A 576,716-nucleotide genomic window follows, 5' to 3' on the forward strand; every position below is an offset into this window, starting at 1 on the left:
CCCTGTAGTTAGCAGCTGTCCACTGTGTCCCTTTAAATCAGGGGTGGGCAAACTTTTTGGCCTGAGGGCCACATTGGGGTTCCAAAACTGTATGGAGGGCTGGGTAGGGAAGGCTGTGCCTCCTCAAAGAGCCTACCCCCCTATCTGCCCCCTGACTGCCCTCCCTCAGAACTCATCACCCATCCAAACCCCTCTGCTCCTTGTCCCGACTGCCCCCTCCAAGGACCCCCTGTCCCAACCACCCTCCCAGGACCCCACCCACTACCCCCTGCTCAGTCTTCCCGCCCCCATCCACACCCCTGCCAGGTCCTCTGGGACTACCACACCTATCTAACCCCTGATTTCCCATCCCCTGACCGCCCCCCCACAACCTCCACCCCATCCAACTGCCCCGTCCCCTGACTGCTCCCCTGCCCCTTATCCAACCCCTGCACTCGCCCCCTTACCATGCTGCTCTGAGCAGCATGTCTGGCAGCCGTGCCGCCTGGCTGGAGCCAACCATGCCGCTGTGCTGCCCGGCAGGAGCTTGCAACCCCACTGCCCAGGGCGCTGCAGCACAGCAAGCTTGTGGGAGGAGGGACAGCAGGGTAGGGGCCGGGGGCTAGCCTCCCCGGCCAGGAGGCCAAGGGCCAGGCAGGGTGGTCCCACAGGCTGGATGTGGCCAGCGGACCATAGTTTGCCCACCTCTGCTTTAAATACACTGCACTACTGCTACAATTCCCTGGGCCACTTCCCTGTAGCTCCAGCACATTCTTCACCCTTACCTGAGGGCCGTGTCCTGGTGGCATTCCAGCAACCAGCCTGGAGCACCATCCACTCTTCTCCAGCTCTAGCGAGGAACTGAGCTCACTCTGGCCCTGCAGCTCTTCTTATACCGACCTGCTGGGCCCTGATTGGCTGCTTCCCGCACAGCTGCTTTAGGCAGCCCGGGGACCCCTCTACTGCCCCTTTCTGGGGAGGGTGTGGCAGGGCCACAAGGCCTCCAACAGGGGGCCTCAGGGCCTAGTCCACTATCACACCCCTCCTCTTTCAGACAAGATTGAGGGGATGCTCTTGCAGATACGGTCTCTGCTTACCCAGTCTTTTGCCCTAGTTTAGCAGGGTATTTACTCTCTCCAACCTTTCCTGTCGGGAGAGTTCCTTTGCACATGGCCCCATTTGTCAGGGCTCTCCCTCCCTGGCCTCTCTTACCCAGGGAGCTTTAGTAGTCCTTGCCCTGGTTTCCCTGCTAGGCCTCTCTGCCTGGAGAGATTTGGCACTCTCACCCCAGTGGATCAGGGTCTTCTCCCTCAGGCCTTTCTACCTGGAGATCTTTTATAATCATTGCCCCTTTTTGATCAGGGTTCCCACCCAGGCCTCTTACCTGAAGAGATTTTCAAGTTCAGGCTCCTTTCTTAAGTAGCCCTGGGACAGGTCTTCTACTAATTTTGCCTTGCTTCCTCAGGGTACTTCTCTCCCAGGTCTCTCTACCTGGAGAGCTTTTAACTGTCCCCTTGCTGCAGTTAGTCAGGGTTCCTCTCAGACCTCTTTGTCTGAAGAGGTTTTCATTGTTCAGGCTCCCTGGGAGCTCCTTCTATTCAGGGCCAACCTATCTCAAAGTGAGCTCAATCAAAGTTACCGTTTGGCCATGTACCTCAGCCAAGGGAGGTGGTCTTCTTTGTCTGACATTAGGAAGTCCACCAGGTCAATATGAAGTGATCACAGCCTGGGGTCCCCATTTTTGTAGGTAGCCCAAATGGTGCATATAACCCTCCATAGTCACTGGATCTCACTGTGCTCAATTTACAAAGTCAATTCTTGAGGGAAGACCTGCCCTGTTAAACAAAAATACATAAGGAAAACATCTTTTCAGCAGCAGCTCCCTGCCTCCCCGAGGGTTCTCACGGCTAAGGTATTAGATCTTTAATTTAGTACCACTGGCTCTGGATGCTTGAGCAAACTGGACATTCATGGATCGGATACCAGTCACAGGTCTAAGCAGATAATAGCTGAATACCAAATTTCCTATTGATACTATTTTCCTCTGAGCATTTTCAGCTGTCTTAGCCTGGGTATATCAGTGAAAGAGTGTGTGAGATCTGAGGCCGCTTCATTATATCAAGGACTTTGATTTCCTGTTGACAAGCCTAAACTTCCATCAGCACAAATAACCCCTCCCTGAGCCTCCCATAAAACACCTGAGTATCAAGAAGAGAACATGTCATGAAATGTTTGTGAAGGAAATAGCCACGTTGCACTTATAAACCACAGCGGTCTGACCTTATGTGAGTCTGGCCCTTGGGGTAGATCCTGTGTTGTAAAGAGTGGTAATAAATGTTAACTCTAGTGACTATATATTTACGGGTGCATGCTCTCAGAGGCACCTCATCCAGGAAAGAATCCATTAAATACAAGAGGTGTTTTAACTGCATTAGCTGGGCAGACGGAAGTGTGTTTAGAACACAGGCCTTGGAGAGCAGAGAAAGCATTCTCCCTTTCCAAGAGAAGCCAGGGTTAACTGTACCATGAGTGCATCCTTATTATATATTATGATTTGTATAACAGTAGCACTTAGAGTACACTACTGCAATTGTACTAAGTCAATGGAAAATTTTGTATATGACAAGATTGCCCTAAGTCTTTATTTAGCATGAAAGCAATGTGCCTCATTAAAGGCTATTTAGAAAACACCATGTTATGTTTGCTGGACTCTAAATTAGCTCCATAGGAAGTTATTGATGCCCAGGGAAATTATAATTTATATATACATTCAAGGTGAGATTTTAAGTGGGCATCCAAATCCATTACATGACTTTAAAAATTTTAGCCCATTTAAAGGAAGGGCATACTTGGCCACTTGACATGAATCAGCCTTGTAAACAGGTCATGGAAAAAGTACCATCTAAGATACAAAACCCACTCCTGACCTGTACCATGACAGTGAGAAATCTAACGTTACTTTGCTTACCCTCCAAAAAACATGTATTCACTTTAGTCAAGGGTGTGTGTGGGCTTTTGATAGGGTAACTATGCTTCGCTGTAGGAGACCTTGATCCTGAAACTTCAAGAATGCCAACCCAGTCGGGCATGACTCAGGGATGCAGTATACAGCAGCAGGCCACAATTGTCTATATTAATTGCTGATTGGAAAGGAAAGATGAAGGGCACTGGAAATTAAAGTACCATTCAAAATACAGAGATGGACAAGGAACATAGTTCTTGAGACACAATTTTATCAGTTGAACTGTACTGATGAAAAACATAGGGGGAATTCTGATCTCATTTACATTCGTGCAAATCTAGAGGAATCGCTAGATATCCTCTAGATGTTCACCAATGGAAAGGAGAGCAGAGTTTAGTCCTTGATTAATTACTCAGGCACTATGGTGATCTGGTTTGTACTGCCACCTATGATAGTACTGTGCTTGGTAATAAAGAGCTCTGTCAAGTTCCCATTGAAATCAATGGCAAAGCTCTCATTCTCCTGTTCACTTCAATGAGAGCAGGATCTAAGTCTAAAGCATCAGCTTCTCTTACTTACAGGAGGTTAAATTTCATTTCTTCTTGCTAGTCTATTTTGAAAGCCTGAAGTGATCAGATTAGAGAAGCTTTTTTTTCCTTCTTCTTTTCCAGACTAGCTCCCATGGAGCTGTGGAAATCCCTAAAAATTATTCAGTTTTCTTCAGTTGAAAACCACACATTTATACCTGCTGTATTTCTACTCTGTGTGATGCTGCAAGTAGGTGTGTTTTGTTATTGAGTGCTAACTGTGCGTTATGATTAGCAGGGTCTCAAACCACATCCTTACACATATTCAGCTTGACTTCCTGGCTAAGTCACACAAAGATGGTATTCTTCTTGTTAAATGCTACCCAAATTAGAGAGTGATTTTTAGAATCACCGAGGACTCAGACGTGGCTCCCACAGGTGAAGGATTTCCACACGCACTTGGTTAAAAGGCCTGTGGTCATGATAGACCAAAAAGGGTTACCACTACTCACCAACTTTCTGAAAACCCTGTAGGAAACAGTCACTTTCACCCTACTGCACTTTCCCAATACATTAGTTTTCTAAAATAACTGGTTTGTAACATTCACTAGAATTTGTAGCCCTTTGATTTGTCAAAGGGAGGATGTTATCTCTGATTCTCTGTATTACTCATAGGGTTACTAGCATAGAAGTTACCCCATAAGCCAAAATACCAGAAAATGTACTAGTCTCCTCTCACTGCACACAGCTGCTTTTAGCATTCATGGGGTTTATTAAATGCTGCCTAGGAGAGAAGAGACCCTTTGGAGCAAACTGTTACAGGGTAGTTTAGTTCACGAAGAGTCATGGACCTGGTACTACTAAGGACCTAGTTTTATGTTGGGGTGTAACACAGTTGATGATGACTAACATAGCATATTAAAATCAGTGATGGATCATTTAACTAGAAATGTGGTTGAAACAAGCACAAGAGAAGAGAGGTTTTAGCTTTAACAGGCATGACAAACTTTCTAATGAATAAAAATATATACATTGAATCACAAAGTTCCAAGGCTGTATTGGTGGGTCCCGCGCTTCTGGGCAGATTCAGTGGCCTCAAACTCGATAAGACCCCAGCGTGACCTCCCTTTGTCAGTGTAGCAGCAAGAGTCACAGCCCCTTGAGTTACCTTCATCACCAGCCAGCATGGGAGATGGGAAGGGGGAATATCCCACAGTCTCTGATGCTCCTTAGAGCTCAGGGAGTGCAGTTCAGCCTCCTGCCTGGACTGAGAGGGGAAGCAGGACTCAAGGGGATCTCTTGAAAGTATGGGAGGGAAGGAAACCCAGACTCACCCTCTACTCTGGGCTCCAGCCCAGGGACCTGAATGGTAGTAGCTGTTAGTGGCTTTCCCTTCACCACTGACACAGCTTTGATTCCCTGGGCCACTTCCCCAGGGAATCAAAGGTCTCATTTTCCTAGCTTCACCCTTACCTCAGGATTCAGCAATGTTTCTTCTCCTCCAACTCCTTTCATCTGAGCTCTAGAGAGAGAGAGAGCACAGTGGAAAGAAAAGCTTTTAAGCAGTATGAGTGGGACTGAAATTGGTTCTAGCTGTCTCCATTAACCTAAGGGCCTTAACTGACCCTTTGCCAGTTAACTGGGGTCAGGTGCTGGCATTAGCCTAATGACCTTAACTGGTTAATTGGTGTCAGCTGTCCTGATTGGCTATCCAGGGACCTGCTCCTGCCCTGGCTGCTCTCCCTGCCTTCCCCTCTGGCCTAGAGAAAGGGAGGTAGGAGGCGCCTGCTCCTCGCTGGGCCCTTGCTGTTGCTCCTCCCTCTCTGCTACCTGGTTGCTGGCTGGTGGATGCCCCCCCCACCCCCCTTCGGGTTATGGCTGCTCCTGCTGCAGCCCTTTGGGGGGTGGGGGCTGCTGGCCCACTCCCTGGGAGAGGGGAGTGAGGGATCCCAGCCCCAGCTGGTGCTGCTGCTGTGGACACCGACACCATCACCCCCTGTGGAGGGTCCCTCGTGCCTGGCCACCGGGCTGCCTGCTGGAGCCACGGCTGCTGGGCTTGCTGCCCAGGAGCTGCTGGAACCTCAAGCTGGGGAAGAAGAGGATTGTTCGCCCCTTTCCCCTCCTCCCGCTCTGGTGTTTTCCCCTCCATCCCTGCTCACTATGGCTGGGAACAAGGCGGGTGCATTATTCTACAGGGGAGGCCTGGTGCTACCTCTGCCGGGCGATGGGGTACGTCCGGAGGGACTGCCCCTTGGCCTGGCATGGAGGAACGTCCAGGAGCTTGCTGGAGGATGTGGGCTTTGTGGCATCCTTCCAGGAGTTTTGGCTGGCCTGGCGCAGGCAGAGACGGGCCTTTCCCTCAGTGCAATGGTGATGGGATGTGAGGAAGGTTCACGGCCGACTCTGCCATTGCTACACCCAGGGCGCCAGCCAGCGGAGGGATGTGGCGATAGAGCAGTTCAAACGGGAGGTCTTAGAGCTGGAGAGGCATCTGGCTGCCAGCCCTGGGGATCCATCCCTCTGTGGTGCTTGCTGGGAGAAGCTCCAGGCCCTTGACGAATTCTGGGGCCCGGGATGCCTTTGTTCGATCTCACATCCATCTCCTGCGGCAGATGGATCGTGGCTCCTGCTTCTTCTACACCCTGGAGAAAGAGGGGGGCAAAAAAGCACATCCTCTGCCTTTTGGCCCTCCCCTCGCGGATCCAGTGGAGATGCCAAAAGGGCCAGGGCCAGGAGGGCCAGGGTCAGGGACTTTTATGCTGGTCTTTTCTCCTCGGATCCAACCAAAGCTGATGTCTGTGGGGTGCTTTGGGACGAACTCCCAGCAGTCAGCGCAGGCAAGCGGGATGGCTAGAGCTGCCTCTCACTCTGGCCGAGTTCTTGGAAGCCCTCCGCCACGTGCCCATGAACAGATCTCCAGGCATGGACAGGCTGACCATGGAGTTCTACCGCGTGTTCTGGGCCGTCCTCGGCCTGGACCTTGCCATCGTCTGGGCCGAGTCCTTGGGGAGCAGGGTCCTCCCTCTGCCATGCAGGCGAGTAGTGGTTGCCCTGCTTCCAAAGAAGTGGGACCTCTGCGACCTTAGGCATTGGAGTCCTGTCCCGCTCATCAGCACGGACTATAAGGTCGTGGCGAAGGCCATCTCGCTGCGACTGGGGTCCATGCTGGCAGATGTGGTCCATCCTGACCAGACCTACGCCATCCTGGGCCATACCATTTTCAAAAATCTTTATTTGGTCCGGTATCTCCTTGAGCTTGGGTGTAGGGATGGTCTGTCGTTCACCCTCCTTTCCCTGAATCAGGAGAAGGCGTTGGACCGGATGGACCACGGGTATCTCCTGGGCACTCTGCAGGCAGTCGGCTTCGGGCCCTGTTTCATGGGTTTTCTCCAGGTGCTGTATGCTTCCACGGAGTGCTTGGTCAGGCTCAACTGGAGCCTGACTGCACCTGTCAGCTTCGGGCAAGGAGTACGTCAAGGCTGTCCGCTGTCAGGCCAATTGTATACTCTGGCCATTGAGCCCTTCCTCCGTCTCCTCTGGAAGAGGTTGACGGGGTTGGTGCTCTGTGAGCCAGTGATGTGGCTGGTCCTGTCAGCGTACACTGATGACATGCTCCTTGTGGTGCAGGACCCAGGCGACCTGGTGCAGGTGGAGGCATGCCAAGCTGTGTACTCGGCAGCCTCCTCTGCCCGGGTCAACTGGGTCAAGAGCTCTGGGCTGATGGTTGGAGCTGGGTGGCAGGCGAGCTCTCTCCCACCCGCGCTTCAGGCCATTTGGTGGCGCATGGGTCCAGTGCTGTATCTTGGTGTTTATCTTTCTGCCATGCATTCGTCTCTGCCGGAACTGGCACGATTTGGAGGGCAGGGTGGTTGAGCGGCTGCAGAGATAGGCAGGACTGCTCTGGTGCCTCTCCCTTCAGGGGAGGGCACTGGTGCTTAATCAGCTAGTCGAGCCAGTGGCATGGACAGAACACCCTGTGCCCAGCCCCGGGATTCCTGGCCCGGCTCCAGATTTTGGGCCGGGGCTGCACTGGGTCTCTGCGGGGATTTTACATCTTCCTCTGGAGAAGGGAAGACAGGGCCTGACGTGCTTGTGCACACAGGTCCACGTCTTTCACGTCCAGGCCCTGCAGAGACTCCTTTATGGTGCAGGTGGCTCGGCGTGGAGTATGTTGGCACACACCTTCCTCCGCCGCCTCAGAGGGCTCCGATATGACCAACAACTCCTTTATCTCCATCCGAGAGCTCTTCCGCGAGACCTCTCTGGGCTGCCGGTCTTCTACCAGGACCTCCTCCGGACCTGGAAGCTGGTCTCGGCGACCAGGTCCATGGTGGCCACTGGGGGGGGGGGGGGGAAATCTCCTCACGGAGCCCCTGCTACACAATCCCCAACTCCATGTGCAGGTGGCGGAGTCCCCCTCGGTGTGATAGAGGTTGGTCCTGGCAGAAGCTACCAGGATCGGAGACCTCCTGCACTACAACCTGGGGGGATTGGGTGGCTCCCTATGCGCTCGGTAGACGCATGGGGCTCTCCACCCTTAGCACCCCGGCACTTACTTCAGGAGGTGGAGGCAGCCTTATTGCCCACTTCTCAGTTTTTCTTTGAGCGGGTCCTGCGAGAGGGTATCCCCCGCCCGCCGGATCTCTTCATCGGGCCTCTGCCCCATGAGCCTTCAAGACCCCAACCCCTTTGTACCCGAGCTGGCTGCACGATTTGCAGCCTGTTCATTTCCGAATGGCGCCACAGGACCATCTGTATACGCTCGTGCTCCATGTTCTTCATTTCCCCACCTTCGTGTTCCACCCCGCTACTAAGTGGTGGGACTTTTTACTAGCTGCAGGGGGTGAGGGACCCCAGTGGGCCAGCCTGTGTTCCACCTTGGTTCCACAGCCCACCAGGGACATTTGGCAGTTTCTTCATGGAGCCGTGAGCACTGGCGTATACCTGGCACGGTTCACCCCTCTTCCCGACGCCCTTTTTGCAGTGTGCGGGAGACCTTGACACATGTCTATCTACAGTGAGTCAGGTTGCAGCTCCTCTTCTGGCCCTTCCAGAACTTCTTGTTGAGGTTCTGGCTGCACTTTTCCCCGCACCTTTTTCTATATGCGGACCCCATCCATGGCCCACAAAGTCGCAGGACCACTTCGTCAACCTCCTCCTAGCCATGGCCAAAGTGGCCATTTATAACACCAGGGAGAGGAGGTCGGCTGAGGGGGGTGGCCTGCAACTGTGGGGCCTGTTTTCATTCTTTGATCAGTTCCCTAGTTATGGCCCTTTGACCCCCACACCCATCCTGTTTTCTTCCTTCGTTGTCTCACAACTCTAGCTGAGGTCTGGGCTCAGTAGAATCATAGAATATCAGGGTTGGAAAGGACCTCAGGAGGTCATCTAGTCCAACCCCCTGCTCAAAGCAGGGCCGATCCCCAACTAAATCATCCCAGCCAGGGCTTTGTCAAGCCTGACCTTGAAAACCTCTAAGGAAGGAGATTCCACCACCTCCCTAGGTCACCCATTCCCTTCACCACCCTCCTAGTGAAAAAGTTTTTCCTAACATCCAATCTAAACCTTCCCCACTGCAACTTGAGACCATTACTCCTCGTTCTGTCATCAGCTACCACTGAGAACAGTCTAGATCCATCCTCTTTGGAACCCCCTTTCAAGTAGTTGAAAGCAGCTATCAAATCCCCTGTCAGTCTTCTCTTCCACAGACTAAACAATCCCAGTTCCCTCAGCCTCTCCTCATAAGTCATGTGTTTCAGGCCCCTAATCATTTTTGTTGCCCTCTGCTGGACTCTTTTTCCAATTTTTCCACACCCTTCTTTTAGTGTGGGGCCCAAAACTGGACACAGTACTCCAGATGAGGCCTCATCAATGTTGAATAGAGAGGAATGGGGCCTTTAGTTGTGCCCACCCATTTCCCAGTACTCAATAGGACTACTCTTATATATTGTGATGGACTCAGACCAGAAGGATATAAGTGGCTTGGATAACTGCAACTTGCAGTAGAAAGTCATTGTTCTCAAATTTGATGGTAATCAGTGGTTTGTGGGGGAAAAAGAGAATCAGATAATACTGTGGAAATTAATCAAGAGACACATTATTTCTTATCTAGCCTAGATCAGCGGGGACCAAAAGTCATTACCATGTAATAACTGATTAGGGGCCTATGTGAAATGAGTCAGTGAGTCTCAGTTCAAGTTTGTTGTGGTCAAGTCTCCACATCACAAAAACACAGCCCCATAACTGCTCCCTGGGCTGACAGGGAGGCCAAGGACTGAATAGAGAAGGAGGGTGATGAATTCTACTGACTTTAGTGTCAAAACTTCCAGGTTGACACATTGGTGGAACCCATGTTATAATTGCCCTGTGGAGAAATGAAGGACTCCAGTTAAAGAGTGTGTGTGTTTGGTTAGTGGGTGTGACGGGTTGGATCACAGAAACCCCTTTGGGACTGCCACCTGATGTGTTGAGACTACCTCTGAGCCTGTCTTCCCTGGCACCTTGGGACTTCAGTGCCCTGCCTGGTTGTACCAGACACGCTAGCCTGCTACCCAGGTCTGAACCACGTCTTCCAAAAGCTGCAGACTTAACTGAAAACAGCTTAAGAAGTGCTCCTGTCTCCAGCACTCAGATACCCAACTCCAAAACCCAAATAAATCCATTTTACCCTGTATAAAGCTTATACAGGGTAAACTCATAAATTGTTCGCCCTCTATAACACTGTGACGGGGTTAGGACTCACCACCGCAGCGCCTCCTGCTGTTCACTCTGCATGAACTGACCTAATTCCCAGAGTGCCCTCTGCCAGTGGCATCCCAACCATCTCTCGCCCTAGATTAGGCTATCGACCCGCGTTGCTCCCAGCTTGTGGCGTCCTCTTCAGGATACTGCCCTCCAGCAGTGCCCACTGCTCCGGTCTCACCCCATTCCGGGGGGTTTGGTGTTATCAGCAGTCCTTCTCTTCGCCCCACCCACAATGGCCAACCACACCCCAAAGTCTAACCCCTTTTGGCAGGGGTCTGGTGAAGTCTGTGACGGCCAGGTGGAAGTGCAAGGAGGAAGCGGGGGGATCCAGGCCCACCCTCTACTCTGGGTCCTGACCCAGGGACCCTTTGGTGGCCTTCCTGCCTGCCCTCCTCCTCTCCCTTTGTCTATCTCTCTCCCTGGGCCGTTTCCCCTTCGGCCCCTTTGCACCAGCTAGGCCCTTTTTCTCTGGGCCCGCAGCCCAGCACGTACCAGGCGGGAGTTCCCTTCTGCTGCGCTGTCCCTGGTGCTAGTGTCCTCATGTAGGAGACTGACCTTCACCCTCTGAAGGCCTGGGCGAGACTGCCTGCTCCCTTCCTGGGCAGCCTTTATATAGGCCTAGCCTAGCCCTGATTGGCTCTCTAACAGGCCCTCTCTGATTGGCTGCCACCTTGCGCAGCCACTCTGGCCTGTTGTAGGCCAATCTGGCATGGGGGTGGGGCACCGCTCCACCACAAACACCAATAGAGAGATATGCACAGCTGTTTGCCCCCCCCCCCCAGTATTAATACATACTCTGGGTTAATTAATGAGTAAAAAGTGATTTTATTAAATATAAAAAGTAGCATTTAAGTGGTTCTAAGTAATAACAGACAAAGTAAATCACCAAGTAAAATAAAACATGGAAGTCTAAGCCTAATACAGTAAGAAAACTGAATACAGATAGAAGCTTATTGAAACTTCTCTGAGGGTAAGATTTGATCACAGACTGGATGCCTTCCTAGTCTGGGCCCAGTCCTTTTCCCCGGTACAATTCTTGTTCCAGCTCAGGTGGTAGCTAGGGAATTTTTCATGACTGCAGCCCCCTTTGTTCTGTTCCACCCTCTTGTATATCTTTTGCACAAGGCAGGAATCCTTTGTCCTTCTCTGGGTTCCCACCCCTCCTTCTAAATGGAAAAGCACCAGGTTAAAGATGGATTCCAGTTCAGGTGACATGATCACATGGCACTGGAGGACTTCATTACCCACTAGCCAGCACACAGGTACACAGGAAGACTTACAAGTAAATAGAGCCATCTACAGTCAATTGTCCTGGTTAATGGGATCCATCAAAATTCCAAGCCACAATTAACAATGGCCCACACTTTGCATCATTACAATAGGACCTCAGAGTTATATTTCATATTTCTAGTTTCAGATACAAGAATGATACATACATACATACAAATAGGATGACCACACTCAGTAGCTTATAAGCTTTGTAATGATACCTTACAAGAGACCTTTTGCATGAAGCATATTCCAGTTACATTATATTCACACTCATTAGCATGTTTTCATTAAATCACATAGAGTGCAACGTCACAGTGGGCAAATCAGCTAATTACAAACAAGTGCAAAGTTACAGCCACAATACTGAAGGCCAGACAAAAATTTAGGTCCTTCAGATTTCTATGGTGGCATGTCTCTTGGATTAGGCATCAGTCAGTAAAACCCAGTTGGATGCTGTTGCAGGTTCAGCAATGCCTGGTATCAGCAGGCTTCTCTGTAGTCCACCTACCTTGTACAGAAGCAAGTGGAAAGAGGGATGTGATACCATCCCGTTTGTAATGCACGACTCAGCTAGCTGTGGAGATGAGTTCAGTGGAGTACTCAGTATTGTTCAATTTCAGATGCCCTTCTACTCTAGTCTGTACATTCCAGTCTAGCTTCTGGCTCTTCTCGAGGATATACTGGTCAGGCCACGCAAGATATCTTGCTGGGTTTAAATGAGGGTCAGCTGGCCAGTTTGGTCAGACTGGATTTCCCAGCAGATTTGTATATGACCAATCAAAGGTTGCTTTGGCAATTAAAAGAGGTTGCTGGATGTTTGGAACAGCTCACAGTGGTTCCAGCAGTAGAGTCAGTTGACGGTGATGGACAATTGTGTGTCTTTGGTGAGGGAGTGGATAGGTGAGGTCCCTCACATATATGTCCCTTCTCCACTGGTCAACATACAGAAGGATGACTTCTAAACACTATGGACCAGATCCTCAGCTAGTGTAAACTGGAGTAGCACCATTGACTTTCGTGGAGCCACACTTATTTACACAAGCTGAGAAATGAGCCCTGTTGCCCTGGATTTGAGGGGTATATATACCCCAGAATGTGATCCAGCCAATTGCAACCATATTATGTGCACTCAGCCACTAAACATTAATAAAATAAAACACCACATAGTTACAAGTTAATTTAAAAACAGGCTTTCGAAAGCAAGGTCATAACTATTAGCAGTTTTGCTAATCAATATTAAAAAAAACCCCTAAAAATAAAAAAAAACCTATAAATAAATAGCCTCAAGTCTAAATGCTTCTAATAATAAACATTTATTTAAAATTAATAAAGTAATAATTTAATAAAAATTGTTATAACCCATGTGTTTAATAAAAATTAATTATAAAAAGTTTAAATAATAAAGTGTACTTAAGCAGATCTCAGAAGCTATCCTGGCAAAGACGTTTTCCTAACATCTTTACTCCCTGGCAAGGAGGCGTTTGGCCAGCGTTAACCTGTCATTAATTACTCAATACCCTGTCAAAATATAGGTAAATATCTAAAATGTTCTAAACCAGGGGTCTCAAACTCAAATGACCACAAGGACCACATGAGGACTAGTGCATTGGCCCGAGGGCCGCATCACTGGCACGCCCCCCTTGCTGCCCCCCGGCCCCGCCCCCACTCCACCCCTTCCATGAGGCCCCACCCCTGCCCAGCCTCTTCCCACCCCTTCCCTGCCCTCATTCCAACCCCTTCCCTGAAGTCCCCACCCTAACTCTGCCCCCTCCCTGCCCCCAGGGGGTGCAGGAGGGGTGCGGGGTGTGGGGTTTGGTGGGGGCTCAGGGCAGGGAGTTGAGGTGCAGGAGGTGTGCAGGGTGTGGCAGGGGGCTCAGGGCAGGGAGTTGGGGTGTGGGGTGCAGGAGGGGGCTCAGGGCAGGGAGTGCAGGAGGTGTGCAGGGTGTGGCAGGGGGCTCAGGGCAGGGAGTTGGGGTGTGGGGTGCAGGAGGGGGCTCAGGGCAGGGAGTGCAGGAGGTGTGCAGGGTGTGGCAGGGGGCTCAGGGCAGGGAGTTGGGGTGTGGAGTGCAGGAGGGGGCTCAGGGCAGGGAGTGCAGGAGGTGTGCAGGGTGTGGCAGGAGGCTCAGGGAAGGGATTTGGGGTGCAGGGTGCAGGAGGGGTGTGGGGTGCGCGCCGCAGGGACATGGTTCCAGCCGCTTCAGGGAGCAGCGCGGGGCTCGCGGCACAATGGGATAGGCAGGGGTGAGCGTGGGGGGCGCACAGGGAGCTTGGCGGGCCGCACGAAAGAACCCCACAGGCCACGTGTTTGAGACCCCTGTTCTAAACCTATTGCTTATGTCTATGTATGCTTAAATCTAATAAACTGCGGTGTTAAACAAGAGCATGCTTACTTGCATTACTCCTTAATCAGACAAAATCGCTAAGTTCCTCTTAATTTATTCCTTACACTGCCTAAAGTAAAATAGTTAAGTTGCCCCTGTTGCGGGTTCTGACAACCCCGGGTAACAGCTCTACATTCGAGACCTCACCCTCCCCTGATAGCTGAAAGGCAGGTGGGGTGTGAGCTATCCTACTTTGACTGGCATTAGACTGTGCTCATCACCATGGTATCTGAGCTGTTAAGTGGAATCTTTGCTGTGGTGGGTCCTTGGTTCTTGTCTCTATTGCTATCCATCCTAGTCTCTCTTGCTCCCCACCATGATTATAAACTGATTTAAAACCTTTTCCCCAGAGGGTTTTTTTTTTTTAATCGGTATGATCAGGACTGACCTCCGCTATTACATTCCCCCCCCACATTATCTATTCATAGATTCCAGCACCAGAAGGGACCATTGTGATCATCCTAGACTGACCTCTTGTATAACACAGGCCAGAGAACATCCCTAAATTAATATTCAGCATTGACAATGCACTCAGGGCTGTCAAGACACAAAATACAGATTCCTTACCCCAAAGAGCACAGAAACCACTTTGTATTGCTTTGGATCCTCTTACATTTGATTTGAATTGTAACCAGGGAGGCTTTTTATCATAGGAATGTTTTAAGTGTGCTATATTTCAAAATGGTTTACATCACACAACAGCCTAAGCTTCTTGGTATGAGGTGGGGTGATGCTTTAGAAATAAATTGATCATATAACTATAGCAACACTATTTGCAGAGTCAGAAGAAATTACTCAGTGGCATAAAATGTCTAGATAATTTATTTCCACAGATAATACAGATAGATAAAAACCCTCTTTTGAAAAACAAACCAGAACTATTCTCCGGAAATGGCAGGTTTGATGCAGTTAGATACAAACACTGAACCATATGACTTGTGCTAGTTGCAGACACTGGCACCTTAGAGAGATCATCCTGAAATACTGCCATTGATGCTGGGGGCCAGGTTAGAGAGTGAGAAGGAACGCAGTCAGTGTGGGAATGAAACCCAGAGAAGCTGCCCAGGAGAGATCACTGGTCCTCGCTTTAGAGGATCCAACAAGTATCTCTAATCTACAGCGCTCTGACAGTAACTTTGTTGCTATCTCTATTCAATAAAAGGTTTAAAACCAGAAGAGAGAGAGATAATCTATGTAAAAATAGAAATATGTACACTGTCTAGAGAGTTAAATATGAAGAGAAAAGATCAGTCATCTCTAAAAGAATGCATAAGGTGTGTTATAATCCAAATCAGCACACTCTAAAATATCCTATATGCCACAGAAGCCATCAGTCCCTGCCTGCTGGAAGCAGCTGCACTGGCTCACTGACCTTCCTCTTCTTCCTTGGCCCCATCATCTCTTCCTGGCTATATGCAAGGTCCAGGGTGTATGTCTGCAAGAACCACCAGAGAAGGAGGTCATGCTCATAGCACAGACTGCTGGGTGGTTTCTAAGCAAAATATGAGACAAGAAAACCAAACTTCAAATCCCACATCTTACTTCAGGGATCCTTTTGGTTTGGCTAGTTCAGCCTTGCTCTCTAGAAAGGAAATCGGGCAGGGAATCAAAACTAGTGTCCTGAACAACCTGGGCTGGTCGCTTTGTGAAGGCAGGAGGCTCAGCCTCACAGAGAGGGAACACATCTGGTAGCTCCTAGGAGCAGCATCCATTCCTCACTGCTGAAAGAAGATACAGGTACCAGAGAACTTTTCAGGGAGCTGATTAGCTTTTGGGGTAAACACTCTTGTCACCAAATTCATCTAGCCGTTCAAACAAAGAGCAGAAGGATGCAGGGCCAGTGCAAGGATGTTTTGCGCCCTAGGCGAAACTTCCACTTTGTGCCCGCCCCCGCCCCCCAGCCCTGCAGCAGCTTTCCGCCCCCCCTCGCCCTGAGGCGCTCCCCTGCAGCAGCTCTGCGCCCCCCGCTCTGTCCTGCGGCACCCCCCCTGCGGCAGCTCCCCACCATCCCCTCCCTTGGCCCGGGGAACTGCGTGCGGCAACTCCCCGCTCACCTCTGCTCCACCTCCTCCCTGAGCATGCTGCTCCTTCTCCCGCCTCCCTGGCTTGCGGTGCCAATCAGCTGTTTGGCGTGCACTCCTGGGAGGGAGAGAAGCAGAGCGTGGTGGCATGCTTGGGGAGGATGCAGAGCAGAGGTGAGCTGGGGTGGGGAGCGGTTCTCCTGTGCACCCCCCCACCCCCGTTACTTGCTGTAGGTGGCCCTCCCCACGCCCCCCTGCCCCAGCTCACCTCCACTCCACCGCCTCCCCAGAGCGCGCTTTTGGCCTCCCCCAACCACTTGGCGCCCTTGGCGACTGCCTAGTTCGCCTAGTGGTTGCACCAGCCCTGGAAGGATGGTATTCTTTATGTCTGCATGGACTAAACAAAAGGCAGCTAGAAACTGGTTCTTAGCAGGAGACATAGGGTATGTCTACATTGCAGTTAAACACCTGGCGGCTAGCCCGTGTCAGCTGACTTGGGCTCGTGGGGCTCAGACTGCAGGGCTATTACACTTCAGTGTAGACATTTGGAAGGACACTGAGGATACCTAGATACCATACATACTGGAATCAAAATACCATAGGGATTGGTGTAGACAGACAGACAGACCAAAAACTTCCTTACTCGTTTTCAGTTGCACTAGACACTTCAGTTGTACTTTTCAAAATAATGATTTCGCTTTGCACTCTCAGCTGCTTATGTAATTGTCCCTTATTGCCGATGTAAAGTGCACTCTTTAGTGATCTAGCCCTTACTGCTAGGAACTGAAGAGATGCTCCCAATACAACACATATTCAAGGCCACTAGTTGGCGTGATGTGGTCATTGCAGAATTTCTCAGTCATATCATCAAGACTTTCTATCTAGCCCATGTGGCTTTGGAACGGAGATTCGTAACATGTAGGTACCTATGGTCTTTCAAACACGTGAAATACACAGATTACAGGTAGCATAAAATAGTCCAAACTTTCCCCCACTCCATGATTCACTCAGTTTTTAACTGGTTTCAGAGTAACAGCCGTGTTAGTCTGTATTCGCAAAAAGAAAAGGAGTACTTGTGGCACCTGAGAGACTAACCAATTTATTTGAGCATAAGCTTTCGTGAGCTACAGCTCAGTTCATCGGTTTTTAACTTGTTTCTCTTTCCTCCTCTTCATTACCTAGCAAAGCAGAGACACACTTGCTAACAACTTCCTTTCTTAATTCAAGAATGGAAAAAACCAGAACCACAAAGTGAGGCAGGCATGCTCTAGGCCAGCAAAACTTCCACTGAAATCAAAAGGAAGTTTTTGCATAAGAAGGGAGCAATGATAGGGTTGCCAAGTTTGGTTGGAGGTATTCCTGGAGGTTTCATCAAATGACATAATCTTTAATTCCTGGAGACTCCAGGACAATCCTGGAGGGTTGGCAACCATAAGCAATGAACAGATCTCTAGGTCAGAGCCCCCAAGTTGAGAATGGCTTCTCAAATGGGCACTTCAAGCAGGTATTTATGCTCCTTCCCATGGAATCACTTTGTCCCATCTGCTTCCTTATCCCACACAAAAGGCACACTGTCAGGGTTCCTTCCCCACTCTGAACTCTGGGGTACAGATGTGGGGACCCGCATGCAAGACCCCCTAAGCTTATTTTTACCAGCTTAGGTTAAAAACTTCCCCAAGGCACAAATTGCACCTTGTCCTTGAACAGTATGCTGCCACCACCAAGTGATTTAGACAAAGAATCAGGGAAAGGACAACTTGGAGTTTCTATTCCCCCAAAATATTCTCCCAAGCCCTTACATCCCCTTTCCTGGGGGGGCTTGCGAATAATATCCTAACCAACTGGTTACAAAGTGAACACAGACCCAAACCCCTGGAGCTTTGGACACTTACAAAAAAAAAATCAATCAGTTCTTAAAAGAAGAATTTTATTTAAAAAAAAAAAAGGTAAAAATCCCCTCTGTAAAATCAGGTTGGAAGATAACTTTACAGGGTAACAAAAGATGCACAAAACACAGAGGAACCCCCTCTAGCCTTAGTTTCAAAGTTACAAAAAACAGGGATAAACCTCCCTCCAGCAAAGGGAAAATTCACAAGTTGAGAAAACAAAGAAACTAATACGCCTTGCCTGGCTGTACTTACAATTTCTGTAACATGAGAGATGGGTTCAGAAGGGTTTGGAGGACATGGATTGATGTCCGGTCCCTCTTAGTCCCAAGAGCGAAGGAACACAGAAACAAAGAACCCAAAACAAAGCCTCTCCCCCCCCCACAGATCTGAAAGTATCTTTTGTTCCCATTGGTTCCTTTAGTCAGGTGCCAACCAGGTTATTTGAGCTTCTTAACCCCTTACAGGTAAAGAGGAATGTTAGGCTACCCTTATGGTTATGACAGGTACAGAGGGAAACTATTGGGTTAGTACATTCTCCCACTAGCCAGATTATGAATCAAAGGCGAGATTCCCAGTCAGCGGTGTAGGGAGACCCTCCATCTGTGCTGCTCTTGCCATGGCAGGAGTAGGAGTCACATCACTGCTGACTGGTAGATCACAAGCGTGTTGTATTCCCTTCAGCAGAACCACAAAGCATTCAGGGGGAGTCAAGTTACTTCACCCAACATTAACTCTCTGCCGATCTCTGTTGCATCTGAAGAAGTGGTTTTTTACCAATAAAAGCTTATGCCCAAATAAATCTGTTAGTCTTTAAGGTGCCACAGGACTCCTTGTTGTCTCTGCCGATCTGCGCATCTTCTTGTGGGTCCTGAGGCAGAGCAAGCTGGTTAGTGAAACTCTTCCCACTTCTCTGATCCCACCTAGATTTCCCATGTCGCCTGGACTATTTTTAGGTGGAAGAAAATGGACTGGGAGAGGAGTCTCCATGGGAGAATCCCAATGACTCCATGCAGCTGATTTTGTCTTTGCAGAGACCAGTACAGCTTTGTTCCCCTTCACAACAGATAGCATGGGCAGCATAAGGATCTGAGTATGGAACTATAAAGATCTTTGCAACACCCCCAGAAGACAGACAAGTATTAACCCCATCCTTTAAAATGTGGAAATTAAATCCTAGTAAGGAAAATAGAAAGGAGCATAAACTCTGGAAAATGAAGTGTAAAAATATAATTAGAAAGGCGAAAAAAGAATTTGAAGAACAGCTAGCCAAAAACTCAAAAAATAATAGCAAATTTTTTTTTAAATACATCAGAAGCAGGAAGCCTGCTAAACAACCAGTGAGGCCACTGGACGATCAAGATGCTAAAGGAGCACTCAAAGACGATAAGGCCACTGTGGAGAAACTAAATGAATTCTTTGCATTGGTCTTCACGGCTCAGGATGTGACGGAGAGTCCCAAATCTGAGCCATTCTTTTTAGGTGACAAATCTGAGGAACTGTCCCAGATTGAGGTGTCATTAGAGACGGTTTTGGAACAAACTGATAAATTAAACAGTAATAAGTCACCAGGACCAGATGGTATCATCCAAGAGTTCTGAAGGAACTCAAATATGAAATTGCAAGACTACTAACTGTGATATGTAACCTATCATTTAAATCAGCTTCTGTACCAAATGACTGGAGGATAGCTAATGTGACGCCAATTTTTTAAAAGGGCTCCAGAGCTGATCCCAGCAATTACAGGCCCGTAAGCCTGACTTCAGTACCGGCCAAACTGGTTGAAACTATAGTAAAGAACAAAATTGTCAGACACATAGATAAACATAATTTGTTGGGGAAGAGTAAACATAGTTTTTGTAAAGGGAAATCATGCCTCACCAATGTACTAGAATCCTTTGAGGGGATCAACAAGCATGTGGGCAAGTGGGATCCAGGGGATATAGTGTTCTAAGATTTTCAGAAAGCCTTTGACAAGGTCCCCCACCAAAGGCTCTTAAGCAAAGTAAGCTGTCATGGGATAAGAGGGAAGGTCCGCTCATGGAACTCTTTGCCAGAGGATGTTGTGAAGGCCAAGACTATAACAGGGTTCAAAAAAGAACTAGATAAATTCATGGAGGATAGGTCCATCAGTGGCTATTAGCCAGGATGGTGTCTCTAGCCTTTGTTTGCCAGAAGCTGGGAATGAGCGACAGGGAAAGGATCACTTGATGACTACCTGTTCTGTTCATTCCCTCTGGGGCACCTCGCATTGACCACTGTCAGAAGACAGGATACTGGGCTAGATGGACCTTTGATCTGACCCAGTATGTCTGTTCTTATGTTCATTTACCAGAGGAGGTTAAGAGTAAGATCTTGGAAAGTGCTGTGAATCTGTTGCTCACATGGGACACTATGGGGCTGAGCTGCTTCTACTAGTCCTAAGCAACTTATTCAAGTTCGCAAAAAGAAAAGGAATACTTGTCGCACCTTAGAGACTAACCAATTTATTTGAGCATAAGCTTTCGTGAGCTACAGCTCACTTCATCGGATGCATACTGTGGAAAGTACAGAAGCATGCTTTGTGTGTATAAAAAGATCTTCTATACTTTCCACAGTATGCATCCGATGAAGTGAGCTGTAGCTCACGAAAGCTTATGCTCAAATAAATTGGTTAGTCTCTAAGGTGCCACAAGTACTCCTTTTCTTTTTGCGAATACAGACTAACACGGCTGTTACTCTGAAACGTGTCATTATTCAAGTTCATGCAGCTGGGGATAGACCCCAAGTTTCCCAATCTCCAGATCCTAGCCTTACTACATGTCTATGCTTCTTCCCCAGAACAGTGCTCTCTCAGGGCCTAAACAGTTTAATGCAGATCCTACATAAAAGTATTTTTCTTTAACTAAAAAGTACACTGCTCTAATAGTACGGTGAAGAGCAGGAAAGCACTACCAATGAGAAAACAAACAGATCAAATCCTTCTGTAGCTGCTTAGTTTTAATTATTCAGATGTCTTGGAATGCATGCACTGGAACACCTGATGGGAAACTCAGGGATATATGAATGTTATTATTTGTATTACAGCAGCTTACAGAGGCCCCAAGCTTGGTCCCACTGTGCTAGGTGCTGTATAAACTGAAGAGTGAGAGACTGTCCCTGCCCCCATAAACTTACAACAGAAATAGACAAGACAGAAAACGGGTGGAAAGGGAAAGTCTTGTTCAGCAGCAGAGCTAGGACAGAACAGAGGTCTCTAGACTCTTAATCCAGAGTCTTATCCACTAGATCATACCACCTCCTTGAACGTAAGCAAAGACACTACTATGTATTAACCTGCAGAATGCAATGCATTTCAGCACTGTACTGCGTGACAAGGTACAATATTTCTTAGTGGAATTTTTTTGTGTAGAACTGCAGCGAAAATATGAATCATGACATTACTAATTTCAGGCATAAAATAGGGCAGCTGGATGTAGTCTGGGAAAAGGTATTATGTGAAAAATAGACTAGGGCCAGATTAAAGCCTTCTTAAAGTCAGGGGGGGCAGAGTGGATCTGGCAGCTGAGTAGCTGTGATCTGAACTACCATGCAGAGACCAGGATTGGGGCGACATCCCCAGCCACACGCTGCAAAATGAGAGTCCAGTTCTCTACAGAACTGGTAGCATTATGTCATCTTTGCCCCCCTCATATTCTAGGGTAGTCACAGACCTGCCAAGCCCTCAATGTAAGTTAAAGGTAACCTAGGGCTCCTCTAACTTATTTTCTGCTTCCCATAGCCCCCTGTGGATTATGGGAAGGAGAAAATAACTAGAGAACAGCAACATTCAGCCACACCCCCTCTTTTCCCTGGCCTGCCTGCATGCTAGGGGCTGAGAGTGGGGCTGGCACAGAGCCACCCTGTTTCATGCCAGCAGGGAAGTCCCTTACCCCGGAGTCCCAAAGTGTTCAAATCCAGGGAAGTGACTTACAGTCATCCCCTGGTAAATTAAAGAGCATTTCAATGGATGCTAAGGAGAGTCATGCCCCATCACCTAAGCCTGGAGGACAGCGTCTACAACACAGGTCCCGGAAGGTGTAAAACAGCAGAATGATCCTCAGGGATCTGTCATAACAGCAGATAATTTTCAAGGGGGGAAATAATCTCAAAAGTCTTTTAATTAAAGTAAGCTGGTCAAAGTGCTATACATTCTGTGTAATCAGCCGCAATTTATCCTGATTCACTGGAGCTGGAGTGCTCAGCCCTTCTGAAAATCAGGCCCAAGGCTCTTCAAACTGAGCCCAAAACCCAAGGAACCCCAAATCAATGGCCATTTTAATCTCTCTCACTACCTCACCTCTACAACGGGGGTAATTCTTATCTGCCTCACAGACAGGGATTAATCCATGCTTGCAAAGTGCAGTAAGAGCGCTGGCTGGAAGATGCTACGGAAGCAAAAAGTGGTATTGCAAGGCTCAGTTCTGATCTATACCAGTTTACCCTGATGTGTCTTCACTGCCTTAGGTACTCCTGACTTATACCAGCATGGATGGAGAATCAGGCTTATTAGTTTTTTAAACCTATTCATGCAGGGCAGAGGCGGCAGAATGAAAGCCTGTCATTGCAGCGTTCCTATGGAAACTTGCCATCCTCGTGTCCCCAGTAAATTATGCCAAGACGTCACTGTCTAGAAGTGACTCTTCTTTTTTCCCTTGCTCATTGTGGTGAAAACACTATCATGAAAAACGAGTTCCTCTTCCACAGGCTGGGAAGCTCACAGACCTTATCTCTACCTTGAGGTTTCTCTTGTGCCTTTTAAGGGACTAAGGAACAGAATGTTCAAATGTAAAAAAGAAAAACAGGTTCAGAAGAAAAAAGTTCCAGATCCTCTCTACTCCCTCACCCAAGCCCTGATGGGTCTCCCAAAGGCAAATGGGGCTGCATTAATAATAATACCTACCTCTTATTTACCATTGTTGTTTGCAGTGGTGTTGTAGCCATGTTGGTCCCAATATATCAGAGCCTAACAGAACTGAAGAAGAGCTCTGTACAGCTCTAAACGAAAGCTTCTCTCTTTCACCAGCAGAAGTTGGTCCAATAAAAGATTACCTCACCCACCTTGTGTCTCCGGCTCTTACCTAGCATTTTTCATCTGTAGATCATTAGTACATCTGATTGCAAGATTGGGGCCCAGCTTTATGGCATGCTCCCCTCTTAGAACCATAGAAGATTAGGACTGGAAGAGACCTCAGGAGATCATCTAGTCCAACCCCCTGCTCAAAGCAGGACCAACACCAACTAAATCATTCTTGCTTTATCAAACTTCCATGCTGACCCACTGATGAACATTCTTCATGGCAACTTCCCTACTCAGCCCACAGGGGATATCAAAGTTAATGCTGAATCAGTCATTCTTAACTTTTGAGGGTTCCTCCAGAGGGGGTTTGGGAGCCAGTGGCCAGCATGTATACCATGAACATCTTGTGGAGACAGTGCTGCTGACAGCCAGTGGCAGAAGCTCTGCGCATCCATGTGGATGTCCTTCTGGCAGATCTCAGGAGATCTGAAGGTATCAGATTTAAATCCCACCAGCTCTACCTGGGAGCAAACCTCACTTCCCATTGTACAGATCAGTAGGACACTCTTTCTTGCACCCTAGACAGGAATAATTAAGGTTAAGATTCTGTCATGGGTATATTAGTAGAAGTCAGGGTCAGGTCACAGGAAATAAACAAAAATTCACAGATGCCTGCAACCTGTCCCTGGTATTTACTAAAAATACCATGGAGAGTGTGGGGGGACAAATAGAGCCCTGCCAGGGACTTGCAGCTGCTCCAGCCCCACCACTGCTCCTGCAGTAGGAGCTGACTCAACCCTGGCTGCTGGTCTTGCAGGCTGCCAGCCACTGTTCTGGTGGTCCAGGGTGATGGTCAGCTGTTCCGGTGGCCCTGGGGACCGCTGCTCCTGCTCCGGCCGCACTGGGGCTGGCTGCCATCAGTGGCTCTAGCCATCAGCTCATGCCCCAGGGGCTGACAGCCACTGCTCCAGTCCCAGTGGTGCTGACTCAATCCCAGCCACTGCTTCAGCCCTGCCCCAGAGGTCCCAGAAAGTCACAGAATCCATGCCCTCCATGACAGAATCCTATCCTTAGAAATAACTCATGCAGGGAATGAATGGACCTATCCAAGACACAGCTAAGAATCTGATGAGAACCAAGAGAAGCAGCCAGGAATTTCCTGACCTCACAGTGTTGTCTCGTTCCTCCCAGAATGGCCTAAGTTAACAGGAAGGGAAGAGGCAAACTCAGCTTTGAATTTCTCTTTGCACTGATTGGGTGCATGTAACCCCAGCTGTATTGGAAGAGAGATATTCTGGGAAGTTCTCATCAGATACAGCATTGTGTTGATAAGGGGACTAGAGATAAGCTTTTTTTGCAAATGTTTAAGATAATGACGTTACTACAAAAAAATGTTCTTCCATCACTCAGCTGAGATGCTGCAGCAGGAAATTTTCACCTTGCAATAGCTTTCTGTCCCCCAACTCTTTAAAAATTGTTTTCGGTGGGAAGATCATAGGACACAGACATCAAGGACATTATACAAGCCCGATCCAGGCAAAGGCCCATCTGTATTAGTGGGACTCACCATAAGCACAAAAATCTGCTTTCACAGATATAACTGTAAGATCACAGCCTTAGTCACTAACAGGATGCTGTCATTCTGTCTGATGGACATGGATGCTCCTTGTTATACTGTCCCATCAATGAAAGGCTGCATTCCCACTGGCTTCAATAAGGGGTTAGTCCCTCAGGCAATCAGAAACAAGTGAATTTGAAATTAAAAGTTGAATAGTATTCAAATTACAAAGGCACAGTGCAATTTTAAAATTAACCTATTTTTGTTTGCCCAAGTTTGTTTTTGATTTGTTACTCCCCTTTTAACTGTTAGCAGAGACTTCCCAGAAACAGCAGCCTCCACTGTCTGCTGGAAAACGGAAAGATTTCTTAAGACTAGGTGGCAGAATTAAACAACGTTTAAAAAAATTAGGCCTTCATTTTGTTTGCTAAAACTCCTCAGGTCACTAGGAACCATTCCAAGGCCCCAAGGCACAGCTTGCCATATGAGAGAAAAACATGTGGAGATGTACACTCGGCTACCTTGTACTCACCTTCTAATGAGATCTCAGTCCAAGTGGTAGATGTATATTTGGTTGGATGGCTCTGATCTATCCTGCAAAAAGTTTGCTAGGGCCTTATTAGTAGTAGATTACAGTAGGGCTTTGTCAGGGTTCCCTCCACACTCTGAACTCTAGGGTACAGATGTGGGGACCCGCATGAAAGACCCCCTAAGCTTATTTCTACCAGCTTAGGTTAAAAACTTCCCTAAGGCACAAATCCTTCCTTGTCCTTGGATAAGTACTGCTGCCACCACCAAGTGAGTTAGACAAAGATTCAGAAAAAGGACCACTTGGAGTTCCTGTTTCCCCCAAAATACTTCCCCAAGCCCGTTCACACTTTCCTGGGGAGGCTTGAGAATAATCTACCAACCAGATAGGTAAACAAGGCGAGCACAGACCAGACCCTTGGGTTTTTAGGACACTAAAAACCAATCAGGTTCTTAAAAACAGAACTTTATTATAAAAACAAAATAAAAGCAGCACCTCTGTAAAATCAGGATGGAAGGTAATTTTACTGGGTAATCAGATTCAAAACACAGAGGATTCCCCTCTAGGCAAAACTTCAACGTTACAAAAAACAGGGATAAACCTCCCTCTTAGCACAGGGAAAATTCACAAGCTAAAACAAAAGATAATCTAATGCACTTCCTTGCTATTACTTACTATTTCTGTAAGTTTAGATGTATCATTCAGTAGGAGCTGGATTACTTGCTTTGTCTCTCTCTGTCTCCAGAGAGAACACACAAGCCCAAAACAAAAACAATCCCCCACAGATTTGAAAGCACCTTCTCCCCTTATTGGTTCTTTTGGTCAGGTGCCAACCAGGTTATTTGAGCTTCTTAACCCTTTACAGGTAAAGGAGGGATTTTATGCTACCCTTAGCTGTATGTTTATGACAGGCTTCGATGAAGCAAACAAGATCAGGGCCTCATTGTGCTAGGCACTGTACAACCACATTGTAAGAGACAGTCTCTGCCTCACAGAGTTTACAATATAAATAAACAAGACAGAAAAAGCATGGAATGGGAAACAGTGGCATAGAGAGCTGATGCGATGTGCCCAGGTCACACAGCAGGCCTGGAACAGCAACCAGGCCTTGAGTCCCTGTCCAGTGCCCTAACTGTTAGGACAGTAGTTCTCAAACAATGGGGCGGGCCTCCAAAGGGAGGTGCGGGAATGTGTCAAAGGAGATGCCAGCTGTGTGCCCTTTTTTTTTTTTTCTTAAGAGCTCCAGCTGTAAGTCCTGGGTGGCTGGGGCTTGTACAGAAGGACCGTGCAAACCAGGAAGGTGGGGATAAAGAGGACAGCTGGAGCCCTGCCATCCGGCTTGGGCTTTCCTTCCCCTCCCTCAGTCCCTCACTGGGAGGTGGTGGGGCTCCGGCTTCCCTGGGTTGCCAGCGGCAGCAGCGCAGAAATAAGGGTGGCAATGGGGCGCTAAATCTGCTGTGAAAAGTGATACTGACAAATATCACTTTTCACATTGCCACTCTTACTTCTGTGCTGCTTCTGGCACATGCTCCCTTCAGAGCTGGGTGCCCGGCCAGCAGCTGCTGTTCCACTCTGCCTTCAGAGCTGGGGGTTGGTATCTGTCCTTGTGGGGGTTGGAGGGTAAACAACTGTAGATACAAAGAAGGGGGCCCCGATGAAATATTTTGAGAACCACTGAGTTAGGGTATACCTACACTGAAATAAAAGACCTGCAGACCAGCTGTGGCTGGCCTGGGTCAGCTGACTCAAGCTTGCGGGGTTCAGGCTGCAGGGCTATAAAATTGCTGTATAGACATTCAGGCTCAGACTAGAAGCTCTGAGACCTTCCCTGCTCATGGGGCCTCAGAACCCAGGCTCCAGCCAAGCCTGAATATCTACATTGCTATTTTTAGCCCCAGAGCCCAAGCCCTGTTAGACTCAGTTCCACAGTTTTACAGCAACAGAAACATACCCTAACAGCCTGATCTGCTGAATGCCTCTTAAAAGCTGTTGAGCACTCTGTTGGAATTGAAAGTACCAAGCATTTTTCAGGATGAAGCCCTCAGTCTCCACAAAAGACAAACAATCAGACAGAGCCTTGAACTTTCTGAACTTCCATTCAAGAAAGATTAGGTGTTAAACATTTAATATCAAACACACAAATGTTTCTGTCGTAATATCTTTATCTTCCTACCCCAAGATATTGCCACCAATATGCTCTATGGATAAAAAACTTCAAAGAAACACGAGCACAGAGAGCAGTCTACTAAAATCTTTAAAAACACACCTTAATTTAACTGCAAAATCCCATTTCCATTAGCAGGTGTCCATATATGAAAACACTAGGTAGAAACTCTATATCTTACCCCTCTCAAAGGTTGGTATCTACTAGAGCAGCAGTGGAGAGGAGCATGATATCAAAATACAGCATTGTGGACTAGATCCTCAGCTGATGTAAGTCAGCATAGCTCTATTAAAGGCAACGGAACTAGGCTAACATACGCCCGGTGAGGATATGGTCCCATTTGTCTAACGCTAGAGGGTTAAGTAGGAAGAGAAGCTTTGATTGGAAGCAGCTAGTTCTCGTTTAAATCCAAGCCTGTTCAATCATTGAAAAATGAAGAAGTAGTATGAAAAGTAAGTGAAGGGGCTTCTGCTTTAGATTCAATACGCGTAAAAGTCCTTCTGTAAGCCTATCCCTAAGGCCTTTATTAAAAAGTGTATTTATAGTCAGAAAAGTCCATCTTTTTGCTCTGTGTTTGTACAGCACCTAGCACAATGGGATCCTGGTCAACAACTGGGGCTCCTAGAGATTATCGTAATGCAAATAATAAATAAAACAAAACAACAATAATTAATAATAACAATGGCCTTTTCTTTTTCGACAGATCTGCACCCTGTATGTCTCCCTATGGACAAAAATAAGACTTTAATACTTTTTAATCCTGCTTTCCCTTTACAGCTATGGGAGGGGGAGCTGGAATCCATCCCTATGAAGAGCTCATCTACGGATCAATGAATTCAGCTTTCAGTACTTCTCACTTGCTTTTTATGAGCCCAATTTAAGCCTTAATAGGGCAGCTCAATTGCACATTGTTACTTGTATGTGAATGTCCACTTTTCAATTGCACAAGCTTTTGACTTGGTGATGATGCACAAGACAGACAGAATGAAGCAGCTCGACTCAGATCCCAGGGTGAGTTTGTAGAACTGGCAGTTAAAAAAATAACAGCACTCTGGCCAAGATTTTCAAAAGCAACTGGTGATTTTGGGAACCTCTATTTTTGGGTGTTCAACTTGTGACATTTTAAAGAGGCCTCATCTACTAAGGATGGGTGCTCAGCACTTTTTGAATACCCAGTCCTTACAAGATGTCTCAAGTTGGACACCCAAATATTGAGGTTTCCAGAATCATGTCAGTCACTTTTGAAAATTTTGGTCTCAAATTTTAGCTTGTAAAATTTGATCTGCAGTCACTGAGGGAAATCAGGAACCCTACAATACCATGTTTATGGTCACATTTATGGGCCTGGTTTATACTAAAACCCCCTCTACACCATTCTGGCAGTGTCCTTAAGGTAGGTGTACATTATATTTATAGGCCCCTTTGCTTTCTCAGAGCAGTGTAAAGGGGTATTAATGTAAATGAGAATCAGGTCATCAGAGAATAACCACAATAAAGACCTCAGGATTTCTTCTACAAGAGAACTCATCTGAAAACATTTACCTGACTGTAAAAAATAATCTGTAATAAGAGACTACTAATTCTAGGAAGCTGTCTACAAAACAGGATGCCTTCATTCACTCACCAATCATTATGTCTGATAAAATGATTGTGTCTGCTCATATCACCTACACTTGACCACATCTGGCAATTCTTAACCCACAAACTTCACTCAATACTCTGGCTTCCTGATTCAAGTGGAATCTATACTGGTCATTTGGTTAGCCTCCTTTCTACTCACACATTAAGAAGGGAAAGTCCCTTTGGTATGGAAAATAATGATGAATTCAAATTAGCAATGGCTTTATCAGGACAATCTGCTTCTTCTGACTAGTGACCTGATTTCATTTTCCCCGAAATTGACCTAAAAACAAAAAATTGGCCAACTTCTAATCTTCCATGATGAATTTTTTGCCAATAAAAATGGTACTGAAGAGTCAATAAAGTGAAGAAACACTTTGTTAAGCAGATTAGTGCAGTGCAGGTGGATTTGAGGGGTGAATATTCTTTAGACGTGTTCAATGGGTAGAGTGACTCCTCTGTTTTTTCAGTCACCAACGTTGTGGTTCCGAGCACCACCTTCACAATTCCTCGCCAACACCATTGCATGCAGACTAAAGTTCATCACACTGCATGAGGTATGTGTCTGATGCTATGAATAGAACATGATGTCACACTAAGGATGTCAGAGCATGATTCAGTAGGACAAAATGAGTTACCAACAAGAAGGCTCCTGTTTTCACACTGATGATGAAATAAACAACAATCAGAAGGAAACTGGAGGCTGTACTTCAGAGAAAGATGTGGTTAAAGTTTGATAAAGATAAACCTGGGCAGAGATCTTCATCTTTGAGAGACAAACAGATGGCAAATGTTTCAGACAGGGACAGTTTAGCTGCTGAAAGGCAAAGCTCTCTTGATAGCACATTCTTATCTCTGAGTTAGAGAGTCATGGGTTCAAATTCCCACCCTTTGAATGAGATGTTAAGCTGAGGTCTCCACTTGATGTGTGGGTGAAAGATAGACATCCCATGGTCCATTATGATGAGAATATGCTCGTGGAGCACTTCTTGTATCACTCAAACTAACTCACTGTGTAAGGGCTTGGTCCTGCACCATTCAAGTCAATGGGAGTTTTTCCATTGACTTGAATTGGGGCAGGATCAAGCCCTAAGTTGTTTGGAGACTGATTGTTCAGTGGCTGGCACCCGTTTACCAACCGCGTTCGTCCCATGGTATCTGAGACATTGAACAGGAAAATATTAGTTTCTTAGACATTCTGGTGAGTGAATATTGATTTTTCAATGGAGACCAGTGTACAGATCCCTAAGTATGAAATGTGATGTATAAAATCAAATTCTAGGCTCCTGATCAATGTTCAAATAAATGGGCTTTGTAAAGAAGTTTTCTGCAGTGCTTTGACAAACCTGTTACCTAAGAGACAAAGAACCAACAGAGCCTGTGGCCCACGCACTCCTTCTTGGGGTGGGGATGGGAGATCTAATTTTGGCCAGTAGATCCAAATAATCCTCAAACACCACTTGTGGTGGTGCATGCATTCTTTGAGGAATGCTGCTCCACGATGCCCAGAGGGAATGAAACCAGGTTAGGCTAATGACCCCATCCAGTGTGGTATTCTTTCTCCACAATGGCCAATACTGGATGCTGTTAAGGAAAAGTTAGCACATGGGACTCCATTTTGGTTTGGGCCCCACCATTGTTTAAATGCCAGCACATCATACACCAGGAGGAATGATCCTTAGATACTGAATCCCTGTGAAAATCCTCCTCCTTGTCTCCAGCCTGCCTTGACTCCCAGTATCTGGTTTTTGTCAGTCTCTAACTCCCTGTCTCTTGGCCTTGATGTGAGGCCTCCCACCCTGATAATAAAAGTTACTGATGCATGGCTTTAGGACCATGCTGTGTAATTAACATACTGGTATAGCACGAGGAATGCACCAAGCAGGGATAGGTGGTAGATAAGACAAGGGTTTGTTTATTGGCTAAGGTTTCCGATGCACGAGGGCAACATGCTTTGCTAAAAAGTATATAACCTTTGTATAATCTGTATTCAGGGTCCCCTCCTGGCTAGCAGGGGGGCACCACGCTCGAGCGTAATAAACTTAGTGTCTTTTGGGAACTCTGCAGTTGTGGACTTTGTTTATGTGCCTCAGCCTAGATTCGAACTGTGCGTGTCCTATCAGGTGTAATTCGCAGCATTTGTGTGCATGTCCTACCAGGTGTAATTCATAGCATTTGTGTGCATGTCCTACAAGGTATAATTCGCAGCAGTTGTGTGCATGTCCTACAAGGTATAATTCGCAGCAGTTGTGTGTGTGTCCTCTCAGGTGTAATTCGTAACAATGCTCCAGAGAAATGTGCAAAAACTCTTGTAGAAGACAGTTATGGAATAAACTGCCAATGCGAAGTTTCTTTCATTGTTGTGTGCAGTGTTGTTATAGCCATGTCTTTCCCAGACCTGAAGAAGAGGTCTGTTTAGCTCGAACACTTGTCTCTTTCACTAACAGAAGTTGGTCCAATAAAAGATGTTACCTTACCCACTTTGTCTTTGTAAACCCCATCAGTCAGGGTTTATGCCCTGGGCCATGAGAGTTTATATCCTTTACAAACTTCTATTCTATTTAATAAAATTGTTGATATTCTTAATCATATTTATGTTTCATTCTTCTTTAAAAACAATCCTACTAAGCTCCCAGACAAAATAAAAGGACTCGGTAGTGAATTCCAGTTCTCCAGGAGTTTCTTAATGCTAACCACAAGCAAGCCAGAGTGATGCTCACCTGCTGAGAAGCCTTAGTGCAGAGTAGGCTGTCTGCCCCCTTCACTCCCATGTCTTCTTTTTTACCTAAAAGGTAAACATCATAATGTCAGACGTGTCAACTTTAAAGACATTGTCCAGCAGCGTGACTGGATTTGATAGATCAAACTCTCATGGTGGCTTTGAAGTTGCACTTTGTTTTCAGATGGTGCTAACATTTCATTCTCAGAAACAAACACACTGTGGTATATTCTCATCTCAATAAGAAAAGGAGTACTTGTGGCACCTTAGAGACTAACAAATTTATTAGAGCATAAGCTTTCGTGGGCTACAGTCCACTTCATCGGATGCACAGAATGGAACATATAGTAAGAAGATATATATATATATATATATACACACATACAGAGAAGGTGGAAGTTGCCATACAAACCGTAAGAGGCTAATTAATTAAGATGAGCTATTATGAGCAGGAGAAAAAAACTTTTGTTGTGATAATCAAGATGGCACATTTCAGACAGTTGACAAGAAGGTGTGAGGATACTTAACATGGGGAAATAGATTCAATTTGTGTAATGACCCAGCCACTCCCAGTCTCTATTCAAACCCGAATTAATGGTATCTAGTTTGCATATTAATTCAAGCTCAGCAGTTTCTCATTGGAGTTTGTTTTTGAAGCTTTTCTGTTGCAAAATTGCCACCCTTAAGTCTTTTACTGAGTTGCCAGAGAGGCTGAAGTGTTCTCCTATTGGTTTTTGAATGTTATGATTCCTGATGTCAGATTTGTGTCCATTCATTCTTTTGCATAGAGACTGTCCGGTTTGGCCAATGTACATGGCAGAGGGGCATTGCTGGCACATGATGGCATATATCACATTGGTAGATGTGCAGGTGAACGAGCCCCTGATGGTGTGGCTAATGTGATTAGGTCCTATGATGGTGTCACTTGACTAGATATGTGGACAGAGTTGGCATCGGGCTTTGTTGCAAGGATAGGTTCCTGGGTTAGTGTTTTTGTTGTGTGGTTGCTGGTGAGTATTTGCTTCAGGTTGGGGGGCTGTCCGTAAGTGAGGACTGGTCTGTCTCCCAAGATCTGTGAGAGTGAGGGATCATTTTTTAGGATAGGTTGTAGATCTTTGATGATGAGCTGGAGAGGTTTTAGTTGGGGGCTGAAGGTGATGGCTAGTGGCGTTCTGTTATTTTCTTTGTTGGGCCTGTCCTGTAGTAGGTGACTTCTGGGTACTCTTCTGGCTCTGTCAATCTGTTTCTTCACTTCAGCAGCTGGGTATTGTAGTTGTAAGAACGCTTGATAGAGATCTTGTAGGTGTTTGTCTCTGTCTGAGGGATTGGAGCAAATGCGGTTGTATCATAGAGCTTGGCTGTAGACAATGGATTGTGTGGTGTGTCCTGGATGGAAGCTGGAGGCATGTAGGTAAGTACAGCAGTCAGTAGGTTTCCGGTATAGGGTGGTGTTTTTGTGACTATCGTTTATTAGCACAGTAGTGTCCAGAAAATGGACACTCTGACAACAGTACATCAGAGAGCGCACTACAGAGCTTTTAATGTGCGGTAGCAGGGTCCACATGGCCAGTTAGATTTACACCCCATCTTGCCATTCACTAAGTCTCCATATAGACAAGCACTAAGAAATAAAACCTTACCCACAAGAACTACTCAGACTGAAGACAGGGTGGATAAAAATAAATGATTTTAAAAAATAAATAAATAAAATTGGATTTTTATTTAAATTGGATTTTTTAATAAAATGCTTTTTGAGGAAAAAACCTATTAAAGATAGTTTTAACTAAGATACATTATAGCTCAAAGAGATCTCATCATAGAATAGGGATTATAAATTCTAATTCTATAATATGAGACAATATATTCATGTAATGTTTAAGAAAAGTTTTGTAAATGAGTTCCAATCGTTCATGGATTAGGTACTCAATCTTATGGAGTGCTAGGGGCTTCTGTGTAGATTATTTAGGTTAATCTTTCTATCTACCCAATGGAACTCAGTGCTCAGTCTAGAAGATACCATCAGAGATGCTTAGTTTTTCAGTTCTCAAACGGTGGATTTGTCTCTCCAGAGATAACATGCTTGTTAACAGCAAAAATGTTTTAAAATAAATTAATAATATATAGAGTTGAGAAATAACAGACCTCAACCCTATTATCCCATTGCAAATTTGTGTACAGAGAGTCAATCCCTTACCTCTCTCTAAAAGTCCAAAGTTTCAAAAAGTTCAATGAATAGAAGATTGTTGAGGGCAGAATAGATCTGGAGAAGGAGAAGTCTGGATATAAATGTGAGAAGGGAGGGACAGGCAGTAGAAACAAAAGTGAAACTATTTGAGCAGCATATTCCAGAAGTCTTGAGGTCTTTCTGAGTGTAGCCTTCGTTGATTTGAGATCTATCATACTATTCTCTCACTAGAAGGGAAAACCTATAATGGCAGCAGGAACCATAAAAGAGACCCAGTTTGGGAATATTTTAATGAAGTTCCTCTACCTGTGGGTAAGACAGGCATGCATGCAAAATGCAAAGAGTGCAACAAAGAAATGCAAGGCCAGGTTGCCGGAATGAAACAATATAATGAGAAGTGTTCCTTCTCAAGAGGAAGCTGCGTTGAAGATGATGAAAGGAACATGTCAGAACATGCAGGATCTTCAGGTTGGTAAACTTTTTTATTTCATACTTCTTTTTTAAGGACTGCCTGCCTTCCTTCTGGACTATTCTTGAATTCTCATGTTTGAGCAAAAAATATAGTTGTTACTCTATGGTACTATCATTTTAGATACAGTTGTGATCAAAAATAAATAGCTGAAGTAGGCAGATCTTCCTTTTACAATTTCACCTTTAAAGCAGTACTGAGTGTCAGTGAATGCAATGAGTAATACTAAATGAGCAGTATGGTAATAATAATTAAATAACTGCATTGACTTATTTTGTTTAGGAGAATCCATCCTCAACATACACGATTCTGAAGACTATCCACCTTCAAGATAACCATCATTTTCTATAGTTTCAGAGTTATCTGCCAATGATCGTGTTTCAGTCACATCATGTATGTCACATAGCCACAGTATATCACCTGTAGCAAACAGAAAAAAAAATCTCCATCATCCAGAAACAATCATAGATAAGTTTGTGATAAGAACCAGCAGATTACAAAAAGAGGTAATTGATGAAAAAAATGCCCAGTTTGTTTATACAACAAACTCTCCTTTCCCTATGATTGAGAACCCACACTTCATTAACATGGTTCAGTCATTAAGACCAGGATACAGTCCATCCAACAGAGCAGATGTCGCAGGCAAATTTCTGGATAAAGTGTATGAAAGAGAAATTGAGCAGTGTGCAAAAGGTCTGGAGGGTAAAATTGTTAACCTGAGTCTTGATGGGTGGAGTAATGTCCACAATGATCCTGTTGTATGTGCTTGTGTGACAAGAGAAGAAGGGAATGTCTTCCTTACAGAAACAATTGATACATCAGGAAATGCACACACAGCAGAATACTTACAAGAAGTAGCAGTAAAAGCTATAACAAACTGTGAAAAAAAATTCAAATGTCTAGTATGCATCTTGGTCACAGACAATGCTGCAAATGTATCCAAGATGAGAAGAAATTATTTAGAAGAGAGTCCCAAGCTCATAACATAGGTTGCAGTGCTTATTTGATGCACCTCCTAGCCAAAGACTTTTGCAAAATACTTCAGTAACAACCACTTTGCAGCAGCTGCTCTGCAAAAAGCGGGAGGAACCAAGATAACGCCCCCACAGGACGTGCGATGGAACTCAGCAGTGGACTGTTCTGAGCACTAAATCAAGAACTGGCCTAATCTGATGACAGTTTGTGAACAAAATTGTGAAAAAAATAGATGGCCCTGTCACAGCCAAAGTTCCCAACATTAGGCTTCCGAGAAATGTTGAACATGTGCTGAGTACCCTGAAACCTATTTCTGTAGCCTTGCACAAAATGCAGGGAAATCGCTGTTTTATTGATGACGCTACTGAAATTTGGAAGGAACTGAGTGAGATCTTAAAAAGAGAAATATGCAATGACAGAGTTAAATTACAAGCATTAAAAAAATGACAAGCACTATCTCTAGCTCATTTTCTTGCAGATGTAAACAGAGTCAGAATGAGCTCTACCCTGACATCTGGTGGTGAGCTGTGGAAAAGGACTTCAGGGTCTGATCTCGTTTGCATGGGCACACCCACCCTGCCTAGCATGATGGACTGCTTGCCCAAATGGTCACTTTGGCTGCTGTGGGATCCCCAGTCTCTTTGTTTTGGGGCAGGAGTAATGAAGTGTTGTTATCCTGGTTATGTGACGCAAGTAGAACTGTACTTGGCATTTTATGACAGAGGGACTCACCCTCACCTAAGTAGCACTTGCTAAGCGAGGGACATGGGTTGCAAAACCCAGTGAATTGAGAGAGGCTGGGGACAGGTATGTGTACCTGGTAGTGTGGGCCCCCAAATACTACTCTGACCCCTCCTCTCTCCACTGTGTAATAACAGAGCTAATTTTGGCTCCATTAGGAGTCTGGTTACATGCTGCAGAGCTGAAATCACTGATATCTAGGTCTAAGCATTAGACCTACTTTGAGCTAGTGGTGCACCAGCACTGAGGCTTCCCTACTACCGGCTAAAAATCACTGAGAGCTGAAATTGTTGAGAGCTGTGTTAAGTAGGGGGAGGGGCCTGAAGCCAAGTTGGTGAGAGGACAGCAGGACGGCTAGCACTGAGAGCAGAGTGGAGCAGATAGCAGGGCAGTGGCGGAGAGGCGCAGCTGGTGGCGAAGAGTGCAGCAGAACCCATGGAGAGGAGTGGCATTTGGCTGTTTACCCCGAGCAGTGGAGCATATAAGATGCCCCCCATACCTTCCTCCACTTCAACCCACGCTGGGAGGTAAACTCTGCATATGAACTTCTGAACTCTGGAGGGCTGCACTAACCAAGGACAGAAAGTGGGGGGAGGGTGACAATTGGGTTGTTGGACTTAAGATCCTGAGGGGAAAAGGACACTACCAAACTTACTTGGGGGTGGGACTTTTGCTCATGGTTGGTGTTATGAATCTTGTTTGTGGTGTTTCCCCAACATAATGCCGCATTGTTTCCCTCCTTTATTAAAAGGCTTTTGCTACACTCAGACTCCATGCTTGCAAGAGGGGAAGTATTGCCTCTTAGAGGCACCCAGGGGGTTGGTATGTAATTGTCCCAGGTCACTGGGTGGGGGCTCGAGCCAATTTTGCATTGTGTTATAGAAACGGAACCCCTAGATACTGAACCCGGCCCTTGTTGCTGCCAACTCTGACCGGCAGAAGGGTTATACAAATTTTCTCAATATTTGGTACCAGAGTCAAACTTTAACTGCTGAAGAAGAAGAGTTGCTATGACATGGACATCCAGCAATCATCCCTCCATAATGCCAACTATAATAAACTTCAGAGCTAAGGGTGATGATGTTGGAAAGAAAGTCACACCAGTGAATTGGTGGAAATCACTTAAGCACTTGGATTCAGAGACTGTTGAAGTGATAATCTCACTTTTAACAGCAGGAGCTTCTTCTGCCAGTGTAGAAAGAATATTTTCTTCCTTTGGACTAATTCATTCCAAATTGAGAAATCATTTGGGACCTGAAAAAGCAGGAAAGGTTGTTTTTCTTTTCCAGATTATGAACAAACAGGAAAATGAAGGTAAAGACGACTGAGTTAGCTGCAGAAGCCAATATTTAAAAAAAAAGGAGTACTTGTGGCACCTTAGAGACTAACCAATTTATGTGAGCATAAGCTTTTGTGAGCTACCGCTCACTTCATCGGATGCATTCAGTGGAAAATACAGTGAGGAGATTTATATACACACAGAACATGAAAAAATGGGTGTTATCATACACACTGTAAGGAGAGTGATCACTTAACCCACACACCACACAACAGAACCACTAACCCAGGAACCTATCCTTGCAACAAAGCCCGTTGCCAACTGTGTCCACATATCTATTCAGGGGACACCATCATAGGGCCTAATCACATCAGCCACACTATCAGAAGCTCATTCACCTGCACATCTACCAATGTGATATATGCCATCATGTGCCAGCAATGCCCCTCTGCCATGTACATTGGTCAAACTGGACAGTCTCTACGTAAAACAATCAATGGACACAAATCAGACGTCAAGAATTATAACATTCATAAACCAGTCGGAGAACACTTCAATCTCTTTGGTCACTCGATTACAGACCTAAAAGTGGCAAATTCTTCAACAAAAAGACTTCAAAAACAGACTCCAACGAGAGACTGCTGAATTGGAATTAATTTGCAAACTGGATACAATTAACTCAGGCTTGAATAGAGACTGGGAGTGGATGGGTCATTACACAAAGTAAAACTATTTCCCCATGTTTATTTATCGCATGCCCTGATTCTCATGGGTGACTTTAATTTTCCTGATATCTGCTGGGAGAGCAATACAGCGGTGCATAGACAATCCAGGAAGTTTTTGGAAAGCGTAGGGGACAATTTCCTGGCGCAAGTGCTAGGGGAGCCAACTAGGGGGGGCGCTTTTCTTGACCTGCTGCTCACAAACCGGGTAGAATTAGTGGGGGAAGCAAAAGTGGATGGGAATCTGGGAGGCAGTGACCATGAGTTGGTTGAGTTCAGGATCCTGACGCAGGGAAGAAAGGTAAGCAGCAGGATACGGACCCTGGACTTCAGGAAAGCAGACTTCGACTCCCTCAGGGAACAGATGGCCAGGATCCCCTGGGGGACTAACATGAAGGGGAAGGGAGTCCAGGAGAGCTGGCTGTATTTCAAGGAATCCCTGTTGAGGTTACAGGGACAAACCATCCCGATGAGTCGAAAGAATAGTAAACATGGCAAGCGACCAGCTTGGCTTAATGGTGAAATCCTAGCGGATCTTAAACATAAAAAAGAAGCTTACAAGAAGTGGAAGGTTGGACATATGACCAGGGAAGAGTATAAAAATATTGCTCGGGCATGTAGGAAAGATATCAGGAGGGCCAAATCGCACCTGGAGCTGCAGCTAGCAAGAGATGTCAAGAGTAACAAGAAGGGTTTCTTCAGGTATGTTGGCAACAAGAAGAAAGCCAAGGAAAGTGTGGGCCCCTTACTGAATGAGGGAGGCAACCTAGTGACAGAGGATGTGGAAAAAGCTAATGTGCTCAATGCTTTTTTTGCCTCTGTTTTCACTAACAAGGTCAGCTCCCAGACTGCTGCGCTGGGCATCACAGAATGGGGAAGAGATGGCCAGCCCTCTGTGGAGATAGAGGTGGTTAGGGACTATTTAGAAAAGCTGGACGTGCACAAGTCCATGGGGCCGGACGAGTTACATCCGAGAGTGCTGAAGGAATTGGCGGCTGTGATCGCAGAGCCCTTGGCCATTATCTTTGAAAACTCGTGGCGAACGGGGGAAGTCCCGGATGACTGGAAAAAGGCTAATGTAGTGCCAATCTTTAAAAAAGGGAAGAAGGAGGATCCTGGGAACTACAGGCCAGTCAGCCTCACCTCAGTCCCTGGAAAAATCATGGAGCAGGTCCTCAAAGAATCAATCCTGAAGCACTTACATGAGAGGAAAGTGATCAGGAACAGTCAGCATGGATTCACCAAGGGAAGGTCATGCCTGACTAATCTAATCGCCTTTTATGATGAGATTACTGGTTCTGTGGATGAAGGGAAAGCAGTGGATGTATTGTTTCTTGACTTTAGCAAAGCTTTTGACACGGTCTCCCACAGTATTCTTGTCAGCAAGTTAAGGAAGTATGGGCTAGATGAATGCACTATAAGGTGGGTAGAAAGCTGGCTAGATTGTCGGGCTCAACGGGTAGTGATCAATGGCTCCATGTCTAGTTGGCAGCCGGTGTCAAGTGGAGTGCCCCAGGGGTCGGTCCTGGGGGCGGTTTTGTTCAATATCTTCATAAATGATCTGGAGGATGGTGTGGATTGCACTCTCAGCAAATTTGCAGATGATACTAAACTGGGAGGAGTGGTAGATACGCTGGAGGGGAGGGATAGGATACAGAAGGACCTAGACAAATTGGAGGATTGGGCCAAAAGAAATCTGATGAAGTTCAATAAGGATAAGTGCAGGGTCCTGCACTTAGGATGGAAGAATCCAATGCACCGCTACAGACTAGGGACCGAATGGCTAGGCAGCAGTTCTGCGGAAAAGGACCTAGGGGTGACAGTGGACGAGAAGCTGGATATGAGTCAACAGTGTGCCCTTGTTGCCAAGAAGGCCAATGGCATTTTGGGATGTATAAGTAGGGGCATAGCGAGCAGATCGAGGGATGTGATCGTTCCCCTCTATTCGACACTGGTGAGGCCTCATCTGGAGTACTGTGTCCAGTTTTGGGCCCCACACTACAAGAAGGATGTGGATAAATTGGAGAGAGTCCAGCGAAGGGCAACAAAAATGATTAGGGGTCTAGAGCACATGACTTATGAAGAGAGGCTGCGGGAGCTGGGATTGTTTAGTCTGCAGAAGAGAAGAATGAGGGGGGATTTGATAGCTGCTTTCAACTACCTGAAAGGGGGTTCCAAAGAGGATGGCTCTAGACTGTTCTCAATGGTAGCAGATGACAGAACGAGGAGTAATGGTCTCAAGTTGCAATGGGGGAGGTTTAGATTGGATATTAGGAAAAACTTTTTCACTAAGAGGGTGGTGAAACACTGGAATGCGTTACCTAGGGAGGTGGTAGAATCTCCTTCCTTAGAGGTTTTTAAGGTCAGGCTTGACAAAGCCCTGGCTGGGATGATTTAACTGGGAATTGGTCCTGCTTCGAGCAGGGGGTTGGACTAGATGACCTTCTGGGGTCCCTTCCAACCCTGATATTCTATGATTCTATGATTTCCCATCCCCCCCCTCACCCCCCACTGTTCCTCAGACGTTCCTGTTAACTGCTGGAAATGGCCCACCTTGATTATCACTACAAAAGGTTTTCTTCCCCCTCCCCCCCCGCTCTCCTGCTGGTAATAGCTCATCTTAAGTGATCACTCTCCTTACAGTGTGTATGGTAACACCCATTGTTTCATGTTCTCTATGTATATAAATCTCCTCACTGTATTTTCCACTGAATGCATCCGATGAAGTGAGCTGTAGCTCACGAAAGCTTATGCTCAAATAAATTGGTTAGTCTCTAAGGTGGCACAAGTACTCCTTTTCTTCTTGCGAATACAGACTAACACGGCTGCTACTCTGAAACCAATATTTTAAGTTTCTCATGTTGACCTGGCTGACATAGTCTATTTAATTTTTGGTTTTTGTTTTTAAATATTTCATTTAACTATTTTAGTTAAAAACAACATTAACAAAAACAAACCTCATTTTAAAAACTTGAATGTTTAACTAAATTCACAAAAAGAAAAGGAGTGAGCTGTAGCTCACGAAAGCTTATGCTCAAATAAATTTGTTAGTCTCTAAGGTGGATACAGACTAACATGGTTGCTACTCTGAAACCTAACTAAATTCAAAAATTCATATGCTTGTTTTGTTAAAATATTATATGTTTGCTATTGAAGAAAAAAATCCAGAATACATAATGTTGTTGTTTTAGTTAAATAAAGCAATTTAAATATCTGTTTGGTGATGTTCTCCTCCTAATACAGCATGGCAAGAAAATCCTTCAAATATTAATGATTAACCTGTTGAATTGGAGATAGTCCACCTCCCAATGACTTCATAAATATCTCCTTCAATTACCTTTGGTAAATGAAATAACCAAACAATCATTCATTTTCTGATATAGCTGTAAAACTAATCTGAAAAGTTTTCAAAATAAATCACTGTTTAAAAATGTATAGTGTGTACCTTCTAAAAATGAAACCTACATCTATTTCTGAGTTGTGAAGAATATGTATTAAGGTTATAACAACCAACAAGAATGCACTTTTATGTAGAAATCCATGATTAAATCAAGTCTTCCTGACTAGTGATGTAAATCAATTTGATTTAAATCAAATCCACCCTGATTGAAGATCACTCAATCTGAATTTAAATGCTTTCAGTGCTTTCCCAATCCCACTTGCCCATCCTCAACTACATGCCCTGCGTGGAAATGTAACAAAGGGAAGATTTTCAAAAGAGGTCAGGGCCAGGTTTTTAAGAGGTCAGCACCAAAAGCTGGGGCCAGATTTTCAAAATTGCTCAGCTGCCAGCAGCTCCCACCGTGACATTCAGAGGCAGATTTTCAGATCAACGTGCACTGAACTGTGACAGATTTGAGACCTGGGAAGTGTACGGAGTTCAACCAGTGATGCTGGAATGTGCCAGATGGGCATGGACTTTTGGGACAATAAGCTGTTTGAGTTCCCTGGGAATCCTTGGGGAATGGTTAGTGCAAATTCCACAACTGCATTTATGTAAAAACTCAGCCTTTTGAAGCTATGCCCTTTTGAAGCTATGACTGGTGACTACCTGTTCCTAGAGATCAAAGGCCTGAGCTGTATAAATAAGCTGCTGAACTGTCCAGGTGGGTCTGGTTCCTGATCTAAAAACTGACAAACATGTAACCAAAGGGGTAAACTCAGCGTAGGATTTGAAAGACTGACACATACCAGAGCCCTGTGTTGGAGTTGGGGGTGACCTCCGATAAGCTTTTAGAATGCATGTAGGTTCTTAAATTGTTTTTTATGTTTTCTCTGTAATGCTTTTTGCCCTAAGAATAAATGCAGTTTGTTTTGTGAAGGCTGGTTGGTGACTGGTGAACACTGTTATGGTCCCTAAAGAATGAGTAAACCACAGGTGCTGGACCCCAGTCGCACCTCACTGTGGTTTTTTGCAGGTCTAACAAGACTGCAAGCCCAAACCCCCATCTGAAGGGAGAGAGTGGCAGGTCTCTCCCCAAGGAGAGGTGATGACTGGGTGCCCTTGAAAAAGACCAGGGGTGGCTAGGTGGGTGGGGGACAAAGGTGCAGTTAACCCAGAAAACTGTGACACCATACATATTTTGATTTGACATGAGGCTTCATAACTTTGAAAAGGTAATTATTGTACACATTGGCCTCTCTCTTGTTTTAGGCCTTTGGAAGCGGAACAACTATACCAGAATAAAGTCACTTTTATTTCAGAATCCAGTAACCATACAGGGAGTTATTCCAGAATAGCTACAGGGGAATAACTATTAGCGATGTTGGCCAATAGCCCTGTGTAGACAAGCCCTTGTGTTTGGACTGCAGACACTCTGGGGCAGGGACTGTCGCTCCTTAGGTGTTTATACAGCAACTAGCACAGTGGGTCCCTGCTCTATGTTTGAGGCTTCTAAATGCTGTGTGGCAAACTGCTGGCACGATTATGATGGGTCCCACGCTTCTTGTTCTTGTGGAGGGGGGTTCAGGGCGCAATTTCCTGCCCCTGAACTAGGGTATCTACTGTCCCACTAGTAACCCAGAGAAGGGTAGTGGAGAGAGAGGGACCTGGGCCCGCCCTCTACTCCAGGTCCCAGCCCAGGGGCCCTAGGGATAGTGGCAAACCACTTGAATTAGTGCTTCCTTCCCCGGGCTAATTCCCCCTCCTGCTCTTCAGCTTCTGGGGTTCCTGCCCTCTCTCTGCACAAGCCGGGTGTCTCTTTACCTAGGGTCTTGGTCTTCTAGCCAGCCATGGCACTTCTCCAAACTCTCCTCTACTTCAACTCCTCCAAACTGCACTCTGCTCCAACTCCTTCCCCCGGCTGATTGAAGCAGGGGGTTTTTATCAGGTGACTGGCTTCAGGTGCTCTAATTGGCTTCAGGTGCTTTTAATTAATCTATAGAAACCTTTCTTCCCTCTACAGGGAATAAGGCTTCTCCTCATCCTGGGACTTACATATCTCTCCTATATCACTCTCCTGCTGCCTTCTGGCCATGCTGAATCACAGCTACCAGAATAAAAATAACAACAATAATGTTTGTGACACGGTTAGGTCTGAGCTGTACAAGACACTAATGTGGAGAGAGAGACTCTCCCAGAAGATCTCATGATCTAGAAGACAGACATGGGAGAAGTAAGGACACGCTGGGAAATACAAAGAAGAGAACACTTTTTAAAAACACCACCACCACCAACTAGCCTTTATATTGCACTTTTCATCCGTAGATCTAAAAGCACTGAACAAAAGAAGTGATCATCATTATCCCCATTTCAGAAATGAGAGAGCCAAGGCACAGGGAGGTGAAATGACTTGCCCAAGATCACGCAGCAATCCAATGGCAGAGCTGGGCATCGAAGAGCAAGTCTCCTGAATCCCAGTTGAGTGCTCTAGCCACAGTAATGAGATGGAGAAAAAAATTATGTTATTTACCCAAGGAATTAAGGTTTTTCAAATTCTAAAGAAACAGGAGGTCAGTGGAAGAAGCAGAGACTAACGAGAACCAGGCCAAAATCTATTCTCAGTTATGCACATGCAATCCCACTGGCACTGGGCTCAAGAGAGGTAATTTAATGCCAGAAAAGGTACATGAGACAATTCTGATATGATAGCATTTTAATGTCCACTTTGCACTGATGGAAACGATGCCACAAGGTTCAGAGTAACGGAGACTCAGATCCCATGGATTTTAAAAAAAGATTTTTCAATCTGTTTACGGAAGGGGGTGAAGACAATCCAGAAAAGCTAGATTACTCGGCTAAAAACAATTAGCTCCTTGAACTGATCTCCTTCACAGATTCTCATGCTCAGATTGTGCACTCAGAACAAAAACCTGGTACAACTTACAAATCAACGTCAGGTCACTTACTACTGGGAAAATTTTAAAACACTGGTCCACACCTAGACCCAATGGACAAGAAGAACCAGGATGGGTCTATGGAGAAGTCACATTCAGAGACCATAAATTACAGCTATGTAACCCAGTTCCCCATCATTCTGCCTTCCTTCCTACACTGCCAGCATGCAATCCTAGGAGTTGTACCAGTGATTTCAATGAGGCCATGATTTCACCCCCAGTGTTCAAGACTAGAGACATTATTACGACGTCCAAACCAAGAGTTTTAGCACCAGCAGCCGTTGTACAGGTTTTCACCCATAGATTGTAAAGCTCTTTACAAGGGTGGGTTGGTGTCTTTAGCCTCGTTTTGCAGATGGGGAAAATGAGATACAGAGAGAGGATGTGACTTGCCCGGTGAGTCAGTGCAATGTTGGGAAAAAAACGTTAGGTCTACTGACGTCTAGCACCCTGCTCATGGCACTACAGCACTGCTGCCATACCTCAGAATACTGCTAAGCAAGAACAGGTTAAAGCTGGAATTCTTAGAAAACGTCTCTCTTTTCAGGGGAGATTATAAAGGCAGAGCCCACTCCCCACAGTAACTGCTGGTGACTTGGAGCCATTTCCTTACCTTGGTACTACCCTCTTCTTCTTCGTCACAATCCAGCCCTTGATGGGAGATCTCAGTAGGGCCGTTCTCCTGGATCAGGCTGCTTCCCAATGTCCTCATCCTCCTGCTCTCAGTTGTCACTCTTACTTTCAGGATATGAAACCCAGTGGATATGGACCCAACTTTCAGGTTGACAGGATCTCCATCAAACAACAGGTTATCTGGGCTGCTGTCTTCCTTAAAGCCAGGGGGCTGGTAATCATCAGGAGTTACTGCGCAGGAAAGAGGGTCCTCGGTTGATAGAGAGACTAAATTCTAAGCCACTTTAATCTGCAATAATGGACAAATCCAGAACCTAGCCCAAGTAATTAGACGCGGCTCTGGATAGATTCAATTGGGGTGTGAAGTGCAAAGGAAACATCGTCCTCAGGACATCAAAGCTTCTGCAGCCCAATGGCGAGAGAAGCCCCCACAAGTCTTTCTGCAGCCCCCTGTTGCCCAGATATACGTGGGTAACCCCACCATCTTCATATTCTCCCCTCATTTACATCATCTAACCCAGCTGAAGGCAGTGAGGTTGAAGAGGTGCAACTGGGCAGCATTTGCTCTACAGAATCTTTATTATTAGTGAAGATACACAAGAAAGAAAGAGACCAGTTTAATGTCAGATCGAAGTTTGTGGGGCTGGCACCTAGGAGGAAAAAATATCTTTTTATGTGTAAACTTGCAGTGGCTTGGTGGTCTAGTGGAAACCTCCTGCTTTGTATGCAAATTCAAATCCTGGCTAATCTCTTACAGAAGTGATAAAAATTCTGTCCTATGATCTATTATGCAAGATGTCAGACTAGATTATCATAACAGTCCTTTCTGGCTTCAGAGTCTATTAACAGAGCACATTTGATCCAGAGTCACTCAGAGATAATAAACTTGGGCCTCTGTGTTGCCATTTATACACTCACTTTCTGGAGAAATACCAGAAGTATTTTTGCTCCTCATACTGAGGTAAAGGGAAAGGATGTGTCCCTTTTCCATTGCCCAGCTGTATTTCTTACACAGTTTGTGACTATTTCCTTAAAAAGCAGGTGCCACATCTTTATGCACTGAATGGCACTATTCTGTTTTGCATGCTGTCTCATCACAACAGCTTTCTGGGTCCAGATTTCACCTTTCTAGTCTTTGTTCCCTTTTACGGTGGCATGCGTTGCTCATGGGAGCTAACAGGAGGGGAAATCAGCTCGACGGGGCAGACTGTTCTCCACTTACCATCACTGTAGTAGAAGAGTTTCATGGTGAGGGTAATGTCATTGGGAAGGGGCCCGAGGTTCTGCATTAAGAGGTACAGCTTACGGATCAGCAGGATGCTACCTTTCTTAATCTCTTCACTGCTCACCCCCTTTGCAAAGCTCATTTTGGTGCTGTAGCCAAAATAAAAGAGCAACTGAATCATTAATGTCCAAACCCCAATTAAAAATATTCAGCTCCCACTGGTTTGTCTTGCACTACAGTAACAGAGCTTCAGTGCTTTCATGTAGGCCCAGCATGAATAGGGAAGTGACGCAGACTTTCAACAGTGGGAGATGGCATGAAGGAACACAATAGTCCAGAGTTAAGAATCGTGTAATTGACAAGTGAACAGATATTGTGACTGGGGCAATAAACTTCATTATACAAGCGTCATGATTCACTTGTTAGTACATGACTAAATTGGGCACAAGCAGCCACAATGCAAGTGCCTTTCACCTACTTGACTAGCTTCTAAATAATTTTCCTCTAAGGAATGGGGGGAATTGGGTGAGAATCACATGTACAACAAACTCAAAGAGGTTATGTTCAAGTCCGTCCTGTTCTAATTGAAGTGTGTTGAATGCCCTAACTTCAGTCCTAACATGACATGCTAGTCCAGGGATAAAATTTTCAAGCGTGCCTAAGAGACACAGGACCCTAACTCCATTGATTCTTAGTGAGACTTAAGCTTCTACATGTAGTTTATTCAAAGAACAGGACATTTTAATGAGGCCTGTAACCCATTTAGAAAGTCTTTGAGAGCATACAGGCTTGCTACCACAAGTTACAAAAAGTTGAGATGATTTAAGAAAAGGCTTTTTTCTGGAAAGATAAAAGGACGTAGCCCTAAGTATGTCTAGTGAGTAGAGTTTAGTGTCTGCAGGAGAATCTTGAAGCTTACGAAAACATATTGGTAAGGCAATAAATTATATGGAAGACCAAAAATGCTTTTGGTAAAAAATCTGGATGATGCCTTAGGAAACAAAGCATACAGAGAATGAACCATCAAATCTTGAATTTTGATTATCCTGCCAGCCAAGGTGATGACTACCAAACACACAGTTTTAACAGAGAAGTAAAAATAGGAGCTGCGGGAACGGCGAACCGTTGACAGTGGGAGCTGCGGGGAGCCGTGCCTGCGGACGGTCAACATAAACAAAATGTCTCACAGCCCACCAGGGGATTACCCTGACGGGCCGCGTGCCAAAGGTTGCCGACCCCTGTTTTAGTGACTGCAGCAGTCATTGAACATACTGCAGCGTCAGACATCCAGTGAGGCTTGCAGAGCTGTCTTGGCCACCAACTGGCCTTCTGTAGCCACTGCCTTCAGTTCATCTATGGTCTCCTGAGGAGGTTTTTCAGACAGATGTAAAACCTTTTCCCTGAAGAAAATTGTTGTTAGCCAGTAAGGCTTGATTATCAGCTATGCAAGTCTGCAAACTAGCAGATGAGTAAACTTTTCTCCCCAGAAGATCCATCTGCTTCGGCTCCTTGTTCCTGGGTTTAGTTTAGGGGGCCCAGGCAGCTTAGAGCTTTCCTAAGCTATCACTACAACCAAAGACCCATGGCCTGGCTGTGTGACAAAGTAGTCAAACGCCTCAAAAAGTACAAATGATCTGCCCTCTTAGATGGCAAACTCGAGAATGCCTTTCATTAATAGGCATGGTCCAACAACCCTTGGAGACCGGGTGCAGGATGTCAATAAGTTATGTGACCTCTCCTGGACATTCTCCAGGAGAATCTCTAAAGTACCCACCATTCTTTTAAGGAGGTCCTTAAATGCCCTGACATTGCGTATTGTGGACATATCAGACGGAGTCATGGTCTTGTCAGATGGCCAGGGAACAGGCTGGTCCTCATAGTCCTCCATGAGGACTTCCTCACCAATTTTCAGGAGTTCCTGATGAGATGAATGAGACTCCCTAAAAGAATCCCTAAGGGAAAAGGGCAATTTTACTCTGGATCTCGATGAATCTCTTGAAATCCTGGGAGCGGGTTGGCTTCTCAAGGCCTCTCCCTTAGCCTAAAGGGAGGAGCCAATAAACCCAGAGTTCACGTAAAAGCAGGGGATAACAAATGATTAAACAGGAATGGGAGTGAGGGTCACAGGGTCAAAAGCAGGAAGCCAGAGCGGGACGCTGAGCAGAGAACCCCAGACAAGGCCCACTGCTCCTCAAAGGCGACCAGGGAGCCAGTGGATGCGGCCAAAAGGAACTCTGTGTGGATATGTGAGCAAAGCAAGAAGCGGAAGAACCCCACAGTCACAGAGCACTTCCCTGTCCAGCATCCTCCTCCTGGTGTGGTGGATGGCCACTTTGGCCAGCGCCAGGAAGAAGATGACCAGGAGGTCTTGCAACTTCATGGGGCCACGGATAGGTTGTGCAGATATCAGAAGGTCCGGGGAAAAGTGCAGCCAGAAGCTGAGGAGAAGGTTCTGGAGGAGGAGCCAGAAAAGGGGCTGCAGCCTGATGCATTCGAGATAGATGTGCACCAGGATCTCCCTCATGCCACAGAAGGGGAAAGTGTCAGGAAGGGGGCTGTACTGCACCAAGTACATGCCTGTGCACACGGTTCCATGAAGGAGCCACCAACTAATATTCCCGGTGGGCCATGGAACCAAAGTGGAATACAGACTGGCCCAGCAGGGCTCCTTACCCTCCACAGGTGGTAAGAGGCCCTGCCATTTGGTGTCGGGGCAGGAGATGAGGGTGAGGAAATTAAAAGTATGGAGCATGAGCATGTACAGCTGTGTCCTAGGCATGGTTCAGTAACACAGAGGGGGCGGCAGGAGCTTGAGGGGGCAGGCACCGATGACAAGGTCCAGAGGGCCAGGGGCAGGTGGGGAGCATCCTCCCACAGGCTGGTTCTTGACACACATAAATAAGCAGTTGATGGAAGTGGCTGAGGTCTCCACAGAGATCAAGAGGGCCAGGTTTACAAACCACATGGGAAAGGCATATGATACTACAAATGTGGAAACCAGGGCATGAGACCTCTCTGAAGCACTCCTTCCAAGGCCATTCACATGTTGCTAGGTGAGGTGGAGACTTCCTAGAAGGGCTCCTGATGCCATGCAAAGATGAGGATGCAAATGTATAAAATTCCTTTCACAGAGGTGCTGATTCCTGAGGTGTAGAAGAGGAAGAGCCTCACATCTGACAGCATAAGAGATAGTCACCAACACCACAGAGGTTGGACATGGAAAAAATTTCATCTTCAGAACATTCGGCTGTGGTACCAAAAGAGTCCTGCATACTAGAGAAAAAGGACAGAAATCTAGCAATGGGGACTCCTGTTCCAAAGTGATAGAAGGTGATGTCAAAGCAACTTTAGTGGATGAAGAAGGAAGCACCCACGACTCCAAGATATATGGTACTGATGCCCACAGTACCGAGATAATGTTGTCAGTCACCGAAGGTATAGGATGCAGTACCATAGCTAAGGAACATGATCCTCCCAGTCTTTGAAGGCTCACAATACCAGTGTGGTTTCAAAGGAGCCATTTTAGACAAGTCCTCTTCTTTGTTGGTACCAGGGATGGCAATCGATGCTGAGCCCTGTCTGGAGATCTTTCTTCTTTTCTGGCTCCGGCAGCAGGAACTACTGATTGACCTGAGGAGGACTGACAAGAAGACTCAGAGTGCTTGACAGCAGCATGAAGTCTTCTGAGGACAAAGATCTATCTCCCAGAGAGATGTCTCTTATAGCTGAAGCACTCATTGAAACTGGTTTCAAAGCCAGAAGAGACTGTTCCCAAGGGGGTACCTCAGAGTCAGACACACTCCACGTAGATCTTTCCATTAAAAATAATTTTAAACCGGCATCATGAGCCCTCTGTATGTGCTTAGAAAGAGTTATAAATGGCACACTAGCTAGGGATAGGAGACTCCCCTAAACACTTTCTAGATGCATCATGGGCAGGCAGAACAGTCTTGCAGGCAGGGCAGATTTTAAAGCTCAGAGACCTGTTCTCTGCCATCAGACTTATTCCTTGGTACTGAGGAAAGACTCATGGAAAGCAAAATTGCTTTAATTTATGTTTGTTTGTTTTAGCAGCAAGCTTAACTGAAACTTATCAAGAAAATACACGAACTCCAAGCTAACTACCTACAACCCTAAACTACTAAAATGCTAAGAGGAAGCAGGAGGACACTGTGGGCTGTGACTTGCTACCATAGGCAGTGAGAAAGAACTGAGTAGCTGTTGGGGCTGCCCCTCCTTTTACACCCTGCCGTAGGGGGCAGATGGGGCACATGTACAGCCCCAGCAGACACTGCCAGCTAAAAGATTCCAGGCTCACGCACACAGGGCACATGCACCTACAGTGGGAGCCGAACAAATGTTTGAAGAAGAACAATCCCCATGGTGTCGATATTATGCTGCATGCCAGGGTGGGTCATTGGCAGCCAGAAATCGAACGAGGGACCTCTGAATTTCAAAGCACGACACTACTGCCTAAAGTACAACCCCCTGCTCAGTTAGCCGAGGCTGTAGTAGGCTCATCAAACTCTACGTGTGGCCCAGCCGCCACCAGCAGAGTGCTACCCAGAGTGGGTGTGGGATACATCAGTCTTGTCCTTAATTCAGCTCTGCTGCATCGAGATGTTACAGCACATGTACTGTGATATGTAAGCTCATCAGCGCAGGAGTTCAGATCCTGCAGGATGCTGAGTGCCCTTAATTTCCACTGAGTTCAATGGCAGATGAAGCCATTCAGCCCCTCGTGATATTGGAGGGGTGCATGATACAATCACAAGGGACAGTTTTCACTTTAAAAATGTTTTGATGAAGCAAATTTATCACTGTGTATTTTTCAGAAATAAAACAGAGCCATTACCTGAGGATGTCCATCTGGGGCCCGTCCTTTGTATACTTGAATTTGAACTGATACAGCTCAGTCACCCTCTAGACATTCACAAAGGGAGCAGAAAAAAACAAGTCTTTCAGCAACATGCTGCCAAAGAAAGCTCAAAAGATTGTGGAGGAAACTCTCTGGTGTCCATGCTTCCTCATTCCTACGCCTGTCTAGCAGCATCAAATTATTGACTAGGCTCCATTTTGATCTCAAAAATCATCTGCAGATTTTCTTAAAAGAAGCAAATACAAACCCACTTCTGGGCTGAGAAGAAACATGAGAAACTCCAACTCAAAAGGAAGTTGGAGGAGAAAAAGCAGGAGCCACTTAAAACAGGAGGCCATAATGCAAACGGCATGCGAACCAGAGCGTACACCAGTGACGCTATGGTTCGGGCTGGTCGAAAATTCCACATCCAAATGGGTTTCCGATGGAACACTGGGTTTCTGACTAAATAATTTTTTGTCAACATTTTTTGCCTGAGCACAGAAAAATGTCGATTTTGAAATGCTGCTGCAGGGTCTCATGGGAGCATTAGTCCAGGTGCCTCTTGCTCCCATTTTCCTCGAGGGCCAGGCTCCCCAGCCAGACTACATCTGAATGATGCACCCGGGCCACGCAACTGCCATTGCCAAGAGGGACCTGTGGTGCACCCTGGCCACGCCCTTCCCTTGCCAAGAGGGGGCCTGTGGTGCATCATGGGAGATGCAGTCCTTCCAGGGAACTCATAGAGGTGAATGGGAGCGCGAGGTGTTGGAACTACAACTCCTGTGGGACAGCGGCAGCAGATCAGAATGAAAATATTTCCGTTTTCGATATTTTGCTGAAAACTCAACATTTTCTGAGGAAAATAAGAAACCATCAACAGCTCTGGCTATAACACATATAAAGGGCATTTCGGTAAGGTTTTGGAGGGGGATAAAAATCCCAGCCTTGGTAGCCAAGTATATGGAGTAAATTCTTGCTCTTCTTCCACGAGCCGCATTGCGGGGCAGTGGAACAGGAGTGGATGGGCAGAGGTCCCGTCTTTACAGGACAGATGATGACATAAGGAACAGTGTGCATTATCCCCAGCTCCTGCTTCTGGTCTTCAGCAGAAGGGAGCAAGGTCCTACCTATGCCCCTGAGCTACCCAACAAGCATCACCAGGTGCAACAGACAGGCCCACAGCCTAGTGCTCAACAGGGGCACTGGATCACCACTCTGCCTGGCATCCGAGTTGGTCTGCTGGGGTGAAGGAATAAGAGAAAGAGGTAGCTTATTTCTCCTCGCTCAACCATGCATACCTGCCAAATCAAGGCAGAATTTAACCCTATGAGCCCATTCCAAATATAGTACAACTCACCCCTGCAATTGATTTCCCCCTAAGTAGAGCTTGACTACTCCTTACCTGTGGCTCCTTGGGATTGGTGTAAATCTGTTTTAAGAAAGTACAGTGAATGCATCTTTCTCTCTGATAAAATGTAGAGGTGAGACGTAATCAAACAACTGAATCTCTATCATGCCCTAAGAATACGGGGTATGTCTAGACTGCAATCATGGGTTGTGATTAGGGTGACCACCCATCCCTTCGCTTAAGCGATGTCTCCTGACCATTTTAAACATTAAAGTGATGCTTATCATAATTGCATTGTATACTGGAGGGCAGCAGAAATCTACACTTGATACGCTAAGGTAAATCGTGTTTCCCTAAAATGTCCCTTAAAATAAAGCGCTGTCCCTTATTTTTCGTGTGGCTTTCCCTTATTTCCATCCAACAAAGGTGGTCGCCCTAGCTGGGTCTGCAGCTTGAGCTGATATACCCAACCTAGCTTTAATCTCGCTAGCTTGGGTATGGGAACAGTGAAGCTGCTGGTTTGGGGCTGAGTTGTATAGCCCGGGCCAATGCTTGCAATGACGCAACTTCACTGCTCCAGGGGCAAGCTCTCCATAAAAGATCAAACCATAGGACCGTCTATACAATAGCCTTCCTCTGGCAGCAGCCAATACCTGTTGCTGCAGAGTAAGGTGGAAAAAACATCCATGATGTGAAATTTTGCAGGGCTCAGGGGAGATCCCATCCTGACCCTCACCAGCGATCAATGAATGCCCTCATGCATGAGGATTAGTTACCCGGATCTTCGCTATGGTGTCTAGAATACCTACAAGTGCTTTACAAAGGTATGTGTCAGAGGCTGGCCGTGCACAACCTCTGCAACACCAAGGGTGCCAATGGCAACTTGCCAGAAACCTGAGGGCTAAAGGGTTTGTCCCATCAATGGTAACAAGGAGGCAACTGAAGAGAGTGCTCATTGAGATGGGAAGGGAAGGAGGCAGTTGCCCATTTCTGTCTGGGGCATAGGCGGAAGGAAGCAGCAATGTGAAGCACATGGCAGTGCTTGTAATCAGTATCCTAGACCTGGGCTCTGATTACGCTACAGACTTCTGCTGGCACAGGTACATCAGCCAGGAGTGTAAAGAAGTCTCTACAGCAGATGCAAATATACCAGCAAAGCTGTGCTTTTACTGGGATAGCTTGCTTTGCTTGTGGGGGGTTGTTTTACTTTAGTTGGATCCACACTAGGAGCACTTTGCCAGTATTCTGTACTGGTGTTCCTACACCAGTAAACTGTTCCTAGTGTGGACATGGCCGTAGTGATTTAAGGATGAATACTCTGCACCACTGATGGAGGCGAAAGCTGCATCCAGCAAATGTTCCCATGCAACCTACGACATTAACATTTATCTTGTGAAGAGAGAAGCTATTGCTCCAAACTGAGGCTAACTCCATTGCCATGAGCTCTTTAACGCTCCCTAAGTACGGACAGAGATGGGCAGAAGGGCCCTTGGTTTAACGTCTCATCCAACCACCGTGGGGGAAGGAAAACACCTTGCATTCATTTAACGGACGACTTACTGCCAGGACAGCCATATGTAACTGGAAGAGAAGATAAAAACCTAGTCAAAATCTAAGTGCCTTGAGTAATGGAGGACTAAATACATTCAATGGTTTGCAAGTCAGGGCTTTTCATACATACCCTTGCTAATTCAGATGCACTTGGGTGCAACATCAGTGACACCCTGTGGCCAGTTTTATTAACTACATCAGGGGTCGGCAACCTTCGACACAAGGCCTACCAGGGTAATCCGCTGGCGGCCGCGAGACATTTTCTTTATGTTGACCATCTGCAGGCACGGCCCCCTGCAGCTACCAGTGGCCGCGGTTTGCCATTCCCGGCCAATGGGAGCTGCGGGAAGCGGCGGCCAGCACATCCCTGCAGCCCGCCGCTTTCCGCAGCTCACATTGGTCAGGAATGGGAGCTGCGGGGGGCCGCATCAACGTAAACAAAACATCTCGCGGCCCGCCAGCGGATTACCCTGGTGGGCCGCGTGCTGAAGGTAGCCGACCCCGAACAACAATCACATTTTTCGAAAGATCTATAAATAAGGCCCTACCAAATTAACGGCCATGAAAAACACATCACAGACCGTGAAATTTGTCTCCCCCAGTGAAATCTGGTCTTTTGTGTGCTTTTACCCTATACTATACCGATTTCAAGGGGGGAGACCAGCATTTCTCAGATTGGAGGTACTGACCCAAAAGGGAGTTGTGTGGTGGTCGCAAGGTTATTTTAGGGGGGGAGTCATGGTATTGCCACCCTTACTTCTATGCTGCCTTCAGAGCTAGGCGGCCAGAGAGTGGCGGCTGCTGACTGAAGGCCCAGCTCTGCAGGCAGCAGCGCCCAGGAGTGGCAATCCCAGACCAGGCCATCCTTACTTCTGCGCTGCTGCTGGGGGCGGCTCTGTCTTCAGAGCTGGGCTCCTGGCCAGCAGCCGCCGCTCTCCAGTTGCCCAGCTCTGCAGGCAGCACTGCCGCCTGCAGCAGTAAGCTTAGCAGTACAGCACCCCCCCGCTACAGTAACCTCGCGACCCTCCCCTCACCTCCTTTTTGGGTCAGGACCCCTACAATTGCAACACACTGAAATTTCAGATTTAAATAGCTGAAATCATGAAATTTACTATTTTTTAAATCCCATGACCATGAAATTGACCAAAACGGACTGTGAATTTGGTAGGGCCCTATCTATAAAATAGCTGTACATCCAGTCTTGCCTCACAGTGTTCTCGCTTAACAGATTCCTTCTATTTAAAGCTACTTGATACTGGCACCCTTCTCTATTCAAGTCCAATGTAAGATCCCTTTTTTATTATGAATCTCACTGTTTTTACCCCACCTGCCATTAGCTACGAGGTTTCAGTCTTTGATCTCTGATATGGACTTCATCACAGACACCTCACACCTTGTTCACCTATGGACTGCACTATGGCAAGGAACTGTACTTGACACTAGCCTTGTAAACCACTTGAAAGCTTTGGCTAGAGAAAGCATTAGTTCACTTGCTGACTGAAACAAAGGAACTGCCTCAGTAGATCAAACCAGTGACCCACCTGGCCTAGTACCATCTCCATGACGCTGACTAGCACCAGATGCTTCAAAGGAATGTGCAAAAAACCTGGGAGTGGATAATTATGGAATAACTGCTCACAGGAGTTTTTTCCTAATCCCTATCAGTTAGAAGTTGATTTATGTGCTGAAGTATGAGGGTTTGAATCCCTTCTAAATGGTGGAGACCATTATCTATTTAAAGCTGACTGTTTGATTTGTCGGTAAGCAAGTATTTGAGTTCAGAACATTTCACATCATTTCATCTACGACAACAGTAGAATTGACATAGACAAGCGTCAGTCTGATCAACAGTGCAGATATTGACAAGAATCCACCTGATTTAGGTAAGAGTCATTCAGATATAGATGACAGTCTGATGAACAACGCTGATACACAGAGAGCAATCAGCACTTTGTATTTACAGGTCAGATTTTCCTCAGATTGCGTAAGTGAGGGATGGGATTACTTAAAAATGTGCATTTATTCTGAAACCAGGTACTCAAGCCTTGTATTTGAAAGAATACAAAAAAGAAAGGAAATCTAAACTCAGGGCAGGTCTACACTTAAAAACATTGCATTGGCACAGCCGCACGCCGCCGTAGTGTTTAAGTGAAGACGCTCTTAGGTCTTCCGTTGGCAGAGCTAATCCAGCTCCCTGAGAGGCAGTAGCTCTATCAATCGGAGAAGCTTTTCTTTCAGCATAGCGCTGTCTGTCTACATGGGGTGGGGGGTGGTTGGTTAGTATAACAATGTCGCTCAGGGGTATGGATTTTTCACACCCCTGAGCAATGTAGTTACACCGATATAAGTCTGAGGTGTAGACCTGGCCTCTGTATGGAAAACAGAGATGACAACAAAATGAAGAAAAAGGAAAAGAGGAAAGAAAGGCAAGGAGACGGTAAAAGAAGGGGTGAAGGAAAGAGGGAGCAGAGAAGAATATGGCAAAGAACAAAGGCAGGGAGAGAGATTTGCTTTGACTGACAGAATCTGCATCCATCCATTAAAGGATGTGAATGTAGAACAGAGAATGCAGGGGAGAACCCTGCAGCCTGCAAATTAGTGTGGAAACCATTCACCACAAGCAGGTCTAGACACTAATAATGGTTACTACGCTACGCTACCGAAAGGAGTAAGAGTCCACGTCACAAACACACAGAGCAGCTTTCCTTCCTTCCCTGTGGCACGGATCTCTATTGTGTACTTGTTCTGTATGTACAGTTTCCACTGGGATCACTGGCGAATATATAGCAGAGATGCTCCCTGCAGGAATGCACAAGGAAAACTGGAGCGGAATTTTGCCCATTGTTAGTGAAGAAAGATTATATTACCAAAATATCAAACAAAAACTTACATAGTTCTTTTCCAAAGCATCAAAACAGCCCTGAATCCTGCCAGGAAAGAAATGTTAGTAACTAGTCATGCCAGTCTAGCAGCAGGAAATCCTCACTTATTAGATAGAGTTTAGAGTGCACATTTACAAGCATTAAGCAGTACGGAGCTGACAGCATTTTTAGCTTGTAACGCCCTCTTCAGGTCACTCAGCAATTAAGGGTCTCTTCTCCCCTCCATATGTGTGCACAGTTTATACACTAAGGCTCTGGTCCTGTGAACACTTCTTACCAGGCGTCCTGGGACTACTCAAAATAGTAAACCCTAGACTGGGTAGTAATGGCCAGATCGTTGGCCCCATTCTGGCCTCTTTGTGCTGATGGATCCAGCCAGCTGGGTGTTCCTTTGGCATAGCTATGAGGAAGGAGGCATGGCTGGAGTGCTGCTGCAATCATGATTTTAGGCTGCTCTAAACTATCCTGAGACAGTGCAGAACTGGCCCCAGGACTGGAGAACTGCATATGGCTCCTCTGCAGCCTCCTCATCTGAGCCTGGTGTTTACAGGACACAGCAGATAGCTGAGCCATAAGTATTTGCAGGATTGGGCTCTTACAGTATTTAAGCAACACAGAAGTGCTGAAGTGAGCTGTAGCTCACGAAAGCTTATGCTCAAATAAATGTGTTAGTCTCTAAGGTGCCACAAGTCCTCCTTTTCTTTTTACAGAAGTGCTACACTCCCTATAACAACTCCCTCTGCAGATAGGAAGGAGTAATGCCATGTTTCTGAAACCTGAAGAAGAGCTCTGTATACGCTTGAAAGCTTGTCTCTCTCACCAACAGAAGTTGGTCCAACACAAGATATTACCTCACCCGCCTTTCTCTCTCTGTTTCTGAAATGCATTTATTAACGAGAACTCTAGAAAGCTAAGGGCCTAGTTATGCCCCCAGAAACAGACACAACTTCCACTGAAGAGAAAAAACGGCACATACTAGTTAAAAATCAATCAAGCATAAAAATCACTGTAAAAACTAGAAATAGCAAATATGTAACCTATGGAAACAAGTAACCTCACAACTTTGTTTAGAGTGAGCCTCATTCCTCCCTTACCTGCTTTGTTTGTTCAGTTGAGGGCCTGATCCCGCTCTCATTGAGGTCAATAAGATCACATTTACATTGGAAGCTCGTTGGCGAGGGACCATGTCTTCATTATATACGGTGCCAAGCACACACAGCTTTTATAACAAATCAGTGGGCACTGCTTTGGCAAATCCAGTATCATTGGCCCTGAAGGATTTCAAATTTAGGAAGTAAAGGCCTGTGGTACAATGCCATATTGCTGTTCAGCATAATCTTATCATAGGACTTGTCTACACGAACAGTTAGACTGCGGAAAATTGAGATTAAATCAACCCCACGTAAGCTTGCTGCAGTCTAACTGCCTGAGTGCACCCTGCTGACGTGGGTTAACAGCTCTTTAATGCACCTTGAGCTCGTCCCATTTCAAAGAAGACTAGATCGAAGCGCTCCAGCAAACCATCAATGCGTACCAGCAGGGTGCACACGGACATTGGAGTGCAGCAGACTAGTCCAGGATAGATTCATACCCCAGCTTGTCGTGGTCTAATTGTTCGTTTAGGCAAGCCCTAAGTTTCACTGTTATTCACTTACCACTTGACTATCTGCAGTGACCCCAGGCAGCTCTTATCTTCCCGAAGGATTTTTAGACAGAGATCTGCAAAACAAAAGTTAGCATCTAGTTGCAAAGCGTATCTGGAGTCACTGGGCAAACACTGAAATCAAGTCAGTCATCAGCGTATGAAGTATTTTATCTGGAAACACTTCCTGAGCTGGAAGAATGGTTTTAACAGCATCCCAGGTGGGCTGACACAGGCTCACTGTTGTAGTTTACAATGCCAAAGACCTTTGCTGAAATACACTGAACTCTTCCAGGAAAAAGTACTGGGGTTACGGATTTATTGAGTGTGGCTTCATTTAGCAATGCCAGCAACTTCCTTTCCCCTCAATCCCCATTCTCATCTTATTCTGGCACTTCCCAACAGCACCCTCTAGTTCTGCACTCTAGTGTTCACTAACACACAAATAAGCTAAACAACTGTGCTCAAAATAAGCTAACGCTGTGACGTTTCCCCACCGGGCTCCTGTGGCCCTTTCGTCCTCCAAGTTTAGGAGTTAGGATCCACAAGCAGAAAACTCCTAAAGTTGAAGCCAATGCTGATAGGCCAACCACAAAGGTGAATTAATGCCTTGGGGCCCAATCCTGCAGCTCTCTAAGGAATGAGTGGGTCAAATGTCAAGATTCTTGCGCAGAAAGGCACCTGAAGATCTGAAATCTGATCAGAAAGACTGATGACCTTTCGGATGGAAAAATCAAAAGTCAAATTTGGGATTTCCTCTTCCGTCCTCAGCAGGCCATAATGAACAAGTGACCAGATTTCAAGATACTAGCTCTATGAGAACATGGAAATGAACTGTACCCCATTTCAAGCATAAATCAAGGATGATAAATCTGTAAAGCTGGAAAATATGGAGTCACTCCCTCTCCCCACCTTCAGATCCTAACTTAATATAAAGATGCGGATGACTCAAAGTTTCATCATATGGTGTGACCTTGCCACAAGTCTCACAATACCTTGTGTTTTTCTTAAAGCCTCATCTCTGAAGCCACGTGATTATGTGAGAATCTCAGTTTTCATTTACAAAATCTCCAGATTATGGAGAAAAGCTTGAAAATCTGACCCCTGAGGCTCAAAAAACAGAAGGCAACAATAAAAAAACCCCTGACATTTATTATTTTTAAAAATCTAATCATTTTTAAGCCAGTCTCGTGATTTTGGGGGAGCCTGACACATGGTTTTGGAATGCTTGGGATTGGCAATATTGATGAAATTGCTGAGTAATGAATGCAACTGGAAAACAAAACAAACACTGAGAGAAACAGCTGATGGTCCCACTAGCTCTAAGGGTATGTCTACACTATGAAATTCGGTCAGTTTTATAGAAGTCGATTTTTAGAAATTGATTTTATACAGTCGATTGTCTATGTCCCTACTAAGTGCATTAAGTTGGCGTAATGCATCCTCAATACCGTGGCTAGCATCGATTTACAGAGCGGTGCACTGTGGGTAGCTACTTTTATTTTTAAAAATCTAATGATTTTTAAGCCAGTCTCATGATTTAAGCCAGTCCCTGTATCAGGGCTGCTGGATAAGGCCCATAGGCTCACATCCTGAAAGATATTTAGGTGCCTAATTCCCATTGATTTCAATAGAAATCTGGCACCTACATACCGCGCACTGAGGATTTGGGCCACGGTCAGCAATGTTCCTACAAAAGACTGAACTTGTCAAATATGTGAACAGCACTGGACTAATCTGTACTGGGCAAAGATAATACATAGAAACATAGTAGCATGCATTGAAAATATTACCATCTAAATAGCGAGTTCCATATGAGCTCTCTGGGAAGAGCCCTCTTAGGTACGTTATACAGGAGACAGAGATGGCCAAAAGCCTTTTCACCAGCACCATGGACTGCTGGTCAGTGGCAATTTTGTGTGGAAACAACACTGATTCCTGAAAAAAGACAAAGACAAAAATATTATTGGTTTTAGACCCGTGCAAAGGCACAGCGCTAGAGGGGAGAATCAGCAGGTTTAGAGGTAGTCTAAATTGGGGTAATTTTACCCTTTCTTTTGGTTTCCATAGTGTGTATGCCACTCACTTACATGTTGATGGACTAAGTATAACTAGCTCAAGGAGCATCTAACACACTTAGCCCAAAGTCTATTGCTACACAAAAGCTTTCGCTGACAGTATTAATACATTGTCATACAAGCAGAGAACTATTGCCACAGTTCCACAGGGCTGGTGTCACTGAATTCCAGTGACAAAAAAGGGCTCTGAGATCTACACACTGGAAAAGCAGCACTATTCCGGGGGCGGGCGCTTCTCAACTGCTCAGATATTTTGAGTCCAGAAGGCAGACACAGCCTGCAGAAAGGCTTCCAAGAAAACCAGAGGTTATAGGCAAATCCGGTTTCTAAAAGAATGTGGGATTCTGCTTAGTAAGAGCTAAGCACTCATACACTTTTCCATGCCTAGGACTCTGTTTATTATGAATAAGTCTAAGATTTTGCCATTGGCAATAAATAAAAATTCATGGGGCCCGTGACTTTTCCTAAAAATAACCACACACGCCACGGCAGAGACGCACAGCCCCAGCTGCAGCCCCCACTGCGGGGCAGGGACACACGGCCCCAGCAGCAGCCCCCGCCGCAAGCCACGGGGCAGGAGCATATGGCTCTGCTGGCAGCTCCCACCGCGAGGCTATGTGGGGAGCATAGCCCCGGCTCCAGCCCCAGCCACGGCTCCAGCTGCTGACAGCTTAAGAAGTCACGAAGGTCCGGTAAAGCCACGGAATCTGTGACTGCCGTGACCTCCATGACTAAATCGTAGCCTTAATTATGAATACTAAACATCAAGTAGTGGTGACAATCTAGCGGTCCCTTCTGATCTTCATGACACCTGGTATTAACATGCAAAATCTCTGTGAAAAGGAGTCTCACTACCAGTTCATTGTCTTTCTCTCCTCTAGGGTGGCTCTGCATGCCCTAGGACTTTTACGTAGCCAAGCACCAGTATCCAGCACCTCAGCACCAATTCGCCTACAAATCCTCAGGCTGCTTAGCCAGCATCTTCTTGGCTACCCTGGCCTGGAGACAACTGCTTTCAAAACCCAACAAAGACACAGTGTAATCAGCACTGAGCACACTGCCTGCCCTGGGAGCAAGGGATGGGAACGGTAATCAAAGCTAGGTTTCCAGCTCTGCAGGGCTGAGTACTACTAGGCCAGCATGTTGATCAGTAACATTAAGTCCTAAATCCTGTACCTTGGAGGTTTTATGCTTCTGCCCAGTGTGTGAGAGCTGAGCCATGGCCATAGCATCTCAAAGTGCTGCCTTCCACATGCAATTAGAACCTGCAGAGAAATAGACATTAACCACTTGGCAAATACAGGATTCCTGAAATTTCTCATCTTCCTGAGCATAAGAACCAGACTGCATAAGAACTCTCTCCAGGACTGAAAGCCGAGCTCTTGCCAGGACAGCTAAATGGTGTTAGATTGACATCACTCTGTGCCACAGTTTGGAAGTTCACATGGCAGGAAGAACACCTCATTATCTATAAACAAACTGTCAATAGTACTGGAAATTCAGGGCCAGATCCACAGCTGGTGGAAATTGTTGTGGCTCCAGAGACTTCAATGGAGCTAGGCCAATTTACATCAACTGAGGATCTGGCTCTCTATCTCTTTGACAGAGGTGCTTTTGATCCTCATGCTGGTGCACAGAACAGTGCTACTGCTCAGAAATGCTGAGCCGACTCCCAGACAGCTGTTTTAACAATCCAAAGAGCATTGTGCTTTTAAAAGAGCACTGTTGAGCTGAAAGCAAAATATTAATCTTGACCCATTTTAAGCCTCTATCTGAAACATCCCACACATTTTTAAAATAATAGTAATCTCCATTTATCTTCCATAGAAATATAGCGATTTAATCCCCTTTTAAGTGAAAATTTTATTGGAGCCTTCCTACTGAGCCACTATAGATGTCTTCATAATATAGCATTTTTTACCTTCAAAATTCTTGACAAACATTAACAAACTAACGCTCACTACATTCCCCAAAGGTAGAGAAGCATCATAGAATCATAGAAGTGGAAGGGACCTCGAGAAGTCATCTAGTCCAGTCCGCTGCACTCAAGGCAGGACTAAGTATGATCTAGACCATCCCTGATAGGTCTTTCTCCAACCTGCTCTTAAAAGTCCCCAATGATAGAGATTCCACAACCTCCCTAGGGAATTTATTCCAGTGCTTAACCACTCTAACAGTTAGGAATTTTTTCCTACTGTCCAACCTAAACCGTCCTTGCTGCAATTTAAGCCCATTGCTTCTTGTCCTATCCTCAGAGGTTAAGAATAACAATTTTTCTCCCTCCTCCTTGTAACAACCTTTTATGTACTTGAAAACTTTTATCATGTCCCCTCTCAGTCTTCTCTTCTCCAGGCTAAACAAACCCAATTTTTTCAATCTTCCCTCATAGGTCATGTTTTCTAGACTTTTAATCATTTTTGTTGTTCTTCTCTGGACTTTCTCCAATTTGTCCACATCTTTCCTGAAATGTGGAGCCCAGAACTGGACACAATACTCCAGTTGAGGCCTAATCAGTGCAGAGTAGAGCGGAAGAATTACTTCTCGTGTCTTGCTTACAATACTCCTGCTTAGACATCCCAGAATGATGTTTGCTTTTTTTGCAACAACGTTACACTGTTGACTCATATTTAGCTTGTGATCCACTATGACCCCCAGATCCCTTTCCGCAGTGCTCCTTCCGAGGCAGTCTTTTCCCATTTTGTATGCGTGCAACTGATTGTTCCTTCCTAAGTGCAGTACTTTGCATTTGTCCTTATTGAATTTCATCCTATTTACTTCATACCATTTCTCCAGTTTGTCCAGATCATTTTGCATTTTAACCAAAGAACCATAGAAGATTAGGGTTGGAAGAGACCTCAGGAGGTCATCTAGTCCAATCCCCTGCTCAAAGCAGGACCAACACCAACTAAATCATCCCAGCCAAGGCTTTGTCAAGCCAGGCCTTAAAAACCTCTTAGGATGGAGATTCCACCACTTCCCTATGTAACTCATTCCAGTGCTTCACCACCGTCCTTGTGAAACAGTGTTTCCTAATATCCAACCTAGATCTCCCCCAATGCAACTTGAGACCATTGCTTCTTGTTCTGTCATCTGCCACCACTGAGAACAGCCTACCTCCATCCTCTTTGGAGCCCCCCTTGAGGTAATTGAAGGCTGCTATCAAATTCCGCCTCAGTCTTCTCTTCTGCAGACTAAATAACCCCAGTTCCCTCAGCCTCTCCTCGTAAGTCATGTGCCCCAGTCCCATAATCATTTTCGTTGCCCCCTGCTGGACTCTCTCTAATTTTTCCACATCCCTTCTGTAGTGGGGGGACCAAAACTGCATGCAATACTCCAGGTGTGGCCTCACCAGTGCCGATTAGAGAGGAATAATCACTTCCCTCGATCTGCTGGCAGTGCTTCTACTGTGACAGTTCACCCCATAAGGCTTTATGGAAATATGCTTATGAATGTATATATGACATAACTGGAATATGTTTTGTGCTACTTATGCCATGTAACATATCTCTGTAAAGGTTATGATCTACTGAATCTATTAATCCTGTTTGTATGCAGGTATCATTTTTGTATTCAAAGTTATGAATATTGGCTGTGTACTTGCTTGATTTTTAAGTAGCCTTAGTAAAGCATTTGGTCAGCTTCTTGAGAAAGGAATGTGCAAATTAAGTGCCCAACCAAGAAACACTTAATGAACAATGGATCTTGGAAGGCTCCAATCCACATAAAAAGTCTTCTGGAGACATTCAAGATAGCATGTGGGCAATGGCTGCTGCCTGTAAAAACTGAGTCATGCATTGACATGTGACTTGCCCAGTTGACTCCAAAACTCCATCTTGGAGCTGGACTTTGCATAGGAGAGAGGAGGGGGGTCTCCACCCACAAGAGAAAGTCTATTTAAGCCCATGGGAGACCCCTCCATTTGGTCTTCAGCTGGCTCAAGAGACAGCCTCTCCACCCTCAAGGATACCTGTGAGAAACTGGAACAAAGGACAGTAACTACTGGGGGTGTGAGTGATTGCTCGACCCAGACTAGAAGGAGACTAGTCTGTAAAAGGAAGCTTACTGGAACACCTCTGAGGGTGAGGTATTCAGTTTTCTCACTGTATTAGACATTGGCTTGCGTGTTTTATTTTATTTTGCTTGGTAATTCACTTTGTTCTGTCTGTTACTACTTGGAACCACTTAAATTCTACTCTCTGTATTTAATAAAATCACTTTTTACTTATTAACCCAGAGTAGGTATTAATACTGGGCGGGTGGGGGGGAACAGCTGTGCATCTCTCTCTATCAGAGTTATAGAGGGCAAACAATTTATGAATTTACCCTGTATAAGCTTGATATGGGGTGTCAAGTTTCCTTCCCCACTCTGAACTCTAGGGTACAGATGTGGGGACCTGCATGAAAGACCCCCTAAGCTTATTTTTACCAGCTTAGGTTAAAAACTTCCCTAAGGTACAAACTTTGCCTTGTCCTTGAACCGTGTGCTGCCACCACCAAGCGTGTTAAACAAAGAACAGGGAAAGAGCCTACTTGGAGACGTCTTCCCCCCAAAATATCCCCCCAAGCCCTACACCCCCTTTCCTGGGGAAGGCTTGATAAAAATCCTCACCAATTTGCATTGGTGAACACAGACCCAAACTCTTGGCCCTTAAGAACAAGGAAAAAGCAATCAGGTTCTTAAAAGAGAATTTTAATTAAAGAAAAAGTAAAAGAAAAACCTCTGTAAAATCAGGATGGTAGATATCGTACAGAGTAGTCAGATTCAAAACGTAGAGAATCCCTCTAGGCAAAACCTTAAGTTACAAAAAGACACAAAAACAGGAATATACATTCCCTCCAGCACAGCTTATGTTACCAGCCATTAAACAAAAGAAAATCTAACGCACTTTCTAGCTAGATTACTTACTAACTTAACAGGAGTTGGAAGGCTTGCATTTCTGATCTGTTCCCAGCAAAAGCATCACACAGACAGACAAAAGCCTTTCCCTCCTCCAGATTTGAAAGTATCTCGTCCCCTCATTGGTCATTTTGGGCCAGGTGCCAGCGAGGTTATCTTAGCTTCTTAACGCTTTACAGGTGAAAGGGTTTTGCCTCTGACCAGGAGCGATTTCATAGCACTGTATACAGAAAGATGGTTACCCTTCCCTTTATATTTATGACATGGGGTAAAATGGATTTATTTGGGGTTTGGACCCCACTGGGAGTTGGGCATCTGAGTGTTAAAGACAGGAACACTTCTGAAGCTGCTTTCAATTAAGCCTACAGCTGTTCGGGGATGTGGTTCAGACCTGTGTCTGGGTTTGCAGCAGGCTACCGGGTCTGGCTCAAACCAGGCAGGGCACTGAAGTCCCAAGCTGCCAGGGCAGGAAAGCAGGGGCAGAAGTAGTCTTGGCACATCAGTTGGCAGCCCCAAGAGGGTTCCTGTGATTCAACCCGTCACACCTACTAATACAGCCCAATATGCCATTGGCCTTCTTAGCAACAAGGGCACACGGCTGACTCATATCCAGCTTCTTGTCCACTGTAATCCCCAGGTCCTTTTCTGCAGAATTTCCGCTTAGCCAGTCAGTCCCCAGCCTGTAGCGGTGCATGGGATTCTTCCTTCCTAAGTGTAGGACTCTGCACTTGTCCCTGTTGAACCTCATCAGATTTCTTTTGGCCCAAACCTCCAATTTATCTAAGTCACTCTGGACCCTATCCCTACCCTCCAGCGTATCTACCTCTCCCCCCCAGTTTAGTGTCATCTGCGAACTTGCTGAGGGTACAATTCATCCTATCATCCAGATCATTAATAAAGATGTTGAACAAAACCGCCCCCAGGACTGACCCTCTGGGGTACTCTGCTTGATACCAGCTGCCAACTAGACACTGAGCCGTTGATCACCACCTGTTGAGTCCGACAATCTAGCCAGCTTTTTATCCACCTTATAGTCATCCAATCCATACTTTTTTAACTTTTTTAACTGCTTCTCCACGTGGGCATCAATGATACTGCCAAGAATGACCTTGAGTGGATCACTGCAGACTACGTGGCTCTGGGAAGAAGGATAAAGGAGATTGAGGCGCAAGTGGTGTTCTCGTCCATCCTGCCCGTGGAAGGAAAAGGCTTGGGTAGAGACTGTCGAATCGTGCAAGTCAACGAATGGCTACACAGGTGGTGTCGGAGAGAACGCTTTGGATTCTTTGTCCATGGGATGGTGTTCCAAGAAGGAGGAGTGCTAGGTAGAGACGGGCTCCACCTAACGAAGAGGGGGAAGAGCATCTTCGCAAGCAGGCTGGCTAACCTAGTGAGGAGGGCTTTAAACTAGGTTCACCGGGGGAAGGAGACCAAAGCCCTGAGGTAAGTGGGGAAGTGGGATACCGGGAGGAAGCACGAGCAGGAGCGCGTGAGAGGGGACGGCTCCTGCCTCATACTGAGAAAGAGGGGCGATCAGTGGGTTATCTCAAGTGCCTATACACAAATGCAGGAAGCCTGGGAAACAAGCAGGGAGAACTGGAAGTTCTGGCAAAGTCAAGGAAGTATGATGTGATTGGAATAACAGAGACTTGGTGGGATAACTCACATGACTGGAGTACTGTCATGGATGGGTATAAACTGTTCAGGAAGGACAGGCAGGGCAGAAAAGGTGGGGGAGCTGCACTGTATGTAAGAGAGCAGTATGACTGCTCAGAGCTCAAGTATGAAACTGCAGAAAAACCTGAGTGTCTCTGGATTTAAGTTTAGAAGTGTGAGCAACAAGGGTGATGTCGTGGTGGGAGTCTACTATAGACCACCGGACCAGGGGGATGAGGTGGACGAGGCTTTCTTCCGGCAACTCGCAGAAGTTACTAGATCACACGCCCTGGTTCTCATGGGAGACTTCAATCACCCTGATATCTGCTGGGAGAGCAAGACAGCGGTGCACAGTCAATCCAGGAAGTTTTTGGAAAATGTAAGGGACAATTTCCTGGTGCAAGTACTGGAGGAACCAACTAGGGGCAGAGCTCTTCTTGACCTGCTGCTCACAAACCGGGAGGAATTAGTAGGGGAAGCAAAAGTGGATGGGAACCTGGGAGGCAGTGACCATGAGATGGTCGAGTTCAGGATCCTGACACAAGGAAGAAAGGAAAGCAGCAGAATACGGACCCTGGACTTCAGAAAAGCAGACTTTGACTCCCTCAGGAAGCTGATGGGTAAGATCCCCAGGGAGAATAACATGAGGGGGAAAGGAGTCCAGGAGAGCTGGCTGTATTTTAAAGAATCCTTATTGAGGTCACAGGGGCAAACCATCCCGATGTGTAGAAAGAATAGTAAATATGGCAGGCGACCAGCTTGGCTTAACAGTGAAATCCTTGCTGATCTTAAATACAAAAAAGAAGCTTACAAGAAGTGGAAGATTGGACAAATGACCAGGGAGGAGTACAAAAATATTGCTCGGGCATGCAGGAGTGAAATCAGGAAGGCCAAATCACACCTGGAGTTGCAGCTAGCAAGAGATGTTAAGAGTAACAAGAAGGGTTTCTTCAGGTATGTTAGGAACAAGAAGAAAGTCAAGGAAAGTGTGGGCCCCTTACTCAATGAGGGAGGCAACCTAGTGACAGAGGATGTGGAAAAAGCTAACATACTCAATGCTTTTTTTGCCTCTGTCTTCACGAACAAGGTCAGCTCCCAGACTACTGCACTGGGCAGCACAGCATGGGGGGGGAGGTGACCAGCCCTCTGTGGAGAAAGAAGTGGTTCGGGAATATTTAGAAAAGCTGGACATGCACAAGTCCAGGGGGCCGGATGCGTTGCATCCGAGAGTGCTAAAGGAGTTAGCGGATGTGATTGCAGAGCCATTGGCCATTATCTTTGAAAACTCATGGTGATCGGGGGAAGTCCCGGACGACTGGAAAAAGGCTAATGTAGTACCCATCTTTAAAAAAGGGAAAAAGGAGGATCCTGGGAACTACAGGCCAGTCAGCCTCACCTCAGTCCCTGGAAAAATCATGGAGCAGGTCCTCAAGGAATCAATTCTGAAGCACTTAGAGGAAAGTGATCAGGAACAGTCAGCATGGATTCACCAAGGGCAAGTCATGCCTGACTAATTTAATTGCCTTCTATGACGAGATAACTGGCTCTGTGGATGAAGGGAAAGCGGTGGACGTGTTGTTCCTTGACTATAGCAAAGCTTTTGACACTGTCTCCCACAGTATTCTTGCCAGCAAGTTAAAGAAGTATGGGCTGGATGAATGGACTATAAGGTGGATAGAAAGCTGGCTAGATTGTCGGGCTCAACGGGTAGTGATCAATGGCTCGATGTCTAGTTGGCAGCCGGTATCAAGTGGAGTGCCCCAAGGGTCGGTCCTGGGGCCGGTTTTGTTCAATATCTTCATAAATGATCTGGAGGATGGTGTGGATTGCACCCTCAGCAAGTTTGCAGATGACACTGAACTGGGAGGACAGGTAGATACGCTGGAGGGTAGGGATAGGATACGGAGGGACCTAGACAAATTGGAGGATTGGGCCAAAAGAAATCTAATGAGGTTCAACAAGGACAAGTGCAGAGTCCTGCACTTAGGACGGAAGAATCAATGCACCGCTACAGACTAGGGACCGAATGGCTCGGCAGCAGATCTGCAGAAAAGGACCTAGGGGTTACAGTGGACGAGAAGCTGGATAGGAGTCAACAGTGTGCCCTTGTTGCCAAAAAGGCCAATGGCATTTTGGTATGTATAAGTAGGGGCATTGACAGCAGATCGAGGGACGTGATCGTTCCCCTCTATTCGACACTGGTGAGTCCTCATCTGGAGTACTGTGTCCAGTTTTGGGCCCCACACTACAAGAAGGATGTGGAAAAATTGGAAAGCGTCCAGCGGAGGGCAACAAAAATGATTAGGGGACTGGAACACATGAGTTATGAGGAGAGGCTGAGGGAACTGGGGATGTTTAGACTACGGAAGAGAAGAATGAGGGGGAATTTGATAGCTGCTTTCAACTACCTGAAAGGCGTTTCCAAAGAGGATGGCTCTAGACTGTTCTCAGTGGTATCAGATGACAGAACAAGGAGTCATGGTCTCAAGTTGCAGTGGGGGAGATTTAGGTTGGATATTAGGAAAAACTTTTCACCAGGAGGGTGGTGAAACACTGGAATGCGTTACCTAGGGAGGTGGTGGAATCTCCTTCCCTAGAAGTTTTTAAGGCCCGGCTTGACAAAGCCCTGGTTGGGATGATTTGATTGGGGATTGTTCCTGCTTTGAGCAGGGGGTTGGACTAAATGACCTCCTGAGGTCCCTTCTAACCCTGATATTCTATGTTCTATGATAACTTCCTGGCAAGAATACTGTGGGAGACCCTATCAAAAGCTTTGCTAAAGTCAAGATATATCACATCTACTGCTTTCCCCATATCCACAGAGCCAGTTATCTTGTCATAGAAGGCAATTAAATTAGTCAGGCTTGACTTGCCCTTGGTGAATCCATGCTGACTGTTCCTGATCACTTTCCTCTCCTCTAAGTGCTTCAGAATTGATTCCTTGAGGACCTGCTCCATGCTTTTTCCAGGGACTGAAGTGAGGTCTGTAGTTCCCCGGGTTCTCTTTTTTCCCTTTTTTAAATATGGGCACTATATTTGCCTTTTTCCAATCGTCCAGGACCTCCCCAGATTGCCACAAATTTTCAAAGATAATGGCCAATGGCTCTGCAATCACAACAGCCAACTCCCTCAGCACCCTTGGATGCATTAGATCTGGACCCATGGACTTAACCTGTTCTTTCACCACTGAGGACTGGTCACCTACTCCCCATGCTGTGTTGCCCACTGCAGCAGTCTGGGAGCTGACCTTGTCTGTGAAGACGGAGGCAAAAAAAGCATTGAGTACTTCAGCTTTTTCCACATCATCTGTCACTATGTTGCCTCCCCCATTCAGTAAGGGTCCCACACTTTCCCTGACCTTCTTCTTGTTGCTAACATACCTGTAGAAACCCTTCTTGCTACCCTTCACATCCCTTGCTAGCTGCAAGTCCAATTGTGCCTAGGCCTTCCTGATTACATCCCTGCATGCTCTGGCAATATTTTTATACTCTTCCCTAGTCATCTGTCCAAATTTCCACTTCTTGTAAGCTTCTTTTTTTAGTTTAAACTCACAGAAGATTTCACTGTTAAGCTAAGCTGGTCGCCTGCCATATTTGCTATTCTTTCTGGACTTCAGGATGGTTTGTTCCTGTGCCCTCAATAAGGCTTCTTTAAAATACAGCCAGCTCTCCTGGACTCTTTGCCCCCTCATGTTAGCCTCCCAGGGGATCCTGTCTATCATTTCCATAAGGGAGTCTAAGTCTGCTTTTTGGAAGTCCAGGGTCCGTATTTTGCTACTCTCCTTTCTTCCTTGTGTCAGGATCCTGAACTCAACCATCTCATGGTCACTGCTGCCTACGTTGCCACCCAATTCTACTTCTCCGACCAATTCTTCCCTGTTTGTAACCAGCAGGTCAAGAGGAGCACAGCCGCAGTTGGTTCCTCCAGCACTTGTACCAGGAAGTTGTCCCCAACACTCCCCAAAAACTTCCTGGATTGTCTGGATCCTATCTTCAAAAGCACTTTCAACCCCTCCCAGCTTGGTATCATCCGCAAACTTTGTAAGTGTGCTCTCTATGCCATTATCTAAATCATTGATGAAGATATTGAACCAAACCATACCCAGATCTGATCCCTGCAGGACCCCACTCATTATGCCCTTCCAGCATGACTGTGAACCACTGATAACTACTCTCTGGGAATGATTTTCCAACCAATTATGCACCCACCTTACAGTAGCTCCATCTAGGTTGTATTTCCCTAGTTTCTTTATGAGAAGGTCATGCAAGACAGTATCAAAAGCCTTACTTAAGTCAAGATATACCACATCTACCACTTCCCCCCAAACACAAGGCTTGTTACCCTGTCAAAGAAAGAATCATAGAATCTCAGGGTTGGAAGGGACCTCAGGAGGTCATCTAGTCCAACCCCCTGCTCAAAGCAGGACCAATCCCCAATTTTTGCCCCAGATCCCTAAATGTCCCCCTCAAGGATTGAGCTCACAACCCTGGGTTTAGGGGGCCAATGTTGAAACCATTGAGCTATCCCTCCCGCACAAGCTAGAAGATTGGTTTGACACAATTTGTTCTTGACAAATCCATGCTGCCTGTTCTTTATCACCTTATTATCTGCTAGGTGTTTACAAATTGACTGCTTAATTATTTGCTCCATTATCTTTCTGGGTAAAGAAATTAAGCTGACTGGTCTGTAATTCCCCGGGTTGTCCTTATTTCCCTTTTTATAGATGGGCACTATGTTTGTCCTTTTCTAGTCTTCTGGAATGTCTCCCGTCTTCCATGACTTTTCAAAGATAATTGCTAATGGTTCAGATATCTCCTCAGTCAGCTCCTTGAGTATTCTAGGATGCATTTCATCAGGCCCTGGTGATTTGAAGACATCTAACTTGTCTAAGTAATTTTTGACTTGTTCTTTCCTTATTTTAGACTCTGATCCTACCTCATTTTCACTGGCATTCGCTATTTTAGATGTCCAATCGCCACCACCCTTCTTGGTGAAAACCGAAACAAAGAAGTCATAAAGCACCTCTGCCACTTCCACATTTTTTGTTATGGTCTTTCCCAGCTCATTGAGTAACAGGCCTACTCTGTTCTTGGTCTTCCTTTTTTCCTCTAATGTATTCGTAGAATGTTTTCTTGTTTCCTTTTATATCCCTAGCTAGTTTGATCTCGTTTTGTGCCTGGGTTTTTCCATTTTTGTCCATACATACTTGTGTTATATGTTTATATTCATCCTTTGTAATTTGACCGAGTTTCTACTTTTTGTAGGACTCTTTTTTGAATTTTAGATCATTGAAGATTTCCTGGGTAAGCCAGGGCGGTGTCTTGCCATACTTCCTATCTTTCCTACGCGCAATTCCCAGATTGTGCCTCAGTTTCCCTGAGTGGTTAAAGCCAACACCTTCCAACTGGGGGATGCCTACACTTACTCACCTAAGCCCATAATTAGATACCTGAGTAAGTGACCTGGAGCCTGATTCTGATCTCAGTTCACCATGAAAATCCAGAGTCACTCACTGTAATCAATAGAGTTATTCCCAATTTACACTGGTATAAATAAAATCAGAATCTGGCTCCTGATTTTTAGTGCATTTTGATTTGCTGTGGGGATGTCTTAGGTGTCTCAAATTGAGACAGTATACTGGCTACTTTTGAAAAGTGACGTACCAAGGCCACAAATAGAGTCAATTACAGAGCCAGGATCAGAACCCCAGAGTTGCTGGGTCTCAGCCTTAGCATTTCACCACTTTTTCAAAAGTTATCATTCCCAGCTCCAGATACACAGAGGAAAAGGCACATAGGGATTTCTGCGAAACACACCCTGGATCATATTGCCAATGGAACTACTCCTGATTACATCAGTAATGTGAGAGGAGAAGCCCAGTAAATGAGGCACATGCTCTTGGACCACAGGCTCATGTAGATTTTCTTTTACAGGGGGTAATTATTGGGCTTGGATGCTCTGTGTAAAGTACAGGGCATAAAGGCACATGGCCAGATTCTGCTCTGTCACAACACTTGGCCCACAGGCAACACATGTTGGGAGGGCTTGAAAATTTGGAACCAATCCTTTAAATATTCAACTATGAAGTTCTTCCGATTGTCAAGGCCAAGTATTAAAGCAGGAAGGACTATTAGGCTACCTATTAACGCAGCAAGGATTAACCATGTGTCCACAGAGAGCATATGGAGAGGGACAAAAGGGGCTCCAAGTAGAGCTCCCATCCAACATATAGGTGTGTGTGCAGATGGGGAGCTGGGAGAACACTGCCCCCTCACGGAGTGCAGTAGAGTGGGACGGGTGGGGATCTAAGGGGGAATATCACCCCCCTCTGGGTGTGTTTGGGGGCCATAGGGATCCGGGGGATGCCGCCCCCTCAGAGCGTGGGGGGGGGCGGGCTGAGGGGGATCCGGGGGATGCGCCCCCTCAGAGCGGGGGGCGGGCTGAGGGGGATCCGGGGGATGCGCCCCCTCAGAGCGGGGGGGGGGCTGAGGGGGATCCGGGGGATGCCGCCCCCTCAGAGCGGGGGGGGGGGCTGAGGGGGATCCGGGGGATGCCGCCCCCTCAGAGCGGGGGGGGGGCGGGCTGAGGGGGATCCGGGGGATGCGCCCCCTCAGAGCGGGGGGCGGGCTGAGGGGGATCCGGGGGATGCGCCCCCTCAGAGCGGGGGGGGGGGCTGAGGGGGATCCGGGGGATGCCGCCCCCTCAGAGCGGGGGGGGGGGGCTGAGGGGGATCCGGGGGATGCCGCCCCCTCAGGCTGTGTGTGGGGGGGTCTCGATGACCCGGGCCCCTCCCGCAGCCGGTAGCTCACCAGGGACTCAGGAGCCTGGCGCCGCCCCGGGACCGACCGAGCGAGAGCGGAGCCCGCCCGGCCCCACACCCCGCCTACAGGCCCCGCGCTCAGACCCCGCCCTCCAAGGCCCGCGCTCAGGCCCCGCCCCCTCACCCTCCAGAGCCCCGTGCTCAGGCCCCGCCCCCCAGAGCCCCGCGCTCAGACCTCGCCCCCTCCCCTCCAGCGCCCCGCGCTCAGGCCCCGCCCCCTCACCCTCCAGCACCCCACGCTCAGGCCCCGCCCCCCAGCGCCCCGCGCTCAGGCCCTGCCCCCTCCCCTCCAGCACCCCACGCTCAGGCCCCGCCCCCCAGCGCCCCGCGCTCAGGCCCCGCCCCCTCCCCTCCAGCGCCCCGCGCTCAGGCCCCGCCCCCCAGCGCCCCGCGCTCAGGCCCCGCCCCCTCACCCTCCAGCGCCCCGCGCTCAGGCCCCGCCCCCCAGCACCCCACGCTCAGGCCCCGCCCCCTCACCCTCCAGCACCCCACGCTCAGGCCCCGCCCCCCAGCGCCCCGCGCTCAGGCCCCGCCCCCTCACCCTCCAGCGCCCCGCGCTCAGGCCCCGCCCCCGCCCCCAGGCCCCGCCCCCCCCAGCGCCCCGCGCTCGGTCTTGGTTTCCCGCCCACCAGGGTTGCCTCTTCCGCTGAGTTCCGTGGGGGCCCCCCGGCCGGCAGGCAGCGGGCCCGGCTCCCCAGCGGGCCCGGGCCGGGGGGCGCGGGCAGAAGCAGCCTCCCAGGGCTCCCGCTCCGGGCGCCGCGCTGCCTCGGACCCCAGGGCGCCCCTTAGTCCGCGTGCGGTTCCTTACCCGCACCCCGCGACAAATGGGGTGGAATGGGGGAGGGTTCAAGCCCTGGCCACAGGCCTCCGCCCCGTCTCCCCAGCACCCCGGAGCAGGGGCTGCGGCCCGGGGCCCCGGGGCCTGGCCTGGGAAGCGCTAGGACGGGCTGGGTGCGGCACCCTTGGGCCCAGCTTCTTCCCTCACCCTCTGCTCCGGTGGCCGCCGGCTCTGGCTGCTCGCCTGCCCTCACGGAGCCCGGCTGTGACTTCGAGCCCCGGGCGCGGGGCTGGAGCCGCCGGCGCCACCGTCCAGGCACGTTGCTGCTGTCCTGTTTCCTGGCTGACCCGTCCAGACCCCTGGGCCGGAGGACGGGTAAAGGGGGAAGGTGCTCGAGGCCTTTCCCTGCGGCCTGAAGTCCGGGCGGGCTCATCAGCTTCATGCCCAGCTGCGCAACTGGCCCCGGGAAAGACGCAAACGCCCGGGCGCCTGCCACAACCCCGAGAAACAGGCCAACGAGCCTGGGAACGAGTTCACGCTGAGGGTGGGTTTTTGGTTCAGTTCGGTGGTGGTGGTGCTGGTATTTCCCCTCCTCGTCTCTCTAATTGTGTGCACTTTGCGTTATTATCTGCAGACTATCACATCACATACTGTTCTCCCTAGTCCCCAGCTCTGAGAACTTCACCTAGCTTCCCCAGCTCTGGGAGTGTCACAAAGAGGCGGGTTCAAATCAGTGGTTTGACAGACAGGCAAGAAGAGCCAGCATAAATGTTGCCCACATGCACTCTTATTGGTGCTTCTCTCTCCTCCCTCCCAGACCTTTCCTCCACTCGGCAGCCCGTAGCTGCTGGAACCTCAACCCCAGAGGGAGGGGAAACAAGAAGAGTTCCTTAAGTTGCTTCCTGAGCTACTGAAGGGCTCCTGCGATTAAACACAGACACAGTCGTGGACTGAGGACTGAACCCAGGGCAGTTCTGAACACCAGCAATTGGACTAACCCCCGTCATGTTCTGCAGGGTCAGGCGTGTCAGTTATTTATCTACGTGGAGCCCTGGCACCAATCACAAGCGGTGGAAGCTGGGCTGCCTCCTGCCTCGGTGCCCAAAGCTGAGCTGTAGAGGAGCCAAGATGTCGGCGGGTTACAGTCAGAAAGTTGAGACCTGGGACAAATGCACCTTGCAAGAGCTGAAGGTGCCGTTTGCCAGGACTGAAATTGGGACCTTTTTCCAAGAGCAGCCCAGGATTGGAAACCAGTACCTAGAAGATGCTTTCCTTCAGCGTTACTTGAAAACACGCCTGCCATCCCAGGTTTGACCTGTGTGTGTATGCATTGTGTGTGCAGCACAACCCCCTGTTGCTGAGATTGTGGAAAGCTTTTCAGGCTCTCGGTATCGTCGCAGAGTATAGGTGCTGGAATTAGCAGTGCTGGGGGTGCTGCTCCACCCACTGGCTTGAAGTGGTTTCCGTTATATTCAGGGTTTACAGTTTGGTTCAATAGCTTTCACACCCCCACTATACACATTTTTCCAGCTTTCCTGCTCAGGATACTTAACATGGGGAAATAGATTCAATTTGTGTAATGACCCAGCCACTCCCAGTCTCTATTCAAGCCTAAATTAATTGTATCCAGTTTGCAAATTTATTCCAATTCAGCAGTCTCTCGTTGGAGTCTGTTTTTGAAGTTTTTTTTGTTGAAGAATTGCAACTTTTAGGTCTGTGATCGAGTGACCAGAGAGATTGAAGTGTTCTCCAACTGGTTTTTGAACGTTATAATTCTTGATGTCTGATTTGTGTCCATTTATTCTTTTACGTAGAGACTGTCCAGTTTGACCAATGTACATGGCAGAGGGGCATTGCTGGCACATGATGGCATATATCACCTTGGTAGATGCGCAGGTGAATGAGCCTCTGATAGTGTGGCTGATGTGATTTGGCCCTATGATGGTGTCCCCTGAATAGATATGTGGACACAGTTGACAACGGGCTTTGTTGCAAGGATAGGTTCCTGGGTTAGTGGTTCTGTTGTGTGGTATGTGGTTGCTGGTGAGTATTTGCTTCAGGTTGGGGGGACTGTCTGTAAGCGAGGACTGGCCTGTCTCCCAAGATCTGTGAGAGTGATGGGTCATCCTTCAGGATAGGTTGTAGATCCTTGATGATGCGTTGGAGAGGTTTTCGTTGGGGGCTGAAGGTGATGGCTAGTGGCGTTCTGTTATTTTCTTTGCTGGGCCTGTTCTGTAGTAGGTAACTTCTGGGTACTCTTTCGGCTCTGCCACTCCTGTGTTCCTATGTGTGGTTATTGTTGGTGCTGGGGGAGCCCATCTCCCTCTAGGGAAGCGTCTTCTGTTTCTAGTGGTGGAAACAGGTCTGACTGTAGAAGTGATAATACAGATTTGTGAACACTTGGTTTCTGCATTGCTGAGCTTCCCCATCACTGAAAGAGATGGAACTCCTCCATCTCTCTGTAAAATGCCCTGTAGTGTAAGGGATCATCTCTGTGTTAAAACATTTCTAACACACCGGCCACTGGGCTATCCGAGCACTGAATACGGTTAAGCACTGAATGAAGCTGCACGGCAGTTAGCAAATTCTGCTTTGGACTAGATGGTTCGTGGATGATCCTAGTGGAAGAGACCATTAAAATGCTGCTGGGATGTTATGTTCTGTGGTCACAAATGCAGGGACAGTGATCTCTTTCTACCAGGTGGTAGGCAACACGCCTATTAGAACTCTTGGGCAACATCCTGAATTACAAAGGTAATTGTGGCAGGTCTGTTTGGAGTGCGTGTGAATTACCAGGCAGGTTGCCAATGTCTCCCCTCCTGGAGGGTGGGCACACTTTGCTTGGAGGTGAAAAAACACAGCACTCTGGGTTTGCTGCAAGCTCATGATCATGTTTTACCTCTGTAACCCTTCTGCCCATCAGAGTTGGTAGCAACAAGGGCCGGGTTCAGTATCCAGGGGTTCCATTCCAATAACACAATGGAAAACTGGCTCGAGCCCCCACTCAGTGACCTGGGACAAATATATACCACCCCTGCTGGTCACCTCCAAGAGGCAATACTTCCCCTCTTGCAAGCACAGAGTCTGAGTGTAGCAAAGCCTTTTAATAACAGAGAGAAACAATGTGGCATTATGTTGGGGAAACACCACCAACAGGATTCATAACACAACCCATGAACAAAAAACCCACCCCAAGCAAATTGGGACGTGACCTTTCCCTTGGGTTCTTGAGTCCAGCAACCCAAAGTCCCAAAAGTCCAACACCCCAAAAGTCTCTGTCCCTGGTCAGTGCAGCACCAGAGTTCGAAAGTTTAACTGCAGAGTTTTACCTCCCAACCTGGGTGGAGGAGGGGTTAAGGGGCACCTTACGTGGTCCAAAGCCGATTGCCCCACCTCTCCATGGGGCTCTGCTCCGCTCCACCAGCCGTTCCACGAATTGCTCCTCTCTGCCCGCCACCCCCATGAGCTGCTCCAGGCATCCCACAAACTGCTCCGCTCCACCAGCCGCTCTGCTCTGCCAGCCGTCCCATGAGCCGCTCCAGCCATCCCGCAAACTGCTCTGCTCCAAGAGCTGCTCTGCTCTGCCAGCTGTCTCACAAACTGCTCCACAATATATCTTCAGGCTCCCCCACTACTTAACACAACACTCAGTGATTTCACCTCTTAGTAAGTTTAGCTCTTTTATGATTTCAGCTTGTAGTAGGGGAGCCTCAGTGCTGGTGCACCATTAGCCCAAAGTGAATTCAGCTCAGCAGCCTATAACTAGACTCCTAATAGAATCAAAATTAGCTCTGATATTCTACAGAGGAGAAAGTGCAATTAGCATGTAAGACCCTCACCATGAGGCCCATACCACCAGGTATTAATACCTATCCCCAACCTCTCTCTATTCACTGGGTTTTGGAACCCATGACCCTTGCCTAGCGAGTGCTCCATAGTTGATGGTGAGTCCCTCCATCATAACAAAAGGCCAAGTACAGTTCCACTGTCCTTGATTCACATAATCAGGATAATAACAGTTTATTCCTGCCCCAATAACAGAGAAACTGGGGCTCCTACAGCAGCCAAAGTGACCATCTAGGCAGGGTGGGTGTGCCTATGCAAATGAGATCAGCCCCTAAAGTTCTTTTCCACAACCCACCATGACTCACCACCAGATGTCAGGGTAGAGCTCATCCTGACTCTGCTTACACTTCCAAAGTCCCTGCCTAGTTAGACGCCTGGCACCGTTTGGAGACTTACCTACTGAGGTCATGCTCTGCTTCTCGACTGAGATTAACAGGTCGGGAGGCCCCAGGGCTCTTGCATTTTCAGGGAAAATTCCAGAACAGTTAAGCACATGCAACTTGGACTCTTAGACTGTGCCTGTAAGGCACAGGCCTGTTTTGGGGTCATGGAAGCCACCTGGCCCTACGAGGCCCTTGTCAGGGGCTGCCTGGCAGTACCACCTAGTGGCAAGTGTCCAGGGCCACTCTGCCTAGTGGCTATAGTCCCCGGTAGCATTGCCAAAAGGCAAGAGTCAAAATCCGCTCTGCCTAGCGGCCATAGTCCCAAGGCAGGGGGCTAGGGGAACCCAGGCTTACCCTACTCCACTGGGTTCTAACGTAGACCATATCCGTGGCCTAGGGTCTGGTACCCTTATTTACACCTCCAAGTTACTTCCTATCCCTGATCTCTGTACTTCCATTGGGGTCACAGTGTCTTGGGATCTCTCCTGGCTTCCTCTCTGGTTCATCTCTGGAGCCCCTTCCCCTGGTGATAGCGAGTTGTCACCCTTGGCTCCTACAGCTGATGGGCTTCCAGCGACTTGGCTAGGAGGCTCCGTCCCAGCGGCTTCTCAGCAGGAGGTTGCTGCACCCGGCTGCTCTCCTCCTTGGTCCGGCGAGACAGAACGGAGTTGCTCCTTTTCGAATGCTCCCGCCCCTGGGAGCCTGCCCAGCCGAGGCGAGGGGGCGTGACTTCCAGTGTCCAGAGCAGCTCCTTAACCCTTGCCTCACCAGTGTGGGATTGATACACAGACCTCCAGGAGGTGTTAGCTCTCCCCTGATCCTCCGGGCACACAGCTTGATCCTTTAGGATGGGGTAGCCTGGGAGAAAACTAGTTGATATGAAGGATGGAGTATTCAAAGAGTTAACTGGAAAATATATATTGTATCCTGGTTATCGAGTTTGAAAGGAAAAATGAGAAAGAAGGTGATCATATAGGTGTGTTTTAATGAAAAGACAATATGTACTTTGGTACCAAGGAAAGGAAAATGTAATGTTTGTATTTCATCAATATCCAATGGGAGGATGTCTTATAATCTCTCTACTCCGGCCCAGCAACTAAAGTCAGGTCTACGTTGCAAAGTTTTGTCACCTTAGTGATGCTGGGCAGGGATGTTTAACACCCTCCCCTCTCCCCCAGCTGATATAACTCTGCTTACAAAACCCCATTGTAGACACATCTGTGCTGACATAGCTAATGTTGTTCAGAGAGATGGTGCTGGCAGAACTCTTCCTTCTGTCAGCATACACTGCATCTGCACTAGGGAGCCCTGCTGTTACGGTGGCTGCTGTGACCGGATGCCCGGGGGAGCCAGCCGAGGTCACTATTAGGGTGAACTGCAAAGAATGGGGCAGAGAACTTCAAAGCTGGTGGAAATCTTAATACTTAGATTTACCAAGCCAGCACTAAACAGCTTCTGTTATACCTTTCTGGTAACTCAAAGTCCAAAACACAGTTCCCTTAAAGTGACCCAGCCTCAGGCCTCCACCTAGTTACCCAAGTCAGACAGGATGAAAATTGATGAAAATCTTATTTTGTCATATAAAAAGGTTCTACCAATCCCAAAGGATCGGACATATTATCTCCCAGATTAATGAATATTCCAGATCTTATCCAAATACACGCTTACAGCCAATTCTTATTAACTAAACTAAAATTTATTAAAAAAGGAAAGAGAGAGAGAGAGTGTTGGTTAAAAGATCAATATAACATACAGACATGAGTTCATTTCTTGAGGTTCAGATTTATAGCAGGGATGGTGAGCTTTGGAGTTGCAAAGAGTTCTTTTAGAATTTAGTCCATAGGTTATAGTCCAATGTCCAATATCATATCCAGGGTGTACCAGCATAACTGGGATCTCATCTTGCGACTCAAACTTCCCCAATGAAGTTTAAGCAGATCTGAGATAAAAAGGATTGGGACCCAAGGATATTTTATACAATTTCAAGCTGCCTTTGACAGGTTGGAGTCCCTCGGGGAACAATAGGCCCTCATGTCCTAAGCATCGTCGTTAATTATTCACACAGATTAACATAAGGCAATTGCCCGTTTTTTCCACCATTCACTGATGATTTGCTATAAAACTTTGAAGAGAGATGAATACAGCGATTTCCTATGTTTACAATTCATTTAAATGCTAGGATTTTCTTTTGATCTCTGAATTAACAGAATACAGCATAGACAGGGACTGTTGATTATATTGTTGACCACTACCTCATATATGTGTAAATATACAAAACCACAAACATTCTCTTCCCATATGGCTTTAAGTGTTGCATTTGAGTCATTTATTTTGCAGGACGTTTAACCCTTTCTGGCCATGCGTCACAGCAGCAGAGCCTGTGTAGTGTCAGGCCTCAGGAACTTCATCTCCATAACTATGTCCCTTCTGATAAAAGAGCCTTGCCCCATATTGGAGGGAAGAGAGATCCCTGCAAGGGCAGTGTCAGATGTCATACTGGTTAGGAATACAGAAAAGATCAGCTCTTAGCAGGAAGAAGTCTTAGCTACTTCTATGGCCCCTGTTACCCTAGTACCAGCGTGTCTCACAAGCTTGGCAGTACTTAGCTTCACAACACTTCTGGGAGATAGGGCATCCTGATCCCCATGTTATAGAGAGGAACTGAGGCCCAGAGAGAAGTGACTTGTCCAGGTCCACACAGGGAGTCGCTGGCAGAGCAGAGAATCGACCCTAGGGTCCCCAAGTCCCAGGCTAGGGCCCAAACTACTGAGCCATCTTCCTTTCCTCATCGAACGGAGCGGTCTGCTCCTTCCTCTCCAGATGGCTCTGGCAGACTCTCCCGCTAGTGTCCCTGTTATCAGTAAATGAGTGCCTGTGTGCTGCTTTCTCAGGGCCTGGTGGACGTTAAATCTCTGTTGCCGTCTGGAAAATCCAGAGGGGCGGCCATGGGTGATTTGCTTTGCAAAAGGAGAGGAGAAGGTGGAGGCAGTGTGACAGCGGAGTGACCCTCTGATCCCAGGCTAAGGGAGAGGCTGCTGTCCCAACTCATAAGAGATGCCACCGAAGGAGCAGCCCAGAGGGGACAGGGTGGGCAAAGAGATGGTTAGTGCCATCCAGGAACAGGGTCCATCCTTTGTCTTGACGGACATTTCAGGGACTGCCTGCAGGTTCCTCACCCCACCGAGTGTGTTCTGAGGTCTCCTTGGGGCTGCCTTGCAGGTGCTGGAGAAGGTGAGTCTGGATCTGGAGAGGTTTGGGGCCCGTGTGGCAGCCGAGATTGACTCTCTGGGGCATGAGTGCGAGTTGAATCCTCCTGCACTGCAGCACTATGATGCTTGGGGGCGGCGTGTGGACCACATTGTCACTTGCCCAGCCTGGAAGAGGATGAAGGAGATTGCAGCAGAGGAGGGGCTGATCGCTGAGGCCTACGAGAGGAGATACTCCAACTGGAGGTAACCACATGGGTATCAAAACCACTACACAGGCTCAGGCATGTGCATCTTCCAGGGCCCAATCCTGTGCATGGTGCAGGTTAAGCCTCAAAAGTTGATGTTCAGCACATCACGGGATTGGGTCCCCCGTCTTCTCATGGGTAATAAATGCTGTATAGGCAGACTCACCCCTACCCCACTGGAAAGAACAGCAGTGTTTCTGCCCACTGTAACACACCACATCATCATTAATCAGTCCTCACTGCCTATAATTTTTCATAATCTTCTAACATGTCACCATGCTCCTTCATCACTCTGGGGACCTAACTCACCCACACACTCCAGCTTGTCACACACATACACTGCACTGGAATACCCTGACATAAAACTGGAATAACACAGGGCTGGATCTGGCTCACCAGCAATTTTGAGGAGCTCCAGCCCCAAGAGAGAGCTCTCAGTTATTACCGTGCTCTAGAACTGCACTCCCTGCATGCTGCCTACTAGGGCACAAGCCTGGGGCTCATTTGTGTCCTGGTTCTACTAGCCCTGGGGCCAGGACTCCGGTTCCTACCCTGCCATAGACTGGTTTAGATTGGAGACTGTTCCTCTTCTACTCACAGAGCTGTGTGGTCCTGATACTCTCCAGTTTTTATGGCTGCACCCACTTCTCTCTCCAAACCGGGAACCTTCCTCCTCACTACGGCTGAATTGCTGTGCGGCACGTTCATTCCTGATCTCTTTCTTTGGTAGCCGTGTGTACCAGGTTGCCAAGCTGTACTTATACGCGCCCTCCGCTGGCCTCTTTACCTGCCCACTGGCCATGACTGATGGAGCAGCTAAAGTCATTGAGGTAAGAACACAGCCAGTCACTCATCAGCACAGGCTACTTCATTGCAGGTGTCTACATTTGTTGCAGAGGCAGCATGGCATCGTGGCTAGGGTGCTGGACGAGATCCAGAAGAGCCGGGTTCTGTTCCTGGCTCTGCCACAGACCTGCTCGGTGGTTCTGAGTAAGTCAGTTCCCTGTTCTGTGCCTCAGCCCTGGTCTACACTACAAAGGGCCATTGGTGTCCCCACGTCCCTCATGGGTGTGACTAATCCCCCCGCGTGCTGTAGTTACACCGACCTGCGTGCCCAGTGTGGGCAGGGCATGTCCCTGGGAGAGCTATGGCAGCAGTGCAGCTGCACTGATGCAAGTTTCTTGTGTAGACAAGTCATTGGGGTCCTGTCTACTGAGATTTCAAGCTCGTTGTGCCAAGAAGGGCCCGTACTACATTTGAATTCAGCATGGAGCACAGTGGGGTTCTGCTCTCCGGCGAAGCCTCTAGCTCAGTGGTCTCCAACCTTTTTATGCCCAAGATCACTTTTGGAATTTAAGGGCAACCCAGAATCTACCCCGCCCCTTCCCCGAGGCCCCACCCCTTCCCCAAAGCCCCGCCCCATGCACTCCATTCCCCCCCTCCCCGTCACTCACTCTCCCCCACTTTCACCGGGCTGGAGTAAGGGTTTGGGAGGGGGTGCGGGCTCTGGGCTGGGGCTGAGGGATTCGCAGTGTGGAAGGGGGCTCTGGGCTGAGCCTGGGGCAGGGGGTTGAGGTGCAGGAGGGGATCAGGGGTGCAAGCTCTGGGAGGGAGTTTGGGTGCAGGAGAGGGCTCTGGGCTGGGGCAGAGTGTTGGGGTGCAATAGGGGGTACAGGGTGCTCTGGGAGGGGGGTCAGGGCTGGAGTTTGGGGTGCAGGAAGGAGTTTGGGGTGCAGGAGAGGGTTTGGGGTGCTGGCTCCAGGAGGGGGCTCAGGGCTGGGGGTTGGGGTGCAGCCTCCTGCTGGGCAGCATTTACCTCCGGCAGTGCAGCAAGGCTAAGTCAGGCTCTCTCCCTACCCCGGCCCCACGTCGCTCCCGGAAGGGGCCAACACGCCCCTGTGGCCCCTGGGAGGGGGCAGGCGGCACATGGCTCCACGCGCTGCCCCTCTCTGCAAGCACCGCCACCACAGCTCCCCATTCCCAGCCAATGGGAGCTACAGGGGCGGTGCTTGCAGGCAGGAGTAGCGTGCTGAGGGAGACACCCCCCACCCCCAGCTCCCAGGGCTGCGGGGCACGCTGGCCGCTTCTGGGAGCGGTGTGGGCCTGGGACCCACACTGTTCTAGCTGTTACTGTAATGCAAATAATAAATAATTACAATAAATGGCCTTCCAGGTACTTTCACTTCAAAGCCACAAGTCCCTGATTCTCCATTTCCTTGCACCTTGTTCAGTCACTTACACTTGTGCAAAGTGGGTGCTAAACGCCATGGCCAGATCCTCAACTGGTGTAATTAGCTGAGCTCCATTGACTTCCCAGGGCTGAGGATTTGGCCAGGTTTGCACAGGTGTCTGTGCCTACACAAGGTACAGAGCAGGGGAGAATCAGGCCCTGAGCCTACCAGCATAGCTTGGCCTTTGTACAGTGAGCAAATAATCCTAAGGGCCTTGTACTCCCTCCAGCTTGCTGTGCACTGGCGATGTACATTGCACCCTGGTGCATAGGCTGCTGCGGAAACTCTTGGGCCAAATCTCTAGAGGTGCTGAAGTCAGGGGGAGCTGAGGGTGCTCAGCACCTCCCAGGACATGTACCTGTGTAATGGAGTCTGGATCTTATCTCTGTACAATGCTACTCTCAGCCCTCTCCCATGGACACGCTGGGCCATTTCTGAGACTCTGCAGCAGTCACCAGACACACAGGGATTCAGGACATTGAAAGATTCCCTGCCCTGTCTAGAGTTTGCCTATTCTGACCCAGAGACAGGTTCCTGGATGACCCTCTGCAGCATGTGAAGACAATTGTTTCGCAGCGTTTAAGGCCAGAAGGGACCATTAGATCATCTAGTCTGACCTCCTGTATGTCCCAGGCTGCCACCACCACCCAGAGACGCCTCTATGGAGACTTTACTTAGACTAAAGCATTTCAGTCCTAAATTGTGTGTCACAGTGAGAGAACTGAAGACACGGAGGTGCCACCAGTGCCCAAGGCTCTGCAATGGCAGGAAATTGATTAGGTGGGATATGCCTGGGTGGTCCCAGCAGGTGATCCATGTGCCATGCTGCAGAAGGAGGTGGGAAAAAACCCATGGCCCTTGCCAATCTCACCTGGGGAAAAACTCCTTTCTAACCCCAAATCTGGATATCAGTGTGACCTTGAGCACATGAGCAAGACCCACCAGCCAGGAATCTGGAAAGAGGATTCTCTGTACCACCTCAGAGTGCTGGTCCGCCTGTTTGGTGTCCTGTCTCTAGCTGTGGCTGATTTCTGATGCCTCAGAGGAAGGTGGAATCCTCTCCCCGTTGACTCCATGAACGTTGTCAGTGAAATGTGTAGCTGGCCTTTCTGGATCTTTCTCTCAAGAAATTCTTGGTTTTCTCTCCCCCTCTCACCCCCAGTCTCTGGGTATTTCAGGGCCTCTAGCGAAAGCTTTTGGCCACCTGACATCACGCGACCCCAGGAAGTTCTGGACCTCTGGCCAGTGGATGACGGAACGCAAAGGAGGCTCTGATGTCGGTAGGTGTCACAGGTTGAAAGCATCTCCAGTGGCAGTGATCTGTATGGCCACATTTCTTTGATAACCGACAAGGCCAATAAGACCAGAGTGGGTCGTGTTAACAAGAACGTAAAACAATTGGGGCTGTTTTCAAAACCATGTTGTGGATTAAAACCAAGGGAAACCATACATCTCCTCCCTGCCCCCACAGATGGTCTGACAATCTGTCCTGTTGCCACAAACACACAACAAAACAGATCTTCCAGGCCACTACCACACACCCACTCAGCTGTCTAGAGCCATGGACCCTCCACAGAGAATGCCCTGCGCCCACCTCTGGAAGTTCAGCCCTGAACACGGGCAGCAGAGGTGTTCCAGCCAGCATCTGTTGTGATGGGACAGAGAACTCTGGAAGACGCTGTTTCAAATGCTAGTCCCCCGCTCTTGTTCCCGTGCAAATGTTGGCGATATGGGGGGTTTAAGCATGCAGGGAAATCTCAACACTGCATATTGGAGACAGAGGACTCTGGGAGGGGAGTGTTCCCCTCAGCAGGATCCTGGAAGGCGAGGTGTAATTCCCTGTTGGGAGAAATTAAAGGGCCAGCTGAAGAGTGAATGCTGTTGGGTGAGGCAAGACTGCAGGGCTCCTGGGTACAGAGCGCCCCTTTCCATTCTTGGTGGAATGGGAGCCCTGATGGCGTTGCATCACTGTGCCTATAAGTCATGCTGCATTCCTCTCCTGTCAGTGCTGCCAGTGTTTGCTGTTAGCCTGGAGCAATTGCTGTGGGCTGCTCACACTCTAGCTGGGCTCCTTTTCTAGGGAGGCGTGGGTATTCTACCCTGCTTGCACTTCACCCAAGGACAGTGAAGGGGATTAGTTGCTGATCCGTGTTTCATCTTGACAGCGTAGAGCAATCTGAGGAGGTGCTGCTTAAGCCACAAGCCAGCATTGCCTGTCACAGATGCTTCCCCTAAAGTCAAGATCTTGTGCTCTTTTTTTGCAGCTAGCGGCACAGAGTCAGTGGCCAGAGAACAGCCAGATGGCACATATTGCCTCTACGGTTTTAAATGGTTTACATCAGCCACTGATTCAGACATGACGCTGACCCTGGCAAGGATCATGGATGCTCAGGGACTTGTAGAACAGGTCAGTTTCCCAGTGGAGCCCGGGGAGGTGGCAGATAAATTGTTTTCCTCCCCTTCCATTCTTCATCACAGCCAAATCCTCCTCCTTCAGCCTGTGTAGAACTCCCTGCAGTGAAGGGATCTTACATGTGCTTCTGTGCAGGGCTCCAGAGGCCTGTCCCTGTTCTTCCTGGAGGTGCGAGATAAGGAGGGGAAGCTGAACGGCATTGAGGTGCAAAGGCTAAAGGAGAAGCTGGGGACGAGGCAGGTGCCAACAGCTGAGCTGCTGCTGGATGGAGCCCAGGCACACCGGGTATGCCAGGGCAGCAGTGGGCAGATCACAATCCACGAGATCAGGTGGCTCTCCCCTGCTCAGTGCGCTGAGCTGGAAGACACACACACGGTAACATGGGGGGGAGTTCCAGGCAAGAAGTCAGATTTTTCAGGTGACTGAGCCAGACTGGGGGGGAGGGACAGCTCAGTGTGGGGGGACGGTTAGCTCAGTGGTTTGAACATTGGCCTGCTAAACCCAGGCTTGTGAGTTCAATCCTTGAGGGGGCCACTTAGGGATCTGGGGCAAAAAATTGGGGATTGGTCCTGCTTTGAGCAGGGGTTTGGACTAGATGACCTCCTGAGGTCCCTTCCAACCCTGAGATTCTATGATTGAGATGGAGGGAAGAGTCCATTTCCACCAGCCCATGGACACACTCCGCTCCCAAGGAGATTCATTGTGGGATTTATTCTAGCCTTTGTTCCTTGATGCTTTCAGATCTCTGCAGAGGGTCGGGGTGTGGCTTCCATTGCCAACATGTTGACCATAACTAGGATCCACAATGTCATCTTAGCAGTGGCTGGCATGAGGAGGTGAAGCCCACATGGATCTCCAGGCCCCTGGAGGAGCAGCCAGGCGGACAAAGGGGCTACGCTTTGCGTTGCTGCTATGAGCCACACTGGGCTGTGGTGTGGCTGCATCTGGGAGCTAAGTGCTGCAGGGAAGTGGGAGGAGAAGGTTGTTTCTATCTCACAACATCCTGGCTTTCAAACTTCCTGTTTGCAATTTTTGTTTCAAGTAGGACTTCCTAATTTTGGCTCAGCTTGTGAGCTGCTCTGGGCAGGGTCCACCTCTTAGCTCTGTGTTTGTAAGTGCCTAGCAGAGGGGGGTCCTAGGCACTACAGCAGGGCAGATAATAATTTCAGCAGAGCCTATGCAAAAAGAAAAGGAGTACTAGCGGCACCTTAGAGACTAATCAATTTATTTCAGCATAAGCTTTCGTGAGCTACAGCTCACTTCATCGGATGCATTCAGTGGAAAATACAGTGAGGAGATTTATATACACACAGAACATGAAAAAATGGGTGTTACCATACACACTGTAACAAGAGTGATCAGGTAAGGTGAGCTATTACCAGCAGGAGAGCCGGGGGGAGAAAACCTTTTGTAGTGATAATCAAGGTGGGCCATTTCCAGCAGTTAACAGGAACGTCTGAGGAGCAGTGGCGGGGGAAGAAATAAACATGGGGAAATAGTTTTACTTTGTGTAATGACCCATCCACTCCCAGTCTCTATTCAAGCCTAAGTTAATTGTATCCAGTTTGCAAATTAATTCCAATTCAGCAGTCTCTTGTTGGAGTCTGTTTTTGAAGTCTTTTTATTGTAATATTGTGACCTTTAGGGCTGAGATCGAGTGACCAGAGAGATTGAAGTGTTCTCCGACTGGTTTATGAATGTTATAATTCTTGACATCTGATTTGTGTCCATTTATTCTTTTACGTAGAGACTGTCCAGTTTGGCCAATGTACATGGCAGAGGGGCATTGCTGGCACATGATGGCATATATCACATTGGTAGATGTGCAGGTGAACGAGCCTCTGATAGTGTGGCTGATGTGATTAGGCCCTATGATGGTGTCCCCTGATGCATCCGATGAAGTGAGCTGTAGCTCACGAAAGCTTATGCTCAAATAAACTGGTTAGTCTCTAAGGTGCCACAAGTCCTCCTTTTCTTTTTGCGAATACAGACTAACACGGCTGCCACTCTGAAAAGTGCCTATGCAAGAGGCCACACTTGCTGGGCAACCTCCTGTCTTAAGAGTCCCAAAGAATGCCCCCAAATGTACGTTGCTCCCCTCAATAGCTCTCCAGGTGAAGAAATGTAAATTGACAAAGCTCCATTGACCTTCCACCCATAGGGGCTCTGAAGTGTTCCTCTGGCAGCTGCTCCCCCTCCCAATTCAGCAGGACATGTGGTGGCTCAAGCTAGATCCTGAGCCACTCTGGCTACTGTTGGTGTTATAGCAGCGCCCCGGGGCCCCAGTCAGAGATTGACGAGCATCCAGCACAACAGGGCACCAGCCACCTATGAATACGTGAGCCCGGCTGGATCCAAATGGGGGGATAGTGGAGGTTCCACTCATGTCCCCACAGTTGGGGAATGGTGGAGAGAAGATGCTGCTGTCACCACGAGCTCAGGGGTGAGGCTGGGAAGGGAGGAGCGCAGCAGCACCAGGGACGAATGTGCCATGTGTATGCGGGTGTGGGGAGCCAGCAGTGGCCCAGGGACTGGCTGTTTCTCCTAGTGGTGTTGCTGGGGCGGCCAGGGAGTGCAAGAGAAGGGTTTGTCGCTGCTGCCCCTCTGGGTGGGATGGGGGAGGCGCGTCAGCATCCACTCAGGGTAGGAGCTCAGGAGGTAGTGGGAAGGTGTGAACTAGCAGGGGTGGAGGGAAAGACCATGACAAACTCCCCAAGGACCTGAGGGTTGGTTGCAGCAGTAACTGAACTCAAGCCCTTGGTTCATCCTCCTTGAGGATCATGCCAGCATCCCATGGGCAATTCTTGCCTGAGCTGGCATTGAGACAGACATGCCAGAGCCATGTTAGACCCTCCCAAAGCATCCAGTGGGGCAGGACTGGGGGCCAGAAACATCCTACAGAGAAACTTTGTGCTAGGACCCAGGTGATGCCTCCCCCCACCCCTGCCATGTGGCCTTGGGGAGAAGACAGCCAGCCAGAGACTCCAGTGGGCATGGGCAGAAGCCGCCACGGCAGGCACCTCTGCACATTCCAGTTAACTCTGTAGGACCTTTGCTGACTTTCTCTGCTTGGTGCTGATTGGTTGTTTGCTCCAGCCCTCCCCTTCCCCTCCCTCACCATCTCTTCCCCATAGCGGCACTCCATGCCTACCTCTTACTCTCCTTCCCCTGTCCTGCCCCCTCTCTTTCACGGCACTAACACGCCATGTGCCACTGGCGTGTTCTGCCTCCTCCCAGCCCACGTCTGTCTGATCTACTGAGACTGGACGCAGTTCAGGGCAGGGACTGTCCACGACTCAGGACAGCGCCTAGCACAAGGGGCCCCCCTTCGTAGCTGGGCCTTTGGCAATACCACCCTAAACATGATCACGAATAATAACTGGGAGCGAGGCGGTGTAACAGAGAGAGAGCCTGGAGCACTGCGCCTAGTGCCAGACTTGAGGCCTGAACCAAAGGCTGTAAACCAAAGTAGGCCTGGCCTTGGCAAAAGAATAACACACTAAATATTTACGCAAATACCTTTCAGAAGGCTAGTACGGATACATCCCAATCTTGCACAAGAGCCGATGGTTTAACAGAACAATGAATAGGGATGTTGTGTCTGAGATATCAGGCACAAGAGGAGATAACAAACATGTCATGAAACTGGCAGGGTGGTAGGTAAGTTGTTTGTCTCAGGCTGTAAATGCCAGGATCCCTCGCCTTAACCCTTCATGTGGCCTAGGGGACAGCAGAGACTCTTGCTGTTGACTGAGCCACTCCTTGCCACATTTCAGAGTAGCAGCCGTGTTAGTCTGTATCCGCAAAAAGAAAAGGAGGACTTGTGGCACCTTAGAGACTAACCAATTTATTTGAGCATAAGCTTTCGTGAGCTACAGCTCACTTCATACTGGTGTTAGCATTCCTGTAACCATGGAGCCAGGGTGCTAGGACTGCAACTTGAGGGCAATACACCAAGCCGAGTGCCTCTGTCACCGCAAGCCTCTCTTTATAAGTGACATCGAGGTCTGCTCAATTAGCAGGCTGCATTAGCTGCTAGTCCAAGGACAGATGCACTGAGCAGCCTAAACAGTATTACCAAGGCAACAGCATTCCAGCCTTCAGCACTTGACAACAGGCGGGTGAGCGGGAAGAGGTTTGCTGGGGTGATGGGGAAAAGTGAGCACTGCTGCGGGTTAGCTGTCTCCTAGGCTGACAATACAGTGTCACTTCCATCTGCCATGGCGGGGTTATTCTGCATCCCCAAGCTGTGAATGGCTCAAAGGGGAAGTTAGGAAATGGGTTTAATATATATGGGAATGTAAAGGCTGCAGCCACTAACCCTCCTTGCCTGACTGCCCTTTCGTCCCTAGGATGATTAACCTGGCCAGAGAGTATGCCAGCAAGCGGGTCATCTTTGGGAAGCTCATCAAGGACCATCCCTTGCACATGCAGACCGTGGCCCGGCTGGAGGTAAGGCTTCCTCGCACTCAGCTGGCTCACCACTCACTCATACGCAAGGCAAAGGTTCACCACTGCTGCGGGGAGCTGTTAATCAGCAAGGCCAGCCTGCCACTGGTGTTCATAACCAGACTGCTCAGAGCTCTGTGGAGTTTTGTTACTGCTGCTCTCAAACCTAGGGTGACCAGACAGCAAGTATGAAAAATCGGGACGGGGGGGGGGGGTAATAGGAGCCTATATAAGAAAAAGACCACAAAATCGGGACTGTCCTATAAATTCGGGATATCTGGTCACCCTACTCAAACCTGCTTAGGCCTAAGGGCTGCCAGAACTGGCTAATATTGATCCATGGCATATTAGACAGGGATGTAACACGTACTCCAGCAGGGTTTGAGCTGAGCAGGAATCCAGCCTCTCTACAGGAGCCTGGATTTACGCAGGCAGCAGGCAGGTGCAGCGCTGTTCCTCACAGAAGTGCATGGATGCCCATGTAACCTCAGTGCAGGCTATACCTTGCCTTAGGGCACGTAATGGAGCCTGGGACCTCTGGATCTCAAAGCATGAGCCTCAGCGGTCTGAGCTAAGAGGCTCAGCTCCATTAGCCAAGGCCATAGCTGGCTCATGAACTTTGACAGGAGACCCAGCCACCAGTAGAGGTGGACAGAGCACCCCCGAGTGGGTTTCAGCCATGTCCAAAATGGTCCCTGAGCAATTTGTGGGATCCCTGGTGCAGTACATGGTGCTGTATTATTTAAACTCTATGGGGACTGTAAGCACTTCAGAGGGTGGGTGCCTCCCACTCTGTCTGTGCAGCACCTGGCACAATGGGGCCCTGATCCTGCTCAGGAGCTCTAGGCCCTGCTGTAATAGAAATAAATAATAACAATACACAGACAAACAGGACTGAGGATCTGGAAGCGAGCTGGGTGCGAACCTGCACTCTGGCTCTGATGGCTCAGTCGAGCTGTGGAAGGGGTTTCAAACATGGGTCTGGATTTAGCCGCTTGGTCCTTCTCTGCTTTACAGAGATGAGAGGAGAAAATATTGTTTGTTATGGCAAATCACCAAAAAACAACCTGCAGCAACGTATGGCCCTGCTCACTTCCCCAAACCCAACCAAACCTTCTGTTCCCTTCTTGCCCCGAGCAACGTAACATCATTCAAATGCTTGTCGCCGGGGTGGGACAAGTTTCTCTTTCAGGGGCTTGGTAGTGATTCAGGGTAATTCTCCTGGTACAAGGTCAGTTGTGGTTGATGCATGCCTGTGCCCATAGGGATTGCACATGATTGCTCCCTGCTTCCCTTTTCCCTGTAGGTGGAAACTCGAGGGGCCTTTCTCATGCTCATGGAGATAGCCAGGCTGCTGGGATTAGAGGAGACCAAGATGGCCAGTGAGCAGGACCTGCATCTTCTCAGGCTGCTGACACCAGTCGCTAAGCTCTACACTGGGAAACAGGTATTGGGTGGCCACATTCAATCAGCCTGGGATGGGCTCTGTGCAGCATGTCACTGACCCCGGCCTGGACGGAGGAATGAGTTACAGGGAGAATACAAATTGCAGCCGCAATACAGTGTCCAGCGCTTGGGGTAGAAAGAGGAAAACCTGCTCCTGCAAGGCTAGCAGAACAATGAAATGATTACTGCCATTTAGAGCAGGTGAGTTAATTAACTGCTCTGCTGGGGGGAGTGGAGGTCAGCTATAGGGCAGGGGAGAGGCATGTTTCAGTCAGTGATTGGTGAATGAGGCACGTCACATTTCTGATCAGAACAGATGGAACAGTGGTGTGGGTTTTTTTTTAAAGTGTGTGTACACCTGGCTGAAAAGATTTTGCTAAAATTAAAAAAGAGAATTCTCCTTTGGGCAGAGACCAAGCAAAGACAATTCATTCCCCAGAGGAATTTGTTTCCTGCAGTTATGAGCAATTGAAGAAGGGGCTTGGGTTTGTGTAGAAGTTCAGTTTCAACCTTAACTCTAGAGGTCTCTCCCGCTATTTCTCTCTCTCTCTCTAAATGTGTGCAGAAATTTGAATGGATCCACTTATCCAGGCAGGGAAGGAGGGAGGAAGGTAATTGTGTTTGTCTTGAAACAAATTTCTTTACTTCCAGGCACTATTTTTTGTATTATTTATTAATGGAGCATGGGGATTACTGTCTGCTTCTCAGGGCAACTTGCTGACCTCACACAGTTGACACTATAAGCTGCTGAACTTCAAGATTTTGACCAAGTGGCCCTTTGAGTAGGTGCCTTTCCCAACCTGCTCTACACACAGATCATTTCATGTACCATGTAAAACCCAAACTTGTCTCCTCCCAGGGGTTTGGCTTTATTAACACAGAAACCCTCAATAAGATCTTACGAGAATCCTATCAAGCCTACTCCCCAGGTCTGACTGCTCAGCCCACACCCTAGATCAGTGGCTCTCAACCTTTCCCGACCATTGTCCCCCTTCATAGAATCATAGAATATCAGGGTTGGAAGGGACCTCAGGAGGTCATCTAGTCCAACCCCCTGCTCAAAGCAGGACCAATCCCCAACTAAATCATCCCAGCCAGGGCTTTGTCAAGCCTGACCTTAAAAACCTCTAAGGAAGGAGATTCCATCACCTCCCTAGGTAACGCATTCCAGTGCTTCACCACCCTCCTAGTGAAAAAGTTTTTCCTAATATCCAATCTAAACCTCCCCCACTGCAACTTGAGACCATTACTCCTTGTTCTGTTATCCGCTACCACTGAGAACAGTCTAGATCCATCCTCTTTGGAACCCCCTTTCAGGTAGTTGAAAGCAGCTATCAAATCCCCCCTCTTTCTTCTCTTCTGCAGACTAAACAATCCCAGTTCCCTCAGCCTCTCCTCATAAGTCATGTGTTCCAGCCCCCTAATCACTTTTGTTGCCCTCTGCTGGATGCTTTCCAATTTTTCCACATCCTTCTTGTAGTGTGGGGCCCAAAACTGGACATGGTACTCCAGATGAGGCCTCACCAATGTCGAATAGAGGGGAACAATCACGTCCCTCAATCTGCTGGCAATGCCCCTACTCATACATCCCAAAATGCCATTGGCCTTCTTGGCAACAAGGGCACACTGTTGACTCATATCCAGCTTCTTGTCCACTGTAACCCCTAGGTCCTTTTCTGCAGAGGGTTTCTTTCAAGGGTCTGATTTGTCTTGCATACCCCAAGTTTCACCTCACTTAAAAACTACTTGTTTACAAAATCAGACATAAAATACAAAGGTGTCACAGCCACACTATTACTGAAAATTTACTTTTTCATTTTTACCATAATTATAAAATCAATGGGAATATAAATATTGTACTTACATTTCAGTGTATAGTATATAGAGCAGTATAAACAAGTAACTGTAGGAAATTTTAGTTTGTACTGATTTTGGTAGTGCTTTTTATGTAGCCTGTTGTAAAACTAGGCAAATATCTAGATGAGTTGATGTTTCCCCCCGGGGGCACACAAAGCCCTGATTGAGAACCACTGCGGCCTAGATCCTCTCCCCAGAGAGTCCCTCCAAATCCCTTTATGTCCATGTAGGGTAACGAGTCACCTGCCTCACTGAGTCAGTATAACCCACTTAACCCCTTCCCCGCAGGATCAGCACCCAAAACTGTTTGGATGCAACGTGGTAATTAGCATGGAGGACAGCATGAGCAATTTCTCCTTCTGGGTCATTTGGATCTTGTAGTTCAAATCCTGGAGTCTTGTACTTTCTGTTCTGCAGGCAATTGCTGTTATTTCTGAGGGACTGGAGTGTTTTGGAGGGCAGGGCTACATGGAGGACACAGGCTTGCCAGTTGCACTTCGAGATGCCCAGGTAAGAAAACACGAACAAAGCACGACATAGCTCCTCACTTGGTGCCCCTCAGGCATTCCCTCTGCAGCGCTGCACCACTGTCTGGCTCTCTGCCAAAGACAGATTTCCAAATGTGTATGCTCATGCAGCCAGGCCTTCCCTACCTGCCTAATGTCATGGCTCTTCTCTGCCCATTTGCCAGCCCCTGTCGGGCTCCCCTCAGCCTTGCTGTTGGACCCCACATCACCACAGAGCTCTAACACTGTGATAAAACAGACCAGTCTGTCATTGTTCTTCTCGTCCTGATGGGCCATTCCCTGTCCTGTCACTCGTGATTGACTTCTGCTCAGGGGCGCTATTGAGCTGTCGGCCACATACTGACTTCCACTCGTATGGGTTCACCCCTCCCTTAGAGAACCGACCCCTCCTGCTTCACACCCCCTCCCCCCCGGGCTGCTCCCATAAACTTGGCCTCCCCCTCTCACCTCCCCTACAAGCCCTCCTCACCTCCCTTCACAGTTCATTCCCTCTCCAGCCTGCGTCTCCTCTTTGGGCTTTGCCATACCACCCTCCCATACCCCATTCAACCTCAGCCTCATCTGCTCCTCACAGCCCTCTTCTCTCCCTCCCTTCCACTCTCACAGCACTCCATCTGCCTAGCCACCAGCCTTTAGCCCCGTCCTCCTTCCCCAGCCTTTAACCTCGTGTTCTGCAAGCACTGTGAAGCTCTGGCTTGTTCTCTCCCCCCCAGCCCCGCACATCTGCTCTTTCTGGCTCAGCAGTTCCTTGCTCATCCACTCCCCTGACTCCATGCCTGGCAGCTCTACCCTTCGGTCCCTATGGGATGTGTGGAGGAGACCAGTCTGAGAGCTCCTGTCACTGGTAAGAAATCCAGATAACGGCTGCTTTTCCTGCCTGTCCCTCCCCCTTCACAGGTGCTGACCATCTGGGAGGGAACGACAAATATCCTCTCACTTGACGTGCTGCGCTCTCTCACCAAAAGCCAAGGCCAGGTGCTAGCTGCATTCTGCTCTGGAGTGCAGGTGTGTTCACTCGAAGCAACATTGATCATCCAGAAGTACCACCTCCCTGGACCCTCGTTCTTGGCTTCTTGCTCCTACAGCAAGACCTGCTGGGAACACCACTGGCTTCAGAGTGCTGAGTTGATAGCATCCAACCAGGCATCTCCCCGACTCTCACTCAGTGCTGAGGCTGCTGCCACCTGGCATCCCATGTTCCTTTCTTATGGCTGTGATTTGGGAAGGGGAAGACCCTGGGGGGATTTGACAGTTCTCCAATTAAGGCTCTTGGTTTCAACAACCGTGCACTACTTTATTCGTTGCATCCTTGAGCTGTAGGTGGTGAAAAAGGTTTGACTTACTGAACCAATTCTCCTGTCAACATTCCCCATGCCTGCATAGCCATCCCACAGAAGACCCTCAACAAACAATGTGAAAAATGCCCCTAAGCTTTCTCTGGAGTGGACTGAAGCCCTTAAAAAGCCCACCCAGCTTTGCATTTCATTTGACACTATTCCAGTAGGTTTGTGTGACACCAAGCAAAGCATGGCTAAATGGCTGTCTTATTGCATCTCTCTGGAGTGGACTGAAGCCCTTAAAAAGCCCACCCAGCTTTGCATTTCATTTGACACTATTCCAGTAGGTTTGAGTGACACCAAGCAAAGCATGGCTAAATGGCTGTCTTATTGCATCTCTCCATGCTGCAGCCAGCTGGGCCTGTCGAGGCTTATTCCACTTGGGGCTTCCAAGCTCAGATCTGTCTAGTCAGGAGAGAGCAGGTCTTCTCTGCATCCAGGTACCAAGCACTATTGCATAGACTGGACTTCTAGCCTGGTTTGACATACGGGTGTTACACAACCTGTTTCTGAGCTGCCAGTGCCCCAACTCTCCTGGCCTCTAGAAATTGGGTTTATTTTGGGTTGTCTTTATATCACCCACTGTTTCCACTCACTGTCATACCACTCCCTGGCATCAGAGTGTGGGGCTGCAGGAATCTTCACCTTTCATGCCACTGGTGGACAACCACTTTGGCCTGTGATGGCCTGTTTCTGTCTTCATCTTCCATGGCCTAGCCCTCCAACCAGGTCACCTCTTAGGGTCAGTCCCCTTCCAAGGTAATGAAAGTCCAAGTGAAAATTCCAATAAACATCCAAACAAAGATTCTTCTGCCCCTCCTGGGCTCTGCTGCAGTTCCCTGCTCCGGGGCCCTGTGCACTTCTTCAGCAGAGCACAGCCTCCCCTCCCACAGTGCTTCCCCTGCAGGTGCTGCTTCTCAGCAGGATTCCACACTGCCTCCCCTCCTGGGGACCCCGGCAACTTCTGCTAGGGACCTCCCTACTTCCAGACTGTCACTTCAGCCTGCCTTCCCCAGGGCCTTCCCAGGGAGAGGGAGCTCCTTCCTCTGCTGTCCACTCTGACCTTTTCACAGCAGGGGTCACTAGTTGTAATGAAGTTCCCAGATCAGAATCAGCTGGGCGATAACTTCTACCTCACAGGCAAGGCTGAAGACGTCTGTTAAAGGGCCAGCCAGCATGTGACACCCGCCTTTCAGGGAGATAGTTTAGCCCTCCATAAAAGTAATGGATTGTTACCATTCTAGGCACGAGTCTTGTTCCCTATTTTTACTGCCTCTCTTGCTACCCGGTACCATTTGGTTTAGCTCCATCCCTCACGTAGTTGTCTATAGGAGTTGGAATCCACTGCGAGTGGCATCTCTGGAGGAAGGAACATTGCTGGGAATCAGAGTAGCAGCCATGTTAGTCTGTAGCCGTAAAAAGAAAAGGAGTACTTCGGGCACCTTAGAGACTAACAAATTTATTAGAGCATAAGCTTTCGTGAGCTACAGCTCACTTCATCGGATGCCTTCAGTGGAAAATACAGTGGGGAGATTTTATATACACAGAAAACATGAAACAATGGGTGTTACCATACACACTGTAACAAGAGTGATCAGGAAAGGTGAGCTATTACCAGCAGGAGAGCGGGCGGGCAGGGGGAACCTTTTGTAGTGATAATCAAGGTGGGCCATTTCCAGCAGTTGACAAGAACGTCTGAGGAACAGTGGGGGGGGGGGAATAAACAAGGGGAAATAGTTTTACTTTGTGTAATGACACATCCACTCCCAGTCTTTATTCAAGCCTAAGTTAATTGCATCCAGTTTGCAAATTAATTCCAATTCAGCAGTCTCTCATTGGAGTCTGTTTCTGAAGTTTTTTTTTGACGAATTGCCACTTTTAGGTCTATAATCGAGTGACCAGAGAGATTGAAGTGTTCTCCAACTGGTTTTTGAACGTTATAATTCTTGACGTCTGATTTGTGTCCATTTATTCTTTTACGTAGAGACTGTCCAGTTTGACCAATGTACATGGCAGAGGGGCATTGCTGGCACATGATGGCATATATCACCTTGGTAGATGCGCAGGTGAACGAGCCTCTGATAGTGTGGCTGATGTGATTAGGCCGTATGATGGTGTCCCCTGAATAGACATGTGGACACAGTTGGCAGTGGGCTTTGTTGCAAGGATAGGTTCCTGGGTTAGAGTTTTTGTTGTGTGGTGTGTGGTTGCTGGTGAGTATTTGCTTCAGGTTGGGGGGCTGTCTGTAAGCAAGGACTGGCCTGTCTCCCAAGATCTGTGAGAGTGATGCGTCATCCTTTAGGATAGGTTGTAGATCCTTGATGATGCGCTGGAGAGGTTTTAGTTGGGGGCTGAAGGTGACGGCTAGTGGCGTTCTGTTATTTTCTTTGTTGGGCCTGTCCTGTAGTAGGTAACTCTGGGTACTCTTCTGGCTCTCTCAATCTGAAGAAACTACACCATCTGCTCAAGAAACTCCCTGAAAAAGCACAAGAACAAATCCGCACAGACATACCCCTAGAATCCCGACCAGGGGCATTCTATCTGCTACCCAAGATCCATAAACCTGGAAATCCTCGATGCCCCATCATCTCAGGCATTGGCACCCTGACAGCAGGATTGTCTGGCTATGTAGACTCCCTCCTCAGGCCCTACGCTACCAGCACTTCCAGCTATCTTAGAGACACCACTGACTTCCTGAGGAAACTACAATCCATCGGTGATCTTCCTGAAAACACCATCCTGGCCACTGTGGATTTTTTTTCTCTCCTGCTGGTAATAGCTCACCTTACCTGATCACTCTCATTACAGTGTGTACAGTAACACCCATTGTTTCATGTTTTCTGTGTATATAAAATCTCCCCACTGTATTTTCCACTGAATGCATCCAATGAAGTGAGCTGTAGCAAAAAGAGTGGCAGCTTAAACAGTTTTATGATGGATTCAGAAATACTTCATTTCTAAAGGTCATTCCCTGCTTGACTACATCAGTCAGAAAAGTGATGGTAAAAATGGCCCTGTTGATGCTGCCCTCCTGTCAGTTATACTCTTATGGATTTAGAACAGGTAGGCAGGGAGGAAAGCAAAGCTGGAGTTGTTTCTGCCTTTGACATAATCACTGAAGCTGCTGGCTGAGTTCTCATTCTAGATTTTTTTTTCTCCTTATAACAGAGGAAGTGGAAAAAACACAGTTTGATTTTCCTGTACGTTGAACTTATACTGCTGGCAGTTAGAATAAAAAAATCACCTGTAAAAAATTAGCAAATTAGAGATGAAAGGATTTGATGCAGAACACATATAGAATACAATCTGTGACTTTTCTGACCAGAACCATGCTTTGAAGCTGATCAGATTTTGGATCTACAGTACCTGGGTCCCTTTAAACACAAAACAGCATGACAGTTTAGGCGAGGGGTTGGCAACCATCAGGGTAATCCACTGGCGGGCCGCGAGATATTTTGTTTATGTTGACCGTCCGCAGGCACGGCCCCCTGCAGCTCCAAGTGGCCACAGTTTGCCATTCCTGGCCAATGGGAGCTGCAGGAAGCGGCGGTCAGCACATCCCTTCCCGCAGTGATATATTCCATCATGTGCCAGAAATGTCCCTCGGCCATGTACTTTGGCCAAACCAGACAGTCTCTACGCAAAAGAATAAATGGACATAAATCTGACATCAGGAATTATAACATTCAAAAACCAAAAAGAAAAGGAGTACTTGTGGCACCTTAGAGACTAACCAATTTATTTGAGCATAAGCTTTCGTGAGCTACAGCTCACCAGTAGGAGAACACTTCAATCTCCCTGGTCACTCAATAACAGACTTAAAAGTGGCAATTCTTCAACAAAAAAACTTCAAAAACAGATTCCAATGTGAAACTGCAGAACTGGAATTAATTTGCAAACTGGACACCATCAAATTAGGCCTGAATAAAGACTGGGAGTGGATGGGTCATTACAAAAACTAATTTCCCCATACTAATTTCCCCCTACTATTACTCACACCTTCTTGTCAACTGTTTGAAATGGGCCACCCTCATTACCACTACAAAAGTGATTTTTCCTCCCTTGGTATTCTACGGTTAATTGAATCATCTTGTTAGACTGACCCCCCACTTGGTAAGGCAACTCCCATCTTTTCATGTACTATGTATATATACCTGCTACTGTATTTTCCAGTCCATGCATCTGATGAAGTGGGTTCTAGCCCATGAACACTTATGCCCAAATAAATTTGTTAGGCTCTAAGGTGCCACAAGGACTCCTCGTTGTTTTTGCTTCTACAAAATGCTACTCTAAAATACCGGCTCCTCTTTGCATATCTAACCATTGTAACCCTTCAGTCATATTGTACTACAGCAGAAAAGCACAAATTGCAGAACTACTGGGGTAAAGATATACAGTTCTGTAAAACATAGCACCCCAGACGCTTGGGCCGAGACCCAGTGTGAAATCTTGGCTTCACTAAGGTCCATGTCAAATCACCCATTGACTTCAAAGAGGCCAGGATTTCACACACACACACTGCAAGTTTTTCAACCCAATGACAATGGAAATGCAGATCGAAACTCAGTATCAGTAATATGGCGTAGTGATGTTCTAATGACATTTATATATTGGATACAAATACATGTAACGTGAATCAAGAGCCCTTCTGAGAGCTCACCATGCGAGAGCATGGGAAACCCAGATTAAAGGCTACACTCGATCTCACACACCTAGGCAGCAATGAGCACACTGTATTATTAACAGGAAGCCAGTGTAGAGTGGTATTAGGCTCTCACCGCTGACCTTCCGTCATGATTTCCACAATACAGCTAGGCCACTGGGGAAATAGCAGCTTAATCAGAGGAGCCAGCAAAGTCCCTTGGAACAACCAGAGCTCTGCCGTCCATGCTCAGGGAGTTGAGCACAGGCCAGCTGCTTTGGGCTTTCCCACATATATGTGACTCGTAAGGGATGGATTCTTCAAACCTGCCTTTTAGCTCAAGGGGAGCTGTAGCTGCAGTCACACTTTGAGCACAGCTCTAACATCTTCATGAAAGTGGAAATATTTGGATGTAAAACAGATCAAATACAGTGGTGATTGGCATGTATAATTTCTGCCTGATACAGATATGTAATTACAGGGTAGCGTGTACATGAGTTGGTCTCCACATCTTGCTGGAATGCCAGCATGGTGGATCTAGCTCACCGTGTTTTTCAGTTATTAAACTAATGCTGCAAGTTTCCTTCAAACAGTGTTCTCCTGAGTGCAGCTGAGCAGCGTTCTGTCAGTGTTGGCTGGTGTGGTATTAGCTTCCCTGTGGCAGCCTCAGCGAGAATTGCAGTGGTTTGATCTCTTTCATTAGGATTTCAGCAGCTATGTTTCCCTCCAGGAGGCACTCAATAACTTTTCCTGTAACTCCTTTCTTTGCAGGGGAAGCTGGAGCTGGCTTCCAGCATTTCAGAACTGGACTCTTCTGTGCAGCTACTTCAGGATGCTCTCAACAGGCTTGGCCAGTTCACTCAAAGAGTTGGCTCCAAGGGGGCAGCTGCAAGGGAGCTAGCAGCAAGAGACTTTGCCTACACTCTGGCAAGGATCTACACAGGTAATGGAGAGAACTGACAGACAATCCCCTGCAGAGACTCCAAAATGACTCTGAATTAGTATGTTCAGTTTCAGGGATGCTGGGGTAGGTTTCAGCTGGAGGAGATTGGTTTTCAAATGTTGTTGAACAGTGGTGGTGTAAAGAATGCTGGTTACTGCCTCCTTTTCGAGCAGAAGCAGATTCAGGTATGAACCAGCAAGATGCTGTGCTGGAGTAAGGAACACCTGACCCTTCCATTACACTTTGCTATTGGGATGGGAGTCTGGAAACATTTATACCTGATGTGTACTTTTTGTAGGGGCTCTCTTACTCGAACACGCAGCTGGGCCTGACGCCTCCTCCACAGACACCTACGCAGCTCAGAGGTAAAGAGAACCCCTTTCTCCAGCCCCTTTCTTCCAAGTAGATCCCCTAGGTATATTCAGCAGGCTAATGTGATCCGATCCCTTTCTAGTAGTCAGTCACCCCTTGTACTGAGACAGACCCAGAGCTCAACATCTGCTGCTGATGGAGACAAGTAACAGTCCTGCTGTGGTATCAGTGAAATCTGATCAATCCACTCCATGATGTTCCTGGGAATTGTCTGTCCACAGCATGCCTTTCTAGAGATTGTAACACTACTAGGGGCTAGGTTGCAACAGGTATTGTCTGTACAATGGCTTTGGTTAAAAGTTATTTGCATCCCCTACTCAGGTGGTGCAAACAGGATCTTTGCCCAGTAGACTCAGAAGAAAAAGCTGGCTGTTATGATGCTGAGGCAGCTTCCCGGGATACCTCCTTGGTTTATGAGAGAAGCCCAGTTTTGAAAGGAAAGCTATGACTTCACTGAAGCTAACTGAGAAAAACCGTGCCTCACTTTGGAAGAGAAATTGGATTACAATCCTGGCCAGTGCCTGGGGCATCCAGCACAAACTGCATTTGCTTATAGTATGCTTAATATTTAGGGTTATGCTAAACAAATTGACTATGACCATCTGAGTATCACCGATAGTCTCTTTCAGGAGGAGTTGAAAAGAAACGTGCTTAGAATGTTTTAGGCAAACACCTGGTGGTCAAATGCAGATCATGAATTTAATAAGCAGACTCTGAAGTGCTAATGAGTATTCTTTTCAACACTGAGACAAAGAAAAAAACCAAAGCTACATCAGAAGCCTGGTCTCAAACACAGAAGTCGCAAAAGTTTATAAAATGGGATTTTAGCTTTGCAACACCACTTCCCCACCCCCTCTCTCTGAGCCAACACCCTACATCTGCAGTGCTGCCTCCAGCAGCTTTGTGTCAGTGGAGAGTTCCCCTCCACAAGGGCATTCTCCACTGGCCACTTTAGCCACACGAATCTGGCTCCAAGGCTGTAGCATAACTTGAGAACATAAGTCCCATCTACACTGTGATGTAACTAGGTTTCTCTACTCAGAAGTTTTCATCTTAATATATGATATGGTCCTGTGTAATAGGTCCTGATTGCAGCTGGGCAGGACAAAGGACCATATCATATATTAAGATGAAAACTTTATATTATCCTGTAACTGAACCTAGAGCCAAGCTAGCTAACCATTGTGTAGTATTTCGGCTAGCTGTGCTTGTGATTTCCTCTTTAATTTCTTCCTTGTTACAAATAATTTTTGCTTTAACTTAAGATAATTGGATTTAAGATAACATGGAGACTTTAAGCTGGGAATGCCTCTTGTTGGGGGCCTTGAAAAATAGGACACTGACCTCTGAGGAAGCTGAGTCTGGAGTAGACATAATGGTTTGAGCATCTGGCCAGATGAGGAAAGATGAGATCCTCTTTCTCAGGCAATGCCAAAAAGAGACAGATATCGGTCAGCATGGTTATAGGAGGGTGCTTGGCAGAGTTCCAGTCACCCTGTGGATAGGTCTGAAAGAAATGGTTACATTTTATTAGTGAGGAAGTGTACACAAGGTATTGTTAAATAGAAACTTGATGCTATTGAGACATGCATGTCACAAGACAGCCTCATGCAGAGAAGTATCTTCGGGTAAGTCTACTCTACAAAATTAAGTTGACCTAAGTTATGTCGACGTACAGCCACTGCAGTAATTGTATCTGTTTTACATGTCCACGTGACGCTTCTTGTGTCGGCAGTGCACATCCTCACCTGGAGTGCTTGCACCAATTTAACTGCCAGTGTGGGACACTGTGGGACAGTTCCTGACAGGCAGTAACAGTCAATGTGAGCAACGCAGTGTCTACAATGTCACTGCGTCAACCTAACTATGTGACGGGTTGGATCACAGAAACCCCCTTGGGACTACCACCTAATGTGCCAAGACTACTTCTGCTCCTGCTTTCCCTGCCAGGTTGGGACTCCAGCACCCTGTCTTGTTGAGCCAGACAAGCCAGTCTGCTCCAACACAGACCCAGGGTCTGAACCATGTGCCCCAAAGCTGCAGACTTAACTGAAAGCAGCTTAAGAAATGTTCCTGTCTTTAACACTCAGATGCCCAACTCCCAATGAGGTCCAAACCCCAAATAAATCTGCTTATAAAGCTTATACAGGGTAAACTCATAAATTGTTCGCCCTCTATAACACTGATAGAGAGATATGCAGAGCTGTTTGCCCCCCTTCCCCGGTATTAATACATGCTCTGGGTTAATTAATAAGTAAAAAGTGATTTTATTAAATACAGAAAGTAGGATTTAAGTGGTTCCGAGTAGTAACAGACAGAACAAAGTGAATTACAAAGCAAAATAAAATAGAACATGCAAGTCTATGTCTAGAAAACTGAATACAGATAAAACCTCACCAATTCCAGTAAGCGTCCTTTTACAGACTAGTCTCCTTCTAGTCTGGGTCCAGCAATCACTCACGCCCCCTGAAGTTACTGTCCTTTTTTCCAGTTTCTCTCAGGTATCCTTGGGGGTGGAGAGGCTATCTCTTTAGCCAGATGAAGACAAAATGGAGGGGTCTCCCAGGGGTTTTAATAGACTTTCTCCTCTAAGTGGACACCCCTCCCTCCCCCTGTGTAGAATCCAGCTCCAAAATGGAGTTGTGGAGTCACATGGGCCAGTCACATGTCCATGCATGACTTAGAACTTACAGGTAGCAGCCATGGATCACATGCTATCTTGAACATCCTCAAGTAGACTTCTTATGTGGATTGGAGCATTCCAAGATCCATTGTCCCTTAAGTGCTTCTTGATTGGGCACTTAATTTGCACATACCTTTCTCAAGAAGATGACCAAATGCTTTACAAAGGCTACTTAAAAATCAAGCCAGTACACACCCAATATTCATAACTTCGAACACAAAAATGATACCTGCATACAAATAGCATTAATAGATTCAGTAGATCATAACCTTTACAGAGATATGTTACATGGCATATGTAGCATAAAACATATTCTAGTTATGTCATATATACATTCATAAGTATATTTCCATAAAGCCTTTTGGGGGGCACCGGTCAAACTACATTGACTTAAGCGCTACGCCTCTTGTGAAAGTGGAATTATTAAGTCGCTGTAGTGGGCGAGTTACATCGGTGCAAGCTACATTGTAGCTTAGTAGATTACAGAGTTGGGTTGACGTAAGCTGCCTCTGTAGTGTAGACCATGCCTTAGTGTATTAGAAGTTGAATTGTTAAGGTACAGTACTGAGCCAAACTTATCTCTATATGCTATTAAAAAATCCATCTTCGGTGAGATCAAATACATAAGGTAGCTGATAAAATTGCTTAGATCTTACATTTCGGTTGTAATTTTTTTTATAATCAGTGCAAACAACTTAAAATGTGAAACCATTTCTTTGAACAAGATGGTTGAGTGATTTGGCTATTCTGCAATAAAGGAATTGGGAAAAGGTTAAAGACACATGCATTTGTCTTTTTAAAGTACATCTAGTGCTCAACATTTAAATGAGACAGAGCAGGTCCCCTCTCCATACCAGGTAAGTGGAACTCCCTGTTGAACTGAACTTCAACTTATAAAGAGGGCAGATGTGGGGAAGGAATTATAAATACACTGCAACTACGATAGCCTTTTCCCCCCACCCAAAAATTACAGTGACATGCAGTATGCTCATTGCCTTACCCAGCCCAGTGACTGTACCGCTAAATACAGTTAACTATTGTTACCAAAGACATGCTATTCCTTCGCCAATGACATAGGTAACAACAAACTGTAGCCAGGAGGGTTCTATGCCTTCTGTGATAGTCACTTGTTGCTGAGTTATTCAAAGCCTCAGAAGGGCACCAACACTAATGTCAGTCTAGTTCCAGGAAGCTACTCTACAAAAGCTACTGCATAAAAAGCTACTGTGGGATGAGACAAGTTACTTCAATATGAATCTTGCTCCAGGCTCCCAGAATGAGAAAGATGCTTCCTACTGGTAAAGGAAAATAATCTTTGCCCTCATTAGAGCTCATTCATTTCCCTTGCACATGTGCCTTAATGGTACTGCAGTACACAGGACATAAGGTTTCCAGTTTTAGGTTAAAAATCAGTAAAACACCATCAAAGCAGACACGTAGGTGTCGTTAGTGTGGAAAACAAGGGAAATAGCTGTATTATTTTGTATGAATATATGTACTGCAGTTTATCTGCTTGATATTCTGTCTGACTACACAGAGTCAAATGAAAGGGGTTGTTATGAATAGCCAACAGGAAATGAAAGAATGGTGGAGATCAGACATCTGGGGTAAACACCTTCAAGGGAGTTAAGGTAACACGGGTTAGTTTATTTATTGGGAAGATCTTTTCTGGGCACCAGCAAATTCATACAGTTGTTTTGCCAAGGCCACAGCCTAGAGCTCAAGAAGGACCATAAACAGTTAAGAACCTTGTCTTAGAGAGGAAGGGGGATGGGGAGCAGGGAGACACACAGAGAACGCTGCAGGGGCTGTCGGGCTGTCTGTCCCAGGCCAGGAGAAGGGGTGTCTGGGCTAAGAAAAAAGAATAAATTTAGGTAAGACCCAGACATTTAGGTCTTTTGTTATTTTACCTTTTCTCTGCTTGCTATCTGCCTTTGGCCGAATAGATAATACTGTTTTGAAGAACCTGTTTTTCAGTCACTTCAGTCAGCTGTTGTCACAGGCTCCTAGAGGCTCACACATGCCAAACAAAAGGGACGGTTGTGCTACAGTTGTAGCCAGAGGGGCTGAAGCCCACACCCACTCGTGAGGCACGTCTACACTGCGAGCAGGGGTGTGTGATTGGGGCAGACGTCGACCATACCTGAGCTACCTCGTGTCTAGGCAGCTCGGGTACTAACAGCAGCGAAGTTGTGGCAGCATAGGCTGTACAAGCGCAGTCAGGATCCTGGGTACGCCCGCGGGGTGTGTCCACACTACCCGCCGGATGGGCGGGCAGCGATCGCTCCAGCGGAGGTCGATTTATCGCATCTAGTCTAGACGCAATAAATCGACCCCCGCGCGCTCTCCCGTCGACTCCTGTACCCACCGCCGCGAGAGGCGCAGGCAGAGTTGACGGGGCAGCGGCAGCCGTCAACTCATCATAGTGAAGACACCGCGGCGAGTAGGTCTAAGTACCTCGACTTCAGCTCCGTTGTTCACGTGGCTGAAGTTGCGTAGCTTAGATTGACCCCCAGGGTCGACCAGGCCTCGGACAGTCTGCACGTGCTGAACCCTGGGCTGCTACTGCTACCCAGGTTAGCTAGAGTCAGGCTGGCTCAGGTATGGCTACCTGTGCTGCAGTCACACCTCTGACCTCCGTGTAGCTCTGCCCACATGGTGCCATGCAGAGCGGGGTGAAAGTTCTGAAACCCATCACCAGAGAGGTGCGCTTGGGAAGGACTCTAAGGGGGCTAAAGCACAGCTCACCCTGTACCCTCTGTGCCAGATCCAATATAAAATGACCCACATTTAACTTCTAGTGTTAGGAGTTCTTTACAGAGGTGGTTAACAGACCACCAAGATCCTGATGCTTGCTAGGGGGCCAGTCTCCTGGAGTGCAGGGCTTTGACAATCCATGTTAACTGGGAGCTTTGGCCTTCTTTTACTTTTCTTTTTTTCGTGTGACAGGGTTGGGGGTGAGGGAGGAGAGGGATTTTTAAACATAAATAAATAAAAGTTTAAGCCCTGCATATACACTGAGTTACAAAACACAAGGGACTGTACAATTGTCACTGTGTATGTAAATGACAAATTTATTTATATCTAAATAGTCACTTGGAGGTGACAGCAGAATAAATGGTGTTACAAACAAGTAATCCCTAGGCTCTAACAATTTATACTGCCGCTAAGCCGCTCTCGGGTCTCAGATTTGCATGTGTTAAAATACTTAACGTTCTTAAGGCAACTGATCAGATTTCAGATGCTATTTTAATAAAAATTCCACTCCAAATGTATAATCAAATGCATCACCTATGACCACTGCAAGACAATTAATTTAATAATATAACCCTGGGAATTAGGTAAAAAAACATATTTCTTAAATAGTAAGATAAAATTTGAGCAGCATTTCAAAAATTTGAAAGTCCAGAGGGTGTGCTGACCTTAAAACCCCAAAAGCAACAATCTCTCAGCCCCAGAGCTTGTACTGCGAGCATAAAATGAAAGGATGGAGATCATTCTTTACCTCTCCCTAATGGGATGTTTGTACACTGTACAGTTATCCAGACAAATGTTGAGACTCAGGGTTATAATTCATCTTTTCCAAAAATAACTCACTAAGCAGCACTGACAAACATCCCCTGCTGGGTCACATCAATCAATGGAATCTAGCTAAAGATAACATTGGAGACAATGTAAATCTTGCTCTGGATCCTGAATGTGAACCAAACGCTCCAGAAACTGAATTTCATATAGCAGTGGTTGCAGCAGTTCCTGTACATCATCATCATTATCATCATGTTCCTATTACACCTCTGGCGTTTAGGGCAGTGATGAAGCTCCTCCACTCCTGTCTGTTTCTGGCAAGACTTTCAATGGTTCCTCAGCTGTGCCCCTAGGTTTTCAGCTTGGCTTCCACAGCTCTTCGCCATGTTGTTTGATGGTGCTCAGATCCTCTTGGCTGAACCGTGTCAATAGATCTTTGTTTGAGATTGTTCTGGGCCAAAAGATATGGAGGATTTTCTGAGGCAGGTTGTATGGAATGAAGACAGTTTGGACATATCATACTTTCTCATTCCCCAGCATTCTGCACTCTAAAGTAGTGTTGAAAGTACGCAGCTCTGATAAATCTGAAGTTTGGTTTTGGCATAGTATTTTGATGATTTCCAGCGTGTATTTAAGCTCCCGGAGGTGTTTCTGGCTTTATTGATTTTGTTCCAGATGTCCTGGCTTGTTCCACCATCCTAGCTGATGGTGCTGCCCAAGTACGTGAATGTTTCTACATTGGTGAGAACATAATCCTCTATCCGTACCGGTGATTGTGAGGCAATATTAAAGGTGATGATATCTGTCTTATTGCGGGGTTCAGAGTAGCAGCCGTGTTAGTCTGTATCTGCAAAAAGAAAAGGAGTACTTGTGGCACCTTAGAGACTAACCAATTTATTTGAGCATAAGCTTTCGTGAGCTACAGCTCACTTCACTGGAAAGCTTATGCTCAAATAAATTAGTTAGTCTCTAAGGTGCCACAAGCCCTCCTTTTCTTTTTGTCTTATTGCGGTTGATTTTCAGTCCAGTTTGCTGGCTGAATGCATTGAGTTGAGTTCTTTTTTCTTGTATATGATGTTGGGTATGTGACAGGAGAGTGAGATCATCTGCAAAGTCCAGGTCTTCAAGGGACAAGAAGAGTGCCCATTTAATGCCTCTTGGCATGTCTTCTGTTGTACACCGCATTACCCAGTCAATGGCAATGTTGAAGACGATTGCAGACATGACACACCCCTGACATACTCCTGTTTTGACTTCAAAACTGAGCTCACTGTGATCAACACTACATGTAAAATTGAAACAGAAGCTTTTGATGACGTTGATGATATGGAGAGGGATTCCATATGCCCGCAGAATGCGCCATAGGCTGGTCCTGTGAATGTTGTCAACAGCCTTCTCAACGTCTATGAAATTTATGTAGAGTTGCCGTTGCCATTCTAAGCAAAGTTCTATTATGTTTCATAGAGTGAAGATCTGGTCTGTGCATCCACGCCTTTCCGAAAACCAACTTGCTCTTTTCTGAGAACACTATCAACTGCCTCTGATATACACTGGACTATGATCTTACACAGTACTTTGCTTGGCATAGATAAAAGTGTGATACCACACCAGCTATTACAATCACTGAGAGTTTCTTTCTTTGGTATCTTCATTATAACCCCATTGGTCCACTCATCTGGCACTTTTTCCCTTTCCCAGACTGATGTAAATAGAGGGGCCAGGATAGATGCTGCTAATTTATGATTTACCTTGAACAATTCTGCATTCAAGTTATCCTTGCCAGGAGCTTTCCCATTTTTTAAGGATTTGATGGCTTGAATGATCTCTTCCTTTGTTGGGGTGTCTGTGTTGAGATCAAGATCTTCTTCTGCCTCCTGGATGTTTGCTTCCTCTTTAGGTGGCTCCCTGTTCAGCAATTCTTTTAAATACTCTGTCCAGTGCATTTCCTGTTCTTTTTCGGTTAGTAGGTGTCCTTGTTTGTTCCTGATGAGAGTGTTTGTTGATGTCTGCCATTTACCACTGATAAGTTGCTTCATTTTGTAGACGGTTCCTTGTTCACCACAAGCAGCTGCATCCTCTGCTTGTATTACCAGATTATCAATATAATGTCGGTGTGCCTTGCTATACTGCTCGTGGTATTTGTCCTTTAGCTTCTGGGATTTTGTGTCTAAAACTTTTGTCTTCAGGGCTCATCTGGTTTCTATGGCATTCCACGTGCTGGGAGTAATCCACTCTTTCCTTCTCTTCTGCCTGTAGCCTAGACAGGCTTCCCTGCTCTGTTTATAAATTGCTGTTACTTTGTCCCACTTCTTGCTGTTCTCATCTGCATTCCCCTCCTCTTCATCAAGGTCTGCAAGTGCTTGAAACCTATTCTTTAACTGCAGAACGAAGGCTTTCTGTATTTCAAGGGACTTTAACTTGTCAATATCATAACGCCTATGGCCCTTGTTTGGTGGACCCACACTTCTCAGTTTTAGCTTGATGGAGGCTGTCACAAGGTGGTGGTCACTGTCAACATCTGCCCCCCTTCTCACTTTCACATCTGTCAGTGAGAGTCGTCATTTGTCATTGATCATGATATGGTCAATCTGGTTCTTATCTCTGCCATTTGGAGAACACCATGTCAGCTTGTGAATTTCACGATGCTGAAATAGGGTTCCGCCAATGACTAGGTCATTCATATTATAGAAATCAACAAGCCTTTCTCCGTTTTCATTCATGGTGCCACACCCTTGTCTTTCCATTGCTCTGTCATTGTTTGTCTTCATAGAATCATAGAATATCAGGGTTGGAAGGGACCTCAGGAGGTCATCTAGTCCAACCCCCTGCCCAGAGCAGGACCAATCCCCAACTAAATCATCCCAGCCAGGGCTTTGTCAAGCCTGACCTTAAAAATATCTAAGGAAGGAGATTCCACCACCTCCCTAGGGAACCCATTCCAGTGCTTCACCAGCCTCCTAGTGAAAAAGTTTTTCCTAATATCCAACCTAAACCTCCCCCACTGCAACTTGAGACCATTGCTCCTTTTTCTGTCATCAGCTACCACTGAGAATAGTCTAGAACCATCCTCTTTGGAACCCCCTTTCAGGTAGTTGAAAGCAGCTATCAAATCCCCCCTCATTCTTCTCTTCTGCAGACTCAACAATCCCAGTTCCCTCAGCCTCTCCTCATAAGTCATGTGTTCCAGTCCCCTAATCATTTTTGTTGCCCTCCGCTGGACGTTTTCCAATTTTTCCACATCCTTCTTGTAGTGTGGGGCCCAAAACTGGACACAGTACTCCAGATGAGGCCTCACCAATGTCGAATAGAGGGGAACGATCACGTCCCTCGATCTTCTGGCAATGCCCCTACGTATACATCCCAAAATGCCATTGGCCTTCTTGGCAACAAGGGCACACTGTTGACTCATATCCAGCTTCTCATCCACTGTAACCCCTAGGTCCTTTCTGCAGAACTGCTGCCGAGCAGTTGTCCTTACCGACCTTGGCATTCAGATATCCCATAACGATAGGTCGTGGCGTAGTACTCTCTCTAACTCCGCCTGTAGTGTAAGCTAGAATTTGTCCTCTTTTCTTCATCGCTGTCATTTGTCAGAGCATAGCACTGAATCAGGGTGACATTATTATGTTTCCCTTTCAGTCTGGCTCTCATAAGTCTGCTGCTGATGGATTTCCATTCAAGCAGAGAATGCTCCACTCCCTTCTTCAAAAGAATGGCAACACCCTCATGGTGTTGCCCATCATCCCATCCAGAAAACAGCAAAGTTTCTCCCAAGGCTGTTGTTAATCTTCCTGATCCCATCCATCTGCTCTCTCTGACACCCAGGATGTGTAAGCTATAGCATCTCTTCTCTGCTGTGACATGAGCTAGCTTCCCTGTATCGTACATTGTCCGTATGTTCCAAAAACCAAGTTTGTTTCTCCCCGCCTCCAGCTTTTGAAAGTATCTTGTCTCCTCATTGGTCATTTTGGTCAGGTGCCAGCGAGGTTATCCTAGCTTCTTAACCCTTTACAGGTGAAAGGGTTTTACCCCTGGCCAGGAGGGATTTTAAAGGTGTTTACCCTTCCCTTTATATTGATGACACCAGGGGTTCTCACAACAAATTTATTGGTGGCCTCAGAGTGCAGCCACCAACTCTCACTGGTGGTCGCACTAATATTTTCCTAAAATACTTAATTAATTTTAGAAAAAACAATTAAATATGCGCAGATTCACATCCCAATCATTGTAATGTATATTTGTAGGGTTTTTTGGCAGACTCAATAACAAAAATAATTCTGCCTCCCCCTTCGCCCCACCCCCACCCCATCCAGGGCTTTGTGGGTCCTGGGGCTTGCTGTGGAAAATGATATTTGTATCTTTGTTAATATCACAGCACACTGAGTCACTACCTGGGAGGCTATGAAAAGTGATAAGTGATATTAACAAACATGCAAGTATCACTTTTCACAGATAGCTAGTAAATCTGCTGTGAAAAGTGAGACTTGCTTGTTTGTTAAATCACTTTTCTCAGTATGCCCCAAGACCCATTAAGCCCCGGATGGGGGAGCTGAAGGGGGAGGCAGCGGGGGCCTGGGGCAATGGTGGGATGGATGCAAGGCCAGGAAGGCAGCGAGGTCCTGGGAGGGGGGGATGGATACATGGCTGTGGAAGGCAGCAGGGGCCAGGGGCGATGGGGGTGGGTGGTGAGCCTGACTGTTGCGTGGCCAGAGCCAGGGCCTGGTGTCTGCTGCCATGCAGCCAGGGCCAGGGCTCAGTGCCCGCAGCCAGAACCCGGAGCTGGGGACGGGAACTGCATGGCTGAAGCCAGGGATCAGAGCCTGCAGCCAGGCAGACGAAGCTGTGGGTCAGCACCCAGGGCTAGTGCCTGCCACCACACAGCCAGAGCCCAGAGCTGTGTGCCGGAGCCCAGGTATGCGTGGCTGGAGCCAGAAGTCAGAGCTCACTGATGCATGGCCAGGGCCAGGGTCGGCACCACGTGGCCAGAGCCTGGGAACAGAGCTGTGGGTCGGCACCGGCTGCTGTGCAGTGGGGCAGGGGATCAGCACCAGGGGCTAGGCAGGAGTGGCTGGAGACAGGGGCCAGCGCTCACCACCGCACGGCCGGAACCGGGGCCAGAGGCCGACTGAAGCTCTGCGGCCAGGGGTCAGTACCTGCTGCCCTGCAGCCAGAGCCAGGGGTTGGCGCCTAAAGCCCTATGCTTGGAGCCTGCTCCCGTGTGGCTGGGCTGGGGGTCGGCGCCTGTGGACAGCGCCTGCCATTGCACAGATGGAGCTCGGGACTGGAGCCGGGAGCCAGCACCTGATGCCATGCAACTGGAATCCGGAGCCAGAGGCTGAAGCCCCACAGCTGGAGCCTGCCGCCCAACTCCCATCCGCATTTGAGAAACGTTGCCTTAGAGTACATGGAATCAACAGATCTTCCACCACCACCCTAAGAGACGCATCTTTGTTAATCACCTCTGAACACAGCTGCATGGGGAGTCAGGCTCCAGTGTGGTATTTGCTTGGATGGGACACGCAGAGCTTCACACACTCCTGTACAATTTCCTGTCTCATGCAGCAATCACCAGACCCCTGTTGCGATGCGTTACTTAAGGGGTCTTGAGGCTTGGATCTTCCCTTTCAGTGGTGGGACAACACTGCCCCTCTGTGGCCAAATATGTAACTGTATGAAATATCCTGCAACGATTTGCTGGACACTGTCCCAGCCACTTTCTCTCTTCAAAGAAGAGCTCTCACACCAGGGGACACGCATCAGAATGAACGCATGGGTCCATCCGCTCTTCAGGGGGCTGGAAACTATTCTTGCCACAGGTGCCAGTTAAGAAGGTCTTCATTTTTAACCAGGGCACCCTCCGTCTCAGGCCCTATTCGTTCACCTGATCTGGCAGCAAGGTTGCAATGCTGTCGTTGTGACACCTCATCCTTCTCTTTAGCAACAGGCACAGCTGTTAAAAAAGCAGGTCCCCAAAGCAGCCATTGCAGTGTTACAGACATAGGACTATGGTTTTATGGCAGGGTTGAGCGAAAGAAGAGACCAAACAGTGACAGAAAGAGCTTCAGTTCAATCACTGAGGGCCAGATTCTGCACCCTTTTCACCCTGAGTAATACCTAGCTTTAGAAGCAGTAGGATGACTTGGAACATGTCGCAGAGTCAGGTGCAACTCAGCATGGATAACAATGGAAGGATCTGGCCCCCAAAGCTGAAAACCTGCAGTAGCCTGTGGAGCCAGTGCATGCCCCCATTCAGAGGGGAGTACAGCGGGTGGAATAAGCCACACCCCCATTCCTTCTCTGTCCCATCCCCAGACTCCACTGGGGTTTCCTACAGAGCTGAGCTCCATGGCACAAAGAGAACATCAATTATCCTGCACAGGGTCTGCAAATTCAGCCCCCCTCTGCAGTGACCCCATACAATGCCAAGCTCTGGCCTTATTGTCCAAGGGCCAACACAAAGCCTAGTGACTGACATTGCAGGAGGGCAGACACAAGAACTCCTGATCATTCATTCCAGTGGCAGACTGAAATGGACACATTCTTCTTCCTGAGGGGAACTTTTTTAAATGCTCTGCTCGCAAAGTGTAGTTAAATTAAGAGCAAGAGAAACAGAATGCCTTAGCAGAGTTTGCAGGCATCTCAGTGCATTCTCTATTCTCCTGGAAATTTTCACTTCAATGCAGACTTAACTCAGGCCCAGCTGTGGATTTTCCCCGTAAAATTGTGTTCACTGTGTTCACACATATGCACTCCTCTGTCAGTCCTACACAGTGAGGTAGCCACCACTCCCTGAGCCATACAGCAGCAATCATAGGACTGGAAGGGACCTCGATAGGTCACCTAGTCCTGTCCTCTGCACTCATGGCAGAACTAAGTATTATCTACTTGTATTACTACCCTGAGGTAACCACAGTGACAACACAGTCATAACAATCAAGACATGATGGTCCTCCAATCCCTTCCCATAAGTCCCGTGACCAGAACTCCATCTGCCTTTGCTTTACTACCTCGTCTCCTCTGCTCAGTGCCCTGCTTGTCGTTTCTTCAGCTTCGCACAACTCTGGTGTTTGATACAGCACAACAATGTCCACTACCATGCCTGTGCAACAGCCTGCAGCTACCAGAGCAGGCAGACAAGTTGTCCCACAACACCCTGCAAATGTGAGCTGTGACAGGCCAAGGCCAGATGGCTATAGAAAAGTAGTGGGAGATAGATATATTAGCTCCAGGCTAAACAAATCCCTGGTACCAGGATAAGTGAAATGGCAGCTGCTCCAGGTCAATTAAGACACCTGGGGCCAATTAAGAACTTTCCAGAAAGCAGGGAGAAGGCTAGGTTGATTGGGACACCTGAAGCCACTCAGGGGATGGCTGAAACTAGTTAAAAGCCTCCCAGTCGGTCAGGTGGGTGCAGATGTCAGGAGCTGTGGGAGGAAGTTGAGCTGTTGGAGAGGCTGAGTAGTACACACCATATCAGGCACAAGGAAGGAGGCCCTGAGGTAAGGGTGAAGTGGAGCTTGAGGAAGTGAGGGCTGCTGTGGGGGAAGTAGCCCAGGGAATTGTACATGTCATGTTTCTAAAAGGTCAGCTACCCTACCTGATACTATTAGGGTCCTTGGGCTGGAGCCTGGAGTAGAGAGTGGGCCCAGGCTCCTCACACCCCCACCTTTGCCCCCGATTAATCACTGAGCCTGGGAGACAACAGAGACTGTGCAAGGAAGGATAATGTCTCCTCACCTCCCTTGCTGGCTTATGATGAAAATGGCTCAGTGGACTGTGACCCTTGTCTCTAGAGAGAGAATGGTTACATGCAGGGTCACGGTGAGCCTCTGAGGCTAGCGAAATCTGCCAGGAAATGTGGGACCCACGGAGGCAAGGACAGAGCTTTGTCACAGAGTGCACAGAGAGTTGTGGTGCTGTGGACTGGGGCTGGATGCCCAGATAGCTGCATTGTTTGTCATAGCCAGATGCAGGGCCAGTGCTGTTGGGGGGCATGACAACACAGCAATGTGGTCACCCTGTTGCGGGTTAGGCTACCATGGGTTAATTTAGCCCCTGATTGTTTACTCCATGCTTGGCAGGCAGTGAAGGCATTGATAGCCTAACAGAACAGAGGAGTCATGTCTTACACTAACCTACACACAAGACTCAAGGTACTGCTATGGGTACCCGCATAGCCCCACAGGATGCCAACATTTTTATGGCTGACTTAGAACAACGCTTCCTCAGCGCTCGTCCCCTCACGCCCCTACTCTACCTTGCGCTACATTGATGACATCTTCATCTGGACCCATGGAAAAGAAGCCCTTGAGGAATTCCACCATGATTTCAACAATTTCCATCCCACCATCAACCTCAGCCTGGACCAATCCACACAAGCGGTCCATTTCCTGGTCACATAAACACCACCCTATACCGGAAACCTACTGACCGCTATCCTAACCCTACATTCCTCCAGCTTCCATCCAGGACACACCACATGATCCATTGTCTACAGCCAAGCTCTGCGATACAACCGCATTTGCTCCAACCCCTCAGAAAGAGACAAACACCTACAAGATTTCTATCATGCATTCTTAAACCTACAATACCCATCTGCTGAAGTGAAAAACAGATTGACAGAGCCAGAAGAGTACCAAGAAGTCACCTACTACAGGACAGGCCCAATAAAGAAAATAACAGAACGCCACTAGCCATCACCTTCAGCCCCCAACTAAAACCCCTCTACCGCATCATCAAGGATCTACAACCTATCCTGAAGGACGACCCATCACTCTCACAGATCTTAGGAGACAGACCAGTCCTCGCTTACAGATAGCCCCCCAACCTGAAGCAAATACTCACCAGCAACCACACACCACACAACAAAAACACTAACCCAGGAACCTATCCTTGCAACAAAGCCCGATGCCAACTCTGTCCACATATCTATTCAAGTGACACCATCATAGGACCGAATCACATCACCCACGCCATCAGAGTCTCATTCATCTGCACATCTACCAGTGTGATATATGCCATCATGTGCCAGCAATGCCCCTCTGCCATGTACATTGGCCAAACCAGACAGTCTCTACATCAAAGAATAAATGGATACAAATCTGGCATCAGGAATCATAACATTCAAAAACCAGTAGGAGAACACTTCAACCTCTCTGGTCACTCAGTAACAGACTTAAAAGTGGCAATTTTGCAACAGAAAAGCTTCAAAAACAGACCCCAATGAGAAACTGCTGAACTGGAATTAATTTGCAAACTAGATACCATTAACTTGGGCTTGAATGTAGACTGGGAGTGGCTGGGTCATTACACAAATTGAATCTATTTCAATCTATTTCCCCATGTTAAGTATCCTCACACCTTCTTGTCAACTGTCTGAAATGGGCCATCTTGATTATCACTACAAGATTATCCTGCTGATAATAGCTCATCTTAATTAATTAGCCTCTTAGAGTTGGTATGGCAACTTCCACCTTTTCATGTTCTCTGTATGTATATATATCTTCTTACTATATGTTCCATTCTGTGCATCTGATGAAGTGGGCAGTAGCCCACAAAAGGTTATGCTCAAATAAATTTGTTAGTCTCTAAGGTGCCACAAGTACTCCTGTTCTTTTTGTTAAACCCCTTTCACTTTTGCTGGAACATGCTCATGTCCCATCACCATTTTCCATCACAACTTCAAGACAAATGAATGCATAGTCAGGAAGCACCAGTAATCCACCTGTGCTTGATATATGGTTCAGCAATAAAGGAGCCTTGGGTTCAGTGATATACAGGGTTTTCACTCTGCAGCAGGAGAGCTGGAGAAATTTGTATAGTGGGGGGTTGAGAGCCATTGAACCAAACTGTAAACCCTGAATATAATGGAAACCATTTCAAGCCAGTGGGTGGAGCAGCACCCCCAGCACTGCTAATTCCAGCACCTATACTCTGTGACGATACTGGTAGCCTGAAAAGGTGTCCACAATCTCAGCAACAGGGGGTTGTACTGCGCACACAACACATACACATACAGGTCAAATCTGGGGTGGCAGGTGTGTTTTCAAGTAACGCTGAAGGAAAGCATCTTCTAGCTCGGGGGGGGGGCAATTTTTTTGGCCTGAGGGCCACATCTGGGTAAGAAAATTGTATGGCAGGCCACGAATGCTTACGAAATTGGGGGTTGGGGTGCAGGGGGGCAGGTGAGGGCTTTGGCTGGGGGGTGGGGCCAGAAATGAGGAGTTCAGGATGCGTGAGGGGACTCCGGACTGGGGCAGGGGGAGGGTGCGGGGGGGGGTGTGAGGACTCCATCTGGGGGTGTGGGCTGTGGGGTAGGGCTGGGGATGAAGGGTTGGGGTGCAGGAGGGTGCTCCGGGCTGGGACTGAGGAGTTTGGAGGGCAAGAAGGGGATCAGGGCTGGGACATGGGGTTGGGGAATCAGGGGTGCAGGCTCCGAGTGGCGCTTTCCTCAAGCAGCTCCCAGAAGCAGCGGTATATCCCTCCTCCAGCTTTTATGCGGAGGCATAACCAGGCAGCGCTGCGTGCTGCCCTGACCGCAGGCACTGCCCTGCAGCTTCCATTGGCTGTGGTTCCTGGCCAATGTGAGCTGCGGGGGAAGCACTTGGGGCAGGGGTATGTGCGGAGCCCCGTGGCTGCCCCTATGCATAGGAGCTGGAGAGGGCACATGCTGCTGCTTCCTGGAGCTGCGCAGAGTGGGGCAAGCTCCTGACCCTGCCCCCGGTGGGAGCTTGAGGTCTGGATTAAAACGTCTGTAGGGTCAGATGCAGCCCCTGGGCCGTAGTTTACCCACCCCTGGTCTATGTACTGCATTTAGAAAAACTGGACGTGCATAAGTCCATGGGGCCGGATGCGTTGCATCCGGGAGTGCTAAAGGAGTTGGCGGATGTGATTGCAGAGCCATTGGCCATTATCTTTGAAAACTCATGGCAATTGGGGGAGATCCCAGAAGATTGGAAAAAGGCTAATGTAGTGCCCATCTTTAAAAATAGGAAGAGGGATGATCCTGGGAACTACAGGCCGGTGAGCCTCACCTCAGTCCATGGAAAAATCATGGAGCATGTCCTCAAGGAATCAATTCTGAAGCACTTAGACGAGGGGAAAGTGATCAGGAACAGTCAGCATGGATTCACCAAGGGAAAGTCATGCCTGACTAATCTAATTGCCTTCTATGATGAGATAACTGGTTCTGTGGATGAAGGGAAAGCAGTGGATGTGTTCTTCCTCGACTTTAGCAAAGCTTTTGACATGGTCTCCCACAGTATTCTTGTCAGCAAGTTAAAAGAAATATGGGCTGGATGGATGCACTACAAGGTGGGTAGAAAGTTGGCTGGATTGTCCGGCTCAACGGGCAGTGATCAATGGCTCCATGTCTAGTTGGCAGCCGGTATCTAGCGGAGTGCCCCAAGGGTTGGTCCTGGGGCCAGTTTTGTTCAATATCTTCATTAATGATCTGGAGGATGGTGTGGATTGCACCCTCAGCAAGTCTGCGGATGACACTAAACTGGGAGGAGTGGTAGATATGCTGGAGGGTAGGGACAGGATACAGAGGGACCTAGACAAATTGGAGGATTGAGCCAAAAGAAATCTGATGAGGTTCAACAAGGACAAGTGCAGAGTCCTGCACTTAGGACGGAAGAATCCCATGCACCGCTACAGACTAGGGACCGAATGGCTCGGCAGCAGTTCTGCAGAGAAGGACCTAGGGGAGACAGTGGACGAGAAGCTGGATATGAGTCAACAGTGTGCCCTTGTTGCCAAGAAGGCCAATGGCATTTTGGGATGTATAAGTAGGGGCATAGCGAGCAGATCGAGGGACGTGATCGTTCCCTTCTATTCGACATTGGTGAGGCCTCATCTGGAGTACTGTGTCCAGTTTTGGGCCCCACACTACAAGAAGGATGTGGAAAAATTGGAAAACGTCCAGCGGAGGGCAACAAAAATGATTAGGGGACTGGAACACATGATTTATGAGGAGAGGGTGAGGGAACTGGGATTGTTTAGTCTGCAGAAGAGAAGAATGAGGGGGGATTTGATAGCTGCTTTTAACTACCTGAAAGGTGGATCCAAAGAGGATGGATCTAGACTATTCTCAGTGATAACAGATGACAGGACAAGGAGTGATGGTCTCAAGTTGCAGTGGGGGAGGTTTAGGTTGGATATTAGGAAAAACTTTTTTACTAGGAGGGTGGTGAAACACTGGAATGCGTTACCTAGGGAGGTGGTGGAATCCCCTTCCTCAGAAGTTTTTAAGGTCAGGCTTGACAAAGCCCTGGCTGGGATGATTTAGTTGGGATTGGTCCTGCTCTGGGCAGGGGGTTGGACTATATGGCCTCCAGAGGTCCCTTCCAACTCTGTTATTCTATGATTCTATGATTCCAATCCTGGGCTGCTCTTGGAAAAAGGTCCCAATTTCAGTCCTGGCAAACAGCACCTTCAGCTCTTGCAAGGTGCATTTGTCCCAGGTCTCAACTTTCTGACTGTGACCCACCGACATCTTGGCTCCTCTACAGCTCAGCTTTGGGCACCGAGGCAGGAGGCAGCCCAGCTTCCACCGCTTGTGATTGGTGCCAGGGCTCCACGTAGATAAATGACTGACACGCCTGACCCTGCAGAACATGACAGGAGGTTAGTCCAATTGCTGGTGTTCAGAACTGCCCTGGGTTCAGTCCTCAGTCCAGGACTGTGTCTGCGTTTAATCGCAGGAGGCCTTCAGTAGCTCAGGAAGCAACTTAAGGAACTCTTCTTGTTTCCCCTCCCTCTGGGGTTGAGGTTCCAGCAGCTACGGGCTGCCGAGTGGAGGAAAGGTCTGGGAGGGAGGAGAGAGAAGCACCAATAAGGGTGCATGTGGGCAACATTTATGCTGGCTCTTCTTGCCTGTCTGTCAAACCACTGATTTGAACCCGCCTCTTTGTGACACTCCCAGAGCTGGGGAAGCCACGTGAAGTTCTGAGAGCTGGGTACTACGGAGAACAGTATGTGATGTGATAGTCTGCAAATAATAACGCAAAGTGCACACAATTAGAGAGACGAGGAGGGGAAATACCACCACCACCACCAACGTACTGAACCAAAAACCCACCCTCAGCGTGAACTCATTCCCAGGCACGTTGGCCTGTTTCTCGGGGCTCTGTTACGGTAGCCCGGGCGTGAGACTTGTGGCAAGGTCACACCATATGATGAAACTTTGAGTCATCCGCATCTTTATATTAAGTTAGGATCTGAAGGTGGGGAGAGGGAGTGACTCCATATTTTCCAGCTTTACAGATTTATCATCCTTGATTTATGCTTGAAATGGGGTACAGTTCATTTCCATGTTCTCATAGAGCTAGTATCTTGAAATCTGGTCACTTGTTCATTATGGCCAGCTGAGGACGGAAGAGGAAATCCCAAATTTGACTTTTGATTTTTCCATCCGAAAGGTCATCAGTCTTTCTGATCAGATTTCAGATCTTCAGGTGCCTTTCTGCGCAAGAATCTTGACATTTGACCCACTCATTCCTTAGAGAGCTGCAGGATTGGGCCCCAAGGCATTAATTCACCTTTGTGGTTGGCCTATCAGCATTGGCTTCAACTTTAGGAGTTTTCTGCTTGTGGATCCTAACTCCTAAACTTGGAGGACGAAAGGGCCACAGGAGCCCGGTGGGGAAACGTCACAGCGTTAGCTTATTTTGAGCACAGTTGTTTAGCTTATTTGTGTGTTAGTGAACACTAGAGTGCAGAACTAGAGGGTGCTGTTGGGAAGTGCCAGAATAAGATGAGAATGGGGATTGAGGGGAAAGGAAGTTGCTGGCATTGCTAAATGAAGCCACACTCAATAAATCCGTAACCCCAGTACTTTTTCCTGGAAGAGTTCAGTGTATTTCAGCAAAGGTCTTTGGCATTGTAAACTACAACAGTGAGCCTGTGTCAGCCCACCTGGGATGCTGTTAAAACCATTCTTCCAGCTCAGGAAGTGTTTCCAGATAAAATACTTCATACGCTGATGACTGACTTGATTTCAGTGTTTGCCCAGTGACTCCAGATACGCTTTGTAACTAGATGCTAACTTTTGTTTTGCAGATCTCTGTCTAAAAATCCTTCGGGAAGATAAGAGCTGCCTGGGGTCACTGCAGATAGTCAAGTGGTAAGTGAATAACAGTGAAACTTAGGGCTTGCCTAAACGAACAATTAGACCACGACAAGCTGGGGTATGAATCTATCCTGGACTAGTCTGCTGCACTCCAATGTCCGTGTGCACCCTGCTGGTACGCATTGATGGTTTGCTGGAGCGCTTCGATCTAGTCTTCTTTGAAATGGGACGAGCTCAAGGTGCATTAAAGAGCTGTTAACCCACGTCAGCAGGGTGCACTCAGGCAGTTAGACTGCAGCAAGCTTACGTGGGGTTGATTTAATCTCAATTTTCCGCAGTCTAACTGTTCGTGTAGACAAGTCCTATGATAAGATTATGCTGAACAGCAATATGGCATTGTACCACAGGCCTTTACTTCCTAAATTTGAAATCCTTCAGGGCCAATGATACTGGATTTGCCAAAGCAGTGCCCACTGATTTGTTATAAAAGCTGTGTGTGCTTGGCACCGTATATAATGAAGACATGGTCCCTCGCCAACGAGCTTCCAATGTAAATGTGATCTTATTGACCTCAATGAGAGCGGGATCAGGCCCTCAACTGAACAAACAAAGCAGGTAAGGGAGGAATGAGGCTCACTCTAAACAAAGTTGTGAGGTTACTTGTTTCCATAGGTTACATATTTGCTATTTCTAGTTTTTACAGTGATTTTTATGCTTGATTGATTTTTAACTAGTATGTGCCGTTTTTTCTCTTCAGTGGAAGTTGTGTCTGTTTCTGGGGGCATAACTAGGCCCTTAGCTTTCTAGAGTTCTCGTTAATAAATGCATTTCAGAAACAGAGAGAGAAAGGCGGGTGAGGTAATATCTTGTGTTGGACCAACTTCTGTTGGTGAGAGAGACAAGCTTTCAAGCGTATACAGAGCTCTTCTTCAGGTTTCAGAAACATGGCATTACTCCTTCCTATCTGCAGAGGGAGTTGTTATAGGGAGTGTAGCACTTCTGTAAAAAGAAAAGGAGGACTTGTGGCACCTTAGAGACTAACACATTTATTTGAGCATAAGCTTTCGTGAGCTACAGCTCACTTCAGCACTTCTGTGTTGCTTAAATACTGTAAGAGCCCAATCCTGCAAATACTTATGGCTCAGCTATCTGCTGTGTCCTGTAAACACCAGGCTCAGATGAGGAGGCTGCAGAGGAGCCATATGCAGTTCTCCAGTCCTGGGGCCAGTTCTGCACTGTCTCAGGATAGTTTAGAGCAGCCTAAAATCATGATTGCAGCAGCACTCCAGCCATGCCTCCTTCCTCATAGCTATGCCAAAGGAACACCCAGCTGGCTGGATCCATCAGCACAAAGAGGCCAGAATGGGGCCAACGATCTGGCCATTACTACCCAGTCTAGGGTTTACTATTTTGAGTAGTCCCAGGACGCCTGGTAAGAAGTGTTCACAGGACCAGAGCCTTAGTGTATAAACTGTGCACACATATGGAGGGGAGAAGAGACCCTTAATTGCTGAGTGACCTGAAGAGGGCGTTACAAGCTAAAAATGCTGTCAGCTCCGTACTGCTTAATGCTTGTAAATGTGCACTCTAAACTCTATCTAATAAGTGAGGATTTCCTGCTGCTAGACTGGCATGACTAGTTACTAACATTTCTTTCCTGGCAGGATTCAGGGCTGTTTTGATGCTTTGGAAAAGAACTATGTAAGTTTTTGTTTGATATTTTGGTAATATAATCTTTCTTCACTAACAATGGGCAAAATTCCGCTCCAGTTTTCCTTGTGCATTCCTGCAGGGAGCATCTCTGCTATATATTCGCCAGTGATCCCAGTGGAAACTGTACATACAGAACAAGTACACAATAGAGATCCGTGCCACAGGGAAGGAAGGAAAGCTGCTCTGTGTGTTTGTGACGTGGACTCTTACTCCTTTCGGTAGCGTAGCGTAGTAACCATTATTAGTGTCTAGACCTGCTTGTGGTGAATGGTTTCCACACTAATTTGCAGGCTGCAGGGTTCTCCCCTGCATTCTCTGTTCTACATTCACATCCTTTAATGGATGGATGCAGATTCTGTCAGTCAAAGCAAATCTCTCTCCCTGCCTTTGTTCTTTGCCATATTCTTCTCTGCTCCCTCTTTCCTTCACCCCTTCTTTTACCGTCTCCTTGCCTTTCTTTCCTCTTTTCCTTTTTCTTCATTTTGTTGTCATCTCTGTTTTCCATACAGAGGCCAGGTCTACACCTCAGACTTATATCGGTGTAACTACATTGCTCAGGGGTGTGAAAAATCCATACCCCTGAGCGACATTGTTATACTAACCAACCACCCCCCACCCCATGTAGACAGACAGCGCTATGCTGAAAGAAAAGCTTCTCCGATTGATAGAGCTACTGCCTCTCAGGGAGCTGGATTAGCTCTGCCAACGGAAGACCTAAGAGCGTCTTCACTTAAACACTACGGCGGCGTGCGGCTGTGCCAATGCAATGTTTTTAAGTGTAGACCTGCCCTGAGTTTAGATTTCCTTTCTTTTTTGTATTCTTTCAAATACAAGGCTTGAGTACCTGGTTTCAGAATAAATGCACATTTTTAAGTAATCCCATCCCTCACTTACGCAATCTGAGGAAAATCTGACCTGTAAATACAAAGTGCTGATTGCTCTCTGTGTATCAGCGTTGTTCATCAGACTGTCATCTATATCTGAATGACTCTTACCTAAATCAGGTGGATTCTTGTCAATATCTGCACTGTTGATCAGACTGACGCTTGTCTATGTCAATTCTACTGTTGTCGTAGATGAAATGATGTGAAATGTTCTGAACTCAAATACTTGCTTACCGACAAATCAAACAGTCAGCTTTAAATAGATAATGGTCTCCACCATTTAGAAGGGATTCAAACCCTCATACTTCAGCACATAAATCAACTTCTAACTGATAGGGATTAGGAAAAAACTCCTGTGAGCAGTTATTCCATAATTATCCACTCCCAGGTTTTTTGCACATTCCTTTGAAGCATCTGGTGCTAGTCAGCGTCATGGAGATGGTACTAGGCCAGGTGGGTCACTGGTTTGATCTACTGAGGCAGTTCCTTTGTTTCAGTCAGCAAGTGAACTAATGCTTTCTCTAGCCAAAGCTTTCAAGTGGTTTACAAGGCTAGTGTCAAGTACAGTTCCTTGCCATAGTGCAGTCCATAGGTGAACAAGGTGTGAGGTGTCTGTGATGAAGTCCATATCAGAGATCAAAGACTGAAACCTCGTAGCTAATGGCAGGTGGGGTAAAAACAGTGAGATTCATAATAAAAAAGGGATCTTACATTGGACTTGAATAGAGAAGGGTGCCAGTATCAAGTAGCTTTAAATAGAAGGAATCTGTTAAGCGAGAACACTGTGAGGCAAGACTGGATGTACAGCTATTTTATAGATAGGGCCCTACCAAATTCACAGTCCGTTTTGGTCAATTTCATGGTCATGGGATTTAAAAAATAGTAAATTTCATGATTTCAGCTATTTAAATCTGAAATTTCAGTGTGTTGCAATTGTAGGGGTCCTGACCCAAAAAGGAGGTGAGGGGAGGGTCGCGAGGTTACTGTAGCGGGGGGGTGCTGTACTGCTAAGCTTACTGCTGCAGGCGGCAGTGCTGCCTGCAGAGCTGGGCAACTGGAGAGCGGCGGCTGCTGGCCAGGAGCCCAGCTCTGAAGACAGAGCCGCCCCCAGCAGCAGCGCAGAAGTAAGGATGGCCTGGTCTGGGATTGCCACTCCTGGGCGCTGCTGCCTGCAGAGCTGGGCCTTCAGTCAGCAGCCGCCACTCTCTGGCCGCCTAGCTCTGAAGGCAGCATAGAAGTAAGGGTGGCAATACCATGACTCCCCCCCTAAAATAACCTTGCGACCACCACACAACTCCCTTTTGGGTCAGTACCTCCAATCTGAGAAATGCTGGTCTCCCCCCTTGAAATCGGTATAGTATAGGGTAAAAGCACACAAAAGACCAGATTTCACTGGGGGAGACAAATTTCACGGTCTGTGATGTGTTTTTCATGGCCGTTAATTTGGTAGGGCCTTATTTATAGATCTTTCGAAAAATGTGATTGTTGTTCGGGGTCGGCTACCTTCAGCACGCGGCCCACCAGGGTAATCCGCTGGCGGGCCGCGAGATGTTTTGTTTACGTTGATGCGGCCCCCCGCAGCTCCCATTCCTGACCAATGTGAGCTGCGGAAAGCGGCGGGCTGCAGGGATGTGCTGGCCGCCGCTTCCCGCAGCTCCCATTGGCCGGGAATGGCAAACCGCGGCCACTGGTAGCTGCAGGGGGCCGTGCCTGCAGATGGTCAACATAAAGAAAATGTCTCGCGGCCGCCAGCGGATTACCCTGGTAGGCCTTGTGTCGAAGGTTGCCGACCCCTGATGTAGTTAATAAAACTGGCCACAGGGTGTCACTGATGTTGCACCCAAGTGCATCTGAATTAGCAAGGGTATGTATGAAAAGCCCTGACTTGCAAACCATTGAATGTATTTAGTCCTCCATTACTCAAGGCACTTAGATTTTGACTAGGTTTTTATCTTCTCTTCCAGTTACATATGGCTGTCCTGGCAGTAAGTCGTCCGTTAAATGAATGCAAGGTGTTTTCCTTCCCCCACGGTGGTTGGATGAGACGTTAAACCAAGGGCCCTTCTGCCCATCTCTGTCCGTACTTAGGGAGCGTTAAAGAGCTCATGGCAATGGAGTTAGCCTCAGTTTGGAGCAATAGCTTCTCTCTTCACAAGATAAATGTTAATGTCGTAGGTTGCATGGGAACATTTGCTGGATGCAGCTTTCGCCTCCATCAGTGGTGCAGAGTATTCATCCTTAAATCACTACGGCCATGTCCACACTAGGAACAGTTTACTGGTGTAGGAACACCAGTACAGAATACTGGCAAAGTGCTCCTAGTGTGGATCCAACTAAAGTAAAACAACCCCCCACAAGCAAAGCAAGCTATCCCAGTAAAAGCACAGCTTTGCTGGTATATTTGCATCTGCTGTAGAGACTTCTTTACACTCCTGGCTGATGTACCTGTGCCAGCAGAAGTCTGTAGCGTAATCAGAGCCCAGGTCTAGGATACTGATTACAAGCACTGCCATGTGCTTCACATTGCTGCTTCCTTCCGCCTATGCCCCAGACAGAAATGGGCAACTGCCTCCTTCCCTTCCCATCTCAATGAGCACTCTCTTCAGTTGCCTCCTTGTTACCATTGATGGGACAAACCCTTTAGCCCTCAGGTTTCTGGCAAGTTGCCATTGGCACCCTTGGTGTTGCAGAGGTTGTGCACGGCCAGCCTCTGACACATACCTTTGTAAAGCACTTGTAGGTATTCTAGACACCATAGCGAAGATCCGGGTAACTAATCCTCATGCATGAGGGCATTCATTGATCGCTGGTGAGGGTCAGGATGGGATCTCCCCTGAGCCCTGCAAAATTTCACATCATGGATGTTTTTTCCACCTTACTCTGCAGCAACAGGTATTGGCTGCTGCCAGAGGAAGGCTATTGTATAGACGGTCCTATGGTTTGATCTTTTATGGAGAGCTTGCCCCTGGAGCAGTGAAGTTGCGTCATTGCAAGCATTGGCCCGGGCTATACAACTCAGCCCCAAACCAGCAGCTTCACTGTTCCCATACCCAAGCTAGCGAGATTAAAGCTAGGTTGGGTATATCAGCTCAAGCTGCAGACCCAGCTAGGGCGACCACCTTTGTTGGATGGAAATAAGGGAAAGCCACACGAAAAATAAGGGACAGCGCTTTATTTTAAGGGACATTTTAGGGAAACACGATTTACCTTAGCGTATCAAGTGTAGATTTCTGCTGCCCTCCAGTATACAATGCAATTATGATAAGCATCACTTTAATGTTTAAAATGGTCAGGAGACATCGCTTAAGCGAAGGGATGGGTGGTCACCCTAATCACAACCCATGATTGCAGTCTAGACATACCCCGTATTCTTAGGGCATGATAGAGATTCAGTTGTTTGATTACGTCTCACCTCTACATTTTATCAGAGAGAAAGATGCATTCACTGTACTTTCTTAAAACAGATTTACACCAATCCCAAGGAGCCACAGGTAAGGAGTAGTCAAGCTCTACTTAGGGGGAAATCAATTGCAGGGGTGAGTTGTACTATATTTGGAATGGGCTCATAGGGTTAAATTCTGCCTTGATTTGGCAGGTATGCATGGTTGAGCGAGGAGAAATAAGCTACCTCTTTCTCTTATTCCTTCACCCCAGCAGACCAACTCGGATGCCAGGCAGAGTGGTGATCCAGTGCCCCTGTTGAGCACTAGGCTGTGGGCCTGTCTGTTGCACCTGGTGATGCTTGTTGGGTAGCTCAGGGGCATAGGTAGGACCTTGCTCCCTTCTGCTGAAGACCAGAAGCAGGAGCTGGGGATAATGCACACTGTTCCTTATGTCATCATCTGTCCTGTAAAGACGGGACCTCTGCCCATCCACTCCTGTTCCACTGCCCCGCAATGCGGCTCGTGGAAGAAGAGCAAGAATTTACTCCATATACTTGGCTACCAAGGCTGGGATTTTTATCCCCCTCCAAAACCTTACCGAAATGCCCTTTATATGTGTTATAGCCAGAGCTGTTGATGGTTTCTTATTTTCCTCAGAAAATGTTGAGTTTTCAGCAAAATATCGAAAACGGAAATATTTTCATTCTGATCTGCTGCCGCTGTCCCACAGGAGTTGTAGTTCCAACACCTCGCGCTCCCATTCACCTCTATGAGTTCCCTGGAAGGACTGCATCTCCCATGATGCACCACAGGCCCCCTCTTGGCAAGGGAAGGGCGTGGCCAGGGTGCACCACAGGTCCCTCTTGGCAATGGCAGTTGCGTGGCCCGGGTGCATCATTCAGATGTAGTCTGGCTGGGGAGCCTGGCCCTCGAGGAAAATGGGAGCAAGAGGCACCTGGACTAATGCTCCCATGAGACCCTGCAGCAGCATTTCAAAATCGACATTTTTCTGTGCTCAGGCAAAAAATGTTGACAAAAAATTATTTAGTCAGAAACCCAGTGTTCCATCGGAAACCCATTTGGATGTGGAATTTTCGACCAGCCCGAACCATAGCGTCACTGGTGTACGCTCTGGTTCGCATGCCGTTTGCATTATGGCCTCCTGTTTTAAGTGGCTCCTGCTTTTTCTCCTCCAACTTCCTTTTGAGTTGGAGTTTCTCATGTTTCTTCTCAGCCCAGAAGTGGGTTTGTATTTGCTTCTTTTAAGAAAATCTGCAGATGATTTTTGAGATCAAAATGGAGCCTAGTCAATAATTTGATGCTGCTAGACAGGCGTAGGAATGAGGAAGCATGGACACCAGAGAGTTTCCTCCACAATCTTTTGAGCTTTCTTTGGCAGCATGTTGCTGAAAGACTTGTTTTTTTCTGCTCCCTTTGTGAATGTCTAGAGGGTGACTGAGCTGTATCAGTTCAAATTCAAGTATACAAAGGACGGGCCCCAGATGGACATCCTCAGGTAATGGCTCTGTTTTATTTCTGAAAAATACACAGTGATAAATTTGCTTCATCAAAACATTTTTAAAGTGAAAACTGTCCCTTGTGATTGTATCATGCACCCCTCCAATATCACGAGGGGCTGAATGGCTTCATCTGCCATTGAACTCAGTGGAAATTAAGGGCACTCAGCATCCTGCAGGATCTGAACTCCTGCGCTGATGAGCTTACATATCACAGTACATGTGCTGTAACATCTCGATGCAGCAGAGCTGAATTAAGGACAAGACTGATGTATCCCACACCCACTCTGGGTAGCACTCTGCTGGTGGCGGCTGGGCCACACGTAGAGTTTGATGAGCCTACTACAGCCTCGGCTAACTGAGCAGGGGGTTGTACTTTAGGCAGTAGTGTCGTGCTTTGAAATTCAGAGGTCCCTCGTTCGATTTCTGGCTGCCAATGACCCACCCTGGCATGCAGCATAATATCGACACCATGGGGATTGTTCTTCTTCAAACATTTGTTCGGCTCCCACTGTAGGTGCATGTGCCCTGTGTGCGTGAGCCTGGAATCTTTTAGCTGGCAGTGTCTGCTGGGGCTGTACATGTGCCCCATCTGCCCCCTACGGCAGGGTGTAAAAGGAGGGGCAGCCCCAACAGCTACTCAGTTCTTTCTCACTGCCTATGGTAGCAAGTCACAGCCCACAGTGTCCTCCTGCTTCCTCTTACCATTTTAGTAGTTTAGGGTTGTAGGTAGTTAGCTTGGAGTTCGTGTATTTTCTTGATAAGTTTCAGTTAAGCTTGCTGCTAAAACAAACAAACATAAATTAAAGCAATTTTGCTTTCCATGAGTCTTTCCTCAGTACCAAGGAATAAGTCTGATGGCAGAGAACAGGTCTCTGAGCTTTAAAATCTGCCCTGCCTGCAAGACTGTTCTGCCTGCCCATGATGCATCTAGAAAGTGTTTAGGGGAGTCTCCTATCCCTAGCTAGTGTGCCATTTATAACTCTTTCTAAGCACATACAGAGGGCTCATGATGCCGGTTTAAAATTATTTTTAATGGAAAGATCTACGTGGAGTGTGTCTGACTCTGAGGTACCCCCTTGGGAACAGTCTCTTCTGGCTTTGAAACCAGTTTCAATGAGTGCTTCAGCTATAAGAGACATCTCTCTGGGAGATAGATCTTTGTCCTCAGAAGACTTCATGCTGCTGTCAAGCACTCTGAGTCTTCTTGTCAGTCCTCCTCAGGTCAATCAGTAGTTCCTGCTGCCGGAGCCAGAAAAGAAGAAAGATCTCCAGACAGGGCTCAGCATCGATTGCCATCCCTGGTACCAACAAAGAAGAGGACTTGTCTAAAATGGCTCCTTTGAAACCACACTGGTATTGTGAGCCTTCAAAGACTGGGAGGATCATGTTCCTTAGCTATGGTACTGCATCCTATACCTTCGGTGACTGACAACATTATCTCGGTACTGTGGGCATCAGTACCATATATCTTGGAGTCGTGGGTGCTTCCTTCTTCATCCACTAAAGTTGCTTTGACATCACCTTCTATCACTTTGGAACAGGAGTCCCCATTGCTAGATTTCTGTCCTTTTTCTCTAGTATGCAGGACTCTTTTGGTACCACAGCCGAATGTTCTGAAGATGAAATTTTTTCCATGTCCAACCTCTGTGGTGTTGGTGACTATCTCTTATGCTGTCAGATGTGAGGCTCTTCCTCTTCTACACCTCAGGAATCAGCACCTCTGTGAAAGGAATTTTATACATTTGCATCCTCATCTTTGCATGGCATCAGGAGCCCTTCTAGGAAGTCTCCACCTCACCTAGCAACATGTGAATGGCCTTGGAAGGAGTGCTTCAGAGAGGTCTCATGCCCTGGTTTCCACATTTGTAGTATCATATGCCTTTCCCATGTGGTTTGTAAACCTGGCCCTCTTGATCTCTGTGGAGACCTCAGCCACTTCCATCAACTGCTTATTTATGTGTGTCAAGAACCAGCCTGTGGGAGGATGCTCCCCACCTGCCCCTGGCCCTCTGGACCTTGTCATCGGTGCCTGCCCCCGCAAGCTCCTGCCGTCCCCTCTGCGTTACTGAACCATGCCTAGGACACAGCTGTACATGCTCATGCTCCATACTTTTAATTTCCTCACCCTCATCTCCTGCCCCGACACCAAATGGCAGGGCCTCTTACCACCTGTGGAGGGTAAGGAGCCCTGCTGGGCCAGTCTGTATTCCACTTTGGTTCCATGGCCCACCGGGAATATTAGTTGGTGGCTCCTTCATGGAACCGTGTGCACAGGCATGTACTTGGTGCAGTACAGCCCCCTTCCTGACACTTTCCCCTTCTGTGGCATGAGGGAGATCCTGGTGCACATCTATCTCGAATGCATCAGGCTGCAGCCCCTTTTCTGGCTCCTCCTCCAGAACCTTCTCCTCAGCTTCTGGCTGCACTTTTCCCCGGACCTTCTGATGTCTGCACAACCTATCCGTGGCCCCATGAAGTTGCAAGACCTCCTGGTCATCTTCTTCCTGGCGCTGGCCAAAGTGGCCATCCACCACACCAGGAGGAGGATGCTGGACAGGGAAGTGCTCTGTGACTGTGGGGTTCTTCTGCTTCTTGCTTTGCTCACATATCCACGCAGAGTTCCTTTTGGCCGCATCCACTGGCTCCCTGGTCGCCTTTGAGGAGCAGTGGGCCTTGTCTGGGGTTCTCTGCTCAGCGTCCCGCTCTGGCTTCCTGCTTTTGACCCTGTGACCCTCACTCCCATTCCTGTTTAATCATTTGTTATCCCCTGCTTTTACGTGAACCCTGGGTTTATTGGCTCCTCCCTTTAGGCTAAGGGAGAGGCCTTCAGAATCATAGAATCATAGAATATCAGGGTTGGAAGGGACCCCTGAAGGTCATCTAGTCCAACCCCCTGCTCGAAGCAGGACCAATTCCCAGTTAAATCATCCCAGCCAGGGCTTTGTCAAGCCTGACCTTAAAAACCTCTAAGAAAGGAGATTCTACCACCTCCCTAGGTAACGCATTCCAGTGTTTCACCACCCTCTTAGTGAAAAAGTTTTTCCTAATATCCAATCTAAACCTCCCCCATTGCAACTTGAGACCATTACTCCTCGTTCTGTCATCTGCTACCATTGAGAACAGTCTAGAGCCATCCTCTTTGGAACCCCCTTTCAGGTAGTTGAAAGCAGCTATCAAATCCCCCCTCATTCTTCTCTTCTGCAGACTAAACAATCCCAGCTCCCTCAGCCTCTCCTCATAAGTCATGTGCTCTAGACCCCTAATCATTTTTGTTGCCCTTCGCTGGACTCTCTCCAATTTATCCACATCCTTCTTGTAGTGTGGGGCCCAAAACTGGACACAGTACTCCAGATGAGGCCTCACCAGTGTCGAATAGAGGGGAACGATCACGTCCCTCGATCTGCTGGCTATGCCCCTACTTATACATCCCAAAATGCCATTGGCCTTCTTGGCAACAAGGGCACACTGTTGACTCATATCCAGCTTCTCGTCCACTGTCACCCCTAGGTCCTTTTCCGCAGAACTGCTGCCTAGCCATTCGGTCCCTAGTCTGTAGCGGTGCATTGGATTCTTCCATCCTAAGTGCAGGACCCTGCACTTATCCTTATTGAACCTCATCAGATTTCTTTTGGCCCAATCCTCCAATTTGTCTAGGTCCTTCTGTATCCTATCCCTCCCCTCCAGCGTATCTACCACTCCTCCCAGTTTAGTATCATCCGCAAATTTGCTGAGAGTGCAATCCACACCATCCTCCAGATCATTTATGAAGATATTGAACAAAACCGGCCCCAGGACCGACCCCTGGGGCACTCCACTTGACACCGGCTGCCAACTAGACATGGAGCCATTGATCACTACCCGTTGAGCCCGACAATCTAGCCAGCTTTCTACCCACCTTATAGTGCATTCATCCAGCCCATACTTTCTTAACTTGCTGACAAGAATACTGTGGGAGACCGTGTCAAAAGCTTTGCTAAAGTCAAGAAACAATACATCCACTGCTTTCCCTTCATCCACAGAACCAGTAATCTCATCATAAAAGGCGATTAGATTAGTCAGGCATGACCTTCCCTTGGTGAATCCATGCTGACTGTTCCTGATCACTTTCCTCTCATGTAAGTGCTTCAGGATTGATTCTTTGAGGACCTGCTCCATGATTTTTCCAGGGACTGAGGTGAGGCTGACTGGCCTGTAGTTCCCAGGATCCTCCTTCTTCCCTTTTTTAAAGATTGGCACTACATTAGCCTTTTTCCAGTCATCCGGGACTTCCCCCGTTCGCCACGAGTTTTCAAAGATAATGGCCAAGGGCTCTGCAATCACAGCCGCCAATTCCTTCAGCACTCTCGGATGCAACTCGTCCGGCCCCATGGACTTGTGCACGTCCAGCTTTTCTAAATAGTCCCTAACCACCTCTATCTCCACAGAGGGCTGGCCATCTCTTCCCCATTCTGTGATGCCCAGCACAGCAGTCTGGGAGCTGACCTTGTTAGTGAAAACAGAGGCAAAAAAAGCATTGAGTACATTAGCTTTTTCCACATCCTCTGTCACTAGGTTGCCTCCCTCATTCAGTAAGGGGCCCACACTTTCCTTGGCTTTCTTCTTGTTGCCAACATACCTGAAGAAACCCTTCTTGTTACTCTTGACATCTCTTGCTAGCTGCAGCTCCAGGTGCGATTTGGCCCTCCTGATATCTTTCCTACATGCCCGAGCAATATTTTTATACTCTTCCCTGGTCATATGTCCAACCTTCCACTTCTTGTAAGCTTCTTTTTTATGTTTAAGATCCGCTAGGATTTCACCATTAAGCCAAGCTGGTCGCCTGCCATATTTACTATTCTTTCGACTCATCGGGATGGTTTGTCCCTGTAACCTCAACAGGGATTCCTTGAAATACAGCCAGCTCTCCTGGACTCCCTTCCCCTTCATGATAGTCCCCCAGGGGATCCTACCCATCCGTTCCCTGAGGGAGTCGAAGTCTGCTTTCCTGAAGTTCAGGGTCCGTATCCTGCTGCTTACCTTTCTTCCCTGCGTCAGGATCCTGAACTCAACCAACTCATGGTCACTGCCTCCCAGATTCCCATCCACTTTTGCTTCTCCCACTAATTCTACCCGGTTTGTGAGCAGCAGGTCAAGAAAAGCGCCCCCCCTAGTTGGCTCCCCTAGCACTTGCGCCAGAAAATTGTCCCCTACGCTTTCCAAAAACTTCCTGGATTGTCTATGCAGCGCTGTATTGCTCTCCCAGCAGATATCAGGAAAATTAAAGTCACCCATGAGAATCAGGGCATGCGATCTAGTAGCTTCCGTGAGTTGCCGGAAGAAAGCCTCATCCACCTCATCCCCCTGGTCCGGTGGTCTATAGCAGACTCCCACCACTACATCACTCTTGTTGCACACACTTCTAAACTTAATCCAGAGACACTCAGGTTTTTCCACAGTTTCGTACCGGAGCTCTGAGCAGTCATACTGCTCCCTTACATACAGTGCTACTCCCCCACCTTTTCTGCCCTGCCTGTCCTTCCTGAACAGTTTATAACCATCCATGACTGTACTCCAGTCATGTGAGCTATCCCACCAAGTCTCTGTTATTCCAATCACGTCATAGTTCCTTGACATCACCAGGACCTCCAGTTCTCCCTGCTTGTTTCCAAGGCTTTGTGCATTTGTATATAAGCACTTGAGATAACCTGTTGATCGCCCCTCATTCCCAGTATGAGGCAGGAGCCCTCCCCTCACAGACATTCCTGCCTGTGCTTCCTCCCGGTATCCCACTTTCCCACTTACCTCAGGGCTTTGGTCTCCTTCCCCCGGTGAACCTAGTTTAAAGCCCTCCTCACTAGGTTAGCCAGCCTGCTGGCAAAGATGCTCTTCCCTCTCTTCGTAAGATGGAGCCCGTCTCTGCCCAGCACTCCTCCTTCATGGAACACCATCCCATGGTCAAAGAATCCAAAGCCTTCTCTCCGACACCACCTGCGTAGCCATTCGTTGACTTCCACGATTCGACGGTCCCTACCCAGGCCTTTTCCTTCCACGGGGAGGATGGACGAGAAGACCACTTGCGCCTCCAACTCCTTTATCCTTCTTCCCAGAGCCACGTAGTCCGCAGTGATCCGCTCAAGGTCATTCTTGGCAGTATCATTGGTGCCCACGTGGAGAAGCAGGAAGGGGTAGCGATCCGAGGGCTTGATGAGTCTCGGCAGTCTCTCCGTCACATCGCGAATCTTAGCCCCTGGCAAGCAGCAGACTTCTCGGTTTTCCCGGTCAGGGCGGCAGATAGATGACTCAGTCCCCCGGAGGAGAGAGTCCCCGACCACCACCACCCGCCTTCTCCTCTTGGGAGTGGTGGTCGTGGAACCCCCAACCTCAGGACATCGCATCTCATGCCTTCCAACCAGCGGAGTCTCCTTCTGCTTTCTCCCCCCAGACATATCATCTGGTCCACTCTCCGCAATGGTACCTGTGGAGAGAACATGAAAGCGGTTGGTTACCTGTGTCTGTGTTACTGGAACCCGGACATTCCGCTTACCTCTTCTGGAGGTCACATGTTGCCAAGCTTCCTCACTGGCCTCTTGGCTCCTCTGTGCAACCTGCTCTATATCTTTAGAGCTTTGTGCCCCTAGAAGCCTATCCTGTGTTTTGTCCAGAAAATCCTCAGTTTCTCGTATGCAACGCAGGGTCGTTATCTGTTGTTCCAGACCTTCAATCTTCTCTTCCAATATGGAGACCAGCTTGCACTTTGTACAGACAAAGCCGCTTCTGTCCTGTGGAAGAAAGACAAACATGGCACATCCAGTGCAGGTCACAACAGCTGAACCCCCCCCTTCCATATCACCTACCTACTATGAGCTTCCTCAGAGACGTTTGCAAGATGTAAGCCTCCCTGGGCTCACTCCAGGCGAACTCCCAGGCAAACTCCTGCTGTGAGCTGCTCTGCTGTCCCCGCTGCTCAGCTGGTTCGCTGCCGCTCAGCTAGTTCGCGAGGCTCTGGCTATTTTTAAACAGCCAGGCTTCCCTGACGCAAACAGACAGACACCCTAATGCCCGCCCCCTGCAGGCTAGCAGCCAATCAGACACTCACTCAGGCTCTCTCACTGCCCTCCCAGCAAACACACGCTCGGATACTTCCTCAGCAAGCAAACACACACACACACACACACACACTCGGATACTTACCAGTCCCATAGCTCAGTGGTCTGAGCATTGGCCTGCTAAAATCCAGGATTGTGAGTTCAATCCTTGCAGGGGTCATTTAGGGATCTGGGGCAAAAATTGGGGATTGGTCCTGCTTTGAGCTGGGGGTTGGACGAGATGATCTCCTGAGGTCCCTTCCAACCCTGATATTCTATGATATCAATGAAGAACAAGACAACATCCCTTCACGTTCCGATGCCTTCAGTGATTTGAAAGACACATGGAAAGTGATACAATGCAACTTCTGCACCATGCCAACTGTAATTTTGAGATATTAAATTTTACAAACTTTTTGATTTTTATTAATTTCTTAATCCTCAATTAGTTCATACAATAGTTCTAGTCCAATCCCCTGCTCAAAGCAGAACCAATCCCCAACTAAATCATCCCAGCCAGGGCTTTGTCAAGCCTGACCTTAAAAACTTCTAAGGAAGGAGATTCCACGACCTCCCTAGGTAACGCACTCCAGTGTTTCACCACCCTCCTAGTGAAAAAGTTTTTCCTAATATCCAACCTAAACCTCCCCCACTGCAACTTGAGACCATTACTCCTTGTTCTGTCATCTGCCACCACTGAGAACAATCTAGATCCATCCTCTTTGGAACCCCCTTTCAGGTAGTTGAAAGCAGCTATCAAATCCCCCCTCATTCTTCTCTTATGCAGACTAAACAATCCCAGTTCCCTCAGCCTCTCCTCATAAGTCAAGTGTTCCAGTCCCCTAATCATTTTTGTTGCCCTGCGCTGGACTCTTTCCAATTTTTCCACATCCTTCTTGTAGTGTGGGGCCCAAAACTGCACGCAGTACTCCAGATGAGGCCTCACCAATGCCTAATAGAGGGGAACGATCACGTCCCTCAATCTGCTGGCAATGCCCCTACTTATACACCCCAAAATGCCATTGGCCTTCTTGGCAGCAAGGGCACACTGTTGACTCATATCCAGCTTCTCGTCCACTGTAACCCCTAGGTCCTTTTCTGCAGAACTGCTGCCTAGCCATTCGGTCCCTAGTCTGTAGCGGTACATGAGATTCTTCTGTCCTAAGTGCAGGACTCTGCACTTGTCCTTGTTGAACCTCATCAGATTTCTTTTGGCTCAATCCTCTAATTTGTCTAGGTCCCTCTTTATCCTATCCCTATCCTCCAGCGTATCTACCACTCCTCCCAGTTTAGTGTCATCTGCAAACTTGCTGAGGGTGCAATCCACACCATCCTCCAGATCATTAATGAAGATATTGAACAAAACCGGCCCGAGGACCGACCCTTGGGGCACTCCACTTGATACCGGCTGCCAACTAGACATGCAGCCATTGATCGCTACCTGTTGAGCCCGACAATCTAGCCAGCTTTCTATCCACCTTATCGTCCATTCATCCAGCCCATACTTCATTAACTTGCTGGCAAGAATACTGTGGGAGACCGTATCAAAAGCTTTGCTGAAGTCAAGGAACAATATGTCCACTGCTTTCCCCTCATCCACAGAGCCAGTTATCACGTCATAGAAGGCAATTAGATTAGTCAGGCATGACTTGCCCTTGGTGAATCCATGCTGACTGTTCCTGATCACTTTCCTCTCCTCTAAGTGCTTCAGAATTGATTCCTTGAGGACCTGCTCCATGATTTTTCCAGGGACTGAGGTGAGGCTGACTGGCCTGTAGTTCCCAGGATCCTCCTTCGTCCCTTTTTTAAAGATGGGCACTACATTAGCCTTTTTCCAGTCGTCCGGGACCTCCCCCGATCGCCATGATTTTTCAAAGATAATGGCCAATGGCTCTGCAATCACATCCACCAACTCCTTTAGCACTCTCGGATGCAGCGCATCCGGCCCCATGGACTTGTGCTCGTCCAGCTTTTCTAAATAGTCCCGAAACACTTCTTTCTTCACAGCGGGCTGGTCACCTCCTCCCCACGCTGTGCTGCCCAGTGCAGTAGTCTGGGAGCTGACCTTGTTCGTGAAGACAGAGGCAAAGCATTGAGTACATTAGCTTTTTCCACATCCTCTGTCACTAGGTTGCCTCCCTCATTCAGTAAGGGGCCCACACTTTCCTTGACTTTCTTCTTGTTGCTAACATACCTGAAGAAACCCTTCTTGTTACTCTTAACATCTCTTGCTAGCTGCACCTCCAGGTGTGATTTGGCCTTCCTGATTCCACTCCTGCATGCCCGAGCAATATTTTTATACTCTTCCCTGGTCATTTGTCCAGTCTTCCACTTCTTGTAAGCCTCTTTTTTTTTAAAGATCAGCAAGGATTTCATTGTTAAGCCAAGCTGGTCGCCTGCCATATTTACTATTGTTTCTACACATCGGGATGGTTTGTCCCTGTAACATCAATAAGGATTCTTTTAAGGATTTCATAGGGTATGTCTACACAGCCGATGTTAAAATGCTGCCATGGCTGTGTAGTCGTGGCTCCAGCACTGGGAGAGAGCTCTCCCAGCACTGTAAGAAAACCACCTCTGTGAGGGGAATAGCTACCAGCACTGGGAGCGTGGTTCCCAGCACTGTAGCACTGTCTACACTGCCACTTTACAGCACTGAAACTTGCATTGCTCGGGGGGTATTTTTTCACCCCCGTGAGCAAAGAAAGTTTCAGCGCTGTAAGTGGCAGTGTAGACAAGGCCTCAGGTCACAGCCTCAACCAAGTCCTCCAGAATAGGTATTTCATTCAGCGACAAACTCAGTGATTTTACCTGGGAACAACCCAAGACTCAAATGGTCTAGTTAAAACCCAGATAAGAACAGGGTGTGAAAGTCACACTGACTCTCTCTCTTCTGTTTCAGTCTAATGCATTTAATCTTGTCAACAATTAAGCTAGGTAGGGACAATTTGTGCTGTCACCTCTCTCCCAGTGCCACACTGCCACAGCTGCAATCAGCAGAGATGCCTTGGCTGGTTCCCGTTCGATAAAGAAGAGAGAGGGCGGCTGTGAAGATCTGTACCTCGGGGGAATACCCAACCCTCCACGTTCATCTTCATAAAATGATTGTGTGGTATCCATCTTCATCATCTGGACCCATGGAAAAGAAGCCCTTGAGGAATTCCACCATGATTTCAACAATTTCCATCCCACCATCAACCTCAGCCTGGTCCAGTCCACACAAGAGATCCACTTCTTGGACACTACAGTGCTAATAAACAATGGTCACAAACACCACCCTATACCGGAAACCTACTGACCACTATTCCTACCTACATGCCTCTAGCCTTCACCCTGACCACACCACACGATCCATCGTCTACAGCCAAGCTCTGCAATACAACCGCATTTGCTCCAACCTCTCAGACAGAGACAAACACCTACAAGATCTCTATCAAGCATTCTTACAACTACAATACCCACCTGCGGAAGTGAAGAAGCAGATTGATAGAGCCAGAAGAGTTCCCAGAAGTCACCTACTACAGGACAGGCCTAACAAAGAAAATAACAGAACGCCACTAGCCGTCACCTTCAGCCCCCAACTAAAACCCCTCCAACGCATTATTAAGGATCTACAACCTATCCTGAAGGATGACCCAACACACTCACAAATCCTGGGAGACAGGCCAGTCCTTGCCTACAGACAGCCCCCCAACCTGAAGCAAATACTCACCAGCAACCACACACCACACAACAGAACCACTAACCCAGGAACCTATCCTTGCAACAAAGCCCATTGCCAACTGTGCCCACATATCTATTCAGGGGACACCATCACAGGGCCTAATAACATCAGCCACACTATCAGAGGCTCGTTCACCTGCACATCCACCAATGTGATATATGCCATCATGTGCCAGCAATGCCCCTCTGCCATGTACATTGGTCAAACTGGACAGTCTCTACGTAAAAGAATCAATGGACACAAATCAGATGTCAAGAATTATAACATTCATAAACCAGTCGGAGAACACTTCAATCTCTCTGGTCACACAATTAAAGACATGAAAGTTGCAATTCTTCAACAAAAAAACTTCAAATCCAGACTCCAGCGAGAAACTGTTGAATTGGAATTCATTTGCAAATTGGATACAATTAACTTAGGCTTGAATAGAGACTGGGAGTGGCTAAGTCATTATGCAAGGTAACCTCTTTCCCCTTTTTTTTTCCTACCCCCCCCCCCCCCCGACGTTCTTGTTAAACCCTGGATTTGTGCTGGAAATGGCCCACCTTGATTATCATACACATTGTAAGGAGAGTGGTCACTTTAGATAAGTTATTACCAGCAGGAGAGTGGGTTTGTGTGTGTGGGGGCGGGCGGGGGTGAGAAAACCTGGATTTGTGTTGGAAATGGCCCAACTTGATTATCATACACATTGTAAGGAGAGAGATCACTTTAGATAAGCTATTGCCAGCAGGAGAGTGGGGTGGGGGGAGGTATTTTTTCATGCTTTGTGTGCATAAAAGATCTTCTACACTTTCCACAGTATGCATCCGATGAAGTGAGCTGTAGCTCACGAAAGCTTATGCTCAAATAAATTGGTTAGTCTCTAAGGTGCCACAAGTACTCCTTTTCTTTTTGCGAATACAGACTAACACGGCTGTTACTCTGAAATTTGTTATGTTGGGTATCTTTGGAAGGCTCATAGAATATCAGGGTTAGAAGGGACCTCAGGAGGTCATCTAGTCCAACCCTCTGCTCAAAGCAGGACCAATCTCCAATTTTTGCCCCAGATCCCTAAATGGACCCCTCAAGGATTGAGCTCACAACCCTGGGTTTACCAGGCCAATGCTCAAACCACTGAGCTATCCCTCCATCCCTCTCTCATGATATACTGAGCATTGTTATAGTGATGTTATAGGTTGTAATTTTTTGTATATAGTTAGGAGGCTGAAAATGTGTCCTCATGGCTTAAAACAAGCCCAGGCAAAAACTCTCCAGGAGCAGAGAGGCAGTTCTCACCTCAACAGGACATGTATCTGACAAACTCAGCCCAGCCCCACAGGAACAAAGGATGCTGGCCTAGGCAACAACAAAAGGATCTGCTGAACTCTGAGTGAGTCACCCCCCTTCCTTTGGTCATTTTGGGATTGCAATGAGGTAATGCTCACCTCACTCTGAAGCGGGGGGAAAGGGGCAAGCCAAGAGGGAAGAATGGACATGATAAAGGGAGAGAAGTTTGAAATGCTCTTCCTCTCTCTTCCAACTACATCTACAGACACCACACCAAGCGACTGAAGCGCTGATCAAAGGGTAGAGCCTGGCTGAAGGGCAACCAGCCAGCCTGTGGTGAGAAGCATCTAAGTTTGTAAGGTTAGAATGCGTTTTGCTTTTATTTCATTTGACCAAATCTGACTTGTTATGTTTTGACTTATAATAACTTAAAATCTAGCTTTATAGTTAATAAATCTGTTTGTTTATTCTACCTGAAGCAGTGAGTTTGTTGGAAGCACGTCAGAGACTCCCCTTGGGATAACAAGCCTGGTACATATCAATTTCTTTGTTAAATTGACGAACTCACATAAGTTTGCAGTGTCCAATGGGCATAACTGAGCACTGCAAGATGGAGGTTCCTAGGGCTGTGTCTGGGACCAGAGATATTGGCAACACATTCAGTTGCACAATCCAAGGAGCAGCTTACATGCCAGAGGCTGTGCATGAACAGCCTAGAAGTGGGGGTTCTCACAGCAGAGCAGGGTAAGGCTGGCTCACAGAGTCAAGGATTGGAGTGACCTAGCAGATCACCGGTCCAGATAGCACCAGAGGGGAACATCACAGCGGCAGATAGGGCGATCTCTGCAAAGGCTCTGGTGCTTGTTCCCCTCCTTGGTCTGACATAGCCCAGATTTGGTGACCTTCCAATCACACATCAAAAGACACCTGTTTGATAGGGTTTTTGGAGACAGCTTAGGGTATGCCTCCCAAAATGATGAAGTGGAGAAAGGAATTTTTTTAATAGGTGGCCAACTGGCTGAATTCTTGTTTGAGCAATGATTTGAATGCTGCTGGGATTATGTAGTTTTACTAATTTTGTGATAGGGTGCCTAAAGTATTTAAATATAAATGCATATTGTACTCCTTCCTGGGTAGCCTATGAATGAGACAGCCTTGCCCCAACAGGTACCTGTCACCTTTCTTCCTCTCTCATCCTCCCTCCCAGCCCTGGTTTCATGTTCAGGTTTCTTTGATGTAGCTGACTTGTTATAATACCAAACATCTTCCCCACTCCCATAAACAGTGATGCATGCAGGTATCTCTGCAGCAGAGGATAGTATCATTTTCCTTTTTATGCCCCGTCCATTGTATATTTTTTTAAAGTCATTTGCTGTTATAATCATTGCATTTGGGTATAAACAGGTTTAAGAAGCTGGTTTTTCCTCCTGTTACCTGTGTTCCTTTGAAAGTATATGGCTGACTTACAAATAACATTTGCATTCCCCACCCTCTAGACAATGGTTTATTGTTGGAAGAATCCCTTTAAAGATGGGTTTCAGAGTGGTAGCCGTTTTAGTCTGTATGAGCAAAAAAAACGAGGAGTGCTTGTGGCACCTTAGAGACTAACAAATTTATTTGGGCATAAGCTTTCGTGGGCTAAAACCCACTTCATCGGATGCATGCAGTGGAAAATACAGTAGGAAGATATATATACACAAAGAACATGAAACAATGGGTGTTGCCATACACACTGTAACGAGACCAATCAATTAAGGTGGGCTATTATCAGCAGGAGAAAAAAAAACATTTGTAGTGATAATCAGGATGGCCCATTTCAAACAGTTGACAAGAAGGTGTGAGTAACAGTAGGGGAAAAATTAGCATGGGGAAATAGTTTTTACTAATTTAATGGTGTGCAGTTTGCAAATTAATTCCAATTCTGCAGTTTCTCATTCCAACAAAAAACCCTCAAAAACAGACTCCAACGAGAAACTGCAGAATTGGAATTAATTTGCAAACTGCACACCGTTAAATTAGACTTGAATAAAGACTGGGAGTGGATGGGTCATTACACAAAGTAAAAACTATTTCCCCATGCTATTTTCCCCCTCCTGTTACTCACACCTTCCTGTCAACTGTTTGAAATGGGCCATCCTGATTATGACTACAAAAGTTTTTTTTCTCCTGCTGATAATAGCCCACCTTAATGGATTAGTCTCGTTACAGTTGGTATGGCAACACCCATTTTTTCATGTTCTCTGTGTGTATATATCTTCCTACTGTATTTTCCACTGCATGCATCCGATGAAGTGGGTTTTAGCCCACAAAAGCTTATGCCCAAATAAATTTGTTAGTCTCTAAAATGCCACAAGTCCTCCTTTAACGATGCTAATTAACCTCCTTTCAAATGTTTACTATCCCTGAGCAAAGGCCCTAACCTAGAAAACCATTCACTGCATGCCTTGCATCTGAGTTCATAGATTCCAAGGCCAGAAAGGACCATTGTGATGGAGGTTCTCAAACTTCATTGCATTGCAACCCCCCTTCTGAGAACAAAAAATTAGTACATGACCCTGGGGAGGGGGGGCCAGAGCTTGAGCCCTATTGCCCCAGGTTGAAGTCCTCAGGCTTTGGCTTCAGCTTCTGGCTCCAGCAAATCTAACACTGGCCTTGGCGACCCCATGAAAATGGGGTCCCGACCCACAGTTTGAGAACCGCTGTAGGTCTGACCTCCTGTATCACATAGACTGTAGCATTTCTCCAAAATAATTCCTAGAGCAGATCTTTTAGAAAAACATCCAATCTTGTTTTTTAAAATTGTCAGTGATGGAGAATCCACCACAACCCTTGGTAAGTTGTTCCAATGGTTAATTACCATCACTGTAAAAAATTTACATCTTATTTCCTGTCTGAATTTGTCCAGCTTCAACTTCCAGCCATTAGCTCTTCTTTGCTACGTTAAAGGACCCATAGTGACACAGAAGCATTTAGGCAAAGGGTCTCCTGTCCTTTGCAAACAACTCTCACCTCAGACCTGACAAACTCACTACACCAAACACGTCTTACAGGATATTTATCTGTAAAGAGTAATATGTAAGGTATCTACAGAAAGTTCATAATTTGTCAAGATTCATAATCATTGTGATATGTATGTATGGGTAATATTTAAGGAATAATGTATTTATATTGAAAGTAGGCTTTAGGGACTGTCTGGGAGTAAAAATTAGTCACCAGGGGATAATGTGTCTCGATGACAGCCCATTCAGGCAGGAGGGAGTTGTCACCTGGCCCTCTTTACCAAGTAATGCAATGTAAGGCTCAATTGTTTAGCCTTTCTCAATCCCAAGATTTTCAATGGAAAACCAGAAACAACTGCAAATAGTTGAAAGCTCTTGAAGGTAGACAGGTTTCAGAGTAGCAGCCATGTTAGTCTGTATTCGCAAAAAGAAAAGGAGTACTAGTGGCACCTTAGAGACTAACCAATTTATTTGAGCACAAGCTTTCGTGAGCTACAGCTCACTTCATCGGATGCATATGCTTATGCTCAAATAAATTGGTTAGTCTCTAAGGTGCCACTAGTACTCCTTTTCTTGAAGGTAGAAAATAATCTTTACAAAAAGGCGGGGGTTTACTCTGTCTACGAATAGAAACAAAAATCTGTTTCAATGTAAGAGAGGAGGGAGAAAGATCCATTGCAAGGAATGAGGTGTTAAAAATTGCATCCTGGTTACGTACAGCGCTGCAGCGCTTCTGGTGAAGACGCTCTATGCCGACAGGGGAGAAGCTGTCCTGCCGACATAGCATTGTGCACACGTGCACTTATGTCGGAGTAACTTATGTCGCTCAGGGGGGTGGTTTATTCACACCCCTGAGTGACACAAGTTAGCCGACATAGGCTGTAGTGTAGAAATAGCCTAACTGAGCTTTTCGGGGGAAATCTACTTTATTAGTCAGGAAAGGAAATGATTGATAAGTGTAGATCCAGGTTTGCATTTGATGTGTTTTGCCTTGTAGCCATTTATTTCCATCACTCTCTCTTGTTTCTAGTACTTCTTTCTTAAATAAACCTTTCCCCATGTAGACAAGGTCTATGATTCTATTCTGGGAGGCAAGGGTTAATAAGCAAAGATCAAAATCAGCTGGAGTCCATTAACCTTCCAGGAGACCACCCTGGTGGTTCTAAAAGGAGGAAAGGGAAATTAATTGCTTGGCTGGTGAGTCAAACAGCTCCTGTGATGGGGAAAGGGTCTCTGAAGCAACTACTTCATTTGTTCACTTTAATCCCAGAGGAAAGGGACTTTGGGATTTTGTAGCCTTAATCCTGAAGAAAGGATGAATACAGGTTTCTCCTTCCCCCCCTCCCACCCATAAGGAAAGGAAAGGAAAGGAAACGAAAGGGGCGGGGGGGTTAAGTTGCCTGAACCTTTTCCTTAGAGGAAAGGTGATTTTGAAATTGCTTGTCTGGTCCTGGAAGAGGGAACTTTAGAAGTGTTTGCTACCAGCCTAAGAAGAACCTGTTTATTTTAGTTCCATAGGTTGCCTGGAATTCTTTTTGGTTAAAGGACTTTTTGGAAATGGGCTCATAGGACGACAGTCTGGTATGTGTAGTACGAGTACCTTTGGTGGGGATTTAATGGCTTGGGAATCAACACTGGTTTCAGTCAAGAGCCTTAAGAAAGTTCTAATTCAAATCTGGTTTAATTGTCTGAAGGTCATTACTATCTGCTCTTTGTTCATTATTTATCATCCTCTGTGAAATGTGGGTCTCAGTTTATGTCTTGGATAGGTGTCTATATTACAAAACCACAAACACAAATAACCCCTTCTTTAGAGTTCTGTAGAGAAGGAAAGGCTTGAACTAAGCTGTGGAAACAGAATTCCTCTTTCTGCCTTGGAGGGGTGAGGACTAAATAGGGGAAGTTAAGGGAAGGCCATCAATTGAGTAGGCAGGTTCCAAAGCTCTTGGTCCAGCACCTTCCACCAGCAAGCAGTTACTTCTAAACTTTGTATTTAGCAATCTATAGTTAACTTTATTTTATTTGTATCCATGTCTTGCAGATTGTTCAGAGGCAGAGATTTTGTTTAATATGCTGGGGAAATTGATAAAATCCCTAGCCTCTTCTCACAATAGCCATCACTTATTTGTAGAGCTGATAATACCAGGCACTTATACAAACATAAGACCCTCTATCCTGAAGCATTTATGTAAGATAGCAGGTAGAGACCAGAAAGCAATGAGCTGGTAACTGGTCAGCATGATGAGTAGTGGCTACAGCACACCAGTTGGCTGACTATTATTGAGGGGTTTTGTAGGCCTCATGGCAAAGGAGACTGTTTTAACTGGTTTGTAATGTGTGTGTCCAGTGATGGTGGAAAACTTATGGAGACAGAACGATAGGGCTGATGTTATATGGCAGTGGTTCTCAAACTTTTGTACTGGGGACCCCTTTCACATAGCAAGCGTCTGAGTGCAACCCCCTTATATAAAAAAGTGTTAATTTATATTTTACACCATTATAAATGCTGGAGGGAAAGCAGGTTTGGGGTAGAGGCTGACAGCGCATGACTTTCCCATGTAATAACCTGTATTACACGTAAGTTGGGAGAAGAGAGACCATCTTGCAAACTTGTAGTGACTCTTGCGACAGGTTTCTCCCACGCAGGCATTTGGGGTGCTGGAGAACCAGGGGAGGAGACGTCACGCGAAGCGCCCCGGCCCGCAGAGGGCGCCGCGGCGAGCGAAGGCCCCGCCCGGCTCCCGAGGAGACCGGCCTCCGTCCCGCTCGGCGCCCGAGCCCCTGCTTTCCCCCCGTCGCGAACGCCGCTCGCCGCAGCAGCTCCGCCGGGGGAGCGCGGGGCTCAGCGGCCGGCGCCTGACGCGCCGCTGCGCGGGACCGGGACGGGGCCGCCGGCCAGGGTGGGGAGAGCGCGGGGCGCAAACAGCGCGCGCGCCGCCGCCGGCCCCGCCCCTCGCCCTGGCCGCGCGCGCCCGTGCCCGCGCGCTGTGCGGCCGCCATGTTGTTGTGGTTGTGAGGAGGTGCTGGCCGCGCAGAGGAGCCAGGCGACCCGGACCCGTCGCTCCCGCCTCAGGCAGGCGGCCGTGCCCCAGGGCGCTCCGCGCCATGCCCCGTCGCACGGTAAGGAGACACGGGCTGGGACAGCGCGGGGCCTCCACCGCCTGGCGGCCGCCGGGGCCGGGCCTGGCAGGGGAGGGAGCTTCCCGGGCTGTCAGCGGCGGCGGAGCGGGCTCCTCGCGGGGGCCGGGAGCTGCGGGCTAGGCTCAGGCCCTCGCTTCTTCGTCCGTCCCTCACGCCACCCCGCGGGGCCCTGGGCTCCCGCCCTTCCCCCTCTCGGGCCCGGGGTGCGAGCCAGGCTGCCGCTCGCCCCGGCCCGGGCACGCCCCTCCCCGCGTCTCGGCTCGCACAGGCGGCTCGGGCTTCCTCTCCGCGCCGCGGGCAGAGCTGCCCCTCGGAGGGGCGCGGGAGAGAGGCTGCCTCGGGCAGAGCCTCTTCTGAGGGGAGGTTGGCGGAGCGGGGAGGCAGGGGCCGGCCGCCCGCCCGCCCAGCCGCGTCCCTTCAGCAGCGGCCCTGGGGTCCCTTAAAACCCACCGGGGTTCTCCGTGCCTGGCTTTCCCTGTGCTCTGCAAGCTCCTCCGTCCTGTGTGCGCGCCTGCGCTGGGTCGGAGGGCTTCCCCTTCCTCCGGGTGCAGAGGTGGGTGGTGTCCAGGCTTCCTTCCCTCCCACGTGGCAGAGACACGCCTGTGCCTCCTGCAGAGCAGAGTCTCTCCCAACCTTTCCAGACTACTGTACCCCTTTCTGGAGGCTGATTTGTCTTACCTGCCCCCAACTTTCACCTCACTTAGGAAACTACTTGCTTACAAAATCAGACCTAAAAATACAGACGTCTCACAGCACACTGTTACTAAAAAAAAATGCTTACTTTCTCATTTAACCATATAATTATAAAATAAATTGGAATATTAATATTGTACCTACAGTTCAGTGTATGATATAATGTAGAGCAGTATAAACAAGTCATTTTATGAAATTTTAGTTTGTGCTGACAATGCTAGTGCTTTTTATGCAGCCTGTTGTAAAACTAGGCAGATAGCTAGATGAGTTAATGTACCCCCAGAAGACCTTTGCATACCACTAGGGGTACATGTATCCCTGGTTGAAAACTCCTGCTTTTGAGGGAGATTGGTGTGTGCCTCTTTATGCATTGGGCCTGTTTCTCCCCCCTTTGCTTCCCCACTGTACCACGGATCCAGGCTCAAGTGAGGGTTGCTCAGGTTTTTATTGCCTACTGTGTGTGGAGCCCTGACTGCCTCTCCCACTGACCTGAACAGAGGTAACTGTTCCCATGTGTCAGGGGAATCTAAGCAGGCACTTCCTGCACTGTGTGGGGAGCCTGAGTGAACTGTGGAGCCTGAGCTTCTCCTGTATCAGAGATGTCCCTTCTCCCATCCTCTTCCTTGAGGGAGCCAGGACTTGGCTTCCCTTCCCTTCCCTCCCTGCAAGAGACCTCCCATACTTTCCCATCAAATGTCCAAGTTCCCCACATGGTAGATGCCACTCTGGTGAGAGGAGAAGTCAGGTTCCTCAACCCTTTCACTTAAGACATCACCTTTGTGTCGATTTGCCTCTTCCTGACAAGACATGATTTCCCTTCATTCCTTCCACCCCACCTTTGCAGATATCCCTCTTTTCCCCTTGTTTGGTAAGCCTGTGATCCATGTACACGTGGTAGGGATGCAGGTTTTGGTTCAGAAGAAAGAACGGGGCCCCTGCTTGTCTTCCTGAATCAGATCAAGGAGTGTTGATGTGGTTGGGTGTGTGGCACAGCTTGGTTCTGATGGTGTAGATGAGGGAATATTTGGGAGTGGCTGGGAAAAAGTGTTAGCAGAGTACAGGAATGTAAGTGCAGAACTATGTTATTTTATGGGGTGCTATTGTGAGGGGCCATTTGGGGTGGAAAGGAGAGAATGCTTCTAGAATTTTATATGAGGCGCAGGATTGTGGCCCACTGCTTGTTCCTGAGGCAAGTGCTAAATTACTGTGGTGTTTGGAAGGGCAATGCTCTGTTTTCTTGGGAGGTTGGGTTTGAAAGGGGACACTTCCAGATTGAGTCTTGAGAGGTAGCTGTGGCATCTCAGTGGTGAGACTATCATCTGATCCACATGGATTTTGGGAGAGGCAGTGACAGAGAGGTTGGCTTTGAATTATAAACACTGGGGCCTCCTGCAGATTATCCTTAGTTCAGGTAATAGAGAAGATTGGGGAGGGGGAAAACCTCTAAAATAGTTCATGTCAAATATTATAATATGCGTCATGTTGGTTTAGCATTTTAACATAAAGCTCTAGTATTTCTGTATGTTATGGAGTTTCTCTAGCAGTTAGCTATGTAGTCCCCCTTCCTACATTCTCTAAAGGGATTTAGTTCTTTAGGTTGCTTATTTTTCCTGAAAACATAAGCCTAGATTTCTCTCTCTCTCTCTCTCTCTCTCAAGTGTTGATGTATGATCCTACCCTGGAGCTCCCATCTGCATTGTTACACTGCTTTGAAGATTCAAAGACCAGTGTTTAAGTGGTTTCCTCTTATGCAAGGAATTATGTTGTGCAGACTGAAAAGGAGTAATTGTGGCACCTTAGAGACTAACCAATTTATTTGAGCATAAGCTTTCGAGAGCTACAGCTCACTTCATCAGATGCATGTAGTGGAAAATACAGTGGGGAGATGTTATGTACACAGAGAACATGAAACAGTGGGTGTTACCATACACACTGTAACAAGAGCGATCAGGTAAGGTGAGCTATCACCAGCAGGAGATCGGGGTGGGGGGGGGGGGGGAACCTTTTGTAGTGATGATCAAGGTGGGCCATTTCCAGCAGTTGACAAGAACATCTGAGGAACAGCTCTCCTGCTGGTAATAACTCCCCTTACCTATCACTCTCGTTACAGTGTGTATGGTAACACCCATTGTTTCATGCTTTCTGTGTATATAAAATCTCCCCGCTGCATTTTCCACTACACGCATCCGATGAAGTGAGCTGCAGCCCACGAAAGTCCATGCTCAAATAAATCTGTTAGTCTCTAAGGTGCCACAAGCACTCCCCCTCTTTTTACCCGTCTTCAATTACACATCTTCTGCACCCCGTCCCCAGGAAGTGTGCCCCACGCTTTAGGAAATGCTAACTTAATTCATGACTTGTCAGACTGAAGACCTTGGCTATGAAGTGTTCTCTCCTTGTTCCTCCTAATGCAAATTCTTTAAACAAGTTTATGCTGGTGTACTTTTCAAGAGAAGATGTGTAATTGAAGATGGGTAAAAAGAGGGGGAGTGCTTGTGGCACCTTAGAGACTAACAGATTTATTTGAGCATGGACTTTCGTGGGCTGCAGCTCACTTCATCGGATGCGTGTAGTGGAAAATGCAGTGGGGAGATTTTATATACATAGAGAGCATGAAACAATGGGTGTTACCATACACACTGTAACAAGAGTGATCAGGTAAGGGGAGTTATTACCAGCAGGAGAGCTGTTCCTCAGATGTTCTTGTCAACTGCTGGAAATGGCCCGCCTTGATCATCGCTACAAAAGGTCCCCCCCCCCCCCCCCCGCCCCGCTCTCCTGCTGGTGATAGCTCACCTTATCTGATCGCTCTTGTTACAGTGTGTATGGTAACACCCATTGTTTCATGTTCTCTGTGTATATAACATCTCCCCACTGTATTTTCCACTACATGCATCCGATGAAGTGAGGTGTAACTCTCGAAAGCTTATGCTCAAATAAATTGGTTAGTCTCTAAAGTGCCACAAGGACTCCTTTTCTTTTTGCAAATACAGACTAACACGGCTGTTACTCTGAAACCTGTCGTTGTGCAGACTGTGAATGATGTGTAGTATTTCTCATGGATTGTATTTTCTAAATGGACAACCAACCTAATTCTCAAATTACTGAGGGACAGTCTCCACTCATTGATATATTTTGCTTTGCACAACCAAATCTCTGTACAAACTTTTCATGATTGATATACCTGAGTATTTGGATTCTAATTTCCAAACTGTTAAATCTGTTCACCTAAATTTGGGTTATTGCTGATTATGTACTCTATGTAGCATATGACATTTAAAAAACTAACGTTGTATTTGTGGATAATCTAAGCACTATACCCAGATGTACAGACACTCTTCCCAACCTATGTACTATGTCATTTTTTTAAGCATTAGCTTTAATAAAATTTTTAAATTTGCTGGTGGTGGTTGCAGCTTGATAGAAGTCCATTTAGATGGGTTTGAAAATAGCAGTATCTCATTCCAGAAGATTGGGTGTCTCCAAGTTGCTGAAGGTAGAGGTAAAATGCCAAATATCACAGTATCATCTTTTATGTCATTGAGGGTGGTGGAGAGAGGCACTTCTCCAAGAGTGTAAGGAGACTGGAAGGAACAATGCTGTGTGGTGGTTTGCCAGGTTTTTGCTGTGAAGGGGGCAGTGCCAGGGTATGGTGCTCCTATTTCTATGTTACCAGAGTTAGATAGGGAAGATCAGTAAGTGCTGTGCCATTTCATGTGCTGGTAAACAAGGTATTTCTGTTACTAGGGGGATGGAAAGGGTGGACCATTTTAAAAAGCTCTACGGGGTGTATAGGGAGGGATGCAAAGCTGAGGAGGAATGCAAAACTGATACTATTGTGTTTTCAGAGCAAAATTGCAGTTAGGCTTATGGGATCACCTTATCAGGTGTGAAGAAGAGACATGACATCTCTTCTCTTGATAATTTAAATTACAGACCCTGTATTCCAGGGCATGTGACTCCAACTGGTACAATATTGCTGATTTATATCAGAAGAGGTGGTATTTTAAGCGAGACCTGAAGGTTCTTATGAGTCCTTGTAGATATGCACTGATTTATTCTTAATTTTGTCTGTAGTTATCTTAGTTAATAAAGTGTTACTTTGGTTCAGAAACAAATTTTGATTTAAGTATCCATGTTTATATCACCCACATGTTCTTTACTATACTTGTCTACACTTATTACAAAACAAGTAATAAAAATTCAGCATTTGAATTTTATTTTGTGCCAAACGTTTATATTTTGCTAGCTTCTTTGTTTAGATTGTGTGAAGAGTTGGAGGCTGACAAGTATTGATTTCAGAAAAATGTACTTTGTTTGAGAGGCAGCTGTAGCTTTACCCCTTTAGAAAATAGCCTGACCAGTGATCCCCAGAAAACTGTAAATATAACTTTGTATTGCTCTGGAAACTGCAATGGGGTATGCATTGAACTGAGGAAATATGCTTCTATCTCTGTAATTCCCTGTGTGGTGAAATCAAATACTGTTAGTTATCGAGAACTTGATATCTTTGGTGTGATGCCACAGAATTACTGGTAGGTTGAGGGTAGTTGCCAACAGACACAAGGGTTGTTTTGTACTAATTCAAACACTTGAAAAATTAACTTGGCAGTGAAAGGCTTTTCATGGCAAGTATGGGTCTGAAGACATCAGAATTCAAGGTTTAACTTCTTTGGGGTGGGGTGGAAAATTTCCTGCCCTTATGCTGGCAAAATATACCTTCCAAATGCAAACTGAATATAGACTGGCACAGTGATCTGCCTGAGACTGCAGAAAGCCCCAGGACCTCTGCTTGTAGTTCTGGCAAAGAACAGTAAAGTGAGAAGAAAAGGAGTACTTGTGGCACCTTAGAGACTAACCAATTTATTTGAGCATAAGCTTTGAAGTGAGCTGTAGCTCATGAAAGCTTATGCTCAAATAAATTGGTTAGTCTCTAAGGTGCCACAAGTACTCCTTTTCTTTTTGCGAATACAGACTAACATGGCTGCTACTCTGAAACCAGTAAAGTGAGACTAGACTTCTTTTCATACTGTTGTGGGTAGCAGCTGGGAAACTGTCAAGAATAATTTTTTTGTGCTCCAGCTGCTCAGGAAAGCTATGAGTAGCACAGCACTTGGCAATGGAGGCTGGAGGAAGTGTAGAGTAACAGAGATTTGTTTCCTTTTACTGTTAATAGGGTCCGGTGGAGGTTTAGAGTGGTGGAGACTCATGTAGCAGTCAGGGAAGTTCTACAAGAAAATAACTCATTCTCCCTTCCGGCTGCCGGGCTAGCAGTGTGGAGGCCTTAAAATGTCCCACCTACTGGCCAGAAGCTGAGATGAAAGGCAGAGTCACCTAAGTAGGATCCAGGGGACAGTAACTTGATAGGAATCCCTCATCATCCTTCAGCTTAGTCTCTGGGAGAAGTCTGCATGTTTTTCTTGCCATTTCTTGACAAGTTTCTTGTGTGCTGGGACCTGGAATCGTCATTTTGGAAGCTATGGTGTTGGGGAGAGGAGGGCTAGATCTTAATTAGCCTTTTTTGAGTCTTAATTAGTTTTTGTTACTCTCTTCCCTTAGTTGCCTCTCTTAGAAGGCTGACGTTTCACTGTTCCAAGAACAGAGCTGTTTCCTTTCATTTTTATTTCCGTTCTATTAAAAACAATTAAAAGTGTAATTTGCCTGTAACGAAACATAATCCAGTATACAAAAATCTAACGTATAGATGCCACATCAATTTTTGGAAAAAGGTACTTCAAAATCTGTGACCTGCAGAATTTGAGGTTAATAGCAGATGGGTTGGCACATAAATCTAGCAACAGTGGGTCAGGTTGTTGACTGGAACCATATAAATCCCGCTTCAGTGTTCTCTCAAAATTAATATTTATTTGGATAACAATACTGAAGAGCAATAACTAACTTAAACAAATCCTGTTTTATCAAACATATGGAAATTAACAAAGTTAGTCTCCACAGAGCCTGGCTTTGGCGCTCTGATAGTCTCTAAAGGTTCAGTGAACATGTATATGTACTTCAGTGAGACTCTGACACTACGCTGTCACTAACCTCGTATTTATAACGGATAATATAGCATGGAGTTTGTGGATTCATTCACACTGTTTGACAAGAGATTCTTTTAACATGATTTAGTTTTATAAAAGCTCTTGGAAGAGGATGGGCAAGCAGAACCAGACCATAAATGACTATTAACTAATTGCCTATGTTTAAAGCTGTACAGTTGAGTTTGAATTTAAATTTGATACAGCTTGGGATTGAAAAGTATAGTAACAGGACACTTCAAAATGAAAAAATGTTGAAGTGGTTGTCGGAGTTTATCAGAGTATTAGATATTAGTGGAACTGGGAATAGAGAAATTTGTGTGCAGTATGTGTTTGGGGTTGGCCTTTTTACACAGGAGTAGGGGAGAGTAAAATATTATAGAAGTAGGAAAAATATAATTGTAAAACACTGTAGGGGAGTTCAGAGGCAAAGGATGGTACCTCAAACTACTTAACTAATATTTTTTTTTACGTTGATATGTCCCTTTAGTGGTAATGAAACATGCCTCTGAAAAGAGATTTATCACTGATGCTCTGTACCTAAGGGGAACCCCCGAACCCCCACGTTCATCCTTATAATATGATTTTGTGGTATCCAGTGCAAACGTCGGGTGTCTTCGGAAGGCTCATGAAGAGCTGAGCATTGTTATAGTAATGTTATAGGTTGTAATTTAACCTATATAATTACGAGGCTGAAAATGTGTCCTCACGGGGATTGGTCTTGCTTTGAGCAGGGGGTTGGACTAGATGGCCTTCTGAGGTCCCTTCCAACTCTGATATTCTATGATTCTATGGTTTAAAACAAGCCCAGGCAGTTCACACCTCATCAGGGCATGTATGGGATAAGCCCAGCTCAGCCTCACAAGAACAAAGGATGCTGGCCTAGGCAACAACAAAAGGATCTGTTAGTCTCTGAGTGAGTCACCCCCCTTCCTTTGGTCATTTTGGGATTCCAATGAGGTAATGCTCACCTAACTCTGAAAGGTGGGGAGCAAAGCCAAGAGGGAAGAAGGGACATGATAAAAGGAAGAGATGTTTGCCATGCTCTTCCTCTCTCTTCCACCTACATCTACAGACACCACACCAGCGCTGATCAAAGGGGCAAGCCTGACTGAAGGGCAACCAGCCAGCCTGTGGTGAGAAGCATCTAAGTTTGTAAGGATGTTGAAAGTGTTAAAAGCAAAACACATTCTAAGCTGATCTTATTTCATTTGACCAAATCTGACTTGTTGTGCTTTAAGCATTTATATCTATTGTAGTTAATAAATTTGTTTGTTCTACCCTGAAGCAGTGAGTTTGGTTGGAAGCATGTCAGAGACTCCCCTTGGGATAACAAGCCTCATACATATAAATTTTTTTGTTAACATTGACAAACTCATATAAGCTTGCAGCGTCCAGAAGGAACAACTGGACACTGCAGGATGGAGGTTCTTAGGGTTGTGTCTGGGAGTGGAGATATTGGCTAGTGTAATTAGGTTGCACAATCCAAGCAGTGGCTGGCCAAAAGTGCTCACTCAAGTAGCTGTGAGCAGCTTACATGCTAGAGCAGACAGCTAGGTGGGCAAACTATGGCCTGGGGGCCAAATCCAGCCCCTCCAGGCTTTGGATCTGGCCCACGGAATTGCCATGCCCGTGGTGCCACGGGCCCTGCGCCACTCTCAGAAGTGGCCGGCACCACGTCCCTGGGGGAGCGGGGCAGAGGGCTCCGTGTACTGCCCTTGCCTGTGGATACCTCCCCCGAAGCTCCCATTGGCCAGGAATGGGGAACCGCAGCCACTGGGATCTTCGGGGGAGGTACTCACAGGCAAGGGCAGCACGCTCAGCCCCCCCCCCCCCCCCGTTCCCCAGGAGCTGCAGGGATGTGCTGCTGGCTGCTTTGTGGAGCGGCGCGGGGCCAGGGCAGGCAGGCAGGGAGCCGGCCCTGGCCCTGGTGCACGCCTCTGCTACCCCGAAGCTGCTCCAGGTAAGTGGCCCCGGGCTGGAGCCCTAACCCCTCCTGCACCCGCACCTCAACTCCCTGCCTTGAGCCTCTGCCTGCACCTCAACCCCCTGCTGCACCCCACACTCCTCCTGCACCCCAACCCCTGCCCTGAGCCCCCTGCACTCCCGCCCTCAGCTCCCTCCCGCACTGTGCATTTCCTCCTGCACCCCCTCCCACACCCCGCACTCCCTTCTGCACCCCAACCCCCTGACCCAGCCCTACATTCATGGTCCTGCAAGCAATTTCCCCACCCAGATGTGGCCCTTGGGACAAAAATTTGTCCACCACTGAGCTAGAGGTTGTGAATGAACAGCCTGGGAGTGGGGGTTCTCGCAGCAGAGCAGGGTAAGGGTGCCTCCCAGAGTCAAGGATTGGAGTGGCCTAACAGATCACCGGTCCGGATAACACCAGGGGAACGTCACAATCACTGACCAATAAAAAGAAATGTGTACAGTGTTGTTGTCTTGACTCAAAATCAAATGAAATTGTTATAGGGTAAAATAGAAAATAGACTCCTGGTTTCAATTTCTACTTTAAAATATAAACATCAATTAAAATGTTTCTTGAGTTTGCTCCTATGCTGCCAATTGAAATCTTCACAGGTTCGCAAAAATACCTGTAAAATTGTAACTAGAAAGCAGTAAGGAATCATGAAGTCAAGGGACCTAGATCTAAAGTAGACTTTCAGGCTCTAGTACAGAAACAATCAGCAGGTAAACTTGGAAGAAAATATCTAATTTGGCTTGCTTGCTTGCTTGTCCATCATGTGTTGCTGTGGTTTTCAGTGTTCTCGCCCACCTTTTTAAAAAAGAGATTTCTCTGTCATTACTCTTTTTTAACTTCTGTAGCTCTGCAGACTGCCTTGTGTTATGTTTATCTTTAAAACAGTGTGAGTAGTCATGAACTTCCTTACTGGTGATGCTGGTGTAGTATTCCTGTTTCTTCTGTGATATTTTCTTCAGATTGTCTTCCAATGTATATGAATAGTGCGATATTGACTTGTTGGGGATGTGCATCAAATTCTGTTTAGAGGGATTAGGAGACTAGTCTCAAAACACAAGCTTTAGTGTAACTTTTTGTCAAATAAAAGTAGTCCTATCAGCACTTTGCCTCTAAACTGCAGTAGCAACAGAGATCCATGTTCATATAGTTCTAGATTGTTTTGGACCATCACTGGGGACAGAACTGGAAAATGAGATTTTTATTTGGGGAACTGGTATGCAGAATTAAGTGAACATCTGAAATTATGCACACAGAAGGGTGAATGCTACTTTGAGATCAGAAAATAATCCCCAATTTTGTAGAGGTAGATCCTAGTTTGAGGGCTTAGTGTACTTCTGCTCTTGTTCCTCTATTCTGTTACCACAGCTTTATTGTTGACTAATGATTAATATATCTAAAAAATGAAGCTATTCACAAGTTTGTCTGAATTCCCTACTTCTCCTTAAACAAATCCTTACCTTTTTGTTTTCATAAACATCCATTTTTTTTTTAATGGCTTGGGCTTTTCATTTATTTAGAAATGTTTGATAAACCATTACATCTGATTTCTGGTGTGTCTTGGAATTTTAATTAGCCATCCAGTGAATCAATGTACATATTAACTGCTACAGGAAAAGGCTTGTCTTGAAGAAATGTCATTAATGAGCTGTGTGCAACAGCTTCTGAATTTGTAAGAAGACTATATACCAGAATACTCGTGCTTTGTTTCAGCAACTTTTTTCTTGATGAAGCTTTGTGAGTAATCTATACATCATACAGTGCCATGAGCAAGAGTTGAAATTTTTTTACCCAGTAGTTACTGGATGGGGGGCAAACTGTCATCCTGTTCACAATTTTATTATTTTAAATTGTATACATTCAGGTTTTAAGTTCTCATTTCTTGCTGTGCATCATTATCAAAATCCCCCCCCCTTTTGTCTCTCCCTGCTGCATAATTTTGTCCATGCTGTCTCTAGCTTTATTTGTATTGCAGTAGCACCTAGGGACCCTAATGAGACCAGGGTCCTACTGTGCTAAGCACTTTACAAAGCAAAGATTGTGAGATCCTCTGATCAGGAACTATCTAGGCTTAAATGCCACTACTAGGCTTTCTCTCTCCTTCCATATTTTTTCCAGCCCATCAATCTGAATCCTTTCAAAGGCTTCTACCATCCACTGAGTTAAGTTCAAGTTCCTGGTCTTCCCCTGCAAGGCCCTAAGTAATGTTGACCTTGCATACATATGACCTCTTCTCTCCCACATTTTTGCCTTTGCCTATTGTATTGTACAATCACATTCACCTTGAACAACCTCTTCTGTTGAAATCCTTCTGCCCTAACCTTGTTTATATCTGTTCCACGTTCTCCCCCTACTTCAGTGCCATCTTTCTCTTTCCCAAAGAATGATTTGAAGTCCTTTTCTCCTTTGTAAGGCTTACATAACTTGCACTATAATAGGAAAAAACTAACTTTTAGTTAGTTTTTTTTTTTTTTGGTTTGGGGATTCCAACTATCTTCCAAGCCTATTTGTAACTTAGCTAATAACGGACACTGTAGAGTATGTCCCTTTTGTGGGCTGTGTACCCTGGGAGTGAGAGAGCCTCGTGTTGGACTAATTAATACTCAGGGTTCCTTTATGAATTTAGTGAAAAAATTGAATATTTTCATCTTTTGTACATTGGTGAAGTGGTCACAATTCATAATGCGAGGAAAACTAATGGACCCCCATCTTGAAATAGTGGAGAAACATAACCGAGGCCAGAAGAGATTGATGTAAAAAGGCTAACAAAATCATTTGTCTGAATGGAGCCCTGCTAGGCATCTCTTCTAATCCATCTGATTCTGAGATGAAACCTGGAGTGGTGTACACACATTTGGACATATTAGAGAAGATATCAAAGTGAAACAGTAACAGAAAAGGGCAATGAGGGTAATAGCTGCAGGAGCTGTAACTGAGAGGTTGGGAAATCAGATGTATATTAGTGGCATTAATTTTATACTTAAGTGGGATTGCAAAATTTTAGGAAGGAATAAAAATATTCCCTCTTCTGTATGTAGTGAGGACGATTAGACCCTTGGCCTCTAAATGCTTTTCCTTTCCCCAGCTGGTATTGAACAGCTCCCTCAACCACTATTTGTGGCCTTAGTCATAGAAGTGCTCCTTACCAGCCATGTGGAGAGGACAGAACTGTCTTGCAGAGGAGTGGGGGGAAGAATTTAAAACTGAAGAATCTGTAATATTGAGTTATGGAGGGGAATAGGGATAAATGATAGTTTTCCAAGCTATCCTTGTAGAGTGGAAGGGAGGGATGAAGGTCACCATGCAGCACACTGGAGTTCCTCTTATGTGACCAATAATACTGAAATTGCATGAGGCTGTATGTCTTAAATTCCTCCTCAGAGTTCCAGGCAGCAGAGAGTTCATGAGCTGAGGTCAGCTCCCAGCAAACTGTCTGCTGGTTTAGCCTTGTCTGCCCTACCCTACAGACTGGGATTCTTTCCTGGGGCTTCTGCACAACTGCAAGCAAGGCTCCGAAGTGTCACTTTCCCCACAATCATGCACTCAACTTAAAACCCCAATAGGAAAAGAGGAGATCAAAACCTTAATGACTGAGGTGTTCATCAAGTGGCTAACATGAAGCTATATTCAAAAGGGTAATATGAACAAAACTAAGAGCATGAACTGACAATACAGTAACAAAGGACAGGGCATGAAGGGAGTTTAAGAGCAGTTTATTTGCACAGAAGATAATTGTGTAGAACAAACTATTCATGATTGCTGTTCCTGTTGTGGCCTTTAATATATTTTAAAAACAGACAAATACAGGTTCATCTGCACAGTACATAGATGGGCTGATCATAGTTTCATTTTTATCCTCAGATACTGACATTAAATTAACGGTAACTTTTCAGATTTTAGTTTTGGATGCACAGAGGGAGTAAGCAACTGTCTTCACCAATTGATCCACTGTCCAAATGACTTTAATTTGATGGGTAACAATCACCTTTTAGCACTTTAACTTGAGTATGGAACTGGGGCCCAGTTGTGGCATCCTCCAGCTTTGGTAGCAGATCCTGGAGAAATAGTTGTTTTTTCTCTAGGGTGTGCTGGTGTGTGCGGACTGGGAGCCTCACTTCCAGCAGACTTCCTCATGCTCTCAGAAGTGGTTCCTGGAAGAAGAGGCCCATAGCAGCTTGATCACTTCCTTTAATCTCTTGTGGCAGCACTGGATCTAGGAGAGTGTGCCAATGGCATCTCTGTTCATTGAATTTCAATTGGCAAATGTGTTGAAACTTATACCAAAAACAGATGTGGGATGCCACATAGCTCTGCCAGCCTGGTTATAATAAATAATTTAGGGCATTTATCTGGTCAAGTGTATGATGATTGAGACCTCTGCATTCACATATGGTCAACACTGATTTGTTACAGCTAATCAAATTAGCTACAGTGTAGTATGTGTAGAGCACATGCTGTTCTCTTTTGAATACTTTCAATGCCATTACACTATTAATGAACTGCGAATCTTCAAAATAACCTACTTAAAGTTTATAAGGAGGACTAGAGGTGACTTTCATGAAAATCCATTGCTCCAAAGATGGAGACTACTGGGTTCAGCTGCACGCACTGTGTCCCAAAGGCAGCTTTGCTGAAAAGTTTTTCCTTGACCTGTATCAGAAGGGGAAGATTCTCCGAGCAGTAGCAGGGTTTCTTGGCTGAGCAATAGATCTACAACAGAGCAGGACTGTTATACTAAGCCCTGGTCTGTCTACACTATGAGTTTAGGTTGAATTTAGCAGCGTTAGATCGATTTAATCTTGCACCCGTCCACATGACGAAGCCATTTACTTCGACTTAAAGGGCTCTTAAAATCGATTTCTGTACTCCTCCCCCAATGAGGGGATTAGCGCTGAAATCGACCTTGCCAGGTCGAATTTGGTGTACTGTTGTCGCAATTCGACGGTACTGGCCTCCGGGAGCTCCATTGCACTGCTCTGGACAGCGCTCTCAACTCAGATGCACTGGCCAAGTAGACAGGAAAAGGCCTGTGAACTTTTGAATCTCATTTCCTGTTTGGCCAGCGTGGCAAGCTGCAGGTGAGTGCAGATCTCATCAGCAGAGTTGACCATGATGGAGTCCCAGAATTGCAAAAGAGCTCTAGCATGGACCGAACGGGAGGAACGGGATCTGATCGCTGTATGGGGAGACGAATCTGTGCTATCAGAACTCCGTTCCAAAAGACGAGATGCCCAAACGTTTGAAAAAATCTCCAAGGGCATGAAGGACTGAGGCTATAACAGGGACCTGCAGCAGTGCCACGTAAACTTAAGGAGCTCAGGCAAGCCTACCGAAAAACCAGAGAGGCAAACGGCTGCTCAGAGTCAGAGCCCCATATATGTGCATTCTAGGGGGTGCAGCCACCACTACCCCACCCCTGTGCTTTGACTCCGTCAATGGATTATCATGCAACAGGGATGCACATTTTGGGGACAAGGAAGATGATAGCACACAGCAAGCAAGCAGAGAAACTGTTTTCCCCGAGAGCCAGGAACTGTTTCTCACCCTGGACCTGGAGCCAGTATCCCCCGAACCCACCCAAGGCGGGCTCCCGGACCCATCAGGTGGAGAAGGGACCTCTGGTGAGTGTAGCTTTGTAAATATAATACATGATTTAAAAGCAAGCGTGTCTAATGATTGATTTGCAGCCAGTACAGCTACTGGAAAAGTCTGTTAACATGTCTGGGGACGGAGCGGAAATCCTCCAGAGACATCTTCATAAAGCTCTCCTGGATGTACTCCCAAAGCCTTTGCAAAAGGTTTCTGGGGAGGGCAGCCTTATTCCATCCTCCAGTGTAGGACACTTTACCACCCCAGGCCGGTAGCACGTAGTCTGGAGTCATTGCATAACAAAGCATGGCAGCGTGTGGTCCCGGTGTTTGCTGGCATTCAAGCAACATCCATTCTTTATCTCTCTGTGTTATCCTCAGGAGAGTGATATCATTCATGGTCACCTGGTTGAAATAGGGGAATTTTATTAAGGGGATATTCAGAGGTGGCCGTTCCTGCTGGGCTGTTTGTCTGTGGCTAAACAGAAATCTTCTCCGCTGTTAGCCACGCGGTGGGGGGAGGGGTGAAGCGATCATCCCAGAGAATTGGTTGTGTGTGGGGGGGTTTAGCTGGGTTTGTGCTGCATGTTAACTCGAAAATCGCAGCCCCTCCTTTTAAATTGCCAGCCCATTTTAAATGGCCAACCCAATGGCTGTTTGGTATGGGAAATGAGGACGCTGCTGTTTGAAACCATTCCCACATGTTATGAAGGTTAAAGAAGCCAAAAGACTGTGGCTTACCATGGTTGTCTGCAAGCCGAATTCAGTTGCCCGCCAGCCCTGCGTGTGTGATATCTCACACCAAACCGGCAGACCCTCAATGTAAGAGGCAAAATGTGACCTTGTACTGAATACACATATGCTATGTAATGTTAACAGGAAGGTTCATCCTGAAAGAGTCTACCCATTGTTCTCTAAAATTTATTTTTTTAACTACTACTTTCCCTTTTTTTTTCCCCTCCCGCAGCTGCAAATGTTTCAACGCTCCCCCTATCACCTCCGTCCCAGAGGCTAGCGAAGATTAGAAGGTGAAAAAAAACACACTTGCGATGAAATGTTCTCTGAGCTCATGCAGTCCTCCCACACTGAAGGAGCCCAGCGGAATGCGTGGAGGCAGACTATGTTAGAGTCCAGGACAGCACAATATGAACGCGAGGACAAGTGGCAGGCTGAAGATAAGTGGTGGGTTCAAGATGATAGGTAGTGTCAGCTTGCAGACAGAAGGCAGGAGTCAATGCTGAGGCTACTGGAGGATCAAACTGATATGCTCTGGCGTATGGTTGAGGTGCAGGAAAGGCAGCATGAGCACAGACTGCCGCTATAGCCCCTGCATAACCAACCGCCCTCCTCCCCAAGTTCCATAGCCTCCTCACCCAGACGCCCAAGAACATGGTGGGAGTGGCAACCACTCCACTCCATAGAACTGCCCAAGCAACAGAAAGCTGGCATTCAATAAGTTTTGAAGTGCAGTGTGGCCTTGTTCTTCCCTCCTCCCCCACCCTTCCCAGGCTATTTTGGCAGTTATCCCCCTATTTGTGTGATGAGTTAAGAAAGAATGCCTGAATTTGAAGCAACAATGACTTTATCGCCTCTGCAAGCGGTGATCGAAGGGGGGAGGGGAGAGTGGTTTGCTTATAGGGAAGTAGAGTGAACCAAGGGGCCGGGGTTTTCATCAAGGAGAAACAAACAGAACACAAAGTAAAACTATTTCCCCATGTTTATCCCCACCCCCCACTGTTCCTCAGATGTTCTTGTCAACTGCTGGAAATGGCCCACCTTGATTATCACTACAAAAGGTGTCTTTCCCTCCCTCCCCCCCCCCCCCCCCCCCCCCCCCGTGTAATAGCTCACCTTAAGTGATCACTCTGGTTACAGTGTGTATGGTAACACCCATTGTTTCATGTTCTCTATGTATATAAATCTCCCCACTGTATTTTCCACTGAATGCATCCGATGAAGTGAGCTGTAGCTCTCGAAAGCTTATGCTCAAATAAATTTCATAGAATCATAGAATAACAGAGTTGGAAGGGACCTCTGGAGGCCATCTAGTCCAACCCCCTGCCCAGAGCAGGACCAATCCCAACTAAATCATCCCAGCCAGGGCTTTGTCAAGCCTGACCTTAAAAACTTCTAAGGGAGGGGATTCCACCACCTCCCTAGGTAACGCATTCCAGTGTTTCACCCCCTCCTAATGAAAAAGTTTTTCCTAATATCCAACCTAAACTTCCCCCACTGCAACTTGAGACCATTACTCCTTGTCCTGTCATCTGCTATCACTGAGAATAGTCTAGATCCATCCTCTTTGGATCCACCTTTCAGGTAGTTAAAAGCAGCTATCAAATCCCCCCTCATTCTTCTCTTCCGTAGACTAAACAATCCCAGTTCCCTCAGCCTCTCCTCAAACTCATGTGTTCCAGTCCCCTAATCATTTTTGTTGCCCTTTCCTGGACCCTCTCCAATTTCACCACATCCTTCTTGTAGTGTGGGGCCCAAAACTGGACACAGTACTCCAGATGAGGCCTCACCAATGTCGAATAGAGGGGAACGATCACGTCCCTTGATCTGCTGGCTATGCCCCTACTTAAACACCCCAAAATGCCATTGGCCTTCTTGGCAACAAGGGCACACTGTTGACTCCTATCCAGCTTCTCGTCCACTGTCACCCCTAGGTCCTTCTCTGCAGAACTGCTGCCTAGCCATTCGGTCCCTAGTCTGTAGCGGTACATGAGATTCTTCCGTCCTAAGTGCAGGACTCTGCACTTCTCCTTGTTGAACCTCATCAGATTTCTTTTTGCCCAATCCTCCAATTTGTCTAGGGCCTTCTGTATCCTATCCCTACTCTCCAGCGTATCTACCACTCCTCCCAATTTAGTGTCATCCGCAAACTTGCTGAGGGTGCAATCCACACCATCCTCCAGATCATTAATGAAGATATTGAACAAAACCGGCCCAAGGACCGACCTTTGGGGAGCTCCGCTTGATACCGGCTGCCAACTAGACATGGAGCCATTGATCACTACCCGTGGAGCCGGACAATCCAGCCAACTTTCTACCCACCTTGTAGTGCATCCATCTAGCCCATACTTCTTTAACTTGCTGACAAGAATACTGTGGGAGACCATGTCAAAAGCTTTGCTAAAGTCGAGGAATAACACATCCACTGCTTTCCCCTCATCCACAGAGCCAGTTATCTCATCATAGAAGGCAATTAGATTAGTCAGGCATGACTTTCCCTTGGTGAATCCATGCTGACTGTTCCTGATCACTTTCCTCTCATGTAAGTGCTTCAGAATTGATTCCTTGAGGACCTGCTTCATGACTGAGGTGAGGCTGACTGGCCTGTAGTTCCCAGGATCCTCCTTCTTCCCTTTTTTAAAGATGGGCACTACATTAGCCTTTTTCCAATCTTCCGGGACTTCCCCCGATCGCCATGAGTTTTCAAAGATAATGGCCAATGGCTCTGCAATCACATCCGCCAATTCCTTTAGCACTCTCGGATGCAATGCATCCGGCCCCATGGACTTGTGCACGTCCAGTTTTTCTAAATAGTCCCGAACCACTTCTTCCTTCACAGAGGGCTGGCCACCTTCTCCCCATGCTGTGCTGCCCAGTGCAGTAGTCTGGGAGCTGACCTTGTTCGTGAAGACAGAGGCAAAAAAAGCATTGAGTACATTAGCTTTTTCCACATCCTCTGTCACTAGGTTGCCTCCCTCATTCAGTAAGGGGCCCACACTTTCCTTGGCTTTCTTCTTATTGCCAACATACCTGAAGAAACCCTTCTTGTTACTTTTAACATCCCTCGCTAGCTGCAACTCCAGGTGTGATTTAGCCTTCCTGATTCCATTCCTAAATGCCCGAGCAATATTTATATACTCCTCCCTGGTCATTTGTCCAATCTTCCACTTCTTGTAAGCCTCTTTTTTTGTGTTTAAGGTCAGCAAGGATTTCACTGTTAAGCCAAGCTGGTCGCCTGCCATATTTACTCTTCTTTCTACGCATCGGGATGGTTTGTCCCTGTAACCTCAATAAGGATTCTTTAAAATACAGCCAGCTCTCCTGGACTCCTTTCCCCCTCATGTTATTCTCCCAGGGGATCTTGCCCATCAGTTCCCTGAGGGAGTCGAAGTCTGCTTTTCTGAAGTCCAGGCTCCGTATTCTGCTGCTTTCCTTTCTTCCTTGTGTCAGGATCCTGAACTCGACCATCTCATGGTCACTGCCTCCCAGGTTCCCATCCACTTTTGCTTCCCCTACTAATTCTTCCCGGTTTGTGAGCAGCAGGTCAAGAAGAGCTCTGCCCCTAGTTGGTTCCTCCAGCACTTGCACCAGGAAATTGTCCCCTACACTTTCCAGAAACTTCCTGGATTGTCTGTGCACCGCTGTCTTGCTCTCCCAGCAGATATCAGGATGATTGAAGTCGCCCATGAGAACCAGGGCATGCGATCTAGTAGCTTCTGCGACTTGCCGGAAGAAAGCCTCGTCCACCTCATCCCCCTCGTCCGGTGGTCTATAGCAGACTCCCACCACGACATCACCCTTGTTGCTCACACTTCTAAACTTAATCCAGAGACACTCAGGTTTTTCTGCAGTTTCATACTTGAGCTCTGAGCAGTCATACTGCTCCCTTACATACAGTGCAACTCCCCCACCTTTTCTGGCCTCGCTGTCCTTCCTGAACAGTTTATACCCATCCATGACAGGACTCCAATCATGTGAGTTATCCCACCAAGTCTCCATTATTCCAATCACATCATAATTCCCTGACTTTGCCAGGACCTCCAGTTCTCCCTGCTTGTTTCTCAGGCTTCCTGCATTTGTGTATAGGCACTTGAGATAACCCGCTGATCGCCCCTTGTTCTCAGTATGAGGCAGGAGCCCTCCCCTCTCACACACTCCTGCCTGTGCTTCCTCCCGGTATCCCGCTTCCCCACTTACCTCAGGGCTTTGGTCTCCTTCCCCCGGTGAACCTAGTTTAAAGCCCTCCTCACTAGGTTAGCCAGCCTGCTCGCGAAGATGCTCTTCCCTCTCTTCGTTAGGTAGAGCCCATCTCTGCCTAGCACTCCTCCTTCTTGGAACACCATCCCATGGTCGAAGGATCCAAAGCCTTTTCTCTGACACCACCTGCGTAGCCATTCATTGACTTCCACGATTCGACGATCCCTACCCCGGCCTTTTCCTTCCACGGGGAGGATGGACGAGAACACCACTTGCGCCTCATACTCCTTTATCCTCCTTCCCAGAGCCACGTAGTCTGCAGTGATCCGTTCAAGGCCATTCTTGGCAGTATCATTGGTGCCCACGTGGAAAAGCAGGAAGGGGTAGCGGTCCGAGGGCTTGATGAGTCTTGGCAGACTCTCCGTCACATCGCGAATCTTAGCCACTGGAAAGCAGCAGACTTCTCTGTTTTCCCGGTCAGGGCGGCAGATAGATGACTCAGTCCCCCTGAGGAGAGAGTCTCTGACCACCACCACCCGCCTCCTTCTCTTGGGAGTGGTGGTCGTGGAACCCCCAACCTTAGGACAGTGCATCTCATGCCTTCCAATCGGCGGAGTCTCCTTCTGCTCCCTTCCCTTAGATGTATCATCTGGGCCACTCCCCGCAATGGTACCTGTGGAGAGAACATGAAAACGGTTACTTACCCGTATCTGCGTTGCTGGTACATGGACGTTCCCCCTTCTTCTTCTGGAGGTCACATGTTGCCAGATTTCTTCACTGTCCTCCTGTCCGCGCTGTGCAGCCTGCTCTGAATCTTCAGAACCTTGTGCCTGTAGAAGCATATCCTGACGTCTGTTCAGGAAATCTTCAGTTTCTCTTATGCAACGCAGGGTCGATACCTGTTGTTCCAGACCTTGAACCTTCTCTTCCAATATGGAGACCAGCTTGCACTTTGTACACACAAAGTCGCTTCTGTCCTCTGGAAGAAAGACAAACATGGCACATCTAGTGCAGGTCACAACAGTTGAACACCCCCCATCCATATTAGCTTCCTACTATGAGCTTCCTCAGGAGATGCAGTAATTACTCAGAGAAGTCGTTAGGGTGTAAGCCACAGTGGGCTCACTCCAGGCAAACTCCTGCTGTTTGCTGTTCTGCTGTCCCCCGCTGCTCAGCTGGTTCCCCGCCGCTCAGCTGGTTCGCAGAGCGCCGGCTTTTTTAAACAGCCAGGCTCACCTGAAACAAACACTCCCAACTCCCACCCTTTTCAGCCAACCAATCAAGCACTCACTCAAACTTTCAAGTTTGAGTTAGTCTCTAAGGTGCCACAAGTCCTCCTTTTCTTTTTGCGAATACAGACTAACACGGCTGCTACTCAGAAACAGAACTGTAACATCGTAGCTTGGCCAGTCATGAAACTGGTTTTCAAAGCTTCTCTGATGCACAGCGCACCCTCCTGTACTCTTCTAACCGCCCTGGTGTCTGGCTGCGCATAATCAGCGGCCAGGCAATTTGCCTCAACCTCCCACCCCGCCATAAACATCTGTTCCTTACTCTCTCAGATATTGTGGAGCACACAGCAAGCAGTAATAACAATGGGAATATTTCAGAGTAACAGCCGTGTTAGTCTGTATTCGCAAAAAGAAAAGGAGTACTTGTGGCACCTTAGAGACTAACCAATTTATTTGAGCATAAGCTTTCATGAGCTACATCCGATGAAGTGAGCTGTAGCTCACGAAAGCTTATGCTCAAATAAATTGGTTAGTCTCTAATGGGAATATTGGTTTCGCTGAGGGCTAACCAAGTCAGTAAACTGCACAGGCATGCTTTTAAACATCCAAATGCGCATTCTACCACCATTCTGCACTTGCTCAGCCTATAGTTGAACAGCTCCTGAATACTGTCCAGGCTGCCTGTGTATGGCTTCATGAGCCATGGCATAAAGGGGTAGGCTGGGTCACCAAGGATAACTGTAGGCATTTCAACATCCCCAACGTTTATTTTCTGGTCTGGGAAGAAAGTCCCTTGCTGCAGCTGTTGAAACAGACCAGCATTCCTGAAGATGTGAGCGTCATGTACCTTTCCCGGCCATCCCCCGTTGATGTTGGTGAAACGTCCCTTGTGATCCACCAGTGCTTGCAGCACCATTGAAAAGTACCCCTTTTGTTTTATGTACTGGCTGCCTTGGTGCTCCGGTGCCAAGATAGGGATATGGGTTCTGTCTATTGCCCCACTACAGTTAGGGAATCCCATTGCAGCAAAGCCATCCACTATGACCTGCACATTTCCCAGAGTCACTACCCTTGATAGCAGCAGCTCAGTGATTGTGTTGGCTACTTGGATCACAGCAGCCCCCACAGTAGATTTGCCCACGCCAAATTGATTCCTGACTGACCAGTAGCTGTCTGGCGTTGCAAGCTTCCAGAGGGCTATCGCCACTCGCTTGTGAACTGTGAGGGCTGCTCTCATCTTGGCATTCTTGCACTTCAGGTCACGGGAAAGCAAGTCACAAAGTTCCAGGAAAGTGCCCTTATGCATGTGAAAGTTTTGCAGCCATTGGTAATCGTCCCAGACCTGCCAACACTATGTTGTCCCACCAGTCTGTGCTTGTTTCCAGGGCCCAGAATCAGCGTTCCATGGCATGAACTTGCCCCATTGCCACCATAATATCCACTTTTCTGGGGCCCATACTTTGAGAGAAGTCTGTGTCCATGTCGTCGTCATCACTCTCCTCACTGCACTGCCGTCGCCTGCTTTTGCAGGTTCTGCATATACTGCTGGATAGTGCGTGTGGTGTTTAGAATGGTCATAACTGCCACGGTGATCTGAGCGGGCTCCATGCAGGAGAATAGAGTGGCAGCGGAAGTGGCGGATGGATGATGATGCTGACAGCAGTATGGCGCCTGCACTGAAAAAGTCGTAAAACGATTGTTGGCCATTTCTTTCACAGGAGGTGGGAACAAGGGGTAGGCTGGCAGCAGATGGTGCAGTACAACTGCTAGCTGTCATAGTCTCCTGGGTGCTCGCAGTGATGCTGGCTGGGAGAGCAGCCTGAGGCAGAATGGCCCCCTCAAGGATTGAGGTCACAACCCTGGGTTTAGCAGGCCAATGGTCAAACCACTGAGCTATCCCTCTGCCAATATTCCAGGCAGGACTGAATCTCCATTAGACAAAACTTAAAGAAGAGAATGACCTGAGTCACTCCCATTTATGTCCAGGCACCCCCGATCGACCTCACCGAGGCTGGCCCAGAGCATCCAGGCGACGACGAGGACGGCTACCAGTCGTAATGCACCATCTGCTGCCACAAGGGAATGAGCTGCTGCTATGTAGCAATGCAGTCCCACGTCTGCCAGCACCCAGGAGACGTATGGTGACGTTGAGCTGAGCAGGCTCCATGCTTGCCGTGGTATGGCGTCTGCACGGGTAACCCAGGAAAAAAGGCGTGAAACAATTGTCTACCGTTGCTTTCTCGGAGGGAGGGAGGAGGGGCCTGACGACATGTACCCAGAACCACCAGCGACAATGTTTTTTGCCCCATCAGGCATTGGGATCTCAACCCAGAATTCCAATGGTCGGCGGAGACTGCGGGAACTGTGGGTTAGCTACCCACAGTGCAAGGCTCCGGAAGTCGACGCTTGCCTCGGTACTGTGGACGCAGTCCGCTGACTTAATGGTCTTAAGTGGGGACACACACAATCGACACTAAAATTGATTTCTAAAAAATCAACTTCTATAAATTTGACCTAATTTCATAGTGTAGACATAGCTTAAGACGAGTAATTTAACTTTACTAAGGCTGGCTGAACCTGTTGTGTTTAAAATGTTTTGATTTACATCCCCACCACATGTGAAGGTAAACAATCATGCGTCCTTGTTGGATGTTAAATGAACATATTTGTAGCTGCAGAATTTTTGGCTTTTTTCATCATTCCCATGTAACTATTAAGCAGCCTTTTGGCATTTTCTTAAGAATGGATAAATCTAACTGCACTACATGAGTGAATATTCCGTGTAATGATCAGAAAGGCAAACTGTGAAATCTCTGAGCATATTGGGTTTTTGTCTTTCAATTATGTGGTGGAATGTGGATCTGTTAGTCATGAGTCTAAGCAAATAGCATATTTGGGGAAAGTTCAAGTACTGAATTTTCTCAGTCACCACTGCTGTTCATACTGCTGGTGACAGCAAATTCCAGTCAATGGGTCATTTACGTTCTGGTTGGATACCCATTATAATTAAATCATTCTCTTTGTCTATGTTCAGTGAACCTTCTTTATTAGACTAACTCTCACAGGAAGATAATGTACCTTTTCATTTTGGAGAGAGTCCTACTGGTGTCTCTTTGGCGGGGCAAGGTAAACATTTTGATGTCTGCGTTCTGCCCACTGACATTCCTTGTAGGTTTTGGTTTGTGGATTATAGTTTGGGTACATGGTGCTGCATTGTACAGTACAGTAGTTTGTTTGTGTGGGTGTTTTTGCTTTGGACTGGAATCTTGGTTAATCCCTTCATACTCCAATGCGAGCATCATGATTTGGAGGTGTTTGTTTAGTTCACACAATGCTGCAGAGCTTCTCCTTTTCCTCTAGTTTTGATCTACTTAAAAAAACTGAAAACCTGGGAATCTTCAGTCATGGAAATATCCACATCTGTTGAATTCTTAAGAAGTTCTCAATGATTCAAGTTGCTTTGGGGTTTCACTCATGTTTCAGATCTCTCCTGTTTGTAAAAACCTGCATCTCATACAATCATCTGTGATGCTAACTTTCTTAGCATTGCAAAACTAGAGTCTCCTCAGTAAAAACATCTAAACTGGACTTAAAGGGGAAATTTAATTGAAGTCTGGCTCCGTTCATATGTCACAAATTTGTAGTATTTCACTGTTCAAAAAAATTTCCCTTTTCCAGAAAAAGAAGCAGACCTGCCAGGTGAAAGGAATATTTAAAAAAAAAAATGTAGTAAAGAGGTGTGATAAATATTATTATGCAAAAAGAAAAGGAGTACTTGTGGCACCTTAGAGACTAACCAGTTTATTTGAGCATGAGCTTTCGTGAGCTACAGCTCACTTCATCGGATGCATACTGTGGAAACTGCAGAAGACATTATATACACAGAGACCGTGAAACAATACCTCCTCCCACCCCACTCTCCTGCTGGTAATAGCTTATCTAAAGTGATCATCAAGTTGGGCCATTTCCAGCACAAATCCAGGTTTTCTCACCCCCCCCCCCCCCAAAAAAAACAAAACAAAAAACAAAAAAACTCACTCTCCTGCTGGTAATAGCCCATCCAAAGTGACCACTCTCTTCACAATGTGTTTGATAATCAAGGTGGGCCATTTCCTGCATAAATGCAGGTTCTCTCACCCACCCCCCACCTTTTTTCCCAAAAAAACACACACACACACAAACTCACTCTCCTGCTGGTAATAGCTTATCCAAAATGACCACTCTCCCTACAATGTGCATGATAATCAAGGTGGGTCATTTCCAGCACAAATCCAGGTTTTCCCCCCCCCCCCCCCCCAACCTCACTCTCCTGCTGGCAATAGCTCATCCAAACTGACCACTCTCCCCACAATGTGCATGACAATCAAGGTGGGCCATTTCCAGCATAAATCCAAGTTTAACCAGAACGTCTGGGGGGAGGGGGGAGGAAAAAACAAGGGGAAATAGGCTACCTTGCATAATGACTTAGCCACTCCCAGTCTCTATTTAAGCCTAAATTAATAGTATCCAATTTGCAAATGAATTCCAATTCAGCAGTTTCTCGCTGGAGTCTGGATTTGAAGTTTTTCTGTTGTAAGATAGCGACCTTCATGTCTCTGATTGCGTGACCAGAGAGATTGAAGTGTTCTCCGACTGGTTTATGAATGTTATAATTCTTGACATCTGATTTGTGTCCATTTATTCTTTTACATAGAGACTGTCCAGTTTGGCCAATGTACATGGCAGAGGGGCATTGCTGGCACATGATGGCGTATATCACCTTGGTGGATGTGCAGGTGAACGTGCCGCTGATGGGGTGGCTGAGGTGATTAGGCCCTGTGATGGTGTCCCCTGAATAGATATGTGGACACAGTTGGCAATGGGCTTTGTTGCAAGGATAGGTTCCTGGGTTAGTGGTTCTGTTGTGTGGTTGCTGGTGAGTATTTGCTTCAGGTTGGGGGGCTGTCTGTAGGCAAGGACTGGCCTGTCTCCCAAGATTTGTGAGAGTGTTGGGTCATCCTTCAGGATAGGTTGTAGATCCTTAATAATGCGTTGGAGGGGTTTTAGTTGGGGGCTGAAGGTGACGGCTAGTGGCGTTCTGTTGTTTTCTTTGTTAGGCCTGTCCTGTAGTAGGTGACTTCTAAGAACTCTTCTGGCTCTATCAATCTGTTTCTTCACTTCCGCAGGTGGGTATTGTAGTTGTAAGAATGCTTGATAGAGATCTTGTAGGTGTTTGTCTCTGTCTGAGGGGTTGGAGCAAATGCGGTTGTATCATAGAGCTTGGCAGTAGACAATGGATCATGTCATGTGGTCTGGGTGAAAGCTGGAGGCATGTAGGAAGGCATAGTGGTCAGTAGGTTTCCGGTATAGGGTGATGTTTATGTGACCATCGTTTATTAGCACTGTAGTGTCCAGGAAGTGGATCTCTTGTGTGGACTGGACCAGGCTGAGGTTGATGGTGGGATGGAAATTGTTGAAATCATGGTGGAATTCCTCAAGGGCTTCTTTTCCATGGGTCCAGATGATGAAGACGTCATCAATATAGCGCAAGTAGAGTTGGGGCATTAGGGGACGAGAGCTGAGGAAGCGTTGTTCTAAGTCAGCCATAAAAATGTTGGCATCCTGTGGGGCCATGCGGGTACCCATAGCAGTGCCGCTGATCTGAAGGTATACATTGTCCCCAAATGTAAAATAGTTATGGGTAAGGACAAAGTCACAAAGTTCAGCCACCAGGTTAGCCGTGACATTATCGGAGATAGTGTTCTTGACGGCTTGTAGTCCATCTTTGTGTGGAATGTTGGTGTAGAGGGCTTCTACATCCATAGTGGCCAGGATGGTGTTATCAGGAAGATCACCGATGGATTGTAGTTTCCTCAGGAAGTCAGTGGTGTCTCGAAGGTAGCTGGGAGTGCTGGTAGCGTAGGGCCTGAGGAGGGAGTCTACATAGCCAGACAGTCCTGCTGTCAGGGTGCCAATGCCTGAGATGATGGGGCGCCCAGGATTTCCAGGTTTATGGATCTTGGGTAGTAGATAGAATATCCCAGGTCGGGGTTCCAGGGGTTTGTCTGTGCGGATTTGATCTTGTGTTTTTTCAGGGAGTTTCTTGAGCAAATGCTGTGGTTGCTTTTGGTAACCCTCAGTGGGATCATAGGGTAATGGCTTGTAGAATGTGGTGCTGGAGAGCTGCCGAGCAGCCTCTTGTTCATATTCCGACCTATTCATGATGACAACAGCACCTCATTTGTCAGCCTTTTTGATTATGATGTCAGAGTTGTTTCTGAGGCTGTGGATGGCATTGTTTTCCGCACGGCTGAGGTTATGGGGCAAGTGATGCTGCTTTTCCACAATTTCAGCCCGTGCACATCAGCGGAAGCACTCTATGTAGAAGTTCAGTCTGCTGTTTCGACCTTCAGGAGGAGTCCACCTAGAATCCTTCTTTTTGTAATGTTGGTAGGGAGGTCTCTGTGGATTAGTATGTTGTTCAGAGGTATTTTGGAAATATTCCTTGAGTCGGAGACGTCGAAAATAGGATTCTAGGTCACCACAGAACTGTATCATGTTCGTGGGGGTGGAGGGGCAGAAGGAGAGGCCCTGAGATAGGACAGTTGCTTCTGCTGGGCTGAGAGTATATTTGGATAGGTTAACAATATTGCTGGGTGGGTTGAGGGAACCATTGCTGTGGCCCCTTCTAGCATGTAGTAGTTTAGAAAGTTTAGTGTCCTTTTTCTTTTCTTTTTACTCTGAAACCGATAAATATTATGTGACACCTTTAAAATCCTGTTGCCATAAATAGGTTTGCACAGATGTAACTGAGTGAAACTTGGTAAACAAGTATGATGCATAAGGGAATACAATCCAGCTCTTGTGTTGGCTCTGGAGTTCTAGGAAGAGTAAGGCTTCGGTTTTGTTCAGTATCTTCATAAATGATCTGGAGGATGGTGTGGATTGCACTCTCAGCAAATTTGCAGATGATACTAAACTGGGAGGAGTGGTAGATACGCTGGAGGGGAGGGATAGGATACAGAAGGACCTAGACAAATTGGAGGATTGGGCCAAAAGAAATCTGATGAGGTTCAATAAGGATAAGTGCAGGGTCCTGCACTTAGGATGGAAGAATCCAATGCACCGCTACAGACTAGGGACCGAATGGCTAGGCAGCAGTTCTGCGGAAAAGGACCTAGGGGTGACAGTGGACGAGAAGCTGGATATGAGTCAACAGTGTGCCCTTGTTGCCAAGAAGGCCAATGGCATTTTGGGATGTATAAGTAGGGGCATAGCGAGCAGATCGAGGGATGTGATCGTTCCCCTCTATTCGACACTGGTGAGGCCTCATCTGGAGTACTGTGTCCAGTTTTGGGCCCCACAATACAAGAAGGATGTGGATAAATTGGAGAGAGTCCAGCGAAGGGCAACAAAAATGATTAGGGGTCTAGAGCACATGACTTATGAAGAGAGGCTGAGGGAGCTGGGATTGTTTAGTCTGCAGAAGAGAAGAATGAGGGGGGATTTGATAGCTGCTTTCAACTACCTGAAAGGGGGTTCCAAAGAGGATGGCTCTAGACTGTTCTCAATGGTAGCAGATGACAGAACGAGGAGTAATGGTCTCAAGTTGCAATGGGGGAGGTTTAGGTTGGATATTAGGAAAAACTTTTTCACTAAGAGGGTGGTGAAACACTGGAATGCGTTACCTAGGGAGGTGGTAGAATCTCCTTCCTTAGAGGTTTTTAAGGTCAGGCTTGACAAAGCCCTGGCTGGGATGATTTAACTGGGAATTGGTCCTGCTTCGAGCAGGGGGTTGGACTAGATGACCTTCTGGGGTCCCTTCCAACCCTGATATTCTATGATTCTATGAAGGCCATGTAGCGAGCTTACACAGCTGTATGCTGTAAGATCACTTGTGTAGCCACTCTCTGCCGACGGGAGAGAGCGCTCCTGTCAATATAAAACCACATCAATGAGCAGCAGTGGTGATGTCGGCGGGAGAAGCACTCCCATCACGCTGTGCACACTACCACTTATGCCGGTAAAACTTACATTGCTTGGGGTATATGTGTATTTTCACACCCCTGAGTGACAAAAGTTTTGCCGACATAAGTGGTAATGTAGACATAGAATCATAGAATATTGGGGTTGGAAGGGACCTCAGGAGGTCATCTAGTCCAACCCACTGCTCAAAGCAGGACCAATCCCCAACTAAATCATCCCAGCCAGGGCTTTGTCAAGCCTGACCTTAAAAACCTCTAAGGAAGGAGATTCCACCACCTCCTTAGGTAACGCATTCCAGTGCTTCACCACCCTCCTAGTGAAAAAGTTTTTCCTAATATCCAACCTAAACTTCCCCCACTGCAACCTGAGACCATTACTCCTTGTCCTATCATCTGCTACCACTGAGAACAGTCCAGATCCATCCTCTTTGGAACCCCCTTTCAGGTAGTTGAAAGCATCTGTCAAATCCCCCCTCATTCTTCTCTTCTGTAGACTAAATAATCTTAGTTCCTTCAGCCTCTCCTCATAAGTCATGTGCTCCAGCCCCCTATTCATTTTTGTTGCCCTCTGCTGGACTCTTTCCAATTTTTCCACATCCTTGTAGTGTGGGGCCAAAAATTGGACACAGTACTCCAGATGAGGCCTCACCAATGCTGAATAGAGGGGAATGATCACATCCCTCATCTGCTGGCAATGCTCCTACTTATATAGCCCAAAATGCTGTTAGCCTTCTTGGCAACAAGGGCACACTTCATTGACGTAGCCTAACTTTGCTTGGAGTACCTTCAATAGTGGGTTCGACTCCTAGGACATCTCTGAACACTGAGGCTGCTTTTTTTCTATTTTTGTGTGTGTTTAAAGTGTAATTAGAGTATGGCTCTTAAACTGAAGTAAATGCAGATCTTGGTGGGAGACTCTAGTCCATGTGCTTTGTACCTTGCTCGCTATGCCAACTGGAGAATCTCTTGCCTTTCCAACCAATGTTTCATTACAGGGCAATTTAAGAGGAGTTTTTCAGGTTTCAACCACTCTGCTATTCTGACCGCCCTCCAGTGTTTGCATTATTGTATAGGCAATTTTTCTGTGAGCAGTTGGGAAGGTTTACAGTAGAGAACTGTTCTATGCAGTCCATCCATTCACCTCCTGCCCCAAAAAAGGAACCATTCCAAACTCTGATCTTTGCTTACTCTGTCCTAATACTATTTGTAGTAGCAAGCTGACCCTGAAACTCCTGTTAGCCTGGTTCATTATGTTGCTGTCTTTCTCCTCTCTGAGCCTTGCATTAAGGAAATGCCTAAGTTGATATTTTAAACTGAATAAAACTTTTTACTGTTAAACTCCTGAATCCCTTTTTTAAATAGTATATATTCATCAAAACAAGATTTATAGTTGTAAAAGACTTTTGGCTCTGCTCAGTCTGTTTATCCTTCATTCTTCTATATCTTTAATGACAGCATGGTTTTGTGGCACAGACTCTAGTGTTTTCTGCGTTTCATTTTCAATGTGAGTTTTACCCTCATTTTGTGTCTCTTGGTTTAATATGTATTGTTGATGTACAGATGGAAATTCATGTATTGGTTGGCATAATAGTAGTGTTATTCCACCAGCTCATTGCTTGTTTGCCTTTCTGACAAATGTAAACCTTGGAGAATTGTCACTTATGTGGCGATAATCATGTTGTCCTATCTTTGTCTCTAAATTTACAGCTTTATAGAGAAATAGGGCTGTTCTCATCTCACAAGTACTTGGCTATGATTAAAGGAGACCATTCTCTGAGTTGTGTAGAATTCTGACACCACCAAGATCTGGTCTACACACCAATTTTGTACTGATGCAACTATTTCTCTTGTAGAGTAACAGCCGTGTTAGTCTGTATTCGCAAAAAGAAAAGGAGGACTTGTGGCACCTTAGAGACTAACCAATTTATTTGAGCACAAGCTTTCGTGAGCTACATCATGCATCCGATGAAGTGAGCTGTAGCTCACGAAAGCTTGTGCTCAAATAAATTGGTTAGTCTCTAAGGTGCCACAAGTACTCCTTTCTTTTGCGAACTATTTCTATTGGTGTTTTTTAAAAAAACAAAACAGCAATATAACTACAGTCTTTAGTGTGCAGTTATACTGGGGTAAAGATACCTTATATGATTATAGTGTCCCCCTCCCCCCCGTGTGTGTTTTTTTTTTTTTTTTTTTTTTTTTTACCACAATAGCTATACTGGTATAAAGCACTTTTTAAAATGATATAACTGCATCCACACTGGGAGGGTGATTGTGACCTAAAACTAGAGTAGTCATGTAGAACAAATTAGTTGTGTGGGACTGAAAATACTAGAAATATACGAAGTGAAGTAGGTGGCAAAATGCATCAGCTACAGAAGTTGATGGGACAGCAAAGAATACATAATTAGTGGGTCAATTCACTTATAACATTTAGCTGTCCCAAAATGCTGTCATGTTAGCAGCAAATTTGAACAAAAAGCAACTTGTTTTGACATGTAAATATGTCTAACAGCATTCCAAATGTCTTTTGCTTCACATGCTCATGTGAAAACTGCTCTCCCGAGAGCCGGATAAGGAGCTAAATAGCCTAGTAGGGTTAAAAGCGGCAAAGAGTCCTGTGGCACCTTATAGACTAACAGACGTATTGGAGCATAAGCTTTCGTGGGTGAATACCCACTTCATCGGATGCGTGTAGTGGAAATTTCCAGAGGCAGGTATAAATATGCAAGCAAGAATCAGGCTAGGGATAACGAGGTTAGCTCAATCAGGGAGGATGAGGCCCTCTTCTAGCAGTTGAGATGTGAACACCAAGGGAGGAGAAACAGCTTTTGTCATTGGCTAGCCATTCACAGTCTTTGTTTAATCCTGAGCTAATGGTGTCAAATTTGCAAATGAACTGAAGCTCAGCAGTTTCTCTTTGAAGTCTGGTCCTGAAGTTTTTTTGCTGCAGGATAGCTGCCTTTAAATCTGCTATTGTGTGTCTAGGGAGGTTGAAGTGTTCTCCTACAGGTTTTTGTATATTGCTATTCCTAATATCTGATTTGTGTCAGATATTACGTAAAAGGATAAATGGACACAAATCAAATCCCCGGGGCCAGCTGCACTGGCCGCTGCTCAGGCGGCCCCGGGGCCAACCACCCTGGCAGTTGCAGAAGTCACAGAGGTCAGGGAAAGTCATGGAATCCGTGACCTCCATGACAAGACATGGAGCCCTTGTTGTGATGCAGGAGGAAATAACTTGTTGTCAAGCCACCTAAATACATACCACGTGCCATCTAAAGGAATAAGTTGTGTACTGTTGTGCTGTGTATTTAATTGTAACACGTTGCCCAGCTTTCTAATATCTTAAAAATGCTATGCTATTCTAGCCTATCCCAGCAGCTTGAATGTGTGACTCTTTGCCACCAGATCCGTGGTTTCCAGTGCTGTTAACAGGTGGCTTCGCAGACCCAACACCTCACAATAATCATGATAGTCTCCTTCCTTGAGGTAAAGCTATTTAGAGCTATTGGACAAAGCAGAAGTTGAAGTTACAGATAGTGCTCCGAGTCTCAAAACAGAATTCAATCCCTACTATAAAAGCAGGCATTCCTTTCAAAGCTACCATGCTTTCCACTTTGAGATACCCACTGTAACAAAGAGGAAAGAAACAGATCTAGGGGCATTGGATAGCTACAGTGTAGCCAGATAATCCCCAATTCTAAAATGATGGCTGACTTCTACCTACACTATCTGTCTGATGGCTTGGTTCCCCAGAAGTTGATTTTTAATCTCCATTTTATCAAAATAAATAGCAGTCAGGACTTTGCTGGGCCTTGTGTACCTGAACGTGTCAGGACCCCAAAAGTTAAGATGACAATCCTGAAGTTCACCTTGATAGTCTTTCACAAGGTTGATCAGAGACAGACCTGGAGAAAGTTATCTTCACCGTTGCTTTGGTACACTCAAGAAATGCCTCATGTTTTCCCACGGTCAGAATTACTCCCAGTATGTAGCTCTAGCTTTCAGCCTCACTAAATCAAACAATTAACAAAATCTTAGCTGCTGTATTCGTTGCTCTCAGAGAGGGATCCACGTTCACCCATTATTTGCTGATTTTTTTCAGAAGATCACTGTTATGGATACAGACCCTCTAAGACACATGTTGCTGTTTTTTTTTTTTTTTTTTCCAGACTGTGGCTTCTTGATCAGTTTTCAAGTTACCTTACGTGTTTTCAAATAATTTAGCACCCTAGGATGCTCATCTTGGAGAGATGTCTCAAGATACTGTTAACAATTCATCAGCTATGCTTCCAACAATGATCCACTGTAAAAGCATAGAATCTCCTTTCCCCAGCTATTTGGGCTCACCTCTCCTTCAAACTATCAACTGCTTCCCGCCCTTAGCTCATGTAATGGAAAATAAGTTTTTTGGGTAGGTGCCCCATCAAGCCTTTGAAAACCTCATTGTGATGGATGAAAGTCTGAGGACGTATGTCCATGTAGTCCAGAAACCATTGTCACCCTAGAGAAGACTTCAGGAAGCTCAGTTGGCTAATGGGCTGAGCAATGAGCTTCTCTGTACAGAGGTACCAACGCACTAATCATGGTGAATACCATGGTGACAGCATTGTGGATCACCAAATATGACTGCCTTATATAAGATAGGAAGCAACTGTTTTTTAATTGATGAAGAGAAGCCATTCCAGAGCTGGCTGGCTGATCAGACAGTAGGTGGACGAAGACTGTGAGGAGCACTTTGAGACTCATGAAAGCAAGCAGGCCTAAGAAACTTTGACATCTAAAATCTGTTCCTGTCCCTCCTTACACAAGAGCTAGGTGTATTGGCTTAGCAGTTGACTTTGAATTCATTTTCTTTTGTCATATTCTGGGAGGGGGAGAACGATGAGGATGGGTGTCTGGGCAAGTTTCTCTAGCATGAAAGTGCTAGTTTGCTCAGAAAATAAAGCTCTTTCCAAAACATTAATGTAAACAAAAGATGGTTGTTTGAATGTTTGTTTGTGTGGGGCAAAATTGACACTAGTATAAAATGTTTAGATGGAATTGCAATTCAGGAGTAACTAACCAGCTTATGAATAAGCTGTTCACAATTTTTCCAGCTCCACTTTAGGGGAGAGGGTGGGGCTGGGCTACATTTTATATAACAGCCTAGTAAAGATATCCTTGAGTTGAAAAAGTGATAGTTTGGGACAGTAGTGTGCTCATTTATATTATTTTTACTGGTCACTTGAAACCACTCTTTTGAGGCTTACTTTAATAAAAGTTAATATTTAGATGTCTGCCATGCTCAGTGAAAATATGCTATCTGAACATTTTGTCTATTTGTCAGAATGTTAAATGTGAAATGGACAAGCTGTGCTTTCATTTTTTAGTTACTGCTTACACAAATGAAGAGTAAAACTTCTTGTCCACGGACCCTATATTAACAGTCTAAGTAAATGTTTATTGATGGACAACATGCAGGGACTTCTGTAATTGCATTCACACTCTCTTGCAGTGTGAGGTGAAACCCTGTCCCACCACTAGGAAATGTAACTAAGGATAACCATCTAATATCTGGGCATACTAAGGTACTAAAAATAAGGTTACCCTCCCTGCTATATCTACCCTATTATGAATAGGACCTAGAGACCTTAAGAGCTGTGAATCTCTATGCTAATGGTTTCTGTATAAATTATTTTTTATTCTGTTTGAGGCCATTTAGCAGTATTTATAGATTTGGCCTGCTAAGAGATAAGGCTATCACACTGTTCTCTTGATATCCTGGAAGGGACTTGAGTATGCTTTTTGGCCTCTGTTCAGAAACATGCTACAGAGCACAGGCAATGAATGCAAAGTGTTGATAATCCAAACTTGTTTCCTTAAGCAGTGGGGAAAGTCACCAGGCCTAAGAAAATCTGGTCTGAGCCAGTCTTGTGGGACTCTTGACACAGTTTCTTTTTCTTTTGGTGTTTATAGTAATAGTTCTGCTACTGTTGGTCCTATTTTGTGTGAGAGAGAGCATGCAGTAGAAATGTCATACCAAGCCGCTGTCTTCCTACCATACTGCTCTTCTTCGGGGTTCCTCAGTCTGTAAGGAGTTTTGCTGTGTTGTCCAGTATAATGCTGTGAAAAGAGATCCTGTCTGCTTTTTCAGTCTGTCTTATCTTTTATCTTAATTTTTTGTAGGCAACAGAGAAAATGGATTGATTAGTTCTAAAGTCAGTCAAAATATAACTAAATCCCAGTCTTTTCCTCTAATTACTATTGGCATAATCCTCTTCAAGGTTTTAAAAACCATCAACAAAAAAATCCTCTGATGGTAGTCAGAGATAGGCTTGAAAGACTGGATAGGGCAGGTACACTCAGGAGCACAACAGGATCAATCTACATTCAGTTCACATTGGGAAGGCTTCTTTCATAACCAAAAGAGATGGAAACCTAAACTTAAAAAATAAAAATTAATCTTAATTCTGCAGAGACTGATAGTTTAGCAGCCGGTATGGAATGTTTCCCTCTGACTACTGGTGAGTGTCTTTTTTCCAAACCTAGCTCTTTACATGTGAATTTTTTTTATATGTAACTTGGATGCTGGCAGACTTTTTCCAGTAAATATCTTCCACAGAAAAGGTTGGCTGCATCAGAAAAAACATTGCTGTTAATACTCAGCTTCTATATGGGCTGGCTTTGCAAAAGGTATGTCTTCAGAATTGAAACAGATATAAAAGCAAGAACAGACAGTAGCTAAAAAACACTTCAAAATTTATTACAAAAGCATGTTTAATAAGAATGTCATAACCCAGTCCAACAAATAGGAAGAGTCAACTTCAAGAATAAAGTGTATTGTGGACCGAGGCTTCACACCAGGAACACAGGTTAAGGGAATGCTTTCAGGTAACGTAAGTCCCCCAGATCTAGCTTTTGGAAACAAGTTAAACTTACAAAACCTAAACTATTTAAAAATAGTGAATTAAATGTTTACATTCCAAACACTGCAGCAGCATTTTATTTCACATGAGCACCCGAAAGCGAAATTTACTAGTCTTTTTTTCATCCAAGCTGAGGGAGAATACAAAATATATAAACAGCATAGTCAGCAAAATAAGTTATATGTTTAAAGCTTTCAGTTTTAACTGGGAATTGTAAACATCTGTGGCTTTGTTATGGGAACTTTTTGCCTCGCACTGTAGCTTTAACGTGAAATGTCCTTTATCTTTTAAAATTCTTTTACATCTCATAGTACACACAATAAATTCTGATCAGTTTCTCAAAACCTGTAACTGTTTAAAAAGTTCTGTTTGTGGATCTCAAAGCACTGCAGCTCTGGTGAGGTAGGTAAGAGTTACTGCTCTGAACAGATTAGCAAACGTGTACTGATACTCTGTCCAAAGTCTGTCAGTCTGTGGCAGATCTGGGAATAGGAACCAAATCTCTCAGCTTTAATCATGATCGATTCTTCCTTCCTCTTCACTACTTAGTTTTTTTCCTGCTTACTATTTCACTTTTTTCTCACCCCTCTCAATTTTGTCCATTTATGTTTTGGAGACTTGTTCAGACATCTATGGCATGGTTTGGTGGCCATTCTCTTTCTTCAGGTGTGTTGATATCTGTGAACAATCAAGGAGATTCCTTCAGTGTCTCCAACAACAAGTTAGACAGAACACCACTTCACATCTTCTCTGCTTAAACATCTGTTTCAATTAGAAACTCTATTTCTGACTTCAGTTTGTTGAGCAGTTTTGCTTCCACCTACGGTTAGCTGTGAAATTTCCTGAGTTATACTAATAGCACCGGCGTGGCTGCATCAGCACTGGTTCATCTGGTTCACCTCGCTTCTGGAAATGTCCATAGTGGCCCCTCTCACCTTACCGCTGGTTCCCGACCTGATCACACAGGACCAGGGCCGACTCCAGCATCCGAATCTGGAATCGCTCCACCTTGCAGCCTGGATGCTCCATGGCTAAGTGCCGCAGAGCTGTCTTGTTTGGACCAGGTCAGACAAGTCCTCCTGGGTAGTAGAAAGCCCTCCACCAGGGCTACGTACCTGGCCAAGTGGAAAAGGTTCTCCATCTGGGCGGAGCAACGCAGTCAGTCGCTGCTCTTCGCCCCCATACCGTTTATACTGGACTACCTCCTTCACCTAAAAAAACATCAAGACCTGTCCCGGTCATCAATAAGGGTCCACTTAGCTGCTATCTCCGTCTACCATCCGGGGGCAGATGGTCTCTCGGTCTTTGCAAACCCGATAGTCAGTCATTTTCTCAAGGGTTTGGACAGGCTCTTCCCGCACACGCGTCAGCCTGTCCCTGCCTGGGACCTCAATTTAGTCCTCTCCAGGCTTACAGGTGCTCCATTCGAACCTCTGGCCACCTGCTCCTTGTTATATCTTTCGTTCAAGGTCGCGTTCCTCGTGGCAATTACCTTGGCTCGGCGGGTCTTGGAGCTCAGGGCCCTCACGTCTGAGCCCCCTTACACAGCTTTTCATAAGGATAAGGTCCAACTCAGGCCTCATCCGGCTTTTCTCCCAAACGTCATCTCCCATTTTCACATTACCCAGGACATCTTCCTCCCAGTGTTTTATCCCGGGCCACACTCCTCCAATAGGGAGCGCAGGCTACACTCACTGGATGTGCGTAGGGCCTTAGCCTTCTACGTAGAGAGAACTAAGTCATTCCGGAAGTCCATCCAACTCTTTGTAGCCATGGCGGACAGAATGAAAGGCCTCCCTGTATTCTCTCAACGCATATCGTCGTAAGTCACGTCCTGCATTAGGGAGTGCTACACCCTGGCAAAGGAGCCCGCTCCGCAGATAACCCCCCTCCTCTGCGGCGTTCCTGGCGCAAGTCCCTATTCAGGAAATTTGCAGGGCAGCTACGTGGTCCTCGGTACATACATTTACGTCACACTATGCAATTACACAACAGTCCAGGGACAATGCGGCTTTTGGGCGAGCTGTGCTCCATTCTGTGGATAACTCCAACCCCACCTCCTGAGCTGTAGCTTGTGAATCACCTGCTTGGAATGGACATGAACAATCACTCGAAGAAAAAACGGTTACTCACTTTCTCATAACTGTTGTTCTTTGAGATGTGGTGTTCATGTCCATTCCAATACCCACCCTCCTACCCGTCTGTCGGAATAGTCGGCAAGAAGGAACTGAGGGGTTGGGGGTTGGCAGGCCCCTATACTAGGTGCCATGAAGGGGCCACTCCACGGGGCGCCCAGGCCGACCCTACACACACTGCTAGGGGAAAATCTTCCAGTTGGCATGCACGCGGCACGCACACACCTGCTTGGAATGGACATGAATAACATCTCGAAGAACAACAGTTATGAGAAAGTGAGTAACCGTTTTTTCTGCATATGTTCAGCTTGCGCTTCAATGTAATAAGGAGTGGTGTGTGGGTTGTTTGTTTGTTTTAATTTTATTATTTAATGAATAGCTACCTTGCATTAGACTTGTGCTTTGCATGCTTTACGGAGGAAAGCTTGGCCTTTAGTGCATTCTCCACACTGGTGGATAGGCTTTTGCAAATTAGAAGGTGGAAAAGTCATGGAAGAATTCTTCTGTCATCCTAGCACTGTCGGAACCAGTGTTTAGGTCAGCTTAACATCTCTCAGCAGTGTGGGTTTTTCACATCCCCGAGAGACATAACTATGACAGCTTTTCAGTGTAGACCAGCCACAAGGTTAGTATTTGGGTTAATTCCATGTTAGGTAAGGCCAGGTCTACACTATAAACTTGTTTTTTAAAACTGGTATAGCAGTGTGTTAGGGGTGTGACTTTTTATTTGTGATACTTATGTTTGTAGAAGTAGTTATACCAGCAAAATCATTTTTATGCTGGTATATTAGCTTATTTTGCTCACGGAACTAGTAACGGTATAATTGCAGAAGCATTCTTTTTTGTTTGTATAAGCTGCATCGATGCAAGGGAAGGTTTTTGTTGGTATAGCTTACTCCTGGGGGAATTCTGCGCCAAAAAAATTGTCTGTGCACAATATTTTAAAATTCTGCATTTTTTTTTGGAAAAATAACTACATAATCATGCCAGTTTCATGGTAATTTCAAAATACCTACCAGCAAGCATGTCCGTAACAATACACACACACACAATTTTTTTCCCCAGGAGTAGACTATTAAAGAAACCTCTATGACAACCTAGTTCCAATACACCCGAACCCCCCCCTCCCCGAGCCTAGCTGCAGGGCCCCTCCAACCTAGAGCCCAGCTCCTGCCTGCCCCCCAGCCCAGACACCTGTGTGCTCCCCCACCTTCCGAGCCCAGCCACCCTATCTCCCAGAGGCCAGGGATCCAGAGGGAGAAACAGCCTGATGCTTGGTTCCAAGCTTCTATGGAGTTTCCTGCATGCCGCCGTCTCCTTCCCTCAGGGCTTGTGGGGAATTGCAGCTGCTAGAAACCCTCTAGGTCCCCCCAGCAGTGTCTTCTATGTGCAAGCTGAGCTCTACTGGGTCCAGCAGCCCTTAGTGGTGGCCAGCAGCACTGCAGCCCATTTCTGTTCAAGAAAGGAAATTCTGTGCTAACATGAATTTCTGCAAAATTCTGCATTGCGCACTGGCACAGAATTCCCCCAGGAGTTGTAGCTGTACCAACAAAACTACTAAGTGTAGATTAGGCCAGATTAATGGAGAGGTTCCATAGTATCTGACTGGTTCAGTCACAGAGACCCCCTTGGGGGCTGTCACCTGATGTACTGAGATTACTTCTAAGCCTGTTTTCCCTGCCAGCTTGGGACTTCCAGAACCCTTGTCTTGTTGAGCCAGGCATGCTAGCCTGCTGCAACACAGACCCAGCTCTGGTCCACTCCCCCACAGCTACAGACTTTAACCAAAAACTTCTCAGCAGGTCACCTATCTCCAGCACCCAGACACCCAGCTCCCAATGGGATCCAAACCCCAAATAAATCGATTTTACTCTGTATAAAGCTTATACAGGGTAAACTCATAAATTGTTTGCCCTCTATAACACTGATAGAGATGCACCCCAGGTATTAATCACTTACTCTGAGTTCAATAATAAACAAAAGTGATTTTATTAAGAATAAAAAGTAGGATTTAAGTGGTTTCAAGTAATAACAGACAGAACAAAGTAAGTCACCAAGCAAAATAGAGCAAAGACATGCAAGTATAAGCCTAATACGTTAAGAAACTGATTACAGATAATATCTTACCCTTAGAGATATTCCAATAAGCTTTTCACAGACTAGACTCTTTCCTAGCCCGGGCCCAATCCTTTCCCCGGTACAGTCCTTGTTAGTTCCAGCATACATCTTAGGTGGAAACTAGGGATGTTCTCATGACTGGCAGCCCCTTTTGTTCTGTTCCACCCCCTTTTACAGCTTTGCCACAAGGCGGGAATCTTTTGTCTCTCTGGGTCCCCACCCCTCCTTCTAAATGGAAAAACACCAGGTTTAAAATGGATTTCCGTATCAGGTGACACGTTCCCGTGTCCTGTGAGCAATGTTCCCTCTAATTTTTGGCAGGCCATGTGCGCAAAAAATTTCTTCTGTGCAAATTTTTGAAGCAGAGTTCAAATGTGTGTGCCATGAGGCAAATGCATCCAAGCGAGTAAAATGTTTATACATTATATGTATATATTATATATGTGGAATCTGGCTGTGTTGATAGATGGCGAGCGAGCAATGTCAAAAGTCGTCTGTAAATGATATTTCGGCCTCGCTCTGATGTATTTCATTTTTTGTCTGTGCGGGGTTTAGGATCTGTGTGCGCGCGCACACGCGCACAGCTTAGAGGGAACAGTGCCTGTGAGACCCCAGCCTCCATTCTTCCAGGGCTGGCCCGTACATACCCAGGAAGGTTTGCAAGTAAAGCCATTTACAACCAATTGTCCGAGTCAGTGGGAGCTATCAAGATTCCAAACCACCATTAATGGCCCCCACTTTGCATAAAGCATATTCCAGTTACATCATATTCACACTCATAAGCATATTTCCACAAAACATTATGGAGTACACCATCACAGTATCTTCAGACCTTAAGGTGGAATTGTTTTTTGCAGACTGCTTAGAAGTTTTGTTTCAGGGTGGTCCAGGAAAGGTGTGCTGGTTGCCAGAAAGTAACGTAACATTGGGCTAGAGAGGTTAGATAAGGAATTACTCTAATTATTGAAGCCACTAGCAATGGCACTTGATTCTGTACAGGAAAACTTATATTCATTTTCAGAAGCTGTTGAAGTATAGAAGATAAAAACTTTTGAAAAGTGACCTGTAGTTACATACTGATGATGATTTAGTTGGGGATTGTTCCTGCTTTGAGCAGGGGGTTGGACTAAATGACCTCCTGAGGTCCCTTCTAACCCTGATATTCTATGATTCTATGTTAATAACAGCGTTCTGAAAGTGTTCTCACCAGGCTTTTAAAACTTATAATTTTTCAGTAAATATGACAGGTTTCAGAGTAACAGCTGTGTTAGTCTGTATTCGCAAAAAGAAAAGGAATACTTGTGGCACCTTAGAGACTAACCAATTTATTTGAGCATAAGCTTTCGTGAGCTACAGCTCACTTCATCGGATGCATCTCTAAGTCTCTAAGGTGCCACAAGTACTCCTTTTCTTTTTTTCAGTAAATATGATCTTCACATGTGCCAATTTCTACTCAAACAGAAAAAGCCATACTTCTTGAGATGTAGAAGAGATTTGTTGAAAATGGGCTTCTGTCAACAGTAATTCAACTGCAAGTGAAGTCTCCCTTCATTTCAAGTAATAGTCTCAATGAAATATTGAAAAATTAACATATTTAGTGGTGCATGAGTAAATGTTCTTGGAGAAAAGGAGGTTGTGATTGTATAAGTACTGTCTCAGTCAGTCACTGCTTCAGCTTGTTCTGCTGTTTGAATGAATCTTTTAATTGTTTGTCCCTAGTATTGAAAGATTAGAAGTTTAATGGGAACTGTTACGTAGATTGTAAGCTCTTTGATGCGGGGGCCATCAGTTTGCTTTCTGTTTGTACAGCAGAAACCATAATGGGGTTCTAGTCCATGACTAGGACTCCTAGGTAATACAAATAAAGTTACAAAGTTGGCTTTCCCTAAATATTTAATTGTGAAAATCTTGAAAGCATCCTCTGATTTTGAATTGTATATGGTGAGAACTGACTTTTATTATGGACTGTAATTATGTATTGTATTGCATTAAATAGATGTTGATGTCTTACACCGAATAAAATGTTACATTTTTAGACTTGTGCTGATTGAAACTAAGGAATTTTTCAGTGTTAACATAAGTAATTGTTGCCTTTGCCTCTACAAATCCTGCAATTGATGGTGCAGGTGGACTGTTAGTTGTAGGCCTGGGGCTAAAAGCCTTTTTATGTTACTTCAGATGTATAAGAAGTTTTGAATAAAATTACACTTTATAGGTCCAGGTTCTAAAACACTCACTCATGTAAGTAGTCCCATAAAGCGACTTCAAAGATGCTATTGTAAAAATAAACCATAGACCAAAATGCTCCACTTCCCAGACTTCTCCCCTTGCAGACAGGATGCAAACACAGATGTAAATTATGTTGCTTAATGCACAACTGGAAGGTGATCATATACAAAAGTAATGAGCATGTAAGGCATTTGACTTGGTACTGCATGACATTTTGATTTAGAAACCACCAAGCCATATAAAATTGCCTAAAGGAAGTTTTGCTGTGTTTTTAAGTCTTTTGTTACCCTGTAACGTTATTTTTCCATCCTGATTTTACAGAGGTGATTTTTACCTTGTAAAAATAAATAAATAAAAAAAATCCTTGTTTTAAGAACCTGATTGATTTCTCTATTGTCCTGAGACCCAGGGGTTTGGGTCTGTGATCACTTTGTAACCAGTTGGTTAGGATATTATTCTCAAGCCTCCCCAGGAAAAGGGGTGTGAGGGCTTGGGGAGATATTTTGGGAGAATAGGAACGCCAAGTGGTCCTTTCCCTGATCCTTTGTTAAATCACTTGGTGGTGACAGCATACCCTCCAAGGGCAAAGAATTTGTGCCTTGAGGAAGTTTTAACCTAAGCTGGTAGAAATAAGCTTAAGCGGTCTTTCATGCGGGTCCCCACATCTGTACCCTAGAGTTCAGAGTCGGGAGGGAACCCTGACAAGCTCTAAATCTACCACTATTTATCTTAAAGAAAAGCTTAAAAGGGTGGTGTGATTAGTCTTATAACTATTCTTCCCCGGGGAACCAATAACTAACAATGGGCTCTTCAGTCTAGCAGCAGGAGGTATATAACATGATCCAATTGCTGGCAGTTGAAGCTAGACAAATTCAATTGGAAATATGTTGTAAATTTTTAATGGTGAGAGTAATTAACCATTGGAACAGTTTACCAAGGCTCATAGTGGATTCTGCATCAATGACAATTTTTAAATCCTGATCAGATGTTTTTCTAAAAGAACTGCTCTGGGAATTATTTTGGGGAAGTTTATAGCAGGGGTTCTCAAACTTCTTGCAGGCATGATATGATCCTTTTTTAATTATTTCCTCCTGGAACCCCAGACAGCATGGAGGATGCAATGCTGTCCTACAAGTCATAGTGTGGGGAGGAAACCATGCCAAGCCAATGCATGACTGTGACAACTCTGAGCAAGAGAGTAGTCTTGTGAGCCTGGTTCAGGATCTACCTCTGCTTTGCTCCTAGTTATCAGGGGCTCTTAAGACCCAGTTGCATGCCCAGCCTTCACTGAAGGAAGATGTTGCAACTTTCTAGTTGCAGGGAATTACTTCTTCATCTTAAGGTTTGGAGAAAAGAAAAATAAATCTTCAGCACTATTTTATCCTTTTGAAGCTTCAGAAATGAGTCTGCTGCCCCATGCAGTGTATTGAACATGAGCTGAACACGTGAATGGTCTGCTCTCTCCCCCCCCCCCCCCCCCCGCCTTGGTTTTGGAAATGAAATAAGGAATTTTCATACAAAAGTTCAAACAGGATGAGAAAAGTGATTCCAGTGTTAAATGTAGCCTCCACTGGAGTACTGTCGAACTGAGCCCCGTAAACATTAGTTGAATTGCCTTTAGGTAATAGTAAAAAGAAAAGGAGTACTTGTGGCACCTTAGAGACTAACCAATTTATTTGAGCATAAGCTTTCATGAGCTACAGCTCACTTCATCGGATGCATACTGTGGAAAGTATAGAAGATCTTTTTATACACACAAAGCATGAAAAAATGGGTATTTACCTGTAGCTCACGAAAGCTTATGCTCAAATAAATTGGTTAGTCTCTAAGGTGCCACAAGTACTCCCTTTCTTTTTGCGAATACAGACTAATACGGCTGTTACTCTGAAACCTTTTAGGTAACAAAGTAGACCATGCAAAAAGATGCCTTTGACTCCCCCTGTGCTCCTCCCCACTCTAAATGCAAATCTGTCAGGGCCCTTCATTCCCAATTCTGATCTAATCCCACTTGTAAAAATCACAGGCTGTGGGAAACATTATAAACTTTATTCCTCTCTAATTAAATATATTTGGTTGCACACAGCCTTGGAGGGGGGGAAAAGCCACTAAATTCTATAGCAAATAGGCGCATGACTGCTTTCTGAATTCAGCATTGTGCTGAAGACTTTAGTTCTTACATTTCTTCTCTCAACTATAAATGTGTGGAGGAAACAAAATCCAGAATCCTCTACTTCTTGAAAGTATGGTTTTTGGTCTGTGTTCTCCTCAGTGGTCCCGATGTAGACGGGGAAGGAGTAGAGAAAATCAGTGGCGGCTAGGAATCCACGACTAATCCTGGTCTAAACCCTAGGGATCTCTGGGCATATTTTTAGTGGGGTTCTCTCCTACACTAGCAGCACAGCCATCACCTCACCAGAGTTATCTGCTGCCTCTGATGGGTGTCAGAGTACAGAAGGAGTATTAGTGTTGTTAATGGGGAATCTGACCATGTGCAACTTGACTTCAGTGTAATAAGGGATGGCCTTGCTGAGTGAAGTAACAACAAGTATATTAGATTCTGGAAAGTATAGATTAGGGAATTAAATCTAGTGAGTATGGGGTCAGGAAGAAGAAATATTAAAATAGGTACATGTGGAAGGAAGCTTGGAAAATCACACTGTAATTAATTGATATTAGGACAGGTGAAGAGAATCAGAATGACTCTGTAGTCTGGTGATTAGAACATGCACCTGGGATGTGGGAGACCCAGTTAAAGCCCCTGCTTGAAGTGGGGCTCCAACATCAGGCGACTGTGCTACCACTGGGTTATGCTGGTGTGGGTCTCTCTCCATTTTAAGTAGGAGAGAGAGAAAAAGACCCACACCAGCATAACCCAGTGGTAGAACACTCTCCTGCAGTGTTGGAGCCCCAGTTCAAATCCTTTCTATATTTGGGGTGGGGAATTGAACTTGGGTCACCTCCATCTCAGGTGAGTGCACTAATGACTGGGTTAAAGCTTTCAAGGGAGATACCATCTCTTGCTCTTCCAACTATTTTTGTCAAAAAGCCTTGAAATCTAAAAAAAAAAAAAATTTAATAGGGTCAAAACTAAATGTTTCAATTTGACGCAACTATTTTTACTTACTGTAGATTGCCCCTCCTGTGCCCCTAACCTCTGCACTGTGCCTCCTGTGCCCCAATCCCTGCACCCCCTTCACTCCTACCCTCTGAACCTTCCTGTTAGGGGCTTATTCCTTCACCCACTTACTTCCCTGGTCCTTCTCACATGAACAGAGAGCAACAATACCCGAAGTCCAAAGGTGCAAACAATTCAATGTTTATTGGGGTGAACTTCCAGCAAGCATGATTCCAGTTTCCTTTCTTAGTATCCCCCGTCTCAGCTCTGACACCACCGAGCCTTACACCTGTGCCCTATTCCCATTCCTGCTGTTAGCCAAACATGATTCCAATTTCCCCACCCCCATTCCCTGTTCCCATTCCCCCCCCACACACACCCACTCACTTCCTGATTGATTGCAGACTATACAGTAAAACTTGTTCTGCTTAGCTATACCTTAACCAATCATTTTCCTGAAATTTAACTAACCAATCCTAAGATATTGTAACATGATTATTTAACCAGTTATATCCCACCACCTTAATTAGTTTACACCCAGCAAAATTAATTATACAGCAGACAGGAACAATCACAGAACCAGACAGAGATTATACAGACAAACAATGGCAAAGTGGGAACTATAATGACAAAACAATACAGAAGTGAGAATTTCACATCCCAGCTATTGATAAGTGAGTTCTTGCCAGACAAGATGCTATCAAACTAAGTTTCCTTTTACATCTTCTAGGCACTTCCCTTTCTCTGGAGGTGATAGGCATTATCAGGACAGAATTGTATCTTAACATCCCAATAGCACTTTATTTCAGTGTGACTAGGTTGGAATGTTAGGAGGTGACCTGTCCGCTTCCCAGCTTATGGCTGCCTCTGTTGCTTAGCCTAAGGCCTTAGCCTAAGAACAGGGCCTCAGACTGTCACAGTAAGAGAAGGACATTACACCAGCAGACGGTGATTTTGATTCTTTCTTTTATACCTCTATAACTAGCCAAGTGATAAGAATGCACCTAGATTCTTAGAGTATAGGCCTTTACAGACAGGCCTGAATATCTATATCCTAACAAAAAGAAAAGGAGCCACAAGTACTCCTTTTCTTTTTGCGAATGCAGACTAATACGGCTGTTACTCTGAAATATATCCTAACACTCCCTCCTGTACCCCTAACCCTTGCACTGTGCCCCCACCCCTGCACTGTGCCCCCTTCACCCGTAACCCCTGAACCTCCCTCCTACGCCCCTAATCCCTGCATTGTGCCTGTGACGGGTGTCGGTCCTCCGAGCCCCTAGGGGCGATGGAGAGCAGTGGTCTTTGTAGCAGGCCTCGGCCCCACCTCCCGGGTGTTGGGGAATTAGCGGGGAGGTGGGCCGGCCGGAGTCAATAGCGCGCCCCTCAGGCAGGGGAGCGCCAGGGTAGGGGAACGCAGGCCCACCCAACTCCACTGCGTTCCAGCCCAGGGCCCTGACAGTGGCGGGAGGTGAAGGTCCCGCCTCTGGGTCAGCGGGCAATCCGCATCTGCTGACAAAACACACCCACCCCACGGTGTAGTTGGGCCCCTGGGCTACTTCCTACCCGGTCTCTCTCAGGCAGGTCGCTCCGGTCCCTCCATCTCCTCTGGGTAATCTGCTGCGGGCAGCCCCAGTTCCTCCGGATAATCTGCTGCGGGCAGCCCCGGTTGCCACAGACCTTCCCCCCCGGTAAGGCCTCTCCTTGCCCAGGGGTTCGCCTGGGTCAGCAGCAGGCTTGCGAGGGAGCAGCCTGTGTCTGTCTCCCTCCTTGGTGTTCTCTTCACTGGGCAGAGAGCCCCGCCCTTTGTACTTCCTGTCCCACCCTTCCCCTTCCGGGGATTGGCGGAAGCTCGGCCTGGCCCCGCCCACTCAGACCCAGAGGGTGGCTCCTTATCCTCTGGTTCGGAGGGGAGCCACACTGGCTCCCTACATACCCCACCCCTCAAATCCAGCTCCTGATCTTCGGAGCTGGCGTCCTTACCTTCTCCGGGGCGGGATAGGAAATCCGCATTGGCGTTGTCTCGTCCCGCCCGATGGTGGATCGTGAAGGCATAGGGCTGCAGAGCGAGATACCATCGCATCAGCCTGGCATTATTGTCCTTCATCTTGTTGAGCCATTTCAGGGGTGCGTGGTCCGTAACCAGTATAAAGGGGGCCCCCGAGGAGGTAGTAGCGGAGAGCTTCGACTGCCCACTTAACGGCTAAGGCCTCTTTCTCCACGACGGAGTAGTTCCGTTCTCTGGGGAACAGCTTCCGACTGAGGTAAACAATCGGGTGTTCCTCCCCGTCCACCTCCTGCGAGAGAACCGCCCCAAGCCCAACGCCTGAGGCATCTGTCTGGACAATAATATCCCGATGGAAGTCGGGGCTGAAGAGTATTGGATCGCTACACAGCTGTTTTTTGATGGTTCGAAAGGCCATCTCGCACTCGTTGGACCAATGCACCCGGCGAGGACTGTCCTTGGTCAAGAGTTCCGTTAGCGGGGCCGTAATGCTTGCGAAGTGGGGTACAAACCGCCGGTAATAACCAGCTAAGCCCAAAAATTGGCGTACTTGCCTCTTCGTGGTTGGCACCGGACATTCCTGGAGTGCTTGGACCTTCCCGATGAGGGGGCGGACCTGTCCGCGGCCCAAGGTGTACCCCAGGTAAGTGGTTTCCTCCCGCCCGATTCGGCATTTTTTCAGGTTGGCCGTCAGCCCGGCTGTGCGGAGGTACTGAAGGACTGCCGCTACTTGGTTAAGATGCTCCTCCCAGTTATTGCTATAGATGACCACATCATCCAGGTAAGCCGCCGCGTATTTCGTGTGCGGTTGCAACACCTGGTCCATCAAACGCTGGAAGGTTGCCGGGGCCCCATGTAGGCCGAAAGGCATCCGCGTGAAATGGTACAACCCTGAAGGGGTGGCAAACGCGGTCTTCTCCTTGGACCGGGGATCCAAGGGGATCTGCCAATACCCTTTGGTAAGATCTAACGTGGTGATATAACAGGCCTCCCCGAGCCGGTCGAGAAGCTCATCGACGCGGGGCATCGGATAGGCGTCAAATTTTGAGATGGCGTTGACCCTCCGGAAGTCAATGCAAAACCGCCGGCTCCCATCGGGCTTCGGTACGAGGACGACGGGGCTCCGCCACTCGCTCCGGGAGGGCTCAATAACACCCAGTTCCAACATCGCCTGGACTTCCTCCTCTACGGCCTCCCGCATTCGCCTCGGCAATGGCCGGGCTGCCTCTCGGACCACCACCCCGGGTTCCGTCTGGATCACATGGTAGGTGAGTGTCGTCCGCCCGGGTTTCGTGGTGAACGTCTTGGGGGAACGCCCTCACTAAGCAGAGTGCCTGTTCTCGCTGCTCGACGGTGAGGGTCTCGGCTAGCTCGGGTTCACCATCATCCAACTCTTCGGGTGGTTGGGGCCCCAATTCCGGTTCGGGGGGATATGGGGCCACCATGAGCCCTTCCCGGTCCTGCCAAGGTTTTAAGAGGTTCACATGATAAATCTGCCTTTCCTTACGGCGACCAGGTTGCCGAATCTCATAGGTTACCGGCCCTACCTGGCGGAGGACCTCATACGGACCCTGCCAGCGGGCAAAAAGCTTTGATTCCTCCAAGGGGAGCAGGAGGAGTACTCGGTCCCCTGGCCTGAATGATCGAGCCTGGGCTCCCCAGTTGTAGTGTTGCTCCTGGGCTCTTTGGGCGGTGTTTAAGTTCTCCCTCGCGAGCTCGCCCGCCCGCGCCAGCCGCCCCTGCAGTTGTAAGACATATTGCAAGAGACCCTGTGTTGGGGACGGGTTCTGTTCCCACGTCTCCCTCAAGAGGTCCAACACCCCGCGGGGTCGCCGCCCATAGAGGAGCTCGAACGGGGAGAACTTCGTGGACGCCTGTGGGACTTCTCGAATCGCCAGCAGTAAAGGAGGGAGCAGCTGGTCCCACTGGCGGAGATCCTGGGTGGGAAAACGTCGCAGCATCCCCTTCAGAGTCCGGTTGAACCGCTCGACCAATCCGTCAGTCTGGGGATGGTAGACAGAGGTCTGCAATTTCTTAATCCCCAGTAGAGCACATACCTGGCGGAACAGCTTAGATGTAAAGTTGGTCCCTTGATCAGTGAGGATCTCCCGTGGGAGGCCCACCCTTGGAAGATCTTCATGAGCTCCGCAGCGATAGTGCGGGCAGTGATACTTCTTAAGGGGATGGCCTCCGGGAAGCGGGTGGCATAGTCCATCAGGACGAGGATGTATTGATGGCCCGCCTTGCTTTTTGGGAAGGGCCCGACGAGGTCCATTGCTACCCGCTCAAATGGCACACCAACGACTGGTAACGGGACCAGAGGGGCCTTCTGTACCCCGGCCGGGGCTGCATGTTGGCAGTCCGGGCATGACGCACAATATTCTTTTACCTCACGGTGGACGCCAGGCCAGAAGAACCTGGCCAGGACCCTGGCCACAGTTTTTTCCTGCCCTAAATGGCCGGCAGCCGGGATGTCATGTGCAAGCTTCAGGACAGCCCGATGATGGATGTGGGGGACCACGAGTTGGGTCCGGACCTCTTGGGTCTGGGGGTCGCGGTCAAGGCGGTAGAGCCGCTCGTGGTTGAGTTCAAACCTGGGCCACTGGGCAGTGCGCTGCGCCTCCACGACCTCACCGTCCACCCGGGCCAACTGTTCGTAGGCAAACCGGAGCGTAGGATCCTCCCTTTGATCTCGGCTGAAGTCCAGCAGGTCGGGAGGGGGATCCCCCCTTTCCAGGCCCTCCTGCCCAGGGGTGGGGCCTGGTTCCGCTCCAGGGTCGGAGCTCGAGTCCGGTCCTGTCCTCTTCTCAGGCGGGCCTCCCTCGAACGCCTCTTTGGTGGGTAGGGATTGGAGCACCTCGACGAAGTCTGGCCAGTCCCAGCCCAGGATCACCGGATAGGCGAGGGATGACGCCACCGCCACATTCATTAACTGCGTTACTCCACGCACCGTCATGGGGACCCGCACCGTGGGGTACGATATTACATCTCCGTGGATGCACTGAATCCGCACTTCCCTGACTGTTCGCTGGGGGTCCGAGAAGAGCGCCTGGCGGACAAGGGTCTGCCCACAGCCCGAATCGACTAGACCCACCACAGGGACCCCGGCGACTTCCATGGGGGCTGTCAGTTTGGCCACAGAGGGCAGACGGGCCCGTCGCTCGCCGGCGCACACCAGGCCAAAGTTGCAGTCCATTGCAGGACAGCCCCGTTGCAGATGCCCATACTCGCCACATCGAAAACAAGGTCCTACCTCTGGGCGCGCCGGCCGCTTGGGGCCCCAGTGGGGCCACAGAGAGGGCTGGGGCCTGGTGGTCAGGTTAAGCGTCCAGGGCCGGAGTATGGTGCTGACTCGGGCCGTCGGGAAAACTCGGTCCTGCCGCCTTCTGGTCGTCGGGTACGGTGGGATGCGTTGTTTTGGGAGGTGGGCCCCCTCCGTTCAAGCTTCTGTGCATTGGGTCCAAGGTTTGAGGGGCGGGCGGCCGGTCCTACCGGGGCCTCAGCCTCGAGAAAGTCCTCCATAAGCGCGACAGCCGAGCTCAGACTTTGGGGTTGGTGCCTTAACACCCAAGCCCTCCCCTGGGGTGGGAGGATGTGCACGAATTGCTCGAGGATGACCTGTTCGGTCACCTCAGCTGCGGTTCGGCGCTCGGGTTGGAGCCATCAGGTACCCGCGTCCTTCAGTTCCTGGGCCACCGCCTGGGGTCTCGCACCCGGTGGGTAGACCTTTTCCCGAAACCGTCGCCGAAAGGTTTCCGGGGTAATGTCGAAGGCATCCAAGATAGCCGCTTTCACTCGAGCATAAACGCGGGCCTCATCATCTGGGAGCCCACAATAAGCCTTCTGGGCTAGCCCCGTTAGATACGGGGCGAGGAGTGTTGCCCATTGGTCAGGCGCCCAACCAGCCACTGAGGCCACCCGCTCAAAAGTCACTAAGTAGGCTTCCGGGTCATCCTCAGGCCCCATCTTGGCCAGACGGATCGGTGGGGCGGGAGGGGTCGGGGTGGTTGCCCGCTCCGGTTGAGCGCCACCATGGCCTGACCACAGGGTTGCAAGCTGCTGGAAGCACTGGATTTGTTGTTCCTGGTGCTGAGCCCCCAGGGTTTGGAGCAACTGCTGCTGGTGGGCGCCCAGCTGTTGCACGAGTTGGTGCTGCTGCTGTTGCTGGCTCTCAGCCAGGAACTTGATAAGCCTTTCCATCTCCATCTTTCCAGTAGGGGAGCTTCAGAGGCGCCTTCGCACTCACCCCTTTCGGCAGGGGTTGGGATCGCCTGCCCACATTCTCCACCACTTGTGACGGGTGTCGGTCCTCCGAGCCCCTAGGGGCGATGGAGAGCAGTGGTCTTTGTAGCAGGCCTCGGCCCCACCTCCCGGGCATTGGGGAATTAGCGGGGAGGTGGGCCGGCCGGAGACAGTAGCGCGCCCCTCAGGCAGGGGAGCGCCGGCAAGCGTCAGTAGCGCGCCCCTCAGGCAGGGGAGCGCCGGGGTAGGGGAACGCAGGCCCACCCAACTCCACTGAGTTCCAGCCCAGGGCCCTGACAGTGGCGGGAGGCGAAGGTCCCGCCGCTGGGTCAGCGGGCAGTCCGCACCCGCTGACAAAACACACCCACCCCACGGTGTAGTTAGGCCCCTGGGCTACTTCCTACCCGGTCTCTCTCAGGCGGGTCGCTCCGGTCCCTCCATCTCCTCCGGGTATTCCGCTGCGGGCAGCTCTTGAATCTCCATCTCCTCCGGATAATCTGCTGCGGGCAGCCCCGGTTCCTCCGGATAATCTGCTGCGGGCAGCCCCGGTTCCTCCGGATAATCTGCTGCGGGCAGCCCCGGTTCCTCCGGATAATCTGCTGCGGGCAGCCCTGGTTGCCACAGGCCTTCCCCCCGGTAAGGCCTCTCCTTGCCCAGGGGTTCACCTGGGTCAGCAGCAGGCTTGCGAGGGAGCAGCCGGCAGCCTGTGTCTGTCTCCCTCCTTGGTGTTCTCTTCACTGGGCAGAGAGCCCTGCCCTTTGTACTTCCTGTCCCACCCTTCCCCTTCCGGGGATTGGCGGAAGCTCGGCCTGGCCCCGCCCACTCAGACCCAGAGGGTGGCTCCTTACCCTCTGGTTCGGAGGGGAGCCACACTGGCTCCCTACAGTGCCCCATTTACCCCAACCCCTGCCCCCATCCTGCACTCCTAACCCCTGCACTGTTTCCCCTGCACCCCAACCTCTGCATCTCCCTACTGCACCCACGCGGGGAAACTGGCCTGGATTCTCGGAGCCGCTGGCATTGTTGCTCATTCCCTGCTTGGACTGCTGCTCCTCCACCCTGCAGACCCCTAAGGGGCTTGGGTAGGGGGAGCAAGGAGCTATGTCAGGGCTCCCTGCATCAGGGTCACTTTCCCCGCCTGGGCTGCATAAGGAGCGGGCAGGAGAGCAGCAGCTCCTGATGCCTCACAGCACAGCCCAGGTGGGGAAAGTGACCTGGATGCAGGGAGCCCTGGTGGTGTGTGTGGGTGGGTGGGTGGGTGTAGGTGTAGGAGCACGCTTTAAGAAAGCCCTCAGGGTCTGGAGCCTGAAGTCTTGTTCAGACACAAGTCGCTGCCGGCAGCTCTGGACCCAGAGAAGCAACAGCACACACAGATTCCCCCTGTCCCATCACTCCAGCTCAGTGGAGACTGGGTACATGGGGAGGGGGACACCCTGACATTAGCCCCCTCCCCCACTGCACAGTAGACAGGAGGATGCTCCCAGTCCAGAGTGGCCTGGGGCGGCTCCAAGGGAGGCCAGGGAAGGAGCAGAGGTGGCTGCACATGGCAGTGGAGCGGGGTCGGGTGGGGTGTGTCGGGGCCGGGGGGGGGGGCATGGCACCTCTGCTCTGGAGAAGTCACCTGGCTCAGCTGGTCGTCCAACTGGCCCCTGCAGCTTGGTTCCCTCCCCCCACTCCAGATGCTGCTGCCTCCGCCTGCCTGCTTGCTGCCTCGCAGGTCAGGTAGGAATCAGACAAATCCTGCTGATGGTGGCTGCCCTGGGCCACTGCCTGGACTGCCCACCCCCAGGGTTGGCCCTGCGAAAAATCCATTATGCATCCAACTCTTGTAAAATGGTTTTCTCTGAGTTCTTTTGTATCAGTTAGAGAACCCTTCCATTGAGTTTTGAAAGCTTTTAACCAAAGTTTGTGCATTTGTTCTTTCTTATTACTGCAGTTAAATTGGAGTATTCCTAAAGCTCATTTTGATTAATTCCAAAGCAGTGAGAAAAGGTACAGGATTTCCTGTACAGTTTTTGATCTGTCTCCATGTTGTGTTAAGTGGTTTTTAACCCTGTTGGCCGGCACTGATTCATTTTATTTAGATTTTTTTTCAGAAGCCTTTATCAAGGTAAAGAGGAACTGCCAGGGAAACCTATATTGTATTCATATGAAAAAACAGAAACCACTAATTCTGAGGACCCCAGGCTTTTCACTCTTTGTATGAATTGAGTTAATTTTGTATGTTGTCTTCTATAACAATAGTATTTCTGAAACACATTTAAAATTAAAAGAATTAAAACAGGACAGCAGTTATTAAATTACATAAAAACAACAAGAAAAGGAGTACTTGTGGCACCTTAGAGACTAACAAATTTATTTGAGCATAAGCTTTCGTGAGCTACAGCTCACTTCATCAGATGCTCAAATAAATTTGTTAGTCTGTAACGTGCCACAAGTACTTGTTTTCTTTTTGCGAATACAGACTAACATGGCTGCTACTCTGAAACCTATAAAAACAACAGTGATATTGTTAACCTTTTGACTCGGTGGTTAAATTTAACAGCAATGTGAAATTAGGAAGCAGACCTAGTTACCAGAATAATCCCAGTGCCATTCTAAATATACCTCAATGTAAACAATGCCACTCCCTCACCAAAATAATTAATTATGAAACAAGAACTTGACTATAGAAAACAAGTACATCATTACATGAATATTAGCAGTGTGATGCTCTTGCAAAAAAGGCAGGTATCATTCTGTGATGAATTAACACGAGTGTTGTATGTAAGATATGGAAGGTAATTGTTCCACTCTACTCAGCATTGGTGGAGCCTCAGCTAGAGTACTGTGTCCAGTTTTGGGTACCAGACTTTGTGAACAAATTGGAGAGATTCCAGAGGAGAGCAACAAAAAAGATAAGAATTTTAGAAAACATGACATATGAGAAAAGGTTGAAAGAGTTTGGCATGTTTAATCTAGAGAAGAGAGGCTCTTGGGGAGGGAGAGGGAGAACACAGGCTTCAGATATTTCAGAAGTTGTTATAAAGAGGATGGTGATCAGTCGTTCTCCATGTCCAGTGAGGGTAGGACAAGAAGGAATCTATTTAGTTTGCAGCAAGGGAGGTTTAGGTTGGATATTAAGGAAAAATTTCTAACTATGCGGATAATAAAGCACTGGAACAGGTTATTTAGGGAGGCTGTAGATTAGATTCCTGTCCTTGGAGGTTTTGAAGAACAGGTTAAACAAACATCTGTCAGGGATGGTCTAGGTATAAGTAATCCTGCCTAAGTGTGGGGGGATGGACTAGATCAGTGCTACTCAAAGTGGTGGTCCGTGGACCGGCACCAGACCGCAAGCCATCTGCTGCTGGTCTGCGTGCACATTGGAAAAAAAAAATTGCCGGTCCCCCACATCAGATAGCTTGAGAAGCACTGGACTAGATGACCTCTTGAGATCCCTTCCAGCTCTACAGTTCTGTGGTTCTTTTCCTCAGGTCTGTAGGAAAATCGGTGGTGATATTTTTCTACAAAACAGTACAGGTGACTTAGCTATGTACAAGATTTGAAGTTCTGTTGCATTCCATCTGTCTTACACTTGGTGGTATACAAAGTGTTTTTTCTTTGGTTTTAAAGCCAGTTTCTTCGACTTCAGCAGTACTTGACAATATATTAATTTAAAGACTCCTTTCTAAGTACAGGCAACCAGAAACACCAGCATTTTTACAAAGAACATATGTGGATTTGTGTCCTAGGGTCATGCAGGAGACTGAAAATTAAGTTTTCACTTTCAGAGTTTCCTTCAGAGTCTTCCTTGGAGATGGTGTGATGGTAGCAGGGATGCTGTACCACAAAAAGACTTGATCCGTGTGGATTTCAGAGGTGCAGAAGGTGGCCATCTCCCTGTAAAACTGTCTGGCTCCACCATTGGCAATTTCCTTCAGAACCAGATCCTTCTTGCATTCTTCTTCCCCCCACCCATCCTCCCAAAAAATGGGCAACAGTACCAGCAGTATCGAGGAGAACAGCTGGCAAGCTAATATTGAACAGATCCTTTTAATTTACTCACTGAAGTCCTATGGGTTTGGTTGGCCTATTTTTATCTCCCTAATTGTGGCTCTCATCCCCCTTAGAGTGACTTCCCCTTCATACCACTGCTATTTTTATTCACCTACATTTTATCTGCTTTATCCATGCAGTGGACAGTGTGGTGTGATTTTTTTTTTTCTCTTCCCCAAAGATTTCAGTATATATATCCTGAAATAACTTTTTAGGAAGGATGGATTTTCAGAGTCAGTATGAAATTATCAGTGACTGTTCTTTTAGAAAAAAGAAAAGGATGACTTGTGGCACCTTAGAGACTAACAATTTATTTGAGCATAAGCTTTCGTGAGCTACAGTTCACTTCATCGGATGCATTCAGTGGAAAATACAGTGGGGAGATTTATATACACAGAGGACATGAAACAATGGGTGTTACCATACACACTGGAAGGAGAATGATCAGGTAAGGTGAGCTATTACCGGGGGGTGGGGGGGACCGACCTTTTGTAGTGATAATCAAGGTGGGACATTTCCAGCCGTTGACAAGAACGTCTGAGGAACAGCGGTGGGGGGGAACATGGGGAAATAGTTTTACTTTGTGTAATGACACATCCACTCCCAGTCTTTATTCAGGCCTAAGTTAATTGTATCCAGTTTGCAAATTAATTCCAATTCAGCAGTCTCTCGTTGGAGTCTGTTTTGAAGTTTTTTTCTTGAAGGATTGCCACTTTTAGGTCTGTAATCGAGTGACCAAAGAGGTTGAAGTGTTCTCCGACTGGTTTATGAAAGTTAGAATTCTTGACATCTGATTTGTGTCCATTTATTCTTTTACGCAGAGACTGTCCAGTTTGGCCAATGTACATGGCAGAGGGGCATTGCTGACACATGATGGCGTATATCACCTTGGTAGATGTGCAGGTGAACGAGCCTCTGATAGTGTGGCTGATGTGATTAGGCCCTATGATGGTGTCCCCTGAATAGATATGTGGACACAGTTAGCAACGGGCTTTGTTGCAAGGATAGGTTCGTGGGTTAGTGGTTCTGTTGTGTGGTATGTAGTTGCTGGTGAGTATTTGCTTCGGGTTGGGGGGCTGTCTGTAAGCGAGGACTGGCCTGTCTCCCAAGATCTGTGAGAGTGATGAGTCGTCCTTCAGGATACGTTGTAGATCCCTGATGATGCATTGGAGAGGTTTTAGTTGGGGGCTGAAGGTGATGGCTAGTGGCGTTCTGTTACTTTCTTTGTTGGGCCTGTCCTGTAGTAGGTGACTTCTGGGTACTCTTCTGGCTCTGTCAGTCTGTTTCTTCACTTCAGCAGGTGGGTATTGTAGTTGTAAGAATGCTTGATAGAGATCTTGTAGGTGTTTGTCTCTGTCTGAGGGGTTGGAGCAAATGCGGTTGTATCGTAGAGCTTGGCTGTAGACAATGGATCGTGTGGTGCATCCTGGATGGAAGCTGGAGGAATGTAGGTTAGGATAGCGGTCAGTAGGTTTCCGGTACAGGGTGGTGTTTATGTGACCATTGCTTATTAGCACCGTAGTGTCCCGGAATTGGATCTGTTGTGTGGACTGGTCCAGGCTGAGGTTGATAGTGGGATGGAAATTGTTGAAATCATGGTGGAATTCCTCAAGGGCTTCTTTTCCATGGGTCCAGATGATGAAGATGTCATCAATGTAGCGCAAGGTAGAGTAGGGGCATTAGGGGACGAGAGCTGAGGAAGCGTTGTTCTAAGTCAGCCATAAAAATGTTGGCATCCTGTGGGGCCATGTGGGTACCCATAGCAGTGCTGCTGATTTGAAGGTATACATTGTCCCCAAATGTGAAATAGTTATGGGTGAGGACAAAGTCACAAAGTTCAGCCGCCAGGTTTGCCGTGACATGATCAGGGATACTGTTCCTGATGGCTTGTAGTCCATCTTTGTGTGGAATGTTGGTGTAGACGGCTTCTACATCCATAGTGGCCAGGATGGTGTTTTCAGGAAGATCACCGATGGATTGTAGTTTCCTCAGGAAGTCAGTGGTGTCTCGAAGATAGCTGGGAGTGCTGGTAGCGTAGGGCCTGAGGAGGGAGTCTACATAGCCAGACAATCCTGCTGTCAGGGTGCCAATGCCTGAGATGATGGGGCGTCCAGGATTTCCAGATTTATGGATCTTGGGTAGCAGATAGAATACTCCAGTTCAGGGTTCCAGGGGTGTGTCTGTGCGGATTTGTTCTTGTGCTTTTTCAGGTTCACTTGTGCTTTTTTTTATATCTGTCAAATACTCACTCTGTTTTTTTCTTGTTTTCTAATTAACCTTTTTTTAAAAAAAACCGCAGCTTCCTTAGCTCGGTTGGTGTGAGACACAAGGTTTTGACTTGTACAAAAGTCAGTAATTCATGGTGGTATTCTGGTTCCTAGTCCTTTGCTGAAAGCATTAGTACTTAGCCAACACTAGCTATCAGGTAATCCCCACAACTGTTTCAACTGTTACTCTGAAGGTCTTGCACCAAAGTGAGATGAGCTGGAAAGTCATAGTACTACTGCCATGCTTTTTTAAAAAGAAAAAGTTCTTGGTATAATAGGGTTTTTTTCCTGAATGATCACAGGCTGGAAAGGAACAGCTTTTCATTCTGCAGGTCCACCAACCTGACAGTGAGAAATGAAACTTGCATTTGGATATGTGTCCGTATCATTTTTAAGGGAAAGGTAGCAGATTTGTTAGTCTCTAAGGTGCCACTAGTACTCCTTTTCTTTCTGCGAATACAGACTAACACGGCTGCTACTCTGAAACGTAGCAGATCATGTATCCAGAATAAACTACAGTGATCCCATTTGTTCTAAGTTTATTTGTACATAAAATGAATGGTGTTACACTGAATAAATACAAAATGAAATTTACACATTTAGCCAAAAGACATCACTAGTTAGTGGGAGTCAGATCACCCACCCTCTCAGAAGGACTGACTGGATCAGAGATTTGCAACAGGTACTTCCTGTACATAAAACTACCTACAGATTAGGAGGGCAGATTAGAAGAATTTAATGTACTCTGGGATCTCTTCATTGCATTAACTATTGTAAAAAGGTAGCTCTGACTCTCTCATGACTGACCTGCAACTTTGAAGAAAAACTGGCTCGTTTCATTCTTCTGAACTTAAAGTATTGAAATTTCATACTTAGTGTGACAGATGTGGAATTGCTATGTATTAATGTATGAATACTGATATAATTTTGTGAACATTGTATGTGACCTGATCAGTGAGGTAAAATTACTGTATAACTGTGGTGGATTATTGGAATATCCTATATGAATGTATTGATCTGTCTTAATGGGTCTGTGGGAACAAGAAAGGAACACAATAGAGCTAGATAAGGACACCCCAGTACACACTTGAAAAACAATGGGACAAACTGTTAGTTTCAAGGTGCCAGTCTCCATCAATATGCATGCCTTGTTTGGCAAAGCTAGGAGCCTGGAGATCAAAAGAAAACACTTTTATAAAGTCCTTCACAGAGTAGGGAGGGTGTCACTTGCCAGAAACTGTCTAGGGAGATAAGCTGCCAGAGTGAGAGAGAAAGGGAGAGAGTCTAAAGCAGTTCGGCCTTCCTGGATCCAAGGAATGGTAACCCTTAGGGTAAAGCTAGATATGTTTTATTGTTTTAAGATTTCTTTTTTTCTGAACTGTTTTTGTTCTAAACAAATACTGTACTTTAAGGAGGCTGCCTGGTCGCTGTATAAACCACTGTCAAGAATTTCAGGGTATCAGCCTGTTAGGCGTGCTAAGGAGATCATAGGTTAGTACCAGGAGTCTACTACCTAGAACAGTGGTCCCCAAATTGTGGGATGCGCCCCCATAGGAGGCATGGAGGAATGTTAGGGTAGGTATGGCAGGGCCCTGGCTAGCCCCCACGGGGAGTGGGGAGGGAGGACCACCCAGCCCTGTTCTGCCCCAAGGCTGCCCCACTTCCAGCCCCAGCTGCAGCTCCAGCCACCGCCTCGGCTCCTGGCCCCGGACCTTCGCCTCAGATCTCGACCCTAACCTCGGCCCTGCTCCTGGCTCTGGCCCCAGCTGGAGCTCCGGGCCCCTGAGGTCCTAGCCTCCGGCTCTGACCACGGCCCACGTCTGGCTCTGACTGCAGCTCCTGACCCTGGCCCTGCTCCCAGTCCTGGCTCCCAGGCAGGGAGGGCGGGGGGAGAGACAGATATATTTTGTTACGGGTAAGGGGAGATGTGACAGAAAAAGTTTAGGGACCATGATCTAGAAGCTGGTCTGAGAGTTGGGAGAATTCCATCCAGAGCTAGATGATGACTAGAGCCCTGAGACCAGAAGGAGGGGAGGGTGCTCTCAAAGAAACCAGGAGGGGTCAGAGGTGCAATTAGGTTGGTAACTGTGATTCTTGGTATTACTATTTTTGTAGTACTATACCAAGTTTCAAGTGATTTAAGATACTCAGAGCTATAATGTTATACGGATTCTTAATTTTACCTCTGTGCTTTTTTAATATTTTGCTATGTGTTGGGGCAAGAGAATGACAGAGTTTATGCTTTTAGCCTGGGATTTTTAAAAGCGCTTTACTTCAGAGATATTTGGGGGCCTAACTCCCTCAGTCTCCTTTGGAAGTTCAAGTCCTAAACACTAATTCTGGAATGTGCCTTTTGTTTAAAACTCTGCAACGAAACTCAATAAAAATAAATAATAAAAATCCCTAGGTAGAGTCAATGTATCTTGTTAAAGAAATCCTGCAACTTTTGTTCTGTTTTTGAAATAAAGGATTGTAACTCTGCATTCAAGTGAACAATAACTTTGTGTATCTGTAAAAAGAAAAGGAGTACTTGTGGCACCTTAGAGACTAACCAATTTATTTGAGCATAAGCTTTCGTGAGCTACAGCTCAGCCTGCATTCACACATTCAGTGGATCTGAATGCATCCGATGAAGTGAGCTGTTTGTGAGAGAGAGGAGGGGAAGTCAATAAGAAAACAAGTTATTTTAAAAAAATGACTTCGTGTTAGGACTACAGTGGGTGCTTTTATAAAATAAAACATTAACAAGCTTCAGTGGACTGCTTTGTAAACACTTTAACCTTTCATAAATACCAAGTAATTGGGCTACATGCAGAAATGATGGTGGTTTGAGGTAATTCACCCTCCACCACTAGAGTATATGATATATGTGTTTAGGCCGGTTTAGTGATTACAGACCCTGTTGATGTAGTTAAATGAGGATCCCTATGCCTGCCTCCAGGCTTTTCACACCAGCCTATGTGGGTATACAGCCACACCCCTTTTTGATAGCCATGCAGTCTGCTGCTCCCCCATACAGCCCCAGTCCAGGGTTTAAGCAGTATGAAGGGCCTTCACTTGGTCTTTTGCACCACAAATGAATTTTAGCTGTGGAGAAATTTAAAATACCTTAACAGTATCCATATTAAAAAAACTAATTTTTAATCCAGTAAATGTTTGTCATTGAAGTGTAGTATATGATTTGATACCTGCACTATCCTTGAAACATGTGAGTAACAAGAATATAGTTTGCCATAGTTGCCCTGGATTTTAATCCTTTTTTATTTTAGGGCTTGTGTATGCGGTGTGGCAATGCGTATGACGGGTCTGATTTCTAAAGTGCACTAAAATGTACATTAATTGATCGGTGTAGACCCTGCTGATGTGCACTAAAAATTCCTTAGTGTGTTTTAATGTAGCAATAGACAAGCCCTCATTAATTGACTGTCAAAAATCTCATGTATGTTCATCCCCCTAAAGTGTCATTCATGATCTTCTTAGAAGCCACTGAATGAAATGCAAGTTAATGAATAACACAATAGAAATTGTTTCATTATACCCATGATGGAAAAGAGCCATCTAATTCATGGATGTGATGTCAGACTTGAGAGTCAGCCAGTTAGAAACTTATTCATGTTTCCACTGCTCAAACAGCTGCCTCTCTGGTGTCATTCCCAGGGCAAGCTACTCAGCCTGCATTGGCAGTTCAACCCAGGCTGCCAGAGTGTTAGCACAAAGCTGCTCTGGTGTCAGTTTTAAGAAGAGCTAAGAGGAATGCACAGAAGTATTGTTCAGAAGCTTAAAGGAAGTTGGCATCGAAGAGAGGGAATGGAGCCATCTGTAGTGGAACAGGGAGGGTTGTAGAAGAAGGTCATGTCTGTGACAGTTTTAACATGGATCAAGCAAGAATAATGCCACTTTTTTCAATTATTAGTTATTCCATCATGATTTTTATAGTGTTAGGAGGCAAAGATAAAAAGCTGTCCCACAAATCCACCCTCAAAATGTTCCATCTTTTTCATAATAGTACAGCCTTTCTATATACTTTTTTCACCAGTCGTCAAAGATAGACCCTTTTATCTCAAATAAGTTTTTAAAGAGGTGAGAAGCTTGAAGTATGTACATCTTTTTCTCATCAGACTCTAACTTGAAACAGATATTATAGGTGGATTTGGTAGCAACACACATTGTTGACTAACATTTTCCATTATAAGACCCTGTTTTCACTTGCTTACAACTTGTCAGAACTTGAGTTGTTCAGGCTGAAATTTTCAAAGTTGGGTGACTGCCTCAGGCTGATTATATATGTAAAATAAGGGTTCAGCAAAAGTGGTCTAGCCATTCTGAGAATGAAGTTAGGAAAAAATTTTACAAAATTCTTATAATTGTGTTGAGACACTCTAGCTTAGTGCCCCTGTGCTTGGGAGCAGAGATTCAAAATTTGGCAGAGAACCGCCTTTTGTCATTCCTGAGAAAATCCACCCAAATTTGTCTGAATTGTTAGCCTCTGAAAATTTTCATTTGCGTGTGCTCAGTAGATGTTTGTTTGAGACTAGCAGCAAAACTATCCAGATGTTCCATCTCCACTGAGCATGCCTCACCCCCAAAGAGGTTACTGGACATGCCCCAGCCTGGGGCTGAACAGAACATTTCCTGCAAATGCTCATCCTGGATGAGGGGGCACACTGTGCTGCCAGGCACCAGAACTGAGAGCAAGGAGACTGTATCTCCTGTCCTGTCGGTACTTCCACTGCTAGTGCTCATGCTGTGTTTGAGGAGAAGAAGGATGCAGCCTGATTGTCGTGCAGGAGTGGAGAGGGGACAGATTGGTGGTGGGACAGGAATAGCAGTGGGTGGGAATAAGGATGGGGACAGGAGCTGAAACAGAACAGATCTGGCTGGGGGACATAGAAGCAAAGGAGGATAGATACAGGGAAAGGGAGGTAGGAACAAACGGGATATGAAGGGGCGAGAGGATTTATATAAACACTCTTCACCAGAATCTGGAATAGAACACAGGGTACTTGTGTCTCCGTATTCCTCTGCTGTCCGCAAATATTTGTGAAACCCACTGGCAAAGTATAAGTCTGATCGTCCTTTAGTGGCTGATGCACAAGGAGGATATCAACCTCCTCCTCCTCCTATGGCTTATGTGTTAGTTGCCTGTGCTGTAAATCTGAAGGTTTTTACCATACTGATGAGTTGTGTGGGGTCATTGTGATTCCATATGAGATGGTTTTTGTTAAAAAAAACTTGGTAAATTCATTTTAAAAAACTACATTAAAAGCATATTAAAGTTGCAAAATCAAGCATTCAAAAGTTAGGAATTTCAGAATTATAGTTGCTCGTACAAATTTAATTTCAGTCCCCTTGTGTGCTTGCATTATAATACAGCTGTTAATTACATGACCCGTTTACATGTTTTTCCACAGGACCTCTGCCTTTTTGAGTGGTGTTCAGAGATTGAATCAGGGTCATGTAGTGAATGAGGCTGTTGTCTGTAAGACCACTGCCTTACTTTTTGTGGAAACAGGAAAGTATGAAGTGATTGGCGGAGGCAGCGGGGAGAGAGGTGGTCTTGTCTCATGGTTAAAACATGTGATTGTCATCCTGGAGAACTGGAATCTATCCTTGCCTCTGCCATGAAGTTCCTATATGATGCTGGCTGTAGTGCGGTGGTCACCCTGCTCCTGATGTAAGAAGAGTGAGAACAGCTGGGGGAAGCTGAGTGAGTAGCTGACCACAGCTGTGGCCAGCTCAATCAGGGCCCAGCTGGCCCTTATAAGATGGCTGGGGGCCAGGTGCTGGAGGAGCTGTCTCTCTTTAGTCCTGGAGGGAGAGGGCCTAGCTGTTGGGGAACATATGGTACCTGAAACTGGAGCAGTGCTGGGGAATAGGGTAAGGGAGCTGGGGAGCTCCAGCCTTGTAAAACCCCAGGCTGCAGACCTTGTGAAGGTCTGTACAGGTACTGGGGTTGCAGAGGTGTAGCCCGGGGTTAGGCAGAGGCAGCTGGTCCAACCTCCTTGCCAATGATGAGTGGTCATGACAGACTGCAGTTTGCTCCAGTGAGCAGGGGCTAGATGATGATGGCAGTAGTCAAGGTGGGTGAGAGAGTTGGGGTTTCCCTGGAAGGGGAAACCCAGAGCGTGATAGGGTACTGCTAGGGCAGCACCCCAAGGTAAAAGGCACCGGGGTCCGGAAGGGACACAGGGACCAGCGGCAGGCGAGACATCGGCCAGTAGGAGGCGCTCCATATGCTGGAGAGCTAATTCCCAAGATGACCAGCATGAGGCGCCCCACTGGTGAGTCGTTGCTTCGCTACACTGGCCTACTCATTTAAATCAAAATTTTCCACAGATGACCACTGAGTGTTCCTCATTTTCTGGGTGCCCAACTAGAGACATGATTTGCAGAAGTACTGAGCTCTCAGACCTATGGGAGCTGTGCTTTGAACATATAAAGAGCTGTAAAAAATGTGAGGTACTCTGAAAAACCTAAATAGCTTGATTTGGGCACCCAAAATTAGTGGACAGTTGAGACAGTTATTCTCTGTCTTAGTTTCTTGTCTTTAAAATGGAGATAGCACCATCACTTTACCTCACAGAGACGTTGCAAAGATAAATTCATAAACATTTTTTAAGCACAATTGGGCTAAGGTAATGAACATCAGATGAAGCCCATGAGGAAATATCTTTATTCAGTGCAGAGTATCAATAGTGTGAAGTAATTAAGGCATGGGTTCACACATTGAATGATGAAGATTGAAAGAAATAGCTTCCCGTTCAGTTGAGCACTGTCCATCCAGGGCATTGAGTGAGGCAAGGGTCCTGTGGAAAGAATGGTATGTGATCATTAAATACTTTAGGCATACACACAAGAGGGCTGAATTAAAAGTTGTACAGGCAACCTTAATTTCTGGCATTCCTAACTTTTTGAGAGCTTGACTTCATAACTTTAGTATTCTTTAATTTTTTTTAGTGTATGTAAAACAGAAATTGAATTATTCAGAAAATGTGTATTATAGTGAGTCGTTGCAGTCTCATTAATATACAGATCTCATAGACTTTTCATGCAGCTTTGTGCTTCTGTGTATATTTGCTTCTATTAAGAACATGTTGTGATAGTACCCATAACAACACTAACTTGTAGGCCAAAAACGCATCACAAAAGCATGTCTACCCAGCCCCGGATCCTTCCCTGTGCAGCAGGTTCTACAAGTTAGTGTTCAGATATGTTAAGATATGTTCAGATATTGTGTAACAGGAAGTGAAATCTGGAAGCAGTGAGTAGGTCTCTGTGTTCATGTCTTTCCCAGTAGGTCTGATATCCTTGGTGCTGAAATGGTAGCTGGAAGAAATGAATACATTCAGTTTACTAATTTTAATGCTGTATTGAGATTGACTATAGAAATTGCTGGTAGCAGTAGTGCTCGTCTATGATTTAAACAATTATATGAATGGAGGTTGTACTTTGAGAGAAAAAGACAAGATTGTGGAAAAATGCAGTTGTACAGGTATCACAATTTCAGATCCAGTTGACAAAAGTATACTTCTAGGTTAATGGAAAAGAGATACGGTCCATAATGGAAAAGAAATGCAGTCCATGTGGTATTTTAAGAGCTAATCTGTTCATTGATTCTAATTTGGTTTACAGTCTACTTAGAAGAATTTTCATCCAGGACCATTACTTGGCATGCTGTAGAACAGTGGTTCTCAAACTGTGGGTCTTGAGCCCATTTTAATGGGGTCACCAGGGCCAGCGTTAGAGTGACTGGGACTGAACCTGAAGCCTCAGTGCTTTAGCCCCAGGCAGTGGGGCTTGGGCTTGGGCTCTATCTGCGCCACCTCCCGTCCCTGCGCCACCTCCCTCCCCTGGTCATGTAGTAATTTTTGTTGTCGGAAGTGGGTCGCGGTTCAATGAAATTTGAGAACTGATACTTTAGAATATAATATTTGGGTGGCAGATTGTTCCCAGGGCAATACTGTACAAGCATTGTTGGTTTCTGATGTAGATCCAGAAATAAGTGTACTAAATTTATATAGAAAAATGTAAAACCAGGGCTAAGAAATTAAGTAATCCTTTTAGTGTATTATTGGATGTGTTTCTGCAGTGCTGTTTTGCTTATATATAATAGAAGCAATTTTTCTTAAAATTCTGATATACTATAGGTTTCAGATGGGTAGCCGTGTTAGTCTGTATCAGTACACCCTAATTGAATTGGCTTTGTTATGACCCCCCTCCCCCCCCCCCCCCTTGGTAAGGCAACTCCCATCTTTTCATGAGCTATTTATTTATTCCTGCTTACTGTATTTTCCACTCCATGCATCTGAAGTGGGTTATATCCCACGAAATCTTATGCTCAAATAAATTGGTTAGTCTCTAAGGTGCCACAAGGACTCCTCGTTGTTTTTACTGATATACTGTACTCCCTCTGGAACCCGCTGGATTACTTTCACTTAGAGATGGGTCTGCAAGTTCTTATGCCAATCAAAATAAAAGGCTATTGGACTATGCAGTCTGAGTTGCTATTCTTCTTTATTCTTCATTTATGTCAATGGAATTTGAAGGATTCCTTGTAAGTCAGAAAAGATCCTAACAGGTTACTTAAAAAACCCTAGTTCTGTGACCTTTCTTTTCTGCTTTTTGTCTGTGGATTTATAAGAGAGGAGGTTGATGGTTTTAATAACTTGTTGCTGAAATGTAATCCTACAAACTAGGCAAATAATGTAGGCAAAACAATAAAGGAGTCTGATTTTCAGTTTAAATCAATTTTCACCAGAAAATAAAATGTATACCATACACTTGGAAATAAAGGCAGCCATTTTGTAAATTAAAATCTTTCTCAAAAAAAGTGCCGGATGCCTTTTTGTTGTGTGGGGTGGCCTACGTCATTTTGTTGTACTGCATCTCCTAATGCAAGGTTGTGGCAATGTCTCCCTGTATGATCTTTAAACAGGGACTTCTCGTCATTATTTCATATAAACAGGGTCTGAATTTGGTTTCCAGTGCCATCTCCATATCATTCAATAACCAGGATGAACTACAAGATGTCACATTGCAAATGCATATAAAACATAAGACCAAATGCTGCTGACTAAGGGTCTTATGCTGCCACCAGTGAAGTCAGTAGTTCACTGTTGTCTTCACCAGCAGCAAACCATTAATTGTAATACCACTTTTTGTCAGTTTTATACCCAAAAATGGAATAAAGTTGATGAACTTCTGCAGTTGGGATCAGCATGCTGAAAAATATCTGTAAACGTTTAATCTGTAGCATCAATATATAGAGAATTCTCATTTTGAGTTCTCTTATGATGAATATAAGAATGGCCATACTGGGTCAGATCAAAGGTCCATCCAGCCCAGTATCCTGTCTACCGACAGTGGCCAATGCCAGGTGCCCCAGAGGGAGTGAACCTAACAGGTAATGATCAAGTGATCTCTCTCCTGCCATCCATCTTCATTCTCTGACAAACAGAGGCTAGGGACACCATTCCTTGCCCATCCTGGCTAATAGCCATTAATGGATTTAACCTCCATGAATTTGTCCAGTTCGCTTTTAAACCTTGTTATAGTCCTAGCCTTCACAAAGCATGATGAGTGCCTGCCTGAAAGGAGGGAGAGGCTATGTATTGTGCCCTAAAGAGTGGTCTCTGTTGGACTAGTGAGGGAATTTGATTACATAGCTGAGGATCTTCCACTTATAAAGCTTTGCCTTGAGTCTCAGATACTTAAATCTAAGCATTTTAAAGTTATCCTAGACTAATTTTAGCTGTCATGATAATACATGGTGGGGTGAAGTGGAGAGGTCATTTCTCAAATAGTCGTGACTTAAATCTTAGTTTTGCAGATAAAAATCAACACCTTGATTGCACCCATAAGTGAATAAGAATCCACTTATTAAGAATAAGAATCCAGTCTTAGGAGTTGGAAGATTCATGTAATATGCTGTCTGTGGATAACAAGCAGCCACATTCTGCACTTTAAAAAATATTTTATCAGAAAAATAAACCTCACTGTTTCTTGATCCATGTTAATCTTTAAAGTGTACACAGTCAACTTAAATTTGGACCAGAATTTCTTTGGTTTAATAAAAAAAACCCAAAATCCAAAAGAAATATTTTCAATTAAAAAATAAATATATCATTCTCTTGCAATGTTGGTAACAAACACTGAAGCACTAAGAACCTGAGAGTTAAATTCACTGTGAACAGTGAACCTGACTTCATTGATTTTCATTGTTCAAAGTGAGTGGCAAAAGTACACAAAGAACATAAATAGTGAAAAGTAAATTGGATTTTAAAAATGTGTTCACTTTTAAGTATCTGAGGTGTTGCATAGGTAAAGAGTGTCAATTTAAAAATCATATATTGTAAAACAGTGACCCTTTAAAGTGACCTTCTGTATAAGCTTGGCATTATGGCCAGACCTGCACTATTTTGCTGGTATTCTATTCCATGTAGCTGATATTGGTTTCCACAGCCTTGCTCTAAAATTAATATACACATTAATATACTACTAGCCATGGGTCAATAGGCATATGAAGGGTGGATCCCTACCAGTGAGGACCAGAGACTGTCCTCGTGAGAAGCCAGATCCTCAACTGCTGTGGTGAGCAGTGGGATTCTTACTAGAAGGGCTTGTAACATTTATCGGACACTTATAAACTGAGAGATACAAAGATGGGGATGGATGCAGTGCTTCAGCAACAAGATTCAGCATTTGACACCATAGTGAATAGCCCACTTACCCTGCCACCATTTACTGGGAAATGGGCTATGATTTCTACTGTGATGCTGTCCCTGGGCCCTAACTGTGGACTCTTTCATCTAACCCCTTGGCTAGTAGATGTCTGAAATCTAAGTCTTCCCTCCCTCCCTCACTTTCCTTTTTATCTGCCGACTCAGGTAGACAAGATGGCATGGGTCACCCTCTACTCATATTTGTGAAGTATTCTTCACAACCATAAGGGTTAGAAGCTTAATTTTTGTTTTGAAAGAAATGATAAATTCTAAACACATAGATGGTAGGCAGGTCCCAGCCATTCTCCAAAGAAAGTGGTTATTCAGACTCTATCTGCCAAGGTGTTGTTCCTAGGCTGGGTATTTCCATACCAGCCTTTTGCTGGTAGGTGTCTGAAACTTGAGTTCCTCTTTCTGCCCTACTCCTCCTGGCTGATGGAATGGAGAAGGGTGTTTTTTTATTTTTTTTCCTTAAACCCCCTCCTCCTTCCTACACACTCCAGAGTTTCCTGTCTTATAGGGGAGAGGGTCTTCTGCTAGTCTAGCTCTTTATTTTCTTGTTGAGGACAATTTTAAAAAAAATGCTGGAAAAACATGCTGTACCTAAATAGGCTGGCCTGAATATGCATTATATGCCCGTTATTGGCCAGCCAGCCATATTTGCTCAAAGGTTTAGATCCATCAAGGGTAGCAGCATCCTCACCTTGTCAACCCCAATGAAGTGCTAAGGTCATTTATATGAAGAAACCAGAAACATAGATGTGAATTATTCAACTTAAATTTTTCCTCTATATCAAAAGTGGTCTTTCTTTCTTTCTTTTTTAGTTAAAAACATATGCAGTTATGTAGGGAAAGTAAAAATGGACAGATGTTTCCTTAGCTATCCTTTGCTGGACTTCTGCAATTCATGTTTCCTGTAAATTTCATAGTAATGTTTAACTACACATATAGCACATTCCCTAAATTCAGAATTACATGATAAATCATGGTTCTTAACCAGTGGGTTGTGACACCAAGGATGGCTATGAGCAGATTTCAGGGAGTCACGAACATCCTTCCTTTCTTTATTGCTAGGTGAGTGGGGAGTCCCAAAACGTATGGAAGGGACAGAGGTTCCAAATCTTTTCTGTTGTAACATGAAGGTCACAGAAAGGATAAAGTTGAGACCCACTGGACTTAATGTTCCACAAAAAGCTAATTTGATTTATTACATAGGGCTGTAAGAGCACTTGAGAATATTTAATTGATAAATACTACAGTTTATCAAAGTTAAATAATTCAGTCAGTATCTTTAAAGTCTCTAAATGCATATTTACTTAGCCCTAATTGCTCAAGTAAATAATGGGTCTTCAAGAATCACTTAAAGTGAATCCATGAATGTAAATTTGAGTACATAAATATGCATTTTACAAAGGTGCCCTAAATACACTTTTTAAAAGTACCATTGGAAGGTTTGGAAACTTACATTAATTCCATTCCCACAGAAATTGGACAGACATACAAACTGTTTAAATAGTAAAGGTTTGATTAAGCTTTCTGAATCCAGGAAATTTAGATTTTACACTGATCCTGTGGTCAGTCTAAATTTCTGACTTTGTTAATTTAGCTCAGTTTACAGATGTTTGTATATTGGTACAGATTTCCCCTTTCTCCCTACTGTTGTCATAGGGTCCCTTGTATATTTGAATTGTTGACTGCTGGTAACTATTTTGTTTTTTACCTGCAATACCTACTGAATGTGTATTTTAGTTGAAGAATTCCACATTCAGATTTGTTGTTTAAAAATGATATAGTCAGTTTGTCACACTTGCATCTGAAAATATTGTACTTTTTCCCATTGCAAGTAAACTGTAAGATTACTGTAACTAAAAGAGATGGGAAAGAAAGAAAATCCACTTATTTTTCTTTTTTCAGTTTGCTTCCATTGTGCATTTTGTGTATAGTAAGTTTAACTAATGATGGAGCATGCCTTTCTTTCAGCCTGCAAGAGGGTGTTTACCAGTGATAGCAGAGCAGAGTTTAAACTGAAGCTGTAGTGACAGGTAAGCCGCAGGCAGCTTTGTGCACAGAGAGAAAAGAAAACTGGTTAGCCCTAGCACAATTAACTTGAGCTGGTGTTGCTCTCAGATCTGCCTTAAAGATCTTTCAAACACAAGCAGAGGAGCAGAAAAACTGTGTATAACAGGGTTAAAAAAATAATTAGGACAGTGTTTAAAGAGTGCTATATCAGGAAAAAAAAAAACAAGTTGACACTGTGTCTTTATGAAAAACTTTTCCTTGTACGCTTATATATGACACGGTCACATGCATACATTTCTGTTTAAAGGAGATAACAGATACCTGTCGTTAAAAGAAATGTTCCTGCAGCGCTTTTAGAATTGAAGCAGGTCAAGCAACTGATGATGGACTCTTGGCCTTTTTATTGTAAGCTCACGAAAGCTTATGCCCAAATAAATTTTAGTCTCTAAGGTGCCGCAAGTACTCCTTTTCTTCTTACTGTGGAGCAGGTATTTGGACTGATTTCTAGCAAACAGAACTGTCTTAGGGATCTTAATAGAACCAGCCTGTTGCTTGGTTAATTTCCAAAATGCAAAATTTAACTACTAAGTTAATCAGGCTGGTAGATGCTCTTGTGATTTCACACTTACTGGCTGTTTGTACCAACTTTTTCCCTGTGAAAGTGACTCTTGACTAATGCAAGGGAAGAGAGAATTTTTGTTTTTAAATTTTATGAAAAGAGAATCCAAATTTGTTTTCATTTCTTAGCTCTTGACTGTTTTTCATCCAGCTTTCTTGTCTGTACATTTTGACTAAAACGATGTAAATGCACAGTAGTATGTAAATACTTTGTAGTGGCTTTGGCCAGGCCAAGCATACTTTTTCATCTATGCTTACATGCAGTGGCAACCTTTTCTTTCTGTTATGGTCCTTGTTCCAGTCAGATGCCTTTGTCATCCCCAAGTTGCATCTCTGAAATGTGCTGTTGATGGGGCTGGCTATACCTGAAGACAACCTAGAAGATTTTGCTCGTACAAAAGACAGCTCTGTACTTTTGTAACCGTTCCATGCAGGGAGCAGGAGGTCTATGGATTGTGCTGGCATCCAATTTGTTTCTGAGTGTAATTCAGGATGTTGATCTTGAACTATAAATCCTGCTGTGGTTTGGGTATTGGGGTGCAGATCCTCAGCTGGTATAAGTGAATTTATACCAGCTGAGAGTCTGCACCAGGTACCTGAAATACTGCCCTTCTCTCTCCTTGTTTTATCTTGACATTTTGCAGCAGTTGTCATGCTCAAAGTACCTGTCCGCAGATTTGTACTACACAGAGTGATAGGGCAGGACATTCTCAGTAGTGGACCTTCAGTTGTGGAACTTCTCTTTCACTAAGCAGCACCGCAGTCTGACACAGCCAGCTTAATTTTCAGGTCATGCTCAACTGTTTGTTCAAGCTTCTTCAGGGAAGTGTTGAGAAAGTATTCTTTAATTTGATCGATGGTACAAGTTTTCACAGAAGTCCACTACGAAAATTAATTAGAAAAATAGTAAGGAAAATACTACACTAGGAAAGTGCAGTAATAAATTTCATTATCCTAGAAAATATTTTTACAGTATTTCTTAGCATGTCTGAATATTTAAAAACTAGCAGTATTAGTTCCCACTTTAAAAAGAGATCAGATTGTTTCATTTCATTAAGAGGGCCAGAGTTGGTAAATCAAGATATTATTAGTTCTTAGAGGAAGCTTTTCCTTACTGGAAACCTGGCTGTGTCCTTATTTAAAAAGAATAATTAGAATGTGCTAGAAGAGGACTCAAAATACATACTTCTATTGTGTATACATCATGAGTTATAGGGTAATTACTTACTTCACAGTTTGTAGAACAGCTCTAGGAAGCTGAGTTACTTTGAGCACTGGATGTCCCTACCAGTAACTTTGACTGTACAATTAAATTATTATGCATCTTCTGTAAATACCCTTGTGATGTTTTAGCATGTTATTTATTGATCAACTTATAGGTGCAATGTACCATGCAAACACACTAAACAAATTGCAAGGATTCACTAAATCTTAACAGTTAGACCCTTTTTGAAATTAGAAAGGGACAGTGCAAGCAACATCCAGAGTGATTGACAGCTTTATAAAGTGCCAGTGCTTAGTCAGTCACATCGCTTGAAATGATTAACATTCCTAACCCTCTAATTTAGAAGAGTGTGCCTTATCCATTGAGTAATGTAAGTAATAGACTGAGATTGTACCACTGTAAAAATGCTATGGGTTGTTCAGCATTTGTGAAAATCAGGCCACTTATTTAGGTGCCTGAATATGCATTTGTAAGCCCCTTACTGTAGGCATCCATTTTTTAAAAACTTGGCCTAAGCCCATCCTCCTAAAAATAGCTTTATGAGGAAAGCTCCTACAGGCAACCTAGCACTAGGTACTGACAAAGTCCAGAGGACTCCTCAGAACAAAGTGGCTTCAGGGGCCCAGCATTCTTAATTTAGTTCACTTTCAGATGTATCATATTGGGTTACTTTAGTCCCACTTCTGTGCTGCAGTGGGTTCAAGTGAAATAAAAGCTACAGGAAGTCTGCTCTGGTGTGCGCTGCATGCTGCTACTGCAGAGAGAAGCATTTTAGTAAATCTCTCTGTTCAGTTCACAGAACAGAAGAGGACACAGAGTGGTATTGGAGAGATGGAAAAGACAGTTACTTGTGGGCCTGCAGGTAGCAAGCTCTTCCTCCCCGATCCTCCTCTATAGGTTGATCATCTTTTTAGAGAGAGAAAGTGAGACACCGTGGTTGGGGGCAGAGATGGCACAGGGAACTACTTTGGTGGGGAATGAGGGAGGTTGGTGGAGAAGTGGGAAGAAAAAGGGGTATCTTCTTTCCTGTCTGCCTTCCTTCCCCTCTCAGAATGCAAATCTGGGACACTTCACAGTAAAGGTCAGGGTGGGAGAAAGTGTTTGTTCCTCTTTCCACTCCTTTACTTTTCGCTCATACTTTTACCCCTCTCCCTTCATCTTAGCTGTACCCCGCTTTGTCTCTTAATTGTTTCTGTCGGTACCTCCGCCGTCCCCCCACCAATCACCAATTGACTCCAATTGCCCCTATTTAACCCATCCTGTCCTCTTCTCACCTTAGAACCTTCCCAAGCCCCTTCAGTTCCCTCCAACCTAATCGCCATCTGCTCAAAAACATCCCCCAATTTATATACCTATACACTAAGATCAGATCCCCTCTTCTCCTGTCTACAGCTTAGAACTACCCACACAGCTCTGAAATTTTTCCTACCTGACATCCCCAGGCACAGAATGCCAGCACAGTGTGAACGGAGCAGAGAGGGACAACACAGAATAGAGGACAAGGGAAAAGGAGAAACAACAGAATAGATTAATAAAGAGTAAATTAGACCTCCAATGCCCTGTGGATATGCAGTTCGTGTCAGGGAAATTATATCCGACTTTGTACACAAATACTCACATTTACAATACAATATTCTGTTGGCTTCTAAAATGTTGAATGAATGAAAACAGCAAATCAGAAGAGAGGATGTGAAATTTCAGAGGGGAAGTGAACTGGGTGGATTTGATTTAAATTAAATTGATTTAAATCATAATTTAAATCACTAGTCAGGAAGACTCTATTTAATCATGGTTTTCTACATAAAAGTGCATTCTTGTTGTTTTTTATAACCATAATACATATTCTTCACAACTCAGAAATAGATGTAGGTTTCATTTTTAGAAGGTACACACTATACATTTTTAAACAGATTTATTCTGAAAACTTTTCAGATTAGTTTTACAGCTATATCAGAAAATGAATGATTGTTTGGTTATTTCATTTACCAAAGGTAATTGAAGCAGATATTTATGAAGTGAGTGGGAGGTGAACTATCTTCAATTCAACAGGTTAATCATTAATGTTTGGAGGATTTTCTTGCCATGCTGTATTAAGAGGAGAACATCACCAGACAGACAAATAAAACAGGTTTCAGAGTAACAGCCGTGTTAGTCTGTATTTGTAAAAAGAAAAGGAGTACTTGTGGCACCTTAGAGACTAACCAATTTATTTGAGCATAAGCTTTCGTGAGCTACAGCTCACTTCATCGGAAAGGAGTACTTGTGGCACCTTAGAGACTAACCAATTTATTTGAGCATAAGCTTTCGTGAGCTACAGCTCACTTCATCGGATGCATCAAATAAATTGGTTAGTCTCTAAGGTGCCACAAGTACTCCTTTTCTTTTTACAAATAAAACAATTTAACTAAAACAACAACGTTAAGTAGTCTGGATTTTTTTATTCAACAGCAAACATGATATTTTAACAAAAAAAGCATATGTCCCTCCCTTCTCAGATTTATCTCCAGACTTCTTCTCCTTGTCCACTTCTGTTCCACCCCCCCAAAATCTTCTATTCATTGATCTTTTTGAAACTTTGTACTTTTAGAGAGAGGTAAGGGATTGACTCTGTGTACACAAATTTGCAGGGGGACAATAGAGTTGAGGTCTTATTTCTCCCCTCTATATATTTATTTAAAAACATTTTTGCTGTTAACAAGCATGTTACCTCTGGAGACACAAATCCACAGTTCGAGAACTGCAAAACTAAGTATCTCTGATGGCATCTTCTAGACGGAGCACTGAGTCCCATTTGGTAGATAGAAAGATTAACCTGTATAATCTATAGAGAAGCCTGTGGAACCCCGTAAGACTGGGTCCCTAATCCATGACACTCATTTACAAAACTTTTCTTAAACATGACATGAATATATTGTTTCATACTATAGAATTTATAATCCCTATTCCATGATGAGATGTCTTTGAGCTATACTGTATCTTAATTAAAACTGTCTTTAGATGGGTTTTTTCCCTCAAAGCATTTTATAAAAAAAAATCCGATTTAAATAAAAAAAAAATCATTGATTTGTATTCACCCTGGAAGTGAAGGATTCTTCCATTTTTATGCCCTAATGGAGGCTTGAAGGTGTTGGGGTGTCTTTCCCCAGTGTTGAGGAGGATGCAGGAGAATCCTGGTACACGGGGTCTTAACTTGAAATAGAGATTTTTCTCTAAAATATCAAAGTAAAGTGGATCTTAGTGTAATCCCATTTAAGGTTGAAATAATTGTTTATCGTGATTATTTGTAGGAAATAATAAATTTGGAAAAAATATAGATCCCTTCTAATGCAGGATTCTGCCTTTGCTCTCCCTTTCCATTGCAATGATAAATTTCAAACTGCTTCTAGCTGTTAGGTAATATGACAGTAGTGGTCTGGGCTGTGCTTTTGTCTGACTCTTCTCTCATTTGAATCTTTTCTTGCTGCCTGAGACTTGAGAATTTTCTCCATTGGCAGTTGCTTCTGAATTCCATTTCTTAGGGGGATGTGAGAGGTAATCTCAAATTTCAACCAGCGTGCAAAGATAAATGAAGATAATCAGATTAATCAAATGACATTTTTCTAAAATGTGGATTAATGCCCAACCCTAACTAGGGATTGGGGGGAGTGAAGGAAACTATCATATCCCCATTTTCACAGAGTTCTACAGAGAGCCAAATCAGTCACCACTAATGCTTTGAGATTAGCAATGCCTGGATTTAATCTTGAGTAACTGTTGAGAGGGACTTCACCAAAAGAAAAGCTGGATGAGCAAGCATTTTAGAGAGGTGTTTAAGAAAAAGCAGAAAGCCTACAAAGAGTGGAAGATGGGAGGGATTAGCAAGGTAGCTTTCCTTGCTAATCCCTATTGAGGTCAGAACTTGTAGGGATAAAGTGAGAGGCCAAAAGCCATGTAGAGTTGGACCTTGCAGAGGGAATTAAAACCAATAGTAAAAAGTTCTATAGTCATATAAATAAGAAGAAAACAAAGAAAGAAGAAGTGGGACCACTAAACACTGAGGATGGAGAGGAGGTTAAGGATAATCTAGGCATGGCCCAATATCTAAACAAATACTTTGCCTCAGTGTTTAATGAGGAGCTTAGGGATAATGGTAGGATGACAAATGGGAAGGAGGATATGGAGGTAAATATTACCACATCCGAGGTAGAAACCAAACTTGAACATCTTAATGGGACTAAATCGGGGGGCCCAGATAATCTTCATCTGAGAATATTAAAGCCCATTGCAAGCCCATTAGCAAACATTTTTAATGAATCTGTGAACTCAGGGGTTGTACCGTATAACTGGAGAATTGACAACATAGATCTTATTTTTAAGAAGGGGGGGCGGGGAAGCGATCTGGGTAACTACAGGCCTGTTAGTTTGACATCTGTAGTATGCAAGGTCTTGGAAAAAATTTTGAAGGAGAAAGTTAAGGACATTGAGGTCAATGGTAATTGGGACAAAATACAATGGTTTTACAAAAGGAAGATTGTGTCAAACCAACCTGATCTCCTTCTTTGAGAAGGTAACAGATTTTTGTTTTTGTTTTTTTTATTTTTAAGACAAAGAAAATGCAGTGGATCTAATTTACCTTGATTTCAGTAAGCCATTTGATACAGTTCCACCTGGGGAATTATTAGCTAAATTGGAAAAGATGGGGATCAATATGAAAATTGAAAGGTGGATAAGGAACTGGTTAAAGGGGTAACTACAACAGGTCATACTGAAAGCTGAACTGGAAGGAGGTTACTAGTGGAGTTCCTCAGGGATCGGTTTTGGGACCAATCTTCTTTAATCTTTTTATTACTGACCTTGGCACAAAGCTGGACTCTGCTAATAAAGTTTGAGGATGACACAAAACTGGGAGGTATTGCCAATACAGAGAAGGACCAGGATATCATACAGGAAGATCTGGATGACCTTGTAAACTGGAGTAATAGTGATAGGATGAAATTTAATAGTGAAAAGTGCAAGGTCATGCATTTAGGGATTAATAACAAGAATTTCTGTTATAAACTGGGGACGTGTTACGTGGAAGTAACAGAGAAGGAGGAGGACCTCGGAGTACTGGTCGGTCACAGGATGACGGTGAGCCGTCAAAAAAGCAAATGCGGTCTTGGGATGCATCAGGCGAGGTATTTCCAGTAGAGATGAGGTGTTAGTACTGTTATACAAGGCACTGGTGAGACCTCATCTGGAATATTATATGCAGTTCTGGTCTCCGATGTTTAAGAAAGATGAATTCAAACTGGAACAGATACAGAGAAGGGCTACTAGGATGATCTGAGGAATAGAAAACCTGTCTTCTGAAAGGAGACTCAAAGAGCTTGGCTTGTTTAGCCTAATCAAAAGAAGGCTGAGAGGAGATATGATTGCTCTCTCTAAATATATCAGAGGCGTAAATACCACGGATGGAGTAGAATTATTTAAGCTCAGTATCAATGTGGACACAAGAACAAATGGATATAAATTGGCCATCAGGAAGTTTAGACTTGAAATTAGATGAAGGTTTCTAACCATCAGAGGAGTGAAGTTCTGGAACAGCCTTCCAAGGGAAGCAGTGGGGGCAAAAGACATATCTGGCTTCAAGACTAAATCTTGATAGCCTAATTTTGGCAATTAATTGATCGTCAACTATTAGCAGTGGATATGCCCAATGGCCTGTGATGAGATGTTAGATGGGGTGGGATCTGAGTTACTACAGAGAATTCTTTCCTGGGTGTCTGGCTGGTAAGTCTTGCCCACATGCTCAGGGTTTAGCTGATCACCCTATTTGGGGTCGGGAAGGAATTTTCCTCCAGGGCGGATTAGCAGAGGCCCTGCGGGTTTTTCGCCTTCCTCTGCAGTGTGGGGCACTGGTCAGTTGCTGGAGAATTCTCTGCGCCTTAAAGTCTTTAAACCATGATTTGAGGACTTCAATAGTTCAGACATAAGTTAAGGGTTTGTTACAGGAGTGGGTGGGTGAGATTGTGGCCTGTGTAGTTCAGGAGGTCAGACTAGACTATCATAATGGTCCCTTCTGACCTTAAAGTCTATGATTCTATGATAAAACCTTGTAAAAGCTCTTGAATTTGTAGACCTAAAATATATATTTTTTTTTCTTGGTGAAGCTGCTCATCTAGGGAATTTTGTAGAAAGGCAGGAATCCACGTGAAGTAAAAGGCTCTTTAGGTAGTATCTGAGTTACAGAAATCGCCTAAAACCTGAGTTTGGAGGAAGGAAAATCAGTGTGGCTGAATGCTCTTTGTTCATTCAGCCCATTTGTTCACAGGTATATGTCTAGCTACTGGCCCAATGGATGCTATTTTCTAAACTGGGAAACTAACTCCCTAACTAATCCAGGGAGGTGTATCACAGAGAAGAACAGTGCTAGAATAAAACAGTGCGGGAATAAAACAGCAACTATTTCCTGAAAGCCTCCTGCTTTCCCTCCCTATCTGTGTTTTAGGATTTTCTTTAGATAGCAGCCTCAATATGTACAGTTGCAGGAGAAACTCTTGGGTATAGGCCTGCAGATTCAAGGGTCTCGTATCTGCTCCTGTGGTTTTCAGCTCAGCCACGGGACCACATGGCGCCCCATCCCAGAGCTTTCAGCACTCCAAGGAATATGTAGCCCTCTGATGTTTTGAGGACTAGGAATAAGAAGCTGTGAGAGGAATAGGAGTAAAAGGAAACAAGAGCAGGGGAGAAATAAACAGAAAAGAAGGAAAGTTGAGAGTAAGGAAAACAAAGTGGACAAATAAAGGAGAGAAAGTTGCAGGTGTGCCATTTCATGGACAAAAAGAAAGGGGGGAGGTGCCAATTTACTACACTGCCAATGGGGGTGTGTGTGTGTGTGTGAGCCACTCCATTAAAGTATTTAAAAATAAGGAACTACTCATATGAAACCATATTTACATAACATTAGGTTGCGACATAACATGGCACAGTCAAAGCAGAAATGCTATACTTTAGCAAGCAAAAAAAACCCAAACCCTTTCTTAAAGATGATTGTCAAAGAAAGAAACAAAATTGTGTGTTGTCTTTTTTGCTGAAGGCTAAAAAAGATTTGGGTTTGTATGGGTTTTTTTTTTCTTTTTTCCTTCCTCCTTTCCAAAAGCTCTTCCCCTCACTCTGTCTTGCCTTGTAAATATTAGGAATGTAAAATTTTGCCTTTTGAGGTTTTTGCTGGAGGTTTCTTTGGAGGTTCAGAGAAGTGGATTGGGAGCTTCCCGGGCCTTTAATTGACAGGGCAGATGTGTTTAAATTTTTAACTAAGAGATCTTTTCTCCCAGCAGTTTGTCAGAATTTGAGTTAAATAGAAGTTAAAGGAAAGATTAACTAAAAATTCCATCTCTTCATAGTTCACTGCCATGGTATTTGTGATGTCATAATGCTACTATTTCTTCTGTTTTCCGTAGAGTCTTCCAGGAACAATGGGGTAAACGAGACCTAAATTTCTACTTGTAATAAACAACTAGAATAAAAACAGTTTGGCAGGTGGGTGAGGGTGACTCTTTCGTAACTTCTTTATACATCTCAAAGAAGAAAAACAAAGAGATACAAACTTACTACTTTTCCTTCACAAGTCATCTTTAACTTCTTAGGGCTCAATCCTATGCACTCTTACTCATATGAACAATCCCACTGAAGCCAATGACAGTACTTGTTGAAGCTGGACTTCTGCTGGAGAATAAGGTTTTGTACAGTCATGCCCCTTTTTTATGCACTCAATTGTGCCTATGTATTGCAGATAGCAAGAGACTGTCTCTGAAGTTTTTAGCCTCATGATCATTAAATTAATCATATATTTTAAGTACGTCATCTAGCCAGAGTGTGCATATAGGAAATTAACACATCCCCATTTTTAACACAGTTAAGACATACCAATCCATAGTAGTGTACTATACGTTATCACAGTATTATAGACTAGAGTATCAAATGAGATGTGGCTTCTTTATGCCACTCTGGTGGGGCAAAAAGGCCAGAATCTGAACACAAATTGCTAGCAGAAAATTCTCTTGGTGGCATGAAGTGGACCCATCTGGCTCCTGTGCCATCTGCCCTCTACTCCATTGTAGAGGCATATCATAGATGATAGGGAAGCATCAGGGGAGGGTAAGTAGTGGAGTTATGCCTATTCTCCACTGCTATAGTGTCCTTAATGGTATAATTTAAAGCAGCTATGTAGCAGCTCTAACTCTCGGGGTGGGACCAGCACAGACAGGCCTTTAGAATTTGGGAGCTGTAACTAGTTTTCTGGCCCTTTTATCTCATGGGTCAAATGGAACTTGCGTGCCAGAGATAATCTGTCAGTATTAACTTTAACTTTATTATGTTAAAAATAAATCACCAGCTGTACAGCTAGTCACTCATACATCAGAAACTGAGACTGTTACCCTCTCTGCTGGTTGGTATTTGTAAGATAGCTTAATTCAGAGTGGTGTTTCTTGGTATAGCCTGTTGTTTTTTGGCCCAAGTTGCTGACTTAGGAAGTGATAACATTTTAGCTGCTTATCTGTGACCAGCAGCCTTACAGAGGAATGCTAATGAATCTGTCATGAGGTAGTTTCCAAACACTGCCAGAAATAAATTTCTGTAACAAACTTGATTGGTCTCCATGTCAAACCAAGCTTTGTGCAACTGAGCAACTGTAGAACTGAGCAAAAAGAAAAGGAGGACTTGTGGCACCTTAGAGACAAAAGAGGATAAATGTGCCACTAATAATCACAACTGTTAAAACACACAGGTTAAAGTAGGATACTGAGAAACTGTATTTTATTATGCCTTGCACAATTGAGCAAAACTGCAGGTTAATTTCCAGTTCCAGGGTTTTTATGATTGATGATGGTTAGCAGTGACATATGAAGCAGAAGTAACACAGCCTGATTAGCAAGTCAAGCTTACTGCACAAAGCTCAGTTCTACAGGTTTCAGAGTAGCAGCCGTGTTAGTCTGTATTCGCAAAAAGAAAAGGAGGACTTGTGGCACCTTAGAGACTAACCAATTTATTTGAGCATGAGCTTTCGTGAGCTACAGCTCAGAATGCATCCGATGAAGTGAGCTGTAGCTCACGAAAGCTCATGCTCAAATAAATTGGTTAGTCTCTAAGGTGCCACAAGTCCTCCTTTTCTTTTTGCGAATACAGACTAACACGGCTGCTACTCTGAAACCTGTAGAACTGAGCTTTGTGCAGTAAGCTTGACTTGCTAATCAGGCTGTGTTACTTCTGCTTCATATGTCACTGCTAACCATCATCAATCATAAAGACCCTGGAACTGGAAATTAACCTGCAGTTTTGCTCAATTGTGCAAGGCATAATAAAATACAGTTTCTCAGTATCCTACTTTAACCTGTGTGTTTTAACAGTTGTGATTATTAGTGGCACATTTATCCTCTTTTATCTACTATCAAGATAAAACATTGATACTGCAAGATTTTTTTTTATTGTAGCTAAAAGTTAATGTAAGTCTGTGTTCTTCTCTAAAGTGCATTGACTACATACTGTTTTAAAAATCCTTGTGCTTGATAGATTTTGCTCCTATGTTTGTCTTTTTATTTTTGTTTTTCAGTTTTCTCTCCTCCCAGCACCTCAGACCTAAAATTAGATATCCCTGTTTTTTGTGAACTGAAAGTATTTTCTTTTTTTATTCTTTCCTGTTCAAACCACTAACTAATTTAGACAATGCATATATAAGAAAATAGAGATTTTTAGCTAGAATCTAATTGAGGGGTATATCTCCATTGATAGAATGTCGCATTGATAGACTGTTACCATTGGTAGAATGGTATTTTTGTTTAATTTTGATTTTCCTTGCTCATACGCCCCTGGCATGCCATTAGGGTGGTTTCCAAGTTATTGTAAAGAACACAAGCAGTTCACTGGGTGCATGGAAGTGGTATTCCATCTGTTTGGTACTTGCATACTTCTAGAAATGGCTGGTTTGAGACAGGAGTTTTAATTTTGGGGTTCTAGTATTCAATTTAGCATACAGTTTTTTAGCCTCATGTGATTTCAGTTGTCAGAGTAGTCATTCAAATGTGATGAAAGATGCCTGTGGATCCTAGGTGAAGTCATTGCCTCATTCCTATGTAGATTAGACCTTTCATCCCTATAAAGGCTGGGCTTTTGCATAAGTGGGGCAAAAATATTTTACATTCAGAGCTATCTGTTTGCACAACTTTAGGTAACTTAAAAAAATTGGGATTAGGAAGAAACTTCTTATATGGACATAATTGGCCACTTTGGGGTTTCTTACACTCTCTAACGCATCTGGTACTAGGCATGGTCAAAGAGAAGATAACAGATTAACTGGCTACCAATCTGATGCAGTACGTCCTCTCCCATTAATAGTTTTTGTTTTTTTAATTTTTTGGTAAAAAGCCAAATCTGTTGTAAGATTTCTGTACAAAGAGAGGTTGGGTCTGGTGTAGATATTAGCTTTCCTAAAGCCTGTTGCTGAATAATATCTTCTGATACTTCCCTGTTGGGAAGAGGGTTGAAAAACAGTTGAGAAACCTTATGGGCAGCTTTTCTGACTCATTCCCTTCCAAGAGTCAGACTTTAACCGGAACTCTGTGTGCTTCATGAATCTATATGACCTCTTCAAAGCTTGTTGCTTTCACCAATAGAAGTTGGTCCAGTAAAAGATATTACCTCAGCCACCTTCAGGTATATTGAGATCTGGCTAGTTATGAAGTTTCATCCAGTAGCTAGCAGTTGTTGACTTTTTCGTTTTTAAACTGGGAAGATTTGTGTGGTAACTGAGTTTGTTTTAATAGCCTGTTTTTGAAATAAAAAATGCTTTTTTGATTGAAGACTTTTAAAGTACTGTCTTTGATTTTTGCAGCTTTCAAAGTGAAGTGTCAGAAAAACAACATCTGAAACTTGCTGGGACAAAGAACACTCATTTGTTACCTATCACTATTTGGTAAGTTTATAGATTTTTATCTAGACAAGTTTTGCTGCTGGTTTTCACAGCTGTGATTGATTAGTCTGTTCAAGAAATAAGAGGCAAACTAAGGTCAACATCCTAAGACATTGTGCAGGATCCAGTAGTGGTGGTTTTTTTGGGTTTTTTTTTTTTTTTTTTCTGTTTGGTTTCTTTTTTTTGCAACTGTGGAACTTACCACAGAATTGTGCTCCAGAATCTTCCACTTTAAAAAAAAGTTTTCTGGCCCTTTTGGCTGTGAAAAAAATCTTCCAAATGTGAACCAGTATAGTTTTCCTGAGTCTGTATTAACAGAGAAATCTAAAGATGGCAACATAAATGTCAGTAGTGCTAACCACTTCACTGCTGAACAGTTTTGCAGAATCATTCAGCGAATTTTAGATGCAGTGGTAGACATCAGGGAGAAGGCAGTAGGACAGTTACTGGTAAGGGTTGCTGGGAGGGGAAACGGGAAATTCAAGCCCCTCTCAAAAATAATTTCAAGGCATCTCTGCACTCATGTAAAAGAGGGTAAAAAAGATTTATTCTCTACCCAGTGTCAGTTGTCTCACCTGCCTCTTAGGCCATGTCTACACTACCACTTATGTCGACAAAACTTATGACACTCACCTGTGCGGGGGAAAAAACCCACCCCCCTGAGTGACATAAGTTTTGCCAGCATAAGGGGTAGTATGCACAGCTCTATGTTGGTGGGAGAGGTTCTCATCGGTACAGCTGTGCCATTGTAAGCTTGCTAGTGTAGACATGGCGTTAGATAAAACCCAGACCATCTCCTGGAGTGCTTAACGTGCCCACCTTGCCACTTGTTTTTTTTTTTTTTTTAATCAAAACCTTCGGTTTCCTACCTGCAACTTCTACAGTACGCTTACAGGTTGTTAGAACAAAAATATGTATCACACTGGAAATTTTGTGGGTAGTACAAAATCTATTAATATCAAAATAATGAAATTCAGGTGCAGGGAAGGAAGGGAAAGAGTATTAAATACTGGGGTCTCTGTCCCTTTTTCTTTCTCTCTTACTTTCCTTTGCTCTCAACACTAAGCAGATATCTTTTAAATATGAGAGTATAAACTTTACTAAATGTCTTGCTCTTTCAGCTAGGACATGCGGATGGAGAAGGTAATAGGAGAAACATAAACACCTTACTACGTCAGAAATATAGTTACAGTAGAAAGGGTAGCCCCATACTTCGAAAACTTTATATCCTTTTGATTGTCAGAACTGGTGAGCCACAGAATGAAGTTTTATTTTTAAGAACAAGGATTAGTTTTACTAGCAACCAGCTGTCTAGGAATAAGGATTTGAACTTGAGAGTCAAGTTTTCTTGAACAGTCAGGACCTAAACTATATTGGAGAATTTTCATCTGATTTGGGGGAAATGTTATTAACGCACAGTAAACTACTGGAGATTTGCTAGCTGTAGTTAAACTAGACTGGAACTTTTACTCCATTCAGTTACTAATCAGGGAAGATTAACTCAGGTCCTGTGTGAAAGGTGGTCTTGAGAATGGATTTCTTTGAACGGTTTGTGCTAATCTCATTCTGTACTGAATTGCCCTGGAATGTGGCATGATGTGTGGATTGACATCAGTGAAATCCAACAAAGCTGCTTGTTGAGAGAGGACTAAAGTTCACAGAAACAAGGTTTCATTTTCAGAGTATTGCTGATCATTTTTACAGCCAAATCTTTTTCAGCTATTTATTTTACAGTTCAGGATCCTACTTCTAGTGTCTAAGAAATATGTTGCTTGTTTCCAGGCATATGACACTTTATTGAAAACCTGCTCACTGTTTAATTCATCTGATCTTTAGCGGTGAGAACTGCTAAATCAATTCTGATCATAGTGATTTAACACAGTTTTCTGTAACCTGGATCTGTAAACTAGTAGTGTTCAGATTTTTCAGCCAGAGGGTCAATCATATTAATTCAGAAAGGTCAAGGGGCCACAGTCAATACTTTTGGACAGATTCTCTGGCCCACTTTTCTCCATTTGCATCCCTCAGATGGTACAAAGGAAGCTGAACCCACCCCACTATTCCCCACAAGTTTTCTGCTGGTGATTCACCTAATGTGATGGCATTCCCAGAGGGTGTAGTGCCTGCATATTTGTTTCCCTCCTTGTCTCTTGGGGACTGTCGCAGAGCAGGTGTGCCCAATCCCCTTTTGGGATGGGGTAAGAGTTGTTGTAGCCCTACAGCTAAGTCTGTGTGATCACTCTGGGTCTCGGGGTAGTGTGGCCTAATGGCCAAAGTGAATATGGTTTCCCTCTTCTTCCAGGCAGTGTGACCCAATGGCCAAAGTCTAGATGGTTGTCCTCAGGTGCGGGCTGCGTGGCCAAATGGCCAGAGTCTATATATAAGACTACAATTTAGTCATGGGTATTTTTAGTAAAAGTCATGGACAGGTCACGGGCAATAAACAAAAATTCGCAACCCATGAGCTGTCCATGATTTATACTAGAAATACTTGTGATTAAATCTTGGGGGGATGTGTGGGGGGCTGCTGCTGGGTGCGGGGCATCCAGGGAGCTGCTGCTGGGGGCGGGACAGCCAGGAGGGACCGCTGCTTGGGGGAACCCGGGGACAGCGACACCAGCTGCTGGGGACTGTGGGCAGCAGCTGCTCCAGCCAGAGACTGTGGCTGCTCTGGCTGTCTGGGGACCACTGCCAAGGCCAGCAAACCGTGGCTGCTCCAGCTGGCCGGAGTCAATACAGCCAACCTCCCTATCGGGATAGAGTGACCTTCTGTCTGGAGTCAATATCTCTTTGTGGCCTAGCAGCCAAAGTCAATATGGCTGTCAGCAGGGCTGAGTGGCCTAGTGCCCTGTTGGGGGAGTGGGCCACCACCTAGGGGGGTGGTGGTAGCCAGGGTAGGGGGATCTGGGCTCTCCCTGCTCCACCAGGTACCAGCTCAGGGCCCTGGTAGGGGGGAATATAACCAAAGCACGCTGATGCCACCCAGCACAATGAGTAGTCCCCCTGAGCTACTTCCTACCCTGTCCCTGGTACAGTGGTCCAGATGTTGTCAGGGTCTGTGGGCTCCGTCAGCTTGTGCAGCTCTCAGCAACTCCGACACTCTTTGGGTGTCCGCCTGGGTTTTGGCACCTTGGCATCTGTCACCGGGGCCTCTGCAGTTTTCAGGCTGGAGCCTGCAATGTGCATCCTCCCTTCTCAGCAGTCCACCCAGAATGAGCTGGGCTGCTCCCTTTTATACCTGGTCTCCAGCTGGAACATGCCTCTCAGGGCTGAGGGGGCATGGCCTCCTTGTCCCAAAGGGAGGAGTTAACCCCTGCAGTACCAGTGCGGGGCAGGCATGTTCCGTCACAGGGACCATAGCCAGCTGTTCTAAATTAGAACAGACCCCAGGCTGCTCTGACTTGTGCCAGAACTGACACAAAAAATCAAGGTGTTGTTTCTCAGCGTCTTTTTCTCTTTCCATGTGCTGCCCTGCTTTACTGTAGTTTGTGTTGGGAAGGTGGAGCCATCCTTTGCTAGTAGCTCCCATAGGATCAGTGAGAACTATCCTGCTCTCTCTGGGGCACTCACAGATTGGCAAGAATCAGGAAATGGAACCACCTGCACTCTCCTGCAGTGCAGCTCGTGGCCTTCAGGGAAGCTGATGAGGTGCTGCAACAGGGAAGGAACAGTAGTTGTGAGTGCTTTCAGCCCACGTGCACCAGAGCTGCTGCTGGGGTTATGTGTGAGAGGCAGTTAAGGAAGTGGTGCCACCATCCTCCTCTCCATAGAGGCTGATTTAAACACTGTAGTTCAAAAATCACAGGACACAGCTCAGGGAGCACATTTTCAAGTTGCTTTCAAATACATATTTTCTTCTGAACTTCTTCTGGGTAACGATTTAGTCACAAGGGCCACATGTAGGACACCACTACTGTAGACTACATGATGACCCAGGCTCAGCAGCCCTCTAGGTGTACAATTTTGAAAGACCATCTTAGATTAGCCAAGAGGATCAGCATCTCTTCCACTTAACACAACTGTTAAAGGAAATCTCAAAACAAAAATAAATTCCTTAGCCAGAGACAATTCTTTAAGGGAATAAAAGAAGCACACTGTTTTTGAAGTAAATATATAAGATCAGGACAGCTACAGACATGTTAACCATTCATTAATACATTAACAAATCTACTCTTACAGCCCCTGTGTGAGGAAAGTCAATATTAGCTCTGTTTAGGATTTTCAACAGTGCTGAGCATGGGCCAAGCACTACTTCCACTGAAATATTTGGGAGTTTTACTATTGGCTTTAATGGTAGAGTTAGACCAGTGCTGAGTGCTTTTGAAAATCCCACTCTGAGTGTTGAAGTGCCTGCTCGAGAGGCCTTGGAGTGTAATGGACTAGGCATGGGTCTGTAGATATACACTCTTTGGGGAAGGGACCATCTTTGTGGTCTGTGTTTGGACAGCGCCTACGACAATGGGGGCTGGGGTGGCCTTTGGGTAAGTCAGTTAACATCTATGAGCCTCCTTTCTCTCATATGTAAAATAGAGGTAATGCTGTTTACCTATTCCATAGGGTTGTTGTGAAGTATAACCTATGTTCTACATAAATGCAAGTGTTAAGGCCAGTTAGTGGCATGGGGGGTCGGGGGGGAGACACAGCTTGGCTGTTGGCCTCTAAAAGAAGCATTCTTTCTCAAAATGGGGGTCACAGCTCTGAGGAGGTTTGTAAACAGGTATCAGGCAGCCACAACCACCCTGAGATTTTCAGACTACTAAATGGAAGAGTGGTCCCAGGTACAGGGTTGAGGGGAGGAGGAGAAGTTGATATAGAGAAGATTGAAAATGGAGCTGGGGATGAGGGGGTTGGGGTGTGGGCTGGGGGTTCAGGCTCTGAGGTGGGGCTGAGGATGAGGAATTTGGGGTGCAGGAGGGGGCTCTGGGTTTGGGGGACTCAGGGCTGCGGCATAGAGTTGGGGTACAGGAGGGGGTCAGGGCTCTGGGCTGGGGGTGCAGGCTGTGGGGTGGGGCCGGGGATGAGGGGGTTGGGGTATGCGGGGGCTCAGGGCTGGGGCAGGGGATTGGGGTGCAGGCTTACCCTGGGCGCTCCCGGTCAGCGGTGCCGCAGGGGTGCTAAGACAGGCTGCAGCAAGTCTGGTTCCAAGGTGAAGGCGTGCCAGCGGCTCTGTCCTGCAGGCACCGCGCACCCCCCTCCCCCCAGCTCCCATTGATCGGGGTGGTTTGGGGGCCATTGTTCTAAGGCCATGTCTACACTTACAAGCTTACAGCGGTATAGCTGTACCAATGCAGCTGTACTGCTGTAAGAGCGCTCCTGTAGCTGCATTATGCTGACGGGAGAGAGAGGTCTTCCATCAACCTAATAAAACAAGCTCAATGAGTGGCAGTAGGTATGTCCACGGAAGAGCATCTCCCACTGACATAGCGCTGTGGACATGAGCACTTATGCCGGCAAAACTTACGTTGCTCAGGGGTGTGTTTTTTCACACCCCTTGAGCAACAAAAGTTTTGCCGACATAAGTGCCAGTGCAGACATGGCCTAAGTACCTTTCCCAAACCTGAGGAAGAGCTCTGTGTAGCTCAAAAGCTTTTGTCTGTCACTGACAGAAGTTGATCCAATAAAAGATATTACCTCACCCACAGGGAAGTTGTTTTGTAGCCTATAGCAATTGCTAAGTTCAACCAGTATAATTGCTACAGTCGGGCTGTGAGGGAATTTGCTTTTAGTGATAGCTGAATTAATTCAGACTAATAGCTCACTCTGGATTTAGGACCATAATAGTTAGTGATGAAAAAGAGTTATTAGATCACATTTTTCTTCATATAAATCATTTAATTTGGTAGGTTTTTAAAAATAAATTTTGTGACAGGGTCAGGCCAGATGGCTACAGGAGAGTAATCCTGTTGGGATCTGGGAAGTGGGTGGGCAAAGCCCGCACACTGCTAAAGGATCTCCCTACCCCACCCGCCTAAGAGGGGGATCCACAGGACCTGGACACCAAATAAATCTGGGGGACAACTAATGAAATAACAGGGACAGGAGTGTGGTCAAAGGGTCAAACGAAGGGAACCGGACAGGGACACCGAGCAGAGAACCCCGGACAGCGCCCACTGTTCCTCAAAGGCTTCAAGGGAGTCAGTGGACACCGTCCAGAGGAACTCTGACCACATAAGTGAACGGACGGAGGATCAGATATAGGCCCCACAGTCACAGGAGACTCCATTGGCCAACCTGCTCACCCTGGTTTTATAGATGGCCATTTTTGCCAGGGCCAGGAGGAGGTTGACCAGGAGGTCCTGTGACTTTGTGGGGCCGTGATAAGGAGTGCATAAATAAAAAGGTGAGGGGAAAAGTGCAACCAAAAACATAATAAAATATTCGTGAGGAGCTGGAATGGGGCTGCAGCCTAGCACACTCCAAGTGTATGTCTTCCAGGGTTTCCCTCATGCCGCAGAAGGGGCAGGTGTCTGGGGTAGGGGTGAACCACACCAAGTACATGACCGTTCTCAAGGCTCCATGAAGGAGCTGCCAACTGATATCCCCGGCAGGCCTCAGGACCAAGGTGGAATATAGGCTGGCCCACCGGGGCTCCTCACCCTCCAGAGGTGGCAGGAAATCCCGCCATTTTGTATCGGGGCAGGACGCGAGGATGAGGACGTGAAGGGTGTGGAGCACAAGCGTGTATAGATGTTTCCTTGGCGCAGTCTGGAAGCAGACCGGCTGCAGCTCGTGCAGCTGGCTCATGGTGAAGGGCGGGGGGGGGGTCGGTTGGGTCCACGGCGCAGGGGGCCTGATGAAAAGGTCTGGTGGGCCTGGGGTGGAGGGTGGGCGGGGCTTGCCCTCGTGCAGGACCCAGTTGAGGTAAACCTGAGCAGCGGGCGGCAGAGCGACCCTCACCTCCTGAAGTACGCGCTGGGGAGTACGAGGTCTGGAGAGTCCCATGCGCTGAGCGAGCGTCAGGGGATCCAGCCAGTCTCCCCGGTTGTAGTCCAGGAGGTCTCCGACTCTGGTAACTTCTGCCAGGACCAACCTCTGGCTCACCGAGGGGGACTCCACCACCTGCACACGGAGCTGGCGATTGTGTAGCAGGGGCTCTGCGAGGAGATCTGCCTCCTTGATGGCCGCCATGGACCTGGTCGTTGAAAGCAGTTTCCAAGTCCGGAGGAGGTCCTGGTAGAAGACTGGCAGCCCGGAGAGGTCTCACGGAACACCTCTCGGATGGAGATAAAGGAGCTGCCAGTTGTATCGGAGCCCTCGGAAGCGGCGCAGGAAGGCGTGCACCAGTATGCTCCACGCCGGACTATCTGCACCATAAAGGAGCCTCTGTAGGGCCTGGAGGCAGAAGACATGGACCTGAGTGTGCAGACACTTCAGGCCCTGCCCTCCCTCCTCCAGGGGTAGAAGGAGAACCCCTGCAGGGACCCAGTGCAGTCCTGACCAAAAGAACCCCAGAATCGATGTCCGGAGGTTGGTCAGGAAACCCGGGGCCGGAACCAGGGTGTTGAGCCGGTACCAGAGCTTGGACAGGACTAGCTGATTAAGCACCAGTGCTCTCCCTCTGAGGGAGAGACATCGGAGTAGTCCCGTCCATTTCCGGAGCCGCTCTATCACCCCGCCCTCTAAATTTTCCCAGTTTTCCGGCGGAGAGGGATGCGTGGCAGAAAGGTAAACGCCGAGGTAGAGCAGCGGACCCGCGCTCCACCGGATGGTCTGAAGCACGGGTGGGAGGGAGCTCGCCTGCCGCCAGTCTCCTACCACCAAGCCAGAGCTCTTGACCCAGTTGACTCGGGCAGAGGAGGCTGCCGAATAGATGGCCTGGCAAGCCTCCACCCATGCCAAGTCACCCGGGTCCTGGACCATGAGGAGCACGTCGTCGGCATACACTGATAGGACCAGCCGCAGCTCCGGCTCCCGTAGCACCAACCCTGTCAACCTCCTGCGGAGGAGACAGAGGAAGAGTTCGATCGCCAGAGCGTACAGTTGGCCCGAGAGGGGGCACCCGTGCCGTACTCCTCGCCCGAAGCTGACTGGTTTGGTCAGGGTCCAGTTGAGCCTGACCAGACACTCTGTGGAGGCGTACAGCACCCGGAGAAAACCCACAAACTGGGGTCCGAAGCCAAACGCTCGCAGAGTGCTCAGGAGATACCCGTGGTCCACCCTGTCGAACGCCTTCTCCTGATCCAAGGACAGGAGGGCGAACGGCAGACCATCCTGACGCCTGAGTTCCCAGAGGTCCTGGACCAGATACAGGTTGTCAAGGATGCTGCAGCCCAGGATGGTGTAGGTCTGGTCTGGGTGGACCACGTCGGCCAGCACGGACCTTAGCCGCAGTGAGATGGCTTTTGCTACGACTTTGTAGTCCGTGCTGAGGAGCAAGACGGGACGCCAATTTCTTAAATCGCGGAGGTCCCCCTTCTTCGGCAATAAGGTGAGCACGGCTCGCCTGCATGAAAGAGGGAGGACCCTGCTCGGCAAAGACTCGGCCCAGATGGTGACTAGGTCTGGGCCGAGGACGTCCCAAAACACGCAGTAGAACTCCCCGGTCAGCCCGTCCATGCCCGGAGATTTATTGGTGGGCATGCGGCGGAGGGCTTCCGAGAACTCGGCCAGAGTGAGAGGCAGCTCTAGCCGGTCTCGGTCGTCTGCGCTGACCATAGGGAGCTCGTCCGAGAGCACTCTGCAAGCGTTAGGATCGGTCAGATCTGGGGAGAAAAGGCTTGTGTAAAAGGCCCTGGCCCTCCCACACATCTCCACTGCATCCATGAGGGGGGTGCTGTCCTCTGCCAGAAGGCAGGTGACATGTTTCTTGGCCCACCTCCCTTTCTCCAGGGCATAGAAGAAGCGTGAGCCGCGATCCATCTCCCGAAGGAGACGGATGCAGGATCAAACAAAGGCACCCCTGGCCAGATGATCTTCGAGGGCCCGGAGCTCCTCCTGCTTCTCCCATCACGCTCCGCAGAGGGGTGGATCCTCGTGGCTGGTGGCCAGACACCTCTACAGCTCTAAGACCTCCCATTCCAACTGCTCGATCGCCACGTTCTTCTGTCGGCTGGCACCCCGGTTGTAGTAACGGCAGAAGAGCCGGGCGCGCACCTTCCACAGGTCCCACCACCGCCGCACCGAAGGAAAGGCACGCCGCTGCCCTCGCCAGGCCAGCCAGAACTCCTGGAAGGCCGCCACGGAGCGCACATCCTCCAAAAAGCTGTTGTTGAAATGCCAATAGGCCGGCCCCAGCCTCTCTGCTCAGAGAGAGGCCGTCATGGTGGCTAGATGATGATCAGAAAACGGGGCCGGCCGGATACTGGAGGAGTGGACCTGTGAAAGGTGGAAACGTGTTAAATAAATGCGGTCCAACCGGGAGTGGTGCGACCGATGGGCTTCCACCCGGACAAAGGTGAACGTGGAGATGTCGTCCAGGTGGTGGTCGTGCCAGACGTCACCAGGGAGTGATGTTCAACTATCTCCCGGAGGATGTCTGTGGCTGTTGGGCACTGCTCGGTCCTTGAGCGGTCCCACTCCTTGAGGGTGGTGTTAAAGTCCCCGCCCAGGACAAGGCACTCGCAAGGATCCAAGGTGCCGAGGAAGGCTGACGCCTGCTAGTAGAATTGCAACCACTCCGGGCCCGATGTCGGGGCATAGACGTTAACGAGGTGGACCACGAGCCCCTCCATACGGACCTGGAGGTGCAGCAGGTGGCCCGGAACAGCCTTGGCGACCCCTAGCACCTCGGGCCATAGGTTGGGGGAGAACAGGGTCGCCACTCCAGCCGTACGAACTGTGAGATGGCTAAAGTAGACCCTGTCTTCGGCGGCTGGATCCGTATGTGTCTCCTGTAGGAAAACCACAGAGTAGCCCCCCTCCTGAAGGAAGGAGAGTACCTGGGACCTGCAGAGACCCATCTTACAGCCCCGGGTGTTCAATGTTGCGATGATGAGTGGTGCCATGAGGAGGGCTGGGGGGGATCCTCACTGGCAGGGATGCTCGCGGCCCCCTTTGGGCACACAGCAAACTGTGACTTACCCCGTTGGTGAGCAATGAGTCATGGAAGCTGTGGACCCGCTGGTAGGCCACGGCGGCCTGCTTCCCGGTCCTTTTACCCTCTCCCATAAGGGCCCTTGCGGCCCAGAAGATTTGGTGAAAGTCCCCCCCGTTGCTGGAGAGCAAGGTGTACTTTGTTGCGGGAGCCGCGGACATCTTCAAGAAACTCCCGCAGCTCTTTTCGCAGCGCATGGAGGGGGGTGGGGTTACCAGCTCCTGGTCGTCCCCTGGCACAGCCCCGTGGCCCACCGAGACGGGCAGGCAAGCTGCGGCGCCACGCGGCCCGCCTCGAACCCCGGCTTAGTAGTGAGTGGCGGAGGGAAGATAGCAGCCCCTAGTGGGTTGGGACAGGGAAACACAAAGGCCGCTTCCTGGGGGTCATCTACTGGAAAAGGGAAGGAGACAGCCTCAGGGGCGGCAGTAACATCACGGGAGGTGGAAGGAGTAGGGGCAGGGCCGGGGACAGGGACAGGGGTGGAGGTGAGAGTCTGGGCTCCAGAGGCTAAACAACTGGGCGGTGGCACTTCCCGGTTGGCTCAAGGGTTCGGGGGGGGGCTCTCAGCAATGCTGGGTGCAGGCTCTATGGTGGGTTTGGCAGCCACGGCATCAGGAGGTGGACTGTCTACTGTAGGGCCCCCGCCCGGGAAGGAGGTCGATTGCTCCACACCAACAAGAGGTGCCCCAGTGGCTCGGGTCCTGGCCGCGTGGCACTGGTCGTCGCCTCAACAGGCTCGGTGGCCGTCAGTGGGGTGCCATCTGCGGCCGGGTTGATGGAAGAGTCCAGGGGCTCCTCGGAGGCGGGAGCAGAAGCAACGGTTAGGGGGAGGGAGCATGGGGAAAGGGGAGCCGGAGTGAGGTCGCTCAGATCGAGGCCTGCTGGTAAAGCGTCGTCCTCCCCTTGGGTGACCCGGGTCAGACACTGGGCCTCGATCTCCTCATATATGGAGGGGAGATTGCCTTTCGCCATCCCCAGGTTCTCCCCGCTGGCACCCAAAGCAACGGTCGCCTCAGGGCTCACATGGGCTTCAGATGGTACCGGGGCAGGAGGGGCTCCAGCGGGGGCCCAGAAGGGGAGGGACTCCCATGGAGGGGCGATATGACCCTCTGGTGCTCCCACGTCTTCCCCAGCCGGCACTGGTGGATGGATCGCACCTGTGGGCAGGGCAGAAGGCTCAGCATCGGTGCCCTCCTTTCTAGTTTTCCGGGGGGCCTCCGCATCGGTGGGAAGGAGCGGAGCTCGAGCCTTCCGCTTCCCCCGTACTAGGGCCCAGCCCTCCATGGCATCACCCTGGGGGCTGGTTAGCAGGGGGTTGGGGCAGGGGCGATGACTCAGGGACTCGGGGAGGTAGCGGTGGGGCAGCACTGGGAAGGGAAGATTCCCCCTGGGGCAGGCCCTTTCCCATGCCCGGCGGTATCCCTGCTGCACTCTCCTCCACAGGCCCTGCCAGATTTCAAGCAGTGGAGGCGGGGCTCTCCCACTCATCTGGGCATAGCGGGGGAGATGCCCCTTGGGCCCGAGCGGGAGCAGTGTTGGCTGGAAAGGAGGAGGAGTGGCTTCGGGTGCCAGACAGCCAGGGGCGCCGGCGATTATGGGGCAGGCGCCCTGCCAGGGCTCAGGGGTCCCAGATGCCCCTCCTTGCTGGGCCAAGGGGCAGTCCCCCTAGACGTGTCCCATGTCCTGGCAGAAGTAGTACCGGGCCTCCCCCCTAGAGTAGTGCACCTGGTGGTGTCTGGCCTCGCCACGGGAGTAGCTGTAGCAGCAGGGAGAGCCCAGGGCCTAGCAGCAGCAGGAGTAGGAGCAGCAGACCTCTCCCTCCTTGCCAGATGGCTACAGGAGAGTAATTTTTTTTTTTTTGAGGCAAAAGATGTTTTTTTATTTGCATAACACACTTACAAAGTAAAAACAGCAGCATATGCAATGTGTAACATAGCAACCAATCACAATTGTTTTCTCATTAGCTTCAGGGGAGGGAAGTGTTCAAGCTTGCCTGGGCCCAGAGCGGGGGGCTTCCTCGACTCTTGTGGTCTTCCACCCTTCCGAGTTACCTGGTGGCCCAGAGCGAGGGGGCTTCATCGACTCTCGTGGTCTTCCACCCCTTCGAGTTACCTGGCGCCACGCCCGAGTGTCACCAACAATTCCCTTCTCTGAAAGCACCCAACAAGAGGGGCAGGCTGTGGGGTGGACAATCTGGGGGGGCGGGGCACGTGCACCCACGTGTGAAAGGACCCCCTCCAAGGTGGTGGTGTCTGCAGCAGCAATGGCTGGGGCTGGGGTCCCTTACTCTCTCCCCCAATCAAAGGGTCAGACAAAGGGACCCGGACGGGGACACCGAGCAGAGAACCTCGGACAGCGCCCACCGCTCCTTAAAAGCATCAAGGGAGTCGGTGGACGCCGCCCAGAGGAACTCCGCCCGGATACATGAACGGACCAAGGATCGGAAAACGCCCCCACGGTCACAGGAAACTCCATTGGCCAACCTCCTCTCTCTGGTTTTATAGATGGCTGTTTTAGCCAGGGCCAGGAGGAGGTTAACTAGGAGATCCTGCGACTTTGTGAGGCCATGGATGGGGAGTGAATAGATAAAAAGGTGAGGGGAAAAATGCAACCAAAAACGTAATAGGAGATTTGTGAGGAGCTGGAACAGGGTCGCAGCTTGGCCAACTCCAAATATACGTGCGCCAGGGTTTCCCTCACACCACAAAAGGGACAAGTATCTGGGACGGGGGTGAACTGCACCAAGTACGTGCCCGTGCTCAGCTCCATGAAGGAGCCGCCAACTGATGTCCCCGACAGGCCTCGGAACCAAGGTGGAATATAGGCTGGCCCACCGGGGCTGCTCACCCTCCAAAGGTGGCAGAAGGTCTCGCCATTTTGTGTCAGGGCGGGCCACTAGGGTGAGGGCGTGGAGCACAAGCGTGTATAGATATTTCCTTGGCGCGGTTTGGAAGCATACCGGCTGCAGTTTATACAGCCGGCTCGCAGTGAAGAGGTGAGGGGGTCAATTGGGTCTGCGGGGCAGGGGTCCAATTAAAAGGTCCGGCGGGCCTGGGGTAGAGGGTGGGCGGGGTGTGCCCTTGAGAAGGACCTGGTCGAGGTAAGCTTGAGCAGTGGGCGGCAAAGCGGCCTTCGTTCCTGAAGTACGCGCCGGCGGGGGGGTGAGGTCTGGAGAGCCCCATGCGCTGGGCGAGCATCAGGGGATCCAGCGAGTCTCCCCGGTCGTAGTCCAGGAGGTCTCGGACTCTCATGACTTCTGCCAGGATCAAGCTCTGGCGCACCGAGCGGGACTCTGCCACCTGCACACGGAGCTGGGGGTTGTGTAGCAGGGGCTCTGCAAAGAGATCTACCCCCTCGGTGGCTGCCACGGACCTGGTCGTTAAAAACCGTTTCCAAGTCCGGAGGAGGTCCTGGTAGAAGAGCGGCAGCCCGGAGAGGTCTCGTGGAACACTTCTCGGATGGAGATAAAGGAGCTGCCGGTCATATCGGAGCCCTCGGATGCGGCGCAGGATGGCGTGCGCCAGTGTGCTCCACGCCGAACTGCCTGCACCAGGAGCCTCTGTAGGGCCTGGAGGCGGAAGACACGGACCTGAGTGTGTAGACACTTCAGGCCCTGTCTGCCTTCCTTCAGGGGTAGACGAAGAACCCCTACAGGGGCCCAGTGCGTTCCTGACCAAAAGAACCCCAGAATCGATGTCCGGAGGTTGGTCAGGAAACCCGGGGCCGGAACCAGGGTGTTGAGCCGGTACCAGAGCTTGGACAGGACTAGCTGATTAAGCACCAGCGCTCTCCCTCGGAGGGAGAGACATCGGAGTAGTCCCGTCCATTTCCGGAGCCGCTCTATCACCCCGCCCTCTAAATTTTCCCAGTTTTCCGGCGGAGAGGGATGCGTGGCAGAAAGGTAAACGCCGAGGTAGAGCAGCGGACCCGCGCTCCACCGGATGGTCTGAAGCACGGGTGGGAGGGAGCTCGCCTGCCGCCAGTCTCCTACCACCAAGCCAGAGCTCTTGACCCAGTTGACTCGGGCAGAGGAGGCTGCCGAATAGATGGCCTGGCAAGCCTCCGCCCGGGTCCTAGACCACGAGGAGCACGTCATCGGCGTACGTCGACAGTACCAGCTGCAGCTCTGGCTCCCGCAGCACCAACCCTGTCAACCTCCTGCAGAGGAGACAGAGGAAGAGTTCGATTGCCAGAGCGTACAGTTGGCCCGAGAGGGGGCACCCGTGCCGTACTCCTCACCCGAAGCTGACCGGTTTGGTCAGGGTCCAGTTGAGCTTAATCAGACACTCTGCGGAAGTGTCCAGCACCCGGAGAAAACCCACAAACTGGGGTCCGAAGCCAAACGCCTGCAGAGTGCTCAGGAGGTACCCGTGGTCCACCCTATCGAACGCCTTCTCCTGATCTAGGGACAGGAGGGCGAATGACACACTGTCTCTACGCCCGAGTTCCAAAAGGTCCGGAACCATAAATAGGTTATCAAAGATACTGAGGTCCAGGACGGTGTAGGTCTGGTCTGGGTGGATCGCGTCCGCCAGCACAGACCCTAGCCGCAGCGAGATTGCTTTTGCTACGATTTTGTAGTCCGTGCTGAGGAGCGAGACGGGACGCCAATTTCGTAAATCACAGAGGTCCCCCTTCTTCGGCAATAAGGCGAGCACAGCTCGCCTGCACGAAAGAGGGAGGACCCCACTCTGCAGAGACTCGGCCCAGACGGTGACTAGTTCTGGGCCGAGGACGTCCCAAAACACGCGGTAGAACTCCCCGGTCAGCCCGTCCATGCCTGGAGCCTTATTAGTGGGCATACGATGGAGGGCTTCCGAGAACTCGGCCAGAGTGAGAGGCAATTCTAGCAGGTCTCGGTCGCTCGCGCTGACCGTAGGGAGCTCCTCCCAAAGCACTCTGCAAGCGCTAGAGTCGGTCGGATCTGGTGAGAAAAGACTTGCGTAGAAGGCTCGGGCCCTCCCGCACATCTCCACTGGTTCCGTGAGGGGGGTGCTGTCTTCTGTCAGGAGGCAGGTGACATGTTTCTTGGCCCCCCTCGTTTTCTCCAGGCATAGAAGAAGCGGGAGCCGCGATCCATCTCCCAAAGGAGGCAGATGCAGGATGGAACAAAGGCGCCCCGGGCCCGATGGTCCTTGAGGGCCTGGAGCTCCTCCCGCTTCTCCCGGCACGCTCAGCAGAGGAGCGGGTCTTCGGGGCTGGTGGCCAAACGCCTCTCCAGCTCTAAGACCTCCCGTTCCAACTGCTCTATCGCCGCATTTCTCCGTCGGCTGGTGCCCTGGGTGTAGTCGTGGCAGAAAAGCCGGGCACGCACCTTCCCCAGGTCCCACCATCACCCCGCCGAGGGAAAGGCACGCCGCTGCCCTCGCCAGGCCAGCCAGAATTCCCGGAAGGACGTCACGAAGCCTTCATTCTCCAACAGGCTGTTGTTAAAATGCCAGTGGGCCGGCCCCGGCCTCTCTGCACAGAGAGAGGCTGTCACGGTGGCTAGGTGATGATCAGAAAATGGGGCCAGCCGAATGCTGGAGGAGTGGGTTCGTGAGAGACGGAAGCGTGATAAATAAATGCGGTCCAACCGGGAGTGGCTCGACTGATAGGCTTCCACTCGGACAAAGGTGAACGTGGAAGTGTCATCCGGGTGGTGGTCACGCCAGATGTCCACTAGGGAGTGATGTTTAACTATCTCCCGGAGGGTGTCCGCGGCGGCCAGGCTCTGCTCGGTCCCCGAGCGGTCTCGCTCCTCGAGGGTGGTATTAAAATCCCCTCCCAGGACCAGGCACTCGTGAGAATCTAAGGCGCCGAGGAAGGCGGACACCTGCTGATAAAATATCAGCCGCTCCGGGCCCGATGTCGGGGCATAGACGTTAACGAGGTTAACCACAAGCCCCTCTATGCGGACCTGGAGATGCAGCAGGCGACCCGGCACGGCCTCGGCGACCCCCTAGCACCTCGGGCTGTAGGTCGGGGGAGAACAGGGTCGCCACTCCAGCCCGCCGAATCGTGGAATGGCTAAAGTAGACCCTGTCCCCCCACTCCAGCCGCCAACTGTCTTCGGCGGTCGGCTCCGTATGGGTCTCCTGCAGGAAAATTACCGAGTACCCTCCCTCCCGAAGGAAGGAGAGCACCTGGGACCTGCGGAGAGCCATCCTACAACCCCGAGTGTTCAACGTTGCGATGGTGAGAGGTGTCATGGGGGGGGCCGGGGGCGATCCTCACTGGCAGGGACGCTCGCATCCCCCAGCGGGCCGCGCAACAGTCCGTGACCCATCCCGTAGGTGAGTAATTGGTCACGGAAGACGTGGACCTGCCAGTAGGCCTGGCATCCTGCTTCCCCGTCCCTTTACCTTCCCCCATGAGGGCCCTTGTGGCCCGGAGGATTTGAAAAAAATCCCCCCATCGCTGGAGAGCAAGCTTTACCTTGTTGCGGGAGCCACGGATATCCTCTAAAAACTTCCGCAGCTCTCCTCGCAGCTCATGGGGGGGTGGGCTTACGGTTTCCCAGTTGTTCCCCGGCGGGGCCCTTGGTGCAGCCCCATGGTCCACTAAAACGGACAAGCAGGGTGCAGACCCCCGACGGGGTGCCTGATGGGCTGGAGCTTCTAGGCCCGCCTCAAGCTCTGGGGCGATAGGGGGCGGTGGAGGGAAAATAGCAGCTCCAAATGGGGCGGGGCAGGAGAACACAAAGGCCCTCCCTGGGGGTCATCAGTTGGGAAAGGGAAGGAGACAGCCCCGGTGGCGGCAATAACATTGCAGGAGGTAAATTGGATAGGGGCAGGGGCAGGGGCAGAGGCGAGGTTCTGGGTTTCGGGAGGCAAGCATCTGGATGGTGGCTCCTCCCGATCAGACTCAAGGGTTAAGGGGATGGGAAGGGAGCTCTCAGTGATACCGGGCGCGGGCTCTATGGTGGATTTAGCGGCCACAGCATCAGGAGGTGGATTATCTTCTGTTGGGCCCCTGCCCGGGAAGGAAATCGATTGCTCCACACCAACAGGGGTTGCCCCTGGCGACTCGTGTCCCGGCCGCGTGGCGCCGGCTGTCACCTGAGCAGGCTTGGTGGTCGTCAGCGGGGTGCCATCAGCGGCTGGGTCGATGGAGGAGTCCAGGGGCTCCTTGGAGGTGGGAGCAGAAGCAGCAGTTAGGGGGAGGGAGCATGGGGAAAAGAGGGGTGGAGTGAGGTCGCCTAAATTGAGGTTTGCTGGCAAAAGGTCGTCCTCCCCCTGGGCGACCGGGGTCAGATCTAGGGCCTCCATCTCCTCGAACATGGAGGAGAGGACGCTTTCCGTCACCCCGGGGTTCTCTCCGCTGGCACCTGGCACGACGGTTGCCTCAGGGTTCACGGGGGCTTCAGGTAGTGTCAGGACAGAAGGGGTTTCCTCAAGGGTCTCGGAGGGGAGGGTCTCCCGGGGAGGGGAGACACTACCCTCCAGTGCTACCATGTCTTTCCCGGCTGACACCGGTGGATGGGATGCACTCGTGGGCAAAGCGGAAGGTTCGGCATCGGTACCCCCCTTCCTGGTCTTCCAGGGGGCCTCCACCTCGGGTAGATGAGGCGGAGCTCGAGCCTTCCGCTTGCCTCGCTTCCCCTGGACTAGGGTCCAGCCCTCCATGGCATCATCTGGGGGCTGGTTAGCAGGGGTCATGTCGGGGTAAAGGCGATGGCTCAGGGACTTGCGGGGGGGGGGGGGGGAATGGTGGGGCGGCATAAGGGAGGGAGGATTCTCCCTGGGGCAGGCTCTCTCCCGTGCCTGGTGGTATCTCTGCCACATTCTCCTCCATAGGCCCCGCCAGATTGTCAGCAGCGAGGACAGGGCTCTCCCGCTCGTCTGGGCGTTGTAGGGGAAGTGCCCCTTGGGTGTGAGTGGGAGAAGGGGTGGTCTGAAGAGGTGGGGGGGCAAGTTCGGGTATTGGGCGGCCAGGGGTGTCGGCAATGACAGGGCTGATGTCCTGCCGGGTCTCGGGGATCCCAGATGCCCCTCCTTGCCGGGCTAAGGGGCAGTCCCTCCGGTCATGCCCTGACGCCCGGCAGAGGTAGCACCAGGCTTCCCCCGTGGAGAAATACACCCGGTAACAGGCCCCCTGGTGGGGGACTAGGAAGGGCCCCTCGAGCGCCTCTCCGTCATGCGCCGCTGATGGCAGTAGAAGCTGCACTTGCCGGCGGAAGGAAAAGATGTGATGGAGGGTGGGGTCCTTGCAGCCCAACGGGAGAGGGCTAATGACAGAAACAGGTTTCCCCAGGATGGAAAGGGCGGGTAACAGGGCAGCATTGGGGAGAAAAGGAGGGACAGAGGTCAGGACCAGGCGGACGCCCAGGAGGAGTACAAGCATTATCAGACACCAGGAAGAAGGTCCTCTGGTGAGAATAAAGAAGGTGTTGGGAGGAAGCAATGGGGAAGTAGCCCAGGGAGTTGTAGCTGTCACCCAGCTGTTCCAGGAGGCACTCTAGCCAGCTGCATTCCACAGGGCCCTGGGCTGAAACCTGGAATAAAGGGTGGGCCTGGGTTCCTCCCAACTCCTGATCAGACAGACACAGGAGGAGTTGACCTGGACTGTGGGTTCCACCAGAGGGGAGGTTTCTGGGCTGTTCCCTGACCTACATGGTGGATCAGCAGAGACTGCAGGAGTCATTCTCTTTTTCCCCATGCTGGCCAGTGATGAGTTATCTGAGTGAATGGCAGATCTGAGCCACGAAAGTGGCCAAACTGAGGGCTGCTGTGAATCTCTAAGGCTAGCAAATCTGCCAATAAGTGTAGGACCCACCAAGGTAGAGGAGGAACTTTGTCACTACACACACGGGCCTGGGTTCCCCCCAAACCTCCCAACTCCTGGTCAGATACAGGAGGAGTTGACCTGGACTGTGGGTTCACAAAAACAGTCAAAGTGAGGGCTGCTGTGAAGCTCCAAGGCGAGCAAATCCTCCAGTAAGCACAAGACCCACCAAGGTTGAGGAGGAACTTTGTTACGTGATGGTGCCAAGAATTTTAGACCAAACGTAGCAAAATGCATTGTTGATGAAATTCAGCATGCTTTATACTTTGCTTTCAGTAAAGCTCTTATCTTTCTCATTAGCAATTTATTTATCTACTAGTTGTGCTTGGACTCTTTTGGGGGGGGGGGGGGGGAGAGATGATGTATACCTGACTATTGAATGAGTAAGCTAACAGCAATTTTATGGGTAGAAAAGGAGAGACTCAGAAATCTTAATTTTAAAACCCATCCTCAAGCATCATGACTTCTTCTCTTTTGACATTCAGGATATGCAGCAGGGTATACTGTGCTCAGTTTCTTTTGTTGGGAGATGCATTGAGGCAGGGATGGTCAATTATTTTGTGTCAAGGTCCAAATTTCTTGGTCAAGGCTCAGATTCCAGAGAAACATTTTTCACACTGCAATAACAACAAATAGTGAACAACAAAGGTTTTGTGGTCCATTCAAAAGCATCTGGCCGTCCAGATTTAGGCCCCAGTCTACCTATTGACTACCCCTGGTGATGCAGGGGTGGTTGAACAAGCAAGGTCATTATTTAGTTAAGTGGTATTTTAGATTCAGCTGAAGAGGTTTTTCACTTTTTGGATCTTTTGTCCTTGATTTTATGTATTTAGTTAACTGTTAACTGCATAGAGCTATTGGGATAGGCACTTACTAAATAAAGAAGAAGTGTTTTCATCTCTACCTGTACTCCAAAAATTGATCTGTTGCCCAGGACCTGGAAAGATCTTGATAAAGGGGATGCTGCCAAGAAAAGCATAACAAGAACCAGTGTCTGGAATGTGAAGCCAGACAAATTCAAATAAGTAGTAAGGCAAAAAAATGTTAACAGTGAAGGTAATTACCATTGGAAACTACCAAGGGAATTGGTGGATTCTCCATCTGGATGCCTTTCTGAGGAAGATATGCTTTAGCAAGTTATTAGGTACAATACAGGTGAACTGGGTGAAGTTTAATATACAAGAGGTCAGACTAGATGATCTACTTATCCTTTCTGGTTTTAAACTCTGAATATCTTCTTAAGTTACTAATGGATTGAAAAGTACTTCATCATCCTCATATGAAATAAGTACATCATCCTGCTTGCTTCCAGATACAGAACAAAAATATTTAACACTAAAGTTTCTCTAATTTCTGCATTGTTGTTAATTTTATCTCGTTTCTCCTTATTGTCCTTAGCCTTGGCAGGCATGATTTTCCACGTCTTTAGCTTTCTTTATCCATTTTCCACACCTCATAGCAACTAATATACATAACTTCTAATTTATTTCCCATTTTTTCCCTATTAATTGCTTTTTCATTTCTAATTTCTGCTTTCAGGTCACCACTGAACTAGGATGGGCTTTTAGCTAAAAATTTCTCCTCTTTCTTGATCGTGGAATCATGGGTTTTTTGGCCATGAAATAAACTCAAAGAATTCCCGATTTTCATTTACATTTCTGTGTAAAATTTTCCTCCCAGTCAATTTTGTCATACATTTTCTCAGCTTTGAGAACTTGGTGTTTATACAGCTTCTAGGATAATGTGGTCCTCATCTTATTACTGGAGCTCCTAGATGCTATAATACAAATAATAAGAATATCACATTCTGGAGTGCAGTCCAGACTAGTGTGGGATTTTATCAACACGTGCCCTGCAACCTTGGGTGTCTCACAATGCTTTGCTGCTGTAGCTGCCAACTTAGGCCCCTCACAAATACTCAGGGTGTGACCTGCATGCTCTTGGCTATCTGTGTGGAACTGCAACCTTACAGCAACACTCCAGTCAACTCTGGCTTCCACCACCACTTGCAGGGTGACCCCAACACACTTCTAGTCCTGGATTTTCCCCAGAAACAAGTGTTCTGCATTGTCCAGCTCTTTCCTGGGCAGTTCAGATATTAGAGGTCCATTGCTCCTGAAAGAACAACAGGTTGCTTCTTTAAATTTGAGTAACCAGACAATTCAGTTTAAACATAACACAGGATTAGTTTTCATTAAAAACAAAACATTTATTTAACTATAAAGAGAAATTGAGTACAAGTAATAAGTCAGAAATTGTTATAAGGGAAGTAAGGATAAAATGCTTTCTAGTAGCTACCTTGTATCAAGTCTGGTTTGTCAAGATTTAAAATCCTTACCACATATTCCCAGCAACATAGCTGACCAAGTGAGAACATATGAACATAAAAACGGCCATACTGCATCAGATCAAAGGTCCGTCTAGTCCAATATACTGTCTTCTGACAAAAAGAAAAAAAGGAGTACTTGTGGCACCTTAGAGACTAACCAATTTGTTTGAGCATAGCTTTCGTGAGCTACAGCTCACTTCATCGGATGCATACTGTGAAAAGTATAGAAGATATTATATACACACAAAAAGCATGAAAATATACCTCCTCCCACCCCACTCTCCTGCTGGTAATAGCTTATCTAAAGTGATCACTCTCCTTACAATGTGTATGATGATCAAGGTGGGCCATTTCCAGCACAAATCCAGGGTTTAACAAGAACGTCGGGGGGGGGGGTAGGAAAAAACAAGGGGAAATAGGCTTGAATAGAGACTGGGAGTGGCTTAGTCATTATGCAAGGTAGCCTAAGCCACTCCCAGTCTCTATTCAAGCCTATTTCCCCTTGTTTTTTCCTACCCCCCCCCCCCCCCCAGACATTCTTGTTAAACCCTGGATTTGTGCTGGAAATGGCCCACCTTGATCATCATACACATTGTAAGGAGAGTGATCACTTTAGATAAGCTATTACCAGCAGGAGAGTGGGGTGGGAGGAGGTATTGTTTCATGCTGTGTGTGTGTATATATAATATCTTCTATACTTTCCACAGTATGCATCTGATGAAGTGAGCTGTAGCTCACGAAAGCTTATGCTCAATTGGTTAGTCTCTAAGGTGCCACAAGTACTCCTTTTCTTTTTGCGAGTACAGACTAACACGGCTGTTACTCTGAAACCTGTCTTCTGACAGTGGTCAATGCCAGGTGCCCCAGAGGGAATGAGCAGAACAGATAATCATCCCATCGCCCATTCCCAGCTTCTGGCAAACGGAGAGCTAGGGACATCATTCATGTCCATCCTGGCTAATAGCCATTGATGGATCTATTCTTTATGAATTTCTCTAGTTCTTTTTTTAAGCCTGTTATAATCTTGGCCTTCACAACATCCTCTGGCAAGAAGTTCCACAGGTTGACTGTGCGTTGTGTGAAAAAATACTTCCTTTTGTTTATTTTAAATCTGCTGCCTATTAATTTCATTTGGTGACCCTTGGAGTCATTGTGGATAGTTCTCTGAAAACATCCATTCAATGTGCATTTGCTTTTTGACTGCAAACAGAATGCTGGGAATAATTAAGAATGGGACAGATAATAGGACAGAAAGTATCATGTTGCCTCTGTATAAATCCATGGTACGCCCACATCTTGAATACTGTGTGCAGATGTGATCACCCCATCTCAAAAAAAGATATATTGGAACTGGAAAAGGTTCAGAAAAAGGGCAACAAAAATGATTAGGGGTATAGAACAGCTTCTGTATGAGGAGAGACTAATAAGATGGGGACTTTTCAGCTTGGAAGAGATAACTAAGGGGGGAATATGATAGAGATCTATAAAATAATGATGGGTGTGGAGAAAAAATAAATAAGGAAGTGTTATTTACTCCTTCTCATAACACAAGAACTAGGGGTCAAATGAAATTAATATGCAGCAGGTTTAAGACAAATAAAAGGAAGTATTTCTTCACACAACGCACAGTCAACCTGTGGAAGTCCTTGTCCGAGGATGTTGTGAAGGCCGAGACCATAACAGGGTTCAAAAAAGAACTAGATAAATTCATGGAGGATAGGTCCATCAATGGATATTAGCCAGGATGTGCAGGAATGGTGTCCCTAGCCTCTGTTTGCCAGAAGCTGGGAATGAGGGACAGGGAATGATTACTTGTTCTGTTCATTCCCTCTGGGGCACTTGGCACTGGCCACTGTCGGAAGACAGGATACTGGGTAGATGGACTTTTGGTATGACCGAGTAGGGCCATTCTTATGTATAGTTGGGATGTTTTCCAATGTGCATTACTTTGCATTTATCAACATTAAATTTCATCTGCCATTTTGTTGCCTAGTCATCCAGTTTTGAGAGACCCTTTTGCAGCTCTTCGCAGTGTGCCTGGGACTTAACTATCTTGAGTAGTTTTGTATCATCTGCAAGTTTTGTCACCTCACTGTTTACCCCTTTTTCCAGATAATTTATTAATATCTTGAATAGGACTGGTCCCAGTACAGACCCCTGGGGGACACTATTTACCTCTATCCATTCTGAAAACTGATCATTTATTCCTACCCTTTGTTTCCTATCCTTTATCCAGTTACCAATGCACAAGAGGACCTTTCCTGTTCTCCGAAGACAACTTACCTTGCTTAAGAGCCTTTGGTGAGGGACCTTGTCAAAGGCTTTCTGAAAATCTAAAAAGAAAAAAGGAGTACTTGTGGCACCTTAGAGACTAACCAATTTATTTGAGCATAAGCTTTCGTGAGCTACAGCTCACTTCATCGGATGCATACAGGTGAACGAGCCTCTGATATCACTTGCACATCCACCAATGTGATAGATGCCATCATGTGCCAGCAATGCCCCTCTGCCATGTACATTGGTCAAACTGGACAGTCTCTACGTAAAAGAATAAATGGACACAAATCAGATGTCAAGAATTATAACATTCATAAAACAGTCGGAGAACACTTCAATCTCTCTGGTCACGCGATTACAGACATGAAAGTTGCGATATTACAACAAAAAAAACTTCAAATCCAGACTCCAGCAAGAGACTGTTGAATTGGAATTCATTTGCAAATTGGATACAATTAACTTAGGCTTGAATAGAGACTGGGAATGGCTAAGTCATTATGCAAGGTAACCTATTTCCCCTTGTTTTTTCCTCCCCGCCCCCCAAGACGTTCTTGTTAAACCCTGGATTTGTGCTGGAAATGGCCCAACTTGATCATCATACACATTGTAAGGAGAGTGATCACTTTAGATAAGCTATTACCAGCAGGAGAGTGGGGTGGGGGAGGTATTTTTTCATGCTTTGTGTGTATATAAAAAGATCTTCTACACTTTCCACAGTATGCATCCGATGAAGTGAGCTGTAGCTCACGAAAGCTTATGCTCAAATAAATTGGTTAGTCTCCAAGGTGCCACAAGTACTCCTTTTCTTTTTGCGAATACAGATTAACATGGCTGTTACTCTGAAATCTGAAAATCTAAGTACACTATAGTCACTGGATCCCCCTTGTCCACATGCTTGTTGTCCCTCTCAAAGAATTCTAGTAGATTGAGGCATGATTTCCCTTTACAAAAAGCATGTTGACTCTTCCTCAACAAATTATGAGGATCTGTATGTCTGACAATATTGTTCTTTACTATAGTTTCAACCAGTTTGCCCAGTACTGAAGTCAAGCATACTGGTCTGTAATTGCTGGGATCACCTCTGGAGCTCTGTTTAAAAATTGGCATCACGTTAGCTATCCTCCAGTCACTTGGTACAGAATCTGATTTAAATGGTGGATTACAGACTACAGTTAGTAGTCCTGCATTTTCAGATAAGAGTTTCTTCAGAACTCTTGAGTGAATACCATCTAGTCCTGGTGACTTATTAACTGTTTAATTTATCAGTTTGTTCCAAAACCTCTTCTAATGACACCTCAATCTGGGACAGTTCCTCAGATTTGTCACCTAAAAAGAATGGCTCAGGTTTGGGAATCTCCCTCACATCCTCATCCACAAAGATCGATGCAAAGAATTCATTCAGTTTCTCTACAATGGCCTTATCCTTGAGTACTCCTTTAGTACCTTGATCGTCCAGTGGCCCCACTGGTTGTTTAGTAGGCTTCCTGCTTCTGATGTATTTAAAAAATTTTTGCTATTACTTTGGCTAGCTGTTCTACACATTCTTTTTTGGCCTAATTATATTTTTACACTTCATTTGTCAGTTTATGCTTCTTTCTATTTTCCTCACTAGGATTTAACTTCCACTTGTTAAAGGATGCCTTTTTGTGTCTCACTGCTTCTTTTACCTTGTTGTTGTTTCGCCATGGTGGCACTTTATTCTCTTACTGTGCGTTTTTTAAATTGAGGTGTACATTTAAGTTGAGCCTCTATTATGGTGTCTTTAAAGTTTCCATGCAGTTTGCTGGGATTTCACTTTTGGCACTGTACCTTTTAATTTCTGTTTAATTTCCTCATTTTTGTGTAGTCCCCCTTTCTGAAATTAAATGCTACAGTGTTGGGCTGCTACGGTGTTTTCCCTGTGTAACAGGGTCCTCTGCCTGCCCCTCTTCTTGGGGCCCGCTGACTGCTCCAGTAAAGCTCAGAAAGGCTTCCTGTTATGCAGCACCCATGGCTTTATTTACACACACAGTTCTCCCACCACCAGTGGTTGAGCTAGTTACAAAGCTTACAGGGTTAGTTCCATCTTTGGCTAACAGTCAGCCCACAGCCAGGAGACTGTCCCTTCTCCTAGCAGCCCCTTCATACTGGCTCCCAGCCCTTATAACTGCTGGCTTGTCAGACTCACAGGTGGAGCCAATCCCCAGGCCAGGCATCATGCCTGTTACACCAGCCCCAATCTATTTCTCTTGATTGGAGCTGGCTGAGCAGGGGCTAATTAGCAGGGGCTAATTTTGCAGCAGCACCTTGCTACACCCCACCAAAGGGATGTTAAACTTAATTATATTATGGTCACTATTACCAAGCGGTCCAGCTATATTCATCTCTTGGACCAGATTCTGTGCTCCACTTAGGACTAAATCAAGAACTGTCTGTCCTCTTGTGGGTTCCAGGACTTGCTGCTCCAAGAAGCAGTCATTTAAGGTGTCAAAACTCTCTGTATCCCATCCTGAGGTGACATGTACCCAGTCAATATGGAGATAACTCAATAATAAATGGGGGATTTTAACTTTTTATTTTAATAACCTTTCTAATCTCCCTGGGCATGTCAGTCACTATCACCATTCTGGTTAGGTGGTCAGTAATATATCCCTACTTCTATATTCTTATTATTAGAGCATGGAATTACTATCCATAGAGATTCTACGGTAGTTTGGTTCATTTAAGATTTTTACTTCATTTGATTCTATGCTTTCCTTTCACATATAGTGCCACTTCCCCACAAGCACGACCTGTTCTGTCCTTCCAGTATATTTTGTACCCTGGTCCCATTGATTATCCTCATTCCATCAAGTTTCTGTGATGCCTGTTTTATCAATATCCTCATTTAATATGAAGCACTCCTAGTTCAGCCATCTTATTATTTAGACTTCTAGCTTTGACGTGTTTTTAAAGTGCTTATATATCACTTTTCAGCTGTCTGCCATTACATGATGTAATTGAATGGGACTTTTTTCATTTGACTGACTGTTTTTCATCAGATCCTACCTGTATTTTATCATTTTCCATCTTCTCCTCCCTAGTAGCACATAGAGAATCTCCATTAATAGTTCCTCCCCAACGGATGTCTCTGTCCGAACCATGTGCTCTTCTGCATTTGCTGGCTTTCCTCCAGCCCTTAGTTTAAAAACCGCTCTATGACCTTTTTAATTTTAAGTGCCAGCAATCTGTTTTGGTTTAGGTGGAGCCCATCCTTCCTGTATAGGCTCCCCCTTTCCCAAAAGTTTCCCCAGTTCTTAATAAACCTAAACCTCTCCTCTCTACACCATTGTCTCATCCACGCATTGAGACCCTGCAGTTCTGCCTGTCTAACTGGCCCTGTGCGTGGAACTGGAAGCATTTCAGAGAATGCTACCATGGAGGTCCTGGACTTCAATCTTGTACCTAGCAGCCTAAATTTAGCCTCCAGGACCTCTCTCCTGTCCTTCCCCATGTCATTGACACGTACATGTACCACTGGCTCCTCCCCAGCACTGCACATAAGTCTATCTAGATGTCTCGAGAGATCCGCAATCTTTGCACCAGGCAGACAAGTCACCATGCGGTTCTCTTGGTCATTGCAAACCTATGTTTCTAATGATCAAATCTCCCATTACTAATACCTGTCTCTTCCTAATAACTGGAGTTCCCTCCCCCAGAGAATTATCCTCTATGCGAGAGGATACCACAGCATCTGGAAAGAGGGTCCCAACTATGGGATCCTTTCCCTCTGCTCCAGTTGGATGTTTTCTTTCCCTGAGACTTTCATTGTCCTCCACAGAGGCTCTCAGACCCGGGGTGGGACTGTTCTATTGAATCCCAGAAAGTCTCACCTGTGTACCTCTCTGTCTCCCTTAGCATCTCCAGTTCAGCCTCTCTGGTCTCCAAAGCCCATACATGGTCTCTGAGGGCCAGGAGCTCCTTGCACTGACTGCATACATACGCCACCTGCCTATAGGGCAGGTAATCCTACATGCTGCATTTGGTGCAATAAACTGGATAGACCCCACTTTGTTGCTGCACTTCTGCCTGCATTCTCTTTTTACTCCTGAAGCTTGTTTCTTTGTTGTTTTGTTTTTATCAGGGGGTGTTTTTGGCTTTAAGCTTAAAGAAGTTTAAGGAATGTTAAGTGTATCTAGCCCCCCTCACACTCTCCCTGTAAACTCCCTTGCAAAACTCCCCTGATAGCTGCTCCTGTTCACTAGCTCCTCTGGCCACTTAGGAGCAGGCTTTTTAAAGCACTGGTGTCATAAATAGAAAGGGAAGGGTAAACCCCTTTAAAATCCCTCCTGGCCAGAGGAAATCTCCTCTCACCTGTAAAGGGTTAAGAAGCTAAAGGTAACCTCGCTGGCACCTGACCAAAATGACCAATGAGGAGACAAGATACTTTCAAAAAGCTGGTAGGAGGGAGAGAAACAAAGGGTTTGTGTGTCTGTCTACATTTTGTCTTTGCCGGGGATAGACCAGGAATGAAGCCTTAGAACTTTTAGTAAGTAATCTAGCTAGGTATGTGTTAGATTATGATTTCTTTAAATGGCTGAGAAAAGAATTGTGCTGAATAGAATAACTATGTCTGTCTGTGTATCTTTTTTGTAACTTAAGGTTTTTGCCTAGAGGGATTCTCTATGTTTTGAATCTAATTACCCTGTAAGGTATTTACCATCCTGATTTTACAGGGGGGATTTCTTATTTCTAATTCTATTTTTATTAAAAGTCTTCTTGTAAGAAAACTGAATGCTTTTTCATTGTTCTCAGATCCAGGGGTTTGGGTCTGTGGTCACCTATGCAAATTGGTGAGGCTTTTTATCCAACATTTCCCAGGAAAGGGAGGGTGCAAGTGTTGGGAGGATTGTTCATTGTTCTTAAGATCCAAGGGTCTGGGTCTGTAGTCACCTAGGCAAATTGGTGAGGCTTTTTACCAAACCTTGTCCAGGAAGTAGGGTGCAAGGTTTTGGGGAAGTATTTTGGGGGGAAAGACGTGTCCAAACAGCTCTTCCCCAGTAACCAGTATTTGTTTGGTGGTGGTAGCGGCCAATCCAAGGACAAAAGGGTGGAATATTTTGTACCTTGGGGAAGTTTTGACCTAAGCTGGTAAAGATAAGCTTAGGAGGTTTTTCATGCAGGTCCCCACATCTGTACCCTAGAGTTCAGAGTGGGGGAGGAACCTTGACAACTGGTCTTCCTGAGTGGCCCCACCCCTGGTTAAGGGTTGATGGGGTTTAAAGGGCTTAGGGATCAAAGCCTCGTCAAGAAGCTCTCAGCCTTGCCTAGCAGAGCGCTAGGCTCAGCACACACAGTCAGCACATGTCCCCCAAACAAACAGACTACATGGTACATTTCAGTCAAGCAGCAAGCACACCACAAACTCAAACACATATTACAGACAACAAACTTACCTCAAGGGTCACATAATCGCTTCTCCTTCACCTGGAGAACTCCCTCACAAAAGTCACCTGTTAGCCGCTCCTGTTTGCTAGCTCAAGTCATGATCTGCCCCCAAACGCCAAAGGACTGGTTCCTTTGTCGTCTTAGCTGAAAAAGAAAGAAAGAGAGATAAATAGATTGGGGTGGTTTTGCCCCTCGCTTTTATAGTCCCGTCCCCCTTTGAAGTAGGTTCTTCTGAGGATTACCCCTCAAAGCACAGTTTATTCAAACAGTAAAGGCGGCTGTATGGAGTCTGGAGTGAAGGTGCCCCCATGCTCTTTCTTCTCCCCTGTGTATGTTGAAATGCAAATTTGCTTTTGCAGTCTCAAAGACCCTGTTTACTACTTATATGTAAATTGAAATAAACATTCCTTTGTTTAAGATAGACCAACTTAACCACTCCTGCCTAATCAGGGCCACATGGGTTTGTACTGTGCTACCAGCATCATACAGGGAGGATTCATAACTTTACATATAATGTTGCTAGATACATTTCACCATGAAATTATTGACCAGCGAGTTATTAGTTTTCAGATGATACCTCATAAGGGATATTTTGTACAAAGATTAGTATAAAAGTGTGTATGGTGTGAATACAGGGTGCATTCAGTCACATACAGTAACTCCTCACTTAATGTCGTCCCGGTTAACGTTGTTTCGTTGCTGATCATCAGGAGAACATGCTTATTTATTTAAAGTTGTGCAATGCTCCCATAAAACGTTGTTTGGCAGCCACCTGCTTTGTCCACTGCTTGCAGAAAGAGCAGCCTGTTGGAGCTAGCTGGTGGGGGCTTGGAACCAGGGTGGGCCGGCAGCCCCCCATCAGCTAAGTTCCCTGTGCGGCAGCTGCCCATCAGGCTATCAATTGCCAGGCAGTTCAGCTGTCCCACACCCCACTGCCACGTGCTGCTCCTGCGAACCGCCTGTTTGCTGTGTGGGGCAGGGGAAGAGGGGTGCTAATATCAGGGTATCCCACCTCCACAGAGCAGGGGGGATATGACAGGGCTCAGGACTGAGGGAGCTTGCTGGCAGCAGCTGCTGTCTCAACTTGCTGATCTATTTAAAAAGGCAGTGTCTTAAAATGGGGTCAGCGTACTTTAACGGGCAATGCGCGTCTTTCTCACACACACACACACACACACAGAGTCTGTCTCTCCCTCACACACAGCATGTGTATCTCTGTCTCTCTCTGCCATGCAGTGTCTCCTCTCTCCATTCGTGCTGCCTTATAGAGTGTGAGGCTACATTAACAACACTGTGTTAACCCTCGAGGGCTCAGCTGAATGCTAATTCATCATTTAGCAGTAAGGCATTCCCTGGGAAATATCCCACCCTATGACTCCCCCACCTCAACCAAGCTTCACAACCATGATTACTGTGTGCGTATTAAATTGTTTGTTTAAAACTTATACTCTGTGTGTGTGTAGTGACAAAGTTCCTCCTCTACCTTGGTGGGTCCTGCACTTATTGGCAGTTTTGCTTGCCTTAAAGATTCACAGCAGCCCTCAGTTTGGCCACTTTTGTGGCTCAAATCTGCCATTCACTCAGATAACCTCATCACTGGCCAGCATGGGGGGGGGGGGGGGAGAAGAGAGAAGAATGACCCCCACAGTCTCTGCTGATCCACCATGTAGGTCAGGGAACAGCTCAGAGACCTCCCCTCTGGTGGAACCCACAGTCCAGGTCAACTCCTCCTGTGTCGGATCAGGAGTTGGGAGGTTTGGGGGGAACCCAGGCCCACCCTCTACTCCAGGTTCCAGCCCAGAGCCCTGTAGATTGCAGCTGCCTAGTGTACCTTCTGGAACAGGTAGGTGACAGCTACAACTCCCTGGGCTACTTCCCCGTGGCCTCCTCCCAACACCTTCTTTATCCTCACCACAGGACCTTCCTCCTGGTGTCTGATAACACTTGTACTCCTCAGTCCTCCAGCAGCATATCCTCTCACTCCCAGCTCCTCACACACCTCTCCCTAACTGAAGTGAGGTCCTTTTTAAACCCAGGTGCCCTGATTAGCCAGCCTGTCCTAATTGTTTCTAGCAGCTTCTTCTTAATTGGCTCCAGGTGTCCTAAGTTGCCTGCCTGCCTTAACTGGCAGGTTCCAGCAAATTCCTGCTTGTTCTGGAACTGCCCCGTCACCTTACCCAGGGAAAAGAGATCTGCTTAATCTGGGACTAATATATCTGCCTTCGATCAGTCTTCTGTAGCCATCTGGCCTGACCCTGTCACAAATAAATATATAAAATATCTTTTGTCTGGCAAAAAACATTTCCCTGGAACATAACCCCCCTATTTACATTAATTTTTCTGGGGAAATTGGATTCGCTTAACATCATTTCGCTTAAAGTAGCATTTTTCAGAAACATAACTACAACGTTAAGCAAGGAGTTGTTGTATGTATTACTGGTTAGGTTTGTTCTCTGTTTGCCCATATTGAGTATAATCAGGTCATGATTACTGGTCACTAAGCAACCACCAATCATAATGAAGTGTAAATGAGTTACTTTCTTGGGCGATGGGTATAATAGGCCAGGGGAGGCTCAGCGTCCCCGGTGCTGCCGCCACTGCTGGACCACTGGTATCAGGGTTTTGGGGGAAAGTTTTTAATTTATTATGACCCACACAGGTTCCGGGGCACGGACGAGGCCACTCCGGAACCTGCATGAGGAATAGCAAAAGCTTCTTCCGGAGAAGAGAAACTTTGCTGCACGCTTTTCTCCAGGTGGCTTGGGGTCTGGGTTAGGGGAGGAGAGGAAAGGGGCGGCGCGGCTGCAGCTGGCCCGGGACTCCGAGCAGGGCAGCTCGGGACTTCAGCCAGGTGTCTTGGGGCTTCGGACGGCTCCTGGCTTCTCCGGCTCGGGACTTCTCTGGCCAGATGTGTATGTCTCTCTCGGGTAGGGTGACCAGACAGCAAGTGTGACAAATCGGGACGGGGTAGGGGGTAATAGGCGCCTATAGAAGAAAAAGCCCCAAATATCAGGATTGTCCCTATAAAACAGGGACATTTGGTCACCATAGTCTCGGTCTCAGGCTGGAGGTGGGGGGAAGGGTTGGCAGCAGGGATGGAGCCGGGGCTAGCCTCCCTGAAGGGGGGCTCCACCCGCCACCCATGGTTATTTTGTGTTGGGCACAGTACCTTTTGTATTAGAAAATTACCATCATCATAGGTGATCCCTTGATTCAAGGATGATCTCCATCACAGCTTTACAGATGGTTCCTGAGATGACTCAGGAGTCTGATCCTGGAACCACATATCCGCCCGCAGAAGGTACAAACATTTCCTGGTGGGTCAGCTGCCTGCTTGAGAAAGTTTTTTCTTTTTTCTTCCTTCTCTCTCTCTTTTCAGCTTTGAGTGCAATGCGCTTCTCCTCGAAGCAGTCCATTGCCTTATGGAGGATGTGGTGCCATTGAGGTCGGTTGGTGGCTTGTGATGTCCACATCAATTTTCTTGAGATACGCTTTCAGTGTGTCTTTGTAGCGTTTCCTCTGACCACCTCGGGATCTCTGACCATGGGTGAGCTGAGAGTAAAGGACTTGTTTTGAGAGGCGAGAGTCTGCCATCCACATACAATGTCCAGCCCAGCGTAATTGGTGCATGAGGATCATGGCTTCAATGCTGATGACATTGGCTTCAGTGAGGGTGCTGGCATTAGTGCAGAGATCTTCCCACTTGATGCGATGGATCTTCTGGAGGCATCGTTGGTGGTACCTCTCCATATTCTTGAGGTGCTGTCGACAGGTCACCCAGGTTTCGCATCCATAAAGGAGTGTTGGAATAAGAATTGTCTTATAGACCTGGATCTTGGTGTCCTGCCGTAGGTTACTGTCCATGAAAACACACTGGAGCAGTTTCCGAAAGGAAGCACTTGCACAATGGATTCTGCGCTGGATCTAACTTGCTGATTTTTGTATTTTGAATAAGTTGGCTACCAAGGTAGCAGAAGTGTTCGACTGTCTCCAAAGTCTGTCCCTCGATGGTGATTTGTTGTGGGTCACTTCGTGCAAGGCCTGAGGCAGGCTGATGGAGCATTTTAGTTTTCTCAATATTGAGTGAGAGTCCTAGGCTTCAGTAAGCTTGTGCAAATAGATCAAATGTGGGAGTCTAAGGCTTTTGTCAAATCAGTGAAGGCCATGATTTTGCTCCTGAGACTTTTCCTGGATTTGGTGGGCAATGAAAATCATGTCAGTTGTCCTGCGGGATGGTCTAAAACCACACTGAGATTCCAGCAATTATTTCCTCAGCAAGGGGAAGTAATTAGTTTAGGAGGATTTCCCTGCTGTAGATAGCGAGGCATTGCCTCAATTATTTCCACACGCCGATTTATCTTCTTTCTATAATTCTTCTTTGAATGACCTCTGCATATTCCCATTGTAGGTGCCTGCCATGCGAGCTTCCAGAACCATCTGCAGGTCCAGCCAAAGCCTATGTTGGATGGGCATCTTGATGGTCCCTATTGTATTCTACTAAGGGGTTATGCGCCCGGAGCTGGAGCTTTTCAAAGTAGTATTGCTTGTCAGTCCGCACATGCATCCTTGTACTGCCTCGTGGTTTTGCCAGAGGCAATGAAGGGCAGGGCGGCACTGCATGGTCCAAGTCAGAGCTTCTGCTTGCCTCTTGTCCTTGGTGACGCATTTTCCAAACTTTTTAGGAAGACTGTTTTTACTCTTGATCATAGTTAGGATGTTATTGTTTTTTGCAATAATTTTCTAGGTCCTGGAAGTTTTATAGGATTAAGAACTTGGGATACTGCTTTGGCAGTTTTCCCGCCAAGTAATCGCCTCCACCTCTCTTCCAGCACCCGCGTCTGGGTACTGGATTATGCCAAAGATGTTGAGATTCAAAGTCTGTACTTCCTGCCCTCACTCGTTTTCCATCAGTGATGAGCACCAATGCTGTTTGAACTGTTTGGGGAAAGCCCACACAGGGTCTAGGTGCAGTATTTGCCTCTCCTTCCTTGCGCATGGGTTCGCAATTGGATCCTGGCCAGGGAACCCCCTCTGCACATTGACTTGAACAATCTAAGAGAACTCCCCCTACTGCGGAGCTTTGGTCCGGCTCCTTTGGTACCAGTGCTGTGGACCCCACGCTAGGGCCTATCCATGAGCCATGGAAGCATGCAAATAAGCATGGCAGTAAGTCTCCAAATCCAAGAAGGATGCTGTACCCTCTACGAGTTCTGGCCACGGACGAGTGACACGTTCCAAGGCTCACAAGAATGACAAGAAGTCACACTGTTCACCGTATGCTCCAGTCCCGGACCTGTGTATCCCTCCTGCTTCTGCTCCACCTGTATCCTGTGAATCATGGGTCCTGAGACAGATCCCATTACTGTTCCACAGCTACAACAACTAACAAGTAATGAACTATTTACAACTATTTAACAATGAAGACTGAAGTGGACACTGCCAAAAGCTCTTGCAATGCAAAAGTGACCATTGTTCCAGCTAGCTGTCACTGGCGGTAAGAAGGAACTGAGGAGGTGGGGCGTTGGCAGGACCCTATACTGGGTGCCATGAAGGCGCGACTCCGGGGTGCGCCCAGGCCGACCCTATGGATGCTGCTAAGGGAAAAATCTTCTGGGTGACGTGCATGTGGCGCACACACACCTGATTGGAATGGACATAGAATCACAGAATATGAACAACACATCTCTGAGAACAACAGTTACGAGAAGGCGAGTAACTGTTTTTTCCAGGGAAACTCAGAAGTGCTCCTGGACCTCACAAACTGTTTGCCCTGAAAAGAGTGAGGTTTCCGTGTGTTGTTTGGAGGGCCCCACCTTCTGCATTAGGTCTACCACCTGCTGGCCATACCCCTTTAATGCATGCTGTTCCGATGGCTCCGTCAGCATCACCAGTTGTGCAGGTCTCCAGTTCCTCTGAGTCAGAGGATTTGGATGTTCGACATGGTCTGCAGCTTCCAATCCAGAGATATGACTACCAGAGGGTTGTGGCAGCACCGTGGCAGTTCCCTCCTTTTACTGCAGCCAAGGAGCCACTGGTATCTGGCTCCTTGCAAGCAGACGGACTCCAAGCTGCAGAGCCTAAAGGACTCCAGATCTACCTTGAAGTCCTTAGGGTATTTATACACTGGCACCACAGGAAAACATTATAAGCCTCAACCAGCCTCTCGATTCCTTGTCACCTGTCTGGCAGCACTCTCACAGGGAGAGGAGTAGGGGCTTTAGGAGAATACTTCCTCCCCAGTCTTCGTCCGCGTCTGTGCCTGCTCCCCCAGATGCTCTGGTGGGTCCAAGATGGGACGCTCAGGGCTGATGTACGAGGACAGAACTTGGATCCAACCTCCCTAGTATTTGCAGAACGCTTATTCCATTTCTATACGGGGTGGGCCTGTATTACAACGGACGATTGGATGCTGAGCAAGATAGCAGTGTGATATACCCTTCAATGCATTTCCCCACCTCCCCTTCCCTCTTCAGTGATCCTTCTCATGAGCAGCTTCTAGCCAAAGAGATGCTCCTAAGGGTGGGAGCTGTGGAAGAGTTTCCACCGGTGTTAAGGGGCTGAGGCGTTCTGCTCCAGATATTTCCTAATCCCAAAAGCCAACAGTGGTCTCAGACTGATTCTGGATCTGAGAAATCTCAACAGATACACTAAGAAGCTAAAGTTCCGCATGGTCTCCTTGGCTTCCATCATCCCCTGCCTGGGTCCAGGGGACTGGTACACCGCCTTCAATTTGAAGGACGCTTACTTCCATATCTCGATTATTCAGGGACACAGAAGGTTCCTTAGGTTCATTGTGAACCATGTGCACTACCAATATGCAGTTCTCCCATTCGGCCTGTCAGCAGCCCCTCGAGTTGTTCACAAAGTGCATGTTGATCGTTGCAGCCTTCCTGATGAGACAAGCAATTCAAGTCTACCTCGACTTTACCTCGACGACAGGCAACTCAGAGATCGGACCAAGGTCCAAGTGGAGTCTGATATAAAGTTAATCCAGTCAACGTTCCAGGACTTAGGTCGGCTGATAAATGTGCCGAAGTCTACCCTCTCCCCAGTTCAAATGATAGAGTTTATCGGGGAAATCCTCGACTCTGTCCAAGCCAGAGCCTTCCTCCCAGAAGCGTGGTTCCAAGCAATAGTGATGCTTATAGAGAGCCTCAGAGATCACCCCATCACAACAGCGAGGAACTGCTTGAAGCTCCTGGACCACATGGCCTCATGCATCTGTGTGGTGCAGTACGCAAGACTTGGACTACGACCTCTCCAGGTGTGGCTGGCATCTGTGTACTCACCAAACCAACACCATTTGGACACAGTTATCACAGTTCCGCCATCGATGATTTCCTCCCTCAACTGGCGGCTAGACCCACTGGCGGTGCACATGGGAGTCCCATTTTCAAGGCCCCAACCATTAGTGTCTCTCGTTACGGACTCTTCAGTGATGGGCTGGTGTGCTCACTTGGGTTCCCTCAGAACTCATGGCTCTGGAAGAGCTCTCGCTGCACATCAATGTCAGGGGTCTCAGGGTGGTTCACTTGGCTTGCCAGGCATTCCAGCCCCGTGTGGCGGGCAAGAACATGTCAGCTCTTACAGACAGCACAATGACTATGTTTTATATCAACAGGGAGGGAGAAGTGCACTCCTCTCACCTGTGCCAGGAAGCACTTTGCTTGGGGACTTTTGCATAGCCCACTCGATCCACCTCGAGGCCTCAAATCTGCTGGTTTCGCAAAATGAGCTAGCAGATCACCTTATGAGATCCTTCTCCAACCACCACAAGTGGTCCATTCATCCAGATATCGTGAAACCATTTTCCAGAGGTGGGGGACTCCCGAGATAGATCAGTTTGCAACAAAGCACAACAGGAAGTGTTTCCAGTTCAGCTCCCTCCTGGGTCACAACCCCAGATCTGTTGCGGACACCTTCCTCCTCCCTTGGATGGGACATCTCTTCTACATGTTTCCTCCCATTCCTCTTATACACAAGGTCTTGCTGAGGATCAGAAGGGACAGAACGTGAGTCATCCTGATAGCCCCTGCCTGGCCCCGCCATTGGTTGGCCACATTCCTAGACCTCTTGGTGGAGTTGTCAATTCTTCTACCTCTGTGTCTACACCTCATCTCTCAGGACCACATCTGCCTGCATCGCCTGAACCTCGAGTCCCTTCATCTGACAGCCTGGAAGCTCCATGGCTGAACCCCGCAGAACTAGCATGCTTGGGGCAGGTCCGCAAGGTCCTACTAGAGAGCAGGAAGCCGTCCACTAGAGCGACTTATCTGGCAAAGTGTAAGAGATTCTCGCTCTGGTCTATGCAGAAGGGTCTCTCACCTACACAATCATTAACACCATTCATTCTGGACTACTTACTACACCTGAAGCAACGAGGTCTAACTTGAGTCATCTGTTAGGGTCCATTTGGCCGCAATCTCAGCTTTTCACCTGTGGGTGAATGGCCATTCCGTGTTTTCAGACAACATCTGTGATTGGTTTTTTAAGGGCCTTGAGAGATTGTACTTTCAGGTATGCAAACCAATGCATCCCTGGGATCTCAAAACTGACAGGACCCCCATCTGAGCCACTGGCAACATGCTCTCTGCTCTGCCTGTCCTGGAAGGTGACCTTCCTAGTGTCCATTACTTCTGCCAGAAGAGTCTTGGAGATCCGGGCCCTCACTTCAGAACCACCATACATGGTATTCTTCAAGTACAAGGTCCAATTTTGTCCTCATCCAGCTTTCCTTCCAAAGATGTACTTGTGGCACCTTAGAGACTAACCAGTTTATTTGAGCATGAGCTTTCGTGAGCTACAGCTCACTTCATCGGATGCATACTGTGGAAATTGCAGAAGACATTATATACACAGACACCATGAAACAATACCTCCTCCCACCCCACTCTCCTGCTGGTAATGGAGAGTGGGGTGGGAGGAGGTATTGTTTCATGGTGTCTGTGTATATAATGTCTTCTGCAATTTCCACAGTATGCATCCGATGAAGTGAGCTGTAGCTCACGAAAGCTCATGCTCAAATAAATTGGTTAGTCTCTAAGGTGCCACAAGTACTCCTTTTCTTTTTGCAAATACAGACTAACACGGCTGTTACTCTGAAACCTTCCAAAGATGGTTTCAGAGTTCCATAGTAACTAGGGTATCTTCCTGCTGGTCTTTTGTCCGAAACCACATACCAACAGGGAAGAGCACAGGCTCCACTTGCTAGATGTCAGATATGCACTGGCCTTCTACATAGAAAGGACTAAGCCATTTCAGAAAACTACTCAGCTATTCGTAGCTGTTGCAGAGGGGATAAAAGGTCTTCCCATCTGAGCCCAGAGAAGTTAATCATGGATCGAATCCTGCATCTGTACATGCTATGACTAGGCAAAGGTTCGTGCCCCATCTGCCCTAACAGCATATTCCACAAGGGCCCAAGCATCTCTGGCAGCATTTGTAGCACAAGTTCCTGTCCAGGACATTTGTAGAGTGGCAATATGGTCATAAGTTCACACTTTCGCATCTCATTACGCCATCACCCAACAGGCTAGAGACGATGCTGGATTTGGCTGAGCACTGTTGCAGTCAGCATGTCAATAAACTCTGAACCTTACCGATGAATGATACCATTCTTCAACCAGGACAACGCACCATGTGGCATGCCCCGGCCACATTCGCCCTCAACTTGAAGGGGACTGAGGAAAGGTACCGTGTCTCCATCAAAAGGTCCGATTTTTTTATTTTCACACCCTCCACCTAACTCCCTGGTGATCCAAGCAGCCACACCCATGCTCCACCCTGACAGACAGGGAGGGCAAGAGACTGGGCCTTATGGGTCAAAAGGTCTTCTCAGCTGGACTGCAGTTCTGGATCTCTCACTAAATTGACTTTATCAACTATGGATGGTGGGGTTTGCAGATTAATTACCTCAGCAGGATCATTTATAACAGTGACAACAGTGCCACAAATGCATGGGATGGCTGCAGATACCACAGGCTCAGATCCGTTCAGCAATCCTGCACCCAGCTCAAAACCACTCTTTCCTCAGTCCTCATCATCATCAGGCTCAGTTTCCCCATAGACTCAAAATCCTTCTGTCCCCCACCTCCAGCTCATCTTCCACAGTGTATCCCCTTCTTCCACATCTCAGAACCTCTTCATACCAGTTGGGGGTCCTGGAGAAGCAGAATCTGAGACAGTAGAAAGAGATCATATTTGCTGGCAAGAGAGGACTGTATATTCTTGTCTTTGAGAAGCTAACCTGAGTTAGCCCCTCAGGTGCCTAGTCTCACCAGTCTGAGCCTGCCGTGTCAGTGCCTGTAGCCCGTATGCCTAGGACTCAAGTGAAGTTGAAGCAGCTAAAGTTGCATCAAGAGTTCCACAGTGGTGGTAGATGGTACTGCACCCTGCAGAGCACAAAATCACACTATAAACCAGGGGTCAGCAACTTTTCGGAAGTGGTGTGCCTAGTCTTCATTTATTCACTCTAATTTAAGGTTTTGCGTGCCAGTAATACATTTTAACATTTTTAGAGGGTCTCTTTCTATAAGTCTATAATATATAACTAAACTATTGTTGTATGTAAAGTAAATAAGGTTTTTAAAATGTTTAAGAAGCTTCATTTAAAATTAAATTAAAATGCAGAGCCCCCCGGACCGGTGGCCAGGACCCGGGCAGTGTGAGTGCCGCCTTCGGCACGCGTGCCATAGGTTGCCTACCCCTGCCATAGACACAACAGTTGCTTTTTAAAAAAAATCTGTCTTTAAACCTGTCAGTGTCCCTTTAAAAAAATTAATTCAGAGTCTGATTAAATATGGGATATATGGACCCTTGCTCATGCAGGAATCCCACTGCTATTAATGGGACTATTTAGGTGCAACAGAGGTAGTAGGTCTGGGTTTTCCTTTCTCCTTGGGCATTTTTGCATACTGGAATGTGTCTTGCTTTTGAAATACATGCATCTACTGCTGTTTTGTGGTTGTCCCCCCAATAAATATTCTGTAGAATATACAGAGTGCAGTTAGTGATATTGCAATGTCATTGTGTTAGTGGGCTAGTAAATTCAGTATGGCTTTCTTCGTCAACCACAGTGCTGAAACTTCCATATATAAATGTAAGTGCCGATGAGCTTCAGCACTGTTAAACACTGAACATATTTTAATGTATATTACTTGTATCCTTTTATGTCACGTGAGTAGGAAAATCCATAATATATTTGTATAAAAAATAAACAGATGGGAAGAGTCTGCATCCACAAATGACTGAGGAATGTTCTCAGGGTAGCCTGGAAAGCCATATGTTTAATTTAAATTATACAAACAGATTAGTCTAATTGTTACATTCAAACTATTATTCTCCTGGTGGTCTGTTCACTGGTGATTTTTGAGAATGCATTAACGTAGCCAGGCATATTTCATAATGGTGTGTGCTTGTAAAGCAAGTTAGTTTGTATTGACTTTATCTGTTCATTGATATATAATTGCGGTTTTCTTCTAGCTAGTCTTGCTCTTTAAAGTTAACTTGCATTTAAAATAATTTATTTGCCACCAGAAGATAAAATGAATTTGTCCTCACATTTACACTTTGCTATTTTGTTTTCCAGCTTTTATTATTACGGAAAGAAGACCCTCAAAGTGTTGTGAGCAAAGAGGAGGATTTCTCCTCCTAGCCTGGGCCTGTCATGGTAAGCACATGGGTTTTGTCAGGACTGACCAAAACAAAGCAGACTGCTGCACAAGAAGGATAAGAGTTGGTACTGTGTGATAATAAGAGATACTATTCTCAGTACCTCACAGACTTGTCACTCCAGGCTTCTGGTTGAATTGAAAGGATGGTTTTCGTTGCCTTTTTATTTATCTTTGAGCAATTTGTGTTTTAATTTTCTGATGATAGTCATCATTATTCCATGTGTACCATCTGCCAGTAGTCTGGCGTATAAACTAAGGCAGTATTCTTCCATCCAAATTCAGATTAATTAGCCATGTACTGTTCATGGCATTTAAGTCAGATTTATTGCAAGGCTGTTTGAAATTAATTTGCTAGTGCAATTTTACTGATATACTGTGTAGAGCGAGGCTGTTTAAATTGTGCAGGAAAGATGCAGATTTGTGTAGTATAAGGACTGAGTTCATTTCTGTAAGGCGGGCGTGGTTCTCTCCCCGCCTGTCAGGGAGAGAGACCGTGCTCCCTTGCTGCAGTGCTCCTAGAGCAACTCCATTCAGGGGGAATTAACCAGCAGTTAATAGGCCCTAGCCTTCAGTCCACACTGGGTATCAGTTGGGTCTGTTAGCTCCAGCACTCAGCCTGAGCGGGGCAGCACACATTTAATGGGTCTGGCCTGCAGTCGGGCCAGGTGGCAGCAAGTCTATGGCCCAGAGCCCTCACTCAGGGTGGGGCAGCAGTCAGGTAAGGGGGCTTTGGCCTGCTGTCAGGCAGAGCAGCCCAACACAAAAAACAGTCTCAGAGGAGTTTAGCTCTTTGATGGGAGAGCCAGCTAAACCATCTGGGGTCCTAGCTCAGGTGGGCGTCAGACCAGTGCAGGTCTCCTGGCCTAAAGGTTGGGAGGCTGCCACCCCTGACGGTCGGGTGGTAGGGGGATGCAGGCCCTCCTACTCCACTGCGTCCCAGCCCAGGGCCCTAACAGTAGCAGAGTGGGCCACCATTGGGTCAGCGGGGAAATCCGGCCGCAACTCACTGGCTGGCTTGCAGTCAGTAACACAGCCAAACCCTATTTGGCTTCCCTGGGCTCCTTCCTACACTCCCACTTTGGGGGTACCTGGGTTCCAGTGTTGTCATTGATCTCTCTGGGGTAAACAGCGAGTGGCAGCCCAACAGCTCCCTGGAATCTGGCAGCTCCGGCAGTCTCTGAAACTGTAGCAGCCTCCATCAGGTCTGAGCTCCAGGGGTTGGGGTTGGGGTGGGGCGTGGGAGAGACGTCCTGCTCCTCTGGCAGCTCTGCCCCAACTGAGCTAGAGGGCCGGTCTTTATAGTTCCAGTTCCTGTCCTGCGCCTCTGCTTCCGGTGGGGTAGCCGCTGATACCTTGTTTCTGCCCACCAGGGGGCAGTCATGGTTCTCTCCCCACCCGTCAGGGAGGGAGACCTCGCCCCCTCGCTACAATTTCCTAAATATTGCATTTAAAATTGAAAAGGAAATACTTTGCTTCATGGTTTTGTGTTTAACAAAGGAAAGAGGTCCCAAACCTGTGTTTTACATTGTAAAGTTGTGGGCCACTAGTAATGTAAAATTGCAACTATTATGTCACTTCTGTGGGTCACTGGTAGCTGAATTCTCATAACAGTTCATAGTGCCTAAACCTTTCATTGGTCACTGGGAACTCTTCATGCCTTTTGTCAATGGAGAGGTCTGCTGTGAATGGGTAGCAGTGTTGAAATTAACTGTAGAGTTTTGTTTCTAGGATGAAGAGACTCAGCACAGCCTTGAATGCATCCAGGCTAATCAGATCTTTCCCAGGAAGCAGCTGATACGAGAGGATGAGAATCTTCAGGTAGTCACTGGATCACTCTTTGCTTTTACTGCACTGGAAGGTGTGCAGATCTGTTATTGCTCAGTCTAATCAACACACAGTACAACAGCTGAGCTATTTGAGTTGGCCTCTGGCATAGAAGTTTCATCCAAAGTTCCACACAGTGATAGGGAAGATAATAGTTTAAGAAAATATAAATTTTCTTTTGAAGCATATCACTGTGCCAGACAGAGAGACCGTGCCTTGTGTTGTCCAAAGGGTTTCCTTAGAGTTTCTGAAAATTATAGCCAATGCTCACTAAGCTTACTCAGGGACTTTTCAATCACTTAGAAATTTTAATTTCTCCTCTTACACCCAAATCTAGTAACGGATTTATTTTTTAATAGGAACTGTTTATGTGAAATGTTGGAATTATTTGTTTATCCATTTTTGTTATTGGTAAGACAAAAAGTCTTACAATGCATAAAGTGTTTATTTTTCAATTTCTAATAACTCCAAAATGTTGTAAGGAGTTTTCATCACCTGGCTTTTAAACTGATTTAGTTAAACTGGTGGCAAGCCCCATTTAGACACACTTATTTCGGTTTAAGAGTGGTTTATTTCAGTTTAACTTAAACCTATTCCTAATATCTTTAAACTGATACAGACCAGGTTTGTGTCAGTTTAAAAGTGTTCACACAGCCTTTTGCCCTGGCTTAACTAAATAGATTTTAAATTCATAGATTCACAGATTCCAAGGCCAGAAGGGACCATTGTGATCATCTAGTCTGACCTCCTGTATAACACAGGCCATAGAACTTCCCCAAATTAATTCCTAGAGCAGATCTTTTAGGAAAACATCTGAACTTGATTTAAAAATTGTCAGCGATGGAGAATCCACCGTGATCCTTGGTAATTTGTTCCAGTGGTTAATTACGCTCACTGTTAACATTTTTTTGCCTTACTTTCAGTCTGAATTTGTCTAGCTTCAACTTCCAGCCATTAGATTGTGTTATACTTTTCTCTGCTAGATTGAAAATCCCATTATTAAATATTTGTTACTTGTACTTGTAGACTGTAATTAAGTCACCCCGTAACCTTCTCTTTATTAAGCTAAATTGATTTAGTGCAGATGACACTAAACTGGGAGGAGTGGTAGATACACTGGAGGGTAGGGATAGGATACAGAGGGATCTAGACAAATTAGAGGATTGGGCCAAAAGAAATCTGATGAGGTTCAACAAGGACAAGTGCAGAGTCCTGCACTTAGGACGGAAGAATCCCATGTACTGCTACAGACTAGGGACCGAATGGCTCGGCAGCAGTTCTGCAGAAAAGGACCTAGGGGTTACAGTGGACGAGAAGCTGGATGAGAGTCAACAGTGTGCCCTTTTGCCAAGAAGGCTAACGGCATTTTGGACTGTATAAGAAGGGGCATTGCCAGCAGATCGAGGGACGTGATCATTCCCCTCTATTGGGCATTGGTGAGACTGCATCTGGAGTCCTGTGTCCAGTTTTGGGCCCCACACTACAAGAAGGATGTGGAAAAATTGGAAAGAGTCCAGCAGAGGGCAACAAAAATGATTAGGGGGCTGAAGCACATGACTTACGAGGAGAGGCTGAGGGAACTGGGATTATTTAGTCTTCAGAAGAGAAGAATGAGGAGAGATTTGATAGCTGCTTTCAACTACCTGAAAGGGGGTTCCAAAGAGGATGGATCTAGACCAGAGGTGGGCAAACTACGGCCCGCGGGACTGTCCTGCCCAGTCCTTGAGATCCCAGCCGGGGAGGCTAGCCCCGGCCCCTTCCTTGCTGTCCCCTCTCCCCTGCAGCCTCAGCTCGCCACACCGCCAGCGCTCTGGCCCACTGCTCCTGCCAGGCAGCGCGGCAGTGTGGCTGGTTCCAGCCAGGCGGCGTGGCTGAGAGCTCCTGCTGTGCAGCGCGGCAGCGTGGCTGGCTCCAGCATGGTAAGGGGGTGGGGAGCGGGCGGATTGGATAAGGGACAGAGGGTACCGGAGGGCAGTCAAGGGACAGGAAGCAGGGAGCGGTTGGATGGGGCAGACGTTCTGGGACGGGGAGGCGTTCGGGGACGAGGAACAGGGGTGTTGTATAGGCGTGGGAGTCCCAGGGGACCTCTCAGGGCCGGGTGTGTTGATAGAGGTTGGGGCAGTCAGGGAGCAGGGGTTGTTGGATAGGGGGTGGGGTCCCAGGGGAGCCGGTTAGGTGTGGGAGGTCTCGGGGGGGCAGTCAGGGGTCAAGGAGCAAGGGGAGTTGGATGGTTCGGGGGTTCTGAGAGGGACAGTGAAGGGGTGGGTGGTGGGAGGGGGCGGATAGGGGGCAGGGGCCAGGCTGTTCGGGGAGGTACAGCTTTCCATACCCAGCCCTCCATACAGTTTCGCAACCCCGATGTGGCCCTCAGGCCAAAGAGTTTGCCCACCCCGATCTAGACTGTTCTCAGTAGTAGCAGATGACAGAACAAGGAGTAATGGTCTCAAGTTGCAGTGGGGGGGGTTTAGGTTGGATATTAGGAAAAACTTTTTCACTAGGAGGGTGGTGAAGCACTGGAATGCGTTACCTAGGGAGGTGGTGGAATCTCCTTCCTTAGAGGTTTTTAAGGTCAGGCTTGACAAAGCCCTGGCTGGGATGATTTAGTTGGTGTTGGTCCTGCTTTGAGCAGGGGGTTGGACTGGATGACCTCCTGAGGTCTCTTCCAACCCTGATATTCTATGATTGAGCTCCTTGAGTCTATCACTATAAGGCATGTTTTCTAATCCTTATATCATTCTTGTGACTCTTCTCTGAACCCCCTGCAATTTATCAAAATCCTTCTTGAATTGTGGCTACCAGAACTGGACACAGTATTCCAGCAGCGGTCGCACCAGTGCCCAATATAGAGGCAAAATAACCTCTCTCCTCCTACTTGAGATTCCCCTGTTTATGCATCTAAGGATTGCATTAGGTCTTTTGGCCACAGCGTTGCACTGGGACTCATGTTCAGCTGATTATCCACCACAGCCCCCAAAATCACACCTCTAGTTAAACCAGTGCAACTTTGTTTTGTGTTATAAAGCAGAAGTATAATTTTCAACAAGGCTAGGTAAAAGGAGCAAGAGCATATGATTTTACAAGTTTACAGTGAAAAAAGGCAGACACTTAATTTTTAAAATGAAAGTTTAGAATCTGAAGAATCTCAAGAAGTCCTGAAATCACAGGATTTGTAGATTTTTCTTCTTACTTCCAATTTTCTGCTGTGCTTGATAATAAGACAGGTTCTTTTTTTGTCGGGGAGAAGGAGGGCAGGAGTTGAAAGAGTTTGTTGTGTGTTTCAATCAGAAAAATGTATGCCAAATTTGGATATTTTAGTTCATACATATTTTTAATTACTCATAAGCAAATAAATTTAACACTTTTCAGCCTAAAATGTCATTCTACTCTGAAAAGTGACTGTAAAAAAGACATTGGGGTTGTCCCATGTTTACTGTCTTAGTGATTTGATAAGCATATATGTGTCATGACCCATGGGTCTTGAGCCCAGGCCTGCAAAATTCATGGGAGCAGCCATGTTCCAGCCCTCCATCCAGCTGGGAATAGTTTACCTGAGGCCCATTAAGCCCAGCCTCAGTGTGAGGCTCTGCCCCTGAGGCTTGATTGGCAGAGTCCCAGAATGGCTGATCGGCCCACTGGCCCTACTTAATCCAGCAGCAGGAATAAGAAGCTGTCTGAACAGGTGGGCTTCACCCTGCTGTGTACTGTATGCTTCCTGCTCCCTTCTCCTGTCCCTGCTTCCTGCTCCTCTGGCTTGATTTCCTGGCATTCTGACCCAGCATGACTCCTGGCATCTGACTTGTGGTTTCTGACCTCCAGTTTGTCTGCTGCTTTAACCCCCTGGTATCTTGACCTGGTCTGACTCTTGTTCCTGTCTTGTGGGTCTGATCTCCAGTTTCTCTCCTGCTTCTGACCTCCAGGTATCCTGACCCAGCCAATTCTTGACTCCTGACATGTGACTGCAGACTCTGGTTCTGACTACTAGGTCTGGCCGCCCATGACCTGTTTGTAACAATGTGTTCTTGTTTTACAAGTAATAAGATATTCCTCACCAGGTGATTGTCTATATGTATTCCATTTCTGGTACACCTGTGCCCAATGCCCTCAAAAGCATAGAATCATAGAATATCAGGGTTGGAAGGGACCTCAGGAGGTCATCTAGTCCAACCCCCTGCTCAAAGCACGACCAATCCCCAACTAAATAATTTTGAATAATAGTGTCCATTCTCATTGCTTTTCCCCACCAAGATGCTGGTGACAGACACATCCTCTCTTGAATAGGGCGCTTATCTGGATCAGCTTCAGATCCAAGGTCATTGGTCCCTCAAGAAGTGAATCTCTTCACAAAAGTCCGGGAACTACTTGCTGTTCACCTAGCATGCTTAGCGTTCCTATCCCTACTTTGATGAATCACCATACAAATACTGATGGACGATGCTATAGCAATGTACTTCATCAACAAGAAGGGGGAGCATGCTCCTTACCTCTCTGCTAGGAAGCAGTCCTTCTTTGGGACTGGCGCATCAGGTCACACTGGTGTCCCTTCACCTTCTAGGCCTACAGAACTCCCTAGAAGATCAGCTCATTAGATCAGAGGTTCTCAAACTTCATTGGATTGTGACCCCTTTCTGACAACAAAGTTATTACATGACCTGGAGGGGGGAGGTGCGGAGCCTGAGCCCTCCACCCCGAGTAGGGGGAGAAGAGGCTGCAGCCCAAGCCCTGCCGCCCTGGGTAAGGGTGGAGTTTGGGCTTCAGCTCTGGGTCCCAGCAAATCTAATACTGGCCCTGGTGACCCCATTTCTCACTTTGGGGTCATGATCCACAGTTTGAGAGCCATTGCATTAAACAATGAAGAATTGTAGATCAGGAACTCCATTGTACAAGACATCTTCTGCAAATGGAGACACCCAAGGGTAGACCTGTTTGCCACAGACCAAAACAAGAAGTGTCAGATGTTCTGCTCCGGGGTTGGAGAACCAGCTCAGGCTCTCTGTCTGATGCCTTCATCTTCTCTTGGGCACCAGAACTCATGTATGCCTAACCTGCCATTCCATTGATACTGAGGGTTCTGAGGAAGCTCTGGCAGGATGTAGCTCTGATGATAATGCTAGACCAGGTCCAGGCAATTTTGGTATGTAGACCTGATGAGCCAGTCAACACAGCCTCTGATGTGAAATCCAACCCGTACCTGGGCTTCAGAGCCTGATCCTTGACATCTACACAGCTGTTTTTAGCACTGTAGCATGAGCCTGAGTCTGTAGACCTGAGCCTGAGGCTTGCTGCCATGGGTTTTAAAACCCAGCATAGGCATACCCTTAGTGGCTATAACTTCAGCCAGAAGAATAGGAGCGGCCCACTCCCTCACAGGATCACCATATGGAGTATTCCATAAGGACAAAGTGACTTTAAGCGTCACCCAAGGTTCTTGCCTAAAGTTGTCTCAGATTTTCATCTGAATCAAGTTATCCACCTGCCAGTTTTCTTTCCCTCCCCTCATGCTAATCAAAGGGAAGCTAAACTACACCACATAGATATTGTCAGGACTCTCCTGACAACAAGATCTTTCAGGAATTCTGGCCGGCTTCTGACCTTTGCTGACAGGATGAAAGGTGAGCTTATATCCGCACAAAGACTAAATGGGCTTCATTCTGTACTGGAAATTGCTAAATGACAGTGTGTTTGGATTCAAGTACACAGATCAGGGCCTATTCCACCAGAGCTCAAGCAGCTTCTCCAAGAGACATTCCAATATCTGAGATGTGTTGAGCAGCTGCCTGGAATTCAGTTCATATTTTCTTCCAGCACTACTCCTGGATAGAGAACTCCAGATCTGATATTTGCTTTGACAAAGCTGTCTTAAGTTATTGTCTCAGTAGATTGAGTTGCCGTCATCAGGACATACCTACTTGTAAGTCACCAGAAGCGGAATTTATTTGGACAATCTCTCAAAGACAAAAGAACAGTTCCTTGCTCACATGCATTCTGCGACCTGCCCTCCTTCCTTAGAATCATAGAATATCAGGGTTGGAAGGGACCTCAGGAGGTCATCTAGTCCAACCCCCTGCTCAAAGCAGGACCAATCCCCAATTAAATCATCCCAGCCAGGGCTTTGTCAAGCCTGACCTTAAAAACTTCTAAGGAAGGAGATTCTACCACCTCCCTAGGTAACACATTCCAGTGTTTCACCACCCTCTTGGTGAAAAAGTTTTTCCTAATATCCAACCTAAATCTCCCCCACTGCAACTTGAGACCATTACTCCTTGTCCTGTCCTCTTCTACCACTGAGAATAGTCTAGAACCATCCTCTCTGGAACCACCTCTCAGGTAGTTGAAAGTAGCTATCAAATCCCCCCTCATTCTTCTCTTCTGCAGACTAAACAATCCCAGTTCCCTCAGCCTCTCCTCATAAGTCATGTGTTCCAGACCCCTAATCATTTTTGTTGCCCTTCGCTGGACTCTCTCCAATTTATCCACATCCTTCTTGTAGTGTGGGGCCCAAAACTGGACACAGTACTCCAGATGAGGCCTCACCAATGTCGAATGGAGGGGAACGATCACGTCCCTCGATCTGCTCGCTATGCCCCTACTTATACATCCCAGAATGCCATTGGCCTTCTTGGCAACAAGGGCACACTGCTGACTCATATCCAGCTTCTCATCCACTGTCACCCCTAGGTCCTTTTCCGCAGAACTGCTGCCTAGCCATTCGGTCCCTAATCTGTAGCGGTGCATTGGGTTCTTCCGTCCTAAGTGCAGGACCCTGCACTTATCCTTATTGAACCTCATCAGATTTCTTTTGGCCCAATCCTCCAATTTGTCTAGGTCCCTCTGTATCCTATCCCTGCCCTCCAGCATATCTACCACTCCTCCTAGTTTAGTATCATCCGCAAATTTGCTGAGAGTGCAATCCACACCATCCTCCAGATCATTTATGAAGATATTGAACAAAACCGGCCCCAGGACCGACCCCTGGGGCACTCCACTTGACACCGGCTGCCAACTAGACATGGAGCCATTGATCACTACCCGTTGAGCCCGACAATCTAGCCAACTTTCTACCCACCTTATAGTGCATTCATCCAGCCCATACTTCTTTAACTTGCTGACAAGAATACTGTGGGAGACCGTGTCAAAAGCTTTGCTAAAGTCAAGAAACAATACATCAACTGCTTTCCCTTCATCCACAGAACCAGTAATCTCATCATAGAAGGCGATTAGATTAGTCAGGCATGACCTTCCCTTGGTGAATCCATGCTGACTGTTCCTGATCACTTTCCTCTCATGTAAGTGCTTCAGGATTGATTCTTTGAGGACCTGCTCCATGATTTTTCCAGGGACTGAGGTAAGGCTGACCGGCCTGTAGTTCCCAGGATCATCCTCCTTCCCTTTTTTAAAGATTGGCACTACATTAGCCTTTTTCCAGTCATCTGGGACTTCCCCCGTTCGCCACGAGTTTTCAGAGTTTTCCTTGTTACTGTGGAGTTCTGTATTCCCTGAGTTCTAATTTAGTGAACAAATTGAAAGGCAGTTGTGGCTGCCCCTCCCTTTATGCTTCCAGAGGGCATTCAGGTCGCAGGCATGGCCCCAATGGACATTGCTCTTCCAGAAGATTCCAGTCTCACCCACATGGGGTGCATGTGCAGCAGAATCATAGGACTGGAATGGACCTCGAGAGGTCATCTAGTCCAGTCCCCTGCACTCATGGCAGGCCTAAGTATTATCTAGACCATCTCTGACAGGTATTGTCTAACCTGCTCTTAAAAATCTCCAAAAAATGATAGCGATTTCACAACTTCCCTAGGCAATTTATTCCAGTGCTTAACCACCCTGACAGGACATTTTTCCTAATGTCCAACCTAAATCTCCCTTGCTGCAATTTAAGTCCATTGCTTCTTGTCCTATCCTCAGAGGTTAAGAAGAACAATTTTTCTCCCCCGTCCTTGTAACAACCCTTTATGTACTTGAAAACCATTATCATTTCCCCTCTGTCTTCTCTTTTCCAGACTAAACAAACCCAATTTTTCCAATCTTCCCTCATAGGTCATGTTTTCTAGACCTTTAATCATTTTTGTTGTTCTTCTCTGGACTTTCTCCAATTTGTCCACATCTTTCCTGAAAGATGGCACCCAGAACTGGAAACAATACTCCAGCTGAGGCCTAATCAGCGCACAGTAGAGCGGAAGAATTACTTCTTGTGTCTTGCTTACAACACTCCTGCTAATGCATGCCAGAATGATGTTTGCTTTTTTTTGCAACAGTGTTACACTGTTGACTCATATTTAGCTTGTGATCCACTATGACCCCCAGATCCCTTTCCGCTGTACTCCATCTGAGGCAGTCATTTCCATTGTGTATGTGTGCAACTGATTTGTTCCTTCTACTTTGCATTTGTCCTTATTGAATTTCATCCTATATACTTCAGACCATTTCTCCAGTTTGTCCAGTTAATTTTGAATTTTAAGCCTATTCTCCAAAGCACTTGCAACCCGTCCCAGCTTGGTATTGTCTGCAGACTTTATAAGTGTACTCTCTATGCCATTATCTAAATCATTGATGAAGATATTGAACAGAACTGGACCCAGAACCAATCCCTGCGGAACACCACTCATTATGTCCTTCCAGCATGACTGTGAACCACTGATGATTACTTTCTGGGAATAGTTTTCCTACCAGTTATGCACCCATCATATAGTAGCTCCATCTAGGTTACATTTCCCTAGTTTGTTTATGAGACGGTCATGCGAGACAGTATCAAAAGCCTTACTAAAGTCAAGATATACCACATCTTCCCCCCATCCACAAGGCTTGTTACCCTATCAAAGAAACCTATCAATTTGGTTTGACACAATTTGTTCTTGACAAATCCATGCTGACTGTTACTTATCATCTTATTATCTTCTGGATGTTTGCAAATTGATTTCTTAATTATTTGCTCCATTATATTTCCGGGTTCAGAAGCTAAGATGACTGGTCTGTAATTTCCCGGGTTGTCCTTATTTCCCTTTTTATAGATTGGCACTATATTTGCCCTTTTGCAGTCTTCTGGAATCTCTCCTGTCTTCCATGACTTTTCAAAGATAATCGCTAAAGGTTCAGATATCCCCTCAGTCAGCTCCTTGAGTATTTTAGGATGCATGTCATCAGGCCTGGTGACTTGAAGACATCTAACTTGTCTAATTAATTTTTAACTTGTTCTTTCCCTATTTTAGCCTCTGATCCTACCTCGTTTTCACTGGCATTCACTATGTTAGAAGTGCAGTACATGTAGACAATGAACATCTCGAGAACTGTAGTTACTATAGGACAGCTGTTCTTTTTCTAGCTGCCAGTCCTGCAAGTTCAATTTCAGATCTGAGATTCAAGCTGAGTTTTCCTTCTTGGTCATCACCACTAATAATAAAAGTTCTTCAAGTCAAATTACACGCTGCATAGTCCCATTCTCTGATGGGTTTGTGCCAATGTAATCGATTGGAGCTTAGTAAACAGCGCATTTCCTGGTGTACAAGAAGGAATGAAATATTTCTCTTAGCTATATTGGTTCTGCATGGTTAACAAGAACAAAACTTTTGTGACCCTAAGTAAGCAAATATGACTGTGAGTATACACAGGGCGCAGTTTCGTTGAGTACTATTTTTATATTGTCTCTTTTCAGAGCACAATTGCATGTAAAAAATGATACATAGTTTTAGTTCTTTCATAACTCAGACATCTCAAGGGATTTTGCTCAACTTCCAAAAATATTTCACCTTTGGGCTGAGATCAAGCATGGAGATTTTGAGCCCCAAAGTAGATTATAGAATCATAGAATATCAGGGTTGGAAGCCCCTGATCAAAGCAGGACCAATCCCCAACTAAATCATCCCAGCCAGGGCTTTGTCAAGCTTGACCTTAAAAACCTCTAAGGAAGGAGATTCCACCACCTCCCTAGGTAACCCATTCCAGTGCTTCACCACCCTCCTAGTGGAAAAGTTTTCCAAATATCCAACCTAAACCTCTCCCACTGCAACTTGAGTAAGAACATTACTCCTTGTTCTGTCATCTGCTACCACTGAGAACAGTCTAGATCCATCCCTCTTTGGAACCCACTTTCAGGTAGTTAAAAGCAGCTATTCTATGCCCCATCATTCTTCTCTTCTGCAGACTAAATAACCCCAGTTCCCTCAGCCTCTCCTCATAAGTCATGTATTCCAGACCCCTAATCATTTTTGTTGCTGGATTCTTTCCAATTTTTCCACATCCTTCTTGTAGTGTGGGGCCCAAAACTAGACACAATACTCCAGATGAGGCCTCACCAATGCTGAATCATTGTGAGACAATTGTGTATGTTAAAACAAGGCTACAATGGACATCTGCACAAAATCGTAACTGGCTTTCACTGCCAGTTGTAACAACCTCACATGTACCATGCAGTATTTTAAACCCCGTTTAGGGAGTGTGCGCGAACAGCTTGAGTGGACATTTGTAAGCAGTTGTACATTTGTAGCACATGGTTTTCTAAAGGGCTTCTTTCTCCATTCTGAAGGTCCCCTTCCTTGAACTTCATGGTGAGAGCACAGAGTATGTGGGACGAGCAGAGGATGCCATCATTGCACTTTCTAATTACAGACTGCACATCAAATTCAAGGAGTCTGTTGTGAACGTAAGTTTTATTCATATTACTGCCATGATACAGGCATTCAGAATGGATTCAGATATTGTTCACTCTGCTTATGTGTTATAACCCTTCCACTCCTGTGTATATCTTGTCTATTTAGATGGTTAGCTCTTTGAGGGCAGGGGCTGTCTGCTACTCTGTGTTTGAATAGTGCCTCGCACAGTGAGCCCCATTCTTGATTGGTCATCAGGCACCATCATAGTAACTGTGATTAAGGCTACAAATCTGTCACGGAGGTAATGGAGTCTGTTGTTTTATGAGACCTCCGCGACTGTGTGCACTGCTACAGGCTGGGGACCAACTGGTTAAGTGGCAGTTCTGCAGAAAAGGACCTGGGGATTACAGTGGATGAGAAGCTGGATATGAGTCAGCAGTGTGCCCTTGTTGCCAAGAAGGCTAACGGCATATAGGGCTGCATTAGTAGGAGCATTGCCAGCAGATCGAGGGAAGTGAATATTCTCCTCTATTTGGCACTGGTGAGGCCACAACTGGAGTATTGTGTCTAGTTTTGGGCTCCACACTACAAGAAGGATGTGGACAAATTGGAGAGAGTCCAGCGGAGGGCGACGAAAAGGATTAGAGGGCTGGAGCACATGATTTATGAGGAGAGGCTGAGGGAACTGGGATTGTTTAGTCTGCAGAAGAGAAGAGTGAGGGGGGATTTGATAGCAACTTCCAAAGAGGATGGAGCTAGGCTGTTCTCAGTGGTGGCAGATGACGGAACAAGGAGTAATGGTCTCCAATTGCAGTGGGGGAGGGCTAGGTTGGATATTAGGAAAAAACTATTTCACTAGGAGGGTAGTGAAGCGCTGGAATGGGTTACTTAGGGGGGAGGTGGTGGAATCTCCATCCTTAGAGGTTTTTAAGGCCTGGCTTGACCATGGCCTGGCTGGGATGATTTAGTTGGGGATCGGTCCTGCTTTGAGCAGGGGATTGGACTAGATGACCTCCTGAGGTCTCTTCCAACCCTAATCTTCTATGATTCTGTTGAAAATCCTAATAATTCAGCCCCACGTGGTAGGGCTCGGGCTTCAGTTCTGGGTGGCAGAGGTTGGGCTTCAGCCCCGTGGGCCTTGGGCTTCAGCCCTGGGCGGCGGAGCTCGGACTTCAGTATTGCTGTAGTGACTATGTGTATATTACTGTGTATATTTCCATGATTTATTGATCTTTGCCCGCATCCTGTCCATGAGTTTTATTAAAAATACCCATGCCAAAAACTTAGCCTTAACCATGATTAATAATAATATGGGAATTCAGAATGAAGGGTACAATGAACCTTCTCTTTAGGTTACCTGAAGGGGATAAAACAGGTTAGGATGGTGAGAGCATTCTCTACAGAGAAGAAATTCATACTTAGGGCACGTCTACACTGGCAAAGTTACAGCGCCAGCAGTTAGAGCGCTGCTCAGAGAGCGCCAAAGGAAAACCGCTGTTGTGTGTTCACACTGACAGCTGCCTGCGCAATAGCGTGTTCACACTTGTGGCACTATTTGGAGCGGTGCACTCTGGGCAGTTATCCCACAGACCACCTCTTTGTCTTTTGCCGCTAAGACTTGTGGGAAGGCGGAAGGGGTCATGGGGTATCCTGGGTCCTGTCCAAATACCCCGTGATGCATTGCTTCGCATTCCAGCAATCCCTGTGCTTCCGTCTGCTTTTGGTGCTATCTTTCAACGGTTTGGGTACTGTGCGCCCTGCCCTGCCTCTTTCTGGGTGCAGGAATGGATCCTGAGCTGTTGACAAGAATGCTGTTCGCACTGACTAACACGTCACGAGTGGTAGTGGAGTTATTCCTTAAACTACAAAGGCAAGAGGAGTACAACATTGATCTCGCCACACGTAGTAGCTATGACACGAGAATGCTTGTGGCATTCATGGAGGTGCTGACCACAGTGGAATGCCGCTTTTGGGCTTGGGAAACAAGCACTGAGTGGTGGGATCACATTGTGATGCACGTCTGGGATGACAAGGAGTGGCTGCAGAACTTTCGCATGAGGAAAGCCACATTCATGCGACTGTGTGATGAGCTTGCACGAGCCCTGTGGCGCAAGGACACGAGAATGAGTGCTGCCCTGTCACTGAAGAAGTGTGTGGCGACTGTACTGTGGAAGCTGGCTATTCCAGACCGCTACCCATCGGTCGCTAACCAGTTCGGAGTGGGAAAGTCGACCGTTGGAGTTGTGTTGATGCAAGTGTGCAGGGCCATTAATCACATCCTGCTCAGAAAGACAGTGACTCTGGGCAATGTGCGTGAGATTGTGGATGGCTTTGCACAAATGGGCTTCCCTAACTGCAGAGGGGCGATAGATGGCACGCACATTCCAATTCTGGCACCAGACCATCTAGGACCGAGTACATTAATCGCAAGGGGTATTTCTCAATGGTTCTTCAGGCGCTTGTGGATCACCATGGGTGTTTCACAGACATTAATGCAGGCTGGTCCGGAAAGGTGCATGACACATGCATCTTTCGGAAGACTGGCCCGTTCAAGAAGCTGCAAGCAGGGGCTTTCTTCCCAGACCAGAAGATCACTGTAGGGGAAGTCGAAATGCCCATTGTGATCCTGGTAGACCCTGCCTACCCCTTAACGCCGTGGCTCATGAAGTCATACACAGGGCAACTTGACAGCAGCAAAGAGTGGTTCAACAACAGGCTGAGCAAGTGCAGAATGACCGTGGAGTGTGCATTTGGCCGTTTAAAAGCCCTTGCGATGCCTGTATGGGAAGCTGGACCTGGCCGATGACAATATTCCTATGCTTATAGCCGCGTGCTGTACGCTCCATAATATTTGTGAAGGGAAGGGTGAAAGCTTCGCTCAGGGCTGGACCACAGAGGCTCAGCGCCTGGAGGCTGAGTTTGAACAGCCGGAGACCAGGGCTATTAGAGGGGCACAGCGCAGGGACATAAGGATCAGGGATGCTTTGAGGCAGCAATTTGAAGCTGAAAGCCACTAATATTTGTTGCTATGCTCAGGATTGCGGTGCTTGTAATGCTAGGAGGTGATTGGTGTGCATGATGCAAGAAGAGGCCTTAACATAACTTTATGTTGCTTTGCAGTGCTCTTTTTGCTTTCACTTAATAGAATAAAGATTGCTTTCAAACAAACACAATTCTTTTATTGAAAGACAGCAAGCAGAGGAGAAAGTCAAATGAAAAAAGCCATCAGCAGGGACGGGGATGCGGGAATGGAAGGAATGGGGGAATGGAAGGTCTCAAGAGGCGGAGAGGTCCCGGGACGGCGACAGATTTGTGTATGTCCAGGGATCATACCCAACCTTCTCCTTTGGAGTACGATGCAGCAGGTGCTGTACTTCAGCAGGGCCAAACTGCAGATGGATGGGTGTTGAGTGCAGTGGGTATTGGGAGTCCACAGGGCTGGACTGTGAGGAGGGAGGAATGGAATGCTGCGGGTAGAGAGTGGAGCCAGGAGGTTGATAAGAGTGTGTTGGCAGGGGAGGACGCATGGGAAAGAGTTTTGCGACAACGGCTGCAGGGGAGGGTGGGCACGGAGCTGCTCGGTTTGAAGAGCTAGTATTGCCTGGGGTGTGTCTGCTTGGCGCTCCATAACCGCTCCAAGAGCCGCTCTGTGGCTTCTTTCTGGTGTGACGTGTTCTCCTTGCGTTCCCTCTTCTTGATGTCCCGCCACTCCTTTGATTCCTTTTTCTCGGCGGCAGAGTTATCATAACTTCACGCATAACGTCCTCCTTAGTTCTTCTTGGACGCTTTCTAATTCTTAGCAACCATTCTGCCACTGTTAAGGGAGGCTGGCCTCCCAAGGTCATCTCTGTGAAGTTTAAATACAACATTACACAGAAGCAGTATTGTTTGCAACACAGACAACACTGTTTCAGTGCTTTAAAATACAGCCAGTACTCACACACCTGACACTAACTGGCTGACCCCAGGCAAGCACCCACAAGCCACAAGACCCCCCAGAGTGGTGAGTAGCCGCAGGGGCAGGGTAAATCACTGTTCCTGGACCCTGCTGTGCACTGGGCATGTGGCTCTTGGGCACTTGGGGAGAGCCAGCACTGTAGGGGGGCCCTGATAATCATTCCTGTCCCCACACTTTCCACGGGAGGTGATCATTATGGAAGATATCTCGCTGCTGAGGGTGAGCAGGGAATCAAGAAAGGGTCTTCTCGAAGTCTGCAGCTTCCACCCTGGCCCCTATGCGGCTAGCCTGTGTGCAGCTATGGTCCCCCCGCACCCAGTGACGGCACAGTGGCGCAGGAAAGCTACCATTAATGGGGCAAGAAACAAAGCAGCTCTGCTGAGGAACCTGTCGGAGCAGATTGCCCAGTATCTCCATGAGAGTTTCCTGGATATCTCTGAGAGAGATTCCCGTGAAGTGAGGGAGTGTATTAACAGCCTGTTCTGCCACTCAAACTAGGCATGAGATGGAGACAAGCCTGCTTTCTGCAACCCTCCTGCCCCCAACAACTCGCTTCAGCAATTCCCAAAATCAGATCCACTTACCAGGGGCCTCCTCTCCTGTTTGCGCTTCGCCAATATCCGACTGCTGTTGACTGGCTAGGCTCCTCCAGGGTAGAAAAGAGCTCCTGACTGCCTGCATCTCTGGCCTCCGAGTCATCCTCTGCCTCTGGTTCCCCCTCTCCCTCTTCATCCAAGATTGCCTCCTCCTGGCTCGGTCCACTCTTGACGGGCAACGAAGCCAAGAAAGTATCCACAGGGGACTTTGCAGTGGAGGTGGGGTCACCATCGAGTATTGCGTCCAGCTCTTTGTAGAACCAGCAGCTCATGGGCCCAGCACCGGAGCAGCGGTTTGCCTCCTGCGCCTTGTGGTAGGCGTTCCACAGCTCCTTCGCTTTGACCCTGCACTGCACTGTGTCCTGGTCATGGCCCTTTTCTGTCATGCATTTAGAAATCTGTCCATAGGTGGTATAATTCCGACGGCTGGAACACAGCTGTGACTGCACTGCCTCCTCTCCCCAAATACTGATGAGGTCCAGCAGCTTGGCATTGCTTTAAGTGGGGGATCGCCTGGTGTGTGTAGCAGGCTTGGGCCACCTGGAAAGATGCTCTGAGACCACTGCATGCATCACCGAGCAGACAGGAAGGGGACTTTCAAATTTCCAAAGGAATGTCTGGGGTGCGGCTGACGGTTTGTCACCTGAGGGTAGAACAGTAGAGTTCACACTGATGGCCAGAGAGGTGAGAACAGGCATTGTGGGACACCTTCCAGAGGCCAGTTGCAGTGCTGTAACCACCACGGTGTCTACACTGGCGCTGCAGCGCTGTTGCCACGGCGCAGAAAGCTCTACGCCTCTTGTCGAGGTGGTTTTCTTAGAGTGCTGCATCTGCGCAGTTTCTGTGCACTGAGTGGCTTGGCCATATGACGCCTCGGGAGTTACAGAGCTCAAAGCTGCTTTACTGCGCACAGATTTGGCAGTGTAGATGGGGCCTTAGGTACTAAAAGATGAAGCCTAATTTTCAGAGGTGCTGAGCACTCAGCAGTTTCTGTTGACACCAGTAGAACTATGGATGCTCAACATCTTTCCAAATCCTATTTAGGAAGGTTGCTTTAGGCACCCATTTTTGAAAATGTTGTCGTGTGTATCCATAGTTTTTATGCAGTCTTTTAAGTTAATAAATATAATGCTGACAAATAATCTGTGTAGTCTGACTGGCTAAAATATCAGCCATTAATTATATAGAACTACCTGGTACTTGGCACACAGTGCAGAAGCATACACATTACACACTTGTGATAAAACGAAATCAGCAAAATAAATAAAAGTACCAAAATGCTTAATTTATGAACCACCTCTCTAGGCATTTTGTTAGGGGGCTTATTCCTTCACCCACTTACTTCCCTGGTCCTTCTCGCATGAACAGAGAGCAACAATACCCGAAGTCCAAAGGTGCAAACAATTCGATGTTTATTGGGGTGAACTTCCAGCAAGCATGATTCCAGTTTCCTTCCTTAGTATCCTCCTTCCCAGCTCTGACACCACAGAGTCTTACACCTGTGTCCCTGTTCCCATTTCCCCCTTTAGCCAAACAGGATTCCAGTTTCCCCACTCCCATTCCCTGTTCCCATCTCCCCCTTTAGCAAAACATGATTCCAATTTCCTTACCCCCATTCCCTGTTCCCATCTCCCCCACACACACCCACCCCCTCCCACCCATGCCCCCTCACTTCCTCATTGACTACAGATTATATAGTAAAACTTGAGTTCTGCTTAGCTATACCTTAACCAATCATTTTCCTGAAATTTAACTAACCAATCCTAACATATTGTAACATGATTATGTAACCAATTATATCCCACCACCTTAATTAGTTTACACCCAGCAAAATTAATTATACAGCAGACAGGAACAATCACAGAACCAGACAGAGATTATACAGACAAACAATAGCAAAGTGGGAACTATAATGACAAAACAATACAGAAGTGAGGATTTCACATCCCAGTATTGATAAGTGAGTTCTTGCCAGACAGGATGCTGTTTCCTTTTACATTTTCTAGGCACTTCCCTTTCTCTGGAGGTGATAGGCATTATCAGGACAGGATTGTATTCCTAACAGCCCAATAGCACCTTCTTTCAATGTGACTAGTTTGGAATGTGAGGATGTGACCGGTCGCTTCCTAGCTTATGGCTGCCTCTGCTGCTTAGCCAAAGGCCTTAGCCTAAGCACAGGGCCTCAGACTGTCACAGTAAGAGAAGGCCCTTACACCAGCAGACAGTGATTTTGATTCTCTCTTTTATACCTCTAGAACTAGCCAAGTGATAAGAATACACCTAAATTCTTAAAGTACAGACCTTTGCAGACAGGCCTGAATATCTATATCCTAACACATTTCCTGAAGATTGCCTGGCTGGAGTTAATGTCATCGACTGCTGCCAGCTAATCAGGAAATGCCCATTGCTGAGCTGGTTGTTAAACAGCATAAGTAGTAATGTTATTTTAGTGCTGACAAAAAACAAAGAAATTCAAACATAAGTTCGACACTTGTGCTCCACTCAGTTAATTGTAGTACATGTCACAAAGTAATCTGGGACATCTGCTGTATTTTTTGGATACATAACTTTGGTTCATGATGGTATGTCAGCTTTATTTTAGGATGGTATGTTAGTCTTAACTTTGAGTGTTTCTTTTATCAGTTTGTGCCAGAGCCAATAATGTTACTTAATTTTCTTTTTATCATTTTCATTTTCCAGTATTCTAAAACTAAAGCTTCACGCAAATATATATTATACTAGGTAGCTTATAATAGCTCTAATAATGTACATATGATTTGTGGATTTCTAACAACTACTCCAAAGACATAATTGACGGTGTAAATTTTTTTAGTTCATGAATTGTGGACATGAGAAACTTTACAGGTATATTTGTCAGACTAGCGTAACTTTCATCCATGTACTCTGTCCATGAGCTAAAAATAGCGGTGCCAGGATTTTGGGGGAAAGTGTCTTTGTTTTTCTGGGTTTAGTATATTTTTCTCACTATAAGGGCAAAAATTTGCAATAAGGGGCAGATCTTCAGTTGCAGCTAAGGAGCACACAAGGCAGAGATGTATGTGTGTGCACGTGCACAAAGTTAGTGTAAAGTTCATTTTTCATTTTGGAGCCAATCTTTTAATGTAAATTAGGAGCAACCCTTGGGATGCTCTAAGTTGCTACAGCTGTTAATAACCCACAAGGAGCAGAATGACAGCCAGGGATCAGCAAGACCTAGGAAAGCCTCAGCTGCACCCCTTTTGCTTCTGCCAAGCCACCCTCTCTCGTCTGTGCTGGCAGCAGAAGGGGAGGGGTGACATAGGAGCTACACTGCAGAGGATTCCCTGACACTGAATGACCCTCCTGGGGTCACATAAGCTAGCTCTGTGGCTTCACTGCACCCAAGAATGTAATCCTGTGGGTATGTCTACACTAGAAATGTAAGTTGACCCATATTAGTCAACCTAATTACTGAAGTGGTTAATGTCCACACTACCCTCTTTGGGTCGGTGTGGTGTGTCCCCTCACCAAGGAGCGCTTCCACCAACCTAAGAAGGGCAGTGTGGGGAGCTGAGAGCCCAGTCTCTCAGCTCTGCAGGCAGCTCCCTGCTGGGAGCCTGGCTGTCTCACCGGGTCCCGGGATCCCGGCGGGCTTCCCCCGCTACTACCCCATTCCCTGCCGGGAGTGGGGGAAGCCACCCAGGGCTTTTCCCCTCCCCTTTCCTCACCCAGAGCTGTGGGAAGGCCCCCAGGGTCTTGCCCCCAGGGAGCAAGGTCCAGCTGCCCTCGTTTCCCTCCCAGCCTGCTCCCCCTTTGCCAGGCAGCCTTTGACATGGTTGCCCGATTCCCAGCTGAGAGCACGGTCTATTCTCCCCTGGCTCCGAACCAGGAGCAGGAGGATGGGGAGGGATGGGGAAAGCCTCCAGGGCTTCTCACCCTGGCTCCCCGCTGGCAGTGGGGTGGGGAGAAGCTGCCTGTGGCTTGCTTTTTACCACCTGATTGTTTGCCTCATGGAGGCATATTCTCAAACCTCGTTGCTGTGGAGACTGGTAATCCTGGGGCCTTATTGGGGGCCACCTCCAGAGTTTTTTTTTATTTACCCTCCAAATAAACCAAGGATCTCTGGCAGTCCAGAGAGCCTTAGTTTGGACTCCTCCAGATCATTTGACTTTACCAACAGTGATACCTAAGGAAGAAGGAAGGATGTGGCTGTCTGAGGAAGAAGATGAGGAGGTGGCTCCTCTCTTTGATCAGAAGCATTTGCAAATGGACTATGAACCTGATTTACCATCGGCTGAACACGTGGGGATGGCTTCAGTCTCCTTTCCTCTTGAGGACGCTATGCAGTTCCATGACTTGGTGGATCATGTGATGTCCACTTTAAATTTACCTGCAGTGCCTGTGGAAGAGACTTCTCACCCAGTGTTTGATATCATTTGGACTACTTTGAGGAGTGGACTATCCCTACACATTTTGGATGGGTTGCTACAGCCAGTTAAATTCATGTGGACCATGCCTGCTTCTTGCCAACCTACTTCTAAGAAAGCTGACAAGTTGTATCAGATACCTCTGAGGGGGTTTCCTACTTGCACACCCACCCTGTCTCTTACTCACTTCTGATGGCTGTTGCCAATAACAGGGTTAGAGCTGGACTATCACATTCCACCCCAGCTGATAAAGAGAGGAAAAGGATTGATTAGTTGGAGAGAAAGGTGTTCTCCTCATTGTCTCTCAGTATTGGAGTGGCAAATTATTAGGCAGCCATGGCGCGTTACCAATTCCATTTATGGGAAAAGATGACATTTTTACAGGACTTGACTAATGACAGAGAAAGGTTGGTGAATGCTGTCTTAATAGAGGGCCAGAATGTAGCCAAACATGCACTCACAGCCTCTTTGATTCTGCTGCCAGAGCACTGGCGTTTGCTATGACCATCAGGAGGCACTCATGACTCAGTTCCTCCTCCCTAGCTATGGATACTAGAATTAAGCTGGAGGATCTTCCTTTTGAAGAGGGAGGCCTTTTCAGTGAAAAGAAAGACGAATTGCTGGGAAAACCAAACAACAGAAGAGTGAGGGCTCGCTCTCTGGGTTTGATTCCCTCTGCTGGAAGGAGGCTCTCCAATTCTAGTTTCTGATACCAGAGGCAGTCTTACCCCACCTTCTTTATCTTATCTCTTGACAAGCCCTGGAAGGCTGCAGGTACTGTTAACATCCCTGGTAACTATAAGAAAAAACCTTTCAAATCAAAGTCCAAATCTAAACAAGTCATTGTTGTGGAATAACAAGCCTAAATTTTGATGGGGATGATCAGGATTTGAGAACCAGCCAGTCAAGACCAATCTGTCCTTCTCTTTGGAGACAGGCTATTCCACTTCATCAACCAATGGAGGCAAATTACATTGAACCAATGGGTTCCAGAGATTGTAGAAAGGTGCTGTGATATATAGTCCTCCCATCTCCCCTACCGCTTCCTCTTCAGGGACCCCTCTCATGAGGCAATTATTATTGCAGAAGTAGAAAAATTGCTTCTGATAGGAACAGTCAAGGAGGTTCCTGAATACCTGAGCTGTCAGAGGTTTTATTCCTGCTATTTTTTGGTGCAGAAGAAGGATGGGGGTGGGGGCTAGGCCAATAGTGTATTTAAGGGATTTAAACATATATATTTGGAAATTTTGGTTCTGCATGTTGACCCTGGCCACTGTAATCCCTTTGATGTTGATCATGGATTGATTTGTGACTAGATCTAAAGGACATGTATTTTTATATTTCTATTTGTCAAAATTGTCTGAAGTACCTTCCCTTTTGTGGTGGCTGGTTGCCACTTCTAATACAGTTTGCTCCAGTTTGGCCTTTCCACGGCACCCAGTGATTTTACAAAATGTCTCTCTGGTAGTGACTCATCTGAGGAATCAGGGTATTTTTGTTTTACCTCTGTTTAGACCAGTGGTCTCTAAACTTTTTGGATCGCGCACCCCCAGGGCCAGCTCTAGGGAAGCAAAAAAGAAGAAGAAGAGCTGCCGCCGGCATGCCACCGAAGACGGAGTGGGGAGAACCGAGATGCCACCGAGGATGGAGCGGGGAGAGCCGAGCTGCTGTCGGTGTGCTGCCGAAGAATCAAAGGTCCAGGAGCGCTGCTGCCGCCATGCCAGCAGCGCTCCTTTGGCAGCGAGTTCCTCCTGCCGCGCACCCCCAGGGATGATCTTGCGCGCACCCCACTTTGGAGACCACTGGTTTAGACAACTGACTACTAAAGGCTTCTGTGTGCAAGGATCTGTTATAGCTACTGTTGGAAGACAGGATGCTGGGCTAGATGGACCATTGGTCTGACCCCATTCTTATATCATCTTCATGACCAGTCTCTTTTCAGACCACAGGTTCTTCTCAACTGCCCAAAGCTGATCCTCTGCCTTCACAAAGGATTCCCTTTATGGGTGCCATACTGGACTCTGGGAAGGAGAGCTTTTCTGCCAGAGGAAAGATTTATCAATATGAGCGAGTACCCGTTCCAGATTTGGCGGTGTCCCACCCAGAGAATAAAATTCTCCCTGAGTCTCATGGCAGCCGCTACTTGCAGGACAACACTTGATGTCTTGGGTGTATAGACCAAGTTGGGAGAGTCTTCAGGTGTTAATCATCCTGTGTCAGAATATCATATTCCTTAGACTGACGGTCAGACAGAACAAATATGCTAATGGATAAACAATGGGTCCATCCTGGACAGTGACTTCAGAAGCATCAACCAGGGTTGGGGAGAGCATCTAAATCAGGGGTGAGCAAACTTTTTGGCCCGAGGGCCATATCGGGGTGGGAAACTGTATGGAGGGCCGGGTAGGGAAGGCTGTGCCCCCCAAACAGCCTGGCCCCTGCCACCTATCCGCCCCCTCCCACTTCCCACCCCCTGACTGCCCCATCCCAGGGCCCCCTGCCCCAAACTCCCTCCCCCCCCCCCCACGGGATCCCACCCCCTATCCAACCCACCCTGCTCCCTGTCCCCTAACTGCCCCCCAGCCCCTATCCACCCTCCTGCCCCCCAACAGGCCCCCCGGGACTCCCACACCCTATCCAAGCCCCCCTGTTCCCTGACTGCCCCAGAACCTCCGCCCCATCCAACTGCTCCCTGTCCCCTGACTGCCTCCCGGGACCCCCTACCCAACCGCCATGCACGCGCTGCTGCCACCCCCTTACCATGCCACTCAGAGCAGCAGGATCTCCCAGCCCCGCTGCCCGTGCAGCGGCGTGGCTGTGGGGGTGGAGGACAACAGGGGAGGGGCCAGGGGCTAGCCTCCCCAGCCGGGAGCTCAAGGACCAGGCAGGACGGTCCCACGGGCCGGATGTGGCCCGCGGGCCGTAGTTTGCCCACCTCTGATCTAAATCATTTGACAGTTCAGGGGTGCTGGTCTTTTCAGGAGAGATCCCTGCATATCGGTGTATTGGAACTGAGAGCTGTTCATTGGCTCTCAAGTCTTTCCTCCCCCACCTGCAAGGGAGCGTTGTGCAGGTGGGGATGGATAATACACTGGCATTGTATTCCATCAACAGGCAGGGTGTGCCCACTCCGCTTCCCTGTGCACAGAGGTGATAAATCTGTGGGATTGGTGTATTTGTCATGACATTTATCCTGTGGCCCTGTGTCTAGCAGGGGAAAATAATGTAGTTGCAGACTGTCTAAGCAGATAGTTATGCACGAATGGTCCCTGAGGGTACATCTGCACAGGGATAAAAGGCTTGTGACATGGCTGCCGCTGGTCCAGGTTAGCTGACTGGAGCTCATGGGGCTTGGGCTGTGGGGCTAAAAATTGCTGTGTAGACAGTTGGGCTCTGGCTGAAGCCCAAGCTCTGGGGCCGTGTACCGTTGCAGGGAAATGTCTACATATCAATTTTTCAACCCGGAGCCTGAGCCCTGTGAGCCTGAGACACCTGACCCAGGCTAGCAACGGGTTTTTATGATCTGTGTAGACGTACCATATAAGATCAGTTGGTTCTGACTTTATTCTCCAGCTGGGGTCAACCAGAGGTGGACCTATTTTGAAGCAAGGGTCAATAGAAAGTGTTGCATCTTGTGTTCCAGAGTGGGCAGGAATAGTCAGTCCCTGTTAGATACCTTCCTTTCCCACTGGGGGAAGGGCCTGATGTACACTATTTTCCCCTTCCCATTGATTCAGATGGTGGTAAGGAAGATACCTCAGGACAGGATGTAGGCGTGTGTGGCCCTCCCTCGTTCTCAATCTCCAAGAGAGACCACACCTCTTCGCTCTCACACCCCTGGAATAACAGTCTTAGACAAGGGGGAAGTTAGCAGTCTTGGGGCTTGATCCCTCCGGAGGGGTAGAGCAGCGAGTGGTCTAGGGGCCCAAGACCTCAGGCAGGGCAGACCAGTGAATAATCCAGCGACCCCGGTCCTCAAGCAGGGCGGCGTACCACACAAAGAGTCTAAGGTGTTGGCAGGGGCTAAGCACCCAGCAAACAGTCTAGGGGGGCTCAGGCAGATGGTAGACTCCCACAGGCCTCCTGGCCAAAGGTGGGTTTGCTGCCATCCCAGGGGTAGGGTGGCAGGGGTTGGGGGATGCACCCGATTCCACTGCATCCCAGACCAGGGCCCTAACAGTGGTGGAGAGTTCTGCCACTGGGTCAGATCCCAGCAGGGATTCAGCTGCAACACGCTGAACTGGATTCAGGCAGCAACCCAGCCGGACCGTAGTCAGATGTCCCTGAGCCACTTCCTACCTTTCCCTCAGTGTGTTCCTGGATCTCTGGGTTGCCCTCTGGGTTATCCTGTCGTGTCCCCCCATGCTCTGGGAAGTTGAGGTACAGGGGAGGGGGACACCCTGACATCAGTCCCTCCCTCCCCCTGCTCTGCACAACAAGCAGGAGGCTCCTGGGAGCAGCTAGTCAGGGGCTCCAAGGCAGAGGGCAGGAGCAGCACAGCAGTGTGGGGAGGGAAACCTGAAGTGCGCGGCACTTGATAGCTTGCTGGGCGGCCGTGCGGCCGCACAACTTAGAGGGAACTTATATTGTCACTATGATAAAATAAAATTGAGGGTCTGAGTGGTTTATGGGATTGATAATAGGAAGTAGATAAAGGCTTCCATCTCTAGGTCACCAGTTTAATTCTAGCACACACTAGTACTGTCTGAAAATAATTATCATCTCACAGCTGTCGTGTGGCATGCAAAATTGATGGGTGGTCTGATCATTTCCTAGAAGACTGCTTGCTAGCCTTGTTATAAAATGTATTACCACAGCGAGAACTCAGCTTAGCATCTCAGCAGAGAAGCCAAGGAGTGAACCCCCTACAAACTAAGAGTTTGTCCCTAGAATTGGCCACTGGATCAGGGCATGTGTAAATGCTTGCACTGCCCCTGCGTGTCTGTGGATAAATACAGGATTTAATTTGCAAAGACTGTCAGTTTAGCATTTTTCATGAATGCCACTACACAGTTGGCTGTCATGGGGGTGCCAAAAGCTTTGGTCGCATGATAAGATTACCAGTGATGCATATAGACTGAATTTCCAGCCAGACCGGCTTAAGGACTGAGTTAAGAGAGTGATCCAGGTGGCGCTCAATGCAATGAGGCTGTACCATTTGGGGATTTTCCTTGTTGATGATGATCAGCACTGAAAGTTTGTTTTTAAACCAAAACCTCACTGTTTATGACCAGAAATGAGTCTACAAAATTATGTTGGTATTTCCATATTTATTGTGCCTCAGTGACTTTCCTATCCGGTCAGTTCAGTTTACAAGTTACAGTAGTTTACTGCCAGTCAAAACTGCAGACTCCACCTGATACCTCAAATGATGTTAGTTCTGCTTCATATATCATCATTAATCATAAGAATTCAGATGACATTTATATTGATGGTGTAAGAGAGAGACTAGAATGCTTATTCTTCTGCAACAGAATTTGGTCTTCTCTGCTAACCTAGTGCTCTGGGCAGAAAGGTCTTAACATGGAGGATAGAAGCTAAACGCAATGATTAGGCACCATTTTTAGTGTCCTAGTTTGGGACAGTAAGAACTTCAGCTATATCTGCACAAATGATGCATCTATGATTTGAAAGTGCTGTGTACTGTTGACCCTACTTATCTCTATTCTTTCCCATTGTTTTTTTTTTTTTATCAGAATTGCTCTTTAAAGAAGAACTGATTAACCATAGCAAGGGGCTTTTCATAACTTGCAGGTTTATTAATTTTGTAAGCTTTACTTTAATTTTGAGCATATCATATTGTCAGAGAGTGGCTGGTCCTTCAAGGCCCCAATCCCACCTGTGACAAGCTTCACTCATCTCCTCAGGTAGGTCATGTAACTGGTGGGTCAGGAGACCCAATCAGACCTGCAGTAGATAAGGAAGAGGTTGGGAGAGCAAAGGGGGGGCTGCAGGTGGATGGTGGCAGATGTAGAAATACTCTTGCATGTGGGGAAGACACCAGCTCAATATGTAACGGGGGTGCACCTACCCTGTAGCACCACCTGTTGGCCAAGTGTGGCTCTGCAGCACTCTGTCTCTGTTTCCCCTTTACTCAGGTTCCTCAATAACTCTACAAAGGCTTGTAGCCAATCAATGCCCCTTTTGGGGGTCAGGTTTATTAACATAAAATAAACACAAAAATAAAGTCTTTTCTGCCCCAGTCTCACAGTGGGTCTGTCTTTTTAAAGTTCCTTTTTTTCACCGTAGTCCCATGCTGGGCACAACCCCTCCTTCTTGAGGGTCTGCCTTTCTGCTCTCCGAGCACTTCTTACCTGTCATTTGACCTTGTCTGCCTTCTCCACAGGCCTCCTTCCCCAGCAGTGTCTCCCACCCTGACTCAGTGCCCTGCAGCAGCCTTATTACTCCCTGCAGCATCTACAAGCATCTACCAAAACACCCACCTACAGCCCCTTCTTTCCCCAGCCTCTTCTTTATTTACCATAGGCCTGATTGGGTCCCCTGACCCACCAGCCATATGATGAGATAAGCTTGTCACAGGTGGACTGAGGACCATCTCCCTTTAAGGGGCCACCACCTTGTGACTCATACATTCCAATTTCTGTAAGACTTAATATCCTAAATTAAATGTTGGTACTCTGAATGAGCTAACAACCTTCCCACCTCACTGTAGAGAAATACATCTATGTACGAGACAGGACCTCTTACAAAAGTACCCGCTTGTAGCATGTTATGTTGGATGCAGTATTCTCAGATGGAATGAATTCCCAGAGCCTGATTTCACAGCTGCTGTATGCAAGCAACTCCTACTGACGGTAGTGGGAGTTGTTCCCATGCAGCAGCTGAAGAAGTGGCCCCTCAGTGAATGCAATATGCATGCCAATTCTTGGACTTTTGCAAGGGGCAACTGTGTGGAGAAGATGGAATCCAGTTAAAAATACCAAACCCAGTTTTTGGCCTTTATCTTAATCTTGTTTTTTTGTTTACAATTCAATAGACTGTCTGTCAATCTGATGCTTGTGACATCTCAGTAAGTAGTACAATGCTGCTAGATCACTTGCTGCACCTATGCTTTGAACAGTTAAAAAATGTGTTGATGATGCTCACCTTGCAACGCAGCAGAGAAGGGCTGTATGCATGAGTCCTTTCAACAGATAAATTGGTAGATCAGCATAGCCATAGGAACATGGTATTTTAAGTGTAAAAAGAAAAGGCCCGCAGCAGACCATACATAAACTGATGAAACTATGACTGTCAAAATTGTTGACTTATATTCATCCAAGGGCTCATTAGTAAATTCAATAATGGTACTTTGAGTGCACATCAAAACTTGAATTCCCGGGCTGATATCTCTTGATTGGTTTTTCTTAAAGAAAGGCTGGAACCTATGACTCCTGAGAGCATTCTGCGCCAAAAAATTAAAAATTCTGCTCCAAAAAAATAAAAATTCTGCACATAATATTTTAAAATTCTCCAAATTTCTACAAATTGTATTTGTCAAATAAATGTGGAGGCTCCAGCATGGCATTGGGGAGCACAGGCCACTGGCTTCACAGAGGTGGGAGATCATGTGCAGCTCCTCCTCCCCTGCCGCCACCCCGGGACACAGACTCAGCGGTGAGGCTGCACCCAACCCAAGGACCACCTACTCCACCCAATCCTCAGAAACACCCAAGGGTCCTGCCTCTCCATGCCAGGTGCACCAGGTATGGGCAGGCAGGCTCAGCAAGGCAGGATCCAAGTGTGGAGGGACTTAGTGTGGGGGATCCAGGTGTGGGTTGAGAGGGTTCTGTGTGGGGCAGTCTGGGTGTGGAGGGGATCTGGGTGCACAGGGGCTTGTTGGGGGACCTTGTGTGCAATGGTAATGCAGGAGGGGTACAGGTGAAGGTGGTTGGGGCTCAGTGGGGGGGTGTCTAGGTGTGGGGGGCTCAGTGGGGAGTCCAGATGCTGGGGAAGTGGGACTCAGTGGGGTGGAGATCCAGATGCAACTGTTTGGGGCTCGATGGGGTGGGGATCTGGGTGTGGGTGACTCGTTGGGGAGGTCTAGGTGTGGGGGGCTCATCTGGGGGGTTCTGAGTGAGTGGGAGTGAGGCTCAGCGGGAGGGTCTCGGTATGAGGGGGTCTGGATGTATGGGGGTTGTGTGGATGGGGGAGCAGCTCCCTACACAGGGATCCTACCCCCTGCAGCTGAGGAGCAATGGGTGCAGGAAGCGCGTGGGGGGAGTTTGCAGAGCTTCCTGCAGCCGGGGGAGAAGTCTGGGGGTGGGTCTGACTCGGCCCTGGATGCCGTGCAGGGGGAGAGGAAGTCCCATCCCCCCCAGCCCGCACTACCAGCTGAGCCCAGCACAGGATAGGAATCACCAACCAGTTGTTCCTAAGTCCCGCCTCCTGCCCCACAGTGATTTACCTCTCTGCCAGTTGCCCTGGGCACCCGAAACATACTGCTGAGGAGAGTCCCATGACTGCTCTTGTGGCTTCCCTTTGCTTCCCCATCTGAAAGTAGTAGGACAAGAAGTAATGGGCTTAATCTGCAGCAAGTTTAGTTGGGGATTGGTCCTGCTTTGAGCAGGGGGCTTGGACTAGATGACCTCCTGAGGTCGCTTCAAACCCTGATATTCTATGATTCTAAGGGAGATTTAGGTTAGATATTAAGAACTTTCTAACTGTAAGGGTAGTTAAACACTGGAATATGCTTCCCAGGGAGGTTGTGGAATCCCCATGTCTGGAGGTTTTTAAACACCAGTTGGGTGAACACCTATCAGGTTTTGGTACTAGGTCCTGCCTTGGCACAGGGGGCTGGACTTGATGATGTATCAAAATCCCTTTCAGCCCTACATTTCAATGATCTATGAAGTCATAGTGGCTGAGTGGGAATTATTTTGTAGTTTTAATTATTACATGAATCTCAGTGTGGTCTTTCCCTGACCTTCACCTTTACTTGTAAGTTGGGTCAGTTGGTGTTTTCAGATTTTCCCCATTGTATTTATGTATTCTTCTTCGAGTGCTTGCTCATATCGATTCCAATTAGGTGTGCGCACGCCGCGTGCACGGCTGTGGGAGAATTTTTACCCTAACAACACCCAGTGGGTCGGCTGTGGAGCCCCTGGAGTGGCGCCTTCATGGCACTGGATATATACCCCAGCTGACCCAGCACCCCCTCAGTTCCTTCTTATCGCCCGTGATGGTCGTTGGAACTGTGGAGCTTGGCTTTGCTACTCTCCACTCTCCCTAGCGTTCACCCGACAGTTTGTTCACAGTTTGTTGTTATCGTATTGTTATAGATTAATAGTTGTAGTTCTAGTTATTGTGTAGTAGTTTGTATTAGTGGGGGAGAAGGGCGTTTCCCCTCCTCCCTGTACTTGATTGGGCTCATGCCCAAAGCTCCAGGCATTAAGCCCTGTGGATCCTGCTCCAAGCCCATGCCAATGGGCTACCCCCACAATTCTTGCCTGAAGTATCTAGGGGAATCTCACTAGGCGGAGAAGTGCAGGATTTGCAAAAGCTTTCGTCCCCGGAATAAGAAGGAGCGGGACTTTCGTTTGAGACAGCTCCTTATGGAGGCGGCTCTTAGTCCTCAGCCTCCAACGGTGTGGCAAGACCTGGTGCCGAGCGCTTCAGTACGCAGTGCCCCAGCTTCAGCTACAGGGACAGTACCGCGGTCGGACTCTGATAGAGAGCCTCGGCACTGAGGTTCCCCGGCACCGCAACCAACATCTTCAGCCCGGCACCGTTCTCACTTGCCTGGTCAGAAGCGGCACCGGAAGCCGGAAAAGGCTGGCCCACCTCAGCAGGCACCACCCTTTCCGGCTCCGCCTGCAGAACCTCATCCCGCAGCAGAGCGCCCGGGGACACAGGTGACGGCCTTGGCACCGCTGACTCCGGTACCAAGGATGGAGCTGTTGAGTCTGGTGCAACTGCACTCCCCGACTCACAGCGTGGTTGAGGTCCAATTACCATCTATACCAGATACCTTTGCGGTGGCAAGGGATCTGATTGCCTTGACTGTATTGGCATCCCCTCAACAGACCAAGGCACCGCCACCTGTCCATGTGGCACCATCCAGGGGCAAGCCGACTCTTATTCACCTGCCGGCACTGTTGGTTGAGCCTCTGTACCAATCCTGCTCCCGATGCCGTTCCCGCTCCTGATGCCGCTCGCAGTCCCAGCACCGCTCTCCATCGCAGCGCTGGTCATACTTGCGGCACCGCTCCGACTCCCGGCGCCGCCGGTCACGACACCGTTCCGTCCGCCAGTTGCCATCCAGGAGTAGATCCCGGTCCTGACACCGGTCATAGTGATCGAGACGCAGGTCCAGATCTAGGCGCCGGTCCAGGTCCCGGCACCGATCTAGGTCCAGATACCGCTCCCCAGCATCACGGCTCCATTCTTCTCCATCTCGGCACCGATCTCCAGCTTCGCGGTACCAATCAGCTTCGTCTTGTCGACGTGATTCGGCGCAGATCCACTCAGCACCACCGTGGCCATCGCGTTCCGCCTCTCTCTCATCAGGGTCTGAGGCAGGGTCATGCTTCTCAGACCACCACCACTCGGATCACGGCCTCCTAGGCTTAGGGGCAGATCAGTGGAATGTGCAAGAACAGGGCCCCGCCCAAGGGTCCACCCACTGGCCCTTTTGGACACCCTGGGTGTACCACCAGGCCCAGGGTGCTCCCTCTGGGGCTTCTCGCTTGGCCCTGTCTGAGCCGCAAGTGTCTGAGGCTTCTGCCAGCCATCCTGCTCCCGGAGGCATGGAGACGGTGGCATCGTCCTTACAGGCGCCAGCTCCTCTTTCTCCAACTCCCGGCCTGAACACTGAGGTTGCGGAACTGGAGCAGCGGGGCACAGCTCAGCAAGCGGCCCTGGATGATCCTCTCCCTCCTGTGGCATCCTCCTCATCTTCGCCCGATGAGGCTGTGGCGGGGACTGCTATATCGGGTCATTCCCCCCCCCCCCGCTAGACCTCCGCGCCCACCAGGAACTCTTGCGCAGGGTGGCGCAGAACATGAATCTGAAAGCAGAGGAGGTGGTTGAGGTGAAGGATGCTGTGGTTGACATTTTGTCCGCAGAGGCTCCTTCCAGGGTGGCCTTACCACTTATCCTGACCATTCAAACCACGGCCAGAACAATCTGGCAAACACCCGCCTCCATTCCCCCAACTGCTAAGGGGGTGGAGCGGAAGTATTTCGTTCCCTCCAAGGGATAGGACTGTCTCTGCACTCACCCACAGCCCTGTTCACTGGTGGTGGCCTCATTGAATGAGGAGTGTCGTGGTCAGCAAGCCCCGGCACCAAAATCGAAAGAGGCCAAGCGGCTCCGGATTGCGAACCAGCAGGCTCTCCTGAGCCGATACAATTTTAACTCTTGGAACTCCATGATGAAGTTCAAGGAACTGGTTCCTCCGGAGTCCAGAGAAGAGTTTGGGGCGCTGGTAGAGGAGGGCAAAACGGTGATGCGAACTGCTTTGCAGGCCTCATTGGACACCGAGGACTCTGCTGCTCGGACCGTCTCTTCAGGGATAGCAATGAGGTGCATTTCTTGGCTGCAAGCTTCTGTCTTCCCACCAGAGCTTCAGCAAACTTTGCAGGATCTCTCCTTTGATGGAGCAGGCCTGTTCTCAGACAAGACAGACTCGAGGCTTCAAAGCCTCAAAGACTCTAGGGCCATAATGCATTTGCTGGGGATGCACACACCATCTACCCTGCGGAAACCATTTAAACCGCAACCTCAACGCTCCTACCCTCCTCCTCGGCCGAGGCAGGACTTCTATAGGAGACGGGGGTGTGGTGGCAGGAGAAAACCCTCCAACCACTAATCCGGCCAGGCCCAAGGTCCTTCCAAGCCCTCGGTGGGTCCCAAACAAAAGTTTTGAAGGGACACCTAAGGACAGTGTACCAGACCTCACTCAGGATCCTACCCCATTCTTGAATCGTTTATCCCGTTTCCATCATGCCTGGTCCCTTATAACCATGGACCGTTGGGTTCTTTGCACAGTGGAAAGGGGATACTCTCTCCAATTTTCATTCTCCCCACCCTGTCCCTCTTCAGGGACCCCTCTCACGAGCAACTCTTTATCCAGGAGATGCAGTCACTCCTTGCCATGGGAGTGATAGAGGAGGTTCCAAGGGAGCTAAGGGGCAGGGGGTTCTACTACCATTACTTCCTAATCCCCAAGGGAAAGGGCAGGCTTCAGCCTATCCTGGACTTGCGTGGACTCAACAAATTCATGGTAAAGTTGAAGTTCCGCATGGTCTCCTTGGGCACCATTATACCTTCCCTGGATCCTGGAGACTGGTACACCACCTTCAACATGAAGGACACGTATTTCCACATCGCGATTGATCCGGCTCAGAGACGCTTTGTCCGCTTTGTTGTCAACCGCGAACATTATCAGTTCACGGTCCTTCCCTTCTGCCTCTCCACGGCCCCCCGGGTGTTCACCAAATATATGGCGGTAGTGGCAGCCTTCCTTCATCGACGATGGATACAGGTATACCCATATCTCGACTACTGGCTCATCCGAGGGCATACCAAAGAGCAGGTGCAGGCTCACCTTCAGTTCGTCAGACACGTTTCAACGGTTAGGCCTGCTGCTCAACGCGGCAAAGTCAACGCTAGAACTGACCCAGAGGATGGAATTTATCGGGGCAGTCCTAGACTCCGTGCGGGCTCGAGCTCTCCTTCCGGATGCTTGCTTCCTTGTCAGGCCTTATCAGGAGCCTTCAAAGCTTCCCAACCTCAATGGCAAGAGCATGCTTGAGTCTTCTAGGACACATGGTTTCCTGCACATACGTGACCAGACATACCAGACTGCGGCTCCGCCCTCTTCAAGCCTGGATGGCATCGGTCTACCGCCCAGGTCGAGACAGCGTGAACCTGGTGGTCACCGTTCTGGAGCGGATCCTGGCCTCCCTCCAATGGTGGCTAGACCCAAGGGCAGTATGCGGAAGAGTCCCCTTCCACACCCCTCAGCCTTCCTTGTCCCTCATCATGGACGCGTCAGCCCTGGGATGGGGCACCCACCTCGGGGACATCCAGACGCAAGGTCTATGGGCCCCATCCAATCTCTCTCTCCATATCAATGTATGGGAGCTGATGGCGGTGCATCTTGCGTGCCAAGCCTTCCGGGAGTGGTTGCATGGTCGTTGCGTGGCAGTCCTCACAGACAACACTACGGCCATGTTCTACATCAACAAGCAAGGGGGGGTCTAGTTCCTCCTCCCTCTGTCAAGAGGCCATTTGACTGTGGGAATTCTGCATAGCCTACTCCATTCACCTGGTGGCGCTGTTTCTCCCAGGGGTCCAGAACATGTTGGCGGACCACCTCAGCAGGTCCTTCCAATCCCACAAGTGGTCGCTTCACCCTGATGTCATCCACTCCATCTTTCTAAAGTGGGGGTTTCCCCAAGTCGACCTGTTTGCCTCGCGCAGCAACCGGAAGTGTCTGGCGTTTTGCTCCCTCCAGGGCCGCTACCCGGGCTCTCTCACAGATGCCTTCCTACTCCCATGGACAAGCAGGTTGTTTTATGCATTCCCGTCGTTTCCCCTTGCACACAGGGTCCTGCTCAAGGTGCGCAGGGACAGATCACGACTGATTCTGGTCACCCCAGCACGGCCCAGGCAGCACTGGTACACCACGCTGTTGGAAATCTCGGTGGATGCCCTGGTTCCACTGCCTCTTTTTCCGGACCTGATCACTCAGGATCATGGCTGCCTCTGTCACCCCACCCTATGATCCCTCCACCTCACGGCGTGGATGCTGCATGGCTGAGCTACTCTGTTCTCATTTGGTACAGCAGGTTTTGTTGGGTAGCAGGAAACCTTTCAGTCAGGCCACATATATGGCTAAATGGAAGTGATTCTCATGCTGGTGCACTCACCGCAGCACGCCCCCCCTCCAGGCGTCCGTGCCTCTCATTTTGGACTGTCTCCTCAGCCTGAAACAGTATGGCCTGGCGATATCATCCATCAGGGTTCACCTGGCAGCCATTTCGGCTTTCCACCCAGGAGCGAATGGCCGATCTGTCTTCTCCAACCCCATGGTCAGTAGGTTCCTTAAGGGCCTGGACCGTCTCTACCCACAGGTACAACAGCCAGTCCCCACGTGGGACCTGAACCTGGTCCTCTCCAGGCTTATGTGGGCCCAGTTTGAGCCGTTGGCCACCTGTTCCCTCCTATACCTCTCTTGGAAAACAGCTTTCCTCGTCGCTATCACTTCGGCAAGGCATGTATCCGAGCACAGAGCTCTTACTTTGGAACCACCTTACACGACCTTTCATATCAACCGTATCAACCTTTCATATCAACCAGGACATTTTTCTTCCGGTTTTTTACCCCAAACCGCATGCTACTCGTCAGGAACAACGGCTGCACTCCCTAGATGTTCGTAGGGCCCTGGCCTTCTACACTGAGCGTACAAAGCTGTTAAGGAAAACAACCCAGCTCTTCGTCGCTGTGGCGGAACGGATTAAGGGCCTCCCAGTCTCATCCCAGCAGATCTTCTTTTGGATCATTTCCTGTATCCAGGCTTGCTATGATTTGGCCGATATTCCGACCCCGCCCCTCACCCCTCACTCTACTAGGGCCCAGGCCTCGTCGACGGCTTTCCTGGCTCAAGTCCCAGTCCAGGAGATCCGCAGAGCCGCTACTTGGTCTTCAGTTCATACTTTTACCTCTCACTATGCCATCATCCGACAAGCCAGAGACGATGCGGTGTTTGGTAGAGCGGTCCTACAACCCACGGTACTTCACTCCGACCCCATCGCCTAGGTAAGGCTTGGGAGTCACCTAATTGGAATCGATATGAGCAAGCACTCAAAGAGGAAAAGACAGTTACTCACCTTTGTAACTGTTGTTCTTCGAGATGTGTTGCTCATCCATTCCAAACCCGCCCTCCTTCCCCTCTGTCAGAGTAGCCGGCGAGAAGGAACTGAGGAGGCGCTGGGTTGGCTGGGGTATATAATGAGGTGCCATGAAGGCACCTGGTGTTGCTAGGGTAAAAATTTTCCGACAGCTGTGTGTGCGGCACATGCACACCTAATTGGAATCGATATGAGCAACACATCTCAAAGAACAACAGTTACAAAGGTGAGTAACCGTCTTTTACTATTCTTTTTCCCCCAGACATAATGTTTCCATTAAGCCACAGTCAGCGTCAGGAATTCAGAAACTCAGAGAAACTTTATTTAATTTTGATAATGTTTTCCAGAGTTCTAAAGTGTTGCTAATGTTTGAAGGGAGATAACTAACTATTAGCAGAAACAGTTGAGAAACCGAGATACTGCGAGAGCATGATGCTGCAATACCCTCTATACTGTGACATTGTTGGGCTTCGATAGCAATGCATGGCTGTTTTTTTAAAAGTTGCATCTCCGCTGCTATATTTAGAAAGACACTATTGTATGGTGTACTGCCTGCAAATATAACGTACGGCTCTTTGAAGAGTAGACTAACTGCACTGAGTGAGTCTGATTTGCAGTGTGCTTCAGCATGAGAAAAGAGCTTGATGGAAACGAAAGGTCATCTGGGAGAAAGGATGGGAGAATAAGGAAAGATAACTTGGCAGGGAAGAGTTTTATAGGGAGAGTAATAAAGGATGGGAAGAGAGGCTGAAGAGGAGATGAAGGTGGACAAAGACTACAGGATGGATTGTACGGAAAGAAAAGGAAATGAAATTGATATGAAGGGTTGCCTGGAAGAAAGGATGACAAATTGCTTAGAAGGAAATGTGGAAGGCTGTGTTACTAAATAAGGCTTGTCAAAAGGGAAGAGACTTGTTGCTGGAGAAAAGGTGGGTTGGAAGGGAGTAGAACAGAAGAATGATTTTGAAAGAAAGAGGCAAGAAATAGTGTAGAGTTGGTCTTGTAGACTGAGGAAGGAGGAGTAATAATGAGTGGTCATGGTCTGGAGGGTGGGAAGAGGAGACAGTTAGCAATGTAAGGGGCATAGGGCATTCAGTGAGGAAGGGTTGTCTATGTAAGATTAGGTTTGGAAGGAGAGTCGTGAAGGAAGGGATGAACAGGTACAGAGATGGACAAATTCTCTGAAAAGGGGAAATCACCTGGATTGTAAACACTCTTTTGGCACCTAGACTGTAATCTCGTATTTGTTTGTAAAGTGCCATGCAGGTTCATGGTGTTTTACAAATAATTAATTATAAATAAGGGTATCTGGTCAAAAAGGGAAGACTTAGAAAAACTGCTCCAATTTAGAATGAAGCAGGGTTTTCACATCAAATATCCCCATCTCTTCATTTATTATATGCAACCTTCATGATAATCCTCCGACTTGCTAGCTAAAGTCAATGGGAGAATGATTGGAAGCATCCATAGGGTAGAGAAATGATATTCTCCCCATTCTACAGGTGGGGAGCTGAGTCACTGAGACTAAGTGACTTTCCCAAGGTCACACAGAAAGCCTGTAGCAGGGCAGGGAGACTCCTGAGCCCCAGACTAGCACCCATGCCTTCATGTATACTCTCTATCCTTTAGTCTTCGCCATGATATAACCTGTGGTCTCAGCTAAGAAACAATAGAGTAAGGAACTGTCTTACATACAGCAATACACTGCATCAGAACTATTGATTTAGTTAAATTTATAGCTCTCTTTCTCCACAAAGCCCTCTAATAAGCTGCTATGGGACATGCTCAGAAACTGCAGTGTCAGTGTGTTTTGGAATAAGGTCATTTAATCTTTTTAATTACAGGTTCCATTACAGCTTATAGAAAGTGTTGAATGCCGAGATATATTTCAACTTCACTTGACTTGCAAAGACTGCAAAGTTATCAGGTATGTACAAACTACTTTGCAGGTGGAAGGGTTGCTTCATTTGGGAAAGTATGAAATCTAAGCAAGGTAACCTTGCACTTCTTCAAATTACGGATGGCTGCAACATTTTAGGGGATACGTTTCCCCCTCTTTTGTGCACATGCTTTCTTCAAAAGATTCATTCTGTGTACTGTAGCTGAACACTTTAGGAAGGAGGGTCTGCTCTCTTATAGTACAATATATTTGTTAGAAATCTTTACTACTCTGGAAATTGATCAGCCAAGTAGCTTTGGTTGTAGAGATGTTCTAGCCCTATGGAGCAATCCATTTTTAAAGATTATTTTGAAATTAATGTCTGTTTCATGTAGTTTTTCCCCGTGTAACAATGGTCTTACCAAGATACAAAACTAGACACAAATCAATGAATTGTACAACTTCTTAGACAAAAACGTTAGATCCCAAACTGGCTATTTGGGACTCGAATCTGCCGCACCTTTGTGCTGCTGTTCAGGGATGAGGGAAGGAGTAAGGACGGCTCCCCTCATGTGGGCCATGTGAGAGTTAGTCAGAGTTGCACTTCCAGCACTTGTGGGAGATATGGGGGAGAACTGGGAAGAGAGGGTATAGGGATGAGGCAGATCCATGGCTAGAAACTAGTGATGGGGTGATTTTATATGAATGTGTCTACAGAGTGCAGAACTCCAGGACTCAGAATCTACAAAGTCAAGACCTTAATTCATTCAGGGGACACAACTGCTGTATTTAACCATCAGTACACCTGGGGTATTATCTGGATGGCATTCATATGAAATTGGTACTAATCACCCCACCACTAGTTTCATTTAAACATTTAATTACAAATGAAAAGACTTTCCCCATGAAAAATATAGTTTGCATGTTTTAAACCTAAGAGTAAATTTTATTTATGTACTCTGGGGCCACCTGTTTATAACTGTAAACTCCTTAATACTTTTGTACAAATTTGGGCAAATCCTTATTTCACTGTGCTTGTTCTGAGTCTTATTCCATAGTGGACAGGTACCAATTTGGAAATGCTAAGCTGCTGTTGTAATTATGGAATATTATTTCGCAAACTAGTGGCTCTTGTGGTCAGGGTACTCTAATTTGTCTTCCATTACTGTTTCTTTCCTGCTGTAATGTGAAAACAAAGCTTGAATGAAAGAAGTATTGTTTATACTTGCCCTCTGGCAAATTATTAGTAAGAAAGTTTAGTATTTGAGGGAGGGGGAGAGAGAGGTGTACGACTACAGACACTGGGACTAGTCCACCTTGGTTTGAAATAAGTGCATTGTTTAAAGGGAATGCAGTATTTACTCTGTATCTTATCAGAAATGTGTTTTTGTTTGTAGGGATACATATTAATGTATTACAATTTGTTATAGATTTCTGTTTTGACTCCCTTTTGAGGTCCTGATTCAGCAAGATACTTTTAAACACATTCAGGAGTCCTGTGGCAACTTTAAAGACTAGCAGACTTACTTAGGCCTAAGCTTTTGTGGGTGAAAAACCCACTTTTTTTTTTAAACCCATGAAAGTTTATGCCCAAATAAATCTGGTAGTCTAAGGTGCCACCAGATTCCTCATTGTTTTTGTGTATACAAACTAACACAGCTACCCCTCAGATACTTAAACACATTCTTTACTTTGAGTAGGCTCATTGAAGTCAATGGGACTACTCATGAGTTTAGACATGTGCATAAGTCCCTTTATGAATTAGAGCCTGAGCAACTAGGACAAGATAATAATGGTTTATTTAATAATCCCAAAATTATGCTCTTTATACATAGGGCCCTACCAAATTCACAGCCATGAAAAACAAGTCACAGACCATGAAATCTGGTCTTTGAGTGCTTTTACCCTGTAGTATACAGATTTCACGGGGGAGACCAACATCTCTCAAATTGGGGGTCCTGACCCAAAAGGGAGTTGTAGGGGGTTCACAAGGTTATTTTTGGGGGGTTGCGGTATTGCCACCCTTACTTCTGCACTGCCTTCAGGGCTGGGTGGCCAGAGAGTGGCAGCTGTTGGCTGGGTACCCAGCTCTGAAGGCAGTGCCCCACCAGCAGCAACGCAGAAGTAAGGGTGGCAATACCCTACCATGCCACCCTTACTTCTGTGTTGCTGCCTTGAGAGCTGGGCATCCAGAGAGTGGCAGCTGCTGACTGAGGGCCCAGCTTTGCAGGCAGCAGCGCAGAAGGAAGAGTGTCAGTACTGTACCATGCCATGCTTAGTTCTGCGCTGCTGCTGGCGGTGGTTCTGCTTTCAGAGCTGGGCTCCTGGCCAGCAGCCGCTGCTCTCCAGCTGCGCAGCTCTGAAGGCAGCACCACCAGCAGCGCAGAAGAAAGGGTAGCCATACCACAACCCCCTCTACAATAATCTTGAAGCTCCCACACACACACACACACACACACAGTATTCCTTTTTGGGTCAGGACCCCTACAATTATAACACTGAAATTTCAGATTTAAATAGCTGAAATTGTGAAATTTACTATTTTTAAAATTCTATGGCCATGAAATTGACCAAAATGGACCATGAATTTGGTAGGACTATTTATACATATGGTTTAATTTGACTTCATGTTTGATATATCTTTCAGTATGATGTCAGCAAGAATCACAGACCATTTTCTTTTAAAAACCTGTATTTACAAATGAATTTTTCCCTGGTTATTGTCCCTGTGGAAGTTCAGAGAGCCAAAACATAGGCACATACAAAAGAAATAAGGTTATGGGGGAAGGACAACTCCCTAGGATAATTACGTTACTATCTGAATAATTATGTTTACTATCCATTAAAGTTTACACAACAGCATCTGAAATAGAAAGAACAGTTCATTCTCATCTCTGGTTTGCACCAAAGTTAATCACTCATTGCATTTTATGACCAGATCTCTGCATGAAAAATTAATAAATGTATGTTTGGTTCTGGGACAGGTGTCAGTTCTCTACCTTTGAGCAATGTCAAGAGTGGCTTAAGCGACTGAACAATGCCATTCGCCCTCCTTCGAAGATAGAGGACCTTTTTTCATTTGCATACCATGCTTGGTGTATGGAGGTGTATGCCAGCGAAAAAGAACAGCATGGGGATTTGTGCCGGCCAGGTATGCAGAAACACTTTGCGTATCTCAAGAGATACTTTGGCCTTTAGATGCCTATCTTCTGCCCTTTTATCTTGTGATTCCTGGAATACAGAATTTGTGAACTTCCAAAGAAGTGTATTGACAAAGTGTGAATTCTGTGCTAATGTTACCCTTTACTTGAATACCCAGTTTAAACAACTTCACATGAACAGTTTAACTGAAGTATTGTATTAACTTTGAGCATAAGCTTTCGTGGGCTAAAACCCACTTCATCAGATGCATACAATGGAAAATACAGTAGGAAGATCTATTACACACACACACAGAAAAAAAATATGGGTGTTACCATACCAACTCTAACGAGACTCATCAATTGAGGTGGGCTGTTATCAGCAGGGACTCTGCCATATACATTGGCCATACCGGACAATCTTTACGCAAAAGAATAAATGGACACAAATCAGGCATCAAGAATTGTAACATTCAAAAACTAGTCGGAGAACACTTCAACCTCCCTGGTCACTCAATTTCAGACCTGGAAGTTGCAATTCTCCAACAAAAAAACCTTCAAAAACCAGACTCCAATGAGAAACTGCAGAATTGGAATTAATTTGCAAACTGGACAGTTAAATTAGGCTTGAATAAAGACTGGGAGTGGATGGGTCATTACACATAGTAAAACCATTTCCCCATGCTATTTTTCCCCTACTGTTACTCACATCTTTTTGTGAACTGTTTGAAATGGACCATCCTGATTATGACTACAAAAGGTTTTTTTTCCCCTCCTGCTGATAATAGCCCACGAAAGCTTATGCTCAGATACATTTGTTAGTCTAAGGTGCCACAAGTACTCCTCGTTTTTTGCTGATACAGACTAACACTGCTACCACTCTGAAACCTGTATTAACTTTGTGCTCTTATAAAGTGACCCTTCACCAGTCCAACATTGGTATCATGTGTCAGACTTCTATGTGTGCAAACTCTTAACATCTGTGCTCACCAAGGCTTTAAAGATCAGGGGTGGGGAGGAGGTGCTGTGTATGAGTTAACCAAGCAGAGTTGGTGTATGAGAGTTGTGAAGGATCCTTTTGCCCCTTGAAATCCAGGTTTGAATCCTCACTCATGTCCCAATTAGAATTGAGTTTAATTTCATTCTGGTTCCCATTTGTACCCCCTAAAAACTTCAATTTAACACAGTTAAATGTAAATGGCGATTTCTGCTCAATTGTGGTCCAGGATATTGCCAGTCAAGTTTAATATAAATTGCCACTGTCATGTGGAGAAAAAATGGGAGAGAGTTATGCAGGCTTTCTTCAGCCAGCACTTGATTTTCATGAATGCTGCACTCACCTATAGGTTAAAATAGAGAAATAGCTAAACAAAAGAAAAAACAGACCTCTTTCTTCTAAGCTGAATATTCCAGAGTAGAAACAGTGGTTCGAGTAGTGGCCCTATGGGTTCTCCACTGTAGGTGTGCTTGCGTCCCTGCACTGCAGATCAGAGAACTTCCCTAGCAGTGTCCATTAGGCCCATGCATGCATGTCTCCCCTCCTGCCCTGCCTTGGGGCTAGTCAGTACACTCCAGCTAACCCCCTCAATTCATTCTCATCTGCCCCTGGCTAGAGATGGAGCTATTCACAGTTCATTAGGACCATTACTTTTGATTTGCATCACTATAGTTAGACTCCTAGTTCTTAGGCTGTGTCTATGCTGCCACTTTCAGTGCTAAAAGTTTGTCGTTCAGGGGTGTGAAAAGACACCCCCCCCCCCCCAGCAACAAAAGTTTTAGTGCTGAAAAGTGCCAGTATAGACAGCACTTTATCTTGGTGATAAAGTTACCACTGCTCATTTGGGGTGGGTTTTATTTAATCGCCGGGAGAGCTCTGCCTTGGCAATAAAGTGATGTGGGCAGTGTAGACAGCCTTAGTTGTAGTCCCCCCCTTATCTTTACTCCCTTGAAGAAGGGGGGAAAAAAAACAAAACAAAAACGCCAAATAGACTTCTCCTGATTCCTCCCCCATTGGGACACGCCCTCTAATGGGGTATGCCTGGTTCACTGGGCTTCAAGAAGTGCCTCTTGAAGAGGTGATCCCTGTTGCAGACAAGCAGTCAAGAGTGCACTCACTGTTTTGGGGGAAGACCACATTCAACAGAAGTGCGCTTTCTGCCAGAAACTTGGGCCCTGGTCTCATAAGGGCAGCGACCTCAGACAGAAGATTAGCTTAATGGAGGCAGCTCTCCGACTCTCATGACCTGCACCATGAGTCACCTGACAGACATGAGTCTTCCCACCCAGCCCTCAACATCTAAAGGCTGTGTGTCAAAGAAACAAGCTGCTGACCCCTCTCACAAATGGTCAAAAACAGAGCTGGAAGTCCTCACAGTGTGTCCCAAGACAGCTGTAAGTGCTCTCTGAAATGCTAGGTATCCTCAGTACCATCGGCACTGAGACCATCTCAGGCTGGAACCCATGGCTCATGAAAGTCCTCAGTGGCAGGTACTGTTGACAAACCCATGGACCCAATGAGCGTGTGTACATCAAGTCAATGGCACCAAGGGACAAGGACAGGAGAAAGCACTCCTCTAAAAAGTGGGGCTGTCAAGCAATTTAAAAAACTGTGATTAATTGGGCAATTAAAAAAAATTGCCCTGTTAACAGAATACAATTTAAATTTTTTGATGTTTTCTACATTTTCAAATATATTGATTTAAATTACAATACAAAGTGTACAGTGCTCACTTTATATTTATTTTTGATTAAACATTTGCACTGTAAATAGTATATTTCAATTCACCTAATAAAGCACTGTAGTGCAATCTCTTTATCATTAAAGTTGAACTTACAAATGTAGAATTATGTACAAAAACCCTGCATTCAAAAACAAAACAATGTAAAACCTTAGAGCCTACAAGTCCAATCAGTCCTACTTCTTGTTCAGGCAATCGCTCAAACAAGTTTGTTTACATTTGCAGAAGATAATGCTTCCCGCTTCTTGTTTACAATGTCACCTGAAAGTGAGAACAGGTGTTTGCATGGTACTGTTGTAGCTGGTGTCACATGCCAGATGTGCTAAAGATTCATATGTCCCTTGATGCTTCAACCACCATTCTGGAGGATATGCGTCCATGCTGATGACCAGGTTCTGCTTGATAAAAATCCAAAGCAGGGCAGACCGGCACATGTTCATTTTCATCATCTGAGTCAACTGTCACCAGCAGAAGGTTGATTTTCTTTTTTGGTGGTTTGAGTTCTGTATTTCTGCATCAGAGTGTTGCTCTTTTAAGACTTCTGAAAGGATGCTCCACACCTCATCCCTCTCAGATTTTGGAAGGCACTTCAGATTCTTAAATCTTGGGTCGAGTGCTGTAGTTATCTTTTACATTTTGTCAAATTTGCAGTGAAAGTGTTCTTAAAATGAAAAACGTGTGCTGGGTCATCATCCGAGACTGCTACAATATGAAATATATGGCAGAATGAGGGTAAAACAGAGCAGGAGACATACAATTCTCCCCCAACGAGTTCAGTCACAAAATTAATGCTTTAAAAAAAAAAGACGCATCAGCATGGAAGCATGTCCTCTGGAACGATGGCTGAGGCATGAAGAAGTATATGAATCTTTAGTGCATTGGCATGTAAATATCTTGCGACACCAGTTACAGTGCCATGAGAATGCCTGTTCTCACTTTCTGGTGACATTTAATTAAGTGGGCAGCATTATCTCCCGTAAGTGTAAACAAACTTGTTTCTCTTAACGATTTGCTGAAGTAGGACTGAGTGGACTTGTAGACTCTAAAGTTTTACGTGGTTTTGTTTTTGAGTGCAGTTATGTAACAAAAAAACCTTACATTTTGTAAGTTGCACTTTCATGGTAAAGAGATTGCACTAGAGTGCTCGTATGAGGTAAATTGAAAAATACTATCTCTTGTTTTTTACAGTGTAAATGTTTGTAGTCAAAAATGACGTGAGCACTGTACACATTGTTGTAACTGAAATAAATATATTTGAAAACAGAAAAGCCATCCAAAATATGTAATTTCAATTGGTATTCTATAGTTTACCAGTGCAGTTAATTTAATTGCAATTAATTCACACGATTAACTCAAATAGACAGCCCTACTAAAATAGAGTGTACACACAATCCTACATTGGTACTGTCAAAGCCTCATTCAGCACCAGAGTAACTGGTCTGGGCAAGATTTCCTCTGTCTCCTTCCCGCCCCACCCTGGTACCACCAATGGCACCAAGTCAGTGCTGCTGGAATTCAAACACTAGGGACCTCCATGTATCGGACACAGTCTCCTCTTCTCAGTGTCTGAACTTCCACACCAAGTCTTTGACGGGCATAGAAGTCTTCCCTGCTGCCCTGTCATGCTCCTCTACTCTAGTGAGTGCTCAGATACTGAATCTAATGAGGTGGCATCACAGTACTCCAAATATTAACAGCACCTCGAGCATAACCTCAGATGACCCTACTGCCACCACCTTGGTACAGCCATCCTTGGGTGCCACTCCAGTAGCCATACTGGGAGCATTGGGCTGCATATTGCCACCATGGTTCTTGAGTTTCTTGCACCACCTGAGAACCCTTAAGGCACACCCTTTGGCTGCAGCTTCCAGAGCTTTGGAACCTCTGGAAGAAATCATGGAGGAACACAAGGGTGCTGCTGAAGAAGTGACCCCAAGGACCATATCCTCCTCCTCCTCCCTGGATGAGGCCATCATGCCTCCTCCACCATCTCTGAAGGATGACTTTTGCCTCTTGCAGGACCAAATACCACTAGGGGAAGTCAAGGACACACATCATTGTCTCCTTGACATCCTCCATTCATCCTCCTCAGATATCTCCCTATCCATTAACAAGGCCATTCTGGACCTGCCAAGAATCATCTAGCAGACCCCAGCATTGGTGGTACCTACTTGCAAATGGGTGGACAAAAGATATTATGTCCCAGCACGGGAGATAGTTCCTCTTCTCCCACCTTCACTCAACTCCATTGTGGTGAATGCTGTTAATTCCCATGGCTGTCAATACTCAATGAGGTCCACTCCTTGTGATAGGGACTGGAAGTGTTTGGACCTTTTTGGAAAGAAGGTGTACGCCTCAGCCATGCTTCAGTTTCAAATCACCAACTACCAGGCCCTGATGGTGAAATAAGATTATGTAAATTATTCTAAACTGATTTTCCAGAGCAGCTGCCTGAGTTACATCGCAACCAATTTAAGGCCATTATTCAGGAGGGACAGTTAATAGCAAAAACAATGCTACAATCTGCCATCGATGCAGCCAACACAAGAGCCAGGTCCATCTCAATGGCGGTGGTGATGCAACGTGTGTCATGGCTCCATCCCTTGGGCTTCCCAAAGGAGGTACAGTGAACCGTCAAAGACCTTCCCTTTGAAGACGCTAAACTCTTTGCAGAAAATATTGGTGCCTCTCTTCACACCCTGAAGGATTCTTGAGCCACTCTTCATTTGCTGGGCATCTGCACACTAGGACAAAAGAGGAAGTTTAGTCCACAGCCCCAGCACAAACCACACATCTCCCAATATCCAGTTCAATGTAGTACAAGCTGCAGAGGAAAAATACATTGTCAAGGTTTCAGAGTAGCAGCCGTGTTAGTCTGTATTCGCAAAAAGAAAAAAAGGAGGACTTGTGGCACCTTAGAGACTAAGCAATTTGAGCATAAGCTTTCGTGAGCTACAGCTCATTTCGATGTAGCTCACGAAAGCTTATGCTCAGATAAATTGGTTAGTCTAAGGTGCCACAAGTACTCTATTTTCAAGGTGTAAACCATCTGGCCTGCAACATTCCTTGTCCCAGGTGTCTACGTCCAATTACCAATTTTGATGTGTTGGTCAAGTCATCAGTGGACTCCCCCTCCCATTGCTGCACCAACCACTGCTATCCACCATTTGGCCACCGGTTGGCAGTGTTCTGCAGCACCTGGGAACACATAACATTGCAAACGGTCTCTAGGATCCATCATTCCAATGTGTACTCTATCCATTTTACTTCCCTGCCCCCTCCACAACACCCTTCTCTGTATCTCTTTAGGGACCCTTCTCACAAGAGTTTACTATGACAAGAGGTAGATTGTCTTATCCAATTAGGAGCCATAGAACCAGTACCTCAACATCTACAGGGAAAGAGGTTCTACTCTTACTATTTCCTAAACCTCAGAGCTCTCAACAAGTTTGTCAAAGCTCAAAAATTCAAGATGGTCACTCTAACAATGATTATTCCAGTATTGGAACAGGTTTTCAGCCCTTGGCCTTCAGGATGCCTACTTTCATATTTCAATTCTACTGACTCAGATGATTTCTAAGATTCACTCTAGGATAAGACCATTACCAGTACAGGATACTCCCTTTGGACTATTATTGGCCCCAAGAGTATTTTCCGTTATTCCCTCAGCATTGGCTGCACTCTTATGCTCCCAGGGGACCATGATTTACCCTCCTCAGAGCCTGATCTCTTCAAGAGACTCACTGAGTCACCAAAGCTGCAATGCACTTGTTTACAGACCTGGGCTTACAGATCAATGCCCAGAAATCAATCCTCATTCCAGTGCAACACCTGGAATTCATAGGGGCTGACTTCGAGTCATTACAGGTCAGAGCTCTCCTTATCTCAGATTTCTCTCCCTGGCCACACCCATAGAGACTGTTCAAAATAGCCTGCAAATATTAGCCAGAGACCGCCTCCAACTCTTGGGGCATATGGCAGCAGGCACAGGAGTAATACCACATGCCAGGCTTCACATGTTATGCCTTGAGATGTGGTTCAGCTGGGTTTACAGACCAAACAGGAGCAGACTAGACCAGAGTTCCCCAAACTATGGGGTGTGCCCCCCTAGAGGGGAAGCAGAGGAATGATTGGGGTGTGTATGTGAGCACCACCTAGCTCCTGCCCTATCCCCCAGCTCTGCTCTGGCCTGGTTCCCAGCCCTGGGCCTGGCTCCATCCCAAGCCTTGGCCCTGGCTGCAGCTCCACACCCAGCTGCAGGCCTGTTTGCAGTTCTGCTCCTGGCCCCAAACCCACCCCCTGTAGCAGCCCCTGCACCCCTGTCCACCCCAGCCCAGCCCCACTCGGGGGTGGATGGGCACAGACAGGAGTAAGCAGGGGCTTGACCCTGAAAAGTTTGGGGGCCACTGGACTAGACAAACCCCTGTCACTATCCATCAGGGTCAAACTACTTGGGCTGGTGGAAAGACCCAGCAAATGTTTGCAAAGGGGTTCCCTTTTCACAAAGCCCTGCATTATTGCTTTCCACCCCTGCTGAATTGCTCATGGGGTGAGGTGCACATCTAAACAACCTCATGACACAAGGCAAGTGGTCACCCACAGAGAGATCTCCCTGAGCTAAGGGTGGTCAGGAATGTCTGTGCCCACTTCCTCCCACTGATCAGAGGACTGCACACGAGAGTCCCAATGGACAGTCTAGCCTGTATATACACACACGACAAATTGACAAGGAGGAGCCAGGTTGCCCTCGCTCTGTGCAGAGGCAGAGAGACTATGGAACTGGTGTATTGCCCACAATGTCACATTGTCAGCAGCTTACCTCCCAGGCACACAAAACTCAATAGCAGACCATCTTAGTCGCAGATTCCCACACAACCACAAGTGTGAGACCCAGTAGCACTTTACGATCTATTCAGGTGGTGGGGGATGCCAACCACAGATCTGTTTGCCACTTACCTGAACAAGAGATGTCCTATCCCTGCTGTGAAGCAGTAGTGTGGACAACACTCCGTGGGTGATGCTCTCCTCCTGTCCTGAGATGGGGATCTTCTCTACGACTTTCCTGCCTACTGTCGAAAGGCCTGCTGAAAACAGACGGAGAACATGTCATATTGATTGCTCCCACTTGGCGGAGACAGACCTGGTACTCTTACCTGTCACAGCTTGCCACATGCCCACCAGTCTGTCTCCCAGTCACTCCATACCTCCTCTTGCAGAACAGGGGACATCCCAGGTTGGAATGTACCCTGTCAAAGAAAACTATAGGTTGGTTCGACATGATTTGTTTTTGACAAATCCATGCTGACTTACCTATCACCTTATTGTCTTTGAGGTGTCTGCAAATTGATTGCTTAATTATTTTCTCCATGATCTTTCCAGGTATTGAAGTTCCCTAGTAGTTCTGTTTCCCCAGCAAGCATGGGTGCAGTCTACCGTTAATTTATTCCTTGATTAACTTTTACTGGTCAAACGCCTTCTCTGAAAGCATAAGCTATTGGGGGGAGAAAAAATCCACTGGATCCTATTAATTCTCATTTTATCCTTTGTGACAATTTTTCCTTCCCCTGCAGTTCACTTATTACTGGTGAGAGTTGTTTTTGTACTTTAAGTGTTGAATTTAGCTAGAGTGGATTAGTGGCAGACACACAGAGTTGGGGGTGTAATGGAGGAAATTGCTTCAGTACTTTATATTTTATCTCTTTTTATGGAGGTGCCCCAATGGTGTAATAAGTGCAAGAATGCTAAATTGTGCTACTATGTATCCAAATAGCATAAAACAGAATAGAAAAGTAGAATTCTAAAACATCATGCATGGAGCATTAGAATAGATTATGGCTCAAGATGAACTATAAAAATCTGAAGGGCACAGACCCATTAAATACTGGTCTTAATCTTCCCAGTCACAGGAAATAGTGTCTCAGTTGAGACCCAGGCGTCTCAGAAAGAGGATCCTCCCATTCTTCTTCGAGAGATGTCCCTGTGGGTTCTCTACTCCAGGTGTTGGTGTGTCCCTGCCCCTTTTCTCTGAGATTGACAGCAGTACTCATACCGGTCATGCATGCGCAGAGACTGCCCCATGCACCGAGTGTGCCTTAATAGTATGCTTACATGACCGGTCTCCTCAGTTCCTTCTCTACCATCCCTGGCCTGAGACGGAGCTCAGCAGACTCCTTAGAGACCTCTCCCTTTGTTCAAATATCTTCCTTGTTAGTTAGGGAGAGAAAGATAGGAGAAGTGGTATCTAATTACTACTGGGAAAACAAAAAACCCCCAAAACCCACTTCTTGTTCCTGTCAGTGGCAGCCGCTTCTGACATGCCTGGCTCCCCAGGGTTTAAGCACTGCTCTACCTGCAATGATGCCATCCCTCCCTCAGATGGCCATTCAAAATGTATAAAATGTTTAGGGGAATGCCACATCCCCCAGAAATGTGCCCACTTCAGCAAGCTAAAATCCAGGACACGTAAGGACAGGGAGCGGAGACTAAAACTGCTCTTCCTCCAGAAGTCCTTAGGAGGAGTTTCAGACCCAGGCACCGACTCCACTGCATGTCGCTGCCCCCCCGCCTCAAAGAAAGAAAAGAAACCCTCAAAAAAGGCACCCTCTCACCCGCAAAAGGTACTTCAGCAGAGAAGACTTTCCTGGGCAGGTCTACAACCTCCCTCCTGGTGCTTCCCCAGCTGAGCACTTTTGACGCTCCAGGCTCCTCTGGCGCCACACGAAACCCGCCTGTGGCTGGAGCACAAAGCTCCGGTGCAGAGGCTTCCGGTTGCCTGCCTCTCACGGCACCATTTGGCACCACGATGGAAGCAGTTCCGACACATGTTGACATGCTTGACCCCCTGCAGGCTATTCTTGCTCTCCCAGAACTGTCATCCTCTGAGCTGGCCAGCAGTGAAACAAGGTTCAGGACACAGGTGCAGAGAAGCCTTTCTTCACAAGAAGTTCCTCTTGCATAGCCCTCACTTCAGAGGGGCTGCAGCACTGCAATTCATGGAGTCACAGGACCTGCTGGTGTCACCTATCTTGCAGTCACCCGTGCTTAACACTTCTCTCCAAATGCTCAGTCAGGGTCCTGACAACCTTCCTCCAACGTTGAGGAATCTGGACTGTAGGGAGAATTTTCACCCTATCAAATCTCCTGTCGTCAGACACCAACCAATAGAGGTCATAGAAAAGTTACCTCATCCTACTCTTTGGCTCCTGCCCTGTGGTGTGTAAACCCCTGGATGGCACAACCCATGCCCTTCCCACCACAGTGGCAATATTGGGCTCCATGGGCACCTTATCCTTGAGACCACACACTATGCCACCACAGCCAGGCGTGACACCTGTCTGGTACTGCCAGTTGACTAATCTGCCACTGGCTTAAGACACCAGGCAGCACTGTCACAACTGCAGGATCAATCATGACCTGCCTCCAACCCAGTAGTTACACCTGATGAGGCATTACTTCCTCTCCCCCCCCCCCCCCCCAAGATCTTTGGATGACTTCTCAAACTTTCGAGATCTTTTTAAAAGACTTGCCAATGAGTTAAGAATTAACCTGGAGGAGGTTCCTGAACAGCAGCATGAGCTAACGGACATCTTGCAGCCCTCTTCTTCTAGGACTGCATTACCGATCAACGCAGCCCTTTTGGAAACTGCTAAGGCCATCTGGCAACCTCCCGCTGCAAGCCTACCTACCTGTAAGCGAGCAGATCGGAAGTACTTCATCCCTTCCAAGGGCTCTGAATTCATTTTCACTCATCCAGCGCCAAACTCGCTGGTAGTAGATGCAGTCAACCAAAAGACCAAACACCAGTTTCCCTGCTCCACTCCGTCCGACAAGGACAGTAAGCGATTAGATCTGCTCGGATGCAAGGTATACGCATCCTCCACGTTACAATTTCACATTGCTAATTATACAGCTGTTCTGGCAAAATATGACCACAAAAATTACAATAAATTCATGGACTTTATTGATGACATTCCGGAAGAAAAGAAAAATAATTTACAGCCCTAGTTTCCGAGGGACAAATCATCTCCCGTACCACTCTTCAAGCGACCCTCGATGCAGCCAATACTGCAGCAATATCCACTGCTACAGCAGTAGTGATGCCCTGAGGTTCATGGCTCTCCTGCTCTTCCTTTCCTTGAGAGGTCCAGAGTACCATTGAAGATCTTCCCTTCGATGGCGACAAACTCTTTGCCTCCATGACGAACTTCATTCAGTGAGGGACTCAAGGGCAACTCTCCAGTCCCTAGGAATTCAAACCCCTATGACCAGAAGACAATATAGATCTCAACCTTACCAGCGTCCACGCTACCCCACATACACCCAGCAATTCTATAGATCACATGAGCAATGGCAACAGCAATGCCAGAGACCCAGTCACCAGCGCCGCCGTCCCAACTCATTGGCAGCGTCTCAATGCCCTCTGACTAAAGCAAATTTGAAGCCTTCGTTGAGGGTGTAGAAAACAACGTTCCCACTTCAGCACTTACACTGCCTGCCCCTATTTTTGGACACCGCCTACGACCATTCTTCCATCAATGGCAGAACATTACCACCGACAAGTGGGTTATAGAGGTAGTCACAATTGTCTATTCCATCCCTTTCCTATCCTTGCCTCCTACCCCCCCCCCCCCATCCCTCTTCAGGGACCCCTCTCACAAGCAACTGTTCCTCCAAGAAGTACAAGTGGAAGTCGTGCCCGAACAACACAGAGGGAAGGGTTTCTATTCCCATTATTTCTGAACAGAAAAGAAATCTGCGGGATGGCGACCGATCCTAAACTTCAGGTGGCTCAACAGTTTTATCTAGAAGCAAGAGTTCAAAATGGTGACCCTCACTACCATAATCCCGGCGCTGGAGCAGAGCGATTGGTTTTCGGCCCTCGACCTACAGGACGCCTATTTTCATGTGACTGTACATCCAGCCCAGAGATGTTTCCTTCGTTTTACCCTTGGCTTGACACTTTCAATACAGGGTCCTACCCTTTGGCCTATCCACCGCCCCCCTTGTTTTTTCAAGCTCCTAGCTGTAGTAACCACCTACCTCAGGAAACAAGGGGTCATGATACTTCCTTATTTCGACGATTGTCTCCTCAAAGCCTCAACGCTCGATGAAGCTCTTTGATTCACAAAGCTCACCATTGCTTACTTTGTCCCTCGGCCTACAAATAAATAAAAACAAATCCAGCTTCTCCTACCCAGCACCTGGCGTTCATAGGCGCACACCTCAATTCCTGGACGGGAATAGCATCTCTCCCACCCAACTGTTCCAACACCATAAAACTCCTGGCCACGAAACTTCGCAACAGTCCTCAGGTCACTGCTCAAGACTGTCTACAACTCTTAGGTCACATGGCCTCATGCACTTTTATGGTCAAAAATGCATGACTATACATGAGGTGCTTCCAAGCTTGGTTGGCCACGGTTTACAGACCAAATGTACATGCTCTAAACAAGCCTCTAGCCATACCTTTCAGAGTCAAAGACTCTCTCCTGTGGTGGACCATTCCCTTCAACCTCTGCTCAGGAGTCCCTTTTCTCCAGGATGCGCCATCCCTCATAATGACTACCAGTGCATCCCTTACAGGGTGGGGTGCACACACGTCCCACCACATAGCCCAGAGGCTATGGTCTTCAACCGAAGCCTCCCTACGCATAAATGTCCTAGAGCTTCAAGCCATACGCAATGCTTGCTGTCACTTCCTCCCATTGATTTGGAGCCAACATGTTCGGATAATGACAGATAACATCGCCTGCATGTTCTATGTAAATAGAGAGGGAGGAGCTTGCTTTCACTCGATTAGCACAGAAGCTATGAAGCTCTGGAATTGGTGCCTTGGGAACAACATCTGGATATCAGCCACCTATCTACCTGGGGCCCTGAATACCACCATGGACAAATTAAGTGGATGCTTTCCCTGGAATCACGAATGGGAGATAAACAAGACGATCTGCAACATATTCTGCATTTGGGGCTATCCAACCCTAGTCCTCTTTGCAACTGCAAAGAGCAAGAAATGTCCTGACTTTTGCTCCAGAGTGGGACTGGGCAAACATTCATGATCTCATGGGATCAGGACTTACAGTATGCATTCCCTCTCCCCTGCCCCCCCGATACCAGTTCTCCACAGAGTTCAGACAAAGATACAAACAGATTGTGCCACAGCAATTCAGATCGCCCCGTCATGGCCCAAACAACCATGGTTTCTGTTCCTCACCAAAATGTCAATTCACCCACCGATTTTGTTGCCCCTCACTCCGAACCTCCTATCTCAGCAACATGGCCGATTTCTTCATCCCAGCCTGTCCATGCTTCACCTCAAAGCTTGGTTCCTACATGGTTCTCCCAAAACAAACTAGCATGCTCTGAGCATATTCAAAGAGTACTCGTATATAGCAGAACACAATCTACTTGCATCACCCATCTCTGAAAGTGGAAGTGATTCACACAATGGTGCTCAACCAAACAAATTCCTCCTACTCCTGCACCTCTTCCGTTCATACTTGACTACCTATTAGGCCTTAAACAATTTGGCCTCTCTTTCAGCTCCATCAAAGTCCACTTAGCTGCTATTACAACTTGTCATGACAAGATTGATGATACCTCTGTTTTGCTCATCCAATCACCAAGTGTTTTCTCAAAAGGGCTCCAATCACTATATCTGGACATTAAACCTCCTACCCCTCCATGGGACCTTCACTTAGTATTAATCTGCTTAACTCAACAAACATTTGAGCCCCTAGCCACTTTCTCCCTCTTACACCTCTCTATGAAAACAGCATTCTTAGTGGCAATCACCTCTGCCAGATGCGCAGGAGAAATAGAAGCTCTCATGGCAGACCACCGTACACACTGTTTTTTAATGACAAGGTTACCCTCCAACTACACCCCAAATTTCTTCCAAAGGTGCATTCGTCATTCCACGTCAATGAGCTGATACACCTACCAACCTTCTCTCCTAAACCACATGCAAACTCTTTTGAATCCACAATGCATACATTAGATGTATGCAGAGCTTTGTCCTATTTGGATAGGACCAGGCCCTTTAGGAACTCTTCCAGACTGTCTCCATTGCGGAGTGATCCAAAGGGACACCTATTTCTCCCCAGAGACTTTCCAACTGGATCTGAATGTATCCGACTGTGCTATCAGATAAAGAAGGTTGCTCCTCCAGCTGACATCAGAACTCATTCCACTAGATCCGTAGCTAACTCCGTGGCTTTTCTACACAAAGTTCCTCTGGCTGACATCTGTAAAGTGGCCGCTTGGACTTCTGAACACACATTTGTTAAGCATTATGCCCTTACTCAAGACCCTCTCTGATACACGATTGGGCAGAGCTGTATTATCTACTGCATTCCTACCGGATTCAAAGTCCCTACCTCCTTGAGATCTACTCCAGGTGACTTAAAAGCAGTGTAAGAAGGGGAGGAGGTTATTCACCTGTGCGGTAACTGTCGTTCGAGATGATTGGCCCTGTGGGTGCTCCATCCTCCTCCTCTACTTTGGATTTGGGGTAGCCTCTGTGTAGAGAAGGAACTCCATTAATTACTATGATGTTTTCTTCTCACTCCATCTCTCACAGAGATCTTGGGACACAGGCCAGTCCTTGCTTACAGACAGCCCCCCAGCCTGAAGGAAATACACACCAGCAACCACACACCACACAACAGAACCACTAACCCAGGAACCTATCCTTGCAACAAAGCCCGTTGCCAACTGTGCTCACATATCTATTCAGGGGACACCATCACAGGGCCTAATCACATCAGCCACACTATCAGAGGCTCGTTCACCTGCACATCTACCAATGTGATATATGCCATCATGTGCCAGCAATGCCCCTCTGCCATGTACGTTGGACAAACTGGACAGTCTCTACGTAAAAGAATAAATGGACACAAATCAGACATCACAAATTATAACATTCAAAAACCAGTCGGAGAACACTTCAATCTCTTTGGTCACTCAATTACAGACCTAAAAGTTGCAATTCTTCAACAAAAAACTTCAAAAACAGACTCCAGTGAGAGACTGCTGAATTGGAATTAATTTGCAAACTGGATACAATTAACTTAGGCTTGAATAGAGACTGGGAGTGGATGGGTCATTACACAAAGTAAAATTATTTCCCCCTGTTTATTTCCCCCACTGTTCCTCAGACATTCTTGTCAACTGCTGGAAATGGCCCACCTTGATTATCACTACAAAAGGTCCCCCCCTACCCCCCGCTCTCCTGCTGGTAATAGCTCACCTTACCTGATCACTTATTACATTGTGTATGGTAACGCCCATTGTTTCATGTTCTCTATGTATATAAATCTCCCCACTGTATTTTCCACTGAATGCATCCGATGAAGTGAGCTGTAGCTCACAAAAGCTTATGTTCAAATAAATTTGTTAGTCTAAGGTGCCACAAGTACTCCTTTTCTTTTTACAGGTAGGAAAACAGTTGTAGGCTCACTAAGAAGAGTATCTGCACTAGCAGGAAAGGTTTTGATACTGTACAAACTGATGCAATAGAAGAAAGTTGTTCTTTCCCCACAAGAAAAGTTTTTAGGCTAGATGGCTTCATTCATATTTTCTGTTGGCAACAGCTTGGCTATATATTCTCCACAGGGAGCAATGTTTTATGTAAGTGGTGACTGAAATATTGCTCGCTCTGTGAAGCGTCACCAGATCATAACTACAGACTTTGTCAGTTAAGGAAGCTGAGTAGTTCATATGAAACATAAAAGCATATTGAAACCAGGAAAATTATATGGAAATCTTTGGATTTGAAAACTCTCAGGCTGGCAATACATAAGAATGATCTGAATCAGTATAGCCAATGGTCCATCTAGCCCACTATCCTGTCTTCCAACAGTGGTCAATACTAGGTGCTTCAGAGGGAGTGAACAGAACAGGTAATCATCAAGTGATCCATCCCGTCACCCATTCCCAGCTTCTGGAAAACTATGGCTAGGAACAATTCAGAGCATGGTTTTACATCCCTGCCCATCCTGGCTAATAGCCATTGATGGACCTATCCTCCATGAGCTTATCTAGTTCTTTTTTGAACCCTGTTACAGTCTTTGCCTTCACAACATCCTCTGGCAAAGAGTTCCAGAGATTGACTGTGTGTTGTGTGAAGAAATGCTTCCTGTTTGTTTTAACCTGCTGCCTATTAATTTCATTTGGTGACCCCTAGTTCTTGTGTTATGAGAAGGAGTAAATAACACTTCCTTATTTATTCTCCACACCAGTCATGATTTTTTAGACCTCAATCATATCCCCCCCACTTAGTCATCTCTTTTCCAAGATGAGAAGTCCCAGCCTTATTAATCTCTCCTCATATGGAAGCCGTTCCATACCCGTGGTCATTTTTGTTGCCCTTTTCTGTACCTTTTCCAATATATCTTTTTTGAAATGGGATGACCACATCTGCATGCAGTATTCAAAATGTGGGTGTATCATGGATTTATATAGCAGCAATATGATATTTTCGGTCTCATTATCTATCCCTTTCTTAATGATTCCAAACAGCCTGTTTGCTTTTTTGACTGCCTCTGCACATTGAGTAGATGTTTTCAGAGAACTTTCCACAGTGACTCCAAGATCTCTTTCTTGAGTGTTAACAGCTAATCTAGACCCCATTGTTTTATATGTACAGCTGGGATTATGTTTTCCAGTGTGAATTACTTCGCATTTATCAACATTGAATGTCATCTGCCATTTTGTTGCCCAGTCACAGAGTTTAGTGAGATCCTTTTGTATCTCTTTGCAATCTGCTTGGGACTTAATTATCTTTAGTTTTATATCATCTGCAAGTTGTGCCACCTCAGTATTTACCCCTTTTTCCAGATAATTTATGAATGTTGAATAGGACTGGTCCCAGAACAGACCCCTGGGGAACACCACTATTTACCTCTCTCCATTTTGAGAGAGGACCATTAATACCTTCCCTTTGTTTCCTATCTTTTAACCAGTTACCAATCCATGAGAGCACCTTCCCTCTTATCCCATTGTAGCTTACTTTGCTTAAGAGCCTTTGGTGAGGGACCTTGTCAAAGGCTTTCTGAAAATCTAAGTACACTATATCTACTGGATCCCCTTGCTTGGGCTGAAAAGAATTCTAGTAGATTGGTGAGGCATGATTTCCGTTTACAAAAAACATGTTGATTCTTCCCCAACAAATCATGTTCATCTAGGTGTCTAATAATTCTGTTTTTACTATAGTTTTAACCAGTTTGCCCAGTACTGAAGTCAGGCTTACCGGCCTATAATTGCCGGAATTGCCTGGGGAGCCCTTTTTAAAAATTGGCATCACATTAGCTATCCTCCAGTCATCTGGTACAGAAGCTGATTTAAATGATAGGTTACAGACTACACTTAGTAGTCCTGCAATTTCATATTTGAGTTCCTTCAGAACTCTTGGTGAATACTGTCTGGTCCTGGTGACTTATTACTGTTTAGTTTATCAATTTGTTCCAAAAGCTCCTTTAATGACACCTCAATTTGTGAGAGTTCCTCAGATTCGTCACCTAAAAAGACTGGCTCAGGTTTGGGAAATCTCCCTCACATCCTCAGCCGTGAAGACCAATGCAAAGAATTCATTAAGTTTCTGTGCAATGGCTATATCTTCCGTGAATGCTCCTTTAGCATCTCGATCATCCAGTGGCCCCACTGGTTGTTTAGCAGGCTTTCTGCTTCCGATTTACTTAGTTTTATTGTTACTTTTTGAATCTTTGGCTAGCTGAATTATATTTTTACACTTCATTTGCCAGAGTGAATTCATTTTATGCTCCTTCCAATGTTCCTCAGTAGGATTTAACTTCCACTTTTTAAAGGATGCCTTTTTGCCTCACTGCTTCTTTTACTTTTTTGTTTAGCCATGGTGGTACTTTTTCGGTCCTCTTACTATATTTTTTAATTTGGGGTATACATTTAAGTTGAGCCTCTATTGTGGGGTCTTTAAAAAGTTTCCATGCAGCTTGCAGGGATCTCACTTTTGGCACTGTACCTTTTAATTTCTGTTTACGTAACTTCCTCATTTTTGTGTAGTTCCCCTTTCTGAAATTAAATGCTACATGGTTGGGTTGCTGTGGTGTTTTCCCCTGTACAGGGATGTTACATTTTATTATGTTACGGTCACTATTACCAAGCTATATTCACCGGACCCTGTGCTCCTTTTAGGAGTAAATTAACCATTGCCTCTTGTGCGTTCTAGGACTAGCTGCTCCAAAAAGCAGTCATTTAAAGTTGCTTGACACCTTATCTCTGCATCCCATCCTGAGGTGGGATATACCCAGTCAATATGGGGCTAGTTGAAATCCCCCATTATTATTATTAAGTTTTTTATTTTTATAGTTTCTCTAATCTCCCTGAGCATTTCACAGTCATCATCACCATACAGGTCAGGTGGTTGGTAGTCTATCCCTTCTGCTATATTCTTATTAGAACATGGAATTACTATCTATGGAGAATCTGTGGTACAGTGTGGTTCATTTAAGGTTTTTACTTCTTCATTTGATTCTATGCTTTCTTTCACATAGTGCAACTCCTCCACCAGTATGACCTATTTTTGCCTTCGGATATATTTTGTACCCTGGTATTACTGTGTCCTATTGATTATCCTCATTCCACCAAGTTTCTGTGATGCCTGTTATATCAAATATCCTCATTTAATACAAGGCACTCAAGTTCACCCAACTTAGTATTTAGACTTCTAGGATTTGTATACAAGCACTTAAAAAAAATAGTCACTTTTTAGCTGTCTGCCATTATGTGATGTAATTGAATGAGACTTTCATTTAACTTTCTCATCAGATCCTACCTGTATTTTATCATCTTCCATTCTCTCTTCCTTACTTGGATACAGAGAATCTCCATTAATAGATCGTCCCCTAAGGGAAGTTTCATTAATAAAGAATACGTCATTAATAAATCAGGGACTGATGTTTCCTTAAATGTTTGTTGCCACCATAAATACCTTTTGTGGCACCATTTGTTCAGAGATCCCAAACGAGTCAAACTGTTCCATATATATAGATAGATGTGTCAGGATCTCTTGAACCATTACTGAAATGCAGTCACCTCTGAGGCTGTATTTAAACAACACAGCAATATGGTAGGCACTTACTGTGTGACCAACCGAATGAACATTCACTCCAGGAGAAAAATGAAATATTTAACAGTATTGCACTGCACACAATTTCTAACCAACAGTAGCCAACATTTCAAGTAGCTGTGTGAAGTAGAGTCTGCATCAGGTTCTGTAGATGGGACCTACATCACAATATAATATATGAGCTGTTTTCAAGATAGGCATTATCATGGGTAGTCTGTCATCTGACAGTGCCGAAGGGTGAGGAACTTCATGGCAAGATCCTATCCAGTACAGGAAAGGTGGTATGTTTAAGGAACACTAACTTGAAGGTCATTTATATCTTTCTCTTTTCCTCATCCTATTTCTTAGTATTATTTTGGGTTGAGAAGTGATCATCTTTCTACAAAGATGAGAAAGGAAAAGGAAGTAGTATTACAAATATACTACAGAATTTGTAGTATAAGGTCTAGTCTATATTCAGAGTTGTACCAGTTTAGTTGCAGGTGTGATTTTAAACTGATTGTTAAACTAATGCTAAATCCTGTGTGGACACTCTTAATTTGATTTAAGCCAGGCTATATTAAATTTCTCAGAATCATGGAGAAGGAGATATTTAGGAAGATACTGATTATTTTCACCATGTCACTTTCAGAGAAAACAGAAAATTTTAAGGCTAAAGATTTCATTTAAGAGGGAGAATAGAGAATCACCAACTTTATATCACGTTGATGAGTTTAAAACAAGAAAGAATCAACCAAAATAAAAATGTTTCCATTCTCCAATCGAGGCTCCTGCCACTAAAGTTACTGAAGTTTTATTAAAAGAAAATGAGTACTTGTGGCACCTTAGAGACCAACTCTAAGGTGCCACAAGTACTCCTTTTCTTTTTGCAGATACAGACTAACACAGCTGCTAGTATGAAACCTGTAGTTTTATTGGTTGCTCTAAAGGACAATTACCAGTCTGCACCTTGGGCCTGTGGCAGGACTTTTAAAATACTGATGGGTGCATCTAGCTAAAAAATTCTCATCTATTATCCAGTCAGTCCTTCTGCAAGTGAAAGCTTTCTCAAGGCCACTTTCTCAAGACAGCTGATAATTATGTCTGCCCTCTGTGCTGAAGCAGCGTGCCACCTACTGAGTGATGTGATCACTGCTCCAAAAAAGAAAAAAAGTTAGAAAAGTTAAAGTTCAGGGCTAAGAGATAAATATGATGGAGACTGCCAACCGGTTTGATTGCATTTACTAGTTTTCCACCTGCTGGGTTAGAAAAGGCCAAAATTGTAATGTCTGTCATAATAAGAAATCTGCAAAACCACAAGGTTGCTGGGCTTTACTTTATATGTCAGAATTGATCCCGTTCTGCTCTCTGTATTGGTAATAAGGACTTTATAACTTATTTCTTCTCTTCACATGAAATACAACAAACTCAGAGGGTTAGTGCAAATAAAGTTCTATTGAAAGTGATGCTGGAGTCTTTACCTCTCTGTAGCAGATTGCTGACTCACCGCCACAGCATCTCCTTCTGGTCAGTCCGGGAATTAGCTCAATTCCAGCCTCAGAGCACCCTCTACTGGCCTGTGTCTCACCTGCCTCAGGCCCCTTGTCCCTCCCGGTCCCTGGTGCCCCTTACCCTGAGGTGCTGCTCACAGCAGTGCCCCCACACTCTGGGTCTCCCTTCCCAGGGAACCCCCTCCCCCATGCCCACCTTGCCTGAGTGGCTACTGCCAGTCATTCTCTAGCCCCCTTTCCCTGGTGCAAACTGCAGTCTGTAATGGCCACTCATCATTGGCAAGGGGGTTGGACCAGCTGCCTCTGCCTATCCCCAGGCTGTAGCCCCAGTACCTGCTTAGGTCTTTAACAAGGCCTCAGCCTGGGGGGTTGCCAGGCTGGAGCTCCCAAGCTGCCCCTGCCCCTGCCCCTGCCCCTGCCCCTGCCCCTGCCCCTGCCCCTGCCCCTGCCCCTGCCCCTGCCCCTGCCCCTGCCCCTGCCCCTGCCCCTCAGGGAGCTAGGTCCTTCCCACTCCCAGGCTGGAGTAAGACTGACCCAACTCCTCCCTTAGCCCTTATACTGCCCAGCCTGCTCCTGATTGGCTCCCCAGGGCAGCCCTTTCCCAGGGCTGTTTTTAACCCCTTCCAGACCAGAGTGGGGTGACTGCCCTGCTACACTCTCCAAGATGGAACCTAGGTAAAGTTTCCTTTTTGTTCATTTGGAAATGATAGGGATTCTCTGTAGCCTTCGCTTGGAGTGATGCTTGTGTGTTGTCCACCTAGCAAAACAGTCCTAGGCTTGCAGAGCTTAATGTAGTCACAGTAGGCTAGATATCATCAGTCTTCTCCCAAAACCAATACATTTTTGGGAGGGGGAATATCCTAAATTTTTTTTTAAATAACTGCTTGTTAGTTATATGTTGATTTCTTTTTCTTTTAGTTATGACAGTAAGTATCTCCATAAGTCCTCCAGTTGAGAATCAGTTGTAGCTAATTATACACTTCCATTGTACGTATTTAGAAAAGAGGCTTAGAGGAAAATTAGGTGAATTTGCTGAATGTTAGTATTAATGAAAATGTAGTGAAAGGTGGACAGACATTTTGCATTTGCCTCCTCCAGTACATCTCAATGATGGCCTTGGTATCCTTGTTATTCTAGGGGAGGGGTGGGCAAACTACGGCCTGCAGGCCAGATCCGGCCCCTCGGGGCTTTGGATCCGGCCCGCTTGATTGCCACCCCCGTGGTGCCACGCCGCTCCAGGAAGTGGCCACACCACGTCCCTGCATCCTCTGGGGTGGCAGAGAGCTCTGCATGCTGCTCTTGCCTGTGGGTACCTCCCCCAAAGCTCCCGTTGGCCAGGAACAGGTTACCGTAGCCAATGGGAGCTTCGGGGGAGGTTCCCACAGGCGAGGGAAACGTGGAGCCCTGTGCCCCCATCCCCTTCCCCAGCTGCTGTGCAGGGACGTGGTGCTGGCTGCTTCCTGGAGTGGTGTGGTGCAGGGCCAGGGCCGGGATGCAGGGAGCCTGCCCTGGCCCCGGTGCGCCGCTGCCACCCCAGAGCCACTCTAGGTAAGCGGCGCCGGGCCGGAGCCTGAATCCCTCCTGTACCCCGCACCCCAACTCCCTGTCCTGAGCCCCCGCCGCATCCCACACCCCTCCTGCACCCCAACCCCCTGCCCGAGCCCCGTCCTGCACCTCAACCTCCTGACCTGAGCCCCCTCCTGCACTCCACTCCCCTCGTGCACCCTAACCCCCTTCCGTGAGCCCCCTCATACACCCTGCACCCCTCCTCTGCCCCAACCCCTTGCCCTCAGCCCCTTCCTGCACACTGCACCCCCTCCCACACCCTGCACTCCACCCCCTGCCCCAGCCCTGCAATCAATTTCCCCACCCAGATGTGGCCCTCGGCCCAAACAGTTTGCCCACCCCTGTTCTAGGGCCTGATCCCTGAAGTCAGTGGAAAAACTCCCATGGATTTCAGGAGTTTTGGATCAGTCCCCTAGTACTATAACTTTCTTGATCAGAGTCTGCGTGATGCCAAGTTTTGTAGTGTTGACAAATGATTAGTAGGGACTAGATTGAGTACACAAAACTTGTTTCAATTTTGTGACCTATAAAAGAGTAATTGCCATATCAAAAGACCATTGGTTCATCTAGTCATATATGCTGCTCCAGTTCTGGCTTATATCTAATGTTTCAGAGATAGTCAATAAAATGCCATTCTTCTTTGAGCGCTGTCCCTGTAGGTGCTCCACTCCAGGTGACGGTGCTTCCCAGCGCTGGTGATCGGAGATCTTTGGTAGCAGTGCCTGGTCGGGATGCACTCGTTCAGCTGCTGTCTCATGATCTCGGTAGAGTCAGCCTGAGCGCGCACGTCCCGCACCCCCCTCAGTTCCTTCTCAGCCGTCCTCGGCTGAAGATGGGACTCGGGGCAGTGCTGTTCCTTTTCCCTGGTCTCTGAAGGAAACAAGTATAAAGACATAGAAATAGTTAGTAACATCTCAGTTATTTCCCTTCCTTTAGAATAGTTACTTAGTTTAAAAAACAAAACAAAAAAAACCCCTTCCTTTTCCTCAAGTTTGTCTCCCGTTGAGACACTCTCCCCTGGCATTCCTAGTGCAATAATGCCAGGGTCTTCAGGATTCAAAAAGTGTGCTTCCTGTCAAGACTCTATACCAAGGTCCGACAGACACTCACATTGTGTGAAGTCTTCAGCGAGACACACGTCCCTGCCAAGTGTGTCCATTGTACCATCCTCAAAACCAGGGCTCATCATGACAGGGACCTGTGGCCGAAAATGCTCCTGATGAAGAAATCCCTACAGCCATCTATGGAGACGGGCAATAGCAAACCCTCTCCCTCATGCTCCCAGGCCAGGTTGGAACCAATTGGGAGCACGGCTTCACCCTCCCAGGCGAAGAGGCAGGAAGCCCAAGTGTCTCCGTGCAGAGACTTTCAAAAGGTAAAGGGTCTCCTGCGAGATCCTTACCCTCATTGCTGACAGTGCCAAAGGCAGGTGCCTCCGACCGTCCCAGCACCTCAGCCACAGCTCCCGTGGAGCGCAGAGGCAGGGACCTGACTTCCTGTATCGGGAAGTTCTCCTCGGCACCGGTCCCCTCGGCACCGAAAATAGACCCAGTTCCAACAGTGCGTTCTGCCCCGGTGCCCACAAGAACGTTGGCACCAAGCCTGCCTGCCAATCCAGCAGCAGCAGCGGACCTCCCGCAGGGCCCTACAAATGGCCCACAGCACTGGGGAAAGCTAAACAGAAGTCCGTGCGCACTTCTGAGCACAGATCATGCTCAGCAGGATCACAGCCCAGGGAGCAGCAGCAGCAATTCTTAAGTCAGGATGACCTCAGCCTGACTCTCCGCTCCTTGTCACAGTGCTCACTCTTTGACCAGCCGCTCTCCCCACCTAACCTGGCTACCTTCAATGACAGCGAGCCTGATATGCAGCAGCAGGCGGAGTTCTCCCCACTTGCCTCTCCTCCTCCACCAGAACCTTTTGCACCTCAGGTCACGGCTCACAACCACCAGCCTCAGTTTCCCTACTTTGCCCCCCTCTCCCGTGGGTGGCACCTAACTTCTCTTATCCCATGCCTTGGCCTCAGTGGCACCCTTGGCCAGCTCCTACTGCCACTCGCCCTCATGCTTCTTCCACCAGACCACAAGCTCCTTCTGCGCCTCTATCTCCAGCTCTGTCTACTTCTAGAGCGCCTGAACACCTCCCCCCCCAAGAGGTGGGCTATGGACCATACCCTGATTCAAGGTTTATACCTCCTTCACTCTGCAATTCAGAATTGCAAACTATTCCACCCTACTTGCAAGCTATGACTTCGACAATTTCAATAAACTCTTTGATTTTATCTCCCGTATCCCGGAGGACAGGAGAGCAGAATTTAAGTCAGTCCTTGTCGAGGGCTAGTTGGTCTCCAGAACAGCCCTACAAGCATCTTTACGCATGGCGGACACAGCAGCCCACACTACCGCAACTGCGGTGGTTATGCACAGATCTTCCTGGCTGTCTGCATCCAGTATCCCCAAAGACCTGCAGACCAAAGTGGAAGACGTCCCCTTTGATAAAGATGAGCTTTTTTCCAAAAACAAAAAAAAAGAAACACGACTAAGTCTTTCACACTATGAAAGACTCTAGAGCAACCCTGCTTACCCTGGGCATCTACCCATCCCTTCCCAGGAGACAACGGTATAAACCTTATCAGAGGCCACTCACACAACAATATCACTGGCCCCACCCAGACCATACGATATAGCCAGGAATCGCGCTAGACCTCCTAGACACAGACAAAACCAAGCGCAACCAGCTACCTCCCATCCACTGGGAAACAATAATTTTGAAGTGTTGGTCAAGGGTCTGCGCGACCACCCCTTGACTCCACCACCTATTTGCCCATTTGGCTACCGCCTCCAGGCTTTCCACCATGCCTGGCAGCAGATCACACAGGACCATTGGGTCCTGGACATAGTTCAGTCCGGTTACTCCATCCCTTTTATATCCTACCCTCTTACCATTCCCCCTTCCCTGTCCCTCTTCAGAGACCCCACTCACGAGCACCTACTTCGCTTAGAAGTGGCTCATCTTCTACAGCTAGGTGCAGTGGAGCCTGTGCTGACACAACGTCGAGGAAGAGCGTTCTACTCCCGTTACTTTCTGACCCAGAAGAAGAGCGGGGCATGGAGGCCTATACTAGACCTATTCTGACTGAACAAATTCATACGTGTACAGAAATTCAAGATGGTCACACTGGGCACAATAATACCCGCGCTGGAACACAGCCTGGGTCACAGCCCTCAACCTACAGGACGCCTATTTTCACATATCCATTCATCCAACCCACAGCCGCTTCCTGCGATTCTCGCTCAGAGATGAACATTTTCAATACAGGGTACTCCCTTTCAGACTTTCCACAGAACCAAGAGTATTCTCCAAGACCCTAGCCGTAGTCATAGCCCACCTCTGCAGACACGGGATCATACTCTTCCCCTACCTAGACGATTGCCTCATCAAAGGCAACTCATACGACGAGACACTACGAGCTACCCATTTCGCCATCTCCCTCTTCCACAGCTTAGATCTGCAAACAAACTTCCAAAAATCCACCCTGACACCTACACAGCAGATTGAATTCATCGGAGCTCACCTGGACTCAATCCGAACCAGAGCCTCACAGCCACACCACAGATTCCTCGCTATTACACATCTCATACTCACACTCTCTGTTCGTCCCGAGATACAGGCAAGAATTTGCCTACAGCTCATTGGCCACATGGCAGCCACCACCTTCGTGGTCAAGTACGCCAGGCTGCACATGAGATGTCTTCAAGGTTGGCTCAACTCAAACTTCAAACCCAGCAGACACAGCTTCTGCATGATGCTAACTCCTCCAGCGAATGTAATAGCTTCTCTACAATGGTGGACAAGACCAGAGAACCTCTACAGGGGCGTTCCCTTCCAGCAACACTCCCTGGCACTCATGCTCACCACGGACGCTTCCCTGATCGGTTGGGGAGTGCACCTGGGGAGACCCATGGCACAGGGCCGTTGATCCCTGCCAGAGATGCATCTGCACCTAAAGCTCCTAGAGCTCAGAGCAGTGAGACAAGCCTGCCTTCACTTTCTCCCCCTCATAACAAATCTATCCGGGTCCTGACGGACAATATAGCATGTATGTTTTACATCAACAGATGGGGGGAGCACGATCGCACTCCCTATGCGTGGAGGCCATCTGGCTATGGAATTGGTGCATACAACACCACATAGAAATTACCGCTTCATACCTACCTGGATGTCACAACACTACCGCTGACACACTCGGCAGACACTTTTCCAAAAAAAACCAAAAACGAATGGGAATTATATCCCACGATACTACAACAGCTCTTCTGTTGGGGGAGGGATAGCTCAGTGGTTTGAGTATTAGCCTGCTAAACCCAGGGTTGTGAGTTCAATCCTTGAGGGGGCCATTTAGGGATCTGTGGCAAAAATTGGGGATTGGTTCTGCTTTGAGCAGGGGGTTGGACTAGATGACCACCTGAGGTCCTTTCCAACCCTGATATTCTATGATTATCCCACTGGGGCACCCTATCAGTAGACCTCTTTGCTACAACCCAGAATCGCAAATGCCACCTATTTTGCTCCAGAGCGGGATTTGGGACTGCATCCCTAGGAGATGCGTTCCTCATCCTGTGGAACAACTCTCTCATGTACACCTTTCCACCAATCCTTCTAATACACAGGGTTCTACACAAGATCAGAGATGACAAGGCCCGGGACAGACTTATTGTCCCGGCTTGGCTGAGACAGACATGGCATCCTTACCTGCTCTGCATGTCCATCCGTCCTCCACGGACTCTCCCCAACAGACCAGATCTGCTTTCTCAGGACAACGGCCAGCTTCTTCACCCACAGCTCCAGAAACTCCATCTGACGGCTTGGTTCCTTCATGGTTCCAGACCCACGAACTAGCCTGTTCTGAGCAAGTCCAAGTATGTCCTTCTGCATAGTAGAAAAGACTCCACTCATAAGACTTACCTGCAGAAGTGGAAACGCTTCTCCATGTGGTGCTCCCAAAAATACTTGACACCCATACCGTGACCCTCCCTAACATTCTAGACCACCTTTTGAAACTAAAACAGGATGGGCTATCGCTCAGCTCCGTCAGAGTACACCTCACAGCCCTCACCACCTTCCATGATTTGCTGGACGGATATTCACTCTTTCCCCACTCTACTATAAAATGCTTTCTCACAGGCCTGCAAAATCTCTACCCTGAGATTTATCCATCGACAGCTGCCTGGAATCTCAGCCTAGTTCTTCACTGTCTTATGAAACCTCCCTTTGAGCCCTTAGCTACCTCATCTCTTCTCCACATGTCTATGAAGGTAGCTTTCTTGGTTGCTATAACATCGGTAAGGAGAGTAGGGGAAATAAACACCCTGATAGCCTACCCTCCCTACACAACCTTCTGTAAAGATAGTTACCCTGCGACCCCATCCTAAATTTCTCCCTAAGGTGGTGTCCACCTTCCACCTTAACCAACCAATATACTTACCTGCATTCTATCCCAAACCTCATGACACTCTGCACGAAGCGGCTCCACATACCCTCGACATTAGACGACCAATCGCCTTTTATCTGGACAGGACTACACCATTTTGTAAGTCCCCGCGGCTATTTGTCTCCACTAGTGAGAGATCAAAGGGTGGGGCTATCTCTAAGCAACGCCTTTCCAAGTGGATCTCTGACTGCATCAGATCCTGTTACTGCATTCAGAATGCCCAACCACCCAAAGGCATCAGAACTCATTCTGTGTGAGCTATGTCAACATCCTTTGCCTTCCTCCATAACGTACCTATTCCTGATATCTGTAAGGCAGTCACGTGGACACCCTGTGGGTGCTCTACTCCCCGCTCTCCTTCCCTCTACTTTGGAGTACTATTCTGACATCACGATAGAGAAGGAACTGAGGGGCGTGCGGGACACACATGCTCAGGCAGACTCTAACGAGACCACGAGACAGCAGCTGAGTGTGTGTTTCGTGACCAGGTACTGCTACCAAAGATCTCCGATCACCGGCACTGGGAGGCACCATCGCCTGGAGTGGAGCACCCACAGGGACACACATCTCGAAGAACCTCAGTTACTGAAAGGCGAGTAACCTTCTCTTATACACCCAGCTAATTTTGTAATATTGTTGTACAGGGAGAAGTTTTCTTCCTGATCCTGTCTAATATTTAGCTTATAACTTGACACATAAAATAGATATCATTATGTATTTTTTTTTATCGTAGTGTAACTGTAGATGTTAGGCTTTGACTCTCATACATTTTTTATTCTAAGTTATTTGCCATTATATTTTTAATTTTGTCTACAAGTATTTACCAAGAAGATATAAAAATGTAGGTTTTTAGAAGTATGTAACGTTAATTTTCATTTTTACAGGTATATAACTATTTCTTCAAGTATTAATGTGTTCTGAATTGTGTAACAGATGTGTAATATGTATGGCATTTAATTTTCAATTTTCTCCTTTTGTTAATAGATCCTTTGTCCCATGATGTAGTGGTACAATAATTGAAAGTGTTTGATCATGAATAGACTTTTAGAATTGTTCTATCTAGTGATGGTCAGGCATTCATTGGATTTAATATATTTTGTAGACCTAGAAGTCTCTACAAATTCTCTACAAATCATCTTCTTCTGCACCTTGTATGAAAAGGAAGGGGACTTGTTAATATACTGATACCTTTTAGCTATATCAACCTTTCTGGCTCTGATTCACTTTTTTATTGTCTTGAATTTTTTATTCAACTGTATTGAGGTACTTTTTCAAAAGGCGCTATACAAAAATATATTGTAAACATTCCAGTTGCCATAATGTATTGATTTAGGAATTTCTATGGCCCTCATTACAGTAATATCTAAGAATCTGACAATTGTTAGTGAACTTTAATCTCAGAACACCACTGTGAGGAAGGGATGCGAAACTGAGGCTCAGGGTAAATTAAGTGACTTGTCCCAAGGTCATACAGGAAAGGCTGAATTGGGAATTGAGCCAAGGTCTCTTGAGTTCCAGGTTAGTGCCCTACTGCCCTATCCATTAGACCAGGGGTTCTCAAACTTCATTGCACCGTGACCCCCTTCTGACAACAAAAATTACTACATGACCACAGGAGTGGGTACTGAAACCTGATCCCACCGGAGCCCCACAGCCCTGGATGGGGGCACCAAAGTCGAAGTCCAAGGGGCTTCAGCCCTGGAAGAGGGGCCTGTAACCTGAGTCCCTCCACCCAGGGCTGAAACCCTCGGGCTTTGGGTTCAGCCCCAGGTGGTGGGGCTTGGGCTTTAGCCCCCATGGTGGTGGGGCTCAGGCTTCGACTTTGGGCCCCAGCAAGTCTAACGCCAGCCTTGGCGACCCCATTAAAACAGAATCATGACCCACTTTGGGGTCCTGACCCACAGTTTGAGAACCACTGCATTAGACCATCTGTTCCTTCCATCTGGGAATCAGGCAGACCAGAGCTTAATTTATTTCTCATTGATACAAAACTCTCCTGCGCTCTGGAAAGGAGACATTAATAGAACTTATCCCTCTGTGGTAGATTGTATTCTGGACTTCATTAGAGCATACTCATCTAAATTATACTTGTTTTTCCTAATGTGTTTGAATCTGGTCTGCTATTTACACAGAAGTTTGGTGTTTCCTGTATGAATCTACAGGAACTTAGACACAATACTGTTAAAAAAAAATTAGTTATTCTTTACTGTGTGAAGAGTCAATTACTGAGGGTCATCATGGGAAACAGTTTTACTCTTGCTTGATATGGATTTTTCAGTGTGGGGGTTAAAAATGTATACAGCTTTCCTGCTGCACAGTGCCTGTTACTGTCCTGTTTCCTGAATGAGTGTAGTTGTGTGTTTCTCAACCTATTTTGGAAAGTAGAAACCTTTCCTTGTGCTTCTGATTTATTTCCTCTGTCTGCCTTTGATATCCAGGGGAGCATGTAACTTCGAGGTTTAAAAATGAAGTTGAACGGATGGGTTTCGATATGCACAATTCCTGGAGGATATCCAATATCAATGAGAAATACAAGTAAGTTGTATGAATCTCTGTAGACTGTTGCTTCACAGCCAAGTGCCCTGTCAAAACACTAATCCTCATGTAGCAGGTCACTGGAACGTTTTAAAATGGAGAAGTTCTGCAATGAAAGAAAATCTGCAAAAAGGGAAAAATAAGCTTTTGCTCTTTTTGCTGATTTATGTATTTATAAAGAATGCCTTAAAGTGGGCTTTCAAGTATATATATTTTTTTAATTAGAGATATCAGGTCTTGATTTTCTGTTCTTCTTGCTGGAAGACTCCGTGGAGGACAGGAGAACTAGAGGGACTATAACATTACAAGAAAGTGAAACCTGACCAAGCGAGAAGGGAAATTATTCTTATTCAGACTGTTTAAAATATTTTGCTTTTATTAGCAACTGTTTTCCTCAAACACCTGACAAAGACGGGGAAGAATCAATCTTCCACAAAGATTCTAATACCCAGGCCTTTGAACTGAGATCTGAGAAAGTTCCCACTCCAGTTCTCTAGTTTCACAGGAGTCCTCCAACAAAACTGGGAGGCAAGACTAGATATTCTTGACATGTGTAAGATTTTTTTAAAAAAGAAAAGAGGCCTTTTTTATTTATACATCGTAAAGAAGCACAATGGGGGAAAACCATAATTTTTTCCCTTTGGCGTTTTTAGAGTCTGAGGTGTCAATTCAGGAAAGCAGTCCTGTTCAGGAAAGCACTTATGCATGTACTTAAGTGCTTTTCTGAATAGAAATAAACTTAGGCACATGCTTACGTGCTACCCTGAATTGGGGGAAAATGCATGACTTATTTTTTGTAATTACTTCCACTTCTGTTACCCTTATTGGAAGAAAATATTTTCAGTTCCCTGCAATTTATCTCAAGCTGTGGAAGACATTCTTTATGGGCTCACAATTTTCCCCCCAGTCATCTGCTTAAATTTGGATGAGAAATGAAATGCAATTTTAAAACATTACGGTAAGAGTTCCCAAGTGATGGTCTGTGGACAGTGTTATCTGTGTAGAGCTGGCTGGCGCATCGTGCTGTTTCTCCTTGTCTCCTGCTGCTTCCACAGTTATACAGGCTTTTTGTTACAAAGATGAGTTACGCAGTGTCAAGGTTCCTTCCCCACTCTGAACTCTAGGGTACAGATGAGGGGACCTGCATGAAAAACCCCCTAAGCTTATTTTTGTAAGCTTAGGTTAAAACTTCCCCAAGGTACAAACTATTTCACCTTTTGTCCCTGAATTTTATTGCTGCCACCACCAAGCGTCTAACAAAATATAACTGGGAAAGAGCCTGCTTGGAAACGTCTTTCCCCCCAATATCCCCCCAAGCCCTACACCCCCTTTCCTGGGGAAGGCTTGATAAAAATCCTCACCAATTTGCATAGGTGAACACAGACCCAAACCCTTGGATCTTGAGAACAAGGAAAAAGCAATCAGGTTCTTAAAAGAAGAATTTTAATTGAAGAAAAAGTAAAAGAATCACCTCTGTAAAATTAGGATGGTAAATACCTTACAGGGTAATCAGATTCAAAACATAGAGAATCCCTCTAGGCTAAACCTTAAGTTACAAAAAGATACAAAACCAAGAATATACATTCCATTCAGCACAACTTATTTTATCAGCCATTTAAACAAAACAAAATCTAACGCATCTCTAACTAGATTGCTTATTAGCCCTTTACAGGAGTTCTGACCTGCATTCCTGCTCTGGTCCCAGCAAAAGCAACACACAGACAGAGAGAACCCTTTGTCGTCCGTCCCCCCCCCAGCTTTGAAAGTATCTTGTCTCCTCATTGGTCATTTTGGTGAGGTGCCAGCGAGGTTATCTTTAGCTTCTTAACCCTTTACAGGTGAAAGGGTTTTTTCCTCTGGTCAGGAGGGATTTAAAGGTGGTTAGCCTTCCCTTTCTGTTTATGACAGGCAGCCTGTAAAAGCAGCTAGAGACAAAGATGTTCTGTCATTCCAGAGTTCTGATTGGTTAGAATTATAACCTTGCTGTTATAGTTCATTCTTGGAAGGTTCCTTTCAACCACTGGTCAGATTGGGGCGGGGGGTGGGAGAAGGAAGTGTTGGTATTCTCTTATACTCACTGAGATTCAGTGAGAATCCACGCATAGTAGATTGAAAAAAGAAAAGGAGTACTTGTGGCACCTTAGCGACTAACCAATTTATTTGCGCATAAGCTTTCGTGAGCTACAGCTCACTTCATCGGATGCATCTGATGAAGTGAGCTGTAGCTCACGAAAGCTTATACTCAAATAAATTGGTTAGTCTCTAAGGTGCCACAAGTCCTCCTTTTCTTTTTGCGAATACAGACTAACACGGCTGCTACTCTGAAACCTGTCATAGTAGATTGAGTTGATCTTCAAAATATGAGTGTCCTTTTTTTGTTTGCAAGTTTGAGTTAGTGGTTAAGTAGTTACCAAAGTTGACATTTATATAAACATCATTTGTCTAAGAATTAATACCCTATAGTAATGAATGGGAACTGTTCACACCTCTCCAAGCTAATCTTACAGACACTTTGTGTAACTCTAGCACACATCACTCTTTTCACTAAATTCTGGAGCAGAAGATGGCAGTCCACAGGGAAAAGTGCCATTTTGCCAAATCACCACAAATCAGCACAATCCAGTTCCTACCTTCCGAAAGGGTTGATACGTTGGTTCAGTTTTACACATATATCCTCTGCTGACCAACTCTGCCAGGCCATAATGACTCCATTCCTAGTGGCTTTGTGATATGAGCTTATAGAAGAGAGTGGAATTACTAACTCTTTGGTTTTGAAAGATGGGGAATTTCTCTTCTGTTTTGATGTGTTCCTGGCAGCTGGAGTTCAATACCATTGGGTTATAATTTTCCTAAGGAAACGCTGGGTCAGATCCTGAAATGGTGAAAGCAGCACTGCTCCATTGATATAAGTGGAGCTATGCTGACTTACACCAGCTAAGGTTCTGGTCCACTGTATTCTTTAATGTCTGATAAAGAGGATTGTAGCAGCATATATGATTGATCAGGAGCTCACAAATAGTATGGCTTGCGAAATGAACAGCTCTTCGTTTGCTTGTACAGCCTTTTATTTTGTATTGTCAGTAGGTTATGAATCTGCTATTTGTCTGCTGCATTTAACCATTCACTTCCTCTTTCCACTCAGGCTCTGTGGTAGCTACCCACAGGAGCTCATAGTTCCCGCTTGGATCACAGACAAGGAGCTGGAGAGTGTGGCAAGTTTTCGGTCCTGGAAACGTATCCCAGCTGTGGTTTACAGGTGAGACTCCAGACCAGGAGCATTCACTGTCACCAAACTGAGGACTGGCGCTTTTCAGCAAATAAAACCTTAGCTTACTTGGAACTGGGAATCTCAGCTAGTAATGAAACATGCTCAGGGTGCTAATGTACCAGGGCTCAAAATGAGTGCAAGAAACTACAATGAAAGTAATGAACATTCAGTAGATTCTGTAAATAGTAGGAAATACAAGAGTTACAGCAGTGTATGGTGCCTCTAGTTTCTGAGTATGCATTATCAGAAGGGTTGTAATGTTGTGTGTGCATGCATGAGAAGCTTTGCTGTATTCTGATTCCTTGTTACTCTGTAACTCTTCCAGCTATGAATTACTAATACCCTCACCTCAACTTTTGTTCTTGCAGAACTCTTACATCAGACTTCAGCGTGTAACTCACCTTGTCAGTTTTTGATTCCCCCCCCCCCCCTTTTTGGTTTTTACACCCCCATACAATACTGGCGACACACAAGGGCTCTGGAAAGAGATTAAGTGCTTGTGTTGACTGACAGTTTCGGCTATTTGTCTCTGGTAGATCTGTGATAACTTTGTAAATACTGTAAGTTTTTTCCTTGCCAGTCTTTCCAGGAGCTTTCAGTGGAGTCCTTATGCAGCATCTATCTTGAGCAATTGATTGTGGCAAATTGGAGATTAATTTGATTAGATACGTTACAGTCCCCTAAATCTCTGTAATGCTTCCTGTGTGTGGGGTCTTTACATTTCTACAATTACCTCCATGTTATACACTCCTGTGTATATAACCCTTCCTGTTTGACTAGTGTCCCTATGGGTGCTCCACTGTAGGTGTGCTTGTGTCCCTGCATTGTGGATCAGAGAACTTCAGTAGCAGTGTCCATTATGCCCATGCGTGCGCTATCTCTCCTGGTGCACGAGGCTAACCCCCCTTACTTCCTTCTCAACTGCCCCTGGCTAGAGATGGAGCAGTCCATTTCCGACAATTACCTTCTTTTACATTTCTATAGCTAGTTAGTCTCCCCAGTCTTAGTTGTAGTTTTTCTCATTTTACTTTCTTCTCAAACAAAACAAAAAGACTTTATTGTTTCCCCCTTTTTCATCAGGGATCCTTCCGCCAACGGGGTATGCCCGGTTCACCGGGCTTCAAGAAGTGTCTCTCCTGCAAAGAGGTTATCCCTGTAGCAGGCAAGCACTCCTGGTGCATATGCTGCCATTGGGAAGGCCACATTCCACAGAAGTATGGTCTCTGCCAGTAACTCAGGCCGAGGTCTTGCAAGGACAGGCAGTTGAGACAGAAGATCATCTTCATGGAGGCAGCCCTCCAGTCCTTCCCGGACCCATGCCAAGAGTCACCTGGCAGACGTGACTCTTCCCCACAGCCCTCAACATCCAAGGACTGTGGGTTGAAGAAATCAGTCACTGACTCCTTTCGTAAGTCATTGAAAAAGATAGTAGGAAGTCCTCAGAGTGAGCCCCAAGTCAGCCTTAAACAATCTCAAGCACGTCGGTACCATCAGCACCAAGACAGTCCCAGCCTGGTACCATGGCTCACAAAAATCTGGAGTGGCAGGTGTCGTTAATATGCCTAAGGACCTGATGGGTACAGGCACAGAGTCAACGGCACCCAATGACAAAGACAGGTGCCAGCACTCCACTAAGAAGACACTGCCATACACATGGTTCCATCAGTACTGTCATCAATGCCCCATACAGCACCGGAGCAGTTGGTGTGGGCAAGATCACCAACCCCCTCAATACCGCCAGTAGCACCGAGTCGGTTGGTGCTGCTGGAATTCTGGCTCTTGAGAGACCTCTATGTATCGGACGTACTGGTGTCTCCTCTTCTCGGGACCGGGACCTCGGAACCGAGTCATCTTCTGGCATGGGAGTCTTCCCCGCAGCCCTGGCATGCTCCTTGAGCAGACCCTCAGACAGCCCCACTGGGTCTTGGAAATTGTTTGCACTGGGTACTCCATCCATTTTATCTCCTTACTCCCTTGACAACACTCTTCCCTCTCCCTCTACAGTGACCCTGCTCACAAGAGTTTAGTACGACAAGAAATAGATAGCGCGATAGAACCAGTACTTCTATGAAGCAAAGGTTTTTATTCTTACTATTTCCTAATACCCAAGATGAAGGGAGGTTGGAGATCCATACTAGACCTCAGAGCACTCAACAAATATGTCAAAGCACAAAAATTCAAGATGTTCACTCTAGTAACGATTATTCCACCGCTGAAACAGGGAGACTGGTTTTTGGCGTCCTCAACCTTTAGGACTCTTACTTTCATATCTCAATCCTGCCGTCTCACAGACGGTTCCTCAGACTTACCCTAGAACATGACCACTACCAGTACAGAGTACTCCCCTTCGGGCTGTCATAAGCTCCAAGAGTATTCTCCAAGGTTCTCTTAGTAGTGGCAATGCACTTATACTCCCAGGGGATCATGATTTACCCCTACCTGGATGATTGTCTCCTCAGAGGCTTGCCAATTCACCAGATCCACAGTAGACTTGGTAATGGAATTGGGCCTACTGATCAATTGCCAGTAATCAACCCTCACTCCAGTGCAGCTCCTGGAGTTCATAGGCACTGACCATGACTCATTACAAGCCAGAACCCTCCTACCTCAGCACAGATTCCTCTCTTTGACAGTACTCATAGAGACTGTTTAAAACAGCCCACAAATGTCAACCAAACACCGCCTCAAACTTTGAGGCATATGACCATGGGCACCGCAGTAGTACCACATGCCAGATTATACATGCGATGTCTTCACTTGTGGTTCAGCTCAGTCTACTGACCAAACAGAGACAGGCTAGACAAACCCCTAGATAAACTCCCTGTCACTACCCACCAGCGTCAAAAACTCCTTGGAGTGGTGGAAAGACCCAACAAATGTCTGCAAAGGAATTCCCTTTTTGCAAACCTCTCCGTCTCTGCTTCTTATCACCAACGCATCCCTCATAGGATCAGGTGCGTATCTAAGTGACCTTACAACACAAGGCAGGTTGTTATCCATGGAGATAGCCCTCCACATCAACTCCCTCGAACTCAGGAGGCCTGCACCCATTTCCTCCCACTGATCAAGGGATTAGACACGAGAGTCCTAACAGACAACATAGCATGTACGTACTGTATAAATCGACAAAGGGGAGCTAGATCACTCTCCCTCTGTGCAGAAGCAATGAAACTATGGAACCGGTGCATCTCCCATGACGTCATACTAGCAGCAGCTTACCTTCCAACACTCAAAATTCAATAGCGGACAGTCTCAGTTGCAAATTCCTACACGACTATGAGTGGGAGATAAACACAGCAGTACTTCATGGCCTATTCAGGCAATGCGGGACACCAAGCACAGAACAGTTTGCCACTTACCTGAACAAAAAATGTCCGTACTACTTCTCCAGAGCAGGGATGAGGCAATGCTCCCTGGGTGATGCTCTCCTTCTCCCCAGGGCAGGGACCTTCTCTATGACTTTTTCTATTCCCCTTACTGGCAAAGGTCTTATTAAAAATAAAAAGAGAAGGAACACACATCATATTGATTGCTCCTACTTGGCTGAGACAGAACTGATACCTTTACCTGTCACAACTCGCGACATGCCTGCAGATCTCTCTGCAATGCATTCCAGGCCGCCTCTCACAAAATGAAGGATGCACTCTAAATCCCACCTGAGAATTCTTCGCCTCAAGGCGTGACTCCATGGCTCAAACGTATAGAGAGCTCTTGCTTGAAGGAGGTACAAGAGGTATTACTATGTAGTAGAAAGTCCTCAACACACCATACTTACCTACAAAAGTGGTCCAGGTTTTGAAATTGGTGTACTTTCCATCTCCCCAACATCCGTCACTCTTCCGAAGATCCTAGACTATGTACTGACTAAAATATTCGGGACTATCTCTCAGTTCACTCAGGGTCCACCTAGTGGCTATAGCAGCTTTTCACCACCAAGTAGAGGGATACTCAGTGTTACCACACCCGACCACTAAACGATTCCTCAGGGGATATAATAAACATTTCCCCCCAACCCCGACATCCTACCCCCTTGTGGGACCTGAACCTGGTATAGAAACACTTGATTAGACCTCCCTTCAAACCCATGGCCACCTGCTCGCTTACACACCTTTCAGTAAAGATGGCCTTTCAGATATCAACCACCTCAGCAAAGACAATAGGAGAAATATCAGAGGGATAGCCGTGTTAGTCTGGATCTGTAAAAGCGGCAAAGAGTCCTGTGGCACCTTATAGACTAACAGACATACTGGAGCATAAGCTTTCGTGAGTGAATACCCACTTCGTCAGATGCATGTAGTGGAAATAGGAGAAATGGCAGCTCTGATGGCACATCTCCCCTACACAATATTTTTTCGGTATGTGTCGGCCACATCCAAAATTCATCCCTAAGGTAACGTCCCCATTCCACATGAACCAATTGATTGATCTTCCCACTTTCTACCCCAAGCCTCACCATGACAACAGGGAGGCTATATTACACACACTAGATGTCAGGAGAGCGCTAGCCTTCTACCTGAATACGACGAAGGCTTTCAGGAAGTATCTCCTAAACTTTTCCTCTCTATTGCGGAAGGATCTAAGGGCTCAGCAGTATCAGCCCAGAGACTCTTCAAGTGGCTCTTGAACAATGTTATCAGATCTGCAACATGACTCCGCCAGATAGTATTTCCACACACTCCATGAGGTTGATCTCCTCTGTCACCTTCTTCAAGAATGTCCCTATCTCAGAGATCTGAAGAGTGACGACATGGGCATCAGTCCACACCTAAGCAGAACATTATGTGATCACTGGGGACTCCGCCTCCGATACCATCTTCCACTCCACAGTATTTTCATCTGTAACTGACCCCCCTGCAAAGCCCCACCCCTCCAGTGGGGATACGGCTCAGGAGTCACCTACAATGGAGCACCCATAGGGACACTACTCGAAGAAGAAGTTATTCACCTTGTGCAGTAATGATGGTTTTTCGAGACGTGTTGTCCCTTTAAGTGCGCCACAACCCACCCTCCTCCCCTCTACTTCAGAGTTCTTGTGTATGACCCTGCGGTAGAGAAGGAACTGAGGGGGATTAGCCCGCATGCACTGACTAGCCTGGTGGCGGGGCATGAGGGGAGACAGCATATATGAGGGCCTAACGGACACTGCTGCCAAAGTTCTCTGATCAGCAGCGCAGGGATGCAAGCACACCTACAGTGGAGCACCTATAGGGGGACGCATCTCGAAGAACCATCGTTCCTGCACAAGGTGAGTAACTTCTTCTCTTTATCTGATAAAGGGCATTGAACAGCCTGAAATATACTCGGTACCTGTTTGTTTGTTGTTTACTATTACCACAGAAATTATGTAGTAGAGGAAAGGGAAGTGATTTGGAAAAACAGGTGATTTTTCCATGACACCCTCTGTTCTGCTTGCTGCAGCATTGATGGCTGGATTGGCAGCCTGACTTATTGCTGAGGCTTACTTTGATTTATATTTAAAGAAATGAGTACTGGTATTCTTTTGATTATGAATGTTTTATCACTCTGGGCAGTTATGGTGCTGTATGGATCACAAAGGAGATTTTCTTATCACCATACAAAACTTATCCATTGCCTACTGCTTCTTTATGTATCAGATGTTCTCTAGATACAATAAGATTTCCCTGGATAAAAATCAGAGACCTTGCCCTAATACTGTTGCAGACATGGGGTAGTTGAAGACGTTGTTAAGGAAGTTGCTGGTTTCATAAAACTTTCAGCTACCAGCTGTTCAATTCTGTTACTAAAAAAGGAATCTCAGTAGTGATTGCCTAATAACTAACTGACCAGTCAGGAAGTTCATTCTGTCTTGGAGAATTTCTCTTAGTATTTCTGAATTTTCATACAAGATAAGGTACATTCATCTCATGTTCACACTGAGGTGTGAAGAACAACTTGTGTCTTTTTAATTCCAAAGAAATGTTGAGAGAACATTGAGCATTGACAGCAACCCCTCTTCTTGGCAGCATGCACCTCAGATAGAGGCTTTTTTTTTTTAAGTGACAACTTAAATTCTGCAGAAACTGATCGTGCCACCAGAGGCATGATAGTGCTGTATACCACAGAGTACTGGCTCTAGTCTTCCCCAGATTCTAGCCTGGTCATTTGGGAATGAAATCGCCTCATGTACAGAGCAGTCCAAGGGAAACATCATTCAGACTATTCAGAATATACAGGGGCAGATTCTCTGTTGGTGTGAACTGGCATAGCTCCATTAAACTAGGTTCACTGGGGGAAGGAGACCAAAGCCCTGAGGTAAGTGGGGACGTGGAATACCGGGAGGAATTACGAGCAGGAGAGCGCCAGAGGGAGGGCTCCTGCCTCACACTGAGAAAGAGGGACAATCATCGAGTTATCTCAAGTGCCTATACACAAATGCAAGAAGCCTGGGAAATAACCAGGGAGAACTGGAAGTCCTGGCACAGTCAAGGAATTGTGATGGAATAACGGAGACTTGGTGGGATAACTCACATAACTGGAGTACTGTCATGGATGGATATAAACTGTTCAGAAAGGACAGGCAGGGCAGAAAAGGTCGGGGAGTTATATTGTATGTGAGAGAGCAGTATGACTGCTCAGAGCTGCAGTGTGAAACTGCAGAAAAACCTGAAAGTCTCTGGATTAAGTTTAGAAGCGTGAGCAACAAGGGTGATGTCATGGTGGAAGTCTGCTGTAGACCACTGGACCAGGGGGATGAGGTGGACGAGGCTTTCTTCCGGCAACTAACGGAAGTTACTAGATCGCAGGCCCTGGTTCTCATGGGAGACTTCAATCACCCTGATATCTGCTGGGAGAGCAAGACAGCGGTGCACAGACAATCCAGGAAGTTTTTGGAAATTGTAGGGGACAATTTCCTGGTGCAAGTGCTGGAGGAACCAACTAGGGGCAGAGCTCTTCTTGACCTGCTGCTCACAAACCGGGAAGAATGAATAGGGGAAGCAGAAGTGGATGGAACCTGGGAGTCAGTGACCATGAGATGGTCGAGTTCAGGATCCTGACACAAGGAAGAAAGGAGAGCAGCAGAATACAGACCCTGAACTTCAGAAAAGCAGACTTTGACTCCCTCAGGGAACTGATGGGCAGGATCCCCTGGGAGAATAACATGAGGGGGAAAGGAGTCCAGGACAGCTGGCTGTATTTTAAAGAATCCAAACTATCCCGATGTGTAGAAAGAATAGTAAATATGGCAGGCAACCAGCTTGGCTTAACAGTGAAATCCTTGCTGATCTTAAACACAAAAAAGAAGCTTACAAGAAGTGGAAGATTGGACAAATGACCAGGGAGGAGTATAAAAACATTGCTCAGGCGTGCAGGAGTGGAATCAGGAAGGCCAAATCACACTTGGAGTTGCAGTTAGCAAGAAATGTTAAGAGTAACAAGAAGGGTTTCTTCAGGTATGTTAGTAACAAGAAGAAAGTCAAGGAAAGTGTGGGCCCCTTGCTGAATGAGGGAGGCAACCTAGTGACAGAGGATGTGGAAAAAGCTAATGTACTCAATGCTTTTTTTGCCTCTGTCTTCACGAAGAAGGTCAGCTCCCAGACTACTGCACTGGGCAGCACAGCATGGGGAGGAGGTGACGAGCCCTCTGTGGAGAAAGAAGTGGTTTGGGACTATTTAGAAAAGCTGGACGAGCACAAGTCCATGGGACCAGATGCACTGCATCCGAGAGTGCTAAAGGAGTTGGCTGATGTGATTGCAGAGCCATTGGCCATTATCTTTGAAAACTCATGGCAATTGGGGGAGGTCTGGGAAGACTAGAAAAAGGCTAATGTAGTGTCCATCTTTAAAAAAGGGAAGAAGGAGGATCCAGGGAACTACAGGCCAGTCAGCTTCACCTCAGTTCCTGGAAAAATCATGGCGCACCTCCTCAAGGAATCAATTCTGGGCACTTAGAGGAGAGGAATGTGATCAGGAACAGTCAGCATGGATTTACCAAGGACAAGTCATGCCTGACTAATCTAATTGCCTTCTATGGCAAGATAACTGGCTTTGTGGATGAGGGGAAAGCAGTGGATGTGTTATTCCTTGACTTTAGCAAAGCTTTTGATACGGTCTCCCACAGTATTCTTGCCAGCAAGTTAAAGAAGTATGGGCTGGATGAATGGACTATAACGTGCGTAGAAAGCTGGCTAGATCGTTGGGCTCAATGGGTAGTGATCAATGGCTCCATGTCTACTTGGCAGCCAGTATCAAGCGGAGTGCCCCAAGGGTCGGTCCTGGGGCCTGTTTTGTTCAGTATCTTCATTAATAGTCTGGAGGATGGCGTGGACTGCACCCTCAGCAAGTTTGCAGATGACATTAAACTGGGAGGAGTGGTAGATATGCTGGAGGGTAGGGATAGGCTAACGGCATTTGGGGCTGTATAAGTATGGGCATTGATCATAGAACCATAGAATATTAGGATTAGAAGAGACCTCAGGAGGTCATCTAGTACAACCCCCTGCTCAAAGCAGGACCAATCCCCAACTAAATCATCCCAGCCAGGACTTTGTCAAGCCTGACCTTAAAAACCTCAAAGGAAGGAGATTCCACCACCTCCCTAGGTAACCCATTCCAGTGTTTCATCACTCTCCTCGTGAAAAAGTATTTCCTAACATCCAACCCAAATCTCTCCCACTGCAACTTGAGACCATTACTCCTTGTTCTGTCACCTGGTACCACTGAGAACAGTCTAGATCCATCCTCTGTGGAACCCCCTTTCAGGTAGTTGAAAGCAGCTATCAAATCCCCCCTCATTCTTCTCTTCCACAGACTAAACAATCCCAGTTCCCTCAGCCTCTCCTCATAAGTAATGTGCTCCGGCCCCCTAATCATTTTTCTTGCCCTCTGCTGGACTCTTCCCAATTTTTCCACATCCTTCTTTTAGTGTGGGGCCCAAAACTGGACACAGTACTGCAGATGAGGCCTCACCAATGTCGAATAGAGGAGAATGATCACGTCCCTCGATCTGCTGGCAATGCTCCTACTTATGCAGCCCAAAATGCCATTAGCCTGCTTGGCAACAAGGGCACACTGTTGGCTTATATACAGCTTCTTGACCACTGTAATCCCCAGGTACTTTTCTGCAGAACTGCCGCTTAGCCAGTCGATCCCCAGCCTGTAGTGGTGCATGGGATTCTTCCGTCCTAAGTGCAGGACTCTGCACTTGTCCTTGTTGAACCTCATCAGATTTCTTTTGCCCCAATCCTCCAGTTTGTATAAGTGACTCTGTACCCTGTCTCTACCCTCCAGCGTATCTATCTCTCCCCCAGCTTAATGTCATCCGCGAACTTGCGGAGGGTGCAATCCATCCCATCATCCAGATCATTAAGCTCAAATATTATTAGCCATAGGATAATCCACACTGGAGAGAAACCCTATAAATGCTTGGACTGTGGGAAGAGCTTCAGTCAGCGCTCAGGCCTTATTAGCCATGAGAGAACCCACACAGGAGAGAGACCCTATAAATGCTTGGACTGTGGGAAAAGCTTGAATCGGAGCTCAAATCTTACTGCTCATATGAGACTGCACACTGGAGAGAGACCCTATAAGTGTTCGGACAGTGGGAAAAGCTTCAGTCGGAGGGCACATCTTATTAGACATGGGAGACTCCACACTGGTGAGAAACCCTATAAATCTGCGGTTCTCAAACTTTAACAACCCGAGGACCCGCCTTTGATTTAAAAATTTTCAAGGACCCCCGCAAGCCCACCGCTCAGCCACAGGCTCCGCCCTCACTCCACCCCTACTCCCAAGCCCCCACCCCTGCCCCTCCTCTTCCCTGTCTCTTTCTGCCCCCTTCCCCCAAGCGCGCCCCATCCCCACTCCTCCCTCTCCCGCCCAGTGCCTCCTGCACACTGCTGAACAGCTGTTTTGTGGCATGCAGGAGTCACTGGGAGGGAGGGGGAGGAGTTGATCAGCGGGGACAGCAGCCCCGGACATGACTCGTTGACCCACTGGAGTACCCTTGCGGACCCCGGACCCCAGTTTGAGAAACCGTGCTATAAATGCCTGTACTTCAGGAAGAGCTTCATTTATTGCTCAAGTCTTAATTAACCATGAGAGAAACCATACAGGAGAGATCCTATAAATGCTTGGACTGAGGTAAAAGCTTCATTCAGCTCTCAGGCCTTATTAACCATGGGAGAATCCATATGGGGGAGAGACCCTAAAAATGCCTGCAGTGTGAGACGTTTCAATGCACCATAAGCCCTTATTATACATCAGAGAACCCATACAGGAGAAGAACCCTATAAATACTTGGATTGTGAGAAAAGCTTTAATCATTTCACATCTGAGAACCCACACAGGAGATAAAACCTGTAAGTGCCTGCACTGTGGGAAAAGCTTCAGTGAGAGCTCAAATGTGGAAACAAGAATAAATGGATATAAACTGGCCATCAGGAAGTTTAGACTTGAAATTAGATGAAGGTTTCTAACCATCAGAGGAGTGAAGTTCTTGAACAGCCTTCCAAGGGAAGCAGTGGGGGCAAAAGACATATCTGGCTTCAAGATTAAACTTGATAAGTTTATGGAGGAGATGGTATGATGGGATAACATGATTTTGGCAATTAATTGATCTTTAACTATTCATGATAAATAGGCCCAATGGCCCTTGATGGAATGTTAGATGGGATGGGATCTGAGTTACTTCAGAGAATTCTTTCCTGGGTATCTGGCTGGTGAATCTTGCCCACATACTCAGGGTTCAGCTGATCGCCATATTTGGGGTCGGGAAGGAATTTTCCTCCAGGGCAGATTGGAAGAGGCTCTGGGGGTTTTTCGCCTTCCTCTGCAGCATGGGGCACAGGTCATTTGCTAGAGGATTCTCTGCACCTTGAAGTCTTTAAATCATGATTTGAGGACTTCAGTAGCTCGGACATAGGTGAGAGGTTTATTGCAGGAGTGGGTGGGTGAGATTCGGTGGCCTGCATTGTGCAGGAGGTCAGACTAGATGATCATAATGGTCCCTTCCGACCTTTAATATCTGTGAATCTATAATGAAGATGTTGAACAAAACTGTCCCTAGAACAAACCCCTGGAGCACTCTGCTTGATACCTGCTGCTAACTAGATATAGAGCTGTTGATCACTACCCGTTGAGCCCAACGATCTAGCCAGCTTTCTATCCACCTTATAGTCCATTCATCCAATCCGTACTACTTTAACTTCTTGGCAAGAATACTGTGGAAGACCGTATGAAAAGCTTTGCTAAAGTCAAGGTATATCACATCCACCGCTTTCCCCATATCCTCAGAGCCAGTTATCTCATCATAGAAGACAATCAGGTTAGTCAAGCATGACTTGCCCTTGGTGACTGTTCCTGATCACCTTCCTCTCCTCTAAGTGCTTCAAAATGGATTCCTTGAGGATTTGCTCCATGATTTTTCCAGGGACAGAGGTGAACCTGACCGGTCTGTAGTTCGCCAGATTCTCCTTCTTCCTATTTTTAAAGATGGACACTACATTTGCCTTTTTCCAATCATCCAGGACCTCACCTGATTGCCATGAGTTTTCAAAGATAATGGCCAATGGCTCTGCAATCACATCAGCCAACTCCCTCAGCACCCTCGGATGCATTGTAAATAGTCCATAACTTGTTCTTTCACTCACCTCCTCCCCATACTGTGCTGCCCAGTGCAGAAGTCTGTGAGCCGACCTTGTCTGTGAAGACTGCAGCAAAAAAAGCATTCCAAATCATCTGTCACTAGGCTGCCTCCTTCATTCAGTAAGAGTCCCACACTTTCCCTGACCACCTTCTTGTTGCTAACATACCTCTAGAAATCCTTCTTGTTCCCCTTCACATCTTTTGGTAGCTGCAGTTCCAGTTGTACTTCCTGATTACACCCCTGCATGCTCAAGCAATATTTTTATACTCTTCCCTGGTCATCTGTCCAAGTTTCCACTTCTTGTAAGCTTCCTTTTCGTGTTTAAGCTCACCGAAGATTTCTCTGTTAAGCCAAGCTGGTCACCTGCCATATTTGCTATTCTTTCTACACATTGGGATGGTTTGTTCCTGCAGCCTCAACAAGGCTTCTTTAAAATACAGCCAGCTCTCCTGGACTCCTTTCCCCCTCATATTAGCCTCCGAGGGGATCCTGCCCATCAGTTCCCCAAGGGAGTCCAAGTCTGCTTTTCTGAAGACAAGGGTCCCTATTCTGCTGCTCTCCTTTCTTCCTTTTGTCAGCATCCTGAACTTGACCATCTCATGGTCATTTCTGCCCAGGTTGCCACCCACTTCTACTTCCCCTACTACTTCTTCCCTGTTTGTGAGCAGCAGATCAAGAGGAGCACGGCTCCTAGTTGATTCTTCCAGCACCTTCACCAGGAAGTTGTCCTCAACAGTCTCCAAAAACTTCCTGGATTGTCTGTGCACTGCTGTCTTGCTCTCCCAGCAGATATCAGGATGATTGAATTCCCCCATGAGAACCAGGGTCTGTGATCTGGAAACTTCTGTTAGTTGTCCGAAGAAAGCCTCATCTACCTCATCCTCCTAGTCTGGTACTCTATAGCAGACGCACACCACGACATCACCCTTGTTGTTCTTGCCTCTAAACTTAAACCAAAGACTCTCAACAGGCTTTTCTCCAGATTCATACTGGAACTCTGATGTTACTGGTAGGCTTCAAACTTACTTTAAAATTGTAAATACAGTAACTCCTCACTTAACTTCATCCAGTTAATGTTGTTTCATGGTTAGGTTGCTGATCTGTTAGAGAACATGCTCGTCTAAAGTTGTGCAATGCTCCCTTATAACGTTGTTTAGCAGCCACCTGCTTTGTCCACTGCTTGCACAAAGAGCAGCCTGTTGGAGCTAGCTGGTGGGGGTTTCAACCCAGGGTGAGTCGGCAGCCCCCCATCAGCTCCCCTAAGTTCCCTTGCAGCAGCTGCCCAGCAGGCTAACAATTGCCGGGCAGTTCAGCTGTCCCTCCCCCCACTGCCCTGTGCTGCTTCTGCCCTCTGCCATGGAGCTGTTCCCAGGAGCCTTCTGCTTGCTGTGCAGGGTGGCGACAGAGGGGTGCTAGTGTCAGGGTGTCCCCCTCCACCCGCTTCTGCACCCCACCTCCACAGAGCAGAGAATGTTGGGGCTTTTTTATCCCAGAAAACTAGGATTCCTGGTTATAATGGAAACGTGTTTTCTCCCTGCATGTGGGTGGTACCTTTTGTAAATCTGGCTACATTCCAATGGCCTTTCCTTTGCTTCTAGTAATGATTGCTGTTTTTTCCTTTCTATATATGAATTTTATTTGAATTAATTACAGAAAGAGCTATCAAAATATACATTTAAAGTGCAGTGTGCCTCCACTCCTCCCAGAGTATATTATAATCTTAGGGTATGGCAAATGTGAAGCCTAAACAGGTTGTTCGAGTTTCTTTAAACATTTAGCATGAAGCAGCCAGTGCCAGCTATTGGTTTGGTCTAGCAGGGACACTACAGTGTTTATTACCTGTAACAATCAGTTGCCACAAATTTAATAGCCCCGGGAACACATTTTAAACAAGTTCATTTCATCTGCCTGAACATGTCTCAGGGTATGTCTACACTGTAGTTAGACATCCATGGCTGGCGCAGGACAGCTGACTCGGGCTCACAGGGCTCGAGCTAAGGGGCTGTTTGATTGCAGTGTAGACACTCAGGCTGCAGCCTGAGCTGTGGGACCTTCCCACCTCACAGTGTCCTAGAGCCTGAGCTCCAGCCTGAGGCCTAGTGTCTGCACTGCAGTTAACCAACCTGGAATCAAAGCCCCGTGAGCCTGGCACAGCCCAGCTGCAGGGTTTGAATTGCAGCGTGGACATACCCTAAGAGAGGTGAGGTCTAGGCCAGGGGTTCTCACAACAGCTTTTTGGTGACCTCAGAGTGCAGCCACTGGTGGCCGCACTGACAATTTTTTCCTAAAATACTTACCGGTAATTAATTTTAGAAAAAACAAATATGCACAGATTGACATCCCAATCATTGTAATGTATATTTGTAGGGTTTTTTGGCAAACTCAATAACAAAAATAATGCTGCCTCCCCCTTCAGCCCCCCCGTCCAGGGCTTAATGGATCCTGGGGCTTGCTGTGAAAAGTGATATTTGTATATTTGTTAATATCACAGCACACTGAGTCCCTACCTGGGAGGCTATGAAAAGTGATAAGTGATATTAACAAACATGCAAGTATCACATTTTACAGACTTTAGTAAGTCTGCTGTGAAAAGTGATACTTGCATGTTTGTTAATATCACTTTTCTCAGTAAGCCCCAGGACCCATTAAGCCCTGCATCGGGGGGCCAAAGAGGGAGGCAGCAGGGGCTAGAGGCAAGGGTGGGATGGATGTGGGGCCCAAGAGCAATGGGGGAGGGAATGGATGCAGGGCCAGGAAGGCAGCGGGGCCTTGGGGGTGGGGTGGGGGTAGAGGGATGGATACATGGCTGTGGGAGGCAGCAGGGGCCAGGGGCGATGGGGATGGGTGAGGAGCCCCACTGTTGTGTGGCCAGAGCCAGAGCCTGATGTCTGTTGCCATGCCGCCAGGGCCAGGGCTCAGTGCCCGCGGCCAGAACCTGGAGCTGGGGATGGGAACTGTGTGGCTGGAGCCAGGGATCGGAGCCTGCGGCCAGGGAGATGAAGCTGTGGGTCAGCGCCCAGGGCTAGTGCCTGCCGCCACACGGCCAGAGCCCAGAGCTGTGTGCCGGAGCCCAGGCATGCGTGGCTGGAGCCAGGAGTCAGCGCTCGCCGCTGCGTGGCCAGGGCCAGGGGTTGGCACCACGTGGCCAGAGCCTGGGAACAGAGCTGTGGGTTGGCGCCGGCTGCTGTGCAGTGGGGGCAGGGGATCAGCACCAGGGGCTAGGCAGGAGTGGCTGGAGACCGGGGCCAGCGCTCACCACCGCACGGCTGGAACCGGGGGCCAGAGGTCGACTGAAGCTCTGCGGCCAGGGGTCAGTACCTGCTGCCCTGCAGCCAGAGCCAGAGGTTGGCGCCCAAAGCCCCATGCTTGGAGCCTGCTCCTGTGCAGCTGGGTTGGGGGTCGGCGCCTGTGGACAGCGCCTGTCATTGCGCAGACGGAGGTCGGGACTGGAGCCGGGAGCCAGCACCTGATGCCACACAACTGGAACCCGGGGCCAGAGGCTGAAGCCCCGCAGCTGGAGTCCAGGGCTGAGTGGCCAGAGCTGGGCAGGAGGGTGGTGCGGGGTCAATACCTGCTGCCCCAGTGTCTGAGCCTGGGGCCGCACGGCCAAGTTCCTGAATTCCCACTACTGGAGCCTGCCACCCAACCCCCATGCCCCCAAGGAGGGTCATGAACTCACCTTGCTCCTGCACCGTTTTGCCCCACCTTTCTCCAGAGGAAGTGCAGGACGGCACATCCAGGAGCAACAAAGCCCTGGTCTACACTACGAGTTTAGGTCGAATTTAGCAGCGTTAGATCGATTTAACCCTGCACCCATCTACACAAGGAAGTCATTTTTGTCGACTTAATGGGCTCTTAAAATCTTTTTCTGTACTCCTCCCCGACAAGGGGATTAGCGCTGAAATCAACATCGCCTCGTCGAATTTGGGTTAATGTGGATGCAATTCAACGGTATTGGCCTCCGGGAGCTATCCCAGAGTGCTCCATTGTGACAGCTCTGGACAGCACTCTCAACTCAGATGCAGTGGCCAGGTAGACAGGAAAATCCCCGCAAACTTTTGCATTTCATTTCCTGTTTGGCCAGTGTGGCAAGCTGATCAGCACAGGTGACCGTGCAGATCTCATCAGCAGAGGTGACCATGGAGTCCCAGAATCACAAAAGAGCTCCAGCATGGACCGAATCGGAGGTACCGGATCTGATCGTTGTATGGCGAGATGAATTCATGCTATCAGAACTCCATTCCAAAAGACGAAATGCCAAAATATTTGCAAAAATCTCCAAGAGCATGAAGGACAGAGGCTATCACAGGGACCCGCAGCAGTGCCGCATGAAACTTAAGGAGCTCAGGCAAGCCTACGAAAAAACCCAAGAGGCAAATGCCCGCTCGGGGTCAGAGCCCCAGACATGCCGCTTCTATGATGAGCTGCATGCAGTTCTAGGGAGTGCCTCTACAACTACCCCACACCTGTATGTAGACTCCTGCAAGGGAGTCTCACACAACAGGGATGAGGATTTGGGGGACAAGGAAGATGACGAGGAGGGGGAGGTTGAAGATAGCGCACACCAGGCAAGCGGAGAAACCATTCTCCCTGACAGCCAGGAACTGTTGATCACCCTGGAGCCAATACCCTCCCAACCTGGGCTCCCAGGCCTTGAAGGCAGAGAAGGCAACTCTGGTGAGTGTACCTTTGTAAATATAATACACTGTTTAAAAGCAAGCGTGTTTAATGATTAATTTGCCCTGAAGACTTGGGATGCTTTCGTGGCCAGTACAGCTACTGGAAAAGTCTGTTAACATGTCTTGGGATGGAGCAGAAATCCTCCAGGGACATCTCAATGAAGCTCTCCTGGAAGTACTCCCGAAGCCTTTGCAAAAGGTTTCGGGGGGGGGCAGCCTTATTGCGTTCTCCATGTTAGGACACTTTACCATGCCAGGCCAGTAGCACGTAGTCTGGAATCATTGCATAAGAAAGCATGGCAGCGTGTGGTCCCGGTGTTTGCTGGCATTCAAGCAACATCCGTTCTTTATCTCTCTGTGTTATCCTCAGGAGAGTGATATCGTTCATGGTCACCTGGTTGAAACAGGGGAATTTTATTAAGGGGACATTCAGAGGTGGCCGTTCCTGTTGGGCTGTTTGCCTGTGGCTAAAAAGAAATCATACCCCCTGTTAGCCACGTGGTGTGGGGAGGCTGAAGTGATCATCCCAGAGGATTGGGGTGGGGGGGGTTAGTTGGGTTTGTGCTACACATTAACCCGAAAACATCAGCCCCTCCTTTTAAATGGCCAATGTGTCTTTTTCAATTTTACTCTCCCTTTTTTTCCTCCCGCAGCTACAGATGTTTCAACGCTGCCACTAGCATCTCTGTCCCAGAGGCTAGTGCAGATAAGAAGGTGAAAAAAATGCACTTGTGATTAAATGTTCTCTGAGCTAATGCAGTCCACCCAAACTGAAAGAGCCCAGCAGAATGCGTGGAGGCAGACAATGTCAGAGTCCAGGAAAGCACAAAATGAACGCAAGGACAGGGGGCGAGAGAAACAGGAGACATGGTGGGATCAAGAGGAAGGGTGGTGGCACCATGATGAGAGGAGGCAGAATGCAAGGCTGAGGCTACTGGAGGATCAAACTGATATGCTCCGGCGTATGGTTTAGGTGCAGGAAAGGCACAGACCGCCACTGCAGCCCCTGTGTAACCAACCACCCTTCTCCACAAGTTCCATAGCCTCCTCACCCAGACGACCAAGAACATGGGGTGGGGCTCCGGACTCCCAGCCACTCCACCCCAGAGGACTGCCCAAGCAACAGAAGGCTGGCATTCAGTAATTTGAAGTGCAGTGTGACCTTGTCCTTTCCTCCTCCCCCACCCCTCCTGGGCTACCTTGGCAGTTATCCCCCTATTTTTGTGATGAATTAATAAAGAATGCATGAATTTGAAACAACAATGACTTTATTGCCTCTGCAAGCGGTTATCGAAGGGGAGGGCAGTTGGCTTACAGGAAAGTAGAGTGAACCAAGGGGGCAGGTTTTCATCAAGGAGAAACAAACAGAACTGTCACACCGTAGCCTGGTCAGCCATGAAACTGGTTTTCAAAGCTTCTCTGATGTGCAGCGCGCCCTGCTGTGCTCTTCTAACTGCCCTGGTGTCTGGCTGCGCGTAGTCAGCGGCCAGGCGATTTTCCTCAACTTTCCACCCCACCATAAACATCTCCACCTTACTCTCACAGATATTGTGGAGCACATAGCAAGCAGTAATAACAATGGGAATATTGGTTTCACTGAGGTCTAACCGAGTCAGTAAACTGCACCAGCGCGCTTTTAAACATCCAAATGCACATTCTACCATCTTTCTGCACTTGTTCAGCCTATAGTTGAACAGCTCCTGACTACTGTCCAGGCTGCCTGTGTATGGCTTCATGAGCCATGGCATAAAGGGGTAGGCTGGATCCCCAAGGATAACTCTAGGCATTTCAACATCCCCAGTGGTTATTTTCTGGTCTGGAAAGTAAGTCCCTTGCTGCATCTGCTTCATGCAGACCAGAATTCCTGAAGATGCTAGCGTCATGTACCTTTTCCGGCCATCCCACGCTGATGTTGGTGAAACATCCCTTGTGATCCACCAGTGCTTGCAGCACCATTGACAAGCACCCCTTTAGGTTTATGTACTGGCTGCCAAGGTGGTCCGGTGCCAAGATAGGGATATGCGTTCCGTCTATCGCCCTACCACAGTTAGGGAATCCCATTGCAGCAAAGCCATCCACTATAACCTGCACATTTCCCAGAGTCACTACCCTTGATAGCAGCAGCTCAGTGGTTGTGTTGGCTACTTGGATCACAGCAGCCCCCACAGTAGATTTGCCCACTCCAAATTGATTCCCGACTGACCGATAGCTGTCTGGCGTTGCAAGCTTCCAGAGGGCTATCACCACTCGCTTGTGAACTGTGAGGGCTGCTCTCATCTTGGTATTCTTGCACTTCAGGGTAGGGGAAAGCAAGTCACAAAGTTCCATGGAAGTGCCCTTATGCATGCGAAAGTTTCGCAGCCATTGGTAATCGTTCCAGACCTGCAACACTTGTGGTCCCACCAGTCTGTGCTTGTTTCCCGGGCCCAGAATCGGCTTTCCATGGCATGAGCTTGCCCCATTGCCATCACGATGGCCAAATTGCTGGGGCCCATGCTTTGAGAGAAGTCTGTGTCCATGTCCTCATCACTCTCATCACCGCGTGTCCATCACCTCCTCGCCTGCTTTTGCAGGTTCTGGTTCTGTATATATTGCATGATAATGCATGAGGTGTTTACAGTGCTCATAACTGCTGCGATGATCTGAGCGGGCTCCATGCTTGCCGTGGTATGGCGTTTGCAGGAGAGCAGAGTTGCAGGGGAAGCGGTGGTTGGATGACCAGTTTTGCAGACCTACTGCACCGTCTGCTGCCAGGACACAACAGCTGAGTGGGCTGCACGCTTTCTGTGGTGTGGTGAGACAAGAGCAGCTGAGCAGAGTTGCAGTGGAAGCGGCCCTGCGAGACCACCAGGAGAGCAGAAGAGCAGAGTGCCAGCAGAAGCGGTGGATGACAATGGTCATATAGAAGACCTGCGAGGTGGATTCATAGCATCAGGAGAGCAGAGTGGGAGCGGAAGTGGTGGATCACGATGACGGTTAGCCGTCCTACTGCACTGTCTGCTGAAAGCAGTATGGCGCCCGCACGGAGAAAAGACGCGAAATGATTGTCTGCTGTTGCTTTCACAGAGGGAGGGGCGACTGACAACATGTACCCAAAACCACCCGCAACAGTGTTTTTGCCCCATGAGGCATTGGGAGCTTAACCCAGAATTCCAGTGGGCGGCGGGAACTGTGGGATAGCTACCCACAGTGCAATGCTCCGAAAGTCGACGCTAGCCTTGGTGCTGTGGACGCACTCCACTGACTTAATGTGCTTAGTTCATTAGTGTGGGGACACACACAATCGACTGTATCAATCTAAAAAATAGACTTCTGTAAATTCGACCTAATTTCGTAGTGTAGACATACCCAAAGAGGGAGGGAAAGGGGCCGATGCTATGCTTTCCCACCCCCATCACTGCCCAGGAGGCTATCGTGGCGATGGTTACAGACCTGGAAGTTCAGGTAGGGCTTCTTTAGGGCATTATAGATCTGCAGGTTTACTTTAGATTTGGCCTAATGAGTCAAGACATTTACAGGCCTACTGTTTCATTCAATTTGTTGGTTAGAGGGGATTAAAAACCTCTTGGTTCAAGTGAAGCTTGTTTTTGGCAAGAAAACTGGTAAAATACTTTCCTTTAATGTGCCCTAAGAAGCTGAAACTAGAGTTGATGCATGTATGCTTTTCAAATGTGGATTCTGGCTCTGACAGTGCTCCTTGGCATGTGTGGCCTTGCTTTAGGGCAGGGTTTCTGAAACTGGGGGTTGGGACCCCTCAGGGGGTCATGAGGTTATTACATGGGGGGTCGTGAGCTGTGAGCCTCCACCCCAAACCCCGCTTTGCCTCCAGCACTTATAATGGTGTTATAAATTAAAAACACTTTTTTATATATTTAAGGGGGGTCACACTCAGAGGTTTGCTAAGTGAAAGGGGATACCAGTACAAAATTTTGAGAACTACTGCTTTAGGGGAACCTGATTTAAGGAATGTGTATCTGCCATTTGCCTGAAATGAAATAGAAATAAACTCTATGTAGATAAGTAGTAGTGTGATCCAGTGAATACAGTAGTAAACTAGTAGTCAGAAGACATGTGTCCTGTTCTTGAATTCTACTTCTGCTTCTAATTCTACATCTGCAAAATGGTAGTAACGATACTTAAACCTCCTTTGTTAACATTCATAGAGATCCTTTGAATGCAAAGTATTATTAATGAAATTCAAGGAGAGTTTTGTAGAGAATGTCTAGCCAGATGTAAACCTTTTGGATGGATGGAAGTGAGAGTATGTATTCCATTGGCTTGATTTAGTGGGTGTTGGTCCTGCTTTGAGCAGGGGATTGGACTAGATGAGCTCCTGAGGTCTCTTCCAACCCTAATATTTTATGATTCTATGATTGGCAGCAGTAGGATGCACCAGCACTTAGAAAGTAACAAAAAGGCAAATGTCATTATATTTAAAAAAACAAAACACTTTTGACTGTTTTGTTTATACAGGCAATGGAAGTGGTTCTCTGGAAGCTTGTTTTCAAAACAACATGTTTGTGATGGTCAGATGCCTTCCCTTTATATCAAAGTCTTCACTTTATTTGTAATAAAATTGAGTATTAGTTGAGACTTTAAAGTAAACTGTTGTTCATATATACAAAGATTATATAGACTTGGAGAAATTTTATTGTAAATAAACAAAACTAATTTTACTATGCGTTTGTCATTGCCCAGTAAGCACCAGATAAACAGCCACTTTCAATCACTCCTTTCTTCCGTGATCTCACTATCACATGACATCCTATATTGATAGTGTCATCTCTCTCCCTGACTTTCTAGTCCTCTGCACCATTATGCATACACACATCCAGTTCCAGGACCCTGCAAACCCTCACTCACACAAGCAGTCCTTACTCATGCACATCCATCCACTGAGGTCAATGGAACTGCTTGAGTGAGGAAGAACTAATCACATGAGTACAGGTGTACGGACTCAGGCACTTAATTTTCCATCATGACGCTTTTTTTCCTTTTGGCTGATCTATCCTCATGAAGCACGTGAGACGTTTAGTTGCAACACAACACTGCATACAGGGAAATCTTGTCTCTGCAGCACCATCACCAGCCTGGTACCAGAAGCCCCCAGATTCGGGAAATGTCTGTGTTACTTTTTAAACCACTCTTGTCATGTTGTGATCAGTGTTGAGAGGCTACAAAGGGAACCCCATCCACCTGCTTTCTGTCAGAGAAATGGTAGGATCTATCATAAAGGAATCTTGCGAAAGGGGAGTAGTCCTGGGAGAGGGAGGGCAGGGAAGAATATAAGATGGAAAATTCCCCTTGTGCTTTTATAGTCTCCAATCTAGTTTCTTTTATGATTACTTAGAAGCATTTCTCTTCACTGACAGGAACATGGAGGGTATGTCTACACTGCAATTAAAAACCTGCAGCTGGCTTGCGCCAGCTGACTCAGGTTTATGGGACTTGGGCTGCAGGGCTGTTTAATTGCAGTTTAGAAGTTTGGGCTTGGGATGGTCTCAGTGCTCAGGCTGAAGCCTGAGCCCAAACATCTACACTGCAGTTAAACAGTCCTGTAGCCAGAACCCTGTGAGCCCGAATCAGCTGTCACAGGCCAGCTGCAGGTGTCTAACTGCAGTGTAGCCATATCCCTGGGCACCAAGATTGACTTATGTTGACTGTTATATTTAATCTTTTCATATTACAGCAATTGACTCAAATATCCTACAAGTGTGGAACACGTTCCTATGGAGCATCCTTCAATTATATATGAATCTGTAGGGTATATCATTTGTAGGGTACAAAGCCCTGGCTGGGATGATTTAACTGGGAATTGGTCCTGCTTCGAGCAGGGGGTTGGACTAGATGACCTTCTGGGGTCCCTTCCAACCCTGATATTCTATGATTCTATGATATGTGCCTCTAGAACACTGATATGATTTAAAACCCTGCAGTAAGCTAGTTAATTCCTAATATTCTATGTGGTTTAGTTTCTACTGATTCTTTTATTTAGGGCGCTAATATGATGGCTATAGTTAGCTGTTCTTACTCTTTCCTGTGTAGGCACCAGTGTAATGGGGCAGTAATTTCCCGTTGTGGACAGCCCGAGGTCAGCTGGTGGGGCTGGAGAAATGCGGATGACGAACACCTTGTCCAGTCAGTGGCCAAAGCATGTGCCTCAGACTCTAGGTCCAAAAGCAGCAAATTAATGAATGGAAACTGTTCCAGAGACTTCTCCAATGGAGGGGACCTCTCCGATGTGGAATTTGGTGAGCTCACAAGCCCCTCCATTTCTGAAATGGCTAGAGCTTTGTATGTGAGTGTGATCTCCTGTGTACAGTATAAGATATGTGGGGTTGCCTGTGTGTTTACAGAGTGTGTAGGATTCCTCTATACACAGTGCATGCATATTGTGGTTCCTGCATGACTGTTTGTTGCAGATAGTGTCAGAAGTATTTGTTTAATTACTGTTCGGTTGTCCTTTTTCTTTCCATAGATTCCTCAATTTCTAATGCTTCAGGAGCAGAAAGTTTGGCCATCCAGCCTCAGAAGCTTTTAATCTTGGATGCACGTTCTTATGCAGCTGCTGTGGCTAACAGGGCCAAAGGTGGAGGCTGTGAGTGCCCAGGTAAGTAATGTTTGCTCTCAGATCAGTTTATATGAAGGTAATCAAAAGGACAGATACACATTTAAAGGGGCATGGGGCTTGTCTACAGCGAGGGGTTTTGCACCACGTAGTGTAGTTACAACACTTTGCAAGCCTTTAGAGTCACATGGATGCAAGTCACAACTTTTTGCACTGGTGTAATGCATCTGCATGAAAGTTTGTATCAATATAGCTATCATGAAAACCCAGTGTAGTCAGCCTGTACTTACTTCAAAGGGACAGCTTTAGTTGCCGTTGATGCTGTGCTTCAAAGCATAAGACTAAATCAGTAAGAATATACAGTTAACACTGAACTATGTACAGTATGTTGAATAGTCTTTCTTCACTGAATCAAATATTTAAGATTAAATGCAATATAAAAACACACTAAAGATTAATATGTAGATTAACTATAAAAATACAAGAGAAAAATCAAACCAAAACTCAATAAACCATCATGGGTAATAGTGTTGCAGGATTGTTATACGTGAGGGAAACTTGTTTACAGAGACACAGCACTCTTAGTATTTCTGGAACAGTTCCCATATTCCAATGTAATTGAAATACATATTTATCCTGCATTTGTGAAGTTTACCCAGGATTATTAAATTCCATGTTCTTTATCGCCATTTGTGAATTGTGGGTAGTATGAGCAGGAAGCTTTTTGATGACCATTAGCAAATGGGAATATATCCTGGTTAAATTCCATCATTGGAGAATATGGGAAAATACCAGACAGGAAAATTACAGGTAGGAAAGGCAAAGCTATTTCAGTAATATTTAAGATGGACCTCTGAGATCTTTGACCAAAATAGCTGCACTTTGCGGCATAGCTGCCCGTGGTGAGAGAGATCTTAAATGTCCATATAGCTTTCAAAAAGTATAAAGGAACTCATGATTAATTGAATGAAATATCTAAATGGAAAGCACAATGCAGTACAGCAACTTATCTTGAGTTTCAAGATGAGGATGCTTGAACAGTTTGTAAGGAATTTTCAGACAGCTATGTTAGCTTCATTAAATTTGATACTCAAATCTTGCTCACATTTTTAATAAAATACAGTCAATCCAACAGTACGCTCTGGAGATGAAGTCAGAATACAACCATTAAGTGTAACAGCCTTTGTAAGGAGCAGTTTGTTGGCCTTTCACAGACCGTATGCTTTATCTTCAAATATTGCTGACTTTTAAAAAATAGTTGGTTAATGTCTTCATGGCTCAGAAGGGGCCACATTATCCCTGGCTTTAGCATGGTGATTAGAGGTGGTAGAGAAAAGGTGCCTTCTTTCCCGCTCTATGCAAGGGCTAGAGATTGTGCGCTCCATGCACTCATAGGATGCAATCCATCCCAAAGAGGTCCCTGAACAAGAGGGGCCCTCTGCACAGCCTTTGGAACTAGCAAGGCATGGCTGGGGGCGGGGAGGGCACATTCCAGGAAATGGTTCATCCTGTGCTGGGTGGATTTGATTTATTTAAATCATAATTTAAATCACTAGTCAGGAAGACTCGATTTAATCATGGTTTTCTACATAAAAGTGCGTTCTTGTTGGCTGTTATAACCTTAATACCTGTTCTTCACAACTCAGAAATAGATGTAGGTTTCATTTTTAGAAGGTACACACTATACATTTTTTAAATAAATCACAACAGTGATTTATTTTGAAAACTTTTCAGATTAGTTTTACAGCTATATCAGAAAATGAATGACTGTTTGGTTATTTCATTTACCAAAGGTAATTGAAGCAGATATTTATGAAGTCATTGGGAGGTGAACTATCTCCAGTTCAACAGGTTAATCATTAATATTTGGAGGATTTTCTTGCCATGCTGTATTAGGAGGAGAACATCACCAGACAGACATTTAAATTGTTTTATTTAACTAAAACAACAACGTTAAGTGTTCTGGATTTTTTTCTTCAACAGCAAACATAATATTTTAACAAAACAAGCATATGTCCCTCGCTTCTCACATTTATCTCCAGACTTCTTCTCCTTGTCCAGATCTATTCTGCCCCCAACAATCTTCTATTCATTGAACTTTTTGAAACTTTGCACTTTTAGGGGGAGATAAGGGATTGATTCTGTGTACACAAATTTGCAGAGGGACAATAGAGTTGAGGTCTGTTATTTCTCACCTCTGTATATTATTTATTGATTTTAAAACATTTTTGCTGTTAACAAGCATGTTACCTCTGGATACACAAGTCCACAGTCTGAGAACTGCAAAACTAAACATCTCTGATGGTATCTTCTAGACTGAGCACTGAGTCCCATTGGGTAGATAGAAAGATTAACCTAAATAATCTATACAGAAGCCTGTGGAACCCCATAAGATTGGGTCCCTAATCCATGAACTATTGGAACTCATTTACAAAACTTTTCTTAAACATTACATGAATATATTGTCTCATACTATAGAATTAGAATTTATAATCCATATTCCATGATGAGATATCTTTGAGCTATGATGTCTCTTAATTAAAACTATCTTTAATAGGTTTTTTCCTCAAAAAGCATTTTATCAAAAAAATCCGATTTAAGTTTAAGAAATCTAATTTTTTTTATTAAAAAAAAGTCATTGATTTTTATCCCCCCTGATTCTGTGCACTACCCTACACATCAGGGAATTTGGTGGGGAGCGGAAGTTGGTGCCTCCTGGAGCTCCACTTGGGGCAGTACTTCTCCACCCCATTCCCAGTGTAAGCCACTGGCTAAATGGCACAATCTGGTTCTAAAGCATTAGCCTGTAAGTTCTGGGATATGCGTACAATATTATTTATGTTCGGATCAGCAATTAACCCTGTTGAATTTTGCGGATCTCTCTCCTCAGTTTGTAACAGAGTAAAAGAGTGTAAGGTCAAAGAGTTGCACGCAATATTTACTGTCTTGCAAATTGCACCAAATCGTCCAGGCTGTGTGGGCTAAAGGATAGATCTCCAGGAGCTCTGGGATCCAATTTATGTGGACCATAGATGCAACCACAAGGTTAGAGGCATTTGTTAAAGTCCTCTGTTTGTGTGTCAGATGTGCCTGTGGTCCAGGAAGAAGACCATACTAGTAGGCCACACCTGACAGAACTGCAGCCTGATATTATTTAAAGTCCATTCCCTCAGGACATAGAATGTATTTCATACGGGGCAGTTTATTTAATCTGCTATCAACTGGTGAGATGCATAGTACAGAGGTAAGATAAACTTAGGGATGGTGTAAGGGGCATGATCCTGAAACATGCTGAGCCTCAGCACTTCTTATGAGTAGGGTGCCCTATTACACTGATCCTGCCAACCCGTCTCGGGTGAGTAGTTTGAGTATAGACTACAGGTTTGTCCAGAGGATAGCTCTTAGGACTTGCACAAATAGTCCCCTCCATTCTCTGTCTACTGCAGCCTTGAGTGTTTCTCATCTGAGTGACACTTGTCACTTCCACACAGTAGATGGGATGAAGTAAGTAACCTCTTTGGTCTTCCCAAGAGGTATGGGGAAGTAAATCATCTTTAATGTTAAGGTTTAAGGACAATCATGAATTGACAGTTATTTTCAGATTGCTCTGTCTTTTTAGAGCATTGTATAACTTCTAGTAGTGTAATACCACTACCCCTAGGGGGAGCTGTCTGTACACTGCTTCTTGTGGCATGAAATGGAACAGTAAAAAAACAAATACATAAAAAAAACCTCAACAATCTTTTGCCAATAGACCTCTCTCTGGACCTAAACACCACTACTCTCCTGGTCCTGGCCCTGGCCCTCTGCTTAATAGACATTGCCAGACATATACCAAATTGTGTGCTAGTTCTGTTATGGTCTAAGTCAATTTGGAAACCAGTTCTGCAGAGGTGAAAAGATAATGCATTAACCTGTTGTTTCACCTAACAGCAGACAGCAAGGAAGATTCATATGTCTGCACAGTGACTTAGATTTTCATCATAAATTCAGTAGAGAAACAAGCACATGTATTTTCTTTATAGTGTCACAATAGTTACCAGCACTTTCAGTTTTACCACCGTTTGTTGTAACGTCTGGAATACCAGCAGAAGTCCAAGCACAAATTTTTGTCTACAGGAAATTGTGCTAAACAGCACTATTTCATCAGTCCACAACTGCAGCAGTTTGTTTTTATAGAAAAGCTGCTTTTTTAACTTAATATTCATGTTGGTTTTAATTCCTCCTCTTGGTTTTTACAATTTTCTACAGAGTATTATCCAAATTGTGAAGTGGTGTTCATGGGGATGGCAAACATCCATTCTATCCGGAAGAGCTTTCAGTCGCTGCGCTTGCTCTGCACACAGATGCCAGACCCAGGAAAGTAAGTGGGCATTTGAGGTTTTTTTCTTTCTTAAATTATATTTTTGTGTCTAACTCTAATTCTTCCCCTGATATTTTCTAGACTGAATTAAGCAGGTGTTTGTTCTTCCACAGCCTTCTCTTTGTAAACGTGCTACAGTTATATTTTTCACTTCATATAGCTTGAGCAAAAGCTGACTCATTCATTCTAAAATGGAGATAGCAAATGAGACTGGGATCAAAATTGGATCCTTTACTTTAATATTCGAGTGTATAACTGTCAGGTGGGCTTGGTTAGTCTCACCTGTGCATCCTGCAATATTTCAGCTTTCCCCTAATTTTCTAAAACTGCTATTGTAACGTGCTATCTAACCCTAGAAGTGTGTAGCAATCTTAATTTCCTTTGAAAGGCACTAGTGTTGCTCCATGAACTTACCACATACCTAATATCCTCACCCTGGAGATCCACCCCATCATTTCCATGGTATAACTGACCTCCAGTGACAATACCTGAGGGATCTTCTGACTGTGAATCTTTCCCAGAATGCTGCAGCATTTCAACCCTCTTTCCTCTAACAGTTTGTCCTGGTTCTTCATTTGGTGCCACGAGCCTTTCACATTCACTAAGTAGACTGTCTGTATTTCCTGCAAACTTGTGAGAGCATTAACAAGACAATTTAAGTGAAAAATAGATTCAAGGAAAGCACTCATTGTTTAGTACTATAATAGGAGTTTAATTATGATCACTCTGATTTTTTTTAATTCAAAGATCTCAGCTGGGAAACATTAAAAAGAGCACAAACTATCCTCCTTTGGTTTTTCTTTAGTTGGTTATCAGCACTGGAAAGTACCAAATGGCTGCAGCACTTGTCTGTGCTTCTGAAATCTGCACTATTGGTAGTGCACGCAGTAGACAGAGACCAGCGACCAGTCTTGGTGCACTGCTCGGATGGCTGGGACCGAACCCCACAGATAGTGGCACTGTCCAAACTGCTGCTAGATCCGTATTACAGGACCATAGAGGTTTGTAAATCATCCATTGATGCATGGGAGGGAGGCCAAGTTTGGGTTTCTTTGCAGATTAATAGGGAAGGCTATGCATGATTGAACTCAGGTTTCTTCATCTGAAAAAGTACAAATGTTATCACCAGTCTTGCTGCATCTGATGGATGCTATTGAGTGATATAGTGGGTTAGTTGTGAAGGGAATTAAATAGAAGAAAAGCAGGTTGAAAAAAAAACATGATTAATTCTGAAAAGAAATCAGGTATATTAAGCATGAATACTTCCCATGAGAAGTCTCAGATAGTGTCCTGGAAAATTGTTACGTTTGGATTGACAAAAAATCTGGAGACCTTCAAGTACACTTTCTTTCCTGCAGGGTTTCCAGGTGCTAGTGGAGATGGAATGGCTGGATTTTGGCCACAAGTTTGCAGATCGCTGTGGCCATGGTGAGAATTCGGATGACCTAAATGAGCGCTGCCCAGTATTTTTGCAGTGGTTGGACTGCGTCCATCAGCTCCAGAGGCAGTTCCCCTGCTCTTTCGAGTTTAACGAAGCATTCCTTGTGAGTTGTGGCTTGAGAGATTACTGTTTTATGAAATACTTCTAAACCAGTAGACGGAGCTAACACACAGAATAGCCCTGAGGGGTTTCCAATTTTCCCATCTACCTTATGCCACAGTGCAGCCTAATAAGCAGATGTGACAACTGTTGAGCCTTGTCTGGCAGACAAAACCACTAGTCGTCATGGAATCTGCAACCGGTTCTCTCTGAAAGCAGGGATGGGGCCTTCTAGGACCTTCCTTTAAACTTTAAATAAAGAAAGAAATCATGTCCTGGATTCAAATGTCCACAGAATAGGGACAGCACAGGTAATGGTAACGCAAACTTCCCCAGCACTTCTCCACTACGCTATTTCATCCTCACCTGGAGGGGATGTCTCTTAAGAGCAAGAAGGAGTTTCTATTCTCTTTTTCTGCTGAAACTGCCTAGAAAGTGTGGCTTTTCTGATACTGACAACTGTCCTCTGAGAAGTTTGGCTAAGACTACTGAAGTCACATCTCAAGGCCACTGTCAAAGTCAGATTCAGGACTCACATAATTTGTCAGACCACTCTGTTTATTAGCAAAGCGCTTTGCCAATGCACCCAGATATGTGAGCCCCTCTCTGAGGCTCAAGCTAACTTATTTATACAGCTAAGCCAAAGCCAATTTAACATAAGAGACAAAAGGAAGCAGAAACTGACAAATATACATACATATCTTATTTGCATACTAACGTTTACCAATCTCCTAGCTCAGTAGGAGCTCTGAGTTAATTAGTTTGAGAACCCATTGTCTCACACTCCTTAATGTTTCTCTTCCTGACAACTATATTTCAGCAAACCCTTCAAGTAGCATTTCTTTAATGAATTATAATTTCAATATAATTCATTCTACTTTCACACCACCAAGTCAGTCACACCGTAATTGTTAGTCACTAACTACATGGATGGATTTGAACTGGCAACCTAGAGGAGAAAGTTTCTGTAATACTTCACCAATCCCTTGACCATTTCCATCTTCCGGTCTTTTTAGAGCTGAACGCCCTAATCCAGCAAACCAGTTAAGCATGTGCTTAACTTTTAACACGAATAATCCTGTTTGAAGTCAGTTGGACCATTAACATCTTAAAGATAAGTACATGCTTAAGGGCTTTGCTGGGTTGACGCTATAGTGTGGAGTGAGCTACAATCTAGACTGAGTGAGCTTTCTGTGTCTCCATTTGTGCCACAAGACAGAAGATAACCTATTATTACTGCCAGCTCTGTGCTTTTCTACTTTACTGATGCTATGTGACAACTGTATCAAAAATTCCCTTCTCTCCCATATCCTCCAGGGCCCTGGTTTCAGTATGTCAGTTTTAGACACAGCATGTAAATAAACATGCAACCTTTATGTTATATTTCCTCCTAACATTTTATATAATTCAAATATGATGGTGCATCATAGAGAGGAGCCCATTGTGCTGGTATGTTCTTGTCATTAGCTTTCTAAGAAGGCATGCTAAATAGATTTATATGGCATCCTCCACAAAAGCCTTACATATACAGCCTCACGTGAATGGTAGAATCATTGCCTCTTAAGCGTGAAGATTATATCTTTCACATACACCATATGTACTGCCATGTGACTCTGTCGGTATTGGTCTGTACAGGTCAAATTGGTGCAGCACACCTACTCTTGCCTCTTTGGTACATTCCTGTGCAACAATGCGAAGGAGCGAGGAGAAAAACATACTCAAGAAAGGACGTGTTCTGTCTGGTCTCTGCTGCGGGCAGCAAACAAAGCCTTCAAAAACCTGCTTTACTCCTCCCAATCAGAAACTGTATGTATCATTTATTCCCCACCAGCTATGGGAGAGTCCCTTTAGGGATTCTGCATTACAAGTGTCGGAGTGGGGGAAAGTGACTGTCCCAAAAATATCCACCTCAAGGAAGCATCCCAGTTATTCCTGTGGGTGATGATTTGACTGCCTGTTCCACGAATGTACTGCCTAGAGATAACTGTGAAACTCCTTGCCAGAGGATGTTGTGAAGGCCAAGACTATATAACAGGGTTAAAAAGAACTAGATAAGTTCATGGAGGATAGGTCCATCAATGGCTATTAGCCAGGATGGACAGGGATGGTGTCCCTAGACTTCTATTTGCTAGAAGCTGGGAATGGGCAACACGGGATGGATCACTTGATGATTACCTGTTCTGTTCATTCCCTGTGGGGCACCTGGCATTGGCCACTGTCAGAAGACAGGATACTGGGCTACATGGACCTTTGGTCTGACCCAGTATGGCCATTTTTATGTATATGCCTCGACTTGCCCACTGGATAAGTTACCATTTGAGTGCCACAGCAAGGGTTTGAATAGCCTTAGCTTCACCTCTGCTATGCCATGCACTCCCACACCATCAGAGCCATCTTTCTGAAGAACTTACTTTACATTGTCTTCAGCAGACCACTGGGACATACCAAGTGCAGCCACAGAGAGTATCTCTATAGCAGATATATGCTGTATTCCTTGTAATAAAATATTTTGTGTGCTTGACAAGATATGGTTACCAACAAGAGATCTCTGTCAAGTTACACTGGGGGGATAAGGGTTGTGTCATAAAATATCTTAAACTCCCAGAGAATTTTGTCAAAAAACTGGCATAACAAAAAATGTTATGGAAGTCTTTGCACATATCTAATTTAATCACTTTCATGTTTTCAGTTAGTTCTCCCATAGTAATAAACTCTCACAAGGGACTGCGGGGGAGAGGCACAGTCATCTTTATGTATATTTGATAGAAGAATATGTTAGGCATTCAGATACTGTGATGATGGGCATGCCATAAAAACCTGTAGAGAACAGTTAAAATGTCAGTGTTTATTGAAGTAAAGATTTTTCTGAGTTATTTAAACCCTTCCCCTCCCCAAATCCCCATATCTGAAGGCAAGGGTAATAACTTGATCGCTATGAGTAAATTATTAAAAATGCCATTGTTGCTGCTTAGACCCCAAATTATCTGGGGATCCAGTACAATCTCTGGACTGCGAACCTGAGCTGTAAAATTAAAGTAGCAAAAGTCCTGGAGAGAGACAGGTTAACATTCCTAAACATGAACATGCCATATTTTCTCATTTTAGGTGCTGTATCCCGTGTGTCATGTCCGTAATTTAATGCTCTGGAGTGCTGTTTACCTGCCATGTTCTTCCCCCTCCACCCCTGCGGATGACACCTGTGCCCCTTACCCAGTTCCAGGCTCCAGCCCTGAAGATCAGTCTCTGGGCAGGTGAGGCTAGAGCCCAGAAATCCCATCCTGTAAAGTAAGATCAACAGAGAATGTTGTGGGATTTAAGGAGAGGAGCACTTGGTGTGGGAGGGAGGTGCTTTTTCACTATTTTCGTGGTGGGACTGTTTAAATGGCTAACAAAAACCCCTGTGTGGTCATTTCAATTTTGAAAGTATTCAGCTTCCTGGATTGTTGTGTAACAAACACATCAGAGCAGAAAATAGGTTTGGAATAAATTAACAGAAAAAACACAGTTCAGTATACGGAGTATCCCCAATAACATCCCAGGAACTGTCCCCAATGGCATAATGTATTCTACTTTAGTATATTGCCTCTGTATTGTGGAGGTCAGAATACCATGGGATATAGCACCTTCAGGGCTGCCTTGCATTCGTTTGCACACTGCTTTTTTTCTTGTATTACATTCATGTAACTACAGCTTCCCTTGTCTTTAGAGAAGCCTTTTCCAGTAAAATGATTCTGGGTGCATGCTAGTTAGGAAATGGAGCTTTGGTGTGGAGGGGTGATTCTGGGAATGTCTGAAGATTAGTCAAAGAAATTTTCTTGATGGAGAGAGAAGGCCTGGAAGGTGCTGGAGCAGCTTTGAACCACAAATTATCAGACTGTACTGTTAGATAATATCGTAGTGCATTGCAGAACTCCACAGTATTGAGTAGCTGGTGGTGATTTCAAAAGGGGAAGCTCATTAATAACCTTTGTAATTAAATATTTTAAAAAGTAACTTTTGATTCTGATTTTTTACCTCTGTAGGCTACCAAAGACAAGATCGTTTGACAATCTGACAATGGCCTGCGACAGCAACGTGCCTACAACTAACCGACGTAGTAGTGATCCCAGCCTAAATGAAAAGTGGCAAGAGCACCGTAGGTCCTTGGAGCTGAGCAGCCTTGGCAACCCAGGGGATGATCCATTTGATGAGGACAGCCTGAGCAAACAAGGCAGGGCTCTTGTTGGAGCAGAGCTTTCAGTTGCAGCGGGCGTGGCAGAGGGACAGATGGAGAACATTTTGCAGGAGGCCACCAAAGAGGATGTTGGTCTGGAGGAGCTCTTGAGGGGTACCCTAGAGACAACAGGCAAAGAGGATGTGGATGAGGTTATCCTGGGTAAGGAGAACAGAGCTGAAAATCTTGATGGGTATATTGATGGCCTCTGTGAAAAGACTGAGATGGATACAGATACGTTAATAAACAATCCAGTGTCCAATCCACATCCAGTTTCACAAGGTTCTTCTGAGCTTAAAGGACAACAGGAGGAGCCTATGGATTTCAGTAATGGTATCCAGAAGTTACCTCAGATGAAAGGACTACAGACTGTCCCCTTGGAGAGTACTGTAAATAGTGACATTCAGAAGAATGTGGAGGAAGGTGTTAGTAGACTTCATATAGAAGCAGAGAGCCCTTATAGTACTCCAGAGTCCAGCCCTCCATTGCCCATCACAAACCAACATGCGGCAAAAACATCCAACATGGAAAGTTCTACCGAAACCTTAACAGAGATTGGAGCAAAGCAAGAGCTGATTCAGAAAGGCCCTTGCCATGGAACTTGTCTGATGGACAACAATGCTGAGGAACTTTTTCAAACGACTGAAAACAGACCTGAGGGGGAAAACATGATAGAGCTACACAGACTGGGAACAAAAGTAAACAGGACTTCTCACAGCAGCAACACACACAGCTCAATGCCTTCCCCTTGTGCCTTGCCTTTAGCTGAATGTAAAGATGAGATTGTGTGTAATGGGGAGCTGGAGACTGAGAACATGGTGACAGAGAAACCTGCAGCATTTAGTATTACCCAGAAAAACCCTGCAGCAAATGGACACTGTATGAATGGAGAGGATGATAGGATCAAAGCCTCTCTGAGGCGGCAGGTCTCTACAGCTAGTTGTAGTTCTGCCCAGTTTCACTTGAGGAACTTGCACCATAAGTGGGTGCATGGCCATTCTGGGAGGCAACAGACAGTTAGCAGCCCAGACCAACCCACCAGGAGCCACTTGGATGATGATGGGATGCCAGTCTACACCGATGTTATCCAGCAGCGCCTGCGTCAGATCGAAACTGGGCATCAGCAGGAAGTGGAGATATTGAAGAAGCAAGTGCAGGAGTTGAGGAGCCGGTTGGAGAGCCAGTACCTGAATAGCTCACTACGTTTCAGTGGTGATTATGGGGACGAAGTGGTAAGTGTAATGGTAATTCAGCCACTATTGACAATAATGGATCGGTTAATCACATTTCTGGAGCCCACAGTACTAAGTCAGCTGTTTGGTAAGAAATGTTGTTTGGTTAGACAGTGAATTTTGGTTATGGTAATTTTTTTTTTTAAAAGTCTTAGTCATGCTGAGTCCTTCCGTGAGTGCAGGGGACTGGACTAGCTGACCTCTCAAGGTCCCTTCCAGGCCTATGAGTCTATACTGAAAAGGGCATGCTGTTCTCACTTTCAGTTGCAATCTCTTTATCATGAAAGTGCAACTTATAAATGTAGATTTTTTTTTCACATAACTGCACTCAAAAACAAAACCATTTAAAACTTTAGAGCCTACAAATCCACACAGTCCTACTTGTTCAGCCAATCACTAAGACAAACAAATTTGTTTACATTTGCGGGAGATAATGCTGCTCGCTTGTTATTAACGTCACCTGAAAGTGAGAACAGGCATTCGCATGGCATTATTGTAGCCGGTGTTGCAAGGTATTTATGTGCCTGATATGGTCATTATTCATATGCCCTTTTATGCTTCGACTTGTGGATGTTTTCTTTTTTTTATCTTTTTTACAGTGCAGATATTTGTAATAAAAAATAATAATATAAAGTGAGCACTGTACACTTTGTATTGTGTTATAATTGAAATTAATTTATTTAAAAATGTAGAGAAACATCCACAAATATTTATAATAAATTTAAATTGGTATTCTATTGTTTAACAGTGCGATTAAAACTGATTAATCGCAACTATTTTTTTTAATCTCGTGATTATTTTTTTTAATAGTTTGACAGTCCTAATTTACACACTCTTTGGGTGTGCTGTGGAATGAGGCTAATCACGGTGCCTTTACCCAGTTTTTGCTGTGCTCATAAAATGGTTGAGAGAACCTTTTAAACAATTACATATAATTTATTGAGCTAGATCTATAGGACTGGCTGGGATGATTTAGTTGGGGTTTGTCCTGCTTCAAGCAGGTCTCCTGAGGTCTCCTGCAACCCTAATCATCTATGATTCTCTGACTGGCTCTTTGGTCCTTGGCATAATTCACAGGGAGGCGGGTGCAAAGGTGGTTGTTCTGGGAGCTGGGAGCCACTGAGGCACAGGGATATGGGCCATGTCCCCTTCCCTCAAAGGTGTGGCCTAAAAGTAGGCTCAGTAGCGGTAGTGACTTAAAGTTGCTATGCTGCCTCTGCCACCCGGGGATTTCCCTTACAGAAAGAGGAGTCTTCAGGTGCTGCTAAAGCCAGTTTTTATGGCTTTGCCACATTAAAGCTTCTTAACCCTGGTCTACACTACGAGTTTAGGTCAAATTTAGCAGCATTAGATTGATTTAACCCTGCACCCGTCCACACAAGGAAGCCATTTTTGTCAACTTAATGGGCTCTTAAAATCTTTTTCTGTACTCCTCCCCGACGAGGGAATTAGCACTGAAATTAATATCGCCGGGTCGAATTTGTGGTAGTGTGGACGCAATTCAACGGTATTGGCCTCCGGGAGCTATCCCAGAGTGCTCCATTGTGACTGCTCTGGACAGCACTCTCAACTCAGATGCAGTGGCCAGGTAGACAGGAAAATCCCCGCAAACTTTTGCATTTCATTTCCTGTTTGGCCAGTGTGGCAAGCTGATCAGCACAGGTGACCGTGCAGATCTCATCAGCAGAGGTGACCATGGAGTCCCAGAATCGCAAAAGAGCTCCAGCATGGGCCGAATGGGAGGTACGGGATCTGATCGCTGTATGGGGAGATGAATTCATGCTATCAGAACTCCATTCCAAATGACGAAATGCCAAAATATTTGCAAAAATCTCCAAGGGCATGAAGGACAGAGGCTATCACAGGGACCCGCAGCAGTGCCGCGTGAAACTTAAGGAGCTCAGGCAAGCCTACGAAAAAACCCAAGAGGCAAATGCCCGCTCGGGGTCAGAGCCCCAGACATGCCGCTTCTATGATGAGCTGCATGCAGTTCTAGGGAGTGCCTCTACAACTACCCCACACCTGTATGTAGACTCCTGCAAGGGAGTCTCACACAACAGGGATGAGGATTTGGGGGACAAGGAAGATGACGAGGAGGGGGAGGTTGAAGATAGCGCACACCAGGCAAGCGGAGAAACCATTCTCCCCGACAGCCAGGAACTGTTGATCACCCTGGAGCCAATACCCTCCCAACCTGGGCTCCCAGGCCTTGAAGGCAGAGAAGGCAACTCTGGTGAGTGTACCTTTGTAAATATAATACACTGTTTAAAAGCAAGCGTGTTTAATGATTAATTTGCCCTGAAGACTTGGGATGCTTTCGTGGCCAGTACAGCTACTGGAAAAGTCTGTTAACATGTCTGGGAAAGGAGCAGAAATCCTCCAGGGACATCTCAATGAAGCTCTCCTGGAAGTACTCCCGAAGCCTTTGCAAAAGGTTTCGGGGGGGGGGGGCAGCCTTATTGCGTTCTCCATGTTAGGACACTTTACCATGCCAGGCCAGTAGCACGTAGTCTGGAATCATTGCATAAGAAAGCATGGCAGCGTGTGGTCCCGGTGTTTGCTGGCATTCAAGCAACATCCGTTCTTTATCTCTCTGTGTTATTCTCAGGAGAGTGATATCATTCATGGTCACCTGGTTGAAATAGGGGAATTTTATTAAGGGGACATTCAGAGGTGGCCGTTCCTGTTGGGCTGTTTGCCTGTGGCTAAAAAGAAATCATACCCCCTGTTAGCCACGTGGTGTGGGGAGGCTGAAGTGATCATCCCAGAGGATTGGGGTGGGGGGGGTTAGTTGGGTTTGTGCTACACATTAACCCGAAAACATCAGCCCCTCCTTTTAAATGGCCAATGTGTCTTTTTCAATTTTACTCTCCCTTTTTTTCCTCCCGCAGCTACAGATGTTTCAACGCTGCCACTAGCATCTCTGTCCCAGAGGCTAGTGCAGATAAGAAGGTGAAAAAAATGTACTTGTGATGAAATGTTCTCTGAGCTAATGCAGTCCACCCAAACTGAAAGAGCCCAGCAGAATGCGTGGAGGCAGACAATGTCAGAGTCCAGGAAAGCACAAAATGAACGCAAGGACAGGTGGCGAGAGAAACAGGAGACGTGGTGGGATCAAGAGGAAGGGTGGTGGCACCATGATGAGAGGAGGCAGAATGCAAGGCTGAGGCTACTGGAGGATCAAACTGATATGCTCCGGCGTATGGTTTAGGTGCAGGAAAGGCACAGACTGCCACTGCAGCCCCTGTGTAACCAACCACCCTTCTCCACAAGTTCCATAGCCTCCTCACCCAGACGACCAAGAACATGGGGTGGGGCTCCGGACTCCCAGCCACTCCACCCCAGAGGACTGCCCAAGCAACAGAAGGCTGGCATTCAGTAATTTGAAGTGCAGTGTGGCCTTGTCCTTTCCTCCTCCCCCACCCCTCCTGGGCTACCTTGGCAGTTATCCCCCTATTTTTGTGATGAATTAATAAAGAATGCATGAATTTGAAACAACAATGACTTTATTGCCTCTGCAAGCGGTTATCGAAGGGGAGGGCAGTTGGCTTACAGGAAAGTAGAGTGAACCAAGGGGGCAGGTTTTCATCAAGGAGAAACAAACAGAACTGTCACACCGTAGCCTGGTCAGCCATGAAACTGGTTTTCAAAGCTTCTCTGATGTGCAGCGCACCCTACTGTGCTCTTCTAATCGCCCTGGTGTCTGGCTGTGCGTAATCAGCGGCCAGGCGATTTTCCTCAACTTCCCACCCTGCCGTAAACGTCTCCCCCTTACTCTCACAGATATTGTGGAGCACATAGCAAGCAGTAATAACAATGGGAATATTGGTTTCACTGAGGTCTAACCGAGTCAGTAAACTGCACCAGCGTGCTTTTAAACGTCCAAATGCACATTCTACCACCATTCTGCACTTGCTCAGCCTATAGTTGAACAACTCCTGACTGCTGTCCAGGCTGCCTGTGTACGGCTTCATGAGCCATGGCATTAATGGGTAGGCTGGGTCCCCAACGATAACTCTAGGCATTTCAACATCCCCAGTGGTTATTTTCTGGTCTGGGGAGTAAGTCCCTTGCTGCAGCTGGTTCATACAGACCAGAGTTCCTGAAGATGTACGCGTCATGTATCTTTCCCAGCCATCCCACGTTGATGTTGGTGAAATGTCCCTTGTGATCCACCAGTGCTTGCAGCACCATTGAAAAGTATCCCTTTCGGTTTATGTACTGGCTGCCAAGGTGGTCCGGTGCCAAGATAGGGATATGCGTTCCGTCTATCGCCCCACCACAGTTAGGGAATCCCATTGCAGCAAAGCCATCCACTATGACCTGCACATTTCCCAGAGTCACTACCCTTGATAGCAGCAGCTCAGTGATTGTGTTGGCTACTTGGATCACAGCAGCCCCCACAGTAGATTTGCCCACGCCAAATTAATTCCCGACTGACCGATAGCTGTCTGGCGTTGCAAGCTTCCAGAGGGCTATCACCACTCGCTTGTGAACTGTGAGGGCTGCTCTCATCTTGGTATTCTTGCGCTTCAGTGTAGGGGAACGCAAGTCACAAAGTTCCATGGAAGTGCCCTTATGCATGCGAAAGTTTCGCAGCCATTGGTAATCGTTCCAGACCTGCAACACTTGTGGTCCCACCAGTCTGTGCTTGTTTCCCGGGCCCAGAATCGACATTCCATGTCATGAGCTTACCCCGTTGCCAGCAGGATGGCTAAATTGCCGGGGCCCATGCTTTGAGAGAAGTCTGTGTCCATGTCCTCATCTCTCTCGTCACTGTGCTGCCGTCGCCTCCTCGCCTGCTTTTGCAGGTTGTGGTTCTGCATATACTGCATGATGATGAATGAAGTGTTTACAATGCTCATAACTGCCGCGGTGATCTGAGTGGGCTTCATGCTTGCCATGGTATGGCGTCTGCAGAAGAGAAGGAGAGCAGAGTTGCAGGGGAAGCGGTGGTTGGATGACCAGTTTTGCAGACCTACTGCACCCTCTGCTGCCAGGACACAACAGCTGAGTGGGCTGCACACTTGCCGTGGTGTGGCAAGACAAGAGCAGCCAAGCAGAGTTGCAGCGGAAGCGGCGGATGACAACGGTCATATATAGGACCTGCGAGACCACCAGGAGAGCAGAGAGCCAGCGGAAGCAGTGGATGACGACCATCATATGGAGGACCTGCGAGGTGGATTCATAGCACCAGGAGAGCAGAGTGGAGGCGGAAGCGGTCGTTCGATGATGACAGTTTGCAGCCGTACTGCACCGTCTGCTGAAAGCAGTATGGCACCCGCATGGAAAAAAGGCATGAAACGATGGTCAGCCGTTGCTTTCATGGATAGAGGCTCAACTGACCACAGGTACCCAAAACCACCCACAACAATGTTTTTGCCCCATCAGGCATTGGGAGCTCAACCCAGAATTCCAATGGGTGGCTGAGACTGCAGGAACTATGGGATAGCTACCCACAGTGCAACACTCTGAAAGTGGACGCTAGCCTCGGTACTATGGACTCACTCCACCAATTTAATGCGCTTAGTGGGGACACACACAATCGACTGTATAAAATTGCTTTCTAAAACATCGACTTCTATAAATTCGACCTAATTTCGTAGTGTAGACATACCCTTAAACAGTTAGAGTAGGACCTGAATCTGGAGCATAGTTTGATTGTAGTATGTTTGCTACAGCTAGACTACATCATGTATGTAGTTGTTGCAACATTATGGATACTATGCAAAGATTACAAATTGTGTAGTATCCACAAGTTTGTAATTGTAAATATGTAATGCGTAGGTAAAGCAAATACATTTTTCACATGTGGGTGTGGTGAAATTTTTAAATTCACTTCAGTCCTCCTCCCCCTACCTATTTTTGCCTACTCCTCCTGTTTGAATTAAACTGCAGTAACAAGACTTTAAAAAAGAAGCCAATGCACCTGCCTCACTCTGCTTCTTGTTGGTAGCGTAGCTTCAAAAAACAAATGTCAGGAGCCACTGGAACTTTGAAGCCCCAATACCAGCAAGCAACTGTGTTTGTGGCTTCTTTTTTCAGAGGCCTGTCAGTTAATTTAGAGAAGGGAAGAGAGAAGAGCTAGAGAGAGGGAAGTGGAAAGCAGCAGAGAAGGGATGGGGGGGAGGATGGAAAGGATGAGGATGGTAGGGGAGGCATAAGGGAATTCTCAGATTGTAAACTCCTTGGGGTAGGGACCATGTCTTCCTATGTGTTTGAACAGCATATAGTACGTTGGGATACTGATCCTGAATGATGTCTCTGAGCACTACCACAGTAGAAATTATAATAATAATGAAAACTTCACTCTCTATACACACATGTGGTATGTCAAGTATTAGAGGGGTAGCCGTGTTTGTCTGTATTCACAAAAACAACGAGGTGTCTGGTGGCACCTTAAAGACTAACAGATTTATTTGGGCATAAGCTTTTGTGCATAAAAAACCCCACTTCTAGGTGCCATCGGATGCTTCGTTTTTTTAAATGTAGTGTGTGTATTTCGTTTACATTTACAATACTTAAAGGTTTTACTCCTGGGGGGAATTCTGTGCAAAAAAATTAAAAATTCTGCGCACAATATTTCAAAATTCTGCACATTTTATTTGTCAGAATAACATTATATAATCACACCAGTTTCAATTATTTTGATAATTTATTTCAAAATATCTGTCAGCAGCTATGTCTATAATAATACAGACAACAACAAAAATTCCCCCAGGACTAGAGAGTTAAAGAAACCCCTATGACAACCCAGTTCCTGCTTCTCTTCCCCCTCCAGCCAGAGCCCCAGACACCTCCACCCCCTCCCTCCCAGTGCCCAATCACGGGGTGCCTCCACAGCCCAGACACCTACATCCCCTACCCCCCAGAGCCCAGCCACAGGTTGTCCCCCCAGCCCAGAGATTTACACCCCCTATTCCAAGCCCAGACACCTGCACCCCTACCCCTCCAGAGCCCAGCTGCAGGGCACCACCAGCCCAGACATATGCACCCCCTACCCTCACAGCCCAGTTGACAGGTGCCCCGCATCCCATATACTCACAACCCCAGAGCCCAGGGATCCAGAGGAAGAAACACCCTGATGCTGGGTCCTGGGCTTGTATGGAGTTCCTTGTAGTGCACGCCACGTCCTTCTTTCAGGGCGTGCCAGGGACTGCAGCTGCCAGGAACCCTCCAGCTCCTCCTCCCCCTTCCCCTGGCAGTGTCTTCTATTTGCGAGCTGGGGAGCAGGGCTCTGCTGGGTCCAGTGGCGGCGAGCAGCTCTGCAGAACCATTTCTGTGAGGGGAAAAAGGACATTCTGTGCAGAACATTAATTCTGCACGAATTCTGCATTGCGCAGTGGCGCAGAATTCCCCCAGAACTAATGTTTATAAGCATTCTTTGGAAGTGGCAAAGGGATCTAGTTGACACAGGGGCTGGATAGTCCCAGGTGCATTCATTTGGAAAGACTTGCATCAACTTCTTGGGCTATTGAGGTTGCAACTAATATAATAATTGCTAAATACTGATATTGTGAATGCTAGGTCTGCTGAGCATCATTCAAAATGGTCTTCTCTCATTAGCTGGAGCTTGGGTTCCTGACAGAAATGTGACCCACTGGCTTAATTCAAAGTATTCTTATTGAGATAAGGGCCTTCACAATGTATAACTTGTGGGCAGATTGAAATGGATTTTCAAAAGCACTTAGGTGCCTATCTACATCTTTAGGCACCTACATACCTTTACAAACCTGGGTTCTAGTCCCTACCTTTTATTTCTGCCCGGTCTTGATAGGTATATTCTCTAAGCTAGCATCAGAGGTACCAACTCTCCAGCACTGAAAGGTGGAGAACAAAAGTTCTTGAATCTCTCATGTCTGGAAGAGCTGTCGTGTGTGTCCTTTGACCAAAGTCAGTTGAAATAAAGTTCAACCTGGCAAGAAAGCATCAGTCCACTTGTGGAAGTGGGCTCTAATCCTTACCTCCACATGTTTGATTTTAACTTGCATCTTCCCAAAGGAACTATCAGAAACAGCAAGGCATATACATTATAAATATTGCTTTTTAAAGTGAAAGAGCTTTGGAAAGGAGATAGGTCTGAGAAACTGGATTGACAGGGTACAGCTATGAGATTTGTGAGGTGCCCACTGTTAATCATGTGCTATGTGTCCGGAATCTTGCACATACACCGCAGCAGGTAGATTTTAACCCCATGTCCTGGCATTAAAGGGATAACAATTTCATTCTGTCCTGTTGCAGTATACCATTACACAAACAAACTGCCTCACTTGATGCACATCTAGTCCCATCCCAGATAGAACTCTTGTCTGTACTGGCACAACCTAAATTATAGGTATATAAGTATACTTGACCTGAGCCCCTCCAGTCCAAGCATAATCTATCTTTTCCTAGCAGGAGGTGCACAGATTCTCCCTTCCCAACTGTTTACTTCTGGTTCATGTGGAAGTGGGAGTATGTGCAGGTTCTGTTCAGCTGTGTTTGTTTGCCAACAGACTTCAATACCCGACTCGGAAAGCAATCTGGATCAGAACTGCTTGTCTCGCTGCAGCACAGAGATTTTCTCTGAAGCCAGCTGGGAGCAGGTGGATAAACAGGACACAGAGGTACAGACTAAATCCCTGTCTGATATGCCTATGCTGTGATATTCCCCCCTCTTTCCTTCTGTTAGGACATGATTCTCCATAACGTGGTTATACTACAGCCCCATGGTCACACACCAGTTCTTGTAAACTATCCCTGTTGCCCTCACTTATCTCTAACACTTCAAATATCTGTGCCAAGGAGCCCTCTGCTGTCAGGTGTCTGAACAATTTTTGAGAAACCAAGGAAAGACAATAGCTGAAGGAACCCTGAACTAACACATTCCCTGTAAACATGTATGGTTTGGGTACCTTTTGAAGTATAGAAAGAAATCAGTGAGCTATACATTAGAGGACTTCTCTGTGTGGCTGGAGGGAATTTGGTGGATCAGTTTCTGAGGAGAAGTTTTCTGTCTTCTCTTTCTTTCATTATTGCCAGGATTGAATCTGTTCAGTTTAAGTAGCCAGGGGCACATGCATCTCTGTGCTCTTCATGGGCTTTATAAGCTCAGGCCAGACTGGTTTTTCAAGGGCTGTCTCCTTGACAAATTTGTCTTTGTGTTCTGTGTTTCACAGGTGACACGATGGCTTCCAGACCACCTAGCTGCACATTGCTATGGCTGTGACAGTACATTCTGGCTTGCCAGCAGGAAGCACCACTGCAGGTAACCTGTCCATAGAGAGTTAAATGTGAAAGGGGAAGCAGCTGAACAGCGAGGCTGTCTGAGTTGAATTGACAATTTTGTTTCTCTTAAATTAGGAAAGACTAGGAAGGATGTCTGGATAAGAGAAATTCTAGAGTAGGAGGACCATACTTGCTGCTGAAGCAAGGAATCCAGCCTTCTCTGGGGGGAAAAAGTCTGGTTTTGCTCCTGGGTCTCAATTTATTTGCAATGTCTATTTCGAAAGCCAAATCTGCTATCAGCTCCGTACCCATTCAAAGAGTCAGCCTTCCTTTTCCCTTAAATTGTGATTCAGAGACAGTCTGCTCTTTGCAGGCATATTTTTTTAAGTAAATGTAAGTGTTATAAAATATTGTCTACACCTTTTCCCATTCAGTACAATCAACATAGGAATCACAACCTTTTCAGGTTTCAGAGGGGTAGCCGTGTTAGTCTGTAACAGCAAAAACAACAAGGAGTCCTTATGGTACCTTAGAGACTAACAAATTTATTTGGGCATAAGCTTTTTTGGGCTAAAACCCACTTCATCAGATGCATGGAGTGAAAAATACCGTAAGCAGTATATATATCACAGCACATGAAAAGAGTTGCCTTACTAAGTGGGGGGGTCAGTGCTAATAAGGCCAATTCAATTAAGGTGGAAGTGGCCTATTCTCAACAGTTGACAAGAAGGGATGAATATCAAGAGAGAGAAAATTACTTTTGTAGTGCTACCAAGGCCAGTGCAGTAAAGATTGTATTCCACTGAGGGTTATGTGCATGCACCTGAAGCCAGAACGTTTCAAAGTAATATCGCTCCTTGATCCACATATACACCCTTGCACCGCCTTGTGGTTTCACCCAAGGTGATAAAGGGTAGGGCAGCATCTCCTGTTCCTTCTCAGTGCCGTGTGGTACAAGTCAGAGCTTCTGCTGTCTTCTTGTCACGGGTGATGCGTTTTCCAAACTTTCTAGAAAAACTGGTTTTTTTACTTCTTGTTCATAGTTAGGATTTTATTGTATTTTTGTAGTAATTTTCACCACATCAGCGGTTTTCCCACTAAACAATCCCCACCTCACCTCCCTTTTAGTACCGGGGCCTGGTAATAGCTTATGCTGAAGACGTTAAGTCTGCGCTTCCTGCCCTTGCTCATTTTCCATCAGCGATGAGCACCAACACTGTTTGTGCTGTTTGGGGGGAAGCCCACACTGGGTCCACGTTCAGTATCTGCCTCTCCTTCCCTGCCTCTACACAAGAAGGCCGAGCTCTCCACCTCAAAAAGCACCTCATGGAGGTCGCTATGGGGCCATAATCAGATCCTGGCTGGGGAACCCCCCGTACATCAGCCTGAACAATCTGCCATGAGTACCAGTGCTATGGACCCCGCGCCAGAGCATAGCCATGAACTTCGGACGGTACACAAAGTGGTTACATGTGTTCTTATCAGCTATCCATTATTGTCACATCTTCGTCATGTTGGACAACACCACCACAGTATACTACATAAACAAACAAGAGGGCATGAGATCTCCAACGCTGTGTACGGAAGTGGTATGCTTGTGGAAATGCTGCATTGAACATCCTTTTGTCAGCAGCCTACCTGCCTGGTACCTAGAATGTGATTGACGATACTCTCAGCAGGAGCTTTGTAACCAACCACGAATGGGAGTTACACGACATAGTAGTCGCGGACATTTTTGGTTGCTGGGGGACTCTGATCATGGACCTCCTTGCATCCCACACCAACTCCAAGTGCACTCACTATTGCTTAAGATGGGGACTTGGTGCCTGCTCACAGGACAATGCTCCAGTCATTGACTGGTAGACTAGACAAATTATGTCTTTGCCCCCTTACCACTCCTACTGCACGTCCTCCACAAACTGTGGCGGCAGAGAGCAGCAGTCATTCTGATTGCTACATTCTGGCGCTGCCTTCTTTTCTGCATGTCAAAACATCCTCCACTCCTGCTCCAGACATTTCCGGAACTGCTAACACAACACAATGGCAGACTCAGGCACCCTGATTCATCGATGCTTCACCTGACAGCTTGGTTTTTGGATGGACACGTCTGTTAGCACGAGAATGCTTTTTGCCAGTACAAGACATCCTTTCCAGTAGCTGGAAGGACTTTATGAGACGCTCCTATCAGGCTAAATAAGCGTGTTTCATGTCCTGGGTACAACAACAAAGCCTTGCCTCCGAAGCTCTGGGCATCTCAATGCTCTTAGACTATTTCCTCTGTCTGAAGACCTTGGGGCTCGCTCTCAATTCCATCAGACTGCACGCAGCGACTATTAGCATTTTCCACCCGATGGTGGAGGGGCATTCAATTTTTACCCATCCCTTGATGGCCTGATTCTGGAAGGGCCTTATATGTAACTACCCGCCCAGTCAGCCTATCACCCCTCAGTGGGACCTCAAACTAGTCCTTACCTCATTAATGAACTCTCCTTTTGAATGTCTGGCCTCCTGCCCCCTTTCTCTCCTCTCCATGAAGGTTGCTTTCCTCATTGCTATTACCTCAGTGAGGAGGGTTGGCAAACTGTGGGCCATGATGGGAAGACCCTCCTTTCACCATATTCCATAAATACAAGGTTTCAGTGCAACTACATCCCAGATTTATTCCAAAAGTGGTTTCCCAATTCCACCTCAACCAACCCATCTATTTACCTACCTTTTCCCCAAACCACACACCTCTCATGAGGAACAGCGACTCCAGTCCCTTGATGTACATAGGGCCCTGGTCTTTTACCTATAAAGGATGAAGCCATTTCAAAAGTTAAGGGACAGGCCATCTCCACTCAGAGAATCTCCAGGTAGGTCTCAGGATGTATTATACACTGCTACCAGTTGTTGGGATGATCCCCACCTGAGGGATACGAGTCCATTCCATGAGACTGCAAGCATCAACCACAGCCGCACTCCACGTTGTGCCCTTTGCGCACATAGGTAAGGCAGCCACGTAGAGTTCGGTACACACCTTTTCCTCTCACTATACTCCAGTATATGATTCTATGATGGACGCCTCTTTCGGTGCAGCGGTCCTCCATTCCACGGTTCCGTCATCTTCCTCGCTCCTGCCTCCTATATAGGTACTGCTTGTTAATCACCCTCAGTGGAATACAATAGGAACTGTCACTCAAAGAAAAAGGGGAGGTTACTTACCTGTAACTGGGGGTTCTTTGAGATGTATGGTCCCTATCTATATTCCAGTCCCACGGTCCTTCTCGTCTGTTGGGGATTTGGTATGTCTGCGGTGGAGAAGTAACTGGAGACACGGTCGGTCTGCCCTACCCTTTATCGCCTCAGGTGAAACCACAGGGTGGTACAAGAGCGCATGAGCAGACCGACAAGTAATACTACTTTGAAAAGCTACAGCTCTGGGCACATGGTGTGTGCGCATAACCCTCAGTGGAATACAGTTAGGGACCACATACCTTGAACCTCCAGTTACATGCTTCAGGGAATGAAGATGTATCCCTATATTACCGAATCCTGTTGTTGGATATTGGAGCAGACAAGATGCTCAGAGAAGATAGCACTTAAACAGATGGTGATCATCTGTTTTTGATGCTGTATTGCCCTTTGAAGCAGCAAGGAGTTAAACCATCTGCTGTGCTTTGTGTCCATTTTTATGTTTTGTTCCATTTTGTCCTCTTGAGAAGATAAACAAACCCAGTAAAGAATTAATAGAATAAGTTGAGCAGTTTTGATTTTCCCAGGATTCCTCATCTGTATATATATGACTTACGGCTTCAGATGAAAAATATAAATGCTAGGTATTAAAATTACATACATCTGACATATTTGGTGAGAGCTGAGCTCTGCTGTTTTCCTCTGTCCTTTCTCTAGTGGGTTTTCCTTATTTTAATTCTCATTGCAAAGAGTTTCCCATTTAGCAATGACACCTTGCTTCCTCTGTCTCCCTGGAATCGCTTTGCCATTTAGCCTACAACTTTCCAGGCCTAGGCTCTAGAGGGCTCCTGTTCAGTATGTACACATTGGACACGCCTAAGGACCCTGGGAACTATAATCACTTCAGGGATTCAAGTTTTATTGCAAATTGCCATTTAGTTCCTGCATTGCATGACATTCTAAGTGTTTCCAACCTGGTTGGAACAAGCTACCCGTATTGGTTGAGATGGCTTTCAAGGGACTAGTAAGAAATAAGTGACCTACAACAAGAAGATCAGTTGTTTTCGTATCTTAATGTTTCATTAATCCTGCTGCACAGGGTGAACCTGCTCACCCTGTCCCTGTGAGGGTGAAAATGAGGTTGAAAACCACATATTCTGTACCCTTGAGCAAGTTAAAGAAACTTCAGTGTCCCTTGTTGGCACCATTTGCGTCTTTTACTGGTTTCCCCTCTGAGCTCTTTCTCCCCTCCCTGCAGGGACATTGAACGTGTTGATCAAACCTGGTGAGCATTTGCAACAGCCTCTGTCTGTTGTCTATCTGCATTTCTTTGATAACGTCTCCAAACTAACTTTATTTCCCCCTCCCCCTCATCTTTGTTCTTCACTTGTCCAGAAAACACCAGAAATGAGCCCTGGGTGGATAGTACAGCCTGTCAGGTGTTTAGATTCATATGACTCTGATCAGGCAGCTCTTTCCACAGAAAGGCATTTAGGACTCAGTTTTTTGTTACGTAATCCACATCACAGTTCAAACTAACTCCCACTTTGTGAGTCATTTGTCTGAGAAAAAGAAACAAATTCAGACTGGATATAAGGCATACATTTTTAATAGTGCGAGTAATTAACCCTTGGAACAACTTACCAAGGGTCATGGTGGATTCTCCTTCATTGACAATTTTTAAATCAAGATTGGATGTTTAAACCAAGATTGGATCTGCGCTAGGCATTATTTTGGGAGAGATCTACAAGTAGTTATTCAGAGGATCAGACTAGATGATCACGATGGTTCCCTCTGGCCTTGGAATCTGTGAATGCTTCACTTCTAATTGCAGGGAGCAGCCTACAAATTTAGTTGTTACCAGTTTATTTCAACCCTTTTCCTGTATGTCTGAGTATTTTGTGAAGTGTGAATAATATAGGAGAGTTCTGGTGTGGCTGTGCCATTTTAGCAGTAGTAAAAAATGCCTTAGGGAAAGCAAGTAAGTAGAACCTGGTGGAGGAAGGGTAAGGGTAGATGTTCATTACTTGGCGAGAGAAGGTGGGAGTGATAGCAGGATTTTGGGAAAGCAAAAGTCAGATTGTCTCTCAGAGGAGGAATATGACCTTTTCCATTGAGCCTCTGGTGTCTGTTAGAGGGGAAAGATGGATGAGATGGAATGAACCTCTAGCAGAGTACAAGGCACACAGTGTGACAGGTTCTACTGGCCCTTCAGGAGTTAGGGGGAGAATCCTAAGAGAAAACAGATCAGGTGTGTGAGGCAAGCTGCTGATCTAAACAAATAGATTTAAAAAAATGGTTTGCTGCTTTTCTCCAGAAACCCATTTTGTTCTAGTCTGTCAAAAGTAAGTTTCTGCTGGATAATTGTCCTTTCTGCAGCAGAGCTGTAGCATATCCGAACTGCTTTCCTGCCGGGCTTCTCGGTATTGCAGTGCATGAAACTGTTTTCACTCCCGCAGTTTTTTCTGATAGCAGTTTCTAATGGAGTCCGTACGAAGACTTCAAAACCCAGTGTACGAGTCTAGCCAAAGGGAGTTTCCTAGTGCTAAGGTTAGAGCTTTATAACCAGAAGCTGCTGTGCACAGCTGGAGAAATTAGCCCATTGAGGTGAGAAATGGGATTTCCCTTTGCTGTCTGTCACTGCACCAGTTAGTGGCATCAGGAAATCTTGTCTCCTGGCTTGGAAAGATTAATCAAGGCTGCTAGACACATGCAGACTTTTCTGCCCATCAGTCTCTTGGCAGCAGGAAATCAAGATCTCCCCCCATAAGCCCCCAAGGGCACAAAATCCTAACTCCAAAGAGTTAATGAGAAAAACATAAGCCAAGCAGATAAACTCTGGAAGCTTCTGTGTAGAATTTGAAAACTTCAGGTCCCTGAAGTACAGTGCTAACACCTTAATAATGCCTGCCTGGTTGTGGAGGGAAGGGGTTGTGAACTATAGTGGTCATCAGATTAGAACGATCAGAGCCAGGATTTGGGCGGATGGAGGTGGGGGTGAAGAACTTAATCATTTTCAAGATTCCAAATTTATCCATGACTCCCCTGAGGTGCATGAGCCAGCATGCCTCCGCCAACTGACACCTGACAGGAATGTGAATAAGACTGCTTGTTCTGCTGCATTGTTATTGTCACTTTCTAAGCATGGAATACACGGCTGCTCATCCCAAGGAGTACACGGCTGCTCATCTCAAGGAATACACGGCCGCTTATCCCAAGGAATACACGGCTGCTTATCCTATGGCTTTGCATGGTTCTGGTTGATATTCACATTTTCTGTGTGCAGAAGTATGATGCTGCTATGGTTCCGCTGAGCTACAACCATTGCAGCACAGATCCTTATTGGATCTTGGGGGTAGTGGGTAGACTACATTTGTCAAAGTTTTGTCGTATTTTATCTAGCCTATACTTAAATCTTCCAAAGCATATACGTGTAAGAAACAAGAAAAAAGGCTTAGTTACCCCTTTGTACTCTCACTTACCAGAAAGGAATACTGTAGGGTTAGAGAATTATGGGGACATGGAGCCTTTCACCTTTAGGTCACTGTTTCAAATATGGACAAGACTGGTAGTAAACAAAAGCTTCACCATCCAACAGCTCTTTGGCCTTCTTCCACTGAGTTGGGGGTCTCAGTCCAGTTCCTAGTGCACCCCACAACTGAACATGGGGTAAAATTTTCAAAGTCACGTGACTTAGGCTGTGTCTACACTAGCACTTACTGCGGTGTAACTTACATAGCTCAGGGGTATGTGAAAAAGCTCCCCGTCCCCCGAACGATGTAAGTTACACCGACCTAAGCTCCGGTGTAGACAGCGCTGTTGGTGGGTTACATTAGGGAGTTTACAGCTGTGCAAGCTACATCAGTGCAGCTCCGCACCTGTAAACTCTCTGGTGCAGCTGCAGCCTTGGGCACTGGAGTCCCACTGAAAATGGGACTTAGCTGCCTAAGTCACTTGGGGTTAAATTCCAAAAGTACCTGAGTCTTAGTAGAGGCCAGTGATTGGATCCCAAATTGGAGACAGTCTCTTATCATCTTTAGAGGTGGTCCCATGGGGTGAAACACAGGTGTGGCTGGAAGGGGAAACTTGCCCTGTCTCTGCCTGTGCTCTGTTGTCTAGAGAATGACTGCAGTCTCCAGAGCTATCAGTCTGACCCCTTTCACTAGCACTTAGTTCACCTGAAAAGGCATACTGTAATATTAGAACTTGTCTCCCTAAATCAAGTTGCTTCTAATTGTTTTTTCTTCCATTTCTCTTCTCTCTTTCTGTTCTTGATCCAAGGAATTGTGGGAATGTGTTTTGCTCCAGTTGCTGTAACCAGAAGGTGCCAGTTCCCAGTCAACAGCTCTTTGAACCCAGCAGAGTCTGCAAATCTTGCTACAGCAGCTTGCATCCCAGTAGTTCCAGCCTTGACCTTGAACTGGATAAACCCATTGCTGCCTCTTCAAATTGAAGCTCCAGCCTAGAAGGAAGGGTGAAAGAGGCCATGCTGACTCTTCTCCTAAACAGACATGCTTGGTGGGCAGAGGCTGGTGGGACTGGAGAAGCCGTGCACTTTGGAGTTTGGGCATGGATCACTGCTCAGAGGGACAGAACTCCAGGACATACCACTGGATTGTGGAATTCTTCTTTTCCAGCTATTCCCCCCTTTCCTTTTTATCCTGTTAGTGGGGGTGTGTGAGTGTGTGTGTGTGTGTGTGTGTGTATATATATATATATATATATATATAATATGTTTGTTTTTTTTTTGTTTTTGTTTTTCTGGAAGACTGGGGAAGTGGGAAAGGGGCTGGGACCAGGTTTCCCTCATGCTTCTAGCTGCGCCACTATTGAACCGTGCTGCAGACAGACGTCTCAGTTTTATGGAGGAAAGGAGAGGAGGGGAATCAGTCCAGAGGCAGAGTGGTAATACCTGTAGTGTTAGTGCTAGTGCTTTCAGTCACTCCTATTACTTCCAAACAAGAAACTGCTGTTTGGGAACCTGTTGCTGCTAGAAAAAATGGGACTCTCTTTCCCAAGCAAGCACTCTTCCTCTGTTCTTAGAGCGGGTTTAGTTAGCCTCACGGCATGAAAGGGGAATCAGTCGCCCATTACCATATTCAGCGGCTCTGTATTTACATATGTAATCCACGTGTTTTCTTGCTGTTAGCCAAGCCGGCTGTGGCTTTGAGTGGAAACACCTGGGCACCTCTGGCAAAGGAAAGTGTGTGCTTGTTTGAGGGAAGTGAAAGGGAAGGGCATCGAACGGCTTCCTGTTCAGGACTGGTTTTACACTGGTGTAACGTTCTGTAAATGTAACTCATCATAAAGAAAGCCGTGTTGGGGAAATGAGGAGACCTTTAAACTACTACCCTTGTCCCATTTTTTTAGAATAGTTGATCCAGAATGCAGAGCTGGTTCGTTGATCGGGCACTCGCTGTGGTGCATTCAAACATAGACTGAATGTCACACTGATGATCAAACTCACACTTCAATGAGAGATTTCAAAGCAACTGTGATATCTTGCTGAGTAAAATTTCATTGGCCTGAGGCTGCCAGTCAGTGAAAATAAGTACATTGATGCTTGTCATGTCTGTGGCACATTTCCTCCTTTTCATTCTGTGATCTGTGTACTCTAGACATGATAATCCTGATCAAGCATCTAATCAAGAACCAAAACAAATCATGGATTTCCCCCCCTAATTTGAAAGCAATTTTTTAAATCACCTCATTAAATTGTGAGTCTCTTGAATATCTATTTCTAAATGAGGACAGTTGGTACCCACACGTACCCTTTTCCTTTTGATACAGTATGCATAATGCAGTTTGGAAAAGGAAGAAAAGTACTTTATAATGTATAATATATTGTCTAGGGTAAGCTGTGACAGCTTCTACTTCTGACATGTTCAAGTAGAACAAATTCCCTTGGAGTATGTAAAAGTTTTTGAGTACAAAGGTGCAAGGAATTATAATGGGTCTTGGGCTAGAGGGGTACTTGCTTTCAGTAGAACATCAAAATGACAACTCCTAGAGTGAATTTCATAAAGAGAGAAGCATCTCTGAATACCTGGTAGAACCTTAGGGGAAAGACTTGTCAAGATATTTTATTCTTGATGCCTGAACTTTCCACACTGCTTCAGTGTAAGCTGAAGATTTACAAGATGAAAATGAACGTTCCAAGATGCCGGTTTAGCATAGATGTGCTTAGCGGGCAGGATGTCTGGTGACAATGCTCTTTGGCTCCTCCCTGGTACATGTTTTGAAACACTTGGAAATCATCAGCAGGGGAAAAGCAAAGAAAAATCTAGGGTCTCCAATTTGAGTTTTATCAAAAATGAATTATTCCTGTGAAAATGCAGTAAAAATCCTGACTAGAACTGCTACAGCGGTTACAGTTCCTGGTACAGCTGAGAAGGTTGCAACAGAAACCAGGTAATATACAGCTCCTATCTCGCTGGCTTTTCCTTTGAGGCTGGTGGTTAGAAGCTTGACCTTAGTGGACATGGTGTAGTTCTACACATTAACATTGTGTCATTTTGTGGTGCAGAGTCAGGAATAAGTCAGACTCTGCAGTTCCTAATGACAGGTGCCAAGAGGTTATGATACGGGTTTTTTGGGTATGTGATATATAGTGTGAATAAATGCTTGCAGCTCTTAGTCTTTTTTGATCAATGAAGCACTTTTTTATTAATATTATTTTTCTTTGTATGTAAAGGGGGAACCAAGATCTCTCCATAGCTGTATATATAACCCTTCTCTCCTAAGGAGGAGTAAAGTGCTCCTATATTTTTCATTTTTGTCAAAGCAAGAAGTAAATACTTTAGAATTGTTAAATATATAAATAAAGGTGAATAAAGTTTAGAGTTTTGCATGGGAGCATTTGCTAATACACCTCCTAATTTATTTTTCTTGCTGTCCTTCGTAGGTGAAATATTTGAGGCTTAACAAACACCTACAGACCTTTCATAAAGGAGCTTGTCATAAGCCTCCTCTTGCTTTCTTTTCCACGGAGAGTCTTTGCAAGGAGCACACTGGTGCTCTTAAATTTAGAAGAAAAATATTAAACTTATGTTTTCATACCAGAAAAACTATGGAGCATCAGGTATTGCTCCATAACAATCAATACAGTTTTCCCTTGGGCAGGAGTATTGTGTGTTAAGAGAATTAAAACTACCTTTGTACCTCAGATTTCTCTTACCCTGAATAGACCATCAGATTTCAGAGTTTGAGCCAATAATTTTATTACCACAACCACATCAGTGCAGAATGGCCTAGGTCACCAGAGTCTTCACATCCAATTTCAGTGGGGTTTGGAAACAGGAGATCTGTGCATTTCTACCCTCTGCGGTAACCGTGCTGTAACATTTACCATTTGACAATGTTGGTGGGGAAGTTAAGACTTAGTTCTTACTTGCAACCTTTCTCCTTATTCTCAATGTTGATGGTGCAGCTGTGGCTCTTTGGGAACAAACCAAACGGACTCAGGTTTAATGCTGAAAACTCTCTTAATCTCTCCCAAAGGCGGAGAACTCATCTGCTAGTTCTGCAAATCTAACCTACTGAGGGGCCTGAGTAGTGTCCCTCCATTAGGGCAGCTAGTTCATGTCGGCGCCCTAGGCTTACAACACACCTGACACTTTCATCACACAAACTTACATTCCTTTTGGTATTTTTGTCTTCCATATTTTAAGTCACAGAAGGGATTGTTTTATGCTGGGACAGTCGCGGGCCACCGTCCCCCCCCTCAACAGCAGCAGAGTTTGGGTGTGGGAGGGGGCAGGGGATGGGGTGAGGCGAGTGCTGGGAGGCTCACAGGAAGCAGTGACATAGCCAGGCAGCTCTGCCCTCCTCTGCATGCAGGCACCTCCTCCCACACAGCTCCCATTGGCCACGGTTCCCGGCCAATGGGAGCTGCAAAGCCAGTGCTCTGGGCTTAGACAGCACAGAGAGCTGTCTGACCACACCTTCGCCTAGCAGCTGAGCAAGGGGGATGTTGCTCCTGCAGCACCTGGGCCGCCCTCCCACAGCATCCCCCCGGGCAGTCCCCCCACCCGCCTCACGTTTTAGTCTGGGGCATATAGTAAAAATTATGGACAGGTCACGGGCTGTGAATTTTTGTTTACTACCTCTGACCTGTCTGTCACTTTTACTAAAAACACACTGACTAAAACTTAGCCTTATGCACTATTAAAAACGAGTAAGGGAACAAAAGGGAAGAAGGCAGATCCGGGGAACTACAGGCCAGTCAGCCTCACCTCAATCCCTGGAAAAATCATGGAGCAGGTCCTCAAGGAATCAATTCTGAAGCACTTAGAGAAGAGGAAAGTGATCAGGAACAGTCAGCATGGATTCACCAAGGGCAAGTCATGCCTGACTAATCTAATTGCCTTCTATGACGAGATACCTGGCTCCATGGATGAGGGGAAAGCAGTGGACGTGTTGTTCCTTGACTTTAGCAAAGCTTTTGATACGGTCTCCCACAGTATTCTTGTCAGCAAGTTAAAGAAGTATGGACTGGATGAATGGAATATAAGATGGATAGAAAGTTGGCTAGATCGTCGGGCTCAACGGGTAGTGATCAATGGCTCCATGTCTAGTTGGCAGCCGGTATCAAGCAGAGTGCCCCAAGGGTCGGTCCTGGGGCCGGTTTTGTTCAATAGCTTCATTAATGATCTGGAGGATGGTGTGGACTGCACCCTCAGTAAGTTTGCAGATGACACTAAACTGGGAGGAGAGGTGGATACGCTGGAGGGTAGGGATAGGATACAGAGGGCCCTAGACAAATTCAAGGATTGGGCCAAAAAAATCTGATGAGGTTCAACAAGGACAAGTGCAGAGTCCTGCACTTAGGAAGGAAGAATCCCATGCACTGCTACAGACTAGGGACCGAATGGCTCGGCAGCAGTTGTGCAGAAAAGGACCTAGGGGTTACAGTGGATGAGAAGCTGGATATGAGTCAACAGTGTGCCCTTGTTGCCAAGAAGACTAACGGCATTTTGGGCTGTATAAGTAGGGGCATTGCCAGCAGATCTATGGACGTGATCGTTCCTCTCTATTCGACCTGGAGTTCTGTGTCCAGTTTTGGGCCCCACACTACAAGAAGAATGTGGAAAAATTGGAAAGCGTCCAGCGGAGGGCAACAAAAATGATTAGGGGACTGGAACACATGACTTATGAGGAGAGGCTGAGGGAACTGGGATTGTTTAGTCTCCGGAAGAGAAGAGTGAGGGGGGATTTGATAGCTGCTTTCAACTACCTGAAAGGGGATTCCAAAGAGGATGGCTCTAGACTGTTCTCAGTGGCGGCAGATGACAAAACAAGGAGTAATGGTCTCAAGTTGCAATGGGGGAGGTTTAGGTTGGATATTAGGAAAAACTTTTTCACTAGAAGGGTGGTGAAGCACTGGAATGCATTACCTAGGGAGGTGGTGGAATCTCCTTCCTTTGAGGTTTTTAAGGTCAGGCTTGACAAAGCCCTGGCTGGCATGATTTAGTTGGGGATTGGTCCTGCTTTGAGCAGGGGGTTGGACTAGATGACCTCCTGAGATCCCTTCCAACCCTGATATTCTATGATTCTATGATAACAGCAGGTTTTCAGTTACATATCAGAATTTGCTTTTATTTAGCCCCTTTCATACTTGAGTTACTTCAAAATGCTTTTCCAATAATGTATTGTTCTGTAATGCAATGACTGTAGACTTTATGTGCTTACCAACTACCAACCAATTGAATGTTATCATTGGATGTTATTTTCTGGTTATGGAAAGACCATTGGACAGGACACTAGAATTATCCCTTATTGTCAGAAAGCGCCAGAGGATCTTTCATTTTCACCTGGAGTGACCCCAGAGTTGGGCAGAAGAGTCTTCAATTTAAAGACTCCAAAAGGACCTTCCAACTGGTTAGCCATCCTTGCTTCACTGCATTGTCATCATTGGATAGAAGTCCATGTCCTAGTGGACACCTTCTCCTGAAGAGCATTCATTCCTTTTCCCCTTTGATAGAGCTCAGACACAGAGTAAAAATCCAAAATCAGTCCAAAAATACAGTAATCATGTTATCACAATCTATGCTGTAATTTTTTTTAAAGGATGTACAAATACCCTTTGTAAGCATTGCTTGTGGATAGCCTCAAAGCGGCTATGGGAAAAGACAGTCCTAAGAGCTCAAAGAACTGTCACATGAAACAGTACCATAAAATTGGACAATGGCTACCCCAACAGCCACTTATGGAAGGTTTGAATAGAGAGAGTGCATTATATAAAAGTAGAATTCATGACAAAGCAAGGTTATTATGGGGTCCAATTAGTTCAAAGCTTAGGTTTCTGATCCACAGTTGAGGTTTGGTGGCAATGCGTATAGCAGTAAGCCAAGGGTACTTCACCTAGTGGTTAAGAACATGGTACCAGATTGCAAAAAGGGAGTAAGGACCTGTCTATGGGGGAGCGAGTCCTGATATGGAAAAGATTTTGAACCATTATCAACCATTTTGTGGAGGTGCCAAGAGCACTAACCATGAGCAAGTATGCTGAGCTGATTCAGGGGTCCTTTAATGGCACCTAGGAGTGCCTTGTAGACAATGCTTGCCTCTTACATAGATCCTAGGTTATAACAGACTATTGGTACAGCAAGTGAGAGAATTTACCAAGGTCCCTCTAGCACAGGGGTTCTCACAACAAATTTTTTGGTGGCCTCAGAGTGTGGCCACCAACTCTCACTGGTGGCTGCACTGACAATTTTTTCCTAAAATAATTAATTTTAGAAAAAATTAAATATGCACAGATTCACATCCCAATCATTGTAATGTGTATTTGTAGGGTTTTTTGGCAGACTCAATAACAAAAATAATGCTGCCTCCCCCTTCAGCCCCCCCGTCCAGGGCTTCGTGGGTCCTGGGGCTTGCTGTGAAAAGTGATATTTGTATCTTTGTTAATATCACAGCACACTGAGTCCCTACCTGGGAGGCTATGAAAAGTGATAAGTGATATTAACAAACATGCAAGTATCACTTTTCAGAGATGGCTAGTAAATCTGCTTTGAAAAGTGATACTTGCTTTTTTGGTCATATCACTCTTCTCAGCAAGCCCCAGGACCCATTAAGCCCTGCATGGGGGGGCCAAAGAGGGAGGCAGCAGGGCCCAGAGGCAATTGTGGGATGGATGCGGGGCAGGGGAGGCCCAGGAATTTGGCGGGGGGGGGGTGGCTGCGGGGCCATGGGAGGCAGGGGAGGCCCAGGGCAATGGGGAGAATGGATGCGGGACAGGGGGGCCCCAGGGCAATGGGGTGGTGTGGATGCAGGAACAGGAAGGCAGGGGGTCCTGGGGCAATGGGGGGGTGGATGCGGGGCTGGGGAGACTGCGGGAGCCTGGGGCAATGAGGGGGTGTGTGGATGCCGGGCAGGGGGGCCCCAGGGCAATGTGGGGGGTGGATGTGGGGCCAGGAAGGCAGCAGGAGACCAGGGCAATATGGGAGAATGGATACATGGCCATGGGAGGCAGCAGGGGCCAGGGGTGATGGGGGTGGGTGATGAGCCCCACTGTTGTGTGGTCAAAGCCAGGGCCTGGTGTCTGCTGCTATGCAGCCAGGGCCAGGGCTCAGTGCCTGCGGCCAGAACCTGGAGCTGGGGATGGGAACTGCGTGGCTGAAGCCAGGGATCGGAGCCTGCTGCCAGGCAGACAAAGCTGTGGGTCAGTGCCTGTTAGGGGCTTATTCCTTCACCCACTTACTTCCCTGGTCCTTCTCGCATGAACAGAGAGCAACAATACCCGAAGTCCAAAGGTGCAAACAATTCAATGTTTATTGGGGTGAACTTCCAGCAAACATGATTCCAGTTTCCTTCCTTAGTGTCCCCCTTCCCAGCTCTGACACCACAGAGCCTTACACCTGTGGCCCTGTTCCCATTCCTGCTGTTAGCCAAACATGATTCCAATTCCACCCCCCCCCCCATTCCCTGTTCCCATTTCCCCCTTTAGCAAAACATGATTCCAATTTCCCCACCCCCATTCCCTGTTCCCATTCTCCCCCCACACACACACCCACCTGTTGCGGTTCAAATACAAGACAGGACAAGGCTTTAAGCAAGCAAGCAGGCTGGTCTGCCGACGGGCTGGTCCACCTGTCAGCTTTCCACCCTCTCTTTTATTTCTCTCCCTCCTCCTGCGCAGTACATACTCCAACAGATAAAAGGAATACACTGGCTTTGTTTAATATTCTTATTTACCAATTTCTATCTACCACATTCCTTGCTCTCGGGCCTTGAGCCCAGTCCTGGGAGGCTTCCCACGGTTCATGTCCTCTGGGCGAGATTCCAAGGTTCATGCCCTTGAGAGGAGCCGTGTGTGCACTGCTCCTACACAACACTCCGGGTGTGCCCTGAATGTTGCCAAGTGCATGAAGCCTGCATGAATGCTACACCCACCCACTTCCTGATTGATTGCAGACTATATAGCAAAACTGAGTTCTGCTTAGCTATACCTTAACCAATCATTTTCCTGAAATTTAACTAACCAATCCTAACATATTGTAACATGATTATGTAACCAATTCTATCCCACCACCTTAATTAGTTTACACCCAGCAAAATTAATTATACAGCAGACAGGAACAATCACCGGCCCGACAGAGATAAACAAACAATGGGGAAATGGGGACTACAGTGATAGAACAACACAGAAATGAGGATTTCACATCCCAGCTATTGGTAAGTGAGTTCTTGCCAGACAGGATGCTGTCAAACTAAGTTTCCTTTAAATCTTCTAGGCACTCCCCTTTCTCTGGAGGTGATAGGAGTACAATCCTGTCCTGATAATGCCTAACAGCCCAACAGCACCTTATTTCAGTGTGACTGGTGAGGAGGTGACCAGTCGCTTCCCAGCTTATGGCTGCCTCTGTTGCTTAGCCAAAGGCCTTAGCCTAAGAACAGGGCCTCAGACTGTCACAGTGAGAAACAGCCCTTACACCGGCAGACAGTGATTTTGATTCTCTTTTTCTTTTATACCTCTGTAACCAGCTAAATGATAAACATACACCTAAATTCTTAAAGTCTAGGCCTTTGCAGACAGGCCTGAATATCTATCTTCTAACAGCACCCAGTGCTAGTGCCTGCCACCGCACAGCCAGAACCCGGAGCTGGGGATGGGAACTGCGTGGCTGGAACCAGGGATCGGAGCCTGCGGCCAGGCAGACGAAGCTGTGGGTCAGCACCCAGGGCTAGTGCCTGCCACCACACGGCCAGAGCCCAGAGCTGTGTGCCGGAGCCCAGGCGTGCGTGGCTGGAGCCAGGAGTCAGCGCTCGCCGCTGCGTGGCCAGGGCCAGGGTCGGCACCACGTGGCCAGAGCCTGGGTACAGAGCTGTGGGTCGGCGCTGGCTGCTGTGCAGTGGGGGCAGGGGATCAGCACCAGGGCTAGGCAGGAGTGGCTGGAGACCGGGGCCAGCACTCACCACTGCACGGCCGGAACCGGGGGCCAGAGGCCGACTGAAGCTCTGCGGCCAGGGGTCAGTACCTGCTGCCCTGCAGCCAGAGCCAGGGGTTGGCGCCCAAAGCCCCATGTTTGGAGCCTGCTCCCATGCAGCTGGGCTGGGGGTCGGCACCTGTGGACAGCGCCTGCCATTGCGCAGACGGAGCTCGGGACTGGAGCCAGGAGCCAGCACCTGATGCCACACAACTGGAACCCGGGGCCAGAGGCTGAAGCCCCGCAGCTGGAGTCCAGGGCCAAGTGGCCAGAGCTGCAGGTGGGGGGTCAATACCTGCTGCCCCATGGTCTGAGCCTGGGGCCACATGGCCAGGTTCCTGAATTCCCACTGCTGGAGCCTGCCGCCCAACTCCCATCCCCCCAGGTGGGTCAAGAACTCACCTTGCTCCTGCAGCGTTGTGCCCCACCTTTCTCCAGAGGCAGTGCAGGGCGGCGCATCCAGGAGCAACAAAGAGGGAGGGAAAGGGGCCAATGCTTTGCTTCCCCGCCCCCATCACTGCCCAGGAGGCTGTCGTGGCCACACGAAAAACCCCTGGTGGCCGCATTTGAGAAGCGTTGCTCTAGAGGCCAGTATTGGGCCCCAAGCCATGAAGTCCCCACCAAAGGTACTCGTATTACACGTACCAGACTGTCGTCCTGTGAGCCTGTTTGCAAAAGTCCTTCAACCATAAAGAATTCCAGGCAACCTATGGAACGAAAACAAACAGGTTCTTCTTAGGCTGGTGGAAAAAAACGTCTAAAGTTCCCTCTTCCAGGACCAGACGAGCAATTTCAAAATCACCTTTCCTCTAAGGAAAAGATTCAGGCAACCTAACCCCCCACCCCTTTCCTTTCGTTTCCTTTCCTTATGGGTGGGAGGGGGGGAGGAGAAACCTGTATTCATCCTTTCTTCAGGATTAAGGCTACAAAATCCCAAAGTCCCTTTCCTCTGGGATTAAAGTGAACAAATGAAGTAGTTGCTTCAGAGACCCTTTCCCCATCACAGGAGCTGTTTGACTCACCAGCCAAGCAATTAATTTCCCCTTCCTCCTTTTAGAACCACCAGGCTGGTCTCCTGGAAGGTTAATGGACTCCAGCTGATTTTGATCTTTGCTTATTAACCCTTGCCTCCCAGAATAGAATCATAGGCCTTGTCTACATGGGGAAATTGACCAGCATAGGTCTTCCAGAATAAAGTACTCCAATAGCTCCACATGTGGACGCTATTCCAGAATAGAATAGCTATTCCTGAATATCTTATATACACCATCATTGCCAGGAGGTGCTGGAGATGGATCGGCCATGTGCTTCGGATGGAAACTGATTCCATCACCAGAGTAGCAATAAGATGGACGCCCGAAGACAAGCGAAAACATGGCCTCCCGAAAACAACATGGCGAAGAGCTGTGGAAGCCGAGCTGAAAAACCTGGGGCACAGCTGGGGAACCATTGAAAGACTTGCCAGAAACAGACAGGAGTGGAGGAGCTTCGTCGCCGCCCTAAACCCCAGAGGCGTAATCGGAACAAGATGATGATGATGATGACGTATGCGCCTGTGTTCAGTTAACCTTAAGATAAAAAGTGTGAGATACCTGCAGAAAACTAATAATTTTATCTACAGTGTCTTCAGCTTATCTGTCTCGGTCACAATGAATACCGGGTGTTTTGTTGTGTAACTATGCACAGGAAATTGAATGTTAACTTCAAAGTGGTGGGTCAGTGTGCGCACAACAAAGAAGAATCCCGAGTCACATGCTGTTCTGAAAACTCTGAACAGCCTGCTTCAGCTATAAAGGTGAAAGCTCAGTCCTGAGCCTGCATCTCTAGTCTGCTGAATTGTATAGAGGGAAAGCTTCAGCTGTGGCACAGAGTTCTTCCTTTCAAGAAACGGAACATCGTCCTGTAACTCCCATGAGAGACACAGAGACAGAAGGAGACTGACCTCAAGTAGTTGCATTCCTGGAGAAGGTCCGGTATTTCAAGCCTCCTCTTGGAGCTTGTCACATTTCTTGAAATGAAAATGCTGCTTTTGTGCCTCATCACCAGCCAAGCCAGGAGTGTTTTTAATGCTCAGTTGGAGTCTAGGAGATTAGTGGTATATATCTGTCAAAAACCTAACTGTGCTACTGAAACCAGGGCTCTCTTCCCCTGGTTTGACTTGTGACATCTTGATAATCTCAATGGTTACGTTCAGTCCTGAATAATTTCCATCCACCTATGAATCATCTCAGAAGAAAGATCCCTTTTGATAAAAGCCTTTTTTTCCAAAGTTCAATAGTTTGAAGAAGTTCTCCGCTTAGGGTCTGAGCCCAACCCCACTGATCCCAATGACTTCAGTGGCCTTCGGATCAGTCCCTTAGAAAGGAATTTTTCTGTGGACCTCAGCAGTCTGTGAGCTGTTTTTAATCTTTTGTCATCGATAGACAGACAGACAAACTGGGGCCAGTGGCTGCACATAGATTCACCTTGGACTGTCAGGATTTAAGGGTTGTCCTATATCACTGGAAAGGTGATTTTCCCTAGATATGCAATAACGTCTTAGATTTGATCTATGGCTTCAACATCATGAGGCATTAAAGACCAAAGTAAACAAATGTATTTTTGTTTGTTTGTAGAATTGCTTGAATTCTATTCATTTATACAATTCAATTCAATTGAATTAGTAGAACTCATACATGGAGGGATAGCTCAGTGGTTTGAGCATTGGCCTGCTAAACCCAGGGTTGTGAGTTCAATCCTTGAGGGGGCCATTTAGGGATCTGGGGCAAAAATGGGGATTGGTCCTGCTTTGAGCAGGGGGTTGGACTAGATGACCTCCTGAGGTCCCTTCCAACCCTGATATTCTATGATTCTATATATTTACCTGTAATATTCATATGCATTTGAAGGGAAGCTTCAATAGTTCAGAACACCATTGAAAGACAAACACATAGTACACAGATGACCAGATAAGAAAAAGAATCAAAATGGACATTCAGGGTACGCCTACACTGAAACTGGACACCTCTGGCTGGCCCATGCTAACTGACTCAGACTAAGGGGCGGTTTAATTGTGGTGTAGACATTTGAGTTTGCGACCTCTGGGACCCTCCCACCTCTCAGGGACCTAGAGTCTGGGCTCCAGCCCAAGCACAGACGTCTACTCTCCAGTTAAACAGCCCCCTTAGCCTGAGCCAGCTGGCAGCACAGGCCAGCCATGGGTTTTTAATTGCAGTGTGGACGTGCCCTCTGGGCCTCCTCTGAAACCCACTGAGTTAACAGCAGACATTCCATTGCCTTCAGTGGTGTCCGGAACAGGCTCTGACAGAGAAACTGAAGCAACCAGAAGTTGCTGCAAAGAATCATGTTGCAGTTGCCAAATATTAGCTTAATCTTCAAAATCTTAACCACATTTGGATTCTTGCATATTCATTCACTAGATCTCTGATAGGATAACCCTCTCAAGCTATGGGAGTGGAGGAAGCCCAGCCTCAGTTGGCCTGAACTTATTTTACGCTTGTGCACATGGTGTTTGCCAAATAAGATTAAAGATTGATCATTCATGTTTGAAAATCCATAATTTAACCGATGTGACAAAAGTGCTGCTAAGATTGCAGCTTTCCAAACAACCTGTCGCCTTATTTGAAGGGGAAGTCGACTGAACCTTCCAAGAGTTTCCTCTAGCCACACTTTCCAGGAAGAAAATGTTGGCATGTTAATAATTAAATGTTGAATATGGAAACATTACAAATGCTAATAAAACCATCAGCTTTTCCTAATGTCCTGACACAAATCATACAGATATTTAACCCTACACCATCCTCTCCTTCCTATGCCTATACAATGGAGGGGACACAGGACATGTACACCGAGGAAAACAAATTTCAGACCAGTACTCAAGTGACCTCAGGGTCTTAATTTGCTGAAGGGTAGAAGGCAGACAGTGTATTTCTCAGCTCTCATGGGTAGTATTGTCTAGTGGTCTGGAGTTAGGGCCTGGGAGCCAGAACCTTTCAGTTCTAGTCTCACCCTGACACTGATTGGCCAAGTGACTTTGGGCATGTCACTTAACTTCTCTGCATCTGTCTTTTGCCTCGTGTCACTTACCAAGGCACATGAGATCTGCTGGAATGATCTTGTTTACCACCCCAAAGTTCAATCTGGATCAGATCAGGGACATTACTGAGCAACATGCCCAAAGACCCTGGACACAGCAGCCTTTCCAATCCAGAGAAGACTCCATGGTCATTGCTCCCTATGCCCATCAATGTGCCATGAACTCTTCTCCCTACCCCTCCACGCCAGGGGAAAACAAAGAGAACCATGACTACACCACTCTGTGATAGCCACAGCGTTAGCCACCACGCACTTTGTGCTACATGTTTTGTAACAGGAATGAAACACTGTTATATGTATTTAATATGCCATCCTGTAGGTTTATTGTTTCCATATTTATAATTTTTATAAGCATGGGTCATACTTAAGGCTAAGATTTTGTCATGGATCTTTCTGGTAAAAGTCAGGGACAGGTCACCGGCTTCGGTAAATTTTTCTTTATTGCCCGTGACCTGCCCCTGACTTTTACTAAAAAGATCCATCACAAAATGGGGAGCCACTGAGCAGCTGCGGGGGCCTGGCAGGGAGCTCCAGGGTCCCCCAGCACCATGAGGGCTTGGAGCTCCAGGTTCCCCCTCCCTCTCAGCCCTGAGCTATGGGGTCCCCCACCACCAGAGGCCAGGAGCTGCAGGGGCCAGCCAGGAGCTGTGGAGTTACCCCTTGCCCGTGGCTGCTCAGAGCCCTCTGGCACCCGCAGCGGCAAGAAGCTGCGGGGTCCCTCCTGCTGCCCACAGTGGCTGGGAGCTTCTGGGTCCGCCCCACTGCCTTGGGTGGCAGGGGTACCCTGTAGCTTCCAACCGCCAGCAGGTAAAGTCATGGAGGTCTTCGGAAGTCTGTGACTTCTGCGACCTCCGTGATAAAATTGTAGCCTTAGTCATATTTTTACAGTGCTGCTAAACTGTTTTTAACTTGTATATTTGCACTTTGTTTCCTGTCTCTTTGCACACAATAAAATTATATTTTTGGAAACTCTGAGAATATTTATTAGTTTATACTAAGCATAAATGAGCCATTACAAAGTTGATTATGGGAGTCAATAACCTTGACATATTTAAGATCTTTACACACCAGGCTCACTAATTCATAAAAGTATCACACAACACCACTATAGCTGACTGTTAAATGCTCTTTTTAGGCCTTCCTTAGCTATACAGCTCCATGGTTGGCTCTTCTAACAGCTGTTGTGTACTGTGGAGCAGGAGATGCTTAATGGCATTGCACACTTGGATGAGACTGGCCCTCACTGTGGATTTTCTGGACTGACTGCTCACTGACTCTTAGCAATCTGGTGTTGCAAGCTTCCAAGGTGTGATCGCCACTTGCTTCTCCACTGTCCTTGCAGCTCTCTTTTGGTGTTCATGCGCTGGGATGAGCTCGGCACACAGATCCAGGAATATGGCCTTGTGCATGCAAAAGTTCTGCATCGTCCCAAACCTGCATTACGATGCAGCCCCACCAGTCAGTGCTCTTTTCTCCGCCCCAGAAGCGCCAATCCCCATGGAGATGCTCTGTGAATGCCAACAGCAACCCAACGTTTTTATCTGCAGCATCCACCAGCACCCAGTCATCAACCTCAGATCTCTCTTCTTCTTCGAACGATTGCTTATGTGCAGTCCACAGTAGGTGTGCGTGCTCGCCACGTGCACTGCTGCCAGAACTTTTTCCCTTAGCAGTACCCACAGGGGAGCGGCCCTAGCGACCCCTGGAGTGGCGCCTCTAGGCGCGGTATAAGGGGCCCTGCGCACTCCCCCCACCCCCAGCTCCTTCCTGCCGCCAGTGAAGGTGCATTGGAACTGCTCTGCTCCAGCTCATCTGCAGCTTTCCTCTTGAACTCCTGTTCGTTCATAGTTAGTAGTGCCTTTAGTTAAAGTAGTTTAGATTAGGGATGGTTTATTTTACTGTACCCGGGTCGGGGCATGCCCCATGCCCCGGGCTTTAAGTCATGCGACACTTGCAGGTGGCCGATGCCAGTGAGTGACCCTCACGCAGACTGTTTACGCTGTCTGGGGGAAACCCACCTCAGCGATCGGTGCAAGATTTGCAGATCTTTCAAGCCTTGGACCAAGAGGGAAAGGGAAATTTGGCTCTGAGCCATTCTGATGGAGTCACTGTTGACCCCGACTCCGGTGCGCCGCTCTGGTGTGCCGGTGTCAGTGCGTGGCAACCCTTCAGTGCCTTCCACCAGTTGGCACCACTCCCCCTCCGCGGGGCACGCCAAGAAGGCTAAGAAGAGGACTTTTTCACCCAGACACCGGAGCAAGACCGGGGGAGAGACTAGACCCATGTTGGGCAGTTCTCGGTCCCTGTCGGCCTCCAGGCCTCCGACTCGAGTTGAGCGGAGTAGCCCGGCCCACTCGGCGCAGGCCTCCCCAGATGTCTGGGTGCCCTTCATGCACCCAGGCCCTGCGAGCGGCCTAGGATGTTATGTCTCTGCTGGTACCAGTAGCACCGCCGTCGTCAGCTCCCCGGTCCAGAGGCAGGCCACCGCTTGGACCCCCACAGTCGCCGCCTGGACGGTACCGTTCGCGGTCGAGGGAAGGTTCCCGACGCCGTTCGCTGCTCAGCAACCGCGCCGGGCACAGTCCGCGCCGGGCCCTGTCGACCCCCACCAGGTTGTCTGGCTGGGTTCCGACTGACAGGAGCTCCAGGCACTGCTCCGCCTCAAGGGACCGTAGACCTCGCGAAGGGAGCGGGCCCCCTCGAGACCAAGACAGACGGCACCGGAGGTCCTCGTCTCCAAGAGGCTACTGTAGCCCGTCGCCATACGGGAGTCAACGCCATTCCCGTTCTTCGTCTCGCTCCAGGACCCCGCAGCTGCCCCACTCCCACAGTCCCGGGCGTCGATCGCTGGCTCTCGCTGTCGCGGATCCGCCTGCCGGAGCCAATTGCCGAGCAGCTGCCATCGGTGGCACCGTTCCTCCACGTCGGGATCATGGTCTTGTGCTCAGCACCGTTCCCAAGGCCACCTCTCCTCCCAGTCCACGGGCAGCGGCAGGTCGTTCCCCCGCCCAGCCTCCCTTCACAGTCTTCAGACGACGGGCAGGCTCGGCAGGCTACACAGCCGGCTCCACCGCTGAGCTCCGGGGCCAGCACCGTGGCACCAGCGGGTCCCGTGGCCCCCGACGCAGCCCCCGGAGCCTCGGAAAGACCGTTGGCCTCCCTTGCCCAGCCTCCCAGGAAGGAGTCAGTGGGGCGTGCATCTTCGGTTCCGTGCCCGGAGGGCGACCAAGCGGCGGAACCTCCAGTGCTGGTGGGTGCGCAGAGCACTGCACCCGCATCCTCACCCCCCCGATGAGCGATTATGGCCCCTCCCCCCTCCATTCCACGGGAGGACTCCAAGGCCCACCAGGAACTACGGAAAAGGGTGGCATCGAGCCTCAACCTTCAGGCTGAGGAGGAGGAGAACCCTCGGACTCCCTATTCAACGTCCTCTCGGCCTCGGCACTGGGCAGGGTGGCCCTCCCACTCCACGAAGGGGTGGCAAAAATTTCAAACGCCTTTTGGCAAACCCCAGCTTCCTTGCCCCCCATCTCTAAGAGGGCAGAATGGAAGTACTTTGTGCCCGCCAAGGGGCATGAATACCTGTACACCCCCCTGCCCCTAATTACCTGGTGGTCAAGTCAGTCAACCACAGGGAGAGGCAGGACCAACCAGCCCCCACCCCGAAAAATAAATAAAATAAAGGCTCAAGGAGGCTGGACTTGTTTGGGAGAAAAGTTTGTTCATCCTCGAGCTTCCAGTTGTGACAAACCATCAGGCTCTCCTGGGTCTTTATGAGTTCAATTTGTGGGACTCTCTATCCAAATTTGAGGACTCCCTCCAGGAGCGTGACAAGAAGGAGTTCAAAGCTCTGGTGGAGGAGGGTACAGTGGCTGCCAGGGCAACCCTGGAGGCAGTGTTGGATGCCGCGAATACGGCTGCAAGATCTATGGCAACTTACCAGTTCATACCAGGGATCCACCTGCAATCAAGTTTCCCTTCTCCAGCTGTTGTGTGCTTTTCTCTTAGAGTGGTCGCGGCTGACTTCGAACCGTTGGGTCCTCAACACCGTCTCCTTCAGTTTACCTCTACCCCACCCAACCACCCTCCTCCCCATTCCTCCTAGGGGACCCCTCTCACGAGGCCCTTCTCGAGCAGGAGGTGGAGCGGCTCCTTGGCTTGGGAGCGGTGCCAGCGGAGTTCATGGGCAAGGGGTTCTACTCCCGCTACTTCCTTATCTGGACTGGTGGTGGGCTGAGCCACTCAGCCTGCTGCCGGTCTGGAGCTCCGTCCACCGGCTCCTGCCAGCCAGGGTCCTGGCTGCCCGCCCTTCTCAGCCCGCTGCCGGTCTGGGATCCCGGCCCTGCCCACATGGAGTGGGTACCTACCTCCTCCCTGGTTCTAGCCCATTCTCTAGCCCAGGAAGTTTTTGGAAAGCGTAGGGGACAATTTCCTGGCGCAAGTGCTAGGGGAGCCAACTAGGGGGGGCGCTTTTCTTGACCTGCTGCTCACAAACCGGGTAGAATTAGTGGGGGAAGCAAAAGTGGATGGGAATCTGGGAGGCAGTGACCATGAGTTGGTTGAGTTCAGGATCCTGACGCAGGGAAGAAAGGTAAGCAGCAGGATACGGACCCTGAACTTCAGGAAAGCAGACTTCGACTCCCTCAGGGAACGGATGGGTAGGATCCCCTGGGGGACTATCATGAAGGGGAAGGGAGTCCAGGAGAGCTGGCTGTATTTCAAGGAATCCCTGTTGAGGTTACAGGGACAAACCATCCCGATGAGTCGAAAGAATAGTAAACATGGCAAGCGACCAGCTTGGCTTAATGGTGAAATCCTAGCGGATCTTAAACATAAAAAAGAAGCTTACAAGAAGTGGAAGGTTGGACATATGACCAGGGAAGAGTATAAAAATATTGCTCGGGCATGTAGGAAAGATATAAGGAGGGCCAAATCGCACCTGGAGCTGCAGCTAGCAAGAGATGTCAAGAGTAACAAGAAGGGTTTCTTCAGGTATGTTGGCAACAAGAAGAAAGCCAAGGAAAGTGTGGGCCCCTTACTGAATGAGGGAGGCAACCTAGTGACAGAGGATGTGGAAAAAGCTAATGTACTCAATGCTTTTTTTGCCTCTGTTTTCACTAACAAGGTCAGCTCCCAGACTGCTGCGCTGGGCATCACAGAATGGGGAAGAGATGGCCAGCCCTCTGTGGAGATAGAGGTGGTTAGGGACTATTTAGAAAAGCTGGACGTGCACAAGTCCATGGGGCCGGACGAGTTACATCCGAGAGTGCTGAAGGAATTGGCGGCTGTGATTGCAGAGCCCTTGGCCATTATCTTTGAAAACTCGTGGCGAACGGGGGAAGTCCCGGATGACTGGAAAAAGGCTAATGTAGTGCCAATCTTTAAAAAAGGGAAGAAGGAGGATCCTGGGAACTACAGGCCGGTCAGCCTCACCTCAGTCCCTGGAAAAATCATGGAGCAGGTCCTCAAAGAATCAATCCTGAAGCACTTACATGAGAGGAAAGTGATCAGGAACAGTCAGCATGGATTCACCAAGGGAAGGTCATGCCTGACTAATCTAATCGCCTTTTATGATGAGATTACTGGTTCTGTGGATGAAGGGAAAGCAGTGGATGTATTGTTTCTTGACTTTAGCAAAGCTTTTGACACGGTCTCCCACAGTATTCTTGTCAGCAAGTTAAAGAAGTATGGGCTGGATGAATGCACTATAAGGTGGGTAGAAAGCTGGCTAGATTGTCGGGCTCAACGGGTAGTGATAAATGGCTCCATGTCTAGTTGGCAGCCGGTGTCAAGTGGAGTGCCCCAGGGGTCGGTCCTGGGGCCGGTTTTGTTCAATATCTTCATAAATGATCTGGAGGATGGTGTGGATTGCACTCTCAGCAAATTTGCAGATGATACTAAACTGGGAGGAGTGGTAGATACGCTGGAGGGGAGGGATAGGATACAGAAGGACCTAGACAAATTGGAGGATTGGGCCAAAAGAAATCTGATGAGGTTCAATAAGGATAAGTGCAGGGTCCTGCACTTAGGATGGAAGAATCCAATGCACCGCTACAGACTAGGGACCGAATGGCTAGGCAGCAGTTCTGCGGAAAAGGACCTAGGGGTGACAGTGGACGAGAAGCTGGATATGAGTCAACAGTGTGCCCTTGTTGCCAAGAAGGCCAATGGCATTTTGGGATGTATAAGTAGGGGCATAGCCAGCAGATCGAGGGACGTGATCGTTCCCCTCTATTCGACACTGGTGAGGCCTCATCTGGAGTACTGTGTCCAGTTTTGGGCCCCACACTACAAGAAGGATGTGGATAAATTGGAGAGAGTCCAGCGAAGGGCAACAAAAATGATTAGGGGTCTAGAGCACATGACTTATGAGGAGAGGCTGAGGGAGCTGGGATTGTTTAGTCTGCAGAAGAGAAGAATGAGGGGGGATTTGATAGCTGCTTTCAACTACCTGAAAGGGGGTTCCAAAGAGGATGGCTCTAGACTGTTCTCAATGGTAGCAGATGACAGAACGAGGAGTAATGGTCTCAAGTTGCAATGGGGGAGGTTTAGATTGGATATTAGGAAAAACTTTTTCACTAAGAGGGTGGTGAAACACTGGAATGCGTTACCTAGGGAGGTGGTAGAATCTCCTTCCTTAGAGGTTTTTAAGGTCAGGCTTGACAAAGCCCTGGCTGGGATGATTTAACTGGGAATTGGTCCTGCTTCGAGCAGGGGGTTGGACTAGATGACCTTCTGGCGTCCCTTCCAACCCTGATATTCTATGATTCTATGATTCTATGATCCCGAAGGCCAAAGGGGGGCTCAGGCCCATCCTGGTCCTGTGAGGCCTGAACCAGTACATGGTGAAGCTCAAGTTCTGCATGGTCTCCCTGGTCTCCATCATCCCCTCCCTGGATCCCGGGGACTGGTACGCCGCCCTCGATCTGCAGGATGCGTAGTTCCACATTCATATATTCGAGGGGCACAGACGCTTCCTCCGTTTCACGGTGGGGCAGGAGCATTACCAATTTATGGTCCTCCTGTTTGGCCTGTCCACTGCCCCCAGGGTGTTCACAAAGTGCATGTCTGTGGTGGCGGTCTACCTCAGACATCATGGGGTCCAGATCTTCCCCTACCTGGACAACTGACTGGTCAAAGGCAACTCCAGGTCGAAGGTGCGGGACCATGTGGCGCTCCTCCTGGCCACGTGTGCCACCCTGGGCCTGTTGGTAAATGACACCAAGTCCACTGTTAGTCCTGGTACAGCGCATAGAGTTTATTGGGGCAGTCCTTGACGCGACATCGGCCAGGGCCTCCCTCCCACCAGACAGATTCGAGACCCTGAAAGGGCTCGTCGACACAGTCACAAGGTTCCCCAACCACAGCCAGAGCATGCCTCCAGCTCCTGGGTCACATGTCAGCGTGCACATATGTGGTTCACCATGCCAGGCTCAGGATGAGGCCTCTCCAGCTCTGGTTGGCCTCGGTGTTCTCCCAGTCCAGAGACAGGATGGACAAAGTCCTCACGGTGCCTGAGCCGGTGATCACCTCCCTACGGTGGTGGTCCTCCCCGGGGAACATGCTCCACAGGATCCCGTTCAGAAGCAGGCCCCCATCGGTGGAGCTGGTGTCCAACACGTCGGACCTGGGGTGGGGAGCCCATGTGCGGAACGTTCAGACCCAAGGTATGTGGTCCACGCAGGACCTTGCCCTGAATATAAATGTCAAGGAGCTCAGGGTGGTCTGGCTGGCATGCGTGGCCTTCCGCTCGTATCTGGAGGGCAGAGTGGTCATGGTTCTCACGGACAACACAGCCTCGATGTTTTACATCTACAGGCAAGGCGGGGCCCACTCCTCTGCCCTCTGCCAGGAAGCCCTCAGGCTTTGGGACTTCTGTATAGCCCACGGCATTCGCCTACAGACCCCCACTTACCGGGCGCCCGGAACTCGTGGGTGGATTGCTGAGCTGAGATTTGTCCTCTCAGCACGAGTGGTCACTACACCCAGAGGTGGTGAACAGGATTTTCCAAGAGCGGGGTACTCCCCAGGTGGAGCTGTTCACAACTCGGCAGAACCACCAGTGTCCCTGTTTCTGCACCAGGGGAGGGTTGGGAGTGGGCGCCATCTCCGATGCCTTCCTCCTATCCTGGTCGGGCCAGCTCCTCTGTGCCTTCCCCCCGATCCCGCCGATCGGCAAGGTCCTGGAAAAGATAAAAACAGACAGGTCCTCCTGATCGCCCTGGCGTGGCCCAGGCAACATTGTTACGGGACCCCCATCAGCCTGGCAGTCGTCCCGTCATGGCCACTGCCGTTCCGCCTGGATCTAATCTCTCAGGACCAGGGCCGCGTTCTCCATCTCAACCTAGTGGCGCTCCACCTCACGGTGTGGCTGCTCAATGGCTAGGCCGGGAGGAAAGGGCGTGCTCGGAAGGGGTTCAGCACGTCCTCTTGGAAAGCAGGTGGCCCTACACGTGTCGGGCCTACTTGGCAAAGTGGTCTCGGTTTTCCCGGTGGGCGGCTGAGAAGGGCATTTCGCCTGTGGCTGCTCTGATCCAACTCATTTTAGACTACCTCCTTCATCCTAGAGCTCAAGGTCTAGCGCCCTTGTCCGTCAAGGTGCACTTGGTGGCAGTATCGGCCTTCCACCCGCTGGTGCAGAGGCACATAGTATTCTCCCATGCTATGACTGGCCGATTCCTTCAGGGATTGGATCATCTCTTCCCATATGTTAGGCCCTCAGTCCTGCAGTGGGACCTGAACTCGGTGCTGGCCCGATTGGTGGGTCCCCCTTTTGAGCTGCTAGCTACATGCTCCTGGTCACACCTCTCGTGGAAGGTAGCCTTCCTGGTGGCGATCACGTCAGCTAGATGGGTTTCGGAGCTCAGAGCCCTGACCTCCAAGCCCCCGTACACGGTGTTCCATAAAGATAAAGTCCAGCTCCATCCGCATCCTTCATTCCTCCCTAAGGTGGTCTCCTCCTATCACATGGGTCAGGACATCTTCCTGCTGGTCCTCTGTCCCAAGCCCCATGCATCCAGTGAGGAGCACCACCTCCACACACTGGATGTGAGACGGGCCCTGGCCTTTTACCTGGAGCGGACTAAGCTGTTCAGGAAGCCTTTGCAGCTGTTCATAGCCTTGGCCAAACCCAAGAGAGGTCGGCCGATCTCCACTCAGTGGCTTTCCAACTGGATCACCTCATGTATCCATACCCATTATGACCTGGCGGGAATCCCCATGCTGTCGATTGTGAGGGCACACTCGACAAGGGTGCAAGCCTCGTTGGCTGTCTTTTTAGCTTATGTCCCCGTTCAGGACATTTGTAGGGCTGCCACAAGGTCTTCTCTTCACATATTCACCTCTCATTATGCGATTGTCTCCCAAACCAGGGAGGACGCCGGGTTCGGCAGGGCTGTGCTCCCTCCCGAGAGTCTGTGAACTCCTACCCACCTCCAAAAGATATAGCTTGGAATCACCTATTGTGGAATACATATGAGCAATCACTTGAAGAATAAAAGACAGTTACCTTTTCTGTAACTGATGTTCTTCGAGATGTGTTGCTCATGTCCATTCCACACCCCGCCCTCCTTCCCCTCTGTCGGAGTTGTCTGGGAAGAAGGAGCTGAGGGTGGGGGGAGCGCGCCAGGTCCCTTATACCACGCCATGGAGTTGCCACTCCAGGGGTCTCTCCCCTACAGGTACTGCTAGGGGAAAAGCTTCCGGCACCGGTGCACGTGGCGAGCACACACACCTATTGTTGAATAGACATGAGCAACACATCTCAAAGAACACCAGTTATGGAAAAGGTAACTGTCTTTTCCTCCTCACCCCACCAGTTGCAACAGTACTTGTTGAAATTCCACAAATACAGCAGAATCGTGTGTCTGGTTAAAAAAGTGTATTGGACCTGCCAACAATCCAGCTTTCAGAAATGGAAATATTTTGCTCTCCAGAAGGCTGCTTGTAACAGGCTCCCCAATGTTAAGGTTCATTCTGGAATGTCTGATTCCTCTGGGTTTAGTGTGTGTTTATAAGCTTGACAAGCCTAACCTGTTCTTTGACTTCAGTTGGGCCTGTGTTAACTGACAAAAATGGTACTTGTCCTGCAATGTCAGGCTTGTATTGTACAGGAATCGCCTCAAATACCCGAGAGAAAACAGAGCTTAAGAAATCAGTGGGTGGAAAGTTTAACTGCAGATATCTGATTGTGACAGGCACTGGCTGTCATTCTGGTAACCAGATCCCCGTGGCTCTCCTGTAACAGAATAGGAGACATTTATTTTTGTATTTTACACCATCTGTATTTTCACACCACGTGAACATTTGTGACACCCTTTTACAATGAAAGGGTTGTTGTGCAAAAAGATGTTAGGGAAGTGTGGCCTGGTGGCCCTGGGTACAGGCCTGGCATCCAGGAACATTTTGGTTCTGGCTTGGACACGAATTCCCTCTACGGTCTAAATCAGGGGTCGGCAACCTTTCAGAAGTGGTGTGCTGAGTCTTCATTTATTCATTTTAATTTAAGGTTTCGTGTGCCAGGAATACATTTTAACCTTTTTTAGAAGGTCTTTCTCTATAAGTCTATATATGATATAATTAAACTATTGTCGCATGTAAACAAGGTTTTCAAAATGTTTAAGAAGCTTCATGTAAAATTAAATTAAAATGCTGATCTTATGCCGCCGGCTCGCTCAGCCCGCTGCCAGCCTGGGCTTCCGTTCACCTAGGCCGGCAGGGGGCTGAGCGGGGCCTGTGGCTGGGACCCCGGCTGGCAAGGGGCCAGCAGCCAGAACCCCAGACCGGCAGTGGCCTGAGCGGGGCCAATGGCTGGGACCCCAGACTGGTGGTGGGCTGAGCCACTCAGCCTGCTGCCGGTCTGGAGCTCCGTCCACCGGCTCCTGCCAGCCAGGGTCCTGGCTGCCCGCCCTTCTCAGCCCGCTGCCAGTCTGGGATCCCGGCCCTGCCCACATGGAGTGGGTACCTACCTCCTCCCTGGTTCTAGCCCATTCTCTAGCCCAGGAAGTTTTTGGAAAGCGTAGGGGACAATTTCCTGGCGCAAGTGCTAGGGGAGCCAACTAGGGGGGGCGCTTTTCTTGACCTGCTGCTCACAAACCGGGTAGAATTAGTGGGGGAAGCAAAAGTGGATGGGAATCTGGGAGGCAGTGACCATGAGTTGGTTGAGTTCAGGATCCTGACGCAGGGAAGAAAGGTAAGCAGCAGGATACGGACCCTGGACTTCAGGAAAGCAGACTTCGACTCCCTCAGGGAACAGATGGCCAGGATCCCCTGGGGGACTAACATGAAGGGGAAGGGAGTCCAGGAGAGCTGGCTGTATTTCAAGGAATCCCTGTTGAGGTTACAGGGACAAACCATCCTGATGAGTCGAAAGAATAGTAAATATGGCAGGCGACCAGCTTGGCTTAATGGTGAAATCCTAGCGGATCTTAAACATAAAAAAGAAGCTTACAAGAAGTGGAAGGTTGGACATATGACCAGGGAAGAGTATAAAAATATTGCTCGGGCATGTAGGAAAGATATAAGGAGGGCCAAATCGCACCTGGAGCTGCAGCTAGCAAGAGATGTCAAGAGTAACAAGAAGGGTTTCTTCAGGTATGTTGGCAACAAGAAGAAAGCCAAGGAAAGTGTGGGCCCCTTACTGAATGAGGGAGGCAACCTAGTGACAGAGGATGTGGAAAAAGCTAATGTACTCAATGCTTTTTTTGCCTCTGTTTTCACTAACAAGGTCAGCTCCCAGACTGCTGCGCTGGGCATCACAGAATGGGGAAAGAGATGGCCAGCCCTCTGTGGAGATAGAGGTGGTTAGGGACTATTTAGAAAAGCTGGACGTGCACAAGTCCATGGGGCCGGACGAGTTGCATCCGAGAGTGCTGAAGGAATTGGCGGCTGTGATTGCAGAGCCCTTGGCCATTATCTTTGAAAACTCGTGGCGAATGGGGGAAGTCCCGGATGACTGGAAAAAGGCTAATGTAGTGCCAATCTTTAAAAAAGGGAAGAAGGAGGATCCTGGGAACTACAGGCCAGTCAGCCTCACCTCAGTCCCTGGAAAAATCATGGAGCAGGTCCTCAAAGAATCAATCCTGAAGCACTTACATGAGAGGAAAGTGATCAGGAACAGTCAGCATGGGTTCACCAAGGGAAGGTCATGCCTGACTAATCTAATCGCCTTTTATGATGAGATTACTGGTTCTGTGGATGAAGGGAAAGCAGTGGATGTATTGTTTCTTGACTTTAGCAAAGCTTTTGACACGGTCTCCCACAGTATTCTTGTCAGCAAGTTAAGGAAGTATGGGCTGGATGAATGCACTATAAGGTGGGTAGAAAGCTGGCTAGATTGTCGGGCTCAACGGGTAGTGATCAATGGCTCCATGTCTAGTTGGCAGCCGGTGTCAAGTGGTGTGCCCCAGGGGTCGGTCCTGGGGCCGGTTTTGTTCAATATCTTCATAAATGATCTGGAGGATGGTGTGGATTGCACTCTCAGCAAATTTGCGGATGATACTAAACTGGGAGGAGTGGTAGATACGCTGGAGGGGAGGGATAGGATACAGAAGGACCTAGACAAATTGGAGGATTGGGCCAAAAGAAATCTGATGAGGTTCAATAAGGATAAGTGCAGGGTCCTGCACTTAGGATGGAAGAATCCAATGCACCGCTACAGACTAGGGACCGAATGGCTAGGCAGCAGTTCTGCAGAAAAGGACCTAGGGGTGACAGTGGACGAGAAGCTGGATATGAGTCAACAGTGTGCCCTTGTTGCCAAGAAGGCCAATGGCATTTTGGGATGTATAAGTAGGGGCATAGCGAGCAGATCGAGGGACGTGATCGTTCCCCTCTATTCGACACTGGTGAGGCCTCATCTGGAGTACTGTGTCCAGTTTTAGGCCCCACACTACAAGAAGGATGTGGATAAATTGGAGAGAGTCCAGCGAAGGGCAACAAAAATGATTAGGGGTCTAGAGCACATGACTTATGACGAGAGGCTGAGGGAGCTGGGATTGTTTAGTCTGCAGAAGAGAAGAATGAGGGGGGATTTGATAGCTGCTTTCAACTACCTGAAAGGGGGTTCCAAAGAGGATGGCTCTAGACTGTTCTCAATGGTAGCAGATGACAGAACGAGGAGTAATGGTCTCAAGTTGCAATGGGGGAGGTTTAGATTGGATATTAGGAAAAACTTTTTCACTAAGAGAGTGGTGAAACACTGGAATGCGTTACCTAGGGAGGTGGTAGAATCTCCTTCCTTAGAGGTTTTTAAGGTCAGGCTTGACAAAGCCCTGGCTGGGATGATTTAACTGGGAATTGGTCCTGCTTCGAGCAGGGGGCTGGACTAGATGACCTTCTGGGGTCCCTTCCAAGCCTGATATTCTATGATTCTATGATTCTTCCTCTCTCTCTGCACTGAGCTGAGGGTGGGAGTGCACTGAGCACAGGGCTGGGGGTGAAGAAGCAGGCTGGGGGTTGGGGTGCAGGGTCTGGCCAGGAGCTAGAATGAGGGAGGGGGCTCAGGGTTGGGGCAGGAGGTTTGGGTGTGGAGTGCTTACCTGGGCAGCTCCCATTTGGTGCAAGGGGTGGAGGTGGGAATGTGTGTGGGGGGGGGGGGTGCAGGAGCTCCCGTTTGGTGTTCAGGGTGGGGGTGGGAATGTGGGGGGTGCAAGAGTCAGGGCATGGGGCTGGAGGCATATGAGGAGGGTGCAGGAGTCAGGGCATGGGGTGTGGGGGGGCTGGGTATGTGTGGGGGTGCTGGAGTCAGGGCTGGGGATGTGAGGGGGTGAAGGGGTCAGGGCAGAGGGCTGGGAGGGTGTGGGGAGGTGAAGGGGTCAGGGCAGAGGGCTGGGTGTGCTTGGGGGGTGTAGGGGTCAGGGCAGAGGGCTGGGGGTGAGGGCTAGGGCCATGGGGTGATCCAAGCCCCCTGCCCAGAGCAGCTCACGGCGGGGGCAGGAGGGGATATGCCCTGATTCCACCCGCTTCCCCAAGGTCCCGGGAGCAGAGAGTGCACTGCGGCTCGGCTTCTCCCCGTCCCGGGCCATCAGCTGATTGGCGGCAGGGAGGGAGCGGGGGGGGGGGCAGGACCCCAGCAGGGCGGGGGAAGAGGCGGGGGAGGGAGCAGGGGAGGGGCAGGACCCCAGCAGGGCGGGGGAAGAGGCAGGGGAGGGAGGGAGCAGTGGAGGGGCAGGACCCCAGCAGGGCGGGGGAAGAGGCGGGGGAGGGAGGGAGCAGGGGAAGGGCAGGACCCCAGCAGGGCAGGGGGAGAGGCGGGGGAGGGAGGGACCGGAGGAGGGGGAGGACCCCAGCATGGCGGGGGAAGAGGCGGGGGAGGGAGGGAGCAGGGGAGGGGCAGGACCCTGCATGCTGGGGGAAGAGGCGGGGGAGGGAGGGAGTGGGGGAGGGGCAGGACCCCAGCATGCTGGGGGAAGATGCGGGGGAGGGAGGGAGGGAGCGGGGGAGGGGCAGGACCCTGCATGCTGGGGGAAAAGGCGGGGGAGGCGGGGAGACCTTGCCTGCCCTGCAGCAGCAGCCGGCAGGACCAAACTTCTTCACCCTGCCCCGGGGGGGCAGAGAAGAGCGGGCCAGGGCGGGCAGGATTTTTAATGGCTCGCTGCTGCCTGCCGGGGTCCCGGCCTGCGTTCGGCAACGGGCTGAGTGGGGCCGGCGGCTGGGACCCGGCAGGCAGCAGCGTGCCATTAAACAGTGGCTGGCCTGCCATCTTTGGCATGCGTGCCATAGGTTGCCGACCCCTGGTCTAGAGAAAGTCACTTAGGCCACGATCACAAAGGGACCCAGGGACTGCAATACTGAACGTCACAGCACCTAATTTCTGGGTGCCTAGAAAATCACAGGAACAGCACTGAGATCCACCAAACTTGAGGCAGGCGCCTAGGCTCCCATAGAAACCACCAAGGTTAGCCGATAGGGGATGCAGACAAAAGGGGTGTGTGCTGAGTTCCACCCCTCTCTGAGTTGGGCATCTAAGTCCAGGTTTCAAAGAGGCACCTCGCTCTGCTTGTGACTCATGAACCTGGAGAAGAGAAGCATTCTGCCTCCCAACCAAGTTATGTGTGAGGTCCATCAGCGGCTGCTTAACTCCATACGAAACAGCCGTGAGCGGGGTATTTTAAAGAATCCTTATTGTGGTTACAGGGACAAACCATCCCGATGTGTAGAAAGAATAATAAATATGGCAAGAAGAAAGCCAAGGAAAGTGTGGGCCCCTAACTGAATGATGGAGGCAACCTAGTGACAGAGGATGTGGAAAAAGCTAATGTACTCAACGCTTTTTTTGCCTCTATCTTCACGAACAAGGTCAGCTGCCAGATTGGGCAGCACAGCACAGGGAGGAGGTGACCAGCCCTCTTGGGAGAAAGAAGTGGTTAGGGACTATTTAGAAAAGCTGGACGAGCACAAGTCCATGGGGCCGGATGCGTTGCATCCAAGAGTGCTAAAGGAGTTGGCGGATGTGATTGCAGAGCCATTGGCCATTATCTTTGAAAACTCATGGCAATCGGGGGAAGTCCCGGACGACTGGAAAAAGGCTAATGTAGAGCCAATCTTTAAAAAAGGGAAGAAGGAGGATCCTGGGAACTACAGGCCAGTCAGCCTCACCTCAGCCCCTGGAAAAATCATGGAGCAGGTCCTCAAGGAATCAATTCTGAAGCACTTAGAGGAGAGGAAAGTGATTAGGAACAGTCAGCATGGATTCACCAAGGGCAAGTCATGCCTGACTAACCTAATTGCCTTCTATGATGAGATAACTGGCTCTGTGGATGAGGGGAAAGCAATGGACGTGTTATTCCTTGACTTTAGCAAAGCTTTTAACACTGTCTCCCACAGTATTCTTGTCAGCAAGTTAAAGAAGTATGGGCTGGATGGATGCACTACAAGGTGGGTAGAAAGTTGGCTACATTGTCGGGCTCAATGGGTAGTGATCAATGGCTCCATGTCTAGTTGGCAGCCGGCATCAAGCGGAGTGCCCCAAGGGTCAGTCCTGGGGCCGGTTTTGTTCAATATCTTCATAAATGATCTGGAGGATGGCGTGGACTGCACCCTCAGCAAGTTTGTGGATGACACTAAACTGGGAGGAGTGGTAGATACACTGGAGGGTAGGGATAGGATACAGAGGGACCTAGACAAATTGGGGGATTGGGCCAAAAGAAATCTGATGAGGTTCAACAAGGACAAGTGCAGAGTCCTGCACTTAGGACGGAAGAATCCCAGGCACCGCTACAGACTAGGGACCGAATGGCTCGGCAGCCGTTCTGCAGAGAAGGACCTAGGGGTGACAGTGCACGAGAAGCTGGATATGAGTCAACAGTGTGCCCTTGTTGCCAAGAAGGCCAATGGCATTTTGGGATGTATAAGTAGGGGCATTGCCCGCAGATCGGGGGACGTGATCGTTCCCCTCTATTTGACATTGGTGAGGCCTCATCTGGAGTACTGTTTTGGGCCCCACACTACAAGAAGGATGTGGAGAAATTGGAGAGAGTCCAGGAAAGGGCAACAAAAATGATTAGGGGTCTGGAACGTATGAGTTATGAGGAGAGGCTGAGGGAACTGGGATTGTTTAATCTAGAGAAGAAAAGAATGAGGGGGGATTTGATAGCTGCTTTTAACTACCTGAAAGGTGGATCCAAAGAGGATGGATCTAGACTATTCTCAGTGATAGCAGATGACAGGACAAGGAGTAATGGTCTCAAGTTGCAGTGGGGGAGATTTAGGTTGGATATTAGGAAAAGCTTTTTCACTAGGAGGGTGGTGAAACACTGGAATGCGTTACCTAGGGAGGTGGTGGAATCCCCCTCCTTAGAAGTTTTTAAGGTCAGGCTTGACAAAGCCTTGGCTGGGATGATTTAGTTGGGGATTGGTCCTGCTCTGGGCAGGGGGTTGGACTAGATGACCTCCAGAGGTCCCTTCCAACTCTGATATTCTATGATTCAATGAAAGAGGCAGCCCCCCTTTGTAACCTTTAGCCCGGAGTTAGGGTACTCAGGCTATAGAAGACACCCCCTTCAAGTCCCTCCTCTGCCAGAGTGGGAGAAAAGATTTGAACAGGGATTTGCCACCACTAGGCTATGGAAGATGCTGATGTGGGCGACATCCCTCAATCTCCTATTGAAACTGTTCCACTTTAATTTAATATGAATTGGGACAGACAAAGAGCTAGAACGATCTCCTCTTTCCAGGTCTTTTGTGTGGAGCCAAGTGGCCTCCAAGCGCGCCTACTGGATTAGGCCCTCGATGCAACTTAGGTGGCCAAACACCTATCAGTCCCTGGTGCCTGGATCACTCTGGGGCTTAGGCAGGAGGTAGGTGCCTGGAATGAGGCAACAAGTGTGGTTGCTCAGAGGCAGAAATGTAGGCACCTAGGAAACTTTTACTGCAAAAACTTAGGTGGAAAGTGACTTTAGTTGCCAACAGGGTTAAACGGCAGTCATGTCGGTCTTTTCTCGATAACAGTTATGCCTAAAAACAGGATTTAGGCACCTAAGTACTTTCATGGCTCCCACACTTACCTCTCTGTTCCTGTTTATTCATCTGTAAAATAATACCTCCCTCACAATAGGGTTGGGAGCTTTAATTAATTGTTTGCAAAAGTGCTTCGAAGACGAAGTCTGCTTTGTACTAGCACAGCCACAGGCTTATGATCTGCATGATACAAACACTTGGGAGAAAAAGTCATATTCCAATTGTCTGCCACAGTGGAAGGAGTTTTATTTTAAAATTGGGCGTGGGATCAGATCCTTACAGATTTCTGTTGTAGCCAGAATTGTCCTTTTGCTTTTTGCACCCAAAAGAACTACACTGCTGAAACTGAAAGCTAAGTAACTTTTGGATGTTTCTCTCTGCCTTTGGGCTCGTCCACACAGGAGAGTTTTGCCAGTTATACCAGTATACTTACACTGGCATAATTGAGCCAATATCGTTATACCAATATACACTCCTATATGCCCAGTTATTCCAGAATAAGAGTGGCTTGATTTGGTTTAGTTTAAAATCCTTCCAACAAAAGCTAAAGCAAAGGCAGCCCTCTGATATTAAACACAAGGTGTTACAGCAGTATAACTACATTGGTTTATAGTCACAGCTTACCTTATACTGGTATAACTTTCCCATGTACATAAGTTCTTAGACACAAAGGTCACATGGAAGTTCTAAGCTGTATTCCCTACTCTGGCATGGACTTTTGTGTGAACTTAGACAAATCACATATTTTCTGGGCCTCATTTATTCCATCTGCAAATTGTGATACTTGCCTCCCCCACCACACGTGGGCTGGGAAGCTTATTTAAGTTTGCAAAGTACTTTGAGATCCTCAGGTGGAAAGCACTATACATGTACAAATTATTGCTACACTCAGAGCCCTCCCATTGCCAGTGAACTGGAAAAGACTCAGAAGGATAAGTAACAGGCTGCATTGTGATCTTCCACAGGAAAAAAAAAATCTAACCGTGCTTTTTTTGTAAAAATCTCTTTTTATTATATTACGTAACGTCTCATCCGCTTTGCAGCTGATGCTCCATTCCTGCATCCCCTTTGCAACAACATTCCGCTGTCGTTCTAACCTGGGACTGAAAAGACACCACAACACCATGAAGCATTTAGTACACTAGGACAATTGCAGCCGTGGGTTTTGCTCACATACCAGGCATATTCAGCAGGAGTGAAGCAGTTAAGCCTTTGAAGTTAGGTAGCATTATTCATGCGGCTAGCATGGTGCCGGAGATTTTATTTCATTCAGTGAGGTGATACAGCTATCATAGGTGCCAACTTTCCCAGGCGCTGGTGGGCGCTCGCGCCCCCCCCGCCCTGACTCCACCCTTTCCCCGCCCCCATTCCAACCCCTTCCCTAAAGTCCGTGCCCCAACTCCGCCCCCACCCTGCCCCTATTGGACCCCTTCCCCAAATCCCTGCCTTTTCCCCGAGTGCGCCGAGTTCCCCCTCCTCCCCACTCCCTCCCAGCTGTTTCGCGGCCTAAGTGCTGGGAGCAAGGGGGAAAAAGCGGCACGCTCAGGGGAGGAGGCGGAGGTGAGCTGGGGCTGGGGGGGGGCGGGGAGCTGCCGGTGGGTGCAGAGCACCCACCAATTTTTCCCCAGGGGTGCTCCAGCCCCAGAGCACCCACAGAGTCAGCGCCTATGACAGCTATGGGAAAGTGCTACCACCCTGGCGCACAAGGAAAAAACACAAACGTCCCATCGACTTCCCTGGGCACTGAATCAAGCCCCTTAATGATTGACTGGCTATTGAAAGCTCAGCTAATCATGTCATTCTAGAGAGACATCTGCTACTGAAACAACGAGGAGTCTGGTGGCACCTTAAAGACTAACCGATTTATTTGGGCATCAGCTTTCGTGGGTAAAAACCCCACTTCTTCAGATGCGTGGAGTGTCCTTGTGGCCACAGACGAACACGGCTCCCCCTCCGATATCTGCTATCAATGTCGGCAAACCCTGTGGGCTGCGGGCATCTGAGGGATGAGGGCCATGGAGGCAAAGCGCCCATCCAGGCCCTGCTGGGTCCGTCTCTGAGCGCGGGGCACGGCAGCCCTGCGCTCCGGGCGGCCCCTGGGCAGCAGCCCGCAGCGGCTGCGGAGCCCAGGGCTGGGGGTTCAACCCTGGCCGGGCCACGTCGGGATCCGGGGATCGGTGCTGCTCGGAGCGGGGGCGGGACTGGGGGACCCCCGAGGGCCCTGCCAGCCCGGCTCTTCTAGGGCAGCTCGCCCCGGGGCCCTGCTGCGATGCGCGGGGCGGGCAGCGGCCTGGGCGCCGGTGGGAAGCCCCCGGGGAGAGCGCAGGGCGGCCGGGCTCCGGCAGGGGCCAGGCCCGGGGCTGGCGAAGGGGGCCGCGGCCCTGAGGGAGCGAGGACTCCGCCGGGGCCGCCTTTCCTGCCGGTGCCGGAAGCGCCCTTTGACCCCGGAAGTGCCCGGCCGGGGAGGCGGGGCTAAGCTGTCAGAGCCGGACGGGCCGGTAACGGGCCGGAGCCGCCGGTCAGCGCGCGGGGACCGGCCGGGGGGGCCGGAGCCTGTGGGTGGGGGTGGCTGGGGGCAGGGGGACAGTTGGGGGGCAGCGGGGTGGGTCGGGGGAGGTGGGGGGGCAGCGGGGTGACTGGGGGCAGGGGGACAGTTGGGGGGCAGCGGGGTGGCTGGGCGCAGGGGGGCAGCAGGGGGGCAGCGGGGTGGGTCGGGGGAGGTGGGGGGCAGCAGGGTGGCTGGGGGCAGGGGGACAGTTGGGGGCAGCAGGGTGGCTGGGGGCAGGGGGACAGTTGGGGGGCAGCGGGGAGACTGGGGGCAGGGGGACAGTTGGGGGGCAGCAGGGAGACTGGGGGCAGGGGGACAGTTGGGGGGCAGCAGGGAGACTGGGGGCAGGGGGACAGTTGGGGGGTAGTGGGGTGGGTCGGGGGAGGTGGGGGGGCAGCGGGGTGACTCGGGGCAGGGGGACAGTTGGGGGGCAGCGGGGTGACTGGGGGCAGGGGGATAGTTGGGGGGAAGCAGGGTGGGTCGGGGGAGGTGGGGGGGCAGCGGGGAGTCTGGGGGCAGGGGGACAGTTGGGGGGAAGCAGGGTGGGTCGGGGGAGGTGGGGGGCAGTGGGGTGAGGTGGGGGAGCAGCGGGGTGATTGGGGCAGGGGGACAGTTGGGGGGAAGCAGGGTGGGTCGGGGGAGGTGGGGGGCAGCAGGGAGACTGGGCGCAGGGGGACAGGTGGGGGGCAGCGGGGAGACTGGGGGCAGGGGGACAGTTGGGGGGAAGCGGGGTGGGTCGGGGGAGGTGGGGGGGCAGCGGGGAGACTGGGGGCAGGGGGATAGTTGGGGGGCAGCGGGGTGGGTCGGGGGAGGTGGGGGGCAGCGGGGAGACTGGGGGCAGGGGGACAGTTGGGGGCAGCGGGGTGGGTCGGGGGAGGTGGGGGGCAGCGGGGAGACTGGGGGCAGGGGGACAGTTGGGGGCAGCGGGGTGGGTCGGGGGAGGTGAGGGAGCAGCAGGGAGACTGGGGGCAGGGGGACAGTTGGGGGGCAGCGGGGAGACTGGGCGCAGGGGGACAGTTGGGGGGTAGTGGGGTGGGTCGGGGTAGGTGGGGGGGCAGCGGGGTGACTGGGCGCAGGGGGACAGTTGGGGGGCAGCGGGGTGACTGGGCGCAGGGGGACAGTTGGGGGGCAGCGGGGAGACTGGGGCAGGGGGACAGTTGGGGGGAAGCAGGGTGGGTCGGGCGAGGTGGGGGGGCAGCGGGGTGATTGGGGCAGGGGGACAGGTGGGAGGAAGCAGGGTGGGTCGGGGGAGGTGGGGGAGCAGCGGGGAGACTGGGGGCAGGGGGACAGTTGGGGGGCAGCGGGGTGGGTTGGGGGAGGTGAGGGAGCAGCAGGGTGGCTGGGGGCAGGGGGACAGTTGGGGGGCAGCGGGGTGACTGGGGGCTGGGGGGCAGCGGGGTGGGTAGGGGGAGGTGGGGGGGCAGCGGGGTGACTGGGGGCAGGGGGACAGTTGGGGGCAGCGGGGTGGGTCGGAGGAGGTGGGGGGCAGCGGGGTGACTGGGGGCAGGGGGACAGGAGGGGGGAAGCAGGGTGGGTCGGGGGAGGTGGGGGAGCAGCGGGGAGACTGGGCGCAGGGGGACAGTTGGGGGGTAGTGGGGTGGGTCGGGGGAGGTGGGGGGGCAGCGGGGTGGCTGGGGGCAGGGGGACAGTTGGGGGGCAGCGGGGTGGGTCGGGAGAGGTGGGGGAGCAGCAGGGTGCTGGGGGCAGGGGGACAGTTGGGGGGCAGCGGGGTGGGTCGGGGGAGGTGGGGGAGCAGCGGGGAGACTGGGGGCAGGGGGACAGTTGGTGGGAATACCTCAAGAAAACCTGGATTTGTGCTGGAAATGGCCCAACTTGATTATCATACACATTGTAAGGAGAGTGATCACTTTAGATAAGCTATTACCAGCAGGAGAGTGGGGTGAGGGGAGGTATTTTTTCATGCTTTGTGTGTATAAAAAGATCTTCTACACTTTCCACAGTACACATCCGATGAAGTGAGCTGTAGCTCACGAAAGCTTATGCTCAAATAAATTGGTTAGTCTCTAAGGTGCCACAAGTCCTCCTTTTCTTTTTTAGGAATAAGACTCTCACTGGAGAGCAGTTCAGTCTCCCCTTGGCAGAGTTAGTCGGCTTTTACACTAGTCCCATCTGCTGATGCAGCCCCAAAGCTATACACAGGGAGTTGTGTCCTCAAGGCTTAAACCAAAGCGCATAGAAAAACGCATATCTTAGTCGTCTTTTTCCTGTTTAGCTCAACAATCTCTTGGTCAGCAGTCTAACTTTCGTCGGTACTGAGCATCGGTAAGTCCTGTTGACTTCAGCTGGAGTTCTTGGTGCTTAGCACTTCAGAAAATTAAGCTGCTGTTTGTTTGTTTTTAAAGGTATGTGTATAGTAGATTTTTAAAAACAGTTTTTAGAAATGTAAGTCCACAATTTATTTTGTGTCAAAGACTGAAAACTAATATTTTGTCTCACAATAAAAGCAATATCCTTGTGGTTTTTTCAGCCTCAGTGATTTATCATAGAAATGTGAAAATTCCTACATAGCTATATTTTTAAAACCCTGGTGTGAAGCTTACCATTTTAATAGCTTTTAGAATGCTGTAAATAGTTCTCCCCCCCACCCCGCGCAAGTACTGCACTGGTTGTATATTGGGATTAGCATGGTGAAATATATTTGTTGTTAAATGGATTTTATAAGAAATCCATTTGTCATAAGATCCATTTATCTAAAAGGTTAAACATTAAAGGTTTTGTCATCTAAAATTTCAGGTGACAAATGGACAAAAGCCTCAGCCTTTCAGGTATGTCTACACTGCGCCTAGGAGCAAGTCTCCCAGCATGGGTACACAGATTCACCCTAGCCAGGCTCAAGCTAGCGTGCTAAAAATAGCAATGTGGATGTTCTGGCACAGGTGGAACCTCGGGCTTTCAAGCCCATCTGATCCCAAGGCTTCTGAGCCTGAGCTCCAGCCTGAGCTGGAACGTCCACTTAGTGCACTAAAAATGCCCATCTTGAGCGCGACTAGTGCAAGTCTGTCTGCCTGGGCTGGAGGTTTACTTCCAGCTGTGGTTGAGATATACCCAGAATCTGTCATTTCCAGCTTACGCTTGGATGCTGCATTTGGATCCATTTGGGTGAACATGGCATAAGTGTGGTTCTGCCTGAGGATAAGGGTCCAAAGACGTCCATCTAACTTCAGGATCAGGGTCTTAAGCTTTAACTTGAGTACAACTTTTTAACAGCATTTGAAATAAATGATCGTACTTTTATTAAACCACAGAAATTAAAGTACAAAAGCTTTGTTGAGCTTGCAGTTTCCAAGCTTTTTAATATTTGAGATTTTTAAGGGTGTTTTTAATGGTACATCTTCTCTTGAATTGCCATAGCAAGGTTTTTCATTTAGTAGAACTAATTGTATAATAACAGTATCTGTGAGAATACAGGGGCTTGTACAGAATCAAACAAGCAATGGGCATAAAAGAAAAGTGAAAGCTCAAATATCTTTTCTAGTCTAATCTCATGTCCTTAAAATATATATATTATGTATATAATCATTTAATAAACTTGCTTCATAAGAACACAGAATCTTCTTTTGATAACATATTAGCAGGATGTCTTATGACCGTCCTTAGAATTTCTGAAGTCTGGACATAGACTATGGCTACAGGCCTCTACACAGGAGAGGTCTTAACAGGACTTTTCAGTAACCATGTCAGAATTTTAAGCATTTACACAAAAGAAACTACACCAACAAAAATTCTTTTTGGTGCTCCTGTGGATGTCTTTGTGAGTGCTTGGTGTAAATGCTGTAAAGAAAATATGGCTGTACTCTAAGTCATGGGGAGCTGCTTTTTCTGTGCCTATGCACCTAATCCTTGGATGTCTCCTGAAGTCTGATGTTTGGTGGTGTAAAGGTTTCCTTTGTTTTGATGTGGTTCCAGACTCTAGGGGTGCTTTTTATAGAAGGGGTGCATTTTAAACCTGTCTTGTTTTGTTGTTGGTTAATTGTTTCTGTAAACAGTTCCTCATATTGCTTTTATGTTGGTGTTTGCCAAAGACAGAGATCTCAGCACAATGCCAGTATTACCCTTGGATGAACTCCAGCTTAGAGAGACGGATCCAAAGACAGGGAAACTGAGGACTTTACCAGCATTGGTGAGCTGTGTAGTTTTTTAAATGAAAACATTCAACAAATCATTCTCTCATTTCAAGAAGCGACTTTAGCAAAACTGGCTCTGGGACCAAAATACAGTGAAACCCAAACAGCTTCCCTATAGGAGGAGGTTTTATTTGAAGTGAAATTGAAGTCTGCATGTTGTAGTTCATTGAAACTATTTGGGGCTTTTGTTCTGTTGCAGTGTGGTGTATCCAAGTTTATTATAAACGTAGTCTTCATTCCGAGAATTGCTTGATGGATAGTGTTGATATTCCTGTAGTGGAGAGGAAACTTACTGATATTTGAAACTCAGTTTAGAAGTTTAACTCTGAGGTGGAGCATCAGTGTTGGTTCCTCTGTGCCACCACGTTCTGTGCCCTTGCCCATGTGGATTTGCAACCACAGGCTGAAGTCAGAGCTCAGTGCAATGCAAGCTGCACTAAAGGACGATAACCTGTTTGATTTCTGTATTGGATAGTCCAATCAGCTTGACTCTGGAAGGTGCTGAAGCATCGGTATTGAAAGGGAGCAACATTTCAAAGGAATGACTTTGAGCTGTTGCTCTTTCTTTTGGAGGTGTGGGAGAGTTGCTTGTCAGTGATTTATCTGAATGGATACAAGGAGCAACACATACTGAACTGTGCAGGATTCTGAAAATATTATTGAAAAATAAGGATGATGCAGAACCACTGATCTGCAGTGTTTTAAAGATTAAAGAGCGGGGAGACCTGCCAGTGAACATAAGAGGATGGATTCCTGATAACCACACACCAGTTTCCTAAAAATATGAGAGATGTCCCTGGCTGCATAAATGGTTAAGAGGAATTCTTGTTGCTTGGTCCCTGGTTTGTTAACACATTGTCTTTTTGCTTTCTGTAGCATCCAGAACTGAAAGCTGATCGGTCTTTTGTGCTATATAAACCACCCCCTAAAGTCAGAGACCCTGCTCTAGTGGAGGAGTTCTTGGAACGAGCAAAGTTCATTGCAGATGATCTGAACTGGCTTCTGGCTTTGCCTCATGATAAATTTTGGTGCCAGGTAACATTACTGAATAGATAATAAATAAAAACCTGTGACTTACATGAGTGCTTAGAAAAGTAGGTTTAATTCACGTATCTGATGAAGGCTCATAATTGCCTTTTGTTGCTCGTACCCAAACATCTTAATTTTGGATCGTGTAACATTAAGATTGTAATATTTCCTTAAAGATTTTTGATAATGAATTTTAAAACTGTTAGTTTGGAATCAATGGACCATGGACTCCTCTGAACACCTTTGATTTCTTTGGCTTACTGTTGAATTTAAATACCGTGCACTGCATATATGTCATGTGATGTGGTGTACCACTGTGCATGCTTCATCTTTCCCTCTCCCCATTTGCCTTTGTTCTGTTGTATTAGGTCATATTTGATGAGACACTTCAGAAATGCCTGGATTCATATCTGTGCCATGCCCCTCGCAAGTTTGATGCATCGTTGGATTTCCCTCTGGAGGTGAATGACATCCAAAAATGCCTTCATCGGAGTGTCTTCCTAACCTTCCTCAGAATGTCTACTCACAAGGAGTCCAAAGTAAATACCTCTTCTTCTTACCCTCACTGCACACTGTATGGCTTACAAAAATAGACAGACATTTTGGGAAACAGACTGTGTTTCCTATTCATCTCTCCTGGCTGCCTTCCTTTCTTAGCCCCTATTTTTCTCATTCCAATAGTTTCCACAAAGATAGTCCACCAATCAGCAAAGGACGGAACTATCTTAAGTGCGTAATGATTTCATTAATCTGCTTCACAAAGGAAAATGCTACTCTTAATAATAGGTTAGCAAGGTGTGGCATTATAAATGGGTAGTATAAGAGAATCTACAGTAAGTTAGCCTTTGCAGGGCTGCATAAAAGGTGTGAGAGACTGTTGGAGGCCCCTGTAGCCATGTGTTGGTGACCACTCTCATGCCACCTGCTGCCCTGGTCCAGGCATCAAGTCATGCAACCCAGACTGAGACTTCTCCCATTGTACTTTCTCCAAATTTCTGTCTCTCCCAATGGTTGATTTAAAATTGCATCCAATTACAGTTTTCTTTGCATCATAATGAAGGGTGTGTGAGTGGAATGCTCATTAGCAGAGGTGGAAGTTTCACAAGGGCCTTAAAGAAACTCATTCTGTCTTCAGGTTTTAATAATTACTGACCTGAAATCCTCCTTGGTTTATGTCAGGGTTCCCTCCCCTCCCCCCCGACTCTGAACTCTGGGGTACTGATGTGGGGACCTGCATTAAAGACCCCCTAAGCTTATATTTTACCAGCTTAGGTTAAAACTTCCCCAAGGCACAAATTCCTTTCCTTGTCCTTGGACGGTATTGCTGCCACCACCACCAAGTGATTTATACAAAAATTCAGGGAGGGGTCACTTGGAATCCCTGTCCCTCCAAAATATTTCCCCAAGCCCCTTCACCGCCTTTCCTGGGGAGGCTTGAGAATAATATACCAACCAATTGGTTAGCAATATGAGCACAGACCAAACCCTTTGTCTTTAGGACACTGAAAATCAATCAGGTTCTTAAAAGAAGAACTTTATAAAGAAAAAGTAAAAGAATTACACCTGCAAAATCAGGATGGAAGGTAACTTTAGAGGATAAATAAAAGGATTTAAAACACAGAGGATTCCCCTCTGGCTCAGCTTCACAGTTACAAAACAGGAATGAAACTACCTTTTTAGCATAGGGAAAATTTACAAGCTAAAACAAAAGATATCCTAATGCATTTCCTTGCCTACTTACAATTTCTGTAATTTTAGATGGATCATTCCAGGTATATTTTCAGGAAATGTTGTACCTGCTTGGTCACTCCCTCCGTACAGAGAGGGAACAAACAAAGAGAGCCACAAACAAATTCTCACCCCAGATTTGAAAGTGTCTTCATTCCTCATTGATCCTTCTGGTCAGGTGCCAACTAGGTTATTTGAGCTTCTTAACCCCTTACAGGTAAAGCGATTCAGTATAGCTGCCAAGGAGGGATTTTATGCTACCCTTTTCTTTACATTTATGACCGTTTATTTTAAGAATATGCATTGTCATGATGGTCAATTTCAGTCTGTTTTGAGAAAAGATCTCAGTGTGAGTGTTGGAGGAGTGGGAAGAGAACAGGTGAAAGAAGTGCTGTATCCTGTAGTTAACATCACTTCAATAAAAGTACTCCATACTTCTGCAGAACCTTTCATCTGAGAAGGAATACTGTACAGACATTAATCGATTAAACCTCACAGCTACCCCCAATGAGGTAGCTAAGTATTTGGGTAAATTGAAGTCAATGGTTTGCCTGTTGCCACATAGCAAATTAGTGAGAGTGCTAGAAATAGAACCCAGCAATCCTAACTCCCTGTCCAGTGTATTAACTGGGAGAACACATGCTTTGGATGGATAATGTTTGCCATCATAAGCAAATCTTTCTTTTATTAGTCATTGCTTCCACTATTATTCTTTAAATTGCATACTTCTCCATTTCAGAAGCAAAGAGAATTTTAGTTTGAAGACCTTTGTCATTTAGAATTTTAAAAACATTTCCAGCCTAACATGTTAGTTACATGAGTTACATCTGGAAGATGGAGTTGGTGTAGGGGTTTGGAGCACAGAGATGTAAATCAGGAGTCTTGGGTTCTGTTCCTATCTGTGCCACTGATGAAGTGATCTTAGGCAAGGAACTTAATTCCTCAGTGCCTTGGCTTCCAGATCTGTAAAATGCTTGCCTACCTCACAGGGGTGGTAGTCTTGATATCTTTGAGGTGCTTGAGTTAAAGATGTTGGACAATGTATAGGTATTACTGTAAATGCTTTAATCCTTGCAGAGTTAGGGTTACCATGCATCTGGACATTTTTTCTTTTTTGATCCTCCACCCTCTGTCTGAGTGGATTTTTCAAATAAGAGGCAACGTCTGGATTTTTGTGAACTAACTAGCTGATGTTACATCTCAGAAAGAGCTGTCTCCATTCCATGATTGGTCCCTGCAGCTGCAGCTGATTGGTTACTTCCTAGCAGCCACAGCTGCTGGATCCTGCCCACCCAGGCCCCAGCTCCCAGCCTTGGGGTGGGGGAGAGGCTGGGAGGTGCTGCGTCCTGGGCCCACGCCAGTTACCCTGCCACGGTGATAGGGAGTGACACTGCCCCCCACCTCGAGAGTGAGGCTGCAGGAAACCCCTGAAGCATCCCCCTCTTCCAGTACACATACATCCCTCCAGCATCTCCCAGATACCCCTTCCTCCCAACTCCACCTCCCACATTGTCTTCTTTTTGGGAACCTGAAATATGGTAACCCTATGCAGAGTAGAATATGGATTCTCTTTCAAGTTGTTAGAAGTTTATTTTGTCTTTTTTTTTTTTTTAATCTGGTTTCTCTTGTTTTTAATAGGAACACTTCATCACACCTTCTGTTTTTGGAGAAATTCTTTACAATAACTTCCTGTTTGACATCCCTAAGATTCTGGATCTGTGTGTGCTCTTTGGGAAAGGAAATGGCTCCCTACTTCAGAAGATGATTGGTTAGTCAAAGCTGGGGGCAGCTTGTTGCTTGAGGCTTTCTAGTTGTTCTCTGAAAGGCAGGCATTGAAGGGGGTGGGATTGCTACCGAGTGAAGCAACCTCAGAACAAACTCTTCCTTATAAAATAAGAAGTTGGGATTTCTGAATAAGACAGGTTTTCTTTTACTTTCTTGTGAACCATCTTTATTTATGGGTGATGTGGGGAGGGGATTACACTTTGCTGTTTGGGAGAGCTAGGTTTGTTTCATAGTCCCTCTTGCTTCCTAGGGTAGATCTGCTACAGGGTCTCTTTATTGCTCAACAGTAACTCCTCTGGCTAGTTAAAATGCAGCTCTGAGACTGCAAAGGGACTCTGTGCTTCCACAAGGAACATGGAAGATCCTGGGGGTGAGGAGAAAGTCCAGAAAGCCTTATTCTTTGCAGGATGAGGGAAGGGGGAGCAGTCTGACTGCTAAGATTGGTCCTTTTGCTCCTGTAGCTGGCAGCTAGACAAAACACACAATGTGATTGTTCTGTGACTACAGAGAACTTGAACTGGAAAAACAGAACTTGATTTTCATAGAGTCCCTGTTAGTTGCAAAGTATCTCAAAGCACTTTACCAACTGAATTCATCACTGCTCTGCCTGTGTCTGTGTCAGCAAACACAGCAGCAATTATACGTTTAGCAACAGCTCAGCCTTGGACATTAGAGCCTGTTTTATGGTCAGAGGACGAGTTGGTCTGGGCACTGCATTTATCCCTATTCTTTTCACAAGGGGCCATCTGCGATCCTTAACTTCCACCTGAGCAGGGCTGGTGGAGCACGTAGTTTTGGATACAATAAGATCTAGAATCCTTCATCTAAAATTCAAACCCAGACTGTTCTGAAGTTTGAATAATTTAACTTTTTTCCTTCCTTTGAAAGATGGCTATTATTGGATTTTTCATTCAATCCAAGCTAAAATGGGAAGTATGAGAAATCTTGTGACACAGGCTGTTCAAACAAGATTTTTGCCAAATTTCCAGGCCTCAGCGTTTTGACTTTTGAATGCTGATCTTTCTCCTCTTTTTTTTTTTTTTTTTTTTTCTTTTTTCTTTCCAGGGTCTCTTGACATAAGCTCACTCTCCTGTGCCCCAAATGCAGGAGACCCCCCCCAAAAAAGGCCCTTTAGAGGAGTTATCAAAATGTTCTTTTTTCTTTTCTTTTTTTTTAAGTCTAGGTTTCAAAAACCTAGTCTAAATGGTACATGCAATTACTGTGATTGTGTGTGCACCAGCAGTAATTGTGCACACAGATTTCCTGTGACATGTCTACCTGGCTGTTTGTGTATGCAATCATGGTATCTGCATGTGCAATTCAGGTGTGCAAATGCATAAAATCAGATTTTTCCTGTCCTTATTCTTCTCTGTGAAACATTTTTCATAGGTCTTACACACATGTGTAAACTCTGCAAGAGGTTTGTCCTTGTGGTGGAACCATGGTAATCTGTACAGCATGTCTGGTAATTCATGGAAAAAGGGCAATCAATGTCTCTCCACTACTCAGTTAAGATTTACAGCACTCTGATATTCTGCAGAATATTTTGAAAAGATAATGAGAGCAATACCTAGTCTTATGTTATTAAGATAAGGCCTCGTTACCTTTAAAAAATATGCTACAGAACATTTGCTGGCGTACATGGAATTAGCAATTAAAACTCAACTACAGCTGTCAAATAAAGGAACTAGGAGCATTTAGTGATATTATTTACTGACTCAACCAACCGTGCAGTGCTTGAATCATCTAGCATCTTGGACAATGTGTTCTAATGAACATTCTCATTACCAGCCCTCCAAAGGCTCTTAAGCAAAATAAGATGTGATGGGATAAGAGGGAAGGTCCTCTCATGGATTGGTTAAAAGATAGGAAACAAAGGGTGGGAATCTATGGTTAGTTTTCAGAATGGAGAGAGGTAAATAGTGGTGTCCCCCGGGGGTCTGTACTGGGCCCAGTCCTATTTAACATATTCATAAATGATCTGGAAAAAGGGGTAAGTAGTGAGGTGGCAAAATTTGCAGATGATACAAAACTGCTCAAGATAGTTAAGTCCCAGGCAGATTGCGAAGAGCTACAAAAGGATCTTTCAAAACTGGGTGACTGGGCAACAAAATGGCAGATGAAATTCACTGTCGATAAATATAAAGCAATGCACATTGAAAAACATAATCCCAACTATACATATAAAATGATGGAGTCTAAATTAGCTGTTACCACTCAAGAAAGAGATCTTGGAGTCATTGTGGATAGCTCTCTGAAAACATCCACTCAATGTGCAGAGGCAGTCAAAAAAGCGAACAGAATATTGGGAATCATTAAGAAAAAGCATAGAAAATAAGACCGAAAATATCATATTGCTGCTATATAAATCCATGATATGCCCACATCTTGAATAGTGCGTGCAGATGTGGTCGCCCCATTTCAAAAAAGATATATTGGAATTGGAAAAGGTACAGAAAAGGGCAACAAAAATGACTAGGGGTATAGAACAGCTTCCATATGAGGAGAGATTAATAAGGCTGGGACTTTTCAGCTTGGAAAAGAGACAGCTAAGGGGGAATATGATAGAGATCTATAAAATCATGACTGGTGTGGAGAAAATAAATAGGGAAGTGTTGTTTACTTCTTCTCATAACACAAGAATTAGGGGTCACCAAATGAAATTAATAGGCAGCAGGTTTAAAACAAACAAAAGGAAGTATTTTTTCTCACAATGCCCAGTCAGTCTGTGGAACTCTTTGCCAGAAGATGTTGTGAAAGCCAAGATTATAACAGGGTTAAAAAAAGAACTAGATAAGTTACTGGAGGATAGGTCCATCAATGGCTATTAGCCAGGATGGGCAGGGATGGTGTCCCTAGCCTCTGTTTGCCAAAAGCTGGGAATGGGCGACAGGGGATGGATCACTTGATGATTACCTGTTCTGTTCATTCCTGTGGGGCACCTGGCACTGGCCACTGTTGGAAGACAAGATACTGGGCTGGATGGACCTTTGGCCTGATCCAATATGGCCATTCTTTCGTTCTCCAGCTGTACTGAACTGTTAGGAGATGGTCAGCTATATAGGAACAAGCACTGTACTTGTGGTGGGTATAGGTCAATAGTTCCACCCTGGGTGGTTACAAGTCTTATTTTTAGAGAAGATGCTGTGGATAGTACATAAGGACGTTGCTTGGTGTGAGGCTGCTTGTTGGGCTGAACGTTTGAATTAATCTGGAATGGATTTTTTCCTCCTCTTCTTTCAGAAAACATCTTCACTCAGCAATCAAGTTACTTCAGGGACTTGAATGAGACGGTGCCCACAATCCTACAGGTACTGCCTCTTTATCTGGCTTGGGGTGGTTTTCTGAGCCTCCAGGGGAGGCTCTGACACAGTCCCAGGAGGCATAGTTGCAGGCTGGAAGAATTGTTTGTGTTTCTTTGTATTTGATCCCCTGACTTATACCAGCCGATGTTAGATGGCTTTTATCTACAATGGTTTACTCACAGCTAACCCCCTCACATCCTACCTGTTTATGACACTATCCTTGCTGCGAATCCTTGGGACTTCCTGTGCTAGATAGTTCATATAGGAAATGCCCATTTCCCCCTGCCCAAATACAAGAGACTGAGACATTTACACTAGTGATCACATCCAGTAAGCTCACAGGAGAGAATGAAAATATCTTTGGAACCAAGATACATAAATTGCTCCTATACAGATATTAGCCAGGTCCAATGTTCTGAGCTTTCGTTGCTCTGAGCAATAAGAATTTCCCCACACTGACTGGGCTATGCTCATATTTAATTTGAATATGAATCAAGGTACCTTGGCATCATTGCAATGGGAAAATTTGTGTTTTAGTCCTCAAACAAATTTTAAAAAGTAATTTTGTCGAGACAGCTGGGATGGCTTTCTGTTCTCTCTGGTGTCTCCATCTCCATCACGCTTCGGATGTACTAAACTCAGCGGTCCAGGAGCACTTGTGTGAGAGATGGTGTCACATGTAAAAGTGCTCTGTGATGCCAGATTATCCATTCAAAACAGTTATTTGAAGGGCAGTGAAGATTCTGCCCATTGTATGTGGTGTATGTCTTGAAGTAATTACTTTGGGTTTACAGAGCTCTGCTTTGCATACTGTGTGTTGGATGTTTTGTTAATTAACACTATCACAGAAAGAGCATCGGGATATTTGCATGCACGCATATACCAGTCCAAAGTCCACTTGGTGATTTAAAGGAAAAGCAGTATAAATCCAAATATTCAACTTCAAAAATGCCTGTGGCCCCTCTGTTCATCTTATAGTCTGCTCTGTTGGAGGGAGGAGGATGGCAAATCTCCAAAGATGCAAATGTAATAGAGTTGTTTCTTAAGTTCTAGGCTGTGAGAGAAAGATACAGATAAATTTGTCCCTGCTTTCAGGTTAGGCAGCTCTCCATTGTGTGTAAATAGCAATGTCTTTTGTTCAGTTCAGCTGACAGTCATAAAAGGACTGCTGACAAGATAGAACACACTGGGTGCATTTGCCTGTCTGATGTAATAATGGTTTGCTCTTTGTGATCCAGGTGTTCAACAACGTTCTGCAGGAGTGTGGCTTGCAATGTGATGGGGCCTCAGCCAAGCCCCAGAAATTGGAAGAAAGAGTCAAAGTGACTCCTAGTACCATGCCTCTCCAGGTGGAGTTATTGCTGTAACCTTTCCCGCCGTGTACATAGCTTTTTTGCTAAGCTAACCACAGACTGTTAACCCCGCATTGAGTCAAATGGTTCCCAGATACTTAGGTCTCATTAAGCATATGGCTCCTAGACATTGTTTCAGTGCTTATCATGTGACGGAGTTCCATATTCTTTGTTCTTCTATTATTTTGGGTTGCCTTTCCCCCGATAAATTCTGGTATGACCTTTGTTTCCTTTCCTTTCCAACCCCTGCTAAGCAGTGTGAAAGGGAATATTACGAAATAAAGCAATATCAAGGATCTGAGTAATTGCAAAATCGCTTTGTGATGACGATCTTGCATTAAAATAGCCCCTTCCTTCAAAATTATTAGTTGTATAGCCGTGGTGCAGGGAAGGGCCCCATTGGGCTAGGTGCTGTACAAGCGCATATTAAAAGAGTTCATAATCTAATGTAAATCTCCAGACATTTTAACAGTACAAACCATATATAGGATTAGTTTTCAAACTGTGAGGCGCACCCCCCAGTAGGGGCATGATGATGTTATCAGGGGCACGAGGTAGGTGTGGGGTTGCAGCTGGCTGAGTGTCCGGGAGAGGGGAACAGCAGGGAGAGCACACAGGGAGTCCCGGTAGTGGTGGAGGAGTGCAAGCCTACCCCAGACTCACACCACGCTACCCTGCCCTGGCAGCAGCCACTTCCTCCCCTCTCTGACTGCTGGGGACTCCCTGCATGCTGTCCCCACTGCTACCCTGCCCACAGGGCCCAGATGCCTGGCTGGCCACAGCTCCATGTGTTTTTAAATCCTCTGAAGCCTGCAGGAGTGAGGGACTCTGGACTTGGCGGGAGGGAGGGTGAGGAGCCCTGGTTGGATCCACGCCATGCTGCCATGGTGTCCTCTGGGGATCATAGAATCATAGAATATCAGGGTTGGAAGGGACCTCAGGAGCTCATCTAGTCCAACCCCCTGCTCAAAGCAGGACCAATCCCCAACTAAATAGTCCCAGCCAGGGCTTTGTCAAGCCTGACCTTAAAAACCTCAAAGGAAGGAGATTCCACCACCTCCCTTGGTAACCCATTCCAGTGCTTCACCACCCTCCTAGTGAAAAAGATTTTCCTAATATCCAACCTAAACCTCCCCCATTGCAACTTGAGACCATTACTCCTTGTTTTGTCATCTGCCACCACTGAGAACAGTCTAGATCCATCCTCTTTGGAATCCCCTTTCAGGTAGTATAAGCAGCTATCAAATCCCCCCTCACTCTTCTCTTCTGCAGACTAAACAATCCCAGTTCCCTCAGCCTCTCCTCATAAGTCATGTGTTCCAGTCCCCTAATCATTTTTGTTGCCCTCCGCTGGACGCTTTCCAATTTTTCCACATCCTTCTTGTAGTGTGGGGCCCAAAACTGGACACAGTACTGCAGATGAGGCCTTACCAATGTCGAATAGAGGGGAACGATCACGTCCCTCGATCTGCTGGCAATGCCCCTACTTATACATCCCAAAATGCTGTTAGCCTTCTTGGCAACAAGGGCACACTGTTGACTCATATCCAGCTTCTCGTCCACTGTAACCCCTAGGTCCTTTTCTGCAGAACTGCTGCCTGGCCACTCAGTCCCTAGTCTGTAGCAGTGCATGGGATTCTTCCGTCCTAAGTGCAGGACTCTGCACTTGTCCTTGTTGAACCTCATCAGATTTCTTTTGGTCTAATCCTCAAATTTGTCTAGGTCCCTCTGTATCCTATCCCTACCCTCCAGCGTATCCACCTCTCCTCCCATTTTAATGTCATCTGCAAACTTGCTGAGGGTGCAATCCACGCCAACCTCCAGATCATTAATGAAGCTATTGAACAAAACCGGCCCCAGGACTGACCCTTGGGGCACTCCACTTGATACCGGCTGCCAACTAGACATGGAGCCATTGATCACTACCCGTTGAGCCTGACGATCTAGCCAGCTTTCTATCCACGTTATAGTCCATTTATTCAGCCCATACTTCTTTAACTTTCTGGCAAGAATACTGTGGGAGACAGTGTTAAAAGCTTTGCTAAAGTCAAGGAATAACACGTCCACTGCTTTCCCCTCATCCACAGAGCCAGTTATCTCATCATAGAAGGCAATTAGGTTAGTCAGGCATGACTTGCCCTTGGTGAATCCGTGGTGACTGTTCCTGATCACTTTCCTCTCCTCTAAGTGCTTCAGAATTGATTCCTTGAGGACCTGCTCTATGATTTTTCCAGGGACTGAGGTGAGGCTGACTGGCCTGTAGTTCCCAGGATCCTCCTCCTTCCCTTTTTTAAAGATGGGCACTACATTAGCCTTTTCCCAGTCATCCAGGACTTCCCCCGATCGCCATGAGTTTTCAAAGATAATGGCCAATGGCTCTGCAATCACATCCGCCAACTCCTTTAGCACTCTCGGATGCAGCGCATCTGGCCCCATGGACTTGTGCTCGTCCAGCTTTTCTAAATAGTCCCGATCCACCTCTTTCTCCACAGAGGGCTGGTCACCTCCTCCCCATGCTGTGCTGCCCTGTGCAGTAGTCTGGGAGCTGACCTTGTTCGTGAAGACAGAGGCAAAAAAAGCGTTGAGTACATTAGCTTTTTCCACATCCTCTGTCACTAGGTTGCCTCCCTCATTCAGTAAGGGGCCCACACTTTCCTTGACTTTCTTCTTATTGCTAACATACCTGAAGAAACCCTTCTTGTTACTCTTAACATCTCTTGCTAACTGCAACTCCAGGTGTGATTTGGCCTTCCTGATTTCACTCCTGCAGTGTCCTGCTGACACCTGAGTGGGAGCTGTCTGCTCCCCTCAGTCACTTCCCGGATGGGTGGATGTTGGGGGTGGGGTGGAGTGAGGGCATGTTATGTGACTCCTATGTTGAAGGGGGAGCACAGCAAAAAAAGTTTGGGAACCTCTGATGTAGAAGAATCATAGACTTTAAGGCCAGAAGGGAGCATTATGAGCATCTAGTCTGACCTCCTGCACAACGCAGGCCGCGGAATCTCACCCACCAACTCCTGTAACAAACTCCTAACTTATGTCTGAGCTATTGAAGTCCTCAAATCGTGGTTTAAAGACTTCAAGGTGCAGAGAATCCTCCAGCAAGTGACCTGTGCCCTATGCTGCAGAGGAAGGCAAAAAACCCCCATGGCCTCTGCCAATCTGCCCTGGAGGAAAATTCCTTCTTGACCCCAAATATGGCGATCAGCTAAACCCTGAGCATGTGGGCAAGACTCACCAGCCAGACACCCAGGAAAGAATTCTCAGTAGTAACTCAGATCCCACCCCATCTAACATCCCATCACAGGCCATTGGGCATATCTACCACTAGTAGTCGAAGATCAATTAATTGCCAAAATTAGGCTATCCCATCATAACATCTCTTCCATAAACTTATCAAGCTTTGTCTTGAAGCCAGATATGTCGTTTGCCCCCACTGCTTCCCTTGGAAGGCTGTTCCAGAACTTCACTCTTCTGTTGGTTAGAAACCTTCGTCTAATTTCAAGTCTAAACTTCCTGATGGCCAGTTTATATCCATTTGTTGTTGTGTCCACATTGGTACTGAGCTTAAATAATTCTTCTCCCTCCATGGTATTTATCCCTCTGATATATTTAGAGAGAGCAATCATATCTCCCCTCAGCCTTCTTTTGGTTAGGCTAAACAAGCCAAGCTCATTGAGTCTCCTTTCAGAAGACAGGTTTTCCATTCCTCAGATCATCCTAGTAGCCCTTCTCTGTACCTGTTCCAGTTTGAATTCATCCTTCTTAAACATGGGAGACCAGAACTGCACACAATATTCCAGGTGAGGTCTCACCAGTGCCTTGTATAACGGTACTAACACCTCCTTATCTCTACTGGAAATACCTCGCCTGATGCATCCCAAGACCGCATTTGCTTTTTTGACGGCTATATCACATTGGCGGCTCATCGTCATCCTGTGATCGACCAGTACTCCGAGGTCCTTCTCCTTCTCTGTTACTTCCACGTAATGCGTCCCCAGTTTATAACAGAAATTCTTGTTATTAATCCCTAAATGCATGACCTTGCCCTTTTCACTACTAAATTTCATCCTATTACTATTACTCCAGTTTACAAGGTCATCCAGATCTTCCTGTATGATATCCTGGTCCTTCTCTGTATTGGCAATACCTCCCAATCACTTCGGCTGCCACTGAAAATGGACCATGTCAGCTCCTTAAGTTCAAACACTAATGTTGTGCAACCATTTAGGATAGAAGGGGAAGAATACTGTATCCAGCTGGAGTTCCAGAGGGACTTAAGGAGGTAAATTGCCATTATGCAAAATGGGATTTGGCCAGGGCCCCCCTAATTTAACAAAAGTGCCTTAGAAACTTTAATGAGCATCAGTAGTCAGACACTTCCATTATGCCTTCTGAGGGAGAAAAGGGCTAATATAGTTGTCCTAAATTTTTGTGGACTATCTTATTTGTGCCGTGAGCTCAGACTCTCTTCCCACCCTCAAAAGAGCAGCTTTTCCGTGAACTCAATGCATTAGCACTAGTCTCAGAATATTAGGCTGCCAGGACAACTCGATGTGACTTTTTCCTCTTTTTGGATAATGAATAGTTCTTTCTCTACCAGGCATTGAAGGATATCGTGCTGTACTTGTGTGACACTTGCACCACCCTTTGGGCCTTTCTTGATGTCTTTCCCCTGGCCTGTCAGACTGTCCAAAAACATGACTTCTGTTACAGGTATGTGTCTAGTTCCTGACAGCTTGGCTTAGTGGAGTATAAATGCCGAGTGTGCTGTTTTGTCCTTTCCCTTTACATTTATCATTAAAAGAATAGGCTGCTCAGTTTATTCTGATGGTAGAGTAGTCTTTTGGTGAATAAAACAGGTCACTACAGGGGTTGCCCAGAGTTTCCCCAATTGAGGAGTACCTTGGCAATTTGCCAGGAGGTTGGCTTGCACCTAATTTCCATAAAATGGACCAGATTGCAGCCGCTTCCTCAGTAATATTGCAGTGTGTCCTATAACGATTTCAGGGTTTAGCACGCCATCGTCATCTGGGTGTAGGCAGCACTGTGTACAGGGATCGGTGGTCTCTGCAGGCTGTCCCTTTAATAAGGATGTGGGCAACCACACGCTAAGTCAGTCACTTTGGCCACAATTGCCTTGATTGTGGATATTAATGATGATGTAGATTTAAAAATGTGGCTCATTACATTTGGTAAGATAAGAGGTTTTAAGCTCTAAGAAGTGTAGGTTGCTGGAGGGTTATCCCCATTGTATGTCGTCATGCTATTTACAGTAGTCAGATTATTGGACTGGTGGTGAATGTTTAGACTGGCCAAACAGCTGCACTATGGTGATTGGTAACCCAAGGGGAAAAAACAGTTGCTTTTAGTTCTGTTGTTGTTGTCTGAAATACACTAAAACGGCCCTGCCCTCTTTTAAGGGGATAGCTGCATTTTATTAATGCACTGTCAATCTGGACTGATCACTGGTTCTTTGGGGTATGGCAGGTGAATACTGATTTGCATGTGTCCCTTTCTGAGAATCTAAAAGGTTTCTAAATCAGCCTCTTGTCACTCTTGCTAATCTTCTGTGTCCTGACCTAGAAGTATGAACTGGTTTCTGCTATGTTGTTAAACTGGTGTCCTTGAGGCATGTTCTCATCTTGATATGAGACCAGTTATGAGCAGTGTGTGTGTATCCTCTACGCACCATTTTGCAGTCTTAGCCTCTGTACAAAGAACTATAAACCATCAGTTGTAAACCCCTAGCAAATCGTGAAGCAAACCCAGTTGTTTCTCGGTGAGGGCAAGTATATCTGCATCCCATGATGCTTTGTCTCTAGGTAAAAATGGTGTGTATGGGCTGTCTGGCTTTCAGAACCAGGTACTAGGCCAAAGTGGTTCCTTTGTTCCTTCCCAAGACCCAAAAGGAGCATGTGTTCTCTCTCCCTGCAAATGGGACCAAGCATGTCTGCCATCAAAGCCTCTGTGTCTAGCTCCCCTGATCTCTGCAGTATTGGAAAGAGGAGATCTAACAGAAGTAAGAAGGGAGTTCAGTTTGGGTGCATCAGTCTGTCAACTCTTCATGGGCTGCAGATGTGAGTGCAGAATGCTCTAGAGTAGCTCAGACCATTTGCCTAGTCAGCAGCAGGATGCTTTGAAACCATCTCATTCGGCTGCAGCTGTAGCATAAGTGCTGAACAGATCCATAGGGAGCTGCTGTTTGCCAGCCTCACATCTATTTAGTTGTGTTTCTGGGAATAAGCTATAATGAAACAAGGGTCAGAGCGGGAACTGAGGATCAGCGCTGGAACTGCTAGTAATGAGAGACTGGAGATATCAATATCAAGATTCCCATTTGATTTGTTTTTTAATGAAGTGTTCTAAAAACATCTGTTGACAGTTCTTGTTTTATTACATGTTTTTGCAGACTGGCTTCATTTTATGAACTCGCGTTTCCTGAGCTGGAATCTGCAATTAAGAGGAGGACATGTGAGGATAAGAGGTAAAAAGTGCAGAGAAGATTTGCTCATTCTTTTCAGAGAGAACCACCCCTACACCTAAATTAAAACACTATTTCCCCTTCCACATCCATCCCCTTAGTCTCTCTCTGCCTTTCTTGGCTTCTTCTCAAGAGTCCTGAAGAAGAAGCTTTTCTGACTTCAAAAAAAGCCTCTTTCCCATCTGGTGGGATTTTTAATTAAATCCTTCTCTCCTTTCTAGGGAGAGGCTCTGCATAGTGCACTATCCCAAAGTAGTTGAATCCTAAACCTGTAATAAGTGCAAGCATGTAAAAGAGCCGGTATACTTCCATTCATAGATTTGCCCCAATGTGTTTGAAAGCAGAGTTCTTGCTAAGGTGGTTTAAATACTTTGCTTAGCTAGTGAGAACCAAGCGTAACAGTGCTTAAAAAATGTTTATAGAGCAACTTTGTTTAGAATATGTATTCAAACAGATTGTGAAATGGTTCTGTCTGCTCCTTGCAGCAGAGACAGACTGTGGGCTTGTTTACATGAACAGTTAGATCAGGGTCTCAAACTTTTATATGGCTGACCCCTTTCACACAGGAAGTCTCTGAGTATGACCCCCCTTATAAATTAAAAACACATTTTTTATATTAACGTTATTATAAATGCTGGAGGCGAAGCAGGGTTTGGGGGTGGAGGCAGACAGCTTGCAACCCCCATGTAATAACCTTGTGACCCTCTGAGGGGTCACGACCCCCAGTTTGAGAACCCCTTAGAGCAGGGTTCGGCAAACTTTTTGGCCCAAGGGCCACATTGGAGTCGCGAAACTGTATGGAGGGCCGGGTAGGGAAGGCTGTGCCTCCCCAAACAGCCTGGCCCCCGTCCCTTGTCTGCCCCCGACTGCCCCCCTCAGAACTCCTGACCCATCCACCCTCCCCCACCCCGAGCTCCCTGTCCCCTCACTGCCCCGACCCCATCCACACCCCCACCCCCTGACAGGTCCCCCCCCACTCCCTGTCCCCTGACACCCCCCCCAAACCTCCGCCCCATCTAACTGTCCCCCGGGATCCCCTGCCCCTTATCCAACCCCTCCGCTCTCCACCCCTTACCATGCTGCGCCGCCCGGCAGGAGCTCTCAGCCCCGCCGCCCGGCAGGAGCAGTGGGCCAGAGTGCTGGTGGTGCAGCGAGCTGAGGCTGCGGGGGAGGGAGGATAGCAGGGGAGCGGCCGGGAGCTCAAGGGCCGGGCAGGGCGGTCCCACGGGCTGTAGAATGCCCACCTCTGCCTTACAGTCTGGCAAATTGGGGTGTGACTCTACCCCGTACTAGCCTGCTGGAGTCTGTCTGTGTGCAGCCTGCTGACATGTTTAACGATTCATCAGAGTGCTTTGATCTAGTCCAGTTTCAAATTTCAGAGTGCTCGCCGTGTTAGTCTGTATCAGCAAAAAGAACGAGGAGTTCTTGTGCCACCTTAGAGACTAACCAATTTATTTGGGCATAAGCTTTCGTGGGCTAAAACCCACTTCATCGGATGCATGCAGTGGAAAATAAAGTAGGAAGATATATATACATAGAGAGCATGAAAAAATGGGTGTTGCCATACCAACTGTAACGAGACTAATAAATTAATAGCAAAAAGAACGAGGAGTACTTGTGGCACCTTAATTGATAAGTCTTGTTAGAGTTGGTATGGCAACACCCATTGTTTCATGTTCTCTGTGTATATGTATTTTCCACTGCATGCATCGGATGAAGTGGGTTTTAGCCCATGAAAGCTTATGCCTAAATATATTTGTTAGTCTCTAAGGTGCCACGCGCACTCCTCGTTCTTTTTTGAGTTTCAAAGAAGATTAGCTCAAAGTGCTCTAACAGACTGTTAACACATGTCAGCAGGGTGCACAAGGTCAGTTAGAGTGTGGCAGGCTAGTGCGAGGTAGATTCACACCCCAGCTCACCGTGGTCTAATGGTTCATGTAAACTCAGCTAATGCAGCTTCTCCTCCAAAGTGGGCAGGGCCCAAGCCACAGAGATGGGTTTTTTTCTTGTGTTGAGACTAACTCCGTGCTCTCGCACTCTCTCGCTCTTTCTCTCTCTGAAGCTTACTGGCTGACTTGTGGAGGAGGCTTTCTCATTCCAGGAAGAAGGTGGTGGAAATCTTTCATATTCTCATTAACCAGATCTGCCTCCAGCCCATCTTAGAAAGCAGGTACAGGCACTTTATCTATGTGGCTGAGACTGCAGGCTCCGCTGGTAGGGTGCTATCCTTAGGAGTAACCCAGGTACTTAATTGCTCTGTTGAAGAGTCCTGAGATTTCCAGCCTTACTGGTGAATTATTTATGATTTACATTGGGGTAGTGCCCAAAGGCTCCATTGAGATCAGAGCCCTGTTGTGCTGGGTGCTGTACAAAGATCTAGAATGAAACTGTCCCTGATCCAAAGCATTTACAAACTGGGCTTTGTTTTGACCCCTCCAGAGTGGGATAAGGCCATGTCCTAGTGAACATGTTCTTGTTGGCTACAGGATATTTTGTGACTTCTAGGCTAGTGCTTAGATATCATGGGGCTAAGCACCTTAGCAACACCTAAAACACACAGAAATCCAGATGGTGTTGTAGCTCATTGAAAAGAATGTTTTTAAATCTAGATATGGATGCTTTTGCCCTTATTCCATTTTCACCCCAGTGAAAAGCTAGCGTGTAATGGTCCTCATCCCTAGATCTCCAAGTGCTGTACAAAAGGGGGTGAAAAACGAGGAGTACTTGTGGCATCTTAGAGACTAACAAATTTATGTGGGCATAAGCTTTCGTGGGCTAAAACCCACTTCATTGGATGCATGCAGTGAAAAATACAGTAGGAAGATATATATACACAGAGAACATGAAACGATGGGTGTTGCCATACCAACTGTAACGAGACTAATCAATTAAGGTGGGCTATTAGCAGAAGAAAAAAAACTTTTGTAGTCATTATCAGGATGGCCCATTTCAAACTCGTTGACAAGAAGGTGTGAGTAACAGTAGGGGGAAAATAGCATGGGGAAATAGTTTTTACTTTGTGTAATGACCCATCCATTCCCAGTCTTTATTCAAGCCTAATTTAACCTTGTCCAGATTGCAAATTAATTCCAGGTTTCAGAGTAACAGCCGTGTTAGTCTGTATTCGCAAAAAGAAAAGGAGTACTTGTGGCACCGTAGAGACTAACCAATTTATTTGAGCATAAGCTTTCGTGAGCTACAGCTCACCTCATCGGATGCATATTGTGGAAACTGCAGAAGACATTATATACACAGAGACCATGAAACAATACCTCCTCCCACCCCACTCTCCTGCTGGTAATAGCTTATCTAAAGTGATCGCTCTCCTTACAATGTGTATGATAATCAAGGTGGGCCACTTCCAGCACAAATCCAGGTTTTCTCACCCCCCCCCCCCCACAAACTCACTCTCCTGCTGGCAATAGCTCATCCAAACTGACCACTCTCCTTACAATGTGTATGATAATCAAGGTGGGCCATTTCCAGCATAAATCCAAGTTTAACCAGAACGTCTGGGGCGGTAGGAAAAAACAAGGGGAAATAGGCTACCTTATGCAAGGTAGCCTATTTCCCCTTGTTTTTTCCTACCCCCCCCCCCCCAAGACGTTCTGGTTAAACTTGGATTTATGCTGGAAATGGCCCACCTTGATTATCATACACATTATAAGGAGAGTGATCACTTTAGATAAGCTATTAACAGCAGGAGAGTGGGGTGGGAGGAGGTATTGTTTCATGGTCTCTGTGTATATAATGTCTTCTGCAGTTTCCACAGTATGCATCCGATGAAGTGAGCTGTGCTTATGCTCAAATAAATTGGTTAGTCTCTAAATTAATTCCAGTGCTGCAGTTTCTCGTTGGAGTCTGTTTTGGAAGGTTTTTTGTTGGAGAATTGCGACTTTCAGGTCTGAAATTGAGTGACCACGGAGGTTGAAGTGTTCTCCGACTGGTTTTTGAATGTTATAATTCTTGACGTCTGACTTGTGTCCATTTATTCTTTTGCATAGAGATTGCCTGGTTCGGCCAATGTACAATGCAGAGGAGCATTGCTGGCACATGATGGCATATATCACATTGGTAGATGTGCAGGTGAAAGAGCCTCTTATGGTGTGGCTGATGTGATTAGGTCTTATGATCATGTCCCTTGAATAGATATGTGGACAGAGTTGGCAACGGGCTTTGTCACGTGGATAGGTTCCTGGGTTAGTGTTTTTGTTGTATTCCTTTCCAAATACAACCAGATGGACATCATACCAAAAGGACTGAAGGTAAAAAATCCATTACAATCTACATACCACACAGACTGTGCTGACAGCTTGTGCCACACGCGCTCAAAGAAACTGCGGAACCACCTGATCAACATCCCATACAGCAAACAGGGAAAGATTAAGAATGAGCTCTCAAAACTGCATAATCTCATAAAAAGCCAACCTTCCACACAAAGTTCCTCGTGATTGGACTTTACAAAAACTAGACAAACCATTTACAGCACACACGTTGCTTCTCTACAAAGGAAAAAGGACACTAAACTATCTAAACTACTACATGCCACAAGGGGCCACAACAAGTGGTTCCCTTAACTCACCCAACAATATTGTTAATCTATCCAGCTATACTCTCAGCCCAGCAGAAGAGTCTGTCCTATCTCAGGGCCTCTCCTTTTGCCCCTCCACCCCCTCGGACACGATACAGTTCTGTGGTGACCTAGAATCCTATTTTTGATGTCTCCAACTCAAGGAATATTTCCAACACACCTCTGAACAGCACACTAATCCACAGAGACCTTCCTACCAACACTACAAAAAGAAGGATTCTGCGTGGACTCCTCCTGAAGGTCGAAACAGCAGACTGGACTTCTACATAGAGTACTTCCGCCAATGTGCACAGGCTGAAATTGTGGAAAAGCAGCATCGCATGCCCCATAACCTCAGCCATGCAGAACACAACGTCATCCACAGCCTCGGGAACAACTTTGACATCATAATCAAAAAAGCTGACAAAGGAGGTGCTGTCGTCATCATGAATAGGTCGGAATATGAACAAGAGGCTGCTAGGCAGCTCTCCAGCACCACAGTTCTACAGGCCATTACCCTCTGATCCCACTGAGGGTTACCAAAAGAAACTACACCATTTGCTCAAGAAACTCCCTGAAAAAGCACAGGAACAAATCTGCACAGACACACCCCTAGAACCCCAACCTGGAAATCCTGGACGCCCCATCGTCTCAGCATTGGCACCCTGACAGTAGGATTGTCTGTCTGTCTATGTAGTCTCCCTCCTCAGGCCCTGCACTACCAGCACTCCCAGCTATCTTCGAGACACCACTGACTTCCTGAGGAAACTACAATCCATCGGTGATCTTCCTGAAAACACCATCCTGGCCACTATGGATGTAGAAGCCGTCTACACCAACATTCCACACAAAGATGGACTACAAGCCGTCAGGAACAGAATCCCCGATAATGTCATGGCAAACCTGGTGGCTGACCTTTGTGACTTTGTCCTCACTCACAACTATTTCACACATGGGGACAATGTATACCTTCAGGGGACAATGTATACTGCTATGGGTACCCGCATGGCCCCACAGTATGCCAACATTTTTATGGCTGACTTAGAACAACGCTTCCTCAGCTCTCGTCCCCTAATGCCCCAACTCTACTTGTGCTACACTGATGACATCTTCATCATCTTGACCCATGGAAAAGAAGCCCTTGAGGAATTCCACCATGATTTCAACAATTTCCATCCCACCATCAACCTCAGCCTGGCCCAGTCCACACAAGAGATCCACTTCCTGGACACTACGGTGCTAATAAGCGATGGTCACATAAACACCACCCTATACCGGAAACCTACTGACCGCTATTCCTTCCTACATGCCTCCAGCTTCCATCCAGGACACAGCACACGATCCATTGTCTACAGCCAAGCTCTACGATACAACCGCGTTTGCTCCAACCCCTCAGACAGAGACAAACACCTACAAGATCTCTATCAAGCGTTTTTAAAACTACAATACCCACCTGCTGAAGTGAAGAAACAGATTGACAGAGCCAGAAGAATACCCAGAAGTCACCTACTCCAGGACAGGCCCAACAAAGAAAGTAACAGAACGCCACTAGCCGTCACCTTCTGCCCCCAACTAAAACCTCTCCAGCGCATCATCAAGGATCTACAACGTATCCTGAAGGACGATCCCTCACTCTCACAGATCTTGGGAGACAGGCCAGTCCTCGCTTACAAACAGCCCCCTAATCTGAAACAAATACTCACCAGCAACCACACAACAAAAACACTAACCCAGGAACCTATCCTTGCAAGGAAGCTCGTTGCCAGTTGTGTCCACATATCTATTCAAGGAACACCATCATAGGACCTAATCACATCAGCCACACCATAAGAGGCTTATTCACCTGCACATCTACCAATGTGATAGATGCCATCATGTGCCAGCAATGCCCCTCTGCCATATACATTGGCCAAACCAGACAGTCTCTACGCAAAAGAATAAATGGACACAAATCAGACATCAAGAATTATAACATTCAAAAACCAGTCGGAGAACACTTCAACCTCCTTGGTCACTCAATTTCAGACCTGAAAGTCGCAATTCTCCAACAAAAAACCTTCCAAAACAGACTCCAACGAGAAACTGCAGAATTGGAATTAATTTGCAAACTGGACACGGTTAAATTAGACTTGAATAAAGACTGGGAGTGGATGGGTCATTACACAAAGTAAAAACTATTTCCCCATGCTAATTTTCCCCTACTGTTACTCACACCTTCTTGTCAACTGTTTGAAATGGGCCATCCTAATTATGGCTACAAAAGTTTTTTTTTTTTCTCCTGCTGATAATAGCCCACCTTAATTGATTAGTCTCGCTACAGTTGGTATGGCAACACCCATTGTTTCATGTTCTCTGTGTATAATATCTTCCTACTGTATTTTCCACAGCATGCATCCGATGAAGTGGGTTTTAGCCCACGAAAGCTTATGCCCTAATAAATTCGTTAGTCTCTAAGGTGCCACAAGTACTCCTTTTTTTTTTTTTTTTTTTTTGGCTGATACCGACTAACATGGCTACCCCTCTGAACGGGGGGGTGAGTATCCTCATTTAACAGAAGGGGAAATTGAGGTACAGAGAGGTGAAGTGGCTTACTTAGGGCCATGTGTGCTGAGTCCCGAGAAGGATCCAGACCCTGGGACTTTTAGGTCAGTGCCCTTTCCGCTGGACCATGCTGCCTCTACACTGTTGGAATGAATGTTTGTAGACAACCTGCACCGAGCTGTTGATGTCACTGCAGCTCCTCTGATACTTGAATACTGACCCCAAATTATCATCAATACAATCTGTTCAAGGAGATGACGTTGAGGTGGAGCTGGGTTCAGTTCCCTGTGTGACCCTGGGCAAGTCACTTAGCCTCTCTGTGCCTCAGTTCCCATCTGTAGAACAGGGATAACAGTCCTGCCTTTCCTCAGAGGATAAGTGCGTTGAAGATTGTGAGTGCTCAGGCACAGTACTGCAGTAATGGTTGGGGGCCATATTAATACCTTAGAATTCAGGGGTTCTCAAACTTGATTGCACCGGGACCCCCTTCTGACAATAAAAATTACTACATGACCCCAGGAAGGGGGACCGAAGCCTGAGCCCGCCTGAGTGTTGCTGCCCCAGGTGGGAGGGCCAAAGCCCCAGCCCCACCTCCTCAGGCGGGGGGACCAAAGCCGAAGTCCAACCTGAGCCTCACTGCCCAGGGCTGAAGTCCTTGGGCTTGGGCTTTGGCCCCGGGCCCCAGCAAGTCTAAGCCAGCCCTGGTGACCCCATTAAAATGGGGTCGCAACCCACTTTGGGGTCCCGACCCACACTGCCTTAGGTAGATGGCAGCAACAGCAGCAAATGACAGAGCTGGGTAGTCTGGGCTGTCAGGAGCTGGGGTTATTGTGCAGGTGACACATCCTGCTTCTAGAGGAGTATCTGTATGGCACCAATACACTGGCAGGAGCATTCTGTGAAGGGGCGGCTTTCAGCCGTCACATCAGTTTGGCTTCTGTGGTGATGCTCAATGCACCGGAACCAAGTGGAGTTTGAGACTGTACAATAAAGTGGGCTTTGTTTGGCATATGCCCTCACACAGGTGAGCAAAAGAGAGATCACACATTGTCTGGGAGGTTCTGTGCTATAACCTTATATGGAAGGGTCAGTCTTGCAGGAATCTCAATGTAATTAGGAATATAAGTACCTGCCCCTCCCCTCCGCTCCCCACTCCGTTTTCACTTCTTTTAGGGCCACACACTGCAATCTCACTTGCCTTGCAGTATGGTTGCAATCCTATCAAAAGTCCTATTTCCTTAAGACCAAGTTCAGCTTGCTGAAGTGGTCACTGAAGCCTCATGAGAAGGCTGGGTCAGTTTCATGATTTGCTGCTTTTTAAAACTAAAAGTCTCAAAAAATCCCACTGGAATGAAATCTGTTGAACAAGTGGGATTTGCTGTGATGTAAGCGTGGTCCTCAGATGTGGCAAACATGGCTAGCAAGGCAGGTCACGGAGGTTCAGAAGGAGGAAGGTGATGTTCTCAAAAGTACAGCTCGGAATTCAATTTCTCACTGTTCCATGGCGTCCTCTCTTACAGCTATGAGAATATTCAGCCCTTTATTGAAGAGTTTCTGCAGATCTTCACCTCAGTGCTTCAGGAGAGGAGGTAAATCCAAAAGAATGGGACCCAAAGGAGGAATAACTGTCCTCCCATATCTGTTCCCAGGACTAAAAGTGTGGAAGACATTGGTATATGAGGGACTTTGATGCATGTGGAATTAGAAATCTTTCAGTCTAGTTAGGAAATGTTCTTTAAGAGAGAATTAGAACAATCTTTATTGTAGTGTTGCAGAGGATGCTGTGTGGTGCCAGAGGCCGTTATAATGCTTTGCACTTCTCCAGCGCCTCTTGCTGTAGGCTCTCAAAGTGCTGCATGTATGTTAAGTATCAGGGGGTAGCCGTGTTAGTCTGTATCCACAAAAACAACAAGGAGTCTGGTGGCACCTTAAAGACTAACAGATTTATTTGAGCATAAGCTTTCGTGGGTAAAAACCCCACTTCTTCAGATGCAACAGATCTTTCTTCAGATCCCACTTCTTCAGATGCAGCAGATCCTTCTTCAGATCCTGGTATGTATGTTAGTGAATTAACCATCATAGCTACCTTGTCAGGTTGTGAATAACATACAGGTTGTGAATGTATGTTAGTGAATTAACCATCATAGCTGCCTTGTCAGCTACCTTGTCAGACAATTATTTATCCCCAGTCTACAGATGGGGAAACCAAAGCACAAGTTTAAATGACTTGTCCAAGGACACACAATGAGTCAGTGGCAGAGATGGGAATCCAATCCAGATTTCCTAACTCCCCCAGGTCAGGTGTTTTAATCACAAAATCGTGCTCCTCTCTAACTGGGCATTGGGTCATTGGAGGGTCACAGCATCATGTTGAGGGTTATAATTGGCTATTGCGGTGCGGGGAGGTTGACTGGATTATGATGGAATGCAAAACTAGGCCTGGCGATAGACTCTGGAGTTTGTTTCTGGGTGTGAGATGAAGTGTCTGCAAGGTCGTGGGGTTCATGACTGCGTGCTGATGAGGTTACAGCAGTGCATTAAGGATTGCAGCAAGGGAGCCCTGCAGTTCATTCACTCCTCAGTTTGACTGATATACTTGCTTTTGTGTTTTCAGGTTTCTTCGTGACTATGATGAGCTGTTTCCTGTGGCAGACGATGTGAGTCTGCTTCAGCAGGCATCCTCTGCCTTGTATCCTTTTCTCTCTGCTGGTCGACACTGCACTGTGTTTTAAAAATCTGGTGGCTGTTGTTAGCCCTGTCTACATTGGCACTGTCACACTTGCTACCTCTGATTAAGCTGACCCGTGCCAGCAATGGTGGGGAAGCTGTTAGAAAAAGCCTAGTGTAGGCACAGATTTGGAGTCTTCAAAGAGCACATAACTACTCACATGTGGTGTCTGAACAGGTGCATCTGGACTAGAGCACAGAGAAATGCCCTTAATGCAGTCTTGTAGGGATGACACCCGGACAGCATATATCCTCCAAGCAGTGGAAAGTGCCTGGGAAGGTGTGGAGAGGAGAAAAACACCAGTCATTAAAAGCCCACCTCCACCAATGGTACCTGATGGAGCTTCAGCAATGGTGGAAAATGCTCCTAAGGACTCAGAAGGGCTTGATGGTGCATACCACTTGGAGTATGATGTGAGTATGGAGCTGTGTGGACAGGAAGGGTAATGATTCTCCCCCACCGTCTCTACTTAACTGATTGTGCCCTTGGTGGGGCGAGGAGTCTTGTTTGTTTCTTGGCTCTTAGGCAATGGCTGTATTCCAAATCCAAATGGACGAATCAAAACTGAATTGCTCCCGCCTGTTCAGTGCAGCATGGTGAATAAGCTCGGTAATGAGACAAACTGGGTTCTACTTTTGGCCCTGCCACTGGCCTTGGACAGATTGCTTAATTCCTTTTGTCTTGGGTTTCCTATCAGTGTAATCCACCTAGTACTCATACGGCTCCCATCACTGACGTATCTGAGCCCTTGAGTTGTTTGTAAAGCATTTTGAAGCTATAATGCATCATATACCTGTTAATATTATTTGAGGAAAAGATGTTGTAAAATATCCCAGCTTTCTCTGATTCAAAGAGCAGCATACCTAATTCTGTACTTGATGGACTCTGCCTGGGGCCCCATTTGGATTCTATTCTCATAACCCTGACTGCTCTCCTTCCCGGTTTCCATGCACACATGGCCTCTCTGTATTGTGATCCCTTTTCAGTAATTCCACCCCTTATGTTTGGTATGTACAGTGTGCTGGAGCAACTGCAGCACCCGCTGCCAAGGTCTCAGGGGTGGAGTTGGATTCTTTGATCTCTCAAGTGAAAGATCTGCTGCCTGACCTAGGGGAAGGCTTCATCTTGGCCTGCCTGGAGGAGCACAGCTACAGTGTAGAGCAGGTGATCCACAACATCCTGGAGGAGAGGCTGGTACCATCCCTGGACAAACTGGAGCGAACAATGCCAAGGTGGGGATGAGGTTTTAGTGTGTTTGGTGCTGTTTGATTTCCAGTTGTGGGTTGTTAAAGGGACTGTTCTGCGTGATGGTTACTAACCAACGTGTGCCTGGGAAAAGGAATGAGCGTGTGTTTCCCTCGGCAGGTAGCTGCAGTGCTAGCGGCCCAGTTCTGTCTGCCACTGAGCCTCAGTCCTGCCTCTTCCCCTATTTCCCTGCAGGGGCCAGAGGTTTTTCCACCCTGAGTTGTTGTACAACAGAGGCTGGGTCATGTGTTATGAAGAGACACACAGGATTGTCCACTGGACACTAAAATGAGACCTGTCAAAATCACGTCGTGGAAGACAATAGCTTAGCCCTGTACTAGGCAATAGTGCCACCACTCTTTTATACAGCAAACCCCAAATCCATTACCTGCAAAAGTTACTAAGTTGCTGCAGATGGCTATGGTATGGTCCTTCATGAGTAAAATCCCACCAGTCCTGCACGAAGGGAGTATCTTCAAAGAAACTAATTCAAGTGGAATTCACCCTGCAGGGCAGAGTAGTTAAATTGTAAGGTACTAGAATTGTACTCTGTGCAGAAATTGAATTTTAACCAAGGAGAAATTACAATTCAAATCCACTTTTATCAGAGTCCACAGAGCTGCCTAGCCTCTGCTGCCTTCTGTATGTTGCATGTGGGGGCTTAGGAATCATCCTCAGCAAGGGAACCCGCTTGGTTTTAGCTGCCTTTGCAGCTGTAGAATGTGCATGTACTACGGCTGCAGTTTCCAGCCGTGGTCCAGGATGCGAATGGTACGCTATGCCCAGTCACGCTCCAGAAAGGCGTTGGCTGACTGGGTCTGGTAGGTCATTCAGCAGTGATGCACTTTAAAAAAAAATGCAATCCTTATCAGAACAGTGACTATATAAAATGGTGGTTTTGTACATAACACTCTGCTTTTTATTCTCTTTTAATCAGATCTGCTGACTTTTCTGGCACAAACTACTTTGTATTTCTGTTAGCACTGCAGAGCTAACACGGTTACGGGAGACTGGGTGGATTCTGTTTTGTCTCATGCATCATCAACAAAATTGTCAGCTAAGCGGCCAAGGCAGAATTGTAATTCCTGGTGATCTTAGAACAGAGCACAGCTGAGTTTTTTCAGATTCCAGGCTGAGTCTACAGCACCAGAAAAAATAAATGTAAAGATAATCCTCTTTTGACTTGTAAATTGAACAAATTTAATCTGGAAATATTTGAGACAGAATGAATATGGAACCATAGGGAGACCTACCTTCTGAAACCATCCATAACAAATTATTGGGATCTCCTCCAAATTGTAGCCCAATACATATATACAGTGTTGACTTTACCAAGTCACTTTGCTGAGCATAAGCATGCTTCAGTATTGAATACTCCAGTTTTGTCCATTCTTAAAAGAAGGATTTTCTCCCTTTGCTTTCTCCTAAATGGGTTTGAGCCTCCCCATGGAGATCAGCCACATGGTTTGAGACTTCTATTCTAGACCAGCATAGTATTGGATGTTACACTGGGGCTGTGAAACAGAAAATGACTGGAGCTATTGCAATCTGATGCTGTTCAGTTTTGTACTTTGTGCTGTTATGTATGGTTAAGGGATTGATGGAGTAATGGAGATCATGGCAAGAATGCACATCGACTGAGAGATGTGGCCCTTCTTAGCTTTATCTTAGTGGCTTCTGTTGTGTCTCCTTTCTGACAGGCAGGTGAAGACAGAACCAACCCCTCTGGTTACTTCTCGATACAACATCTTCCAGGACGATGAGTTTGATATATTCAGCAGGGACTCAGTGGACATGTCCCGGGTACAAAAAGGCAGGAGGTGCGTATCACAGCTACAATCAGTTCTTTTGGACAGGGTGGTATAAATGTCCATGGACTTACAGCAACAAATTCGATTAAGAAAATCCCATTGCAGTCCTCTGACAGTATATTTGTATGTCTGAGGCCAACTGGTAAAGTTATTTTCCTGATCACTTGTCCACAAGCAGCTATGGCTAGAGATTTGGTTGGTTTTAACAAGAAAACATCATTGTCCCAATTTTTGGGCTGTGATCTCATTGTCGCTAGGAAATTAAAATGAAATAGTGCTGTGGCCTTTTTCTCTATTCAGCTTGTACCGTTTGACACTACAGCGCCTTACTGCTTTTAACATCTGACTATGGTTTGGACTTTTATGTTTCATTTTCTTTTCTCCATAAATTGCAAGGCCACTACTGTCACCAGTCTGAGCTCTGTGAGTCAGAAATGAGGCTAGGTAAAATTTGTTTCAAATTCAAGTACAAATATCAATAATGTCCATCTGGTTTGAAATCTAGCTCCGATAACACAATCTAAGTAATCTAGGAGCTCCTGCCTCTGTTTCTCACATTGCTTAGCATGCAGTGCTGTGTCATGTACTTTGTTTGTTTAACCCAGTGCTTTTGATATTACCCTCCGTTGATTCAGGTTGTTGGGGATTTTCCCCTCAAAAGCCCAACAGAGTGGATCGATGCGTTCAAGGCATTATTCAAACATTTCTTTTAAATCAACCAAGCCTGTGTGTGGACCTGTCTTTAGATCTATACATAGCTGGGGAATGAAAGATCGATTTGTAAATTAAACCGTCTGGCTGTGGCAGCATCAGCTAAGTTTGCAGCTCCAAGACTGTAACAAAGTCTTGGAGGAAAGGTGGGTATGCTAATACCTTTTATTGGAGGAAAGTCAGTTCCCTCCTTAAGTCCAATCTGACTGTGATTTGCAGCAGCAAGTAGTCAAATTATAGCTTCTTTTACTACAAATCCTACTCTGGCTTGGCTGTGTCAAGCTGTCCTGCATATAACAATCTGCTCTTTATACTCAAGAGAGTGAGGACCAACCTCAGGGCAGACTGTTAAGAACCAGGGCACAAACTCCAAATTGGCTGAGTTCTATACTTCGATTTCACCAACCAGTTATCAGATGTAAACTCCTCAGGCTCTATAACAGCCTAAACATGAAGTCACAGACAGTCCCCTTGCTGCCAGGTAAGACTACCTTTGTGATAGATGGTCCCTTGCACCAAGTATCACAGCAATATGTAGGGCAGGTCCACACTTAAAATGCTGCATCAGTGCAGCTGCAGCACTTAAGTGAAGATGCTCCTACACCAATGGGAGAGCGTCTCCCGTTGTCATAGTTAATCCACCTCCCCGAGAAGCGGTAGCTACGTTGATGGGAGAAGCTCTTCCGTTTGGCATAGCGCTGTCTACGTGGTGGTGGTGGTGGTTTAGGTCAGTATAAGTATGTCACGCAGACTGTGGATATTTCACACCCCTGAACGACCTAGTTATAATGCTATAGGTCTGTAGTATTGACCTGGCCTTAGGCTGCTCCCAGTCCCAAAGGACCAGTTGCTTACCTCAGGTCAATTGCATCTTAGATCTCACACCAAAGACAACACTCATAGTCCATCCTATAATAAACTATATACGGATTTAAGAAAAAAGGAAACATGAGAGTTATTTAAAAGGTTTCAAGGAGGGGGACGTAGGTGCACACAAATTAGTTCCAATCTTAAGTTTCAAAAAGTAGTAGAAGCTTCTATAATAAGCAAGATCTCTGCGTTCTTTAGGGCTGACCCAGGCTGGGCATTGGGGTTCTTTTGCTGATGCCTAGTAATCCTTGCCTGCCCCCTGCCCTCTCCTCAAGTCACAGTAGCAGAAGTTAGGGGGTTTTATTCCTTCCCCCGTCTGCTTCGAGCTGCTGCTTCCAGTGATGAACTCAGCTGGTGGGAGGAATTCACTTGCGAGACTCATCTTCCTGGGGCGGGAAGGGTGGAGAGTAAACAGCAAAGTTGTTGGTTCTGGTTTAACATTCCCCTCTGATCTGCCTGGTGTCAGTGGGCCTTCCTTGCAGGGCAGGACAGACCACCTTCTGTTGGAGACCAGCATTTCACACTAATCAGTGTCTCTCTTCTGTCTCAGACAAGGTGGGTGAGAAGTGGTCCAATATAAGGTATTACATCACCCACCATGTCTCTCTAATATCCTGGGACCGACATGGCTACAACTACATCTCTCCTGCTGGTGACTTACACAGTTATCAAGGCCTACAGTGCAAATGCTCAAATATTACCTTACAATCTGGGATACAGATGTTATAAGTGAGTCCAGCTATGTATTGGTCAGTATTGAAGCATGGGGATCTTGGCCTTAGTTGGCACCTGATCTGCCAGCATCACAGGCTGTCAAACGAAATTGTTGCTTGCCTCGCTGGCCAAAATACCTACCTTTGAACTGTCTAACTACAGCTGGAAAATCCCCAGACTCAGGTTATGTCTGCACTTGTACCATTACAGCAGCACAGCTCAGTGGTGGTTTAAGTGTAGACATTCACTACAGCGTCAGGAGGGGTTTTCCTATCACAGTAGTTAATTCACCTCCCTGAGAGGTGGTAGTTACACCAGGGGCTAGGTCATCTTAACTGCGTTGCTCAGGGGTGTGAATTTTCACGCCCCTGAGCGATGTAGCTGGGTTGACCTAACTTTTTAGTTTTTAGAGTAGCAGCCGTGTTAGTCTGTATCCACAAAAAGAAAAGGAGGACTTGTGGCACCTTAGAGACTAACCAATTTATTTCAGCATAAGCTTTTGTGAGCTACAGCTCACTTCATCGGATGCATGCAGTGGAAAATACACAGTGGGGAGATTTATGTACACAGAGAACATGAAACAATGGGTGTTACCATACACACTGTAATGAGAGTGATCAGATAAGGTGAGCTATTACCAGCAGCAGAGCAGGGGGGAAAAAACCTTTTGTAGTGATAATCAAGGTGGGCCATTTCCAGCAGTTGACAAGAACGTGTGAGGAACAGCGGCGGGGGGGGCGGATAGTTTTACTTTGTGTAATGACCCATCCACTCCCAGTCTTTATTCAAGCCTAAGTTAATTGTATCCAGTTTGCAAATTAATTCCAATTCAGCAGTCTCTCGTTGGAGTCTGTTTTTGAAGTTTTTTTTGTTGAAGAATTGCCACCTTTAGGTCTATAATCGAGTGACCAAAGAGATTGAAGTTTTCTCCGACTGGTTTTTGAATGTTATAATTTGTGACGTCTGATTTGTGTCCATTTATTCTTTTACGTAGAGACTGTCCAGTTTGGCCAATGTACATGGCAGAGGGGCATTGCTGGCACATGATGACGTATATCACCTTGGTAGATGTGCAGGTGAACGAACCTCTGATAGTGTGGCTGATGTGATTAGGCCCTATGATGGTGTCCCCTGAATAGATATGTGGACACAGTTGGCAACGGGCTTTGTTGCAAGGATAGGTTCGTGGGTTAGTGGTTCTGTTGTGTGGTATGTAGTTGCTGGTGAGTATTTGCTTCGGGTTGGGGGGCTGTCTGTAAGCGAGGACTGGCCTGTCTCCCAAGATCTGTGAGAGTGATGAGTCGTCCTTCAGGGTACGTTGTAGATCCTTGATGATGCGCTGGAGAGGTTTTAGTTGGGGGCTGAAGGTGATGGCTAGTGGCGTTCTGTTACTTTCTTTGTTGGGCCTGTCCTGTAGTAGGCAACTTCTGGGTACTCTTCTGGCTCTGTCAATCTGTTTCTTCACTTCAGCAGGTGGGTATTGTAGTTGTAAGAACACTTGATAGAGATCTTGTAGGTGTTTGTCTCTGTCTGAGGGGTTGGAGCAAATGCGGTTGTATCGTAGAGCTTGGTTGTAGACAATGGATCGTGTGGTGTGGTCTGGATGAAAGCTGGAGGCATGTAGGTAGGCATAGCGGTCAGTAGGTTTCCAGTGTAGGGTGGTGTTTATGTGACCATCGCTTATTAGCACCGTAGTGTCCAGGAAGTGGATCTCTTGTGTGGACTGGGCCAGGCTGAGGTTGATGGTGGGATGGAAATTGTTGAAATCATGGTGGAATTCCTCAAGGGCTTCTTTTCCATGGGTCCAGATGATGAAGATGTCATCAGTGTAGCACAAGTAGAGTTGGGGCATTAGGGGACGAGAGCTGAGGAAGCGTTGTTTTAAGTCAGCCATAAAAATGTTGGCATCCTGTGGGGCCATGTGGGTACCCATAGCAGTGCTGCTGATTTGAAGGTATACATTGTCCCCAAATGTGAAATAGTTATGGGTGAGGACACAGTCACAAAGTTCAGCCACCAGGTTTGCCGTGACATTATCGGGGATACTGTTCCTGACGGCTTGTAGTCCATCTTTGTGTGGAATGTTGGCGTAGAAAGCTTCTTCATCCACAGTGGCCAGGATGGCGTTTTCTGGAAGATCACTGATGGATTGTAGTTTCCTCAGGAAGTCAGTGGTGTCTCTAAGATAGCTGGGAGTGCTGGTAGCATAGAGCCTGAGGAGGGAGTCTACATAGCCAGACAATCCTGCTGTCAGGATGCTAATACCTGAGATGATGGGGCGTCCAGGATTTCCAGGTTTATGGATCTTGGGTAGCAGATAGACCTTACCTGATCACTCTCGTTACAGTGTGTATGGTAACACCTATTGTTTCATGTTCTCTGTGTATATAAATCTCCCCACTGTATTTTCCACTGAATGCATCCAATGAAGTGAGCTGTAGCTCACGAAAGCTTATGCTCAAATAAATTGGTTAGTCTCTAAGGTGCCACAAGTACTCCTTTTCTTTTAACTTTTTAGTGTGGACCTGGCCCCAGGTTATCCCCCATCCCTCCCATTGCCATTCACCACATTCCACTGATCAGAGCACCAACAGACATCACATGCATGTGAGACTCAGCAATACTCTGTCTTCTCCCAAACCATTCCCTGCTGGCTGACCTCAGCTATGCCAGTGGACACCAACCGGTCAATCGCAATCGACTGGTCGATCCTAGAGGATCTCGCAGTCGATCGTGATCTCTGGTGGTGCAGCGGGGTGGCACTAAGGCAGGGTCCCTGCCTACCCTGGCGCCACGCCACTCCTGGAAGCAGCAGCAGCCAGCGTGGCCCCAGGGGCAGGGGGGCAGGGGTCTCCCTCTGCGCGCTGCTCCTGTCTGCAAGCACCGCCAATTGGCTGGGAAAAGGGAGCTGTGGCCAATGGGAGCTGCGGGGGCGGTGCTTGTAGAGGGGGAAGCGGGTGGAGTGATGTGCCCCCCCGCCCCACCAGTGGCCCAGGGGTGTGTTGGTCCCTTCCAGGAGCAGTGTGGGGCTGGGGTAGGCAGGGACCCTGCCTTAGCTGTAGCCATGCTGCACCACTGACCAGGAGTTGCCGGAAGTAAGTGGTGCCCAGTGGGAGGCTGCACCCCAGCCCTGAGCCCCCTCCCAGAGCCAGCACCCCATACCCCCTCCTGCACCATGAACCCCCTCCTGCATGCCAAGCCCCAGCCCTGACACCCCTCCCAGAGCCAGCACCCCGTACTCCCTCCTACACCCCAACCCTCTGCCCCAGCCCAGAGCCCCCTCCTGCACCCAAACCCCTTCCCAGAGCTTGCACCCCTCACCCCCTCCTGCACCCCAACTTCTTGCCCCAGGCTCAGCCCATAGCCCCCTCCCACATTGCGAACCCCTTGGCCTCGGCCCCAGCCCAGAGCCTGCATCCCCTCCCAAACCCCTATCCCAGCCTGGTGAAAGTGAGTGAGGGTGGGGGAGAGCGAGTGACGGAGAGAGGCAGGGATGGATCCTGGGTTGCCCTTAAATTGAAAAAGTGATCTTGGGTATAAAAAGTTTGGAGACCACTGAGCTAGAGCCATTCTTTTCCCACCTGTTTGTCAGCACACGTCTTTTGCTCATCTCAGCCCCTTCACCCTACACCTTGCGGAGACAGCTCAGATCTCTTGTGCCCTGCTGCTCCTTTGGTTCCCCATGTTGCTGTGGCCATCACTCTGCTCTCCTGGCTGTGTCTTCCCTGCAAAATAGGTGTGTTTTTAGATCAGTTAAGCTAAGGCTGGGAGTTTATCACGGAGGTCATGGGTTAGGCAGCCCTTGCGCCGGGTGCACTGGCCGCTGCTGGGGCAGTCTCGGGCCCCCGCACCCCGCATCTCTTCCCCACAGCTGAGTTTGGGTGTGGGGGGGCAGGGGGTTGGGGCAGGGTGAGGCAGGCGCTCGGTGGCTCCCCGGAAGCGGTGACATCCCTCTTGCTCAGCTGCTCGGCGGAGGCGTGGCCAGGTAGCTCTGTGCGCTGCCTCCGCCCAGAGCACTGGCTTCGCAGCTCCCATTGGCCGTGGTTCCCCTGCCCCCTCCCACACCCAAACTCTACTGCTACTGGGGTGGGGGGGAGAGGAGGCGCAGAGCCAGGTAGGGAGCCTCGCAGCCCCACCAACTTCGCCCCACCCAGCACCAGCGCGGATCCTGGGCCACGCACCGCCACCTACGTCTCACCCCCAAACAGCTGGACTGCCCTCCCAAGGGGCCCCTGGGCAAACACTCCCCCCCCCCCCCCCCCCAAGTTTTTTTCACTGGTGTTTTTAGTAAAAGTCATGGACAGGTCATGGGCTGTGAATTTTTGTTTACTGCCCGTGACCTGTCAGTGACTTTTACTAAAAATACCCATGACTAAAACGTAGCCTTCGTTATAGCCCTTTTGATGTAAAATCCAAGTGAAGGTAGCTTTTGGTAGCTAGTTGGGATCACCCATATGCCCTCCACCTAGGGTTGACCTTGGTTTGGTACATCAAGGTAAAAAATACAATGTCTTGTCTTCACTAGGAATTTATATCGCGATAGCTGTTTTGATGCCAAAACCATGCCTGTTTCGTGGTGAAGACAGCCTCTGCCTCCCCTGTTCTCCTTGTCTCGCAGGCAGAAAACTTGATACTTGCCCAGGCTTCTGAGCAATAGGGTTTTCTCCAGCCTCATCTGAGGCCTGATTTGGGTCTCAAAGATCTCTACTCTTTGTGCCTCCCTCCTTAAAACCAGAGAGATGTAATTGTGGTGCTTGCTCTTTATCTAATTAGAGTTTTGTTGTTGTTTAACATGATATTGCACCTGAAGACCACAACCTGGCTGGGCCCCATTGTACTAGTTCAGGGGTGGGCAAACTTTTGGCCTGAGGGTCACATTGGGGAATAGAAACTGTACGGCGGGCCAAGAATGCTCACAACATTGGGGTTGGGATGCGAGGGGGGGTACAGGCTCTGGGGTGGGGCTGGGAATGAGGAGTTTGGGGTGCAGGAAGGTGCTCCAGGCTGGAATCGAGGGGTTTGGAGAGTGGGAGGGGGATCAGGGCTGGGGCAGGGGTTTGGAGCGTGGGGAGAGGCTCAGGGGGTGCAGGCTCTGAGTGGCGTTTACCTCAAGCAGCTCCCGGAAGCAGTGGCATGTCCCTTCTCCAACTCCTATGCGGAGGCACGGCCAGGCGACTCTGTGCTGCCCCGTCTGCAGGCACCGCCCATGCAGCTCCCATTGGAGCGTGTAGGAGCTGGAGTGGGGCCATGCTGCGACTTCTGGGAGCCGTATGCTGCAGCCCCGACCCAGCCCCAACTGTAGCAGGGCCGAGCTGTGACATTGATGAGAAAGCTGCTAGTTGCTCAGGCTGTTACCCTGGGGTGGATGGGGACTTCTAGCTAAAGCCTTGTTGCCCCTTGGGCTCCTGGCTCCCCGCTCCCAGACGGGCTGTGCCCTCCCAGCTCTTCGCTGGGAGCCCAGCTACACTGAGGCTCCCTGCTGGGAACCTGGCAGCTGTCTAGGCTCCAGGCACAGAGCTCAACGGCGGGAGCCTGGGTGGCTGTCTTACTCCTGGCGGGGAACTGAGAGCCTGGGGGGCAGCTGGGGTCCCAGTGGGGAGCAGAGAGCTGAGAGCCCAAGGCAGGACAGCTAGGCTTCCAGCGGGGAGCTGTGAGCACAGGGGGGCAGCTGGGGTCCCAGCGGGGAGCTGCTTGTGGAATTGAGAGCCCAGGCTCTCAGCCCTTCTTAAGTTGGTGGAAGCACTCCTGGTGAGGATGTGTACGGACAGAAGGAGGGCAGTGTGGACATGAACCACGACAATAATTACTGTAGTGGTTGTAAGTTGACCTATGTTAGGCATGGTCTACACTTAAAGGTTAGGTCAACATAGCTGTCTTAGTCAGAGGTGTGAAAAAACCACCCCCGGACCGACACAGCTATGCCAATCTAACCCCTATGGTAGATGCAGCTCTGTTGATTGAAGAATGGATATGTTGATGGAGCGAACTTGGTTCGGGGAGGTGGCGTTCCTACACCGAGGGAGAACCCCCTTCCGTTGCGGTAAATTGCATCTATGCTATGGTGTCATGCCAGCCTAGAGCGGCGGACATAGCTCTGCTAGTACAGTCTGCGTAGTGCAGACACAGCCTTGCGTGCTTCAGTGCAGCTTTGTTGCAAAGCCATCAGGTCGTCTCAACAGAAAACAATTCTCAAATGCTTAGTCAGCCTCATTGCTGAATTCCAGCAGGAGCTCCTAGCCCATCTTGCACAGTACACGTGAGTAAAGCAAAACATTTGCAGGGTCATTTCGAATTGATTGTAACTAAATTTAAGCACAGCAACAGAAACAGTGGTAGAAGCAGTGATTCATGGAGTAAGGGGAAGCAAACATTATCTAATTTGGGGATTCTGAATAGGAATGGAATTGATGGTCAGGGCAGAGGATGGCTTTCCCTACGTTTGCAAGAATGTCACAGGAACCTGGCAATTCTTGATATACCTGTTCATCAGACAGGTTCCTCCACAAGTAATATGAAGAGACTATGCAGATCCTGAATGAATTCTGGATTCAGATGTGAATTCCTCCTCAGGCTTTGGGAGCTGCAGATTGTCCCGAGTAGACTGAGAAAGGGATTTCCCCATAAGTCTGCAGTAAGTTCTCATATGTGGTTTACAACCTCAGCATCACAAGGTCTTGATCACTGTACAGGATCAGTGGGTACTCAGCATGTCTGAAAATCTGGCGTGAGGTATCAGGTCCCCGTGCAACTGAGGCATGCTAAATCAATGGCTGTATTTGAATATTGGCTGTACCTCTGTGTCTTGATTTCCCTATCTATAATATAGGTCTAACTCTAATATTACTTGCCTCACAGGGGTTGGATGAGTCTTAATTGATGGGTATTTAAGTGATTTGAGATATTTAGATGAAGTGCAATAGGAATGCAAAGTGGTGTTATTGTGGGGCTCTGATTTCCTGGCTGAGGCAGATCTCCCTGCTTGGTGTTTTTTTCTGCTGTCCTTTCCCCTCTGAATCCTGCTTTTCTAGCCCGTTTAGTGCAATACTCATAATCTCTCTGTGTAACCTTGTGCGCTCCTCATCTGTTTGTTTGTATTCAGCTGCTTTCTCTCATCCTACGCTTAGGTTGGAAGTTCTTTGACTTGAGGGAGGTGTACAGCACCTAGCATAAAAGCAGTGCTGAGCCCTGATTTGTGCCTTTGGGCGCTACTGCCATACGGATACTTCACCACCGTGAACCAGTGCTGCTGCAGCCTAGTGTTAAAGGGCACTATGCACCTGGACATGGTGCCACTCAGCTGCGACAAGTTCCAGGCCCTGACCACTTGTAGTTATTCACGGTCCATGGTACTTTTGTGGAGAGTTTGGTCCTGGTCAAATTCCAGTTTGAGTAATTGCATTTGGCCATTCTTAAAATCTCCTCTGCAGTCTCCGCCAGAGGTGGCAATCTCCATTCCTGTTCTGACCTGTTGCACAATCTTGCTGGGTGCTGTTAAACAGCTGTTGTGTTCAAACCAGAAGTGGCTGTTTTCATTAGTGGGTCAAATGATCCTTTTGCATCTCCGATACTTACCTCAGGAGGGGAAGCAGTGAGGCTTATGTTTGTGAGCTTCTTTGAGATGAAAGGTGCTAGAGCAGGATGAATAAAATGTAATCACCAGATGGTGCTTAAATTTCCATTTATTTAGAGTTGCTTTTTACAGCTAGATTTTTTTAAACTGCCTTTATTTCTTTCTGCCCCCTCCACCGCCGTGCAGGAAGGACAAAGATACGACAAAAAGTTTACTGAATGACAAGCGCCTGATAGCTGCGCAGAAGGAACGCTACAGCCAGTACAGTGTGATCGTAGAGGAGGTCCCTGAGCAGGAGGGGGAAGCCCAGTTCTATAGGGTTGACTATGAGGATGAATACGACGACACCTATGACGGCAACCAGGTCGGGGCGAACGATGCTGACTCAGATGATGAGCTGATCAGTAGGAGGTGGGTACAGCATCTTTGGCCAGCAAGGAGAGGATGGTTGGTGTGTCCTGTAAGCCACGTGTCTGCACACTGGCACAGAGCCTGGGTGAAAATGCTTGTCCTGCACACAGGTCTCCACTGCCCATGCTTCTGCTCTCACCCCAGACAGAGGGGCTCGGAGACACCTCTCTGCTCTTTCTGCTCCCAGCCTGAAGGAGGGGTTTCCGGGTCTCCTCTTTCCCCTGCTGGCCAGGAAGCTTCTCCCAGCCATGGGAACAGGGAGTTGTCATGCTCCCCCTTCCTCCTGTACCCCTTCCCTCTCTCCATGTGTGGAGCCAAATGCTGCCGGAGCTCAGTTTTAAAACCCGAGCGGGAGGCTTTGCTCAGAGAGGTTAAGCTTGCACTGAGAAAGTCCTTCACTCTGCACCCAGAGGGGAGCGCTGGTCATTGGGGACAGAGGGTGTGAATTGGCCTCTTATACCTGTTTCTCCCCCCACCCCAAGGCAGAAAAGCCATTGGGCAAACAGTAAGAAAAAGCTGGCCCCTGTTCTTGCTTGTTTGGCAATTCCCTCCCCCCTTGGGCACAGGCTTTTCTGTGATCTAGTGATTAGAGAATGCAACTGAGAGTTCTGGGCTCCACTCCACTGCCTCGGCATGTGACCATGACCTCTCTGTGCCTCAGTCTCTCCATCTGCAAAATAGAGCTAATACTGAGCTGGCTCCCAGGGTTGTGAGGGTTAGCTGAGGTTTGGAACTGCAAAACATTAATTCTAAGAGCGTGGCTAGAGATGCGTTGGGAAAAGGAATGAGATTTTGACAGACAACCAAGTATGCACACCCACTCTTTCTCCCTATATCTCCATCTTTTGGAAGCTGTAAGCTTAACATTTCTCTGTGATTTACAGAGTAATTTTCCATCCAAAACAGCATTTTCAGGAAGCAGGAATTGTAAGATGTTAACAGACAGAGCTAACCCCATTTAAAAACAAAATATTGCTCTTCTCTACTTTTTTCTTCTTCTGGAATCTTCCTAAAGAGTTCTAGAGACTTGAATAAAAACTTTCTTACAGTTCACCTGTAACACCTTGGGGCTTTGTCTTCAGAAGTTGTGAGCACCCACCCTTCCCACTGGCTTTTCTGGGAGGTCTGAGGGTGCTCAGCACTTCTGAAGACCAGGCCTGGGCGTCTGATGTAAAACCAAGGCTGTTGTGCTTTTGATTTTAAGTTTTAATTTCCTCAGTGACACAACCACACATTTAAAATCAAATGGAATCCTTTAGAAGAACTACATTAGAGCCAGAAATAAAGGGATAGTTTTTCTCTTCTTCGCTCCAGGCCCTTTGCACCGCTTGAGATGTGCCAAGGGGCCATAAAGCCAGTGGGTTTTCTCCTGTGTGAAGGACTCCCCAGCTGGCGCAGTGCCAGCATAATGGGTGCAACTGAGGATCAGTGGGATAACTTCTGACCAATCGCAGCAGTTTTAAAGTGGGGACTGTTTTGAGAAGATACCTGATTTTAATATGGTGGCACATAAGGTGAGCTGATATGCCTACATACAACCCCCAGCCCCATCGCTGTCTGTGTGCTGAGGTCTAGAGAGAATTAACCATCAAATGCCATTGCTCTTTGCACAATGCTTTCTGGGTGGTCTCCTAGAGGAAGGCATGTTTTCTTTTGTCAAGAAGGAAGGCAGCTCTGTTGTCCCTTGCCTGTCTCAAGTCTTTTCTGCCTTTCTCCTCTCCCTTGCAATTCACCCAGTGCATGAAATGCCATCCTATCCCTGCCTCGAGGTGGCACTGGATAGCAAGTGTTTTAAACTCCCTTTTTAATTTAGATTTGACAGATGTGAAAAGAACATTCCACAGGGAACTGAAGATGTGCATGTATAAAAAGGGAGAACTAAACAAAATACACAGCCCCAAATTCAACCTGGGGTAGTGTTGCTGCCTGTCCAGGTTTTCCCAGGATCATCCCTTTTCTGAGATAGCTGTCCCAAGAAATCTGTAAGGGAGCTCAGTACACACAGCCAGCTGGCCAGTTTTATGGCCTCAGGATCATCCTGGATGTCTGGATTTTTTGTACATCAGAGGTGGCGCCTGGGGGAGATCTCCATTGACCTCTGTGGAATGACAGTCGGGCTGTGTCAGTGTATATGATCCTACAGGTGATGAAGTATTAAATATGAAGTCAAGGATACACGTTCCACTAAGACACTTTTCCCTATTAGTCTATATTCACCAATTGCAGATCTCCCGGAAGTCACTGGAACATGGCAAATTCGTCATTGGCTGCTCTCTTTCTTTCTAGATTTGCTAATTCAGTCCACTTGCTTTACAAATTAGGCAGGTCCATAAAAGCTGTGGATTTCACTTCTTGAAAGAACTGCCCTTCTGTAATTCAGAAGTGTCTTTAAAATATTCTAGTATCAGAATTGCCCAGATGAAATAGTACTGAATCTTTCACTTTTCTCTCTCAAATTCCCAGGCCATTTACCATCCCTCAAGTCCTGAGACCCAAAGGACAAGAGGAGGAGGAGGAGGAGGAGGAGGAAGTGGAGGAGACTGAAAAGGAAACAACAAAGGTTACTAGCTTAATTTGTAGGCTGATGGGAATTGGCACTCAGTTCTGTTGTGTGCCCTGTCTGTTTCACCTGCTGAAGCCCAGACCAGTAACAGTGTGGAAAGGGTTTAGTTTTCCAGAACATGAATCTGCATTGAGGCAGCTCTGCTTTTCTGGACTGTGAAGTGTCCCCCGAGTACAGTTGCCCACAGCCTCCCCACCGAGGCATGTCACATGACTCTCACTCCTTGGAGAGGCGTGCATGCCTCTCTGGAAGAGAGGACAGTGTGGGGGGGGCAGAGGGGAGGATCGTTAAGGCTCTATTATTTTTATGGTTGTCATGGATTTAATGGAAATTGGGGGGGACGGATAGCTCAGTGGTTTGAGCATTGGCCTGCTAAACCCAGGGTTGTGAGTTCAATCCTTGAGGGGGCCATTTAGGGATCTGGGGCAAAAACTGGGGATTGGTCCTGCTTTGAGCTGGGGGTTGGACTAGATGATCTCCTGAGGTCCCTTCCAACCCTGATATTCTATGATTTGGCTGTGATGGCGGGGGGGGGAGCCTAAAATCTCAGTGAAAACACTTGCAATTCAAATTTTTGGATGCTTTTCACTGATTAATTTGGCATCTCACCTCAGTCGCTCCCTGTCACTGATCCTGGGGGACTACTTGGCTGTAATTCATAACTTCAGCTGAGGGATGCGGGGGACTCTCCCCACACCAGATAGCCACAAGAAGTCAGGCTTGTGTAGCTCCCCAAGTCGTGCTGAATGCTGGTAAGACGATAATGAGATTAAAAACTTTATTTTCATCCCACAGCAGGACCATTTTGTGCAGGACCCAGCAGTGCTGAGGGAGAGAGCTGAAGCCAGACGGATGACTTACCTTGCAAGGAAAGGGTAAGATGGAATCCCTCTCCATGGGTGAATCATGGCTCCATTGAAGCCAGTGGGAAAACACTCCGACTGTTGCACCTGGTCAGAATATTCCTGTCTCCCTAGGGCTCCAGCCACAATGGTATGTTGCATCTTGAATTGACGAGAAGCTCCAGGTCTTAGGCTATGTCTACACTGCACTTTCATCATTAAAACTTTTGTCACTCAGGAGTGTGAAAAAAACAAACCAACCCCGAATTACAAAAGTTTTAATGACAAAAAGCGCCGTTGTGGACAGCGCTTTGTTGGTGGGAGACGCTCTTCCGGCCGGTGTTGAAGCTGCCGTCTGTCGTTGGGGGTGGTCTTGTTTGGTCGTCAGGAGAGCGGCTACACGACATACCTTACAGTGGCAGTGCTGTAGTGACACAGCCGCACTGTGGTGAGGTGTTCAGGGTACACATGGCCTCAGGTTTGCTTTCAGAAATGACCGTCCATCTTTTGAAAAGGTTGTTGGGAGTGACCCATTTCCAACATCTTACTCAGCTTCCATTTCGCTGCCTAGAGTGCAGCTACACCAAGTGGCAGGGATGCCTGGCAAGTCCCCTCGCTGGCACAGCAATGCTACGGCTGCAGTTATATGGGGGAAGGGAGAGCAGGAACCTGCATAAGATTAGTAAGATTTTGGGGTACAAGAGCTTTCTAGATCCTCAGTAACTACCACAGGGGATGTCTGGAGAGTACAAGGCTTCAGTGCAATATCTGGCTGGCTGCTGGCATGCTAAAAGCAGGAAGAGTGAGCTGTCATCACATGGCTGGTGGATAATGTTCAGATACTATAGAAGCGCTGCATAGTTCACTCATCAGGGGAGATGGCTGGGTGGATGGACTCCCCTCAGGTGTGCTCTCCCCACAGGATCCTTTGTCTTAGAAGGAAAAATTAGATTTGTGATCCTGTGTGCCTTGTGCAGAACTTGTGTGATTCCCATTTTTATCTATACTTCAGGTACAAGTATGACAACACCCCGGCTGTTGTAGGGAATGTCAAGGGGCATGGACAGAGCCGGGATACAGTCCAGGAGCGAAAGAAGAAGGAAGCCAACAAAGGGGCAAGAGCTAATCATAACCGCCGAGTCATGGCTGACAGGAAACGGAACAAAGGCATGATTCCTTCGTGAGGGACTCTTAGCCCAAGGCATTGCGTTGGATTCAGGCCTTCACTTCTGAGGGCCTCCTGATCTTAAGTTACGGTGCAATACCCAGCCCTGCAATGTTAACTGGGATCACCCAGCCCTTGGGAGAGCTTTCCGTTTACGAATAGGAACTGCCCCTCAGGCAGGCTTGCTGCCGTGCTAGTTGTCAATACAGCTAATGCAGCAACTGCCATTCAGGATTTTTTAAAACTATTTGTAATGATTCTGTGAGAACTTTATTTTCATATAAGAAACATCCCCCCCACCCCCACCCCCCATCTGCCTGGGGCATCCCGTCAGCACAGCTAGGAGCACTTAGAACGAGCACTACGACTGGCAGAGTGAGGTTTGCCTGCGCCATTAGCTACAGCTGCCCACTCCACACACGCTGCCTTATCCTGCAGGAGACTTATGGGATGCATAGAAACCAGCGCACAGCGGCCCATTCCTGTTGCCGACAAAGCCCTAGGAGTTCAGCTGTATGGTGATGTACTTTAAATTCCTCTCCCTCCAGCGAGAAATGTGTATAAAAACATGCAGATAAAGAATTGGAATCTTTTGGCTTGGTGTTTTATACAGTTTCCGTCAATGAACCCTATCTAATTTAATCTGTCTGTATCTGTTAGCAGTGAACTATCATATGTCTGCAGTTAGGAGCTTGTTTAATGAAGTGAGGTGTGCAGTGGATATGCATGGACCAAAGCCCCTTTGAAATGCATTCATTATCAAGGCATCTAAAGCATGATGATTACAGTATGCAAATGAGGGGAAGGCATGCAGTGATTTGCATCTGCAGTCACAGTCCCCATAGCTACCTGTTGCCACTCGTTAAGCAGAACAGCTCAGTTCATACCTGTCATGGGGACTGCTACGAGCTAGTAGTAAATAGCAATCTCTGCCTGCTGACAGAGGGCTCAAGAGAAACAATCTTGTCATAGAAAACATCACTTCTACAGAATGAGACTGTTCCTCAGGTCACTTTAATCTATTTGTAAAGTGCTCAGATACCATGGTGAGGGCTACCTTACAAGAGCCTAGACAGACACTGGAGATTGCGCTAGCTGTCTGTGATACAAATATCATTAACAGTTGTCACTAAATATCTGCACATTTAAAACGTGTTCTGCTCACCAGCATGTAAACTTATACTGTTTATTTTCAAATGTAGGATGAGTACATTAGCTCCCCACAAAAACAGGTAACAAATGGGTTGTGGTAGATTAACCTGCTCCAAAGAAAGTCAAGAGCAATTTATTTTTGGTGTATTACTGCTACTTAAAATGCACTGAATTCTAAGGTTTCCAGCATTCTAGCCCTTGTTTCCCCATGTGTAGTACATGTTGCTTTTCTCCAAATACTGCAGAAGGCAGCCTTTCGTATTAAGCTTTGTATGCATGTCCCTCACTGCCAAGTTATACGCAGGGGGAGGAGACTGTACAGCTAACACTGGGGTTGCTTTCAGAAAGGATGGAAATGGCTGTCACCATTATGCAAATAGATTAAAGCCCCTCAATGTTCACAGGATAAGATTTTCTGCACTATTCAACAGCCCACTAGGACATGGGGTAAAAGGAATTAATTTAACACTTGTGCTTTCCCAAAACCCATTGTCATGGGAAACTACTTAACCCCTGTACTTTCAGTTATCCCCTTGCCTAATAATTTGCTTTTTGCCAGACTTGCTACCACACCTCCCCATCTAATATGTATTCATTGCTAGGTAACTCTAGCTTCAAGGCTGCTGAAACCACCATCACTAGTTCAGCATAGCATGAAGCTATCGGCACTGCAGGTAGAACTTACACTAGAAGCAAATGTGGGTTTGGAGGTTTTTTTAGGTTATGAGATTAGCCCAGCAAGGCCTGAATCCTACCCCCTAGGGTGCCTCTATAAAAGTAATCTAGGGCTGCTACGAGTCTACAGCAGCCATTTTTACTCTACCAAATATTGGCAAATCCTCCTTACCCAGCAAGTGTAAACAGCACCCATTGTGGTTAATCTATTTTCAAAAAAAGAAGAGGACTTGTGGTACCTTAGAGAGTCTCAAAGGTGCCCCAAGTCCTCCTTTTCTTTTTGCGGATACAGACTAACACAGCTGCTACTCTGAAACCAGTCTATTTTCAGTATCCATAAAGCTTTTCTCCAGTTCATGCTACTGCTGTAGCAAGCTCCATTCCACCTCACAGAGTCATCCATCAGCAAAACATCAACTGCACATTATTAGTGGAAATTTAACAAGTAGAAAGACAGTTCAAGTGTAAGCTGTGTACGACTGGCAGCCAGCTTGGTTTGTACAGTACTGCACTGGATGGACAGGAGGTAGCTGTTTTCTATCATCCCCATGCACTAAAACCAGATTCCCACTGGACTACTTTTAAAGGAATCGTAGTTAGATAATACTTTGTAACTTCAATTCCTGTGAAGGAAGAGGGTTTTTGGAAATAGGCAGCAAGGGGTCATGGGAACTGATGGCACTGCTATGAGTTAGGATGAGAGTGCTTCCCATTACAGACAAAGGTACTAGCGCTGCTGCTCCACCTAGCAGGCTAAGAATAGCCCCCTGACACAAAACAAAGCAGGGCAGCTTGGGCTAGCTGCTTGCATACAATCCCCCGCAACACCCCTGCTGCAGGCTCATAGCCTGGTGCCTATTCTGGGAAAGGTTTTGCCTGCTGCTGTATAGACATGGCACTACTATAGTGAGACTGTAGCTGTGTCCCTCCCATTGCTTGCTTTTTACCAGTCCCCCACGATGATATTTAGCTTTATGCTCCCAGGGCAGGCACTATCTGTTTAGCACCTTATGTTTTTATCAAACAGCAAGAGACGCCACCGCCTGCACCCCACTCCAGCATACTCCTCCCGTAAGCGGGAAAGGCTGAGCAGAACACTTAAGACCCAATCGCTACAGCCCTCCCAGCAGGCTAACACAGAGCTCCAGTCCGACGCTACGTTTAAAATGAGTTAGTCTCTTTTCAAGAGACTATTGTGCTCACAGATGATATGGAATACACCAGCCGTACATCCTATTTACAACCCCTTCATTTTAGCCCTTCTTCCCCAGGGTTTTTGTGTTTGTTTTTAAAGTGCAGCTCAGGCCAGCTGTCTGAGCACAAAGCAGCACTTCTCACTGAACAGTGAAGGATATTTAAAAATTAAGATTTTAATTAAAATCAATACTACTGAGGCAGCCGTCTTGCTGAACAAGTGCATATTATTTGTCAGCAAGCAAAGGCAAGATGGTTTGTCTGACATTAACAAAGATACAGCCCCCAAACCAGGTAATTTGATTACTAATTACTGTAGAAGAGAAGATGTTTAAATAAAGAGACTAAAGTGCTGAGTACAACCAAGAGCTAAGTAAAAGATGGGTTTGAATGCTGGGGGAATAACTTTTAAATAAAGTGCATTAAGAACATCTGGAGATACCATTTCTGGTTAGAGAGATTGGCTAGCTTTGCCTGCCTATTTAAGGCTATTGCTCCTGTCTGTACATTGGTCTGAGTTATAAATTGGAACATTTACCAGGCAGAAGCAATAAATATTGACAAAGGCCTTCAGCTGTATATGTGCTTCCACTTTTTAGCTTACACTAAAAACAAACCACTTATGATTTTCCATACTACTGCCACAGAAATAAGGCTTTATATGCCACGTTAATTTAGAGCCCTACATCTTGTAGTTAACAATAAACCCTTATTTACATATGGAGCACAGGGGAAGTTAACTGAACATGTAAGCACAAGAGGTATAGGTTAGTGAGTTTATTAGTTTAACAGAACATTTTAACACAACAGGAGTAAATACTAAAGTCCATCAAGGTTTCTTCCACAAATGAAGCTGGTGATGTACTCCGGCTCAGATTTCTTCAGTCAGAAGCCCATTTTCATTCTTGGTAACCGGTATCGGGCAACTGAAGACTTTGCACAAGGGGATACAGACACCCCGGCATGGCTCCTGCAGCTCTCACTTCACTTTTCTTGGGTCTCATACTTGTGCTTGATGTGTTTCCACAGTTTCTGCGTTTGAAAAAACAGAAGCAAGAAGTCTTATCTATGTGTCCCAGTGATGATGGGCTGAATTTTTACTTTCAGCCAAAGGGAATGCCTATAAGTGAGGAACACACTGAAGTTTCCTGCCATTGCTGTCCCATTTGGGGTCTTGCCCTTGACAGCATATCCAAGTGGCACTTGTTTGGGTGACCACTTTGGCACATCCACACATTGCCTTACCTAGCCAGACCAGAGCACTCCAGGAATACCAAAGCACTTATTCCACAAGTCACAGCACACACTTGAAACAAGAGTTCTGGGGTAACTTCAAGAGGGAGAATTGCACTGTAGAGTGGAGTTATTAGGATAATGGATCCCATCTTTTCATGAAGCTGCCTCTTGCAGTGGACTGGCAGAATGAGACCAGGTCCCCTTCCTCTCAAGTCCCAGCATACTTGCTGCCATTTCTTCCTTCTATTCACACACCCTTTTCTGTATTTTGCTTAATATTTTTATAGTAGCTTTGCTCTTTTGTTCTATGGCCCCCCTGTACCCAGTCACCAGAGGAGAGTATGATACTTGGAGCAGAAGCATCTACTGATGCCTCTTTGCCACATGTATTTTCCCAGGTGAGTGCCACAAGAGCCTGGAGCAGTGCACGGATGCCTCAGCCTGGGGCCCCATACTCAGGATCTGCATTAGGTAAGCCACAGTAGCAGGAAGGGAATGTAGGTAGCTTTCAAGTGTATTTTTATAGGGAGGCAGTCTAGGATCATACAACTTTGCAGGTTCCTATTGCTGCCCTACTCTGTAGCCTTACAGGTTAAGAAACACCAAAGCGTTGCAGCTTCTGGCTCCCCATTCACACTAAGGAAAAGCCACTGTAGTCAACACAGATTCAAGCTGGACCCAAAACAAGGTCTTTGGCCCAACCATCACAACCAACTGGTACAATAAATACTTGTAAGATTCCTGTTTGTGGGCAGAAAGTATCAGAGCATTTCTAATGCCTGGCCTAGACAGGATCATAGCCTCTTTAAAAGAGGAAGTCAGCATACAACCCTAGATGACAAAAAATACCCTAAAAATTAACTGAATTGCTCAATTAAGAAAGTAGCCAAAGAAATACATGATTCCAGTTGGATATCAGAAGTTTCATCTGGCTCCAAACTCCTGGAAGGGACAAGGAAATGTGCAAATCATACACACTTTATATTTGGCTGTAATTTTGTATTTTGCACAAACGCTGGATACTTTTAGAATTAAAACACATACTTTTTTAAACCACAACTTGGTATGCTAAGGGGACAGTTACAGATCACTGGAGGATCAGGTAATGTGTGTATCACTTATTGCCATGGAATCTAAGCATTAATTAGGATTTTCCTGTCTATGGATGCAACTTAACTACAATGACAGGTTTCTCTAAGGTGCCACAAGTACTCCTTTTCTTTTTACAATAATGACTTGATTTCTCTCTTCTCCTGCTGTGGCGAAGGCAGACGGCTTGGGACAGCCCTGAAGACTGGCAACACACCCCCTGACCTACGCTGCCGGCAAAGGTGCAGCCACCTTTCTCCTGGAGCTAGACGCCAGAAATAGGAAACTGGAGACAGTCGAGAAGCAGGAGAAATTCAGTCCTTGTTTTAAGCCCCCGATGCTACAATAAGAAGAGGAGGACTTGTGGCACCTTAGAGACTAACCAATTTATTTGAGCATGAGCTTTCGTGAGCTACAGCTCACTTCATCGGATGCGTACTGTGGAAACTGCAGAAGACATTATATACACAGAGACCATGAAACAATACCTCCTCCCACCCCACTCTCCTGCTGGCAATAGCTTATCTAAAGTGACCACTCTCCTTACAGTGTGTATGATGATCAAGGTGGGCCATTTCCAGCACAAATCCAGGTTTTGTTACAATGCTACAGTGTCTCTGACCGCCTCCCATTAGGGCCAAGGCAGCTTGGGAAGCCCCGGGGGGCGGCGGGGGGGGAGCTCGGCGGTTTGAGCGCTGGCCGCGAAACCCAGGGCTGCGAGTTCAATCCCTGAGGGGGCCCCTGGGGATCGGGGCAGAAACGGGGACTGGCCCCGCGTGGAGCCGGGGTGGGACCGGGCGACCCGGGGAGTCCGGGACAGGAGCGTGCGGGACCCCCCCGCCCGCGCCCCAGCGGCAGCGCGGCCGGGGCCTCCCCGCGCAGCCCCCAGCGCCCCGGGCGGGGGAGCGCGTCACCGGCCAGGCCCAGGGCAGCCGGCGGCGGCGCGGCCCGGGTATGCGGGCGGCCGGGGCTGGCGTAGCGCACGGGCCAGCCTGACCTTGGGCCGCCCCGCCCGGCCCGGCCCGGCCCCGCGGCCCTCACCCCGTGGTTGAGGCGCTCGTAGAAGGCGTCGGCGCCCTGGTCGAAGGCGCGCTCGAAGAGCACGGCCCCCAGCGCGATGGTGAGCGCGAAGGCGGAGGTGCGGCGGAAGAACACGCTGTACAGGCGGGAGCGCAGCGGCATGGCGACCTCCTCTGCCTCCGCCCGGGCTAGCGCAGGCGCGGCCTCCGCCCGGAAGTTATAGTGGGGCTCGGCGGCCTGCCGCGGGGGACCATGGGGCTTGTAGTGCGGCGTCGCGCAGCTCCACGGGGGGGGGGGGAACCCGCCTCGGCCTCGCTCTCGCTCTCGCTCTCGGGGGCAGACGCGGACTGCATTTCCCGGCCTGCACAGCGCCACGCTCGCCTCTGGCCGTAGTTCCCTCAGCGATGAGACCTCTGGGAGATGTAGTCCCTTCGCTCGAAGGCGGGCGCCGGACGCGCGCTGGTGGCGGTAAAAAACGACAAGCCCCAGCAGGCCGCGCGGGTGCGCGCTCAGGGCGGCGCCGGGGCTCGGGCTGGGTCTGTGTGCGGGTGAGCGGCCGGGGGGCGGGTCAGGGTAGCAGGCCTCGGGGAGCGCGGTGGCGGCGGCGGCGGCGGCGGCGGCTCCTCCTCCTCCTCCTCCTCCTGGCCCATCGCAGGGCGGCCTGGCTGGAGGCCTGTCCCCTCCACGCCCCCCTCGAGCTCTGCGCCCCCAGGTGGGCCCCCCTCGAGCTCTGTCCCCCGCCCCCTCGAGCTCTGGGCCCCCCCTCGAGCTCTGCGCCCCCCCAGGTGCCCCTCCCGGCGGGCGGGCGGGCCCGATGCACCCTTACCGCCCCCTCGAGCTCTGCGCCCCCAGGGGCCCAAGGGCGGGCCGCCTCCCCCTAGATAGGCCCCCCCGGCGGGCCCCCTCCCCCAGGTGGGCCCCCCTCGAGCTCTGCGCCCCCAGGTGGCCCCCCGCAGCAGGCCGCCCCCCCAGGTGGGCCCCCATCGAGCTCTGCGCCCCCAGGCGGGCCCCCTCCCCCGGCAGGCGGGCCTGATGCACCCTTACCGCCCCCTCGAGCTCTGCGCCCCCAGGGGCCCAAGGGCGGGCCGCCTCCCCCTAGATGGGCCCCCCCAGCAGGCTGCCCCCCTAGGTGAGCCCCCCCTCAAGCTCTGCGCCCCCGGGCGGGCCCGATGCACTGTCAAGGCCAGCGCACGACGGCGCGCATCCGGCTGGGGCTCTCGCGGCCCCGCGCCGGGCTGGCGTGAAGGGCTGCGCGAGGAGTGGTGGGTCAGGCCCAGTGACCGCACAGAGGGAAGGTGGACATGCTGGGGATTTGAATACGTTTAACACAAAACAGGTCTTTATAAAGTTAGCAGGACCTAAAGTACCTCTTACGTGGGGAGGAGTAATGAAACCTGCAGCCAAACAAAGAACAGCCTCTCGGTTTAGCGGCTTCAGTGTGTAGGGCTCGGCTTGCGACAGTGGGGGCTTGAGGCTATTTTGGGAGTGTTGGGTGCCCACAACTGCAACTGGATGTCGATGGAAGCTGTAAGTGTGTACGGCATCTCTGACAGGGCCAAGCTGTCTTGAATTGGGCAGCCCAGATTGCACCCGAGATCAGTAATACTGACATTTTCAGCACAAGTTTATATAGACCATCTGCATATTGTGTTTTACACAACACAAAAGGCATTCTTGGTGATCGTCATACCGACAGAAAGAGTCTTGAATTCTACATGAAACAGCACCACAGATCATGACACTGGATTGCGATGGGTGATGAGCAGAGCTGAGAGAAGTCCGTGAGGAAAGAACATTGGCTTCTGGAAATAGACGCCTAGGGTTAGAAGGGACCACAGGGGAGGTGTGTTAGATTTCATATATTGGGGGTGTGTGTGTGCACACTTATGCAGCTATTTTTTATCGATCACACGTGAAAGTAAGAGTCGTTATCGTTCGAGAGCAGAGACTTCTGGTAGAAGGCCCAGGAAAAACATTAATTTTGCGGCCTGGTGCTGCGTCTACTTTAAATCATTGGAAGTTCTGCCATTTACTTCAGTGATTGCACGAGGAGGGTGAAGTTGCTTAGAATGCATTTTATTGGAGGAGTTCCAGTTCCCATTTGCCCTCTGCTTATTTATATCAGAATGGTTCATTTTAAAAAGGGGAGCAGTTACACATTACCCCCATCAATTCAAACCTCAGCAGGACAGAGGTAAATCTGGGTTTAGAGTGGGTGGGGGAGGGGTATCTGGGGCTACATTCAAGCAAACTCAAAGGAAGAGGGGAAAATTCCCTTTAAAACCTCCTCCTCTCTCCCAGGGTTTCTATTTAATGAGTATTTAAATTGAATTTTAAAATGAATCTTAAAAACTGACATTTTTTCTGTGTTTCAGTTGTGTCAGCAACCCAGAAATGGAGTCCTGGCTGCAGAGCCATTTGCTTTCCTTGATCTTGTGCATAGTTTCTGCTGAGATCAGTGGAGGTTTCTTGTGTGGACCAAGGCCTCTGTCTGTGTCAGAGACACGGAGAAAAGCTGGAACGTTGCCCAAGAGGTTTGGACACCCAGTTCCCATTAATTATCATGGGAATTAGGTGTACCTATCTATTCGATGGCTTTGAAAACTCGGCCACGATTTTTCAGTGGTACCTGCTGAGTATCACTTCTGTTAAGGCAATTTTCCTAATAAACCTATAAGCTATTCTCACTTGGCTGGATTTTGATTACAGTTATGCTGGTGTGACTCCTGACTAAATCCATTGAAATTGGTGGAGTTATTCTGGATTTGCACTGGTGTAAGTGAGATCAGAATCTGTCCTCTTTTCAGCGTGGAGAGATGCTGGCAGACTCCACTGGTTTCACTTGTTACTATAGAGATCTGAACATATTTAAATTGGCAGCTGGGTCTCATAGGCTTGATACTTGGCTTTAATTGACTTCATGTCTGCCTAGATACCCTACCCAAGGTGGCTGAAATGGCCCTGAGCCTGATTATGAGGAAGCAGGAAATTGAGAGAGAGGCCCAGAAGCAATTTTCAGAGTCCAGCACAAAAAAATCCGTTACACCCAGATAAAAACAAATCAGACACATGTTCTCTTCTGCATCTCCTTCCCCCTCCTTGGATTGCATGCACCTGTAAATGAAATCAGTGAAACTCCCCTTAGAGAGGAAGGGTGTGAGATTATGCAATGTACCTTGGATCTTTTCAGCCACCCAGCACATGTGGGTATGCCAGTCGCTGCACTCATTGGATTGTGCTATTGCTTTTTGAAAAAGTTGCTCTGAAAAGATTTTAAACTAGAACAATATTATTTTAAAATGGGGTTAAGGCAGATGGACCTCTGCACCTGTATAGGCTCCTTGATGTTGGTGTGGTGGCTCTAGGTCTAGATCTAGGGGTCCACTTTGCATGGATCCAATTGCAAATATTACATTAAAGGAGAAAAACCAGGTTAAAAAATATTAAGCAGAATTAATATTGTTATTAATTATTACAATTATTAATAACAACCAAGATTATTAAAACTGAGGGAATTCTTTCTATTTGTACTTTTAACCAGTAATGCTGTTTATTTTGTATTTATGCTTCATTCAGTAGGGAGAGTGGAAATAGCTTAGTCAATATCACTTTTGGTTCTAGTCATTTTCACTTTGATTCCCAGGCACTAGGCCTGTGCTGAAGAGTCTGGATTGCAGCACTACAGAGGATTGTTAAAATCCAAACAAATAACTGTTGTAATTGAAATTTTATGAAGAAGATGGAAAATATTTATTGATCTTGCTCCTTGTAAAAAACATTTTGTCGTGTCCCCTCCCCCCCATTATTATCGAGTATCCGGTAACCCTCTAATAGGTCTTTATTACATTTTTTCCCCATAGTTTGACTTGATACAAGAATTCAGGAGCCAGTACCACAAGGGATGTAAGGTTTGTAGAAAGTAGCATTTGCTGAACTTTACAAAAGTTCTCACTCTTTGCTGCTGCTGTTTATTTTGGGAATTAGTTTCTGCAGTTATGGGGCCAGAATGATGAAAAATGCAAATAAAGAAAAGCAAAGATTTAAATTAATTTTCCCAGGGTCAGATGCTTTAATGTTTTCTGGACATAAAATTTGCACTGAACTCCATGGATATTTTGTGTGTGGATCCATTGCAGAAATCAAGCTCATTTTCCCTGATCTGAGATCTGGTTTTGAGCAAATTGGAGTAAAAATAGAGTGCAGAAGCAGGGAGGTGGAATCTAGAGTTTGGGTGAATGTCAGCTGCTGGTATATCTCCTGGAATCAGATGTCCGAGGGCTCTGAACACAGAAACTTAAAAACAACAATAAAATCCTTGAGTGACCCTTTACGTGGTGGAAAGCTGTAAGAACTTTCCCCTACAGATCCCAAAAGCTGTCTGGCTGCTGAGATATGCCTAGTGCCAGATTCCACAGTTGGCTACAAAAGTTTGTATTGCGTTAGGTAGAAGAGGGTGACAAATGGTAGGTAAACGGGGATTAACTGAAGATGGGTTGTGTCTTCCAGGACTGCAGAGCAGAGCTTCACGCTTCACCCCTGCAGAGCTTAAGAGCTCACCAGGGTTGCAACTCATGGCCATCCAAGCCATGGTAGCACTTTACTAGCAAGAGCTAGATTTAGCCATCATTCTAGATAGCATAGTTGGTTTCCCAGTAGGGTAATCAGAACCTGAGAGAGAGAGAGAGACACAGACCAACCCCATCTGGCTTATTCTTATCCTTGTATTTTACCATCTATCATGTACCTAGAGAACAAAGGGTGATCCACAAAGAGGCATTTATATTCAGTGCGTCTGATCCTCTTGCCTCGAGGTGGGGGTTTATTAGTGTGTGATTCCTCCAGTCCCTTGTATCTGTGCAGTGGCTGGCACAGGCATTGAAGAATCTTTCACTGGAAGTGAATGAAACAGACAGGGTTCCTTTCTCAGGCTCTGAGAGGCCGATAGATTGACTTTGTAGCAGTGATTTGTTTTGCCCTTGAGGTGCCCCTGTGGCTGGCTGACATGAAGGCTTGGCAGGATCTGTTCTAGCGCCAATGCCCAGCCTTCCCTCAAAGGGATCACCTGTTGATGGCATTGTTCCTGCTGACTCTGGAAAACCTTCTGGGGGCTCTGGTCCTGGCCATCTTTTGTTTTTAAGTCTTTATTTCTTGTGCTAATTTCTGTGCCTCGCTTTTCAGAGACTTGGTCATCAACGTTTCTGAAGCTGTGTAGGCATTTTCAGAGTCTATCTACCGAGCTGTCCATTTTAGGCATTTGTGAGGTGTCCATCATGTTCCAAGAGAGGGAGTGTAAGCTGCTACTGGTTGAGATTCTGTACTGCACTTCCAGCAGGCACAGTGCAGCGGGAGACGGGGTACAGGTGGTGTAAGCCATCTTTGCACCATCGGAATTTTGGCCTGCTCTGGGGGCTCATGTGGCCCCAGCATAAATTAGAGCAGTCAGTTCCTGTTATAATTTTTAGATCTTGCCAATGGACCATAGCATAACATCCCTATAGTGTTCAGTGCTACGGAGACTCATTTGACATGCCCCTGCCCTCCACCAGCCTTTCCCCCGTGCCAGGGCATGTGAGGGAGAGGGGCTGGGCAGCATCAGGTTATATGTGGTAGTTCAGTGCAGTGTCTGTGCCAGGGAAATTCTCTCCCAGCAGGCTAGGGGTTTTATATGATCCTTATTTGCTTCCAGGACAACTGCACAGGAGGTGCAGTGGAAGGGAGAATCTCTCTTGCTTCAATTTCTGAAGGTCTAGGAATGAAATCATTTGGGGGGATAAATTTGTGGTCTGGAAGGAGGAGAAAAGGATGGGGAGAGACTAATCCTGCATGTTGTAAGGCAGCATTAAACTCTAGCTAGATCAGCACTGGACTAGGCAGTGCCAGCACGGGCTAATTCCTGGGATCATTCCAGCTCCCCAGGGGTAACCGCTTCACCACACAGGGGCTGCTGGGCAGCTTGTGGAGGTTCTCTGGCATTGCTGCTTGGACGATCTGGACTCCTCACAGCAGAGAATCCTAAGGGTAGGAGCAGTGCTGTGAGGAGGCAGTTCAGTGCCCGGTGTGAGCAAGCATGTTTGCTCCCCCTGCTCGTTTTTTTTTCATTATTTTTCTGCCCCTGCAGATTTGCACCTTGGCGGTTGCCCCGCTCACCCTGCCCTGGTTACAGCCCTGGGACAGAGGTGTGTTTAGCCAGCCTCCCACTGCTTAGGGAGCAAGACACCATGGAAGGGAGCCTCCCATGCAGCAGTGCTGAGGATTATCCACTAGGCCACTAGACTCAGAGCTACCATGTCTTGCATGCATTAGTTTAAATTAGCCTGTCTCACCCCTTTCTCTCTGTCCCTCTCAAGTGTACACCTCCAGCGGGTACACATCCTTGTCCTTTGGGAGCAGTAGCTGTAAGGGTTTCCCTGGGAATGAACACTGCACAGCACTGACATCTATCTGATGCTGTTTTCCAGGCAGCACTGACCCTGCTGCACCCAGTGGAGGGTAAATGGGGAAGAGGTATTTCTGTGACTACTGCGACCGATCCTTTCAAGACAATCTGCACAACAGGAAGAAGCACCTGAACGGGGTACAGCACCTGAGGGCCAAGAAGGCCTGGTATGACCTGTTCCGAGGTGGGTCCTGCCAGCCGAGTCGAACCTTCTCCCAGGAGGGTGGTCATGGGAGGTGGTCAGTAAATGAGGCTGGATCAGCATCAGTAGTCTGTCCAGCATCATTCATGCCAGTGTGTCACAGGATGCCTCCCAGACTTGGTGGTATGACTGGCAAATTATTTCTGAGGCAGCAGTATCACACTGGGAAGAATCCTGGGTGTCCGGTGAGATTTGAAATGAGATGGAAAGAACCAGGACGTCTTCTCCAGATGGTAGAAGTGCAAAGGGCAGGGCTCTTGCACCAACAGTGGTGAGGCTGAGAGAGGCGGCATGTGCTGGATGAGGGGTGTAGAGAGAGAGTGCTGGAGTTAGGTGGTTTGTGAAACCCCAGAGGGCTACTGTGAACTGAATTGGGAGCTGGGGGAGGCAGGGATGTGTGATGGGGAGAAAAGGTGCTGATTTGTGTGTATGGGGGTTCCGCGGCCATGCGGGAGGGTGGCACTGAGGGTTTGGACAGAAGAGGCAGACGTGGGTGTGTGGTTGTGGTGGAAGATGCAGCTGCAGCCCCAGAGATGCCCTTGTGCCTTGGGGAAATCACACGGCCTTTGCTGGGGCTCCCATGGGCCAGGAGTTAGAGACTGCCTCAGTCGGATAAATCACCCTTGTTGCTGGGTCAGGCACAGCATGGCGCTGATGGGCTTGGGCTGGGCAGGAAGTTTGCCTAGTTCGGTTTGGGTTGTGGAAGTTTAGATGACTATTGCTGAGCTTGGAAGGTCCACCGGGGTCCTGCCAGGGCAAGCTACCAAATAGCCTTACTGCTTTGTTCGTTCCCAGGCCTATCTCATGCTGCTGTCCCAGTGACCCACCCCAATCCTGATTTACAGGGGAAACCTTCCTTTTGGCTATCGAGGACTCCTGTCTCCAGACTGAATATAGCCCGGGCATTAGTAGCTACAGTTTACATTGAAATCTGAGGGAGTTGCCTTGACCAGGGCTCAGCTTGGCTCTCCAGGCTCATTCACTGCTAGGGGTTTCCAGGGCACAACCTCAATAGTCATTAAGGGCCACTTTTCCCGTGGTGTCCCCTGGATGCCCAGCATGAAGTGCTGGGGGCCCAGCTTCCAGAACTGCTGCGCACCAGTTTGAACCAGAGTCTGTCTCTGTCCCATGAGCTTTACAGACTATCTTTGCTCTGGCCTCATGCTTGATTTTCTGCTGTGTAGCTGGGGAGGAAGCGTGTAGCAGAAAGAAAACAAGATCTTCCAAAGCCAGTGAGATGCAAGGGAGGAGCCTGCAGACAAGGAACGTGTTAGTCATCAGTTGTCTTATAATGAGCTTTCCATGGCTGTTGCTCACGGTGCTCATGTGAAAGGGCTGCTCACCGGGCAGCTGACGTGCATGTGATTCTGGTGGGCTGCAGGCCCTTATGCAAGATGACCTTTCACCAGGTGGTTGATGTGCATGGTTTTCGGGTGAGATGGCTCTACTCATTCCCATCTCTCTCATTCCTTTCCTTCCCCAGATGCTGCTGCTGTCTTGCTGGAGGAGCAGAGCAAGAAGCCCTGCAGGAAGTTTCTGCAAACAGGTTAGGTTTTTGCATGGTGTCTTTCCATACAGTGATAACTAGGGTGTGCTAGCTCAAAAAATCTCTCTGCTAGCCAGGTCAGTGCTGCTCTAGGTTGGCCGGGAAGTTGTGCCTACCAGAGTATGGCGTGGAGCTGCGGGGTGTGTCTGTGTGGACCCCCATGTGCACACGCATGTAAAAAGTTTTACTCCTGATGGCATTCTGTGGCAAAAAATTAAAAATTCTGTGCACAGTATTTTAAAATTCTGCAAATTTTATTTGTCAAATAAGTGTGCAGGCTCCAGCATGGCATTGGGGAGCACAGGCCACTGGCTGCACCGAGGTGGGAGATCACTCTGCAGCTCCCCCCAGGACACAGACTCAGCCATGAGGCTACACCCAACCCTGACCCAGTGAAAGGACCAGGCCGGCCCCAGAAACATCCCAGGGCCCTGCTCCTCTGTGCCAGGTGCACCAGATGTAGGCAGGCAGGCTCAGCAAGGCCAGGATCCAAGTGTGGAGGGGATTAGTGTGGGGGGATCCAGGTGTGGGCTGAGAGGGTTCTGTGTAGGGCAATCTGGATGTGGACAGCTCAGTGCGGGATCCAGGTGCAGAGGGGATCTGGATGCTCAGGGGTTTGTTGGGGGGGGTTCTGGGTGTAACGGTAATGGGACTCTGCAAGGGGGTCCAGGTGAAGGTGGTTGGAGCTTAGCGGGGGTGGGGGAGGGGCTAGAGTTCAGCAGTGCCATCTGGGTGTGGTGGGGGGTCCAGATGCTAGGGGTGAGGGGCTCAGTGAGGTTGGGGATCCAGGTGCAGCTGGTTGGGAATAAATGGGGTGGAGATCCGGGTGACTTGCTGGGATGGTCCAAGTGCAGAGGGAGTGGGGCTCGGCAGGGGGTTCTGGATGGGGGTGAGGCTCAGCAGAAAGGTCTGGGTATGAGGGGGTCTGGATACATGAGGGTTTGGCAGCTGGAGGAGCAGCTCCCCGTACAGTGATCCCTTCCCCTGCAGCTGAGGAGCAATGGGCCCAGGGTGGGGGGGAGTTTGCAGACCTTCCTGCAGCCTGGAGAGAAATCTGGGGATGGGTCTGACTCGGACCTGGGATGCTGTGTAGGGGAAGAGGAGGTCCCATCCTCCCCAGGCCAGCCAGACGAGCAGCTGACCCTGGTGCAGGGTAGGAGCCACCAGCAGGGTCTTCCCCAGTCCCGTTCCCTGCCCCACAGTGATTTACCTCTCTGCCGGCTGCGCTGGGCACCCAAAGCATACGTTGCTTCCCTGTCAGAAAGTCAATTTTCTGCGGAGAAGCAAAGAAACCAGTGGGGGACGTTAATTCTGCGCATGCGCAGTGGTGCAGAATTCCCCCAGGAGTAAAAAAGGGAAGGCTGGAGGCTGTTTGTGCAGATGAATGGGGGAGACGTTGCCTGTTCTTATGCTATTTGGAGTGAGCCCTGCTCTAACTGCCTGCATTTGGGTCTTGTTCCAGGGCAGTGTGACTTTGGGTTCAACTGCAGATTCTCTCACATGACTGAGGAGGATCTGGAGAAGCTGAACGCACAGGTACAAGGTGAATATTGGGAGAAGGCAGTTTCTTGTTCCATCCTCCCAAGTGATTTGTGAGAAGGACCGTGAACCCTGGCTTTAGAGTGTTGCTGGGGCACAGAGGAGCACTTGTGCAATGACAGCCTGTGGGACTGGGCAGCTGCATGGAATGATCAGTGCAGACCTGTGCTGCCGGCCCCCGCAGCCCCTCCTCACGATCCGAGCCTGTAACATTACTGGCAATGGGGCCACTTTGTATATGGATTCTTTCCCTGATTTCCTGGCACAGGGAGAGACCTGTGTGTGTTACTGTTCAGAGCTATCGCCCAGTAATGGGCATGGGAAGGTGGCTTTCTGGGCCATGTGGGTTCTCTGCAGCTTGGCTGGGAGAGGGCTTTGTTAGCCAGCTATATGAGTTGTCACCAGCAGGGGGCACCAGTGCATCACATCCCCCCCAAACTCTCAAACTTTTGTGGTTCCCCCCAGCCCCTCCCCACAATTAAAGGGAAACTGCTCCTCCAAACCCCGGGAAAGATTGGCCTAAGGTTAGCTAGCTCCTCTATGGAGCATGCACAGGGACCTGGATTTAGGGTTTCTGCTTCTGGGGGAGTGGAGTTTGGGATGGGGTAGGGGATTAGAAAGAAGATGCTGGGGGGCTGCTCCCATTGGCCAGTCTTGGGGGAGGCCATGGCTTTTCCATACTGTGATCCCAGATGATCCCCATCCCATCTAGCCCTGAAGAGAGGGAGGGTGGCTGCAACCCCTCCTGGGGATCATGACCTCCCCTGGCTAAGAACCCGAGGGTCAAGCATTGTTGACTTCCTCCAAGCCAATCACTTGCCCAGGCTTCCAGGAGAGGTCGAATATCGCATTGATAACAGTCCAGCAGGGAACGGCCTCAAGTTGGCAAGCGGGGGGCTGCTAATTAGGGGGGGATTCTTGGGACCCCTGGCCTTTGCTCTAGATTTGAAAGAGTGGGAGGGAGAGGCCTGGCTGTGGCTGAGTCAGGCTGCATACACCCAAGGCTTCTCTGTGAATCATTGGCAGTCAGTAAAAATCCCTCCACAGGAGCCATGTGGGGGATGGAGAGAGCCAGCCACGGTTGCTACCCCCTCCCCCCCCTAAAAAAAAGCAATGCCCATCTTGCCATCTCGCTTCCTTTTCTCTCTGCTCCTGCATCTCTGGGCAGTCGGGAAGTCAGTTCATCTGAAAGAACCTGTAAAACTCCAGCCATTTAAGGTTATTTATAGCAGCAGGGAAAGCAACCGCCATGGGTGGTGGGTGCCATAGGCTGAGGGAGGCTGTGCCTCCCCAAACAGCCAGACATGGCGCTGCCCAGCTCTGCCCCCAGGCCCGGCCCTCTTCCCCCCTCCCCCCCACTTCCCGCTCTGCATGTGAAGGTGGCAGCTCCAGTCCCCCTGTGCCCTCCCGGCGCTCCAGGGCTGAGGGGGCTAGCCTGGGGCCGGCGGCTGCGGGGTAGGGGGCTCTGGGCTCCAGCAGGGGGGTGTTGAAGGGGTGGGGCTGGGGGCTAGCCTCTCCCAGCCAGCGGTTCATGCACCGCCCATGGGAACAGCTGTCCTGAGTGGAGCCGCAGGGGGGAGGGCAGGATCTGGCAGGGCTGAGTGCCAAGTACATTTGTTGTTGATTATTGATTGGATGAAAGTGGGGAATTGAATTGACCGGCTAGGGGGACTCCTTGGAACCCTTGCCCTTGGCTTTACAAACCTAATCCTTGAATTAAAGCGATTCCACCGCAAGGAGCGAGCAGCATAGATGTGTAACCCTTCTGCCCATCAGAGTTGGCAGCAACAAGGGCCGGGTTCAATATCTAGGGGATCCATTCCAATAACACAATGCAACCCGGCTCGAGCCCCCACCCAGTGACCTGGGACAAATATATACCACCCCCGCTGGGCGCCTTCAAGAGGCAATACTTCCCCTCTCGCAAGCACATAGTCTGAGTGTAGCAAAAAGCCTTTTAATAACAGAGAGAAACAATGTGGCATTATGTTGGGGAGACACCACCCACAGGATTCATAACACAACCCATGAGCAAAAAAAACCCCACCCCAAGCAAATTGGGGCATGCCCCTTTCCCTCAGGTTCTTGAGTCCCAGCACCCAAGCGTCTCTTAAGTCCAAAAAGTCCAGCCCCAGAGTTCAAAAGTTCATCTGCATAGTGTTACTCCCCAGTCTGGCTAAAATGTGCCTGTGTGTGGGGGAAAGGGGTAAGGGGCACCTTATGTATCCTGAAGCTGGCTGCCCCACAGGGCTCTGCTCCACCACGACCGGCTCCGCTCTGCTCAGCTCGCTGTCTCATGAACGGCTCCGCTCTGCTCAGCTCGCCGTCTCACGAACACACCGCTGTCTCACGACCGGCTCTGCTCTGCACAGCTCGCCGTCTCACAAACAGCTCCGCTCTGCCAGCCTATCCGCGAACAGCACCACTGCACTCTAGATCTTCTGGCTCCCCACTACTTGACATAGTGCTCAGTGATTTCAGCTCTCAGTGATTTCAGGTCATAGTAGTGGGGGCCTTAGTGCTGGTGCACCATAAGGCCAAAGTGAATGCAGCACAGTACCTGTAGCAAGACTCTTAATAGACCCAAAATTAGCTCTGACATTCCACAGTGGAGAGAGACAGAGGTGCAATTGGTGCTTCAGGCCCTCACAAAGGGGCCCACACCACCAGGTACTAATACCTGTCTCAAGTCTCCCTCCCTTCACAGTTTTGGAACCCATGTCCCTTGCCTAGCGAGTGCTACTCAGTTGATGGTGAGTCCCTCCATCATAACAAAAGGCCAAGTACAGTTCCAAGCACAGTTCCCATAATCAGGGTAATAACAATTTACTCTTCCCGCCCCAATAACAAAGACACTGGGGATCCCACAACAGCCAAAGTGACCATTTGGGCAGTTATGGCCTCATTCTAGGCGGGGTGGGTGTGCCTATGCAAATTGAGATCAGCCCCTGAAGTTCTTTTCCACTACTTGCCACACCTCACCACCAGATGTCAGGGTGGAGCCCATCCTGACTCTGCTTACAGATGGCTAGAGACAGGCAGGGCTCTTATCTAGACTTGGCACCACTTGGAGGAGTGCAGTATAAATGCCTGGCTTCAGGGCTATGCTCCCCTTGCTCCTGGGAGCAGTCTCAGTCATGTCAGTGGAAATCCTCTTGTGAGTAAAGGCTGGCCATGTGAGCTGGTTTGTGCTGTGATGAGAGACCCAGGGTGGTTTAATCTGACAAGGGCTGACAGGGAATCTCTGGAGATGGTTTTTAAGGCTGTGAATGAAGGGCACAGTGGAAGAGAGGTGGGATCTGGTTGGAGAACACAGCTGCATGGCATGCAGTCAGCCGGCAGGATTCACAGGCTTGGGACATCAGGGTCAGATACTGTAGCTGAGCTTGGAAAATGGAGCCAGATGTCGGGAGAGTTTCAGAGACAGGATAAAGTGGTGTTAATGCTAGGGGTCAGGTGGGAACAGACTCCAGTTAACCAAGTGTATCAGCCATGTGGAGTAGTCAGCAGTGCCTTTCAGGAGTGCGGAGGCCAGGCCAGGATTTAGGACGGCCCTGCATGGCGGCACTAGGTAGCACAAGGCTGTGTTTGTCAGGAAGCTAGAGAGTTCCATAGGGTCTGTGTATCTGTCCCAGTAAAGAATTCCCTTTACATCCATTTTAAAGAACAGCATGGCCAGCAGGCCCCAGTGCCCAAATCAAAGGATGCCAAGCGCCCTGATTTGTTTGGGCGCAAAGTTTATTCTTCGGGGGGACTTCAGATCAGAATCGCTGATCAGCAGGCACTCCTGAGTCATTACAGTTTTAACTCCTGGAACTCCATGCTGAAGTTTAAGGAGTTAGTATCTCCTGAGTCCAGAGAGGAGTTTGGGGCTTTGGTGGATGAGGGCAAAACAGTGGCATGGACCTCGCTGCGGGCCTCCACTGAATGTACTTTTTGTCCTCAGGGATCCAGATGAGGCATATCTCCTGGCTGCAAGCCTCTGGCCTGCCACCGGAGCTTCAGCAAACACTGTGGGACCTCCCCTTTGATGGAGAGGGCCTGTTCTCGGAAAAGACCGATTCAAGGCTCTATAGCCTTAAGGATTCAAGGGCGACAATGAAGTCCCTGGGCATGCACACATTGGCTACCCAGAGGAAACCCTTCAAACCCCAGCAGCCGCAACAACCTTCCAATCCTCCTCCTTGGCCAAGGCAGGACTTCTGTAGGAGGCGGGGACGTAATGGCAGGAGGAAGCCCTCCAACCCCCCGTCTGGGCAAGGCCAGGGCCTGTCCAAGCCTTCTTTGGGCTCAAAACAGGCTTTTTGAAGGGATGCCTGAGGACGGTGTACCGGACCTCGTTCAGGATCCTACCCCACCTTTCTTGAATTGTTTATCCCATTTCCACCGTGCTTGGTCTCAGATAACCATGGACCGCTGGGTCCTCCGCATGGTGGAAATGGGATACTCTCTCCAGTTTTATTCCTCCCAGCCCTCCTTCCCCATCCCTCTTCAGGGACCCTTCTCACGAGCAGCTCCTTATTCAGGAGGTGCAGATGCTCCTCGCCATGGAGGCGATCGAGGAGGTCCCGAGGGAGCTAAGAGGCAGGGGGTTTTACTCCTGATACTTCCTAATCCCCAAGGCAAATGGGGGGCTTCGGCCCATTCTGGACCTGTGCGGACTCAACAAGTTCATGGTAAAGTTGAAGTTCCACATGGTCTCCTTGGGCACCATTATACCTTCCCTGGATCCTGGTATGCCGCCCTCGACATGAAGGACTCGTATTTCCACGTAGCGATTCATCCGGCGCACAGACACTTCCTCCGCTTTGCGGTCAACTGCGAACACTATCAGTTCATGGCCCTCCCCTTTGGTCTCTCCACGGCCCCCTGAGTGTTCACCAAATGTATGTGTGTCGGTCGTGGTGGCCTTCCTTCGTCAATGGTGGGTGCAGGTATACCCTTACCTCGACAACTGGCTTATCCAGGGACACGACAGAGAACAGGTGCAGTCCCATCTCTGCTTGGTCATGGGCTCGTTTCTTTGGTTGGGCCTTCTCCTCAACGTGGCGAAGTCGACCCTGGTACTGACCCAGAGAATAGAATTCATCGGGGTGGTTCTGGACTCCATGCAGGCGTGAGCCCTCCTGCCAGATGCTTGTTTCCAGGCTATAGTGGGCCTCATCCGGAGCCTTCAGAGCTTCCCAACCTCGTCAGCAAGAAGTTGCCTGAGTCTTCTCGGCCACATGGCTTCCTGCACATACGTGATCAGGCATGCCTGACTTCAACTCCGCCTGTTACAAGCCTGGCTAGCATCAGTCTATCGCCCAGGTCGACAGCCTGAGCTTGGTGGTCACCGTCCCGGAGCGGGTACTGGCTTCCCTCTGCTGGTGGCTAGATCTCCAGGTGGTATGCAAAGGAGTCCCCTTTCACAGCCCGCAACCTTCCTTGTCCCTGGTCACGGATGTGTCAGCCTTGGGATGGGGCGCCCACGTTGGGGACATTCAGACGCAGGGCCTATGGCCTCTGTCTGCGCTCTCCCTTCATATCAACATCCGGGAACTGATGGCGGTACGCCTTGCCTGTCAAGCTTTCCAGGAGCAGCTGCAGGGGTGTTGTGTGGCAGTCCTCACAGATAACACCATGGCCACGTTTTACATCAACAAGCAAGGGGGGACCCATTCCTTCCCCCTCTGTCAGGAGGCCATTTGACTGTGGGAATTCTGCATAGCCCACTCCATTCACCTGGTGGTGTCCTTTCTACCCGGGGTCTGGAACACGCTGGCAGACCACCTGAGCAGGTCCTTCTGCTCCCACCTGTGATCGCTTAGAATCATAGAATATCAGGGTTGGAAGGAACCCCAGAAGGTCATCTAGTCCAACCCCCTGCTCGAAGCAGGACCAATTCCCAGTTAAATCATCCCAGCCAGGGCTTTGTCAAGCCTGACCTTAAAAACCTCTAAGGAAGGAGATTCTACCACCTCCCTAGGTAACGCATTCCAGTGTTTCACCACCCTCTTAGTGAAAAAGTTTTTCCTAATATCCAATCTAAACCTCCCCCATTGCAACTTGAGACCATTACTCCTCGTTCTGTCATCTGCTACCATTGAGAACAGTCTAGAGCCATCCTCTTTGGAACCCCCTTTCAGGTAGTTGAAAGCAGCTATCAAATCCCCCCTCATTCTTCTCTTCCGCAGACTAAACAATCCCAGCTCCCTCAGCCTCTCCTCATAAGTCATGTGCTCTAGACCCCTAATCATTTTTGTTGCCCTTCGCTGGACTCTCTCCAATTTATCCACATCCGTCTTGTAGTGTGGGGCCCAAAACTGGACACAGTACTCCAGATGAGGCCTCACCAGTGTCGAATAGAGGGGAACGATCACATCCCTCGATCTGCTCGCTATGCCCCTACTTATACATCCCAAAATGCCATTGGCCTTCTTGGCAACAAGGGCACACTGTTGACTCATATCCAGCTTCTCGTCCACTGTCACCCCTAGGTCCTTTTCCGCAGAACTGCTGCCTAGCCATTCGGTCCCTAGTCTGTAGCGGTGCATTGGATTCTTCCATCCTAAGCGCAGGACCCTGCACTTATCCTTATTGAACCTCATCAGATTTCTTTTGGCCCAATCCTCCAATTTGTCTAGGTCCTTCTGTATCCTATCCCTCCCCTCCAGCGTATCTACCACTCCTCCCAGTTTAGTATCATCTGCAAATTTGCTGAGAGTGCAATCCACACCATCCTCCAGATCATTTATGAAGATATTGAACAAAACCGGCCCCAGGACCGACCCCTGGGGCACTCCACTTGACACCGGCTGCCAACTAGACATGGAGCCATTGATCACTACCCGTTGAGCCCGACAATCTAGCCAGCTTTCTACCCACCTTATAGTGCATTCATCTAGCCCATACTTCCTTAACTTGCTGACAAGAATACTGTGGGAGACCGTGTCAAAAGCTTTGCTAAAGTCAAGAAACAATACATCCACTGCTTTCCCTTCATCCACAGAACCAGTAATCTCATCATAAAAGGCGATTAGATTAGTCAGGCATGACCTTCCCTTGGTGAATCCATGCTGACTGTTCCTGATCACTTTCCTCTCATGTAAGTGCTTCAGGATTGATTCTTTGAGGACCTGCTCCATGATTTTTCCAGGGACTGAGGTGAGGCTGACTGGCCTGTAGTTCCCAGGATCCTCCTTCTTCCCAACCAGATGTCATCCACCCCATCTTCTGAAGGTGGGGGTTTCCCCAGGTCCACCCGTTTCCCTCCCGCAGCAATCGGAAATGCCTGGTGTTCTGCTCCTTCCAAGGCTGCGACCCGGGCTCTCTCACAGACGCCTTCCTACTCCTGTGGATGAGTCGACTATTTTACGCCTTTCCCGTATTCCCCCTTGTGCACAGGGTCCTGCTCAAAGTGCACAGGGACAGGGTGTGAGTGATTCTGGTGGCTCCGGCGTGGCCTAGACAGCATTGGTACACTGTGCTGTTGGAGCTCTCTGTGGACGCTCCAGTCCCATTGCCGCCTCTTCCCAGCCTGATTACTCCGGGTCCCGGTAGCCTCTGCCATCCTGACCTGCGATCTCTCCACCTCACAGCGTGGATGATGCGTGGCTAAACCCTTCAGAGCTTCTCTGTTCGGAGTCTGTACAGCAAGTACTGATGGGCAGCAGGAAGGCCTCCACTCGGGCCACATATATGGCTGAGTGGAAGCAGTTTTCGTGCTGGTGCGCTCAGCGCAACACGCCTCCCCACCCCCAGACGCCTGTGCCTCTCATTGTAGAGTATTTCATGGACCTAAAACAGCAGGGCTTGGTGGCATCGTCTGTCAGGGTTCACCTTGCAGCCATCTTGGCTTTTCCCCCGGGTGCAAATGGCCAATCTGTCTTCGCCAATTCCATGGTTGGTAGGTTTCTCCAGGGCCTGGATCATCTCTATCCCCAGGTTCAACAGCCAGCTCCCACATTGGACCTTAACCTGGTCCTCTCCAGACTCATGGGGCCTCCGTTTGAGCCGCTGGCCACCTGCTCCCTCCTCTGTCTCCTGGAACATGGCTTTCCGTGTCGCTATCACGTTGGTGCGGCGTCTCTGAGCTCAGAGTCTTTACCTCAGAACCGCCTTACACGATCTTCCATAAAGATAAGGTCAGCTTCGGCCTCACCCAGCTCTTCTTCCCAAGGTGCTGTCAGCCTTCCATATCAGCCAGGACATTTTTCTCCCAGTTTTGTACCCAAAACCGCACACCAGTTGCCAGGAGCAGTGGCTACACTCCCTCGATGTCCATAAGGCCCTTGCCTTCTACATTGAGCTCACAAAGCCGTTCAGGAAGACGACCCAGCGGGTCTCTTCATGGATCACGTCCTGCATCCGCTCTTGCTATGATCTGGCCGGTGTTCCAACCCCACCCCTCACTGCTCTCTCCACAAGGGCCCAGGCCTCGTCAGCAGCTTTCCTGGCCCAGGTGCCGATCCAGGAGATCTACAGAGCCACTACTTGGTCCTCAGTGTGCACTTTTGCTTGGCACTATGCCATCGTCTGGCACGCCAGAGACAATGTGGCATTTCGTAGAGCGGTCCTGCAATCCACGGTACTTCATTCCGACCCCACTGCCTAGGTAAGGCTTGGGAGTCACCTAATTGGAATCGATATGAACAAGCACTCAAAGAGGAAAAGATGGTTACTCACCTTTGTAACTGTTGTTCTTCGAGATGTGTTGCTCATATCCATTCCAAACCCGCCCTCCTTCCCCTCTGTCGGAGTAGCCGGCAAGAAGGAACTGAGGAGGCGCTGGGTTGGCTGGGGTATATATCCAGCGCCATGAAGGTGCCACTCCGGGGGCTCCACAGCCAACCCACCGGGTGTTGCTAGGGTAAAAATTCTCCGACGGCTGTGCACGCGGCACGCACACACCTAATTGGAATGGATATGAGCCACACATCTCGAAGAATAACAGTTACAAAGGTGAGTAACCATTTTTATGGAAAAAGAAAAGGAGGACTTGTGGCACCTTAGAGACTAACAAATTTATTTGAGCATAAGCTTTCATGAGCTACAGCTCACTTCATTGGATGCATTCAGTGGAAAATACAGTCTCTCCACTGTATTTTCCACTGAATGCATCCGATAGCTCAAATAAATTTGTTAGTCTCTAAGGTGCCACAAGTCCTCCTTTTCTTTTTGCGAATACAGGCTAACACGGCTGCTACTCTGAAACATGTCATTTTTTCTGGCTTATCTCTCTTTGTAACAGATGCTGATGTCAGATGTTGAGAAAACCCAGCTTGACTCTCTGATCCCAGATGAGCTTTGCAACACTGTCACTGTGCGAGTCAAAAGCTGATAGCTAGATCTATTCCTCCTCTTTCCCCAACTGAACAAACCTGATCTGGAAGCCACATGGAGAGAGAAGCTAAATCTGGAATCCCCTCATAGCGTCGTTAGAGAGGCACTTTACTCAGTACAGCCACTCTTTAATTGGTTGTTGTTAGGCTCTTAACCGAACCCCCCAGTCTTGCTGTCATTGCCGCTGTCCACTTGGCTGTGTGCTTGGTACATGCATTTTTATCACTGAGGCAGATGGGCTCAGAACCGTGCCTCTCAAGATTAAACTATAGATTCTGGCAAATCCACCTCAATTCTTGGGAGCATCCCAAATGCACTGGCACCTAGGATTGTCCCAGGCAACACGGGATTGGGGAGGGGAAGGCTGCACAGGAAAGTTGGTTTAGAGGCTTGGATTTGATAGCTCTGTCCTTCTCTCTGCACACCTAAATGTGTCTGATCCCTGCTGCCTGTATGTGGGTGTCTGAGAATCGGAGCACCTTGGCGCAGAAACTCATGTTGTTGAACATGTAGCTAGCTGGATTTTTAATGTGAACACCAGGGGCCAGAGTCTCATCTCACTTAAACCAGTGTAGATCTGGAGTAGCCAGTGAGTTAGTCTGGATTTATTGTGGGGTAACGGAGAGCAGACTCTGGCTCCGTTGGTCTGCGGAGTCCCCCTGCTCCCATTCTGACTCAGCAGAGCTGAAGTCATGGAGATGCTTTGGGGCAGTTTATTCCATGAGTGCCCCCTGCTGGCTGAATAGTAGAGCAGCTTTGACAGAGGCCACTCTCCTGGCTGCTCTGAAAAGCATTGTTGAATAGAAGAAGTGGGTTAGAAAGGCAATCCCAGCACAAGGCAGATGCAGGAGAGAAACCTGTCTAAGTACTTCTGTTACCCTCATCACCATGTATCCAAGCACTGCACAATCAGTGGTAGATTCATCTAAGTAGGAAGTGTTATACCCATTCTGCAGATGGGGAAACTGAGACTAAAGGACTTGCCCATAAATGTCTGGTGCGTTGTTGGCTGAGCCAGGAACTGAACGCAGGGCTCCTGAGTCCCAGTCCATTGACCTGTATACTAAACTATCATTCCTACCTCCCCAGTGCACCCCTTCTGATCAAGCCTTTGGTTTGGGACCATTCTGGGTGGCCATTCTAAACAGGGGATCTTTCCCCACTCTCCGGGGAGAACAGCAGAAGAACATTGAATCATAGAATATCAGGGTTGGAAAGGACCTCAGGAGGTCATCTAGTCCAACCCCCTGCTCAAAGCAGGACTGATCCCCAATTAAATCATCCCAGCCAGGGCTTTGTCAAGCCTGACCTTAAAAACCTCAAAGGAAGGAGATTCCACCACCTCCTTAGGTAACGCATTCCAGTGCTTCACCACCCTCCTAGTGAAAAAGTTTTTCCTAATATCCAACCTAAACCTCCCCCACTGCAACTTGAGACCATTACTCCTTGTTCTGTCATCTGCTACCACTGAGAACAGTCTAGATCCATCCTCTTTGGAACCCCCTTTCAGGTAGTTGAAAGCAGCTATCAAATCCCCCCTCATTCTTCTCTTCCGCAGAATAAACAATCCCAGTTCCCTTAGCCTTTCCTCATAAGTCATGTGTTCCAGTCCCCTAATCATTTTTGTTGCCCTCCGCTGGACATTTTCCAATTTTTCCACATCCTTCTTGTAGTGTGGGGCCCAAAACTGGACACAGTACTCCAGATGAGGCCTCACCCATGTTGAATAGAGGGGAACAATCATGCCCCTCGATCTGCGGGCAATGCCCCTACTTGTACAGCCCAAAATGCCGTTAGCCTTCTTGGCAAAAGGGCACACTGTTGACTCATATCCAGCTTCTCATCCACTGTAACCCCTAGGTCCTTTTCTGCAGAACTGCTGCCGAGCCATTCGGTCCCTAGTCTGTAGCGGTACATGAGATTCTTCCATCCTAAGTGCAGGACTCTGCACTTGTCCTTGTTGAACCTCATCAGATTTCTTTTGGCCCAATCCTCCAATTTGTCTAGGTCCCTCTGTATCCTATCCCTACCCTCCAGCGTATCTACCTCTCCTCCCAGTTTAGTGTCATCTGCAAACTTGCTGAGGGTGCAGTCCACGCCATCCTCCAGATCATTAATGATGCTCTCCAGCAAAGATCCTCATCGCTGCATTTAGAGTGACACACAGCCAGTGGGATCAAACCAATCCCCCTTAGCAAAGGCTGCGAGTTCCGGGTATGGGAAATTATCCCTCTCCAGCTGCTCACTGTGTAGCACGTTGTCCTCATTAAATTTCAGCAGGCAGATGAATAATTGGTTGCCACCATTAGGATGGAGCGATTCTTCACTCTGCTGGAGTGATACTAATTTCATACCCTGTCTGGAAATGTATAATGTTTTGCTTAAAAGCATAACATAGGATGTCTTGATGCTGAGCAGGCATCTTGCGGAAGGGGCCAAGGGGTGGCACAGGCTGTGTTTCTCAGGAAGCTAGAGAGCTCCCAGGGTCTTTCTGTCTGTCCTTTATGTCCACTGTAGCTTAGTTTTGGTGCTTCTGTACCACAAGAAACACTACTGGCCACTGCCAGAAAGGCGAGACAGGACTGGATGTTTTTGTTTCCTTTTGTTAATTTCTGGGTCTTTTAAAAAGAAAAGGAGGACTTGTGACACCTTAGAGACGAACAAATTTATCTGAGCATAAGCTTTCGTGAGCTACAGCTCAGCCTGCATTCACACGTTCAGTGGATCTGGATGCATCCGATGAAGTGAGCTGTAGCTCACAAGAGGTTATGCTCAGATAAATTGGTTCATCTCTAAGGTGCCACAAGTCCTCCTTTTCTTTTTGCAGATACAGACTAACACGGCTGCTACTCTGAAACCTGAGTGTTTTAAAGCTGCACTCCCAGTTCCATCGGCTGGAAACTTTAACCTAGGCTGCAGACTCCCGGAGCTGTGAGCATCTAGCAGGTTGTCTCTGCCTTGCCCGCTGTCAGGGTGTGATTGTGTTGTTAATGTCAGCACGGAGGATTAGATCCTGGCCCATGCCATGGCCCCTTCATGCTGTTCTGGGGGCACAAAGCTGCCCTAACGGGGCAGCTGGGCATTCCCCCAGTGTGGGGCATTCTCAGAGCCATGCTAGCTGGCTCTGTACTACATGCTCTCTGGGCATAGGGCGCGTGCCACAGGAAAGGGTGTAACTGGATGCCATTGTACTCTGGCAACCTCCAGCTGGCAGAACAGTGCCTAGGGAGCTATTATCAGATGGGGTAAGCTAGAGCAATCTTGAGGCTGCTCTCTTATGCTGGGGCTGAACAGGCTCTTGGCAGCCCAAGGGATCAAGAGAGTGCAAAGGTAACAGTCACTTTCACCCCCTCCTCTTCTTGGCTGGCTGAGCAGAGGTTAAGGAAGGTTAGCCATCTTTCTCCATCCCCAACCCCTCCCCCCCCTGAAATTGTGCTATGCTTTGAAATATCTGCTGCTGGCCCTGGTCAGAGACCAGCTGCTGGACTAGACTGACCATTGATCCAGCAATCCCTCTGGCTCTGGCCTGCCCCCCCGAGTGTTTGGGATTGTGATGTGTTGAGCAACAAATTCCCCAAGAACTCTGAACCTTTTACACCCCTCGGTTTGCTAACTGCATCAATTGATACAAATGCTCCCATTGCAGCCAGCTAGCGAGGGCTGAGGTGTCTGGTTACTTCCTTGCCAACTGGCTAGACGGGTCCTTGGAAATCTATCAGGGCTGCGGGTCAGCAGAGGCTAAGTGCTGCAGGAGAGGACACTGACACCCTCTCAGATGCGGAGGCTGTCACACTCTCTGAATAGCTGGGCATGTCAGTCTCCATGGCTGGGCGTGTGTCTGGCAATGGATGCTCCTGGGTATGCCCCTGGCCATGGTGAAGCCAAGCATCCAGATGCAGGTGGCCACTGGAGAGGAGGGGCCGGATTGTATTGGAGAAACTGTTGACTCCGCTGCAGGGAAACTGTTGCAGATAATGAGCAGTGGGTTTAATGGAGTGAACGGATTGCCGGGTTGGCGCTCTGACAGAGCCCTCTCTACCTTCTCTCCCCCAAACAGAGGAAAGGAGATCAAAGGAGGAAGGAGCAGAGGTCCCAGCTGGCACAGTCGAGGATTGGCTGGAGAAGAGAGCAAAGAGGCTGAGTTTTGCTCAGAGCAACAGGTATGTGAGGCTGGCAGTTCCCCCGCCCCAGTCAGAAGATGGTCCCATCCTTCACCCCAGCCTCCTTGAATATTAAAGATCGGGGAGGTTAGTCAGAGCAGAGTCTAAGCTAGTGGATTGAGGGTGGGAGCTGGGAATCAGGAGACCCTGCTGGTGAGTTGCTGTGACCATTTGGGCAAGTCCTTAAAGCCTGGGTTTCAAAGCTATGCACGTGCGCTTGGTGTATGTCGTAGCTACCCGCTTATGCAAAACTGGACTGGCACGCACAGATCGGGGATGCATGCACTTGTAAACTGAGGATGGGTCCCGCTGTTGTGGGGAACTTTCCTGACTTGTACACACTGCCCTGGTGGAATGGGCTAGCGAAAGGATCTGAGTCCTCGCTCCTACTCCCTTTACCCAGGGGTCTGCCTGACCTCAAGGGCTCCCTTTCCACTCTCCTGTATGGCAGAGTCCTCGTAACCCTGACAAGGTTGGGACCAGGATTCCTGGGACGCTTGACTCCCAATCTTGTGGTCACTTAGGGCATGGGCTAGGGTGTCCCCACTCCAGGGTCCTCTCTGCACTCTGGACACTTCCCTGACCCACTGATCATTACATGTACACCTCTACCCCGATATAACGCAGTCCTCGGGAGCCAAAAGATCTTACCGCGTTATAGGTGAAACTGCGTTATATCGAACTTGCTTTGGCCTCGAGCATTTCCGTTAATAGTCACTTCCCGCCCCCTGACTGACCCCTCAGAACCCCTGACCCATCCAATCCCCCCGCTCCTTGTCCCCTGACTACCCCCTGTCCCCTGACTGCGCCCACCCCTCCCCCCGAGACCCTCTGCCCCTTCTCCAACCCCTTGGCCCCGGCCCGGCACCCTTAATATGCCGCTCAGAGCAGCGTGTTGGAGCCAGATGCGCTGATCCGCCGGAGCGTGCAGCCCCACCCCCCAGAGCGCTGCTTTACTGCGTTATATCCGAATTCGTGTTCTATCGGGGTAGAGGTGTAGTTCAAGCAAATACAATTTATGAAACAGCAATCAATTTAAATAATAAGGAAAAAATGGGAAAGGCTAAAGATCAGCCCGTCCTGTGGCACGAGGACATCGCAACCAGTGTCGCTGGAATGTCAGGGAAGTTCAGTCTGCCACTCACATGTGCCAGGCCTCCCTCCCAGGCCCTGGCTGTGCTGCAGGGATACTGCGGGTCGGACACTTGCTCTGGTGGTGGCCACACACCCTCAGGCTCTAGATGGCAGGACGCTTCTTCCCAGTGTCGGCCCCCACTTTGGGGTTATGATCCCCCTCCAGGTCTGGCCTGCAGGGCCTCTTCGCTGGGGCGGGGGCGGAGTCTCTCTGCACTGGGCCCACTGTCCAGGGTCCCCCTCGCTCTCCTCAGCTGCTCACCACACCTGGCTCCAGCCCCCTGGGCTGCTTCTCCGGACTCTCTGGCTCTGGTTGCTGCAGCTCTGCTCCCAGCATGGATCTGCTCTCTGGGCTACTTCTGTGGCTTTTGCTGCTATGGCTCTGCTCCCAGCACTGACCTGCTCCCTGGGCTGCTTCTCTGGTTCTCTCTGGCTCTGGCCGGTGTGGCCCTGCTCTCTCCTTAGCTGGGCTCCACTCTGTTCCAGGCAATTCTAGCTCACAAAGAGGACAGGACTCCTGGCCTCCTGATTCCCTCATTAGCCTACCCGCCTTGTCAATCAGGCTGACCTGGAGCATTGGCCTCTCCTCATTGTTTCTGCGGACTGTCAGTCTCAGGATCCTGATTTCCCATAGACCCTGCCCCTTTCTTTTGGTACCGGGAGCTAGCCAACCAAAAAACCCCAGAGTTTTAGTAAGGGGCCAACAGTCCCCTTACACACTCATGGCTTTGAAAATCTCAGCCTTGCTCTCTCTCCCTCTGCCTTAGTTTCCCTGTCTAATGTGAGCTAGTGATATTTCACTCCCCTTTGCAAAGAGCTTGGAGATCTCTGGCTGGAAAATGCCACTGAAGTGCTGTGTGTCATTAACAACCCGAGTTCTGGGGACAGACTGCTGAGCCCAGCTTGGGGACAGCTTCTCTGCCCTCTGCTTGTCCTCCCTGCACAGCCCCTGCCTTCTGGTTTGCTAGCAGTGGAATGGAACCAGTGGCATTCTGACAGCCTGGCATTGCCCGTTGTCTTACTCACCTGACTGTGCCGCAGGCTTAATTGGCTGTTGCTTGGTCAGGTGCCAGATCTCTCTTGTTCTTTTCTGCTTGCTCTTGTCCCTTCCGCATTGGTCTGGGCATGATCTTCCTTGTGGAAGGTTTCTAGGTGTGCTGCTTTCCTTTTATCCCATCTGTCCCCTTGGCTGCTCTTAGCCCTTCAGCAGAACCTGCTTGCAGTGAATAACTTTGGCACCCATGCAGTGCGGTCGCCCCTTGTGTTTGTCCTGTTCAGAGCTTTGCAGTGCCAGGTGAAATGGCCACGAACTAGTCCCTGTCTCCCTGGTCGTTAGAAGCAGGCAGGGGGCATGGGATGCTGAGTGTTTTGTTTGTTGAGCTCCTCTTTGCTCCAGTAGATGCTGCTGGTGCATCTGCCAGTCGGGAGCTGAATATCATTCATGTAAGAGCTTCACCTTCAGACCAACATGGCAAATGTCTGTTCCTACCAGCTACACTCACCCACACAAACAGCCGCAGGATGCTCAGCAGCCTTTGCTATTTTGCTGTCCTGAGCAACTGTGTTCTGTTTTGTCTGGGAAGGAGCCTTCACTTTCCACTCTCACATTCTTCACAGGGCGTTCACACGCCCAGCTAATGTGTGGGTGGCCGAGAACGTTGGCAACAGGGGGCAAGTAGCCCATTTCCCTGTCTTATCCTGGGAAGGGTCTTTCTCTTTCCTCTGCAGTGTGGAGCATGGAGCACTAGCTGGAATCATCTGGGCACATCTCACTTCATCAATTCCCTGCCGTTGCTGGGGCCTCGGGCATTGGTGGCACCTTGGTCTCTCGTGTTCTCTGCCTGTGGACTGAAATGCTTTGGTTTAACTGAAGTCATTGGGTTCAGTATAGGGGTATCTGGGGGAGATGTAATGGCCTGTGCCACACAGGAAGTCAGACTTGTTGATCCGGTGGTCCCTTCTGGCCTTAAACTCTATGAAACTCACAGAGAGGTGACCCGTTCTCTGAAAGGGTCGGACAGTGCAGTGGTGGGTACGTGGAGTTGAAACACACGTGCTCTCCAGCGCCTGCTTCATTTAGCTAGTGATTTGTGTGGCTGTTGGTGTCCGTAAAGGCCATCCAGCTCTTTTTAAAATGAGACTAAACTGTAGAGAAAGTGCCTTGGGGAGCAGTCTGCATTGGCAAAGAGATGGGACTAGGGGATCCAACGGGCTGTTTCCATCTCACCTACCAGGGAGAGCAGCTCGGGGGATGATGGAAAAGCTCTTGGCAGCAGCGTGCTCCTGAATGGTCTGAGCAGCTCCAGCGTCCCCTGCTGATGTGCCTCAGTCCATGACCTGAGGGTGGGAAAGGGGAGCTGAGCTTCTGTCTCCATTTGCTCTGTGTCCTCTTGGCTGAGGTAACACCATGGGCCTCCGATCCTGCGGGAAATGATTGGAGACCCACCAGCTTGTCTCACATAATCCCCCCAAATAGCCACCCATTCCCTTCTGGCTGGCTTGGCTTTGAAGTGATGATGTTTATACAAGAGGCTCCCATCTGATCCTTATTGCCTGAGCCATGCAGTTCTCTGCCATCCTTTGGATAGGGAGACTGAGGTGGAAGGAAATCCATGAATAATTGTATCTAAGGTACATATATGGCCCCCATCAGCATGTAGTTATCTTCCCAATGCCCCTGTAATATCACCACTGAACAGATGGGAAAAATGAGGCACGGAGAGGCTGAGTGACTTGCCCAAGTTCATACAGAGAATTGAACCCATGTTTCCCAAGTTTTAGGCTGGCACCCTAACCACTGAGCAACCCTTCCTTTCCGGAAGGCCTGCCTCCCACACAGGTCTTGGACCAATAGAACCATTTTGGTTAGGCCGGTGACTTTTTTTACCAGTATGGTTAGATGGGTACAAGCTCTAGAGTAGATGTGGTCACACTGTGATAAAGGGGTCCTATATGGCTATAGTTTATTCCCCTTCCTGTATGGGTATAGCTGTACCACTGTGTGCACTCTTACACTGGTGTAACTGTGTCCACACTAGGGGTCATGTGGCATTAGCCACACTGGCCTAGTTAAAGCAGAATAGCTTTTTTGTGGCCTAAATGTAGCAAAAGCAAAGTTACCACCAGACGCTGAAAGCATCTGCACTGTCATCCAAACTCCAGAATAAGCTCCACCAAGGGGATGTAAACATTAACCCGAATCGTAGGCCTGGAGGAGACCCCCAGAGGTCATCTAGTCCAGTCCCCTGCACTCAGGGCAAGACTCAGTATTATCTAGACATCCCTGAATGATTGTTCCACTTAGATCGCATGGAAGGCAATGCACTAAACGTTAATAGTCAATTCCAGCACATGGTCTGGGCTCTGACGGGGGCAGGGGAACTGCGATTCTCTGGATAAGCACTATTATGTAAAGGAGCTTGATTACATTCATCCTGGCATAACAATTAAAAAGAGATACATGAGGATCAGAAGTAGAAGCCCCTGAGAATCAGTGAAAGCAGCTGTCAGGACTCATGCTGGAGAACAAATGAGTTGTCCTTCTGCACTGAGGAATTGCTGGAAAGGGGGCAGGTTGCCTGCCAATTGAAGACTTAAAGGGCCAAGCGCATCCCTGTTCCAGAGATAATGGAGACACACCTCAGCTGGCTTTGGCCCTTGATGTGCAGAATGATTGATTACCCTCTCCAGAGCGCAAGAGGAGTTCAGCTCTGGCATGGGAGTGCCGTGCTTTGGGCAGAGGGCTGCCTGCTAGTGTTAACGGCAGATCTTCACCCGTTCAGGCAGCAAGTGCAGAGCAAATGCCACCTGCAGTGGTGGTCACTCTCTCTCTCTAGGATGTGCTGGCCCCAAACCCCCACCATAACAAACAGACCAGCCTAACACCCTCCCGCCCTTCCTGCAGAGCTTTGGGAAGCCAGCTCCCTGGAGTGCTGGAGGCTGGCATGCCTAGGGGAAAGAGTCAAGGCTGGGGTATGTGACAACTGCTCTAGCAATGAGCTGTATAGCTGTGAGTGGAAGAGTAGGTCATATTAAGTAGCTTAACTTTTCCCATCCTTGCTTGTCTGCAGCATCCTTAACTGATATACAACAGGGAGAGGGGGTGTGAATGTGAATTTCCCAGTGGCTAGATCAGGAAAGGATCTCCCACCCAGCAGTAGGGCCACAAAGCACCCAGTCGTTTCAGCAGCTCCTCTCTGCTTGCGCAGAGATCCTTGCATGGGATTATTGCAGCGAAGGTGGGGTACAGGTTGGAACTAGGAGAGCAGTAAAGCAGTGTATACAGGGATAAATGCTGCTTTTTCATCCCTTGCTCTTCACTGTAAAATGTCCCAGCTTTGCATTCCTCTGTCTTCCCATTTCCCCACCAGCTCCCTTCCCCAGCAGCACACTTCTCTCTGCCCTCTCTTCTTCCCATGCTGCCTCCTGATCAGAGTCCCAGGGTTTCCCTTGGAAAGGCCGATCAGGGAAGGTTGGAGGGATGTATGGGTAACCTGTAGCCCCTCTGCTTATTTTGTTCACCAGCTGCTGCTGTGTGGCTCAGATCTCCCAAGTGTCAGATTTCTACCAGCTTCCCAGACAGCCCTATGACCCCTAACACTTCTGGAGGTTCATTTCTTGTGGGGTGGGGGGGGGGCAGGTCTGGTGGCCATTGAAAAAGTAGGCTGATAACTGGGGGGGGGGGTGGGCAGAGGGAGCACCACCATGACTCATCCTGGCTGGATCTGACCTAATGCTGCTATTTCTTTCTCTCACCCAGTTCCCTGACAGAGAAGACATTGGTTTTTCAGTACCCCCCTGGCTGGCCTCCAATACAGGACCTTCCCCCATCCCTTCAGGCACCACCCCCTGGAGGATGGCCAGTCTTACCCAACCTCCAGTGGGGATGAAGGCTGCAGGGGGGTGAGATGGAAGAAAGAGGGGTAGATGTGTGGAGTTTTGCCTCACTGAGGGGAGAGGTGGTCTGTTTGCTGTAGGAAATGTTCAGTGTTACTTCATATATTTTTTTGTAAATGAATAAAAGTCACTTGACTCAGCAGTGGCTGGTCTGGGTGTGTGGCCTACTGGACCTGGTATATTCCCCCATTGTGGTCTTTTCCATCTGCCCATGGGTTGAGCTGATCACCTGGAACTTGTCCTACCTCTCAGAACCCTAGCTTGTGTATCCCCTGCTCTGCATACAGGATAATTCCCACAAGGCGGCAGGGTTTTCCTGCCCCTTGGTGGGGATAAGCGTGCAAGGCCTTTGCTAATGGAGATTAGAATGAGCCCCATCCTGTGGCCTTTGAGGAACAGTGCCAGCTCTACCTACCTGTGCAAGCTCCAGTCATGTAGCTGCAGTAGAGGCAGATTCCTGATGAGGGTCAAGCCAACAAACCTGTGGTTAAAGTGGCATTAATGAGGCAGCGTGTGCTGCTTTCACAGTGATTTTTGTCTTTTAATAGTCTGTTGGGCCTAGAGTCTAGACATTCAGCTAATGAGCTCTCCAGCACTGGAAATGCCTGGATTGTTAAGAGCCATATGCCGGGGAGAGCAAAGTGTGTTAGTTCGTACCTCTCTTGCTGTTTAGCTGTATTGTTTCTTCAGGACTCCAGCAGCCAGTTCCTATGGTGACCTGTGAAGGGAGGAAAATTGGGTTTTTGCCCTTGTTTAATTCTTTGGGACAAAAATGGCTGGAGAGGTTTTATTTCCCCCACAAGAAATCTTTTTTACAATAAAAATTCAGATCCTGTCTAGGTGGGAACCCTCTCTAGTGCTAGGAGAACTGGTGGAATGGAGACAAGAACCAACTTGCTGTGATGCGCATAACAAACTTGAGTACAATTAGACAAACTCATGGGTAAGGATAAAGTATTAAAATAAGTTTAACTACAGAAAGATAAATGATAAGTGGTAGGCATAAAGGTCAGAGAGTTTCCTTAAAAAAAAAAAAAAAACACAAAAAAAACACACATTTTAAATCCTAAACTTTCAGACGAAGCAATATTTGAATCAAGCAGTTTCTCACCCCACTGGATGTTTAGGCAGGTTATAGTTCTTAATACACAGGCTGAATTTCCTTCTCAGCCTGGGACCAATCTCCTTAGTTCAAAGTTGGTCTTCTGAGCATTCTTGTTACCTTCATTGTAGGTGTGGGAGGGGAGAGGTGGTCTCATGATGCCACTGTCCCTTATTTTATACTCTTAATTCATGTCCCAGGGAAGATACTGGCCCAGGCACGTCCCGGGGAGCCTTGCTGAATCACAGATTTGAGCAATCCCTAATGTGTGGTGCTTGCACTACTGTCTCTTACAGAACTGTAAATCTCTTGTTTACAATTCCCCTGCTGGTCAATGGCTTGTGATGGTTGCTTAATATCAGTTTGGGTGTGGGTCACCACCTTTGTTGTCACTGGAGAACTAGCAGTGGGTATCTCCCAAACTCACAACACATTTCAGTAACCATATAGCAAAATCTCATGCCTTCATACACACTCACACTAGACATATTTTGTCAGAACAATTAGTTTCAGCAGATTGACCTTTCATATAGTCTTACATGGCATGCTTTGTATGAATTACAACCATATACAAATGAACATGGGGGTTACAGGGTGCTACTCTGAGGTGCAGTGTAGCATACATTGCAACACTTATGTTGTGTCTAATGATTTTATTAAATGGAGTGAAATCTCTCTACACACATTTAATGGCCCAGGAATGTCTACTAATATTCAAGACAGCTGGACAGACGTGCTGGTTTATTTTTTCAGGTGAATATACTTTCTCAGTCTCCAATAAAAGGTAACCAAATATCTAAATATCCCTCATCTGTCTGTCTTGCTGACAAGCACCAATGTTTAAAGAAGAAGGTCTTTGCCAGTCTCCTCTGCCCATCTTTAAAGGGGGAGGAGGAGCCGGGGAACGAGAGACCCGTCAGCCTGACCCCAATACCTGGGAAGCTACTAGAGCAGCTTTTTTCAAGCTTCGGGTCGCGGCCCACGGGGCACCGGGCGGCTCTGCTCAGCACCGCCGCCCGCGACGTTAAAAGCACCGGTGCTGCCCAGCTAAGGCAGGCTAGTGCCTACTTGTTTGGACACTGCTGTGCCCCGGAAGCGGCCAGGAGCGGGTCTGGGTTCTAGGCAGGGGAGCATAGGCTCCACACGCTGCTCCCGCCCCGAATACCAGCTCCGCACTCCAATGGGAGCTAGGGGGGTGAGGGCATTGCCTGTGGGCAGGAGTCGCGTGGAGCCGCTTGCATGCCTCTGCCTAAGAGCTGGACCTGCCGCTGGCCTGTTCTGGGGCTCAGCGCAGTCCTTGGTGCCAGGTCAGGCGGGAAGCCTGCCTCGCACCCCAGCTGCGTGGCTGACTGGGAGCTGCCAGAGGTAAGTCCGTGCCCCAATCTCCTGCCCCAGCCCTGAACTGCCCCAAACCTGGAACCCCTTCCTGCACCCCAAACCCCTCATCCCCAGAGCCTGCACCCCCAGCCCAGAGTCTTGACTCCTTCCTGCATCCCTGCCCCAGCCCAGAGCCCTCCCACACCCTGAACCCCTCATTCCTGGCCTCACCCCTGCACCGCAACCCTCTGCCCCAGCCCTGAGCCCCTCCCCCACCCCAAACTCCTCATCCCCAGCTCCACTGGGTCACGGGCATCAACCATTTTCTTCAGCTGGGTCCCCAGAAAAAAAAAGTTTGAGAACCACTGTACTAGAGCAACGTATAAAACATTCAATTTGCAAATACCTGGATGCTGAAGGGGTGATCACTAGCAGCCAGCATGGATTTACCAAGAACAAATCATGCCAAACCAGCTTGATTTCCTTCCTTGACAGAGTGTAACTGGTTTGGTGGATAGGAATGCAGTGGAGATAATATATGTGGACTTCAGCCCAGATTTTGACTCAGTCCTACATGACCTTCTGATAAGTAAGCTGGAGAAATGCAGGCTCAGCAGAGCTACTATTAAGTGGATATATAATTGGTTAAACAACCACAGAGAGAGCTCTCAAGTGGGATTCCACACGGATCTGTTCTGGGCCTGGTGCTTAACATCTTCATTAATGCCATGGATGTAGGACTAGAGGGCAGACTGACTGAGTTTGCAGATGACACAAAGCTGGGGGGGGGGGGGGTTGCTTTAGAGGACAGAGCTAAAATTCAGAGGGATCTGGATAAATTGGAGAACGGGGCTACAGACTACACAAAGTTCAACAAAGACAACTGTGAGGTGCTACACTTAGGGAAGAAAAAGCAAATGCACAAATACAGAATGGCAGGGGCAGCAGGTTTGTATAATTTTTGGTGGTGCCCAGAACAGGTTTCCCCCCTTGTAAGCCAATATATATTTTTTAAAATAATGTAAAAATGGACTGGAAACAGTAAGCGTTTGAGTTTCCCTATATTGCACAATATCACTATCATAATAAAAATTGATTTAAGATTAAAAACTTTATTAATACTCTTTTGAATACAGAAACAACCAAGCACTCTTAGATCAATAACCCTAAAGGCAAATACTTTCTAAAATTAAAACCAAATGTAGCCCCTTCTTTTACGATGTTCTTCAGGAGGCAGCAAACACTTTTAGTCATCGTCGGTGGGGGATGGGTTTGCCCCTTGCCAAGCGTGGGGCAGGAGTGGTGACTGCGGGTCAGGGGGCAGGATGTCACCAGTCCGACACTCCCCCAAGCCCCAGCTGCTCAGGTCCAAACTCCAGGAAGCCCCCTTGGAGTCAGAGTCCTCTCCCGGTGGGTGCTGGAGGGGAGGGGGCCGTCATCACATGCGCCCCTCCGCAGGCGCAGCAGCCACCCCGGCCTGCCGCCGGTGCTGCTCCCTTTGCTGTAGCTGGCAGCGGCTGGAGAGGGAGCCCAGCACGGAGTGGCAGGGCAGCCGCCCGCTGCCCAGGGCGCAGGCAGGGATGCTTGGGTGAAGTGCAGGGGAGGGGCTGGGGGAGAGATCTGGCCCCGAACATTGGTGGAGCCGGGCCCCCATGCTCTGAATATTGCTGGAGCTTGGGCACCACGGGCCCATATCATTTGCTGCCCCTGCAGAATGGGGGATAACTGGCTTGGCAGCAGCACTGCTGAGCAGGATCTGGGAGTTGTGGTGGATCACACGCTCCACATGAGTCAGCAGTGTGATGCTGTTACAAAAAAAAAAAAAAAAAAAAAAAAGAAGAAGGAAAGGCGGTTTCAGGCCGCATTAGCAGAGCCGCAGCATGCAAGTCACAGGCGGGGACAGCGCCGCTCCAGTCGGTGCTGGTGAGGCCTCCGCTGGAGGCCTGTGTCCAGTTTTGGTCACCAATGGATAGAAAGGATGGAGAGAAACTGGAAAGGATCCGAGAGGAGTGACAAAGATGATCGAAAGGCTGGAATGCAGCCATACAAGTAAAGGTGGAAGGAACTGGGTATTTTCAGTTTGGAAAAGAGGAGATTAAGGGGGGGCCATTATAGTGGTTTTCAAATACCTGAAAGGCTGCCATTAGAAAAGGTGGAGAAAAGTTGCCCTCTCTTGCCACAGAGGGCAGGGCAAGCGGCCATGCGTTCAAGCTACAGCAGAGCAGATTTAGATCAAAGCTCAGGGAAAACTCCCTAATCGACAATGGAACAGACGCCTAGGGAGGTCGTGGAAGCGCCTTCCCTGGAGATTTTCAAAAGGAGGCTTGAGAGCATCTGTCTGGGATGGTTACAGACACAACAACTCCTGCATCGTGGCAGGGGTTAGACTAGATGACCCTTGCAATCTCCTCTAATCCTATGGCTCTAGGATTCTGTGAGCAGCTAGGAGACAGCTGGAAGGGCTTTGCTCTCCCACTTGGTCTGGTTGTGGGGTGAGAATGGGGTTTGTGCTAAGCAGTCTACAAGTTCCCCACATACACAGAATCCCCCAGTTTCCTGATCCCAGCAGGAGCATGCTTGGACCTGAGAGGAAATGGATGAGGAAGAGACGTAAAATTGCCACTTCATCCCACCCCCTCCACATGCTGAGGGCAGCAGGCTGGACCCATCCATGGTGCCTGTATTCACTGTCCCTTTCATGCAAGATGTCACCGTGTTTCTTGTGGAAATGGGCTTAGGCCTCTTGATTCCTACTGACTTTTAGGAGACTGGAATGAAAAGGGGCTGGACAGACATCCAGGGATGAAGATGCTGCTGCCTGGAACAAAACTGTCCTCTGCAGCCCACGCCCACGCCTGCTGGTATCACTGCATCTGCAACCTCCAGAATTTAGGGGAGATCAAGGGACAGAAGAGATCAGTGGCCTGGCTGGTGCACACAGTGGGGAGGCAGGCATCCCCCTGTTACCGCCTGCTGTCTCCCCGCCAAGCCTCAGAACTGGCAGCCTGAGCATAGCTGGCCACCCGTCTCTCGCTGCTGGGAAAGAGGTGATGCACTCTGTGCTGTGGCTACAGCCCTTCCAGCCTCTGCTTTGCTGGGGAAGGAAGGGGACAGATTAGTGCTGTGATGGAGCCAGCCCTGCATGGCTGCAAGCGTGGAGACAGCAGGACTCTGGAGTAACCCTGCTATAGTTATACTAGGATAAAACTAACGTTAGGAAGATGTGGATCAGGCCCTTTGGCTCTGCTCTCTCATGGAGCCAGTCAGGTCAAGCTAAAGCCTAGTCCTAGAGAGATGGCTGGCAACCCGGAGAGCCCAGTCTGGAGCAGTCTTTCCATGCTGGCAGCGCCCTGGTGCAGCCTCTCTCAGGTCACTGGGAGAAGAGCAGTTTGGGCCGCACGGCGCACACCAGGAGGGTGTGTCAGGTTTGGCTGCATGGGGAGGATGCAGATGCTGGTGAAGGAACAGCAGCAGCTGGGGCCAGGATCTTGGCCAACTCCTGTCTTGATGGGTGCTGTGCTCGTGCTGTGATGTCCAGGAGCTCGGCGCTGCACAAACGAGTGGATGCTCATGGGAAGCCATTAGCCTGACCAGTGTCCATGACGTCTAGGGCTCTCTGATGCTGGTTAGTTAGGAACCGGAGAATTGCCATAGCAGGGAACAACCCACTCGTCTTGTCTCTGACGAGCCAGCTTCAGAGGCAGGTGCGTGAAACCCCACAGCCAGCAGTTGTGGGCTAACCAACTCCCAAGGGACATTTCTTCCTCCCCTCAGGCAGTTAGAGGCTGGTTTGTGCCCCTCTGTAACGTAACACTGCTGTGCACATCCTCCCTATCAATGTCTCAGCCTTTCCTGGCCCTTGTGAAGCTCTTGCCTGGTGTTTTGAGAGCGGGTGATGTGCAGGCCAGTCGCTGTGATCCCAGCTCCTCCCTCCTCTGCAACTTTACAGCATCTGGTGTCATGGGGCTAGTGGGTGGGGCTATGTGCCAGACTCCCCGTGCTCTGGCTGCGCCATCTTCTTTTTTAGTAGGTAGAGAACGTGGCCCCACTCTCATTCCCTCCTGGGGCTGGCGTCTCTCAGTGTTAGCTCTGGCTTTGTTTCATGCTTCGATTCCCTTTGTTCTGTTTCCCTGGATCAGCCCGCGGGAGAACGTGTGGGCTCCTTTGTCATCCAGGCAGGCTGCTCACCTCTTTTTGCGCAATGGTTTGGGAGTCAAATATAAGGTCAAGGTCTCAGGCCTGATCTCTGAGGTGCTCCATGGCCTGAGCCCAGCATATTGAAGAGAGCCATGAAAGTGCCATGATGGGGGCTGTGGTCAGCAACCCGTGGCACCATAGGATTCTCTACCATAAGGGTCAAGCTCATGTGTGCAGGATCCAGAGCTTTCTTGGAGGCTGGTCCCAGACTGTGGAATGAAGGCCCAGCCCACACCACACATGCCTTCTGCTCCAAGTGCAAGGGGCACCTCCCCAGCCCACGTTCGCTAACACACAGGGCAGTGTGTATGTGTTAACAATCCCCTCCCAAAACACTGCACTGCACACCCCATCCTCCCTTGCTGAGAGAGATGCTACAGCAGGCCAGCTGCTCTTCCCCATTGCGCAATGAATGGCCGAAAGGTCTCCGACCCTCCAGAGCAACAGGCAGGAGGAAATAGGAGCAGGGTCATTCTCCCAAGCTCACAGTGTGAGTCCATTCAGGTCCCGTCCATTCCCCTGGGGATTCTTTCCTGAGGCTGTGGGGTGCACACAGAGCCTGGCTCTCTAGCCACTATCTCACAGGCAGTGCTGCCTCATAGCGCCATGAAGGGTCTCCCTAAATCCTGGCCTGAGCAGTCAACACACACAACACAGCGGTCGTGCCCCCATTCATCCTGACACCCCAACCAAATTATCTAGAGGGGCAGAAAGTCGTTTGGCTTGCTTAGGAAGACACTCACCATGCACTGGGGAGTTTGTCCCCAACTCAGAGAGTGAGTGTCCTCTGGATAGGGCAGCATGGGGAGTGGGTGGAAAATTGAGAGAGAAAGGAGGATTAAAATGGGAGGGGAGGAAAAGCTCAGTGTGGGGAAACTCTTCTAGCTTCTGTTGCCTAAGTCTGCTACCAGCTGCTGAGCAGGAGAGGGAGGATGCAAGTGGTTAGGGCAGTAGCGGAGACCTTGGCTGACCTGGGTTCAATTTCCTGCTCCACTGAAGGCTCCTTAAGCCCTGGTATTTAAAGATACTGTGACAAAGCTCTGAGCCTGTATTGGTGGGTCCCGCGCTTCCAGGCAGATTCAGTGGCCTCAGAAGCTGGCTAAGGCCCTCAGTGTGACCTCCCTTTCCCAGTACAGCAGCAAAGGTCCCAGCTTATTGAGCTCCTGTAACCACAGGCCGGTCTGGGAGGTGGGATACCCACAGTCTCGGTTGCTCCTGAGAGCTCAGGAGGCGCAGTTCGGCCTCCTGCCAGGACCAAAGTCTGCTTCCCCTCTCAAGGGGATCTCTGCAGAGCATGGGGGGGACCCGGGCCCACCCTCTACTCCGGGTTCCAGCCCAGGGCCCCTCATGGTAGCAGCTGTTGGCCGCTTTCCCTTCACCACTGATGCTGCTTTGATTCCCTGGGCTACTTCCCCGTGGTCCCCTTTTCCAAGCTTCAGCCTTACCTCAGGATTCATTTCATGTCATTTCATTTCATTTCATGCCATGCCATGCCATGCCATGCCATGCCTCCAGCTCCTTTCACCTGGGCTTTTTTCTAGTAAACTGGAAAGAAGAGCTTTTAAGCAGTATGAGCGGGACCTTAATTGATTCCAGCTGTCTCCATTAGCCTAAGGGCCTTAACTGACCCTTTGCCAGTTAACTGGGGTCAGGTGCTGGCATTAGCCTAATGACCTTAACTGGTTAATTGGTGTCAGGTGTCTTGATTGGCCTGGAGTAGCCTTTGTTTGGCTATCCAGGGAACAGGGATCTACTTCTTGTGGGGCTGCTCTCCCTGCCTTCCCCTCTGGCCTGGAGGGAGGCAGGGGGCTCCTGCTGCTCGGCCCTGGCTGTTGCTGCTTCTCCAGCTGCTTCCTCTCCGCTACCTGGTTGCTCCCTGGCTGGACCCCCCCAACCCTCAGTTGCTGCTGCTCCTGCTGCAGCCCCTTGGGGGGGGGGGCTGCTGGCCTGCTCCCCAGGGGAGGGGAGTGAGGGGCCCCAACCCCAACCCCAGCCCCAGCCGTTGCTGTGGACACCATCACCATCACTACTACTGCCTGGAAAGGGTCCCTCCTGCCTGGCCACCGGGCTGCCTGCTGGAGCCACGGCTGCTGGGCTTGCTGCCTGGGAGCGGCTGGAGCTGTGAGGTGGGGGAGAAGAGGATGCTTGGCTGCTGGGGGAGAGACTCTGCAAACCCCGTGGGGGGGCTCCTAGACTGAGTAACTTTCCAACTGTGCTCTTGTGGTGGGGGTATTGACTGTGTTTGTGAGGACACTGGGGGTGTGGCATGGAGCCTGCCCCCCCAATCCATCTGTGTCCCCCACCCTTCCCCCACCACCACTGCTGCCCCCTCCATCACCCCCACCGGCCGCTTACCATCTGCCCTAGCTCCTGCCTCTGGGACTCAGCTGCTTGCCTGGCTTGCCACGCGCCCTTTTGCCACCATTTGGGCCTGGAGCAGCAACCAGCCTAAACTGCCTCTTTGCAAGTGCACGTGGGTGCACGTCCCCCTCCCCTTGGACTGACTCCCCCCCAGCAGACCCCCAGCTTTTCCCCTTATATTCTATCAACCATGCAAGGTACTAACAAGCTTCAACAGGACTTTATTTTCAAAGTGGAAATCTCTTTACCAAGCTGCTGCTGCACCCTCTGTAGCTTCTCCCAGCCTCTCAACTCCTCCCCAGTTCTTCCTGTTTCCTGTCCTTTCAGACTCCCAACAGCCAGTGCTCCCAATTCTAACAATCACAAGCAACATCTAAACACCACATTCCCACCTCTCTTAAGAAACTCTCCCAATTAAAATAAACATTATTGTTCTAACCACAGGAACAAATATGAAACAAGACACAATACTGTTGGCAGAAATATGACACTGAAAACACTGTAGATGCTACATAACGTAGTCTCTAGTCCAGACAGGTGGTCGTCTGCGTCTGACAGGCTATCTCTCAAGCCCCGGTTCCAGTGCCATGTCTTGTTGTGTTGGTCCTACGGTGAAGTCATCCAATGCAGACCGGGTGTTGGTATAATCTCCTCTTGGTGCATAGGCAGGTGCAAGATAAGAAGCATTCCATACCTGCCCATCAGAAAGTCGATAAGTGTAAGGTCCCTTCTTCTCTATGATTTTAAGAGGAGCTGTGGATTTATGGTCCCCTTTGCATAAAATTCCAGGTTTTTGTATCCTAACAAAGGAACCACACTCAAACTTTGGTTCCTTAGCACCCCGCCGCTTGACTGTGAAAGCCTTAGACTTTGCTTGGTTCTGTTCAACTGTTTTTCTCATATCATCCTTGTCTGGGGCATCAGGTCGTGCCTTTAACAATCCAGCAATGTTCAGTTTAGTATTCATCTGTTTCCCATGCAGTAACTCTGCAGGTGATCTTTGCATTGTGGCATGTTGTGTAGCCCAGTATGCTTGCAAGAAATCAGTAGTGAAGGATATTCACAACCGCCCTTCCAGTTTAGCTGTTTGCAAACTCTCTTTCAAACTTCTGTTAAATTGTTCGATTTCCCCATTGGCTTGAGGGTAATATAGGGATGACCTTCTGTGTAAAATGTTCCTCTGTGCTAGAAAAGTTTCAAACTCAAGGGAAGTAAATTGACTACCATTATCTGAAACCAGTTCTTTGGGGTTACCTTCCCTGCTAAAAAATGAAGAGAGGAACTTAATTACTGTAGCAGAAGAGATCTGCGATGTAAACGCTACCTCAGGCCATTTCCTGAAATAGTCTATTAAAGTGATGGCATAATGGCAGTCAATTGGAGCAGTATCAAAGGGTCCGACAATGTCAAATTGCCACTTTTTCCCCAAGCAGATTCAGGAAGAGGAACAGGCTGTAATAGGGGGTACATGTCACTGCTGTCTTATCATGCATTTGGCAAGTGACACAGGATTTTATGAGTGCTTCAGTTTGAGAGTCCATCCCTGGCCACCAATACAGATCCCGTAGTCGTTGTTTGGTTCAGACAATTCCTGGATGAGTATCATGTGCCAGGTGTATGAGTTTTGACTGTAATTCTTCTGGCACAAGGAGCCGCTGTGTACGTCGTAGCACACAACCATCAAACAAAGAAAGTTCATCCGGAACTCTAAAATAAGGCAGCAAAACTGGGTCAAGGTTTTTAGGGTGACTGGGCCATCTTTGTCAGAAATTCCTGTAGTTTTTGTTGAATTGGAGACGCTGAACAAGCAGCTTGAAATTGTTCTCTTGTAACTGCAGCGAGAGCGCTTGTAATAAGCGCAACCACGACATCCTCATCCTCTGGTGGAGCATCTGGTGAAGGCAAAGGCAGGCGAGAAAGGCAATCGGCAACCACGTTTTGGTTTCCAGGCTTATATTCCAGTTCATAATTGAAAGAGAGTAGTCTTGCTGACCATCGAGCAATACGGTATCCTGCTCTGCCCAGTCCTTGCGTGGTGAGCAACGTCGTCAAAGGGCTGTGGTCTGTGCGCAACTTGAACATGCGGCCCCATGGTAAGTTCTCCATTTTTCAGTAGCCCAGACACAAGCTAGTGCTTCTTTTTCGACTGTAGAATATTTCCTCTCAGCATTACTTAGTGTCCTTGAAGCAAATGCAACCGTCCTCTCTGTGTTGTCCTCTCGCAGTTGTGTGAGAACAGTCCCAAGGCCATAATCAGAAGCATCAGTAGTTACAACTGTGGGCAATGAAGGACTGAATAGTGCAAGTACTGGACTATCTACCATCAAGTCTTTCACCGTTTCGAAACTAGCTTGTGCATCCGTTATCCACACTAAGGTTGAACTTCTCCCTAGTAATTCCCATAACAGTTCAATGACAGAAGCATAATTGGGAATGCATTTTGCATACCAGGAGGTAAGACCGAATAAGAAACGTAAGGTTTGCAAATCTGTTGGAGGAGGAGCATTTGAAATTGCCAGGATATGATCTGCATCAGGTTTTAATCCAGCCTGTGAAATTGTGTGAAAGGAGAAGTTCAGTTTGTCAAAATTTGCATTTGGACCTATTGAGCTGGAGGCCTGCTGTGCTGATGCAGTTTAGTACAGACTGCAGGTTATTGTCATGCTCCTCAGAAGTATTTCCAAACACGAGACTATCATCCAGTTAGCACTGAACTCCATGCTGATTCTTCAGAATCAATGACATCATTTTTTGAAAGGCACTTGGGGCAGATGCAAGACCATATGGAACACGTTTAAAACGAAAGAGTCCCTCATGTAATAAATGCTGTGAGGTCTCTGCTATCTTCATGCAACATAACCTGGTGGTATGCACTCTGCAAATCAAGAGTAGAAAGCATCTTTGCTCCATGGAGTTCTGCAAATACTTCTTCGCTGTCAATCACAAAAGCTTTATTTGGCTCCCTTAAAGTCCACATGAAGGCGAACGCCTCCACCCTTCTTCTGCGTCACTACTATAGGTGAAACCCATTCCGAGGAGTCAACCTCTTCAATAATGTCCTTTTGAACAAGTTTTCTAAGTTCCTCTGAAACAGCTTCCCTGACTGAAAATGGTAAGCGCTGTCACTTCTGTCGTACAGGCATCACATTATTCCGCATTTTAACTTGATGCAGAAACCCATAAGCACAGCCGAGTTTCTCCTCAACCTGGTGTTGGGTCCCAGCTGAAACTGGTGTGTGTACCACAGGAGTGCTTTGCTGGGGAAGATCAATTTGTCCATTAACTACCCTGAGATTTAAAGGAGCCAGTAAATCTCTGCCAAGGATAGGAGTGCCTTTGTGGACAATGTAGAACTCTGCAGTTACACAGCAATCACCAAAAGTAACTATTACTGGCAGGCAGCCATGTATTGGAATATGGTTTTTCAAATAGCACACCAAGTGAAGTTTGGGTTGAGTAAGAGGCACATCTTTAAAGTAATGCAGATAGATGGAATCAGGTAGTATAGATACTGCTGAGCCAGGTTCCAACATTAGCTGAATAGAGTGTGGTTTGCCTGAGGGTATGGCGGAAACGTTTCCAGTGCACTTTATCTGTTCTGGAATATGTGCAGTAGTGATTTTGTCCACGGTCAGCACAGTAACATCTGGTATTGTAACTGCATGCGCCTGTTGATTGAACTGGCTACTGCGACATACTTTAGCAAAATGTCCAGTCTTTTTGCAAGGATTGCACTGAGCTACTTTTGCTGGACATCCTGTGTAGCTTGCAAGGTGTTGTGGGGATCCACAGCAAAAACATGCTTTTACTGTATTTTGAATTTGCTGATTCGGTGGTTTTTCATTAGTTTTCCTCTTGCAATTGTGTGTCTGCAGTGGTAGTGAACATTTCTGCAAAGGAGTCACAGCCTGGACTGTGCCTCCTATATCCATGCTCATTATTTTGGCTTCAGCTGTAGCTGACTCAATCTGAGTAGCAATGGTTATTGCTTTTTCTAGTGTAAGTTGTGGTTCTAGAAGTAAGTGTTCTCTTACATGAAGCATGGTTGTTTTCTCAACGAGCTGGTCTCTAATCATCTCATCTGCCATATTCCCAAAGTCACAAACTACAATCAGATTCCACAGGGAAGCAATATAGTGCATTGTAGTTTCCCCTTGTTTCCACTCATGCTGGCGAAATCTGTAGCGATTAGCTACTACATTCACTTTTGGCACAAAAAAATTCTTTAATGCAGTGAGTGCAGTCTCATATTTATCATCTGCAAGGGGAAAAGTGTAAAATATAGGCTGCCCTTCTGCTCCAAGGCAGTGGATTAGCAGAGCACGTTTTCTTACTTCAGAAATCTCTGTAGCACTGATTGCAAGCAGATAAGTCTCAAACATATGGATTTGTTGCCGGCACAGAGGCAAGAAACAGCGGGGTTCGTTGCCTGGTATGCATCACACCAATGACCACAACGGGGTGGAGAAGCAGAGACTTTTATTTTGAAGCTTTAAATAGGGACACAGGGAGACTGAGCTGTCTCAAATCCTGTGCACCAGAGACAGGTTGCACTGTACAATTTATGCCTTTTTTAAAATTTAATTATGTAAGCATATACAACCAATTATTTGTTGCCCTGTACAATAGCACAGCCAATTATTTAAAGCAGCCAGTTATTTTTTTTTTATTAGCATTATTTGTGCCGTGCCTTATATGGTTATACTTGCCACTAGTTTTTGCTAATTATTTCTTTTTTATTTATACATTTACTTGGCTGAAGCTGGTTTTGGCTAGCAAGCTATGTGCAAACAGGTCTGTTTGTGTGCTAGCTGCCGCATAGTTTTGCAGGGTTACAGAAAGTTCAAGGAATGGAGGAGCTGAGGTTTGCCTGGGCCTAGAGCAGGAGAGCTTCATCGACACTCGTGGTCTTCTACCCTCCCGAGTTACCTAGAGTAGTGCCCAGTGTCTCCAACAGCTCCCTCCTTTGAGAATACTTAACAAGCTTTTGACTGAGTTTTTTTATATTTTGAAGACAAAAATTGATTAAGCGCTAAGGAGTTGGCGTCACTGATAAGAGGATACAATGGGGTGTCTGTGGAGCAGGAGGCGCAAATTTTACGTAATAACGCTTTACAACAAGCAAGCAAGAGGAGAGTAATAATACACAGTGCTGCACCTGTGAACAGGAGACGAACAATGCCTCCCCCTAGGTTAGGCAGCCATTTCCAGAGTGAGTTAAAAATAGTGGGCTTTTCTGGGGGGGCTTTTTACTGGTTAAAAGCCTGTTTGGCTGACAGAATGTGCTTGTTAATATTTTGTGCATTTTTTGGGACATAAGTGCAATGTTTATTTCCAATGAGGGCGCACACCCTGCCCTGAGAGGCCAGAAGATAATCTAGGGCCTGGCGGTTTTGCAGGGACAACAATCGGAGTTGATAAAGCTCTGAGTTAAGGCTCCTCTCTATGGCTAAGGTGTCATTGGCAAACTTGGTGAGGAATACAGAGAGCTGGCGATAGAGCTTGGCCAATCTACCCACCCCATATGCTGGGATGAGGACCATACCGAATCTATTTTTTTTATTAATGGGTACAGGGGTGGCATACAGAGACCACCGATGCCGGGGATGGCCCGACGGGAGTTGGGCCATGACCCGAAGGGGAGGGATAAGGTATCCCAGATAACAGCTTCCGTGCCAGCGGTGGGGTAGCCATTTATAGGCTGAGTTACCACAGATGTAAAAGGACTGTCCGTTAGCTACCATGCCATTGTGGCCCAATTTGTCGACTGCAACTTCTAAGGGGGAATAATATTGAAGCCCTTTGCCTGTGTTTTGGCCAAAACTATTAAAGAGAGGAATAGTTTGGTATTTGCGGAAGGGGACAAATAAAACTGACAGGTACTGTCACCAGCGAACCAGGTATGGTTAGCAGTGGCTTTCTGGCGATAACAAAGGAGGCCCAAGGGGACGGAGCGTAGCTGGATGGGTTTGGGGGCATGGGTTGCATTCCAGTAGGGTTTCCAGGGGTTATTATTGCTGCTAAAATTTGCCTTTTTAGTACAGTTTTTTGTTAGGGTGGGCTGTGTTCGCAACCGAGTGGCGTTTACTTTTAACCATTAGTCGCAGAGGTCCGACCAGTTGTGGGGGATTGCCCTCCAAGGGAAGCCGGCTGCATGGTAGGGGATTTGGGGACATATTTAACAGTTGGAAAGATTAAATTCACGGGCAAAAGCTATTTTTAAGGCCTTATAGGTGTTTATATTTTGATTAATGGTTTTTATTTATTTTTTTTTTAGAGAGAGGGAGATGGGGAACACCAGGCAAATGACACCCACTATGAGGGACTTTATGGTGTATATGCCCTTTTAGGGTTTTTTTTTTGCTTATGTTTTTTTAAATAATAACTTGAGTTTTAGATTGTCGGAGGGCGAAGTGGTGACGGGCTGGACAGTCCACCGTTCCGCTGGCGGAAGAGTAGGCACCGCCTTCAGGTGAGAGTGATGGATTCAGTTTTTGTGTCTTTTTATTTTTGCCGCTGTGTGGAAAACCAGGAGGACAGTGTGGGGTCCTTTCCACTTTTCTTGGAGAGGCTTGTCTTTTCAGGTACGAACAAGCATGGAGTCGCCTGGCTGCAAGGAATGGATAGGGGCATCCAATGGAAGAGGCTGGAAGTCTTTGGTGTACCTGTGGAGAGAAAAAAGAACAGCAGACAGAGAGCACATATACTGAGACAAAAAACCACACCCCATTTCCCACTCCCCTGCCAGAACCGGTGTCCCATTCATAGGCCATGCCCTTCCAAACATAATTTTAAAGGGACTAATCCCTAATTTACCCTTTGGGAGAGCGCGGACGTGGAGCAGGACAAGGGGCAGAGCATCGGGCCATCGCAGGGAGGCTCTTTGGCACACCTTTGAGAGGTGTTGCTTAAGGGTTTGATTGATACGCTTCACTACGCCACTGGCTTGCGGTCTCCAGGGCGTATGGAGTTTTCAGGGGATCTGTAAGGCATTTGAGATGTTTTGAATGATTTTTGATGTGAAGTGCGTCCCATTGTCAGATTCCATTTATTGGGGCAGTTTGAAGCGGGGAATAATTTCCTTAACGAACTTGAGGGCCACTGTTTTGGCAGTGCAATTACGGCATGGGAAGGCTTCAGGCCATCCGCTGAATCGATCCACCAAGACGAGGAGATATTTGAACCCTTGGGTCCGGGGAAACCCAGTAAAATTTATTTGCCAAACCAGTCCGGGGCCCGGAGTGGGTTTCAGGGTAGCTGGTGGTACTGGGTGTCCCGGTCGAGGGTTATTTTTTTGGCAGACTAAACAGTCAGTTTGCACCTGGGTAGCCAGGGGTCGGAGCCCAGAAGTCAAGAAGTATTTTTCCATCAGCTGGATAAGGGCTTCTTTGCCGGCGTGAGTAGTTTGGTGTAGTTTCTGCAGTACTGGCCGGATCAGGCCCTTCGGTAGGAGGATTTTCCCTTCCGGGGAATGAAGCCACCCCTCCTTTTTCTGGAGACTGAGTTTATCAGCTAGTTTTTTTTTTTTTTTTTTTGCTAGAGTACTGAGGGGTTGGAAGCTCCCCCACTGATGGGATAAGGGCATGCATATGGGCATTCTCTGTCTTTGGGGATTTCAGGGTGGCGGCATGCTTAGCTTTCCTATTTGCCCGGGCGTTTCCCCTGGCCACATTCTGATTTTCCCTTTGATGGGCCCTACAGTGCACCACCGCCTCTTTCGAGGGGAGTTGTACGGCTTCTAGGAGCTGGAGAATTTGGGGCCTGTACTTGACTGGGGAGCCTTGGGCCGTAGGCATTCCCCTTTGCTTCCACAGGTCAGCATGAGCATGTAGCACTCCAAAAGCATATTTTGAATTCGTAAAAATATTGACCCGCTTTCCTGTTGACAGCTCGAGCGCACGGGTCAGGGCTACCAGCTCGGCAAGCTGGGCAGAGGTCCCGGCGGGCAACCCCTTGGCCTCCACGGTATCATGGAGGGTCACGACAGCAAATCCCGCCCTCCTTTGCCCATTTATTACAGTGCTGCTACCATCGGTGTAGCACTTACAATCCGCATTTGGGAGTGGTTGATTCTTTAAGTTTGGGTGGCTGGAGTATTGGGCATTTATGATATTCAGACAGTTGTGTTCCTGTTTTTTTGTTTCTGGCAAAAGGTGGCTGGGTTAAGGGAGGGGCAAGGCTGCAGGGTGACTTTGGGGTTCTCTAAAAGCTTAGCCTGATACCGAGCTATTCGAGCCTGGGTGAGCCAGAAACCACCCTTAGCGTCCAGCAGGGCCCGGACCATATGGGGAGTATACACTTGCACGGCCCCCCCCAGTGTTAGCTTTTTAGCTTTTCCAAGTACTAGTGCAGTGGCCGCGACCGCCCATAAACATGCCAGCCACCCCTTTGCAACTTGATTCAGTTGTTTGGAAAAATAAGCCATGGGATGTTTCCAGGTCCCTAACAACTGGGTTAGCACTTTCAGGGCTACCACTTTTTGTTCATGTACGTATAATTGAAATGACTTAGAGAGATCCGGCAGACCCAGGGCTGGAGCCTTTATTAGCTTTTTTTAAAAAAATTTAAATGCTTTGTTAGCTACTGGGGACCAGTGAAAGGGGTCTTGATTTGTTCCCTTGACACAGTCATACAACGGTTTAGCCCATAGTCCGAACTCTGGGATCCATATTCCGCAAAAGCCTGCCATACCCAGAAATGCCCTGAGCCGTTTACGATTGCTTGGGGTAGGAACTGGCATATGGCTTCCTTTTTTTTGTTTGAAAGCTGGCACTCCCCTTGCTGTATGTGGAACCCTAGGTACCGGACTTCTGGGAGGGCGATTTGAGCCTTACTCCGTGCTACCCGATATCCTCGGAGTCCAACAAAGTTTAGGAGACCCACAGTGGCTTTAAGGCAAGGGGATAAGCCTACAGTGGCAATTAACAAGTTATCTACATATTGCAGAAGGAGGGCCTCCTCCGTATTGTCCCACTCCTTTAGGTCCCTGGCCAGAGCCTGGCCAAAGAGGGTGGGGGAATTTTTAAATTCCTGGGCCAACACTGTCCAGCAAAGTTGCTTTTTAACCCTTTTTTGGTCCTTCCACTCAAAGGAGAAGATCTCCTGAGATGGGGTGTTTACTGGAATGGTAAAGAAAGCGTCTTTCAGATCGAGAACCGAAAAATGGGTATACTGTCCCCCTATGGAGGCCAGTAGTGTATACGGGTTCGGCACAAGAGGGTGCAGAGTCTTAACCCGTTTATTAACTGCCCTTAGGTCCTGTACCAGTCGATACGTGCCATCAGGCTTTTGTATGGGCAGAATGGGAGTGTTCCAGGCTGACTGGCATTCTCGAAGGATGCCGTATATTAGCAACCGGTCTATAGTTTTTTGCAGTCCTTTTCTGGCTTCCCTCTTGATTGGATACTGTTTGACTTGCACCAGGCCCTTCTCTGGCATGAGCTGAACAGTAATGGGGGTTTGGTGGGTGGCCTTTCCTGGGACCCCTGATGCCCACACTAGGGGTACACCTGGTCCTTCCACTCACTCCATTCTGGGGCTCGCATAGCTGAGGGCTCGACTGCAAGGGTCATGATTCATGCATTCTTGGGGGGTAAGGTAAGGGTTATTTCGTCCTCAGTAAAATGCAGGGTGGCACCTAAGCGACAAAGCAGATCCCTTCCCAGCAGAGGTGTTGGGCACTCGGGGAGGTATACCAGCTTGTGGGATATAGTTCTGTTTCCCAAAGCGCATTCCGCTGGGGCATACACTGGGCACCTGGTGTCTCTGCCTGTGGCACCCACCACGGTGACGAAATCTGCCACTGGCAGCTGAAGGGGTCGGTTCACGGCAGTTCATGCTGCTCCAGAGACCACTAAAATATTTATTTTTGAATTTTTTACCTGCATCTTTACTCGGGGCTCCGGGGGCAGGGTGGTCCGTCTCCCCTGACACCCCTATTCTTGTTCCCCTGCCGCCATCATAGGGGCACATTCCTTCTCTGGGCATTCATTTTTCCAGTGTTTTTTTGCTGGCATAAGGCACACTGATTGCGACCCAGCCGTCTCTTCTGCGGGCCTGGACGTCCGCGTCCACAGCCCCTTCCTCCCCGGCTACTTCCACTATTTCGAGGCCTTCCCTTTGTGCCAGCTTGCACTGCTGCTACCATTATTTTGCATTGCCCTTTTTTTTTTTTTAGGCAAAAGCTTGGTTTGCAGTCTCTAGAATTTGTGCCATGGTCATACCCATTAAGTCCTTTTTTTTTTTTTTTTTGCAACTTTCTCTTAATGTCGGGGGTTGCCCGGCTGGTAAAAATCCCCTTTATAATTGCCTCGGTTGCCAGGTCATCGGGGTTTGCATTAGTATTTTGCCGAATGGCATTTTGAATGCGCTGTAAAAAGGCAACCGGACTCTTCTTCGGTTTCTGTATTATTTCATACGGTTTGGCCCAATTGTTGTGTCGGACAGCTGAGTGTCGGAGTCCATGCAAAAGTAACTCCTTGTAGGAGGTGAGACGGGTCATGTGTACGTGGTCTTTAGGGTTCCACCTGGGATCTGCCAGGGGGACCATGTCTGCAGCAGCTGGGACGTTATTTGTTTCCTTTTATGTTTCAGGTATGCCTCCTCCCTTGCCTTGGCTATAACCTGATTCTGCTTTACCTCAGACAACAAGGTCCTCAGGAGGATATTACAGTCGTCCCAATCTGGCTTGTGACTACTGAGGCACCCCTTGAAGACTGAAATAAACTGGCTTGGGTTCGTTGAAAATTCCCCAGCCTGTGTTTTAAAAGCTGCTAAGTCTACTGGATTAAAGGGCACCTGGGTGTAAACTTGCATAGTGGTGGCCCGGCACCTGTCTGCCCCTGGGTGAGCCACAACGGTTTCGGTAATCAGGGGATAGAGTCCCTTCGAGGGGGCAATCTCTGGAACCCGAGGCACCCTATCTTTATAAGGTGGGGGTGTTAGGGCCGAAGGGGACACCGAATCTGCCATTACAGCTTGGGGGGGTTCGGGCAAGGTCCGTCGACCGCCGGGAGGGGTCCGGGCAAGGCTAAATAGCAGCCTCGAGCCACACGTTGGGCGCCAAAAACAGTTGCCGGCACAGAGTGCCCGAGGCAAGCAACAGCGGGGTTCGTTGCCCGGTATGCATCGCGCCAATGACCACAATGGGGTGGAGAAGCAGAGAGATTTATTTGAAGTTTCAAATAGGGACACAGGGAGACTGAGCTGTCTCAAATCCTGTGCACCAGAGACAGGTTACACTGTACAATTTATGCCTTTTTCTTTACTTAACTATGCAAGCATATATATCCAATTACTTGTTGCCCCATACAATAGTGCAGCCAATCATTTAAAGCCTCCAATTGCTTTTACTGCCTGCATTACTCTACGGGGGAGGCCTGGTGCTACCTCTGCCGGGCGATGGGGTACGTCCGGAGGGACAGCCCCTTGGCCCAGCACGGGGGAGCATCCGGGACCCCTGAGCCCTGGCAGGGTGCCGGCCCTGTCATCACCGGCCCCGCTGGCTACCCGGCACCCGGAACCGCCCCTCCTCCTTCCCAGCCCACCACTGCTCCAGCTCAGGCCCTGGGGGCAACCCCCTCAACACATCCAGACAAGCGGGAGGGCCCCGCCTCTGCTGTGTGCAGTCTGGTGGGGCCTATGGAGGAGGGTGTGGAGGGATTACTACCGAGCATGGGAGAGGACCCACCCCGGGGGAGTTTTCCCTCTCTCATGCCACCCCCACCTCTACCTCCCGGAGTTCCCGTGCCACCGCCCCTGCCCCCTGTCCCTACCCCTGTTCACCAGCCCACCGATGATACCATGGAGGGCTGGGTCCAAGTTCAGGGGAAGCGGGGCAAGTGGAAGGCTTGAGCTCCGCTCCTCCCATCCAATGCGGAGGCCCCTTGTAAGACCAGGAAAGGGGCCACCGACACCGAGCCTTCTGCCTTGCCCCCGGGTGCATCCCATCCGCAGGAGCCAGCTGGGGATGACGTGGCAGCAATGGAGGGTAGCACTGCCCCTCCTCTACAGTCCCTCCTTGAGGGGGCCTCCGATAGAGCCCCCCCTGCCGCCTAAGGCCCCTGCGAGCCCCGAGGCGTGCAATGCTTTGGGCACCAGCAAAGAGATCCTCGGGATGGTGGGTGGCGATCTTCCCACCGTCGAGGAGATCAAGGCCCTGGGTTTGACCCCAATCACTCAGGGGAAGGACGACCCTCTGCCAGTGGGCCTCAATCTGGGCAACCTTGCCCTGGCCCCCCTCTCACCGTGCTCCCTCCCCTCTACCACTGCTTCTGCTCCCGCCTCTGAGGGACCCCTGGACTCTTCTACCAATCCAGCCGCAGATGGGAACCCGCTACCGGCCGCCAAGCCAATCGAGGTGACGGCCAGTGCCACATGGCCAGGACCAGAGTTACCAGGGGTATCCCTCACTGATGGGGGGTGGCCGACCTCCTTCCCGGGTGGGGGTCCCACTGCTGCTTGTCCATCTGACACCGCCGTGGCTGAAACACCCACCATAGAGCCCAAGCCTGGCATCACCAAGGGCCCCCTTCCCGCTCCACAGACCCCTGAGCCTGGCCGAGAGGTGTCACTCCCTAGTAGCTTGGCTGCTGGGGCCCAGGATCCCGCTTCCACACCTCTACCCGACCCTGCCCCTGACCCCTGCCCTGCCCCTGCCCCGATGCCACCCCTGCCCCCTTCCCCTCCACCTTCCATGCTGCTATTGCTGCCCCTGGGACTGTCTCCTTCCCCTTCTCGGAGGATGACCCCCAGGGGAGCAGCCTTCGTGTTCCCCTGTCCCGACCCCCTAGGGGCTGCTATTTTCCCTCCACCACCCCCACTGAGCCAGGGTCCGAGGCAGGCTGCATGACGCTGGCACATCGGGTGCCACGCCGGGGGTCTTCCCCCTGCCTGCCCGTCTCAGTAGGCCACGGGGCTTCAACAGGGGCCCCGCCGGAGGACGGCCTGGGGCCAGCGACCCCCCCCCCAATAGACTGCGAGACGAGCTGCGAGAGTTTCTCCAGGATGCCCGTGGGTCCCAGAACAAGGTGCAGCTCACTCTCCAGCTCTGAGGGGACTTTCATGAAATCCTTCGGGCCGTGAGGGCCCTTTTGCAGGAGGGTAGAGGGACCGGGAGGTTGGGCGCTTCAGCCTACCAGCAGACCCGCTGCTTCCGTGACTCCCTGCTTACTTACGGGGTCGGTCATGGATTGCTGCGTGGCCCAACAGTGGCCGCCAGCGTCCCTGCCGGTGAGGATCCCCCCCAGCCCTCCCTAAGGCACGCACCACCTTCGCCGCACTAAACACCCGGGGCTGTAGGGTGGGTCTACACGGATGCCAGGTGCTCTTCTTCCTTCTGGAGGGGGAGTACACTGTGATTTTCCTGCAGGAGACCCATATGGATCCGGCCGCTGAAGACAGCTGGCAGCTGGAGTGGGGGGAGAGGGTTTATTTCAGCCACCTCACAGCTTGTACGGCTGCCTGCTGCACCTCTGGGTCTGCATGGAGGGGCTAGTGGTCAATCTCATCAATGTCTATGCCCCGACATCGGGCCCTGAGCGACTGTGATTTTTTCAGCAGGTGTCCGCCTTCCTTGGCTCCTTGGATCCTCGCGAGTGCTTGGTCCTGGGTGGGGACGTTAACACCTCCCTCGATGAACGGGACCACTTGGGGGCTGAGTGGTGTCCAGCCACCGTGGTCGTCCTCCGGGAGATCGTTGACCGTCACTCCCTGGTGGACGTCTGGTGCGACCACCACCCAGACAACATCTCGATGTTAACCTTTGTCTGGGTGGAGACCCATGTGTCGCACCACTCCCAGTTGGACCGCATTTATTTGTCATGCTGTCACCTCTCACAGGCCCACTCCTTCAGCGTCTGGCTAGCCCCCGTTCTCGGATCACCATCTGGTGACCATGACAGCCTCTCTCAGCGCGGAGAGGCTGGGGCTGGCCTATTGGCATTTTAACAACAGCTTGCTGGAGGAGATGGGTTTCATGGCGTCCTTCCGGGAGTTCTGGCCATGCCAGGACCTTCTACGCGAGCCTTTTCTCCCTGGATCCAACCAATCCTGACACTTGTAGAGTGCTCTGGGACGAGTTCCCTATGGTCAGAGCGGGCGACCGGGACTGGCTAGAGCTGCCCCTCACTCTGGCCGAGCTCTTGGAAGCCCTCCGCCGCATGCCCACCTATAAATCCCCAGGCATGGACGGGCTGACCGTGGAGTTCTACCGCGTGTTCTGGGATGTCCTTGGCTCGGACCTTGTCACCGTCTGGCCGAGTCCTTGAAGAGCGGGGTTCTCCCCCTGTCATGCAGGCAGGCAGCGCTCACCTTGCTGCCAAAGAAGTGGGACCCCTGCGATCTTCAGAATTGGCACCCCGTCTTGCTTCTCAGCACGGACTGTGAGGCCATAGTGAAGGCCATCTCGCTGCGGCTGGGGTCCATGCTCGCGGACATGGTCCACCCTACACTGTCCCGGACTGGACCATCTTCGATAATCTGTACTTGGTCCGGGATCTCTTGGAGCTTTGGTGTAGGGATGGCCTGTCGTTTGCCCTTCTGTCCCTGCATCAGGAGAAGGCGTTCAACAGGGTAGATCATGGGTATCTCCTGGGCACTCTTCTGGCATTCAGCTTCGGACCCCAGTTTGTGGGTTTTCTCTGGGTGCTGTACGCCTCTGCGGAGTGTCTGTTCAGGCTCAACTGGACGCTGACCAAACTGGTCCGCTTCGGGTGCGGGGTGTGTCAGGGGTGTCCGCTGTCAGACCAGCTGTATGCTCTGGCGATCAAGCCCTTCCTCTGTGTTCTCCACCGGAGGTTGATGGGGTTGGGGCTCTGGGAGCAGGAGCTGCGGCTGGTCCTGTCGGCATACACCGACGACGTGCTCCTCGTGGTCCAGGACCCAGGCCACTTGGTGCGGGTGGAGGCTTGCCAGGCCATCTAATTGGCAGCCTCCTCCACCTGGGTCAACTGGGTCAAGAGCTCTGGCCTGGTGGTCAGGGTTGGGTGGCAGGCGAACTCCCTCTCACCCGCGCTTCAAGCCATCCGGTGGAGCGCGGGTCCGCTGCTCTACCTCGGCGTTTACCTTTCTGCCACACATCCGTCTCCGCTGGAGAACTGTCACCGTTTAGAGAGCAGGGTGGCAGAGTGGCTCCGGAGATGGACTGGACTCCTCCGGTGCCTCTCCCTGTGAGGACGGGCACTGGTGCTCAACCAGCTAGTCCTGTCCATGCTCTGCCACCGGCTCAACACCCTGGTCCCGGCCTCAAATTTCCTGGCTGATCTCCAGAGGCTGGTTCTAGGGTTCCTTTGGTCAGGATTGCACTGGGTCTCTGCAGGGGTCCTCCACCTGCCCCTGGAGGAGGGATGACAGGGCCTGAAGTGCCTGTGCACTCAAGTCCATGTCTTCCGCCTCCAGGCCCTGAAGAGGTTCCTTTATGGGGCAGGTAGTCCGGCGTGGAGCAAACTGGCGCACATCTTCCTGCGCCGCTTCCGAGGGCTCCGATACAACTGGCAGCTCCTTTATCTCCATCCGAGAGGTCTTCCGTGAGACCTCTCCGGGCTGCCGGTCTTCTACCAGGACCTCCTCCGGACCTGGAAACTGGTCTCAGCGACTAGGTCTGTGGCAGCCACCGTGGGGGCAGATCTCCTCGCGGAGCCCCTGCTACACAACCCCCAGCTCCGTGTGCAGGTGGCGGAGTTCCGCTCGGTGCGATGGAGGCTGGTCCTGGCAGAAGTCACCAGAGTCAGAGACCTCCTGGACTACGACCGAGGAGACTGGCTGGATCCCCTTAAGTTAGCTCATTGCATGGGGCTCTCCAGGCCTCGTACTCCCCAGTGCGTACTTCAGGAGGTGAAGGCCGCCTTACCACCCACTGATTGGGCCTACCTTGACAGAGTCCTGCAAGAGGGTGCCCCCTGCACCCCAGGCTCTCCGGACCTTTCCATCGGGCCCCTGCCCCGGGGACCTACCTGGCCACCCAACCCTTTCACCGTGAGCCAGCTGCACGAATTGCAGCCGTCTCTCTTCCGGACCGCACCAAGGAAACATCTCTACATGCTCATGCTCCACACCCTTCATGTCCTCACCCTTGCGTCCCACCCCGACACGAAGAGGTGGGACCTCCTATCACCTCTGGAGGGTGAAGCACCCCGGTGGGCCAGCCTATACTCCATCCTGGTTCCAAGGCCCGCCGGGATATCAGTTGGCGGCTCCTTCACGGGGCTGTGAGCACAGGCATGTTCTTGGCTCGGTTCACCCCCATCTCAGACACCTGCCCCTTCTGTGGCGTGAGGGAGACCCTGGCGCATGTGTACCTGGAGCCCCTATTTCGGCTCCTCCAGAACCTCCTGCTGTGGTTCTGGCTGCACTTCTCCCCACACTTGTTCATCTTTGCACACCCTATCTGTGGCCCCACTAAGTTGTGAGACCTCCTCGTCAACCTCCTCCTGGCACTAGCCAAAGTAGCCATTTACACCACCAGGAAGAGGATGGTAGACAAGAGGGTGCTCTGTGACTGTGGGGCCTACTTCCGCTCCTCCCTGGTCTCACACATCCGGGCAGAGTTCCTCTGGGCAGCATCCGCTGGCTCCCTTGACACCTTCGAGGAGCAGTGGGCACTGTCCGGGGTTCTCTGCTCGGTGTCCCCATCTGGTTCCCTTTGTTTAGCCCTGTGACCTCACTCCCATCCCTGTTATATCTTTAGTTGTCCCACGTACTTAATTGAGATCCCAGACCTTGTGGATCCTCCCCTTAGGCTGGGGGAGGTCCTTTAGTAGTGGGTGGGCTCTGCCCACCCGTCTCCAGAATCCCAACAGACTGAGGCTGATATACATGCCTTCCACCTCTGGGCGGCGTCCACCGACTCCCTTGACGCCTTTGAGGAATGGTGGGCGCTGTCCGGGGTCCTCTGCTCGGTGTCCCCGTCCGGTTCCCTTTTTTTGACCCTTTGACCGCACTCCCGTTCCTGTTCTTCATTAGTTGTCCCACGTAATCATTTGGTTTCTAGGTCCTGTGGATCCCCCCCTTAGGCTGGGGGGGGATCCTTTAGCAGTGGGCGAGCTTTGCCCGCCCACTTCCTGGATCCCAATAGGACTACTCACCCTCTATCTTTCTGGTCTGAGTCCGTCACAGTACGTAGCAGTCCCTGGATTCAGCATATCAACCCCTACCTGCTTGAGGAGCCCAACTCTCATTTTCAATGAATTTAGGCACTTAGGCATCTAAACCCCACCAAGATTCTTAGGTGCTTAAATCCCTTTGGAAAAATGAGATTCTGGCTCCTAAATCAGTTAGGCATTGTGACACTGAGCTCCACGACACCTGAGCAGTTGTAAAAATTTGGGCTTGTTTCTGCCTCAGATCCTTAAAGGCATTTAAGTGCCTAAGTCTCCTTGGTTTCGATGGGACTTACTTGCCTAAATGCCTTTGAGGATCTGTGCCTCAGTTCTGTCTCTGTGCAATGAAGACAATAGCACTGTCCTACCTCACAAGGGTCGTGTGGGGCCAAAGATTAAAGACTGTGACGTACGCAGGTGGTACAGTAATGCGGGCCAGAGAGGTACTAAGATTGTCCTGCTGATGTGAGCACAGGACTGAGAGGCAGGGAGATGTGTCTATGGAGCAAATGTACTAGCTCATAGAATATCAGGATTGGAAGGGACCTCAGGAGGTCATCTAGCCCAACCCCCTGCTCAAAGCAGGACCAACCCCAACTAAATCATCCCAGCCCGGGCTTTGTCAAGCCTGATATGAGTCAACAGTGTGCCCTTGTTGCCAAGAAGGCCAATGGCATTTTGGGATGTATAAGTAGGGGCATAGCGAGCAGATCGAGGGACGTGATCGTTCCCCTCTATTCAACACTGGTGAGACCTCATCTGGAGTACTGTGTCCAGTTTTGGGCCCCACACTACAAGAAGGATGTGGATAAATTGGAGAGAGTCCAGCGAAGGGCAACAAAAATGATTAGGGGTCTAGAGCACATGACTTATGAGGAGAGGCTGAGGGAGCTGGGATTGTTTAGTCTGCAGAAGAGAAGAATGAGGGGGGATTTGATAGCTGCTTTCAACTACCTGAAAGGGGGTTCCAAAGAGGATGGCTCTAGACTGTTCTCAATGGTAGCAGATGACAGAACGAGGAGTAATGGTCTCAAGTTGCAATGGGGCAGGTTTAGATTGGATATTAGGAAAAACTTTTTCACTAAGAGGGTGGTGAAACACTGGAATGCGTTACCTAGGGAGGTGGTAGAATCTCCTTCCTTAGAGGTTTTTAAGGTCAGGCTTGACAAAGCCCTGGCTGGGATGATTTAACTGGGAATTGGTCCTGCTTCGAGCAGGGGGTTGGACTAGATGACCTTCTGGGGTCCCTTCCAACCCTGATATTCTATGATTCTATGATTCTATGACCTTAAAAAGCTTTAAGGAAGGAGATTCCACCACCTCCCCAGGTAACCCATTCCAGTGTTTCACCACCCTCCTAGTGAAAAAGTTTTTCCTAATATCCAACCTAAACCTCCCCCACTGCAACTTGAGACCTTGTTCTATCATCTGCTACCACTGAGAACAGTCTAGATCCATCCTCTTTGGAACCCCCTTTCAGGTAGTTGAAAGCAGCTATCAAATCCCCCCTCATTCTTCTCTTCTGTAGACTAAATAAGCCCAGTTCCCTCAGCCTCTCCTCATAAGTCATGTGCTCCAGCCCCCTAATCAGTTTTGTTGCCCTGCACTGGACTCTTTCCAATTTTTGCACATCCTTCTTGTAGTGTGGGGCCCAAAACTGGACACAGTACTCCAGATGAGGCCTCACCCATGTTGAATAGAGGGGAACGATCACGTCCCTCGATCTGCTGGCAATGCTCCTACTTATACAGCCCAAAATGCCTTTAGCCTTCTTGGCAACAAGGGCACACTGTTGACTCATATCCAGCTTCTCGTCCACTGTAACCCCTAGGTCCTTTTCTGCAGAACTGCTGCCATGCCACTCGGTCCCTAGTCTGTAGCAGTGCCTGGGATTCTTCTGTCCTAAGTGCAGGACTCTGCATTTGTCCTTGCTGAACGTCATGAGATTTCTTTTGGCCCAATCCTCTAATTTGTCTAGGTCCCTCTGTGTCCTATCCCTACCCTCCAGCATATCTACCACTCCTCCCAGTTTAGTGCCATCTTCAAACTTGCTGAGGGTGCAATCCATGCCATCCTGCAGATCATTAATGAAGATATTGAATAAAACCAGCCCCAGGACCGACCCTTGGGGCACTCCACTTGATACTGGCTGCCAACTAGACATGGAGCCATTGATCACTACTTATTGAGCCCAATGATCTAGTCAGCTTTCTATCCACCTTATAGTCCATTCATCCAGTCCATACTTCTTTAACTTGCTGGCAAGAATACTGTGGGAGACCGTATCAAAAGCTTTGCTAAAGTCAAGGAATAACACGTCCACCGCTTTCCCCTCATCCACAGAGCCAGTTATCTCGTCATAGAAGGCAATTAGATTCGTCAGGCATGACTTGCCCTTGGTGAATCCATGCTGACTGTTCCTGATCACTTGCCTCTCCTCTAAGTGCTTCAGAATTGATTCCTTGAAGACCTGCTCCATGATTTTTCCAGGGACTGAGGTGAAGCTGACTGGCCTGTAGTTCCCTGGATCCTCCTCCTTCCCTTTTTAAAGATGGGCACTACATTAGCCTTTTTCCAGTCTTCTGGGACCTCCCCCGATTGGCATGATTTTTCAAAGATAATGGCCAATGGCTCTGCAATCACATCCGCCAACTCCTTTAGCACTCTCGGATGCAGTGCATCCAGCCCCATGGACTTGTGCTCGTCCAGCTTTTCTAAATAGTCCCAAAGCACTTCTTTCTCCACGGAGGGCTGGTCACCTCCTCCCCATGCTGTGCTGCCCAGTGCAGTATTCTGGGAGCTGATCTTGTTCGTGACGACAGAGGCAAAAAAAGCATTGAGTACATTAGCTTTTTCCACATCCTCTGTCACTAGGTTGCCTCCCTCATTCAGTAAGGGGCCCACACTTTCCTTGACTTTCTTCTTGTTGCTAGCATACCTGAAGAAACCCTTCTTGTTACTCTTAACATCCCTTGCTAGCTGCAACTCCAGGTGTGATTTGGCCTTCCTGATTTCACTCCTGCATGCCTGAGTGATATTTTTATACTCCTCCCTGGTCATTTGTCCAATCTTCCACTTCTTGTAAGCTTCTTTTCTGTGTTTCAGACTCATCATGTTTAATCTGGTTGCCTGCTAGCAGCTTAACCAGAGGGGAAATCAGACCTGTTCCTGCAGCATGTCTGGGGAGAGCGCCTCTTTAGTTAGCCCTGCAGCAGCAGGATCCAGCCCCGTTGCCTGCAGCACCAACGTGTAATTAAAGTGTGTATACACATGGGTCTCCAGGCTCAGCCCATGTGGATAAGCTGCTGTCTTGAGGGAGGACAAAACATTTCCATTGCTGCACTGTGCTGGCTTGTAGAAAGTGGTGTTGGAGAGCCATTACCCTCTGATCCCACCTAGGGTTACCAAAAGAAACTACACCATTTGCTCAAGAAACTCCCTGAAAAAGCACAAGAACAAATCCGCACAGACACACCCCTGGAACCCCGACCTGGGGTATTCTATCTGCTACCCAAGATCCATAAACCTGGAAATCCTGGACGCCCCATCATCTCAGGCATTGGCACCCTGACAGCAGGATTGTCTGGCTATGTAGACTCCCTCCTCAGGCCCTACGCTACCAGCACTCCCAGCTATCTTCGAGACACCACTGACTTCCTGAGGAAACTACAATCCATCGGTGATCTTCCTGAAAACACCATCCTGGCCACAATGGATGTAGAAGCCCTCTACGCCAACATTCCACACAAAGATGGACTACAAGCCGTCAGGAACAGTATCCCTGATCATGTCACGGCTAACTTGGTGGTTGACCTTTGTGACTGTGTCCTCACCCGTAACTATTTCACATTTGGGGGCAATGTATACCTTCAAATCAGCGGCACTGCTATGGGTACCCACATGGCCCCACAATATGCCAACATTTTTATGGCTGACTTAGAACAACGCTTCCTCAGCTCTCGTCCCCTAATGCCCCAACTCTACTTGTGCTACATTGATGACATCTTCATCATCTGGACCCATGGAAAAGAAGCCCTCCAGGAATTCCACCATGATTTCAACAATTTCCATCCCACCATCAACCTCAGCCTGGCCCAGTCCACACAAGAGATCCACTTCCTGGACACTACAGTGCTAATAAGCGATGGTCACATAAACACCACCCTATACCGGAAACCTACTGACCGCTATTCCTTCCTACATGCCTCCAGCTTCCATCCAGGACACAGCACACGATCCATTGTCTACAGCCAAGCTCTATGATACAACCGCGTTTGCTCCAACCCCTCAGACAGAGACAAACACCTACAAGATCTCTGTCAAGCATTCTTAAAACTACAATACCCAGCTGCTGAAGTGAAGAAACAGATTGACAGAGCCAGAAGAGTACCCAGAAGTTACCTACTACAGGACAGGCCCAACAAAGAAAATAACAGAATGCCACTAGCCATCACCTTCAGCCCCCAACTAAAACCTCTCCAGCGCATCATCAAGGATCTACAACGTATCCTGAAGGACGATCCCTCACTCTCACAGATCTTGGGAGACAGGCCAGTCCTCACTTACAGACAGCCCCCCAACCTGAAGCAAATACTCACCAGCAACCACACAACAGAACCACTAACCCAGGAACCTATCCTTGCAAAGAAGCCCATTGATAACTGTGTCCACATATCTATTCAGGGGACACCATCATAGGGGCTAATCACATCAGCCACACTATCAGAGGCTTGTTTACCTGCACATCTACCAAAGTGATATACGCCATCATGTGCCAGCAATGCCCCTCTGCCATGTACATTGGTCAAACTGGACAGTCTCTACGTAAAAGAATAAATGGACACAAATCAGACGTCAAGAATTATAACATTCAAAAACCAGTTGGAGAACACTTCAATCTCTTTGGTCACATGATTACAGACCTAAAAGTTGCAATTCTTCAAAGAAAACCTTCAAAAACAGACTCCAACGAGAGATGCTGAATTGGAATTAATTTGCAAACTGGATACAATTAACTTAGGCTTGAATAGAGACTGGGAGTGGATGGGTCATTACACAAAGTAAAACTATTACCCCTTGTTTTTCCCCCCCTCCACCCCCCACTGTTCCTCAGACATTCTTGTCAACTGCTGGAAATGGCCCACCTTGATTATCACTACAAAAGATTCTCCCCCCCCGCCCCGCTCTCCTGCTGGTAATAGCTCATCTTAAGTCCACTCAGTCCTACTTCTTGTTCAGCCAATCACTAAGACAAACAAGTTTGTTTACATTTAAGGGAAATAATGCTGCCTGCTTCTTATTTACAATGTCACCAGAAAGTGAGAACAGACATTTGCATGGCACTTTTGTAGCTGGCATCGCAAGGTATTTACATGCTAGATATGCTAAACATTCGTATGTCCCTTCATGCTTCAGTCACCATTCCAGAGGACATGCTTCCATGCTGATGATGCTCATTAAAAAAATGTGTTAGTTCAATTTGTGACTGAATTCCTTGGGGGAGAATTGTATGTCTGTGCTTTATCCACATTCTGCCATGTATTTCCTGTTCTAGCAGTCTCGGATGATGACCCAGCACACGTTGTTCATTTTAAGAACACTCTCACTGCAAATTTGACAAAATGCAAAGCAGGGACCAATGTGAGAGTTCTAAAGATAGCGACAGCACTCGACCCAAGGTTTAAGAACCTGAAGTGCCTTCCAAAATCTGAGAGGGACAAGCTGTGGAGGATGCTTTCAGAAGTCTTAAAAGAGCAACACTCCAATGTGGAAACTACAGAACCCGAACCACCGAAAAAGAAAATCAACCTTCTGCTGGTGGCAGCTGACTCAGATGATGAAAATGAACATGCGTTGGTCCGCACTGCTTTGGATTGTTATCGAGCATGGATGCATGTCCTCTGGAATGGTGGTTGAAGCATGAAGGGACATATGAATCTTTAGCGTATCTGGCATGTAAATATCTTGCGATGCTGGCTACAACACTGCCATGAGAATGCCTGTTCTCACTTTCAGGTGATATTGTGAACAAGAAGTGGGCAGCATTATCTCCTGCAAATGTAAAGAAACTTGTTTGAGTGATTGGCTGAGCAAGAAGTAGGACTGAGTGTACTTGCAGGCTCTAAAATTTTACATTATTTTATTTTTGAATGCAGGGTTTTTTTGTACATAATCTACATTTGTAAGTTCAACTTTCATGATAAAGAGATTGCACTACAGTGCTTGTATTAGGTGAATTGAAATATACTATTTATTTTGTTTTTTTTTTACAGTGCAAATACTTGTAATCAAAAATAGATATAAAGTGAGCACTGTACACTTTGTATTCTGTTGTAATTGCAATCAATGTGTTTGAAAATGTAGAAAACATCCAAAAATATTTAAATAAATAGTATTCTATTATTGTTTAACAGTGCAATTAATTGCACAATTAATCACGAATAATTTTTTTAATCACACGGTTAATCACGGTTAATTTTTTTAATCGCTTGACAGCCCTAGTGGAAATGCTGCAGATGGGCCCGGGAGGATTAGGTTGATTCATCTAGTCCTGCTGCTCTAATGTCAAAGCATAACAGAGCCAGGGTGGGGTGTGCGTGTGGTGTACGAGTACTGCGCTGCTTTCTTCTGAGTGGCTGCAGCTAGAGTTCGGAGCCCGCTGCCTTCAGAACAGAACAGCCCCTGAATTAGTAAGGAGCCAGCCCAGCTGATGAAAAACACAAACAAATTGAGTGCACAGACTCAGTAACCCCTAATGCGGGCCCAGCTGGAATTTATCCCCCAGACAAATGGAAATCAAAGCAGTAAAATCAACTCTTTTTCTCTCAGGATATTCTATGGGTTTTGGAGTGTTTTAAAATGTGGCCTCCTGCTGCCATTTCAAAGTGTTTATATCTTTCTTGCTTGAAGCTTACAAGAAGTGGAAGGTTGGACATATGACCAGGGAAGAGTATAAAAATATTGCTCGGGCATGTAGGAATGAAATCAGGAGGGCCAAATCGCACCTGGAGCTGCAGCTAGCAAGAGATGTCAAGAGTAACAAGAAGGGTTTCTTCAGGTATGTTGGCATCAAGAAGAAAGCCAAGGAAAGTGTGGGCCCCTTACTGAATGAGGGAGGCAACCTAGTGACAGAGGATGTGGAAAAAGCTAATGTGCTCAATGCTTTTTTTGCCTCTGTCTTCACTAACAAGGACAGCTCCCAGACTGCTGCGCTGGGCATCGCAACATGGGAAGTAGATGGCCAGCCCTCTGTGGAGAAAGAGGTGGTTAGGGACTATTTAGAAAAGCTGGACGTGCACAAGTCCATGGGGCCGGACGAGTTGCATCCGAGAGTGCTAAAGGAATTGGCGGATGTGATTGCAGAGCCATTGGCCATTATTTTTGAAAACTCGTGGCGAACGGGGGAAGTCCCAGATGACTGGAAAAAGGCTAATGTAGTGCCAATCTTTAAAAAAGGGAAGAAGGAGGATACTGGGAACTACAGGCCGGTCAGCCTCACCTCAGTCCCCGGAAAAATCATGGAGCAGGTCCTCAAGGAATCAATCCTGAAGCACTTACACGAGAGTAAAGTGATCAGGAACAGTCAGCATGGATTCACCAAGGGAAGGTCATGCCTGACTAATCTAATCGCCTTCTATGATGAGATTACTGATTCTGTGGATGAAGGGAAAGCAGTGGATGTATTGCTTCTTGACTTTAGCAAAGCTTTTGACACTGTCTCCCACAGTATTCTTGTCAGCAAGTTAAAGAAGTATGGGCTGGATGAATGGACTATAAGGTGGGTAGAAAGTTGGCTAGATTGTCGGGCTCAACGGGTAGTGATCAATGGCTCCATGTCTAGTTGGCAGCCGGTGTCAAGTGGAGTGCCCCAGGGGTCGGTCCTGGGGCCGGTTTTGTTCAATATCTTCATAAATGATCTGGAGGATGGTGTGGATTGCACTCTCAGCAAATTTGCGGATGATACTAAACTGGGAGGAGTGGTAGATACATTGGAGGGCAGAGATAGGATACAGAGGGACCTAGACAAATTGGAGGATTGGGCCAAAAGAAACCTGAAGAGGTTCAATAAGGATAAGTGCAGGGTCCTGCACTTAGGACGGAAGAACCCAATGCACAGCTACAGACTAGGGACTGAATGGCTAGGCAGCAGTTCTGCGGAAAAGGACCTAGGGGTTACAGTGGACGAGAAGCTGGATATGAGTCAGCAGTGTGCCCTTGTTGCCAAGAAGGCCAATGGCATTTTGGGATGTATAAGTAGGGGCATAGCCAGCAGATCGAGGGACGTGATCGTTCCCCTCTATTCGACATTGGTGAGGCCTCATCTGGAGTACTGTGTCCAGTTTTGGGCCCCACACTACAAGAAGGATGTGGATAAATTGGAGAGAGTCCAGCGAAGGGCAACAAAAATGATTAGGGGTCTGGAACACATGACCTATGAGGAGAGGCTGAGGGAACTGGGATTGTTTAGTCTGCAGAAGAGAAGAATGAGGGGGGATTTGATAGCTGCTTTCAACTACCTGAGAGGTGGTTCCAAAGAGGATGGTTCTAGACTATTCTCAGTGGTAGAAGATGACAGAACAAGGAGTAATGGTCTCAAGTTGCAGTGGGGGAGGTTTAGGTTGGATATTAGGAAAAACTTTTTCACTAGGAGGGTGGTGAAACACTGGAATGCGTTACCTAGGGAGGTGGTAGAATCTCCTTCCTTAGAAGTTTTTAAGCCCTGGCTGGGATGATTTAATTGGGGATTGGTCCTGCTTTGAGCAGGGGGTTGGACTAGATGACCTCCTGAGGTCCCTTCCAACCCTGATATTCTATGATTCTATGATTGTGCTCAAGCATGCTTGTGTCTGAGACTGTCCACTTGGATCAGTCTTGGCTCCATGCTTCCTCAGAGTGGCCCAGTGGTTAGGACACTAGTTTAGGATTTAGGAGACTAAGGGCTTGGCTACACTTGCAAATTAGAGCACATTAACTCAGTCCCGGGCGCCCTAACTCCTGAGGTGTCCACACTGGCAAGCACGTAGCGCGCTCAGACTCCACATCTGGAGCACTCCTGGTAACCCACCTCCACGAGAAGCATAACGCTTGCTGTGCCCCCGCTGGAGTGTCACGACGCCAGTGTGGACGCCCGGGTCTATTAATGCGCTCTGATCGGCCTCCAGAAGTGTCCCACAATGCCTGTTCTAGCCACTCTGGTCATCACTTTGAACTCTACTGCCCTACCTTCAGGTGACCACCTGTCAAACTCAGACCCACCCTTTAAATTCTCTGGAAATTTTGAAATTCCCATTCCTGTTTGCTCAGCTAGGTGTGGAGTGCTCTCAGCAAATCTTTCCAGGTGACCATGCCTCCACGCGCCAGGCGATCCCCAGTATGGAGCAATGCCGAGGTGCTGGCCTCATCACTGTTTGGGGGGAGGAAGCTGTCCAGTCCCAGCTGTGCTCCAGCCATTGGAATTACGATACCTTTGGGCAGATATCAAGGGGCATGAGGGAAAGGGGCCATGACCGGGACGCACTGCAGTGCACAGGGCCGGCCCACAACAATTTGGCACCTGAGGCGGGGAGCTCAAATGACGCCCCCATGCCCCCTCGCGTGGGCCAAAACTTTAAAAGGTTTCAATTCTGCCTTCTTCCTGTTCTACTCCTCTCATGGTGCTGCTCTGCTACTACCCCAATAAAGGAGAACTAACAACTTAAAATGCCTTGTTCAAAAATTTTAAGTAACACTTAACTTTCAAACGCCTGAACGGCAAATGTAACTGTTCTTGTCTGCCTAGTAAACACTGGCGTTTTTATCTGTTTGAATACTCAAAGTGGTGCTTTCCCTGCCTTCTTGGTTGCAAAGATTTGCACTGCTTCCTGAAGGTCCACAGTCTGGGCCAGCTCATGCTCTGTTGAGATGGTTGCAAGGCCGACCAGCCTCTCCTGTGTCATTGTGGAGCGTAGATATGTTTTTATTAACTTCAGCTTGGAGAAGCTGCGTTCTCCACTGGCAACTGTTACAGGAAGTGTTAGACGTATGCGCAGAGCAACAAAAGCATTTGGAAAGAGGGTGGTCATCTTATTTGTGCACATATATTCCAGAACAGCCTTTGGAGTTAATCCTGCTGAAATGTATCTTGAAAGGGCTTTCAGTTCATCACCTAAATCACTCGTATCAATATCACGCATGTCATCATGCGTCAACACTGTCTCTAGTGCCCTGCATTGCTGGTGTAGGTCTTCTTCAGGTATCGTGAGGAGTTTGGGAATATCCTACAACATCCCAAATATACTGCTGTGTTCCTTGAGCCTCATGAAACGTTCTTCAACTGACTGTATTGCACAATCTAGCACCTGGTTAAAGAATTCAACTTTGAATTGTTGTTTGGGGTCTCTTATGGGATTATCCCGTGCCTCGTAATCAAAATCTTTTCTTCTTCGGTGACTCTTGTATTCTTGAATGGGTGGGAAAATCGCTTCAGTGTGAAGTTCCCCTGCCAACTTCTATGCACTCTTCAGAACATTTTGAAATCCCTCATCTGACCGGTACGACTGTAGGTCTGACTTTGCTTGGTCCAGTTGTTCCATTGCTCCAGATATATCAAGGTCAACACCTTGGAGTCTCTTGCTTTCAACATTTATTTCAAACAGTATGTCATGCCACAGCACTAAGCCACACAGATATGTGAAGTTATGTATGTTTCTGGTGATTCTATTTCCCTCCCCCACTGTTCTCCCACGAACAGTTCCTGTCACAGCATTATCCTCCATAATGGCAACTATGGCATCATCTAGCTTCCCAACTTGGTGTTTGATAGGCTTTATCGCCTCCACTCGACTTTCCCATCGTGTGGCACTCAGTGGTTTCAGTGTCAGAGAGGATGTCTTGAGATGTTGCTTCAAAATTTGCCATCGATGAGTTGATGCAGAGAAAAATACATAGATGCTTTGAATTACATTAAAAAATTCAGCAGATGCTCACTATAAGCTGATGCTGCATCACTGACCACCAAGTTCAATGAATGAGAACCTGCATGGGACAAAAAAAGCTCCAGGGTTTAACTCTTGGATCCATGTCTGCGCTCCTCTGTTCTTTCCTCTCAGGTTGGCACCATTATCGTAGCCCTGACCTCTCATGTCAGCTATCGCTATTCCTGTATCTTCCAGCTTTTTAAGAAGCACATTTGTCATACCTGCTTCTGTAGTACGATCAATGTCAATAAATTCTAGAAAATGCTCTCTGACAGTCACCATTGCAGGGACATTTTCACTAGGTTCTGTTGTTGTTACAAAACGCACCATTAAAGTCATTTGTTCCGTATGGCTGATGTCAGGTGTGCAGTCCAGAATAACAGAGTAATCTCTTGCTGACTTCAGATCTGCCACAATCTTCTGTTTGACTTTTGTTGCCAGTAATGGTATGATCTCATTTTGAATTGTTTTTCCATGGTAGTGGTGGGTGTACATTTCTTGGGTAGTGACTTTTCTTAGATGCTCCTGGAGTACAGCATCAAACTCAGCCATTAGCTCCACAATCTTAAGGAAGTTTCCATTGTTTGGCACATACAGCTGATCTGAAGTGTCATGCAGTGCTAGGTTTTGGGTCGCAAGCATTCTCACAATACAATGAGCCTTTTCAGAACTTTTTGCCAGTAAAGATACTCTGATGCAATCTTCTCTTGATGCTGATCATCTATGGTGGCCTTTAACCGTAGTCTCATCTCAAGCTCTTTCCACTTATGAAATGCTCTCTGGTGATTTGCTGCCTTCTCATGGCATGCCGGATTTCTAGCCAGATTTTTCCAGTCCTTTGTTCCTGTAGAACCCAATGTGGCTGGAACATTAGACTGGAAGAGTTTGCAACAAAAACAGTATGCAGCATTCTGCGGTTTTGAGTACATAAGCCATGGCCTCTCCACTTTGTCACCACTGGGGATTTCACGCCAGTAATGTGTTGGATGGAAACTTCTGTTTTCATTGTCTTTGGGGAACATGAAGTTTTTCACTTGCTGTGGCCCATGCAGTACAAGGAAGTCCCTCAGGCTACTGCTCAAGTGGATCCACAGTCCTGGATCATTTAGACTTAAGGAACTAAACTCAGCAGCAGCTGTTTCTTGCGGCTCCACCACACCCTTCTCTGATCTACACTTTTCTTCAGGAATGTGCATGGCTACATCCATTGGAGAGGGAGATACGGATGCTGCAGTAGCTGCCAGGTCACCTGCACTCTGACTGACTGGAAGATCAGGCCTCTCCTCACCACTCACATCCTCACTGGGGCCGGAAGGCTCACCAGGAACATTTGTGTCTATGTATCTCAGGAGAGCTCCTTCCTGCTTAGATAGAAAAGCTTCCTTTGCTTGCTTGCTTTTACTGAATGCTGCCCCAGAGGGGCGTTTTCTTCTTTCACTCATGACTGCTGTTCTGTGCCAGCTTTAGTGGCTCCCAGCACTCAGTTGAAGGGGACAAATAAGCAGGCTGGTAGCAGGGCCTGAGTGAGGGAAGATGTCAGCGTCTTAAGGGCCTAACTGGCTCCTACTACTTCAGTTGGCTGCCTGTTCTCCTCAAGTGGGTTCAGGGAAGCAGCAGGAAACAGGAAGCTCCCTGAGAAGCTGGGGTTAATCAGTCCAGGCCCTGGGGGGCTAGAGAGGTACATAAGAGTTTCCTCCTCCTCTCTCTCCCTGGAGCTCCTGCTGCTTTCTGTGATTCCCTCTCCCCTTTTCTCCGGCCTGCCTGTTCTGTCTCTTGTGCCCTCCTCCCTCCAGCCCAGCACTCCCCCGTCTCTGTGCACCTCGCGCAGAGAGAATCCAGAGGCACCAGCAGCAGACACCATTTTCCATACTCTGGGTCCTAGTGGCACCCCCACCCCCAGTCTGGCACCTGAGGTGGCCGCCTCAGTTTGCCTCATGGTAAGGCCAGCCCTGGCAGTGCAGGGTTAAAGTGAAGGAGTGGCGGGATGCCTACCACAAAGCGTGGGAAGCAAACCGCCACTCCAGTGCTGCCCCCATGACCTGCCGTTTCTACAAAGAGCTGGACGCGATACTTGGGGGCGACCCCACCTCCACTCCGAATACCACCATGGACACTTCAGAGCCCAGTTCAACAAGGCAGGAGGAGGAGGAAAGCGGGAGCGAGGGTGCTGAGGAGGAGGGGGACAGCCCAGCATCCCTAGATGCATGCAGCCAGGAGCTGTTCTCAAGCCAGGAGGAAGGTAGCCAGTCATGGCAGCCGGTGCTTGGGGAAGAACAAACACCAGAGGAGGTGCCCGGTAAGCGAATTTTATTTTGGGAAGGTAGTTGTTTGGTGCGGGCTCTTGGGGCGAGGAGCATTAGGGCTGCATGCATGCCTGGAAGCTCTCTCACATCGTGGTAATCGGCCTCAGTGATCTCTTCAAAGGTCTCATGCAGAAGCTGGGCAATCCGCTTGCTCAGGTTCCTTGGCAGAGCTACTGTGCTCCTTGCCCTGGTCAGGCTAACATGTCCGTGCCACTGTGCCATGGGGGCGGAGGGACCATAGCTGCACACAGCCAAGCTGCATATGGGCCAGGGCAGAAGTCGCATTGCAGTAGAAGACCCTCCCTTGCTTCCCAGGTCACCCTCAGCAGCGAGATCTCTTCCAGGACGAGCTCATCCTGTGGAAAATGTGGGGAGAGTGTTCAGTACAGGGGCCCCCAGCAGCTGTTGGCTCTCCCCAAGGCACAGAACCCCAGAGGACAGTACAGCCATGAAACAATCATTCCCCCTTGTTCCTGTGCTTACTCACCATTTTGGGGCTCCTGTGGGTTATGTGCGCTCGCTTTGGGATGGTCAATTTCTGCTATTGTGTAGACTGTGCTTGCCCTTAAGTATGGCCGAATCATTGCTCTGTCTGGCGTGAACAATGCTGCCTCTGTTAACTGTTGCATTTTGGCTTTACAGATGCAACCTTGAGATCCCAGCCGTCCTTGTTATCAACGGCTCAAAGACTCCCAAGAATCAGGAAGCGTCCACGAAGAAGCAAAGAGGACCTGCGGCCAGGGCCGGCTCTAGGCACCGGCAAAACAAGCCAGGCTGCCCCTTGAAATGTGCCCTGGACGCCCCAGCTCGCCTCCGCTCCGCCTGCTCCCCTGAGTGCGCCGCCGCTGCTCTGCTTCTCCCCCCTCCCTCCCAGGCTTATCGCGCGCGAAACAGCTGTTTTGCGCAGCAAGCCTGGGAGGGAGGGAGAGAGGGAGGAGAAGCTGAGTGGCACACTCAACAGTCATTCTGCACCGGCTCAGCCTGTTGTTGAACTGCTCCTTGCTGCTGTCAAGGCTCCCTATGTAGGGTTCCATGAGCCATGGCATTAAAGGGTAAGCGGGGCATCCAAGGATCATGATGGGCATTTCGTTGTCCCCTACAGTGATCTTCTGGTCTGGGAAGAAAGGCCCAGCTTGCAGCCTCCTGAACAGGCCTGTGTTCCGAAAGATGCGTGCGTCATGCACCTTTCCAGACCAGCCTGCGTTAATGTCAATGAAACGCCCATGGTGATCCACAAGTGCCTGGAGAACCATAGAGAAATACTCCTTCCGATTTATGTACTCAGTGGCTAGGTGGGCTGGTGCTAGAATTGGAATATGCATCCCATCTCTCGCCCCTCCACAGTTAGGGAAACCCATTTGTGCAAAGCCAGACACAATGTCACGCACGTTGTCCAGAGTCACGGTTCTTCTGAGCAGGATGCGATTAATGGCCCTGCAAACTTGCATCAACCTGATTCCAATGGTCGACTTTCCCACTCCAAACTGGTTAGCGACTGATCGGTAGCAGTCTGGAGTTGCCAGCTTCCAGATTGCAATAGCCACCTGCTTCTCCACCGTCAGGGCAGCTCTCAATCTCGTGTCCTTGCGCCGCAGGGTGGGGACGAGCTCCTCACACAGTTCCATGAAAATGGCTTTTCTCATCCGAAAATTCTGCAGCCACTGCTCGTCATCCCAGATTTGCATGACGATGTGATCCCACCACTCGGTGCTTGTTTCCCGAGCCCCAAAGCGGCGTTCCACGGTGGTGAGCATGTCCGTGAATGCCACAAGCAAACTCGTGTCATACGCGTTACTCAAGTCGATAACATCGGAGCCCTCACTGTCACTTTGGATCATAAGGAATAACTCGACTGCCAAACGTGACTTGCTGGCGAGACTCGTCAGCAGACTCCTCAGCCGTTCGGGCTCCATTCCCGCAGAGCGGAAGGGAAGACAGAGCGCGCAGCACAAAACACATTGAAAGATGGCGCCAAATGTGGACGGAAGCACAGGGATTGCTGGGATGTGAAGCGATGCATCACGGGGTGTAGGGACAGGACCCAGAATGCCCCCCCCATCCCCTTCCCACAAGCTAGAGCGCCAGAATGGGAAGAGGTGCTCTGTGGGATAGCTGCCCATAATGCACTGCAAATGTGGCCATGCCAGTGAGCTGTCAGCTGTCAGTGTGGACAGACTGCAGTGCTTTCCCTGCTGCGCTCTACGAAGGCTGGTTTAACTCAAAGCGCTCTGCATCTGCAAGTGTAGCCATGCCCTGAGCTTCAATTTCCTGCTCTGCCACAGACGTCCTGTGTGACCTTGCACAAATCACTTTGCCTCTGTCCGTAAAATGGGGGTAATAGCCCTGCACTACTGCCCAAAGGGTGTGCAAGGGAAAATACAGCAAAGACTGTATTTGGGGGGAGGGATAGCTCAGTGGTTTGAGCATTGACCTGCTAAACCAAGGGTTGTGAGCTCAATCCTTGAGGGGGCCGTTTAGGGATATGGGGCAAAAATTGGGGATTGGTCCTGCTTTGAGCAGGGGGTTGGACTAGATGACCTCCTGAGGTCCCTTCCAACCCTGAGATTCTATGATTCTATGACAGTGAGGTGCTCAGACACTACAGCAGTGGGGCCATTACAGGGCACTAGACTGTCAACAAAGTGCTTTGAGATCTTTGGGTGAAACATGCTAGAGAAAGCAGAGAGGATGATTAATAAGTACAGTCCCCAGCAAAGTTCTGCAGGGAGCAAGGTTCAGAGATTCCAAGGCCAGAAGGGACCACTGTGATCATTTAGTCTGACCTCCTGTATCACACAGGCAGAGAACAGCCCCACCATAATTCCTGTTTGCACTGCCAGAGCTGACCGCTCTGTACCACTGAGAGATTACTCCTCACTCACCCCTTAGGAGCTGAGTAAGTATCATTATCACTATTTTACAGATGGGGAACTGAAGTATGGCGAGAGGAAGGGGTTTGCCCAGTACAGGATTCGTGTGTTGCTAGGCCATGCCCTTACCCCTAAGGATGCAGTCTCTGAATTCCAGGCAGTCTGCACTCATCACAGATCTCCTGTCAAGCAGCAAGCCATGAATGGGCAAGCTAATGCCAAGCCATTTACCTGCAGCTTGGTGCCAGGATTTCTGCCAGGGCTCTCTGATGAGTCTCTGAGGCTTGTACCAGGTCTCTCAATACCTGACTCTGCAGCTCTGGGAAACCCGTTTGATGCAGAGCTGGTGGGAGGGGGCATGGAGCACAGGAGAGCTTCTTGTTGTGGTGTTGTCAGGACCCAGCACGAAAGCTCTCCCCTTTGTGCTAGTGCCAGAGGCAGGCACATTATGCATGTGTTTCTGCAGAGTGAATTCTTAAGCACTATGTCTTCCCAGACGCACGCCGCTTGCTTGCAGAGCCTGTGCATAATTTATAGAGAGGCTGGTAGACTGTTCTTTCCCCACCTCCTCCTTTGTAAAAGTCTGATAGAAGCAGCTCATATTCCCAGAGCTAAGGCGTAAAAAATCCACGGCCTCCACCTGCCCTGTGGGTTATTTTTCACTGTCGGGTGACTGTTGTCACGACAACAGCTTAGGTGAAATGGGATATATGGCACCTCCGTGACTTAATAAAGTTTTACAGATTGGGCATAGGGAAAGAAAGCATTGCATTAGATTTAGCTGGCTCTGCCTGTGTCTTCCCCCCGCCCACCCCTCTCTCTCCCTTGCTTTCTCTCAGGATGGAGTCCAGGAATCCCTGCTGCTAGGAGCATCCTAAGGAACTGTACACGTGAGTGTTTCTCCTGCAACTGCAAGTTCCTTAAATCACACCCACCATGGTCACCCAGCCGTGTATACATGATCTCCTATGATTGTTATGGGTTGGGTTACCCGAGTTATGGGTCAGATAGAAATGTCGCCTTTGCCTGACAGAACTGTGAAGAAGCCATTGTAAAGTGGCTGAAGCATTAGCCCTAAACACAGGCACATGGAAGACCCTGAAGAGAAGGGGAATCTTGTGGCCTCAGGGGTTTCATATGCAGTGGTGAGGGTGTGGGTTGGCGAAACTGGTTTTTCTCTGTGTGTGGGAGAGAGACACAGCATAAGGGGAGAGACACAGAAAGACAGAAGGAGAAAGAAAGCCAAACAGCCACCGCCTGGAAGCCTAGAGAGAGGCTTTGGGTTGGGTTGAGAGAGGCACTGTTTGAGTCCTGTGGTCAGGGGAACAAGACTTGGCACATTCTTATCAAAAAACCAAAATTACATCAAAAGGAAAACCTGACTCTTCTTCCCAAGTTCTCCTCCTAACTGGAACAACCTGCAAGACCCCATATATTTGGTTATCTGTTTGGGTCAAAAGGGGCAACATTATTATGGGAGAATCTCAGCTTTCATTAAAGCTTGGAAGGAAAGTTCTAGCCTGCCTGGTTGCAGAGAAAAGTTTTAAAATGTGACCCCTAATGAAGATAAGTATGGCCAGACGGGGGCAGACCAATGGTCCATCTAGCCCAGTGTCCTGTCTTCCGACAGTGGCCAATGCCAGGTGCCCCAGAGGGAATGGCAATTTATCAAGTGATAACAGAACAGAACAGGGCAATTTATCAAGTGATTCATCTCCTGTCATCCAGTTCCAGCATTTGGCAGAGGTTTAGGGACACCCACAGCATGGGATTGATAGCCATGGATGTACCTAACCTCCAGGAATGTATCTAATTCTTTTTTTGAACCCAGTTATACTTTTGGCCTTCACAACATCCCCTGGCAATGAGTTCCACAGGTTGACTGTGCTTTGTGTGAAGTACTTTTTGTTTATTTTAAACCTGGTGTGTATTAATTGCATTGGGTGACCCCCGGTTCCTGTGTTCTGTGAAGGGGCAAATAACACTTCCTCATTCACTTTCTCCACCCCAGTCATCTCCCCCCTTAGTTGTCTCTCTCTTTTCCAAGCTGAACAGTCTCTGTTTTTAATCTCTCCTCGTGTGGAAGCTGTTCTACACTCAGGATAATTTTTCTTGCCTGTCTCTGTACGTTTTCCAATTCTAATATTTTTTTTGGGATACAGCGACACGAACTGCACACAGTATTCAAGGTGTAAGCATACCATGGATTTGTATAGTGGCATTGTGATATTTATTGGCTTATTATCTATCCCTTTTCTAATGTCTCCTAACGTTCTGTTCGCTTTTTGGACGCCACTGCACATTGAGCGGATGTTTTCAGAGAACTATGCACAATGACTGTAAAATATCTTCTTTTGTGTTAACAGCTAATTTAGACCCCAGCATTTGATATGTATAGTTGGAATTATGTTTTCCAATGTGCATTACTTTGCTTTTATCAACATTGAATTTCATCTGCCATTTTTATTTGAGCATAAGCTTTTGTGAGCTACAGCTCACTTCATCGGATGCATCCGATGAAGTGAGCTGTAGCTCACGAAAGCTTATGCTCAAATAAATTGGTTAGTCTCTAAGGTGCCACAAGTACTCCTGTTCTTTTTGCGGATACAGACTAACACGGCTGCTACTCTGAAATCTGCCATTTTGTTGCCCAGTGACCAATTTTATGAGATCCCTTTGTAACTCTTCAGTCTGCTTTGGACTTAACTATTTTTAGTAATTTTACATTGTTGGTGCTGGCTTGCAAAAGACAGATGAATCCTGGGATCCAAGGAGAGGAATCATGGAAGTTTGCTATCATGACCCCCGAATCACAGAATTCCACTGGCTTCCAGCAGGTATCCCACAACACATACAAGAAAAATCCCAGAATGCAAAGAGCCCAGCAGTGGGACAAAGTGCCCTTGTTGCCAAGAAGGCTAATGGCATTTTGGGCTGTATAAGTAGAAGCATTGCCAGCAGATCGAGGGACGTGATCATTCCCCTCTATTCGACACTGGTGAGGCCTCATCTGGAGTACTGTGTCCAGTTTTGGGCCCCACACCAGAAGAAGGATGTGGAAAAATTGGAAAGAGTCCAGTGGAGGGCAACAAAAATGATTAGGGGACTGGAACACATGACTTATGAGGAGAGGCTGAGGGAACTGGGATTGTTTAGTCTGCAGAAGAGAAGAATGAGGGGGGATTTGATAGCTGCTTTCAACTACGTAAAGGGGGGTTCCAAAGAGGATGGATCTAGACTGTTCTCAGTGGTAGCAGGTGACAGAACAAGAAGTAATGGTCTCAAATTGCAGTGGGAGAGGTTTAGGTTGGATATTAGGAAAATCTTTTTCACTAGGAGGGTGGTGAAGCACTGGAATGCGTTACCTAGGGAGGTGGTGGAATCTCCTTCCTTAGATATTTTTAAGGTCAGGCTCGACAAAGCCCTGGCTGGGATGATTTAGTTGGGGATTGGTCCTACTTTGAGCAGGGGGTTGGACTAGATGACTTCCTGAGGTCCCTTCCAACCCTGATCGTCTACGATTCTATGATTTTTTGAAAGCATTATGGGATACTTGCCCAGAATGCTGAGCACTTATTTTGAAATACTCAGCGCTGTGTGTATGGCTGATCCAGAGGGAAGTAGATAATAGCCAGCCATGTGGACATAACTATTTTGGAATAGTTATCTGCAAGAATTAGTGTGCACCACCCTGCTCCACCCACTCCTCAGTGCAGACAAGTCCTAAGTACTGAGATGTTGCTGTCTGGTCATGGGCAGATGGTCCCAGGCTGAACTGCTGGCACATCCACAATACATTCCTGTATTCATGATGGCACAGTGAAGGGGTGGGAAACTCACATTCTCAGTGTCAAAGAGGCATGGTGTGCAGGCATATGGCTGTCTTGGGATGGGCTGGAGGCTGGCTGGGGAGAGAAGGGCAGAGCTGAGGTTGTCTGGGTGACTGATCATTAAACAGTGTAACTTCAATGTTGCATTTCTTTTTTGTATTTGTTTTTAAATTAGGATGCTCTAAGAAAAGTTCACCGCCCCTAAATTGCTGATACATAGTTACAGTCAACTTCAGATTCCCCAGGCTTTTTAGGCTGGGAATTTCCTGTGTTTTCTGAGTGGTTCAGTGACAGCTGGTTTGGAACACCTTAGTTCTGGTCACTGTTACAGCTTGTGCTGTTCAGCCAGGCAACCCCTAGAGTAAAATGCACCAGAGGTCTGCTTCAGTCTCTCTCATAAAGCCTTGACTCCATATTATAACCTTAGCCATTTTGTCTGTGCTGTGACCCTGCGTTAGGAGTGGTGGTGACAGTCTTCCATTCCCTGCTGTTGTTCACCCTCTTCATATGCAGCCTAGAACTGCCTCCTAACTTTATGGAGTTCATAAATGATGTGGGGAATTTCGTGAGTAGGAAAATTGGCCAGGCCCCTTGGAGTTTCTGTTGCCCTGGGTGACCTTCACTTTGGGTTTGGGGAAGAGCACAGCAGCCCTGATGCCATTCTTAAACGTGAGCAAATCCCAAGTAATTAAATCCAGACACTCTCCACAAATTCCTCCTCGGCACAAGCCCCTAGGGCCACTAGGCTAAAACAAGCCCAGAGTTTCTAGGCTACGTGGTTAGCCTAGGCTACGTGAATTACTCCTCTTTATTATTAGCACTGTATCTCAGAAACAGCTTGTCAGATCCACTGTAAATTTGGCAAAGGAATGCTGCTTCGGCCAAACCACAGCCCCACCAGGTTTGAAGTGTGTAACTTTTGGAAAGAGTTGAGAAGGGGTGAGGTGGAATGCAAACGCAGGGTTAGACTAGAAACCTGACTGCTTCATTCTGAAGAGACCAGGGTTGCTCCATAGCTATATCTCAGTCCCAGCCCCTGCAACCCACTAACCTCTCACTGCACTCCCATCCTCCCCCGAGGCTGAAGCGTTCATAACTCAGAACTACACTTGTAAGGTATGTAAAACAATAACGCCTCTAAGAAGATTTTCCTCAGGTGTCTGCCGAATGAAATGTGACAAAGGATAAATAAATCCGTGGGAGGGCGCAGGGCACAGAGGTTCCTGGGAACTGATTTTAATTAAAAAATGTTTTTCTTGTAAAATCTTGTGTGATTTCTCCCCATAAAGCACAAGCTGGGGGAGGTGGATAAGCAGGATAAAGCTGTACATACATCTGAGGGCTCTGAAGACATCCAAACTATTGATATGTGCATATAACCTTATAGCTCTGAGTTACCTATAGCATCCTATAAATTACAGGCTTTTGTAGCCTTGTATTTTACTGCGTGGTGTCTGGAGACGTAATGACACAATGTATCATCGCCTGAGATGATGTGCAAACAGTTCTGGGCTAACTTGTACAAAGGGTATTGAAAGAACTTGCCTGATTGGCTGGGAAAGTTCTGAATGTGCGAGTCAAGAGCAGGCCGTTGTCATGCTTGAGTGAGAGGTGCCTGACCTGGGGAGCACTGGTGGGTGAAGCAGCAAGCGCTGAGGCCTGCAGGCAGCTGGATGTGCACATCGAGCGGGCTCTCCCCCTCATCTCCAGCTGCCAGACTGGATCAGAAAGCAGTTACAAATACACCAGGCCCTTTCCTAAGGTTACTTTCCCATGGAAGCGATTGCTATGGTTGCCATGGCAGTACAGGGAGGGGGTTGTGTTATGCTTATAAGAAGCAGAGGGGCTCTTTTTCAGGGGAAAAGGCAATATGCCACATTTATTGAAGATACAACAATCAGCATATGCATTCAATCACACACACACACTGTCCCACCAGTCGATGTTATCGTTACCAGTCCAGAGTCCGGATCAACCTAGTGGTCAGCTAGGTTGATCACTGTTGGGGAGGAGCTGGGTTCCGTTGGTAACAACATGATGCTCCAGGGAAGTCTTGGCAGGACGAACCCAAAGTTTCATGGCAAGGCACCCTGTTTATATAGTGATTTTCCTTTATTGGGACCAATGAGTTTTGCACTGTCATACTGTAATCAATTGTTGTTTGATGAGTGCTTGTTTTCTTAAATTGTCCTTCTCATCCTTTATCTTGTTCTTTCATCAAGTTCCTCAGGGAGCTACCCCATGCTGGTTTTGATGACAGCTATCTTGTCCCCATTGAAAGGTGCCTGTCTCATCTTTAGAATCATCAATCTGCCCTCCTCTGACATTTCAATAGGGGCGTGTTGCAGCCTCCTGGTGCCCTTGCGTCTGTCTCCGGTACCTCCCTAGACCATCTGGTTCACCAGTGGCCTTCACACTTATCTCTTAACACACACATTCCTCATTCACACATAAAACAAAATTAATTTACACAGAACATTTTGAACAGGACCATCAAGTTGCAATGCAAAAGAAAAACAATCATTACATTCTTTTACTTATTTTAAAATGCTAAACCTACAACAAATTGGTGACCCTCAAAGGCCTTGAAATCAGCACAGAAACAGATTCTGGCTGATGCATCTTTACCAAATGGCCCTGTCATAAATATAAAGGGAAGGGTAGACACCTTTAAAATCCCTCCTGGCCAGAGGAAAATCCCTTTCACCTGTAAAGGGGTAAGAAGCTAGGATAACCTCGCTGGCACCTGACCACAATGACCAATGAGGAGACAAGATACTTTCAAAGCTGGAGGGGGGAGAAACAAAGGCGCTCTCTGTCTGTGTGATGTTTTTGCCAGGAACAAAAAAGGAATGGAGTCTTAGAACTTAGTAAGTAATCTAGCTCGATATGCGTTAGATTCTGTTTTGTTTAAATGGCTGAGAAAATAAGCTGTGCTGGATGGAATGTATATTCCTGTTTTTGTGTCTTTTTGTAACTTAAGGTTTTGCCTAGAGGGATTCTCTATGTTTTGAATCTGATTACCCTGTAAGGTATTTACCATCCTGATTTTACAGAGGTGATTCTTTTTACTTTTTCTTCTATTAAAATTCTTCTTTTAAGAACCTGATTGCTTTTTCATTGTTCTTAAGATCCAAGGGTTTGGGTGTGTATTCACCTATGCAAATTGGTGAGGATTTTTACCAAGCCTTCCCCAGGAAAGGGGGTGTAGGGTTTGGGAGGATTTTGGGGGGAAAGACGTTTCCAAGCAGGCTCTTTCCCAGTTATATATTTGTTAGACGCTTGGTGGTGGCAGCAATAAAGTCCAAGGGCAAAAGGTAAAATAGTTTGTACCTTGGGGAAGTTTTAACCTAAGCTGGTAAAAATAAGCTTAGGGGTTTTCATGCAGGTCCCCTCATCTGTACCCTAGAGTTCAGAGTGGGGAAGGAACCTTGACAGGCCCATTAAGCCATTCCTTTCTGCTATTCAAAAAGGGTGGCTGGCAGGATATGATCAAATCATACACCAATACATTTAATACATGCTACATTATTGTCTCATTATTCTTTATCCTTCATTCTAAATCATACAAAATACAAACATAAAACCCTACTACTACAGTCGTAGTCCACATCAATGCTAAAGGGCGAGCAGGTGTCCATGGGACAATCTCTGAGGAGTCAGTCTCCTTGTGACAAAGTTGGAGATCTCTTGGTCTCCATCCCTGATGCCCAGAAAAGTCAAATACATGGCTGCAGCTGGATCATCTTGTGCTGTGATGCCACGAGGTCTTGAAAGCTAGGCCAGACTGGACTGTGTCAGTGCTTGGGTAGGAGCCCACAAGGAGCAAGGCTGCTGGCTCAGCAGTGCTGCTCTTCCTTCTAACTTAGTACTAAAGCAAAGCCCCAGGGTGTGCTAGGGGGCTGTGTGTTGCAGGAGATGTACTTTTGCCTGGGATGTACTTACCAAGCCAACTTTCAGTTTTCAAAGATCCCTGGGTTTTTTTGTAAGAGAAATGAATGTAACTCCTGAATTTCAGCTTGGACAATTAATTACACACTTCTCCATCACACACCTCCCCCCTACATTGTTGTGTAGTGTTGTATGTGCTGTAAAACAGCTGGTATGTCCCACCCCAGAGGCAGCTGCCAGTGAGTGGTGGAGGACCGAAAATCAGTTAGAAAAGTGCTTTGAGATCCTTCGGGATGCAGCATGATGTGTAAATATGAGCTCATAATTAAACGAGGACAAAATGGCAGGGTTTAAATGAAAGAATTGGTTTCAAATGGGACTACTTGGGATTACGAATTTTAGGAGAGATTTTTGAACAAGCCCTTTCACTGGCCAGAGGGTGGCCAAGGTGATAAGCAAAGTTCTTATGTTTCCAGGGCTGGACTGAGCTGGTACCTGGTGAGATGTGTCACACCCGCACTTCTCTATGGTATCCTCACTGTATGGAGACTATCAGTGTGACCCTAAGAACTCCCCAGTGCTCACTGGCAAAGGGCTGCTGTTCTGTATCAGTAACTCCAGACAGGCCTGACAAACTCACTACACATGGCACACCACTTTCAGAGCATTTAGCGATCAAGAATATCATGTAAGATCTTAACTGAAGGCCAAGATCACACTGGTCATTAATTTCATCGTGAAATGCATGTACGTGATGGGGTGTACAAACCCCACACTGGACAACAAGGGGTTAAGGAACTACGCTGGGCCCAGCTAGCCCCGCCCTGCCCCGCCCTGCCCCGCCACACCTGTAGGAAATGCTCCAGCTGGAGGAGGAGTTAAAAGGAAGGGGAGCAGCTCATTTCGGGGCTGCCCAGGGAGAGAGCAAACCCGCACCCTGAAGCTCCAGCAGAGGAGAGCAGAGGGAAGGCAGAAATCTCTCCCTCCGAGGGAAGGGAGGACCTACCACAGAGACAGCTGGAGAGGGAAGCATTCCCCTCTCCTCCTCCTCTGGACTTTGGCAATCCCCTTTATTTTCTTGGGTTGGACTCCCCCAGCCAGGGAAAGCCCTTGGACTGAACAGGCCCAGGAGGGTGGGCAATTTTCACCAGATGCCAGAGGGTGTCTTGTGGTGGGCAGACACCATTCACGCTGCCTTAACCCGGATGGCGAATCTGGGACAATCGCAGGGGGAGATAGGAAGTGGCCCAGGGAGGGCAGCCTTAAGCAGCCTGGGATGTCAGATAGTGAGGGCCCTGGGTTAGAGACTGGGCCCAGGCTCCCCTACCAACAGCAACCCTGCAGGTCATGGGCCTTAGCCCTGACCACTAGGCTGCACTACCCCACAAACCAACTCCCAAGTGAGGACCATCACAATGTATAAATGCCATGTAAGAGGGGGGTGTGTGTGTGTGTACTGAAAATATGTTCCTAAGAAAGCCCAAATCAAGGCAGTGTTGACAAACAGGTGTCTGCCAGACAATGGATGTATATTCACCTGTCTGCCTCAGCTCATGTGCAAATTAAGCATCATAAACTAGCATAATGGACCTACATTAGCATACAAAGCTAAGGATGTGGAAGCCAGCACACCAGGGATTAAACACACAGGGGTATCATAGAATCATAGAATATCAGGGTTGGAAGGGACCTCAGGAGGTCATCTAGTCCAACCCCCTGCTCAAAGCAGGACCAATCCCCAACTAAATCATCCCAGCCAGGGCTTTGTCAAGCCTGACCTTAAAAACTTCTAGGGAAGGAGATTCCACCACCTCCCTAGGTAACGCATTCCAGTGTTTCACCACCCTCCTAGTGAAAAAGTTTTTCCTAATATCCAACCTAAATCTCCCCCACTGCAACTTGAGACCATTACTCCTTGTCCTGTCATCTGCTACCACTGAGAACAGTCTAGAGCCATCCTCTTTGGAACCCCCTTTCAGGTAGTTGAAAGCAGCTATCAAATCCCCCTTCATTCTTCTCTTCTGAAGACTAAACATCCCCAGTTCCCTCAGCCCCTCCTCATAAGTCATGTGTTTCAGTCCCCTAATCATTTTTGTTGCCTCCGCTGGACTCTTTCCAATTTTTCCACATCCTTCTTGTAGTGTGGGGCCCAAAACTGGACACAGTACTCCAGATGAGGCCTCACCAATGTCGAATAGAGGGGAACGATCACGTCCCTCGATCTGCTGGCAATGCCCCTACTTATACAACCCAAAATGCCATTGGCCTTCTTGGCAACAAGGGCACACTGTTGACTCATATCCAGCTTCTCATCCACTGTAACCCCTAGGTCCTTTTCTGCAGAACTGCTGCCGAGCCATTTGGTCCCTAGTCTGTAGCAGTGCATTGGATTCTTCCGTCCGAAGTGCAGGACTCTGCACTTGTCCTTGTTGAACCTCATCAGATTTCTTTTGGCCCAATCCTCTAATTTGTCTAGGGCCCTCTGTATCCTATCCCTACCCTCCAGCGTATCTACCTCTCCTCCCAGTTTAGTGTCATCTGCAAACTTGCTGAGGGTGCAATCCACACCATCCTCCAGATCATTTATGAAGATATTGAACAAAACCGGTCCCAGGACCGACCCCTGGGGCACTCCACTTGATACCGGCTGCCAACTAGACATGGAGCCATTGATCACTGCCCGTTGAGCCCGATGATCTAGCCAGCTTTCTATCCACCTTATAGTCCATTCATCCAGCCCATACTTCTTTAACTTGCTGACAAGAATACTGTGGGAGACAGTGTCAAAAGCTTTGCTAAAGTCAAGGAACAACACGTCCACTGCTTTCCCTTCATTCTGAGTCTGGGGTCAAAACAAAGATTTTGAGAGGTTCTTAGGAGAAAGCTAAAGGACACCCTCTTATCCTTCACTGAGGAAGCAAAAGGACAGCATCTTTGCATTAATGAAAGAGGGATTGCAGCCACGTTGCTGGACACATTGGAGGATTGCTTTAGGTGAGATAAAGTATTTGTAGACAAGGGTTTTAGAGTGTTCAGTTTAGACCCTGGGAAGCATGTTTTAGTTTTATCTGTAACCTCTCTGTTTCCATGATCCTTACTCATTATTTCTTAAATCTTAGCTTTTGATAATAAATTTATGATTGTTTTCACTATAAGAACAGCCATACTGGGTCAGATCAATGGTCCATGTGGCCCAATATCCTGTCTTCCGACAGTGGCCAATGCCAGGTGCTTCAGAGGGAGTGAACAGAACAGGGCAATCATTGAGTGATCCATCCCCTGTCATCCAGTCCCAGCTTCTGACAATCACAGTCTAGGCCAGGGACACCTAGAGCATGGGGTTGTCTCCCTGACCATTTTAGCTAATAGCTATGATGGACCTGTCCTCCATGAACTTGGGTAATTATTTTTTGAACCCAGTTATCGTTTTGGCCTTCACAACATCCCCGGCAACGAATTCTTCAGGTTGATGGTGCGTTGTGTGAAGAAGTGCTTCCTTCTGTATGTTTTAAACCTGCTGCCTATTCATTTCATTGAATGACCCCGGTTCTTGTGTTCTGTGAAGGAGTAAATAACATGTCCTGATTATGGCTCCACACTGGCCATGATTTTATAGACCTCGATCAGATCCCCCCTTCGTTGTCTATGTTCCAAGCGGAACGGTCCCAGTCTTTTAAATCTCTCCTCATACAGAAGCTGTTCCAGACCCGTAATCATTTTTGTTGCCCTTCTTTGTACTTTTTCCAGTGCTAATCTATCTTTTTTGAGATGGACAACCAGGACTGCCTGTCGTACCAAGGGATGGGCGTACCATGGATTTATAGAGAGGCGGTATGATAGTGTCTGTCTCAGGATCTATCCCTTTCCTAATGGCTCCAAACATTCTGTTAGCTTTTTCAACTGCCACTTCACATGGTGGATAGTTCTCTGAAAACATCCACTCAGTGACTCCAAGATCTCTTTTTTGAGTGGTAACAGCTAACTTAGATCCCATCATTGTGTATGTATAGCTGGGATTGTGTTTTCCAATGTGTATTACTTTGCATTTATCAACTTTGAATTTCATTCCCCATTTTGTTGCCCAGTCACCCAGTTTTGTGAGATCCCTTAGTAACTCTGCGCAGTCGGCTTTGGACTTAACTATCTTGAGTAGTTTTGTAACATCTGCAAATTTTGCCACCTTGCTGTTCACTCCCATCCCAGATGATTTATGACAACATCTCAGTGCTGTGATGTTATACAGGAGCTGATCCTCAGCTGAATCCAACAAACTAGTGTGTATACTGTGGACAGCAAACCTGGTAGCCAGCGTATCACAGGGGAATGCTTCAAAAGGAATCTGGGACTGGGGTGCACCTATTGTTAACCTGCAGGGCAAAGTAAGGGCTGGCATAGCCCTGGGGAGATTGTTTGGGTGACTGACAAGCTGGGGTTGTCTGGGAGCTGACATCCAGTTACGCACCAGCAAGTCTCTCTCTCACTGGAGGCAGGGGGTAACAAGGTGACTTACATTTCTATCCCTTCTAGTTGGGCGTTAAGAGCCTCCAGAATGTGACTTGATGCAGGGCTGTGTCCCTGAGTCTGCCCACAGACAGCCTGTAAGCATCTCAGGGCTGAGACTTTCTCACTATATGTCTGTACAGCACCTAGACAATGGGCACCCCAACTGACACTACAGTATCACAAGAGTAATACTAGTCTGAGAGAGGTGTGGGCTTTCTCCATTCATCCCACGGGAAGTTAACTCTGAAGCCTAATGAAGGTATTTTAAGTGTTAATATTGTTAACTGTTTCTCTGCTGTTCATTTAAGCAGGAACATTCGAATACTCTTTGGGTGTGGGTGGAGTCTGATATTGCGGGTAGAGCCTGAGTGTAAGTACTGCCCCTTTTTAGTCACCACTCTCTCCCTGGCTGTTTCTGTGGAAACTTGGGCTCCTTCCCTTATTTTTTATCAATACTTGGAAACCAGCGGAGGCCCGTTAGTGTCAGCTCCAGGGGCGTGGTATTCCAGTGGTCTAGCCTGGTGGTGAGATGACCTTGGATCACTATGGAGAGGTGTCTCTATTCAACAGGAGAGAATCTAGTCTGGGCAACTCTGCTCTCTGTGACCTCAGGGACAGATGAGTCCTGCAGCACCTTGAACTGAACAATCCATGCCTTCCACTGAGGGTGAGACCAGCTTGCCCATCAGCTCTTCACTGCTACTTCTGCCAGCCAACATTGGCTCTGTCTTGCCTGGCGTAATCCAGAGCCAGCTGCTTTTCATCTCGGTCCCCATTTCTCTCAGGCTCATCTATGCATGGAAGTTGCACCGCTTTAATGAAAAGCATGATGCTGCTCCAATTCAGTGACACTGGTACAACTGTGTGTGTAGAGAGGGGTGCCAGGCAGGGCTGACAGTTTGCACAGGATGATGAAACGTAGCGCTGGTGTCATCAGCCTGTCAATGACATGGAGCCTGCTTTGTGTCTTGTGGCCTCATATAGTTACTGAACTAAGCTCTGCTGGGAGATCTGATGGAAGCTCACAAGTCCCCTTTCAGCAGGAATCTGAGTGGATAAAAAGCTAGTGGACATTCTACCCTTTGCAAAGCCTGCTTGGCCTGGGTTAATTTTAGGCAGTAAGATTTCTAATCTAATAAGGTTTGATTGTGGTTTGCACTACACCTCCCATGCAGGACAGTGAGAGCCCCTCTGAGCTCCAGTGTGGGCTACCTGAACCTTGAGTCCAGACACAGCCGTCCCTCAAGAGCAGGTGGGTGGGGAAAGGGCGGAGAGGAGCAGAGCCTGCATGGATATTTGTGTGTGTCAAAATTCAGTGTTGTTGGAGGCCAGCAGCAAATGACTGTGCCCTCTAAAGTTAGGCAAGAACAGGGATGGACTTATGCCTCAAAGGTGCCCCCTCCTGGAGGCTATTCCTGTGGTGGTGCAATTTACACATCGCCCCTTGTGTGGGGTGCTACCTAAAGACACAGTCTAGCCCTTAGCAGATGCTCCAGCTAGAATGTTCACACCTGAATTGATTAATGAAGCCAGGTGACAAAAAATGCAGACCTAGGGGTTCCCCTGGTTTGGGGATGACTGTGAATCTGGGCATATGACGTTTTAGGGAGTAATTTTTTTTATCATATGAGTCTAAGTGCATTTTATATCTATAGGGAAGAGAGAGTAATTGATCAGGAAACTCTTACTGAAATCAGTACTGTAGCCAGCTAGACCCTGGAGCCCCGCCATACTATTGTGTTATGGCCTCCTTCACTTAGAAACTCTCCTCTTGTTAGAAGAAAGAAAAGGAGTACTTGTGGCACCTTAGAGACTAACAAATTTATCTGAGCATAAGCGTTCGTGAGCTACAGCTCACTTCATCGGATGCGTGTAGTGGAAAATACAGTGGGGAGATTTTATATACACAGAGAACATGAAACAATGGGTGTGGACATACCAACTGTAACGAGACTAATCAATTAAGGTGGGCTATTATCAGCAGAAGAAAAAAAAATTGTAGTGATAATCAGGATGGCCCATTTCAAACAGTTGACAAGAAGGTGTGAGTAACAGTAGGGAAAAATAGCATGGGGAAATAGTTTTTACTTTGTGTAATGACCCATCCACTCCCAGTCTTTATTCAAGCCTAATTTAACCTTGTCCAGTTTGCAAATTAATTCCAATTCTGCAGTTTCTCGTCGGAGTCTGGTTTTGGAAGGTTTTTTGTTGGAGAATTGCAACTTTCAGGTCTGAAATTGAGTGACCAGGGAGGTTGAAGTGTTCTCTGACTAGTTTTTGAATGTTATAATTCTTGACGTCTGATTTGTGTCCATTTATTCTTTTGCATAGAGATTGTCTGGTTTGGCCAATGTACATGGCAGAGGGGCATTGCTGCTCCTCTCCTGCTGGTAATAGCTCACCTTACCTGATCACTCTCCTTACAGTGTGTATGGTAACACCCATTGTTTCATGTTCTCTGTGTATATAAATCTCCCCACTGTATTTTCCACTGAATGCATCCGATGAAGTGAGCTGTAGCTCACGAAAGCTTATGCTCAAATAAATTTGTTAGTCTCTAAGGTGCCACAAGTACTCCTTTTCTTTTTGCGGATACAGACTAACATGGCTGCTACTCTGAAACTTGTCATCTTGTTAGGTTATCTGGGGAAGCTGGATTTTTCCAGATATTTTGCTAGGAATGGTTTCAGGTTTTGAGTTTTTCAGTGTAGAAGGAAGAGCCTATTGGTTTTGATTTTTCATTTCAAAATGACTGTGTTAAAATTTGATTCTTTATTATGCTGTTCTAAGCTGAGTTCAGCCTTGTTCTGGGTTGAGTTAAAACCTCGCTGAACTGATGAATGAACGCATCCTTCACTTAAGATAGCTGGAAGAGATGATTAACAGGCTACACCTAAAACAAGGCCTAACAGAGTCTGTCCACAAAGTGGTACAATGTTAGCGGTGTGTTCCATGGAATATTGGGGAGCGGAAATTCAATAATGGACCAGCTCCAGTCTGTAACAATTTGCCCTCTGTTACGGAGTTCCTATGGTAACACAGATTTGGAAATTTCCTTCGGGTTGTTCGTTAAATAATAGCCCATTATGGAGTTTCCTATTTTGTGCATAAACTGAGTATCCTGTAAGGAGAATGATATTAAACTTCCAAATCTTTAGATAATGCCTTAATTGTCAAACCCAGGAAACCTGGGGCCCAGTCTGATGTGGCGATAACACCAATTTCTGTAAATTCCACATGGTCAAGAAGTCCTTGGAATGGCCAAGGGAGATCTATTCTTGTATTTGGTTGGGTGGAATTAGAGTTAAAGGCAAAGATCATTCCTGTTGGGTGCATATACCTGCAGCAATCTTCTATGGTTGCTTGTAGCTCCTGTGATTTAGGTAGGTGCCATTTGCAGAGAAGGTAGCTGACTCCTTCCTACCATCTCTGTATAGCATTTATGGTCCCCAGAACAAATTACACCTGAAGGGGAGAATCTTCCTATATGGTGCAGGGTATCCCTGCTAAATGGATATTCACTGAGGGTGAAATTCACCCCTTTGCAAAGCCCCATGTACTACTCATGCCCTATTATAGTGGGGTGGAAGCATTGCTACAGTTAGGGTTGAGACTTCTTTGCTATTAAACAGCCAGTTTTATTAACTGCCCTAAAACCCACATGCTCATTTGGGTGTGCAATACAGCGGTGCACAGACAATCCAAGAAGCTTTTGGAAAGGGTAGGGGACAATTTCCTGATGCAAGTGCTGGAGGAACCAACTAGGGGCTGAGGTCTTCTTGACCTGCTGCTCACAAACCGGGAAGAATTAGTAGGGGAAGCAAAAGTGGATGGGAACCTGGGAGGCAGTGACCATGAGATGGTTGAGTTCAGGATCCTGACACAGGGAAGAAAGGAGAGCAGCAGAATACGGACCCTGGACTTCAGAAAAGCAGACTTTGACTCCCTCAGGGAACTGATGGGTAGGATCCCCTGGGGGAATAACATGAGGGGAAAAGGAGTCCAGGAGAGCTGGCTGTATTTTAAAGAATCTTTATTGAGGTTACAGGGACAAACCATCCCGATGTGTAGAAAGAACAGTAAATATGGCAGGCGACCAGCTTGGCTTAACAGTGAAATCCTTGCTGATCTTGAACACAAAAAAGAAGCTTACAAGAAGTGGCAGATTGGACAAATGACCAGGGAAGAGTATAAAAATATTGCTCGGGGATGCAGGAGTGAAATCAGGAAGGCCAAATCAGACCTGGAGTTGCAGCTAGCAAGAGATGTTAAGAGTAACAAGAAGGGTTTCTTCAGGTATGTTAGCAACAAGAAGAAAGTCAAGGAAAGTGTGGGCCCCTAACTGAATGATGGAGGCAACCTAGTGACAGAGGATGTGGAAAAAGCTAATGTACTCAATGCTTTTTTTGCCTCTGTCTTCACGAACAAGGTCAGCTCCCAGACTACTGCACTGGGCAGCACAGCATGGGAAGGAGGTGACCAGCCCTCTGTGGATAAAGAAGTGGTTCGGGACTATTTAGAAAAGCTGGACGAGCACAAGTCCATGGGGCAGATGCACTGCATCCGAGAGTGCTAAAGGAGTTGGTGGATGTGATTGCAGAGCCATTGGCTATTATCTTTGAAAACTCATGGCAATCCGGGGAAGTCCTGGAAGACTGGAAAAAGGCTAATGTAGTGCCCATCTTTAAAAAAGGGAAGAAGGAGGATCCTGGGAACTACAGGCCAGTCAGCCTCACCTCAGTCCCTGGAAAAATCATGGAGCAGGTCCTCAAGGAATCAATTCTGAAGCACTTAGAGGAGAGGCAAGTGATCAGGAACAGTCAGCATGGATTCACCAAGGGCAAGTCATGCCTGACTAACCTAATTGCCTTCTATGACGAGATAACTGGCTCTGTGGATGAAGGGAAAGCGGTGGACGTATTGTTCCTTGACTTCAGCAAAGCTTTTTACACGGTCTCCCACAGTATTCCTGCCAGCAAGTTAAAGAAGTATGGGCTGGATGAATGGACTATAAGGTGGATAGAAAGTTGGCTAGATCGTCGGGCTCAACGGGTAGTGATCAATGGCTCCATGTCTAGTTGGCAGCCGGTATCAAGTGGAGTGCCCCAAGGGTCGGTCCTGGGGCTGGTTTTGTTCAATATCTTCATAAATGATCTGGAGGATGGTGTGGATTGCACCCTCAGCAAGTTTGCAGATGACACTAAACTGGGAGGAGAGGTAGATACGCTGGAGAGTAGGGATAGGATACAGAGGGCCCTAGACAAATTAGAGGATTGGGCCAAAAGAAATCTGATGAGGTTCAACAAGGACAAGTGCAGAGTCCTGCACTTAGGACGGAAGAACCCCATGCACCGCTACAGACTAGTGACCGAATGGCTCGGCAACAGTTCTGCAGAGAAGGACCTAGGGGTTACAGTGGATGAAAAGCTGGATATGAGTCAACAGTGTGCCCTTGTTGCCAAGAAGGCCAATGGCATTTTGGGATGTATACGTAGGGGCGTTGCCAGCAGATCGAGGGACGTGATCGTTCCCCTCTATTCGACACTGGTGAGGCCTCATCTGGAGTACTGTGTCCAGTTTTGGGCCCCACACTACAAGAAGGATGTGCAAAAATTGGAAAGAGTCCAGTGGAGGGCAACAAAAATGATTAGGGGACTGGAACACATGACTTATGAGGAGAGGCTGAGGGAACTGGGCTTATTTAGTCTACAGAAAAGAAGAATGAGGGGGGATTTGATAGCTGCTTTCAACTACCTGAAAGGGGGTTCCAAAGAGGATGGATCTGGACTGTTCTCAGTTGTAGCTGATGACAGAACAAGGAGTAATGGTCTCAAGTTGCAGTGGGGGAGATTTAGGTTGGATATTAGGAAAAACTTTTTCACTAGGAGGGTGGTGAAACACTGGAATGCGTTACCTAGGGAGGTGGTGGAATCCCCTTCCTTAGAAGTTTTTAAGGTCAGGCTTGACAAAGCCCTGGCTGGGATGATTTAGTTGGGGATTGGTCCTGCTTTGAGCAGGGGGTTGGACTAGATGACCTCCTGAGGTCCCTTCCAACCCTGATAGTCTATGATTCTATGATCTCCTGATCAACCTCCTCTTGGCCCTATTTAAAATGGCCATCTATAAAATCAGGGTGAGGAGGTTGGCCGATGGAGTCTCCTGTGACTGTGGGGCCTACTTCCGATCCTTGGTCCTTTCACGCCTCCGGGCAGAGTTCCTCTGGGCAGCATCCACTGACTCCCTTGACGCCTTTGAGGAGCAGTGGGCGCTGTCTGGGGTTCTCTGCTCGGTGTCCCCGTCCGGTTCCCTTCATTTGACCCTTTGACCACACTCCCGTCCCTGTTATTTCATTAGTTGTCCCTGGATTTATTTGGTGGATCCCCCTCTTAGGCTGGGGGGGGATCCTTTAGCAGTGGACAGGCTTCGCCCGCCCACTTCCCGGATCCCAGTAGGGCTACTGCTGCTCCCCTGGCGAGGCCAGACACTCCCCCCTCTTCTCTGCTACCAGATTGCTGGCTGGCTGGCTGCTGGACCCCCCCACCCTTGGGTGCTGCTACTGATCCAACTACAGCCCCTTGTGGGGGGGCCTGCTGGCCTGCTTCCCAGAGGAGGGGAGTGAGGGACCCCAGCCTCAGCCACTGCTGCTGTGGACACCATCACCACCACCACCACCTGTGAGGGGCCCTTCCTGCCTGGCCACCAGACTGCTGCCAAGAGCTGCTGCTTTGTTTGCTGCTGAGGCACGGCTGGAGCCCCAAGGAGGAGAAGATGAGGACCATCTACCACTGGGGGAGTACCTAGAGACTCTGCAGACCGCCGTGGAGGGGGCCATCACCGACTGAGTAACTTTCAAACTGTGATCACAGTGATCACTTTATCATACACATTGTAAGGAGAGTGATCACTTTAGATAAGCTATTGCCAGCAGGAGAGTGGGGTGGGGGAAGAGAAAACCTTTTGTAGTGATAAACACCCATTTTTTCATGGTCTGTGTGTATAAAAACATCTTCTGTATTTTCCACAGTATGCATCCGATGAAGTGAGCTGTAGCGCACAAAAGCTTATGCTCAGTCACTCTGAGATATTCATTTCCTCTTCAGTTCTCAAACTGATCATCCAGGTGGCTGCCAGCTCTGCTTCCTTTGCCATTTCTGCCTGTTGATTATCTCTCTGTGTTGATTCAGCTCACACGGTAGCAATCTGTTTTTCCATTTTCTGGTACTTCTACTGTCACAGAGCTCATCTTTTCTAATTTCTTGTCTGCTTGAGCTTCCAATTTGGCAAATGGAGAGTCCAAAGTAGTTGTAAGGCTGGTAATTTCCACTACGGTTTTCATGGCTGGCTGGTAGATGGTTCATAGAATCATAGAATCATAGAATATCAGGGTTGGAAGGGACCCCAGAAGGTCATCTAGTCCAACCCCCTGCTCGAAGCAGGACCAATTCCCAGTTAAATCATCCCAGCCAGGGCTTTGTCAAGCCTGACCTTAAAAATCTCTAAGGAAGGAGATTCTACCACCTCCCTAGGTAACGCATTCCAGTGTTTCACCACCCTCTTAGTGAAAAAGTTTTTCCTAATATCCAATCTAAACCTCCCCCATTGCAACTTGAGACCATTACTCCTCGTTCTGTCATCTGCTACCATTGAGAACAGTCTAGAGCCATCCTCTTTGGAACCCCCTTTCAGGTAGTTGAAAGCAGCTATCAAATCCCCCCTCATTCTTCTCTTCTGCAGACTAAACAATCCCAGCTCCCTCAGCCTCTCTTCATAAGTCATGTGCTCTAGACCCCTAATCATTTTTGTTGCCCTTCGCTGGACTCTCTCCAATTTATCCACATCCTTCTTGTAGTGTGGGGCCCAAAACTGGACACAGTACTCCAGATGAGGCCTCACCAGTGTCGAATAGAGGGGAACGATCACATCCCTCGATCTGCTCGCTATGCCCCTACTTATACATCCCAAAATGCCATTGGCCTTCTTGGCGACAAGGGCACGCTGTTGACTCATATCCAGCTTCTCGTCCACTGTCACCCCTAGGTCCTTTTCCGCAGAACTGCTGCCTAGCCATTCAGTTCCTAGTCTGTAGCGGTGCATTGGATTCTTCCATCCTAAGGGCAGGACCCTGCACTTATCCTTATTGAACCTCATCAGATTTCTTTTGGCCCAATCCTCCAATTTGTCTAGGTCCTTCTGTATCCTATCCCTCCCCTCCAGCGTATCTACCACTCCTCCCAGTTTAGTATCATCTGCAAATTTGCTGAGAGTGCAATCCACACCATCCTCCAGATCATTTATGAAGATATTGAACAAAACCGGCCCCAGGACCGACCCCTGGGGCACTCCACTTGACACCGGCTGCCAACTAGACATGGAGCCATTTATCACTACCCGTTGAGCCCGACAATCTAGCCAGCTTTCTACCCACCTTATGGTTCATTATTAGTATTTAGTTTTGTTGGGACAGCGCCTCAGAGCCCTAGCCCTGGACCAGGGCCCCATTGTGCAAGGTGCTGTACAAACACAGGGCATAAAGTTTCTGACTCAAGTAGCTCATTATCTAAGTTCATCCTAAATGGCCCCATTATTTTAATGTGCTTTGTTTTTCCTTGTTTTGGAAGTTTCTGCCCGATGTTGCTTGTGTTTGTGTGGAATGCCGGCAATAACTATTTGACTATCCAGCCAAAGGGCAAATGGGACACTGCCATGCCTAGAAAAGGGGGGTGGGAGAAGAGA

The 576,716-nt window shown here is 47.6% G+C and overlaps 6 protein-coding genes and 1 pseudogene across 21 annotated transcripts; 5 read left to right on the forward strand and 2 right to left on the reverse strand.

Annotated features, from left to right (window-relative positions):
• Nucleotides 1–14,816: 14,816 nt before the first annotated feature.
• HORMAD2 (HORMA domain containing 2) lies at nt 14,817–73,772 on the reverse strand. The gene is made up of 12 exons (XM_074973057.1): nt 73,690–73,772; nt 61,504–61,592; nt 60,043–60,187; nt 58,263–58,326; nt 56,616–56,652; nt 53,735–53,755; nt 52,229–52,255; nt 50,821–50,888; nt 45,963–46,114; nt 44,687–44,971; nt 31,402–31,466; nt 14,817–15,300 (listed from the first exon to the last, which is right to left on the reverse strand). Exons 2-12 carry the CDS (start codon nt 61,552–61,554, stop codon nt 15,196–15,198), a joined length of 1,020 nt encoding a protein of 339 aa, XP_074829158.1. The 5' UTR covers nt 61,555–61,592; nt 73,690–73,772; the 3' UTR covers nt 14,817–15,195.
• Nucleotides 73,773–75,353: 1,581 nt separating this feature from the next.
• LOC141999207 (acyl-CoA dehydrogenase family member 11-like) lies at nt 75,354–105,831 on the forward strand. Its single transcript, XM_074972376.1, has 14 exons — nt 75,354–75,786; nt 81,927–82,159; nt 82,892–82,991; nt 85,555–85,672; nt 86,657–86,799; nt 86,941–87,090; nt 87,547–87,641; nt 91,158–91,257; nt 92,561–92,701; nt 94,975–95,067; nt 95,982–96,089; nt 101,835–102,006; nt 102,305–102,371; nt 102,700–105,831. The coding sequence occupies exons 1-14, from the start codon at nt 75,484–75,486 to the stop codon at nt 102,824–102,826; spliced, it is 1,950 nt and encodes a 649-aa protein (XP_074828477.1). The 5' UTR covers nt 75,354–75,483; the 3' UTR covers nt 102,827–105,831.
• A 42,352-nt stretch (nt 105,832–148,183) lies between these two features.
• MTMR3 (myotubularin related protein 3) lies at nt 148,184–397,547 on the forward strand. 6 transcript variants are annotated; one of them, XM_074973297.1, is made up of 22 exons: nt 148,184–148,333; nt 218,541–218,602; nt 231,272–231,352; nt 271,748–271,828; nt 273,561–273,650; nt 284,179–284,295; nt 309,908–309,990; nt 312,927–313,093; nt 342,911–343,007; nt 346,150–346,263; nt 368,605–368,810; nt 369,038–369,169; nt 373,379–373,490; nt 374,296–374,491; nt 374,849–375,034; nt 376,666–376,836; nt 378,136–378,281; nt 379,053–380,475; nt 388,971–389,081; nt 389,634–389,722; nt 394,115–394,141; nt 397,138–397,547. In XM_074973297.1, the coding sequence occupies exons 4-22, from the start codon at nt 271,826–271,828 to the stop codon at nt 397,307–397,309; spliced, it is 3,642 nt and encodes a 1,213-aa protein (XP_074829398.1). In that variant the 5' UTR covers nt 148,184–148,333; nt 218,541–218,602; nt 231,272–231,352; nt 271,748–271,825; the 3' UTR covers nt 397,310–397,547. The 6 variants fall into 6 exon arrangements, with proteins under 6 accessions (XP_074829398.1, XP_074829397.1, XP_074829401.1 ...); XM_074973296.1 differs by lacking the exon at nt 218,541–218,602; XM_074973300.1 differs by lacking the exons at nt 218,541–218,602; nt 284,179–284,295.
• LOC141999520 (uncharacterized) lies at nt 355,792–365,010 on the forward strand (annotated as a pseudogene).
• Nucleotides 397,548–430,278: 32,731 nt separating the features above from the next.
• ASCC2 (activating signal cointegrator 1 complex subunit 2) lies at nt 430,279–478,537 on the forward strand. Of its 5 annotated transcripts, none has more exons than XM_074972626.1 (20): nt 430,279–430,356; nt 432,445–432,749; nt 434,430–434,527; nt 435,408–435,566; nt 435,929–436,099; nt 438,927–439,056; nt 442,317–442,384; nt 443,617–443,727; nt 448,334–448,446; nt 450,143–450,217; nt 452,277–452,384; nt 458,846–458,914; nt 459,940–460,014; nt 460,280–460,466; nt 461,071–461,285; nt 462,999–463,118; nt 473,161–473,385; nt 475,849–475,945; nt 476,744–476,823; nt 477,803–478,537. In XM_074972626.1, the coding sequence occupies exons 3-20, from the start codon at nt 434,447–434,449 to the stop codon at nt 477,972–477,974; spliced, it is 2,256 nt and encodes a 751-aa protein (XP_074828727.1). In that variant the 5' UTR covers nt 430,279–430,356; nt 432,445–432,749; nt 434,430–434,446; the 3' UTR covers nt 477,975–478,537. The 5 variants fall into 5 exon arrangements, with proteins under 5 accessions (XP_074828727.1, XP_074828725.1, XP_074828730.1 ...); XM_074972624.1 differs by having other exon boundaries at nt 432,445–432,669; XM_074972629.1 differs by having other exon boundaries at nt 432,445–432,669; nt 434,434–434,527.
• A 3,262-nt stretch (nt 478,538–481,799) lies between these two features.
• On the reverse strand, nt 481,800–484,550 carry UQCR10 (ubiquinol-cytochrome c reductase, complex III subunit X). The gene is made up of 2 exons (XM_074972466.1): nt 484,343–484,550; nt 481,800–482,008 (listed from the first exon to the last, which is right to left on the reverse strand). The coding sequence occupies exons 1-2, from the start codon at nt 484,481–484,483 to the stop codon at nt 481,961–481,963; spliced, it is 189 nt and encodes a 62-aa protein (XP_074828567.1). The 5' UTR covers nt 484,484–484,550; the 3' UTR covers nt 481,800–481,960.
• A 182-nt stretch (nt 484,551–484,732) lies between these two features.
• ZMAT5 (zinc finger matrin-type 5) lies at nt 484,733–513,635 on the forward strand. Of its 7 annotated transcripts, none has more exons than XM_074972465.1 (7): nt 484,772–484,869; nt 488,182–488,229; nt 490,780–490,941; nt 492,443–492,505; nt 493,968–494,041; nt 507,426–507,528; nt 513,422–513,559. In XM_074972465.1, the coding sequence occupies exons 3-6, from the start codon at nt 490,815–490,817 to the stop codon at nt 507,507–507,509; spliced, it is 348 nt and encodes a 115-aa protein (XP_074828566.1). In that variant the 5' UTR covers nt 484,772–484,869; nt 488,182–488,229; nt 490,780–490,814; the 3' UTR covers nt 507,510–507,528; nt 513,422–513,559. The 7 variants fall into 7 exon arrangements, with proteins under 7 accessions (XP_074828564.1, XP_074828566.1, XP_074828559.1 ...); XM_074972458.1 differs by having other exon boundaries at nt 484,778–484,869; nt 493,968–494,048; nt 513,422–513,635; XM_074972462.1 differs by lacking the exon at nt 484,772–484,869 and adding an exon at nt 484,977–485,033 and having other exon boundaries at nt 493,968–494,048; nt 513,422–513,635.
• Nucleotides 513,636–576,716: the final 63,081 nt, after the last annotated feature.

The sequence above is a fragment of the Natator depressus genome, chromosome 15 (genome assembly GCF_965152275.1).
Source record: "Natator depressus isolate rNatDep1 chromosome 15, rNatDep2.hap1, whole genome shotgun sequence".
Taxonomy (NCBI): Eukaryota; Metazoa; Chordata; order Testudines; family Cheloniidae; genus Natator; species Natator depressus.

Coding starts and splice junctions, on each gene's coding strand:
- LOC141999207 (XM_074972376.1), top strand. CDS start 75,484: ATGTTCTGCAGGGTCAGGCGTGTCAGTTATTTATCTACGTGGAGCCCT. Junction 82,160..82,891: donor AGGAGATACTCCAACTGGAG/GTAACCACATGG, acceptor TTTCTTTGGTAG/CCGTGTGTACCAGGTTGCCA. Junction 95,068..95,981: donor TTGCACTTCGAGATGCCCAG/GTAAGAAAACAC, acceptor CCCCCTTCACAG/GTGCTGACCATCTGGGAGGG.
- UQCR10 (XM_074972466.1), bottom strand. CDS start 484,483: ATGCCGCTGCGCTCCCGCCTGTACAGCGTGTTCTTCCGCCGCACCTCC. Junction 482,009..484,342: donor ACGAGCGCCTCAACCACGGG/GTGAGGGCCGCG, acceptor TTTCAAACGCAG/AAACTGTGGAAACACATCAA.
- ZMAT5 (XM_074972463.1), top strand. CDS start 490,815: ATGGGGAAGAGGTATTTCTGTGACTACTGCGACCGATCCTTTCAAGAC. Junction 492,506..493,967: donor CAGGAAGTTTCTGCAAACAG/GTTAGGTTTTTG, acceptor GTCTTGTTCCAG/GGCAGTGTGACTTTGGGTTC. Junction 507,529..513,421: donor AGTTTTGCTCAGAGCAACAG/GTATGTGAGGCT, acceptor TCTCTCACCCAG/TTCCCTGACAGAGAAGACAT.
- HORMAD2 (XM_074973057.1), bottom strand. CDS start 61,554: ATGGCCATGGCTCAGCTCTCACACACTGGGCAGAAGCATAAAACCTCC. Junction 52,256..53,734: donor TACATATGGCTGTCCTGGCA/GTAAGTCGTCCG, acceptor TTCTTAAAACAG/ATTTACACCAATCCCAAGGA. Junction 46,115..50,820: donor CCCCAGATGGACATCCTCAG/GTAATGGCTCTG, acceptor TTTTGGCTACAG/CACCAAAATGAGCTTTGCAA.
- ASCC2 (XM_074972626.1), top strand. CDS start 434,447: ATGCCAGTATTACCCTTGGATGAACTCCAGCTTAGAGAGACGGATCCA. Junction 461,286..462,998: donor CTGGAGCGAACAATGCCAAG/GTGGGGATGAGG, acceptor CCTTTCTGACAG/GCAGGTGAAGACAGAACCAA. Junction 476,824..477,802: donor ACTTACCTTGCAAGGAAAGG/GTAAGATGGAAT, acceptor TCTATACTTCAG/GTACAAGTATGACAACACCC.
- MTMR3 (XM_074973297.1), top strand. Junction 313,094..342,910: donor TGGGGATTTGTGCCGGCCAG/GTATGCAGAAAC, acceptor TTTGATATCCAG/GGGAGCATGTAACTTCGAGG. Junction 375,035..376,665: donor AGTTTAACGAAGCATTCCTT/GTGAGTTGTGGC, acceptor TGGTCTGTACAG/GTCAAATTGGTGCAGCACAC.